Raw genomic sequence first — 576,716 nt, 5'->3', positions numbered from 1 at the left:
GTGTAAATTTGTGCATTTATAGCTATCGTTCTCTGTGTCCATGTGCAGTTTCCATCTGCATATATACATAAAGAGTGAAAGATGCCCTTTTAATAGGATCTCTTGGTGTTATCCATGGTAGCAGGAGAATTGGGATAGGGATTACAATTTCCTTCATATTTCAATCTCTCTGTTGTTCTAAGGCAGACTTCTCAGTAAAATGTTGCGATTTTCAGTATCTGAATTTCATACAGTGTTAGAGCCAATTCGATACATGTACTTTTTAATGTTGCAAGCATAGATATCTGTTGTATTTCATTTTCCTGGTCTGTGCCAAAGTTCCATAGATTTTTGTGCTTTTTCTTTGGCACTTCATGTTTAACTAAATTCTGTCCTAATTGCAAGTCTTTTTCCTCTGTAGAAGTTTTCTTGGGATGAAACATTTCCTGAGAGTGATGATTATGTTATTGCCCCCTTTGTTGACTGACAAGTTTAAAAATCACAATTATGTAAAATGATGATCCTTAAATAGAAATGGAATACCAAAATTGTTCCTCACCCATTAAACTATGTACACCCACCTTTTTATCTGGAAACATGATTTCCATTATTCTTTAATGGGTAATAAGACAAAACAAAATGATTTAAAAACAGAAAACTAAACTTTCCATGCTTTTGTCCTTCTTTCCTTTTCCTTCAAGTTTTTGTCCCCAGTATGGGAGGATAGAACCAGCTGGCTGCGAGGAAAAACAAATGCTTTTCTTACACTGTACAAATGCATCCAATTCATTGTGGAGCCTGCTATGAAGTCTAGAAGTCACTCGTAATTTTCTATCATTTTTATTTTGTAAGAGATGGAGTCTCATTTTGTTGCCATGTGGGTTCCTAGTCTTTGGTTTCCAGTGACGCTCCTGGGCATGGCTCGTTCAGAGGCTGGGAATACACAGTCACGGTACCATGTCCAGTTCATTCACCATTTAGACTAGCACACATTTTCCACTGGATTACACAACTGACCAAGAATAATTGTGCAAGAAGATGGGAACACAAATAAACCTAAATGTAAAAAGTACACGTCATCCAGAACCCAGCACCCCCATAACCTCTCGCTTCCTAAAATCACCTGAGTCAAAGGCTCCTGTGCAGGTAGTCGGCGGTGAGGAAAGGACAGTGAGAGCTGGGGGAACGGGGAGACGGAAAGGCTCCAAAGATGCTTTATTGAGTTATCAGCACTCAGGCCAATGAGACCCCAGTGTCCTCTGAGCTGTGTGGACCCTGCTTCAAAGTACTCAGATGTGGAAGAGAGGACTAAGGTGCAGTATCTGGTTGAAGGCTGCTTGATCAAGTTGGACACATTTGAGATGTGTTTATTGACACTGGTTTGCTACTTGGAACAGACCACAGTGGACTCATTTATACCACAGAAACTGCTGAAAGCTAGAGCCAGAGCCGCTTGTCTCTTGAAACATTTATTGACATGTCCCATCTGTCCTTAGTCAAGGGTGGCAGAATCCCATGTGCTTCTGCACAGCCACCAGGCAAGGAAGTGCTCTTCCAGCAGCCCCCAGGACCGATGATGCTGCCTCTTTCAGTTGGAGCAAAGTGCTGCCACATTACACCTATGCAACTGGTTTCCTCAGTAATGACCAAAGTGAAAGGGTTGGCAGAGGAGATGTGAGGCCAGCAGGTGTCTGACCTAGGCACGAGTTATTCTTTGGGAGTTCCTTTTCTGTGTGAGTGCACACATAGGCATGAAGCCACACAGTCTTATCATAGGAGAGTGGCATCCATGCTGGCCACAATTCTCTCCTTAGCTCTTTTACTTGCTTACTTAACAGTAAGTGGTGACTTTTTCCTATGTCAATAAATGACTTTAATGAGTATAAATCATTAGATGTAGTACACAATATTTCATAATCTTTGCATCTTAGGCTATTGCCAATTTATGCTATTATATAGAAGGCTGTGTGATATGTTTACACACAGATCTTTATACATATCCCTATAAACTATTTGAAATGGAATTACTGGTTCAGAAGGCATGCATAGTTTTAAGATTTTAAAATTAAACATTGTATAATTTTGAAGCCCCCTTGAACCTTTAACCTTTATAATTTTATTGTTCTAAAAGAGAAATACTGATGGTTCTTATAGGATTAACATAAGCTGCAATCCATGCATAATTTTCTTATGGAACTCTACTCATGACCAGAGTATATTTTTAAAAGTAAAACACAGACATTTTAATGCAATGAAATAGCATATTTTTCTATATTTATGACTCATATGAACAAACCTGTATTAACTTAAAGATTTTTTTTTTTTTAGACTTTAAAACTTCAGATGGTTCTGTAGCTGCTGTTAATCACTAGACTTAAATATATTATCTTACATATTTTTAGGCCTGGGAAGTTTTTTGCCAATAAATCCATCCTATATCACTAGCTATATTATTTGGAATTTAATATAGGGTAGATGACAAATGATTTGTTGTTCTTGGAGTGAAGTAATATCATTTCAGTACAAAGGGAAGGAGAAAAATCATAATAAACATTGTGATGTTTTTACATTTTAGGTTGGTTCTTCCATATTGCTTTAATCTATCATATTGTTTTATTTTATTTTCTTCTAGTCCTATATTTAATGACAAAACTAAAGTCTGAAATTTTTCATATGGGCTCAGATACATAAGAAACTATCAGGGCATCTGACACCTGTTTTCTGTAAGAGATGAGAACACCCAGGTAGTGATGTACACCTTTAGAAGCAGCACTGGGGAGACAGAGGGAGGCAGCTCTCTGTGAGTGCAAGGCTAGCTCCATATATATAGTAAGTATCAGGCTATTCAGGGAATTTTACTATGTGGTCCTGAATTTAAAAAATTATTGAGTAAGCACAAAGATTTATTGAAAGGGTTTTTTAAATGAGACTCATGTTAGATATTTTAAAAATCAAACATTCTAACACAATGCAGTCTACAAGTGAATTTGATACTTATATTCTGAGCCATTAATGATTGTAAGAAAATATTGTTTTTGCAATTAAACCAGTTTGTTTTATAAGAGCAGAAAATGTTGTACAGATGATAAGAACTCTGCAATTCACAACGCAGTGTTTTTGAGTCTGAGCTGTGGAGTTTTGGGAGACTTAGTAGGCATTGCATGGAGTGCTGACATGCAGTGTAGGAAGTCACGTGTCTTCAGCAGTGAAGTCATGTGATGGGCACTGCCAGAAGTACATTAGATTCATCACATGTTTAATTTTAATTAGCTTTTGGTCATTGTACAGTTGGAGATTTTGTATGGTTGTCAAATGTCTCACAATTCTCACACTCAGTTATGTGATCATGCATGGCACTGCAACACACAGTTTACAAAGCTGGACTCTAGGGTGCCTGAGAAACAGCTCAGCAGGTAGATGCACTTGCTGCTCTTGCAGAAGACCTGGCTTAGCTCCCAGAATCCAGTGGCTCACAACTGTCTGTAACTTCAGTTCTATGAGACCCAGCACCATCTTCTGGCCTCTGCAGACAGAACAGAGGCATGCACGCAGAACGCTTACATGTGTGTAAGCAAAACATCCATACACGTAAAAAGAAAAATAAATCCTAAAAAAAAAAAAAAAAAATAGGAGCTAGGCTTCAGATCATTTTGAGACAGGATGGTTATGGGCGGTTTGGCAAACATGGCTGGAAAGAGTGTGCCTGCACTTCCCCTTCAGAATGAAATGATCAACAGCCATTGGTAAAGAGAGGGGAAAGCAAACCTGCTTGCAGAGGTAGAAAGGGCTAGACAAGATGTTGAACTGATGGGCAGAACAGGAGTGGGGCTCACTGTGGAGTGCTGATGGAGTTTCTTCTTGGAAGTGCTGCTTTGTTCTTTGTGTAGACCCAGGTTCCACAAATCTGAAGAGCATTTGCTTCCCAGAGAGCTGGCAAACACTTACCCCAGGAGAGTGCGGGCAAGGAGTCCAGTTTCTCTGGTCTGATGTACAGGTAGGGCAGGGCAGGGCTGGAGGTGTTAAGACTCTTGGCGTTGCTTCGGACCAAACAGACGAAGTGTGGATGAGACACTGATGTCTGACGTTCTGTGTTGATAGTGGCAGGAGCTGGGTATTCCCTGAGGTTAAGGCATTTTTGGATGCCAGCCGTCTGGCAGGAGAAAACCTTGGATGATGGCAAAGTCCTCAGTAGCTCATCGACTGAGGCTCGGGCTCTGAGACAGTGTCATGAGCCTGCTGTGTTAAAAACAGAAAAACTCATTTGTGCCTTTCCACAAAGTCAGAATGTATTGAGTAACAATAAGCTCACAAAGCATGGCCGCGTCATTGGCAGCAATTTGCAAAATATTCCCACTTTCTATGATAGCCCTGGATGGGGCAAATGAAAATTCTTATATTCCAATCTTAATCATTAGATTAATTTTCAGAGCACCTGTTTTACAGCACGACCATTAAATCTATATTTATATCTGTGTATGTATATATGTTGATGACAGAATGGCTGGGAAGGGTTAGCAGGGCCACAACAGAGCTAAAAGTTTTCAGAAATAGTGAGAAGCAGAGAAATGGATATAGTCTGTGCGTGCACATGTGTATGTGTATGCTCATGTATGTGCGTGTGTGTGTTTGTATACACATGTGTGTATGTGTGTGCATGTGCATACGTGGTATGTGCGTGTACACATGGTTGATAACTAACCAAACCAAGCTGTCAAGGAAGGGTATTACAAATGCTAAAGGTCACACTGTGGGGTCAGAGGTTGTAGTAGTTGAGCTGCAGGGTTAAGTCCAGCTGCAGAGGAGACAGGTGAGGACTGGGTCCAGGTGAGCAAATGGGCAGACAGGTTGACAGCAGGCTGAGACAGGCAAAGAAGAGAATGGGCAGACAGCAGTTAAGTAAGCTGTGTCAACAGCAGGGGCTGATCCAAGCTGAGGACCTTGGTACAATAGGGAACTCTCTGCCTCTTGGCATCTTTGATGCATACACTGGGTGGTCAGATGGTGGACCAATGTGAATCATTGTCATCCCAGTGCTAGGAGTTCACCTCTTTACAGGGTCCAGGTGAAAGGGTTGTATTCTTTCCTTAGCCTGGCCTAATAAATTCTTGGGCTTGCCTTTCCTGATATGATTTTAATGTAGTCAAGATCTCCGATGGTACAAACTCACCAGAATGCACGTATTGTATGGTCCCCTTCCTGCTTCCAGGAACAAGTCATTTATTAGTGTGTGCTGTATGGGCAAAGCTGGACCAATGATGATCACGTAGAAGCAGTCATCGTCCTTCCTTAACACTGAGTCCAAGGCGGCTAGTAAATGAAGTCTCTCAGTCTGAAAAGCCATCTCTTACACAAGATAGAGAAACCTGGGGCTAGACACACCCTGATCTCAGCAGTCAGGAAATGAGGTCTGGGCTGATCTTGCTGGAGAAGACACTGGCCACTTCAAAATGGTGACCATGCTATGGAGCTAGCTAGCAGGCCGCTCTCCTCTGGAGGGGCTCATCTTATGACTCCAGGGAGGAGTCACGTCCAGTCTGTATTAAAGATCTTTACCATTGTTTGGTCCTTTGCTTATCTCTTTCTGCTACTTGCAGTACTTCACTGAAAGCGGACCGTTTGCACAGGGTTTTGATTTCCCTGTGTTAAACACCTGTCTCCTTGTAGGACAGACTCACCATGAGTTTGAAAGAAAAGCTTCTTGCCTTTGTGGGGTTCCTAACTTCAGGTCTGCGGTCCAAGAGAAGTTATATGTCATTTGGGTTTCACTCTGCACATTTCTTTAATGCCCCAGAGAAGTTACAATTACAGTTGAAACTCTAAACTATGATACAAGGATGCTGGAGAGATGGCTCAGTGAGTAAAAGCACTTGCTGTTTTTGCAGAGGACCCACATCAGGTGGCTTGTGTAGGCAGTGAACTTGATTTCATGTGGCGAGATAGAGTGAAAGGATAAATTCTCCCCTGTCTAGGTGGACAGTTTGTTTTTCCTCTCAAGGCAAACGGGAGACCCACGCAGATCCTGAAAGTGGGTTGATTGTCCATTTTGTAGTTTGACTCAGAAATGTCCCCCAGAAGTGTATGCTTTCAATACTTGTCCCCTGGAAGATGGGGGGGGGGGGCGGGGCTGATGAGTGGAAGTAAGTCATTGGGGCCAGGCCTGGGAAGTGTACCTAATCTCTGCTTCCTGTGTCTTCTCTGCTGTGAAGGATGAAACCCTCAGAAAATATGAGCTCAGATAAAAATTTCCTCCTTCGATCTCCTGCTGGGTGGAGTCTTTCAGAGGACATCTATGGGAGGCTCCTGACCTCTGCCTTCTCTGCAGCTGTTTCTGGTGTCCATTCTATTTGCCCTTCTGAATGAGAATTAGGCTTCCTCCCTAGGGCCCTCCTTGTTATTTAGTTTCTTTAGGTCTGTGTATTGTAGTGTGGTTGTCCACTTATAAGTGAGTATATGTCATGAGTGTCTTTCTGGGTCTGAGTTACCTCACTCAGGATGATTGTTTCTAGTTCTATCCATTTGCCTGTACATTTCAAGATTTCCTTGTTTTTAATAGCTGAGTAGTATTCTGTTGTATAAATGTACCACAGCCAAACTCTGGGGTGGATCACAGGGAGTCTTATGGAAGAGTTGGGGGGAATAGAAGGCCTTGGAGGGGACAAGAGCTCCACAAGGAGACCAATGGTGCCTACAGCTCCAGGCTGAGGAGCAGGGTGCTGTAGAGACTGATGCACCAGCCAAGGACCATGTATGGGGAGGACTTAGATCCTCTGCTCAGATGTAGTGGATAGGCAGCACAGTTTCCTCGTGGGTCCCCAAATGGGGAGTAGGGACTACCTCTGACATGGACTCTGGCCCCCACACATTGGGATACAGGGGGAAGAAGAGGATACAGGCAGTCCAGATGAGACTTGATTGGCTGAGGTCAGATAGGGGAGGAGGAGGGCTCCTCTTTCTGAAGACTAGGGGAGGGGCCAGGGAAGGAGGGAAGGGAAGAGGAGATGAGAGAGGGAGGTAGTAAGGGAAGGGGCTATAATCGGGATATAAAGTGAACAAATTAAAAATGAAAAGAATTTTAAAAAATGACCCCCCTTTAAACTGACTCTGTTGGGAGTTGAGGTCATAAAACCCACAGCAGTAGTAGCTGTGTTGTGAATTTCCTGCCCAGAGAGGGCCTTCTTGGGGATTTGAGTAGGACGTTGGGCAACACTGCTGAGGTTCCCACCCACATTTGCCATTGCAGCCAGGGCACCAGCTTTTGCCTTTGATAGAGGAAAGGGATTAAAAAGCTGGATTATAGGCAGTGCAGCTCATCTTCTAAAGAGATCACAGGCCTACGTTTTGTCTGAACCACGGAGAATCTGAGAGCAGTTTGCCACTGCATTGAAATACACGCAAATGCATTTTAGGATGCATGACTGCCGAAGCATGAATGGCGGGGGACAACCTTGGAATCAGTACTCTTTCCACTGTGGGATCTTGAATCAATCTCACGTAGTCAGGTTGTGTGACAAGCACATTTACCCACTGGGCCAGTACCTTAGACCTAGACCTGCTGTTCTTATTTGGACAGCCATGAGTTTTTGTTGCTTTAAATAAAATCTACATAGCTAAGATATTTGAATATGAATTGTGCATGAATTTCATGCAGCTAACTTGGGCTTAGAAGGAAAATGATATTGAAATGTGGGATGGTTTGACTAAGAATGACCCCTGTAGGCTCATATATTTGAATACTTAGACACCAGGGAGTGGAACTCTTTGAAGGGGTTAGAAAGATTAGCATGTGAGGCCTTATTGGAGGAAGTGTGTCACTTAGAGGTGATCTTTGTGATGTCAAAAGCACCTGCTAGGCTGGGTCTGTCTGTCTATCTGTCTCTCTGCCTCTGCCTGTCTCTCTGTCTGCCTGTCTCTGTCTCTGTCTGTCTCTCTGTCTGCCTGTCTCTCTGTCTCTGTCTGTGTCTGTCTCTCTGTCTGCCTGTCTCTCTTACTCTGTCTCTCTGTCTGTGTCTGTCTCTCTGTCTGCCTGTCTCTCTCACTCTGTCTCTCTGTTTCTGCTTGTCTTTGTCCTTCTGTCTCTGTCTCTGTCTCTCTCCCTAACCTGCTCTCTCTCAGGATATTTCTCTCAGCTACTGCTTTGGTGCCATGTATGCTACCATGCTCCTGCCATGTTGATAATGTACCTCTGAATTTGTAAGCCAGCCTCCCAGTTGAATATTTTCTTTCATTAGATTTGTCTTGGTCATGATGTCTTTTCATAGAAATATAGCAGTGACTAAGAAAAAAACCCATAGCAATAAATAAACATATTGATGTTGTGGCATTTTCTTCCCTTGGAAGTGTATAAGTTTCCCTTTGTCTTTCCCAAAGTGTATCGGATTCAGAGATTATGTGATTCATTGTGATTCAGGTACTTTGTGATATTTTGACAATGGGCCCCATCACTTTGTATTTCAGCCCACATAGTCACTGTTTGTTGATAACACATTTCAATGTAGCCTGAGCTATTTCTAGGTCTGAAGCCAGGTTCATATTTTTGCTTTGAAGAAAAAGAAATTCTAAACAAATACAGATGGCCAGGCCATAAACTTAATTAAAATTTCTGCTTTACTGGATGTTATACTAAATATGGTCACATTGCCAAGAGAAATACAGGAAAACTCATTTGCATCCATGTCCTGCTGCTTCCACATAGTGTAAACTAACAGAATGTGATGAATGTGTGAATGTGTGTGCGCATGTGCACATATGCATTCCTGCATGCCTGTGTTGTGTGTGTCTCTGTGTGTGCGTGTTTGCATGTGCATTCCTGAATACTTCTGTAGTGTGTGTCTCCATATGCATTCCTGCATGCCTTTGTGTTGTGTGCCTGTATGTGAATGTGCTTGCATATGCATTCCCTATGCTCTGTGTTATCTCTGTGTCTGAGTCTTTATGTGTGCGCATGTATGCACATGTGTGTGCTTGCATGTACATTTCTGAATAATTCTATAGTATGTGTCTCCATGTGCATTCTCGCATGTCTTTGTGGTGTGTGCCTGTAAATGAGTGTGTAGCTTATGCATTCCTGCACACCTCTTTGTGTGTGTGTATGTGTGTGTGTGCGCGTGTGTGTGTGTGTGTGTGTGTGTGTGTGTGTGTGTGTGTGAGTTCAGTTCTCTCTTGGCTTAGCTGCTATACATGTTTTGGCCAGTAAAAAAAAAAAATGAGGTTTAATTTAACTCTGGGATTGAGCAGATGTATGTGTGTTAACTTTGCTTTTTGTTTCTTTGTGTTTTCTTTGCATTTACCACTCGAGTCATAAATTAGATGCTTTCTGACCTGCTGTGTGACTTTCTTCACTCCTTTGTATATAAGTCTTGAACATTTTCTTCATACCCACTTCTCCAGAATATTTGCTTATTTCAGATTCATGGAGACAGTCATTCAGCCCCAGGAGGATTACAAAGGTCACTGCAGCAAGGGAGACTTGGCTTTCTTAGAGAACTTGAAGGAAAGGAAGGAGTCCTGCCTAACAACATCAGGTGGGGACCAAGTGAGAGATAAGGAAAAAATGAAGGGTGTGGATAACCCCAGCTGGGAGAGCTCTGTTGGGGCCACACCTGAGGCATCTGGCTGGCCATGCAGTAGGGCCTATCCATGGTTCCCAGGAAGTGTCTTTGTCTCAAAGCCCTAGGAAGAAGGGACTGAGCCCAGGGCTCATGTGTAGGGGTGGCTGTGAGCACAGCCCCGGGCGTGTAAGCCGGGCCAGAAAGATGAAGCTGGCTGCCTATGGGGAGTGTATGGGGCAGATTTTGCATTGCAGTGATAAGGTAGGGGGAGCTTTGCTGTAGTTTGTGGTTTCAGAGATTTTAATCCACAGCCCGTGTTCTGGTTGGCAGAGCCTCATAGAGGTAGGTGTGGAAGAGGTGGACAGGAAAACAGAGAGAGAAGGAGAGAGAGCGAGAGCAGGGGACCTGGCACCACGTCTGCTAAAAGCCTCCTCAGTGGCCTATTTCCTTCAGTCAGGCCTGATCTCCCAAAGCTTCCAGAACCTTCCAAAACAGTGCTGCCAGTTGGGGATCAAAAATTTAGCACATGAGACAGTGGGTGGCATTGTACATTCAGATCGTAACAAGGAACCTCATGAAATGCATCTGGGGACTCTCCATCATGGGAGATACTGGATTTCCTAAGACCCATATACCATGGGCTGGAGAGGTGGCTCAGCAGTTAAGAGCACCTATTACTTTTGCAGAAGGCCTAGGTTCAATTCCCAGCACCTACATGGTGGCTAATAACCATCTATAACTCCAGTCTCAGGGAATCCAATGCCCTCTTGTGATCTCCATGGGTACCATAAATGCACGTGATACACACAGTACATATAAGTAAACCACTCGTAGACATAAAAAAAAAATGAAAGAAATAAATCTTAAAAATTTATTTTAAAAAGGACTTGTATACTGGGATCCTAACCTCCCAGTATCTCAGAATGTAATTGCATTTGGACTTAAAAATGAGTCTGTTAGGGTGTAAATCTTCATCTAGGGATGGAACTTATGAAATCTTCCCCATCCATGTTGTCACATCAACTGGACTTGTCACTATATAGGTCTTGTTTAGGCAACCATGTTGTTGAGGTTTCACAGGTGTAGCTTCTCTGACATGGCGAGAAGACACTATTACAGCATGTATACTGGCACTCTGCCTCTTATAACCTTTTTGTCTCCTCTTCTGCAACTTCCCTGAGCCTTAGGCATAGGAGGTGTGCTGAAGAGCTCTCTCAGTTGGGGCTGGGTATGCAATGGTCACTTATTCTCTACAGTGTATCCTGCTATGGATTTCTGTAAGCTTCTATCTATTGTACAGAGAATCTTCTTTGATGAGAGATCTTTGGGTATGAGGATAAGCATTAAGGATCAGCTAGAAATTACATTGTGTCAGAAAATGGATGCAGTAGACGTTTCTATACGATTTATGTCTTCTCCAACTACAGCTAGGTTTAAAGTACCATGTATGAATTATTTCCTATTGGATGGGCTTAGGTCTAAGTATACATCTGTTGGCTAGTCCCAAGACAGACATGCCACTATTACACTTTATGACAAAGGGGGAAAAAGACTCCAAGGTTTGAATGTTGGACATCTCATTGCTTAGCATTTCTGAGTTGCATATCCTTGGACATTGAACAGCAGCCCCTGGAGTCTTATAATTATCCAGAAAATTAGGTGGCAGAAGTACAGCTGGGTCTCACGTGCGTGCCTGGTGGGTGGCAGATGTAAGAAGCTCATTGAAACCTGTGTGTAGTGAGCTACAAAGATGTGGTGTGTGTGTGTGTGTGTGTGTGTGTGTGTGTGTGTGTGTGCCGTAGAAAGAGGAAAGGCTGGCAGGAGTAGTATTTGATACGTGGGGTGATGGATGCCATTGATAATGATAATGACAGTGGGGCTATGTATTGAGCATATCTTATGTGTCCAAAACAAGTCTATGCACTTAATGTAAGCCTTCTGCCCAACCCTAGCAAACATGCTGGGATTTAGGTGCCATTTTTACCCCTATTCTACAGAGGAAGAAACTGAGGCAGGCTAGGAACTGTCCAAGGTCATAACATATTTGTCAAGAATTAAAGTCCAGTTGCTTTGCTCCAAAGTCCAGTATTTCTTTTAACTTTTTCTGAATTCGATGATTCAAAAAGCATTCTTGGAAGATAAATTTAAATAGAAAATTTAATTTATTGAATCTGCTTCAGACATGAGACTTTTTTTTTGACTGTTTAAGAAAATATAAAGCATTCTAGGCACAAGCTGATCAGAAGAGCATCAGCAAGCCAGAGTGGTTAAGAAGTCTGGCTGCAGAGCATAGCTCTGTAGGTTCAAATCCCAGCTCAACCACTTATCTCCTGTGAGATTTAGGACAGGTTACTCAACTTCTCTGGGCCTCATTTAAAACTTTGGATCATAAAGGTGGGACCTACCTCATGGAGCTATTGTGAGAATTAGGCTTTTCAATACACATAAATGGCCTTTTGTATTTTGTAAGTACTTGGATTTTTTAAATAATACTTAAAAATCAGATATGACTTTCTTCAATAACTCCTACACACTCAAAATCCTTGAACCCTACAGGTGGGTTTCTGAAGTCTTGCAACATTTGCTATGAGATCTGAGGACAGACTTTGAAATGCTGTCAAATGTCATTTGTCATACCTCAGACATCTTGTATGGCATCACACATGACAGGTGATTTCTTGGTAGAGGTACTTCTCTTCAATGGAGACAATGATTAAACAAACCACTGTGTGGTCTGCACAACATTTCATAGACACGGCTCTGCAGTTTTTCTGACTGCGGGGCTCCTTTCCTTAGACAGCAGAGACCTAAGCTCTCCTGTGGAGAAGGCAATGGTCAGAGGCAGGTGGATTCATCTTATTCTGAAGCTATCACTGTGCAGCTGGGCGTGTTTATCATGGATACCCAGGGAAACACATTATCCAAGATGGGCTGGTCTCTGAATCTTTCTCCATGTCTAAGGGGCCAGATAGATCAGTACATTTCCAAGGCAGATGGAGAAAGGTTTCTCATCTGTAAAATGAGGGGTTTGGACCAGGCAGTCCTTTTTGGCATGTTGTGGTTTCAGATTCTGTTTTGGGGTAATGTTTGTTTTCAAGGGTGTTGGATGAATCCCAGCATCCTTACTTGATTATTCCAGTTTGGATTGTCATGACGATAAAGAGCAAGGCTTTACATGGTCTAAGGCTTTACAGCTAATACCATGCTCTCACATATGTGCCTTTCAGAAATAGGCACAGATGTTACCAAGGAATTTTGTAGGAGAGATAAGTGATTTGCCCAACATCAGACAGTTTGTAGGAAGCACGGTCAAGTTTACAAGTCTGCCAATGGTTGGTACAGTGTTGAAGTTTCTAAGCCAATGTGCAGACATAATAGCATTATAAGGACTCATTTGGCTCCTTCAATAAGTGGTCCAGCATTATCCTCTGAGTTTGGATTGAATCCTGTGAACAACACTGAACCAATCATCACTGCCAAGGAAGTATAGAACTTATGACTGTCTAGGCTTTGTCATATCCTCCTCCTGAAACTGAGGCTGTTACCACTTTCCCAAGCAATGTAGCTAAAAATGTGAGATGGAAAATAAGGGATAGTCACAGATGAAGAGACAGCAAGTGATGTACAGATAAACAAGAAAGGTCCCAGTGTATACGGAAAAAGCGTGTGAGGTGTGTGCTTGCCACAGCACACTTGTGGAAGTCAGAGGGCATTTGGGAGTTTGTTCTCACTCACCTTGTTGACAGGAGAGTCTCTCAGTTTCTGCTTTGACGCATACTCCAGGCTAGCTGGCCCACGAGCTTCTGGCTTGCCTCCTCTCTGTCTCCTATGTTGAAACAGGAGTTCTGGGATGGCATATGTGCACCACCATATCTGGCTTTTTAAATGTAGGTTCTGAGGATGAATTCAGGCCATCAGACTTGCATAGGCAAGCACTTTTACCTACTGAACCATCTTGCTGATGACATCATCATCATCGTCATCATCATCATCATCATCACCATCATCATCATCATCGTCATCATTATCATCATCGTCGTCGTCATCATCATCATCATCATCATCATCATCATCTACAATATCCTACTATTTAGCCTAAGCTGGCCTGGAGTCCAAGAACATTTTATCTCAGTCTTGAGTGCAGCTGTGCCCCACCACATCTGGCGAAGAGTAAGATGTCTCTACTGTTTTATTTTATATTTTATCTTAATTGAACTCAAGTTTTTGCAAATAGAGGTCACATCAATTCCTAGTGCCAGAGTGTTTGAGGAAGCGAAGCAATAAAAGCTCAAACCTTACTCGCATTGAGGGTTCTGGAAGTTTGTGTCCATCTAGTGTCTTTGGGTCTCAGCTCAAAGGGAGAAGCTCATTTCAGGGCAGGGGAAGGGATATATGAAATAAGAATTTGGAGTTCCCTCAAGAACATCAACCTCCAAACGTGTCTCATGTTGGTGCCTTATGTGCAGAGTGGTGCAGGGTGAGGAGAGGCGGTTGGGTAGACCATGTGGCCTGGTTCAGCAGTTGGGTTATATTGTCTAGCTGTCTGGTATTTTAAACCATTATGATAAATTTTAATTTTTAAAATTATAACAGAATTACATAATTTCCCTTTCCCTTTCTTCCATCCAACCCCTCCTATGTCTGTCTCTCTCTCTTCTCTCTCTCTCTCTCTCTCTGTCTTTCTCAAATCCATGACCTCCTTTATGTTCTTACATATATACATATATTTCAAAATATATAAATACAATACGCTCAGTCTCTATAATGTTATCTATGTATATATAATTTTTGACTTGTGATTCAAAGCTTTACAACTGTGACAAATGTTCCTTTTAGGCAATGTATTGTTCCAACATCCTTTGGCTTAAAGAAACCAGTTAAAAGGCTGATGGGTTTTTGTTGCTGTTGTTGTTGTTGTTTTGTTTTTAAATATTATTTGGATGATAGCCTGTTGACCACAACTTTTCCCTCAGTTGCCATGGCAACTTCCACTTTGCAAGAACTTGGTGTTAGCCTAGGAGTTTGACAAGCAGATGGCTTCCAGGCAGAAGGGCTGATTTAAAATGTTTTCACTGCACTCTAAAGCGGGTTACATAACGCCCAGCCATGCAGTGTTTTGTCGTATCCCAGTCCCTACAAGGAACCACTCAGCTCACTCACTCACATTCGGCAGGATGAGCTGACCACACAGCCTGAGGCTGGGACTGGGTGAGAGTTGTCTCAGAGCAGGTTTCAGGTTCGCGTTCTCTTCACACGATTCTTAGCCTCCCCTCCAGCTGAGCTGTTTCCAAGCACTGGTCCACCCCATGGCTGACCTTCTGACCCAAGGCTATTTCCCACATGTTGCGGAAGCCACTGTCAGGAGGGTTCACTTAGTCAGTGAGTGAGCACATGCGTGCATAAGTGCTTGCATGCGTGTGTGTGTGTGTGTGTGTGTGTGTGTGTATACACACAGATGTGAGCAACTGTGGGTGTAGAAATGAGAAGTACAATTCCACAGACACTGGCCATTGTGTTTTTTGAGATAGGATCTCTGCTCTGGAACTCATCAAGTGGGTTAGACTGGTTGGCTATCTGGCCCCAGCAATATACCTGTCTTTTCTTCCCCATTGCTGGATTGCAAACTTCTGGGGCTGCACACCTTTTTTTTTTTTTTTTTTTTTTTTTGAATATGGGTGATTGGGATCAAATTCTGATTGAGCCCTCTTTTATTACCTTCTAAATAATACACGAATATTGTAGAAAATTTAGAAAATACTCAAGGAAATCTCCTGTAGTCTTACTATAGAGAAATAATCTGTGTTTCAGTTCTTTTTTTTTTTTTTTTTGAGTAGTGAAAAGATGGCCTCAAAACTCTCAGCTGCCTCCCACAGCAAGGAGCTGCTTCTGGCTGTTCCTTAGGCAGGTTTTGCCTTAGGCTTTTGGTTTCTTCCCAGGTGTCAGTTTGTGTTTTGGGCTCAGTGACTACAAGGAATGTGCCTGCTCCAAGGATTAGTAGAAACTTGTCATGCCTCTTAAGGCTGGAGGGCACCTCTGACACACTTCATTAGCCAACACAAGGTTTTCAGAGCCATCCAGCTTTGACAGCCAGGAAGACTTCCTCCTTTGGTGAGATGAGGCACTGAACAGTATTTCATCCCACTGCATTTTGATGATTCTATTTCCCCATGCCCTCTATAGTACAGCCTTCTCTATAGAAAGAGGGCTTTATCTCATTCCCCACTGGAAAATGGAAACTGAAGCAAATGCAACAGTCTACTTCATGTGCATTAGCACAGCTGTTGTTTAAAAAGGCAAATCAGAAGAAGGTAGCCACTGCTGAGCAGGGTACAGAGAGATGGGAAGGGAACCCTGTGCCCTGTTAATGAGCACAGGCAGTGGCGCGGCCACTATGAGAGCAGTGTGGTGGCTCGTCAAACAATAAAAAGCAAAATGATCACATGACTGTCCCTAAAATAATTAAAAGCAAGGTCTGTCAAAGATACTTATAAACTCTCATTCTCAGCAGCATTGTCATCAGTAGCTATTGACAACCCAGATGTCTACTGACAAATAAGCAGACAAACACAGTAAGATAGCGCTCAGCTTTAAAAGGAATATTGGGACTTGAAGTATGATGTTGAGTGGGAAAAAAAGCCACAAAGTATAATTTACAATATGTAAACAATCTATAGATTAGTAGGCAAAAAAGGGGGTAGAGACTGTGGGTACAAGCAGGGGTGATGACGGGGAGCAATTCATCACTGTACACTTTAAGATAATGATGAAGACTAAAGGTAGCTTTTATTTCTTTTTTATTTATTTGTAATTTTAAAGTTAACCTATAACAAGAAAACTATTATTTACCTCTCAGTAGGAATGCAATTCTGTTGTTCATAGTACATTCTGAACAAAACCTTCCCCTCAGCTCCTAGGACCCAGCAATCTACCATCTCCAGGACATTGACTGCTCTAGGGATCTCCTATGAGTATCTTTATCTCATGTTTATAATTTTGTAACTGGCTTATTTCACTTACCATAATGCCATAAAAATGCCATAAGTGTACTAGCATTTGCTGCTTGGGACACTTAAAAACGCTCATGGAGAAGTTGATGCCGTGCGGCTGTGCTACAACTAAAATTTAAAAGCACGAAGGAGAGATATTAGAGATAGAAAGTTTGGAATGTTCCAGGTGGCTCTTTAGTGAGGGAGAAAGGTAATGAGAGAAGAGGGGTCATGAGTGCTTGTTTCTAGCCTAGGCTGTCTGTCTGGTTGTTCAGGGAGCTGTGCTACTGATGCAGGATTCCCTGTGATAAAGGCCTAGGCAGGAGTTGCTAGGCAGGTGAGTTTTGTGCTTACACAATGCGGCCAATGGTGCTTAAAATGAAACACATTAGCATAGTGTTTCTTTGATACTTAATGTTGAATACAGGTCAGATACAGTTATTAATTTTGCTGCTTGGAAAAGCACAGGTTAGAATGTCATATTATTTTTAACTTTGCGAGTTACTTCTGAAGTCTCAGGCGCTTCTGTAGGCTGGAGAGCCATGGGGTGAACCCTGCCCACCTCCATCTTTCTTCTTCTGTCCACTCCCAGGTCTTACAGAGGGACTGAGAAAAGTGAGAAATCTCACCTTCAAGTTTGATTTGGTAGCATTTTCCTGTGTATGAAAAAAATTTTTTTAAATGACTGTTTTTGAAAAACAAGAGTTGCTTGTGGGATAGAAAAAAAAAAGCAGCTGTTTAGGGAGGAAAAAATGTGTAAATTTCCTAGAAATTTTACCTTGGACCATGTAGAAAAAATTTTTTTTGCTTGGGCAATTTAAAAGAGCCTAGCTATCTACCTTCCAAGAAAAGGGCATGGTGGATTTTGTGAATTTCCATTTGGTGTGAACAAAATAAAGTCTTCATAAAATCTTACTTGGACTTTTGAAAGAGATGGATACAGCTGGACAATTTACAGAGAGGTATGCTCTGCTTGGGCCCAAAACTCCTTTCTCTGGGTTGCGGAGTCTCTGCCCCCTGGTGGCCTTCTGGGGGCCTCTTTTGGTTGCTTTTGGTGTTTCTTCAAGGGCTTTTGCACCAAAGTCGGCCTGCTTTGAGGATGGCGTGGTTGCCTGGCTGCAGGTGGCTAGAATAGTTATGCTGAAGGCGTTTGCTTGTGTGGGAAAGCTGGGTCAGAGACTACAAATGAAATGTTTGGAGGTCGTTTAGTCCAACTGGACAGAAGACAACCGGACAGCCAGGCATGCCCCAGTCTGCATGTCCCTTCTTCCTGTCTCTCCCCTTGAGGACAGTGTGATAATACGACACTGGGAAATTACAATGAAGGAAATAAAGACCAGCTCTAACCTGCCACCCACAGCATCCTCACGGTGTGTGCTAGTGCATCCTGGGAGTTGCTGGTAGGAGGAGTTATCTTTATGCTTTTGCATCGCAGGCATTGAGAAGTAAGCGTGTTCAGCTCACAGAGAGCATGTTGCAAGGTAAAGATTATGGACCCAACCGAAGCCTAAACCTGCAGGCTAAGAATAGGCTCACACTTCAAAAGTTCCAGTGATAATCATGCAAAAATTCATTCTGTGATGATTGTGCAAAATCAAATTTCAGCATCCAGAAAGGGAGCCTTATTGAAATAGTCATATGTGTTCATTTATGCATCATCAGCACACACAGTCCACAATGGTAGGGGAAATCAAGAGTGCTTGCTGCCTCCCATTTATTGAAAGGGATATCAACCTCGATGTAGGATAAGCATTTTCAGTACCCTTAAATATTTTGTAGAAACGTGACATCAAAATTATTATTCAAGTAGTCATTTAAAATATTCTTATAGGGTTGAAAATGTAGCTTACTGGTAGGGTGCACACTAGAAACACACACACACACACACACACACACACACACACACACACACACATCCCACATACACGAGAGGGAGTATAAATACTAATTATCAATGTTTTAAAATTTATTCCATTTCCCCCTTTTTAGTTTTACAGAATAAGAAAATTATATAGATTGTGTAATTTCACTTCAGCAGTTAAAACAGAAGCAGTAGTACATGTTCAAGATGAGTTTCTCACATCCTACTATGTCAACTCCGTGTTTAACTGTTTTTTTGGGTGTATTAACAGTATTTATTGAGCACATAACAGGAGTCTGTGGCTATAAAGGAACTCTGTGAACTTTAGGTTTCTTGTCCACATTTTTTTCTGCCTGTCCCCGCAACCTAACAAGCTGCTTCAGGCAGGGGGCGTTGGCCTGCTCCATTCTCTTCTTTTTTTCTTTTCTTTTTTTTTAAATTAATTTATTCTTGTTACATCTCAATGTTTATCCCATCCCTTGTATCCTCCCATTCCTCCCCCCCCCCCCATTTTCCCATTATTCCCCTCCCCTATGACTGTTCCTGAGGGGGATTACCTCCCCCTGTATATTCTCATAGGGTATCAAGTCTCTTCTTGGCTACCTGCTGTGCTTCCTTTGAGTGCCACCAGGTTTCCCCCTTCAGGGGACATGGTCAAATGTGAGGCACCAGAGTACGTGAGAAAGTCGTATCACACTCTCCACTCAACTGTGGAGAATGTTCTGTCCATTGGCTAGATCTGGGAAGGGGTTTAAAGTTTACCTCCTGTATTGTCCTTGGCTGGTGCCTTAGTTTGAGCGGGACTTCACTTACCAGGAAACTGGGACAGAGGGGAAGGCATCCTATTGGGACTCTAAATGAGAGATGCATGGGAGAATAGCAAAATAATAGGATACAGAGGGTCCTAGAAATCCATTCTCTTCTTTACTCTATCACTGACCTCCTCCACTTGACCTCATGTGGCAGATGCCCTGAAAAGGCAAACACACTGGCGGTTCTAACAGTATACCTTCAAGGACTGAGAGGACCATCGTCCACTTTTTCTTTCTACAAACAGAGGCTCAAGCAGGCACCTTGCATTGCCGTCCGGTCAAAGCTGGTCTGGCTTTCCTGGAAGGGGAGGTGTGGAAGGGTTTGTACTCACACCCTTGCACAGGAAGGCCTGGTACTTCAACTTGTTTCTGAGGAAATTAGCAGAAATGTAGCTGCCCCTCATATGTGGTCCAGCAGTGCCTGTCTGACCACAGTGACACAGGAGATGGCCTTGCTCTTCATCCATGTGCCCTTTCAGCCATCTTCCCAGTCACTTTGACTGTTTTCCCACACCGGTACCAAATTATAGTCCCATTCCCACAGTGTGAGTGGATATGCTTTTCACACATGTAATTGCTTTTTTTTAAAGTGTGAATTGTAACCCTCCGAGGTCAGTGCCAGGTCACTGTGGACAGGGTTTGCATTTCCGTGACAACTGTGGATTGAGGTAGCAGAGGTGCATGCGTCCCCGCTAGTACAACGGAATGACTTGCTTCTGGGAGCAGCTTCAGCGAGACTTCATTTGGGGAAAAAGGGTTATATAGTTCTTGGGTCATGGATGACGGGTTCCCAGGGTAGGTGTATGCTATTGACTGGAGGCTTAAGGTGCTGGAAATGCTTTACCTTGCAAGAATTACAGTTACTTATCAGGAGAAAGGAAGTTGACCTGCATTTTGGTCAGTTGACCTGCATTTTGGTCATGGGCTATGTGACCTCCCTCAGGGGTGGGGGCTGTCACATAGAGACATTCTCCCGATGAATCCAGGCAGAGGGAAAGAAGTCCCCTGCTGAGAAAGGGAGTCCTCCATCCTGCATTGAGCTTGGGAGAACTTGTCTAGGCAGTGGCAGATTATGACTTCAAACAGCAGAGTCTTCCAACAATATGCTAGATAAATTAACTTATTAGAAGCGTGATTTGAAATGGTTTCCCATCCTATGAGTTGCCTTGATATACTTTGAAGTATGAGCCGTTTTAATTGATTTTTCTTCTGACATGGCGCTTCTGGAACTGTACCTAAGGAATTGTTCCTTGATCCAGGCATGTGGAGACTTAGGCTCATGTTTTCTTCTGGAATTTTGTAGTTTTATTTTTTACACTTATTTCTGTTCTGTTTTGAGCTGATTTTTGTGTTTTCGGGAGGTAGAGGCATATACACTTAAGAATGAAATAAAAAGCCATATTAAAGGGCAAACATTGACCTATACTCAGTTTCTCTTCCTCCAGTTTAAAATATATATATTTACAGTGAGCTTTTAAATTCCTCAAATGTCTTGCTTCGAAGTTTGTTTTTTATTAGACTAGACATTTCAATGGATTATCAGTAGATTGAAATCCAGGGAAATATTTAGAAGGGATGTTTTCTCCCCATACAATTTGGTGAATAAATTTTCAGTGGCTGCTGTCTGAGAAGAGCTATGTAACAGAGCACTCACTGCATTCTTATTTTCATCAGAATAATGGTTATAAGAAATGTGTGGAGTTTCCCTAAATGTATTTTCCTACCTACTATGGTAATTCTCAAATACAGGTTTTTATCGTAACCATCTCTTGTGTTTGTCCCATGTCCAGGGTCAGGGTGGTAGCCTGTATGAAGAGTGACTTGCCCAGTTCTAAAGAGTGCGTGGAGCTGAGCAGTGAACTTCTGCTCAACTGTATATGGTCCCTCCCAGAACCAGCAGCTGCAGCAGTGTGCCTTTGTATTTACATGTAGAACGGAAATCAGTTATCCTAAAGCCAGTGATGTTTTTTTTTGATGTACAGAATACGTTTAAGGCAAGGAACAAATACTGGTCTAGTTAGTGTTCACAAGGAGTACCAATGATACATAACACCCTCCCACACCCACCCCCAACATATCACAAGATGGACTCTAGTTTGCTTAAATAAGACTATGGCTGAGTTAGTCCAGGGATAGGTTGTGCAGGCTTCTGGAACATGTTCTGAAGGTGCTTCCCTCTACCCTACCAAGTCTCCTAAGAAGTATTTTCTTTTTAGAGGCTGTGCTGTCTGATCACTACGCCCCAGGGCACAGAAAATGTGCACCCGAGGTTCTTTTTTTTTTTTTTAAACCATACCAAATTGAATTTGGCTTTGAAATAAACAAGGCTGGTTTCTTGTTTGTTTGTTTTTTGAGTAACATAGCGGCTGGTATATTTTGGACGGGACTCACAGTATATACTTCTCATTTCTCTGTCATCGTTCCCTCTACACACAGTCCTTCCGGTTTACCCACAGTCTTTCCGGTTTACCATACCCGATTGCCATGGTCAAACTCTGTCTTCTTCCCCAGGGAGAGACATCCTTCACTCAATTGCGTATACAAATAAACCAAGGCTTCTTTTTCCCCCAACCACCTGCTCAGTATGCACGCCGGAGACCAATTATAGCTAAGAGGAAAATCCCCTTTGAACAGCTGATTTGGAGCATGGATTTGGGGCTTATCTTCTGTCTGCATCACAGGGTCATGCCAGGGTCATCCCTTGAGCAAATGTCTCTTGGCTCCTACTGAGCTTATCCAGCAATGTGCAAATGGGGCCCTCTTCCTTTGATTTATGAAACTATTGGGCAGAAGAGCCTGTTTGACATACTAATCAGCATCTTGACGTCACACGCCACAAGTGTTGCAACCCTCCCTGGGTACTTTCTATTGATATCCTATAAACCTAAAAAAGAACTTTTAAAGAGTAAGGCAGCACTTCTCAGACTCCTGCGTGTCCAGATCCTGCAGGGATGTCATGGAAATAAAGATTCTGGGTTGACCCTCTGTATTCCTACCAAACTCTCTCTCTACTGACCCGATGCTGTGATCCTCAGAAGCACTTTGGTATCCTGGGCTGAGCCTGGAAACAACTCAGAGTTTTGTTTTTGTTTTCTCTCTGACAGCCCAAGAATCACGTCTGTACAGCTCTCTGACTTGGCTGAGTATGCATTCGTGTTCTCTCTCCTGTACATAGTTCGATTCTATCCTTGTCATCAGCACATGGGACGGTACTTGTCCTCATAGCTGCCTCCTAGATTATGAACATGCAGAGGTAGAGATTGACTCTTAAAGTGTTTTGTTTGTTTTACTGTGAGCAGCTGGAACATCACCTGGAAAAAACCAGTAGGCATTTGTTAAATATTTACTGGAAAAACAAATAAACAACAACAACAAAAGAAAGCCCCAAAAGCCCAAGGTCAGTGCTCCCGCCACATACACATTGCAGTAGTTGGAATGAGAATGGTCCCCATAGGCGTGTATATATATATATATATATGAGAAACCACCCCCCCCGCTGCCACCACCTTGCAGTTATGGATAAAGATGTGAGTTCTCAGTTGTTCCTTTACTCTACTTTTATGGATTCCAGGGCTCTCAAACTGCAAGCCATGTCAAACACTTTCTGCAAGTGTCCTTGGTCAGGATGTTTTGCCATAGTAATACAAAAGCAGCTAGTATACTCATAGATACGATTCATAGAGTCAAAACCATCTTTGCCAAACACCATACATAGACTGAAAGACAAGCAACAGATGAGAGACCTCGCTGTAACATACGGAGATCTGAGCTGCAACTGATTGAATTGCACTCTCTGCATATATAGTAAAGTTCTTGCCAATAAATGGATAAACACAACATGGAATGCCCATATAATGAAATGTTATTTGGCAATTTACAGAAATGTAACACTGATGCAAGCTACAGGGTAGTCAGACCTTGGAAACATTAGGGTACAGTAAAGGGAAAAGTTTCAATGTACTGAAAATTACAAAGTATATATGAAGGTTCCAGCTACAGAAATTTATAAATGCAGTAAGTATAATAATAAAAATTTCCTGGAGTTGGTGGAGGGGCTTGTTTTGGGGAAATTAGAGGATGATGATTATGGAAAACCATCTTTTTCTGACCATGAAAGCATTCTACAATTCATTGCGATGATGACTGCAAAACAGTGATATGTTGAATGCATTTGCATTGTATAATTTGGATTAAAATGGATTAAAAATATAGTATGTGAAAAAAATTCCTGCCCCCCAATACTCATGAATGTGACTTTATTTGGTAACAGGGACATTGCAAATATAATCAATTAAGACGGTCATCTGGAATGAGGTAGGGCCTGCACCAAGAAGACCACTATCTTTGGCTAACTGATTGTTTTGTGACAGGATCGTATGTAACTTACACTAGCCTTAGACTCATCACATAGGTGAGGTAGATGTTGAACTCCTGTTCCTCCTGCCACCACATCCTGAGTGCTACTATTACAGGAATGTATCATCATGCCCGCTCATGTCTTTATATAAGGATGTATTAGTTAGGGATCCTATTGCTGCCATAAACATCAAAACCAAATTTGCCTTGGGGAGGAAAGAATTTATTTCATTGTAGAAGTCTCAGATTATAGTCTATCAGTGAGGGGATTCAAGGCAGGAACTCAAGCAGGGCAGTAATCTGAAGGCAGGAACTGATGCAGAGCCCACAGAGGAGTGTTGCTTACTGGCTTGCTCTTCCTGGCCTGCTCAGCCCCATGTTCTACCAGAACCCAAGGCCGTTACCCCAGCTGTGTCCTCACAGAAGCTGGACTGAGATATCTCCAAGCCAACGACACCTGTGCTGCCAGAAGCTGGAACCAGTCAAGACAATTTCTATCTTGGAGGTGTAGAGGAAGAATGGCTTTGCCAGGCTTGATTTTGAACCTTTAGTTTCAGATATACAAGAGAAGCATTTTCGTTCTGTGATCTGAAAGCCACCTGTTGGGCATATTGTGTTATAGTAGCACTAGGTGGTTGGGCCTCAAGCAAGAAGAAGAAGGAGGAGGAGGAGGAGAAGGAAGAGGAGGAGGAGCACTCATTGGTCCAGTCATCAAAGAACACAGCAGGCAGCATGGAAAAGAAACAGCTGCTTAACAAGAAGACATGTGCAGGGGCTGTCACTCAACCAGAGTGGGAGGCAGGGTTGGAATTCTGCTTTCGTATTTTATTTATTACTTGAAGTAGAAAAAGTATTATGTGGGAATTTGGGAGGCCCTCTCATGCACTTGAGCAGTACGAGCTGGACTTGGTCCCCAAATATATCCCAAGTGCTTCTGATCCTCTGTCTACTTGAACAGTACCAGCTGGACTTGGTCCCCAAATATATCCTAAGCGCTTCTGATCTTCTGCTTGTCCTCTGACACCACCTTCTCCAAGAGACTGTCACTGAGTTTGGGACAACTGGATGATCTATACTGCCCTGCTTTTTACCAACCTTAGAAGAGCTGAAAAATTATGACTCAGATCACATGTGACGCTTCTGTTAAAAACTCTAGATGCACATCTATTATCCCGGGACTCAAGAGGAGGAGGAAGTAATAAGATTGGTTAAAAATTCAAGGCCAGTCTAAATATTGCCAGGAAAATAAAGCATGACTCAGAAAAAGACCCAAATAGTAAAGTAAGTAAGAACATCCCTCTCATCCCCCAAGACCAAAAATAACTCTACAGTGGCCATTTCCCAGCAATTTGCATGGCCCAAGTGCTCTTCCTCTCTTCCTGTCAGTGGGCTACGGAGTTCCCACCCATGGCTCTTGCACTTCCTGTGTGGGGCACTTGGCCCCAGGGACAGCACACCTTACTAGTCCCCCCTTCACTATTTTCTGTTCTCAGCTTTAATGTCACAAAGGCATTGTCTTTGGGCTGCCTCTTCTGGTCTTGCCTGAGTTAGGTTTCTTTATTGCATTTTCTTGTGGGTCTCTGGTCTTTTCCTCATGCTCTGTCCATTATAGGTGGGTATTCTGTTACTGTCCTATCTCTGACTAGAAAGTAAATGCTACTCAGGCAAAAGGCTTTATCTATTTCACTTCCCATTGTAACCTGATTCGAGCAGGGGCCCTAACCCACAGCTTGTGATCAGTGTGCTGACTGGATAAGTGGAACCTTGTTTGGCAAAATAAGCTAAAGAATTATTTCACTCAGTGAAATATTTCATTCAGTGGTAACATTTTTTAGGAAAATATTGAAGACATAACTGCAGATATATGTCAAGATACTGTAACTTAGATAAGAGGAAAAAAAATAATAGCAATATATTGGGAGCTAAAAATAAATGTCTAAAAAGGACAGGTTTAGTAAACTATGGTTTGAACTTTCAAAGCGAGAGAATCCAGGCACTCAAAATGCTGTTGGGTAAAAGTATTCAGATACATACTTTCAGTGATTATAAACTTATTATATGTTAACGTGTCATATATTTTATGTTGTTCTATAATATGTAAAACTATACAACAAAATGTTTATATATATAATTTAGTTTTTAATGACACAGGGATGGAACCCTAGATCTTGCCTGTGCTAGGCAGGTGCTATACCACTGAGTTTCTCCTCCTCCTCGTAAAGAATTTTAGACACATTCTATATACAGGATTTGTTGGGTACAATTAGAGGAACGAAAGTAATCCAAATATTTCTCAAGCAAATGAGTGGAAATTATTTCCAATGAGTGGAAATTAGCTGGAATTTGGTTTGAATTTCAGACTTCCATTCCTGTGAAAGAGAAAATAAGCAGCATAAACAGGATAGTGTGTAGAGACATCACAAGGTCCCCAGCCGCTGCTCGGCCCTGACACATAAGAAGTCCCATTGTGGCTAAGTCCCAGGCCACCCCATCTCCCCTGTGGCTTGAAAAGTTATTCTCTATATTTTGTTGAGTAAACTCTTTCTTTATAGGAGAAACTCTCTCTCTCGCTCTTTTCATTCTCACCTTTGCCACAATTGGATTTTCTCCTTTAAGAGTTCCAATATCATATCTTGGTAAAGATCCAAACAACACATTCTACTGCGTAGACAAAATGCTGAGTGGGAAGATGGGCTTTGGAACAAATTTATGTAAACGTACAAATGAATTTTATCACCTGGAAAATTTTCAGAGGAAAAATTTTACCTAATTTTAGTCCCTTATTTTCTAGGCTACCATTCTGTCAGGACCTTGGTGGCCCCTTTTTCTCTGGAGACTTATTCCAACGTGGTGGAGGTGAGCCATGCCTCTTCTTGATTCTCTGCATTGATTGGCTACTGAGTTAGGTCCAGATAAACCCTTGGTACCATCACGTGTGAGCCCAAGATTGCCTCCTTTCCAATGTCTAGATTTAATAGGTAATGCTATTTTTCATCAAAAAGAGCAACTAAGGAATACATGAATAGATTTTGTATTTGTTTCTGAATATACATAAACACTTACATATTAGGCATATATGAATTTATAACATTTACACATTTGTAAAAGAATCAATGACACTATAAGACTGGAACAATTGTTAAGCAAATCCTCAAAGATTAAAAAAGAATCTTATAAAAAACAAACATGGGATTGGTGTCATTCCTGACACTAGACTGCACCAACAAGCACTATTTGAAGGCAAATCTAGCCCTTCCTCTTTAGTTCTTCTCAAGAGTCTAAGTGGTGCTGAGCCTGCAGTGCTGCTCTGGTTCCTGTCTTCTGAGCCTGCAGTGCTCCTCCGGTTTCTGTCTTCTGAGCCTGCAGTGCTCCTCCGGTTCCTGTCTTTTGAGCCTGCAGTGCTCCTCTAGTCCTTGTCTTCTGAACATGCAGTGCTCCTCTGGTTCCTGTCTTCTGAGCCTTCAGTGCTCCTCTGGTTCCTGTCTTTTGAGCCTGCAGTGCTCCTCCAGTTCCTGTCTTCTGAGCCTGCAATGCTCCTCTGGTTCCTGTCTTCTGAGCCTATAGTGCTCCTCTGGTTCCTGTCTTTTGAGCCTGCAGTGCTCCTCCGGTTCCTGTCTTCTGAGCCTGCAGTGCTCCTCCGGTTCCTGTCTTTTGAGCCTGCAGTGCTCCTCTGGTTCCTGTCTTCTGAGCCTGCAGTGCTCCTCCAGTTCCTGTCTTCTGAGCCTGCAATGCTCCTCTGGTTCCTGTCTTCTGAGCCTATAGTGCTCCTCTGGTTCCTGTCTTCTGAGCCTTCAGTGCTCCTCCGGTTCCTGTCTTTTGAGCCTGCAGTGCTCCTCCAGTTCCTGTCTTCTGAGCCTGCAATGCTCCTCTGGTTCCTGTCTTCTGAGCCTATAGTGCTCCTCTGGTTCCTGTCTTTTGAGCCTGCAGTGCTCCTCCGGTTCCTGTCTTCTGAGCCTACAGTGCTCCTCCGGTTCCTGTCTTTTGAGCCTGCAGTGCTCCTCCAGTTCCTGTCTTCTGAGCCTGCAATGCTCCTCTGGTTCCTGTCTTCTGAGCCTATAGTGCTCCTCTGGTTCCTGTCTTTTGAGCCTGCAGTGCTCCTCCGGTCCCTGTCTTCTGAGCCTACAGTGCTCCTCCGGTTCCTGTCTTTTGAGCCTGCAGTGCTCCTTCAGTTCCTGTCTTCTGAGCCTGCAATGCTCCTCTGGTCCTGTCTTCTGAGCCTGCAGTGCTCCTCTGGTTCCTGTCTTCTGAGCCTGCAGTGCTGCTCTGGTTCCTGTCTTCTGTATTATTATGTATTTCCCCCCCTTGGAGTTGAATAGCAGCTCCCATCTAGGAAAAGGACGCTGTTACCAAACTAGTTCATTGGAATTAAAATTTTTGTGAAAGGCAAATCTTTGTAGGCGTAAACTATTTTAAGCTACTCATGGAAATCCAGTTAGACTCAAAAAGTATCTGTGATAGAGAAGTCTTCAATGAGAATAAATCCTAAATATGTAAGGGAAATGGATCTAAAGATACCTGAGGTCTCAAAAAATGGGTTTGGCAGCCATTGTTCTCTGTGCAGTTACATAAGTTCTGAACACAGTGCACAATGGAAATGCAGCCTCCTTGCACTAACTACGATGACTTTTTAAGACAGTAGTAGTGGAAGGGTGACCTATGAGCAAACCTCCTAAACCAGTGGTTCTCAACCTTCTTAATGCTGAGACTCTTTCATACAGTTCCTCATGTTGTGGTGACCCAACCATAAACTTATTTTTATTGCTATTTCATAACTGTAAATTTTGCTGTTGTTATGAATTGTAACATAAATATCTGTGTTTCCCAATGGCCTTAGATGATCCCTGGTGGAAGGGTCTTTCAGCCTCCAAAGGGGTCACAACCCACAGGTTGAGAACCACTGTCTAAACCAAGGGCTCTGTGGACTGCCTGGACACATGCCCATGAAGTGGGTCCTTTCCCAAGCAAGGAAATTGTCTCGGGACAACATGGTGGTGGAGATCCAGAGTCTAGAGCCAGGAGACCTGAGTATAAGTCTTTGGCTTGCTGCCTACTCACTGAGAGACCAGGCATAGACAGGTTTCTGATTCTTCCCTGGGCACCAGTTATTCACTTGTGTTGTGAGGGTAATGATGCTATCAAATTTATAAAGCACAGTGAGCATCAAGTAAAGTCATATATAAAAGTGCTATGGACAGTGCCCAAGATACTATATACTCATTAATTGTGTGTGTGTGTGTGTGTGCGCGCGCGCGCGTGTGTGTGCTTTGCTCTATATTGGTCTATTGCAATATAGAAGCAGCATTCTCATTTTTGAGGTTCAAAGATGCTGCCATTTAAAAAAATATATATTTATATATATTTAAAAAATATATATATATCAGTTTTCTTTAGTTGCACCTTCTCAATCCCACTCATTTGGTTGTAAATAGTAAGTAAGATCTTAAAGTTCATGACCATGTAGTTTGGATACTACTGGCTGGGGTAGCCAAGCTGAAGGCAACAGACAGCTTGGCCTATCTTCTATTTCCTACCCTATTACCTGGTCTGTGTGACCTTAGACAAACTCCATCTCTATGTTTTCTTTCTACTGCACAGCCTGTGCTATTAGCACAGAGCAAAGCCAAAAGAAAGCGTTCACACACTCTGATCTGCTCAGATATGATATTTATTTAGTGTTAGGTGCCACAGAAGCAAACAGATCAGGGTGGTAACATGTCTTCAGACACCGGGCCAGTGGCAAAGAGAGAGCCCAGCCAACTGGCAGAGGGAGCTCATCCTGCAAAGGAAGGTACTGCTGTGTACATGGCCCTGGAGAGCACACACTGGCCTGGAAGATGACCTGGGAACTTCTGCTGCTGTTTTGAGGGGCAGAGGTAAGGGACAAGATCAGCTGGGGTCTCACCAACTAGCTAGGTCCTTTCCCTGGGCCTTTTCTTGTCACCCAATTGATTAAAAAAATAGTTTATATAAAAAGCACATTTAAATTAGATCCATGTCAGAATTGATGGGGTCAGAGTGGCCCTTCTGGTTTTCTTGGACCATGCAGTACTGGGTTATGAAAGAACTGAGATTGTGAAATCAAACTCTTCTAGCAGTTTATCCTACAAACAGCCAAGTTCAGTCTTTATGACCGTGGCGTTGAATAAGGCGGAGTTCTGTTTATGCTGAGCCTCTCTTGAGGAATAGATTCTATGACAGGAAGCTGCCTTGAAGAGGTCACGCCTCATCTGTGAACAGGCAGCAGGATGGAGTGGCCTCTTTCCTGGGTGCCAGAAAAACAATAGAAAGTAACAGCACATTTCCAAACACATGCCACTGGGCACAGAGATGGTCTGGCCAAGTTGCAGATGGAACCCATTTGGAAAGGGCAATTCTAAATGGGCCCAGAACTCACCATGGCTCTGTGGATACCTTTCACGTGACTGAACATTTGCTTTGCCTCTTTCTGTGCCCAGTCTATCTCTTGCATTCTGCACAGCACCTGTTTTGTAGCTCCTATAAACCTATTGCTCAGAAAACATGTTTTGAGATCTCCAGACATCTGAGGGAGATGGGTTGGGCTGGGGCACTTTTTCTCCAAGGACACTTTGGGTAACACCCAGGAGTGTTTTGTTATTGTTGTTGTGAGAGTAGGGTGATGGTAGGGCAAAGATGGTACTAGCATTACTGGCTGGAAGCCCCAGGTGCCATTCCATATCCACAGCACACAGCAAGTCTCCACTGAAGAAGACCATCTGGCCCTACGTAACAATGCTGAAGGTGAGGAATGCTGGAGTAGGCATGTTTCCAGTATGCTTGTTTCTAAGTATTAAGATCAGGAAGTAATGTCACTCAGGTCAGCAGATGATGTTAAGGTAAACAGAATGGGCCATGACCATGAACCCAACCATCCCTCCTCAACCTCATCTCTTCCTCCTGTATTGCTGCTGCCTCTTGATACCAGCACAGCCTCTCATTATGAATTATAAGTGACACCCCCTCAAAATGTAGAATACCACCTCTCATTGAAAGTGTTTCTATGTGCGGCCCCTCCCCTCACTATGTCTCTGGCTATAACTTCTTCTATCAGCTTAGGGGAAGAGGACTTTCTGGATTAGGCAGCTTCTTTGTGCCTGTCCTTAGCCGGAGCTTTTCTTTTTCTCCTTCACATTAGGCCAGGCTGAGCTTGTGTTATAAGTGTCGCACTCAGCAAACAGCTGATGTCGTAGGATATGTCATGTCTTTACAGCTCAGTGTTGACTTTCTGAAGAATCAGGCTGGTGGTGTCATCTGCACATTTGCCCCTCCCCCTTCCCATTTCTTTAGGAATGGGATGCATTTGAGGGTTTCCATTCCCGGCTGTGGAAGGGAAACCAGTAGTGGAAGAAGCCAAGTGTGAGTTCTTTTATCTGTTATTTGTTAAGTGAAGAAAGCAGACAAGGGAAGCATAGGTGACACAGACAGGAAATGGGGCTGCAAGCGAGATGCTCATGACGTTGAACAAAAACCAGCAGCAAACTGGGCCCAGCAAATGCCATGGAGGATTCAGGAGAGAGGTCTCACCGTAAGGTAAGAGCAGAGACACTGGCAGTGGATCGGATTTTAAAACTCAGAAAATTAAAGGAGATGAGCCTGGTAGGGGAGGATTACAGAGTCCGAGCTACTCAGGAGGCCAGTGCAAACCGGTTTGCCAGTTCAGGGGCCTGACGCAAAATCAAAAACCGTGAGAAGAATGTTGGGGGTGTGGCACAGAGTTAGAACTCCCGCTGGGCAGGCATAAGGCCCTAGCTAGGTTCAATCCTGAGTACAGAAGATTGAAGAGATGGGGGAGGGGAGCGGCCAGTAGATGAGGAGACCAGAGGAGAAGGGTAGCTAGCTAGTTTGAGCACTTTGCTCAATACTGGAAGGAATTTGCGCTTTGGCTGCAGCACATGGATTAATAGCGGTCTGTTCAAAGAGTCTCCAAAGGAACACCCACTACCTGCCATCTTCTTTGCTTCCTCCCTTCTCTCACACTAAGTTTGAAATACTTGAGATTTCATTCAGAGAGTTTGTAGAGGGTTTCCCTAAGTCAAAGGGAAGGTGTTGCGGGAAAGAGAACTGATGAGAACGGCCTTCCTGTCTGCACTCAGGGTCTGTGCGGCCATCTCCTTTGGACATGGACAGTGTCCACAATGGATATAGGCCTGCTCGTGAGTCCTACCCCTGGTGGAGCCTCAGTTTGCATTAAGTGGGATGGAGGTCATCAAGGCCCTCTCGGACCCCAGGATTGCACACAGATGGGGAATTGGTTCCATTTGCCAGCAGTTCGAAGCAGCGAGCCAGCCTATTTTGCCAGCAACGCACCCTCCTCTTGGCTGTGTCCACGCTATTCACAGCGCGGAGAAGCCCGTTGAGGTCCTTGGGATTGCAGGCTACATTTAGTTTTTGCTAATGATCCTTGAAGCTGATTGCGATTTTGATCATGTGAGCCCAGCAGAGCCGACGCTCAGGCTTGTTATACAGACCGTGAAATCAATACAGAGAAACCTTGGGTTATATGAGCCTGCTACTGCTCGGTGAATCACTTCATGCAGTATTTCCTAAAAGATAATGGGTTTCAAAACCCAGCATAAATCTCCAGTGACAGGTTGGCTGTTTGTCATGTTTTCTGGTGGAGGAATTATAGCAGCTTCAATAAAATCCACTTGCTGGCCAGGTCACAGATTAGTATCTGATACAATCATGGTCTCAAGACCACAGGAAGTGAAGTGCAGGGGAGGAAAGCAAGTTTGCAATTACTGTAGGGTTCTAGAAACCCTCATACCAAATGCTGGCCCCGGAAACTGCTCAGACTTTTAATAAAGAGCAGCATAAAGTGGGGGCTTGAGTATTAAACACTGTAAAATGATACTATGTTCTTGACATAGTAAACATGACTTCCACATGCGGCCAAGCATGCGCAGCACGGTCACCCATAATGCAAAGCAAATTGGGGTCCGCATCTACTGCTTACGCCATTTTAATGCCTAGCTTTGTGCTGGAGTCTTGGGCACATTACGGTTCCTTGTGTGTTTTTCTTGACTTACTAGAGATATTTTTCCTAGTAAGTAAAACGACACAAGTACAATGAAATTGATTCTCCGATTAAATGACTTTAGTGAGTCCTTGGGAGTTAATTCTGTCTCGCTGTGACAGATGAGTCAGCAAGGTTTATTGCGCCCCCACAGGGCAAGAGGTTATTTACAAGGTGTTACATGAATCTGTAAGAACAATAACTTGGTGGCCTTCCTAACACATCCACCTTTGGAATTCAGCCACTACTTCTGTCCCTGTGCCAGGCTGACACCTAATTCTCTCAAGGTTATGGAGAAAGGAAAAGTTGTCTTGACAACCATTTGGAAAAAGTCAACCAAAGGAATTCACTTAGCTTAAAACTACAGTCTTAGCAGCTAACGGTGGGTGCAGCCTCTCCTTACCGTCTGGCAGAACTCTTCTTTTTCAAATAATGAATTAAAAAATTGAAAGGAGGAAATACAGACATCAAGTGTCGCACAAGCAAGAAGGGTACAAAAAGAGCCCGGAAAACTATCTCCCTCCCACTCTCATCCCACGCATCACTGCTGACCCAGTTTCCTGCGTGAACTTCCCAGAGATTTCAAATGCACGTGAAGGAAAAATAGGTGTATGTTTGTCTCCTCCCTGTCAATATTAACAGTGGACCATTGTGTAAATGTCACAAAAAACTTACAAACGATATCTCTTGAAGATTTTTCCCTGTATACTAGGATAAAAAGAAGTGCCTGCCTTCCGTTTTTAAATGGCTCCTCTCTGCTAATCAACCACGTGGATACGCCATAATCAATTTAGCCAGTGTCTTGTTGATGGACTGAGTTACATCCTCTGGATGCTATGTACAGTGTACATATGTGTTGCCTTTCCTGTGTAATGGTATGTTGATAGGATAACTGCTGGAACTGGGATCACTGAGAAGCACTGACAAGGCGCCCTATTCAGGCTGTGGAAATTCCCATGTGCATTGTGTGAGAAGGCCTGTAGGTCCAGTCCCATCCAAATAACATCCTGTTATACAAGTTTTTCTGACTTGTTTTTTTGTTTGTTTTGTCAGTGTGAGAATGAGTGCAGACATCCATCTCAGTGGCTTCTGAGAAATGGAAGGACAGGAAATTAAGAGCTCCATGGAGCCGGAGTTCAGGCTTACCTTTCAGTCACAAACCTTTCCCCTCAGAGGGTTTGTGAATAGCACTTAGTGGCACGCTCACAGGATAAATGGAGATATGGGGTGCACAAATGGACAGAGGGTGGCGTGATGTAGATGAAATGGTTACTGTTTTCTTTTCCTCAGTTTTGGGGATCAAACTCAGGGTTTTGTGCACACTGGACCAGCTCTCCAGCACTAAGCCACACTCACAGGAGTGCTGCTTTAATTTAATCTTAATTATAAAAAAGTGTGCCCAAACACTGTCAGGATTTCTTTCCTTCTATATCCTGGGCTGATGTGTTTTTTTCTAACTCTTGGTAGTTTGTATATGAAAGTCATGGGAAGCCATACTGGGCTTGCTCCTTCTCCTGTCATGCATGAGAATTCTTTGTTGAATCTCTTGCACTCCCCTGCCTCACAAACCATGCCATCCCTTCTTCCCAGACTGGCCTAATTGTCTGGATGACGATGGTGGAAGTGATGCTGCCTTCTTGGGCCTAGTGATGATAGAAATGATTTTTATTTCTCCATTAACATGTTTCTGAGTTGAAAGCATATTTTGCCATCTTCGAAAATAATTTGTTTAATCTAATTTCTTTTCATTAAAGATGTTTCTTTAAAAATAAGAAGAATGATGGTGATTCTTATTAAGAGTGGATCAAAGCCCTTAATGTAAGACCCTAAGCCCTCAAACTACTAGATGGAAATATTGGAAAAAAACCATTTCAAAATATAGGAATAAATAAAGGCTTTTTGAAAGGTTCCAATAGCTCAGGGAATGCTTGCAAGAGCTGAAAAAAAAATCAGGTTACACAAAAATAAAAGTTTCTGTACAGTAAAAGTATATACTTTTGAAGATGGGGGATCCAGCCCACAGAACAGGAGAAAGTCTTTGCCAATTTAAATCTGGCTGAGGAGTAATATCTAGAATCCATAAAGAACACAAAAGATTAAACACAAAAACCCCAAAATCATCAATAAGTGGGCAAATAAACTGAACAAAAGAAGAAACATAAGTGGCCAACATATGTATGAAAATTGCTTAATATTCTTAGCCACGGAGGAAATGTGAGTTAGAACTATGCCCATCTCTCTCTAGTCTGAATTGTCAATTGCCATCACTGCGAAAGCAGCTGATAACAGACTCTGGTGAGAATTCATGTGTGTGTGTGTGTGTGTGTGTGTGTGTGTGTGTGTGTGTGTGCGCGCGCGTGCGCGCAGCCTGAAAGCAGAAAGGAGGCTGCTTTGGCGGAGGGGAAGGACCAGCCCGAAGGTGAAGAAGAGGCAGAAGAGGGTAGTTGGTAAGATGAGTATGAACAAGGTAGAATAGTGTGTAAGTATGAAGGTATCACAGCGAAAACAATTACTGCATGCCAACCGAAAAGCTGATTTAAAACAGAATGGATAGTGACTCTTGAAAAGGCAAACACAGAATTATGATCTTTGAAACTCCATTACTGAGCACATACCCAGCAGAATTAAAAGCATGAAACTGAACAGCTGTCGTTAAGGCACATTATTTCAATATGAGAACGTGAACATATCCCATCTGCCCACAAAGAATGGATGAACAAAGTATGATCTGCACACAGGGGAGGCTCTCATCTCACCAGACAAGAAGGCTGTTTTGATGCATGCTACTTATGGACGGACCTGAAGACACTGTCCTAAGTGAAGTGGGTGCTTACTGTATACTTCAATGTATGTGAGCATTCTGGAATAGTCCAGTAATAGAGACAAAGATAACACGCTGGTTGCCAAGGAGTAGGAATTGTAGGGTGTGTGTGTGTGTGTGTGTGTGTGTGTGTGTGTGTGTGTGTGTTAACTGCTTACTGGATAAAGAGCTTTGCTTGGGGAGATGAAAATTTTGATATGCATTGTAGTAATGTGTACCCAACATTATCAATGTATTTAATGCCGTTGGCCATGCACTTCTAAAATAAAGTGGTAAATTTGATGTTCTGTGTATTTGACCACCATAAGAAGGAAAGGATGCTAAGCTTTGTCAAAAATGTATTCGCCATGCATAAAAGGGACTGTCTGAGCTTCCTTTTGGTCCCCAACACAGTGAATTGAGCTAATAGATCATCTAATACTGAGCTCTTCTATTTCTCAACTTCACCCCTGCCAGATTTGACTTGGTTCTGTTGTTGGTCCATGCCTGTGGTCCCAGCACCTGCGAAATCCACTCTGGAGTGCAGAGTGAATTCTTACCTCAGACCTCCATCCCTCCCAAAAGACCAAGAACAGCTTCGTTGCTCATTGTTGCTGTTACATACAGGGTTAAGAACTTGAAGCTCATAAGCGAGGTTTTGGCGCTCGCTCTCCCCCTCTTCCTTCCCTTTTCCTCCCCTTCTTTCCTTCCTCCCGTTTATGGCAGATCTTGCATGTTCTTCCCACATGTCTCCCTAGTAGCTGCATTACTTTTCTCTGATTTAACTATATTAACATTTCCAGAATCTTTCAGCTACATTTCTGCTTAGTCACAAAATTCTGAAGGTTTAGTCCTGTTGATAAATTTTTCCCAATCAATTTTTTTATTGAAAAATGAAATAATTCATATTACATCTCAGTTGCTATCCCATCCCTTGTATCCTCCCATTCCTCCCTCCCTCCCGCTTTCACCCCATTCCCCTTCCCTATGACTGTGACTGAGGGGGACCTCCTCCCCCTGAATATGCTCATAGGGAATCAAGTCTCTTCTTGGTAGCCTGCTATCCTTCCTCTGAGGGCCACCAGGCCTCCCCATCAAGGGGACGTGGTCAAATATGGGGCACCAGAGTTCATGTGAAAGTCAGTCCCCAGTCTCCACTTAACTGTGAAGAATGTTCTGTCCCTTGGCTAGATCTGGGTCGGGGTTTGATGATGACTGCACGTATTGTCCTTCATTGGTGCCATAGATTGAGCAGGACCCCTGGGCCCAGATCTGCCCATCATAGTGTTCTTCTTGTAGGTTTCTAGGACCCTCTGGATCCATCTATTTCCCTATCTCCTATATTTCTCTCACCTAGAGTCCCAGTAGGATCTCCTCCCCTCTATCCTACTTTCCTGTAAGTGAAGACTTTCATGAGACATGCCCCTTGGGCTAGTGTCCAGTTATGAGTGAGTATATACCATTTGAGTCTCTCTGCTTCTGGGTTAACTCACTCATTATGATCATTTCTAGTTCAATCCATTTGTCCACAAATTTTGGAAATTCCTTGCTATTCCACTCCTTGGAATATACCCAGAAGATGCTCCAGCATACAACAGGGACATATGCTCAACCATGTTCATAGCGGCCTTATTCATAATAGCCAGAATATGGAAACAGCCTAAGTATCCCTCAGTAGAAGAATGGATAAAGAAACTGTGGTACATTTACACTATGGAATACTACTCAGCTATTAAAAACAAGGAATTTCCCAATCAATTTTTAATAAAAATATAATATAAAAAATCAAGGCATTAAAAAAAAGGATATAGTTTCAAGAAGAGGTGATGAGCTCTTTAATGTTGCTGGTGGAAAATCATGTGATGGGCAGTGAGAGGTCAAAGGGCACATCCTGTGCAAGCTTGATGGCCTAAGTTCAATCCCTGAAACCCAAGCAGAGGTGTAAAAAGAGACTCAACTACACAAAGTTGTCCTCTTACCTCCATTAAATGTACCATGCACATACAATTCACACACACATACACACACAGGAGAAGGGGAAAGAGGGAGAGAGAGAGGAGGGGAGGAAGAGAAAGAGAGGGAGAGAGAGAGGGAGAGAGGGAGGGAAGGAGGGAGGGAGAGGACTAGGAGGAGGAGAATGAGAGAGAGAGAGAAGAAGGAGGAGGAGGAGGAGGGAGGGAGGGAGGGAAAGAGAAAGAGAAAGAGGAGGAGTCAGGTTTAAGCAACACACTTAGAAGCTTTTGCTGATCCCCTTCTGTGAGGCAGGGTATATCTTATGTATAGAAAAAGAGCCACAGCTAAGGCTAAGGCTGAGTGGTGGGCATGGAGAATTCAATGAGCAATCAGATGAGCATTATGAAAGAAGCTTGCCCAAGGTTCACAGTAAGCAGCTCCTGGGGCCATCAGGGAACCTTCTGTGCACAAACCTCTTCACTTCTCATTTTGGACAATTCAGTTAACTCCTGGGTTCTACAGAGGCTTTGTTCCAGGACACCCTCCCCTGCAAGGATGGCAAAGCCCATACATGCTCACATCCATTATATAAAATCTGCACACATGCTGTGTACTTTTAAATCACCCCCAACAATGTATAATACCTTAAAAAAAAAAAAGAAAATTTATATGTAAAGCTTTGTGCTACTATATTTTTTATGAAATCATCATAAGAGGATCTGTGTGTGCATACTCAGGATCCATATGATATTGTTTCAAATGCTTTGAAAGTCTTCCAAATGCTTTGACCAGGATCCATTGAGCTCACAAATGTGGAGTCCAGAGCTGAGGGACCCACAGTTAGGAAGGTCCCTCACCTAAGCTCAGATCCCCTGCTCGCCTAGTGTTAACACCTTCTGTGAGATCCTAGTCTCCCATATGGTTCCCCACAGAGTCTAAACCATCTGCCATGACTGCCATGGGGCAGCCAGTGGTGCCGTCCATCCAGTCTGCCATGGGAACATCTTCCTGGCACAATGCTAGGGAGCCTGGGACAAGGGGGTCTTCTTGGCCACTCCCAGGGAGTGACTAACAGCCTTGCCAGGCCTATTTAGTGCAGGCCTCCATTCCATATGTAGAATGCTGCTCCCAAGTCCTGTTTCTTCAGGCTTTGTCTTTCTTGCGGAACTGCCAGCAGAAATGTGAACTTAGGCCACTCAGGCCACCTGGAAGTCATGCAATGTCCTTCCATAGCATGGGCCTGTGCTCTCTGCGTGCCATCCAGGGATGATTTCCAGCTCCCACCACTTCAAAATGTCACCTGGAGTTACCCTGTGTGAAATCTTGAGCTTCCAGAAGATTCTCCACCAGACTTGGTGCAGACTCTGGTCCTCTTGAGTCACAGCAGCCAGAGGTGTGTGCTGTCTCCTCCTCAAAATGACGGCAGGGTGCAAATGACACACTTGGCTTTCAGTTGCTCTTGTTCTTTTCACCTCCTTCCTAGACCCTGCATATAAACAGAATTGCCTGCATTTTGGACTGTTTTTTCCCCCATGAGTAAAAATCTAAAAATGAAACCAAGTCTATACTCAATTCTATAGCAGTATACTCTAAGTAAAATGCAATATAGCTGGCTGGTCACAGCCTGGGTCCTGGGTCCTGGGTCCTATACCCACAGATCAATCAACCACAGATGGAAATTTTTATGGGGGAAAATGCTTCTGTCGTGAACATGTACAGACTGTTGCTCTTGTCCTTAGTCCACAAATATTGCAGCATAAGGACCGTTCCCACCACATGCCCGTGTGTTCTATATTACAAATAATCAAGACACGACTTAGAGCACACTGATGGGTTTTCATAGGTTGTATCCAAACACTTCTCTGTTTTATCTGAGGGATTTGAACATTGGTCAGTCGCTGACGGATATTGAGGATATGCTGTGTGGAACACATTCAGATTCTTTTCCAGGGGATTAGCTCCAAGAGCCAGACACTAATGTGGGTTTTGGAATACGTTGGCTTAGTGTAATTATAAATGTACATAAACTGGTGATTCATGAGCTTTCAAATTATACATCTGCATTTAATTTCATGTTGAAGTGTTTTTAAATCCTCAGAAAATGATGTTACCAAATGTTTCTGGCTCCACTAAACGTTCTATTTTTTTTTTTTTTTTTTTTTTTTAAGTCTTAATCAAAGGCAAAGGCTTATCCAACACCTTCACATAAAATTTGGTGGGTGGGAGATACTTTCTCGTAATGTAAATATATCAGGCTGAAGGAATTCAGGGAGAGACTCTTGAATTTTAAACGCAATAACCCACCAAATGGATTGTTGCTGTTTTGGGTTTCTGCTTAAACAGGCTGTAAGAAAAAAGCAGGAAATGATCACAGTTGTGAAGGGGCAGGTTAGGACGTCCTGATAACCCATCCCCACTGCCCACCCCACTCTCCACCTGACCCGCCCTCCCCCCCCCCCCCCCCCCCCCCCCCCCCCCCGCGGCTGTCACACTTTAGCCTCCTGCCAGAGTTGGATCCCTTTGGCCTTTGCTGGCCAAACTGATCTGGTTGCAGTCAGAAATTCAACCACGCATGTTGCCACTGGGTGGCACAATTGGAAGTCTGTAGAGAGATCCGCGGTCTGAAGGAGCCCTACTAGGCCGGCCCGGGGATCTGTAAACACTGGAGCTGCTGCCGGTCCTTACGCTTTCTTTTCAGGACTGTTTATAAAACGGAGGAAGTCTGTGGCTTTTCAAAGAGTGTGGATTTCACTCTGGAAATATTTCTGTTGTGATTATATGAAATTAGCTAAAGCCCCCCCCCTTCGCCCCTTTAAAGTGTATCTTCCTTTTGATCTGAGAATTGCAAGTAGTGAAGGTTGAGGTAGGTTTTGGATAAAGTCGTGAGCTTATGGACAGAGAAAGTGGTAGATGTGCTCTGACACTGATCTCTTTCCTAAACGTGTAGTACGGTGGGTACTGGCTACGTGTAGCTATTTTCAGTTAATTAACATTCAGTGAATTAGAATTCCAGACTCTGTTACTGGAACCCTATTTCGTGCACAACAAGCCTGATAGGGCAATACTCACAATGTACAATGCAGACAACAGTTCCACCTTCACAGAAAGTTCAATGAGATAGAAAAGGTGATATCTGTTCATGCCACCCAAAGACACTGGGAGGCTATGCCTGGAAATTCAGGTCTGTAACGGCAGCTGTCGGCGAGCTGGCGATAGGAGGACCACACGTTTTAATTTAGGCCTTCTGGGATGTGATGGTGCATCTTCATTGTTAACTTGACTAGACTTAGAATCACCATGGAAACACGCCTCTGGTGTGGTTATGCGGCTGTTTCCAGAAAGATTTAATTGAAGAAGGAAGATGCACCGTTAATGTTGGCAGCGCCACCAATAGGCAGCATAAAAGAGAGCAAGCCGAGCATGCACATCCTCTGTCAGCTTCAGGACTGTAGACTCTCCGTGTGACCAGCATCACGGAATCGCTCCCTCAAGCTTCTCACAGCGACGGGCAATATCTGCAATTGTGAGACACAATAAACCATTCCTTTCTTAAGTTGCTTTTGCAACAGCAATGAGAAGAGTAACAAATTTACCAGGCTACAGAACAAGGTCAAAGCTAGCTGGAGTAACAGTGAGACCCTGCCTCAAAATAAAAAATACAAAAAGGGCTGGGAATGTAGCTAGGAGGGAGGACACTTTCCTAGCATTTGTAAGGCTCTAGGTACACTCCTAGTACAGGGGAAACAAAAGACCCCAGTGTACATTGCTTAACACTTAAACTACGTTAAATAGACACATTTTCATTTTTGTCAAATTGTGTTCCTAAAATATCAGAGCTAAAGTGGGCTAACACATAGACTTTGACAAAATCACCTTTAAGTCAAGCGTACTTATTGCATAAGTTGGTATCACCAAGATTTGGTGATTAATACGGTTTGTGATCCCTCTTGGGATCACATGTTTTTGATCCCTGTCATATCTGCTATCTGCTTTGTTTTTATGCTCCTTTTCCTGTTCTGTTTTTTTTCCTTAACCTTAAGTGTCTTCTTTCAGCCCAGCAGGGAAGGCAGCTTACCCTCCCCAGCCCTTAGCTCTCTAGGATTGCTGGGAGCACACTTCCTGAGGCTCCCATTGAGAATATTGTATTAGCTAGCTGAATGACTGGACTGTAAGGAGATCAGTTTCTTCAGAAGCTGTCACTACTTTTACATGTTGTTAAGAGAGGGCAGCGTGGTGAGCAACAAAGGTTTCAGGTAATTGTGACATTTCTTAACTGAGACCTTTCCTGTCTTCAGGTGGCTGGTATTGGAAGGGTTATAGACAGATCTGCTTCTGTACTCACTGAACACGTTTGTGTGGCCACCACAGTGCTTGGTGTCTAGGGATTTAGAAATATATTAAAAATGTCTCCATGTTAGTAAAAGTGAATGCATATTTGAGCAAAGCTGTCGCTCAGAGTTTGGTTTGCTGTGGTTGATCTTTATGGAAATGGGCTGATTATAACTTACTTATGATGACATAGATTTTCAAGATAGATAGGACTCCGTCTTATTATTTCAAACACTCCTCTCTTGTTTCTTTAGAATAGCAGTTGCCAAATAAGATGACTCATTCAGTTCTCTTTAATAGTTTCTGGAAAATTCTAGCATCCAGGACTAGCTCCTTGAATAGTGTTTCTCACAATGTGGTCCACAGATAACGACCAGGGAGCATCACCTGGAACATGAGGGGCCACAGATTCTCAGGCTCTGCCTTTGCCCTGCTGAGAAACTAAGTCTGAGGCCTAATCCACTGTGCCTTAGCAAACCCTTCAGGGATTCAGATACCTTTAGAATTTGAAGACCACTGCTCTGGAGCATCTGGTTCGACGAGTCTCAGTGTGGTCTCTCTCTAACGTGTGGAGAGATCTGAGAGCCACTGCTCTGGGAAATGAGTGGCTCCAGGTTCCCTTTTGATGGGGAGCTGTTCAGGTTGGTGTGAGACCAGAGAAGCACTTGTTGCAGCGAACACTCCACTGCGATCTGTCTGGAAGGAGCGTTCACACCCACGGGGGATAGCACGCTCTGGTTTTGATCAAAGTGTTGGCACAAAACCTATTGGACAATATTTGCTGCTACTCAAACATTAATGCTCAAATGCATCCTCTGGGGATTTTGTCAAGCACACGGCTGTTTGGAGGGAAGAAATGGAAGGGGAAATGATGAAAATGGATCATACTCTCAAAACAAACAAACAAACAACAACCACAAGACCTTGGGTGTAATTTTGGATCTACTGAGTCAGGACTTGCATTTTAAGAGACTCTGTTGTCCAGATGGGCTTTATGCTCTTGATAGAGTGAAGAAGCCACCCACGCTCCTAGAAGATACAGCTTTACGCAAATTTTGGTTGCCCACAGGATGGTTTTATATAGTTCAGAAGAAGAGGGTCGAGAAGACACTTTGGGAAATGATTTGTTTGGGGGCTGGGAAATGGCTTAGTCTGTACAGTGTGTGCTGGACAAGCACAAGGGCCTGAGCTTGAATCTCTAGTACCCATGTGGAAGCCCAGTGTGTGGTGGCACACGTACCGAATCCTAGCACAGTGGGTAGGCAGAGGACAGGGGAATCCCAGGGCTCTCTATGGCCATCTGATCTCTGGACTCAGTGAGAGGCAGTGCCTCAAAAATGAAGGCAGAACATGATAGAAGAAGATATCAGTGTAGCATCTGGTCTGCACACACACTCACATACACACACACACACACGTGCACACACACATGCACACACACACGTGCATACACATACACACACATGTATACACATACACACATACACACGTGCACACACATGCACACACATACACATGTGCAAACACACATGTGCATACACACATATACACACGTGAACACACATGCACACACACATAAAGGGGGCAGGGAGGGACACAGAGAGAAGGGCACAGGGAGAGGATGTGCTTGGATTTTTTTTGTTAAACTCTATCACCTTAAGACAGAATATTTTTAGTGATTTTCTAAATAGGCAAAGTGAGTTGTTTGCTTCAGCTATTTTTTGCTTCAGAAAATGTGAAGTGATTGAGTTGGAGAGATTTTAATTGACCCATTAAGAATATACTTAAATTGCTGGTGCATCACTGGAAAATTAATTTGATAATAAATGTGGTGTATTGTTTGATTAAACACAACGAAGTGTGGCATCTCAGCATTCCAATATGCCACAGACAAATATCAATTCTCAAGTTTTGAGGCTGCAAATTGGAAGAAACTACTCATGCCTCATCACATGATGCATTTCACTAACAGCTGGAGGATTTGGAGTGTGCATGCCGATTTTTAGTTTCTACTCAGAAGATATGCAAACTTGAATCATTAAAAAAATCCAACATTGTTATAATTCTGTTTATGAATAATATGCATTAAAAACTGTCTGAGTGTGAATGACTCAAACATATGTTAAATCAAGGTCTTTGATAAACTTTAATGATCTTTTGGTTCTGTTTATTTTTAAAATATAAAATATATAGAATACCATGACCTCAGTAGTGTGATTTCAATATAATGAATTCATGGATCTCAGAGCAGGAAGAGATAGCAGATTGTGAATCCAGTCATTTCACTTAATAGATGAGGAAACAGCCAGAAAAATCTCAAGCCTCTTCTAAAGTGCCAGAGGGGAGGCTTTGGCTCCCCATGAGCAATGGGTGGAGGCCAGGAGGGGCAGACAGACACTTGGAGTCTGTGAGGCCCCAGGGTGAAGCTTCTCACCTTCCACAGAGAAGGCAGAGGCTGCCCACCCTCCCCTCAGCACAGAGGAAAGCCTTCAAACTCTACCTTTAAAGGCAATGTGGAAAATCACTTTTGGAGAACAGAAACCCACATCTGTTTGGCTTTGCACCCACAAGAATTACAGAAATCACCTTTTCTTTGCCCACCAATTATGGCGATTAAATTACTATAAAAATCAAACTTGAAAGAAAGCATGGTTCTACCAGATGAGGGCAGAGTAAGGGGCTGTTCCCAGCTCCCCCCGATAGTTCCAGAGGGCTAGTTCCAATCTTAGAATGAGTCGCACGCAGCTTGTCTTATCCAAATGCATCCACAATACATGTTTAGTAAGCAGACCTATGAAGGTTCTTAGTGGTTTCGGTAAGTGCCATTAGACTAGCCCAACTCATAAGCATGACGTTTGAGGCCACATGAAATTTAGGTCCTTAGAGTTTGGCACAGTCAGCTAAAGCACAAAGAAAAACAGAGTAGCATGCCATTATAATTTCATTTCACTACAATAAGAAGCCATTAGACATTCTTCTAAAATACCATAATAATAAATCAGGAGGGAGGGGCTATCCAGCCCTGTTCTAGTTAATGCCCAAGCACCTTTATGTTCAGAGCTGGCACTCTGGGGGTTTCTAACTTGGCCATATGTAAGAATGCCCCAATACCCTGTAAATGGTCTTCCGATTAGGTTGCTTGACACAAATATTCGCTTGCTTGTTGAAGATGAATAGGAACTGTATACTGTGTTGGAACTTCTATGAGCCTATAAAGGAACAGGATTCATATACATATCCAGTTTGCCTCCAATAGCCAACTTCTCACTGTCTAAAACCTTATGGACACAATCCAACACACACACACAAATGCATATGGGATTATTGCGAATAAGAGCTTGAGAAATGTGGACCTGATTAATGTTAACTACGTTTTATGGTACTTTTGCACAAGTGTTCAAAATAAAATTTAAACACGTGTAAAGAAGCTACCCAATTTAAATTTCATTGACAGTGAAAAGAAATAAACATAGTTCAGAAAATTAATAATAATCAGACAATACTGCTAAGAACAACCACCTTTTGACCCACTCCTATGTTAATATTCAAACTAGAATAACAGTTCAAATGTGTAAACATTAGATTTATAGTTACTGAAAGCTAGGGCAGACATAGGCTCTAGACTGTTCACTGTGCTTTGTTTTGACCTAGAAGTCTTCCCTTAAAGATGTGAGCACATGCCTTGCTCAGCCATCATCAGAGACGCTGCCTCCTGCAGCAGATGGGAGTACAGAGACCCACAGCTGGACCACGTAAAGAGAGGGAGAGACCTTGGAACACTCAGCCCTAAATGGGATGTCTCTATCAAATCCTTCTCCTCTGGGCTCAGAGAGCCCTGAGAAAGAGGAGGCAGAAAGAGTGTAAAAGTCAGAGAGGGTGGAGGACATCAAGAAACAAGGCCCTCCAAATCAACATGATCGAAGCTTATGCAAGTGCACAGAGACCAAAGCAGCACGCACAGGGCCTGCACCAGATCCTCTGTGTAGATTAAAAAAAAAAAAAAAAAAGATTTATTTATTATGTATGCAGTATTCTGCCTGCATATACACCTGCGTGCCAGAAGAGGGCACCAGATCTCATTACAGATGGTTGTGAGCCACCATGTGGTTGCTGGGAACTGAACTCAGGACCTATGAAGAGGAAACAGTGCTCTTAACCTCTGAGCCATCTCTCCAGCCCCTCTGTATACAGTTTATGGTTCCTACTTTAGTGTTTCTTGAATGTGCTAATGAGTGGGTCTCATTCCTGTGCCTTCCCTTGGGCTCTTTTTACTTTTGTTGGTTTGCTTTGTCCAATTCCAATGTGTTTGTTTTTGTTTTTATCTTATTATAGTTAAAAAAAAATTTTATTGTTAAAAATACATGAGCAAGTCTTAATTTTTAAAAAAGCAAGAATCCTGATAATATTTTTTCATACTGGAGCATAGATTGCTTATGATTTTAGCATGCATCAAAAATAACACAAATTAGTGTGAAAAGAAAATGACTATATTTGGCCCAGATCATGGATTTATAGCACAAGAGGATGTATCTAATGACAGCAGGTGAAAATGTTCACCTTCACGAGTGATCAAAACAATTTTTACTTTTAAAAGACGCTTCCCCTAGGGGAAAACCAAGTACACTGTTCTTCTAAAGGAGCATAGCAACAAAACAACTCCTTAACGACACCTTGCTGTACTCAAATATCAGTACCTGCAGCAGATGGCAACAAATACAGAGACACATGACTGATCAACATGCAGAGACTGAGAGACCTTGGAACATTCAGTCCTAAACAGGATGTCTCCATCAAATCTCTCCCCTCAGGGCTTGGGGAACTCTGCAGAAGAGGAGGCAGAAAGAGTGTATGAGCCAGAGGGGTTGGAGGACACCAAGGAAGAAAAGTCTTCTAGACACAACAGGACTGACCCACACATGAACTCACAGAGACTGAGGCAGCATGCCCAGGGCCTGCATGGGTCTACACCAGATGGGATCCTAGCACTGAGGGGGAAAGTAGACAGCATGTCCCAATTCCTAACCTGAAGTTATCTCCAACTGGTAACTGCTTGCAAAGGAAACACTAGTTTTTGTAACTTTGGAAAATGTCCATCTATTTTCAGTTCGTCCTCTGCTATGGATTACAAAGAAAAGAGATTCCAATTTTGCCCTAAGCATGCCCTAGGGATATCTACCATCTCTCTTTCAGTGAAGCTCTTTAAACCCCCTTTCTTCAAATTCACATCCATAGCTTCTTAAAATTCACATGTAAGAAAGCCTGCTGCCCAGTGAGGACAACCTACTGTTTTCTCGGTATCAGAGCAGTTGTCGGCTCTGACCAGCTTTGCTTGGGACTTTTCAATTTGCAGCTCCATAAAGCTGACCCAGAATGTTTTGGGGACTGGGGAGGTACCTCACGTGCAGTTGTGGTCTTCCCTTTGTCACTCTTGGTTAGACACAGTAAAGCAAGGAGTGTCACTACAGGAGGGAGTGGACTGATACACAGTGGTGTCTTGTATGGGACATGTCCTCTGAACTGAGTTGAGACATTCAACCTCCAAGGGAAGTTTCTTAATACTCAGAACATATTAAGGGAGCATGGTTCAGACTCATGACTTAAACAACTCAGGAGTTTCAGGACGTCCCATAAACTGAGCAAATATGCTTAAGCCTCTCCTTCCCTAAGCTTATATAAACAGTAAGGACTTACGAGAGACACTTTCAGACCAGGTGAGCTATGTGGAAGAGATTTTCTCTAACTTGTTGAGCTGCTTGTAAGTTGTGCAGTGAGCTCCAGATTGTCAGCTTTTGTGAACTTGCACCATGCCACTGGGATGTGTCGCCGAGCTGGCGTGGGCTTTGCTGATACAGCTGCCTTGGGTCACCTCTGCTCCTGTAAGTGACTCCTCACCCATATTCCTGTAAGTAACCCCAATAAACTCACTGGTTCACCAATTGTTCTCTGGTAGTATCCTTACTGTTTTCTTCAGTTGATTCCCTATCCTGTAGTTATTGGTTCATATTTTCCCAGGAGTAGTGCCACACAACATTCCTGAAGTGACTCATCCATCCTATGTTCCAACAATCAACCTTTCCCACTTTCTCCTATTTAGCATTTGTCCCCATTGAGAACCTCAACTAATATATATATATATATATATATATATATATATATATATATATATATATATATATATATGCCATTATTTTATTTCATCTGTTTCCTTCACTGTGTTCATTTACTTATTTTATTACTATTATTATTATCATTATTTATTTATTTATTCACTTTACATCCAGGTCATAGCCCCTGCCCTCCTTTCCTCTCAGTCCCACACACCCTCTCCCAGCCCCCTCCCCTATTCCTCAGAAAAGGGGAGCACCCCTACCCACCCACCCAAGCTCATCAAGTCACATGAGGACTGAGTGTGTCCTCCTCCCCTGTGGCCTGGCAAGGCAGGCCTGCCAGCGGGAAGTGATCAAAAAGCAGGTAACAGAATTCATGTCAGAGACAGCTCTCATTCCCCTTACTAGAGGACCTGTACGAAACCTGAGCTGCCCATTGGCTACATTTATGTAGGGCACCTAGGTCCAGTCTATGCATGGTCCTTGGCTGGTGCTTCAGACTCCACAAGCTCTTCTGGGCCCTGGGTAGTTGGCTCTGTTGATCTTCTTGTGGAGCTCTTATTACCTCTAGTTCTTTTAATCCTTCTTTCCACTTTTCTATGCTTCGCTAAGTCAGAATAGGCCTCTGGAAGGACGCGAAGGGGACACTAACTAGACAAGTCTCCTAGTGGAGGAAGGAGAACACCAACCCACACACAAAAACTTCGATCCAAAACTTAACTTGCTTACAAGACATGCATGGATAAATATAGAACGGATAGAGCAGAGACTGAGGGGATGTCCAACCAATGCCTGGCTCAACCCAAGACCCACACCATGAGAGAGAGCCAACCCCTGACACTGTTGACAGTACTCTGCTATGCTTGCAGACAGGAGCCAAGCAGAGTTGTCTTCTGCCAGGCTCCGCCAAGCAGTGGTTCAAAGCAGATGCTGAGACTCATTTACTTATCAATTAGTTCAAGTAACACATTTCTTATCATCAGCTAATGGAAATATTACAGAAATGTCTGAAGTTTCCTCAGAGATACCAAGTATGACAATGTATTAATCTACCTAGATATGCCTTCATATATAAGATAGTTTGTATTTTTATTTACATACCATAAACATATATATATATATGTAGGCATACAGATATATACATTTTTAGTTCTTGTTATCCAAAGATAGAACATTGTTCTTTATAACTTGGTTTTATTTGATAGTGTGCTGCTAATAGCCTTTTAGGTTGATTTTTGTTTTTCATTTTATAGTCAATGTTGTAGGGCATTTGTATATAAGTACTTTTGTGCTGCTTATTTGGGAAAGCCACACTCTTCTGGGCTCAAGCTTTAGTTACTCACGTGCCATTTGGTGTGACACTGTTCATGCCTGAGCAGAAATTCCAAAGCTGTGAAATGAATATGGGTTGTGGTAGCTATGGGATTACTGAGTACCATTTAGGCCCCTCTTTCCTATATTGCGTCTCCCAGAGGAGGACATGGAGGTTCTTCAGGGACCAAAGCACATACCTCTGAAAAGGCTGGCCCTCACTCTGCCAGGCTTCAAGCCCATCCCCCAGCCACTCTCCATCTCCATTCATCCTTTCACATGGATGCTTATGTCCTCCAGGGCAAAGTCCCTGATCAAAGGCAAATTCTAAAGGGGCTATGGAAAAGAAACCACGTCTTTACATGCAGATACAATTTCATAGGTGGTGAGAGGTGTTCACAGACCCATGGAAAGTGCCAGGAGGTTCCTTGGAGGGGTATCTACTGGATGCTAAACTTAGGGTTTCTTGCTCTTTGCAGTGTAAATGTGGCATGAACAGTTTCAGGCTGTTTGGGTAAAAACCACCCTTTTTCTTTTAACTTTATTATTCCCTCTTAAACCCGACATAGTGATGCATGAAAGATTGACTTTTAGCAGGCAAAGAGATGGATACCCAGGGCCTTTGCTACTTTTAAAAATCCTGCAGTGCAGGCAGGCAGGTATTGCCTATTATGTGACTCTGACACTTATTCTGTGTGGTGAGCCCCTCCAAAGTCTGCATTCAAATGTAATCCTCACCGTGTGGTAGTGAAGTGGGGGCTTTCATGGGTGACTAGGGCTCCATTTTATGAGCTCATCAGTGTGTTATTAAACAGTGTGGCTTGCCCCTCACCATAAGAGGACACAGCACCTGTCATTGCCAGGGATGTAGCAGCAGGTTGGCAATTGGGAAGGAGAAATCAGATCCTGTGCTAGATACTGAACTTGGTGGCACTTTAATGTTGGGTTTCCCAGTCTCTGAAGCTGTGAGAAAGAAATGTCTACTCTTTCATAAAATTATGCAAAAGGGGTCATCAAGCCACTGTATGGCAGCTTTGGAATACCAGTCCAACATTTCTGGCAGTTGGAGACTGGCTGAGGCTGAATCTGTCAACTCTAGAGCAGCTGAGTTGTGTCCACACATACTGCTCAAGCTCTGTGTGGTGGGAACTCAATCAGATTCCAAGGGCAAGGTTGGTTCCTGACCTCCGAAGCTCATGGAGGAAGAAGACGGACAATGGTGCGACATTTAATTAAAGTTTCACTGATTTGTTCCCAGATAGGAACATGAGCTACAAGGGCGTGAGTTAGGAGGATGTTCACTTCATTCTAGTATTGGGATTGGGATTGGGAATCAGAGTGCTACACAAGTGTTGTCTCACTGGTTTGTAACCAGCCCAAGGATGGCTGCTCTAGACACAGGAAACAGCCCTGCAAGCTCCAAAGTCAGCTCAGAGAACTCGGGGAAGCTGGCAACCTTTAGGTCTGGGGGATTCCTAGAGACCCCTATGAGGGGAATCTATGCTGAGACCTACCCAGAATAAATTAGGATACCACACAGGGCATGGCACGAATTTGGGGCTCTTTCCTAAGATAAATTGAGACCTTAGGTGAGTTTCAATTGGACAACTTAAGTAGATTTGCTTTGTAAAAACATGGGCCCGAAGTGTAACTCAGGGTCTTTGTGTGGCTGGTTCCTTCTTATGTTTCAATATTTAAAGAAAAATTCAGGCTGAGCTTTCCAGAATGCTGCGAGCACAGAACATAGCTGTTATGGTCCTTAAACTAAAGCCAGCAAACAGTTCCACAGCATTGACCTGGTGCCAGGCTTACCAGATCTGCATTGCATTTTGCCAACATGTGGACTTGAGATGTTGCATCGGATTTAGATATTGTTACTTGCTTCATCTTAAAGAGGAGGAAAGTGAGGTGCCAGGAGAGGAAGTGGCTCCTTCAAGCTTATAAATGATGGGCCTAGATTAAACCTAGGCTGGCTGGCTCCAGTGTCTAGATTATAGTGACTGGCACAAGAGGCCACTCTTCCTTCTTTACAAAGCTAAGTGGTCATCTCTTACCCGGCCATCAGCATACCCTTTCTCATCCAGCCCTCCCCCCACCAAGATCCTGCCAATTCTCCCCCCATGAGGACAAGTCTCGTTCTGTTTCTGCAGAAATGGAGAAGTTTTTAATGTGTTGACTTGACTGGGCTGTGGGGTTCTCAAATCTTTGGTTAAATATTATTTTGTGGTTTTATTTGACTTATTCACTTATCCAGCTTGTGAGGCCTGGACTAGACAGGGTATGCTGGCGGCCTGCTAAGAAGTGACCACTTAGCTCCAGAAAAAGGAAGTGTGGCCCCTTATGCCAATCACTGCTCATTTACCAAAGCTGAAGCATTTCTATTAAGTCAGGTTTTCTGCAATCATGTTTTTGTTGGTTTCTTTCTTTCTTTCTTTCTTTCTTTTTTTTTTGAAGAGATGAACACAAGCTGCCCTGCTTAATATGGGCGGGGCCTTACCCAGTGGGTAGGAGAACTGAACAGATGAAAAAGCTCAGCTTCTTCTTAGCAAGAAAGAACTCTATAGCTGATCCCCTCAAGACTCAGACTGGAACATTAGCTCCCCTGAGCCTGCTATGGGACTTGCTACCCTCTATAGTTCAGTGAACCAGTTCTTTAGAATCTTCCTTCCTTCCTTCCTTCCTTCCTTCCTTCCTTCCTTCCTTCCTTCCTGTCTGTCTACCTATCTACCCATCCATCTTATTCTTGGCTCTGTATATCCCTAATGTACCTCTATGTGCTTAGTAAATACGTGGTGAATTAGCAAGCTAGGGACACTTGCCAGACAGTGTTGGCCTCTGGCTTTCCTCTTCCTCCGGGTCCATCTGTGTGCACAGTTGTCTCTTCCATATCGAAATGATCTCACCTGGAAGAAGGAAGGAAGCTCATAGGGCTCAGGAAGCTAATGAAGCTTACACTGCTTAGGAAGCTCCCAGCGAGAGAAGAGTCACAAGGTGCTAAAAGCAGCCCGCCATTGCAGGGAAAGTAGAGATACTTTGTGGCGTTGCTTGCAAGCTGTACCTCGCCTATCATCACTTATGTTGGGTGGATTTTTCTGTGATGTTGCTATTTTGGGGTCACACATACCCCTGTAAGTATCCTCTCTCCTGTATTCCTCAAAGTAGCGCCAGTAAACTTGGTGACTCACCACCCTTGATTTGTGTGGAATTGTTCCTTTGGTCTGAGTAGTGCTTTGGCTGAGAAGCATTCACCTTTGTTCACAGCTCCCTGGGAAAAGTCACACAAAACCCGGTTTGGGGTTCTGCCCCCTGGCACATGCTCCCTTTCCTCCACTGGGGAAAAAGTCAGCCCTGATCCCTGGCTCTGGGCTGATGTCCTGCTTATCAGTCACCATCTTTCCAGTTGGAGGGTCTTCTTGGTGATACTTATCCCCTTTACTGAACTGTTTTGATTTTGCCCACATCAGAGAACTTCCCATGTAGCCCTCTCCTCGGAGGCTGGCTTTTCTCAGAAGCTGATGCTCCCAGCTGGGAAAAGGTCAGATTTCTTTTTATACTTGTAAAGCATGCTTGGCCTTGAGCTTAGTGCTCTGACTCCCTCCCTTCCCACAGAGCTGACCACACGGCTGGTGACAGCTCCTGGTTTGAGTGGACCTCTTTCGCGTCAGCTTCCCCCTTTCCTCTTCTTTCTCCGTGATGCCTTGGCATGCCTGATATGAAGTAATCAAAACGGCAGAGGTCATCGAGGCACCTTATTATAAAGATGGAAGGAGGCAAAAGCTAGGCCATATTGAGGCTCAAAACAAGGGATAGGGGCGTCGAAGAGGGCTGAGAATGCTTTGTGCTAGAGGAAGGGTAGACTGTTTCATTGTGCTGGGATCTGAAGCTAAGTGACATTTTTGGAGGAGCTTGAGATGGAACTCAGAGAGCGGTGTGTGATGGAGAGCTGTAAAGAATGTGGGAGACTAGGGGATAGGAACCACTGGGGGTGGAGAAAGAAGGGGAGAACGTGTGGGAAGTGCACGAGGCAAACATCTGTCCAGGATGAGTGAATGAGCTGTTAGCTACTGCACAATAACCAGGGCCGATGCCTGCTTGTGAGTATAACACAGGGGCTGGAGAGCAGCGTGCCTACGCCTTTTCTGGTTGCCATTTGGTGTAAGAGCTCTGCTTGAGTCACATGGAAGAAGCCTAAGATACTTGGACCCTTCATCTGGGGCACAGAGGTGGGTGGTTCCATGGGAAAATGCCTGACATCCTGTCCAGCCATTCAGCTGTAAGCCTTTGGTATAAATTGTGCTGCCTGGAGCAATTCTAATAGCAGAGTCACATACTGATAGGTGTTTGTATGAGGGATTTGTAATTGTAAATTTTCAAGCATAAACAAATGATGTCTACCTCTGTTGTTAAGCTCTTCCACATCTAAGCATTCTCTCGCTCCTTTAGATGGGCCTTCCTTCAGAGGGGGGCAGGTGCCGCTTCTATCAGCTTGCTTTGTTTTGGACAGTCAGCTTCCCAGTGTCTTGCTTGTTTACAGTTTGGACAACCTGCTGTCAGCACTCAAGGTAAGGATATATATTTTTTTTTCCCAGTGCCTATCTTTGCCACAATTGAAGCAAATTCCATGCAGGTGTTCTTCAGTGCCCATCATCTTCTTTGAAGTAGACTGAGGTGCTTCCAGGAGCTGAAGTGTCTCTCTTTCAGAAAAGTAAATAATTATTAAAACATCTAAATGTCATATTCTGTAGATCTATGTAGTGTTTGAGGACCACCTATCTATCTTAGTATATCCAGAATGGACAAACATTGCTTCTTTCTAGATATTTACTTTCTGCTTAACATTGAAAACATATACAGGAAGCTAAGTAAAGCATTTTTTAAAATGTAATTACTTTAGTGCCTAAGATGACACAAATTTGATTATTTATAGGTGTCTGACTATTAACTTGTATTCTCAATTATCCTAAACAGTATTCAGTAGCAGCTTTATTGACTAATGTAAAAGATAGAACCTTATATTATATTTTTAGTGAATTGCATATATAAAATACCTTAAGCAAGAATTGAAACATACATACAGTATATTGTAACAAATATAACCTTAAATTTCTATCAATATACAACAATCCATAGAAATATACAATATTTGAGACTTGTTGTTACTGTCTTAGTTTAAAGGGAGATACACTAAGAGAGAAAGGAAAAGATCCTTGAATCTAATCCCCATTACTTTGTTTCCTCCTTGACCATGACCAATAAAACTTGCAACTCCGCCCCCAAATGGCAATAAACACTCATAACCCACAGAATGACCAAAAACCACCTACTCCACCTCTGGAGGATGAGGGCATTGTGTTCTTAGAATTGCTTTCAGCTGTTTGAGCATGAAGGCATCTTTGGGGGCCCTAAGAAAATTGAGAAATTGGTCAAGTCTGGAAGAGCTGGATGATTCACTAGCTGTCCAGTCTCTGTGTGATAGGAAAGTGCATCACATAACTGAAGTCCTCGCTGAAGCAGCCTGTGAGGCTGGACCATCTGAGCTAGCCACTTTGAAGTGGTCCTAGGTGCAATTTTTGAGGAAACAACTAAGGCAATTTGTGAGGCTGGGTCATCTGGGATGCTTGCTTTATCTTCATTGGTGTCTGGTCCTTTTGCTCTGAAAACACACAAACTTTTAAAGATAATATACATTTCTGCATTAACACAAGTATGGAATGTGTGGTGTGCACAAATCAGCTAAAGATGATTTTTTTTTTCCTGCTGCATGTTTGAGCAGGTGAAAGGCATTTGTCAATTTTTATAAGTCTGTTTGGACTGTATGACAAAACTATTATATAAATCTGCCTCCATGCCATATGAAAGGAGGACATGCAATAATAAGTCATGATGGCTCTGTAGCCAGCGAGGTTTATTGACTGCTGCGGGGACATTCATGTCGCGGCCAGTCTCAAAGCCATTCCCATGTAGAGGAATAAGTAATCATGTCACCTGTTTTGTTGTGCTTCTGGGTCTCTTCCTTCATGTCTGCAGGCAAGATTTTCAGGAGGTCTCACCAAGTCAAATCTAATCTTAATTAACTTGGGAGAAATCCACATCTTTTCATTTCCTGTTGAACAAAGGCATATACCCTTCCTCATGCAACACATTTCCTGTTTCCATTCTGAAGTTACTATGATATATATATATATATATATATATATATATATATATATATATATATATATATATATATATTTCAGTGGTCCTATGTAAATCTAGTGCTTTTAAGCAGCTGTGCTACCTGTCTTGTTGACATTTCAAAAAATGAAAAGCCAATGAGGCATTATTTAATCTATTTCTGGGAGACCCCATACCCTCCTTCGCTTTATAAGCATTTCCTTTAAAATGTGCTTAGATCTTTCCACAATTGCTTGGCCTGTAGCATTGTAAGATATTCCTGTAACATGTTTCATGCCACAATGTCTAAAATATTGTTGTACTCTACCGGAATCATATGCCAGAGCATCATCAGCTTCAACCTGCAAATGCATCCTAAGGTAGCCATCATTCCTAAGAAATGTGTCATCTTCCTTAAAGAGGATATATAAAGTTGCAGTCATTATCAAACATATAATTATTTTTATGCTGATAATCGAAACAAAATTACACAAAGTCCAAGTGCCCTCTGCCATTGTGTTCTTCATTTTTTAACACAGAAAATGCTTTCTCTTTAATATCTCTAACTCTCTCCTTCTTCAAAGGCTTCACTTTATTATTATTTAAACTTAACATTTGTTTCCCTTTCACTCTTTTCAAATTTAATACATGACCTGTTCAGAAGTTTGGGACCTCAGCTTCTCAGATGTACTGTGGTTCCAGGGACGGTATTCCTTCTGCATGGCTGTAGATTCCTCAGACCAGCCGCTATGACTGGCTTTGCCCCCTCAGGTAGGTCCAACAGGATGCCCTGCTGGTTCTACCTTCTGCCCGATTCTGGGATGCAGCTGCTGTCTGCTGGCACGCCAAGCCTCTCAGCCCACTGCACTTGTAGTCACAAGCCCTGTTTCCCCCGTGAGCACTGGCCAGCAGGTGCCTCACTCTGTCCTATCTCTGGGCACCACTACTGTGGGCATAGCACAGGCCTGCCTACCAGTAAGGAGGGCTCGCAGTTGGGCCAACAACTTCTGCCATCCTCACTGGCCTTGCCTTCTGCACCAGCTTCGCCTTCCGCTCAGCTCCTGGTTGCGGTAGGCTGTCAACTCACTGAGCAGAGTGATCAGCTGGACCTCAGGCATTCTGCAGTTTCTGCCAAAAGCCTGCCGCATCGGCTGCTCACAGTCCCCACCCCAGAGCTCAGCTGCTGGCCCTTTCACAGCACAGGGTCTCCTAAAGAGCTGTGCCTCTGCTCAGGTGAGCACTCAGCCTGCCTGCGAAACTCCCCGTGTGCTAGAAAACTGCGCCTGGATCTGTGTCTGGAACGTTGGGCTTAATGTGTGAGTTCAGTATTTGGATTATGATCCCCCATGTTGGATGCCAAATACATCAGGACTTCCTTGGACCTGCCAGAGGCTAAATAAAGACACAGAGACTTACTAACATTTAAGAGCTTAGACCTTAGCTGGGCAGACTCAGCTAGCTCACGTAACTTAACTCAACTGTTCTAGCCCATGACCTGCAGTGTGTGTAGCTCTTCACCTCTCTGCACATGCTCCCATCCATCTACCTTCATGTCCCATTGGCGAATTCCCCACATCTGCTCATCGCTCTCAGAAACCCTCCCACTGTGTGGAAGCTCTGCCCTCCCTTTTTGCTCAGCTATTGACTGTCAGATCTTTATTTAGCCAATCAGATACAACTGTAGGTTGCCTTAGGCAGTTGAGAAAGAACGGATATTTACGAACTATGAGACCAGTGATGGGCCATAGCTCTCTGCTGGTACAGAGTTAACAGCTGAGTAGACAGAGCACACTTTCACACAGTGCACCCCAACACTGACTCCATGAGATGAAAACTATACCTGACACTGTTGAAGTGGCCAAGAACGTTGAGATTAGTCATTAGCTGTAGCGGAAAACCTGCGAGTAGTAGTCTGCTTAAGGGGCATAACAAGAAAAATGACTTCTAATGATATATTGCTATGCTCATAGATCAACGCGTCACTTGAGCCTCAGGAGAAGCCTCATCTTGTAGTTGATGATAATTAACAGGAAGATGACAATTAGACAATGGGCGAAGAGTAAGAGACTTTGGAGCACTCAGCCTTAAATGGTACATCTTTATCAAAACTCTTCCGTAAAGGCTCATGTATATGTGCAGAAGAGGAGGTGGAAAGGTTGTAAGGGCCAGAGGTGGTGGGTGATTCCAAGGAAACGGTGTCATCTAGACATAACATGACTGCTACACATGTGCGTGTGATGTGTGTGACAGCATCCGTAGACCTGCACGACTTCAAATTAAACAAAATCCCAGCATTGAGAAGGGCAAGTAGGCGCAAAGTTTCACCCTTAGCCAAGAAGTTATTTACCATTAATACCTGATGGAGAAGGGAGAGTTGGTTTTCTTCAGTGGTAGTCGTGCCAGGGCAGATGCCACGCCCAGGAGTAGTTGTCTAATACAAAGTGGACTTTATAGTTTTTTTTTTTTGTGCGTGTGTGTGTGTGTGTGTGTGTGTGTGTGTGTGTGTGTGTGTGTGAGCGCACTTTTTCTTTTGTTTTGGTAATTTTGTTATATTATTAGGTTTGCTTGTTTGTTTTCCTTTATTTTTTGTGAGGGGGAAAGAAAGGGGAGAGAGAAAGAGAAAGTGACTGAAGGAGGGAATGAGGGAGGGAGGGAGGGGGAGACTATTACATTGGGTGGGTAGGGAGGGAGGAGGGAATCTCACAGGAGTTAGGGAAGAAAATAATATGATCAAAGTATATTATATAAAAGTAATTCCTAGAACAATGAGGTGGTAATCATGTCTATATCAGAAGAATATTATAACAACTAAATGAGAAAATTAACATGAAGATACTTGATAAAAGGCAGCTGCAAACTGTTTAAAAAAAAAATCTTGGTGAATTCCAGTTTTTCATCTTTAAGCCCCCTTAGGTAATGCCCAATTTTATAACAATTGTGAGAATTTATTTTAGTTCTCTCTATGAAACTTCCAGTGTTGCCTGGGTTAGGACTGAGTGTTGATAAAGCATTTTCAAACAGGAAAAACCATGTAGAAATGGAACCCTATCAGGCTCATGGTCTTGGGGATGAGTGCCCTTCTAATCCAGACCCTCACTGATCAGGGGAAGCCTCCTTGCAATACTTTTGCCAAGCTGTGGCTTAGGACGGCACTTCTCAAACTTGAGTAGGCATCAGAAACACCTGAAGACTCACTGAAGTCCAGATGTCTACACCTCAGCCACACTTTCTGCATCAGAGGTCTGGGTGGATCCTGAGAATTCTCGTTTCTAACACACGCCCAGGTATTGTGACTGTGTATTGGGGAACCAAGCATAAAGCGCACTGGCTAGACGGGACCTAGTGCATCCCGAGGTAGAGAACTTGGCCTCCTGAGCCATCTCAGCTCAGTTTCAAGAGCCTGACACATTCATTAAAAAAAATTGTAGGGAAAGGTTTTGCTTGTTTCTTGTTTTTTTTTTTTTTTTTTCATATTAGTCTGAACTCTCCTACTCCTTGGGCCCAGAGGCTCTTTACCATGCCCCATTGATAATAGTGTTAGAAATCATTTATCATAGCTTTGGCAGAAAACATTTTTATTAGATTTGGTTTGTGATTTACGGTTCTCACAGCAAAAAGGAGGCTGACTATAACTGACACTCAGAAAATATGGCAGAAACCTTAATCCATTTTTATTTTATTTTAATTTTACATATACATTTATATTACTACACATATATACAATATATTACCTATAAGAAGAAGAACCATGACACAATTGGGAATTATATAAATATTACATTCTTAGTGTCTTGGCTATTTGTATTTGACAGCCTTGAAGAAGACATCTTTCCTATCTTGGTGCATCTAAATTTCTGAATGTAAACCAATTACCATCACATATTGTCATTATCAACTTAGAACACCTATCTAGACCTAAAAACATCTTAACGCCTAAACAATTAAGCTTCATTGTAAAACTAAGCTACCTGCTCTTAAACTCTCTCAGAGACTTGAAACGGAATAAACTTGATTATCTGAGTATGCTGGGAGTGCAGGTTAGTAGTTTTTCAAATGAAAAGATGACAGAGACAGTTTTCTACCCGAATAGTCATCTAAAACTCTCTATAACATTGGAGCATCTTCTTCAGCCTTCTGACCCAATATATCTGATGAACATATTTGTGAGGCAGGAACCATTGAAGATTTGCTTACCCTGTCTTGGCAGAGTTTGGCCATTGACTCTGCCTGCATCCAAGCTTGCCCATTTTTTAGGCAGAATTCTGTCTGTGGTAGAAATGAGGACCTTTTGCCCAGTGGCTAGTTTTCCACATTTGAAGCCATCTCCATAAGGAGGTTCTTTGATGTTCATCATCCTCTTTGAGGTGGGCTGGGTGTTGCCAGGAGTTAACCCGTCTCATTGTCAATGAATCTTTAAAGTAATAAAAACAATTTCAAATGCCATATTTGGCATGTCTCTGGTGTTTTTGAAGACCTTATCTTCCTATAGAGTCATATCTATTTGCTGCACCTAAGATGTATATTCTTGTGATAAAAGTAGACTAGCAATTGACATGATCATGATTTAATCTACTAACATTTAATTTGTATCACTTACTTCTCTTAAACAGCTTACTATAGCACTTTCAAAGCATTGGAAGTAAACCTTGTATTATAATTGAGTTGTATGGATACAATAACTCATATTAGAGTGTAAATTATATATATAATGTATGAAGAATAATTTTCTATTTGAATTCTATACCACTATATCTAGAACTTATCTTGCATCTATATACAAAATTCTATACCAGTGAATTAAAAACATCTAGTGAGTGACAATGGAGGCATTAAGTTGAGTAGATATACTAATCTACTTTTTGTTCTAGCCTCCCTATATATTTCTATATTCCCCCTTCTTTCTTTTCAACCCCTTTCTCCAAACAGGATGTCAATGTCCAGTATGCTGCGAAGAATGCATCCTGTCAGTTTTGATCCAGTGTCAGTGTCTGGTTCTTTTGTTCTGAAAGCATATAATTTCTCACAAACATTGTACAATCCTAAATTATAAGTGTATAAGGTGTGTGTGATGCACAGAACAATTAAGGCTGGATTTCTGCTCTTTGTATGAGCAGGAAAAGAAGACATCTGTAAATCTTCATTCAGGCCATATGAAGAATGGCATCTAATAGTAATTCATAAGGGTTCTGTAGTCAACAAGAAGTATTGTCTATGCCTAGACTTTCACGTTTCAGCCAGTCTCAGAGCTAGCCCCATATGGTTGGATTAGCAATATAAATTTCCTGCTTCTTCTGCAGTTTAAATTCTTCACATCCTCATTGTAGCCCCCCCCCTTATTCTCTTCCGATTCCCCCTCCCTCCCTCATCCCCTGTCCCTCTTAATCCATTTTAAGGAGAAAAAATAGGACCTGTTTCTGGGATGACAATGTCAACCAAACAAATTCATTTAAGGTACTCAAAGTGTTTGGGGTAAGAGATACACAAGCAACTGCCCCCTTCAGGAATTCCTGGGGAAAACTACAGCAGCATCTCTCAGCTTGGAGAATACAGATTTTAAGCGATGAACAGGTCAGTGCTCTTACCATGCTTTTACCAACGCCTTGTGGACACATGACCAATGCAGCAATGAAATGCATATTTTGGCACATAAGCCGCTTGCTGGAGAAATAAAAATTTAATGGGCATATATCTAAAAGTTCCTAACACTTTGGGGAGATTTTGAGATTTATTCTAGCCTGCCATACAATGAGTTTTATTGGGAACTGCTAAAATATAAATCTTAATAGGAATAGGTAAGCACAAAACATTGACACCACTGAAAAAATATTGGCCACGCCAAAGTAACTGCCATAAAAGTCCGCCAGAATGTTTTAGAGAAGAAACAGAGACTTAATAGGGGTTGGCGTTCTACTGGAGCTTCGGCCAGGGTCTCATTTTAAGGAAACACATACAGGTTTCCAAGGAAAAGCATGCAGTCACTGTCTTCGAAGGGGCCAATCCTGCTAATTCTTGTAGCTACACAGGGAGGATCATGAATGTTTCACCATAAATATTTAACGAAACCCCCTAATTAACAACTCGAGTTACAACCACCATATTAAATCAGGTGTGGTGTAGGAAAATGCTTGGAGGACAAATGTAGTTGTCTTCAGCACTCAAAGGCTAAAAGTATAAGTGCAGCCATGTCACTTACTTAGGTTGTGCTCTAGAAGATGTAATCACACATGGTCTGTTACTGTGCAAGCAGAACAAAGACAGTGACGTCACTAGGCAGTACTAGAGCCTTTCCTCATGCATGCAGCCTATCATTGGCTGAGATCTCACTATGGTATAGTGGACAAGTCTGCATTCTCTCCTTGGAGATGCTCCTGTCTCTGTTACCCATCACTCCCATTCATTCTACACTAATCTAATTCTGCTTCTTCCCCCCCCACCCCCCCACCCCCCGTTGTTGGTATTGATTGCGTGGTGCAAACCCTGGAGCTTTAAAATACTACTGCTTTGTGACCTTACTATTTTGAACTTCACTTTCATCGTCTGATCTAAAATGGGAGGACAGTACCTGATTGTGAACCATAATAGGAAATTAGATATAGCACATTCAACACACTTATTGAATAATACCTGCCCCTGTTAGGGAGCATGGCAATGGGGGAATTTTCTCAGTGGACAAGGAGCTTCTTGTGCAGGTAAGAAGATCCCAGCTTGTTCCTATAAGATGAACGGTGAGATGGGAGAATCCTAGAAGTTCATGGTCCAGCTAGCCTGGTATACCCAGTGGCAAACAAGAGACCCTGTTTTTATTTTTATTTTTAATAGATAGAAGACAGGAACTGACACTTGAGGTTGTCCTCTTTTACAGGCATGCTGTGGCTCTTACGTGCATACTGCACACAAACACACATGTAGACATTCGATAAACACACACACACACACACAAAAAAAGACTGCATGCATTTTGGACTTTGGGGTAAGAGTCAGTAAACAGCATCTCTCACTGTGGCATAGAATCTTTATTCCAAAGAAAAGGAAAAACTAGGCACTATCTGAAAATGCATGGCTCAAGAACCACATTGGCTTGTCACTAAGAACCTATAGTAAGCTATGCACTCTGAACCACACTCGTCCCATCAGCCCTTAGGAAGGGCTCTGTGCTGTGGGAGTCTACAGGTGATAGCGACAGGGACACATTAAAAGCTGTGAACTGCCCAACTTTCAGGAAACCTGTTTAACTTCATTAAACGCCGCATTTTCTAGCTGTATTTCAGTGAAAAGAGCTTTTTCTTTTTCCACCTTAGGAGAGCTTCAGTGCCCTTTTGGAATTGGTACAGCTCAGGGCACAGTTGTGGAGCTATTGAACTATGTACCCTTTAAGTCCTCAGAGACATTTTGAATTTGATGCTTGGTGACGTCCCAGGCTTCAGAATGTGGCTTATTGTGTACACCAGCTTTTGGTTGCTTCTAGCCCAAGCAACAACTTCCCCTGTGAGCAGCGTATTCTCCTTCCTTATCGCCGTAAACAAGAACTACAGCCCAAGGTTTTCACCCAAAACCTTCTGTTCCTAAGTAGGTGTGACCTGCCAAATCTGAGGGATTTGAGTGACAATGCTGCCTGCTAGCAGCTCCTGGAAGCGGAGGCTGCCTTCTGTTCACTTGTCCCATTGGCCAAATCTGAGCACTGGGCAGGTGCCAAGGACCCAGGAGAAGGTGCTACCGCTAAGCTCCGCTGGGGACCGCAGTAGAACTGCTTGCTGGGGGGGCGCTCCCTTCTTCACCGCAGATTTCATCTCAGCCTGGGTCACCTAGCACTTTCCCTCCCACCCCCTGCACTTTTGACCCTCTTTCCTTTCAGAAAAGGGCATTTTGCCTTTGACCCTTTCCCAATGCTTTGGTAAACTTCCTGCCACACCAGCTCTGGATTTACCTTCCTGTGCTGACTTGCCTGGGCAGTGAGGCCACATTCATTTGCAAGCTTTTCTTCCCAGCTCTGCATATGGCGGGCGAGCAAGCTATGCATCTCCAAATGTGTTTCCTTTTGTAGGAAAACTAGATCTTTTGCCAGAGCCGGCTCAGGACACAGAGCTCTGGCTCCTTGGCGGGCTGCCTCACCGATAATCTGGAAGCAATCAGTGGAAGAAAAAGATAACACAGCTGTGATTTTCAAGGAGACAGGTCCTGGTTTTTCTACCTGCCAACCACGTTTCCTCTGAGGAGTTTTTCAGCAAATGCTGTAAAAGAGACCTTTTAATCTTGTTTCAAAAGCCTGGAATCCCAAGTCGTTCCAGATCTTGGGTAGAAAACAGGCCAGGAGCTCAGGGGTTGGAGGGGGAGGGGAAGGGCCACAGGCAGGATACCATCTCGATTTGGCATCTTAGCCTCGCATGTGCTTGAGAGGACGTGGTGAACTTGGCCTCTAGGGCTCTCACCCACAAGTAGGATATGGTTTGGGATCGAGGCCCGAGGGTGTTGCTGAGGTTGCCGTGCATAAATCTGTCAGTGGATGAGTTTCAGACATCTGCCTAGAGCTCTTGGAAGCAGGAAGATGATACCTGCCCGTGCCTGGGAAAAAGCTGAGCAGAATGGTTGCCGGGGAGATTGCTAGGCCAGGGGAAAGCATGCTCCGGTAATGATTAAGTAATTAGGTTATTGTTTAAATGTGGAGCTGAGGGGAAAGGAGATGGGAGAGGAAGGGAAAAGAGAGGAAAGAGGACAGGATATATTAGGATCTGCAGAACTTGGCAACTAAATAACTTTTTTTTCCTTTCCTGCTGGGCATCGCTGATCATTCCTGCTGTCATCTTTGTTGTAGCTGAGGGGTGACACCTGGGAAGTCCCCAGCTCATGGCTTTAGAAATGTGCTCAACGAGTACAGGACCTTCCATCTCTCTTGCTATGTCACTGGCACTCGATTCCTGGTCCCAAGCAGGCGATTTTGCAGCTGGTACCACAGCTGATACCATCCATGGGTACACTTAAGAATATTTGCAAAAGCTGCTTGCTGAGTCAGTGTTGAAAGGCAACTGGACGCCAAGGGCCTCTCGGAGCCTCAGTAGCTTGGTCTTTATAATGGAGTCTTTATAGGGGCTGGAGGAATGGATCAGCAGAACAGAGTGCTTGCTTTGCAAGTCTGAAGACCAGAGTTCGGACCCCAGTTAAGCACAGGGCTGCTTGTAACCCTAGCGCTGTGATGAGCAGAGACAGGAAGCTTCCTGGGGCTTTCTGTCTGCCATTGTAGCTCCAGCTTCCCTTGACCCTGTCTTGAAAGAATAGAGCTGAATACGATAGAGAAAAGGACACCTGATACCCTCCTCTGTATGAGCGCGCGCGCGCGCACACACACACACACACACACACACACACACACACACTTAAATTGGGCAAGCCTACCCCCCATTTTGCAAGGGTGTTGAAAGGATGGGTGCCCAGCCTGACTCGACGTCTCATGAAATGCTAGCTCCTCAGACTGAAGTCTCAGTTAAGAGCTGCATCTCTGACTGGCACACTGAGGGACTTGACCTCCACGGCTGTGCTTAGTAGGAATCAGAAGGGACCTGGTATTTGGAAAGGTCCACGCTATCTCTTTCCAACAACATTTCTTTGGTGAAGATTCACTTCCTGCTGCCTGGGTCTGCGCTGCAGGTTCTCTCAGTGACAGTGTAACCTGCATCTCATGTAGACAAGATTGAGAGATGCTGCCACAGCATTCAGATGACCTGTAGTCATGTGATGTAGAAAAACCCCTATTGCGTTGACCCAGAGTTGGCACAAACCAATGTCACCTTGGAAGAGATGGGCTTTTGATTGTTGTTTTCCACCTAGCAAAGAACAAACAGCTGGTTTTTTGTTTTATTCTACCCGGGGAATCCCATAAACTTCGAATGTCAAAACACTAACTTTCAAGCATCAAAGCATAGCTGAGCAGGAAGGAAGAGACACTGTCCTAATATCTAGACTTCTCAGCATTTCTAAGGCAGTGAGCAGAGCTGACATGTCACCTGCATGAGTGGAAAAGCCCAGGAGCAGAAACTGGAAGCTGAGAACTTATTCCAAAAGACCAATCGAAGGTTAGCTCACAACTCGCAATGATGCGGTTTACAGCAAGATAGCTTTTTCCTTTATTTGTTTGTTTTTGCTTTTTCCTTTTTTGGCTTTGGGGATCGAACCCACAACTTAACTCATACACTGAGTGTTTTCTTCTGATTTCTAACTTACCTTCCTCCTTTTTTTTTTTTTTTTTTGTGTGTGTGTGTGTGTGGTGTAAGAAGAATTAAATAGCATATGCAAGTTATTTAGCACAGTGCATGGCACATTAGTCATTACCAGTAGACGTTTGTGTCAGTACTAGCATACAGGGTGTTTTGAATTCTTGTGCTATGGGCACAAGGCTAGCCTTCACTTCAGCTCCGGCATAAAAAGAGGGCCTGGGTCTCTATTTTTGAGCTTTCCATGGGATTCCTGTGTCTAACTGGACGCACACAGTTGATGGCCGCTCTGTATTGCAAACATTAGTCTCTCATGACAAGGCAAAGTCAACCATTAGCAGGGGAAGAATGGATGTAGAATCTATTTAAGGTTCTTTAGGTCACTTTTTAAAAAGTTTCAAATACATTTCTGGAACTTTCCAGTAATATCGTAAGAGTATTTCAAAGATTCCAATAAATCCATATATTTCTAGTGAATTATTCCCCACATTTATGAAGTTATCTTGTTTTAAAACCTACTGGGCATTCTTAGTATTTATCGCTAAGATTTTTTTTTTTTTTTAAATTTGGAATGGTTCTAAAACTTCAACCTACCAAAGCCAGTGTGGTTCTTTGCTATAAGTTCTCTGAGATGAAGCTCAGGTTAGGTCACCACAGAGAGACTTTCGATTTGATACACGAATATTGTACTTTTGATGTAACCAATGTGCAATGTGCTGGTCCAAGACTAGGCAGCAATAACGATGCCGCTGCAAACAAGATGCAGATGTTCTAAGAGATCATGTGCCAGAGAAGAGTGTATTTCCAAAACCGAATCGGCGCTATTTCCAAGAGCATATGAGGCTCCAGGTCTCAGAATATGCTCATTGTAACCTTTAAGGGATCTGTAGGTTACACTGAAAGCGAGGCTATACTTATTTTAAATAAATACACTGTCACACGCTCATGTTGTCAACCTCTCTGGCTCTGATCATGTACCTTGTTCCACAGCGCCTGTAGGAGCTGGACTAAATGGCCGTGCTGAGGCCGAGAAGAGCCTGACAGGCAGTCTCTGTTTCATGATCGTGCTGTCAATCTCCTCAGAGCTTAGCATTGGGCTCTTAGGAGAGGTACAAGACACTATCCTAAATTCAAAGCAGCTCTATTGAAGAAGGAGACATTTCAGGGTTCACCAAAATCTATTCGCTTGCCTTGTTTTTTTTTTTTTCCTCAGACTGATAACACCTTGAAACCATTATGTGGGGAAGAAAAATGAAAAGTACCAGACGTGTTCTCCAAAGAGTCTCCATTTTCCAGATTCCAGTTCTTTCCTAACATTCTTATCTGTGACATTTCATCAAGGTAACTGAAGGAAGCCAGCACATCTGCATGTTCAATATGATAATTCAGTTGCTGAAGAGCGACATGAAAGCATTCCAATCCTCTCTTCTGGTTTCTCTTTGGTGAGGGCCTAGAACATAGTTCAAGGCCTGGTCTCTAGCTTGAGAAGGGCAGAGGCTATGGAAGAAAATGGCATCATGGCCTTTAGGCCTGTCCCACTATGTGGTAAAAGAGAAAGGCAATGGGTCAAAGGGCAACTGAACTGAAGGACCATCCACTAGGGCAAATGGGCTTGCTTTAACTGTTAATGCCCATACGTCTTGTTGGTTTTTTTTTTTTTTAAAGGCTATGCAGTCATGTATATTCACATCAGACTGTGCTCAACCTTCCATGCTGCTGATGCTCCAAGGTAGCTTCTTAAAGTGAAAGGCAGCAATGGAATGTTCTCTTGTGGTTCCCAGACTCAATGCAAGATCCTCCTGCTTATTCTCTCATGGAAGGGGAAGGCTGGACTTTCAAGTATTCATGAAGATGGCATTTCTCATTCTGACTCTATATGTAGCCCCTCCTGCGACCGCTTGGATTAATGAAAGGGGGTGCATTTGAGCCCTTTCTTCCACTCATCCTCACAGCCCATCAAGTCTCCCCATTTCTCTGCAAGTGCAAGGTCAACACCATGAGGGTCCGAGCATCCACTCCCAGTGTTCGGTTCTTTGTCATCATCCCTGTAGACAACCCTTTCAAGTGTTAACCCCTGTGTTTGGGGTATGGATTTAAGAGCTGGGAAGGAAGCCATACTGGGTAAAAGTTTACTCTTATGGGGAAAATCCTTTAATAATTTTTTTTTTACTGAAAATTACATTTTTTTTTCTCCTTAAGTAATTTTGGGGGCAAATGTATGTGCGTAGTGAATGTGTATCTATGTGTGTTGATGTGTGTGTGTACGGATATGGGTGGAGGCCAGAGGTTGATATTAGGTATCTTCCTTGATCATTCATTAGCCCAGAGCTCACTGATTCAGTTAGGCTGGCTAGCTAGTTAGCTTTTCCCAGGGACTTTCTGTCTCTACCTCCCCAGTGCAGTGTTACCTGGGTGTTGGGGTTTGAACTCAGGTCTTTACACTTGCATGCTTCACAAACACTTTACCCACTGAGCCGTTTCCTCAGCCTTCTTTTAATTTTGACACAGAATAAAGGGCCTAAATGGGGGAATGAAGAAATATTTTCCTTGTCAAAGATGAAGACATTCTAAGGGCTCTAAGGACCCCTGTAAGGGGTTCTCATCCAGGGAAGCTAGTGGCTACAGGAGTGAAAGCCAACAGTTTGGAAAGAAGATTATGAAACAACACATGGGGTGTAGGAATCTAATCCTGTATTTTTCCTCATCAGCCCTTTTCCCTCCCTGAGTTACAATCCTGTCTGCATCCTGATGGCCTGTCTACAATACAGACCTCTTTTGAGATTATAGGAATATAAAGACTGTTTTATATGCAGGTTTTTGTTCAAACACAGGCCCATGTCCTCAGCCAAGCTAATTATAGGTAGGGAATAAATTATACTTGCCTATACTTGTTGCCTATTGAAGCAGAGGCATTTTAAGTATCAGAATGCTCACTTGCCTCCACACTCAGGTTTGTTCAACATTTCTATTAGTTATGGGCCACTGAAGCAGACACAATCCTTAAAATTAAAAAAAAAATAAAGTTTTTATGGGCAAAAAGGCAAATAAAAGAAACAAGAATTCATATTCTAAAAGTTCTCCTTGAAAACAAAGACCGAAGTACCAGTCTATGTAGTTGATATACAACACTGAAATGGGAAGCAGTGATGACCACGAACTGTTCAGAGAAATAGACCATAGTATCGTCACATGTCACCTGGACAAGTTACTTACCCTGTGACCTCCACTCTGCCCTTTGTGTGATGGTGAGGACAGCGCTCTGAAAAGATGCTGGAGAGGATTAAATCAACGGAAGCCTGGAAAACAATGGGAGTGTTGCCAGGCAGTATGGAGGATTCTGTTTGTTTCCTAAGCATCTTTATCACTGCTAGATTTCATCTTCTTCCCCCTTTTTATTCACCACTCTCCTCTCCAGCACTGACACATGCACTGGATGGGCAAGGCTGGCTGCGTGTGCCATGTCCCTCTGTCTTTCTCTCTCCATCTTTCTGGCTTCCTCCCTTTCTTCCTCCATCCCTCTTCCCCTCTATCTTCCCATCCCTCCATCCCTCTTCCCCTCTATCTTCCCATCCCTCCATCCCTCTTCCCCTCTATCTTCCCATCCCTCCATCCCTCTTCCCCTCTATCTTCCCATCCCTCCATCCCTCTTCCCCTCTATCTTCCCATCCCTCCATCCCTCTTCCCCTCTATCTTCCCATCCCTCCATCCCTCTTCCCCTCTATCTTCCCATCCCTCCATCCCTCTTCCCCTCTATCTTCTCATCCCTCCATCCCTCTTCCCCTCCATCTTCCCATCCCTCCATCCCTGACCATCATGAGTTCATTGTTATCTGCTGCCATCATCTTCTCATGCAGAGTGATTCGTGGATAAGTGTAGACCTTTACAAATATGTGGCCCTCTCCCGGGTGCATCATGTGTGTGTGTTCACACTCATCTCTCACTGTTGACGTGCAGCTTCTACGCTAGTTATACGCCATTTACTTTGTCACAAACAACCCACTGGCCATCACTTCCAGTTGCCCCTCCCTTTGTATCCACCTTCCTCCTGTATCTATCTTAAGTGCCAGGCCCCGTCTTCAGGGACTCATGGATGCCAACAGCCTTAATGCTTTAATACCTACCTTACCCAGTGACCTTGGCTGGCAGAGCCTCAATCCCAGTTAAACTCACCATTGCCTACTTGCCTTTAAATGGCTGGAAGAAACCCCATCACTATGCTCACTGCTGCCTCTTTAAACTCTTCAGATACGAAGTAGATGCTCAGCGCGACAGTGATTTTCTTCTTGGTCACTCTCCTGAATTACTAATTGTCCCTTTTTCTCTCACATACCCATATCACCCTGTGAACCTGTTTTATTCTCCACTAGGAAAACAGGTGCAATTGATGGTAATACTCATTTTTTTTTCCCAGTAATTCATCCACTCAATAGGATGTCTATTTCCTATATTGTAGAATGTCCCTACTTTACTCTACCGGTGAGGTGCTTGTACTCTGTGCTTTCAGCGTTCAGATCATGAACTCTGACACAAATTCCTTCTCTACATCTCCAGTGTCCCTGAGGTGAAGAGGGCACATAACTTGTACACACAATATGATTCTTCTTTCTCCTGTTTAGAAAACAAAACACAACTTTGTGCTTGACCCCATTCACCCCACACTGTGTCCTATTTCTTTTCTCCTCTGCACAGTGGAACTTCTTAAGAAGTTGCCTTGAGCTCTTTCGTAGGGCGCTTCCTTCACTTTCTATGCCCACCTTGTCTCACGTGGGTTTCCGCCCCACCATACCAGAGGCTTTTCAAATCAAAGTTACCACTCCCTCAATGCTGTCAAATTTCAGTGGCTCTGGTTTTTAAAATGATAGTTTTATTTTGACATGCCTTAAAAATGAAATTGCAAAAAGAGTGGACTTCCATGATACCTGTAATTGTCTGGATGAATAACACCCTCTGTTTCTCAGATATCTGAGTGCTTGGCGCCCAGTTGCTGGTACTATTTGGAGAAGTTTAACTAGGACAGCCTTGCTAGAGGAACTATGCTACTGAGGGTGTCCTTTGAGATTAAAAACCTTGCACCATTTCCAGGTTATGCTCTCTGATTCCTGCTTGTCATTAAAGATGTGAGCCCTCAGCTCCAGGCTCCTTGATGGATTTTTATCCCTTGGGAACTGTAGACCAAAGTAAATGGTCTTGTTCATGGTGTTTCAGAACAGCAACTACTACCTCAATACAGTCCTATGTTCTTGACTTTCCTCTGACCCCATGGGCCATTTTTTTTTCTATGCCCCTCTGCTGGCTCCTTCTCTCTAAAACAAAAGAATGAAAACTGGAAGTTTCTGGAACACATTCCTAATTCACCTTTTAATCCCAAGTAATAATTTTTCGCCTGGATGTTCTCATAACCCTTAAGGTCTTCAGTATGACCTACCCATCCAAGCCCCCAAAGCCCAGCTTTCCAGCTCTGTGGCTTCTGTTGGTATTTCGGATTCTTTATATCCGGCTGTCTCCCTTTATCTCCACACAGATGTTTGACAGGAAACTCAAGTCTGCTGTGACAAACAGAAAGGCTGCTTGGTGCTTTCCTACACCCCTTCCCCCGCCCTCACCCCACCACAGTAATCAGCTCTGCCATTCACTGATTTCTTGAATAAAAGACAAGTCCTCGCTTGCTTTCCCCTTTTATTTACTTTCTCATGTCAAACAGCAGAACTTGTTAACATTTTGGTCTGAGCACATCCCTAAAATGTCCACTTCTCCCACCTCTAACACCACCTCTACCACATCCATCTTGCTCCAGTCTACAGTGACCTTCCTGACTAATGAATTTGCTTCCCTTGTTCCCTTATAACACTTTCTCTACTCAGTAGCCAGAGAGCTATTACAAATACTACTCAAGCCATTCCCAAGGCTTCTGATGATATGAAATATAAAATCTAATTCTCTTCTGGTCATAAACTATCAATGGTATAGACTCTGTACACTTCTTTATCCATCTTCACCTCACCTGCCACTTCTGTGTGCACTAGAAACATTTTGGCCACAGTTGAATTCTCTTTATTTCTCAACATGCCAATGTCATTTTAGCCTCCTTTACATCCCTGTGCAACCAAAGGAACTCCCAGGTAGACAGAAGCAGATAAACCCACAGGCATTGTATCCAGCTAGTTTTATCTGGCTTTGATTCTGAAACGCAGAGTGGACACAACCAAGCAAGGCATGCTTGTTTCTTCCAAGTATGCTATGCATTAGCCTTACACAAGAGTTATAAATTTGGGCTCCAAGAAACATTTCAAACCCAAGAATCTGCATTTTGTCACGTACTTCAGAACAACTTGATGACCTGATTTATACACTGCAGTAAAACACAATGGGTTGCTTTGAAGGGAAGGGGACTTAATGATATAAATTCAGTGTTTACCTGCAAGCCATCAGTGCTCCCTGTACACAGTAGGTGTTCGGTAACAAATGATTACTCAAATTAAAAGTTTGCTAGCATATAATTTATGCATCACTGTAGCCTGTGTTGAGATGACATTTATTGCTGGCATCTCTTGTTTGCCTCTGGCCTTCCCACATCTCTCACAATCTGACATTTCTGTTGCCCTTGCAATCAGATCCCCTGAGAGCTTTTCATTCCTTCTTTCATTTTTCTATTGACTGTGACTACACATCCTGCTGAACAGGCTCAGCACAAGTATCCTTCCAACTTTTACCATCTGTAAGCAGAGGTTCTTAAAATTACAGTGAAATAGTTTTTACACCTCCCCCTGAGAGGGAAAATGCAGGCAGAGATATGAAAATTGTTTGTGAGTCCTGCATGAGCCAGATAAGAGGGTTCTTTGAGAGCCAGTTTGAACATAAATGGGTTTATATTATGTTTCCTTTTAAAGGAAAAGTCTGTTTCTGTTTAGACCCCTATTAAATTTAGCGTCTGTTCTCATAATCCATCAAACTTATTAGCTGAGAGATCGAACTATTAAAATAAATGTTTCTGTTTGGAGGAATACTGTTTATATAACTGTGGCACCCTTCACAATGTGGGTCTTTCCTCTATCTGCTTTTAGGACTCCCTCCAAACCAATCAGCTGTCTGCTACATCCAGAGAGCCCCAAGAAGTACAAGGGAGCAAGACACGTCTGTAGATGACAACCCTTCCATAACTATTCCATCTCAGCCTAAAGACTCCCTTGTTTTAGCCTTTCTTTTTAGTAAAAATCCAATTGATTTTTTCCTCATTGTACATCCTGTCTGTGACTGATCACAAGAAAGAATCGAGAGCCACAGACCAACAGAGGTATTCCCCGCAAAACAAAAAGGGTCCAATTACATTTCATTTGTCATTTTTGGTGAAAGGCAGACCTCACTCTTGAAGAGTTTTGGATATCCTTGACAAGAAAACCACTTTCAAAGGATATGCGTGAGTCCATGAATAAACACTGTGCATTTTAAGGCGTGGACAAGTTTCCACCTGTTGTGGCCTCTTTTCCATTAGGATTCCTTGGCTGTCAAAAGCCTTTCGAATGCTCATTCTAAGCAGCAGTCACAGTAGAGTAGTGTTTGCTGAGTCCTTACTACCTGTGCAGGCCCTTCCAAGCTTAGGCAGAGTCCGCTGGCAACCCTACACTTGGGAAGGCTGGTCTCAAATGTTATCAAAATGAGGTGTCTAGCGGGAGTGCCCAGAACGTACATTGCTGCAGGGGCCAGCCTGATGTGTTTAGGAAGGGGTTTAGGCCTTTGAAATTTTCACAAACTCCTGTATGATGTGCTGCTGTGATGTGGCCTCCTTTAAAAAAACACCTCTTAGGATATTGGGTTTCAATGTAGGTCTTTGTGGTATAGACGATACTTCAGGGTAGCTGTCTGCAAATCTATTTATGGTGAAGCCAGACAAAAGCCACCCGTGACTTGTGTTTCTTCTCAGCTATGGTGAGTTACAGGCATCTGTAAAGAGTAGGGACCTAACTGTGATAGTCACCACTCAGGAGAAGAGCAGCGAAGCCAGGAGCCCTCTGATTAATTTGATTAAATTGGTATATTGGGCAGTTTCTGTCTAAAAGGAATGATCTTTCTCATCTCATGGATCAATGACAGTTTTCACGTCTAGCTGAAGCCACCTGTCCCAGATTCATTGGCTATTCGTCGCTGTAGATCAGGTTATAACTGTGTTGGTGCTGGGTCACACCCTAGGGGGCATCAGCTGGTTATTATGTTTCTCCAAGTCTCCAGAGTTTGTGCTCCCACTGGCCTTCCAGCTGGTGCGGAGTGGCACTGGTGAGCAAAGACTTTGAATTGAGGCTGTTCCTCTGGGTCTGGCTCTCTGCCCAAGGGCCCTGCACTGAGAAAACAGAGCCAGATTCAAAGTTAAACATTCATAAAAATCAGAACCGCAGCAATTTTGACTGGTTGCCAACTTGTCCTCTTGTTTAACCATGCCCACCCCCGAAAAGGCTCCTTAAAGTAAGATGTTCCATAGCTAGCCTGAGCCGTGAATGGTGGCCTCTTGGCTAATGACAGATTTTTACTCACCCCCGTCCCCATAATGTGGCCATTTCTACCCTTGGCACTGAATGGCATTAACAGGAGAGAGGGGGCATAAATTCTCCTGACGTACCTTCAGAAGTCGGGCTCACAATTTGTCAGGCCAGTGCTTCCCGTGTGGCTCTCGTCAAACCAAACTCATTCTGTGTAAGCAGATGCTTAAGAGATCCTAAAGGATGGCTTTGCAGAGCTCCTGTGTCTTCAGGACGCAATACCATGAAACACATTTCCTGCCACTTCCCCCGACTTGGCAGTCAGTGAGCAGAGCCATGGGACCTCCTTATTGTATCTGGGAAGTTAGGGCCACTGAAGAGCGAGCGTGGCCCATGATGCCCTTACTTGCCTATGGGTTTCTGAGGACATCTGTAAATCATTGTCTTAAGTCCAAAAGCACACTTATCACAGCCAGGCTCTTGCTTGAGTTGGATATTTCCTGTTTTGAAGGTTTCCTTGGCATCACACATTGTTGATGAAACACCAGCTGCTTTAAGTGGCTTAGATTTATAGACCCTTTGATCAATTATCTTGCCATTTTACCCAATTTCTATGTAATTGAGGAGAAGGTTAGACTATCTCCTATGTAAACACAAGGCTTAATTTTCGCCTCTGTTTTGCATGTTTAATTTGTTTTTGCAGTGGAATGGTTGATCTCTAATGCTATTAAACCCCATCAAGCTTTGTAACTCGACCGAACTAGAAATATTGCTGACAACAGACGGAAAGTAAAGTGTGGCTCACAGTCTCTGATAATTCTTTTAATTTTTAATACTCTTAGCCTCTCTTAAAACAAGATAGTGGAGGCAAAAGATAAAAAAACAACCAAACAAAACAGGCATTATATATGACTGGACAGTCCCCAACCGAAAGATGAGCTGCTTCCTCCTGCTCCTCTTCTTCCTCCTCCTCCTCCTCTTCTTCTTCCTCCTCCTCCTCTTCTTCTTCCTTCTCCTTCTCCTCTTCCTCCTCCTCTTCCCCTCTTCTTCCTCCTCCTACTTCTTCATTTTTTTTCCAGACATGGTTTCTCTGTGTAGCCTTGTCTGTCCTGGATCTCACTCTGTAGATCAGGCTAACCTAGAACTCTCAGAGATTCCGTCGTCCTCTGCCTCCTTGCGTGTTGGGATTAAAAGCGTGCAGCTTCTTGATAGAACTGCCCCCCATTTGTGTGTGTGTGTGTGTGTGTGTGTGTGTGTGTGTGTGTGTGTGTGTATGTGTGTGCGCGCGCGCGCGTACACATAGGCATACACATGCACAGGAGTTCAGAGGTCAACCTCAGGTATTGTTTTCCGGTACTGCCCTGTGAGATAAGGTCTGTCACTTGGCTTGGAACTTGCTGAGTAGGCTGAGCTGGCCAGCCATAGAGCTCCAGGGCTCCAGCTATCCCTACCTCTCTAGCACTGGGATTGTAAGCATGTGCCACCAGCCTGGCTTTTTTTTTTTTTTTTTTAAATGGTGAATACTTTACCGGCTGAGCTATTTTTCCGAGCCATGGTAGTAGAAATTCTAGAGTGATGGCTGCGGTTTACCCGTGATCGTCGAGTGACATTTAAACCTACAAATGATTGCACTGGTTTGTCTAAAAACCAAAGCAGCTGGAGCAATAGCCAAGATTGTTCATGGTGTAGTGACATTTATGTGTCATGTACTGATAGAATGGAACAAGTATTTCCGCACAAGTCCTGACACATTTCTGGTGCAACTTCTCCTTCTTGCTTCTGCCTGAATGCTTGAAAACGGGCTGCTTACTACCTTGTGGGCTGACCGAGTGCTCACTTGGCAAAGGGCCCAGTTTGTCTCCTTGAAATTCACCCATGTATTTAATTACTTACTCAGCACTTGCTGAGTGCTTTGCCTACTCTGTGCTGACAAGACATGGTCTTTGTTGTTGTCGGGGTCTGGGCTACTTCATGGTTCCTCACCCCTTTTTATTGTTTAAGTGAGCCTTACTGTGTTTCTCCCCCTAATGACCCTGTATTCCATGAAAACATAGTATACACTATATATCTATGTGGTGTGCACACCTGTGCTTGGTGTGTGTGTGTGTGTGTGTGCGCACATGTGCGCATGTGTATGTGTGTGTACTTTTTTTTTTTTTACATAAAAAGTATCATTTAAAGCCAGACCAACTAATTATATTTGTAATCCCAGTACTCAGAATACATTGTATATTTGTCTATGTGGTACACACACCGTGCTTGGTTTATGTGTGTGCATGTGTGTGCATGCGTGCATGTGTATGTGTGTGTGTGCCTTTTTTTTTTTTTTTTTTTTTTTTTACATAAAAAGTATCCTTTAAAGGCTGAGTGCTCATATTTGTAATCCCAGTATTCAGGAGGCTAAGGAGGATTATGAGTTGAAAGTCACCAACATTACATTGTGACCTCCAGGCCAGCTGGGGCTACATATATTCTGTTAAGGTTGCAGCCTGGAGCCTGGCATCATCACCCATCAGAGTCGCTTCATCCAGCAACTGAGGGGGGGCAAATGCAGAGACCCACAGCCAAACTTTAGGAGGAGCTCAGGGAATCCTGTGGAAGGCGGGTGGGGGAAGGATTGTGGGAGCCCTGAGGCATCAAGGACACAAGAAAACCCATAGACACACACAAACCTGGGTTTGTAGGGGCTCACAGAGACTGAACTGACAGCCAGGGAACCAGGGAGCCTGCATGGGTCTGACCCTGGTCCTCTATATATGTGCTTTGGTTTTATAGTTTGGCTTTCTTGTGGGACTCCTAACAGTGGGAGTGGGGCTGTCCCTGACTCTTGCCTGTTTTCTAGGATCCTTTTCCTCCTACCGGGTTGACTGGTCCAGCCTTGATACAAGGATGTGAGCCTAGTCTTACTGTAACTTGCTATGGCTTGTTTCTTATGGGCTACAAAGGAGGAGTGGACCTGAGGGAGAGGGGAAGCAGGGGTGAGGGGTATGAGGGGCGAGCAGGGGCTGAGAAAAGAGAAGGGAGGGGAAACAATGGTTGGGATGCAAAATATGAGAGAGTACATAAGTAAATTAATTAACAAATAGAACGTTTAACTTCAAAATGGGTTCATATTCTAATATTAGACTAAAGGAAAATGATATACTTCTCAAAGCAAGAGAGAGAGAGACATTGTCTATTACAAACAAGACAAGGATTATTTTATAAGCCAATGTCTCTTTTTCAGGAGCCCAGGGTTACAGTTCTACTGTTAGTGCACTGTCTTGCAGGAACTGCTATATCCTCACATGGCTCTGCCACATGCTGCTCTGCCTCTCCTCTCTTGTTCCCACATACATGTTCTCCACATACATGTAGGAAGATAAGATGACGTTTCATGTCTACCTCACTGTCACCTCAGCCATTTACAGCCAGTGGAATGGTGTCCTCTCCAGAAAGGCACAAGCACCCAGAACGTGCAATGAAACTTCATCTGGAAAAAGAGTCATCGTAGATATAACTCGGGATGGAGATATCATCCTGTGTTACTCAAATGTGTACTAAATCTGTTGAGCACGCATCTTTGTGAGAGGACGGCGGAGGGAGATTTGGGTCAGACACAGGCAAGGGCCACGGGAAGATTGAGACAGAGACCACAAACGTGTGCTGCAGTCAGAGAAAATGCTAAACAATGCCCACAGCTACCCTCACAGTGAGGGGGTTCTCCTGCAGAGCCCCAGAAAAAAAGATCATGGCCTGCCCTGAGCTTTGATGTAGACACTTAACCTCCAAAGACTCAGGTCTGCATCCCAAGCATGTAGGCTGATCACATCTGCTTGGTAAAAGTGACTCTGCGCTTGCTGCCTGCCTGGCTAGGTGGGGGATGCTAGGAGGCTCCTAAGCATTGACAACCATGTAGGTGTCCGCTCTCTTTTCTCTGCACACCTACCAAATCCTCCTAAGTCATCCAACCCATCCCGAGTCCTACAGTCTCGGCTGAACAATAATTATTACATTATTCTTTGTTTTTACTTTGTGGGCACGTGTGCGTGCTTGTACACAGTGCTCTGCTTTGCACGTGGAAGTCAGAAAACAACCCGCAGGAGCCAGTTCTTTCATCTTATGGATTCCAGGTATCAAATTAAGGTCACCAAGCACCTTGCTGACTGAGCCATCTCTGGCCCTGAAGTAAGCGTTTCAGAAACATTAAAACATATAGACCCATAACTTCATATTAACTGGACAGAATTACACAGACCACTCAGGAACCTCCTTGCTTTCCTCATTAACCAACTTGTCATAGACATCTCTCCATGTCAATAAAAGTAGCTACACATCATCATTTTAATAGCTGCCTGGTTTCCATTGTGTGGATTACTGTAATTTATTTAACCAATCTCCTATTGATGGATGCTAATGTCCCTCTTAAAATGGAATAGCCATTTTGACACATGGAACCATAAATCTTGCCTTGCCGATAGAGCGAGCCTGTTACAGATTTAGACTTGAGCACTGCACTTATTTTAACGTGGCTGACAATCTTGTTAGCTTTGCAGATCAGTCATTACCTTTAAAAAAAAATTAGCAGACCACTAGTTTGAATTTTGACTCTGCCATTAATTAAAACTCTGATTTTTAACTTGCATTCTAACCTGCATGTATTCTTTAAAGAATTCACTTGGAAACTGACATGTGACTGTCATCAGAGCTGGGCATGGCCTTGTTCTGCCTTGACATGGAAGCTTCCTCATTAGTATTTTTCCCCTGTGCTGTTGCTTTTTCCTTAAATTCTTGAGATTTTTAATATTTCACGTTTATCCTTGTTCTTTTTAGGAAAATTATATTTCCTCCCATAACTTTAACTGAGTGAGTGATCCCAGGACTAAACTCTCAACTGCTGTACCATTGCAGCCGTTCCTGCTCAGCATGCAGGTGTTGTTTTCTGCTCAGTGGTATTGATTGCTATGCTGACTATTCAAGGAGAGGTGCATTGGGCTTACTCAGAACACCTGGTAGATACCGTATTCCTTGTGGGTATCTTGTCTTGTCTCCCACACAAAAACCACAGGACCTTTGTGGGCCGTTCTGGAAAGCGACGGTGCCTTCTTTTGTCTCACACCCCCTGTCATAACTAACACAGTGTCGGATGTGCATATAATCAGTGCCCCGCAGCAAATTGTCTCCAAAAATAGGACGTAAGCATGGGAGGTCCACATGTCACTATGGCAGTGAGCACTTGCCGTTGATGGTCAGCTCTGTGGTCCGTTAGGAGGGGCTGGAGCTACACTCACCAGACTCACTCCCTGCTCCTGCCCCCGCCTCCGCCCCTTGTCCCTTTTTTTCCCTAAGACTAAAGAGTCAAGCTGGGAAAGTTATGTGTAGGAAGCCAACTTCAAGTTGACATGAATGGAAAGACATGATGCGGGCAGAGGACTGGATGGATAAGGCCATTTAGAAATCACTGTCTCCTTTTAGTAAATGTGTTTGGGGTAGAGTTATTCAAATGCCAGCTTGGACATAACTTGCCAAGAAGATGCATGAGGTCCAGGCGGGTGAAGAGAAGGAGGGGGCGGGGGGGGGGCTTGGGGGGGAGTTAGTCCCGCTTTTTGCAGATTTTCAACCTAGTGAAAGAATGAGACACTCCATTCAAGGCAAAAGGCAGCAACAGCACACAGCCCATGGGAGCGTGGCATGAGCACAAAACTGCTGGTGCTCGGTGAAGAGAGGCTAGAGTAGGGCTCCACCGGGTCCTCAGCTGACAGCCAGAACCTTGTGCATGGGTGACATGGCCCAACAACACCGAGCAGGCATCATGGCTGTGGCTTGGCTTCAGCGGGGGTCGGGGAGTGGGGGATGGGGTGGGTCATCCTAGCAAGTCTGTGCAAGCGGAAGCCTCGCCCTATAAACAGCAGAACCAGACTCTGCTTAAGCTCCTGTCAAATCCGGAGCTGACCTGGCATAACCAGAAGGGGGCACTAGAGGGCTGGGTGAGTAGTACAGGCCAGGTTCCAAGAAACAGGAAGGTGGAAGCAGCACACAGGAAAGAGTGCTCTTGGAGCCGAATTTGGATGTAAAGGGGATGGTGAAGACTTCAAGCCTTTAGCCTGTACTAATCAGGCTCGAATGCCAGCTGCAGCTAGGTGCACGCATGACTTTGGACCAACCGCCTTTTCTAACAGAGGGAACTCTGCAAGATGGTGAGCCTGAAGGATATTTTCTAGCAGCTGGAGAAAACAGCATCTAGGGAGTATGTCCCCACTACAGCAAGCCACAGCCTGAGGCTGTCAGAGCCCAGTGACCTTGAGTGAGACAGGGGTCATAGATTAGAGCTTTAGTCCATATAAAAAGGGAAAAAGAACGATCATATTACATCCCTGGAATAAGCCTTGAAGGGCAGGTAAAATGCTAGCTACTGGCTAAGGGCAGTCCCGTATTTTCCGTTTTAGAAGCCAGTTACCCCTGGATTCTCTGGTGGAGGGAGGTGGCTGGGTCTGCAGAGGCAAAGGCACAGCTGTGAGAGCCAAGGAAGGCAGGCAGAGGAACATTAGGGACCTCTGCCCAAAACACCATGAAAATAGCCAAACGGCCAAACCGGCTCAGAATATGCACACGTGTAGTTTTAATTTGGAAAAGAAAAAAAAAAAAAAAAAAGATAGTTCTCAAGCCATAGGGTACAATTTTGTCCCTTCAGTTAATATTCTTATATTGGGGTATTTGCCATGTTGTTCTATCTGTTTGCATATTGCTAATCTGTAGTGACCTTCCTGCACAGCCCAGAGGCCTCTGGTTTTAATTCCAATTAGAAAGAGAGATAGAGGGAGGTGTTTACATTGAGTCTGAGGATAGAACATTTCTACACCGAAAAAGTTTCCCCTTCGGAACAATGGGGTGCCTATCAGAGCTTGCTATCATAGTGGCGTTCGTTATGTCATAACATTTGGTCCATCCTGGCAAATTGTGAGATTTTTTCCCTAATTCTTATGCAATCATTAAACAGCTGTTGTTTCTCTTCTGAATAAGGCCGATGGGGCCCCATGCACACCCCGGGGCCAGTCCAGGTCCCAAGCTTGACATTTCCCTGCAATAGCTTCCACCGCACTTCAGAACCCCTGATTATGTACGTCCACTTGCATGTGGGGTGTGACTCTGCATGAAATGGCCCGACGTCTGTTGCTCATGAAAAGGCCCAGCTGTAATGGCATATGGACAGCACACTTTTCAAAATGGGGTTATTTCATAATTGCATCAACTCTGTCCAAGACAAGGGAACACGTTCAAATTCCCTGTAATTCAAACCATTTGCTAGCAGAGCCTTCCATCCTGAGCTTGGGAGGACTGAGATCCGTGAGGGAATGTTCTGTTCCGAACTGCCCACCTGGCTTGCAAGCTCATCCTGGACCCAGAACTCTGCCCAGCGAGGCTCTGGGCAGGGAGGTCGTAGGAAGATGGCGTTCAGTGTGGAAGGAAGGAATTGCTGCCCAAGTTTGGGAAAAGGACTGTCTCCCAAGTCGAGACTGCATTATATCTCTTCGAGCATTGGTCTGATCAGAGGATTGAGTGGGTAGGATGGCCAGCTATCCATGCAGCGTCTCATGTCATGTGGCAGAAGCAAGGCATGGCTGTAGGTAATGTGACTTAGGCAGAAGGACATGGGCTCCGAGCTGAAGAGAACTGACCCTCTACTTCAGTGGTTCTCAACTTGTGGGTCTCGACCCCTTTGGGGTTGCATATCAGATGTCCTGAATATCAGATATTTGTTACAATTCATAGCAGCAGCAAAATTACAGTTCTGAAGGAGCAACAAAAATAATTTTATGGTTGAGGGGGTCACCACAACACGAAGAACTGTATTAAAGTGTCGTAGAACTAGGTAGGTTGAGAACCACTGCTCTAGTTCATTGCAGTCCTAGACTCAAACAAGTCAGGTGCTTTCTATGAAATCCAGCTTCCTTGTTTATAAAATGGCCTCCCTTCCTCTCCCTCTGTCTTTCTGTCTCTGTCTCTGTCTCTGTCTCTGTCTCTGTCTCTGTCTCTCTCTCTCTGTCTCTGTCTCTCTCTCTCTGTCTCTCTCTCTCTCTCTCTCTCTCTCACACACACACACCTTTTGCATGGTGGTAATGAAAATAGTGAAATTTAAATACATTTCTTTTGTGCTAGTTTTGAATCTGGATAATCAACAATGAATAAAAAATAGTTTTTAAGTCTGTAATCCCAGAACTCAGGGAGGCAGAGGCAGATGGATCTCTGTGAGTTCAAGGCTAGCGTGGTCTACAAAGAGTCTAGGGCAGTCAAGGCTACAAAGAGAAACCCTATTTCTAAAAACAAAGCACAAAACAAAACACTCCAAACAAATAGTTTTTTTTTTAATGCATCTAGATTGAACATGGGTAGACTTGTTTTGTTACTCCTTAAACAATTTAGTGCAGTATTTAAGAGTTTTTGCTTTGTTCTGGGTATTATCAGTAATCTAGAGAAAACTCAAAGTACACACGAGGATGTCATGTGTTATATGCAATTATGTCATTTTATATGAGGGACGTGTATATCTGAGGGGGGTCCTGGAACTAATCCCCTTGGATGCTGAGCGACCCCTGCACCTGTAGGCTGTAAATGCAACCCAGCATCCTTCTTGGCCCATTATAGGCATGCAATACTGGAAGCTATCTTTATCGTTAGCTATTATTAAATGAGGTGCATGAAAGGGGCCTTTCTGTGTAATCCAAATCCCCATTATGCTCGTCTTATGCCCAATCTGGCAGCAAAACTGCTTGCTGACAGCATCTATCTTTCCATTCACAACTCATATGAAATATATGGTTTTTCTCTTAAAGGACTCCCAATGGTCCGCTAGGTTTCCTGGCAAGGAGACAGTGATTCAAGCTGGTCCAGGTAAAAAACAAACTTGTGCCAACAGCCACATTCTTTGTACAGAACACTCCCCCACTGGGCCATGCACACGGTGGCGTGTGTGCCAGCCTCTTGGCTGGCTCACTGGGCCGCTGCATAAATTGCCTTGAACATGAAGTTATTCATGGCAGACCCAACGTGACTTTGGCTCAGTTCTTGTTCTTATTTCTTAAATGATAGTAATAGTGCTGGGGAAAGACATGTGGCACAGGAAGCTGCATTCCATAGACAAACGTTGCCAGCTGCAGGCACACCAATGGCACAGCGTTGGGCCTCTTGGTTCATCATCAGCTCTGTGGTTCCAGTGTCTGGAGTTATTGCCACTTCACTACCCCAGGTGAATGCCATCCACTGAGCAGGAACCACAGTTGAACAGAGAGGAATGGGCTTGATATGTCTGTGGCTTTGTTGTTTTGAGAGTTCTCTGTGGAGGTCTTTGGACCGTGTATGATCATAGAAGGTTGACATGGAAAAATGTACCCTTTCGTATTTCCAGCTCCCTGCTTCCTAATTTATTTGCCCTCTGAAGACACCAGGGCAGATGGCGCACACTCTCGTTCTTTGCTTTTCTTATTTGCAAGTCAGATTAGCAATACATTGTAAGCCACAACTGAAACACAAGGGGTTTTACTAGTCTCTGCTCCAAGAACCAGCACCCCGACACCTTCAAATTGATGTCAGAAAAGAAGAAAATGAGGAGGAAAAGCTTGTTGCTGATTTTTGGAGCCAGAGCTAATAGAATAATTTTTATAATTTTTTGTCTTCTCAGAGTCTTTATACCCTGTGAACCAAGTGAGAAAGTATGCCATAGGCAGCCAAGTGCCAGAGAATTTCTCCAGTCATGCCAGCGTGGATGATCTTGGCTGTAGTTCTATTGATGGAGGAACATGGGGATCATGGCCCTGATCATTTCTCCTTTTCTCTTTGATCTCTGTATTCATCTCTTCTTTGTCCACTTGATCAGATTAATGCAGTTCACACATTTTTTCCCCTACTGAATGTGTAGTAGACCTTTATGTGTAAATTTTGTTATAGTATGGCAGCTCTGGAGAAAGGTGGCTGGCAGGGTGCCCACTGTGAAATTATCAATTCTTATTTTATTTACAGATACATAGTTTGGCTAATTTGCTCTTCATTCTAATTGAGACCTCTAAGTTACAGACTGTGTGTGCCAGAGGCCACTAGAAAGACAAGTGAGTGTATGTTTCTCTACAGACAGAGGGTGTTAAACTGTTGCTTGTTGAGTGCAGTCCTACTGCTAAATTTGGTCTCTTGGAGCCCAAGGGGAAAACCTACCACAAGGAGTGGACTGAGCTCTCTCTCTCTGTGAGCACACATCCATATGTGCATCTGTGTCTAGTCACAAAAGATTTGTTCCTTGATTATCTCTTACCCCCTCAAAGTGCTCCATTCCATTGAGCATCTGGGAGTTGAGAGGTCACGCGTCAGGGACAAGCAACCCAAGTTAAAGAAGCATTGCTATCTCCTTTCCTCTTGGTTTATAGTCCTTCACGCTTCCTTTGGGAAGACTTTCCTCCTCCAGTTTATAAGATGGTGTGGGAGGTAGATTTTCATTTCCTTTAAATGAGGAAGAGAGAGAGAGAGAGAGAGAGAGAGAGAGAGAGAGAGAGAGAGAGAGAGAGAGAGAGAGAGAGCATGCTGGGTGTGACAGTACAGACCTGTAATCCCAGAACTTTGGATGAATTTTGGTACTTTTTGAACATAAATTTCTCTCACCGGCCATGGAAGCTAGGCTGCCCAGTGTGGGAGTGTAGGAATGATCATCAGGTGTTAGTTTGTAGTCTTAAGAGCTCTGAGTTTCAGGGGTGAGGCAAGAAGAGAAGGGCACTGTCAGCAACCTTAAGGATGGAGGCCAACTATGGAAGGAAGGCCTAGAGACGGAGGAGGGAGAGTAGACTTCCGCTGACGCCACTCTGCCCAAAGCAAGACTTAACTTGGGATTTCCAGTTAGGGGAGATAATACTGTTTCTCTCTCTCTTTTCTTTTAATTCAATTTTTAATTAATGTTTTCAGATAGCATACAAAGGGATGGCTTTCAATGTGCCTTTTTTTTATATGTATGAGTTATACTTGCTATTATTTGCTTACCCAGTGCTTCCCTTTGTGTCTTCTTTCTCTCTAGTAGACCCACCTGCTTTCATGTCATACATATTCCGTCACCCTCCCTTGACCCTGCTTCTTTTAGGCCTCCTCCCATCATCTCTAGCCCACTTTCTACTTTCATATACATTGAAATTCAGATAGCACATATCTAAGGCTGCCTTATTTCATGTGGCATAATGGTCCTAGCTGAAACTGTGATCCTCTTGCCTCAGCCTCTGAACTGCTGTGGTTACAGCTGTGTGCCACTATGCCTGGCAGACAGTCCCTGTTTTAGCTCTTGACCTGTCTGAGTTAGGTTTTATCAAAGCTGTGATGTAAAACATGCCAGACGTTACCATGGGTTTTGAGCTCTTCCTGAGTACCATTCATATAATGTTCTCACAAATTTCCATTAGACATCCTTATTTATTTATTTATTTATTTTTGGTACTGGGAGTTAAACCCAGGTCCATTGCTCATGCTAAGCTAAGCCCAACTCCCATAAAACACATCAATGTAATGATTGAAGAGAAATACACTCCAAGGTGGACTGTACGCATCTCTGCTTAAATGGATGAATGCGTAGACGCTTAAAGCTCACTTCCTGACCTCACAAATGAGGAACTGAGACCAATGGCTGGGACAGCAGAGGGCAAGACCTGAATGTGTGCATGGGTGGGGAAGGCATTCTTTAGTTGTGCTGGGTAACACATGGCTTAGGGAGCCTCTTCTACTCTCTCCTGCATAACTCCATGAAACAATTCAATGCAAACAGCCATGGCCATCCATACGGCTATGCACACTAGGGTTTTCAAAGTTCTCCCCGTTGTTTGCTACCCACGGGAGATAGCTCCAACCCGCACCCAGAGGCTGCCTGTCACCTGCTAGGCTACGCAATGGAGAAAGATAGATGGCCGGGGAGCCGGAGGACAGCAGGTTGCCATGCCAAGAGCAGTGTCTTTTATGTTCTTTGATAACTCTGTGAGTTCCCACTCCCAGTCCTTCCATCTATTAATGAACATGAACTACATCCTGGCCTTTAATCATCGGTATCATTTCATAGAGACTTTTGCATGAGCCTCCCCTCGCCTTTGCTTCTCAGAACATCTGTTTCCCAGACCTTCTCTTGGGAATGAGTGTATACATGGCAGCTTTCCCCTTCTCTGGGCCACGGAGCTGCATTTCCTATGCACCTTCAAGCATTAAATAGAAAATTAAGCTAAATGTACCATATTTTGTTATAATTACAGTTTAGAGAAAAAAATCCTTGTTAATTAGGTATCCGAGAAAGTTATGTGGCCCATATGCTAAGGAGACATGTATAGTTCACAGTCATAAAGTTTGGTAATAAAGGGACAGTGATGAGTGAAAGGAACAAATGTAAATTAACATCCTGCAAATAAATCAAACAGTTTAGATAATGGGGCAACTCACGGAAACCACGTGCAGCAAGTTCTGGTTGACACTTTTAAGGTGTCTGATTTTAGTCCACTCAAAATTATTTTTTTTAATAAACAAGTGTAATTTGAGGGGTAATATTCTGGTCCCATCTGACAGGTATAAAATTACCATATTTGCAATGTGAAAATAACAATACTGCTCTGAGTATTTGTCACGGAGTTGTTGGCATTGGGCTGGATGATGCTGGCAATTAAGTTCTCACTCAGATAAGGTCTCTTCCTTTCAGGAATTTAATTTCCACATCTATGTGCACTGGCCTACGAGCCGCATGCAAGACAACCTCATCACTGACATAGAAGAGGCCTCTGGTTAATAATGATGATCTATACACCATGTAACCAGGGCTTCTTCTGAGTTGGATCCACTTAGATTGCTTAGTTCCTTTCTTTCTCACAGTCTTCACAAGGGTGTGTTACCTAAGATAGCTTGGATATCTACACGGAAACTGTCCACTTGGGATGACTGATGTGCCTTGTATCTGGACATGTGAGATCTGTAACTTGGACAGGAGTAAGCTTTCATGGTCATCATTTGACACTATTGAAGGCCTGGTTCATTTTCGTCCTTTTGTTCAGATAATGCTGCGTGAGTTTATCTTTGAGTTGGCTCCCTTCACGGTGGTACGGTAACTCACACACCTCAAGAGTGACATTCTTCATAACAACCTCCGGAGAAAGCAGAGGGGACCACATTTTTCTTAGCAACCCCTTTTCATTACGATGTGAAGAGTTTTTCGGTGGCATCTCACTGTAGGTAGGGAAAAGGCACTGTGGCGTGGAGCAGGAAACCAGCGTCATCCGGTGTAGATAGCTAACAAAAAGATCCCATCACACAGCTAAGGAAACAGGGAAATTAGAAGTCTAATAGGAAGTCAGAGTCTCTCAGTTGAGAAGCAGTGAAGTTAGGCTTTCAACAAGGTGTTGGGTGACTTTAAGCAATACTGTGCTGAATGACTGGCCATGGCAAACACCTTGCCACCCACAAGCAACGCCTTCAGAGTCGAAGCCACAAAATAGGTCAAAGTTGTCTTCAATTTTTCACATCTTCATTTTCATTCCCATAAAAATGTCCCAGTTTCTTCCTGCCCTAGATTTTTATCCTGGGAATGTAAGTATAGGATTCTAAGAGGCACTGAGTGGAGGGACACTGAGCTCCGCCTTGGAGCAGGAGTCTGTGATGGTGAATATTGATGATGAACTTGGCAGATCTGGACTCACCTAGGGCATAGATGATCCCTGGGGGATGTCTGAAAACAGGGGTCTAAATTAGGCTAAATGAGGTGGGAAGCCTCCTCACTGTGAGAGCCCCTTTCCCTGAGCTGGGATACTGTATTAGAGAAAGGGGGGGCTGGGCACTAATGTTCACTGTTCTGTGTTTTCCTGACTGTAGATGCAATGTGACCACCATTGAGGGAACTCAAGGCAGGAACGGTGGAGGAATGCTAACCTCCGATTTGATTTCACAGCTTGCTTATATTGCTTTCTAGAAAACTGAGGACCACTTGCTTGGGTATGACACCACACAGCCCACAGTGGTCTGGAACCTTCCACGTGGATCAATAATCAAGAAAATGCCTCACGCATATGCCACAGGCCAATATGAGGCAAACAACTCTTCAGCTGAAGTTTCCTCTTCCCAGGTGATTCTAGTGTGTGTCAGTGAGAAAACCTAACAATAAAAGCCCTGAGGGTTTAAGCCTGACTTGGTGATGTCTTCTGTTATATAAGAGGCATCTTTAGGACAACAGAAATTCATCCTAGAAGCTTCCATCTGCTCTTCTATCTCTACTGGGTTTGGACTGCTTGAATTCTCAGCAAGAGAAGGGAATAGCTATGGTCCACATATCATATTGACGATCATCAGCTCTGATGATTCTGTCCCCTTGGGCTGACACTCTTTGGCATCTTCTCTGATACTGTAGAAAGAGTCTGGCCGGGTCCTTCATCCTCAGCTCATTTGCTTGCCTCTGACACTTGGCATAGCAAGGGACAAAGTCTATTTGACTAGCGAGTACATCTGAAGTTCTCAAAGCAATAGAGAGGGCCGGGACAGTTATTTTTCAAAGGGGTGTCTTGAAGTTTTAATGATGCTTCATGTTCTAAGAAAAGTTTTACCTCTCCCATGCTTTTCTTCAAACAATTCATGGCAATAGAGTAGTGTCCTGGAGAGAAATTAAGCAGCAGTGAAACACTTGTTTTTCTCAAATAGACACAATTCATTTATTAGAATTTAAATGAAATATATACTCGTAAAAACACTCCCAAGCCTTCATCTCCCACCACTTGAACATGCTCCCTTCATTAGCACTCACATGTGTGGGATACCCACGCCAACAGCCACTGATTAACATGTCGTCTGAGGTCTGCCGTCTCCTGACAGGATCAAGTCAACCCAAGCTTGCCTCGTTTTTATGCCACATCAGTATAGAAAAGAGAGACATAATTAATGGAAATGCAATAGAGGGGGTTCTCCTGACCTGTGGCCACGTCACCCAGTAGGTGCCCTGGTATGGCTTCCCCAAGAGACTGGCTGCTACAATAACATAATATTACTTTCTGAAGATATGGATGACTGAAGGATTCCACGGGTGCAGTTCATGCTGGAGGAAGGATGGCAGCTGCAAAAGGCGGGTATGAAACAGAGGCTCCCTGTTCCGCCGAGTGACACTAATTACGGGGAAGGGCTTTGTAAACATACCTCTCTGTTCAGGGAAGTGAGCAACAGATAGTAAAGGGCGGGCCCAGCCGGAGTGACATCTATAAATAAATAGCAAACAAGGGCTCTTTTCTAATTGAACGCAGGTAAGTAAATAAATCAGGAGACACTTAAGCCCATTGCTGGAGACACCGAGTTATTTTCTACTCCGTTGACAAAATGAAAGAGGGATTGGCTCTTGGAGTTCGCCCAGATGTGGCATGCTGAGAAGACTGCTTTCTACCTACCCAGCTGCTACCTCACAGCAAGGTGATTGTATATCATGTGTGTGTGTGTGTGTGTGTGCAGGACCATCTCGAGTTAAAAATAGGGCTCATTTTACAACTCCTTTTTTCAGGCATGGTTCACCACTCCAGAACTAATGCACACATTAGCTCTTCACTCGAAGTCGAGTGTATAAACAGGAGCCGAACAAGAGCCCATAGAAAGCCCTGGGAAATCAACAGGCTTTGGGGAATTAATCCCCTCAATTCTTACCTACATTCATCCGTTGTGCTAGGATTGCATCCTACTGTCCGAGTAAACTCAAAGGGACCAGCTTGAACAAGGTGTAAGTTCATTTATGTATCATGTAAAGGGACAGGCTGGTGGCCCAGGGCTGCTGTGATTCCCATGGGTCAGGAAGCTGGGCTATGTCTCCTGTGTTTCTTCTATGGTATGACTGTCCCTCATCCCAGTTACCATCACATTGAAGGCACTTTACTTCTATTCCTGGGTGAGTAATGGGTGCTTCATTTAGAAATAGGGTAAAGAAGAGTCAGGAAAAGGCACCTGCACACTGTTTTGCAAAGTGGTCATGTGACACTTAATGGCGAGGATGAGTATGAGCACATCTGTCTGAAGAGCACTCTGTCAACCTGACTGGGTTTGGAACTACCTGTGAGATGTGCCTTTGAGTGTGTCTTTTAGAGGTCAAGGGAGATTGAAACTGTTGAGTGAAGACCCACCTTGAGCATGGGTGAAATCATCCTTGGACTTTGGTGTCAGGCTGAAAAAAAAAAGGGGGGGGGGAATAGAAGAGAGCCACATAGTCCTGGCATTCCCCTTCTCTGCATCTGGGTCTGATGACATTGAATGCTGTCATGCCTTCCTCATCATCATGGACACTACTAGTCTCTCAAACCGTGAGCCTAAATAAAACCTGTCTCCTGAAGTCGCTTTTGTCAAATACTTGGTCACAGTGATCAGAGAAGTAACGAATACGAAGTCTCCTGATGTGCCATTCCGGGCAGTGAAGGGTAGTGTCACCGTTAGGAAGGTAATGTGGGTACCAGGATATCTAGCTGCCCGCCCTGCCGTTTGTCCACAGAGAGGAAGTGGTAAGAGTTCCCACTTCATCTCTCACAAAAGCTGCAGAGAGGCATTTGGTGTCAGTCAAGAACAAATCCTAAATTGAAGGATCCCCCCCCACCCCCCGCAGAGCTGGGAACCAGGAGGGTTGTTCTGCTGGGTGCTTCCTCTCTAAAATTCACCTTGTTAGAAGTCCCATCCCACAGCGCAGCTTTCTTCAGCATGGTTATAGAACCAGGCCTGCCAAGCCTTTGGCATTGAAACACATCGTCATCACCCACAAAGCTCACACTCCAGAACTGCCCAGTTGAGTTACACACACACACACACACACACACACACACACACAAATTTTCCTCCAATAATGTTTAAAAACCATTTACAGTTTTGTGTTGGGCCACATTCAAAGGTATCTTGACCTCGTGTGGCCTGTGGGCCACAGGTTAGACAGGCTTGCCTGCTGCCTTCTTCTTGGAAAAGCAGCTTCCTTTAGAAATAACTTTAAGAGCCCAGAGCTTTTTATACTTCAGTTTGAAATGTTTGACCTTTCCTATTTTTCTTTAACTGTGCTTTGAGTTTCGTGTGTGAGGGCGCTCAGCGGCCTGTGCCATGGCACTTATGCTGAGGTCAGAGAAGAACTTGGTGGAAGTGGGTCTCTCCTCCCACTTTTATGTGGCTTCTGGGAGGCAGACTTAAGTGATCAGGCCTCAGGACAAGTGCCTTTACCTTCTGAGCCATCTTGCGGACCCAAATTTCCTATCTTTTTGAACCCAAATTTTCTATCCCTTCTTGAAAGATGTTTCTATGGATAGAAATAAACATGGGTCTGCCCTTGTCATCGGTGGGTGGCGGGGGGGGGGGGGGGGGTGAAAGGAGACATAATACTTTATGTATCTAGGTAGGTGTATGACTTAGTTAGCATTTTTGCTAATGCAATTATTGGTTTAGAATTCTATTAATTTGGAGTTTTTAAGGGGGAACTTTTTTTGTGGGTTTTATCTTCCTATCAAGAAATTGAAGACATGGAATCTTTTCCAGCTAAGCTTTTGTCTCTCTAAAGATGTATGAGTTCGTAAGCATGAATAAATATCAGTAAGCACATGTTCTGGGAGGGCCAGGGGTATGTGCTTAGAACCACTCTGTGCAACCGGAGCTAAGTAAATACAGCACTGTGCCAGGAGTCTGCCGTGGAAGCAATTGCTTGGAAGAGCATTGATATCAGTGCTTTCCTTAAAGCTTTCTCGGAAGTGAACGCGGCTCATGAAAGGAAGGAGGGATCCCTTAAAGTTAAAAGAAAGGGTATTATGGAGGATTATGAGCTGAGTAAAATGGGGAGGGGGGAATTAAACTCACATTGCTGCACTTGACATATGCTCATTGATAGCAGAGAAAGCAGTCATGGTAGAGAAAAGAGACTAAGAGGCTTTTTTTTTTTTTCCTTATCCTTTTTTCATTCTGCACTGAAGGAGTTTATAGCAGTGGTTCCCTATCTTTCTAATGCTGTTACCCTTTCATACAGTTCCTCATGTTATGGTGCCCTGCTACCATAAAATTATTTTTGTTGCTATTTCATGATTTTGTTACTGTTTTGAACTGTAATGTAAATATGTGGTATTCAGGATATTTGATATGTGACCCCTGTGAAAGGGTCATTTGACCCAAAAGGGTTTGTGACCCACAGGCTGGGAAGCACTTCTTTATAGCCTTTTGTATGTATCAGCAATAACACTAGTGTCTTCCATATACACAGCTGTCTAGTCTTCACAATAACTCAGGGTAACAGATATGATTATTCTCACTTTATAGATGAAGACACTCGAGTCAGAAAGAAGTGAGGGGCCATGGCCAAGGTTGTACCCACCGAAAGAGTTGAGGGTTGGCTATAGTCTGCTGACTTCACAAGCTCTGTCTACCTCACAACAGGCTATGCTGTAAGGGAGGCAGAACGTCTGGTGACCTGCTTTAACCTGATCACCTGATCGTACCACCCTTAGATCTACTCTCACATGCCTGTCCCTCAAAAGTTGCACATTCACCAAAGCTAGGGCAGCTGCTGATTCTCCAGGTCTGGACGTGGTCTCTGGTGGCTGCATAGGCCAGTGATGATGGTGGACTGTCAACATCAGGCACATTAGTGAGTGTGGAACATCATTACTGGTTTCCACTTATTCACAGATGGGACAGGATTGGGAGGTCTAGAGCCTAGCCAAAGCATGTTGTTGTCTGTTTAGGCATCTCCTTGGTTTCTGATTAGCCAGGAATTTTGTTTGTCTTTTAAGTCACGAAGGTCCCAGCTGTCAAAGTCTTTCTCTCTTGAGCATCTGCAGCCATTCTGCTGTGGACCATGAGCTCATCTGATCTCCCACTGCAAGCTGCTTTGGATTTGACCTGGTTTTGGCCATGAGACCTTCAGTGAAAGGCTAAGTGGTAAAGTGGTATTTGTGACTCAGTTTTCCCAGTGAGTCAGAAATAAAACTATGCTTCAGCATGCTAGAAGCCCTCCTGGGATGAAACCCAAAGGATGCTTCCTCTTTAGTTCTTTTGGGATGCAAATGGACTTATTTGTAGGGGGGGTTCCATTAGTGAGGCTGGGAGACAGGCTCAGAGCATCCAGATGCTGTTGTTTCCTTCTTTCCTGTCTCCTTCTCCCCCTCCCTCCTTTCCTTTGACTTTTTAAAAACTTATTTTAAAATAGTATGACCTAATCATTCAGGGGTAATGTATACTTCTTACTAATATTTTGATCAAGGAATTTATTCTCAAATTTAATTCTACCAGTTCGTAAAACTGAAAAAGTGCCAGGAACAAACTAAAACAAAATAAATAAATAAAAAACAAATCAAGCAAACAAAAATTTTTGAAGTGGCTCTCTTTAAAAAAAACTGAGATGAAGTGATGTTGGGTAAATCTAATACCCGGTGAAGCTCCATTTCCTGCAAGAACTATGAAGTTAATCAAACTTGTAATACACCCTCCCACAGAAGTGTTGTCAGACGCAGTGACATAACCTGCACTGTGGACACCCACACCTTCATGGAGAATTGGCTTGTGAGCACTGTGCCAAAATTCATAGTGGGAAAAGAACAGCTTGTTTACTGAAGGATTTTGGGAAAACAGGATGGCTATCATGCAGAAGAATGAGGTTGGACCCTTGCCTCATATTACATGGGAGGACCAACTCAGTAAGAACAGAAGACTGGAATGTAAGACCTGAAACTGGAAACGCTACTAGAAGAAAATATAAGGGGAAAAGTGATACAGCAATTTTTCAGGCAGTGATTTTGTGACTTTGACTCTAAAAGCTCAGATAATGACAGCAAACAGACAAATTTGATTGTATCTAGATTTTGAAAAAGGGTTTGTACAGTAAAACAAAAACAAAAACAAAAAACAAGAGGGCAAATGACAATCCATGGGTAGGAGAAAATGTCTGCAAACCCAACATCTGATAATTAATATCCAAAATATAGAAGGAACTCAATAGCAATAAAACAACATTATTTTAAAATTGAGCAAAGAGCTAGAAGAAACATTACTCTAAGGACAACATATAAATGACTACAAACTCTTGAAAAACATCTACCGTTTATTATTTATCAGAAAAATTTAAATTACAGCCATGTGGACTTGTCACCTCATACCTGACTATTGTCAACAAGATGAAATGTAATAAGTGTAGGTTAAAGGTTAGAGAACTCTTGAACATTGCTGTAGGGAATTTGAATTAGTACAGTCATTATGAAAATGGTATGGAAATTTCTCAAAAAAAAATTGAAAGTGGAATTAACATATGATCCACCACTCCACTCCTGGGTAGGTAGCCGAAGAACCTGAAATCAGTATGTTGGAAAGATAATTTTGAGTTCTTGCCTAGTAAAGGCTTATTCACAAGAGCTAAGCTGTTGCTTATGGCCACCAAAGAATGAAGGAAGGAATTAGACTGTATGTACACACCATGGAATGCTATTCAGTTCTTAAAATGAGAGATGTTCTATTATCTGTGGCTACATGGATGGACCTGGAGGTCATGCTAAGGGAAATATGCCAGGCACAGAATAACATGTTCTTACATATCCTGTGTGTGGAATCTGGAACAATTGAACTCAGGCAAGGGGTAGCATGGTGATTAGCAGGATCCTGGAGGTGGAGGGAAGGAAAGGAGTTGGCTAGAGTGTTCAGCATTTCAGAGATAGGAAGATTAAACAGATGTTGGAGAAGATGGAAAACTCCATTAGCTGATTCAACCACCTTCTGCCTGTTGTGCAATGTGACATTGCTTTGTATATAATAAAAACATATAAATTAAAATTTGTCAATATCTAGTGATTTAAAAATGCTGCATAAACTGTAAGGTGCGCCATAAATGTGGTTAGCCATATGGGCTTTGGGTGTAGACAGGTCTGAGAGTAAGCTCTACTAGTAGGACTTGGGGAAACTACCTTATCTCAATGGTTCTCAATTGGGGGCAATCCCATTCTGCCCTGAGGACATTTGCCAATATCTAAAAACCCTTTTGCTCATCTCTGTGATGAGTCAGGGTTCTACCAGCACCCACAGGGTGGAACCAAGAAATGTGGGAGAAGAGCCTCCAATGCACAGGACGGCCCACAGGAAAGAGTTTGTGACCCCAAATGTCAACAGTGCCAAAGTTGAAAAGCATGGTTGATCTCGGCAAGCCTCTGGGCTGGTTTGGTTTTTCAATTGCCTTGAAGACAGAGATAATAATAATAGTGCTTATTATCCACATCTGCTGGGGTGTCAGAAAAAGCAATTTGAGTACATCAGAGCCTTGTGCCTGGCTGTGTGCTGGCACAGTGCAATGTTCTAAGCCTATTTTTTATGAGCAGGGTCCTTGGAATGGGCCTCTCCAGAATGCTACCAACTTGTTGGCAATCACTGATCACCAACTCTTCCTAAGATCACATAGAAATGTGTAGGCCTTGGCTGCCAGCCATCCCTTCCCTTACTTCAGCAGCCCCTGAAAAATCCCCCCACCCCATTAGTAAGGTCTCCATGGCAACGTAAATCCAGACATATTCCTAAGGAAGCCAAAGAGACTCTAACCTTCCTTTCCATACCCCAGCCCAGCCTGGGTTACCATCTTGGCTGGTAGAAAAATGTCTTCCAGCGTGTCGAGTCTTGTGCAAGAGAAGATGTTTTAAAAAAAAAAAAAAACATGCATCAATATGCTGATTGGGGTCAACATGCTGAGTCTGAGGCTTGAGCCCCCTTCCCCAATGCCACACAGTCTTTGCTTGATTCCTGTCTCCTCAGGCGTGCGTTTCAAACACTACCCAACCGCTCTGGACTCAGTAGCCCTTGGACAGCAATCTCATCCATATCTAGGACCGGTTCCGGTGTTGACCGCAGTCAAGACTCTTAGCAAATGACTTAACCACTGGCATGGTAGACAGAGCCATTGCTGTGTGGATGGTGTCTCATTAGAGGCTGGGGGTCAGGGCATCTAGCCTAGATGGTAGCAGTGCAGGGAACGGCTTCTGGCTGTGTTTTCCCACCAGCACTGCAGCCACATTAAATCCCAGACTCTTGAGCCAGATTCCTTATTGAAGCAAAAGCTGAATGTTCCTGCTCCAGCCAAGTCCTTATCAATAAATGTAAATTAGAAGAGTGCTTTAGCGCTGTCCCTCAGTGAACTCTCTGCATTTGCTTAATAGCATTGAGCAACAACCAGACTTAAAATATTGATTTAAGCAAATTCTCAGAAGCACATGGCATATTTATTGTAAAATATGAAGCTATCTTTTTCTTCCCTCATTTTATCTTCCCTGTTTGCCAGACCCCATTTTAATATCTCTGTGGAGTGGAAACACATTTTGTCCCCATTTGGGAGCAGTCTAGCCAAAAAGTGACACCGTCTTCTGATAAACATACAAAGAGTCTCCAAGTTCATTAACCGTTACCTTTAATTTGGCAGATTTCTCTGGTCCACAGGAGTGATGGTTTGTGGGGAAAGAAATCCAATAGGCTTTAGTTTCTGTTTTGAAATAATGGCTTAATAACAAATTGAATTTGTTTAGTGGCTTAAGAGCTGCCAATTATCTTTAATGTTGCAGAGAAAACTACAGCCTTTCCCTTTATAGATGCGACCTATAAAATTCAAGTGTGAGAGAGGTTTAAGTAGCTTTCGTTTTCTAAGGGTGAAAAAGACAATGCTTAGAATAGGACTACAGAGGGAAGAATGGGAGGATACAAGGGATGGGATAAACATTGAGATGTAACAAGAATAAATTAATAAAATAAAAAAAAAAGAATAGGACTACAGAACTGTAGCTCTTTATTTTGTGAATTATTCTCAGTAGATAAGATTTGCAGTCATTCCCAGCTTGGATATAATAGCCTTGGCTATAACCAATACATATTTGTAAAGTCAGATTATTCATTTAAGGGTGGTAGCAGTATTGTCCACATAGGTTTTGAGAGGCACTAAAAAAAAAAAAAAAATAGAGAAGTTTGACCAATATTTTAGCAATGAAAACTGTTAACTCTCCTAGGGAGCTGAGTAAAACAAAAAATTCAATCTCACCAAGACTTGTGATCATAGTTGTTACTTACACTGGTTTTCTTTTTTTAGAATTTGAGGTTGAACCCCAGGCCCAGTACATTCTAGGCAAGCTCTCTGCTACCAGATGCCACATTTTAACCCCCCAGCTTGCTGTGGCAATGACTAAATGCATCTGCGAGTTTTAAGTTTATCTGAAGAGAGGAAGGAAAGATGACCTGCTAGCTAAGAGCACTAGCTGCTTTTGCGGAAGACACAGGTTCGGTTCCCAGCACCCACATGGTGGCTCACAAGTCTGTAACTTCAATTCCAGGGGATCCGGTGCCCTCTTCTGCCCTCTACAGGCACCAGACACATATGATACACACACATACATGCCGTCAGAACACGCATGTGCATAAAATATAAATATAAGCAAAGGGTTCTTTGTTCGTTTGTTTGCTTGCTTGTTTTTGGTTTTCAAGACAAGGTCTCATTGTGTAATATAGCCCTGACTGTCCTGGGACTCTCTTTGTAGACCAGGCTGCCTTGAACTCACAGCAATCCACTGCCTCTGCCGTCCAAGTGCTGGGATTACAGGCGTGTATCACTGTGCCTGGCCCTGAGGGTTTGTTTACACACTGGGATTTTTTTTAAAAAATTCTAATGCTAAGGGTGGGGGGAGGGGAACTCAGTTACTATTCTTCCCAAGGAAAAATTCAGCTAAGCCTCAGAAACAGCCACTGTGTGTCACTGTGTCAAGTTAAAAAGGAAAGGCATCCTAGGCGATGCCACTAGAAAGCCCTGTACTTTAGGGAGCAACTTAGGACTGAAGAGACTCTGGTCTTCCCTGTGTTTTGTGATATCATGGCGACTCTCTTCATTTTCCTATCTTATGTGCAGTAACACTAACCAGATGTCTCCATCCTGAGGTGTGTGAAGAAGGCAGACACAGTCTCCCAGGTAATGAGGTCAGATGCAATGACATGAAATTGGCCAGAGTGGCCAAAGTCTGAACTACTGATCCCAAAAGGAGTGACCACAGCTGAGAACAGAGTTGTGACTGAGAATCACTCCTGCTCGTTCTTCAATCCCCCCCTGCCAAAGGTCCACTTTGCTGCTCCTCTTCTCAGACCCACTGGTCGTCTTGATCTCACTCACTGAGGAACGGGTTGGACTGCTCTCACCAAGAGTGTTGTGGACGTGGACTCTCTGCTAGGCTGTGAACACCTGGAGGATCAGGACACATCACAGCCACAACTTCCACTCTCTGCTATGTCTGATGTCCTGTACAGGGGGGCAGTGGGGACCAGCAGCATTGGGAATTGCCCCATCCCACTGTCTAGTGATGCTACTTCCAGATGCTTCTTATTTTCCTTGACCTCCCCCTTTTGATTTTCTGTGAAATAAGGGACTATAATCCTGAAATAATAGTTGATGTAAAAACTACCACCATTGTCAAATGTTAGTCTCTTCCTAGTTTTTTTTGTTTGTTTGTTTTGTTTTTTTGCATGCATTATTTCTGAGTTAACTGAGTTCACATGAATGAATGACTTCACCTGCATTTTCAGAAAAGCAATGTTTGTGGTAATGTTACCTAATTAAAGTTTGCGTATTCCATTAGGTATAGAAGGACAGCTTAGGTTAGTTTAAGTGGATTAACAAGAATCTAATAGCCTCCTCCTCTAAAGTTCTATCTTAAGTCCTATTAAGAATGGCTCAATAATAAATTCATGCTTCTTCAACTGTCTGTTTAGTTTTTCCTTTGGTGGGCTGGAGAGATGGCTACCTTAGTGGTTAAGAGTATTTGCTGCCCTTGGGTGACCAGAGTTCAGTCCCTAGCACCCACAGCAGGCCCCTCACAACCACCTGAACTTCAGCTCCAGGAGAGTCAGTGTCCACTTCTGTCCCCTGTAGGCACTCACACACCTATACATATACATTGGAAATGCATAGGAGCAAAGGCGACGATCTCTGCAGTAAAAAATAAAATAGAATAAAATGCCAGGTCACAATTTAGAAAAATTAGATCATGATTGGGACACCACTGCTACCTGGTGGCCGCATACCCAAATTGCAGGAACATTAACAAACAAAAAGTCCCTCCCAAACCAAACCAATCAAACAAACAAAAAACTGAAACCAACAAAACCAATCTCACAGCCCTTTGAAGATAAGTAATGAAACTACAATTCAGAAGCACAGTTTCTTTTTGTAGACTCCCCCACATCGACTGCCTTGTTCTTTCTAGTATAGGGGGAGCTCAGTGACCTGGAACTCCTGTACTTAAGGAATCCTCCTGCCTCAGCCTTCTGAACAGATGGAACTACAGGCATGTGCCACAGTTCCTGGGTTTCATTGATTTTCTATCAGTGAAAAACGAAGGAGCTGAGAGTCATGAGAATTTGCTTACGTGTTCTTTAGTTAGAGCCCACAGTGCGCTGGTGGGGTATTGAGCCTAACAGAAAACCCATTCGTCAGTGATGTCACTGCCAGAAGTGCAAACCTCCTGGACCACCCCCACTCAGGATCCTTCCCACTTGGGCAGGGGGTGGGGTGGAGGGAGGTCTGGTGCTGCCACCTCGGTCTGTTATTTGCATCTAGCTTTGTCCTTGCTTCTGATCTACCTTTGACCCCTTTGCTCCACCTTAACTGATATCCTGACCTTTATTTTAAGTAGCATTTTCTTTTTTTCCCCAAGCTCCCTAAATCTCAGAGCATGGAGAAAAGGTAGAGGCTACACTAGCCTTTTATTACCTGTTAGAAATACTTGTACTCTGTTAGCTTCCGGAAACCCCAAGTCCTTGGCAGCTCAGAGCAGCCTGCTACCCCACCCAGGCTTCCCTTACAGTCTTCTAGTCTCCAGTTACAGCCTTCAGTTTACAATTGGTAACTGGTTCGCTGCCTTTTATATTTGCTTCCTGGAATGATTCTTGGATTCCTACACTTATGGATAATCTATCCCAAATCTTTGGCTCTTGACTCCCTGACTCAATCACAGTGACCTTTTGAATTTCTGTCTCTCTGTCTCTGTCTCTGTCTCTGTCTCTGTCTCTGTCTCCCTCCCTCCCTCCCTCCCTCCCTCCCTCCCTCCCTCCCTCCCTCCTTCCCTCCCTCCCTCCCTCTCTCTGTATGATGTCTTATGGTGTGCCTGTACAGGTCAGAGAACAATTCTCCAGAGTTGGTTGTTTCCTTTTACAGGGAGTGCCAAGGATCAAAGCCAGATGGTTCGTCTTACCCTACAAATAATTTCCTCCACTGAGACATCTCACCTGCACCAGTCTCAACCATTCTAGCTCTTGGTACTTCAGACTCTTCTATCTCATTTCTTTTATTTTCATCAATGCAATAACCTCTGGCCACATCCAAACCACCCATCCCTAGACACTCCAACATTTTTTTTTTTTTTTTTTTTTTATCATCAACAACCCTCTCCATTTACAAACATTATCAACCACTGGGGTGGATTGAATGAATGGAAATGGCCCCTATAGGCTTACAGGGTGTGGTACTATTAGGAGGTGTGTCCTTGTTGGAGTAGGTGTGGCTTTGTTTGGAGGAAGTGCGTCACTGTGGGTGGGCTTTGAGGTCTCAGATGCTCAGGATAGACCCAGTGGCTCCCTCTCTTCCTGCTGCCTCTGATCCAAATGCAGAGCACTCAGCTACCTCTCCAGCATCATGTCAGTTTGCTTGCCCCCGTGCTTCCCTCAATGATGACAATGGACTAACTCTGAACTGTAATCCAGTCCCAATTACATGCTTTCCTTTGTAAGACTTGCTGTGGTTATGGTGCCTCTTCGCAGCAATGGAAACCTTAATTAGGACACCCACCTCACATCCCTTTCTTCTCACTACAATGGAAGATATGTCCACATGTCACCTGTGCTTTGGACCTTAACTCCTCATCCTTTCTCCAGGGTTGATCCCCTTTCCCTCATGCAAGGTCAGCTTCAGCTTCTTCTGGGTCTTGCCTTGAGCAATCGATGTGCTCTTTTCTTTGTTGAGCTCTGATGCTCCAATTACTTACCTGATGCTCTAGCTATGAACTTCTTTTTCATGATCTTCCTCATGGTGAAAGACATCAAAGAGACCTTTAATTAACCCGTTGTGCCCCACTTATCATTTCTTTAAGCGACTCTTATAAGAACCTGTGCTCTCACCAGTGTGACGAGTGATGGCTCCTTACCAAGCCCCTTGTAATCTCAGCTCTTAGCAGTTTTCACTGTGGCCCACCACACTCTACAGAAAACAGCTTACTCTTGCCTTACACATTTTGTTTTCAAGCATGTTTGCTCATATAGCTTCTAAAAGACTTTATAAAATTTTATAAACCTTTACACACTTTCAGAGTTGGCATCTAAAGCTTTCATTATAAATATAAGCAGTTCCTAGGGATAGACTTTCCAGCGTCTTATAAATATTGACATCTAAAAGAAAGCTGTTACAATGCTGTTTCTAATGTGCCCAGTGGACTTTAAACACCATAGAAATGCGATACTTACTGCAACCCATTTAGAAAGCACAAACTTCTTTAACAGAATACTTACATTGTTTCCTTTGTCCTTGAAATTGTGTTTCCATGCAGCATTGCTTACAGGCATTTTCCCCACTATATTTTATTGGTCTACCAACTTCCCTGCAACTAAATTATGTTTCTAAATTAAAATTAAAATGTGAAGGATTTCTATAAGGTTTTATAAGTTAAAACATTGGCCAAAACAATTTTAAACAATTTTGTTGAAAATTATTTATTTGAAAAGAAAACGTTGTCAATTAATTCTTATGAATTGGCTAGAACTCCAATAAGCTCCTTCATCTGTGGGTATGAGACTCTTGGAGATCTGTATCAATTCTTTACTGTGTTGTCTGGAAACAAACCATAGGGTTTGCATTTCTAGTTCTACATACAACACAATCAAGATAAAAACTAAAGGAGAAAGCCTATTAGTCTGGAAGATGACCCAAGTAGCTTAAGACTGGGGGAAAAAAAAAAGCTTTATAGAAAATGGATTCTGAAGGATCTGGGGAAGAATGCAAGATTAAAAGGAGAAAGCAAGCCGGGCGTGGTGGCGCACACCTTTAATCCCAGCACTTGAGAGACAGAGGCAGGCAGATTGCTGTAAATTTGAGGCCAGCCTGGTCTACAAAGCAAGTCCAGGACAGCCAAGGCTACACAGAGAAACCCCGTCTCGAACCCATCCCCCGCCCCAAAAAGGAGGAAGCAGATGAGGGCTTTGAAGGTCACCTTTTAAAAAAAGCATTGGCAATAGTTAGTCTGTACTATTTAGAGGTGCATGGGATGTCACCGGCCAACACCCCCTTCTGGCACTGTGATTATAATCCTGTGCCGTCCAGTAGGTGCATTATTGCTCCACTATAGGGCAATTCATTTATACCCTTTTGTGTATGTACACTTTCTAGGAAGCCTCTACAATAGCTCCTATATGAATTTTAAAAATGTCTTCAGTGTTAGTTACCCCTCTCTGTATTTCCTTCTCTACTCTGCCTTCTCATCCTCTTCTGCACTTAACAATTCCTGTTCCATTATTCCCCTTTAAGCCTTTTATATCACTGGTTCTATCTCTCCTCTCTTGAACACCCACTCCCATGGCTTCTTACAAATCTCCTGACCTCTGTGGTATTCTAAATGGAACACACATATATGAGGATTCAAAAGTAACATCCCCAAAGACCTCCCACCCCCAAACATTACAGGCTACTACTACTAATTCTCTTGGCTGTCCTTCAGAACTAAACAGTGAGATCCTATTGCTGAAGATACCACACACTTGAGTGGTGGATCATGGGAAATTCAAGATGGTGTACAGCTGTAAACGTCTTCCCTACTAGATAGCTTTTAGAGTGCTGAAAGGTGCTGTTTATGCTACCAGAGGAGAAAAGGGAATACTAATCTTACCTACATGTAAAGCCTTACAGCCACAACAATGAGTGGCCTGGAGAGACAAGCCTACCGGTGATAGTGGCACGACTATCCTGGAACTAACCAACCACTTTCTAATCTCGATTTGTGGCCTGCTCCATAAGTTAAAACTCATACCTGGAGATTCCAAGATGGCGGCACTGATCGCACACTGCATCTGATTAGCAGGAAATCCAGGACTGCACAATGACCTAAAGACCAAACTGAGAACCTACAAAATACCAGGGCTGCTGATTCTCAGAGGACAACTTAGAATCCAAATATGGAAATGACTTTTCAGGCATGGCTTCTGTGCAGGGAGCATTAGAAGGTAGGACCTGGGGGTTTCAGTGTTGAGCTCTGGGAGGTGGAATATGGTGTGAAATTCCTGGCCTGAATGCAGGGTGCCCTGCTAGAATTGTAAAATGCAGCTCGTGTAACACACACACACACACACACACACACACACACACCCTGGAGACAAGTGTCTTTTCCCCCTTTAATTAATTTATTTAATCAGTTTACAGCCTGATCTCAGCCCTCTCACTCTTCTCCTTTCAGTCTCACCCTCACACCTCAACCCCATTCCCCCTCCTTTTCTCCTCAAAAGAGAGGAGGGTCCCCCCTCTCCCCCCGTGGTACCAACTCCCTCAGCTCAGTAAGTCTCAGAGAGTCCAAGTGAACCCTCTCCCACTGAGGCCAAACAAGGCAGCCCAGCTAGGGGAAAGAGATCCAAAGGCAGGGAACAGAGTCAGAGACATCCCCTAATCCTGCTACGTATCTGTGGGAGGTCTAGGTCCCGGTCCATGCAAGCTCTTTGGTTAGTGGTTCAGTCTCTGTGAGCCCTTATAGGTCCAAGTTAGTTTACTCTGTAGGTCTTTTTGTGGTATCCTTGACCCTGCCCCTTCTGGCTCCCTTAGTCCTTCCTCTTATTCCTTTACAAGACTCCCTAAGCTTGACCTATTTTTTGGCTATGGGTCTCTGCATCCAGCAGTGTGCAGGAAGCTGGAAATCTGATGCAAAGTGAAGGAGGAAGCTGACAGGGCACACACCTGACCCTTCTTGAACAGGTGCGTGGTGCACTGTCCTTGTTATCTGTGTGCGTGAGACTCTGGGTTCTTCAGTCTTTGAGTGTGTGTCCTCACCAGGGCGTTTTCTTTGGCCGTCAGCCCTAGTTCTATGACTGAGACATAGAACAGATATTCTAGTAAAGAAAAATAAGGTGAATAACAGTTTCTGCATCTGTTCCTGCCTGCTGGTTCCTGCTTTGAGCTTTTGCCCTGAGTTTCCCTTGATGATACACTGTGGCTTGGGAGTATAAGCCAAATAAACCTTTTGCTTTCCTAAATTGTTTTTCATCATGGTGTTTTATCACAACAATAGAAAAGCAAGCTAGCATAGGTACTGTATTTTTATAGGTGAGAAAATTAAGAGATTTGAATAATTTACCCAAAGGGATACAACTTCTCTGGGTCAAACCAGGATCTGAACACAGGCATTCTGTCTTTGGAGGTGGTGCTGTTTATTAGGAGGGTACATTACCAAGGGCTTTAGCTATTGCTAATGTGACACATTTTTTCTTCATTCAGGCTCTTTCTCTTCAATTTTTAGGCAAATATTTATTATTTTGTCTTTATATAGTCTTATATTTTATTGACAAGTAATCATAGACCTTTAAGATACAGTCTGATGTTCAATACTTGTATGCAATGTTTAGCGGTTGGGTGAAGGCCACATATTTGTCACCTCAAACACTAATCATATTTTCATTGTGGTCATTCAAGTTTTTCCCAAATAGCTACTCTGAAATATAAAATTAGTCACCCTAAGCCTACTCAGCTATTGGAAAGAGATATTACACTTCCTGTCTTCCTGAGGTTCTCTTAAATTTCAAAATAAAAATTTTGAGTTTAAAATCAAAGAAATGAATGAATAACCACATTCTATGACATACGTAAAGCTGGGCTAAACTATCAACCCTGGAATGGAAGTTTTAGTTTCTTTGTAAGCTCAATTATGTTATATAAATATGTTCTTGTCTTAATTCCAAGTGTGAGAATTAGTTTAGGCTATAGTTTGTCCACAGCTGATAATTGTCTCCTGCAGGGGGCGTGGTCTTTGCCAGCTGGTAACAGCCCGCCTCGTGCAGCATAGACAGAGGTGTGGTCTAGGACTCTGAGGAAGATAAATAGGAGAGCACACAGAGACTAAGTGTGACGTGGGGTGTTGGCACATGGCGTCTAGTAGTTTGAAGAGAACAGAGACAGATGACGTGGTGGTTTGGAAAAATCGGGGCGCATCGACTTGGAGGGGACTGCTGACTGCAGCTGCTGTTGATGGAGATTGGTATAGCCCTGAAGTCCTTTGACAGTAAACAGTAAGGAAAAGTAAAAGAGGCCCCTCTCCCCACTTACTTCTCTCCTACACAGAGGTGGGAGGTTGGAAGGGAGGTTGAGGCCTAAACACCCCAAATAAAGGAGAGTTAAAAAAAAAAAAAAAAAAAAGAGTGCTACACAGCCCTAAGTTTTACTAATTGTTGATATTTTTCTTCTAATAAATCAAATCATTTATAAAACAAAACAAAACAAACTCATACCTGACACTCTCACTGGGGCCAGGAGCCGTAGGCCTTAGGGGATAACTTACCACTGCTTTGCTAAATGGACATGATATTAAACCCGATAATAATGAGTCATCTTTATGCCCATAGATTAGTGCGTCTCTAAACTCTTAGCAGAGAAGCTTCCCTTTGCAGTAGATGGTGATTAACACAGAGACTCACAGCTACTTGCGGCATACAGAATAAGAGGCTCGGGATTGTTCATACCTAAACGAGACATCTGTGCCACAATTGCTCCTCCCAAGGCTTAAGGATCATTGTAAAAGAGGAGGCAGGAAGAAATTAAGAGTCAGAAGTGACTATTTGATCATAAGATGAGTATTTTTTTTTTTTTTTTAAACCCAGTGCTCTTTCGGACACAGCAGAGTAGTTGCACGTATAGATTCACAGCAGTTTGATGTGCATAAGGACAGCAGGCTACCAAGAAGAGACTTGATACCCTATGAGCATATACAGGGGGAGGAGGTCCCCCTCAGTCACAGTCATAGGGGAGGGGAGTAAGGGGAAAATGGGAGGGAGGGAGGAATGGGAGGATACAAGGGATGGGATGACAATTGAGATGTAATGTAAATAAATTAATAAAATATATTTAAAAAAAAAAAGAAGAAGCGGTTGCCAAGTGATAGCTTCTGGGAGAGAAAGAGTCAGTTTTCTCTAAGGACTTGGCTCCTGCCGAGTTGACCACTCACTCTCTAGTGAAGGCCACACAGCTGAGAGTATGTGAGAAACAAAACTGAACTCATTGGGTGGTCTGCGAAGGGGCAATGGATCTTGGAGGAGTTGGGGAGGGTGCTAATAAAAAAAATGACAACTAGAAACAGGCATCCTGAGTGAGGTAACCCAGACCCAGCAAGACACATGTCACATGTTTTCTCTCATCTGTGGACGTTAGCTTTTGATATGGTTTATCCATAGTTCATTTGGACTTACCCACAAAGGCTAGATAGCCAATAAGAGGCCATGGAAGAGGTGGAGATCTTTTGAGGAAAGGGAAATAGAATGTATTTTTTTATATTCTATATTCTATTATATTATATTATGTTATATTTTATATATAATATATATATTATAAGTGGGCAAAGATGGGAAAATGGAAGAGGAAGAATGAAATGAGATGGCATCTGGGAGAGCAGAGTAGAGGAGGAAATAAGGGGAGTCATTATGAAAACCGACGAGTCTAGAAACTTCCTAAGTGTGTATACACACACACATATAAAAAAGTTCAAATGGAGCCGCTCTATAATGGGAGAAGTATTTCACTAAACACCATGCCCTATCAAATAAAGCCCTTGGCGCCAGGAATGGACAAAATAGACTTTTCTCAGACATTGCGGGCCAATGCCGATGTTCTTGGTTACTCTCTAGAAAGTGCCATTAAGACTCTAATACTGAAGACACCACATACCTGAGTCATAAAACATGGAGAAATCTAGCTGGTGCTCCACTGGAAGCTTCATCCTTACTGGCTAGCTTTCATAGGGCTGGAAGGGTGCTGTGCCTGACATTGAAGGGAAAAAGTAATTATCGATTTCACCTGGGTCTGAACTCTTTCAGCTATAATAATGACCTGCCTAAAACATGCTGGTGCAATCGTGACAACGTGCACAAAACCTGGGCAAGCTCAAACTAGACAAGATTCAAGTATGGAGGAGGGGGAGGAGAGATGAAGTCCCGCTCCTAGCTGAGGTACTATCGGCACCTGATTGCTGCTGGAGAAAGGAAAGCCAGTTTTCTTGAATGGTGTGACAGCTGGTACATAAGCCATATTTCAGAGCAGAGCAGGCCCCATGCCCAGGAGTAGTTGGCCAACAAAACCTGAACTTGCTGGGTGAGACAGACAGACAGACAGACAGACAGCACACACACACACACACACACACACACACATACACACATACACACATACACACACACACACACACACCAGTGAGAGGGAAGTACACGGGGTTGTGGGGGTGGAGAGGAGAGGGGAGGGTGCAAGGGAACATGAAGTTGGGTAGGGAAAGATCTGGAAGGAGCTGGAGGAGAGGGAAAGACTCTTCAGGAGTCTAAGGGAAGCCGCCCACTCCCCACCTGGTGCCAGTGAGGACACTGTCTCCCTGCGCTGCAGCTGCCAATGCCCTGAATGCAGGCACACTGCTGTACAACTGTACTTACAAGCCCAGCCTCTGGGAGACAGTGGGGAAGGCTGACAGCTTCAGATATCCTGGATTACACGATGCTCGCTCCAAAAGAAAAGAAGGGAGGGATGAAAACGGGGTATGGGAAGAAAAGAAGGGAAGGAAGAAAGGAAAGAAGAGCAATTTGTCAGGAACCCCATTTGTGTAAATGAGGAGATAGAACCCTGCAGTCGTAATGGTGTTCACCTTTAAATTGCTTCGAAGTGATATGTCTCAAGCCATAGACTAGTTGGTTACATACACACAAGTCTTTCCCAAAGATCCAGCTCAGCCACCGGCTTGCATTGCAGCTAGGGGCTCCTGAGAGTTAGAAAGCACAATCCTGGGCATCTTTAGAGGCACACAGGATGTGCTGCCTAGATAGTACACTGGCAGTCTTATCAAATCTTTTGTGCATTTCCCCCCTTGTGTGGCATAGCACAGACTTCCCCTGTTCAGGGGCTTCAGCCTCCATTCTGTGCCAGTGCCTGACAATAGATGAGCCTCCTTCCTCATCTCACTGAACTGAGGCTAAAGCCAATGAGCTGGGAGAGTCGAAGAAATTGGAGTCAGTTTATAAGGATTTAACCCTATGTTGCTCAGGCCCAGCTCTTTGGGTGCCTAGGATCAAAGTAGCATTTCTTTCTAGCTAATGTTTTCTAATTGCATTGGTTTATTTCCCTACTACTGTAAGAAATGCTCTGACAAAAGCAACTCTTGGCTCACAGTATCAGGACGGAGTTCATCAGAGTGGGCAGTCAGGGCCATAAGAGCCCGAAGAAGCTGCTCACATCACACGCACAACCGGGAAGCAGAGATGGGAAATGAAGGCATACTTAGTTCCCTTTATCTACTTTATACTGTCCAGGATTTCCTGGCAGGGGAATGGTGCTGCCATAGTGAGAAGGTCTCTTCCCCTCTGTTAATGCAATCAGCATAATTCCGCATGCAGGGCCCTTCCTTAGAAGCTCCCAAGAGTCCCTTAGTCAGTCGCCAAGGATGGCCACACGCATGCGTAAAACCGCGGTATTTGAAGGTGGGGCTAGTTATTCCCTCCAAATTTAGCTACTCCCTCCTGGAGGGAAGAGGAATGCTGACTCAAGAGGCCAAAGACGCGAAGCTTAGGAAGCTCAGAAGGTAAGGGTTGCGCAGGAGCTTTCCGGATGCTGCTGTCAGTCATCAGGCTAGAGCCGGCTTTCTGATGCCGGAGCTGCCTTCGCGCCATCTCCGCCCCTGAAAGTTACCACAAGTGACTTCACACATTCACTGTTTCACCGGGCTGGAGTGGGCGTCACTGTTCAACACTTTGGTCTGTTTTGGTACCTTTTGGGGGTAAACAGATGTTTGTTCAGATCTCCCCAGGAACCTATGCCACACAGCAGGATTGTTTTAAGAATTGAGAATAAAGGTTGGACATGGTCATTTAAATTTTAATCCCAGCATTTAGGAGGGAGAGGCTACATAGTGAGGCCCTGTCTCACAATTAAAAAAAAAGAAAAAAGAAAAAATATAAGACTTAGAATATTACCTGTAAGTGGCTGGTGCATAGTAAATATTCTACAGTGGTAATTGTGGCAGATGCTATGAGTGCCCCACCCAGTTCGCTGAACATTCAACCTGCTGATCTGTCCCATGGCCAGTGGGTTGCAAAACCTTCCCTTTGCTTCAAGGCTAACTTCAGGGTGTCCTGCCATAGTGGATCAGGGGGTCTATCTGAAAATCTGTCTACATGGTCAGCTAATCTTTGCCTATACTACCCCTTCCTTTCTTCTCATGCCCCTTCTTAATGGGATTTTCCTGGGGCGATGGCAATGCCTAGATAAATGGTACGGGACAGAGTCTCATTATGTAACTCCGGATGGTGCTGAGGTTGCAGTGGTCCTTTCGTTTTTGCCTTCAGAGTGCTAGAACTATAGGTGTACACCATGGCACCTTGCTTTACCTCCTACTCACAAGGCTTATGACCCTGGAAATAGAACTTATTTTTTCCTTCTGATCCTATTAAGACCACTAGTTAGATTGATTTGTTCATATTGAAAAGCTCAGGAGGAAGTGAGGACTTCATATCTTCGTGTGTACACACACACACACACACACACACACACACACACACACACACACACACACACCAACACCCCCCTCCAAATCAAACCAAACCAAACCAAAAAACCCAACCCAACCAAAACCAAAACCAACCAACCAAAAACAAAACGGAAAACACAATGTAAGAAGTGGCTACACCTATGATTAGGGGAAAATGGGACAAGTTCTAAAAGGTGTTCTAAGGGGCTTTTCTGTCCTCTGCTGGCATATAAGGCATCAGGGTGTACTTCATTCTTAGTGTCCCTCCAGCCAGGTGGCCACTGTCCCTTCCAGCTGCGCAGAAACACTCAGTGTCTCCCTGTCTCATTTTTGTCGTTTTGTAAAATGAGAAAAATTACACAGAGCTGTTGAGTAAAGTCAATGAAATCTTATATGTGGAAGAACGTGGCAATCATAAAACAGCTCATAAAGGTGAGGTGTTTGGGGTATAAATGTGACATTCTGGTTAGCTCAGGAATCGAAAGTAAAGGTATTAGGATAATGTACAAAATTATAAGCCACTTTAAATGTGTTGACATAGGGACGACTGTGTTAAGATTTTCATGCACTATGTTTATTTAAATTTAAATTCAATTTTAATAGGTAAAAAAACTGTACATATTTATGAGGCACCATGTGATACTGTGAAATATGGATACATTGTGTAATGTTCAAATCTGGGTAAATAAATCTATCTCTTCAAACATGCTTAATTTATTTATGGAGAGACATTCAAATTATTTCTTGTTCCTTGAAACACACAGTACATTATTGTTATCTATAGTCATCCTTCATGCAACAGCACGCCGGAATTACTCACTCTTTCTGACTATAGGAAACTGCCTTTGTGGAAACCATTTTATGCTTATGTAACAACAGAGCAATGTTCAAGTACTGTGTAAATGTTAAACACACACAATGTTAGAAGGACACAAACATCACAGCTCCAGTAACTTCTGAGAACACAGGAGAGTTGAAGGAATGGTATCTCATTGACTTTTTTTTTTTTTTAACCAGAAGAAGGTCCTGGGGCTATCTATACAAGGCTTTGATTATTCAAAGACTGCACTTTGCCACCCCAAAGATGGCCACATTCAGAGATAAGGAAAGTCAAGTCATTTACAGCAGTGCAGAGCGTTATGTGCAGGAAACAGCAATGAAAGGAGTCTTCCAAGCACTGTGGGACCTGCCACCCCATTGTGACCTAGAACTTGGAGACTCACTCCTTCACTTGAGATGACAATACTTTTAAAGGATAGGGACAAAGCTAAGACGCAGAAGAGAGTAGTGGGGGGCAGGGGAAAGGAAGGAAGGAAGGAAGAAAGGAAGGAAAGAAGGGGAGGAACATTGCAGGGAGAGAGGCAGAAGAGAACAGCAGAGGTAGGCATGGAAGTGGAGATCCTGCCTGGCAGCAGAGTGTTCCAGCAGATCCCTGGAGCTGACTGCCACCCAACCAAGAGTCACACACTCACCAGTGCCTCCAACATGTGTAAAAGCGTCGGACTAGAGTCATTTCATGTTCACTTTTCCTCTTCCCCATATCTAACACCCAGGACCAAAACCATTACTTCAAAATGCCCAACTAGTTGCAGGCTCCTTCACTACTCTCTTGGCCCATCTCTTCTGGTGTTTGGTGTTTGCTGGTCCCCATCAGTTCCTCCAAGACTTGAGTGAGAGGATCTGGGAGGTAGGCTGGCTATCCAACTTTATCACTAAGACTTGATCTGGCATATGCTATCCTTCCCCCCCCCCCCAAAAAAAAACCCAGTTACACAGAATCCCCTGAAGAAATTAGGAAAAACTTGCATGTAGAAGCATTCCATTAAAAGACCTCAATACTCAGGTGCATAAAATATCAGAGCTACAAAAACTCCCAGTTTGCCCCTGTTGTGTGCCTTTTCCAAGGGAATCTATTTTTAAAAATATTTACTTATTTATTTATAGTTTTTTAAAAAGTTTATTTATGTATGAATGTTTTGTCTGCATGTATGCCTACATGCCAGAAGAGGGCATCAGATCACATTATAGATGGCTGTGAGCCACCACGCAGTTGCTGGGAATTGAACTCAGGACCTCTGGAAGAGACGCCAGTGTTCCTAACGGCTGAGCCATCCCTCCAGCTTCCAGGAATCTATTTCTATTTATCTCAGATAGGAAAGGAAATAGCAGTCCAAATAAATGAATCAATCCAAGTCTAGCATGGCAAACCAATGAGTCCAACTGCAATTACTTGCAGGAGCATGTGCAACTCGTAGCCAGCTACACAGAAGAGGACGCTCCCCAGCCCCTGGCAATTGTTAAACACTTGCAGGCCTCAATGAGGCAAGGGGCCTTGTGCACTGGTGAGCTTCCCTCCTGCTCTGCAAGGGAATGCCTGTGGGCTCAATCTTGTGAAGGTCTCATGGGGTGGAGGGAGTAATCACAGCTGCTCTGATTTAAAGCTGGCCATACACTATACCTGGGGGATAGAGTTCCACTGTATCATCTGTTTGAGTGTGTCAGAGTCTGCTATGGGCAAAGACAGCAATAAAGCTGATGAGGGCAAGTATCACAGCTGGTAACTCAGGCTCATCCCTGCTCCATGCCTTACACACACCATCATGTGTTCTCTGTGGGACTGTGACCCCCCAAAAAGGCCGACCAATAGTTGAATGAGAGAGGCAGACAAGTACATTTCTAGCAAATAGCAAATGACCTATACCACAATGCAGCCAGCAATGAGAGGGCGTGGAACCAGGAGCTGGAAGTGAATACATTTTCTTTACTGCATTTGGGGGTGCCCTTTAAAGTTATTTTTCAAGGAGAAAGTAGTCCAAAGTAGAGCAGGAAAATAAAACCCTTGAAAGACAGCCTCACAGGAAGCAAAATAAAGAGTAAGCACATATTTGCCCCTCTGAAAAAACCCAAAGCTCACATTAGTCTTATTCTGCTTAGAGGCAGAATTATTATTTATGTTGCCTCTGTTTGAGTAGGACTGTGGTATTTTTGCTCTTATTTCTCCAGCTTATTGTAGATTGGTAGTAAGGCACGACTATAAAGCTCTTTGAATAAATCATTTTAATTGCCAGGTAAGATGAGTGCTCATGTTAATTAAGTAGATATTCTGCACATGGCACAGGGAAGTCTTTCGAGGTCTTTCTTTGAAAAGGCAGCTTTATAAGGTGCTTTTTGTGGAGGAAATGACATTCCTAGTATCAAATTTAGACCCTTCCAACTACTGAAGGAATCATGGGGAAGCACTTAATTTAACATGCCTTCACCCGGCTGAAGGTGGGCTGTGAGTGAGCTAGGTGCCTGGCTCGCTTACGCTGGAGTCCGCTGTGTGCCATGGGAGCCATCACATGGGGAAGGGGAAGGATGCTGTCTCAGTTCTCATGTGAGTCCATACAGCTCTGCACAGTGGCTGTAGAACAGTCTGTCTGCTTCTCTTTGCCTCCATTTCCTCTCTTCTTAAGAGAAGCATTTGGAATCTGCTCTAACGGTCTTCTCTACTCTATGGCATGCTGGCTGAGGATCTGGGTGCCAGACCCCATGTGGAATGCTAGGCTCATGTCTTCCCTGATGGAGCACCCGGACAGAAGGGGCATGGACCATCTGCCATGCCTGTGCCAATAGGAGAGGCACAACTTCACGTCCTTCCTGATGGAGCTCCGGGACAGAAGGGGCATAGGCAGTGAGAATACAGCCAGTGACAGACTGCATCACTCTGCAAGGAGACCTACCTACCTGGTTTTGAATTCCTTCTCCCACATTTATCAATCCTGCCTCTTCTATCCTGGGCTCTCTATTACAGAGTCAAATTATCTAGTGTAGTAGCCACCAGCTATGGGTAGTTGCAGTACACTTGAAACATAACCAGTTTATATGCTTAGATATTTGGGCTAATTACAATATTCTAAGGTTAATTTCACACATTCATGTTTGAAAATGCCATAACTAAACTCATCGTTTTGTACAGTTAGTATATATTAATAATTTAAAAGTTTTATTTGTGGTAAGTAGAGAGTGTTAAATGACAGGTGACGAGTGGGTTTCCACTCAGAAAGGTTGCTATGGCGTGCGCTCATACCTTGTCTCAAGAGGCAGGCTTCAGACCTTTGGAGAACCCAAGTTTCTCATCCAAATTTTAAAGGCAAATGACTTAGTTTCCTTTAAATATTCTTTATTTAAAATAATCTCCATCACCATGAAGTGTCCAGTTTTCGATTTCCAGTTAAGCTAAACATCTTAGAGTTCAGATCATAATTAAGATGTACCAGGCCCTTTTAGGCTATTATCTCTTGTCTCATCATTACATTTTGTTAAAATTGCTAATTTCCTGTAGTTTGCATGTAGGCAATTACACTCTTCAAAGATCTTCACTGAGATGTGTGTGAGCCTTTGGTGAGATGGGTCCCGGGGTCCATGATCCACTGGAAATGGTAAGCAGTTTCTGACTATGGGCAGGACTGAAATGGTTGCAAAGAGACCTGCATGTTTAAACGGAAGGCTTCTTCTGCTGTCTTGAGGCTCTAATAATGTAAAGATTCTGGAATTTCTCTCTCTCTCTCTCTCTCTCTCTCTCTCTCTCTCTCTCTCTCTCTCGCTCTCTCTCTCTCTCTCCCACCCTCCCTCTCTCTCCTTTTCTTCTTACAAAACTGCTTTTAATATCAAGTTTCTATCCTTTTGTATTTACTTTTAAATAGATGGTTTTATTTATTCCCATTAAATTTACTCATTTTTCATGTCAGCCTGTAAGATGTCCTTTGCCTTTTAATTTGCCTGACAGTTAATGAGTTAGGTATCTGTCCTAGCTTTGTCTGTCACACCTGAAATTTTGATAAAAACATCCTGCATGTCTTCATCCATCATTAGTTGCTGTTTTGGACCGAATAAGGCACTGATAATACCTGGGAGTCTGCCATAGTCCCTGCTCCTCAGATAGGCAGTGATTCATCAAGCAGCCAACATTCCTAGGGTAGAGCTGTCCAGGCAGCTGCAAATCCACTCATCTCCACTGCCACTCACGTCTTCAGCTTGTCCACGGGATGTCAAACCCGTTGCTAAAATTAAGATATATTTCGGCCTGTCCTATCTCCCTGATTCCTGACCTGTGAACCTGTCAAGGGAGGAAATCCTACTTGTTTTGCAAAAGACTGATTTGGGAATCAGTGCTGGCTCCCGGAAAGCTGCCTAGTGTTTTCTAGATAATTTGTTAGAAGATGTTTCTAGAGGTTTGACATCAAATATGCTATGCGATAGTTCCTGGGGTTTACTTATTTCATATTTTTATGGCTTTTGGAAAATTCAAACAATTGTCTTGGTAAAGTCTTGGTTGAAAAATTAAATGTACATACTTGAAAATGATAAATAATGATAGGCTTTTGAATGAGCTGAGCCAGAGTAACAAAATGATTATGAGGAAGATGCTACTGCTAATGGTTAATATGTTAGCTAAAGAATAAAGTTATTCTATATCAAAAGCCTAGACATAGGCACTAAGTGTGTATATATATATGTATATATATATGTGTAACATTTTGTGTATACACACAGACACACACACACACACACACACACAGATTTCATTTGTCATTCCCTTGCTAAGCCCCTTGCTCTCTATTACTTTAACCAAAACACCTGACAGAGCAGTCCAAGGGACACAGCATTTACTTTCACTCATGGATTCAGCAGGTTCCATCCACAGTTACTTGTCCTCACACATGTGAGGACAACATAATGGCAATGGGAATTTGTGCAAAAGGATGCTCATAACATAGCTGACAAGGAGGAGAGAGGAAAACTATACAAGTAATTAGGGATAATAGCACTAGACCTATTCCCTGTAGCTCAGAACCAGCTGCTTAGTTCCCAGAGGCCCCTGAAATTAGCATCACCTTCAGAACACTTAGCACTGGGACCAGGAGCCATGGGAGATGTCGCATATCCAAACCATGACGTTTAATTTTTATAAGATTCTGAGATATATCTTTTAAAAATCTAATATATGTATTATAATATTATATTAAATAGATATATTTTATACATCTATACATAGATATGTTTTATATATCTCTATATGATATAGATAACATATTAACTGAGAGTCAAACAAAGTATTGACATACAAAAAGTAGACATTAGGAAGCTGGCCCTGCTCAATTCCAGGGATTATGGAGAAAGCCCAGGCTCCATTCTGAAGCATCTGCAGCCAGTGGTACCTAATCTTGGGTGCTTAGTTGCATCACCTGGTACCCTTAAGTTTCCTAAGCCTGGGTCAGACCTGGAGGTTCAGACTGAATTGGCCTGAGTGTGGCTGGTTTTGGAAATTTTAAGCCTTCAGGGGATTCTAACGGGCAGCCCTGGTTACTGTGAGGCAGGCCAGTGGCTCTCAAAGTAGAGCTCCCCCACAGCAGCAGGAATACAAGGAGCTCCAGAAATCAGTGTCCTTGCAAACTAAAGTGAGACAGCTATGCAGCAGGCTTGCTTTCTCCTTGGGCAATGGCTGCCCCATCAACTATTCCTGACTGAGCATTAAAGCCCCGTAGTCATGAAGGAAGTTTCTAGTGTCCACTTTCCTCCCAGGTAGGGAGCTGGCCCCAAATAATGCACTACAATCATTTTCACCTAGCATTTGTGTGCCCCTGTTGTGAGTCTAGTTGAGGAGAACTGTCAACAGTTGCTGATTTCTTCCCCACGGTGCCTGACATTCATTTCCCATTCTGACCGCTGGTGTTGACCTATGATGAGTGATAAAATGTCGAGTGCTAGATTACCATGAACAGAATCACAGTAAGTTAAAATACAAGTTTTACAACTGCTTGAGACACGTTGAGAAGCAGAATAAACACCAATCAGCAAGGGATTAGAAGCGAGTGTCATTGGCTTTGTGCCTGGGGTGAGGAATTGAAGCAGTCGCTGGCCCAGACCTGTAACCATCTGGGGCTGCAGAACCATTGTCATGCTGCGGGTCTGACATGGGAGCATCTTTGTCTCTCTTCTGATCCATTGCCTTTGGGTCGCTTCCTCACATGTAAAAACTAAGGAGAGCAATGCCTAGTTCGCGCGGCTGTTGTGAGCACTGAGACACGGCAGTCATAGTTAGTAGGTATTGGAATTTGAACTTTGAGTGTTCTCCTGAGACCTTTTTTGCACTCAGGCTTCTGGTAACCACCAGTCTCAACCGGAAGCCATTGATAGGTTGGACTTCACGCTGCACGTTAAGCATACGTACGCTGTATGCTACGTTAAGTTGTTCGGGTTAGAAGCATTACACACCTCTTAGACTTAATTTTCCACTTGCAATGGGTTATCATCAGCCCAGGCATGCCTGTGTATGTGAAAGTGTCCAGCATAGTTCTTATAAGTGGTAATAGCAGCTATTCCGTATGCTACCAGCGGATGCCGTGAATTGTCACTAACTAGCCTTTCAGAATGAGGGCTCAGTAAAGCTTAGCCTTGTGAGATTCTGGTTCCAGAAACTTCCCCTTTCCTCATAGCGTCCTTCTTTTCCCCTCAACCTGGGACCTTCACCTCTCGACTCTTCTAAAACGCCTTTCCATCACCAGCCAGTCAGAGAACAGCTGAGGTGCGAAGGAAGATTAGGGCATATGGTGTAGGTGAGCTTGATGTGCTATCGTTCAGTTAGAGGCAATTCAATGGAACTGAAACCGTGTGTGTGTGTGTGTGTGTGTGTGTGTGTGTGTGCGCGCGCGCGCGTGTGTGTGCATGCGCACGTGTGCTCATGTCTATGCTTGTATGTATGTACCTGGGTACACATACAAGTCTGTGGAGGCTAGAGGCCAGACTTGGAAGTCATCCTCAGATATGTCATCTACCTCCCTTGAGACCACGTCTCTCATTGCTCAGGGACTAGCCTACTCATTCGGCTCTGGCTAGCCAGGGACCATACAGGATCCCTGGGAGTAGTCCCCACAGTGACTAAGCATAAATTATGCTTTGTCATGTGGGTATCTTTTCATCTAGTCAAATTAATAAAGACAACCAACCACGTCATATCCCAGAGATTAGGTCTTGTTGTAGAATGTTCTAGAAAATAGTAGCTTTTCACAGTGGCAATGTATTTTTCCATCAGCTCCTTCTCCCGAAATCATTTCTCCCCTGACTTCACCCAGAGAACCAGTCCCCTACTATGGCTGCTGTTTGCAAGGTGCGCCTTCCTGATTGGCTCGCTTGCCTCTGCCCATCCCACGCCTTCTCGCCGGGCTTGTCAAGGAAGGGAATTGTTCTATCATTAAGCTTCAGCTCTTTCTCCTATGTTGTCAGAAGAAAATCATAAACGTAACCTAATGAAGATTGACTGCCTGGCTGAAAGAAGGGAGAGCCATTGGCGAGGGGCAAGGAAAGGGCTACGCAGATAGGAGTAAGGCACGGAACTCAGGCAGAAGGATAGGTGCATGAGATTGAAGTGCCAGGAGCCACTGTGAGCGCCTAGTGAGGGGGTGGGATGCTAGGGAAAACAGATGTCGCCTGACAGAAGCAGTGGAGAACTGAGTCAGCATGTGTCATGCATGCGAGCAGATACCGACACTGGCAATCAGTGGGGTCAGGGGCAATGTGTGATAGTGCTGAGAAAGAAAGATCTGGAGTGATGAGAGCATTGGCAACAGCTTCTTCCATAGCCTAAGTCAGGGGGAGGGACAGCCGGTCTCAAACCCTTTGAGACTAGATAAAGGTAGGAGAAGAATGGAAAAGAACCGCCAGTGGGGCTGGAGAGATGGCTCAGTGGTTAGGAGTACTTGTTGCTCCTGCAGAGGACAGGCATTCGGTTGCAGCACCCAGGCGGAGGCTCATAGCCATCCATGAGTCCAGTGTCATGGGGTTTGAGCCCCTCTTCTGACCTCCAGGGGTGGCTCCATGTCATGCCATGCACATATATACAGGCAGACGAACACAAACACAAATGAAAATAAAAATAAATACATATACTTTTTTTTTTTTTTTAAGAGCTGCCAATTTGATGAATGCAGAAGCTGGCGAGGGGAACTGCGATACATTTTATGTCTATCTTTAAAGTGTCAGGTAGGCATATATAGGTCTCGTAAGTATTTAAATCTTGCCTTTTTCCCCCCCTAATAGCATAAGGAAAGGGTGAAATAACCTGGTCACTTTACATTTTAAAGAGCTCATAGTTTATATGCTATCAACGTGGGCTTTGAATTCTCTTTGGAAAATGAATACTCTCCCAGGTCCCCTGGGAGCTGTTCCTTGTGGCATTTGCACAGGAGACCATCTGAGCTGAGTGCTTATTAGCCGGGATGAAGTATCGCCTAAGGTTAGCATCCAGACAGCACAGGCCACCCACTGGACATGCTGGAAAGGAGAAAGAGGCCAAGGGCCAAGCGTCTTGAGCTAGAAAAGTACGGTGTAAAATTAACAATGGCAACCCCAGTGGGCTCCGCTGGAGGAAACAGCCCATGATATCATAACCGGGGTGGGGGGGAGGGGTGGGGGGGGGAGAGAGAGAGAGAGAGAGAGAGAGAGAGAGAGAGAGAGAGAGAGAGAGAGAGAGAGAGAGAGAGAGAGCCCATTTTCTCTCAGTCTTCCTCGAGGGAGTTGTATCCACGGGGCAAGCGGACAAGAGCGAGCATGGGGAGGCTGTCAGTGTCCTCGTAAGTGCATGCTGGAGCTCCAGTGCTTAAAAACAGATCACTCGGGTTTTAAAAGAACCTTGGCTGCCAAAGCAGCTGCCTCCTTCAAACGTAAAAACAAAACAAAAAATATGGTATTGGTTTCTTAGTTTCTCAGGAACGGAAAGGATGGATTTGTGTTGTTACTAGCTGCAATGCACGGAGAGGCATGTTTCACACAATGCAGAAGTAATTGGAGGGTGGAAAGCATCTGCAGTGCCCACGGAACAGCAAGGCATTAAAACCAAAAAGAATTTTCCAGTTTTTATTTTTCCCAGTGAAATAAAATAAGTGTTAATCTGAGTTCTGGTGAAACCTTTCCTTATTTATTGAAAGCTGTAACCAAGTCAAATCCAATGTTGCAAACATATCCTTGCTGTTAAAACTCAAAGAATTTATCTAAAAAAATTCAGTTTGCACTCATCTTTATATCAATGCTGAGCTCTTTAGTATTCCAACGTCATTGAAAAATATCTGTCAATTTTTTTTTTTTGTAGCTGAGTACTCTTAAAGTGGGTGCGGTGCTGTATGCCTGTAAATGAGTGAAGGTGGAGAGAATGAAGACCAGCCTGGGCTAATCAGTACTTGGCAACCATGCAGGCAAGACTTTGTCTTAAAACAAGACAAAACAAACAAAAATGTTAAAAAAAAAAAAAAAAAAAACCCAAGGAAATTTAGAGAGTATTAACACCAGTTATATTTATATGTCTATGTATTTTTTAATGTATATGTAATCATACATAACAGAGTTTAGAAGAAATAGGGTAGGGCCAGGGTGTAGACAATAGCTGGGTGTTTGCTTAGAGTACATATGGCTCCAGGTTCCGTCCAGAGTTAAAACAAAACAAAACATAAAACAAACCTACAACACACAAGCACTGTGCCTAATTGTGTAACTATTAGACTATCTATATCAAAAATTGTGAAAGCTAAAAGTCTTACACAGTAGCAGAATTGAGTTTTTAAGTCCGATTTGTTTTTTTTTTTAATCCCTAGGGGTCTGGAGAGATGGCTCAGTTGGCTCAGTGGGCGATTGCTATACGAACGTGAGAATCTGACTTCTATCGCCAGACCCCAACGTTGGGCTTCTGTGTTTGTCTGTTTTAAAGCCACATGCTTGTGTTCTCAGGTCTGGTGAGGCCTAGAAAGGGAGATACCTGGAGTTACCATGGTAACTTCATTTTGTCTGATTTACCGTTTAGCACAAGTCTTTTACGTATTTATACAGGTGCCTACTCCCGAGCTCTCCTTCAGCCTATGTAATGGTGTCACCTTCTTTGATTTTTCCCAGCTTAACCACGAGCATGTGTAATGCATTTAAGCATTACTTTCTTAGAGCATCCATGTCCCTTTTGACACCTCATCTACTTACCTACCTGCTCTTTGCTGTTTTTCTATAATCATTGTCCCTTTGGAAGCCCATTCTTCCATCCTCTTCATGGAGGCTCCTTGATTTATTTTATTTTTTTAAAGCATTGCCTGTGTGTGTGTGTGTCTCTTTAAAAAATTTTAAATATATTATAATTTATTCAGATTACATCCTGAATGCAATCCCCTCCTTTCCTCTCCTGCCCCATTCCTCTCCCCTACACCTCTGACAGAAGGGGATCTCCTCCATCTCAGTAGGTACAGAATGTCTTTCCCTCACTCCTGCTCTTCGGCTGTGTGTAAAATGCTTGGTCAATGGTCTCTGCTGATGTTCTGTTCGCTACAGTAGGGCTTTTGCAGCCACGGCTGAGATGTTTGCTGCTGGGATTAAATATCCATCATTCGAGGCTAAGATGCCCTTCCCCCACATTTTCATTTGATTATGATTTTATATTTTCATTGTGCTGGCGTTGAACCCAGGGCTTGTCATGTGCTAGGCAAGTGCTCTGTTGTTGAATTCCAGAACAGTCTGTTTTGGCTTTTTTTTTTTTTTGCTTTGAAGTAGTGTCTTACTAACTCACTGAGACTGCTGTAGACTTCCTGTAGTCCAAGTTCTCCTGTTGACTTCAGAGTGGTTGGGATTACAAGCCTGCTGACACTGCGAATCTGGGAGGGGTGACAGGGGGGTCTATCTGAGTATCACACTAGGGCCTCACTCATGCTAGGTGAGTGCTCTGTCACGAAGCTGTGTCCTCTACCCAGTGTCACCTCTTGCTTGGTATTTTGCAGCTTCGGTGTGCTTGGTTTAGCTCTCAATTTCTTACTCTTTCTTTTCCTAGAAACTCTTGACTCTGAAAATCCATACATTCCATACTCTCTCAAAATATGTATCCTTACCCCTGGAATATTGCCTAAAATCCTTCTCCAACTCCTCCTGGGCTTTATTAATTTTTTACCTACCCTCTCTTTCTATCAAGTGTTTTTGCCTTGCCATTATTGTGTTTTGTTCCCGCTAGTTTGCTTTACTCTTTCAATGTCATCTCTTGAATTTTACCAATCCTTTCTTTAGTTTTTTTTTATAATCGATTAAGCTGTCCTGTTTTTAAAACATTTGTTTTTAAGTATCTGCTGGTTTTGGAAGTGTCTTACTACTTGTTTTTAAAGTATCGGGTAACACTCTCAATTAAGAAAAAAATCTCATTATAATTCCACTAACACTTTACACCTGGTGACTTTATCTGTCTCTCCCATCCCAATATTTAAAATTCCCGATGGCCATACACAGCTGCCGCCGTTGTTCCTGCTGACTGGGTCATGTGACCTGACGCGCATGTATTTTGTGCTTTGGGATTTTAAGGGTCTCTGGCGGAGAAATCCTCTAAGACCTGAATTGAGGGCGAGTCCCTCCAACAGCGTTTGCCTAAGGCAAGGCCCTGTGTATATCTCATTCCCCACCCCGGCTTCTCTAGGTTAATGTCTTGCTTGCGTTTCCTGGGACTGCACAGGTAGCATCCATCTGAGCACAGACTTTCCTAAACAAGACCTCAGGAGAAGTTGTAACATTCTGACACAGAACCCAGGCAGAAGATGCCTCTGTTGCCGACATGTGGTTTCTAAGAAAGATGCACGCCTTCATTATTCCGGATTTCTGTGAGGTCTCGGTTCCAAATTCCCTATATTGCTCAGGCCCCAATTAAAATCCGAGCCTTGCAGTTATCAAGATTGGCAAATACCCACAGGGCAAGCACAGATGCATCTCAACACCTGATTCCCAGCTCTTAACAGCTCAACTATTTGCTTACCTTCCCTTTTTATAAGCTTAGCTATTAAAAAGATGTTTATTATATTTCATCTAGTCCTGCCAGGCACCTAGTCTAAGTCTCTATCCGAACAGAAGTTTATCGTTAATTGTGGTAATGAAGAAAGCAAGACCCAGAAAAGCTGATTATAAAAGGGTAGTGCGAAGTGGAGAGACTAAAGCCGAGCTCTGAATGCCTTCGCTCACTTCATCCATCACAGGGGATGATAATGCCTCGCTTCTGGGAGCTGGCATGTGTTGCGTCACTCCTAATAACTCTCAAGGTGTTTCTGAAATTGGAAGTAAATTTCCCCCAAATCCTGATAACTTGCTAAAATAAGGGGAGATTAAATCACTGCCACAAGGTCATTTGGTGTGTCACAGCCCAGAGACAAGAAGCCTGCATCTTTGATTTTCAAGGCTGTGGTGACACGGGTCAAAAATTTAGGAGAGACTTATTTCTTCAAGCTCCTTCTGCCTTCTGCATCTGAATTTGTAAGCGCTGAGCACCAAGAGGGGCTACCTGTTGTAATTAGACGGGTATTTTCAGGACTGGACCAGGCACGACATGGAACGTTCCAGGATGTGTTCTCACCAGCAAAAGCCTCAAGTGCGGCACGTTGGGAAAACAGCTGCAAGCATATACACACGGGTTAGTTAGCGATCAAAAAAGGGAAACCTGTTTGCCTTTTAAAAAGAGCCCGAGAAGTGCTGGATAATACTGCAGTGAGGAAAACCTTAGAACAGGTGAAGCCACTTGATTTTTTAAAAAAATAATATATGTAAACACAGGTTAGGAAGTTCAATAGTCCTCTCTCAACCCAATATTAACAGACCGAATACTGCTCCCCCAAAGTATACACACAAAATATTCAATATCTCAGGGCAACAGACTGTGGTTTCTTTTAAATTACCAAAGAATCCTAAACTCCTGGTGAAATTGAGACGTCATGAGCATTCCAGATACTACTTCCATTTAGGCTTGTTTTCAGATGGAGTTCCCTAGCTGCAGCCTCTCCTCCATCCCTCCTCCCCAATAGAAGGAAGGCCTAGGTTTCCAACTGCCTGAAGAGGGCGCTGTTGACATGGTCAATTATTCTAAACGTCGTGTCGAGGGGTTCATAAACATGGCTTCTGCTTGGAAGTCATTAGGCGGATATTTGGGAGTTGAATTTAAACTCAAACTCGAAGCAAACTAATAACTATTAAGCTATTTAATACTTTTAAAACCTGCGTCTCGCTGCTGGCTTATTTAACACAGAAAGCTGCTGGCTCTGCTTCCCTCCCCCTTTTATTATTTAATGAACAATTCCTCTTCTGGTCTGTATTAACAATGGTGCTTGGGACGTGGCATCGATAACACACTGTATGCCCGTTGTGCCACATGTTGAATGATTTGTGTGTCTTTGAGAAAGTCCAGCAACTCGTCTTAATCTGGTATCCTGGAGGCTCTGTAATTTACTCCCATAGTTCCTTGCCATAACATATTTCATGTCAAGGAGGGTCTTTTTTTTTTTTTTTAACTCTTAATAGAGATATTTTCGAGCAAAGACAGAGGGCAAAGAGGACTTCCTAGGGCATTAAGTGAGAACAGAACCGTAGCTTATTTTTCTTTTGTATTATTATGAGGCAATTGATGGTTGCCTGGGGCTTTGCTGATGAATCAGGCTTTTAATAAGTTTCAGTGAGAACAGAGTTCGTGGAGATAAGTTAATTAATTGCTCTGTTGTGTGAAAGCTTGGGGGAGGTGGCGCTTTATTCTACTGTAAAGCACGATTTATAAAACGACACATAATTCTATACCACTCTAACGCTTACCGGCAAATGTGCGCAGAACATTTTGCCCTTCTTGAACGGACACTGTTAATAACCTTTCTAAGTCAGAAGTGAAATCTGCTGCTGAAATCTGATTGCTTGCCCAAAACAGCAGAGAAAAGAAAGCTATCCTCTGGGCAGCTCTACCATGCCTGCATCTATTGATTACAAATCCTTTCAGATAACTGGCCAACACCTCTTCCTTGATTACCTTTAATCTTAGGATTGGCAAAGGGCTCTTTATTCTCTCTGTCACTGGGTTGATTTCAAGCCCGAGTTCTCTATCCCACCGGACTCTGCCCATGTTGGAAAATGAAAGCATCACTTCATAGTGCAGTGGGGTTTTCTCCTGATGGCTACAATTTACATGCCAGGAGCCCTCGGAGCCCTCCAGCACTTTCTTGATGCTAGGAAGGAAAAAAAAAAAAAAAAAAAAATCAAACAGTTTCTCAGAGTCTGGAATGCTTTCCCTGGCAATTGACAACAGAGTTCAAGTCAAGTTTGCGATTTGGACTCAGGCTTTCGGCTTTCCTTATGTGCTTTTAACTCTTTGAAAGATGGCCTGGAGACAACACGCCAAGCCCTTCCTGCCTCATGCGCTTTATGCTGATTGACTTTTTAAAAGTCTTCACTGATAACACTGATTTGGAGATCTGTTTTTTAAAAGTGGGCAAACAGAACTCCCTCAGAGTCTTACTGCTTTTATACATACATTTGTTGTAAGTTTTCTTTGCAATTAAAAAATACCTGTAGTATTAGACAACGGCCTTTGTAGGGTCCACTCACTTCTTAGTCTATTTCAAATTTAGTATTATATTTTCACATGTATTGTCGTGTGGATTTCATGCCTCTTGCAGATTGTATTAAGTATAGTGTATGTGATCTCCCAGAAAGCATACTGTTTCCTTATTTATAAAAAGAAAGCAAGCACTCTTTAGAGGAGATTTTCACCTAAGGAGCCCAGCACAGTGTCTGACACAAATAAACATTCATCAAATGTTTGAATTTCTTTTTCTCTCTGGTCAGTTCATTGGATTTGACTTGTAGCTCCTAATCCACCCATCTCGTGCCATAGGATGCATCTAGTGGAAAATAATCACGTGAACAAATTAAAATCAGTATTAAAAATACTCGTGTGCTTTTCAATATCATTATAGATTGAGGGAAGTGAGACTAGGTCAAGCCAACAGGAAAGAACTATTCAGTGAAGCCTTTGCTGTAGAGCCAGGCCCTACTGGGTTCCGATGGGCAAGGCAGTAACCCTTCAGGCTCCTTTTGGGACACTCATCTGTAATAACGAACCTTCTCTCTCTGTAGCTTGCCGCCATGTTCCTGCTGTTTGCCTTGCATGTACTGTGAAGTAGTTCTCTTGGACCTTGGACTTGCTTCCGAGTTGCTTTTGCGTTGCTGGCCAGGGCCTCATGAGGTTGTTCTAGGAGAGCCAGCAAGCCCTTCTCGGTTTTTTGCCCTTCTTTGTCAGAGCAGCCAAAATACCCCGACTTCTGGGACTCAGTGCTAGGCTTCCTCAGTTTGTCAGTCTCCACGGGTGGAAGTGTCTTTGGCAGGCAATGGCCTTGCTTCTCACAGCCCAGGTTCTTGTGGCATTATACCTCCCAGGTGATTCAATAGTTCTCTTTAGAGTTTCACTATCAGCTCTTTCTAATTCACCTTTGGCCTCCACTGTTGACCGAGCAATATTTCCAAGATGATCTCAGACTCACGAAGGGTAGATTTTGGTGAAGATGTTTTATAGAACTTTAGTATAAGATGTTCCCGTACTTTATCCAGTCAAATCTTCATAGTTTTTTTTTTTTTCTTGCAGGAAATGGAGAGTGTACAGGCTGAGGAGATGTGCTGTGCACGCAGGACACCTCAGCCAGTGTCTATTACACGTTGCACATCAGCCTTAGTGAGGTTGAGTTTAAAGCCACTTCAGGACTTCCTTGTCGAGGACTGTGCCTTTCTCAGTGAAAGCCATGTCACCCCGAAAGCAGGAACATGTCCTGTTAGCCAAGGAGCTTATTGCATTTCTCTTGTGTCAGGCTATCGCCTTAGAGACACTATTTCCTCAGATCCTGCATTTCACAAAGCAGTATGCTTAAGCTTTCAACTGTCAATCACCTTTTCTCTCTTCCTCTTCTCCATTGCCTTCCCACTTAGCCCTACTCCTCCCAATGGTTCAGTTACTCTGCTAATCCAGTAATCAACCGTGGATTCTGGTAGCTGTTATTTACATGTTCTGAGTTGCCCCTTAGTCTCACTGTGGTGGAAGTGAAGGCTGAAATTTGTTTTTGGTCCAGCACGGCCTTGTCCTCAGTGTAGCTGAAACTTAATGGCTATCTAACAGATAAGAGTTTGTTCAAAGTCGTGGTGGGCAGCAATGAATCAGAACTGTCTTTCTTTTATGAGCACCTGGGATCCTTTTGAAATGGGCAAAGTGTTAAGGTGGAGTCCTCATAAATCTCTAATATGGGCTCTAACGCAACCACTAAATAGTTTTTTTCAAAGAAGTATAATTTATTTGTTAAAAGAAAAAAAAACTACCATATTAAATGCTCCAGCAGAAGAAAGGAAGGCAGAAGACGAGCGAGTCAAAGAAAACAAAAAGCAAAGAGCAAAAACAATGACTTTAAAACAGTTACTGAGCTGATGTTAGGATAATTATACAACCATCACCTTAAATATGTTGTCCGAATATACCAATTAAAAAACAGGGACTGATAAGTGGCTAAAAGGAGCAAAACTCCATTTCAACCTAAAGACTTGTGTAGATTAAAAGTGAAGGAACAGAGCAAGCAGAGCTCAGTAGCTACACTAGTTGCAGGCTTCAGACAACGTCATCCTGTGGAGGGCCACAGATACCAAAGACGGTCTTATCTTTTTAGACTCTCCTTAAGAGAGAGCTTGCCATCTTCCAACGCTTGTCACAGTCAATGGTGGCTCACGTTCAATGCTGTGCTTGTTTTAATTCAGCAACGTGCTTGTCTCTTGATTCTTAGGGTCTGGGTTGTTTCATTTGAAGTCACATCGCTCAAAAACCCACTTGGGAAGTCATTTCCTAGCCCTTGTGCTTTACTGACCTTTTTTTTTTTTTTTTTTTTTCAGAAGGATTATAATAAAGTGACTACAGGTTTTCTATTTTGCTTTACTGCTTGGTTGCATGTACGCCTTCTTTGTACTGGAGTGACTTCCATGGGTTTGCAAGAATTCATAAAACGTATGTTCCATTTTGGTTGGAAGAGAAGGGCTTCTCTGTCCTCCTGGAAGGGGGAAAAGAGCCTCAGGCACCTCCCTGGAGAAGGAAGGAAAACATCAGAAAGTTTGCAGATGAAACTCCCTAAGAATAACACCTACGTTTTTCCTAAGAAAGAGCCTAGACCAGGGTCCTCATTGAAACATGGAGCTTTCGGGGTGAGATTTGTGGATTCCTTTACAGTTTCAGATTCGACCGGGGCTAGCCTGCGGTGTGCACCTAAGAGTCAGTGGGCTCATATCTGTGCTGGAGAGAGCCACTCCCACCAGCGGTCAAGGACAGTTTACTCCTGCGCCGGCTCCGCGATATGAACTTCGCCTTTATACAGATTTCTTTCCAGTGACATGATTTAGAGTGCACGATGATGAACATTTGTCAGGAACAAAGCTAAGGAAAAAAGAGAGGCCCTGCCTCCTCCCTGCCTTCCCGGTGATGATTCTGTTTTCAATTTCCCTTCATGCTCCAGTCTTGGTGCATGTCAGGACAAGGCTGGTGTTAACCCAAGTTCCCCTCCCCCTCCCCCCTTTCTTTTTCCAACAGGCTAGGTTGGGTAGCAAATATCTGACATGCGCTCTTCTCCACGTTGCAACAGATTGGCTTGCATTGTATTTTACATGCCGTGGGGACATGCTCCAGTTACCGAGAACATCCCAAAGAGGCCTGCACTTTACTAAAGGTAAACAGTCCTGTTACCTTAGTAGGTCCAAGAATCCCAACCTAAAGAAGGTATTCTGTGAAATGTTTGCAAAGTGGAGGCAGGAGGAATTCCTTTCCCTTGATTTTTTTTTCTCCCCCCTTTTTTTTTCTTTCCCCTTGCAACAACTCTAGGCAAATTCCTCAGAAATCAGATTGGCAAAGGAAAAGATAGGGTGGGCTGGACCCTGGAATTTAGGCTTGCTGAATGCACGCCAGTCCCTTGCCACATAGCACAAATTGGTGCCAACTGCAGAAATAACGATCTAAGTCAGAAGTGCAATGCAGACACAGGCATCATCAGCTCAATTAGACTGGTTACTCCACAAATAACCTAGAAACAGCAGGGTTGCCAAACGCCCTCCAGCCCACCCCAACACCCCCCCACCCCGCTCCTGCTCCAGAAAGCTTTGCAAAGGAACATGGCAACCGGGCTTTTCTTCCTCTGTAGCCATACATACGTTTTCACGATGGGCTGTAGACATGGGGTTTTGGCATCAGGTGGTAGCAAACATGATTCTACACTTACTTTCTTTTAATCAAAAATACAAACACTTATAGCTACATGCCATAGTGCCCAAGAGATAGAGGTCATAAAAGAAGGATACAATTTCTTTACACTTTTCTTTCCTTTTTGGGACAGGAAACATATGCTTTTATTGTTATAATATGCACTATCTTTCATTATGTTTTATGTATATTATTGAACCTGTTAGGGATGTTTATAATGAAATACAAGACTGCCTGGTGTGACATAAGTATCTAATTCTATAACATATCCTAATCTCTATCAGTGTCATTTAAAAATTGCAAATTAAACATATTATTTCATAAACTAATAATACAATCTCTTGGTGTCATACATATGAAGGTAACATGTTATTTATATAGTCATGATGTCAGGAAGATATTATTTAAGTGCTTAATGGGATCAGAGGCTTAGTGCTCAGGAAATATATTTTTTTCTGTATGTTTCCTGTGTCTGTTTTACTTAGTTTAATCATTTTAATTGCAATTTCTTTTAATTTTAAAAACAGGACTGTAACTCTTAGATGCTATTAATTTTTCTTATCTTGGCAAGCTAAGGAATAACAGGTAAGTTTGTAGGAATGAAATCATCAGTTCTGTATTCTTTGTCTCCATCTTAGTCCATCTTTCTCTCCTCTGACCCATTGCCTTTATATTCTGTGTTGTTTAGTCTTTATTCATTTCACCAAGGCAGGGGAGGGGGGAATCTCATGGTCTTCACAGATATGTATTACTTTATAAAACATTTTAAATGTCACAAGAATTCATAGAAAAAGTATTTCCTAAAGCTTTCTTATTGTGGCGAGGAACAGAGGGGTTAAGCGATACATGGAATCTAATTTCTCTGGAAGAGTTTATCCTAGAACAGCAGTGCAGTATGTTGGAAGCAAAGAGGAAAGATGCCGATGTGAGGGCTGGAATGCTGGCCAGTGCTGTGGTTTAGGTCCCACGTGTGTGGGTGTGTAACATCCCTTGGTGGTGTAAACAGGGGATGATTTACAGAGTGGAATTTCTCTCCAAGGAGGCAGTTCTCCCCTTGACTTGGAGTGGGTGATGGCAGCTACATTCTAGAAGGATCTATTTGGCACAACTAAAATAGGCACTGGGTGGGGGCTACATAAAAAGATAAAGAGATAGGAGAGTTCCATCTGCCCAGCTCTGGAACGATCCCTGGAGCACTCTGCCTGTCCTTCTCCATCCAGAATGAGACATGGAGGCCTTGCCTCTGGGAGAACACACTGGTCACAGCTACCTTTGAGCCACTTTATTGGGGTTAGTGAATTGCTGGCGTCTTTTGAGAGTGATGCTTTTACAGATTTCAAACAGATTTTTTTTTAAAAAAAATCATCTCATAAGTGAATCCTAAATTAGTGATTTGTGTGTTAAATCTACAATCAGGAGTCTCGTCTGCACATGAATCCTGAATCACAGACTTCACACTCATAGGCCACTGCGGCAACAGCCTGCCCTGATCACTATGACACCCAGACCACACCACAGATGAGTGAGCTGAAGTGTGTGTGCGTGTGTGTGTGTGTGTGTGTGTGTGTGTGTGTGTGTGTGTGTTGAGATGATGAATCAGTTTCTTTTTTTTTTATGAATCAGTTTCTAAAACACAAAATTTTTGTTGTTGTTGTGAAGATTTATCTTATTTTATATGAGTGTTTGTTGGCATGTATATATCACACCATCTACGGGCCTGGAGCCCAGAGAGGCCAGGAGAGGACATTAGATTGACTGGAAATGGAGACAGAAGGCTGGGAACTGATGTGTGGGTGCTGGAGACTGAATCTGGGTCCTCTGCAAGAGCAGCATCTGCTCTTAACTACTGAGCCATCTCTTCAGCTCCAACCCCTTTTATCCCAATCCATGGCACCATCATGGACTTCGAGGTTAAAAGCCATTCACTGCTCTTTTCATAGCCAACATAGGGAAATAGATTATGTTATATTACCTAATACCCTGGGCTTGCCACTGCACAAGCTTTACTTTTTAAAAAACCCTAATATTGACACTTTTTTTTTCTTAAAATTAAAGTCATATGACTGACTATCCTTTTTGCTGAGATCACACAGTGAACTGTCTTCCATCCTCGCTATACCTACCCTCTCTGTTACTATCTGTAGACACAAGCCTCAGAGCAGAAGAAAGGGACAGCCAGACAGGCTAAAAGGTACACTGGAAAAAGTAATGAAATGAATACATGATAGAAAAAAACCCTTCATACCTTTAATGTAGAAAGACTACTTCCAAAGTAAACACACAAAAGAAGAAAATGAAGAAGAAGAAGAAGAAGAAGAAGAAGAAGAAGAAGAAGAAGAAGAAGAAGAAGGAGTGAACGTGTGCAAAAAACGATGATTATTGCAGCTAGAAACCAGTAAGATGGGACAATTCACACCAAGAAGAAATTATCTGAGCAACATGACTGATTGACGATGCCTCTAATTGGAGAGAGGGTGTGACAGGAGGAGTCAATTTGGCTTGTCACTCAGGAGAGCAGTCCTGCAGTAGGCAACAGCACCTAAGATCCAGGCGTTCCTTGATTCAGGATGAGAGTCTGTCCCAGCAAGCCACTGTAAGTGAAACAATATTGCAAGTAGAAATGGGCTTAAGTAATTGGCCTGTGGACCACCCCCAGCTTAGTGACAGGACGGCAGAGGAGTGGCTGATTATATGCTTGTGATCCTGATGTCACCCGGAAGCAATGACTTACTAGCCCAGCAAAATATCAGAATGGCAATTTTGGTTTTTACTGAGTGCATATTGCTTCTTCATCACCCTGAATCCAGAAAACAATGTCAAGCCCTCTGGAGCTGAAAGCAGCCCGTGTGCCTGTGGTCCAGCTATAACACTATTTCTGTGAAAAGTAGTCACATTTCTTATGTATAAGCCCTTGAACAGTTGCCCATTGTGACACTAATTATAGTATCAAGAAATGGAAATCACATGAATATTCATTAATAATGGAATCAATTAAACCCAAACAATGGAAACTTATATAAGCATGAGAATGCATTATGTCATATTTTTGTATTCTGCATGCAGATGTCCACAATAAAATGTAGACTGGAAAGGGCACTTTGGGAAGAGACTATGTCGCTCAATTACACTAGTGTAATGTGCATTTATACGTGCAGTAGTATTTCAGAAAGGGTGTTCTTCAAACTGCTAATAGTAGTTCTATATGGGGCTATAGGGAGAAATTAATGTTCTGTTTTATACATTTATTTGTTGCTTGAGGTTTTAAAAGCACGTTTCTTTTATAACCCATAGAAACAATAGAAAGAGTCCATTAAAGAATAAAAGGGACCATAAAGGGCCTTTTGCCTAATGGAGTATATACTAGCTTGCTTTCCGCTGCTGTGAGGAACCCCATGACCAAAAGCAACTTGGAAAGGAAAGGGTTTATTTCATTTCACACTTTATGGACCATCATGAAGGAAACCAGGGCTGGAACTCAAGGAGAAGAGACCACGGAGGAGTGCTACTTACTGGCTTGCTCTAGGTTAATCATCTGCTTTTCTTGCACAGCCCATACCCACCTGCCTAGGGATGGCTTTGTGTACAGAGGGCTGAGTCTCCTATATCGATTAGCAATTAAGAAAGTGCCCCTACAGACATGCCCCCAGGTCAGTCTGATGAAGACAGTTCCTCAATTGAGGCTTACTCTCCCCCCAGATGAGTCTAGTTGTGTTGAGATTAACTAACCATCACAGAGGGATAGAGTGGGTCCTTGCATTTCCCCAAAACCTTATGTAAATAACTTCATATTTGGGTGCCTATCACCATGAGGGAGATAAGTGGGGTCTTTGGATTCTAGCTGCCTGGCGATGAGACGACAGTGTTGCATGTGTCTGTCCTTCCAGGCTCCACCCTAGGCACTTCACCTCCTCTGCTTTTGTCTTCTTCAGGGGTCTTGAGGAGGTCAGGGACATGGCCATCCCACTCCCATAAGAAATAGACCATAGTAGGTAGTATTGTGCCTGGGTCACCTAGGATGGCCAGGATCTTGCTCTGTAGGAGCCTGTGTGTTTCACTCAACAGGTCTGCTCCTCCCTGAATGGACAGGGGAATCAGCTGACTAAGGTATTCAACTGCTGGGAAATGGTTGATAGGAAATTACCACAAGGAGCATCTTCTCACCATTGAGGGTTCTTATGGCTACAAAAGAAATATCACTCGGCAGGAGGGCCAGCAGCAAGGGGCAGTGCCTTAAAATAAGGATCATGGCAGGTTGATGGACAACAGGGGTTCTGGATCAGAATGAGGTTTGGAGCCATGGCTGCCTTACTTACTGGCTCCCATCAAGTGACTTAGCTTCTCCGAGCTTCCGTTCTGACCTTAATACAACAAGGAAGATGGCACCTTTCACCCAGAGTTGTTGGGATTCAAAGAGATAAGATATAGACAACAGATAGGACCCAGAGCTGTGGTCATAAATAACACTGGGTTTTCCTCCCCCTCAGACTTTGCCATGGCATTAAACAGCCGCAGCAGTTCAGAAAATAAATGGTTTTGCTAAACTGCACAGCAACCTCGCATGCTGTTTACACTGTAGTCTCTGGGTCAAGTGAGGGCACGGTTGGGAAAGCTGTGGATAGAGGATTCTAAAAGCAGGCTTGAGGAAGACATTGGGGAGGGGGAGTTTATATCCCCCAACCCCGTGAATAATAGCCCTGATTCAAAGGAGTTTCCAAGTACCTTACCACCTTTTAAATATTCTGTATCTTGTAAGTATGAAGAGGCACGGTGGGTCCATTAGGTTTAAAAGCTATTGAAATTCCCAAGGATCGTTGAAATCAGGTACTTACAAACGACCCTAAAGAGATGAGCTAACCTTCCACATCAGCAGTACATGAGTTAAACATGTGGTTAACTACATAAAGAGAGGTGGCACATGAAATATCAGTTCATGGAAGACGACACTCCGTATTAATTTATGGGACATCAATAATGTTTTAGTCTAAATGAACCTCCCTATATATAAAACATTCTTAATTATTGTTAAACCTTTACTTTCCACTTACCATCGATCTTGAGGAAATGACTAGAAGTTTTGGAGTGTGCTGACGCAGCACTGTTCGTCGGTATGTGTGGGGAAGGGGTCATCCTTCAGAGCAGGTGTCAATCTCTCTCACTCAATCTCAAAGCAGAGCTGGTAAAAGATTGAGTAGTTTCCTCTTTAATCAAACCTCTCTTAGGAGGAGGAGCAGGAGGAAGAGGAGGAGGAAGAGACCGTTATGATCAGGTAACCTTTTTGGGGGTGTTTACACTCTAATCCTCTTTGGGGTACTGAAGCTTTGGTTTCCTGCCAGGTTCAGGGGCAAACATTACATTCTATAAGATGTCAGATAGAACAGTTCTAAAAGAATAGGTCAGGCTATCAGCATCTGATGGCCTTCTTTCTGGGGTCTGCAGACATTGAGCCAAATGGCCTGATCTCTTGAGAATCGATATCACAAAATCAGAGTTGGCATATACCCTGAGCACTAATGCAAGAGCACATGGTCTTGAAGCTGTCCCTGTTAGCATTCCAGAAGTTTCTCTTGGAGCTCTAAATGACACAAGAATTAACAGTTACCCACCCTCCTGTGTAAAACGCATTTCTCTATCAAGACTGAAAGGGTAAATATGATGACATTGGCCAGATTATCAGCTTGGAGGAAGCTGCTGTGGTGTCCACAAACTCAGTGCAGATTAGTTTTCTGGAGGCAACAGATCCTTCGATTACAAGTGGGTCATACTGAGACTCTGAATTTGAGGTCTCAGTGGATTGATTCCATCATTTGGACCTACGGAACATCAATAGTGCACCCTACATAAAGCACCACATAGCCTGTACTCACTGAGCACGTTCTAAGAGGAAGGCAGCATGGTAAGTGCTTAGCAAGAACTCATTTCTTAGTTCTTCCCAAAGCCTTGGAAGGCATAATAGTTACTATTACTAAGGTTACTATTGCTGTGATGAAACACATGACCCATAGCAACTTGGGGAAGATAGATCTTATTACACATACTTTTCCAAATAACAATCCATGGCAGAGGGAAATCAGAGAAGAAAGTCAAGGCAGGAACATGATGGCAGGAGCTGATGCAGAGGCCATAGAGGATTGTTGCTTAGTGACTTGCTCTTCATGGCTTGTCCAGTCTGTTTTATTACAGAACCCAGGACCACCAACCCAGGGTGGCCACCACCCATAATGATTGGCCCCTCTTCAGTCAGTCACTAATTAAGAAAATGCCCTGCTGACTTGCCTATAGCTTGATCATAGGGAGGCATTTTCTCTGTGGAAGTTTTCTTTGCCCCACAGATGACTACAGCTTGTGTCAAGCTGACATAAAATTAGCCAGCATGGTATTAAATACTTCTTCCATTGAGTACCATGTACCATACATTGTCCTAAATATATTGATACACTGGGTCCTGCAATAGCTTGCAAAGGTACATGCTGGTGTTATAGATGAAGAATCGAGTTCAGGGACATTTAAAGAACAGAGGACCATAGACTATAGTCACTCCATGTACAATGACTTTAACAAGAATGGCCCCTATAAGGCTCATAGATTTGAATTCTGGGTCCTCAGAGAGTGGTGCTATTAAGAGGTGTGGTCTGTTGGAAGAAGTGTGTCACTGAGGTGAGGGGGGGGGGGCTTTGAGGTTTCAAAAGCCTCAAGGTCCAGTGGCTCATGATGTCTTCCTGCTGCCTGTGGATCTGAATGTAGAACTCTCAGCTCCTTCTCCAGCACCATGTCTGCCTGCATGCCATTCTGTTTCTCACCATGATGACAATGGACTAAACCTCTGAACTGTAAGACAGTGCCCATTAAATGTTTTCCTTACACGAGTTGCTGTGGTCATGGTGTCTTTTCACAGCAACGGAACACTGACTAAGAAACCATGATGCATGGTTCCCCCCCCCCCCCGCCCAAAACAGGGTTTCTCTATGTTATCTTGGCAGTCCTAGACTCGCTTTGTAGACCAGGCTAGCCTCAAACCCACAGCGATCTACCTACCTCTGCCTCCCGAGTGCTGGGATTAAAGGTGTGCGCCACCACGCTCGACTCCGCTATCTGCAAGTGCAGGGCGCCCCTTTTAAAAATCCAGGAAAACAACATGGCAACTATGGAACAGAAAGCTGGTTTCTCCTTTCCAGAGCCAATCTCTTAACTATCCTAGCATTTTTAATTGCTGTTTAATGTTGTTGAGGTAACAACAAGTAAAACTGTTAAACTATCAGTATTAATTTTGCTGTTCACCTTTATACTATATTGCACAATGGCAGTTTTAATATTGTTCTCAAAACGGTGGAAATGCGCTACAAAACAAAGCCAACCATTTTGTGGCTCAGGTTCTGTCCACTTCCTGATGTGACCACAGGGAAATAAATTATAAGCTGCCCAAATTTTGTCTTTCTTGCTATGTCATGGTGCACCATCCCTGGATGCCCAGTGCAGAGCCCAGTACAAGCAAGCTGAACTTCAGCTATTGGTGTTTCTTGAGATGCCTTTGTCTCTTTAGTGGGTCCCAAGCAATATCTGTCTTGAAAGCACAGACTCTTACTGTCATCATGTCACTTCTTCCCTTTCCTATTTAGCCATCCAGGCCAGGAGTTCACTGAGTTCACGCATCTTGTGTCCCCTAGCATTTTGTATCCATGTGCCGTCGTGAGGTTGGCACACACAGACATGCGCCAAGTATGAACCTCTCCTAATCATGCATGTGTGCTGTGTCTCACCAGGCTCACTGTACGGAGCCCACGCTTAAAGTAAAGGTCAAAGTATTGAGATTTCAAGATGGCCACAACAGAGCCTTAACTCAAGTGTGAGTCTTGTGAGACTCAGACACTGGCAGGCCATGAAGACAGTCCTGTCTGGACTGGTTCTTGGTTAGCCAAGCAGAATTTATGGGGAGACTGATACAGTTTTCCAGTTCACTCCCCATCTCTGGTGAGTTCTCAGCTCTGCTGCTTCTGGAGTTCTCAGCCTGACTTGGGCTTCCAGTCAAGCTCTGAGGCAGGTACCAGGGACAAGGCATCTTTCTCCACTCACCCATACCCCAGTTCCATAGACCTAGACAAACTACCCACCTCCCCAAGACTCAGTTTCCCCACCACTGCAAAATGTGAACAGTTTATTGGGAGAATTATCTGTGTGAATAGGTATGTAGCCATTAGCCCAGGACTCAGCAAACAGTAAATCTTAGGCAACAACAGCGTGGCTGTTACTATTGACGTCAGTCACTTCTTCTGATGGTATGGCCAAATGCTTGACACAGCAGGTAGAGGACAAAAGACTTATTTTGTCTCACTGCTCCTGAGGCTTGAATCCAAGATCAGCTGGGTCTATTGCTTTAGAGTAACAGAACATCACCACGTTGGGAGCACGAAGCAGAGGCTGTTCATCTCTCATGGGAGACAGAAACCTGAGAGAGCGAGACTAAGAATTTGGGTCCTTCCAGGGCTTTGCCTCTGGCAAACAAGAAACAACACATGGGAGGGAAAGTTGTTTACCTTGTGGCAGCCCTTTAAGGAAGAGGCAGGTTGAAAGAAGGAAGAGAGAGGAGAGAGGAGACACACATACACAGAGAGGAGGGAGAGAGAGAGGGAGAGAGAGGGAGGGAGAGAGAGAGAGAGAGGAAGGAGACTAGGGAGAAGCTGGATAAACTGTTTCCTTTCAGGGAATGCTTCTAGTGACCTAGTTCCTCCAGCTAGGCCCCACCACTTAGTTTCAACTGGCACCTATTAAATTGTGTGTGTGTGTGTGTGTGTGTGTGTGTGTGTGTGTTCATATAAAAAAGTTTAATAGGACTTATCCTACACAGGAGTTTATGCCCATCCCCAGAGCCATAAATTGCCAAGTAAAAATCCCAGCGTTCTGTGTCGCATACTGCCTCTCAAGTTGTTTGTACCAGCTATGGCCATTGCTCAGGGTTGCCCACCAGTACTTGATTATAAAGCCCTGTTGTTGAGGAGACTACACACTTGGTTTAGAGAGTGTGTGGAGAAATCAAGTTGATTCTTACAGGAAGTTGCTTCCCTGCTTGCCAGCTCTCAAAGTACCAAAGGAGGCTCTGTAGGCTGCGGAGGGGGAAAGGTCGTCATCAGTCTTTGCTGGCTGTGACCCCTGTGACCTACAGAAGAATATCTATCTCTGTCTCTCCGTCTATCTCTGTATATCCTTATGAGTTCGAATTTTGTTTCTTTGCTTTCTTAGAGATGATTGCTTTGCTTTGGAGAACCAATAAGGAGCTCATCCCTGGCATTTTTCTTCCTCCAGGAGTCATTAGTTGCCTAAAATCTCTGTGTGTGTGTGTGTGTGTGTGTGTGTGTGTGTTGTATGTATGGTGTACTGTATATGTGTGTGTGCATGCGTGTGTGTGAGTATGTGTGTGTGTGTGGTGTATGTATGGTGACTATATATGTTAATGTATGTGTGTGCATATGTGTGTGTGGTGTGTGTGAGTGTGTGTGTGGTGTGTGGTGTGGTGTGTGTGTGTGTGGTGTGTAACATTAATACTCAAAGAAAAAGAGGCCATCAACATGAGAGTGGAGGGACATGGGAGGAGTTGGAGGGGAGATTCCTGGGAAGGACTGATTGGAGGAAAGGCATGGGGGGTGGTGATGCATTCTATTTCAATTAAAATATATTAAAAATTAATCTATGGGTGCAACTGTGGCGCAAGTAGTGTGGGATAATTGGGTATATTCTAATGTGGTTTGTGGCTCTGCCTGTAGGGCTGGTACTGTGAATCTGGCCAAGAACTCATGGCGTGGAGCTCACAGCCTCACAGGTGAACCTACACCTACTATTTTGCTAAATGGACATAGCATCAAATTGACCTCTTAATCCGCACTTCTATACCTGTAGATCAGCCTAACTCTCAGGTCTCATCAGAGAGGTTTCACTGTGCAGTAGATGGCAGTTAATGCAAGAAACTCACACATGGTTAAAGTGCAGAAAACAAGTGTCTTTGGGGTACTTATCTGTACCACACCCCTCTTTCCAAAGTTCAGAGACCACCAAAGAGAAGGAGAGAGAAATGTTGTAAGGGCCAGAGGGTGGGGAGCACCAGGTCAGACAGTATCTTCTGGTCATGAAAGGACCTCTGCACGCATGATCTCACAGCAGCTGTAGTTCCTTGGCCAAGACTTGCCAAAGATCAAGCCAGTCAGCATTCTAGCATGGAGGAGAGAGGGGTTCGTAAGCCCCCACCCTCAGTTGAGGAATTATTGACAGACCTTGGCTTCTGGGGATGGGAAGTCTGTTTTCTCTAACAGAGTGTCCTCTGGTGGGACAACCAAGCTCCAGTGAATAGTCCACAGCCATCACTATCTGGGCAGTGCAAAGTGGACTCAGTGCATTCTAAAAGGGGACACACATACACAGTTTTGAGGGGGAGCGGAGTACAGAGTATATCTGGGAAGAGTTAGAAGGAGTAATGGGCATGAATAAGATCAAAATATATTGTACGTGTGTGTGCAATTCTCAAGAAGCTAGCAAAAACATTATAGTAGAAATGATAAATCCATGTGTTAAAGTGTTTAATTTAAAACTTGTGCCTCCAGGGGCTATTTTCAGACTCAAGCTATAACATTGCTCTGCATGCATTCTTCAGTTTGTCAGTTGAGAGTCTACGTCCTTTCAAAAGAGATAATAAAAACACCCTGTGATGATCCATTTTAGGAGGGATAGAGACTTCCCAAGTGGAGCCATAGCTGGGAGTGACTTCTGAGTTGATTCCAGCAACCTCCCTTCTACCACCATTGCTAGCAGAGCTACGAAAAGCCTGTGCACCATCAAGGCTTCCGGTCTCCAGCAGCAGCAGCAGCAGCAGCAGCAAGCAAGTAGGCAAAATGTCTCCAACGAAGCCTCAAAGCATGTCCTGAGATGTGTTTGGAGTGAGAGGAGGTCACTGCCAGGGTATTGATGTGCAGCGTAGGAGTCCTTGGCCGTGCTTTTTGTGTTGGGGAAAAAAAAAAAAAAAAAAAAAAAAAAAAAAAAAAAAAAAAAAAAGGAAAGAAAGAACAGCGACAACAAAAATCCAAAATTCACAAGAAAAAGACTGCAATGAAGAGGAAAGTCATGATGCAAGGAGGCCCTTTTCCTGGTTTCGTATCCACTTCCTCCCCACTAATTCCCATGTAAGAATTCACTAAAATAGCATCACCAGGTGTGAAGGTTCCCAAGACACTCACACGAAAGTCACAGATATAGACTCCTGGGCTCTTTGAGCTGACACCCTTGGTGAGGTCAGAACCAAGATGCTCCCTTTAACATGCTGTCACAGTGCTTACTACTTAGTTATCCTGGTGCTTAGTGCTTGGTTACCAAAGTGTGAGGATCTCTTTAACTAATGTCCCTAATTTCGGTAACTATCATCTAGATACAGGGAGGGAGACCTTTATCATTATTTTTCAATCTTTGTATTGTGTGTATTAGTATTGGCCTGCGTCTATGCCTGTGCACCACATGTGTGCCACCTGGGGTCCATGGAGGCCAAAGGACAGCACTGAATTCCCTAGAGTTACAGACACTCGTAAACCACCACATGTGCTGGGAATCAAACTGGGGGACTCTGGAAAACAGGTGGTGTTCCTAACCACTGGGCTATCTCTGCAACTCCAACCACTGTTATGGATCATTATTAAAGCCCAGCACTGGGACGATTTGCAAACACTCATTGTAAGTTGGACAGATGACTAAACCCAAAGCACAGGGCCAAAGAATTTCTTCCAAGGGACTTGGAGTGGGGGTGCATGGCTTAGCTGGTAAAGTGCTGTGTGAGCATGAGAACCTGAGCACCCCAGTTTTTAAAAAAAAATCCATGTGCACAGCTTGCACTGGGGATATAATACCCAGTACCAGGGATGCAGGGACAGGGGGAAATCCTTGGAGGGTACTGGTGAGCCAGACCAGCTGAATTAACAGATTTCAGGGGACACTGAAAGGCCTTGTCTTAAAAATTAAGGTGAGCAGCAATTGAGAAAGAACCTGATATTGACCTCTGGCATGTGTGTGTGTGTGTGTGTGTGTGTGTGTGTGTGTGTGTGTGTGTGTGTGTGTGTGTGTGTGTGTATGTGTGTGTGTAGTTTTTTCCTCCTAGCTGAACTGCTTGGGATTGTTTGTGCCTAGCATTCAGCAAGTCCCAGCAAGGCTGTTGGTTTGCTAACTGTGACATTTCTTTAGGCCTTGGTAAAGGTAAATCCATGACTTTGATCCCAAGATTCATCCTTTCCTAGTCCAACAACAAGGGGAAACCCCTGATCTGGCAGGGAGTTATGGATTGTTTTTGTCAGTGTAGATGCTACTCCGCTCTTCACAGGTCTGGCCTTCTCAGCACCAGGCTGGCTTATGTGTGGGTGTCTTTAGGTGGGTGGTACCCCAGCTATCTTTGCTTGATTTTGGTGTAAAGGACCCTATTCCCACATGTCCCACTAGAGACCTGGAGGTGAGATGGGATTCCTGGTTGCGTGCTGGCATCCCATAGCCATAGGCTATGCCACCACCTGCTGAGTTACTCCCAGAGACATCCTTACACCCTTGCCTCCATGGTGCTTTAGTTCTGAGAACTCTTGGATGAGACTAGATGATCCAGCACAAGGCAGACACGTGAGCCACGTGAGGGCTGTTGCTGGGGCCTAATGCATAAGAGGCTGCTTGCCGTCCATGGGCCCACACTACACATGGAAGGTAGTGTGGGCTCCGGAAGGATAGGGAATTCTCTTTTCCAATTACTGGCTAAGTTTACTACCAACATTACTGAATGCCCACCAACGACAGCCTTAGTCCCAGTATTTTCACTTATAGAAAGAGTGGATCCTACAGAACACTCACCCAGAGGCACGCACATTTGTTAAAGCAAATGCTGTAACTCTTGAGTTGCTGTAAATATTCCCAACATCACGTTTAAGAAATCTGGATGGTGCTTTGATTAAAGCTCACTTGCTCAGGTTTCTGTTTAGAGAATGCTGCACGCCGAACCATTTAATTCCTTGCAGGTTCGTGGCTCTTTTGGTGCTCATCCCGGCTTTGCTTATTTAATTATTCGCTTCATCCCTCTGGTCTCTACGTGTCCACTGTGGAAAGACATCAGCTCTCGGCTTGAACTCTGTTATGTTGCCTCTATTCCTTTGAGCTCCTTCTTTTTTCTCTGAAGAAGAAGGAGGTTGCTCCCTGCCTTAGGTGAGCAAGGCTGTACTGCTAAGTGAGATTGGAATGTGAGCACAGAAGCCTTGGCTCCATGGACTATCAATAGCTTCCTTTCCTAAGCCAGGATAATTGAGCTGTCACAGTCAAGGTTTTATTGGTTCAGATTCAGGTTAGGACTTGGAGTCTTTTTTCGCAGTTCCTTCAGTGCTCCATGGAGGAAAGAACACATAGAAACTTCACTGAATAGTTTTTTTTGGGGGGGGGGGGTGGGGGGAAGGCTGCAAGAAGAAAAAAAGCAATTGTCAGCCCTGTGGTTTCAGGGAACCCTGAAGAGGAGTGGGCTGGCTAAACACTTCAGACCAGAAAGGAAACAGAAAACTCTTCCACTTAGTATGTCAAAACCAGCTCAGAAATGTGACAATTTCGGGCAAAGCATTACGATTCCTAGCCAGTCTGGTCATGATCCCCTGGCAGACTGCACAGTCACGGCTGGGATGCGTTGGAATGAGAGGTGCTATATAAATGTCAGATGTTACATAAATGTCAGGAGCCATTATTGTTCGATATCGGGGGCCTAACTGTTCCTAAGCAAAGCTCCAACTCCCAGCCAGGAAGTTCTCAGCTGAAGTTCTAACTGCCAGTCACCCAAAGGAAGAGAATTAACATCCCTGGTTCTAACAAGGAACCCAGTTGGGATCTGGGGCTAGCTATGGCATAGAGTGGTCCCTGCTCATCAGGCCCACTCTTAGTGTTTTCTTATTGTGCCAAGGTCCCACGAGGAAGAAGGAAGCGATGTGTATTTAGCAAAGTGTGAGCTGTTGCAGGATGGCTTTCAATCTCCCCAAAGGGAGAGTTTCCAAAAGGTGAGGAAGGTGATCGCGGTGGCGTCTGGCCCACTCAGAAAAAGTCAGTTCTCCTTCCTCGCTGCAGACCTGGCCCTAGATTCTGTATTCTAGCCCTGGCTCAGCCACTTCCCAGCCAGTGAGCTTGGGCCAGTAACAGGCTCTTTCGGAAGCAATGGCCAGGGCCCTTCCGGCGCTGACGCGGAGTCTAAATCCGGCACATCACTTGGCTCTTGGCTGAGATTCACCTTTCGCTTTCAGGAGAGACTCTCCTCTTGCAGGTCCGCACATGCACCGTGCGGGACGAGGGAAGGCTGGGGGCTGGGTGTAGTCCTACTGAGTGTGCACAAGAAAGAAGTTATGCCCTTGAGGTTGGTGCGGAGAGGGGTGGAGGACAGTAGATATAATGCTGAGAGGCCAGCCTGCAGAGAACACTGCAATGAAGTCACAGCTGTCGCAGGCAACGGATCTGAATTTTTTGTGGGGTGAGGGTGAGGAGTGGGAAGCGTCCTGCATTTGTAAGTGCAAAAGTCCCTCCTTGTCTCCTTTAGCATCCTTACCACCTCTCTTCCTCACACCCCAAACCTTACTCCTTTCTGACCCTACAGGCACTTCTTGCAGGAGAGATCGTGTCCGTGTCTCCTGCGTGGTCCTTTTTGAAAGCATCAGGATTGTTTCCAAGTTGACTCACACCATTAATGTCGGGGAGCCGTGTTACTCGGCGCTGGGCTGTGCAAGCTGTTGCTTGCGCGATTACCAGCGCTGCCGCCAAGAAGCACCCCGGTCCGCTCCAGGGGAGGGGCCTGGGCGGGGCGGAGACGGGGCCCGCCCCTCGGCTCCGGACCCCGCCCCTCTCTCCCTCCTTCCCCAGCGGACCGCAGTGATTTAGAAGTTCAGGAATCCCACGTGACGTCACCGGGGGGGTGATGTAATGCACTCTAAATAGAATGTATTGTAATCTTTGCTCAGTCCAACGTGGTCCCTTCACCCGGGCTCGGCTCTTGCCTTCTCCACACTTGTTTGGTAAGTTCCTAAAAATACAGCGCGGCCACTTCTGGGGCTTTTGCATTTAGCCACTTTTGCTGCACTTGCCGCGCGAGCCGAGTCGGGAGCGTCCTTGTTTGCAGGGGTTGGTTCTTTACTGCAGCCGCGAGGTTACTTGGTCCAATGGGCAGGTCACAGGGCAAGGAGTAGAAGGATGCGATGCTTTTTTCTTTCTTTCTTTCTTTCTTGATTTGTGTTTGTAAACACTTTGGCGGATCAGAGGGAAGTCCAGCCCCAATTGCTGGTGGACTGTGGAATTGAGCTGTGTCCTGTAGCCACTCAGAGACCTCACGCCGCGTCCGTCCTGGAGTGCGTCTCGGTGGTTGCTGCGCCGTGCGTCTGGAGGGATGCTGAGTGGAGGCAGAGCCGTGTCCGAGCCAGTGTGCATGCGTGTATGGAAGCGCGCGTGAGTTTCCCTGACACGGGGAACAGTTATGAATCGGGGGTGTATGTTTGCCTCCAGAGCCCTGGCAAGGTGCGGAACCCTCCAGAAGTGTGGTCAAGCGGCGGCGGCGGCGGCGGCGGTAGCAGCAGCAGCAGCGGCGGCGGCAGCGGCAGTGGCAGCTACAGAGACTACGAATCAGGAGCCTACCCGTGTCCCCAGTTTCTCAGTGATGCTGCGGAACCCCCGGAGAAAGTTTGCAAACTTCCAACCGGTGCGACAAAGACGCCGGGTCACCCAGGGGCGGCTGGCCGAGTGCACAGGGGGCTCCCTCTCTCCCCGAGTGCCAAGCGGCTGCTGCCATCACTAAGCCCCGCTGCCGGCTGCAGCTGGTGGGCGCGCGCCCGGGGAGGGGCGGTTGCCCTTGGAGGATACTTGACTTTCGCTCCAGGCGCTCCAGCTTGAGAGTGTTCCAGGACCCTCGCCTTCACGCCTGCAGCCGCCTCCCGCCTCCATCCCCTTAGCGCTGGCTCAGTTACCTCTTCCGGGCTGCCTCACCAAATGACAGCTGGGGCCCAAGACGCCTTGCGTTGCTCCCAGGCAGTTCTCAACACCGGCGACGGAGCCTGCATTTGAGCCTGATTCTTCACCGAACCGCTTAAACTTTTCACAAAGTTCTTAGAGGGTCCAGACAAGAAGGAGCCAAGCAGACCCTCCCTCTCCCCCTTCCCCACCACTTCAGGGGGACTATATTCAGCTTTTGGGGGGCAGTTCATAGTTTTATTTTCAGGGGGTGGCTAGTAGTAAAAGCTTCAACTTTCCTTGAATGAGTGCCGCCCCCACTTGCTGCTGCTGGTTCAAGGCCGGGAACTGGAGTGGGCTGCTTGTACATCGTTGTCAGTGTCTGCAAAGCTTGTTTGGTTTTTTAATTTTTCCCTCTCCCTGACATGTGTCAAAGAATAAAGGCTGGCTACAGGTCCATTACGTCATTCTGCAGGCCAGTAAGTGTTTGATTAAGGGCTTCAGATACTCAAGGCTTGGGGTGGGGGCACTCAGAATGCTGACAAAGCAATTCTGCTAGGGGAGGGGGTGCTCCCCCGGAGCAATTGCGGTGTCCCCCTGGACACTGTTATTGCCCTCCCTCCCTTGATCCCTCCTCCTCCATCCCTCCCCCGCCCACCTCGTTATCTTTTGGCCTGCCCCCGCCTTTTACAGTTTTCCCCAGGGGGAAAGCTGTCCCAGGAGTGAGCTGAAGAGCTTCTGGTGCCTGAACAAGCGCTGTACCTGAGGAGTGCTCAATCTGCCCTTTTCTATTATTTACGTAAGGCACTATCCAGGTCCTCTCCTCCCCTCCCACACACCCCTTTTCCAGGCGAGAATGCTCAGCCTTGGTAGAAAACCCCTGGAAAGGTTTTGAAGCCTTACGTGCTAATGCTGTGTCCCTATGTTGACTTAGGAACGCTACATATCCACAGCTAAAAGGCAAGAGTCCAGTGAACCCCGCGGCCCTAGGGGAAGGATGGAGGAACTGTCTAAGGTTTAGCGGAAAAGAATCTAGATTAGACGACGTTTAATTTCCAAAGCGAGGGGATGTGTCTTAGAGCTGAATACACCATACAATGCATCGCCACGCAGGGTACTTTCTTCTTCTGAGCCATGAGTTTCTATGTTTTCAGAGGAAGTTAAATGCCCAATTTTACAGAACTGAGTCCTTCCCCGGTTGCCCTTTACAACGGCACCCGCAGCAATACCACCACTGTGTGTGAGTTGTTTAGGAAGCAGGGAGTGAAAACTTTTTGGGGTGACTGAAGACTGATAGCAGACATGGGGTAAAAACAAAACCACAGGCACAAGCTTTTTGGCTGAGGGACAGGGGATTTGGGGGCTCTTTGATTTAGAGATGGAGGAGGCTAAGCAAAGGACATTTTATATTTCAAATAGGTAGCATTCTTGAGGGACACGTGTTTTGTTATAATTAGATCTGCTTTCTCCAACATACTCCGGCTGTAGAGCAGGCTTTGTGGAACTCGTGCCTGGAGACTGATTGACACCCCCTTCCTCAAGTTTGTGGCTGTATTTATTATTTATTCGCATCTAGAGATGAAATAGTATAGCCCCGCCCCCCATGCGATGCACGGGCATTGAAAATGTTAAAGTTCTTGTTTGTGATGCAGAGACCTAAGGGGAAAATGGCCGGGTCATGGACCCTGGAGAGCGTGATTAATGATCGGTGATTTACTGATCAGTGATTAGTGCTTTTATTCAAACTGTTACCTCTGACCAGAAGCACACATCAGAGGATTAACAGGCTCTTTAGATAACCGCTCATTAGTGGAAGGGGAAAAGCAAAGATAATAGGCATGCACCCAGGGACAACTTTCGAAGAAAATCAGTCCCGTCTTCAGAATAATAAGCCCCATTAACAGAAAGCCCTTTTAATTTAAAACTTGCTTTTATCTTGTAAATCAAAGTTAGATGTAAAAGTTTGTAGTGCCATTATAACCTAAATTTTCCCATATCCATGAGATGTGGATTATCCCAGTAGCGATATTTTTTTTTATTTAAATAAACAATTGGACCTTTAGAGTGGCTGAACCCTGACAAGCTTAGCTCCCAGGGCTGGAAGGTGTCCCCCCTTCACACATGGAGACTGCACTTTGCTAACTAGATGGCGCACTGCTATTTGGTGTTCTGTGCTGCAGAGCGCAGCAGGAGTAGAAACTCAGCAAGTAGCTGCTTGCGAGAGGTGTTCTTCAACACAACAAAGTTTATTCTGTGTAGGATTGGAGGCTAGACAGTTCTACAAGTTTTTAGTCACATTTTCCATGTCAGTTAAATCTAAGGAGTTCAGGGCTACTGGAAAAACTAGTCTCATTACTAAAAGAAAGTTAGAGGAGGAGGGAGAGAGAGTGCCACACTGCATGAGGTAGCTTTGAGTTGCACAGCAGTCTCGAAGGGCCAGGCCTTTTCTCTTTTTGACTAAGAGCTAGTTCGCAGTCTCCTGGTCTGAAATATTGAGGCAAGTGCTCAAAGGTTTGTTTCCTTTCTGATCTTGCTGGTTAAAAGAAGTTACAAGAAAGAAGGGGAAATTTTGATCTGGGGACGCAGAAGGCAACACGCTGAGCGTTTACCCTTCGAGCCATGGTAAGAGCATGCTCCTGTTAGTGAAACGGAGAAAGCGCTATGCATCAGTTGAGATCAACCTTATATTTTCACAGATAGGACATGGAAGTGGATTTTTAGTTTGCATTTGTATGTGGTTTCTGTTAGTCTGCTGGGAAGACTGGGATTTTTGTATAGGGGTGTGTGTGTGTGTGTGTGTGTGTGTGTGTGTGTGTGTGTGTGTGTGTGATATCTTTATTTCTGGAATAAAAATTTCTGTGAACTGCTGTGTGGGAGGCTATGAAGAAAAGCAAGCAAGGTTTCAGGTGAAGATCCTATCTTCAGAAAGCATTCATGTTCTCTTTAATGAGTACTTGAGTTTTAGCAAGAACAGTGTTCTTTTAAGAGAAACCTAAAGATTAAAGACAAACAAAACAAAAACCATTTCCACATCCAAACTCAGATGCAGGCTCCCCTAAAGAAGGATGCTATTGGTTAAATATGAGTTCTACTTGAGTTTTAAAATTCTAAGATAACTCACGGCCTTCTCACTTTTTGTTGTTTATAACATTTTAATATAAAATTTATTATCTTAACTCCTTATTTAGTATCAGTTTTTATTTTCAACTTTACTCAGAGTAAATACATTTACGCAATTGAGAATATCTTCAAGTCAGATTTTTTAAAATGTATATGAATGGTACCCATAAATTACCTGTCAGGCAGAAGTCAGTTTTGAACTTACCAACTTTATACTGAGCACTCAGATTATTAGACTGTTCCTACAAAAAAAAAAAAAAAAAAAGATGGAATGCATGCTTTTATTTATATCTTGCTTTGATGTCTCAGCTTTTGAATCGGTGGTGAAAAAAACATGGTAGTCTTAGACACTTTCCCTGTATAGCTTTTCAGTTGTCGAATATTTTTATTATAACCATTTGCCAGTTTCTCACACCTGCATGTTCAAAACGAGTCAGTTTCTCCGCTGCGGCTTGAGTGATGTCACATGTGCAGCCTCCTGATGTCCTACTGTGAGTTACTTTTTTAGAAATCATAATCATTGGAGTGTTCATCTGTAGCTGAAAGTTATTCTGCTGGAGTCGGATGGTCCCTGCATCCCCAGATGTGAACTTTGTTTGTGCCGTTAGCTTTCTTCTGGTTGTACTATTAGGTTGGAGTTAGGATTTGATTGGTCTTATTTTAGCCATCTTTTCTTTTCTTTTCCTCTTCAAAGCAATGCTGTTAGTCATAAAATTAATGTGATCAAGGCTGGTGTTTCCCATCTATATGCTGCTTTTGCTGCTTGCAAATTGGATTTCTAAGGCAATTTAAGATCTTTTTTTAGAGGCAGCTTTCTTGGATGAAGCTGGACAATGATCTCAGTCAATTCATTATCTTGTCCAGTTTGACTGTCGCTCTGTTATGGGAATCAGCCGAGGGCTTTGTAAATCAGTGCTCAAACATTAAACCCAGGACTGTTTCTCCAAATTCTGCTTAAGAAAATTAGACCATTGAGGTAAGGCGATGCAGAGGGAGCAGCGGCCTTGAGTGTTTAAGTCTGGAAGGTCCCAGTGATGCTCTTCCTGATGTTATTTGTGAATTAAATGAGCTACTTTGTCACATAAGAAACCTAGTGCTTAAAAAAAAAAAAAACTTCATGTAATGTTTTTAACTAAATAATTATTAGATTTTGTAATTAAGAAAAGAGAGCAATTAATATATAGTTAATACTCATTAGTTCTAGAGTTGGGAATGACAAATGAGAAACTCAACAAAGGAACATTTTTAGAAAGAGGGAAGTCTTCTTAAGAGTTTCCAAGCAGTGATAACACTGCCGAAAACACCAGGACAAAAAAAAAAAAAAAAAAAAAAAAAAGACTCTGAAACTTTCAAAGAATTCTCAGAGCTCTGATGTGACATAGGATACCAGTTTGCTTTTCCTACAGGCTCAATGTATGGTCTTCTCCCTCTTTTTATCTCAGAAGTAGGAATAAATGCACTGATTTGGAATTGCATATTTCTGTTGATTTCTTCTATCTCCTTAAGGTTCACATTTCTAATCCCCCTTCCCCCCAAATTAACAAGAATAGAAAATTACCATGTTGGCAATTGACTTGACCTGATCCTGGAGGGAAGAAGGGGTTCTTTTTACTCAGCCTAGAGACTTTGATGCGGTGGAGGGTAGAAACTGGTAGCTGTGTATAGATGCTGGGCTAGGGAAAGTCTCCTGGTCAGTCTCTCCCATGAGTGGAGCAGATCCCAAGACCTCGTTATAGCCCTTAGCTTGTCCAAGGCCCATGCCAGAGAGCAGGAACCAGGTCTCGATGGTTGGGCTCAGAGTCTCTTTCTGCCAGGCTGGCTGCCTAAATGCCCTTGTCAGGGACCCGCAGAGCAGGGCCAAAGGCTTTGGAAACCTTTGTCTTTTCAAGCCTTTTCACCGACAGCCTTTCAGAGATAAGTTCTTAAAATCAACTTGACCACCTTGACCAAACAAACTGTCGTTTCTGGTCTATATTTGCATATGTATAGGTAAGAAATGCTGATTTCCCTAATACTGACCTTTTAATTTGATTTACTTTTTACCTTAAAGTCTTCTTCATGCTGACGTTAAGCCTTACAAAACCACTTTATTGAGATTTCATGCTCTCATTTAAGAAGCCAAACTAGGCAGAACTCAAATGGTTGAAATGGGTATCTCAGTGTGAAGCAATGACTTTCTTTACTCTCTCCATGGTCTTTAAGGATAGGGCCCAAGGAAAGGCTTAAAGTTTATGTTAATCAATTGTCCTTCTGTTGAGCAGAGCAAGGGCCATGCTCGCTCCTACTTGCTTGCTTTTGCTGGGCACCCATCTGCAACGTATTAGGTTTTCCTAGTCAGCGTAGGAGTGAATTTGCAGGTAAATGCTATTCTGTGCAAAGTGAGTTGTCTGGGAGCGTGCTCTTTGAGTTTCACTGGCAAAACTCGACGACTTGTAACCAGCAGGAATAGTTTCGAGGGCTCCAGAACACTCCTCTCTCTCTCTGATGTCAGCTCTGTCGCCACTGGATTGAGGAACAAGAGTATCTGAACAGAAACCTTGAATGCATGTACTGTGTGTGTCATTTGGCTTGACCCACAGCTTTTCCTTTCCAGCCCTCTGCATTTTACATCAGAATCCAGGCCTCTTTGATTCTTTTATTACACCAAGGAGCCCCTATGTTGCAGGCATGATTTCTCAGATGTAACACATTTTGGCTAATTTTATGCAACTCTCTCGGCCGGCTTCCAAAAGGGGGAAAATAATAACAACAAGAATCTTTGTTTTTATTTAAATTAGCTGACTGGTAGAAGCAAGACATTTAATTTTCACTTGGCCTATTTGGTAGGACCGTGCCAATTTATCAAAACCGAGTCTTTTTCTTCTGAGCAAACCTGCCTTCTAAAGTTCAGGTTTCAACTTTGGCAACTCAGAGGGTGGAAGGCACCGGGAGTAAAGTCCATTGCCACCAGGGCACTGAGGTGTGACTGGGTGAAAGTCAGGAAGAGCACGGCCTGCTTCCCTGCAAGGGCAACACCATGACTCTTCAGAGTGGGAAACAACAGTGTCAAGAGTTCTGAGTCAAAACGGCTCTCAGGATGCTGACCACCTCCAGTGTCAATAGGATGGTGTGGTCTCACCTGGTCTGGTCTTTTCTTTCTTCCAGAGCCCCATGAATGGTAGGCATGCACCTTTTACCATTGAGCTAGCCCCCCCACCCCGACCCCCTGCCCCAGGCCTGGAGTCACTTCTCTGCTGAAGTGTGGCAAAAAAAGTTCTCTTCCTCCATTCTTTGCATTTATTTCAAGTTAATGTTTTTCTAGACGTCTTTTTCGTATCCATCCCTTGAGACTGCTTTGTGCTCAGGAGTAGTCCCAAAATGCTACACCCCCAAAGGCGTGCACAGCACAGAGGGGCTCTTTTCCCATAGATAGCTCAACTTTTGTATCCAACCTTGGAAGAAACAATTAGTGGGGCCAAATAGAAAAGGCTAATTGGCTGTCAAGGGTTCTATGGCTCACTCCTGGCTCCACAGTGATGTGCCCTCTATAGCCCCGGGCAATGGCTATGCCTAGAAAGCCCTTCAAGTTGCACCCAACTTTTTAAGTGTGACACCCTCACAATTAAACACTCGGGTTGACCTCCAACTCCAGATCTTTCTGCCTCAGTTTCCCAAGTCCCAAGGTTTGTGTTACCTCATCTGACTGGTTTCCTTGTTTATGCTGAAAGGCCATTGGCTAAACCAGCACATCCCAGCAGAAGGGGCAACTAATGTAACTTGAAGTATGGAGAAGCTATATTAAAAAGAAACAGGAGTTCATTTTAGTAACTGTTTGGGCCCAAGATATCCCAAATATTATCATTTAAAAGTTCAACATATAACCAATATAAAACATCAGCATGATAGTTTACATTCTTTTATTTGTTTTGGTATTTTGAAATCTAGGATGTATTTTGTCATCATGATTTGGGATAGCCACAGGTAAAGTACTCACTAGCCACCTGTGGCCAGTTGACTACCATGTCAGACAATGCAAGTCTGCGCACGTCTCTTAATCATGGCAACCCAAGGGAACCATGTGTGGCACTTAGGAAAAAAAATACCCACAGGCTTCCTTTAGAATATTCTGGCTTGGTTGACTTGGAGTGGGATGGGGCCTCTGTGTGCTTGAAAAGACCGTCAAGAAGTTCTGATGTGCAGTGAAACTTGAGCACCTTGGTTCTGATCGACTTTTATGGAATCCTTTCTAAGATTCCATGATTCTACTCAAGGAAAGAGATTGCAGTGAAGTTTTCACTCAGGGTTTGGGGGCAGCTAGCAGTGGATCCAGGCACATCAGACTTTACAAAAAACATCTAAGAAAACATAACTAGCGGATATTGAGGTGGCTCAGGCAGCCGAGGTGCTTGCCACCAGTCCTGACCACCTGAGCCTAAGCCCCAGAGGGCAGGTAGGAGGAGGAAAGACGCGATGTCAGGGTTGATTTCTACATGCATGCTGTCATATGCATACCCATAAATACACAGAATAAACGAATAAACAAATACAGAAAAAATTAAAATGGAAACACGGTGAGGGAAAACTTTACAGACTGACTAATGAAGAGATTATTCTCAGGGCCAGACATGAGCTCTGTTATATGTAAGCTCCTGATATGGCTGTCTAGAACAGTGCTTCCTGGGTGCCTTAGCTTTAAGATTTGATTTACGTGTCACCTCATGGGAAAGCCTCCATTTGGAAAAGGTCGGGACCGCCACAGTCTGCTTATCTTGCCAGCTTGCTTTCCCGCCTCTCGTGCTCCTTGCCTGTAGCTGTTTGGGGAGGGGAAATCTTACTTCAGTAGTCACATCTGGAGTAGTCACATCTGGATCCCTTAGGGTTTCTTCCCTCCGAGCCTTTATTTAATAAGCTTGGTGTTGCTGCCTAGAGCAAAGTTGCTCAGGACAAGGTGTCCATATCATCCTATGGCCTGAAGGTATTCATCCTATTTGTCACCCTTGAAAATATTTTAAGACACGGCATTTCTCAATAAACACTAGAACATTCTAGACTACATCTACCCGTGTGTATTCCTACACCTGTGTACGATACCGATATACTACCTCAGTACCTGCCTCCCCTACAGGATGCAAAGAATAAAAGCAAGACCCCTAAGCTCTTCACACGCCTGGCTTGTAGAGTCCACGGCAGCATTGCTTCTAGGGAAGAGGAGAGGCCTCGCTCTTTCCCTGTGCCTTCACATTGCTGAAAACCTCCACACTTCCCACTTTCTGAGTCATTTCACCATGACCCTCTCTCCTCCTCTGCTACAAAGCTGTCGACTTCCAAATTTGTGTCTATTGAATCACCTGCTTTTGAAACATGTCCTTAAGTCACTGGAAGAATTCGGCCTCTAATCATGAATGCATAGCTTTTTTTTTTTTTTTCCTTCCAGAGACAGGGTTTCTCTGCGTAGCCTTGAGTGTCCTGGAATTGCTTTGTAGACCAGGCTGTCCTTGAACTCACAGCGATCCACCTGGATCTGCCTCCCAAGTGCTGGGATTAAAGGCGTGCTCCACTACTGCCCGGCTATGAACGCATAGCTTTAACCTTATTTTATTGATGGAGAAACTGAGAGATTGGCAAGGCGAACCATTTTTGTTCATTGCTTAAAAGGGTAGACAGGATAAGAAAAGACCTCAGGTTTGTGAGTGCCAGTTCACAGGAATATAAGCCTAACCCTGGGTGGCCTGCAGGTGTGGCTCTTCTGTTTGTTTTTGGCCATTGCCTTTGGTTTTGCCTTTATAATAACACTGTGCTGTGTTCGCACTCTTTCCGTGCACTTTAATGGTTTCTGTGCTTATATATTTCTTAGCTTCAGGCTACGTGTACCTGGATTGATTAACAATGCGTAAATGTAGAGCAACTTCTTAACATGGGATCTATGCTAAAAGTTGCATGGAGACATCTGTGGCGAGCCTGTGTTTCTGTTAGTTTCTAGGGCAACCGTCTCTCGGGCTACTTTATGGTTGACTATTAGAAGAGTGTGTGCATAGATACTGAGATTAATGCTGCAAGGTGCTCTTCTGTTTTGGGGAGTGAAGGCAAAAGACCGGCTCCAGTTACTCACTCACTGACTAGGATAGACTCTAGTCTGGTTCCCTAATGATGCTTACTTAGTAAAACACTTTAGCACTTGCAGTATCCACGCGCCATCTTCATGCTTGGTCTGGAGCCACCGACTTTGGAGATTTGGGTTTTGTTTTCTGTTGATAATGGCAGTGGGTTGGGTGTGGCCATTGCACTTTTTTTTTTTTTTTTTGGTCTGTCTGTATCACCAATGCGTGATAAACACATTGTAATGAACAATGGGACTTGTGACCAATGCCAGGGGACAGTTATTCTATATCTTTTGCTAAGCATTATTTGATCTCTCTCCCCTGGCCCCTATGTGTGTGTGTATGTGTTTATAATTATATAAAAAGTTATATGTAAATAAATCCTTGGGCATTAAGGACTAACACGTTACTAGGATATATGCTTGTGGATACACTTATCATTGTTTTGTTTGGGACAGGGTCTCACTGTGTAGCCCGGGCTGTCTTTAAACTTCCTTAAACTCAAGATTCTCCTGTTTCAACAGCACCCTGCCCCAAGTCCTGGAACTACAAGCCTACACCACCACGCCAGGTATCATCTTGTGTTAGGATGCCTGTGAAGAAATTGTCCCCCGTTTTAGGGCAAGCCTATTGGTAACATTGGTGTAGGTACATACAGTTGATTAAAAAGATATTGCTACATTAAACATAATTAAGATCACATTGAAAACACCCTCCTTCTAAGGCAGCCTGACTAGGCACACACTGTTTACGATTTCATCTTCTCATTTGCAAAGCCAGATGACTAACAGCCACCATCCTTAGCACCGTGCCCTGTGGACGTCATAGAGTTGGTGGTGTGCGGATGTTTGGCACTGTGAAACAGCGTATAATTTGAAGTTGTACTTTTTGCTAAATACCCATGCTAATCCCCAAGCCATTCAAAACATTAAAAAAAACCAAACAGCAGTGTCTGCTGCTTGCTGGAGGCAGTGTGGGGAGAGGAATACACTGTTAGCTTTTCGTGTGTTTTAGAAGCACTTACAGAAACTGGTTAGAAAACAAAACAAAACAAAACAAACAAACAAACAATAACTCGACATGCCCTTCGAAAGAGACATTCTAAAGGCAGATAGATTAACCCTTAAACTCTAGCTTTATTTTTATTTTTTCCAGGAAAGAAACACCTAAAAAGTGAACCACCAAAAAAACTTATACCATTAAGAGGAATGCTGTAAAAATGAATTTTGTGGGTGTTTTACATTTAACATTTAGAATGTAATTGAAAAACTCTATTTGGGAAGTCATTTTTTTTATTAGTTTTAATTACTTATGTATACTTTAAAAATAGGATATTTCTATATTAGTACACAAGCAAGAGAATTTCCTTAACACCGTGGAATTCTATATACACTTACAATGGTTAAGGTTTGTGCTATGTATATTTTACCTGATAAGGTTCAAAGTTTGTGCCTGTCCCCTAGATAGAATGCACAGAGCATTTGGTCCATGCTAGGTGGAATGGCTTTGGTGTTTTAATAGGATGGCAAAAGATCTAAAGAGGACTTTTGCCATTTCAGACTAATGCAGCGAGGTGATATAAAGGTGTGCACCTGTGTGTGTGCACGCGCCCATGTGTGTGCATGTGTGGGTCAGCAGCCAAGAGTTAGGCACACAACACCAAATGCCTCCTTTCTGGAGACTGGCCTGGGTCAGGCCCCGCCTTGTGTATTGAGAGCTTAGTTATTTAATTTGGAGACCAACCTTTCATCTTATTTGGTCACTTCTGGTTGGGTTTACTTGATTGCTCTTTTTAGCACAGGGCTCAGTGAGGAAAGTCATATGAGGCGTCTTTGTGGGTTGGGAAAGGAACCTGAACCCCATTCCTCCTCACAGGGATGCTGGCCTGTGAGAAAACTGCACAGGGGCAGTCTAGAAAGTTCCTAAGCAGGGCCTGTGGGGAATGGTACAGGAAGCTGGAGCTATTTGCCAGGGAAAGGGGAGGGCACAGGATTGTGTGGGGTACCGGTGAAGGCTGCTTCTGACTTCAGAAGACAGTGGGGACCACAGAAGGGAAGTTGGCAACAACTGACCTTTATATACTCACCAGAGCTTGCAGCTAGTTTCAGAGACATGGCTTACTGGCACCCACTCAGAAGAAACGTTGTGGATCCAGAGGCACGGGGTCCAGAAGCAAAACCTCTGGCTCATGATATTTTAGCATCTTCATAACACTGTAGACACAGCAGTGCATCAGCCTGAGATTGCCACGATCAAAGATGAGCAGCTTCGTGTGGTTCATCCGTGTGTGTGTGTGTGTGTGTGTGTGTGTGTGTGTGTGTGTGTGAATATGTTATGTGCACAGTGGGTTCTTTATCTTGATATTTATTCAACCCTGGGAGGAGTCCTGATACCATGGGGCCAGTCTCTCACATATGTTAGAGATGGTTAAGTTAAAATCATACTGAGTTAATGGACATATACTAACATGTAAAATCAAGAATGACTATTTAATGGCAGTTACAAGTATCAGGATCCAAGTGCCTTTCTAAGAGATCGACTATCTGTTTACCCAAGAACCTATGCCCAGGCAGCCAGCCACTAAGAAGACTTCAGAAATTACATTTTATATATATATATATATATATATATATATATACGTATGCATATATGTATATGCATGCACACACACATATATACATAATAATTGTGTGTTTATGTGCGCGTGTGCATGTGTGGGTGGGTGTATGCTTTCATGTAAGTGCAGTAACATGCCACAGGGCAAGAATGGAGGTCAGAAGACATTTTATAGAGGTCTGTTCTCTCCCTCTACCTTGTGGGTCCCCGGCATCTAACTTACGTCACTCAGGCTTGGAGGCAGCCTTTACAGGCTGAGTCATCTTGCCAGCCCCCATTTTTAGGACTTTTATTTCTTCCATCATTCTTTTTTTTAACTTTTTAATTATTTTATTTTTTTTACATATACATTTATATTATCACACATATATACAATAGATTACCTATAGCAAGAGGAAGCATGACACAATCAGAAACTATATAAATGTTACATTCTTAGTGTTTTGGCTGTTTGTATTTGACAGCCTTGAAGAAAACATCTTTCCTATTTTGGTGCATCTAAATTTCTGAATGTAAACCAATCTCCATTTCATATTGTCATTATCAACTTAAAACACCTATCTAGACCTAGAAACATCTTAACCCCTAAACAACTAAGCTGCCTGGTCTTCAAATCTCTCAGAGACTTGAGAAGGAATAAACTTGATTACCTGAGTATGCCGGAAGTGCAGGTTAGCAGCTTTCCAAATGAAAAGATGACAAAGACAGTTTTCTACATTTTTAGGACTTTTAAAGTAATTTAACATGAAATTTTCAGGGGACATACTACTGCATGGTGGAACCTGCAGAACGATATTTCCCTTCCCATCTCACGGATAAAGAAGCCAAAATGCACAGTGCTTAAATGGTACATGGAATCCTAGACAACACACATACAGGTTACTATAGCCCCTCCCCTTCTCCTGGCTTCTCTCTTCTCTTTACCCTTCCTCTTTGCCTCTGTGCTCCATGCATACTTGAAATCACAGCAGGTGTGCCCTGCAGAAGAGCCTGAGCCCACTAGGGAGCCATTGGAGGGATGCTGACTGTAAGCTTCTTTGCTGTCCCCAAGAAAATCTTGGAACAAGTTGTGGAGAGATTCCCACATTTTACAATTTAAAGATAAGGGTTGTGAAACTTGCTACTCCCTTTTATTTTGCCCTTCAGTTTGTCTCCAGGATTTGTGTGACAAAAGAAAATCCCAAGTTTTTACCCTGTTAAGGAATTAGATCCCAGGATACTTTGTCATCTGGCAAGCGTTAACATTTATAATTTTTCTATGCCAGTAGTTACAAGTGACAAGGACAAAAGCCATCGTATATCAGACTGACCATACATGTCTCAGGAGGAGAAGAAAAATTCAGATTTTCTGGTTGTTGATGGATGATTTATGACGTGTATGCACCACTTCTATTCTCCTCAGCAGGAGGAAGATCAAAGTCCGCATTTTGAAACCACATCATGACAAAGTTCATATCCCGATGCACCCATTTCACTGATGGCTACTGTTGTCCTCTGGGCTCCCAGTTTTTTCAGCATCAGTGATGCTGCTTCTTTCCTTGGCACACATGAATATGTCATTTCCTCATCTTCTGCTCTCTCTCTCTCTCTCTCTCTCTCTCTCTCTCTCTCTCTCTCTCTCTCTCTCTCTCTCTCTCCTTGAACACTGAGAAATAGGGGAAATAGATAATTTACCAAGTTTTTCTTGAACGAACTTTCTTCTTTTGTCTACCATGTCACCTTCACAACAAAGCTACCAAAGATCCAGGTGACCCTTGGCGCAGATGAACAAAGTGAGGTTCGTCAGTGAAGGAGCATACAGAACATAACAAACCCACTAAATGGACAAGTTGGGGCCTGGAGCAGGTTGTGTCTGGTTCCAAAGTGTGCACTTTTTCCATTCTGCTTACCAGATTTATTTTCCCACTGAGTGGCTTGGTATCCACCTCGATTCCCTGATCAACAGCATTCCATTGTAAGGAGCCTAGGCTAGCTCTCGCTTCATCCCATGGCTTCTTCCCATGTTCAAGCCAGGGCCCTGGTAAGCTGTGGCTGTGTTGGGTGACATTTGCCATATTCAAACCAACCCATTTCTTGTAACATGCAGCACTCTCTTTCAGTACCCTGTAATGTGTACACACACATACACACACACACACACACACACACACACACACAGAAGCACTCCTCTTCAAGGCCATTGACCATCATTATTTCCTGATCTCCCAAATGAAAATCTGATACAAAACTCACTTAACTCCTTACTGTTCTGCTTGTTTGTTTGTTTTTGAAACAATAGAGTTTCTACATAGTCCAGGCTGTCCTTGAACTCACTAGGTGGGCCGGGCTGGCTTTGAACTCCTGATCCTCCTGCTTCTACCTCCCAAGTGTTAAGATTACAGGTATGCACTACCACACCTGGCTTCCTATAAGTTAAAAAAATGTGTATTTTATTTGACTTATTTGTGTGTGTGTGTGTTTACAGTAAATTCTTTCCCTTAGATTTTGAGCACCGTATGGATGCCAGCTGACCCTCTTGGATTGGCTTTCCTCACAGGGTTCTGTACTTAGTGAATGTTTACCCAGAACATGGAGTGGGCACCGCATTCATGCTGAGTGACTTGATTAAATAGACACTTGGTCCTGTTGTCCTGAATGTTTTCTCTCACCAGTACTTGCTTGGAGGACAGGCCTGGAATAGGACAAAAGCTCATCGCCATCACGTGGCTTTAAAACTCTATGCTTAAAGAAACTGTAGACTGGAGGAATAACATGGTGGTGCAGCTTTGGCTTAGCGTGCACAAGGCCCTGGATTCTATCCCCAGCATCACAAAGAGAGATGGGGAAAGAAGGGGGGCGAGAGGAGATGGACATATGGGGTAGACAGGTATTTAAAAGTAGGGGCGCAGTGTTGATCATACTGTCATCACCCTCCGGAATCACGGGCCTCTCTGTTTTACACTTCCTCCCATGCCTTACCCAGAAGAGAACAGAATACTTGGATACTTTTATAATCACATTTTAAAATACTGCTTTCTTTACTTAAAAGTATACCGCAGACATTTTTTTTTCATGTTGTTATACAGTTTTGAAAACTGTTATTATCACACTATCCCTGGAGTTACTCTACCATAATTTCTTAACCATCCCCTATTGTTTGATTGGTAAGTTTGCTGTGGATTTTCTTTTAACAATTCTTTTTAAAATACAGATCAGTCTCTTGACAAGGGAAATATGTGCTCAGAAGATCTTCTTTCTTTCCTTTAAGCTGGTTGAATACAAAGAAAAACCCTTTCTTTTAGAATTGAACTTAGGCAACGTTGAGACAGAGAGACAGCAGAAACAGTTAGACTAATTTGGTCTGGGCATCCCTCTGCATCTCATATTCCCTCTGTCTTCACCTTTTTCTTTCATCACACTCTATTTCCCAGCAATGACCAGGGTCTGGTCACCTCTTTCAGGGATAGGCCTGCCTCCTGCAAGCCTGCCCTCTCCCACATCATAGCTGGAATTCTATCTCTAGCTCATGTCTTCCCAGAGCTCAATGAACCTTAGTAAAATACTCAGGGCTCAATCTATTTCCTGTGTGTGTGTGTGTGTGTGTGTGTGTGTGTGTGTGTGTGTGTGTGTGTGTGTGTGTAGGGCTTGGGACCCACGCATAAAGATTATACTTTCTGAGGATGACTATATGGGGACCCAACAAGGCCCAGCATTGAAGGTAACCCTTTCCTTCCTTTCTCTAGAAGTCTTCCCAGTTCTAGGCATGTGGCAGTCAACCAAACAGACACAATCTTTCAGAGGGTATTTCTAAGTGGATCGCATATCACAGAGTGTAAGGGCTGAAAAGGAGGACAAAGCTGGACATGAGGCCAATGTGTACCCTGTAGCCTCTCTAGTAGAGTAGTCCCCAGAGGTAGAGATCTGCTGACTAAAGTCATGATTCCTGAGACACGAGGGTCTGTGAAACAGTACATGCCACTGTCACACAGGCTAATGTGGGCTTGCTCTGTTTGAGGAACCACAAAGGAAGATGCGTGGGGAATGTGAGAAAAAGTGCCAAATCCTTGGACATCTACCTCATGCTTGGACACTAAGCATTCATCTCATCATCTCAGTAGTGTGGGAAGCCGTACATAGTTGTGAGGAGAGAACCGTCAAGTCCCTAGAAACTTCTTGCACTAGAACAGATATCCACCTTCGATGATGCCATCAGTAGTGTTGCCCTGAGTCAGACCCATTTCTTTTGATCTCTTCTGTGTTACTGAAGAGCCGATTGCATAGGAGCAAGGGTGGTGGTGTGGACTGGGGTCTTGTGGGAGACTGAGTAGGGGTTAGATTCTGCCTGATGGTAGAGTGGCCAGGACTTGCTGAGGAACTGATGTGAGAAGGAGTCAGGGGAGATGGCAAAGTTTCCAGCCCAAGACTGGAAAGAGGGCGTTGCCATTGCCTGAGACGGGGAAGATGTGAGTGAAAACAAGGTGAGAGGTGGGGAGACCAAAAATTCCATTTTGGCTACGTAGTATATGAGGAAGAAGACAGTGAGGTGCTATGTGCGGAGCTTAGGGAAACAGTTTGTGCTAAATTTGGGGTCACAGTCTTGGGTATCACCTGACAACCCAGGGGCTTCATTCTACAGGCTCAGAGATGCCAGCATGTCAGGTTCAAGAAAGCCAACTCTCTCCCAGCGTAGGGCACTTGAACATGCTATCCTTTCTACCTATACTTCTGCCTAGATAATGCCTCAGTTTCCCCAGTTTTGAACTTGAGTCAGGCCATTGCTACCTCGGCCTTTTTGCCTTATGGCTTTTCTCAGTTGTCAGTTTTATATGATTTTGTGTGGTTTTTAAGTCAATTAAAAAAATCAAAACCTGTGTTTCTTGAAGGATCTGTATTCATCAGTGGTAGGGATCAGGCATGCTTTGTTCTGTCCGATTCTGCCAGCTTGTTCAGTACTTAACAAACGAGTGGATGACTGTTCTTGCACCTAATCATTTCTTATCTCCCCGAAACGCACACCGGAGGGGTTTCTTAACGTCTCCTGTGCCTTCGTGAACCAACAAGTTACTAGGGATTACTTAGGAGGGACGACTCGCCTGCAAAGACTGAGCGATCACTTGACTGTGAAATTTTGCAAAGAAAAGAATTTAAGGGTCGTGCCAACTTCCTGTCAGTAGGCCCCTCCCCCCACTTCTGTTTCCTTGTGGGCGTCTTAATTGCATTGCTCTGGACACCTCTCTCCAGCCTCCCATGATACATCAGAGTGACCTTTGACACACTTACTACTACTTACTACTTGCCCCCCTGTATTGGGGCCAATGAGGCCAGATCTGGCAGGGAGCCTAGATGTGGAGGGGGAGGGGAACCTGCGAGGGCTGATGAGCTGCAGTGTGAGGCTTAGAAAGCTCCTACCACCTCCGGCATCCTGGAGGATTATTGAAAATAATTTCCCAGGGAAGGTGATTGAGAAGGTTGTTAGATTAGGAAAAAAGCTCAGGTCCTTAGTCTTTGCCAAAAATGGCGCTGTATATAAAAATAAGAGATTAAACATGATATGAATTCCTTACTGTCATTAGAAAGCTAGCGTGAGCTATCAGGGGCACCGGTGCTTTTGGGGAACACTTACAGTGGCTCCTTGTACATGTGTGTGTACATGTGCATGTACATGTGCGTGTACATGTGTGTGTACATGTGTGTGTACATGTGCATGTACATGTGTATGAAGAGATTGCTGATTGATTGATTCACTTTTAAATATGTGCCGGTTGGTGGAATGCTCATGAAAAAGGTACCATGCGGGAGACATCCACTCAGCGAGTACTCCGTGGAGCATCTGAGGACCTCCACAGGGAGGGAGGCACTGAGGCAGCAGGGCTGAGGAGGAGAGAGGAAGTCCTTGCATTCAAGGAGCTCATCTATAGGTCTCTTTCCACACCCCCTGTCCTTTTGGGATCAGGTTGCTATGAATGTGTGGAGTACAGAAAGAGAAGGGAAGAAGATGTCAGGCAGACAGTTTGGGTTATAAGCAATTGCTTTAGTCAGCCATTGCTGTGTAACGAATCGCCCCTCCCTGACCTTCAGACAGCGTGTGGTTACCTCAGAGTGTTTGTGGGCCATGAGTCTTACTGTGGCCTCCTCAGGTGACCAGGGTCTCACAAGGCTGCAAGCCAGATGTCTGCCAGGGCCATAGATCTCCTCTAGCCGGATCTGGGGCTGGTCTGCTGGCCAGCTCATGTGTCTGCTGCAGGCCATCGGAGACCAGACCCAAGGCCGTTGGCAGTGGGTATGTGGTGCTGATTTCTTACTTCTGAGGTCTTTCCATGGAGGAGGCCATACTTGTTCATTAGAACCAGGACAATGGGTCTAGCTGTTCCCCTACTGTACTCAACTAGTGACCAGAAGGCAGGAACAGTAAGGAGACACTCAGTCTGCCCCAGCACGTTTGCAGTAAGCATCTTAAGCTGATGTTGTGTCTGAGGCACTACTGATGTCACACTAGTGGAAAGGCACAGAATAAAGGAAGACAGTACATAAGACACAAGTTTAGGACAGGCAAGGGGAGCTGGGGATAGGGATATATTGAATTTCAGTTGTAACCAGCAAGGAATTCCGATTGGTTCTTATGCTTCTGTCCCTGACTCATGTTCAGACACTTGCAAACTCTCTGTTGAGCAGAGTATTTGAAAAACACGTTTCAAATATTGAAGTAAACATCAATTCAGGTTTTCTTTAAACAGGAATAGCAATAGGGGGACATTTAAAATACTTTTTTCACTTACCAGTTCAGGTCAACATCCAAGCTCCTCAGTATTTCCTATCCATATCCGAAGAGAAAGCTGATGTCAGTTTAAACATCATGAGGAAGAATATTCCAGGTACAAGGGATCATACCACTCTGTAAAATGAAGAATTTTGCCTTGGTTCCGGAGGAGAAAATGAGGCCTTGGAGGTGGCTCGACAGCCAAGAGCACTTACTGCTCTTGTGAACAATCTGCCTTCAGTTCCCAGCACCTACACCATGCTCTCTCTACTGCCTGTAACTGCCAGTTCCAGGGAATCCAATGGCTTTTTCTGCTCCCGCGGGCTCCTACAGAGGTGGTGCACGTAAACTCACACAGGAATGCACACACATACAACATTTGGAAGAATTAAAAAAAAAAAATCTGTGATCCAGGAACAAATGCCTGGAGACCCGGGCAAACATCTAGTCATGTTAGGGCTGGTGAGCCTGGCGAGGTATATAGGGTTAGATTTACATGCAATAGTCAGCCACTGCAGGATTCTGGGTGGCTGCACCCTTTACTTATTTCGATTTTATTGTGATTCTGATCGCATTTGCTGTATTTCATCAAGGGAACCGTTTTGTTTAACTTTGGGTGCTGTAATTATGCCCCGGGCTTTATGCAGCTGAAGTGCTGGGTACGGCAACCAGCCCATAGCCAATGCCACATGGTAGATGCATTTGGAATGAGGCTCCCTTATTAGAAGATTCCCACTATTACATTAGTTCACATGACAGAACTTTAAAAGAAGTTCATTCAGAAAAGCGCTGAGCGTGGGAGTCTCTTGGCAGATAGTGTGCATATTTCCTTAAACAAGCAATACCTTCTTGGCTACGTCACCGATGGCTGCTGCCTGCATGCCATCCTGCAGCTCTTTGGAAAGCCACAGGCACTTAGGTGATTTGGCTGTGGTCACCTGGGATTTTTAAATGAGAGTGGGCCATGGAAAAGGGCACTTCTCTTTCCTTTAGACCCTGCCCCTCAAGCGTACCCCGAAAAGAAGCAACAGGGGATTGATTCACTTTTCTCTGAAAGAGTAAAGGAAAAAGGAATGTTCTAAATTTCTAAACACTGGAAAGAACCGGTCCTTCCCCACGCCTGCATGTTGGCATGTTCTTCTCTGAGTCAAGATGCATTTTTGTGGGGAGTGACCTGTGCTGATACAGACCTCTCCTCCCTGCACAGGTGGGGTCAGGGTGCAGGGGAGGTGGCAGGGAGAGACTGAGGGCAGGAGGATGTGGGTTTTTTTTTAGCCATCTTGAACCTAAACAGTGAAAGAAATGACAAGAAAACTCAAGCCCAGGTATTCCCTCACTTTCTTCTCTTACATTTCAGAGGAGATATATTGTTTTCTGACTTAAGAATATAAAAAATAGAAAAGGTAAAATGAAAGGTCTAAAGAGAAATAATTGGCAATTTTGTTGCATTTTCTTCTCATGTCATATCCTTACTATCCATAGATTATATGTAACATGTTTTGGCATTTTGGGCCAAGTTAACATGATTTTTTTTTTTTAATGAACATTTCTCAAGGTCATGATTTCTCGTTGAACGTGGTTTCAACGGCCATAGAAGCCTCCATTCATTATAGGCAAGCCGTTTTGCTTAGTCATCGTGTGTAGTTTTTCCTTGGTGATCAGGAATGCTGCAAAGGCTCTGTGGAACATTCGTCCTCAGCCTCCATACTTTCCTCAGAGGAATCGCTCCGAGTGGACTGTGCTGTGCGCTGCCTCGTTGTCTTCAGAGCATCAGCGCACGTTGACCCATGGAATTAAAGCTTTGCCGTCATGTATCTTAGCCCCTGACCTCTAGTAAAGGCTGCCAGTTTGCTAAGTCAAACATTGCTTTAATTTAGCTTTTATTTGATTAAAAAGGGGGAATTGAACACTGTTTCCTGTACAAATTGTCCATGTCTGTCCATAATAGTTTTGGGCTGTTTTTCTTTCAGAGTATTAATATCTCAGGAAAATTTACTTTTGGAAATTTAGAAAAGTTACATACAGGTAATCTTCAAATTAAAAAATAATATATATAGTCCTATGGATTTTGTATGTGTTTGCATGTTTGTGTCTATGTTCACATGTGTGCTCGTGTGTGTGTGTGTGTGTGTGTGTGTGTGTGTGTGTGTGACCTCTGTGATGTTCCTCAGATGCAGCCTGGCTTACTTTTCTCATTGGCCTGGAACTCACCTTGTAGGCGAGGCAGGCTGGCCACCAAGCCCCAAGGTTTTATCTTTCTCTACCTTCCTTGCACTGGGTTTACAAATGCACCCCACCAGGCCTGGCTTTTAAATGGTGGGTTGGGGGGGGGCTTAAACTCAGGTCCTCAGGCTTGCAAGGCAAACGCTTCCCAACTGGACTTTCCCAACACCAGCCCCAGCCCTATGCTTTCAGCATTTGAGGGGGGTAATTTCAAAGCATGTTTGTGGTTCTTAAGTCTATACATGCGCGTCTTTATGGAGTTTCAAAATAATCCCACTTCAGCTTGGTATGGCTGCAGCGCCATTAATCTCCCTTCTACTTTTCGATCTTACTGCTGCAATGAAAGTTTAGCAAGATCCAGCCCTCACTTATCCCACCTCACTCAATGCCACTTGCTTGTGGCAGTTTGCCAGAGAAACCGCAGGCTGGAAGGAATCGCCTATGAAAACGGAAAAGGGTCAATAACGCCAGTAGGGAGGGATGGTTGACAGACAACATGCATCGCTTCTGGTTTATGCCACGTAAGGCTTGACCTTTCCCTGCCAGCCGCGAGTGTGAGTGGACAGTGCTCATGCAGGGATCTTAGGTGCTTCCGGGTCTGCCCCTCGGGCCAGTCTTAGCCTCATCTCTGCTACCCTGTTTTACAATGGAGATAATCGTGCCTCAAAGGTATGCGCTAATTAATTATTCTTAGAAACTGAAAATATAACTACTAATTATAATGATTAGGCCATTACTTTGTTCATTTTTGTAGATTTGAATCAAATGCCAAAATTCAATACCCAGATTCAATTTCTTGAGGCAATTTTTGTTTTCTTTTTATCTTCACAGCTTCTTGGCAGTATTTATTTTATCCTATGTTAAGTGAATTCCTTAAAATATAGAAATTTGAAAATTTGTTGTGAGTATTTGGAAATGTTTTGGAATTCCAAGATGGGGGACTCGCAAAATGAATACATTTTACGTTCACAATAAATTACTGTAGCAATAATAAAATAGCTAGGTATTTTATTTTATTGTCATTAACTAATAAAATACCTAATATCCTAGACTGTTGATTTTTAAACCATGTTAAGTTCTTGTTCCTCGGTGTGAACCATATAACTGGGGTGGTTATTTTAGTGGTAAATAATTATACCTGGCTGTCACAGCTTACTTAGATATTCATCAGAAAAACTTTGGAGATGCAGTCAGTTTAACACATGACATGCTATGACAGGGCCTGACTGTTATTGTACAGTTTTAAGGTAGGGATTACGGGCTAATATCCTGAGAATCTTTCTGTAATCCTATAAAATAATAAAATTAATGTGGCTCTGAGGTGACCATAGTTGAAGAATATATATTTAGCCTCTCTGATGTTTCTTGAATGCAGCTACCTAATATTTAATTTAGTGTTTGAATTCTCTGTTTTCTTAATTGGGCTTACATACTTTATAAGGGCAGTGATGTAGTACTTAGTGCTAAGGGCCATAATTCCTCTAAAATCTGGAGGAGTGAATGTTTGAAAATGTTGGAATTATTACCTAAGCTACCCAGGTTCCATTCTCCTCTCCTCCCTTCCCCTCTCCTTCCCTCCCCTCCTCCCTCCCCTCTCCTGTCCTCCCCCCTCCCCCTCCTCCTCTCTTCCCCTCTCCCCTACCCCCTCACCCCTCTCCCCTCTTGTCCTCCCCTCTCTTTCCCTCCCTTCCCCCTCCCTTCTCCTCCCCTCCCCTCTCCTCTCCTGATCCCCTCCCCTCCCCTCCCCTCTCTTCTCTGCTCCCCTTCTTCCTCTCTGACCCCTCCCTGACCCTCTCTTCTCTCCTCTGCTCCCCTCCCCTCTTCTTTCCTTTCCCCTTGTCTCTTTTTTTCCCTCTTCTCTCTCCTCTCCTCTCCTCTCCTCTCCTTTCCTCTTCTCTTCTCTTCTCTTACCTCTACCCTCCCTTCCTTTTTCTCCTCTCTTTTCCCCTCCCCTCTTTTCCTCCCCTCCCTTCCCTTCTCCTCTTTCCTTCTCTCTCCTCCTCCTCCCTTTCTTTCTTTCCTCTGTCCACCCTGCCTCCACCTATAACTATTTGTCTCTTTAGAGACTCAGATCTTTGCAGCTCCCTCAGTTTTTCAGGCTGCAAACAGGAGGGCAATACCTTCTGTCTGGAAGCTCAAACAATGGGAATTCATTCACTAGAACAGGGTAGGTAGTTAAAAGCTTTGTGTGGGCCAGAAAAAGTCAGTGTCATCTGCAAGGATGTCTTATTTCCAGATGTGTGATTGTCAGTGGAGATGTGTGCCTTGACCTTTCCCCCTCTGTTTTTGCCAGGGAGATTTTGCATACTGATAATAGGCAAGAGTTGACTTAACAGAGCTATTATGGGATGTTTCCGGCTTTAGAGCCTCCAGTTTCTCCTGGGCTGGCCTTCATATGAAAAAGGAATATATAAATTCTCTCTTAAATTTAAGTGTCCATAGCATCATCCTCATCCAGAGAAATAATTCAAATATTTATTTCTTATGCAAAAGGCCAGTTTCAGTACTAGAGTCAATTTATGTCTGAAACGATCTCATTTACCTGAATGAGGAGCAGATATTTATTTTCAGGGTAAGTGGTGGGGCCCTATAATTCTCCTGTGACAGATGAACCAAACACTGGGCTGTAAATTACACTTGGCTGGAAGAGGATACTGTGGGACGAAGCCATGCCTCTGCTGCTGCTTGTTCCTCTTGAGTTGAGGCTGAGAGCTGGAAGATTGGTGATTCTGGGATTTACCTAGAAAATGAAAACTATTCTTGATAGAAACCAGAAAGGGGTGAGTAATACCTTCTATGTGTGTTTATATAAGACAGGAGATAGTGGAGGGAGCCTGGCTTTAGCATTTCCCCGGACCAGAGACTAAAAGTATCGTACAACATGTCAGAATGGCCCTTGGCATCATGGTTTATTTTCAAAGACCTTTTGATAATACCATTAAGTTCTTTCCTTTTGTTTTATTTTAAAGTGGCCCTTCACTGGGTTTCATTAATGTGTCACAAAGTGGGATTTTCTGTTGTTGTTTCTGTGAGCTTTCAGTCTCATAAAAATGAAATGTGTGTGTTCCTGTAAGCTGATATGCCTTCTCCAGTAAAAATCAATGCTTCTTGCCATTCAGAGTGGGCTGCTGAGTCTGATGCAGCCTGTGTCTGCTGTGTACATTTGTGCATATGGCCTTTCGTTAACCACGTTTTCTGATGTTTCTTAAATGTATTTTTTTTTTGAGACATCGGTGCCAGCCACAAACAGTCTGTTTACTGTGCTCAACCTCTCTATGTGTTTGCTAGAAAACAAAGGAAGCATGCTCTCCCTACCTTGCTGTGGAGTGGGCAGGGAAAGGGAGAATGTTATTCCTTCCATTGAGTGACAAGAACATCTGAAGATGGGTTCTGCATGGGTAGCAAGATTTAAAACAAGTTAGTTCATTTTGAAATGACTCAGTTGTCATCCGCTATCCAGGTACAATTCCTATGGCATATATTTTTAAAATAAAGATAATACAATTTGTTTCTAAGATTAGGTTTGATTAGGCTTCAGTGTGGCTCAAGGATTGTAATTCTTGAAGATTCCATGTGAACCAGTCATTGTCTCTGGTACATGAGACCAGCCCAACCTTCCATAAGCATTTGCCCGTGAGGTTTCAGTACCAGCATTATTATGGGTCAACAAGTTGATTTTTACTTCCTTACGTTCTTTATTGAATGCAGTTATGTACTGTGCTCAAACGTGTTTTACTTTCCATGATATTGTATGATTTTTATTAATTATACTCCCAAATCTATTCTAGAACAGAAAAGGGAGTAGGGGTAGGAGTGCAATTCAAAGCTGGTAACTTTTCGGCTCAGGGTAAATTTACAAAACACCAGCCATCCACCCCCACGTGAGACGGTCCAGTTATCCAGGAGCCATTTGTGGTCAGGACACATTGAGATGCATCATTTATGCTGCAGCTTAAGTGCCTACTGGAGTCCTGAGAGAGCCTTCGGGAGGCCCTGCTGCCTAGAGACACACTGAGTTTCCCAACAGGGGTTCATTTGGCAGGGGCTACCGCTAAGCTCTTTCAGCTCAGGGGAAATGAACTTTGGAGTTTCCTTTAACAAATTAGACACCTCAAAATATAGATCTGTATTGTCTTTTCACCTATACATTCATGCCTAAGAGTCTACTGTCTACGTAACAAGGGCCCAGGGATGGGGTGTGAGTCAGCTGTCTACTCTGCCAGCCAGAAAATTACTTTCTAAGTTGGGTGTCTGGGGAGGGGACAGAGGAGACCATGCATTTCGATTTCAGGTCATCCAAGAACTTTGTTGTTCCTTGCTTTTTATTTGGTTCTCTTTCTACATGATATATTTTAACTATTTCTTTTCAGATTATTGGCACTTGTGATTATCACTAAGAAGTGCTACCGAATCAACACAAGGACAGGCAACAGTTTAGATACCTGCCATTTTATTGGCAACTGAAGCTTTGTCCCGTGAATGAGGAACTGTTTAAATGCATGTTAAGCTTTTGGAAATACTAAAAATAGAACTGGTCTTGTTTATTACTTACACAGACCTCCTTGGAATCCAAAGACCCCCGAAATGGGGAACAACTAGATTTAGGGATTGCTATAAATTCCCTTTGACTCCTAGAATTCTGTGATTTGTGAATACCATTAAAACAATGAAACTGAGCCAGGTGTGGTGGTGTATGCCATTAATCCTACCACTCGGGAGGCAGAGGCAGACAGGTCGCTGTGAATTCGAGGTCAGCCTGGTCTACAAAGCGAGTCCAAGACAGCCAAGGCTACACAGAGAGACCCTGTCTTGAAAAAACCAAAACAAACAAAAAAACAATAAAACTGAGTACTTGAAAATGGACTAAAATAGTGAGCTATGAGATTCAGCTTCAAAGTTTTGTGGGGTGGGAAGAGAGGCAAATAGAGCTACCCCTAAGACTTAAGTAGCTAACCTTTGGGAAGCCCCACAATTTCCTTGGCAAACAATCAAATAGGAATATTTACTTCTTAGCCTTGACCACAAACAGCCTTAATTATCTGTGAGGTCTTTTTTGTTTTGGTTCTGAAAACTCAAATATAAAAACAGACCCTCTGTTTGATGTTTTGTCTGCATCTGCATGGACCTTATGCCATCCTTCTGAACCCAAGCGCCACACTGAGGCTAGAATGAGCAGAGAACCTAAAGGCGACTGTCTCAAACCTCTGTTGGCTCTCAACTGCCTAAGGGATAAAATTCTCCTTGGACTGATGTAGAATTTTTTCCACATGACCCTAATCTTCACATTGCCACTCTGAGTCTACCTTGGCGAGCTACCATAATGAACTGTTCACGATTGCCCACAACTGTCCTACTAGCTAGAGTGTCCTCCAGGTCCATCTGTGTCACGCAAACTCTAGAACACCTAGTGAAGATTCTAGGATATATCACATGCAGATGTTTAAATAATCTGTCTGTTGAGGTCCCCTTGTGAAAAGGAGGACGCTTGCGCAGAAAGGGCCTGCAGATTTCCCGACGTCATGTAGGCCATGAATAATGGAGCCTAGATTTGAATCTACTATTTTAGACTCCGTACTCTATGCCACACAACATATCTAAGATGGCACCTCCAAAAGCGAAAGGGTCCCCAGGTCCTCAAATGTCAGTAGTCCCCCCCCAAAGTTCTTAAGATTTTTCATAGTCTAAAAAGCTCCCCGTTACAAAACTAAGCAAGCCACCCCATGTCTGAGTGATCTTTGAATCGTTTTTTGAGGGCGTGGGGTAGGGCAGGTTCAGCTTTGATTTGCCTAGGACCTAGCAAAATGCCTGTGACTTGACCTGTCCTGAGTAGAAACTTCTCAAAGGAGTGAGTTAATGAACAGACACAGAAGCCACGGCCTGGACTGCAGGGGGGTGGGAGCGCTTGGAATCATCTTATTCCTTTTACGCTCTTGGGATACCAGTTGGAAGCCACTTTCTTCCAGTACACTTTGCCTGTCTCAGGGGTGCAGAACACTCAGACCAGGAAGCCTGCTGCACTCAGCTGTCATCTCCACATGACAGTAAATCATTGCCAAACCTTGCAAAGGTGCCCACGAAGTTTGCTGAGTGGCCATGTAGTACTGCAGTCCGTCAACGCTGATTTATTTAAGTATAGGTTTGGTGCTCTGCAAGAGCTCCCCATCTGCTTAAGTTGTGTTTACTGGAAGTAGTAGTCAGCGTTTTCCTGACGGGCTCTAGAAAAATGGTAGTTCAACTTAATTTTTAAGCAAGGCCTGTTTAAGAATAATTTGTTAATTACTAGTTGGTTGATTCCGTTTCCTTAAATGAAGGGCTTCGGTTAATATCACATGCTCATTGCCAGCCTGCTGGGATCCGCTGCAGGGGTGTGCACAGTTGCATGATAGATTGCAGCCTGCTTTTCTTCATTGCCAGCCCCCCTCCCCCCACCCCCGCCCTGCCTCAGGTTTTGCTAATTTTGCAAGCCTGGAAAGTAGCTTGATAGTTTACTAGCGTTAGAACTGCAGGGTGGAAACTTAATTTAATAGCCGCCTACAAAACCGGTCTATGACGGACTATGGATAGTAGGCCTTCAGTAGGAGGGGGCTACCGAGTCTCTGGAGCAAGGGCTGGTTCTCTGCAGTTCAGGCCACTGGAGTTTCTACAGCTTGTGCTGAAGGTGTTTGATCAGGGGTACACGAGATGAGATCCAAGGCCTGTAGGGTAACTTGGAGGCCAGAGTTATCGCTACCATCTATCTACCTGTCTGTCTATCTATCTATCTATCTGTCTGTCTATCTATCTATCTATCCATCCGTGTGTGTGTGTGTGTGTGTGTGTGTGTGTGTGTGCACGTGTGTGCACGCAAGAAAGGAAGTCTCTGGCAGCCTACTTCTGGGGAGGCCTGAGGAGACTGGCCATGACTGGCAGAGGAGAGCATACCGAGGCTGGGTACATCAAGATATGTATTGGCTTTGTCAGTGTTTGGGTTTCAATAAAATCCCAAATGTATTTTATCGATGCATTTCTCCTTAATTTTTGGACCCTTGTGTATTTCAAGGGAAATTTAGCCCATATGTTTTGCTTTTTGCTTATACTTAGCCCAATGAATGTTGTTTTTGAAGAGTTATTTGATGTCTAAGAAGACACTGAGCTTGATTTAAATCCCTTCCAATGTGTCTCTCCCCATCTCCTTGTATAAAACTAGAAAGCCATCTACTTCCAGGAAAACCCAAATGCACACACAACAGAACTTCGCACTTGGTTGAAAGCTTCATGCCCAAGAGGCAGATGAAAGGAGCTAGATGTATTCCCCAGCTTCCAGCCATTTTTGAGCTATTGCACAAACACCAAGAGAGATGCCCTCAGAACCCCTGGTGACCGGCTTCACCAAACGGAGTTTCGAGAAACAGTGTCATCTTTAATCTTGGGAAACTGTGTGCCTCTCTCACACCTCCTCTTTGTAAGTTAGGCTCACATTTACCTTCCCTTCCTTCCTAAATTATTGAGAGGATCACAGAGATAATATGAAAATACCTTGGAATATACAAATAACACTGCAATTCTTTTTTTAATGAAATTTTTTGAAGGAAAGAATCCTCAACTTTTATATTTATTTTTTAAAGAATTGTTTATTTTTATGTTATGCATATGGATGTTTTGTCTGTCTGTATGTATATGTACCATGCATGTGCCTGGTGCTCAGAAAGGTCAGATTTGGGTGTCAGAACTCCTGGAACTCAAGTTAAAGACAGTTGTGAGCCACCATGTGGGTACCTGGAACTGAACTCAAGTCCTCTGCAAGAAGAGCCATTGCTCCAGCTCCTTTTTGTTTATTTATTTGAGACAAGGTCTTAGCTATGTTGTCCCACCTAGAACTCAACATATACACCAGGCTGGCCTCATACTCAAGAGATCTGCTTGCTTCTGTCTCCCAGGTGCTGGGATTGAAGGTGTGCACCACTACTCATGGTTTGGTGTTTGTTTGATTTTTGAAAAAGAATGTCATGTAGGCATAGCTGGCTTCAAACTTGCCATGTGGCAGAGGCTAGCCTTGAATGCCTGGTCCTCACGTTTCTGTCTCCCAAGTCCTAGGATGACAGGCTTTTCTTGACATTAAGTAAAGGTTTGCCCGACTCCTGGGTTCAGATCCACAGGCTTTGATGGTTTCCCTGTGGGGCTCCCAAACCCTCTGGGTCCTTCCATAACCCCATTCTTCCATACCACTTTCACCCAGAATCCAGCAGCAAGTCTCAGTGTCTGTCCTGATTCCCCCACTGGGTAGAGTCTCTCAGAGGACATCTATTTTGGGCTAATATCCACTTATAAGTGAATATATACCATGTGTGTCTTTCTGAGTCTGGGTCATCTCACTCAGGATGACCATTTTGAAAGTTCCATAAATTTGCCTGCAAATTTCAATATGTCCTGGTTTTTAATAGCCGAGTAGTATTCTATAGTGTAAACGTAACAGTTTCTTTGTCCATTCTTTGACTGAGGGACATCTAGGTTATTTCCAGATTCTGGCTATTAGGAATAAGGCTGCTATGAACACAGTTAAACAAATGTCCTTGTTTTATGGTGGAGTATCTTTTGCTTATATATGCCCAGGAGTTGTATAGCTGGGTCTTTAGGTTGCACTATTCCCAAATTTCTGAGAAAGCACCAGATTGATTTCCAAAGTGGTTATACAAGTTTGCACTCCCACCAGCAGTGGAGGAATGTTCCTCTTTCTGTACATCCTTGCCAGCAAGGACAATGCATACAGTAAACCTAGACCCCTTGTTGAGATCTAGCCAATAGATAGCTCATTCTCCATGGTTGTGGGGAGAGTGGGGACTGCCTCTGACATGAACTCTGGTGCCCAGGATTTGATCACTTTCCCTGGGTGGGGAGGCCCCGTGGCAGACAGAGGAAGGGGAAGCAGGCTATCCAGATGAGACCTGATAGAGACTGTGGTCATATAGTGGGGAAGGAGGTCCCCTTCTGTCAGAGGTCTAAGGGAGGGGAATAGGGCAGAAGAGGGGGGAGGGTGGGAATGGGAAGATACAAGGGCAGGTATAATAATCAGGGTGCAATCTGAATAAATTATATAAAAAATTGGGGTGTGGGACATTATGTTTGGCAGTTTACAAGTCACCGTCTAACCCTACAGTGCCAAAAATAGATACTTTTAATTCCCACATTTTGGAAGATAAAACCCCATATAATCTCCCCAAAGTTATATTGTTTGTGGATGGGAAACTAGAATAAAAACTCAGTCCTTCCCGGCCTTGTTGACTCAGCTGAGTACATGGTTGAATTACACAGTGTGTCTCAGTATCAGAGTTTTTCTTGAGTCGGTGTCACCCATGACTTTGTTGTCTTAACATCATTAAAACCTCTTAATCACATTTCCTATTCTACTTCTTATTGAGGAATCGGAGTGGACACACGTATAAATGTATGCTCTTTGAATATATGCAGATTCAAATATTATCAAATAGGTTGGTAAGAGAAGCCAGCTTTAACTGCAAAACTCTTCCTCTGCTTCAGCTCCCTCAGTCCTCTCAGCAGTCCCGGATGGTTAGCTGTTGAGAACCGGGAAAGGTTGAGGGTTAACTGGACCTGCCACTTAGTTTCATGGAGGGACAGAAGATAAGAGACCTGGAGAGAGCGAAGGGCTTCTCTGGTGTGCAGGCCAGCAAGCCCGGCCAGCTTCACAGTCTCCTCACTGCCTGGTGTCAGGGTCCAGGTGTGTGCTGAGCATGTAGAGGATTTGTATCACAGCCAATGAGCCCCAAACTTGAAAATCCCTTGCTTCTGCTGTGGGAAGCAGGACTGTCAGACTCTGACTGCACAGGAAGATAAACTCTCTGTGAAAGTGGACAGGCAGTAGCAGCAATCCAAACTGTCCCGTATTCCTGGGGGGCGGGTGGAAGAGGATGACAAACTAAGTCTGCTTTTTAAGATTTTTCCCTGGGTAGACGCAGTTGAGAAGACCGTGGAGCAAAGACCTCACTTGCACCGTCTTCTAAGCTTTGCATTGGACTCAGCCCCACGGTGGAATCAAGTCCTTGTCCTATTTCTCAAAGGAGCCTGGGTTTAGACAGGTTACGTCATTTATTTGCTTCAGAAATATGCGCTGAGTCCCGCATACGTAAAGCTCATGTAGCTAAAAGTGGAAGCTTTCAGCCATTTCTCTATCTCCTCACCCGCTCAAGCCCTTACATCCTCAGCCGTTGTCTCATCTCGCCTTTCCACCTACCTACTGTCACATAAGACAATAATGTGCTATGGACGGTCGTGATCCCTTGGGGAAATGCTGCTTCTACCACCAAGTTCTCCCTCTGTAGCTTGACCCAATCTTAGATGCCAACACGCTATGGGGCTAGTGCTGACAGAGCCTGGTGGGAATCAGAATGTGTTTTGACCAATGGAAGTTGATTGAGCCGAGTGATCTGAAAACTGGGTGAAGCACGAACAACCTTATGGGGATTTTGGCTTTGCTCTGGCATGACAGTGCATGCATATAATACCAGCACTTGGTAGGTGGGGGCTCGGAGGCTCGGAAGTTCACGTCAAATCAGGTTATATGAGACCATGTCTTATAAAAGAAATAAACGAACAGGGAAGCATCCCAGAGATCAGTTCCGCGGACCACGTGCCATTTGATGCCCGTGCAAAATCCAGGTGATTTTTGTTCCTTGATGCCTCCTCAATAGTTCACTTGCACTTTTTATGGTTCTACGATAGTACCAGCAAATGGCCTGCTGAAGATGTTGGTAGTGTCACACTAGCCTGGGGCCTCCCTTGCCGTGTGATAGGTTCGAATTTCTTATGACATATTCGGTGGTCGTGAAGTTGAATTTGGGGAGGGACCTGTCTAGGCAATAGCAGGACCAGAGTCATCTTTCCCAATGTGGCTTTGGCCTCCCTGGCTGCAGTTTCTCTCCCCTTTCAACATGTGCCTATCTGAGGAAGCTACTTGGCTACTTTTCCTGGGAAAGGAAGGTGGAGGTAGGCTCATCAAAAAGATCGGTAGCGAAATCAGTCTCTCAACTGCCAGGAGGGAACAGAGGGAAACATGGCCGGCCAACCACTGGCCCTATCACTCAAGTCTGGAAAGGGACAAAAGACTTCTGTTGGCACTTCCCCAATTATAGGAGAACCTGTCTTAAAAAATAATAAAGGGAAGATGTATGGCTTGGTGGATACTTTGCGCATGGGTTAGCATAACGCAGCGAGAGAAGAAATCCCTACTGGCTCTCACTTCTAACCCCAAAGAACCCGAAGCTGTCAGCTTTGTTTCCTGAACTCTTTTTAAGTTCTTCTGGTGCTAGAGAAAAATCTAATTACCAAAAAATTTAAAGGAAGGAGTTTGAGAAAGAACACCACTGCCCTAAATTACCAAAGTGGAGAGTCTTCTATAGCCACAGTGTCAAGGGGGTTTCTTCCTAGTCTTCCGCTGCACAAGGGAAGTTTGCAGGCTTCCTTCGCCAGCACCCACAGTCTCTGGCAGAGCAGAAGGCTCTGAGGGATCCTGGGGGCGTTTATCTTCAGTCAGGCTATTCCCAGCTGCCTACCAACTAGACTGGAAAAAAAAAGAGGATGTTTCTTTTTGCTCCTTAACTGTGAAGTCTAACAGAGAAAGTTAATAATAAAAATAGAAATAGGGCTTTACTTAAGAGATAAAGTGGGACTCAGGATCCAAAATCCTCCCAATGTATTTGAGGGAGAAATGGGATGACTTGCTGCTTGCTCAGCCTGTCCAAAGCCTGTTGGTGACAGCGTAAAGGATCTCACTAACAAACAAGAGGGGAAAAAAAGTCCAGCGAGTGACGTGTGAAGTTTTATTTCCATAATCCTTTAGTTTTGTTCCTGGTCTCCAGTGGGTCTCCTTGAGACAGGCTGGATATCTTTCCCCCCTCCCCCCACACCCCCCTCCTGTGTCCTGAATAAGATTGCCACAAACACACACTCCAAAAGAACCTGGGGTGGGGGGCAGGGATCTTCCCCTCATATTCTGTTTCTTTTGGTGGGTGCAGTGTGGCTCCTTGTATTCAGTTGGTCTGTTTGTTTCAGGAGTTTCCCCTCCCCTCCCCGACCTGGCTCCAATAAGCTGAAAAAAAAAAAAAAAAAAAAACTGGAGCATTTGGGGCTAACTTGGCAGGATGCTGTGGCTGCTGGCAGCTTCCAAAATATGACACCAGCGAAAATACGAACCAAATGTTCTTCATACGCGAGGGTGTGAAGACTTCCCTGGCCGCCTCTCTGAGAGAAGACGCATGCGAGCACCCGGCCATTTGGAGTTTCGGTCTTGGCTTTGCTCTTTATCAGTTGGGTGACATCTTTGAAGCAGATTCTTTATCCAATAGTAACCTTCCTGCTTCACACTGTGCAGTTAGAGGTGAACTGCTCAGCGCACTGCTGATTGCCAGACGAAGGAGTGTATTGAGGTAGCTCTTTCCTGGATCCTCGAGCACCTGGCAGGCTGGCCTTTTGTTTTATTTTCTTCCGGGGCTCAGACGTTAGCTCTGTCCCTTGCGAGCCTTGAAATGGTTACTAATCTCTCACCTGGAAAACTGAAGATCAGGCCAACATGGAACATCACAGAGTCCTTGGAGAAATCAAAGGATGTGGTCCAGGCATCCCAGAGCTCAGAACACACTCCACGGATGTTAGGAATATGGTGCTCAGGGCTGGTAAACACAATCAGACATATTTGGGGGAAAACAGCATGGGCACATATGCACATGGAACATGAGCAACATTTTTCTTGTTGTTACTCTCTAAACAATAGCAATGTATGAGGCACGTAGACTGTGTATGACATTATAAGCAACTGTGGAACAACAGATGTGTAGGTATCCATGTAAACACCACAGTTGTATTGTGTGAATGATGCTAGCATCTGAGGACCAGAGTTCTCATTGAGGGGTTTGGAATTGATCCCCTGTAGACTAGACACAGGGGTGATTCTTTTTTTGTTTTTAAATACGGTGGTTAACAACCATCCAGCTGCTGATAATTCTATTTTCCACAGCCCGTCGTTAGTCTTCAGAGTCACTAACTCATTTCTGACAGGTCACGGTGGTACATTTTGTTAGGACCCAGCTCCCTCGATGCCCCTGCATCACTCTTGTTCCTTTTTCTATGGTGTGTATACGCTTTGTCCACACCCAAAGTTACATTGATCTTGCGCTCTGGCATAATGGTATTGGAAAGATAAGGGCTCATTTGTAGGCTGTGTCTGCTCTCTTGAAGGGATCAATGCTAGTCTGGTGAAGTAAGTTGGTTAAGTCTCACAGGATTGGATCGGTGGCCTGAAGTGGAAGGGGGCTGTTGCCAGGGGAGCCTGGCTCTTGGTGCCTTTCGTAGCATGTGATCTCACTCTCAAGTGTGTTTCCACTATGCCGTGCTATCTGCACTAGTTGCCAGCTTCATTGTGATAGTCTCAGATCTCCATAGCTGAGAGTTAAGCAAACCTTTTTTAAAAATAAGGTACTCACTTTTGATATTTTGCTGTAGAATCACAAAATAGACTAATACATCCATCAGTGTGACTCCTGTTGTTTAAGACAGTGTCCTTAGACCTCACGAAATCTTTAACGGCTCATGGCTCCTGCCTTGTGCCTTCTGTGAGCCCTCAGAATTACTCACTGCAGGTCATTTATTTTCGTATTCTCTTTTACAGCCACGACTATGTCTTCTGGGCTTTTGTTGAATTTGGTGGTTTGAAATCAATAAATAGCATTGGTACATTAAGACTAGATATATTTCATTTGTTCCTTGGCCAAATATTGTATTAGGGTCCTAATGTTATAGCATGGGGCCCTTCAAAGAAGAGTTCCTAAGAGCAAAATGGAGCTGTTTAACTTGTACAAAGCATCGTAGTAGCTTGCTTAAAATCATTTTTATCGATGTCGATAACTCTAATTCCTGTTATACTTATTGTGGATTTTCCCTTTTTTCTTTTAACTTCCTCCCAGCCTTCAGTTCACCCAGAGAGTCAAATTCCATTGTTTACCCAGGCTTAGGAATGGCGAGACTTGGAAAATATAGTTTGTGAAGTGAACTGACTCAATAATAGATTTAATCTTTGGATTTTCTTTAGAATGTGGGGGTTAAAAATCATACATTCCTTCTAATTGTAAGAGAAATTACTTTGAAGAGTCAGTTGGCATTACTGATGAGTTTTAGTCTTTTTTTTTTTTTTTTAATTTGTATCTGCTTATCTTGCTTAATTTGGGGTCTTCTCTTCACTGAGGAAGCACGTCAGTAAAATTGATGCTGTTTGTTTGATGGCTTGAGACTGATGATGATAATTCTGAAACTTTCTTTTGGACAAAGATAATAAAATGACCATGGGTATTTATAATATGCTGGCTGGGATAAAAATCTGCAATCTTTACATAATGCATGGCTAGGAGCAACTACTGAAGACATAGGAAATCCTGAAATTACCCCAGCCCTAAAGCTTGGGACCCACTGTTTTCATCTGCTATTCCAGTGCTAGAGTGGCATATCAAGTGAAGATACTGAAGGAGATTACTTACCAAGGTTGCAATTTCTCATGCTGGAGAAAATATGCAATTAGGGAATGCTCCACACAGACTTAGAAATGACTGATGTCAAGCCATAATTTCACCCAGATAATAGGTCGCCACAGGAGCTTGGTCGGCTTGGTCAGACGCCCCAGGCTTTTAGCTTTGTGCACTGTGTATTGTCAGCTCGTGGCTCTTGAACAATAAAGCCAAACATGGAGTTCAGGAGAGAAACATCGGCTGTCTGTGTTGTCCTAAGTCTTGGCCGAATGTAGAAAGTGAGTTATCACTACACCCTCTGCAATTGATGGCTTTGTAAATGGTAGTTTTCGTTGTGATGTGGTGGGAGGTTAGGAGTCACTAATGACGAGCAGAGGCGTGGCTCCACTGCACAATAAGCCCAGGCAGCTTACCCATTGTTTGCTGACCTGCAAGGAATCCCGCCCAGGTCTATTAGGAGGAACCAAGCTCTCCCTTACAAGTTGTTTGGATACAAGTGTTACTGCTGTTTCTCAGGTGTACCACAGCTATCCTAGCACCAGAGATGGCCCAGAAAACTTTCTGGGGCTGGAGAGTTGGGATAGCAGGTGAAAGCCCTGGCTGCTCTTTCAGGGGACGCGGGTTCAATTCCCAGCACTCACACGGCAGCTCACAATTTCTGTCTCAAGTCCCATGGGATCTGACTTCCTCTTGTGACTTCTGTGGGCACTTCAGGCAAGTGGTGCACATACATGCATGCAAGAAAAATACTCATAAACATAAACTAGACCAAAAGTTTTTTAAAAGAAAACTTTTTAAGGGTCTGGTGTGTGTGGGGTGTGGTGTGGTGTGGTGGTGTGTGTGTGTGTGTGTGTGTGATGTGGTGTCTGTGTGTGTGTGTGTGTATGTGTGTTAGGATAGGAGTGTGCTGGTTAGTTTTGTGAACAGGACACAAACTAGAGACACCTGGGGAAAGGGAACAGCAGCCTGACCTGTGGGCACGTCTGTGGAGCATTTTCTTGACTGCATGGTCCTAGCCTGCTGTGGGTGGTACCACCCCTGGGTGGATTGTTTCAGATTATATTAGAAAGGTAGCTGGGCATAAGTCATAAGGAAGCTGGTAGACATCACTCTTCTATGGTCTCTGCTTCAGTTCCCGCATGCAGGTTCCCGCCTGAGCTCCCGCCCTTGCTTCTTTCAATGCTGGGCTGTGATTGCAGAAGGATAAAGAGAGTAAACCCTTTTCTCCACCAGCATGTTTTTGGCTAATGTTTTCTCAGAGCACCAGGAAGCAAGCGAGAACGGAAGGCTGCCATCCTCGCCTCTTTTCCCTTGTGTGATCATTACAGAGACTTTCGTGGGAAGTGGCTGTTGTGTGTTGTGGCATCTGACATTCTAGAGACAGAGCCTTGCACCAGCTGTGTGGCTTTCTCTAAGTCTTTCTGTGGTTTGGGCATAAACAAGGAAGGCCCAGGCCGTTCCAGACTTTCACAGTCAATCTGGGTTCTGGCTGCTCTTCTGGATACTATTCTGTCCTTTTGCCAAAGTGTGTGTGTGTGTGTGTGTGTGTGTGTGTGTGTGTGTGTGTGTGTGTGTGTGTGCACGCGTATGCTTCTTTTCATACTGAAAAAAATTAGTCCCAAATAGATGTGGTTTGGGGGAGGTACAACTTAAACATAGTTAGATCTGAGTATAGCGGGAGGTCTCATGATGTGAGCTGTGTGTATCCATGCACAGATCCTACCCCGTGTGTCCAGCACCAGCTTTGCTCCGTGTTCTGTGTATAGAAGTGTGACAACCTTACAGGAACTGCTGTAGATGAGTGCTGGACGCTGTGGAAGTGGTTCTCAACCTCTGGGTCATGATCCCTTGGGGTCGTTGAATGACGCTTTCACAGGGGTCACCTAAGATCATCAGAAAACACAGATTTACATTAGGGTTCATAACAGTAGCAAAAGTACAGTCATAAAGAAGTTACAAAATAGACTTAATGGTTTTGGGGGTGGTCACCGCAACATGAGGAACTGTGTTAAAGGATCACAGCTTTAGGAAGGTTGAGAATCAGTGCCCCAGAGCGTGTTACTAACATGGTCCTTCCATGTAAGCGGTATGTGTTTGTTTTCCGTGCACTTGCTGGTGGATGGCTTGGGGACCTGGAGCAATATGAACATTGTTGAATAAGCTCTGCTAAGTTTCCCAAAGGGTAAGGTAATGCACTTTAAACTGTGTGCATCCATGACCTGTGTCCGCTTATAGCCACGCAAAATGGCATGAAGGTGTTGCTGCTGCACGATTCTGCTATTGGCTGTCAGCTCCTTATGGCAAGAAAAGTCAGTCTCAGCCTGGGTGATCAGCCTTCCAGCGTCATCCACTGGTATCCAGAGGAACCTCTTCGGCTCATCTGAGCCTAGTGATTCCGTTGTGTGTGAGACTCGCTATAGACCCTCAGCTCTTGGCCAATGTAGGTTATGTTTCTCTATGCTGTACCTTGACTCACTCATATCCAAATTAGCCCTCTGTGACAAACGCCTTATAGTAAATATTTAATATTGTAAGGAGATTTCCAGATAAGAAGTTCGTACAGAACCCATCATTATAATATATATGATAAAGAAATAAAAGAAACTCAGCTCAGATGGACTTAGAGGCTTAGTTGGCCCTCTGTAGCCGCAGATCTCTCACACCTGCAGACTCACCGAACCATAGGTTGAAAGTGGCTGAGAAGACAGCTGCAGCTACACAACTTTCTTCTTGTTATTATGCCCTAAATGATGCCGTAGAACAACAATTTACATGCCTTTTGCATTGCTTAGCCATTGTAATAAATCTATAGCTTAAAGTATATGAAAGAGAGAGGATGCATGCAGGGTATATGAAAACACTCTGCCCTATATTATATAAAGCACTGGGATGTCCACAGATTTGGCATCCATGGTGCATTCTGGACTCAGTCCCCTGCCAATACTGAGAGATGGACTACATTTAGATCAGTCGGTATCCTGAAGGGAGACAACACAACATGAGTTTAACCAAAAGGGTAGACGGAAAGTGGAGGTAGGGTTCTGCGACCAGCCAAGGACAGGGGCTTCTAGGAAGGGACAAAAGCTGCAAGCTCTGATCCCTGATGCCTGCAGGGGAAAGGCGTGGGCGTGGTACAGCTAGATTTATGCAAGAGCTCAAAGAGGAAGTGAGGAGGGAGCAGAAATGATGGGACTAGGTAGTGAGGACCAGACTCACCTCTTGCCACTGGCTGAGCAGGAGTAGTCAGAGGGTGAAGAGGCCTGGAGGATACAGTCTATAGCCCTCAGCCTAATACAGAGAACAGGACAGAGAGAGCAGAGAATGGATAAGGGAGGAGCAGGCCAAATGAATACATCTTCACAGTATGGCGGTCCCCCTTTGTCCGAGTGTATATGTCTTAATTTCCGGTGAACATCTGAAACTAACGTCAGTACTAAACCCTATAAATGCTAGGTTTTTCTGTACACGTGCCTGCAATAAAGTTTAACCTCTGAGTTGGGGACAGTAAAAGATTAGTAACAACTAATAATGAGACTAATAACAAAGGAGCTGAGAGCTACATGACCATAGCCTCTTAGTGTTTTATTGTACTGTATTATCACTCTTGTGGTTAGGTGAGATGGTACAATGTCTGCGTGATGAGAGGCAGGCCGGTGGTCCAGGCATTGCAATGCGGTGTTAATCTGCCACCTGAGCGTTATTTCGATACAGACACTGATGTGCTATGACGGTTGATCTGACAATCACAATAGCTTAAAGTGGTTAACAGTGGGTAGTGTATATAGCGTGGACACACTGGGAAAGGAAAAGGACGAGTCATGTCCCAGATGGGATAGAGCTGATGGTACAGGCCCTGTGCATGCTACTTCAGTCTCTGAGGTCGCATGAGCTTTGGCCATGCTGATTTAGAGGACCTTGCTTTCTTGGTGTCCCACGTCCCTCTTTGGCTCTTGCATTCCTTGTACCTCCTCTTCCACAGGGATCCTTGAGCCCTGAGGGGAGGTTTTGGGTGGAGACATCCCACTTACGGCTGTGTATTGCAAGGTCTCTCACTCTCAGTGGAATATCCAGCTGGGGGCCTCTATCAGTTCCCATCTGCTGCAGTTGGAAGCTTCTCTGATGATGGCTGAGCAAGACACTGATCTATGGGTATAGTGGAATGTCATTAAGGGTCATTTTATTGCTACTTTTGTTTTGATTTGATTTAGAACATTAGCATTTGGTTTGACCCTAGGTCCTTGGGCTACCTACTATCTTGTTTGGAATTGGTCACCTAAGAAGTGTTGGGTAAAGGTTCCATCTCATGGACTAGGCCTTAAGTTAAGCCTGTGGTTACTCATATACAAGGTATATGCCACCCTTCCTCTATCATAGCTCATGATTCCATTGTAGATTCAAGGGGTTTGTGGCTGGCTTGATTTTTACATTTCTCTTTTGGAAGTGTGCAGAGTGTCTTTCTGTACTAAAGATGCTAGAACGTAACAAACAAAAAGCACCAGCCAAGGACAATACAGGCGGTAAACTTTAATCCCCTACCCAGATCTAGCCAATGGTCAGAACATTCTCCACAGTTGAGTGGAGAGTGGGATATGACTTTCTCACATACTCTGGTGCCTCACATTTGACCATGTCCCCTGGAGGGGGAGACCTGGTGGCACTCAGAGGAAGGACAGCAGGTTACCAAGAAGAGACTTGATACCCTATGAGCAGATATAGGGGGACGTAATCCCCCTCAGGAACAGTCATAGGGGAGGGGAATAAGGGGAAAATGGGAGGGAGGGAAGAATGGGAGGACACAAGGGATGGGATAACCATTGAGATGTAACAAGAATAAATTAATAATAATAAAAAAAAAGCTCCATACAGGCACCAGCTCAGCTTTTCCACGGTCCATGAGTTGTGTAGGTGTTGTCTTCAGCAAGTGGGCCTTGCTTTCAGTTTGTGGAAAGCAAACTATAGAGTTGGCAACAGCCTCGATTATTTGGGGATTCCTATGGGACCCCTTTGGTCAACAACCTAATTAGATGTAGCCCAATCCCTGTACTGGAAACTTCATTTGGTGACAAGAGATGGCCAGTGGGACTCTGTTTCCTCCATTATTTGGTGATTCCACATATAACTGTCTTCATGTACATATATATTTTAAGGAAGCTTCTACTGTATTAGGTTTCCCTAATGCTACCCCTCAAATGGCCCTTAATTTTAGCTGTCTCTCCTGACTTCCCACCATCTCCCCTCTTCCCTCCCACTCCCAACTTGATCCTCCTGTTACAGCAACGCCATGCACCTTTTCTATTTCCTTTTCCTCACAAAAATCTATCCCTATCTCCCTAGTCCCTTACTCTACCCCTAACCTCTATGGCTCTACAGCTTGTAGCTTGGCCATTATTGGCGTTGCAGCTGCTATCCTAATGACAATGCCCCTCGCCATGCAGAAGCTTCTTATTGTCGTGAGGTGCCATTTATTAATTGTTGATCTTGGTGCCTGTGCTATTTGTGTCCAGTTCAGAGAGTCTTGTCCTGTGCCAAAGAGTTCAAGGCTAGTCCCCACTTTTTTTTTCTATCAGATTCAGTGTATCTCGTTTTATGTTGTGGTCTTTGACCATTTGCATCCAGGTTTTGTGCGGGGTGACAAGTGTGGACCTTTTTATATTCTCCTCCATTGAGCTGCTCAGTTTGACCAGTACCATTTGTTGGAGATGCTATCTTTTTTTTTTTTTTCTGGGTATGGAGAGGGGTTTTGTAAATGACTTTGCTGGAACAGGGTCTGGGCCTGGTTGGTGGGTCAGTGGTGTGAGAGAGTGGCCAGCAGCTCCTGTTCCTAGGAGCTTCTTCTCTCTCATAAGTCCCCCTTTAGCACTTGTAGTAATTGTAGTTTGAATGGTCCAAGGATGCTTACTGTGTGTCAGCTCGGTCCGAGTGTACCCTCCAGGGGCTCTAGCCACGTCTGAAGCTGGGCTGCTCCAAGGACAGACTGGCTCTTCTCCCAGCGTTTCCTCTTCCTAGAGTCCTTTCTTCCCAGTGGTGACCACATTGTCCCTCAGTGTCACCTCACAGTATCTGTGGATACTGCACCTCCGCCAGAGACAGACGAGCTGCTCATGTCATGGTTAGTGTGCCTGTGGCTCCATGCTTTCTATGACTAGTCTATTGGTGAGGCAGGTGCTGATGCCAGGCACCAGACCCCACTGGAGTGAGGACTTTTCCTAGAGACACTGTACCTCTATGGTGGTTAGGCTTGACTGTCAACTTGCTGGGGTTTAAAAATGGCACTAAAATAGCCTTTGAGGATGTCTGTGGGTGGTTTCCAGTTTAAATTAATGATATCTGAAGACCCACCCTAGATGCTGGTACTACCATTCTATGTGCTTGGGACAATGACTGAAAATAAAAACAATAAAAATAAAAATAAAAATAAAAATAAAAGAGAAAGGAAACAGCTCTCTGCTTTAGGACTTGGAACTCAGTGTGAACATATGCCTTCCGCTTCTGTCGTTGTGCTTTTCTCACCATGACGGACCGTATCCCCTCAGAGTGTAGGCTGGAACAAATGCATGCTCCTTTTAAGTTGATTCTCATGTACTTTGCTACATCAAGAAGGAGGGTAACTATGACAGCCTTCTAAAGGACTGAGAAACCAGCAGGCAAACGGTTGCTAAAATACAGGTGAGTCAGTGATGGACCTACTCCAGTGTGACCTTCGTCACTTGGAAGGAAGAACCTTGTGCGATGGGATGTGTTCAGCATGGTGCTGATGGACAGGGGCAGGCAGGGGATTGCCAGCCTGGGATCCAGGAGTGCTGATCTTATAGTGAGTGGCCCTCAGCACATCCCTTCCATGTCCTTGTATGTTGTCTCCCCTGTGATCGAGATGTGGGATCTAATGATCACTTTAGGGCACGTGAAGCCTGTACATACACAAACCTCAGCTCTTGTAGCTAAATAAATGACAGAAGTTTTTCACTTAGCATCCGATGAAGCAGGTGAGAGCGCAGCCACTTGTGGAGTGTCCTCGAGTCCTCTGCTATATGCTTACTCCTGGCAATTTGATTTTACTCAGTCAGCACAGGACCCGAGGCATATGCCAGTTCCCAGGCCCACTTTGAACTCCTGGGGCAAACTCTCAGGAGCTGCAAGATGGGCAAGGCCCTCTTGGCATCAGGCACGTGGTAGTCCTTATAGTTGAGGCATGGGCGGGAAAAGAAAGTCAGACATTTCCTTGTAGTGATGTTTGAACCAAGTCTTGTGGCTGTTAGGAACAAAGAGCACCCCATTCCCCCCACAAAAAGGCAGCCCCATTGACTTGAGCCAAAATGGAGTCTAGGCTCAATTCACAAGTGTAGACCTATTCCTACGCACCTGTTAGACATTTCAAAGTCCTACTGGCCCTTCCCGCCCCACTGCTACTCACCCTCCTTATAACCTGCTGTTCTTTACTACACACACACACACACACACATGCACACACACACGCACACACACACACACACACATGCACAGACATGCACACATACATACACACACGCACATACACCATACACACACATGCATGCACACACACATGCACAGACATGCACACACATATGCACACACACGCACACACACCATACACACACACATGCACACACACACATGCACAGACATGCACACACATATGCACACACACGCACACACACCATACACACACACACACACACACACACGCACACACACACACACAGGCACACACACACTTCTCTCTCTCTTCCTCTTTTGCTATCCTCTTGCTTCCTTGCTTCTCTCACTATCTTTCTCTAACTCTTGCGATTCTCCCTTCTCTCCCAGCTAGCCATGGCCGTGGCCAGTTGGCTTTCTTTTCTCTCTGCTCTAGAGACTTCCAGATGCCTCTGAATGTTTCCTGTCTCTTTTTCAGAATAAAAACCTTCCCCATAGCCATCCCATGGAGTAGTCATGTCAACAGTTTCTTTACTGCACCTCTCACATACAGTGATACAGCAAGGTTTTAATAAACTCATAAGGAAGGAAGGGCACCGATGACAAGGGTAAGGAAATGCCATTTGTAAATTAAATGCTGACAGGGTGGCACTAGAGGATGGAAGGCAGGGATTCTGCATCTGCAAGGCTGGCAAAGAGCAAGCTGAGCTGGATCAGAGAGAGTGTCTTGGCAGCTCAGATTGTGAGTAAAGTCCAGGTTTGGGGGAATCTGAGCCTTAGGTGGATATTGAGAGGGAGGAGAAAGAGCATAGCAGGGTTTTAGGAGATGGTCTGGGGTACCATGTGGCTAGGCTAGACACCAGAAAGTAGGGAAGAGATTGGTAGCTCTGGCAAAGAAGCTATGGGCAAAAAGCTAGGATGTGCTTGTCAGTTACCGAAGAAGGAGGACATATGCATTTTATTCCTTGGTAGGAACAGAGGGTGTGCACATTCTGCAATTCTCCCTCTCTCCCCCCCCCCCATCTCTCTTCCTCCCTCCCCTCTCCCTCTCTCTTTTTCCCTCTTTCCTCCATGTAAGGAGTGTCACATTGATCTGGCCAACTTACCAACCCTATAGTCTCTGTCACTAAGGCCAGGCCATGGTGGATGGGGGTGTTGAAGATATAGTGTAATCTGTTGGAAGGAAGTCACAAACAGACTATAGATTGTTCTTCAGCAAGCTCTGACTTGGTTTTTCTAAGCAGTAGCTACAGTTCATGTTCTCATTTCAAGAAGGAAAAAATGTTTTCTCTGAAGCACATACTAAAGAGAAAAGCAGAGAGGATCGATCCCCCCTCCAAGAATCCATAAATATTTACATAAGTGCAAGTTACAACTCTATGGCTTTGAGCTTATCCAATTTCACTGCCTTTGCATCCGTGGCACATAATATCCAGCTGGCATTGGCTGGTTGTCAATGTTCCTTCTTTGGACATTTGTCTTCTAGTTTGTTTCTTTTTGCTCCAGAAAAACAAATCTCCTTATGAGGTTGGCAATGGGCCTCTGCTCTTAGAGATTGGTCACTGTCGGCCTCATGACCATGGTCCCTGGTCAGGGGCCTTCACTGTGTGTGATAGGCTGTTTGCTGGCAGGGGCATCAAGGCCCAGTCAACAGCCAGCTTTTAAGAGCTTTTGGGAATGTAGTAAGTCTCTTCCTGGGGTTGCTCTTCTGAAGCTTTTGTGGAGGTTTTGGTTAAGTTGAAGAAGAAGGAGAAAGAGGAAGAGAAGGAGGAGAAGAAGGAGGAGGAGAAGGAGGAGGAGGAGAACAAGAAGAAGAAGAAGAGAAAGAAGAAGGAGAAGAAGAACAAGAACAAGAAGAAGAAGAAAAAGAAGAAAAAGATTATGATGATGATGATGAAGAAGAAGAAGAAGAAGAAGAAGAAGAAGAAGAAGAAGAAGAAATCTGTGAGAATTATATGCTTTCCACATGGGAGTAGGTAAATGAGCTACCTTTAAATATGAGTGTGTGTATGTGCCATTTTGCATATGGACAGCTCACACCTATGGTAGTTTTTCTTTCTTCACAGGATTATATGTAGGCACATTGATTGGTCTTTCATTACTGTAACAAAAGTGCTGACATAGGATATTTAAGAAAATGGGGTTTATTTGGCTCTCAGCTTCGGAAGGTCAAAGGCATGACACTACTGTCAGCTCAGTGTCATATCATGGAAGCTAAGAATGGTGGAAGTGACATAGGAGCAAACAAATGAATACATCTAAAGCTCAGAATGTCCAAAGACGAGGCTCTACAATGCCTCCCAGGGCAAGGCTCCATGTCAATAAAGACATTCCACAAGCCCTACTGTATAAACTGAGGACATGGCTGCTCCTGGGTATGGTTGAGAGGAAGGTTTTCATTGTGGATATGAGGAGAGTACAGCTAGAGACATTCAGAAGAGTCCAGAGCAGGCAGAGAAAGTCATAGATGGACCGTGGTCAGTAGAATGTACCAAGCCATGAGAGGAGAGATGGTAAGAGTGGAAAAGGAAGACAGAAAGTACATAGCCAGAAATGGCAAGGTGGTAAGAAAATCAAAGGCCGAAGGAAGGAAAGCCCATGAGCTGGAAACGTTTCGTGTAGGTGGTAGGGTGAAAAGAGCTGAGGGGTACCACAGACACTTAGGCCAGCATGAGCTTTAGTGTGCTAGTAGGCATCACAGATAGCCATTTTGTCCTTTCTAACAGCTAAGCAAATGGCTCCTTTATCACAGAAGAACGCCTCTTTGGAGTTGTTTGAGGGACTGGGGTTTCCTTCGGACCTGACATCTACCCCATGAATTTTCTAAATCCCCTCAATAATGCCACCACATGGACCCAGGCTTCAATAGCCATATGGCCAAAATTCCATTGACAAGCCTGGGGGCACACTCAGCAGCTCCTGTTTAGCTATGGGCAGAACAGTTAGTGGTGAGTATAACTTTTGCTAAAACTTTGCATTTTCCCACTTCTGGATTTTGGACTACTACTGTTCTAGGGGAAGAAATGGTTTAAACAGAAGGAGAAGGTTCCCTCACAGGACAGGCCATTGTTTCATACTTTGGGATCTGGTACAGTTCTTACCTGTCTCCTTTCGGAATGGTTTTGGTTTTTTCCAGTTTGAGGCTGCTCTTTATAAGAATTGGAAAATGAAAGGCTGGGGAGATGGGTCAGCTTCTGAAGCATTCGGGGCACAAGCATAAGGAGCTGAGGCTCAGACTTTGGAACGGGGAGTAGCAGGAGAATCTGATGACACTAGTATATTGAGAGGAGTAGAGCCTGTGTTCATCGGATGGCTAACCACACAATGTAGGCTAGGGCAAAGCCCTGCACCAGGAGCTTGGAGTTGAAGACAGGCTCAGTTTGTGGATGGTACATCCTCTCTTGGTGTTTGTTTTCCATTTCCCATGTACAGCTAGGTGCTTGGAGATGTAACTTGCTAACTCAGTGTTCTCTGGATAAATGAATCAGAAAGGGTGCCTGCAGGGATGCGTGGACAGTGGTTTAAAAAAAATGCCAACAGGCTTGGTTGGGGCTGATAACTTCATTGGGGTTCCCAGGGTGGCTTGGTATGCTTTCTGAACGAGATGGATGGGCAGAGTCAGGGCCTTGCTTCCTGGCCTGCAGTGTGTATGTGACCTGGATGGGCAAGGCTTTGGAAATGTAACCAAGCAATACCACCTACGTCAAGGTGGATTCCAGTTCACAGAACACTGCAAAAGAGCCTTATCCCCCACTATGATACGGTTCCAAATATAGGCAGGCTGGGAGAAGCTGTGTCAAAAGGGGTCCTTGGGAGAATATGGCGCTCCATCAAACAAAATAGGGGCTAGAGTTTCAGATGGAGCTGGGCTTGGATCCCAGCTTTGCCAAACACTGACTATGTGATCATGGTCAATGACTTCACCTCCCCGAGCCCAAACTTAAGTCACTAATAAAATATGGATGTGATTGCATTCTTGGAAGGGATGTTGGAGGAATTAAATACACGAACATAAATTAAACACCTAGGTGGTGCCTGAGATGTGGTGGGCCATGGGAGTGGCAATTCCCATGGAGTCCAGAAAGAACAGGGCAGAGGAGAGGCAACGGGTTGTAATGCCTTGCTGTGGGATGTGCTGGCCCCTCCGCCCTGGCCTCCGCTTCTCCCCTAGGGATGTGATTCCTGCTGATGTAATGGGTTGGGCTAATGTCGTGCAGATCTGATGACAGGACACCCACACCCTATCACTCTGCCTGCCAAGAAAGAATGCAGCCACAGGAGTCTCCGCTGCACTGCCCACACCCCTCCACATTAACGCCCCCATGGAACTGGCCTTCCTTCTTGTCCTCTGGGAAAAATCAACACGAGTGCCTCGTGGCGGTCACGTTCTCTGTGAGGGAGTAGAGCTTTGGAGCTGGCAGTGGGCCGCCTCTGCACACCCCACCCCTCCTTCCTTTTGTCTAGTTAACTAGCATTCCTATGTATCAGTCAGAACTCACACGTGTGTGCTGACTGTCTTTTCTTGGGGTTCGGGGAAGCGAGGGTATACTGAAAACAAGACTAGAGCCAAGGGGCCTTTTCCTATTGTAGAGACTCCCCTGAGAAAATGAGGCTACCTGTTGGTTGGAGCCATATAGTGCTGTGCTTCCCCTTAGGTCCTGGGGACTATGGGGGTGGTTGTAGGCTCTGGAATCCCATCTTAAAGGATTATTTTAAATTCTCGTTCTACATTCTCCCCTATGCCCTCTTTTTTTTTTTTTTTTTTTTTTTTCTTTAGCAGAAGGCACTGATTTACACATATGAGTGGACTGGATGCCACATGCTGCTGAGAACATGACCTGTGTGTGTGCAGGGGTGGGGGGGGGATGAGGGGAGAGGGAGAGAAGAAGCAGCGTGAAGCAATATGAATGGGGTTGTGGTCCAGCCTGTCTAGTACGCTTCCAGCACCGAACACATCTGTCAAATACGCTCTCTCTTAGCCCTCCATGCAGTCTCACAAGGTCTATATCATCGCCCCACTTATAGATGTAGACAAGAAGGCTGGAATAGACTCATTAAGTGCATCATGTGACTCTGGAGCTAATGCTTTTCCTAAAGCTGCACATCTTGTCACTGCTGTCCCGTCTTCCATTGTCACTGCTCAAACTAGCCTCATTATTTGCTCATTACAACTGTCCCATTATAACCACGTGGCATTTGCACATGAGGAATTATGAAATTAGATATTTTATAAATACATATAATTAAATTGATGAGAAGGGTGCAAAGGTTTACAGGAATATCAGAGGCATAGATGAAAAGCATTGAAGAGGAGAGTGAAATGGAAAGTATTTATCTAGGAATGTACACATGCATACCATAGCTCATTTCTTTTATACTTATATTTCTTTAAACATCATAGAAACTCAGCAAGGTGCATACTGTGATAGCATTTCCTCTAACTTTCCAGTAGGGATCTGACATACACACACACAGAGGGGAAGCGTGCGCACATCATATAACATGGTGACCCAGCACCCCTACTGTAAAGCCTCGAGCTTTAATTCTAATGAGATCAGGTTGTGCCTTCCAAAAGATTCCATGAGTGATGGGAGAGCCACAGGGGCCTTCACGTCATTCTTATGTAGAGTGTCCACCGTTAAGGTAGTGGTAATGAGGGTTATTTCTGAGGGACACAAGAAGAGACAATAACTAGATGGAGGGTTCAGGAAAACAACAGCACTAGAACCTTGGCAAGCAAGAGAGTGTCACACATAGCCAGAGCGCAATTTAAAAGTGTGCTCTGGCCGTTGTGGGGACCCTAGAGTTGAGGCAGAGTGACAGGAAGAAAGAGATTGAAGATCCTGGAGTCTAAGAGACTCAACTGGGCCAGGGAATTTACTCCTGCCAGGCTCTGCTGAGGACAGGAGGGAGTCTGATTCATGCAGGAACCAGTGCATAAGTGCTGGGCCACCCTCGCTTGAGTTGGTCTAGGAGCATAGTTAAACATGGATGTTAGATATGAAGGGAGAGAAGCAGGCATGGGGCAAAGGGGCAAACTGTAGAGAAACAGACTTGAAAGGACTCATCAGAATAGAGAGGCCAGAGAAAGGGATGTGAGAAGGAGCCCCAGGCATCAGGGGAAAAGAAAGGATGAAGGGGGTTGAAGGAGGAAAGAGTACCAAGCAGAAGTAGACTCTGTAAGAGGCTTCAGCACAGTCCTACACACAAGACCTTACCAGAGAAAGGTGTACCTGGGCATCATTCAGTAGACAGGTGTTGCACCAGCTGAGTGGGCTGCCTGCTGATAAAGCAAGTCTTCTGTCTCCAGGATTTTTGGAGGGACATTTGCTTTTGTTAAATGTTGACATTAAATTTAGAGTAGAGAGCAAATGAGAAATATTTTCCTGCATAAAAATGTGTGGGTAGTCATAATTTTCCATCTACTCATCATGAGTAGTGTCTAAAAATTTTGGTATGTCTTTTGAGTAATCAAATATGTATATTTGATATTGACCAGTGGCTGGTATATATGAGACTATGCCTCTAGGAGTTTGTTGTGACAGTCTCAATTTTATATCATTGTAACATTTTCTAAACAGACGGTTTGTAAAAATAGCTTATTTAATGTGGTCAAGTATGTAGGTTTTTTATTTAAACTAACAAAATCCCAGAAAACTCATGTTAAACCATGTTCTGGTTTTTATATTGGAAGAGGTTATACCTGTAGAAGCCATCTAGAAAAAACTTTGCAGAATTTATGGAAGGGCCATCAACTTGTAAATCCAGTGCCATTGTCTGAAACAGACTGACTGGGGCAAAATGCAATGAACTCACTTACATGACTTTTTAATCTATGTAGATGCTGCTATAAGCTTTATTGAGATATAATTTGCATACCGTAAATTCCTCCTTATGAAGTGTATAAAGCAATGTTTTGTTGTCGAATTACAATATTAGTAGGAATTTGTCTGCTACCCACCCTAGCTCCCAAATAATTGACATAGAGACCTATTAGATTTATTCTACAAGTGTTAAGCTCTATAACTGGGCAAATATTCATTTATTCTAACCCAATTATGCTAGTCTGTCTACCTCCCAGCCACAAGCTGTACGTGCCATCTTAAGCCTTGCCTTGGCCTTCTGCTTTAACTCTCTGTTCTCAGGGCAACCTCCTCATGGTGCCTTCCCATGGCCACTTCTTCTTCTTCTTCTTCTTCTTCTTCTTCTTCTTCTTCTTCTTCTTCTTCTTCTTCTTCTTCTTCTTCTTCTTCTCTCTCTTCTCTCTTCCTTCTTCTTCTTCTTCTTCTTCTTCTCTCTCTCTCCCTCTCTCCTCTCTCTCTCTCTCTCTCTCTCTCTCCCTCTCCTCTCTCTCTCCCGTCCTCTCTCTCCTCTCTCTCTCTCTCTCTCTCTCTCTCTCTCTCTCTCTCCCAGTCGACTTGAGACACCCCCCCTCACCCCCAGTCTGGGAATGGAAGTCTAACCTTCTATCTCCTTTGCCAAGTTATTGGCTAAATCAGCTTCTTTACGAACCAATAAGAGATAATTGGGGAGTAATTTTTACACAACATTGAGATTCTTCATAGAAATGATAATGCCACTATCTGGACTGCGACCAAATGTCAGGGCACAGAAATGAGCATCTGAATACACAGTGCACAAGACCACCCACCAACATCACATTACTACATGACTAGGATCACCATCTTAATTTTTGTGTGATGATTAATCTTCCTTGTCAACTTGACTGCCCTGAGGTCATCATCAAAATGCAACTCTGTAAAGATGAGATATTTGTCCAGAAAGGTTTTATTGAGACAGGAAGACTCACTCTGAATGTGGCCAGGGCCATCCCATCGGCTAGGCCACAGATGACATAAAGAGGAGAAAGGGACATGAGCAGGACTTCCCAGCTGCAGACATTATGTGAACAGTTGCCTCTTGTTCCGACCACCACACTTTCCCTGTGGTGTCAGCCTGTATCTGTGAGCTCTGAGCCAAGATAACCTTTCTGTTCAACTCTTTTGCCAGAGCAATGAGAAAATTAGCTTATGTGGTACGTTAGTACTAAGTGGTGGTATTTGGTGTGATAATCCTGACCCTGTGGTTCTTAGGCCTTTGCTTTCCAGGAGGAGTATAGAGGAGAGAGGCCCTAGGATGCTGTAAGCAGAGCTTAATTGGGCATTCGGGGGGACGGGGGGATCTAGAAGACAAGAATGCCGAGGAAGTGCAGACAGTGGAAGTCCAGCACAGAAAGTTTTGGAGAGATCAAGGCCCTCTATTGGGACCTCAGCTAGAGGCCACTTGTGTCTCATTCTAGCAAAGAATCTGACTGGATTCTGCCCTTGTCCTGAGAAGCCTAAAAGGACAAGTTTTTAAAGTGACAGATTAACCTGTTTGGTGGAGGACATTTCAAGATAGGACAACAGTCAGGTGGCAGCATGGGTTACTGCTCACTCTTACTCTCCAGGCCTACACCGAGAAAGAAAGAGTGGGTAAATACATGGAGTAGAGAGAGATGAAAAGTGGGCAGTTTGGAGAGGAAAGGACACCTCACAAGTTTACAGTTTCAGATAAAGCACAGGAGAGAGTGGCTGTAATTGGTCGAGAGATTAGAATTAGTACGGGGAGACCCAGCATTCTGCGCTGAGACAGTAGAAAGGTTCCTGGGGCAAGATCCAACCCATGAAAGGTTTAAACCTGTAAAGCTGTAGACCCACCTAAGATGAGAGAGCTGGAAGTGAGAATGCCGTGGGCTGCAGGGGCTCCCTTCCAGGAACATGTTCTTTCAGTTTATCCTTGAACACACATAGGAAACTGTGGGCCAGAAGAGTCAGGATTCATCTCCAGGTGGAAGAGCTTGGCAAGTCTGCCTATGTGAAACTGGTTTTGTATTAGAGACACGGCAGGAAAGGTGTTGTGGAGGCATATATCAAAGTACCAGAAAGCCACCGAGGGTAAGCAACGTGTGGCATGATGACTTTACCTCTAAAAAGGTCCCAAGAAACTACTGCCTGAAGTGAAAATGAAGCTGAAATTGGAATGGACACTTTGGGATTCTAGAGATGCTAGGACCATAGGAGCACCACCTACAGTCCATAAGAATGGTATAAATGCAAGAGAGAGGCCACATGTGCTATAAACAGCAGAGCTGGAGAGGTGGTGATGTCCAAGGTTTTTGGAACTCAGATGGAAGTACAGGGTTTGGTGTTTGCTGTGTTTGGGATTTGATTTTATTCGGCCCCATCTTTTCTTGATATCCTTCTATGCTTCCCTTTTAGAAGTATAAACTAGAAGCATGCAACTTGTCTTTGTTTGTTTTGTTTTTGATGCTATAGGAATCTACAGTTAAAAGATTGCCTTGACTCTCAGAAGAGACTGACAGTGTTGGGGCAGTCAAAGGACATAAGGACTTTAGAGACATGCTATGTGCATTTCATATTATTAAAATGGACTTTTAGGGGCCAGGGTGGAACGTTATGATATGATGTGTTTAGGTGTCGTCAAGTTGACAAGGATTGTATCATGATGGTTTGTTTCACTGATAACTTGACTAGGCTTAGCATCACCATATAAAAGCATCTCTAGCTGTGTCCATGACAGTGTTTCCAGAACAGTTTACCTGGGGAGGAGAGAGTCAACCTGAGTGTAGGTGGTAGCATGCCCTGGGGTTGGGTCATAGACTGAAAAGGGGAAAGTGAGCTGAGCCCCAGCACTCCAGCATTAATCTCTGTCTGCTTCCTGACCGTGAAGACACTGTGGTCATCAACCTCACGTCCCTGGGGCCAGGCCTTTCATCGTGAAAGACTTTAATCTCTTAAAACTATAAGCCAAACAAAAACTCAAAATGGTGAAGCCTTCCTTCCTGAACTGGCTAGTTTTATGTCAATTTGACTCAATCTGTAGTTATCGGTAAGGAGAGAGCCATGAAAAAATGCCATAGGTGAGCATGTATTGTATTTTCTTAGTGACTGGCGTGAGAGGGCCCAGATCATTGTGGGTAGGGCCATCCCTAGGCTGGTGGCCCTGGGTTTCATGAGAATTCACAAGGCAATAAGCAACACGCCTCCACGGGCTCTGCATCAACTCCTGCCCTGTTTGAGCTCCTGTCTTGACTTCCTTCTATAGTGAGCAGTGATGTTTAAGTGTAAACATGACTTCCTCCTCAACTTGCTTTGATCATGGTGTTGCATCACAGCAATAGAAACCCTGGCTAAGACACTTCCATAAACTGCTTTTGTCAAGTTTGTGCTAGGCCAGTGAAAAAATAGCCAATTCTGGACATTTCATAAGGTCACACATATATGGCCTGTTATGTCATCTTTCTGTCACCCAGTACATTGTTTTCTTTCCATAATTTCCTTATGTTATAGTATGCATCAACATGGCACCATAGGATTTAATATATGGATACATTTTGCCAACACATTCATTGATTGGTAGACATTCGGTCATTTCCACCTTCGATCATTATGAACAATGATGCCATGAGTATCCACGTACAAGCTAACAGTTTCTGCAATAGACACAGGTTTTAGTTTCTATTGGGTATAAAGTTAGGAGCACTATTGAAGAGTGTTTACTCTTTGCTGGAAATACATTATACATATTATTTATAAATGTAATATATTTTATACATTAGTAATTTCTTATAGGTATATGTGTATGGATATGTATAATGGGTTAGGTGGCATCCTGAAAATCAGGTGTGTAGTCACATAGTCACAGTCATAAGTGCCACACCATTGTCCCCAGTAGCTGCTCTTACTTTATAATCTCAGCCACAGTCGGCCTGAGGGCTTTGATCTTCTGCATCCCCATCACCATGTATTAAACATCTTGATTTTATTCCTTGTAGGGGTATGAAGTGGCTTTTGATTTGGATTCTCTTCATGACTGATGATGCTGGGCATTGAATTGTGTGCTTCTTTTATTCTTCAGAGAAATTTTTATTCAAACAATTAGTCCTCCTTTTTTATTTGTTTTTCAAGACAAGGTTTCTCTGTGTAGCCTTGGCTATCCTGAACTCGCTTTGTAGACCAGGCTGGCCTTGAAATCACAGAGGCCCACCTGCCTCTGCCTCCCTGAGTCTTAGGATTAAATGCACACACCACCACATCCTGCTAGCCCTCTGTTTATATGGATTATTTGTCTTATACATTCTGGATACTAGAACCTTATGATATATAATTTGAATTTTTTCCTATTTTGTGGGCTGATTTTTATTTTATTAATGGTGTTTAAAATGAGTCTTTAGCTTTAAAATGAGGCTAATTTATGCTATTTTAAATATTCATTCTATTTATTTTTTTGAAAATTTCATACATGTACATAATTTATTTCGATTTTCAAGACCCACTCTTCCCAGAATTCACCAACTGGTCTTCCTCCTGACTTCACGTCCTTTTATTATAATTATTACCACTATTGTTATTAATAATACTCCACTACTAATTCAATTAGTGTTGACATGTGCAAATATGTAGTGCCATCCACTGGAATACGGCTGTGTACTAGTGTCTGTATCCAGAAAGAACAGTGATTTCTCCCTCAGCAGCCACCACCTGCCTACAGCTCTTCAGCTAAGCAAGGGTGGGTCTCAGGAGCCCTCCCTATCCATGCTAGATGTTTGACTGGCTTGATTTTGTTCAGGTTTTGATCAGCAAGCACAGCTCTGCTGAGATGTACTCATCAACCACAGCCTTCCCAGACACAGTATTTCATGGCTTTCCTCCTCATCCTCTGACTCTTACCTACATCCTTTTCAGCTATTCCCTGAGCCCTGGATAGAGGGACATTGATACAGATAACCCACGAACAATAAACACTTATAGTCACTTATTCCCAGTGCTTTGACCAATCGTGAGTCTCTGGTTTAACCATTACCCACTGCAAAAAGAAGTATCTCTGACCAAAATTGGAAGCAGCACAGATCTCTTGGTATAATCAAAAACAATAACACAGCAGTTGGACAACGTGTCCATTTATTGAGCCGTCACCAGCGGTTCCCCACCTGGCCTATGATCTCTGCAGCCGTGGGCCAGTCATGTCATTTTCATGCTGGTACTTTCGGTGTCATGAGAATTTATTGCCCAATTGGAGGTCATAGAGATTTATGTCATGATTTCATCTGTGAGTTTTACAGCTTCACGGTTATATCTAGTTGCATGATTGATCTAAATTAATTTTTTTGAGCACATAAGTGTGAAGTTAAGGTCCACTGCACTACTTTACATATGTCTATATAATTTTCCAAATAGTCTGTATTGAAAATATTTTTTTCCTCCTTTGAATGATCTTGGCACCCTTGCTGAACATCAAATGATGGTCAACGCAAAGGTTTATTTCCGGACTCTCAGTGCTGTTCCAACAGGTCTGTCAGCATTCCTCTGTCTTGATTACTGCTTTTTCTGAAACAGATTTTGAAATAAGAACCCGTGAATCCCTCAACTTTGTTCTTTTGAAGGCTTTGTTTTGTCTATTCTTGTACCCGTGCTCTGCCATATGAGCTTGAGGGTTCAGCTTGCCAGCTTCAGCAAGAAAGGCAGCTGGGATCTTGGCTGGGATCGGATTGACTCACAAGCAGCTGGAGGAGGATCGCCCATTGGCAATGCTAACCCAGTTCACCAGCGTTTGTCCACATGTTCACTTAGTCTTTATCTGGTGACTTTTGTTGTCCTCAGGGTACAGCTCAGTGGCAGGGCACTTGCCTAGGATACACAGAGTCCTGGGTTCAAATCTAAGTACAAAAAAAAAAAAAAAAAAAGAGAGAGAGAGAGAAATACACTTTCATTGTTAAATTCATCCCCAAGTGTTCTGGTTTGTTTTCCATTGTGACTTTCATTTCACGGTGTTCATCTCTAGTACACAGAAACAGAAATAAATGGAGTTTTCCATGTCAGCTTCTATTCTTATGAGGTGGCTGAGCACGTTCCTCCCCACTCCTAACCATTTCTCTTATTTCATTGGCTGATTTCTCAGTGTTTTCTGTATACAAAATTATATTATTTGTGCCCAGAGGTGGTTGTACTTATAGTTGTACTTGGCACTTTATAGCCTGACCAGCTTTCTTTTCTCTTCCTCGCCTGCTTGCCCAGGTTAGACCCTCCAGTGAGCAGTAATGAGAATGGCTGTATTTATTTTGCTTGTTTCTGACCCCAGGCTAAGTCAGTTAGTCTTTTACTAGTAAATGTTGTTGGTGTGGGTCTTTATTTTTATTTATTTATTTATTTATTTATTTATTTATTTATTTATTGTTTCAGGTAGCTTTTGTCATGGAAATTTCTTTACTTTCCCGGGTTTTAAAATATCTTATTATGAAAAGCTGTCGCATTTTGTCAATGATTCGTACGTGCCTGAGGAGATTACGATGCGGTTTTGTGATCTTTATATTAATCCACGCTATTTTATTGATTGTTTTTAAAATGTCGAACCAACGTTACATTCCTGAGATAAAGGCAACTCAGTCACGGAGTCTATTCCTTTTCATATGTGGTTGGAGTTGGCTTGCCAGAGTTTTGTTGAAAGATTTAGGATCTATATTCATAAGAAATACTTATGTGCAGTTTTCTTGGGATACCTTTGGCTTTGGAATCATAGAATAATGGCTGCATAAAACAATTTAGAAAAGTGTTCTTCCTGGTTGTTTTTCTGGGGAGGGTGTGGAGGGGGGAGAAGAATTTCTGAATTACTGGTGTTAATTGTTCTTAAAACTATTTTTGGTAGAGTTTATTAGCAAAGACATGTGGGCCTGAGATTTTCTTTGTGAAAGTAATTTGTGTGTAAGAGTGTGTGTGCACGTGTATGTCAGTGTGTGCACATAAGCATGTCTTTGTTGGGGCAAATGTGTATGAGTGTATGTGATATGTATTTGCATTCATGTATGTGTGCATGCTTGTGTGTGCATGTATGTATGTGTACATGCTATGGTGTGTGTTGTGTGTGCATGGATATGACTATATGTATAAAATATGATATGAGTGTATGTGTAAATATGTTTGTGCATGTATGTGTGTGGGGTATGTGTGCATGTGACTGTATGCATATGTGCACATCAGTACACATATGTATGTGCACTATTAATCCAATGCCACCTGATGTAAGTTGTTCGGATGTTACCCTCATCATCTGGGGGTGGCTTATGTCTTTCCAGGAGTTCCTCTGTCTCATGTTGGTTATTTAACCTGTTCACGTTCACCCTATGTTCATCTCGGCTTCACTTTTGCATGAGGAAGAGATTGTTACACATTTTGAAACACTGTATGGCATCTGAGCTTCTAGTTGCAAGCCTTGTGAAAACATTGATTCTACAGTGGAGTGTGAACCGAGCGCTGGGGGTTTTACCGAATGCTTGGTGTGTATAGTTTGTGTCATAGGATTCTGCTGAGTTAGGTTTCTATGCTGTTCTAGAAACAGGTGCATAGTGGCCACACAGTTGGAGTGTGGTGGGACTAGTCACGGCACCAGATAGCCTGGGCACTTCATTGGCAGAAGGCACCCTGTGATGGGACTGAGTATGACACCCAGATAGCCTGGGCATTCATCGGTAGGAGACATTCAATGCCACCTCCTCTAGGCCTTGTCTTGGAAAAGGGGGCATTTCAAGGCTGCCTCTGCATTTCCTAAAAGGCAGGAGACCTTGAAGACAAGATGCTAGTTGAGAAATATCAGAAGTCTGCAGCTTGAATAAGAGCACTGAAGTAAACGTCTCATTGTTGGAGTTGTGCAAGAGGTGATTTCCAGGTGCTCGCTGCAATTCCTCGAGCCTCCAAGGCCAGAGAACGGGTCTTCATCCATCTTTTAAAACATCCTAAAGCCTTCTAGGACAACATTTTTGTATTCAGTATTCAAATACTTAGATTAATCCTGCCAGGTCGAGAAACCCTCCAACCCAGTTGAACTGGGTTGCTGTGTGGCTTGCTTGCTAAGAAGATTTGAGTGGGGCTGGAGAGATGGCTCAGAGGTTAAGAGCCCTGACTGCTCATCCAAAGGTCCTCAGTTCAATTCCCAGCAACCACATAGTGGCTCATAACCACCTGTAATGAGGTCTGGTACAATGCAGACAGAACACTGTATACATAATAAATAAATCTTAAAAAAAAAAAAAAAAAGAAGATTCGAGTGGCTAGGAGTAGAGGGCCTGAATTCAAGTTGCAGCCCTGCCTTTTCCTGGTAGTGTGACTTCAACCATCTTGCTTTCCCCTCTCTAAATGTCAGATTTGTCATCTGCAAAATAACAAAAAAAAACCCCACAACCATCCCATAAATCATTCTAAGAAGCAAATTAAATTAATGTATGGAAAATGGCTTTGTAAACTGTTAAGCTCTGCAGAGGTTCACTAATGGCTGTTTCTTTCCCATATGGAAAAGGCACAGAATGAATCATCTTTCTTGTGAGTGTCCATTTATGTCAGCCTGCTGAGGTCATTCTGTGGCTTTGAAGTGTAGAAGGTGTGACTGTCAGGTTTTCGAAAGGGAGCAGAGAGACTGACTTGCTCCGGCTTTGGCAGTGGAACAAGCACAGGTGCAAGGTGATGACTTCACAGGACCTGTGGCCCCTTGCTGGGACAGAAACAGACTGCTGGGTAGCCAAACAGAGGCACAGTGAAGAAATGAGCAAGAACAGCCCTAAAGGGTAAAATAGCACCTTCTTTGAAAAAAAAAGGTGTTATTAATGTAAGTAGGTTCTTATGTTTTGCTTGTGGTCTTTTTAGTAAACTTCATCTAATTGTCACTCTTGTCTGGCACACATGAAGGTATAAGTGAGTGGTTCTTAAGCTTGGTAGTGCCAGTGTTGCCCAAGAGTGTGTCTGTTGGCACAAAGGAATCTCCCTGAGTAGTCAATTGGTGGAGAATTTCAATAATAATGGATTAAAAAAATAAGTTTGGGGTTGAGGAAGAGCTGGAGGCCTGAGGGTTAGCGCATGTTCATTTGCTCCTGTTTCTCTCTTTCAAACTGGATTCTTGGGAAACTTGTTTCCATTGTATTTTTCTCCTCTGAACACTGAAGACAGTAACACACCCTTTCAAAGGGTTGCGGTGATGGCTAAATCGTAGTAAATTTTAGGTGCTTTTCTGCTGCAAGGCCAGCTTGGCCACAGGGAGTATTTCCCAGCATGCCTCTTTCCACATGCAAACATGCCTGTCTGGTCTGGCTCTTTGTCTGAGAGTCCTGAGATGTGAAAGCCACTGTAATGGTGGTCAAAGCACATCTAGGCAGTCTTTCACTTCCTCCGTGGGATCCTGGATACCATAGAGCTTCCGGGACTAGGCTGTGAAAATCTCCACCAGTGTTTGGAAGGTTCAGCACCACGGCGATTCCAAGCGTGAAAGTACAGACCACCATATTTATCAGTCTCTTAACCTTGGAAGGGATCATGAGAGAAAACGTCCTGAATGAACTGGGTCGAGAGTTGTAGAGAGACAGGACAGGACTATCCCCTGACTGGAGAGTCATTCCTAGCCTTGAGGCTGCAGGGGCCGGGGCTACAGGAAGACTCCATCCAGGAAGGTGGAAAGTGTGAGAAAAGGTCTATTTGTTATGTGTGTGGGCAGAGTCACTGTTACCTGAGGCTCAGCCGACTGTACAGAGCCATTAGTCCTCCAGGAAAAGGAGGGTAGGGACAGCTGTGGGTGAAGAGTGGACGTCTAGGAGGACGGGAACAAAGAACGGCTTTGGAATGGTCTGAGATAATCCAGAGCTAGCTTCTTGGTGGATAGCTCTTATGCTCAGCTGTGGCATTACACATATGCCCCTGGAGCTGCAGGGTAGGCAACACCTTTCACAGAGATACAGCCCTTTCCTCCAGCCCTTTGTTTTCTACCCCAATCCCTTTGAACAGTTATAGTGGAGAAGACATCATCACATACAGTTCGCAGACTCTGATGAGGGCTTAAGGCCACTCCCCCCGGTACTGTTTGCAAATCTTAATTCTTCTCCAGGCAGAAGGAGAAGGTGCTCTTGCAGAGCAAAGTCTCATCTGGCCACCCTATTTGTTAGAGTCTCCCACGTGGCTTACTTCTTAGGGCTAACTGTACATATTCCCTTGGACCCAAACACAGAGAAGTCATCTTCATCCTACCGTCCTTAAGGACCAGGGCAGCCTTGGTAAAGGCTGAGCTCACAAGGCACTGTCCTAAGAGAAGTATCAGAAGGAACCTGAAGATCTGTGGTCTGCCAAAGAGATGACAGGGTATCAGGCAGTTGGGGGTTGCCTGCAGACATCCAATCTCTGCCATATCGAAGACTGTACTTCTTAAAGATGGCCCCAGGGCAGGAACAAGCCTATTGATTGAAAATCAGAGGGAGCTGAGTGTGAATCCCTGTGCGCATAAAGTAAGAAACTGTAAGGACAAATGTGGTGGCACACTCCTGTGATTTCGATAGTGGAGAGGTGGAGGCAGGAGGATTGTGGATTTGGGTTACAGAGTGAGCTCCAGGTCAGCCCAAGTATGATGGTGGTTATCTTTGAGGATGTGCCCACAGAGATTTACCTGAAGAAGACAGACCCAGCTTGAACGTGGGCTGGGATCAGGGACTGCAAAAGAAAAGAGTCATTGAGCTGGGTACCACTGTTCGTCTCTATCTGCTTCCCCGCTCTGGCTTTGTGACCCTCCACCCCACCCCAACACTCCTGTTACCATACCGCTTTCACCACGTCAGCCTGTGTCCTCCAACTGTGAGCCAGAACAAGACCTGCCTGTCTTACGCTGCGTTTGTTGGGTATTTTTGTCACAGTACGAAGGGAATTGACTAACACACCAGGCTGTAGAGCAAGACTCTATCTCAAAAGTCCAGCCCAACCCAAACCAAAACTGTGCGAAAAGACAATGGCTGGCAAGGAGTCTTTCAAGCAGCTTAATGCAAGGAGGCTGGAGTGGGGGGGGTGGGGGTGGGGGGACACGTCAATGCATCAGGGCCTACTGTGCAGGAGTTACTGAGCAGCAGAGCTCACCAATGGAACAAGAAGGAGGCCCAGGAGCCACTGCAGACAAGCCATGAGCTCAGATGCTGGGATCTTAGATGGGATGGAGTCTACCTGGGTCAGGATGTCCCTGACAGTTCAGCCAAGGTCTGATTGCCAGTACTCCTGTGGGCAAGCTCCCCACCACTGCAGGTCTTTAGTAGGCGGTTTGGGGGAAGTTGTTGGGTAAATCTGAGCATTGGCTGTGGTATTGAGCAAGGTAACCTTGGCCTTCTCATTTGATAAAGATGACAGTAAGCTTTGATTGGATCTGGGACCTGAGCCATGAAGCATAGGGTTTGCATACCTGAGGTAAGGCTGATCTACCAGACCAAGGATTCTGGGCAATGGGTGGGGCAGACACCAGAAAAGAACAGAAGGTACTAGCTTATTCCACTCTCTGAGTCGTGAGCACTCTCTCCTCTGTGTTCTCACAGTCTCGTCAAAATCGACCTCATTTCTCACATAGACTGTGGCTACCAGTTCATATCTTCCCTCCCCATCCCTCCCCACCCCCACTCCCCACATGATTAGAATAATGTTAGTGTTTCCCCGAGCCAACTGCTTGGCGAGTAACTTCCCACTCAGTCCTCCCAGGGAAGCAGTGCAGTGGTTGTTATCTTTTTGTTCTTATGGCTGACTAGAGAACTAAACTTCAGAGAAATTAAGTGACATGTCCAAGGATACTTGGATCTTAACAGCTGGGATCAGCCGAGAACTGGGGTGGAGGGCGGATCCGAGTTACTCTGAAGCCCATGTTCTTGACTTCCGGTCACTTCTTGAAAATGATGTGTCCTTTCTTCCATTAGCTATGTCCAGTGCCTAGCATGGTACTAGAAAGGCAGAACTTAAGAACTGTACTTGATAAATAAACAGAGCACCCGGACCCCCATGTGTGCCTGCTGTGGCATTCGATTGCACGAGCTTCCGGGTACTTTGTGCCTATAGAATCTATCCATGCAGTGGAGAAACAATGTAGAGTCAAGATGACGGCAGAGGAAATGCTCACGGGAGAAACTAGCCCAGGCAATTGAGAGTTTTGCTTCATAGCCTCGAAATTACAGCTTGTGTCGAACCGTATGCAAACAAATACAAAAATTAGAACCTTTGCTTTTTTTTTTTTTTTTTTTTGTTCGCAGAAACATGGCAAGTTCATACATGAATAAAAGTTAATGTCTGCCAGCGAATGACATTAGCGTGCTGTGTTGTTCCCGCTGGTTATTTTTGTCACCAGAAAATAAACCACATTTCCGTGATTATGGAACCATATGCTTCTCAGAAGTTTTAGATTCCAATTTCATAACAGCAATAAGAACTGGCAGTTACACAGCGCTTACCACGTGTCAAACACTGTTTGCAATTGTTTACAGATGTTAACTCCTCTAATCTCTACATTCTAATAATCCTCGTGAGGTGGGTACTGTCCTTATGGGATGTAAGGCACTAGGCACAGAGAGGTTAGATGGGTTGTCCAAAGCCACACAGCTGGTCGCCCAGAGAATCGAGATCTGTATGTGTAAGTACTGCGGAGAACTGCAGTGTTGTCCTTTACTGACCCTCACCGACAGACCTCACTGAGTCTTCCCCACGGCCTGTCTGAACAAGAATGGTTTTGTGCATTTCACAGATGAGAGGAGTGCATTTAAATATATGAAAACATTTGTCCAGGGCCTGGCTACAAAGGACAAAACAGGCCCTCTGGACTCAACAGCCCCCTCACTGTCAGAGAACAGGGAAGTGTGGTTGCCTGCCCCAAACCCCACCCCCTGGTTACTAAGCCATGCCTCAGAACAACAGTGTGGTAAGGTGCTGCACCTACAGTGGTGACAAAAAGGCACTGCCCCCCTGGTGCCCACAAATCCCTGCATTCTTAGCTTGTGCATCTCTTTCTATCTCCTCTCTATCCCTCACCCAGAACGGCATCTTTACCTTTTCAGAAAGTCTGGGTAGGCAGTGTGGCTGGTTCATGAAGAGGGCAAGTCACTGTTCCCATAGTGACTGCGACCCAGACCACTGCCCCAAAGTGACATACTGTGGTCCTCACTGTTTACCCGAGGACACAGATCACATATCCCCCTTCTGCACAGAATATCCAGGCCTCTACTCTCAGAATCATTTCTTCTGCTGAAGACTGAAGGCCTTCCTGTTTCTACCCTTGCCCTGGTGCCTGTCTCTCAGGACTACCACACCTGACCTCTGTCTTCCTTCAGTCTGGCTGCAGAGGACAGAACAGAAGCATGCCAAGTTCTTGGGTTTCTGCAGCTCTTCCGGGGCACTCTCCATCTTTCTAATGTTGCCTTGCATCCAGTCAGTCTCACTCAGACATAGCTCTCTTTCAGAGAGGCAAGCCTGGTCTGCCTCAGCGAGCCTGGTCTGCTCCAGCATTCCCCTATCCTGTCATCTGTGTTACTTGCACATGCACCTCTGTGATGGGAACACTGGACATATTTACTTTGGCTCCCAGTTTCAGGAGCCTTCAGTTATTGTGGCAGGGAAGGCAGCGACAGAGCAGCTTCGCCCCTGCATGAGAATGTGAGGCAGTGGCTGTTCCCATAGCAATGGACCAGGAGGTGGGGGGGAGAGAGAGAGAGAGAGAGAGAGAGAGAGAGAGAGAGAGAGAGAGAGAGAGAGAGAGAGAGAGAGAGAGCTGGAAGCAGAGGCTGACCCATAACCTTCACAGGCCCACCTCTACAGCCCTACCAGCTTCTCCCTCTTAAAGGTTCTGTGCTTCTCAAAATAGCTCTCCCAGGTAGATGGCAGTGCTCAGGGCATGAGTCTGTGGGGGAATCCTTCAGATGCAAACACCACCTTTCTTCCTACCCCATCACCCTCGAATCCCTCTGGTGTCTTTTTTTTTTTTTTTTTTTTTCATGAGCCCTGTGGATATTTTTCTGTGCTTTTTCTCTGATAGCAGGCTTTTGTTTTTGTGTATGTTTCTGCACTATTTTCTTTCCCATGTGTCCTGTCAGAGCAGAGACATCCCTTCTTATTTGTCTCTGTCGAACAAGTGCTGGCCCTCAAAGAGCCTCAAGGGACTTTTACTATAAGACTGCTACCTCCCCCAGATGAAGAGAGGAACAATGAGGGAAGATACCGGCTCTCCCAACATCCTTTAAAATAAAATCCTGAGCTTGGGAAATTAATTCTGTGGTAGAGAGCTTGCCTCATAAGTGCAATATTCTGGTTTTGGTCCTTAGCTCTGAAAAAAAAATAATCCCTGTACTGTGCTTAGAAGAGCAAAGTTTGTGACCCGAAGGTGTCACCAAATAGCCAGGCTGCAGGGAAGGGTGCTGTCTGAAGTTTTATTGGCCAGATGTTCCTGGGAGTATCTCACTGTCACTTTTGGGGCCATGGTCCTGGCTTCCGGTTGGGGAGTCCCCTCTGTCCTCTGAAGATGCCTAAAAAAGTGTTCTGGGTGTGTCATTAAGTGGCTCCTGTACGTTTCCAAGGTACTATTGGAGTCCTGAATGCCATATTTGGTTTGCTGTCTCTTCTCTGCCTCAGCCTTTTGGTTCTACAACTTTAGAAGTTGTACAGACAGACAGCCTGCCATCCTGCACCAAGACTGAGCAGAGCCTCTTTCTACCTGAGCAGCTGGCCAGGTGCTGAGTGTCTCAGATGTTCTGGGGCCCTCCTCCCTCTAGAACCATCTTTGGACGTTCTCAGCTATGAGGGGGCTTACAGGGAACACTTGCTTGCGTGGGAATGCTGGTGAATAGGTCCGCTTGGGCTTGGGGTGCGTGCTGATGGGGCTGGCCTCAGTTTCCTTGGGCGGTGGCTGGTAACTGTTGGTTTCAAATGAGACACACACAAGAGTCTTAATCGCACCATGTGTGGGATGTGCCCCATGGGGCTGTGTTTTGTAGGCAGGGAAGTTAAGGCTTGCCCGGAAAAATAACATGTTTTCCTTGCCTGGTGCTTGAGCTGTTTGCCTGGTGACTGGCTGATTGGTTGGTGGTTTGGGAAGAACGGAGACATTGGTTAACTTGGGTGTCCAGAGAATTTTTGGTGTGTTTGTGTGAGAGCTTGTTTCTGTTTCTTTGGAAACAGCAGAGGGCAGAGGAGGAAAAGATGATGGTGCTATTGCCACAGCTTGTGTTCAGGGTCCCTGAAGCATCTTGCTGACATGGACTTGAAACATGTCTTAAGTTACGTCGAAATAATCTAGTGCTGAGAGAGAGAGAGAGAGAGAGAGAGAGAGAGAGAGAGAGAGAGAGAGAGACAGAGAGACAGAGAGACAGACAGACAGAGACAGACAGACAGAGACAGACAGAGACACAGAGACAGAGACACAGAGACAGACAGAGAGAGAGAGACAGAGAGAGAGACAGAGAGACAGAGAGACAGAGAGAGAGGAGATGAGGAGATGGGGGGGGGGGGCAAAGGTAAACAGGGCAGCAGACAGCTTTGGAAACCAGGGCAATGTTGTCCTCTTCACCCTATTGGACCAGTGTCCTCTGCAGAGCTCCTTACAGAGGTCCACAAAGGGAGAGACAAGTCAAAGCTGCTGCAGTCGGAGCCTTTCTTCACTTCTTGATGGGGAGTGCTTGTCTAAGATTAGAAAAGCCTGACACATAGCATGTGGTGGCACAAGGGAGACATGTTTTCATTAAATAAAATGTGGTAAGTTCTGGGTATTAAAGAAAGCTCTATTGGTAGGCCTTTCACACACAGAGATTGTCTGCGCTAAGAGGTGACTTGTCCTTAGGTCAGTAATTAATAATTTTCAGTGTCTCAGCACCCACCCATACTCTCTCTCTCTCTCTCTCTCTCTCTCTCTCTCTCTCTCTCTCTCTCTCTCTCCAGTGTTTCTCTGTGTAGCTTTGGCTGTCCTGGACATGCTTTGTAGACCAGGCTGGCCTTGAACTCACAGAGATCTGCCTGCCTCTGTCTCCCAAGTTCTAGGATCATAGGTGTGCGCCACCGCACCTGGCTTCTCCATACTCTCTTAAGAGGCTCTGAAGTGAGCAGATCATTGTTTGCTCTTTTGTTTTTCTCTGCTAACATACTCTTCAGCACTCTTAGGGACTCTCTTATTTACAGTTATTTCATGAGGTGGCTGGAGACAGGGAACATTGAGCATAAGACCGGAGCATGGCCAAAGACCATGCAGTTGGCTAGAGAGAGTGACATGGTGAAACCAAGCCTGCCTTCCCACTTTGGGAGCCGAGGTAGGGGGTGGATGTGAGAAAGAGGCTAGATCTGGATTAGTCCTGTTTCTAGTGCCTGCAGCGAAGCCTGAAGGCAGGGCCAACAGAAGGGGTGTGACTCTTGGTTTACCCAGTGTTGGCAGACCCCACCAGTTTCCATGATGCCTGGGACCAGGACTGTGTGGACACAGCAGTCAGGTAGAGATGAGGGTGTGGACTTCATTTCTCTTTCTCTGTGAGGCTGTTGTCTGGTCCAGCCTTGTTCCACACAGAAATATGTGGTTCCAGCCCACCCCCATCACAGTCCCTCTGGTGATGAGCCCCAGATTCCTTAGCTTGATCAACTAGAAAGAGACAAAACAGAAACAAAGCAAGCATCTAGCCAAGCTTAGAGCTTAGCAGTGTGCCTGCCCCAGAGTCAGCCTGTGACACAATATGTCTGTCAGTTAGCCTGTGACACAGTATGTCTGTCAGTCAGCCTGTGACACAGTATGTCTGTCAGTCAGCCTGTGACACAGTTCGTCTGTCAGTCAGACTGTGACCCAGTAAGTCTGTCAGTCAGCCTGTGACCCACTACATCTGTCAGTCAGCCTGTGGCACAGTATGTCCGTCAGTCAGCCTGTGACACAGTAAGTCTGTCAGTCAGCCTGTGACACAGTTCGTCTGTCAGTCAGACTGTGACCCAGTAAGTCTGTCAGTCAGCCTGTGACCCACTACATCTGTCAGTCAGCCTGTGGCACAGTATGTCTGTCAGTCAGCCTGTGACACAGTACGTCTGTCAGTCAGACTGTGACCCAGTAAGTCTGTCAGTCAGCCTGTGACCCACTACATCTGTCAGTCAGCCTGTGACACAGTATGTCTGGCTGTTCTCTAAGAGCCATTCTTCATATGGATGTGAAGTGATTGCCAGCCTCCACATTGGCTTAACAAGTTACTTGAACCTAGGATACAACTTGGCTCTTTCTAGCACTTCCTAGGACAGTGGCAGAATGCAGCCAGATTCTTAGCCAGAACGTAACTCAAATGACCACCAGTCCAGCTTCTGATTGATCGGTTTCCTTCTGAAACCTCTCAAGCTGTCCTGGACTCTCCACATTTCTCCAAGAATCTGGTTTTCCAAATTCTCACCAGGATGGCATTTTCCTGACTCTGGCTTCCATGCAGGCCCTGTGCTTCCTGCTTTGGTCTCTGTGATCCCCTATGAACCCTGCTTAGTTGATTCCATTGGCTGTGTTCTCCTGGTGTGCTCAACCTCTCTGGCTCCCCTAGTCCTTCCTCCTCCTCTTCCATGGGGCTCCCCAAGATCCACCTCATGTTTTGGCATGGTTCTCTGTCTCTGCTCCCATCAGCTGCTGGAGGAACCCTCTCTGACAATGACTGGTCTTGAGTATTGCAGAATATCATTAGGAATCAGGGTGTGTGTGTGTGTGTGTGTGTGTGTGTGTGTGTGTGTGTGTGTGTGTTTTGGTTCTGCTCTAAGTCTCTGAGCCATCCAGATTCGAGTAATTTTTTTTTTCAATTAAAAAGTGAGCACCAGAGCAGCTAGTGCTCTTAATTGATGAACACTATTCTAATCCTTGGAGTCGTTTTTTATAGTAAGAAATATTAATGTTCAGATGCGTTAAGTAATTTGCCCAAGATCACACAGCTATCAGATGAGGGAGTTGGGATTTAATTGCTGATTTTCTAATAGGAAATGTGATCCCCTGGCTACATTAAGCTACCCACAAATAATGCAGTGTTACTTTATTGCAACTAAAAGAAAAATCAAGCCTATATTGAAACAAAGAAATACACAAATCCTTACTTCTAAGATAGTGAAAAGAGCTCACGTGTGTGTGCTAGTGTGTGGGAGAGGATTGTGACTGTATGAGTTTGTAGGAATGTATGTGCATGTGTGACTGTGTGTGTATGTGTGTGCGTGTGTGTGCGCACACACACACTGCATTGCTGTATTATTAGAAGTATTTAGCTATTCAGGGAGATTATGTGGCATTTGATGCAGTTAATGAAGTAGCCTTGTTTGAACTCTCGCACAATTTTGTTAAATGTACATACAGCCTTTAGCAGTGTGTCTTCCATCGCAGATGCCAGGCACCCCACCCCCACCCCCGCCTCTGTGTTGGACATGAAGGCTCAGATGCAGGTTACCTTGGCTGCCCCTTCATGCTCCTACCATGTGTTCTTGTGCTTTGTAGGTAGCTGGGAAGAAAATGATGGCTGAGACCCATGTCCCAAGTTTCCCATCTCATCCCATGCATAGAGCTACATGTGAACAAGTTCAGAGTGACAGGTGATGGGTCACTGTCCACTTGCCATTGTCCCTAGGTCACTGTCCACTTGCCATTGTTCCTAAGGGAGCCGGCGAATGACACCCCAATGAAGAGCCTTCCAATTCCTGCAGGACACAGCAGAGATTCAGCTCTGGGTTTGGAGCTGGCACAATGTCTGACTCTGTCCCTGCCTCTCCTGCCCTATCCTACCCACCCCTCCTGCTATGCCCAGCCACCAGCAGTAGCATGCCTCCTCTGTCCTGTAAAAGTCCAGGGTTGGGGTATTCCTGAGGGCCTGACCCTTAATCCTGAGCAAAGAGACCACGTTCATCCTTAGTGGAGTCCTTACATTTTGGAACACACACACACACACACACACACACACACACACACACACACACACACCTCTTTCCCATCAGTGCTCATTTAGGGTGTGGTCTCCAAATGGGTGTTGTTGTTGCTCTGTGCTCTGGGGCCTGAAGGATGCAATCACTTGTTCATGTTTCTAGATCTTTGACAATGGAGTCTGGTGTACTTTTCACCCCTCATGGGTGAAGGTTCAAGGAAAAGGCCCTTTCCTTGCCTGTATTTTCTTCAGGGTGTTTAGTGGGTTCCTTGGCTTCTGTGGGAGACTTTTGTTTAATTGGAAATTGAGGAAGCCATGAGCCATGGGAATGATACAGCAATTTTCAAAAATACCACCAAGGGGCTGGGGAGATGGTTCATTCTGTATATTAAGAGCTGATTTTGATCCCTAGAACTCATGCATTTTTGTTGTTGTCTGTTGGTTTGTTTTTAAAGCTGGCTATGGTGGTGTACACTTTTAGTTCTGGCACTAGGGGGATGGAAGACAAGCAGATCTTTGCAACTCACTGCCCAGCCAGCCTAGCCTACTTGGAGAGTTCTAGGACTGTGAGAGACTCTCTCAAAAAAGAAAAAAAGATGGTACAAGAGGAATAACACTTGATGTTGTCCTCTGGCCTCCACATGCACACACAAGTGTACATGTACAATGCTCACACACACACACACACACACACACACACACACACACACACACATACACACAGAGCTTATTCCTGAACTTTAAAAATGTGTGTGGCCTTAGAGGCCTGAGTTAATCTATGGGGAATGAAATTCTCTCTCTCTCTCTCTCTCTCTCTCTCTCTCTCTCTCTCTCTCTCTCTCTCTCTCTTTCTCTCTCTCTTTCTCTCTCTCTCGGATCTGAATATGTATTCTGCATATCAAATGTATTTGTGTTTTATATTTTATATATAAAATTCACTTCTCAATAAAACCAAATAGACCAAAGATACATGGATATGTGACTATGTATCCATTTATCCTTCCTCCCTTTCTTTCTTTCTTTCTTTCTTTCTTTCTTTCTTTCTTTCTTTCTTTCAAGTTGGTTTGGACATACTTTTCCCCATAGGTCTTCTTTGAACTGATGGATGATGGTTACAGCAACATAACACAGAATTCAGAGCTTGTGTGTGCGGGTTTTTTTTTTTTTTTAGTCAAACAACAAACAAAACAAAACAAAACAAAAAAACCAGGCCTCTCTGAGGCTGAGCTCAAAACCACAATACTTTGGTAGTATACATTGTATACAGATCTAAGGCCTTGAGTTTAGTTCACAGCACCAAAACCCCCACAAACAAAACATGCTCCGTGGGATAAACTATACTCTCCATCGGCAAATTAGTTGGTGTGAAATTGTCACAAACTCGAGTCCCTTGGGAAAAGGGAACTTCAGCAGGGGAACTGTTGCACTGCATTAGCCTGTGAGCAGGTCTCTGGGGCATGTTTTTAATTCAGTGTGTGTGTGTGTGTGTGTGTGTGTGTGTGTGTGTGTGTGTGTGTGTGTCGGGGGGCAGCCCACTGTAGGTGGTACCACCTCTGGGCTGCTCTGGGATGTATGAGGAAGAAGGCTGAGCAAGGCTTGGGAAGCACCTCAGTAAGCAGTGGCCCCCCGCCCCCCATGACTCCTGCCTCTACTCCTGCTTGAGTTCCTGCTCCGACTTCCCTGGAAGATTGTTTGTGACCAAGAGAGTCTTCTAAGAGGAGGCGACTTCAAATGAGGAAGTGGTCCCACCAAACCTTCAGGCTGAACAGAAGCTATAGACTTTTCTTAAATGAGTGATTGATGGGCGGACCCAGCCCATTGTGGGTGGGGCCACACCCGGCTGCTTGCCATATAAGAAAGCCGGCTGTGTTTCCTTCTGAGGTTGTATTCAGTCCCATTAAAAACCAAGTGATTTAGTTACATACAATACTTCCTTAAAAACCAGAGAGACACCGCCCTAGTGTTTTGTTAACCACACATATGTCAAACACAGTTTTCTTGAAGATGGGAGATGTTCTGCAAAAAAATATACTATACTGGACAGAAGCAAGAAGAGCAAAGACCTGGGTGCACGCGCTCGGGTGGGCACACGCTCAGGGCTTTTCTGTGCTGCAGATCTAGTGCCTCACACTCGGGTTCAGCAAACGTGCACTGAACTATTGAACCCATAGATAGAAAAGCTAGAAGACACGATTAGGGAGAACAAAAGCTCCAATTAGCTCATGACTTAAAAAAAAAAAAAAAAAAAAAAAAAAAAAAAGCCCTCATACCTAAAGAAACATATGGAACATTTAAAAAGAGAGAGCGAGGGGGACTCTAACATATGAAAAACCAATCCCACTGGAATGCTTTCCAATATATGGTTATAAACGCCACAAATATAAAACCACAGGCCCCTGCAGAAGGCGAGGAGAGGCTGGGAGCCCCCAGCACTCACTCCTCTTTGGGTCCCCTTTGGAGAATAAGATTGGGTCAGTTTCCAGAGATGAAAGCTATTTGGAAATCCTTCCTTCTGGGAACAGTGGGCCTTGTGGGAAGGGAACTTTTGACAGTCTCTATAATGATGGAGTATGTGACAAAGTCCTAGAGAGGTCTCTGGTTCAGCTTGTAGCAGCCTGAGCTTTGGAGGATCTGAGGGGGATGCCCGGTGAGCATTTCTAAAAGCAGGGGCTTTTGTTTGAATGCAATAGACACGTTCAGTTCAGTTCGGCTCTAGGCAAACACTCACAGCTCTGCACCTCTTGGGAGGAGTGCCAGCTGTAAGCTGTGGAGGGTCAGCTCACACCACCTTCTGCCACAACTTACACTTGGGAGAGACAGGCTCACTCCGGGGCCTAGCCCTTTTCTGGTTGGAAAACTTTGCAGCATGCAGGCATTTCAAGCTGGAGGGCTGAAATGTCACTTTTAAAAGTAGGGGGGCGGGTTAAAGAGGTCACACAGCTGCAAATAATACTAGCCCAATGAAATTCAGATTCTAACTGCAGTGCGCTTCAAGAAAAACACAGGGACAGGAAACGAGCTGAGCTGACCCAATCTTTCTACCAGCAAAGCAAAGCCCTGGGAGAGGAGGAGAGAGAAAGGATGAGAAGGAGGAGAAAGAGGAGGAAGAGGAGGAAGAGGAGGAGGGCACAAGACAAAGATCTACAGAGCAGCAGACATACAAAGAATCAGTTTTACATGAAGAAGACGCACTGCAAGATAAGGACAGAGCCACGCAGAGACACAAAGACCTATTCACAAAACCAATGGTTTTTCTTGGACTGAAATTCAAGGGCACTTTTTTTTTTTTTTTTTTTAATTGAGAGTATAATGTTTCAGGTTTGAAAAATCAAGATAGATTGGAAGTCCCAAAAGTTTGGGCTCTTTGTTTTTGATCGGTTTTTGCCAGTCACCTTTTCTGATAGCTCTTCCTTGAAGAGTCTGCTTTCAAATGTTTGGCTACTATGATCCCATTTTACAGATGGGGAAGTAAAATAAGTTAGAGCATCTTTCTTAAAAAACAAACAAACAAACAAGAACCTTAGCCCCAAACTGAAGATGCAATTCCTTTCTGACGGCTAGCCCTGTGTGAGGAGAGCTAGCCTGCATTTTTAATGTGAGACAGGGTTGGACATCTTGGAATGAAATGAACGTGGAATGTGCTTGTGGCGAGTGCATTTGCTTCTTATTGTGTATACTGCCTTGTCTTGCTGACTATGTGCAAGTTGGCTTTGCCTGTAATAGGTTTACTTAAATAATCTTTGTTCTCAGGGAAAACAGTACTGAGGTGGAGTCTCGCTCAGTGGGACTTCCTGGAGCATCTTAGACATTCTTAGCTGTGGTTCTGGGCTTTCATGTGACAAGTTTGTTATACCTTGCTGAGATTAGAGCTCCATGTTTACAAAGGGCTGGCAATGGCTGCCTCTGAGCTGGGTGGTGAAACATGCCCATGGGTTGATCCCTGCAAACCATGGCGTGTTGATTCTTCTTGCTCTGGCTCACATGTTACCCTTACATGTCAAGTATGTAGCTAGAGTATTTTGTGTAGACTGTTAAGGTTTGTGATGGCATGTTCTTCTTTGCCTTTTGGGAAACTAATTCCTAGCCTATCCTAATGGCCAGGAAAGCCTTTGAACAGATTGGTGATTGGTGGCATCAGCCATTATGGGCCAACTTCCTATTTTAGACCAGGAATTTGTGGGGTCAAACCCTGAACAAAGAAGGAGATTCTAGCACACTTAGCAGCCAGAAGAATGTGGTGCCAGTGGAGGGTTTGAATTGTAAATTAAGCCTGTCATCTCCTTGTCAACTGGGAAAGCCTCTGCTCACTTTGTGTGAATCTTTAATTGTTTTCCGAAAGGTTGAGGGGTACTAGACTTGTGAAGCATTCCTTTTAGCTGAACAGTGGGTCTGACTGTAGGAAAAGAGCAATTAATATGGTGCTATTTAGAAACTACCAAGCAATGTGGACATCTGCCACAGTGTCACTATTTTGCATCAGTACATCCAAAGCTGGTATTTCTTTAAGGGTGTTCTATGGGGCCATGAGCAGCCCAGTAACCCAGGTTTTCTTGCTTGTGATACCTGCGATGAGATGAACAGATAGAAACTAGCTTCCTCCCATTTTTTTGTCCACTAAAAAGCATCTTTAGCCCCCCCAAGAGCCCCCCAGGAAGTCTAGGGAGATTTTTTAAGACTGTACCCAAGACAAGAAGAGTTGTAGCCCACACAACCTCTCACCTCCCTGAAAATTTGATACTGGCCAGAAAGTTGCCTCCAGAGTCGAGAACAGAAGGCTGTTTGGGACAATTTATTATGATGATTCAGGATTCATTAGCCATTCCACAAACATTTATTGAACGCCTACTATGGAAGCTCTAGGCAATGGAGCCCAGGCTGTGGTGATTGCCAAACCAAACTTGGTTTATTAAAAAAAGAAAAAAATCCCAGCCAGTAGGAACAACTGAACGGGAAATGAGAAGATGAGGCTTTTACTTCCGAGGACCAACTGTGGCACAACCTGGAAGGATCATTTCTCCCAGTGTCTGGGTGATGACAGAAGACCCTGCACCCCTTCAGTAGGGGATCTGAGCGTCTAATTATTGCAGTATACACAAGAAAAGAACCATAATAATAGACCACAAAAATCAACCATGCCTCTTGACTGAAACATCAGACCAGATCATACCAGTTGATAAAAGTAATGAGGCCTACATGGCAGAGCAGTTCCATTTAGAAACGCTACTGCAAGCACCTACACGGAGAGGAATGAGCAAGGAAGTGTTGTTTGTAGAGGCTGTTTGTGGGAACTCTAGACCATCAAAATTAAGCAGTTGAGGTTAATGCAGTGTATACACATCCACTCACAGTAGACCTTCCGGATCCTTTAAAACCCACTTTATATTAGCAACGGCTGTGTACCTCAAGATGTTCATTCCAATGTTATGTTGTCAAACAGATTTGCTCCCTGTTTATTGCATATCATTTAATAAATTGCTACAGATTCATCTGTGTCTGGAAAGTAAGCTAAAAGAAGTGCAGTAGAATGTACTGATGATTATACTTTGCTTTTTTCAGAAGAGACTTTGTATGCCTCCTTTGGGTCTCTTGAAGTATAAGTTATTTTACTAATACATATCAGTAGTTATCAAATTACCTTCATCATCTTCCTCTAAACATGACAGCCATACACTATAGGTTCAGGACCACAGAGTAAGTCTGTGGGACTGTGTGCTGACTTGTGTCCAAGCATGAGTGGTAGAGCTCGATTCCAAGACATTTGAAGCCGTAAAGCATGGCTGATAATTAAGGATGCCAATGCAGATGCCAAGCTGAGCTGTAGGATACTGGTATAGGAAAGCCTGAGTTTATGGGGAGAACCAGCATGTTGGTGGGTCAAGGATCGGAACTGAGCACTGATTATAGTGGAAAGACAGCTTCTCCTTAGACTTAGTGCCTGAGTTTGGCCAACTCTTTTTTTTTTTTTTTTTTTTTTTTCATGTTAGCTTGTTAAACTCTTTAGAGACTCAACCGTCACTGTTGCTGGGACATTCACTTAACTATCATTAATTGGTACCTTCTGGTGCCGGCCATAAATATGCATGTATAGGGCTCTCCAATTCGATTGCAAACATGCTGTTCCGTCTTGACATCAGCAAACAAAGCTCTCAAGTGGCACCTGAGAGAGAGCCACAAATAAGGGGATAAAGCGTAATTTTACACATGGACAGATTCGTATTGGACAGAGGATCCAATCATACTTATCCTCAAACTTCTCTTACCTCCGAGGTGCCTCACTCTTCTCCATGATCTCAAAATGTCTTGCAGGCTCCAAACCAAGGAATCGTATGTAGGATCAAAGGGGCTGAAGATAAATATTGCTCCCCCCATTGTCAAGGAGGGGGCCACTGAGGCAGGAGGCCATTGCCAAGCAGAAGCGTTTCCAGGAAAGCATTAAAAAGTTTGTGTTTTGTTTTGTTTTTGTTTGTTTTTTTTTTTTAAAGAAAAACACAGTAGATTTATAGCAGATAAAGAAATTTATTCTATTTCTTAAGCTAGCTTATTACGGTAATTCTGCTTCCCCAGTCAAAATCACTTCTCTTTACTTTTTGTCACTGCAAGGAGGGATGTTCTGTGATCAGCAATGGCAAAATAAAATAAATAAATAATAAATAAAAATGGAGAAGTCATTTTTGTTGCTCATAACTTCAGACTAGAAAAAAACATTTGAAATACACTCAGCTTTTATTTCTTCTCATAAATATAATACTGTAAGGTGGCCATGCTTTAGTGGAGCCTCTTACATATGCTATGAAGAAGTAGGGGAGAAAAATGTAGAGGGTCCAAGCACTAAGACACCCCATTTTGAACGTTTACAGGCCGCATGTCAGGTGTTGAGCTTCTACCTTACATTTCATAAATATGAGTCAATTGGAAAATAAAAATTAAAAACATCAAGTATAAATAGACATCAAAAATATAAATAAGCACAGAAAGGTAATTTACATAATAATGCTCAATATAGGAAAGCATTAAAATTATGCTAATGACTGTATTTTGTGGCCACCTGTGGGAAGAGTTTCTTGAGCTGTGTTTCTCAAGCTTCTTAACACTGCGGCCCATGTTGTGATGACCCCGCCCCCCAACCATACACTCATTTCATTGCTGCTTCATATCTGTAATTCCGCTAGTGTTATGGACTCTAATGTACATATCTGATATGTGGGATATCTGATATGCAGCCCCTATGAAAGGGCCATTTGCTCCCTAAAGGGGTCTCGACGCATAGGTTGAGAAACACTGTTCTATAGACGTGAGTCAGGCACTGCTTAGTTCAACTGCCTGAGAAGGAGGTATCATGGTTAACACTTCCCCTCCATTTTTAGTTTTGTGTTTTAATATCGGACTGGCAATGTTATCTACAGCAAACATCCTCACTGTATGTTTTGGGAAAATGAGAGGACGCATATACTTCCTCAAAGAAGAAGTGTTTGGAGAAGGAGGTGTAAAATGCACAAGCTAGACATGCTTGCTTCCCTCAGCCCAGTGGGAATCCTCCATGTGCCTGGCTGCCACTGTCTTCCTTTTGGAATCACCCACGGGCAGCGTTTTAGAGAAACACTGCTTTCTGTGCTCAGGGTTAAGGCAGTAGGTTCTGAAACTCAGCAACAGGCACGTGTACCATGAAAAGCACATGTCATACATATACACAACTCTAAAATTGATTTTTAAAATGTTTAGAAAACCATCAAAATAATGTAGCTTAAGTTTGCATGGCTCTTCCTGTCATCAAAAAGAAGCAAAGCCAACAGCAATTGATGGGTTAACCAGAGAGCCGTGTAGACCACATTTTATTGGCATTTGAGATCACGGTAAAGATAATTTTGACTGTGTTCAATTTTTGCCCAGTGAACACAGAATTGAAGTTTTCCCTCTGGCTCTCCCAACTAGCCAGTTAAAAAAATTCTCAGTAGGTCAGAGGAAGGGTGGGATGTACTTTGCCTTGGGATCTTGCTGGGCTCTTACCTGGCAATGGCACCCAGCAACTGGCATTCCGTAGGCAGGCTGTAGGCGCCAACATCATTGTAGCCCTTTCTTTCTTTGCTAAGCACTAAAGAGAGGATGCTAGGGACTCAAGTCAGGGGAACCAATAAGCTGGCAAACAGGACCTGTGTTCCTTGCTCATGTGTAACCTATTCAGTTAAGGAATTGCATAAAGGGCTCCAGGTGATTGTCCTCCTTACGCACTGAAAGCAGAAGAAAAGAAAATACTCATGGCTCTCTGTTTTCCTTTAACCCTGCAGCTTTATGAAGAATCCAAGATGAACTTGGAGCAGGAGAGGCCGTTTGTCTGCAGTGCCCCAGGCTGCTCCCAGGTGAGTGTGTGGATCACCTGTGCCCCAGCTTGTAGGAAATGCTCTGCCTTCCCCTGGGAAGGTATCGCCGCCCACCGCGAGCCACCATATCCGTTGGGTTTTCTTTCCTCACTGAAATACTTTCAAAGTCTCCCAAGCCGTTGGCATCGTGATTCTTGTCGTCACTACGGTTAGATCATACTTTATAGTTTGAAATACTTCCTATTCAACCCCGAAACAGGGCACTGTTGACACCCCTATGAGTAACTTCCTCCGGAAGCAAGCCAGACGCATCCGCCCACCATTTCCGCCGTGCTGTCTTTCAGAAAGGGGAAGGTGGCTGTCCTTCGCAGCAGCCAGTTGCATGCATACTGGCCTTCTCTTTTTTGACGAGATGCCTCATAGCTGTGGGTTGACGTTTCTCCTTTTTGAGAAGAACACCCTTAATGACTATTCTTGAAATACAGTTCGTGCGCATAGATGTTTTAAGAGGCGTGGCTATCTTGGCTTGCGGGATTGACTCTCAAGGGTCTCTAATAGTAACGTTCTTCAAATGAACATTAGATAAGATACTGCCTCCAGGGTGTGTAATATAGAGCATGAACGAGGTGTTCAGTTAATGCCCACTCTTGTTACCTCTACTGCTGCTGCGGCTAAGTCTGGTATAAAAATAGAACCCATGCTTATTGCATAAAAATCGCAGTTTTGTATTTTATGTTTAAAACTGGAGGGCGACCTTTTCTGCTCCTGACTCAAGGGTCCACCTTAGACTACCATGTTCCAGGGGTATTGATATGTTGACATGGTTTTTATACCAAGATCTTTATTTTATGGAATGCAGGAAACATTTCAAAGTCTGAGCATAAGCATTTTGCTAATATGGGAAGCACACACTCATTCCCTAATTTTCATGTACCTTCAAGGAAACCAAGGCCCATGCCCAGTCATTGGTGGGGTGGGGTTGGCAGTCCTGGGGAGGGGCACAGTGCCTAGGGGTCAGGTGGAAGTTAGGTGAGCATCTTCCTCATTATAGTTTCCCAGAGTTCAAGGAGTATTCTGGGAGAATCTGAGGAGGGATTTTTGGTGGAATAAAGTCACAGAAACACAAAACACTGTTGCTGGTGTTATCAGCTGGAAAGCAACCAGAGTCTGGAATTTTCTTCAGAAGTCTTGTGCCAATGTTTCTTTCTAACGTGTAAACAAGAAAACTAGTAGAGAAAAATCTTTTGGAGCCAACGGGTTTTGAAAGCCACCCAAAAGTAAGAAGTGTTAGGGGAGGGCAGATAGGTTGATAAGTAACTGGGAAAATCCTGCTAGACACGGGTTTTCCATGTTAATGCAGAGTATCTCCTTACTAAGCTAAAACCTGGTCCTTAACTAAAACAAAACTTGCCCCTCAGCTATTTCAAAGGGAAGCCTCCTTGGCCAGAGGAACCCAGATAACCAGAGGGGTTTTCTTTGCTCTCTGTGACAATAGACATTAAGTTTTATTTACTATAAGCCACCTAGACACTTTCCCGGTACCTACCTGCATGTACCTAGGTATTCAAGCTGCCCCATGAAAACCGCATAGCTCCACACACATTTCTGTTCTCACAGACCTTCTGGTCTGGGCATCAGATCTATAATCATATGATGAAATCATCAATTAACTAGTTCGCTGCAAGTTTTCATAAAGAACACCAGACCACACTGGGGAACTGACTTTACTTGGGGGTAGGGGGTTGGGAGGTGATTCATGGAAGGCTTGTTTATGGAACAGGGCCTTCAGAGATCCAGCCAAAGAGAAGGAGGAGCTAGGTTGGGATTCCCAGCTGTGCCCAGGGCTGGCATGCCAGCAGAGAAGAACATCTAGCCATATGTGGGGTTGACATAGGTCAGATAAGAGAGAGATCTATGCGTAAGCATTGAACTGTATGGCACGAACTGTCCCAAGGTTAGCATCATTAACATCTAAGGCCAGGTAGCTCTTTGATGTGGCACCATCTTGTGTACTGTGCAGTGTTTGGCAGCATCCCTGTCTCAACCCATCAGACCCTAATAGCGCTCCACAGCCATGACAACCAAAGCATCCAGAGGTTTCCAGATATCCTCTGGGGTCAATTTGCTCCTGGTTGACAATGCCTATGGCTTCATTCCTGCTTTTTGTACCCTTTCTGTTCTGGATCCCCAACTTCTAACCCATACTCTCCCACTCCATCCCATGCATTTGCTCTAAGCCGTATTTCTCCCACTGGAGTCAGGCAGGGCATGTAAATACATCACGGCCACAGACATGTAGTCACTGGTGCCTTTTGCTGTTGGGGCTGGGCTAGTTGGAGGATGGAGCGAAGGCTGTTGGATTTGGCAGTTAGGTGCTTGCAGGAGACATGGGAGAAATAAGAGGGTGGAGGCCCGATCGAAAGGGATTACTGAGTGAGTGGGCGGCAGCAAGGGAGCTGGAAAGGTGGCATAGAGGGGCCTTTCAAAGGAGCAGGAGGCGGTGCAGGGAAACAGAGTGAGCTAATGGCAGCCTGCGAGGGAGGCAGCTTCTTTAAAGCTAAAGGATGGCCAGGGTGAATTTAGTCAAGATGATAGCCCAATGAGAAGCCAGGACTGAGAAGGAGAGCTTGAAGGGACAGTGCCAAGAAGATAGGGTGTGTCCAGCGTTCTGAGGGGCAAGGGGCACCCTCAGTTTATCTAAACCTAGAGGAGATATAGAGGGAGACTCTGCCAAGTCATGTGCTAAGTCTGAGGGGAATGGGTGCGGTTGACTTTTAGGTTTAAGTAATTTTTTGTGTGTAGAACTGGGGATTTGAACCCAGGACCTCACATAGCCTGGGCAACTACTTTGTCACTGATTCATTCCCTCAGTTCTTGAATGGGCCTCATTTTAAATGATCTTGCATATTTTGTTAAAGGAGCAAGCCAAGGTGTTTCTTTAATGAGGCTAAGTGGACCGTGGAAAAGGCTGGGTAAATCCGAGAAGTTAGGATTTATGTCGTGTCTTGATTTTGAGGGGGTAATCCCAAGGCCCCACCCCCCAGTTTTGGATGTGATGACTTATCTATAAGTCAGCATTTCCTTTATGTGGACGTGTTTCTGTTTTCTTGACAAACTGTTGAACGAACATGAAGACGTCAGCCAGTAGTCCTGAGTGTCATTACTGATGGAATATTAGTAACTCATAGTCACATCAACTGCTGTGTTCTCAGCATTTGCCCTAGTGTCACCCCATAATCTGAGAACATGCTGAGAAAATATTAGGGTGCCTCACAGATGAATAAACAGAATCGTTAGTGCCTGTGCTGTCTTGGAGGAGGTGATGGAAGGACTCCTCTCCTCCACCTTCTCTTCTTGGAGAGAAACTTTGCTCTGTTGGGCATGACCTCTGAGACCTGGGAGATCTGTAAGACCTAATCTTTAAACATGATCTTTGTCTCAGAAGTAACGAGGACCACACTTGCTATGCTTCCTAGACTCAGAGGCCAGCATTCCCCCTCTCTTTATTCTCTGTGTTGACTGTTATTTTCAACTCTCATGTCCTTTTTATACTATGCATCTCATTTATTTACAACTTGTGGTTACTTGCCTCATTCAGAAGACAACTTTAGTTAATATGCAGCGTTATGGCCATGTACTTATAATCCTGGCACTCAGGAGAGTAAGTGAGAGGTTTCTGAGTTCCTGGCCAGCCTGGGCTAGATAGTGAGCCTTTGTCTTAGAAATAAAACAACTGGTTAAGTATTTCATCCTGGTTATTGTGTGATGCTTCACCAGCATTTACTAGTTTACAGAGTCAAAATGGTTTATTATGGGCTGGAGAGCTCGCTCGGTGGTCGAGCAGGTGTTGATGTCACAGAGGACCCAAGTTGGGGTTGTAGCACCCACTTCAGCTGGCATACAACCACCTGTAATAATAAGGGGTTTTGACGTCCTATTCTGGTATCTGTGGGTACCTATACTCATATGTACAATAGCTCTGCCACATAAACACCCCCCCCACACACGTTAAAAAGAAATGTTTAGAAAACATTATAAAAACCAGCTTATTAAATCTGGGGAGATGTCTTAGTAGTTAAGGGCATTGGCTGCCATTTCAGAGGCCTGGATCAGTTCCTAGCACCCATATGGCAGCTCACAACCATCTGTAACTCCAGTTCTACGGAACCAGATGCCCTCTCCTGGCCTCTATGGATTCTAGGCACACCTATGTCACACAGGCATACATACAGGCAAGATACTTATCCACATAGAATAAAATGAGTTTAAAGATTTTAATACTTATAATATTTAATTTAATAATTAACATTAAAACTTTTCAATTTTTAAAAATATGAAATGAAAGGTATTACCATATTGTTTATATTATATTAGCTTCTCTCTAACTCATGTGTACTACTGTTAAATATTTTCTATTAAGAAAATCAAGAGAATTGATAATACAGAAACAGAAAGCTCTTAAGTTATGTGAAGCAAACCTCTGTGTAATCAAAAGTTGGCGTAAGTACCACTCTTTGCAAACTCTTTAGCATACGATACAAGCATCAAGTACATGAACAATGCTCATCCTGGGAACCACTTTCATAGGATTCAGCCTAGTGGATTCCCCTGTGTGACCACAAATCCATTCTCTTTGTTGAAGAGGCTTCAACCATGGTGGTCAACGGTGATAGAGATTCGTATTGGCCATCCTGAGTTCTAAAAGTTTCTTTTCAAGTTATCAAAGACTTGGAAATCTTCACCAGATATGTTGTTTTTCTATATTCATGTTTGTCTTTAATACATCAGATACTACATTCAGTTAAGTCTGTACAAATGTACCAGTCTGAGCCGGGTCTGGCTAGAGTTTGCTCAATATCAAATCACAGCCAAACCACAAAGCTTGTTTCTGTTACCGATGGCTACATTTCTAGAATTTTAGGAAACTTTTTTTTCCTCCTTTAGAATTCAGCATAACCCTTGAGAGACTTAAGGTGACTGAGGGGCCACTATATCCTGTGTGAGTCACCTTGCTAGCCCGTGAATCTGGCAGAGGAAGTGACAGAGGGTTTTACACTAGAGACTAGACACTTGCCTCTGGATGAAGGTCATTTTCATTCATGATGCAATGGACAGAGTCACTCACATGGCTCTACTCAACATAAGAAAGCCAGAGATGGCCAAAAATAATTGGAAGCAACATTTTTGACAAGCCTAATATCATTCCCTGAAAAATTCAAATAAATACAGGGTGACTACAGTATGCAGAGTATAGAACACCCCACATAATTTGTCATGTTACTGTAAAATCATATGTACAATTTGAAAAAAACATCCAGATAATGTGGGGACTAGGCCTCCATAAACAGAAACATACGACAAAGACGTCATGGTCGACGTTAACAGATATGTTTTAAAAATTAAGCATGGCATGCAGCTCTTTCCCAAAGTCTGACACAAATCAAAATTCTTTCTATGTCATGCGTTTCTCTTATTTTTGGTTAATCTGTAGATAATGTCTAGCATACTTATCGTGCCTTAGACTTAATTTTACACTGTTATGTAAAACAGTAACTATTACAGAAAAGTTCCACATGGCTTTGCATATTCCCAGTGCTGCCCAGATCTTCCATCCATGTTCTCGTACTCTCTGCCATCATTAGGCCCATTTCAGGACTGCGAAGAAGTATTCCTTTCAACACTGCTGTCTTTGCTTACGAGGCTTCTTAACAGGGCCGGCACTAGGGCGCAGTGTGTCTTTGGTGTGTGTACTGTTTCAGTACCTTCAACAGGGCTTTTTGTATTTTCTGTTTTGTTATTTGGCAAAGGATAGGATAAAGTCTTTGAACTTGAAAAGTCTCCACCTCCCCCAGCCCCCACCCGCAGATGAAAACCTTTAGTTCTCAAGAAACACACAGATTCTGTGGTTCCCTGGTCAGCCAGTGCAGCTTATGCAAGAAGTAGAAGACTTTGGGGAAAGTTCTAACAGAATGACTGGAAGCCACAATCACTTATCAGTATTCCTCTGCCACATAGGCAAGCCTCTTGGTGACAAATGGACATGGCAGTGCACATATTTGTGTATCGTCGGGAGGGTCCCTTTCTCTCCAGCACATGAGTGTAAATTAGCATGGAACTACATTTACTTGTGTGATCTTTTTTTTTTTTTTTTTTTTTTTCAGATTTGCTTTTGGTTTGCCTCTCTTGTTTTTGATGCTTAATATCTTTCTCTCTTTGATGTCGAGTAAGTGTTGCAAACTGAATGTATCCTGTTCCTCTCTCTATTTTCCCGACAGCGTTTCCCAACAGAGGACCACCTGATGATTCATAGGCACAAGCATGAGATGACTTTGAAGTTTCCTTCAATAAAAACAGACAGTATGCTATCAGGTAAGAGGCAAGGAAGCTTTGGCGCATCAAAACTCCCAATCTTTCTGCCCCTGCCTCCTTAGTGCCGAGATCACAGGCGTGGCTCGCCATACCTGATGCACCTTCTCATTTTCACATGTTGCACTGAGACGTGGCTCCATGTTACTTTCCAATGTACACCTTAGCCACACAGGATGCACCATGAGCTGAGCCTCTGCAGAGCACTGTACTGCAGATACATGGATTAATCTATTTCCTGCCTTTATGGATACCAGTGTAGGCTTCCATGTGAAGGCTGGCTAAAATCAAGGCTTATCTGTGATATGGTAACTAATTAAAATTAATATTTAAATCAATTTAGTGTTGTAGGGAGCCAGTGCCATGCAGCCTTAGTGGAAGGAGCACAGGGGATGCTCAGGGAAGGTTTCCTTAAGAAATAAGACTTGCCTCTTCAGTGGGAGATTAAATGTGATTATGTGTGGACATGCTAGGTGAGAAGGGCAAACTGCATAATGATTAGTCCATCAACTAATTTCCACTTCATTTCATCCCATTGTAAAGAGAAGTTAGAAAAATAAAGGTATAGGAATGAGGAACTTGAAAGCTAGTCTGGCCTTTGCCTGGACTGTGTGACCTTGAACAAATAATTGAACTTTCTAGGTCTCAGTTTCTTTCTCCACCAAATGGGAATGGTTGTGTCTCCACAGAGTATTTCATGAACTGAATGTGAAGAGCCAATGGAAGGAGGTCAGAGCGAGTGTTTCATAGACCTGGGCAGGATGACCAGGTCATTTCCTTCTCACAGGAACTATTTGACCTGCACCCCTGTCTCCCTGACATTAAGAAAGAGATGACACCCATATGCTCACATTTTAATAGACACCAGAAGAGAAATCCATTGATCATATGAGTTAGTACTTTTGTGGCATTTAAAATTTATAGATTTTTTTTGCCATTATTACTAAATGTTATACAAATTCTCAGTTTATTACCATGAAGGGTGCAAGAAATTAGAGTGGCCATCCTTGAATCACCAAACAGGGCCATGCTGAGGGCTGTTGCTTCTCAGTGTTCCCGGTGAGACAGACTGGGCTACTGCTGTCAGCTCCAGGCTGTGCCATGTTAGACACATGAGCAGATGTGTTTGAGCCATCACAGCTTCACAAGCCACGAGAGAGGCCTGCTGCTGGTGCAGATGCTCTAAGCTCAGGAGACCAGCACAAAGGGGATCTTTTCCCTTTTATCTGTCACTGCCTGCCTCCGCTGTCCACTCTTTGCCCTTGTTAATTTCTTTTCTTTTTAATAAGTAAACTATTCAGAGACTGATTCAGCTTTTTTTTTTTTTTTTTTTTTTTTTGAGTTTAAAGCAGTGCAGAAATGCCCATGTGAAAGAGACAGAGATGCCTAGAAGGTTATGTTGGATGCCCTGTCTGTGTCACTTACTGGTCTGGGAAGTACACATGGTCCAGGTGTATGTTTCAGAAGTGAGCATAAATGTGCAAGAAGTCAATATTTCAACCCAATTCCCAATATTTAAACCTATTGGCTATTTCTTTATTTTCACGAACTGGATCCCTAGGTTGCCTGGTAGCGCAGGAGGGAGCATTCAAGAAAAGCTAGTACATAGGATATGTGACCCTAAGGATCAGCAGCATAGGTTATACCTTTCCAGCAAGCTAGCCTGGCTCTACAGGGAATCTCATCCGAACATCTGTAAAACAGCAGCTAACAACCTGTGACCACATGAATGACAGGCAGAGGCCCTTTTACCCACACTGCCTAAAACAGAACTCTGATCCATCTGCAGCCTCTCTATAGCTTCTCCTGCACCTCTGTTAGTTTGTGGCTCTTACTGCCAAGCATGAATACGGCACGGCAAAAAAAAAAAAAATTTTTTTTTTGAGAGCATAAAAACCTAATTTTTATCATGTAAAATGTGTTATGAAGTGGACATGGAAAGATTTCCTACTCCAGGGAAGTGCTCAGTTTCAAAACCCGTTTCTCACTTTGTGTGCTCGTGGCTCCCTGGAACTGTCTGGAGTAGGGAGCTGTCCAATCCAGATCCATGCTTCGGTATGTAGAGGGTTAATGTTGGTTAGGTGTTACATTCAGGGCTGCCCACATTGATGTGAAATAGCCTTTGTGTTAGATATTTGAACTTCATTGTTTTGTTGCAGGGAGTGAGTAAGTTACACATTTATATATAAAAAAAAACCCTGAGGTTTTATAATTATGGTCTTAGCATATTTACGATTACAATTTTGACTGAAGATTTTGTACATCTATATCTGGATTTGTTTCAATTCATCAAAACTCATCCTTGTCACTAAACTTTGCTCATTAAAATACTATTTGCTATACGTCTATTTTGTGTCCCATCATGCCCATAATTAATCAAGTAGTAAATGAACACCAAGCAAAACTCTAAATTTTTCTTGATCTGCGTTTCAATCAATAGTTAATTGTGCAAAGTTGCCTTTCAGATGAGTAGAACTTGGCAATACTATATAAAGATACAATGTGTTAGGTGTGCATTTGTGTGGGTCCTGTTAGGATGTCTTATTAGTCTCTATTTGGTGGCATCACTACATCCCTCACTGTTTGCAAATTTCACAATTAAAGAAGATGGTGTAATGTCATGGATACACAGTTCAGAATAGTTTCTAAAGATGACTATATTGCTCAGAGCCAGAATGCTTGCCTAGCATCCATAGAGCTCTAGCTTGGTTTGGTCTCTATCCAAAAATGTTGTTCTCCTTAGGGGACAGTCAGATCCGAAATACTTTGTTTTTCTGTAAGATGTGTTTTGTATAGGTTGAGTAGAGTATACTATTCAAAATGACTGTCGCTGTTCCTTGCCATGCTGCAGAGAGTGATGCAGGTGACAGGTATTGAAATGTATCTAGTCTTCTAGATAGAGCGTGAACTAAGTGGACCCACAGGGACATGAGTGGAGTGGTGGTGCTGGATTGGGGGCAAAAGGACCTATATAGCCTTTCCTCATCCTTGTCTGCTCTATATGGAACATTTCCAGAATCCACCATTGATGGTGCTCACGAGTCTTAGATTTCAGTCATCCTTGTTCAAATGAAATGTAACTTCACGATGAAGGAAATTGTAATATAGAAGTTTTTCTAAAGATTTACTCTATGTGTACAAGTGCTTTGCTTGCATGGATGTATACGCCTACAGCCTATGGCGGTCAGAAGAGGGCGTAGGATCCCACAGAGCTGGAATCATAGAGGGTGGTGAGTTGCCATGTGGGTGTCTGGAACTGAACCCTTGTCTCCAGCAATAGCAGCAAGTGCTCTTGACTGCTGAGCCCCCACTGGAACCCCAAGATACAGAAGGTGTTCAGTGCTTCTTGGGAGATGCTACAGAACACAACTTCCTTTCACATACAAATCACAAAAGTATTTGCTATTCTGTACACAGACCCATCCAACTTGAAAATCTAGGTCAGAATTCAGCAGAGATGAAAAGGATGGCATGTGGGGCTATTTTAATTGGACTGTCATTGGGCACTCAGGAATTTGCATCTTACCTGTGAAAAAGATCCAGCACACTATTATTTTTACAGGGTGGGAATCAAAGCACCAAGGTAGGACATTATTTATAGCCAGAGAGGGGGGCGGGAGGGAGAGAGAGAGAGAAGAAAGAGAGAGAGAGAGAGAGAGAGAGAGAGAGAGAGAGAGAGAGAGAGAGAGAGAGAGAGAGAGAGAGAGAGAGAGAGAGAGAGAGAGAGAGAGAGATTGATTTCAAATTGAGGGAACAACAAAGAAGATCATTTGGAGTGCATGTCTCCACTTCATATCTTCCTGTCATAAATCTTGGGGCCGGTAAGTTCAGTGCTTCCTGTGGAGATGGTGGGGCAGGACCGCCATCCGAGGCAGTCCTTCAGAAGCATCCATGTGTGTAAGATGGTAGATTTTGCTGTGTGAAGCTGGGGAATGTGATGGATTTTTACCACATGGTTAAACCTACAGCTTGAGTGGGAAGCCTAAGGGAGACACACATGGGAACAGGCTTTCCAACGCCTAGCAGCCCTATGAGTAAACACTATTACACGGTTAATAAGTTACGACAGACAGAGCCCAGGCATGAGAGGAGGGACTACAACTGGCCTGCTACGGCCACCTCCTCGTTCCTTCAACATCTATTGAGTGCCTGTTGAGATCTTACAGTGCCCTGGCCAGACATACAGCACATGGGACTTACTATACTCAAGTGAGCTATGGAGGAAACTCAATGATAATCAACCACTAAACAACCTAAATAAAGAAGGAAGAGAAGATCGTGCTTCACAATTGCTGTGAAGTTTGGCAACGTGACAACAGGTCACCTGATTGTGGTTGACCAGAAAAAGCCTCATAGTCTCTGTGCCCAGATCTGATGACTAGCAGAATGGGCTCAGAAGTCTTTCTCCTGCCTTCAGATGTGGTGGCACAGCCAGCTGTACTTGGAGTGGAGACACAGAAGAGAGGCAAAAACTGGCTTTCTCCTCTCCTCTTTCTTCCCAAATTCTCTGCTGTAAATGATGATATGGTTATTGGAGACTCACCTGTATCTCTAGAGAGAGTCTATAATCAGCCTATTACTTACATTCACGCTGGAAACCCAACTTTCAACATGAAGGAAGAAAGATCTGATTTAATGAAATGGAACATTTGTCTGCAAAGAGTGGATCATGATTATCCAAAGCACTCCAAACCACTGTCCATGACTGTTTGAAGAAAACTCTACTTAATAACTCATGGGCATTTAAAGGAATTTGTCAATGGGGAGATGTCGTATCACCTTTGAAATAAGCTAAGAGTTTTTTAAAAAGTAATGAAAGAAATAAATGTGTAAACCAATCTCTCTCTCTCTCTCTCTCTCTCTCTCTCTCTCTCTCTCTCTCTCTCTCTCTCTCTCTCTCACACACACACACACACACACACACACGCATGCACATGCACACACAGATGTGAGCTTGACCTGTGCCAGAAGACAGCACAATAGTAGTGATATGCAGCATATTGCCTCACCCATGCTTGCCAGTGTGCTTTGTGCATTGTAAACATTGTCTTTGTTAATCCCCCTGCCCTTTCTTCTATATGACAAAATGGCCAAAAGGAATTTCTTCCAAATTCTTTGCCATTTTCTTGCTGGACATCTAGACTTATATGGTAAGTTCTGGTTGTCCTTTAAGCTAATTTTGTTCATCTAAGGATGGTCTTTTCCTCTTTGGGCACCTTAGCTCCAAGCCTTCAAGTGGCAGAAATAGTGAAAGTATAGGAGCAAATTCTAACATACAAATGACTCAAGGACCACAGAGGTGGTCACACTGTTTCATTCACTGTTGTCAGGAGGAGACTGATGGCTTTGGGCATTTATAGGGGTTGTCAGTTTCTCATCCAGGTTTTTAACTGACCCAGAAATACAGACTTTTGAATCATTCACAGGAATGAATTGAGGCCTTGTTCTGCAGATTTTTTTTTATATGAAACTCAGTCGTACTCTGTTTCACCTGGAAGCTGGCCCCTTTGAACAAAGCATATAGGAGAACTCATACAACTAAAGACAAGTGAAAATATGAGGCTTTAGCTTCCTCCATTCAGGACACATTATGGAAATAAAATCACCTCTTAGCTCTTGTTCCCTCAGCTGGCAGAGCTGTGATGTAATGATGTAAATAACCCTTGTGGCAGCTCAATGCCGCAAAGAAAGAGATTTTGTGGTCCAATTGCATTGCTTTTGAACATTCCATGGCTGGTGGTGAATCTGTCTGGAAGATGTACTTGCTCAGGTTAAGTCAACTTTGAATCCATATAGAACTAATGAGCACAGGCTATAGGAACAGCCCTCCTCAGCAAATTTTCCCATTGACTCACAAGCACTGGCAAGGCCATCTGGTCTACCAGTTTCTTGTGTTGTCAATAAATAAATCAAGAGCAGGATGATGTCCCATCTTTGCATAGGATCACCTCCTCCAGAATGATTTCTATGTATGTCACTATTGTCTAAAACGAGGTTCACCTTGGCTTGCCTCCTGTTGGCACTGTCCCTGAGGAAGGTAATGGAAGACGGCAAGTGCCAGTGTTGCTAATAGGTCTTCCTGCTCCTGTGTAGTCCCACTCGGAGGAACAGGGATTGCCAAGAAGAAGCCATACAGAACTCCATACAATTCTGCCAGATGCTTCTGGCCATTGCTCCTATAAAGAACATGAATCTGAAAGTTTTTTTCATGTAAACTCTCCTAAGTAGATGTTTATTAAAAGGCAGACAGGAGCTAAATTCAAATAGCTTTTAATAAGCTGGGTGCAGTGGTGCATGCCTGTAATCCCAGCACTCAGGAGGCAGAGGCAGGTAGATCTCTGTGAGTTAAAGGCAAGCCTGGTCTATAAAGTGAGTCCAGGACAGCAAGGGCTACAAATAGAAACCCTGTCTTGAAAAAACAAAAATAATAAATTTAATAAAAACATTGATGAAAATTCAAGAGAGAAATATAATTATAAAACTATTAAAATACATAAAATCGAATTACCTTTCAAATTTAGTTCTAACTAAATAGAAATAATAATTCTAGTGGGTTTCTTTGCTACTGATTTGAGCCATCTTCTTTTAAAATTTTTGTTTGTCTGTCTATAGGTATTTAGTTTGCATGAGTGTCTATGCAACATATACAGGCCTGGTGTGTAGAGGCCAGCAGAGGGCCTCTGATGACTAGAACTAGAGTCATGGATGATTGTGAACCACCATGTGGGTCCTGGGAACTGAACCTCTGGAAGAAGTTCCAGAATTGAATCTCTTCCTCTGGAAGAGCAACCAGTGCTTGTAACCTCTGGGCTATCTCTTGAGCTACTTTCTTGAGGAATTCTACCAAGCTGCATTGTTTTGTGGAGCTAATGATATATTATTTTAAAAATATCCCTGTCTATATGGTCATGAATTCAAGCTAGCTAGTGAGATCTTAAACATTTATGTGTATATGCATCACATGTGGACACTGAGATCTTCTTATATTGGTGATCACTAACAGTTTTGTATCAAATGACACAAAATTCCTTGGCATCGCCTAGTCCTTTAGCTAGGTCATAGGTGATAACTTGGGGTAGGGTGAGTTCCTGAGTCAGGGAGGAAGTCTCTCTCGTGGCAAACATTCTTCTTTCACATATCTGACCTTTCTTGTCCTCTACAGCTCATTTTCTAAGTGATGATTTATCTTGTTGGTAAATGGTTGAGGAAATGTGGGACTTAAACACCAAATGGAGCTAAAGGAGATCGAAATTTTTATTAGGCTTGTGGATTTAGCTCCGTGTGTGTGCTGTCTAGGTCCATCTTGAGTGACCATACTGTGGTTGATGCATTTCATGACTGTAAACTGACAGGAATGAGGGGATGGGGTCAGAGAGACAGAGACAGATAGAGACAGAGAGAAACAGAGATACAGAGAGACACACAGAACAATAAATTGTGCAGTGTGTTTGTGTGCATGTGGGGGACAAAGGATACACTCAGGTGTCCTTCCTCAAGGACTGGAAAAAAGTGGGTATCTCTTTCTTTTTCTTTTCTTTCTTCCTTCCTTCCCTCCTTTCTTTTTTTCTCTTTTTGTGAGGAATAGTATCTCATTTGCCTGGAACTTACCATTTAAGCTAGTCCAGCAGGCCAGCAAGCCTCAAGCGTCTTCTTGTTTTCGCCGTCCCAGTGCTGGCATTACAAGCACATAGCACCATGCAATGGCTTTTTATGGGGCACTTCAGATTGAATCTAGGTCCTCCTGCTTACAAGGGAAGTGCTCTTTTGACAGATCTCTCCATCTCCTTATGGGAACTTGAGAACTGCTTTTATAAACAGTGTTTCATGTGTACTTATCACCTGTCTTGCTGATAATGTGTACAGAATTTCCCCTGTGTAACTGGTGGGTAATTTCTAGATCATAAGGTGAAGTCTTTAAGGTTCTTCCTTGTAAGGTAAACAAAATGGTCTTAGCACTGCAAAGCTCCCTTGGCTTAGCTGTTCCAGGCATGGATGGATGTTCAGTGAGGAGATGGCCCCTTTTCAAGAAACATTCAGAAAGGGATCTAGATACTGGAACACGATAAACTGCAAGGAAAGGAAAATGAAATCCCCTTTGGTGCTAACATTTACAACTTAGCTGACCACATTTCATTGATATATGCAAATTATACATATCCGTAGTGTACTGTGTGATATTTCATCGCATGTACCTGATGTGTACTGATCTAGGGCAGTTGATCTACCCATTCCATTGAACATTTATGATGTCTCCATGTAGAGAATAGTCCTAAGCCCTTACTTGCTTTCATGTAGTTTTCAGTTATTGTCAGGGATGGTTATCTGACTGTGCTGTAGATTAGATACTGTTACTCCTGCCCAGCCACACCTCTGTATCCAGTAACCGCCCCTTTCCCCTTCTCTGCCCCTCCCTCCTCAGCCTCTGGTAGCCAGTATTCTATTCTCTATTTGTATAAAATTAACTTTTTAAGCTCCCACAAATGGACATGAATGTGTGCTTTTATTGTTGGGTGCCCCTGGCTTGTTTAGTTTAACTCTTTCCACATCTGTCCCGAGTTGCAGTGAATGATAGGGGTTCATTCCCCGCGAAGGCACTTAGGACAGTAAGAGATGAGATCAACATTTTTTTCTTGCCTTTGTCTCAGGTGCTTGAGGCTCCAAGGAACACTCTGTGCCAGAGAGGAACCTGCCGGTGTTTATGCAGCATCCATTCAGGTGTATGAGAGTGATTAGCATGGAAAGCTTTTAGCACAGGTGGAGTGCAAGTTCAAAAGGTTAAAGGTTATTCTGTCTCTTATTTGGGTGTTCCTTGCTGAAATGCTTAACGAAAGGCAAGCCTAAGGTCTTCAGTACTCAGCTCCTGTACATCCACAGGGTTGCATCTCTACTGAATACACCTTAGTGGTCACCAGAAGGCACAGCTGTTCCCACTCAGGATACAGAATTCATTGCTGCTACAGCTGACTAATGCTCTTGGATCAAAATAAGGAAAAGATTACAAGTATTTTAATTTACAGCCACAGGCTTTACCTGCTAAGTTCAAGGGATTCCGGGAGAAACCATTATTTGACAAAGGCATTCATGGCAGTGAATTTTTCTGCCTGTTTGACTTAAGCAACTGAAAGTTTGGACTGTTCTCTTTTTGAGCATTTGCACATTCCCTGGCTTACTTGGAGCTGGTAGGATAACAGATCAAAGATGACTAGAGACCCTGAACTCAGGCCAATAAATGTTAAATGTTTATTGGTTTCTGTTCTAACTGGAAAGAATACCTCATTCAGCAAGATGAATCAAAACTTAGGAACAGGGTGTCTTGCATATGTCAAAAATGAGAATATAGGTATTTGGATATCATGCAACAAACAGAATCATACTTGGTAACAACTCAAGGGCCGTCCTCTTTCTTTGCTATGGATGGCTCTAGATGTTCCATGAGTTTTGGACTTATAGGTAAAGGGGTCCAAGATGATGGACAGAGTCATTGTCATTATCACCTCCTCTGTGTGTGGATGTGCATCGGTACCCGAGAATCTCTCTTAGCTATGCTTGGAGCCTGTCCCCTCTTGGATCACCTGTGCTTAGTTCTGTGGCCATGCCCCAACACCTCAGTAGCCTCGAGGATGCTGCTAGTGTGACCTTAAAGACTTACCTCAGTTTGTTTTCCTACTGAAACTTGGCCCCATGAGTCTTCAAGGTGTGGTCTCCTCTAAGCTGTTATTTGCTAAAGGAGCTCCGTCTGCTCTTCTTTGTGGTATTTCTGCTACTGATGCCATGGCTGACTGATGCATACACTTGACCATGATCCTCGGCTTGCAACCATGACCCTCAATCCTTAATCTCCCATGAAGAAGCATGGAGGAATAAGAAGGAAAGCAAGACCTAGTAAAGCAAACCTCTGTGATGGCAAGTGGGCTGCCAGTTTTCTGTTGCATGGTGTTTCCTCAGAGGACTCTTAGGACACAGCAAAGAAGGGGGCCTTTAGAAGCAGGTGCCATACGAAGGACAGGCAGTGTTCCAAGCATGGCCCCACTTCAGAAAAGCCAGGCATTGATAAGACAATTAATTACCAATAAAATCATGGTCTCAATTTACACATCAGGCCTGGGAAAAGACTTGGTTTCTTCATAAATAGGACAGGGAAAATAGGTCTTGCCTAGCATGGTGGTTGTGAATATTATGGAGATTGAAAGGAAGCACTAGGCTTCATGCCCAATGTAGGAACCAGTACGCCACAGACAGTGGACACATCTCTCTATTTCTACCTTCGGTTTCTTGCCTACACTTCCTATTCAGAAGCTCCAATCTGGGTCTTATTTCTGCCCTAATTACTAGTTTCTGGCGGTTCCCTCTGAGTGTCCTTTCAATAGTCATATATTGCTTGGATCTGTGGGCAGTGACTTTTGAAGCTATTCCGAGTTTAAACATCATAAAATCCATAACCTTTAGACCCTTATTTGAAAGATAAGGGAGGCAAAGTCTAGGAAGAGTACTTAATGTCCTCTAAATCATGTTATTTTCCAAATATGGACTTTTGGATTGTAAGGCTGTCAGAATTGTTTTACACACACACACACACACACACACACACACACACACACACACACACACCACCACCACCACCACCAAAGCCTGGAAGGACATAACACTGGATTTGAATTGAAAGGAGATCCTGTCTAAAGGTGATAGAAGATATTTAGTGAGATGGTTCTCTGTTGTGTGATCTTGTTCACAAAGACTATTTCTCTATTTCCAGAATAGTTTCTACCCTACTTAGAGGCATATGTGAGGCAATCTGGGTGAAAATGCTTGTGAACCACAAAGTCCTGCATGAGTATGTTGTTTTGTGTAACTACACAATGGTTATATGAATATTTGAGATATATCAGTATCTAAGTATGCATTATAGTAACTTACTGTACTAAAAAACGGTCACTTGCACAAAGCCCAGAACTGTTTTAGATTAGGCTTGGCTTATGGTCATCGGTAGCAGAGAACTCAGAACCTTGGATCTTGAGATTAACAACAGAGAGAGAGCACCAATGGGACTTTGCTGGCCCAGAGGTCATGTCAACCCTCCAGATACTGAATGCCCCTTTCTTGTCGTGTTGAATGATTGTTAATATTTAATGTTTAGTTATTATTTTAGTAATATCAGTGGTTACTCCTTATCCAGCTTTATACTCAAATAACCACACAGAGAGACGAAGATTTATTCAATTAGCCTATAGCACAATGCTGTGCGATAATTACTCCATCCTAAACCTCCATGTTAGTATACTTTCTTCCCATTCAGATTTTCCACATTATACTTGCCTTTAAATCATCTCCTAGGCCCAGCTCATTTCTCCTGATGTTTCCTGTCTTTCTTCCTGGCTTCATCCTTTCCTTCCTTCTTCTTTCTCCTCCCCTCATTGGTTCAGGATGTCCCACCCTATTCTCTGTTATTGCTCAGCATTGGCTAGTTTGTTTTTATTGACAACACAGAGAACAAATGGTGACATGTTTACACAGACTTGAAACTGGAGATGCTTAGAGTAAACATCACAATGCAATGTCCAGATTGATCCAGAGAGTGGGGTGGGGAAATCAATGTTTGAATGAATCAGGGTAAGATGTCCACAGTCCACAGGTATGTTACACCAACATTGTAGGGAGTCAAGACATGTTGCCTTTGAAGGGCTAACTCTACTGAGCAGGGCAGGTAACCAGCCACTTGGTGCTTTGTGGATAGGAAGAGAGTCTTCAAATCCCAATTGATATTTGCTGTATCACTGGGGTTAACTACTCTATATGCTGTAGAGAAGTAAGCAGAGTCCTGATATTTTGTGATACAATAGTTTATAGGGTGCAGGCCTGGCACTGAGTTTCAGTGTGAGGGAACTCTTGAAATGACTGGCGACGATAGCTTAGAGAACTGTGCAGAAAGTGAGCTAAAGGCAGTATGCAGATAGAGCTGGGAAAAAGCCACAGTCAATCTTACATCTGCCAGGGGCTCAGGTGAGGATAATACCAGCACACAGTGGAGGAGACCAGTGGCCCTTGCTTGTAAATGCTGGTGTCACCGCCATCTACCCAGGAGACTTGAGCAGGAACCCACATCTCACTGGCTATCAATATTTTCTCCTTTGCATGAGTGCACACGTGTGTGAGAGCGAACGTGTGCATGTGTGTACACATGTGTGGTGTGTGTGTGTGTGTGTGTGTGTGTGTGTGTGTGTGTGTGTGTGTGTGATGTCTAGGTTCCCCTCCCTTCTGTCTCTTGTATCTTCTGCCTTTGGGAAAAGAGTCCTACTCAGTGCCGTTCATGTGAAGTATGCCTAATCTAAAGGAAAAGAGCCAGTCTTGGGGACTATACACGTGCAATTCTACCTTACACTCGAGGGTCTTGTGATATTAGATTCCAGAAAATACAGGGCTGTGAACATATGATATAGACCGCAAATGTTACATCCACAGATCATGGCTTCATCACCTCCAGTTTTCTAAAGAGTAAGCTCCGTCGGAAGTCCAGACTGTGAAAGAAATTTCTTTTCTTTTAGAGAGTATCTGCAGAACATTCTTTTGGCTACAGAAAAGGAAAAATAAAATTAATAATGATATATTTTATAAAAGATGGAAGCTGAACGTGTTTGACTTGGAACCTCTTATCATCCTCTGGTTCTCAGGAGGAGATAAAATTGCTGAGCTACTTTTTGCTTTGAGAAGGAGGAATTAGCAGGCCTGTTTTGTTTCTTTTCATTTTCTATAAAAATATACACCCATTTTCTTTCCAGTCTCCTGAAGTCAAGTTTGAGAGTGCCATAGAAGATCTTCTGGGTTGATACTAGCTACATCATTTTTAACCAATTGAAATAAAAAGGCTCACTCCCCACCCACGTGGTGATGTGTATTCAGATGCTATTGACTGACTCCAGCTATAGAGGACAAGAGTATTTACTATGGTCCAGGGGATGAAGGCGGGGTGGGGTCAGAAGGGCTGGGAGGTCCTTATATATGGCTATCTTTTTCCCTGTGCTTTTTCCTACCATGTCATTGTAATGAAAGAGTTGGGAGACCTCCAGCAGCCCTTGGGCATCAGGCTAAGGGGATGAGAGGGTATGAAGGAATTTGGTTCCATTTACCACGCACTGGAGGAAAAGTCCTCGACATTGACCTTTGGCCTCTGCTTTCAGATCAGACTCCGACGCCCACAAGATTCCTGAAGAACTGTGAGGAGGTGGGTCTCTTCAGTGAGCTGGACTGTTCCTTTGAACATGAGTTCAGGAAGGCTCAGGAAGAAGAGAACAGCAAGCGGGTAGGTGCGCCTGTGTGGACACCAGGGGTGCGCCTCTTGGTGCCTGCGTGGATACTGGGGGTGCGCCTCCTGGCGCTGTGTGGACACCAGGGTGCCCCTCCTGGCGCCTGTGTGCCGCGTGGACACTGGGGGTGCGCCTCCTGGCGCCGTGCGGAAAATGTCCGGCACTTCACATTGTGTTGAGGTGTTCTTAGACAAGTATTTGAGACAAGATCCTGCTAAGTAGCTCAGGCTGTTAAACTCACAATCCCCCTGGCTCTCAGTCTTGCAAACACTGAAATTCCAGACGTGTGTCACGATGCCTGTTTGCAATAGTACTGTATCTGTGTATACGTGTCCGTCCAACTTTGTCTTCTCAGATGCCATGTCTCTGATTGTGAGAGCTTACAGAGCTCAGATTGGCCGTTGGGGCAACCAGTGTCTGAAACATGGAATTCAAGCTTTAGAACAATATTTCCTTATTCTTAGGGCTGGGTCAGATAAATTTGCCCTCAGCCAGGTAGTTTTCTTTGCTACGTATTTAACAGCAGATCTTACATAGGCAGTGTGTTCAACAGAGACCAGATGAAAGGACAAGAACAGGATTTTCTGGCAAGACGCAGGATTTTTACCCAATTTGGGCCCTGTTTGCAACTCTCTGTTTTCCACAATTTTTGGTTGTAGTCTAGCATATTTGTAATTACTTCCTGGCCATGTTTGTTGGCGAGGCAAACAGATTAGCCACAGCAGTAGGTCACTTAACGGAGTCCTTCAAGGGTTTTTGTCCATCTATTTAAAAAAATCAGCAGAATTTTAAATTCTACTGGCAAGATTAAGGAAAGGAGGTAGGGTCACAGGTCAGTGTCACATGTGTGCTTGTCATGAATTCTTTGCTACTGTCATAGGGTGTGGCCGAATGCACACAATGTGCTGAGCATGCTAGATACAGGGGATGGACAGAAATGTGAGGCGCGGAAGATGGCTTAAAGGGACAGCTGGCTAGGAGGTGATGTGACCCGAAATTCCAGCGGTTCCAACTAGAAAAGGTGTTTTGAGGGGCTCTGATAATTTTCTACCATTTCCAAGTCTTTGACTCTTCCTCTGTGTGGTGTGACAGTAACCCTTCTCCGTCAGATCTTTCATGCCACCTTCACATATCTTGCCAGCTCAGTGTGGGGCTGAAATGCTTTAGCAAAATACGGGCCGCTTGCCGGAGGGGTTACAATCACAACCAGCCCACTTTATTTATAACGGACCTGCCATTTATACTTGTCCTTCCCTGTCACTTTTCCTGTCTGCGCTTTTCCAAACACCTTCATATCTGCTGTTCTTTGCAAATCATAGAGTTCTGAGCACTTTCAGAAGCAGTTCACAAAACCCAGACGATGCAACTGTATTTTCACTGCACTGCAGATAAACTTAAAAAAACCTACAAGAACAGCGAGGCAGAATCGGGGAGTTCCATCCTGTAAGTTCCCTCTGCTTGTGTAATAGGTTCAATTCTTTTGCTCAATTTGCATGCATAGCAGACTGTTTGAGGAAACAGTGTCATTCAATTTCCAAAGACAATGTGGGCCTCTTAGATTAAGACGAAGATACGCGTGTGGTCTATTCTATCTTCATATTCCTTCTGATAGCATGGTTGTAAGTGTAGGCCCTTGGTTTTCTTAAAGATCTTTCACCAACAACGGCTCCCTGCAGCCTCGGTTGGGGGTGTGGCTTTAGGCATGCTCAGGGTGAGTTATCCATGACCCCCCGCGTGAAGCCTTCTGTGAGCAGTACTTGCAGATCTGAATTCCAGGAAATGATCTGCTTCCCTTGAGTGTTTTCTGTTCGTGGCCATGAGAAGCATGCACTGGCTGTGTTTCTCTTTTTTTTTGCTCTGACTATAAGATTATCACAAAGCCAGAAGTACTGCTTAACTTGGAGAGCCCTTTAGACCGCTAGGATGAGTAATATTTTACTTCCTCCAACTACTAGACTTTCAGTTCTAGTTTACATTTCCTCTGGTCCTGATTTCTAATTACACAAGAAATATTTCCATGCTATACATGTTTGGTGAATTGCTTTACATTCATTGTAGGTTGAGAAGACAAGAACTCCTTACGATTTAAAAAGTAAATGGTGAAATAAGCCGCATGGAGCAAGAGGACTTTGTGTCGCTGGCTGCCATGGGATGTGCTAATGATGTGAGGGGGGGGCGGGGGAGGCACTGCAGAAATGCCTCTCAGGACACCTGGGCCCAGGCCACATTCAGCTTGTTGAGGCTCCCTCTCCCTCTGTTTGGTCAGAAGCGGAGGGACCAAATCCAGCCTGGGTGGTCATCGCTACATGAGGGGGTAACCTCCTCAGTGACTAATGCACTATGACGCCTGCAGCAGCAAAGTGGCCATGTTGGTGGCCTGTCCCCTGGCATGGCTGTAGAAGCAGCAGAGTTCTCAGCCTGACAGTGTGCGCCCATGCCACTCCAGGACTGCGATCCTCCAGCTGCTGGCATCCCTGAAGGCCTGCCACCTGAAGCTCCTACTCCACCCATTCTTTTGCTGCTTACAAGAGTAGAATGATAAAACCCACTCTGGCAGAATTATTATTATTTTTCAACTAGCCTCCCCTTCTTTCCTTTTGCTGTACGTGCAGGCACTGATTTCATTTTCAGCAACATTTTCCTCCCTGGTACAGGAGGTGGAACCTGTAGCCTCATGTGTGACAGGCAAACATTCGATCACTGGGGTCTATCCCTGGCCCAGTTATTTCATTTTAATTCTATACCTCCAACTTTTTCTGATCTCTTTAACAGAACCACCCCCCCCACGTGTGTGTGTGTGTGTGTGTGTGTGTGTGTGTGTGTGTGTGTGTGTGTTGTATACACATGTTCATGTGGGTAAACATGCCGTGGTTGGCTTTTATGTAAGTATTGGACATCTGAATTCAGGGCTTCCCCCTACCCACTCTTTGTCCAAGTCTTTTAATAAGGCTCCTGAATTGGCTCGTCAGTAAAGTTTATAAAACAAGTTTTCAGTCACTTTAGAATTTGACTTCAATGGTCCAGTGCTTCTCCTTGTGTTTCGAGCTGTAGGGTTAGAAAGTCCAGATTAGAGACAACTAGAGAATGGATTCTTATTAGTCTGCCTGACCATTGAGACAATCCCACCTTATGGATTCTGCCTTTAATTCTGACATCCTTTTCCAAAAGGATCTCAGTGTGTATGTCGAATGAAAGGTCACAGCAGGTCACGGCCAGGGGCAGAAAGCCCCAGTGTCTGTATCAATATTGTACAGCAGATACCATCTCTATTCGTGATACTAGTACAAGGCCATTGCCTCATAACTCTTCAGTAAGAAGTCCCCGACTCAGAAAGCATGTTGTCACTCTCCAGCAGGCATTACAGAGCTCAGCTTGCTCGTGGCTTAGCCCTGGGCAGCCTGTGCCCTGAAACACGCAACTTGCGCAACAGGAGGAAATGTTTTAGGGTGACTACAATATACTCAGTACCACTCAAGGCACTGGTGAAGACACCAATAGAGACAACTGACTAAAAGCAAGCAAGCAAGTATATAAAATGCCTCAGCTTTCAGATGGGCCAGACAAACAACACACCAGTGAAAGATGCCTCAAATGCCATGCTGTTCAGTGCTGCTGGGAAGGAGTTCAGGAAGGGCCAGGTGTGGTCAGAGAGGGTGTCCCGACACAGGGGACCGAGAGACATAAGTAGAAGGCCTGAGCCAGAGAAGATGACTTGTGAGAACGGATAATATGTATAAAGGCCTGGGACTGAGTGATGGACTGTGTGTGGGAAAAGTTGTGAGGAGAGGTACAGCTTGAGGACAGGTGCCTTAGAGAGCTGGGTGTAAGGAGGCAGGCAGAAGTGTTCGGGTTTTGCCTTTGACTCTAGATGACAGTCAGAGTCTGACTCTGCATGGGGAGCCATAGGGTGGTTCTAAGCAGGGAGGTGATGCAGCCTGATGTAAGGCTTTAGAAAAAGTCACTTTGACTGCAGAGTAGGAAAGCAATGCTTGGAGGCAGAGAGAGAAAATATTTAAGGAAGAATCGGAAAAAACAAATCTAGGTTACTGTTGGTAGAGGTGGAAGCCGTGGCTAGGATCTAGGTATATTTTAAGGACAGAGCAATGGTTTTGCTGGTAGAATATGCTGGAAGTACCAGGAACAGGGGGTGCTTAGGAAGTGCCTTGTGCAACTAGATGGAGCTTGTGGGGAGAGCAGGTTAAGGAGAAGCTGATGTTTCACTCCGTGAGATGGAGGGAATCACTTCCGACAGCACTGGGTGTGACATGCAAGTCTAAGTCTGGACCTGGGCAGAGTCCTCCAGAGCTCTCTAGTTCCTGTCTCACTCCACTCTGTCAGGAAGAGTCAGGCTGAGGCACAGCGCCCTTAGACAGCCTGAGGAGAAAGTTGGGGTGCTGATTCTGTCTTCCAGATCTGAAGAAAGAAAAATAAAAGTTTTTTTTTGTTTTGTTTTGTTTTTGTTTTTTAGAAAAAGGATGAATTGGTCTTTTATATTTAATTCCTTTCTAGAAAAAAGACCGAGTAAAACACACGCGCGTGCACACACACACGAGTGCGCAGGTGTCTACTCCCTTGGCATAACAACAGTTTTGCATGTGAATATATACGTAGGGCTTTTGCATATATGTGAACACATGGCTTTTTTACACATGCATTTGTGCGCTCTCTCTCTTTCTCTCTCTCTGTATGTGTGTGTGTGTGTGTGTGTGTGTGTGTGTAAAGAAGGAAAGACAACCAAAGCAACTGGATATGAAGCCCTTTGTCTTATTGAGGGAAATATAATGTTACAGCCTAACGTAGTTAAAGACCCACAGATCAGAAACACAGTGTGCAAGTGCTACGCTTTGGGATTCTCCCATAGGACCTAAATACAGCTCATTATGCTGTGCAGAAATAGCAAATTAGGGCATTTCCATGCTCTAGAATTCCTTCTCAAATGATGACAAGTGCGGTCTGTCCCTAGAGGGCATCGGCTCTTTCACACTTGGGGAAAGGGGACAAGCTAGAGTCTTAAGATCTTGCATCGCAGCTCCGTGGGGGAGGTGGAACTGTGCATGGTCAGGTCAGCCCCCACCCCCCCCTCAGAGAGGCCCGGCTGTTTAATCTCATTAAACTCTGTACCTAGCTACATTGCCAGATGCCACTGGTTGCTTGGAGAGAGAAGAGGCAGGAGAGAAGGCCCTTAGCCTTTTCCTAATGTCTTGCTCTTGCCGGGTCACTAGCAGCCATGGCCGCCCTCTGGGGAGAGTCGGGTGGGGTGGTGCTCAAGCAAACTCGCAACAGCTGCATGTTTCCGGTTAGGGTACTATGTTGCTGGGAAGATATTCTTGTAAAAGCTGTCCTACCCTCCCCCAGAAGTCCAGAGGAAAAAAATGTTTTGAAACCTTAAACTTGGTTTTACCCAGGTTTTAAAAAGTCTGTGTTTGCTGAGTCCTAGCAGATGAGACTGTTTTTCATCTTTTCTATTTTTTTTTATCAGCCTGTCTGAAAGGAAACACCCATTGACTATGATAACAGAGATGACAACCTATTCCTTCCCCCTCCTCAGCGACTGGGAAACCCAAGGCTTTTGTTCTCCCTTTTAGCACAGGGCCAATGGGAATCACACTCCACTTCCTCCTCACAGGCCATGGTCCTCTTGAAGCCGGTTTGGTGCCAGGAAGAGAAACCGGCTTGATTCTTGCATCTCACTCAGGGGAGTGATGAAATTAGTGGTTAAACTGGGAGCTATTTCACGTGTTTTAAGTCGCTGGGATCTAAGGATGATGAGGCCTGTCCTACCAGGGAGTGTGGAGAGCTGGTTTCCACCTCTGAACGTGTGAGGGAATTAGGATGTGAGCCAAGGTTTTGCCTCAGTCTTACAATGGAACGGACAGCACAGCATTCGCAAGACTGTATTGGATTCTGGAATGTCCAGAGTAGTCAGTGGAGGAGAGCGAACGCAGCGGCAGACTCCTTTGCTGTGGACAGTGAGGAAAGCCATACTTAAAGACTTAGTGCTTGGAGAGTTTCTCTATTTCACTAATTTAGACCTTGATGGATTAATCCTCAAAACCCTCTCTGTCACAGTAAAGGGGGAAAAAAAAAAAAGCTGAGGTTGGAAAGTTAACTTTGAATCCTAGATTATTTGGCAGTTTGAGTTTCTGCATCCAGCCAGTGTTGTAGGTTAGATCAGAAGGGTGGGGGAGGGGAGAGCAGCAACTGCAGATCAATGTCTCCTGGCCTGGGGCAGTTCAGTATTAATTATTTAAACTACTTGCCACAGGTTAGAGGTAGGACTCTACCTGGCATCTCTTTGATCCTAGTTTCCAGAGGCTCAGGTCACAGCTAGACAGGTTCTGCATTCAAGCTGTGCCTGGGATGGGATGGGCTTCTTCACCTCAGCTGCAAAGGAGAAGAGACCTGAGGGTGACACTCCCTGGGCTCCTTCCTATGGGGGCAATCCAGTTCCTTTGAAACCTGTATTTGGTTGAAAGTCTTCGAAAGAAATAGCACTTCTTTTTACATCAGTATTTCCTTTTCCTTGATGACTGACTGGCTGTGGTAATGAGGGAGGTATTCATGTTTTCAAAACATTTTCAGGCCCATACAAGACATGTTGTTAATTTGACTCTCACTCTTTTTCTCCCATTGAAATGCAAAGAAATAAACTGTGTAGACAGACCCCATCCCCCCCCCCCAAAAAAAAGTAGGTGGCTGGTCTATGTGGCTTGCTCGGGCTTTCCCTTCCTCTGCAAGCCTCATCTCTGTGTCCTTTTTGATGTGTACACCCTCAGGCTGTTCTAGCTATTCAATCTCCTCAGAAAACCACAAGCCTCATAGCTGCTGGCCAACTGCCCCCAAGCTCGTATCTGTCCACCCGGGACAGAAATATGAGTCCTTAACACTCAGCAGCCATCAGCTACTGATGTTCCTTTTTGGAGAGGTCTCTCAGGTCCAGCTTAAGGAAGTTAAGGAATACATAAATAGGAAATATGTAATAAGGAAGGTAAGGACCATTACATTTCTTTTTTCAAATTAAAAAAAAAATTACCAAGTCTTGTGGAATGTGTTTGGTTTGCCCTGTGCTGCCTCACTGTAGCCGTAGTTAAAAACAAAAAAAAGTCAGTGAAACAGTTCTGTAGCTGGAAAGACCCTCACTAAAGCAATCACTGGGGAAAAGTGTCTTAGCAGGAGACTCTCTCTCTCTCTTCCCAGCTGGACCAGATTCTTAAGCTTGCTTAAATCCCATCTTACCTGTCCTGAGGCAGGCTGGCCACAGGAGGATTTCGATGTATTAATGCGATGGGAATCACAAAACCAAATGGGCATTCTGAGGGAACCAGCTTGCAGCTGTGAGTAATTCAGGGTTTCCAAGGCACCAGACAGCACAGAAGTGATGTTCTGGGCTCTAAGTCTTTGCTTATGCCATCCGTTCTTCAGGCTGCCTTGCGCGCTGATGCTCTCAAAGGCAGGCAGGAAAATAGCCTTGCGTTTGGGCCAGATTCAAACAAAATGGCTAAGAAATGAAGCTTCCGTTCCAGGCAGAAAACAGCATTCACATTTGGAAAATTGGACCAAATGCTCGACTCCGTGAGCATCTGTGGTGAAGTCACTTACCTGGGCCCCTCACAGAGATGTGAGAAGACAAACCCTGACAGTATGAAAGGGGAAAGAAAAAGAAAATAATCGTTGCAAGAACCCGCCTTTGCCTCCTTCATGCTGTAAATCCAGCTAAATGTTAAGTGCAGGCAGGAGCAGGTATGGGAGTGATTTACCAGGGGACCGGCCTTGGCATTTGTGTGTTGTTTATTTCCATATTTATAAGATAGAGGGCAGGAACTGGGATTCTGAGCATTCCTCTGCTTCATACTCCCATCATGGTGGATGTCAAGTCACACCTGCGGGGCAGTGTTGACTGGCACATCAGAGTCACACAGGGGCATTGTCTGCACTGATCCACGCAGTCCACAGACCTGGGAACGCTCATGAATTTTGCCTGCACTTTATATCCCTCATGTTAGAGAGCCAGCTCTCTCGGCAAACCAGAAGGCCTCACAGGCCACCTACCCTCTTGAACAGCCACCCACAGTCACCTGCCCTGCTCCTGTGGACGAAGGGACACCTGGTGGCTTTTCTGAACTCACCTGTGGCTTCCTTTTCATTGCTTTCTGAAGCCTTACTGGCCATTTTATTCTGTTTGAGACTGTGGCTCTGTTTCTCATGGTGCACACAGTTTTTCTCCTGTAGCTGTCAAATGACATTCCCAAAGGATTCTGTGCTCAGCATCACCTGAGCACACCATTTCTGATAAAAACCTCATCAAGGAGGATAAAAACCTCATCAAGATGAGACCGGCATGTAAGATCTGCAGTCATTTTAGAGCTATAAGGTAGGCGACACACTTGTGAGCAAGCCTGTATCCCAGACCTGTCTTTGAATGAAAGACTTTACATTTGGGGTTTAGAGTGGCTCCAACTGCATGCATCCCTGAGAACTGGCTGACATATATAAAACACTCTGAAAGCCAATTGGAGAACTGACCAAATCCTGTCAGGGCTGGTGCCATATGCAGCCTTGCTCTGTGGACTTACACTGAGGTGGGAGGCTGTTCAGGCTCTTCTCCCTAAAGAGGAGAAGCAGCTGTGACTACGGGTGTAAGGTCCCCAGATGACGTGTTTCCACAGAATATTCTAGACCCCAGGTTCTCAGGAAACCATCTCCTCCTTGCTTTCCCCGGGATGGTACGTACTATCCACAGCTTAGGAATGTCTTGGAAGATTTATGAACATGAGGGATTGCTGGACTGTTGGTGCCATTGGGCACCATTCCTGCTTCCTTGTGAGAGCAGCTGGAGCTCAGGCTTGGGAAGCCTGGAATCCACTGTGCTCCTGATCATAGGGTATCCATGGACTCTGCTGTAGCCTGTTAGCTGCTCTTCTAATGCTGGAGGGGGAGAAGATGGTCCAGAGTTCTGGCAGAACCTTTTTACAGTGTGATGTAGCTGATTCACATGAGAACAGCCTTCTAACGTGGCCTCCATTGCCCACAGGAGCCTGGGTGTAGACTATGGAGACGTGACGTGGAACGTGGTCTGAATTCTTTATGAAGGTAAAGAAATTCAGAACTGTCTCCCTCCATCTCTAAAACACACATGTGACTTCATTTCTCATGCACAAAATAGACTTTTGAACAACGCATCAATACGTGTAGATTGAGTTTATTGAGTCTGAAGACAGAAATCATATATGCTAGGTCTGTGTACCACTGAAATCTTCCTTCTGATATTGCTCCCAAGGAGGCCTTGGAACAGGACCGCAAGCTCCCCATCAGCAGAGGTAGTGACACAGTATACTACTGCTGTTTGGAAGGGCATCTTTCTCTGATGCATCAAGAGTCAGTAAAGGACTCCTTCCTCCTTATCTCCCCTAGAGAATGTTCTTCCCTTTTTTTTTTTTTAATTATAAGAATACATACTTACGTGTGTAATTCTCGGCAACGTGACCCATCTAGGCCTTGGAAATAATGCCTTGCCTATTTCTTGGAGGTTCTGTCAGGCAGTGATCATAACCTAAAATTATCTATGGTGTTCAGCTTCATATCAGCTTCAGCAGACATTGGCTGTCAAGCTACCTGCGGCACCTCCCAGGGACGATGGGACCACTGATCCACCCATTGTCTGAATGTACCGGAGTAGATTTACCGTGAGCGGTAATGTGTCTTCTGCACAGATCCAAACACATATGTCCTTCCTCAGACCCACCCCCCCCACCCCCCACCCACCCCCCCCCCCCCCCCCCGTGACAAGAAGCACATATTGTAAGACAGCTGGCTGGGGCCAGGAGTGCAGCCTGTGATCCCGGGAGAGAGGTGCTACTCTGACCTCGTAAGTGCAGTTCCACTAATTGAATGCACTAGGCACGGATGCAGCCACCGGGGTTGCACTCCTGAGTCAGAGCACTGGTATATTTTGCAAGGGGAAAAAATGAGTGTTAGCAACAAATGATGGGATATTCCTGTTCATTTTATAGCCCTAATTTCTGTCCTTTGTGAAAATCTCACAATACCCAATACCACCACAGACACTGACTGTATAGTAGGTTTATTGTCAAACACACACACACACGCGCGCACACACACACACACACACACACACACACACACACACACACACACACACACACACACCAAGATTCACAGCTATGCTTTAAATCAAACTGAAGAGCCAGAGGCTCCTACAGAGAGGGGCTGGCGGGTGGCTGATCTCTGTGGGGAGGGCTGGTGTTAGGTGAGGTTGACAGAAACTGGGAATGGCTTCAAAAACACCTTGCCCATGAAAGTGCACAAAAGTGTTCAGTGGCTCTGTGGGATGCAGGCCTATTATCCTAGAGGAAGGACTGTGTCCCCTCGGTGAAAGAGTTGTCTGGGACTGTTTTCAGATATCAGTTTGTAACTTACTGAACCCACCTATCTTCACCTGGCTCCTCCTTAATCTCCAATCCACAGCACCACTGCCTCGGCCTCAGGCCTCAGGCTTTGCTGAGCCCCCACCCCCAATCCTTAGAATCAAAGTTTCCCCAGAGACTGTTTGGCACATCAGCCCTTGGGAGAATGAAGTCCAAACAAGAATTGCTAATATTTGCATTCTGCTTTCCTCTCATGGATGAGAAGAGAGAGATTGAGTCTTAAAAAAAAAAAATGATCCCCACTTCCTACAAGCCCCTGGCAAGAGGTACCTCTTGCCTGGTGCCAAATCCCTTCCCCAACAGCTGTTTGGTGATTCCATGTCACTGGGCTGACTGCAAAATCCACCATAGCCTTTTAATTACCTGTTCATATTTCTGAAGTGCAGGGCTTCGTGGCACAGGGAAGGATAAGCCTTCATTGTAATGGACTTTCAGTAAGACTATCTCTGAGATAAGAGGACTAAATCTTGGCAGTCTTTCTGGAGCACACACTTTGTGATTACACACAAATTCTTGGCTCCCCAGAGCCGTGTTGTAAATGGAGTGTAGTGTGCTGGGCTGGGTAATAAGATACTGCAGAAATGTCTGAGAGTAAGGTGCACTTTTGTTTTATTTATGAAGATAGACATGCCGGTTGAGGGCTTAATCACAGCTGATAAATCATTTTAGGAAAGCCTATTAGAACCATATGCTGATTTTTTTGCATTAATATAGTGTGTCTGTTTCTAGTCTAATAAGACAGGGTTTTTCCTTGTGTGCTCTGTGTCTCCACAGTGTGGACTATTTATCTGTTTAAGTGATATCACTTGTGTGGGAGCATTTATCTCTTTAAGAGGCACCATTAATAAAAGAAGGTGAAAGGAAATGAGAAATGAGGACAGAAGAAGGAATGAAGGTGTCCATTACAGTGTGTGTGTGTGTGTGTGTGTGTGTGTGTGTGTGTGTGTGCGTGTGTGTGCACATGCATGCATGCACATATGTTTGTGTGTGTAGTACACAGGGATGTGTGTTTACAGTATCACAAGAGAACGAATCAAGAAGCTGCGAACAGGAAACCTGTCAGTTAGTTCCGGAAGGCAGCGCGCTGCTCCTCACTTGGCATAAGGTTGTCATTTCAGACCAGGTGGCTATAATGCTATAGTAAAAGATTATCTGAAGTTGGGGGTGGCGTACTGACATTTTGGTTACCTCACTTCTCCCCCAAGCTCGTGGAGCTTGGCCCCAGGAACATGTCCCGAGGCTCTTTAATGAGAGCCATATTGGGGCTCCAGATTGGAGCCAAACTCTGTTTATCACTAATTGCAGGGGTTCCTTGCAGAACTTTGCTATTATTTCCTGATTGTATCTTTGCTCTTTTTGTTATCTTGCCAAAATCCAAACAGTAATAACTGCTTGATTTATTGTTTATTTATAACCCTTCTGCTGCTTCAATCCCTTTATGTAGTAGATTTCAAAATAGCAATTGCTTTTTCTCAATGCCTAATTTCTTTGGCCTTCCCTGGGGGAAGTCTGCACGTGTGACTCTCACTTGGATGTCATCAGATCTGCTCTGTGTCCTTCCTCCTCCAGGCCACTGCTTTCCTGGACTGTGGATAGAAGGGCTGATGTTAGTGTAAGGGCTTGTGTGCCAGGGCCTGAATTTATATCAGGTTATATCAGGTTGGCTTACATGGTGGTGAACTTTCTTTCCACTCACAGTTTCAAAGACAGAAATTGGTGGGGAAAGCCTATTTTATATTCATTTAAACATGGTTAGGGAACATACTACCATACCAGTAGATGCCTTGACCAGAAGCTAGTAAGGACAGAATTCACTGTCAGTGCCAGCTTTCTTGTTGTCAGGCACTGTGTTTGGAGTATCAAGGGCATCCATTCTGTCCCCAACCCCTGCTGACCCCCATGATCACCACAACTACTTTTTTTTAGACCAGAAGCTAAAACTGCCAGGTTTGGATGATCTGCTGGAATCCACAAGACCTGGAAACTTTAGATCCACTGTTGTATGTAGGAACCGGTGTTGGAAAACACTTTTCCCCACCCACCCCCCCTCCCCACTACTTCCAAGTTCTCCTTTCTTTGTTTCCTTACCATACACACTCACTTCCAGGTAATTTACTTTCCCCACATATGTGCAGTGGAAGCTGTGCAGAGCATCACGACACCCTCGACCTCTACAAACACATGAAGGCGTCTTGCTAGCACCGCTCTGCCCCGCCCCCCCCAGCTCTGGTCTTCCGGATTCCACAAGATGTGGCTGTGGATGGACAGCTGACACTGGGGGCTCAGAATGAAAGACAGCTTGCCTGTCATGGGTGTGCATTTTTTTTCTTTTTTCTTCTTAAAATTTATATATTCGCTTTACATCACGATCATAGCCCCCTCGCACCTCTCCTCCTGGTCCTACCTTCCCACCCTCTTCCCTCTATGGCCCCTCCTTTGCCTCAGAAAAAGGGGAGCCCTCCAACTCATCCCATGGGTTGGGGTCTCAGGTTGGGCCAGGCATTGGTTGGACATTCCTAGAGTCTCTGTTTTATCCTTATCTCTGCACCTCTTATAGGCAAAGTAAATTTTAGGCCAATAAGTTTTGCATGTGGATCGGTGTTCCCCTCCCTCCACTATAAGTCCTCCCTGACTAGAAGGTGGCCTCCTCAGTCTCCGTGTCCCCCACTTCTAGGAGGCTCAGCTAGAGAAATCTTCACATCCTCCCTGTAGCCTACCCTGTTGCTGGTCTCCAGCTTGTCTCAGAGATGTGCCCCCCACCCCCCCCCCGCCCTCGGTTTCCCTTTTCTCTCCAAGCCCTCTCACCTCCCCACTCCACCCTCCCCACATCTGATCACCCATTATTTCTGCCCCCACACCCTTTCCTACCTAGTTCCCTCTCTTCATCCACTTCTGCTCTCTATTCTATTTCCCCATCTGAGATTCAAAGAGGCCCTTCCCTGGCCCTCTTGTTACTTAGCTTCTTTGTGTCTGTGGGTTCCTCTGATCATGTGAGTTCCAAGCCAGGCCTGGGAGAACTTCTAGCATCTCTGGGGGAAGTCAAGTATCATTCCATACCGAGTCCTAGGGACAGGCTTTTCTAGAGAAATGTGCACTTTCTTTCTCTCTCTCTCTCATTCTCTCTCTCTCTCTCTCTCTCTCTCTCTCTCCTCTCTCTCTCCTCTCTCTCTCTCTCTCTTTCTCTCTCTCTCTCTCTCTCTCTCGTGTGTGTGTGTGTGTGTGTGTGTGTGTGTGTGTGTAGTAGAGATGCATTTGAAGCTTACATCTGACCCAAGAGCGTGAATGGGCTTACTGAAGATGGCGCATGCAGCAGGCTGTTGCTGGTGTTGGACTCCTGGGGAATCCCACGGGATCCTGGGAATTGCTATGCTACCGTATATACACAAGTGGCACCCTTTAAAAGCTGTGCCCCTGGGGCCCCATGCACTCCTGCTTCAGGGTACCACAGGCAGAATACTGGCAAGCTGTGATGCTGCTTGAATGTTAGATCTTAAAGCAAAACTCAGCCTCTCACTCTCTCTCCACTGATCTTCTTCCACTGGGAATCTTTCCACGGTGTCCTGCAAGCTCAGTCTAACAAATGTTTATGGAGGCTTTAATGTGTCCCAGGTGCTGTGAGAGGTGGGCCAGGTGCCAGGGCTACATTCTAGTGGGGGAGCTGCTATGTGTATAGGGGAAATTTGGCTTTCCTGATAGGCTTTAAGCTCTTTGGGGATCGTGTACAGAGTACAAATAGTGATGGGTGGGGCTGCTCAGGAGGCCTGAAAATTCTTCCTGATCTGACCATGGCTTCATTTCTAGTTTTCTTTCTCATTTGTCCCTCGTGTGTTTCCATCCTGCTCAAACTTTGTCTATGGCTTCACTTCCTTGTCTACAATACCAATCTTCTTGTGCAAGGCCTTCCATCCCCCCTACCCCATCCTTGACCAAATCCCTCTAATCTAGCCGTGAGAGCCCCATGCCACATGCCACATCTCAGAGGCCCTCTCTGGTAGCCCCTCCCCTGAAGTCTACACTGCTTTGCCAGCCTTCATAGGACTCTTAACTTCCTTGCTTGAATTCTGACATTTGCTGTGTCAACACATGGCTATACCTGCCCCAACTTCTCATTCTCAGCATGCTCCTCGCATGGAGGAAGTTCCCCCAAAGAATCACTAAACAATAAGATGTCCTCCCCTCTGTCCCACTTTCCTGGTAAGTGAAGACATTCATGGGACATGCCCCTTGGGCTAGTGTCCAGATATAAGTGAGTATATACCATTTGAATCTTTCTGCTTCTGGGTTAACTCACTCATTATGATCATTTCTAGTTCAATTCATTTGCCCACAAATTTCGGGAATTCCTTGTTTTTAATAGCTGAGTAGTATTCTGTAGTGTAAATGTACCACAGTTTCTTTATTCATTCTTCTACTGAGGGACACTTAGGCTGTTGACCACATCCCCTGGATGGAGAGGCCTGGTGGCACTCAGAGGAAGGATAGCAGGCTACCAGGAAGAGACTTGATACCCTATGAGCATATTCAGTGGGAAGAGGTCCCCCTCAGTCACAGTCATAGAGGAGGGGAGTAAGGGGAAAATGGGAGGGAGGGAGGAATGGGAACATACAAGGAATGGGATAACAATTGAGATGTAATATGAATAAATTAATAAAATACATTTTAAAAAAGAAAAAAAAAAGAATCACTAAACACACGGATGAGTAAAAGGATGCCCCTATCCTCTGCCATGAGCTGCCGCCTGAGTGCGTTTAGAAGTTGTTTCTTCCGCACAACAAGCAAAGCCCCTGATAAGTCACAAAGGGGCAAAAACTCTCCCAAAGGGAACATAGCCAGTACAGTTATTGGTTAATAACTGTACTGTGTGATAAATCTTGACCTGAAACCAAGAAGACTTTAAATGAAAGATTTCTCCATTCATTCAGCAAAGTGCGTACAGTACTGCGCAATGATGCTCAGAACACAGCCACTCGCAAAAAGTGTGACAAATGGTTTGTGCTGTGTGATAAGGATAAATTAAGGATTTCCTACCTTAGGATGGTGTGTGTGTGTGTGTGTGTGTGTGTGTGTGTGAGAGAGAGAGAGAGAGAGAGAGAGAGAGAGAGAGAGAGAGAGAGAGAGAATATGTTAGGTATCAGTGGTAGGTCTTGGCATGTAGCCTAACATCATGAACTTCAGTCTTCTCATTTGCAAAATGGCAATAACAACCATGTATCTTACAGGATGTGGTTGATGGTGAGTGAAGCTCACATGTCAAATATGTATATGCTGCGGGTTTTTTAATATTATTCTTGCTCTCTTTCTGTCCACTGTAAATATCCAAAATAAGCCAGGCTTCTAAGATTTCTGTGCCAAGTCTGGCATGGGGAAATTAAGCAAACACCGTGTGCTTATAATTTTTCCTGGGCTGTAGATGGGATTGACTTGGTATTCCCTTTCATCACTGCAGTATGCCCAAAGACTAAAACCTTGCAGACCTTTCCTTAAAACTTAGGAGAGGGTTCAGCCTCTGTGACCTGCATAGAACGAGAAGTGGCCATTGTGTTGTTACAGGTGATTGTTATATAAATCAAAAGTCCGAGGGCTTCCCCGAAGGCTCCCTCCACAACTCAGGTAATACAGGAAACTTGGTATTTATTTTTGAGGAAGGGTTGGCAGATGGTAATGGGACTGACTTTCAGGTCAGGGAAAAGAATGTTCAAGGATGATTTGTTTAGAACAAAAATCACAGAAGTGCTCATGAGGCCATCTGAAATCAGATCTTGACATCTTTGGAAGACGTTTGCCTATTCCTCAATATTTACCCATGAAAACATTTGTCCAGGTTATGCTGGCTCACTCTGACTTCTTTGACATTTGAATGACTTTCTAGAAAGGCATGCTTCCTAAGAGGATCTAAGTGTTCCAGATGTCCAGAATTTTGATGGCTATAGAACATTATTGGGGGAAGAAATGTAAATCTCTGGCTTTAAAAATTCACTCTCAATAGCTGAGTAGTATTCCATTGTGTAAATTTCTTTATCCGTTCTTCTATTGAGGGACATCTAGATTGTTTCCGGTTTCTGGCTGTTATGACTAAAGCTGCTCTGAACATAATTGAGCAAATGTCCTTCTTGTATGGTAGAGCAATTTTTGGGGTGGCATACCAGGAGTGATATAATAAAAACAAGGAAATCATGAAAATTTCAGGCAAATGGATGGAACTAGAAAAAATCATTCTGAGTGAGGTAACCCAGACCCAGACACATGCTATGCACTCACTTATAAGTAATATTAGCCATAGAGTATATGATAACCATACTACAATTCACTGGCCCAAAGAAGATAAGTAACAAAGAGGACCCAAAAGAGGATACTTCAATCTCACTCAGAAGGGAAAACAGAATGGACAGCTGAGGCAGCTGAAGAAATAAGGCAGGAGAGCAAGTGTGGAGAGAAATGAGGGTGGAGATCAGACATGAGGCCAGGGGGCAGAGGGACAAAGGGCTTGTTCAGAGAAGAGAAACTGTGAGCATGGACATCTCTGAGACAAGCTGGAGACCTATGACAGGATAGGCTCCTGGGGGGATATGGGGGTGACTCTAGCTGAGACTTCTAATAGCAGGGGTCATGGAGACTGAAGAGGACACCCTCTAACTAGAACAGAACTCAAGTGGAGGGAAGGGAACACTAAGCCACCCACAAAAACTTTGACCCAAAATTTACCTTGTCTGCAAGATGTGCAGGGATAAAGATAAAACAGAGATTGAGGGAATGTCCAACCAACGCCTGGCCCAACCTGAGATCCACCCCCATGGGAGAGAGCCAGCCCCTGCTACTATTAATGATACTCTGATATGCTTTCAGATAGGAGTCTAGCATAGCTGTTCTCTGAGAGGGTCCACCCAGCAGGGGATCAAAAACAGATGCTGAGACTAACAGCCAAGAATTGGGTGGATCTCAGAGAACCTTGTGGAAGAGCAGGGGGTGGGGGGTGGTGGGTAGTGGGGAAGAATTATAAGGACCTGCAGGGTACAGGAACTCCACAACAAGACCAACAGAGCCAACTAACCTGGCCTCAGGGGAGCTCGCACAGACTGATGCACCAACCAAGGACTATGCATGGACTCGACCTAGGCCCCTTACACATATGTAGCTAATGGGTAGCTTGGCCATTGTGTGGGTCCCCTAGAAAGGAGAGAGGGGGCTGTCTCTGACACGGACTCTGTTGTCTGCTTTTTGATCACTTCACCCTTGTGTGGTTGTCTTGCCAAGCCACAGGGAAAGAAGATATGCTCAGTTCTGGTGCTACTTGATATGCTGGTGTGGGTTGGGGGGGGCTCTCTTTATCTGAGGAGTAGGGAAGGGAGATAGGGGAAGAGGGAGGGAGGATGGGATAGGAGGGAGAGGAGGAAGGACCTACAATTGTAAAGCAAAGGGAATAAAAAATAAATAAAACTTTAAAAAATCACTGCCAAAGTCAGAATCCAGGGTTTAGGCCACTTTGACCTGACAGGGAGAAAGCAGTCTACGTAGCCTTTTGGACCAGCTATGTAGACTGGCCAAGTCCATCTGTGCACAATGGACATGTTGCAGTCCTTCTGGGGCTGTGGGTCCAGGAGAGAGTACTCCTCCAAACACAGGCCCAGCATCTGAGAGTACAGGCTCTGAGCCACATTTTTCATTCATCACAAATGCTGCAGATTGGCCCTTGATTCTGTCCTATGACATCTGATCCATTCATACTTTCTTACTTTTTGTGGTAGCTGGTATGAACACTGTCTGACATGAATGAAACATTCAACACAGAAATTTTTTAAAAACTGCTATTTAACCACAAAAACCTTTTCTTTTTGTGCACTAGCTATGAACACCCCAATGACTTGGGATTCTGTGGAACATGACAGTATGTTTTCTTTTGCTATGTCTCAGCTATGCTGACAGACACTTGCTCTACTTCCCGTACCCTCAGGATCCTTTGAATGTGTTTGAAGATTTTGAAACTTTGCCTTCCAATCTCTGCTGTCTGCATTTGAGCAAGTTTGTCCTGATGGGACTCCAACTGAGTCCCTATCACCTGTTCTGTATTAATCAAGAGCATTATTTCATGACAGAGAAAAATGACCAGCAAGGTCGAGTTGGCAGGGAAGGGGTTGAGTGGCTCTGGAGTTCAGCTGGTGGCCTACTCAAATGATGCTGGGCAGTAGAAGATGCTGGGGTAGGAAGGACCAGGGCAACTCCCCCAAGTGGCTCCATGTAGAGGTCCTGCTGACAGGCAAGAAGGGTGGGTCCCTGAAAGCAGGGAAGGAGTGAGGCAAGGGAAAAGAAATCACAGATGTCCCAAGTTTCCACAATTTTTATCAACGATGTTTCCATGACTCATCTTGTGACTTCTCCCCAGATTTAACATGAAAAATTGACTGTCCTAAGTGTAATTAAACTGCAATTACTTAAGAATAAATGGTTGGTGTTGCATTTAAACCACTGATCTTCAACCACAGGATCCAAGGTGGGGACAGAGAGGAGCGGTGATAGTCTCCTCTGTTTGCCCCATGCCCTGATCTATGGGGATTAGAGTGGAGGGATACTAACCAAAGGCATTCAGGGAAAGCTGCACAAGGAAGGTCGTGGTCTGTGCTGGTTCTTACTTGTTCACTCAACCCTGCTGGAAGATCTAGTGGGCTCCAGAATGTTCTCACTGATCTTGCTGAGGGCTTATCTCCCAGGAAAGTTGCTTTATGGGGGAGTATTTGGAACACCTGATAACACTCGCAATCATTTACCGAGCACCTACCAGGTGTCATAAACCCTTATTTCCATGCTCATTACTGCTCTTTCAGGAAGATTTCATCATCATCATCATCATCTATATACATATATGATCATATACATGTTTTATATATATCATAGTATACAAACACACACACACACACACACACACACACACACACACACACACACATACACACACACATATATTTGCAAATGGCTCTTGGTTCATCTGATTCTGCTTTTTCTTCACCATGCCACAAAAGGCCCATGCTTGACCTGGAAGTATTTGAAAGACCTGCTTTTATTTACAGTCATCAAAAGGTATAAGGTTGGCTGTGACTGTGACCTGGGATGGTGATGTGATTGTGCTGGACCCCAGTCCAGCCACTCAGGGATGGTTTGGGCTGTTCTCCATAATACATGAGTTGTAGTCAGTGTCAAGGGCTCTTAGTGTCCAAGCAGGAAACTGTGATGGAGAAGCTGAAAAAACATATGATCCCATAAAAAGCCGCCTCTGGGGAAACAAGCCATTACTCAGCTTTATTTATTTATTTTTCCTTCTGGCTGCAAAGTTCAATACATAGGAAGGAGCTGTGATTATCATATAAAAGGCGATGCAAAATGGGTCTCCAAGAAAGCTGCATAAGAGAACTTTACCCTGGCCCTCCGCCATAGTCGACTTTGTTTGTGTTCTTGATTTAGAGTCCTTTGACCACAGTTGAGATGGCACAAGTGTGTCCCAGAGTAAACAAGCAAGGCCAAGGCTCTCCAGAGGCCTCTCTCCATCTGCGCTCTGTACTTTATTCTATCTGACACAGAGGCCTGGGGAAGGGATGGCCCTGGCCTTGGTAAGATACGGTCTTCAGGAAAACGTGCCTAATGAGTGGAGAAGATCTGGTGGTCACATCATATTCTGCCTGTGTGTCTCATTCCAAATTTCCCCTTTCTACAAGGATAACATCCATTCTATAATGGGGATCTACCTTCTAGTACGATGGCAAACCTAGTGGCATCTACAACGGATGTGTTTGCTGTTGTTGTTATTTAATTTTTTATATAATATACTTTGATCATATTTCCCCTCCCTTAAATCATCCCAGATCTTCCTCACCTTCCTACCCACCAAGACAACTTCATGTTCTTGTCTCTCTGTCTCTGTCTCTCTCAAAACAAACAAACAAAAAAAGAAATAAACATCCAATTAATCAAAAACCCAACAATACAACAAAAGGTCAAATCAAAATAACTCCACTTCCCAAAGAAAACAACATGTGGAAGAAGAGATGGAAGGATTGTAAGAGCCAGAATGGTGAGTGATTCCAAGGAAACATCTTCCGGACATAACAGAGCTGATACACATATGAACTCACAGAGACTGTGACAGCACAAGACTGTCACAGATATAAACCAGTCAAAATCCCAGCACCAAGAAGTGGACACAAATCCCCACCCCTAACCAAGAAGTTCTCTGCAATTGATACTTGCTAGAAAATGGGAAATCAGTTTTCTGCAGTGGAAGTTGATACTGGGTTTATCAACTGCGCTCTTGCACAGGCCCCAGGCTTAAGAGTTGGCCAAGGGGGTTGGTTTTCAGTTGCATTCTGGGAATACAAATCTGATCACTCCAACCCTGGAGGAGCAATTTATCCAACAGAATTGGGTGAAAGTCTCTAGATCAACAGTGTCTGGGGCTCAGGAATAGGAATTCGCAGGAGAAAACATAGAGGCTTTCATCCATTTGCCCTTCACCTTGCTGTCTGTCTGTCTAGCATGCTAGAATATTGTCTGCTGGCTTTTAGATCCTTCTCAAATCAGAGTGCTGTCTTTCAGAAGTTAGTGCGCATGTACAAAGGCAAGGACATCTTTATGGAGCAGATGGTGAGGCCTAGCCTTCAAGGAAGGGCAAATGGATGCTTTGGTCTGGCATCTTAACTAAGTTCCCCATGCTTTCCCAGAACCATCTCTGGCTTGGCCAATGAAGGGAGAAGGATGTCAAGACCCCTTGTCTTAGGCTAAAGGAAAAATGCATTGTATGTGGGGTGACAGCTAAGGCTGTCTCTGCATGGTCTGGAGCCTCTTACAGAAGGCCCCCACACCTTATTGCCATAAGATGACAATCCCTACTGTCCTCCTGGTGCAAAGGGACTCCTTTCTACCTCCATGCCTGTCTCTCCAGTGCTGAGAAAAGGCCAAAGCTTGACAGGTGCTTTGAAAAAAGCTCTCTCTCTCTCTCTCTCTCTCTCTCTCTCTCTCTCTCTCTCTCTCTCTGTGTGTGTGTGTGTGTGTGTGTGTATCTAATATCTCTCTGTCTTTCTGTTTGCCTCTGTCCATCTCCCTGTCTCTGTCTCTCTGTCTCTCTCTCTCCCTTTCTCTCTATCTGCTGTCTTTCTGTCTGTCTCTGTCCATCTCTCTGTCTCTCTGTCTCTCTGTCTCTCTGTCTCTCTGTCTCTCTGTCTCTCTCTCTCTCTCTCTCTCTCTCTCTCTCTCTCTCTCTCTCTCTCTCTCTCTCTCTCTCTCTTTCTCTCTCTGTCTCTCTGTAACAATAATAATTAAAGAAGATGTGTGATAATTTGAGAAGGATTGAGGGGGACATGGGAGGAATTGGAGGTGGGAGGGGATAGTTGGAAATGGTGGAAATATGGTATTTGTATATGAAAGTAATAAAAATGTAAGTTAAAAGAAAAGAGTTGAGAGCTTAACATCCCAAGGCAGCATGTTGCTGGCTTGACCACCCTGAGGCTAATGAGTTTCTCAATGTATTCTAGTCTTTTATCCCAGAAACAAACATCAGGTAGACTGGAGTCCAGGGAGGTTAGGTCCATTGCCCACCATCTTTCTTCCAGTATAGGAAGAAGGCTGGAATGTGACTAACTCTGGCTTGTGTTTTCTTCCAACTGGCATTAGTGCTTATGCCTGCTAAGCCTTGCCTGCCTCCAGCAACATGAGCTACAAAGTGTTAATCATGGGCTAAGTGTTGTCAGTATGTGGAAGCTTAAAGTGCACAGGGAGATTCCATCTTCACGGTTCACTGCCAGCAAGGATTGGTTCCATTTCTCAGATTAGAGGACTGAGCTTTAGAGAGGATGAATTGTGGCACCCTGGAATATTCATCAATGAACAATATATTTTTAAAAAACTCTATTGTTTATCCTTGAGCTATATATCACATAATTTCATGAAGCCCCTAAGAAGAATAAAATGGTGTGATGAGGGAAGTTTTTATAATCATCATCTCACACAGACATCTATTCTATAATGACTGTTTAGAACAGCTCTGAGCTACAACACCAAAACACCCAAATAATTTCCTATAGTGTGCATTTGGAGATTTTTTTTTCAACATAATGCTTTATTTGCACTTACTTTGAGTGAAAGATCATTAAATCCTCCCTCAGAGGCTGCTCACTGATGTAGATGCCTTGGAGCTAGACATAGAGCTTGACATGGCTACACATGCCTATAATTCTAACACTTGAAATACCAAGTCAGGAGCTCAAAGCCAGCCCTGGCTCCATAGCAAGTTTGAGACTAGTCTGGACTGCACAAGCCTCTGTCACAAAAACAAAGCAAAAGTACAATGAAATCTAGTGGTGGGGGGGGGGGGGCGGTGGGGGGGCGTAGGATAAGGAAAATAAATGGGCCCAGGATGGACAAGGATAGGACATGGTACAGATGGCTGGAGTCCCTTGACACAGTCAGAGTGTGCTTGGTTCAGCTGAGAATAGGAGTGACTGAGGCATCTGTGCAAAGGCAGAGGGGAGACCAACCAAAGAAACACAACATTGCATTTACAAATCTTGAGAACGTGTAGAGCTGGTTTTCTGGCATGGGGGTGGGAAAGATACAAGGACAGGAGAGTTCCCTGAGAAAGGAGCTCAAGGCCTCCATTTCAAGCCCTCTGTGTCATCATCAGAACGCACACACCTCTTGCTCTCCCTTCGTCTCATATTGAGTAGTACTGGCCACACCCTGCCTTGATGGAGACGGCAGTTTAGGTTTTTCCCTAATAAATCTCTGTCAATGAATGTGACTGAGTTCAAATAAAATATTTTAAAATGCCACTTATACAAACACCAGGACGGGGGTGGAGTCCACGCACTGCCTTCCATGGCTTCACTTATTTTAACCAGGCACAGGGCCTCCATCCTGTGTTGAAATTCCTCTCCTGGCCATTTCCTCAGCGTATTTGCGGTGGAGTAGACATGCTGTAAATCCTCTACTCTGGGCGACCCTGTGAGTATTCAAAGATATTTTGGTTCTAATCCTAGAATGCTGCTTTAAAGAAGATTTTGCTTTGTGAAATTTCAAACCAAAGTAAAGTTAGAGGTGGTGAGAGACTGAGGAATGGTGCCTGCCCAGCTGGTACATGTCATTTTTTAATGATTTGCTAGGTACCAGTATGTGCTTTATGGTGTTCCTATATCAAAACAAAACAGAAAACTATTATAGTCCTGGTTTTACAGGTGAGGAAGCAGGAAGAGAGGAACTAGGCGTTTGTTTAGAGTCACTCAGGGTTGACACAGTCTTCAGACACTGAGTGGGAGGTGAGGTCTCTGTATCACTCCCGGGCACTCCCCATGGAAGAAAAGTTTTTCATGAAACTTATACTAAAAGCTGATGCATAGTTATTTTTGCATCATTTCTCTGATTTATTTAATTCTCTCAGTTCTACGAATCAGCTAAACGCTGTCAGAGACTAATCCGGCTGCCATTTGGCCCCTTTAATGAGCAGAGAGCTGGAAAGAGCACTGAGCTTGGAGTGTGTAGACTGTTCAAGTCTGGGCTCCACCCATCGCTGCCAGCTAAACTGCAGGCCAGTGAAGTAAATGGTTAAGTCATCAAGGGCATGGGAGGATAGTGGTGACACCTCCATGGGCAGTGAGATGAAGAGAGAGCAGCGTCACTTTGTAATCAAATGCTGAAAATGTCCTTGCAGTCTAGAGAGCTTGAGAGTCAATGGTAAAGGCCCGCATTTCATAACTGTGACACGTTGTAAGCTTTAGATGCCGTGGCTCTCCTAGACACCTGTTGGAGGGAACTTAACATTGACGGTTTAGACTAAAGAGGAAACAAGTCGCGGGCGGGGGTGGTGGTGCAGATCCTTGGCTTTGGTGTCCGGTGTCCTCTCAGGTAGGGTCTTAGTCTGCAGAATTAGGAGACGTTCCTGAACATGATGGTGTGACAAGTGTTCCTACCTCTTTGAAACAGCTTGCAGACACTTGTGGTGGTGGTGATGATGGTGGTGATAGAGATGATAATAGTGATGAAGATGGTGATAGTGATGATGGTGGTGATAGAGATAATAATAGTGATGATGATGATGATAGTGGTGATGATGATAACGGTGGTGGTGATGGTAGTGGTGATGATGGTGGTGATAACAATGGAAATGGTGACATGAAATATTTATACAGCTCTTTTGCAAAACAGCATCACAGAACAGTAGAGGAAGAGCGCATCTTATGTTTCCATTTATAAACCGAGATTATCTAGGGATGTGTTCTTTGCAGTAAGTTTTTCAAATTGCTTGGAAGAGTTTTAGAGTTTTCTGTGCCTCCTGTATCCCTGTCCCCTGTTTTATTCCCACTGTTATTCAGGACTGCAGTCCTTTTCCTTAGCTAGTCCTGCTGCAGATTGATCAATGTGATTCATGTTTCCAGATAATCAAACTTTGGCTGTGTGAGTTTTCTTTGTTGTGTATGTGTTCCCTTCTGTCTCTCTTTCGATTTCTGCTTTATTTTTCACGATTTCCACTTTCTCTGGGTGAAATTTGTCCTTCTTTCTTACATCATGTTTTTGGACCACTTCTCTTTCTAATGCATGCCTGAACAGCTTTAGTGATCTGGGCGTGGTGGCCAATGCCTTTAACCCCCCACTCAGGAGGCAGAGGCAGGAGGATCTCTGTAAATTCGAGACCAGCCTGGTCTACAAAACGAGTCCAGGATAGCCAACATTACACAGAGAAACCCTGTCTTGAAACAAACAAACAAACAAGCAAACAAACAATTATTATTTATTTTAAATTATGTGTATGTGTTTCTGAGTGGGTATGTGCAGGTACCATGGAGTTCAGAGGTGACATATCCCCTAGAACTGGAGATACAGGCCGTAGCAATATGATAGATGTAGATCCTACCTCTGGTCTTCTGTAAGCACATGATGTGCTCATCCACTGAGCCACCTCTTCCAGTCATATTTTCTAATTCTGTCTGTGGCTTCAGCTCTAACACATGCATTACTTAAAAGGATATTTCCCTATTCTAAACATTTTGGAATTTTTTTGAGTCTTTTCTGTCATTGACTCTAGATCAGTTCTGTCATTAGCAGAGACTGTGGCAAGGCTAATTATTTGAAATTTGCTGAAGTCTACCTTGGCAAGGTAAAGCCAATGACCTTCTATTAAATCTTTGACCATTTTACTCTGCAAATTTTTAGTATAGCCACTGCAGAGGTTATTTTACATGCCACCTGCGAGTTGCCATGTGCCTCTGTTTCTTTTTGAAGAAAATGAAGGAAAGTGTTTTCTGTAAGACAGGGCTTCTATGCATTAATTTTGGTGATATAGTGGGAGTTTTTCGAATTGTACTTGGCATAGAGTAGGAATTGGGCAAATGTGGGCTGATATAGTTTCTTGCTAATTAATCAAACTATTAAACTACTATTGGCCATCCTAGGGTTTAATAGACACATCCACATCCTTTCGCCAGCTTATCTTGTCTGCCTGCCATACCTTCCCCCGCCCCATGCCTGCTGCTGGCCTAGAAGGCATGTATCTTAAATATCACAATATCATCTAAAACTCTTAGCATCCTGGTCTCCTTTGTTCCCAAGAAGTCAGTGCTACTGCTTCCTGTGTGGGAATTAACAGACTAAGTAGGTAAGAATGACTGGTTTTCTTCAAGGCATTCTCAACAGCCTGTTTCTCATTCCTTTCCTTACCAATAAAATGTGATAGTTGGCTTGCTAAATGTTTTGTGGGTGATGGTTTTGCCAGGTGTACTCCTCAAGTCAGGGGAAGCTCTGCCCCACAGTTGGTAGGCTAACCCAGCAACAGTCTAGGTGAAAGCAGGGTCCCTATGAAGTGAACAGATGTTAAGGCTCTTAGCACTTGACATCCTTCAAAGACAAAATCCACTCTCATCATCCTGTGAGAGCTCTGTAAATGGTGGTTGATGGATCGACCGTCATGGTGTCAGTTCTGAAAATAAGCACAGACATTTTTGGTTACCAGCCCACCATCGCCCAAGCCATAAAGCCAGTAAAATGGACATTCTTCCTCATTCATTAAGCATAAATTGTTATGGCTACATCCAAGGATGCATGCTACATGTGTAGTGAGGGGGGCCTTTCAGGGAGATCTGCCATCAAGCCCAGAGTCTTGAGAGACTAGTGGCTATGTTTAAGAAACACTGAAGAGCTCAACAGATTCAGAAAATGCATTTCCCAAACTTTAAGTATGCTAGCTTTCAGTCTTGCTTGCAGTATGGCGTACCTGGTACACCTGGTACCTACTTAGTATGATTCAAATGGACCAGTAATTTTTCTGAGTGTCTGTCTTCTAGATACACTACAGTCTGAACTTTATTCGTCTAGTGTGCCTTATTGCTACTTTGCTTAGCAGTTCTAATATATAGCACCTTGGAACAATATCATTAATTCTCATTAGCTGTCTTCCTGTGGGTGACTGAGTTTATAGACTAGCTCCTGAGAATGTGTTTTGATTTAGAGGAGGTGAGAGGGGGTGGCTATGATAGGCATGAGGCCTTGGATGTGCCGGGTAAAAGAGCTCTGTAGTCTGAGGCTGAGCTTGTGATCCTGGAGGAGGCTTCCTGTTTTGCCTGAGGCTGTACCTGCCCACGTTTTCTAATCACATATCCCAATGAACCATCTATAGCATTTACAAGAAAATTGTTTTTACAGACTGGTAGTAACACCATCACTGCATGACACCAACATCTGCACTAAAAAATTACCTTTTTGTATGGTTCTTCGGTGGTGCACATCTGTTTTGTTTTGTTTTGTTTCATTTTTAATCTTAGCTTTTATAGTTGGATCGGGTATTAAGGCCAAAGAAGAATTATGAATACAAAAGTGAGGCACAATTCTTAGGACATCAGATCCTGCTATGATACTCAGGAGCACCTGGGGACTCTGATGTCCCTCAGTCTCTCTGTAAACCATGCCTGGTGGTGTTGAGAGATGGGTCAGTGGTTAAGAACACTGGCTTCTCTTCCAGAGGACTTGAGATTCATTCCCAGCACCTGCATGGTGATTTACAACTATGTATAACTTCAGTTCCAGAGGGTCCACTGCCATTTCCTATTTTCCAATGGCACTGGGCATGTGGTTCACAGACACACATGTAGACAAAATACCCAAATAGGAAATATGTCTTTTAAATTAAAATACACCTGTGGTTGCCTTGGCACCCCGAATGCTCACCTGACCTGGACTGTGTTTATCAAACATCATTTGTGTTCTCAGGTGTTCAATTCTAGTTGTAACTGTCGTTAGAGATACACCCCACTGAACTGGCATGGAAGTGAATAAACTGTTAGGCAGAGAGAAAATATATCTTTTAAATGTTTGCAAAGATAAGACAGTCTCTTAGAAATTCGACCAAGTTACCTGTGGGTGAGAATAGTGTGGTCTCGTCTTGGAAACACACAGGTTCTGCACTAGGTCTACTGTTTGATAGCCCCTGGGTTCTTGGTCTACTGGTAAATGTCTTCAATTAGAAGTCACCACTTCTACATTGGAGGGGCTTAGGCAAAAAAACAAATACAAGGACCCATACTCAGTTCTGTGTGTAAGTTCTGGGTCAGGAGATTAGCAGGAGTCAATAGAGAGTCATTGGCAGTACACAACTCATGATGACAGCCCTTTGTCAACCTTTTAGTGACAGTTAATCATCTTATACTTCATCTCAGTGGTTTCTGCTGTAGTTTCCAAGGTTACCACCATTGTCGTTGATGTTGAGTTCAAAGAGTTCTCCTGAGGGTTCATTCTGGTTTCTCCTGTGAATCCTATTATGAGCTCATGGTTCTAATTTGATTCATGGCTTCTTACAGCTGTCAATCAAACATATTTACTTGATTATACAGCTGTCCATGGTGGTGACCTTCCATGATCTTAGCATTTAGGTGAAGGATCTCAAGTTATAACTGCAAGGGCAGTCCGGGCTGTGTAGCAGGGCCTTATCTCAGAAAAACAAAATAAAGTATGGCCTGTGAGATGGGTCCAATGGTAACGGAGCTTGTCACCAAGCTCTGTGACCTCAGTTTGATCTTTAGGACCTATAAGACGGGAGGGAAGAACCGATTCCCACAGGTTATGCTCTGACCTTCCACATGTATGCAAAATAAATGCAGCAAAAACAGTTAAAGACAAGAGGAAAACACCACCATGACAATAGCTAACATTTGATGAGAGTGATTGCAGCTCTAAGCTGGACTGAGAATGGCTCTGATGTTCTTGCCTTCAATCCTGAAGGAGTACATTCCATTTTCATGGCCATGTTATAGACAGCTAGGGCCCAGAAAGGGGCAGACGGTAGGGTGGATCCTATCTAGATGGAACCCAGACCTACTGTTCCTAACTGGCCTGCTGTTTATTTTTAAATACCACCAGTCATTGTTCCTGCTTTTAGTCTATCTATGGCTCCCTTGCAGAGGACAGGGGAGCAGACTGATTACCCGTGGATGTTCCTTTATGTCCAAAAGGTGGCAAAACGCTGGCTGCTTCACATACTGTGTTATCTGTGAGCGATGGTGCTAAATCCATGAGGAGACAAGGCGGGACGTACAGCACCCAGGATTGATAATGAATGCTACATAGACTGAATATAGTGTGTGTGTGTGTGTGTGTGTGTGTGTGTGTGTGTGTGTGTGTGTGTGTGTGTGTGCGTCTGTTTGTGTGTGACAGAGATAGAGATGGAGGAAGAGAGAGTCAGAGACAAAGACAGAGACAGAAAGACAGAGAGAGACAGAGAGACAGATAAGAGACAGACAGAGAGAGAGAGGGACAGAGAGGCGTGTACATGTGCATGCTGCTGTCTGCTGTCCCTGTTGCTCACTAATAGGGAACTGGTATTTTAGTGCCCTTTTGTGCCACTGTGCTTTTAACTGCTGTTAAGATAAGGAGTAATGTCCCCCCAGCTGTGCATAATAGTGCTGTAATTCCATCAAGGGGCTTTGATAACTTCATAAACCCTGACAGCCAGGCTTGAGTGGATTTTCATGTCACCATAACACCAAGATGGAATTACAGCCTTAATTTACTGGGTGTACATTTTGGGGGTACATTACTGAATGTTAAATCCTGTTAAAAACAAATCAGCTGATGCCATCTGGCTGCTCCCATCTCATGGTGGCCTCTGAGCAGCCACAGGACTCGGGGCCCTGGCTCTCGTTCACCCCGGTTCTTCTGACACGGGTTCCCTTCCTCGTCATCCTCACCCTGATCACCATCATTAGCAGCGTCTTACAGCCTCATAATCTAATTTTAAACTCATCGAGGTCTTTTGCACAGGATTCTGTTAGCCTCGTGAGGATGTCAGTGTGCCCCACTTGCCCATCTGGGGCTCAGTTATTTGTATTTGCTTTGTGAATGTCTGCAGGCTGTCTCTTAATCAAAGCAATGCATGCTGGGAGACCTTTCAGATCACACAGCAGCAGCCTCTCCCCTTCCTCGCCTCTCACTCACCCTGCTCTCCTCACACAGGGCCACTTTTCCTTGTCTCTTTTATACTAGCTCAAAACTTTAATTCCTATGCTATAATTCACTGGCGTTTGTCTGTATATCTGTTTGCCTATCTGCCTCTCAGCTTTTTCTACACGTGAACAAGATTATTGGCCCCACCATTTTAAAAGCACTTAATTAGATATGAGGTGGTGTCTTTCCATCTCACTGCAAATAGCTTTCTGTTACTCTTTGGAGCCACCACAGAGTGGATTCAACCTTATGAAATCATATAAAAGTCCATTTTCCAGATATGATTCCTGTCACAACCTTGCTGGAGTGAAGCAGGCCTCTGCGGAAGAGATAGGATACAACCAGGTGGGTTTTAACAGAACAGGTCTCAACTAGATCTGGCAAAGGAAAAGAGAAGTTATTCTTTTTGTTGTTGTTTTGGACATGGTGTTCTGTATTCCGTGTTTAATATCAAATTAGGGCAGTTCTGAATAGGTCACCACAGGGACCCCACAATGGGTTGTGATCTCTAAATGGCCTGGGTCCGTTTCACTACGAAAATGCTTGGTTTTATGAGAAATATGATTGTCAGAAGCTCATAAAGTAACTTTCTTTGAAAGAGCTGTCTTGGATATCTCTCTCTCCCCCTCTCCCTCCCTACTCTCCCTCCCCTCGCGCTCCCCCCTCTCTCTCCCTCCCTCCTCCCCTGCCCCTCCCCCTTCTGCAAGGGCTGACTTTGAAACTGACCCATGGGAGCTGTTCTTGTCCCATACTTAACATACCGCCCGTCATTTCCCCTTTTGCAGCCCAGCTCATGGCCGGCGCCTTGTAATCTTCATTGCTGCAGACAGAGATACATGAACTGCGAATGCTGTGTTAGTGGTATTGAGCTTGGAAGGAAGGTCTGCTCTCGCTCTTTCCAAAGCCCCTTACAACATCACTTCAGAGGCTTACACGTTGACCATTATACCACCGTTATGCCATTATGGCCAAGCCTGCAACAACCAATTCAACAAGACAGCCTGGTGCAGTCACTGCACATGACCTTTAAGCTTTCCTGTTGCTCTAACAGACTTCCTACGAGGTGGTATGTGCCCGTTAAACACAAAGGCCTTGGCATCCTGGCAGCAGCCTGGCAAACTTGCCTTGCATTTTGCAGTGTGTTTAAAAAAAAAAAAAACACGAACACACAAAGAGACAAAAGGCAGCAATGTATTTTCCCAGGAGAACAAGAGTCTCCAGAGACTAAGACTATTGGGATACACAAGCAGGACAAGACCTGGGCTCCTCCCTGCACAGTCCTGAGTGAGCACCTCTGTCATTTAGAAAGCATGGTGCTCTGAAGAGCGGGAAGCCAATAGAGGAGTATGGCAGTGGGGTAGAAGGCGCCACTAACCTGATCCATGGAGACCCAGGGGGACACTGGGAATCAGCTGGTCTGCTGAGAATGCCCCTGCAGGAGTGATGAAAAAACAGGCAGCTCTGTATAGTGCTGTTGTCTGGCAGGGTCAGCTCCTCTCCAGGAGCTGGAGTCATGAGGGTTGTTGGAAGAGACAGATAAAGAACAGGGACACATCATTGTCACTGTGAACTGGAGGTTATTTGCTCTTCAACTCTGCACAGACTGATGTTATAGACCTGGGGACGGCAGGCTTTACATTGACAGTACGCTCGTCTTTGAAGTTTTCCTAACTGAAAAAGTGAGAGGTAAGAAGTCCTCTTTCCTCCTTTGCTGGTGGCAAGGACAGGATCCAGACACATGTCTAAGTGCCGACTCTGTACCTAGATGCTCTCCTTGAGGCTTTCAGGGGAAAGTTACCTCTTACTAGTGAATCTTGGCTTGACTGATTTGTATGAAACCCTTCCCTCATCACCTGCACATGGTTCAGAGCGCATTCTATCTTTCCCAAGAGAAACTAAGTCACGTTTTCCTCTTTGATCTGAGCATTGCACCGCCCTGTGTATCCCTCCTTGCTCTAGCAAGGGGTTGCATATTTTATGGCTCAGCTTATTTTCGAGAGGGTATATCATCACTATGGCTGCTTATTTAAGTTAACAATTTACTTTAGAAGTTCTCTTTTGCTTTATTTTTGTGACGTTCCCTCTCCACTCTTAAGTATACAGAGCTGAGTTAACACTGTAAAGTGACTTTTTGGACTGGAGCACATTGTCACATCGTCTTCCCTGGTCTTCTTTTTTTGTCCTATCTTCAGTTTCCACCGCTCTTCCCCTCTCCTTCCTGGGTACAAAGGTGAGAATGTTCTGGAAGCTTTATGTTCCCTGTAGAACTCAGGGATGTTTGTGTGGGAACTGAATGCAATTGTGCTAGACCCCTTGGAAAAGCCAACAACTCTTTAATGGACAGCAACCTTTAAACTATAATGGAGCAAGGAAAAAAAATGGTTCCTAACAGATTTTGACATATGTGGTGAATCATCTCCCAGGCGGATCTCAGACAAAAAGGAGTGTCTTTCCCCAACCCTCTCTGCCACTGTATTCTTCTCTGCTGTTCCTGAGAGCTGGACCACAGGGCAGGGCAGGGCTTCACACATTCTGTTTACTCACTGTATCAACCACACTGAGATGATCCCCATCACCCCATCAGGTATCAGGTCTCACCGTCATCTGTCCTCAGTCCTAGGCAATCAAACTCGACTTTCCTCTTCTGCAGATTTACCTGTTTTGGACGTGCTCTATAGATGAGATCAAACCACTTGTGAGCTACTGTGCCCTTCACTAAGCACAATGCTTTCAGAACTCATTCAAGCATAGCATGTGTTAGAGTTTTAATAGTCCATTCTGTTAAAGTACTATATTTGGTTGGCATATAATATATATACACACATATATAGTATACATATGACTTTGAGACATATATTTTTCATATATTTAACTCCTATAAATTCATTCAGCCATTCATATGGTGGCTAGCAGCAATATGATGCTTTCTCCTGGCATCCCTTTCATGTATTTCATGCCTATAAATTCATCCAGGTTGGTTCCCAGGATGGCCACAGGATTTACACTGTGGTGACAGGTGGCTTCTGGATGCCTGTGGTGCTGGTGGCACTTAATAACTACACACCTTTCTGGGCTTAGCTGTTGTCATTTTCATTTCTGTGGTTGCTGGTAGGTTTGAACACCTCTCTGCGTTCCTTAGGCAGGGCAGCCTTCTCAGGATCCCCATTGATATTTGTCACTCATTTCCTAATGGTTTGGTCCTCTTTTTTGTTGGTTCTCGTGGTTTATGTCTCGTGGTCATGTACACATGACTATTGAGAGAGGAAGGAAAAAAACTAACCATGTTTAAGTTATGATAAGCCCAGTGAAAAACAATGAGCATTAGCAATAGCTTTAAACTTAAACTAGCTTTAGGGTCATTTTGTGATGTGGGGTGTGTGTGTGTGTGTGTGTGTGTGTGTGTGTGTGTGTGTGTGTGTGTGTGTATGTGTGTGTGTGTGTGGGTTTTCCAGCTTGGAGGCAGGACACCTGCACCTTTAAGTTCTGTGTGCTCATAGAACATCTTTCTAAACCTTTCCCTGTCCATGTAAAATGACCTTTCCTACAACTTAGGAATGTTTGAGGTCAGACCTGTGTGAGTCTCATGTGGGTGTGAGTGAGATCCACCCACCCTCTACTCCTCTCTCCCTTTATCCCAGATGCTCTTGGACCAGTGTTTGCAAGAAGCAGCAGAGATGAATCCTGCTGTGATTGAGCTTAGGAGAAGGCCAGTGAAGGTCACGAGGAAGTGTTCAGGAAGAGCTGTCACCATATTCATAAGAATTCTTTGGACATCCTCAGGTTGCATACTTGGCCAACAGAACTTGCTTGAGCCTCCTTTTGGAATGGACTCGTTTGAGGCAGTTTGTTTCATCTACCTTATATTTTCCTATAGGTCAAGAAGCTCATCTTTCTTTGGATAATGGTGCTTTGTTCCTTTGTAGGGAGTGTGGCAGTGAGGAAGCCATTCAGATTGACTTCCCACTTTTCCTTGCTCATCTGTAGCCTAGCCCACTGACACATAAAGTCAACTTTCTTGTCCCAGAACTCGGGCACATGTGCGACTTGTAAGGTGTGCTAATGATTCCTATAGACTTATATAGTCAAATCCCAACAGGTGATCTTTGCAAATCTGTGAAGACAAAGATGATATGTTGTGGTTTTTATAAGATTCCTGAAGTGGCCAGTGGAGGGCCATGTGTGTTACCTAATAAACTACTATTCACAAATGAATGCTCAGAGAGGGCAAATACATACAAATTAGGTATAGAACTTTGCGACACAGAGACATAGCTTTGCAGTTAAGAGCACTTGCTGTGCTTACAGTGAGGACTTACTGTTCAGTTCTCAGCATCTACAAGGTGGTTAGCAATCTGCAACTCCAATTCCAGAGGATCTGATGCCCTCTTCTGGCCTCCATGGGCACTGTATACATGCGGTGCACATACATTCATGGATATGAAACGCACACACATGTAACTTTGGTGCTTTGCACATTATTCTTTTTACTCCTCAATTATAACAAAAGATTTCAACAAATTCTCTGGACAATTCTTAATTAGAAGCTTAATTGAATGAATTTTGTAGCCAGCCAAACATGTCACTTCCCACCTGTGGCACTGGCTTGAGTTTGGACTCCGTGCAATTAGCCCTTGAATTTTGGGGCTTTTCTGGTCTTTTTCACAGTGGAAGCACTTGGCTTTTAGCGGGTGTGCTGGTTTCATTCTGTCGCTATGACAAGTACCATGACCAAAAGCAGCTTAGAGGGGAAGGGTGTCTGTTTCAGCTTACAGGTCACAGTCCATCACTGAAGGAAGCCATCACAGGCACCCAAGCAGGAATGTGAGGTAGAAACTGTGGAGGAATGCTTCTTGGGGGCTCAGTCACAGGTTCACACCACTGTTCTTATACAAGTCAAGGACCACCTGCCCAGGAAGGTGCTGTCCACAGTAGGCTGGGTATGTTTTCATCGATTAACCGCTTAGACCGTTCTTCGCACGCATGTCCACTAGCCAATATAATCTGTCTATTGAGAGCCCCTTCTTGGGTGTCTTTACACTGTGTTGGGTCAACTAAATAGGACAGTGAGAAATTTTGAAGATACTTTCTTATATGAGCAATTTTATCTTCTCTGACCCCTTTAACCTTCCCTTTTCATATACTTTGCAATAGAAGGTATGATAATACATTGTGATGTTGGGTCCCAACTTTGTTAAACTCCAAAAGACTTTGGCTCTGTGGCTCTGCTAACACTCAGTGAAGTGTCTCTAAATGTTCAGGTGACAGTGACAGGTGACATTCATGGTACCACCACAAACGGTAAGATAATTAAATGTGAGCACTTTGGTGGGGCCCAATAGATATGGAGAAAGTTAAACATGCAGAAATATCTGGCTTTTGTTCTCATGTGCATTGGAAGCCTTTCAAAATTCAGGCTTAGAAATGTCCATGATGCTAGCTCACTAACTGGCCAGAGCATCTGAGTCTTTGGAAAGTGTAGCTGGTTCTTCTTGCATTCACACAACCAGCTGTCCTTAAGGCTAATTAGACCCAATAATCTTTTTGGCTAATGTTTTTTTAACTCTCTCCATGAATCATTTCTCTATCGGTCTTCAGCAGGCTAGAGTGCACACATTCTTAGTACTTCAATACTATGGGAGAGAGGGCTATGCCTTAGCCAAAAAAAATTCCACAACACTCTGTTTAGTAACCACTCAGGTCCAAACACTTCAATAAGCACATGCATTCTTGTATTAATTTGAAATAATTAACAAAAGGATAACAGAAGAATCAGACTAATACTGTGATTTCAATCTTCACTGCAGTTGCTTTCTCCTGCTGTGTGCAATGTCTCAAAAAACCTTAGATTCAACAGTGGATACCACCACGCATCTTCTGCTCCACACTTACTTTTGTATGCTATTGCTTTTAATCATAACAACCACCAACCATCTGGCCTCCTTACAGATGTGATATAGGCTAAAGACATGTAGCTCATATGAGGTAATGTTGGAACTCCAACAACCCCTGTTCGCACAACCAACAAATGTCCTATACTGTTGTGTGATCCACAAACTTCATCCCATGTCATCCCCGTGAGATCAGTACAGTTTCTGGGGCACCTCGACATACAGCTTGAAAACTGTAACCCCAGCATCGTATGAAGACTATTTAATCCACCATTAAAAGCGTTCAGATTTCAGAGGAATGGGAAATTCTGATTTCAACTAAACATTGGAGCTTTTTTCACAAGAGCCCATTTGGACATTCAGCATTCACACACATGAACCGTCCTTTCCACTCTTGGGGAATGTAGCGTTTAGGCTCAGACAGTGTTGCCCCCACCTTTGAAACACATTCAACCTGCTTTGCCCCGATACTCCTTGTTAATGCTCACATGAGCCCCAACGCCTGGTAAGCAATGTTCATTACTCTTTGGCTTTTCAGCTTTTGGTTTCATTTGTTTGATAGCTATTGTGAGGCACCCTGAGTAGAAAGACTTGCTGTAGAATGGGGGTATAGGGCTGTTAGCACAGAGGCCTCTTGGCCCACCCCTCATCATGGCTGTTTGTGAGTCACTGGGTAGGGCCATCATATGAACTGAGACCCCAAAAACGCACCAGCCACTTGGCTGCTGTCAGTGCCTGACCCCTGTTGCTTCTGTGGCTGCTTAATACCTTGGCCTTTAGCTACTTTGCTGAAGAGGCCTCATGACATCACTGAGCTTCGGGCCCAAAGATAGTTTAGCCTTGTTTTAATCTTTCTTTATTCTTCTTTATCCTCTCTTTATTCTCTTTATTCCTCCTCTTCCTCTCCTCCCTGCATCCCTTTCTTTTGCTCTCTGGCTGTTGGAGTTACTTTTCCTGCCTTTTTCCCCAATTTCCCCTGCTTCCTCTGCTCTGTGTGGTAATGTTTACACTGCACACTGGTTAGTTTGTCAATTTGACGTGAGCTAGAGTCACGTGGGAAAAGAGGGAGCCTCAGGTGAGAACTTGCCTCCCTTGGACTGGCCAGTGAGCAAATCTGAGGGGCCTCTCCTTGATTAATGATTGGTGTGGGAGGACTCAGTCCACTGTGGGTGGTGCCACCCCCAGGCAGGCTGAGCATGCTATGAGGAACAAGCCAGTAAGCAGCTTTCCTCCACTGCTCAGGTTCCTGGTCCCAGGTTCTTTTCTTAAGTTGCTGCCTAGGCATTTCTCAGAGATGCACTGTAAGGCTGTAAGAACAAATAAGCCTTTTCCTCCCCAAGTTGCTTTTGGTCAGTGTTTTGTGACAGCTATAGAAGGTAAAGTAGAATACACTGTTTCTTTTGGAATATTAAAGAGCTGCCTTCTGGACATTGAGCCCATCAGAAAAGAACGCATGAGGGTTGCTAGTCAGTGGCACCCCCAGCTCCAGAATTCCTAGCATTTTTCTAGCAGGAGGGCAGCGTACTGGAACTGAAACATGACTGCTGCATCATTGGGGCAATGGAGAGCAAGGCTGGGCCCCACATAGCCAGCCTTGGCTCGCTCTTTTTTTCTTTTGTTTGTTTAAGTAACAATCAGCAATATTTTTATTTTCCTTTTTACAGTGTGCAAAAAACCCAAATAAGTAAGAGAGAAACAACTTTTATAAATTACGTTCTCATAAATTTCACATGCTAATAATTCATATATATTTAATATTTTTGTGAAAGAATAAGTAACTTTTATTTTATTTTTTAATATTTTATTAATTTATTCATATTACATCTCAATTGTTAGCCCATCCCTTGTATCCTCCCATTCCTTCCTCCCTCCCGCTTTCCCTCTACTCCCCTCCCCTATGTCTGTGACTAAGGGGGACCTCCTCCCCCTGTATATGTTCATAGGGTATCAAGTCTCTTCTTGATAACCTGCTCTCCTTCCTCTGAGTGCCACCAGGCCTTCCCATCAAGGGGACGTGGTCAAAAATGGGGCACCAGAGTTCTTACGAAAGTCAGACCTTGGCTCCCTCTTTGCTTCCTGCTACAGTGCCTCTAAGGGGCTGGTCCTTTCAGTCTGTGACAGCTTTCCCTTGGAGTCCCCTCTGTCTCTCTGCCCAGCTCCCTACCCCCTCAGCTTGGCTCAAACCCTGCCCTCTGCCTTTGACCCCAGCCTGTAAAATGTCCCTGTGGCTGTCACCAGTCAGGTGGATGTCGCCATAACTCCATGATATCAATAACTACGCTAGTGAAGCCAATGAGGTAATTTTCCCCGAAGCTCTAAATATAATTTAACAAGTTAAACACTGCAACATTGTGGTGAATGCGCTATTAAGGGACTGTAAATTGCTTACATAGCGTCAATAAACACGGTGCCCTCAAGCAAGGTGCTGTTAAGAGTTTATAATCTAAAGCAGCAGTTGAAGTATCACCCCGAGGCTCCAACTTCAAGTCAGATAAAAACAAAAGGGGCTGAAGGCTTCGCAGAGTGCCAAGCGCACACAGGAACACCACACGCTTTAGGGGGTAATTACTTCTCGAATGCTTAATGTTGATTCGCCAAGAAACACATCTGTTATCAAATTCACCAGTGATTAATTCGATTCCTCCATTTCCTCAGAAACACAGGGGACATGAAGGTGCCAGTTAACACTTGGTACATAGTGGCCCTCACCAACCCCCGCCCCCTTCTGTGTGGCATCCTTTTCTTAGGATAAGGGCAAATATTTCCATGTACTCTACTCTCACGCATTGGCGTTCACCCTGCGGGCTTGTGTGTAGAGGAAACAGTTTTGTGTAATTAAGTTATCTTTGGTGTTGCTGAAAAGGATGCCAGAGCTTTAAACTTAATGATATATTCTAGAAACAAAAAATTCATGTTTCAGAGATGCTAGCCCCCAAAACATTCTTCCCCCCTCACTTCCTTGCTCTTAATGCCCCAACCCCTCTTACAAAATGCACCCCTTCTTGAATTCCTTCCCTAGTACAGAGTTGAGCCAACTGGTGACTAACCCTTTCTGGGCTTTAAGGCCTCTCGAGAGCATTTGGGTAAAGCTTCTGCATTTGGTCGTTAGAATGGGAAGCGCTTAGCATTTTACAAATACTACCTCCATAATCACCATCCCCAGCAGTCTTTGTAAAGTGATGAAGAAAAGACATTTTTGAGTGGTCAGGAGACTTGGGCAAGATTGTCTAGTAAGCAAGCTGTGGCAGAGGGAGGGAGCGCATGCGCTCAGCCCCTGCCCTCACAGCACCACGAGGGACAGGTTAAGATTGTGAGCTCTTGTGCTTTCTGGGCAATTTTGTTCTTTATTTCTAACTAGCTAGCTGAGTAACGTTTCGAGGCTAACTAGGAGCTCTGAGTAGGGTAAAAGGTTCATTTCCTATTTTGATTATAAAGGCCATCCTGGGGTCATGGAAACTTAATCGTGTTGCTTCTGGTCACTAAGAGCATGATGCTTGCGTCCTAAGGACAGGTGGCAGGGTTAGAGAAGGCTACGCTATCAGAACAGCAATCAAAATGTCCTCTGTCGCTGTGTGATTGTTGGCAGACAGTGCTTATTCTCCTGCAATCTCTGTCTGTGTGTCTGTGTGTCTGTCTGTGTGTGTGTGTGTCTCTCTCTCTGTCTCTGTCTTTGTCTGTCTCTGTCTCTCTGTCTCTCTCTGTCTCTGTCTCTCTCTCTGTCTCTGTGTGTGTGTGTGTGTGTCTGTCTGTCTCTGTCTCTGTGTGTGTGTGTGTGTGTGTGTGTATGTGTCTGTCTGTCTCTCTCTCTCTCTGTGTGCGCGCACAAATACATATGTCTGTGTGAGGAACATAGATATGTGAACAGAGACCAGGTTAGATATCTTTTCCTTAGGAGCCATTCACCTTGTTTTTTGAGGCAGGTGTCCCACTGGGCCCCAGGGCTTGCCAATTTGACTAGACTGGTTGGCCCCAAAGCCCTAGGGATCCTCCTGCCTCTGCCTCCCCTATGGTGGGATTATAAGCAGCTGGCTCTTTGGTTTTTATCTTGGGTGCTAGAGAGCAAATGCAGGTCTTCATGTTTGCTCCTCCTCGGGTAATTGACCAGCTAAGCTACATCCTTCACCTTTTTCCTGCTGTCCTGCCCTTGCCCCGATTATCACGTCCTTCAGGGTGCATTTCAGATGCCCTGGGACTTCGCCCATGTGAGTGCTATCATGCTCCTTGGTACCCAGTTTCTTGGGCAGAAATGTTTCTGAAGGTGGGAGAAGGCTGGGAGACGATGTGGGATGATTTGGTCTGGGGCTCACAGGAATGGCTTTGGTTTTGGAGCCAAACTCACCATTCTTTGTTGTAAAGTATGAGGTAGGCAATTTACAACGAAGTTTTTTACACATTCGATTACTGAAACTGCTTCCAGCTGGCCAAGGCGTCTCCATTAGGAAATAGGCCACTCTCCAGGAGATGTTTCCACTGATGCCAGGCAGCCAAGTGAGCTCTCCCAGGAACTTGGAGTGGGGTGGGCCCCATTCACTTTCTTCTCCAAGGGAGATGCACTCCATTAAGATAACCCTGAAGGTGGGCGTCATACGTCTGTTGATAAGTTACGAAAACACGCAGATAAAATAATTGGCCAAACAAGAATTGTTCCATACCATTTTTAAGCAGCTTTGGTTAATTTTCAGATTCTCCAGCACTGCGGGAACCCCCCTTCCTGTCCCCCTAATTTATTTCATAAAATATAATCCAAATAAATCATGAGAGATACACCATAGTTTTCCTTTCCTTTCAAGTAATGCATTCTTGTGTAAACATGTTGTTTATGAAAGAGCCTTTCATGGGTGCTTTGTGTTGCTTTTGCACAAGAAAATACATTTGAAAGGCATTCTCCCCAGCCTGGCATGTAATGTTTCATTAGCCCACATAACCTTGTTTATTTGCTTCTTACAATTTTATTTGGGAAAGGAAATCAATTTGCACCCCTGACATGCTGCCAGGTTCCTGTTTATAAGCACACAATAGGCAGCTTAGAGGGGGTAAAAATACATAGTTTAGGATTTCAGCCTTGAGTGTGACACTATCTATATACGAAACCATAGTGGCAATTGAGTTTTCCTGTCCCTGAAGCCACGCTCTGCTATTTAAGCCTTTTCTTTAAAAATCAGAACGTTATCCAATGTGTGTGCAGTAAAGTGACGACAGGCACTTGACCTGCAAAGGGGACATGCCAACAGAAAAGCGCAGGACTCATTGCTCTTTAGTTGTTGTTTGATACCATTGTTTGGTTTGGTTTTTGAGGAGACTTGACTGACCCTTACGGTATAATTGCAAATGTCCTCAGGCCTCTTGTCAGGAGAGACTCCAACTGACCAGAAGTGAAGCTCAGTGTCCATTGAAGAGAACCCTCTTTCCTTTCTTTCAGCCTGCCAGGCCAGTAACGGCAGGCTTAGAGCCATCAACTTGACTACCTTCCCTCTCCATCCAATGCCTCTCAGCCTTTCTTCCCCCCGCCCCGCCCCAAGATGAAGTTATTTCCTTATGGGTCGAACATATTGAGGTCCAAGTGTGAGTAGGAAATAACCGTGTCAAACAGAATCTCTCTTCAGCTGAAGAAATCTGCAGTAAGAGACAGGAGAAGCACACTCCAGTCCTGCCATCGGGTGGATGTGGGCCTTGGGGCTCTCTTTTCCTCACCCCCAAGGCAAGGACTCGATCTGAGGTTCTCTCAGTACCTTTCTCTCAGGATTTTCATGTCCCGGCCCACTGGGGTTTGACTAACGCTCAGGAGGAAAATTCTCCTGTATAGGGACAGAACACAAGACACAAAGAAGGGGGCAAGTCTGGATTCTGACCAAACCCCGTTTACTGAGAAGTTTCACAGAGTTTTTATAAGGCAGGGGGCAGGGAAGCATAATGCTATGGCAACCCAGCAGTAGGCTATCTCAAGATGCGAGGAATTCCAAGCAGGTCACAACATCCTGCCATACCGAATATTTTGCTATCTTTATGTAATCTAACTGTTAAACTACAACAGGGTGGCTCCGGCTAAATCTTACCTTTAGTCTAACTGCTGAACCACGACAGGGTCAGCTGGTGTCTGGAAAATGGCAGACTGCTGGAGAAATAGAAACCTAGGCTCTGACAAGATGGCTGAACGTTGGCTATATAGCCCGTTCCCAGCATTTTCATGAAGGAATCTTTAGCTCTTGTGGTTCTTTTTGTCCTGTTTTCCCAGCATGCACCTGAGCCCAGGGTGAGGTGTGCTGATCTGAGGTGCTATCCTGCATTCCTGTGGCTAACTTCTCTTCCTCACCAGCTTCCTTGGTGTTACATGCTTCCTTTGTTTGGGGTTTTTCTTGTTCCTTTTCAGTTTCCTAAGTTTCAGGCGAAACCAGGCCAAGAAACCCTGCATATTAAAGCTGTTGTACCTCTGCAGCCCAACACCTTTTGGTCCTAGGACTGTGCCTGGAGGCAGGAGAGCATCCCTTTCCATCTGCCCTGTAATTCACAGGTCAGCCCTTGGCCATAGCCTTTCTTTGAAGGCAGCGGAATTTTCCAAAGCTCTCAGGGACCCTTTGTTTAGTCGAACACACCATAGACTCTGGATATGATCTGGGTGTGCATCTAGAATGTTCACCCACGTCGGCTGAAGGGGCAAGCAGCCTCGTACAAAGCCTGACTTTAGGAGGGACCTGTGGATATTTGTCTGTACTAGTGATGCAAGACAGGTAAGTAGATGTAATTGGCTCATGTCACAAAAACAAAGACAAAAGCCCATAAGCAGGACCTAACACCCTCCACCCTCCCTGTCTGCTCTACTGAGCATTCCTCACCCCTTGTCTCCCCTGAAGTTTTATGTGACTGGCTTGAAGACTCCATGCACCAACTTTCTGTCCACGCACTATATGCACACATGTGTAGACAGGGAGCTTCCCCGGGTCTTCTCTCCTAAGCCCTTATCAACTGTGGAACCGTGAAAGGATTTTGGAATCAATGGATTGGTGTGTAAGATGAGACATTTATGAGAGCCTCAGCTTATGGAAGGGTGTCCTCCTAGGCTGGGAATGAGTGGTTAGGTTTTCTTTTTTTCCTTTAAATATTACTGCTCTGTGGAAAAGAGAACGGAGTTGATAGAAACTTAGCTCTGCGGAGATATCAGCCCCGGGGACAGCTGCAGAACAGTTTTCCCGGCAGCACTCCTGCAGCGGAGGAAACATCACTCTGGAGCCTCCAGTGCTTTGTGGTTCATCCCTTGCCTGCAGCATATGTTTTACCAGGAGATATCATCTTGAAAATGCACTCTGGCACTCAAGCTCTTGTGTGTGTGTGTGTGTGTGTGTGTGTGTGTGTGTGTGTGTGTGTGTGTGTGTTTCCCAAACCAATTCCAAATTTCAAATTCATCTATCTATAAGGGTTTGAAAACTATTCCGTAAGGTGACTAGGAAACAACATGGATGTTGAGTACCTCTGAGAAACCTATTTCTGCACATAAATGCCTACAACTTGTCTCGGGTACAGTAACCAGATGATAACTAGAAAGAATGCAAAGCACACACATACACACACACACACACACACACACACACGACAACAGGAACCTCACTTTACTGGGACAGCTATGAGTCCCTTGGTCTGATAATTGACTGAATGTTCCAGCCATGTAGTCATGGTCCTTTTGGGATCTCCAACTTTCTTAGCATGTCTATTTTAGATTGGAAACATATCACTTTTAAAAGCATATCCAACAGCCGGTAAGTGTGCCCCATCTTGAAACTGTCAGCAGAGCACAAGGGAATGGAATGAAATGGAACTCAGGCATGGCTTTGGAGGTTTCAGGGCCTGTAGGCCAGGTGTCACAACCACAAGAACAGGAGGCTGCTGCGGGGAAGACATTTTTACATAAAAATCTGTCGTGGCATCAACACTTTGCTTAGCAAGTCAACCCATATGTCCTGGTTGTCCAGGTAGAAAAAATGCAGTTCTGAACCGCCCCCTCTCCTCCTGCCCAGGAATTTTGGCAGCAAAGAGAGTTGTTCTCAGTCTGGTGATGGCTTTATGGTACATAAACACCAGGTGCCAAATTCCTCCTTCTCTGACTCTCGCATATAAAGCCCTTCTTCTGCCAAGCCCGATTGTCTTGCCGGCAGGAATGTCGATAAATAGGAAACTGTGGCCTTAGAGCAAGACTGTGTTTGGAGGGCGTGTACCCAGGTTCAGAGGAGTGATGCTTGTCTGGGCTCATCTCTGTGGGGTGGGGCTGGGTTAACTTGAGCACACCACAGGACGGGGGCACATCGTAACTCTGCCTTCTATTGTTCACCTCTGTCCTATTGTGAGTTCTGAAGCATGAGTAAATGAAGTGAGTTTATTTTGTTACTATGTGATCCTAGACACTAGGCAATAAAGCCGGGTACCTTAAGTTTTCCAGTTATGACAGGCGGGCTGGAGCAGAATGTATGGCTTGCTCTCAAACTAAGGTTTCTTAGTCTTGTAGGTCCCTTGAGCCCATAAGGTACAAATCTTTATCACAGTGCATGTCTCATTACATGTGTGTACACACACACACACACACACACACACACACACACACATATATATTCCCCTCCTATTCATTTTTCCTTGTATTGATTTTCACTAGTGGAACAGTATATTATAGATACCTTGCTTGCGAATAAGAGTAATTCATGTTTACTAAACATGTGATTTCATTGGGTGTTTTTTGATTCTTCCACTGTGCTCTGTGCCCCAAAAGGTTCACAGTACACTAGAATGATGGCGTGATGGTGTTAGATGAAGGAAAACGAGGTTTTAGAATGAAGGAACGTGATAGGAACAGAAGGCAGAGTATCCCATAGGAAAATGAATTCATGCCTTTAGAAGGTGTCTTAAAAACATGAGCTCCAAGGGGGAAAACTCATAGACATCATTGGTGGGGGGAAGAAAACTAGAGCCAGCTGGTATTTTTATGTAGCTTTCTCCTCTTAATTCCTTGTTTTTAGTACAGGAATCAGAAAGAGTGTTGTGTGTTCGGCTTGGAAGGTGTGCCTGAGGATGTTATGAAAGGATGAACTGGGGAGTCTAGGTTCAAAGAAATGGAGCTGTGATTTTCTGTGAGCAGTTCAGTAATCTCACTAGAAGGTACAAGTCCAGCAAGTGCCTGGAAGAGGAGAAGGGAACAGTATACGTGTCTAAAAGGTCACTGGTGTACTGGAACAGTCAGTGTCTGGTCTCAAGGATATCAGGACAAAATGCAATTACAGCAGTCATAGGTGATGTCATGTAGGGGTTGGGACATCTTAGCCACTCTGTGCAAATGGAAGCTAGCTACTTCATAGGCTCTCTTCCACTTTTCTGGAACCCCTGAGGATCTAGAAAATTCAAGATGCTGTGGGCAGACATGTTTAAAATTAGGTCTTAGTATTCAGACATGATGTCGAGAAGCTGCCCAGGGAAATGTTAGGCCCAGTTGTGACTAGTTTCTCCTATGCTACACAGCAAAAGCTGTATTGCCATGCTCAAAAGAAAGATGGTACTTTTTTGTTGTTGTTGCTGTTAGCCTGTCACCAAACATGGCAAATCAAACACCAAACTGACTCCTGTCTTGCATTGCTCAGTTTAGGTTTGTTTGGCTTCCAGGACTGAACAAGCCAGCTAGCATGGCAGTTGGGAGGTCCTTCTCCAGGAAGGCTGGTGATTTCCAAAATAGAAAGAGGCTACTGAGTTCAGACGGGTGAGAAGAGCAGCATCGCAGGGTCTCCATCCCCTGGTACCGAACAATTTACAGAGTGAGGCTATTCACAGGGAGCCACTGGACGGGTTCTACCAGCCCAAGACGAAGTGTGAGCAACTCATTCTCCATTGTCTCAGAGGAGGAAGCCTGGCAGCACATTTCCTTGCCACTGAGGCAAGCATGTCTTGTTTTTGGTAAGGTCATGCTGTTACCAAGTGCTCAAGAAGACAGATGCTCAACCAAAGCTCCAGGCAAGGGAGCCTTGCAGCATTTTCTTTGTACTAGGCCAGCCCTCTATTCTAGCTCTTTAGGCCAGAAAAGAACAAGAGCTGAGGAAGAGGGGCTGGGGGGTGGGGGCAAGAGAAAGCAAATGTGCATCTCTTCTCAGGTCAGAGCTATGTCCTATTTGGTATCTAAGAAAGCACGATGGCTATGTTTCTACTATAAAGTTTGTGATTCTTTTTGACAAACTGGAGACTCATGTCCCTTAGCATCCTCGTGGCCACTTGATATACACTTTCATTTTTCACTAAGTTGACAAAGTTCTGATCAGGAAGGAAGGAAGATCTGCTTAGTAATTCCAGAACTAGTCATTTGCCCTTTATACCACCACCAGCTTCTTGGCACTGCTCTGCATCACTCTAATTCCCATCATGGGACATGGCCCCTTTGCTCTCCATAAGCCATGAATGTGTGAGAGCCTGCAAAGGTCAGTGCTTCCCTCTGCTTACCTTGCCCACACCTCCAGGGCTCCAGATCCTCATGGGTTTCTTACCCCTGCCTTTGGCTTTCTCTATGTTCGCTTTAGTTGGTGGCTTTGGTTGAAGCTGATGACACGGGACCTTGGGAGGAGGCTGCTGAACTCCATGCTGGCTGCATATGCTGAAGTATAGCGAAGACAGGAGCCAGGACTTGCCATCTCTTTGTGTTAGGATCTCAGCCCTGAAGTGACAGTGCGTGGGACCTAAGCAATGAGACATTGTGTCTTTGCACTTCTGTAGTGTTATCTCAGAAGTTGTAACTCTTTTGTCAATTCAGCCAAGAGATGGCTTATTCTGGTCCAGTTATGGAAACAGTGGGCACCAAGAGAAGCAGGTGAGAGGAGCACTTCCCCGGTCTTCCTGGGGATGCTTCATGCAGAGGAAGTGCTTCAAAGGACAGGACAGAGGTACCTTTAGACAAGGAGAGACACTGGAAAAGTGACATCAAGGTAAACCCAAAGAAAGAGAGAGGAGGGAAGTCACTCTGAGAATAAGGGGCCATCAGAAGAGCGGGCAAAAAGGGCGAGTCTAGATGCGACACGAGTTAGGTGTTCTTAGGTCTTACCTTTATGTTCAAAGGAGGCAAGGGTGCAGGCTGTGGTGTGGAGATGATAGTCTTCATATGCAGGTAGGTGAGGCTTGGGTGGAGGGTTTAAATAGGAAGATGCGAGCTTAGAAAATCTTGCAGATGGAGCTAAGTATGGGCTTTCAATAGAAGAAATTCTGAGCTGTAGATTTTGAAACTGAGAGCAGCACTAAGAAAGTACTCATCGCATGGCTGAGTCTCCAGAGGTCTGGGAGGGAATTGAAGATTGCTGGACTGACAGCATGAAGCTGGATGGCCAGACTAGGAGACACAGAGCTACAGAACTCATGGTAAAAACAAAAACAAAAACAAAACAAAACAAAACAAAAAAACAAAAATAGAAAAATGAGTGTTGGGATTGTAAAAGCAAAACTCAAAGCACTACATGAGATCGTGTTCTTAGTAGTGACTTGTGACCTGGCCTGTTGACTATCCCCACTGCCCATCAAAAGGCCAACAGTCAACCATCGATGGTGCATCTTTGTTTCTGTTGTGTGTGAGCCTGTGTTAGGTATTCCTCAGGCCAAGTGTTTGTCATCTCCTCCTTCTCAGCATTCCCGCCACCCTGTGAGCTACTGGCAGCAGCGAGAAGGCTTGCTCTTTCTTTTTCCTTTCCACATCACTAAGTGCACTTTCTGCAGATTTACTCAGCCAGCGTGTTAGGTCAGACCCCACCCTTGTCATCCAAGCATTCAAAACAGGAGTGGACAAGATGGTCTTCAAAATAACTAACTCTGCCAATGTGGTCCAAGAGCTTTGATAGAAGGGTGCGCGGGCTAAGCGGAGAGCATGGGAGGAGGTAAAGGATGCTGCAGAGCTGCTCTGATTGGTAACTGTGATGATAAACATCGCGGTTGTAATTACAATGAGGGCTACATGGGTAGTGAATGTAGCCAAAACAGCATTCAGTGCTGGACTTAGATCACCTAATTTCATCCTTACAAAAAAACTTTATAGGGAAACGCTGTTTTTCACAAATGAAATATTTGAAGCACACGGGTACTGTATCTGTGTCTAAGAGCATACAGCCACACTTACTGAATAACTGCATATGTGTCATGTCTACTGAGTGCACACTATGAACACAGTCACTGGCTTTTTTTTTTTTTTTTTTTTTTTTTTTTTTGTTGAGAATGCAGCTCTCTCTTGAAGTATGGAGAGCCAGGGCAATAGTACAGATTGAGGGAAAATGACATAGATAATAAGAGAGAAGTCTAAAGTTCTGTAGAGGAGATAGCACAATCCAATCCAGATCTTGAGGAATAAATTGATTACAGAGGAAATGTTACATGCAAAAGTGAAACTGGGACCCGACTGTGAAGAAGCATTGAGCTCTGTGTGTATGAGTGGTACAGGGAGGAGACAGAGGGGGGCTGGCTGCTGGATAATATTGCAAAGGTTTGTAGGGGGGCATCTTGTGAACAGCTTAGAGGCATATATAGAAGGTAGTGTCTGGCCTATAGGAGTCCTTCCATGTCACGGGGAAGTAAGCAACAATCTGGAAGATCCTGAGAATTAAGGGATCCTATCAATGAATGGTGAATCAAATCACTTTAGGTGGCTTGAGCACTCACGGCTCCAGGGGCAGAAGCTGCCGACATTGGCTCAACTTTAGTTCTAGAGTGTGAGTACAATACTCTCTTTTCCCTCTTAACCTATGGGAATTAGTTCAGTTTTTTCTTGCTAATAAAACAATACAATCCCACAGAATGGGTGAGTGATCTCTTTCTCAAGGAAAGGCTTGTTTCTGGCTGAATGTTCTGGCTGTCTGTGGTCAAGGATGTATCTTCTCATTGATAGGGTCCTGAGAAGGACCCCAGGGCCGGAGACAGACATGTGTGTACCTATCGCCTCTGATCTCTTTCCTTCTTTTTAAACTACCAGGATTCAACCATGAGGCTCCACTGTGAGTCACCGTTTGATAGGCTCACTTCTACATATCACAGTAGGATTAAATTCAGCCTCCCGTTTCCTCAAAAACAGAATGAAATTCTAGCAGGTGAACCCTTGGGGGCACACAAACCACACCCAAGCCACATCACCATATGTAAATATTAAGTGGGGATGGTGGGGAAACTGAAGAGGAGGCCAAGAGCTGACACATGGACAGTTCTAGGTGGGTGAATCTGCAATGCAAGCAAGGGGTGGGACCTTTGAGAGGCACCTGGAAACTTTCTCACAGTCAAGGGTGGCACCTGAGAAGATGTTTATTGTCTGGGGTATTTTACTATGGCATTAAATGAGTAGCTATAAACTGCACCCAGGAAGGGCCCTGGTGCTCCACCCCAGTATTAGGGCAAATGACAGAGGTCTGGGGATTGGAGGATAGTGTGACCATTTGGGTGGGTGTGCTGTTCTGAATCATACAGACTCCAGACCGGAAAGGCCCCTGAGGGGACTATCTACTTTTGTACAAGGAGCCAAAGCCACTGAGGGTTACACCAGCCATGTGCAAGCTCTTCTCACCTGCTTGCTGTAGCACCTGCCCCGCCCCCCAAGCTGGAGGGGAGCAACTTTTGTAAGTACAATCCTCAGACAGACACAGTAGTCTTTGAGATGAAGTAATGGTGTCACTCCAAGCTCCTACAGACATGGAGGTGTCGATGAAGACATGAATCTGAATGAATGGTGTAGCACACAGGCTGTGATTCTCAGGACACAAAGCAGGGTTAATTGACCACTCTCTGTGATGTTCACATGCTTGACGTTTTGCTGTGTTCCTTTCTGAAAGGAAATAGTCTCCCTACAAGACAATTGTGACAACACAGCTTCCTGCTTGTGAACTTGTTTATAACTCTGACCACCTGGCTCCACGCCACTCCACTCAGGCATATGGTATTGCTGCATAAGTGTTGGCCATTATTAAAATGATATCTATTCTTATTAGTCATGGGAAAGACCATGAGAAAGTGCTTCCCCGACTCTGATATTCATGTTACTTTACTACAAGGAAAGTGACACATAATTTCTATCACTCACTATGCTGGGACACATGCGTCAGTCACATGCTCCTGGCCGCAAGCCTGTCATTAGATGGTTATCTCTATTGTAAACTGAGGATGGTAGGATTCCGAAAACTAAAATAGCATGCCCACATGATACAGAGCTGGTGTGGACTTGACCCAATCTCTACCTTATCCCATGGTCATGCTTCCCCTGTACCTCTTAAAATTCTTCAGTAGCAAATGCTGAGAAAGTGAAACTTAAACTTGCCTCTCAAGGCCCTGAGCTTCCTTCTGCTTCCTAAAAAAGTTACCTCCTCATCCTGCTCCATCTTAACCCACCAAAGAGAGAAGGGTGTGTGTTGGGAGGGGGGGGGCGGGAATAATATGTAGAGAAAGACACCGACCTACATGGACAGACCCTGGTGCCTTTCCCACTCTGTGACTCTTGTAGTTACCAGCTGGCAAAGCTACTGATAGCACCAAAGAAAGAATCAGGACCCACTACACCTCCCAAAGCCCAGTACCATCCAGAGGGATAGAAGGGTTGTTATTCTGTGACTGTCATAGCCGTCTTTTGGATGCACTTCATGAATATTTAGCTCTGGGAAGTTCTGGAAGTCTTCATAACTTCCTCGGGCATCATTAAAATGCAGACAACTCCAAGATTGCACAACTTGCCTTGTAAATGAGCATCAGGATGACCCTGGATCTTTATGAAGAAACTTGTAAACTCTCCACACCTGGGCAGTCGGATAGAATATAGATTTCAAGATAACATTTTGGAACCTTGTGGGAATCTTCCTTGGTTGGACTGGTGCATGCTAACCTTTACTTTCAGTTGTGGTTCACTTCCCTTCATCCTTCATTACCACACCCTGAAATTATAGTTATTTTTTTAAGAACATGGATGTATGTACGTTCTTATACACTAAGTTGTTTTTTTGCGTGTTGTACTCCAAGCCCATGCATGCAGGAAGACAATTACCACTCTACCTCAAGCTCACAGAGTATGCAATCAAGACTCATTACTCCCCTGGTTCTCATCCCATTCGCATCCTGCAGGCCGCAGAACAGCAGTGAATGAAAAACAATGCATTTCAGGGTGAGAAAAGAGGAAGATGTCAAGGAAAGTCTGAGAAATTTTAGCTAAAAAGGAGCTTCCATCACTGATAGCTGAGAGAGAGCATGTTTGTAGATCCCTTCTGCCTGGCAGAATGTTTTAATTTTTGAAAGATTCACATCCACTAAAGCCTGTGGTTGAGAGGAAGAAAAAAAAAATCAGTTTGTAAGGCAGTGAATCAGGGCCCCAAATATCTGTTTTAGATATTTAGTGACTCAGAAGATGTAGTGGAGGAGACTCACGGAGCTGCAGAATGGTAGACGTGGACCTGGGGTCCCCCACCCCTGTCTGATGTGGAGGCCATTGAGCATGGGTTACCAAGTGATCTCTCTGGGTTACATGGCGGCCACTGGGTACCAATGGGGGAGAGAGGATAGGAAAAGCATACTAACTGTCAAACTAGTGCAGTTTCAAAAGTAGTACATGTACCTGTTCATCTAAGCCATGTGGCCCATGTAAATGAAGGTTCCTTTGCATTGGAAGAGATGTGGAAGTCATCCTGCGCTGTCTCCCTCCTGGTGCAAGAATTCTGGGTGGACATTCCTGACCAAGGATGGTAACCATTCATCCTGGCTTTCTCCAGACTCAGAGAGTTGGGTATTTTAGGGACCAGTTTATTTTATATTTGGAAATCTCTCCATGTTAATAAAAATCATTCTGACATAATGTCAAATTTACATTTTTGAAGCATTGGCTCAGAAGACCAAGGATGGCCGGGAGTCAGTGACTTCATAGGTGATGGTGACTTTTGCTCTCATTCTTAAAATGAAGGCAGTGATGCCCGCTTTGTAGGATCACTATAATGACTAGAGATTTAGTTTATAAGGTATCTATCATAGAGCCTGCTTCAACTTAGACACTCAAGTTGTGGTTCCGGTTGGCTTCTCAGCATCAAGACTCCATGTTCTGAAATTGTGCTCTCCGGAGTGATGTAGACTGTGTCTAATCCTGCAAATATTTGAAGGCATTTAGTATGACCCTCTAGGTCTTCCCTTCTGCAGACTAAATATCCCCTGGTCCCTCCGCCATTCTCCATGCGATGCATTTTGAATACATTCATTACTCTCATTCCCTCCTATTCGTCAATTTCCCCCTTAAAATGTGGTGGCCAAATGTGGTCAGGCCAACGTACCCTACAGTGGAATAATTACTTCCCCTGATCAGGACGTTTCACTTCTAAAACAACCTAGATTTATGTTAGCATTTTTGGAAGCCAGATCACACAGTTGGCTCAAGGCAAACCTGATTCTGCTTTCCAGAACATTAGCTGTCTCCCAACTTTGTGTCAACTGAAGATTTGACAAGCACGAGTTTTACATCTTCATCCAAACTGTCGATAAAGATGTCGAACAAGAAAAGGCCAAGGGCCAAGCTTCAAGGCCCCCGTCTGATCTTTGTCTGTGTACTGACATCCATCCAATGCCATCTGTCTGGTGACATTGTTTCACCAGCTTCAAATCTACCCACCTGCGCTATCAAAAATAAATCAGCAAGATAACTCACTCCTTGTGTTTTTGAAATTGGATGTTGAATTTATCTGGATGTAAAATGCTATTCTTTTATCAATAAAGACAGGTTTTGAATCCATAATTGAGACAATGTGAACTCAGAAAATAATTTCATGTTTGAATTCCTGTGTAATGCCTAAAGAAAACAGTCACCTTCTCCAAATGTGAAATGAGAATGCTTCTGCCAGATTGTTTACTGTTCCAAAATGTTTTAAGCTTATTTTCTGAATCTAAGGGAAGTCAGCATGCAGATCGTGTATGTGTGTGTGCGTGTGTGTGTACATGCATGTGTATGCAAGTGCATGTGCTTGCCTGTGTATGTGTGTGTGTGTGTGTGTGTGTGCTGGGGAATTATGAAAGGATAAAAACATAATCCAAAAGTCATTTTGTAGTGATCTCAGAGACAAAGAGGTTTTTTTTTTTCTTTTTTAAATGTTGCTAAGGGGAGGGTGTAAGACTTATTCCTGGATAATAATTATGTTCTCTTTAATGAGTTGCAGAAAAGGTCCTTAAGCTTTGGCATCTTGGGGTGAAACTTCTTTCTCTAGTTTGACATGCTATGTTCTCACAAACACAAACCAAGTTCTTGTGCTGCATCCTGCACCTGGGTTTGTAAGGCAGACTGAAAGAAGGAAACGGTTCAAAGATCAGAAGCTTACCGTGTAACATCCATGGGGTTCTGTGAGCAGGTTGCAAAGTCTTTCCTTTCCATTCTTTTTCTTGGTCCTGATCTCCTTTAATTCTCCAGCCTGTACTGAGAACAAGTTTCTTCGTGTGTAACACGCTATTGTTGTCAGCATCAAGGTGAACACATGAGATGTTATTGCTCTCCAGAGCTCGCCAGGGGACAAAAGCATGCAGCTCAACCATCTGAATATCCTAGGAACGCTGTCCTGTGTGTCACTGACGTCCTCTGTGTTTGCTACCACACACCTGTGATGTGGTGATAGAGTCACAGTGGAGAGCAAAACCAGACCTAGTTCCTACTCTCATTATGCTTAAAAAGGAGGGAAGAAATTGCTAATATTCATAAAATCAAGCACAGCTATAACTGTATGAAAATTCCTATAAAGGAAACGGTTCCCATCACTAGGGAGGTGTGGAGGATTCCCAAGGAAGGGCCAGTCTGACCATTGGAGATGAAGTCAGACCAAGAGCCTTGGTGTCAAAATATAAAACAAACAAAGCAACAAAACATGTTACCAAGTCTGGTACTGACGAGGAACAAGATCAGAATGCAGGCAGGAGAAATCTAGCAAGGTGGGAGGAGGCGCTAAGAACCAAGAGAAGATGAGATTAGGTGAACTCCTTGGTAGGAAAGGTCCCATAGCAGCTGGGGAGGTCACAGGCAATGCTCTTGGTGTCTTTCAAAGCAAAGAAGCCATGCAGTGACTCAGAGTGGGAATTCATACTGGGTGCTATGTTAGTGTGATGGGTTATATATTCTGGAGAGCTCTTGGTGCCGTGATATGGGTTAGGAGGGAGAAGAGCTAGCAAGAGCGAGAAAAGTCAGATGTCTCTTCTACTACAGCAGTGGTTCGCAACCTTCCCAGTGCTGCAGCCCTTTAATAGAGTTTCTCAGGGTGTGGTGACCCCACCTATTTCATAACTGCAATTGTGGTACTGTTATAAATCATTCTGTGAATATCTGATATGCAGGATATCTGATAGGTGACCCCAAAGGAGTCACAGCCCACAGGCTGAAGACCTCTGCACACAGGAAAGATGATGACAATGCCTAGGTATGGGCTGGTGGACGAAGGCACAGAAGTATAGAAAGAGGGGGATGCTTGGGGTAAATTGGTAAAATGTGAAATGGCATCTGGGCATGACAGAAAGGAAGTGTCCTGGGTAACTCAAGGAGACTTCATACATTTTATAGTCTCTCCCGTGTTTGTAATGTTGTGGTTCTACACATCAAATTGTACAGATTTAATGATACACAATAGAAAGAACACCGTAAGAACAATTATTTAAAAAGATAGTCAGAATTCTTCTAGCCTTTGGACCTATTATTGAAACATAAGTAATTATAAGAAACATGGAATTTTTTGTGTATCTTTGAGGAGCTGAACAATACAGAATATAAGCCACACAGTGTCTAGATCTGGGGATGAAAGGATGCTAAGGTTCACTTTTGAGAGGAATAACACATGATCTGCATTTTCAACATTATTTTAGTGGGTTTTGAAACTGTAGATCATATAAAGTTAAATGAAGCCAACCCCTGCCTGCCCAGCCACACATCATTTCTTTTCCTTCTCCGTTTGCTTAGCCACAGAATTTCCCCATGCCAGGAAAACCTTCCAATGTGTAAGAAGGGCCTTTGGGCCATGCATGTATATATGAGCCTTTGGGATCCCGTGATGACACAGTCAGCTCTCAGTCTAAACCAGGTGCCCGTTTTCCATCTGGACTCCTTACAAATTGTGTGGTCAGGGCTCAGAAATCAGAGACCCGGGAAAGGTGCCACGTGATGGGTGCCACTGCCCTCAATGCCTTACATGTTGTCACCATCACTTATCACATACTGCAGGAAATCCTGCTTTTTGCAGAAGAAAAGCAAAGGGCCACTTCACAATCTCCTGGGTAACATTGGTTTTTTTCCCCCCTTGCTAACACCAGAGTGTGGACAGATATATACTACTTTTTTCCCCCTCAAGTGAATTGCAAGTGACACTCCATTTCTTTTCCTCCATCTTCAACCTATTGTCCAACTGACCCCCAGAAGTCCTCTGCCCTCTTAGGCTGGCAAACCCTATCTGCCTGCATAAGGGTCTGCTTCAAACTCTTGATTGTTGCCTGATTGGCCATGCACTTTCTCTTCCTTTGCTAGGTCACATTTGAGTCCCAGTGCCTTGATCTGTCCTCTTCAGTTTCAGTGTGCATTCTATATTATTGTCCTGCGTCCTTGCTTTTCTACCTAGTACCAATGATTTAACCCAATTTTAGCTTATTTCAAACAACATGGCTTCAATTAGAGTCATCAGAAGTCCGTGCATGACACCAGCCCATTGTGTGGCTCAGATATTCCTTCTCTAGCTCATCCAGGAAATAGTGTTTGTTGAAGGACTACTATGCTCCACACACCAGCGCCCCCAGTCTGGAGGACAAGTTTGCCATTCTGTATGCCATTACTCCATAAGGTTGTCAGAGAGTGACTTCGTGGAGACACGGCCTTATGTTGGGTCATCCCTATCACTGGATCCCCGGTTCCCCAGCTGGATTTATTAGAACTAGCCCTGCACATTCTACAGGTTGTTCAGTACCCTGATTATAATCTTGAAAAGTGTTAGTTTCCCTGGAAAAGAATGTACATGGCTGTAGTGTTTTAGCACTGAGAGCAAGGAAATCATCCTGGTAATGATGACTATGCGTAGCAAGACGAAGAACAAAACCCATCAAATGGCAGCATTCTGTGCTTACCGTCTTCTAGTTCGGTGTGTATCACCCTGTCAGATAAGGCATACAACTACCCCTGCTCCCCTTTCCACCATGTGAACCGTCCATCGGGGTGGCTGGTAGAAGTTTGCTTGGGAAATGTCAAGGCGTTTCCTGCTATGTGTTACACTTTGGGTAAGTAATCATTTTTCACCTCCTTGGGACGGTTCAATTGTAACAAGACCAATGAGCCAACGCCTTGCTAGAAGCCAGAACTCTGTTTAGGCATCTTGATCAGTGTTCCTTCCGGCTTTGGCCTTGGAGGGCTGGGGAGTAGATGAAACACTGGCTCCCTCTGATCTTTCTCCTCTGTCTTCTCTGGGCAGAATATCTCCATGCATAATGCAGTTGGCGGGGCCATGGCCGGGCCTGGAGCTCACCAGCTGGGCAGCACACGGATGCCCAACCATGACACGAGTGTTGTGATTCAGCAAGCCATGCCGTCGCCCCAGTCCAGCTCAGTCATCACACAGGCTCCCTCCACCAACCGTCAGATCGGGTAAGGAGATTTCCTCATCGTCTCTGGGGGACCTCAGGCAACCTTTTTTATATTCTCCCCGTTTCTGGTTTCCTGGGCTTATTTCTCCTGTCTGATATGATGCTGCCACAAGATCCTATTGATGCTTTTGATGAGAGATGGGGGGGTCTCCATTTAGTGGGAGCTATTTTAAGCCTAGATGTTGGGGGGGGGCGCTATTCATTCTGTGACCTCACTCCTTCAAATAAGATTTGTGAATGTCAGGCAAAAATGGTGGTATTATGCAGACCACAGTAGAATGGTCAAGACAAATGTTTGGTGACAACAGAGGGAAATTCTACCCACCCAGGTTCCTGGTGGCAGCGTGCCCCCCTCCCCACTCACCTTCCTAAGAGTTTTTTCAGCAGCTTGGCTGGGCCACTGGTATATTCTAGAACTGCCTATCTTTCTGGTCTTTCTTCCCTAATATTCCTTCTTGTTATTTCTTTCTCGTCAGCTGTTTCTGACCTCTTCATTGGCCCATAGTTATTTCTGGAATGAACAAAACAGTGTGCGCAGGCCCTTTCCCGCTCAAAGCAATATTGAGACATTGAGGGGGAAACTGGTAGAAGTATCTTGGCACCCATATTATGTCATGGAAATTGCTCTTGCTTCTTGATATCATGCGACTGGTCCAGCACCTTGCTACGCAGAGCGTGGTATGACCATCAGCATGTGGGCATTGCCCAACAGCTTCTTAGAAATGCAGAATCCCCGCCCCACCTTCACTTCCTCATCTCCAGAATGAGGATGGTTGGTGTGTGATCTTTCCAACCCCCAAAGAGTCAAGATGGGGTACAAGATGGGGGAGCATGTGGCTTCTTAGGGCAGAGAGACACTGACTTCTTAAGTGTTCACTGCCGGGTGCTGACACTTGCCTGCCCTGTGTCCCCAGAAGTGTCCCCAAAATCAGAAGGGGAACTTGCTGCGGTCGGTATACACATCAGAATGCAGTCTGTATTGTCAGGCGGCTACTTGCTGTGGGGACTTAAGACAAGTTTAGATGTTTCCTTACAATGTTTCCTTGTGTCTTCTCCCTGAGCCTTACTGTGGGCCCAGGAATCAGCCTTGGCTTACTCCTTGGGTGCTCTAGAGCAGGAAACTGTCCCTCAGAGTTCATTAGAAGGACACCTGTTGAAACCAGAGCTGCAGGTAATGACCCTTCTGTTTGTCATGGGCCTGCTTTCAAAGCACATACCATGAGTGTGAAGGTCAGTTGGGCTTGCTTTTGCCCCAAGCCAGCCCAGGCAGCCAGCATCACCCTAGTGAGCACCTCTGATAATGGTTTCTTCTCCAGCGAGTGGGAAAGCAAGTATTGCCACTATCTTTAAACCACAAGGTCCTCGGAGGGTGCTGTGGCTTCATTAAAGATGGCGTCTAAGCCTCAAGGGACTCCTTTCCTCTTGGGCTTTGGCTGAAGGCAGACAGCTCACAGCTGGACCGGCTAATTATAATTATTTTATTTTTCTTTCAAGGGGGGAAAAGCATAAAATGTGCTAGAGTTTACTAGCAGTTTTACAGCATTCCTTCCCCCCTGCAGCCCCCTGCCTGCCCCTTGTACCCTTGCCCACAAACCTCTCTGAGGCCCTTAGTGTTCCCCATTGTTAATGCGGCACTGGGCTTTATGAAGCAATCCTTTTAAGGCTAGCACTAAATTTTGTGATGGGTGTTGACTCTGTCAATAATTTACCCAGCTGGCCCTGGACTGTACATTTTGGGTGACATTTGTAGGCTGTTTCACTCTGCCATTCTTTCTGCTTCTTGGGGGCGTTGCGTGTCTCTTGGGGTGTGTTCTAGGAGATAATTGTTACTTTTAGGACTCTGCCTCCTTGCCCAGTGGGAGGGGAGGCGATTTCTTTTCTCCAAATCCTTCCTTTCCTGTCGCGCTTACTATGTTGATTCGAAACCCCCACATCCTGTCACTTCTATGCATCTTCTTTATGTGATCCCTCAAAGTCTTGCCCAGATGATCTTGGGGCTCAGCAAGACCCAGCCCTGCCCTTCTCACCAGTGGGTTGAGTAGGGAACCCTAGGTGGTAACATTCAGGGACTCTTGGCTCTTTTATTTCCCTTAGCAAAGAGGAAATGAGTGCTCATTTTAAAACACAAGTTCCCTCGGGAGATGTCTGCAAATGAGCGTTTGGAATTCCAGATAGCTTTTTAAAAATTCCAGTGTGTGTGTGTGCTGTGTGTGCTGTGTGTGCATGTGCACATGCGTGAGCATACGGAACCATATTGTAGTAATATTCTGATTTTTATCACAACCTCAAATATTTAAGTGTCAAAATCTGGCCAAGCCACCTGCAAATGTTTGTCATGGCTATTGGCCAACAAAAACAGCACACAGCAATGAAAGTCTTCATTCAGGCTCAGTGCTGAAGCTGCATCCAGCCAGAGAGACTGGGACCCACCTGTGCCCACGCACAACACTGGTGGTGTGGTCAGCGAGTGTGCTCACAACTGAAACTTTGTAGGAGATGGGCTGCCTGGCCCCTCTCCCCCTCTCCTCTCCTCTCCTCTCCTCTCCTCTCCTCTCCTTTACATTGAGGCTCATATTCTGCAGCCATCTCTCTCTCTCTCTCTCTCTCTCTCTCTCTCTCTCTCTCTCTCCTCCTGTCCTCCCCTTCCTTCCTTCCTTCCTTCCTTCCCTCCTTCCCTCTCTCCCTCTCTTTTTATGCTGTAAAGCTTAAGCTTAGAGGTTTTACATAAAGTTCTGCAAAATGGAAGTGGTCCCAGTTATCAGGGAAGCCTTCTAGGACAACGGGTACACATCTTTGTAGGCATTGAATTTTTATACTTGGGAGGGGGGCAGTGTAGACACTGAGACAAAGCAGACCCAAATGAGTGGACATATAAAAGCCTGAAGAAATAGTGTGTAGACAGGCAGCAGATTCAATTTCTATTCTATTCCATGTCGACCTCTGCTATGCCCAGTGCTCAATTCCAAAAAGTAGTGCTATTATCTCAATAGGGACTGGAGGGGAGTATAAATATCCCAAATTGCCCTTGGGTGGTTAGGCAGGCTATAAAAACACAGGGCTCTGAGGAGTATGGGAGGCACCCCCCAAACCAATGACTGCTTGTACTCAGTAAAAGTGGCAGATTCCCTGTCAGGAAGAGTGTCTTTGGCTGATTGATGGGGGCATTTTAGGAGATAAGTTTCCCAGATGGGGTAAAGAAAAAAATGAGCTATGGGTTGTGGAGAGACAAGAGAGACAGAAAACAAGCATGTGTTAAGTAGAGATGAAATCGGTTTCGCCTTGATCCAACTATGTGGCACGTTCTAAACAGTATCTCGACTCCAGTCATTTTTATTAGATATCATATAACGCGCTCATTAACTCAGGGTCTAGTCAGCAAAGCCTGGGAAAGATGGTACATGATCAGGTAATGATAATGTGAACCCCACACGCCTCTCATTCTCTCTCATCACAGGATGCATTTCCGGAGGAGCCCATAGTTTAGGTGAGGAGCTATAACCCTAATAGATCCAAGTGGTCGTACAGAAGTCTGTTTCCCCCTGTGGGGTGCTATAGGCCCCATGTGCTCAGTCTTTCATTGGGAAAATGATACAGATAATACAGACATGGAGGTCCCCAACAATGATCAAAGGGAGAACAGTGCTGACAGGTTGGTGGAGGCGCTGTTGATTTATTCTATTGGTTTTCTTCTTGCTTCTTGCTTCTCCAGGTATTGGGTAAATGCAGGCTCATATATGAGGGTGACTTCACAGTAACTGCCTACAATGAGATTCTTACACATTTAATGTCAGAATATATTTTTTGCTCCATTAACAAATTAGCCAGCTGTTCTGGCAATAGGCTTCAACAGAATGCATGTATGAAGGCATTTATGTGGGAAACCCTGTCCTGATTTTACTCACATTGTAGCCTGTGGAATACAGATGTCCACATCATGTGTAGCGACTGGGTATTTGCATGGAGGTGAAGCTCAGCAGTGCTACTTAGGTACGAAGTATGGGAAAAACAAATCTTGTTTTGTATAAAAAGGTGCTGTTAGCGTGGATTCTACCTCTTCACCTTGTTTATGTTGCTTTCCAGTATGTCTTTGTAATTCCTAATGCTGTGTCACAGACAGTGTCCAGTGCCGGCCCCGAGGGCATACCGAGGAAAACCAACAAAAACAAATCATTAAAAATAAAAATTGAAAGTAAAGCTTGGGTTACAAAACACTGCTGCTTTTCCTAAGGAGGAGAACAAGGAGTCTTTGCTGTATGGATTAGCATTGTCACTCAAAATGCCATCAGAGGGGATATTCAGAGGCAAGAGGTCCTTGTCACTGTTGGGGGTGGGGGGAGGGAAGGAGCAAGGAGAGGTTGAGGCATGCTGCATTCACAGACAGGCAGTTTAAAAATCTAAATAATACAACATCTTACAATTAAGCATGTAATTGTAAATCCTGTGTTTGGTCGCACTATGAGGAATTTTCTTAAATGTCTCAACCAAGTTGAGCCAAACCGTGACTGTCACTGTCCATCTTAGGCTAAAGCTGGGGACACCCTGGCTGGTTCCTTCCTGCTGGAGACAGTGGGGGTAGATTTCAGACTGTCACTGTAACCCCAGCCTTCAGCCAGAACAACTCAAAGTTCCCTCTGAGTAATTCAGACCAGAAGCCATTATTTCCTGCTTTGTGTTTTGCTGAATATCACGGCTATGAACATAGCTTTATTGTTTAAAAATTGCTAGATCTTTCACAGCCCCAAGAACATTTACGAGGGCCCTTTGGGGGGGGGATGCCTTCTGGGAGGGTTGACAGACTTAACCATATGGCTTCCGTTAAATCCCATGCAGAGCCCTGAGAAATTACCTCTGACAAGGGGGCCAGCAGCCTTCCACTCACAGGGTTTTATGTGTGGAACGAAACATTAAGTCCTGATACTTGAGGAAATAAAATGTTTCTGAGCATTCAAAGGTTGTAACACCACATAGTATTATAGCCAGATGAGGGGGGTTAGAGCCAGAAGACATGAACGGATGGCTCAGTATCCCAGAGAGCAAAAAAGCAGCCATGTCTCCAAATCTGGTTATGGTCTCTGATACCTTAGTGGATCATTGTGGGTTTGTGTCTCAGATCCTCATATGGAATACAGCAGGGCTGGTCCATGTGGCAGAGAAAACTGTAGATCTTTCAAAAGTTTCAAGTTCATTGCTAGAAGAACCCTTGTGTAGGAGACTAACAATAAAGACGAGGAGGCGGGCATGTATCCAATACTTCTATGTGTTAGCTCCGAGGTAGCTCTGTATGCTATTTCCTGCCATTCTCCAATGGCTTGAGAGGCACACATTACATTCCACCCCATTCCTGTTTTATTGCCCAGGAAGAAAACTAACATGTCCTGAGTCACCAGCCAGTGATGTGCAGTTCTGAACAGAGGTCTTGTTGAACTCCAAAGCACACATTGCCTGGTGCTGTGGGAGACACGTGGGTATGTCTGAAATGAGACAACCATCCACATTCAGGAGTTAACTGAGCCTGGTCTCAGTGTGAGAGCATATGTGCACTACTTGCTGGGTGGCCCAGGGCAGACAGAGATGAACATTTGGAGCTGACAGCAGCCACTTCCTTTCGTTGGGAGAATCTCAGGGATGGAGACCCAAGAACGTCTTGGAGTATTTGGGAGCAGAGTAGACCTATGTCTAGGAGATGGATGAGGCAGATACCTCATATTCAGGAAGATTGACGTCACCATGCCGAAGGGTCTGACACTTGGTTCTTCTGCTCCTGCCTTCCTGGCCTGCAGGAGAACCACCTTTCTCTGCAACACATTGAAACCTGCAGCTTAGATTTTAGATTTCTGTCCCTGAAAAGCAGAGAGACCTAGCTCATAAGCTTCCAGTTAAGTGTCCCCATGTGCACTCACCTGTTTGGTCTGAAGCAGATATAGGTAACGGTCAGCTGCCAGAGACCAGGCAGCATCATTCTGTGCCTACAGAGGACTTTGACAAGCTGCTGTGTGTGTGTGGCCTATGGGGAAGATTTGCTGGGAAAACAGTTTGTCAGTGCCTGTGATACCTGGGGTGAGGATGGGGAGGGAGGCGGTCATTGGAAAGTTGAGAGCTGTGCCTTCTGAGGGTGTAGGGTAGAGACAGTTCAGCACCGGCCATTTAAGGGTTTGTCCCAGATCTCAGCTTCCCCAGGCCATGTCCTTCCATTTACACGAGAAGGGAGGTAAGCAAATAGTTAAGAAAGACAGTCCCTGTTTCAAATTAACCTATTCAATGTCTCTCTTTCCTGTCTCGAACCTATTATGATTATTATTGAGTTTAGCTTGTTTTCCAGAAGTTGGGTTTGGTGAGAGGTGTCAACTATCTGAACTCAGGGATGTGTCCATATGTCCCAGAGAGTGTGACCAGGAAAGGACCTAGAAACAAGCGGAGAGGGAGGGTCCACACAGTAAACCGGCCTTGTTTGGAAAGCCAGGGCGACCTGCCTCTAGACTGCTGCTGGCTTGATAGCCTGGGCCTCGGCCTCTTCTCTTGCCCCATTGCCAGTTATTGATTCCACATGCAATTCTATTGCACAAGAGTCACTGCACCCACTTTACAGTTGAGTAAAGTGAGGCTCAGAGATTGACTCACTTACCTTAGGTCATCCTAAGAGTGACCTGAAGCAGAAGTCAAGCTGGGCCACCCACTCTACACTCCCCCATTCCTCACCTGGGAAATTCAAGCAGCTTTACTAGAACTAAAATGGTAGCAGTTTTCATAACTAATTGATTTTTAAAGTTAAGGTCTTTGAGTACTCCGTGATCTGTGCATGAGCTTTCCTCTTTAGCCCTGCTAGTTACCTTTCTCCTGCTTATGACAAGGGCAACTTAAAGAAGGGCATTTGACAAAAATGTTGGAGTCCTCTGCAGGGCAGGTGACAGTCATGGCGGCAGGAACCTGAGGCAGCTGGTCACATTGTATGCACCCACAGTCAGGAAGCAGAGAGAAAAAACCAAATGGGAATGCTAGGCTGGCTTTCTCCTCTCTCTTCTCTCTCTCTCCTTCCCCCTCCCCCCTCTCCTTCCCTCCTCCCTCCTCTCTCCTCTCTTCTCCCTCCTCCCTCCTTTCTCCTCTCTTCTCTCATTTAGCCTGAGTCCTCAGCCCATGAGATGGTAAAGTCCAGTTAGAATATGGACCTTTTTCAGTGAACCCAGTCAAGACATTTTTTCTCCTAGGTGATTCTAGACCCTGCTAAGTTGACAATCAATATTGACTACCCTGCTAATTTTTAAAACATAGTTTTGTTAATTCTCTGAGAACTTCACACATGCACACAATGTGTTTTGATCATGTTCTCCCCCACTTATCTCCTAACTCCTCCCAACTCTACCCCTCAGTCCCCTCCCAATTCCCACTCCCACATCCTCTGTGTTCTGTTTTGTAACTTACCATCCAGTGTGTGCTGTCCATATACTCCAGGGTATGGCTCTACCCACTGGAATATGGCCAGCTTACCAGAGGCCACACTGACTCACCTTTCTCCTCAAAAGTCATCAACTGTCGATAGTTCCTTGACTAGGTAGGGCTGGGGATGTGTGAGCATTCCCTTCTCGAGTCAAAATCTGCTTGGCAGAATCCTGGGATTCTGGATGGCAGAATCTTTGGTTTTCTTCTGGTAAGCCCCTCCATGTCCCGGGTGAGGAATTGGGAAGTGTAGAGTAGGTAACACAGCTTGACCTCTGCTTCAGATCACTCTTAGGATGACCTAAGGTAAGTGAGTCTATCTCTGAGCCTCACTTTACTCAACTGTAAAGTGGGTGCAGTGACTCTTGTGCAATAGAATTGCATGTGGAATCAATAACTGGCAATGGGGCAAGAGAAGAGGCCGAGGCCCAGGCTATCAAGCCAGCAGCAGTCTAGAGGCAGGTCGCCCTGGCTTTCCAAACATGGCCTGTCTTACCATGTGGACCCTCCCTCCCCACTTGTTCCCAGGTTCTTTTCTGGTCATACTCTCTGGGACATATGGACACATCTCAGAGTTCAGATAGTTGACACCTCTCCCCAAACCCAATTTCCTGGGGACCTGTGACTAGCATGGTGCTCCTTCTCACCTCCTTACCAGTGTCACCCACCTCAAAGAGCCTGGAGGGCTCAGCACTGATGGGGAGGGTTAAAGAAAAGGTAGACATAGTGACTGATCCTGTTCACATAGGACTTCGATCATGGAGGGTGGGGCCGTTTGGATGAACTGGTAAGGTCAATGAAGCCAAAAATCTACTTTTAAAGCCATTCTGCAGCCTTGAGTTAAGCCACAGTATATTTTTAGTGACAAAGTTAAACAAAACCACAACATTATGGGTGCGTATTCCAAACCATGCCTCTCTAAAACACTGAAAAAATGACTTTAAAATAATCCAACCTGAACGACCCAATACTCTTAAAGGTGACTGTGGGCTTTTATAGTCCAGGTGCACCCAAATGAAAAGGGTGTGTATATATACACATTTTCTAATATTTTGTTTAACTGGAACATAATTTAGGCTCTTTGACTGGTGTGTAGTCTTATTCAAAACACTTGAAGCATTTTCCAGGTGTATCCGGTGTATTTTGACTAGCAAGGGTTTCCCCATATCATGAATGCTCTTATGTAGTTTTCTTCTTATATGACAACAGTTAAGGTGACAAGCAAGCATAGGATCCCAAGAGAAAACAGAACATCGAAGGTAAAGGTGCTGGCTACTGAGTCTGGCTACCTACCTCAGTACCCAACACCACCGTGTGAGAGGCTGTCCTCTAACCTCTGTGTATCACGTGTCATGGCATATGTCCATCCTATAAGGCAAATAAAAGCAATGGAAATTGAAGAGAAAAAATAACTTCTAGGGATCCAGGATTCCTTTGTTTACATTTTAGAAAATGCAAACAAAATTTCTTGTTGTCTAGAAAAGTCATTTTCAGAAGTGCTCTTCCCCTCTCCCCCTCCCCTCTCTCTCTCTGGCACCTTGATGTCACTGCCATGTGGGAGTTTAAGTGCTAAAGCTGACATCGTAGATGTGCCATGGTGACTGGCCAATCTTAGGCTAGGAGAGGGAGCATCAAGGTAGGTGAAGATTCCCCACAGGTGGTAAGGAGGGAAATGGGCTATGGAATGGGTTATGGTATCTGGGAGGAGATTCAGGTGGATGAGGAGCGAGGGGTAGAGCATGTATGCAGAGCCCTCAGGATCTCTCTTCCCTCCCTCTTGTTTTCTTATTTCTCCAAGAAAGTTGGATTTGGAAACGTTGTTAACTTTCACCTAAAAGGAAAGTAAGTGTGCATAGGCTTTCAAAGGGTACACGTACCCCAATCTCCTTTTATTGTATGGATAGCTGCTGTTTATTTATCTTGGCTTGGTGCTTAGGTACTCTGCAGAGAACCATTGGAGTGAGTCGGTCAAGATTACTTCTGTTTCCTCTTCCTCTTCTCTTTCTTCTCCTCCTCCTTCTTCTTGTTCTTGTTCTTCTTGTTCTTGTTCTTGTTCTTGTTCTTGTTCTTCTTCTTCTTCTTCTTCTTCTTCTTCTTCTTCTTCTTCTTCTTCTTTTCTCTCTCTCTCTCTCTCTCTCTCTCTCTCTCTCCTCTCTCTCTCTCTCTCTCTCTCTCTCTCTCTCTCTCTCTCCATATACATGTGTATGCCTCTGTGGGGTAAGAGTGTGTGTGAGAGAGACAGAGACAGAGACAAAGAGAGACAGAGAGACTTACAAAGCAAGTATGTGAAGTTTTGACTGCCCCACCTCAAGCCACAGACAACCCATCTAATACTGGGTGCACTGCGTTCCATAATTATTATTGCCATTAGGAATAATTATTATTTGCTCCATTGAGTTGGCAGTTTGGAGCCTGCCCGAGACTGAGGCTTCTCACAGGAACCAAGGAACACAAAGGACAGAACAATCACCCACAGTGCTTGAACACATTTGTACCACACCCTCCTCCTGGCTCAACCTCATTGGATTTCCTACCCAGTGGCCATCGGATGCAACACCAGTGTGAAAGAGGCCCAACAACACCTAAAATCTCTTTGACTACACATCTAAATTCTAGGCTTTTTTGTTTGAAGATGAAAATCAGTTCTTTTGGAGCCTTTGAATTTTTTTATTTAAAAAATTCAAGAGCAAATACAAAAATGAGTCTTCAATGAGACTTTAGGCTAAAGTGGCTTAGCCCCAAATGTAGGAAAAATGAAGGATGTCAACAAAGGGACAGTAGAGAGCCTATTTGGAGGCAGAGGATGAGCAGCATTAACCATCTATTTGCTTGCTTATTTGTTTATTCATGGAGACAGAGACTTGCTATAAAGTACTCAAATTTGTATCTTCCTATCTCTGCTTCCCCAGGCCTGGGACCACACTGGGCCCCTTGCCTACAGTTATTCTTAATTAGCTTCCTGGTCCACAAACACCATAGAGTGTATATTCTGTACTGTTTCTTGTTCCCTTTTTCTGTCTTATATGAAGTGCCTGAGCCACAGATATCCCCCATGCTCTTTTCGGGGAATCACATAGGTCAGTGTAGTCTGGTGTTCTTAACCAGCATGGTGTTCACAGCAGACACTGTGCCTGTTACAGGGACCACCAGACACCCAGGGAAAAGGATAGGGGTGGGACACTCTTCAGATGCTGCTTTTCCAAGTCACTGCCTGGGTTCTTTGCCAAGGCCTGTTCTACAGTCACAGGCAGAGGCATTTGGGCGCTTAAAGGAACAGCACACTACCCCCACTCCCAAACTACAGTGTCTCTCTTCTTAACCTCTTCCCCCACACACACAAGGTGGGGAGGTTGCTAGCTCAAGTTGCTAAACCAGACCCTTCCAGAGCTCCAGGAAAAACTGCAGAATGCCTGTAGTTGGCACCTCAGCCCCCACAACATGATTGATTGTCAGCTTTGTCTCCACAGACACCCAAACAGTCCATCCACCCTCCTCCCCGGAGCTGCTGCTCCTCCTGTGGTCAGGTGGTGGGGTACCTTGCCAGGAGCAAGGGGAGGTGTCACATCAGTGTGATAGATGCTTCCGAGCCAGTGAAGAGTGAGGTGACTTGGTTCATAGGGTGTCACAGATGCAGGGCTGGGAGCAGCCTGTCCTGACATATGCACTGGAAGGAAGGCTTTCCCTTTGTTTCTCTTTGCTAACCAGCTCCCCGTGGCGAATGGCCCCTCGCACAAATACGGAGCAAATGAAAGGCTGGAGTGCTTTCCAGGGATTTGTGGCCCTGGATATTATTTATAGAAAAACTGTTTAAATGGGAAACTATTACAAAGGGGGCATTCCCATCTGGGTTTTCAGAAAAGATGACAAACAGCTCTGCAGAGCAACAGAAACCCAGCAGTCTCTCCACAGTATTAAAGCCCGTTCTTAGGTAAGGTTTCATGGGAGTATAGGGTTGCTGGCTTTTCATTTTTCATTTGTCCTAGGAATTTAGAACAAGGAATGGCCAAGGGAAAGGGGCCCCATCAACATGGGGTTTAATAAAACAGAATCTGAATATGTTGTTTCTCAGTGGTAGCCTTCCCAGGGAGCCACCTTTGTGCATAATGTTAGGGAGTGAGGATTGTTTAGATTAGGCCTTTGGGGTTCCGTCTTAACCCAATGTCCTGTGGCATGGAGCCCACTCTGGCCTGGCAGTGAGAAGTGCTTGTTTTTTAAGGACTTTGCATAGACAGGATCTTCTCCTTCGTGTTCTCCCGAGTTTCTTTAGAAAGCTGTGAGTTTTTCCAAAGTCTAGTTCTTAAATTGGTTTTGATGGCGATGGGTCTGATTTTTTTTTTTCCTTTATTAAATTCCTTTCTGCTTGTTGACTTAATTTGAGGCTTTCTCCTACATTTGTCCAATGGAAAGAGGTTCAAAGTGTAGCTAGTTGTTTTGGAATTAGGTGGATGCATGGATTTTAGCAGACTGAGCAAACTATGGGGTACTGCCAGGGACCCCAGGCAAGTTAAATGGCAGAATCGGACGCAGAAAAGGGTAGGCCCAACTAGGCCTGACCTGGAGGACTCTAGGAAAACTGGTTTTCTTAGTTATACAGAACATTCTCTCATTTTAATAGACACTGATTAGTAATAAATGAATGGATAAATATTTTTTAAACTAAGTCGACTACAGTTATTGTAATATGATATCTATATGCCAAACTATATTGTTTTACAACTGGACTATGGGCACGTTAAGTCCACTCAGCTGGACATGATATAGTCTGCTCAGGATCTGTCAGGGATAAAGGTGTGGGGTTGGCTAGGTAGGCAGGACATCTGTGTTCCAGGCCCCCCAGTTTCAACCACAGCAGTGCCACATTGGATAATTTTATTGTTCTGTTTACCAGAGGCATTTCACAGAATAGTTGGGTCTGTAGTTTAAAAACAAACAAACAAACAAACAAAAAAAGATAGAATTTGGTGCATTCTCTCCTGCTCTTCCTATTACAACAATAAACAGCAAATTAAGTGTGAGTTTGCAGTTAACATGGTTCAGGCAGCATCCTGAAGACCGTCTTCCCAGAGGAGTGGCCATCACCTGTGCAAAGAGGACAGGCTTGGAAGCTAAGGTTTCCAAAGTGGGTGGAGGAGGGGGAGGAGCAATGCAAGCATGCAAGACCTTTTGCCACCTAGATGGGGGTGCTAAGCATTGGAGGACACACACAGTAATCTCCTTGGAGCCTGTGCAGCTTAGTGTCTCCATAGGAGTTAGAGAGCCACGGTAAGTGGTGCCACCGCAGCTCATGCTCTGAGTAAGGACACGCTAACACGTGCGACCGCAGGAGGAACATGGGACTATCGAATCCCAGACTGGGCAGAGGGGCAGAACGCACTGACTACGCGTGGTTGTGGTTGGTTCCCTGCCCGCAGACTCCTCTGCAGGCCTCCACGGTCTCAGTTTTGACTTAACCCTCCAGTATTTCACTCTCATTTCCTCTTTCTTTAGAGCTTTGCTTCCCCCGCAGTCCAGCTTTCCTCTAGGTTAGGGAGTCACCTCCATAGAATCATCTTACCCCGTACCATACGTCAGTACAGCTCTTACCTTGCACATGGGCTCACCGAGTGCTTATCTCAGAGGCAAGACTCGACTGTGCTTTGTGACTACTGAATGTGTGTTGTTGCAGACTGAGTTGTGTCCCGCTAGCAGATACACACTCTAGTCCTAACGCCGGGCGCATGTAAAGGACACTGAACTTAAGACGTAATTTAGGTTAAGGCATAGACTTGGATGGGCCCCGAAATTCAACAACTGGCCTCCTTATGTGAAGATGAAGGAACTGAAACACACGGGGAGAATGTCATGTGACTACTTAGGCAGAAGCTGAAGGGGTTCAGCTGAGGTCCAGGGAATACAGAGGACTACGGGGGGCACTCAAAGCTAGGGGAGAGGCCCACGCATGTTCCGCCTCAGAACTCCAGAAGAAATATGTTGCCAGTGCCACCAGGTTAGACTTCTAACCTCCCAAAACAAAACACATGGCTATTGTCGCTGAGCTACCCAGTCTGGTCATTCGTTATGTTAGTGTAGCTTCAGGAACTAATACGCATGCTCCATGGAATATGGCCCCGTCCACCTTGGCAAGAGAGCTGTGGTGAAGAGACCCACCGCCCAGTTCTCCTTTTATTGCTCTGTAACAGATGTGAGGACAAAAATATTAAGGAAAAAAAAAAAGACGAAAAAAAGAAAAAGAACAAAGTAGGAATCAGAACAACAGTACTTTCTACCAGCCAGGACCTCTCTGATGGCACGCTCTGAGTCTCCGTGGCGACGGAAGGCTGCTCCTACCAGAAAGGGCCACGTTGTGGAGAACAGTGCGTCCTGAGGTGGACAAGGACAGTTGTTCTTCAGCCACAGCTGTTCTCCATAGCGGTAACTGCTGGATGCTGAAGTACACATGCTTTTCGTGCATTAAGCTCTCTGCCCTATAATTTGCAAAAAGGGGATGGTCATCGCAAGTAGGTTTGGTGGGGTTTTTTTTGTTTGTTTGTTTGGTTGTTGGTTGGTTGGGTTGTTTTTTGTTTTTTGTTTTTGTTTTTGTTTTGTTTTTTTTTTGCGGGGAGGGGGGAGGATGTTGAGACAGGGTTTCTCTGTAACAGAGCCCCGATTGTCCTGGACTCACTTTGTAGACCAGGCTGCCTCAGACTTACAGAGATCTACCTGCCTTTGCCTCCCAAGTGCTAGGATCAAAGGCATGCACTGCCATGCCTGGTCGGGTTTGGTAGTTTTGAACTGAGCCTTCTAGAAGTTTGCAGTAGCACATGTCATTCTCAAAGTCTTGAATACTTCACTGCCTGGTCACAATTGGGGCCATGAGGGACAGTTATGAAGGACAGCACAGGGTGGGCCGTTTTTTTTTTTTTTTAATCTGTGTGTGTTCGTGTTTAGCCAGGAAAGCCTACATTTGTGGGTGCATATGTGAGTAATTACGTTATTTTTTTACAAGCACTGAATGGAATCATGAAGAGGTTGGTGTAGGTTGTGCCTTCTTTCTGCCCTCCTGCAAGCTCATACTAATAATCTTCAAGATTACTCTATGTGAGCAACTGTACGCCTTTCACATCATCTCGAACAGGGGAGTCGCTTATGGGGCGACACTGCTTTTTTGATCTATAGACTTTCCCTAGTTCTTTGTAAAGTATCCTTCTACCTCCCTCTAGGACTGTGGGTTACTTAAAAGGAAAACTCATTGCATTTATATACTCCAAGCAACCTAATCGTCTGAGAGATCTATAAGGCACCACCACAAGCATTACGTGGCAGGTGAAGGGCGTGAGAGACACCCCCAGAACGAGACCCTGAGTAGTGCTCGGTGTTAGAAAGAAAGAGGCGCTGACTCTGCAGGACTTTGCAGTTCTTTGCAGGGCTGTCAATCACAGGGTAGGGATTTAAAGTCACAGGTTAATATTGTTTTAAGCACGTGAAAACTGGTGTTCGCAATCAGGGAAGTAACCTTGCTTTTCCATGATGTATAAACAAATTGCCCGTCTTGCCTCAGCATCCCTGTTATCGGCTTGTTTGAGTGTTCCCGTGTTTAGGACTTTGCAGCTTTAGGATCCACATGGTCCTTCTTAATAGGCTCATCAAATCATGATGTCACCTTGATTTCCATAATATTTTTAATGAGCCAGAAAATTGAAGTAATTCTCCTCGCCAAACCACTGACTCAGTTTGTGGTCCTCACCCTTTCTGGACAGAACTCTGCCTGAGCGTCTTCCAAACACATGTTCCTAATGGAGTCCTGGGGCAAGACCCCTGGGCAAGTGTGATGACCATCATTGTCGGTGGATAAAGGAGGGACAGATAGTTCCCTAGGTCAGCTGGCAGCACTGGCAGGAATCCAGGATGCTCTTTTAATTTTTTTCCTAAAAGAAAAATAAGAATATAGTTATAGGAATAAAGAAACTTTTTTTTTTGCAAGTTTCATCACAATAGGATAATTTCCCTGCCAGCTCTCCAGACACTCAGACACCCCTTCCCTGTTATGCTCTCTGACTGAAGTCTAGCACTGCACATTGCCTGGTTTATTCCCTCTTTTTGAGCCTTGTAATTCTCATAAGAAGTAGAGGATTATAGGAGTGAAGAAAGGGACCAGGATGAATGTAATCACATTTACCATTGAACATGTTCTTTTGGCATAGGAAGGAGAAGCAGGCACACACCACGAATTTCAGGTTTCAAAAATCATTTTAAAAAAAACTCCAACCTAAATAGAAAACAAGCTCTAATTTAATAAGGCTTCGAGAAGTGGTTTGTAAGAAAGCGCCAGTAATAATCAAGTTCTGGCTGGCAGCAACAATTGGGAAAGAGTGGGACATCCCAGCCTGTCCTCAGGCCATGTGTGTCTGTCCCCCCCAAAACCACTCTCTGGTTTGGCATCACTTTCTCACCTGGCAACGGCTGAGCTCCTGGGGTTTCAGGCTGGCATGCCCTGGCAGCACCCCACAGTCACGGCTGGCGGCAGAGAACTAGGACTGAGGAGGAGAGAGTGGTCCAGGCCCTGGCTCCGTGACCAGCCAACCTAAGATATATGTCATTGTGAAAGTCGGACTGTTCAGTCCTTAGGATCCATGAAGTTTAGTTGTTTAGCTATGCCTGACTTCACTCAAAAGAGGAGAGGTGGGTCTGAAGAGGTTCAGAGAAAGACAACCAAAAGTTAAGAACAAAAGAAACTTTTAGGAGAAAGGAAAGAAATGCCGAGACCAGAAAAACATGGAGGAGGGCCACTGCTGACCCCGTTTGTCACAGTGGCCGCATCAGGAGTAAAACGAAACGTCGGAATCTGTCACATCTGTCTGTTCAGGATGCTTTGTGTGGGGTCACACGTGTGTTAGGGGAGAGGCAGCCTGTCTCAGGTACTAGTGTGGCATTCCTGGGGAGATGCGAACCCCTCTCCCAGTGATGCCATGAGTCATCAGCCAGTGTGCTTTTCCAGAAAGTATAGCAGGGTTCTTTGGAAGTTAAAAAAAAAAGGTTTGTAAAACTAAGCAAGCCTTTGTGGAGCAGGCTTGAGCTGGGGCTGAGAAGGCAGACTCATATTAAAACCCTGATAGAAAGTTCTGAGCAACGAGTAAGAGGCTTAAATACATAAAGAGAAAGGCTAAATTTGGACCAATTTCCTGTGAAATCTCTTGTGTAATATTTTCAATTTGTGCATGTTTAATGTGGTTTATTTTCCTAAGGTTCACGGTATAGGTTTTAAATTTAGCCCTGGCTGCACACATGTGTAGAGAGGTTATAAAACCAGAGCCAGCTTAGCCAGTCTCCCACTGGTTGCCATTTAGTGGAAAACATTACTGCCTTCTCAATACCTGAAGTGCCTTTGTGGGCACAGATCGTCCCTGACCCATTTTCTACTTTTTCTGCCACCTTGCTCTACTATCCCCTGTCTAGGTGCCCAAGGATGATATCTTTTCCTGTGACACCATGTGCAATGTTAAAATCTGTAGTATCACATACACACGTGTACGTGCACACACACATACACACAGAAAAACACACACATACACACACACACATACACACACACAGAGAGATAAACACTCACATACACACACACAGTACTTTGATTATATTCCTCCCATTATTCTCTCATCTGCCTCCCACTCCTTTTCTCCCCTACTTTCCCTTCTAACTTTCATGTCTTTTTGTATTTGGGGCTCACTGCATTTAATTAGGGGTGCCTACATAAGCATAGGTTGGAGGTTATTTACCGGAACAAAAGTGACATACCAGTGGCCCTTCTGTCTAGCGATCGTTACGGAGACGTGGGTTCTCATGGCCTCCTCTCTGTTCTGTGTGGAGTGCTGAGATGTTGTCGCCCCTCTCTGAGTTCATGGAGACAACAAGGCACGTCCTTCCAGAAGGTGGTGTCTTGATTTTTTGTTTTCTCTTAGCAGTCTTGTCTGAGATTGTGAATCTGGCAACAAGTGGTCAGTGAGTCGTTCCCAGGGCCACCGTCTTCCTTAAAAGAGACAATGTGATCATTAGCTGATGCCGATTTCTTCCCAGCAGTGTCATTGCTTCCCACCTGCCCAGATTTCTAAATAACTCAAATGTGTCAGGAAAGCAGGAGCCAAGAAATAAAATACTTGCCTTACAGCCACTTTCCCTTTGCAATTCTACTATGATAATTTAAACATACATAGGAAAGCTTGCAGGATTACATATTTGCCATGTAGATTCTATAATGATCATTTCATTTGCTTTATCATCTATCTATCCACCCATCAAGCCATCGTGGCTCTCTGATGGCTGTCTGTGAAACAAGCTCCATAGGAGCAAAGACTATATAGCTCACTGGTAAGAGACAATGCCCTGGGTTCTGTCTCAGGTACTACAGAATATTAAAATTAAAACAAACTTTTTAGCTGCAGGTGTCAATAGCCTCACTCCAACTACTTTAGCATGTAAACCGTTAGTTTTAATAGCTTCATATTGCTTTTGTGGGTGGTGGTGAATTTGATCAGGAGTGAAATGTACCAACCATGTGCCACTTTTTCATGTAGAAGGCCACTTTCCTTTCTACTTCCTTATTATCAAACAACCAATTGTAAAGATGAAAAGGATTCAGCATAATCCCAAGGTTTGCATCTTCAGGTGGTGAATATTCCAGTGGCTTCTCTGCTCCCTGATGGCATCAGTTCCAGGTGCAGTAGAACAAGACGGTGAAGGGCCCAGCGAGCCGCCACGCCCTTCCCTGGAAGATGACTCCCTCAGCTCCACTGCTGTCTCTTCTCCATCTGTGCCCCCTTTGCCTTCTGTAATCCACCTTTGCTGAGACAGTGGAAAGGGACACATGTCTAGTGGTGAGCAACGCCAGCCTTGGCCTTACGCAACTTAAATTCACACCCAGCACCACTAAGTTTTAGGAGCTTTACTTAGTCATTTAGTGTCCTGTTAAAATGAGAATGGTTGTGATGATGATGAGACAATGGGTAGAAGAATTAACTGGCACACAGTAAGTACCTGGTGCCATTAGCCATGATCCTTGTTAGGCTTCAGCTCACAGAGTGGTTAGAAGCCAGTGTATTTATGTTCTGTAGTTAGTTTAGAAAGAAAGAGTGCAACATTTTTTGTAGACCATCCAAGTAAATGGACTTCTGAAGAGATACTGAAAAATCTCTTTTTCTTCATTATCTTAACGACAGTGAGTGCCGTTTGGTTGCAAATCAGATATCTACTTCTATTTGTGTCATGATGGCTAGCCGACTCCCATACCACGTGTCCCACTTGTGTTCCTAGGGTGCTGCAAGGGTAAAGTTCCAAAGGACATCATGCCCCCTCCATGCAGTTCCAGGTCTCCCTTTGAGGCTTAAAATCACAAGGCTATTTGTCACTGAAGCATAGCACCATTTGTCAAGAAGCCAGGCTTGAGACTCGGCAGCCTTATAAGCTTTCTCTCTGCCATTTCTTCAGAATAGGACCACTGTAGTTCACTTGATGTCCTGCCTCTTCCCTCCCAGGCGCATGTTCTGTGGTAGCTTTTGTGATACCTGTTTGTAATACTCAGAAGATATTTGCCAATCTGCTTATGTCATGAGACCACTTCTTTGAAGCCTGTGAAGGGGAGTTTTGCTCTTCCCAGGAACTCACCCATAGTTACACGTTTCTGCCTACCTTCAGTGGAGGACCAAATGATAGCTTCAGTAAAGAGAACGGCACCCAGAAGACATGGGCTGGAAGTCTCCTTTAAAGGCCGAGAGCTCAGGACTTTCTTTACTGTTGAGCCTAAAAATATAAGAGGGTATCTGGCTCAGCAGACTCGGGAGGGGACGCTGGGGTTAAGGTCAGTATGACCCCATGTTATGTTGATGTGCTATCTCAAAGAAGAGCTTCACAATCGCCCTGCACTTTGTGTCTGTGACCTGGATGCTCTGTGCCTGCCAAACACTTGCTAAGACGGCAAGTGAAGAAGCCCCGAGGGAGGACCCTGCACTTAGTAGGGCAGCAAGTAAAGAAGCCCCAAGAAAGAATCCTGCACTTAGTAGGACAGCACATAAAGAAGCCCCGAGGGAGGATCCCGCACTTTCCAACTAAGTTGAATTTGCAGAGTTGTAGCTGAATGGAAAGCAATAGAGTCCAAACCAAAGGCCAGTGCCGGTTCAGAAACTAGAACTGAAGCCATGCTGGTTGCGCAGTCCCTTTAAGTTTTTCTTATCAGATCAGGTCATCACAGAGCAGATAGACAGGTAAGTCCCGGAGACCTCTGAACCCAATTAAAGTTATACCACAAAGAAATCAAACTCATGTGGTTTGCATTTCAGAGAGCTACATTTGGTGGGCCGTGCCTGTTTTAATTCAGTAACCTAATGCAGACCATGTGAACATTTGAAACGCTTTTAACAGTTAAACCAGCTCAAATAACACAAAACCAGAGCAGCAATAAAGAATGAATTAAAGCCGATTGCAACTGTGGCCAACATATTTTTTTTCTTGCAAAGGACTCCGGGGAAATAGAATGCAGAGCCAGCAGGGGAAAGGACCTATATCTCCGTTTCCAGCTTTGAGTGAAGCAGCGGGTGCTTTTGCTTCTTTGATTTCTTAAGCAAATGTTTGAAACAGATTAACTTAGAAGGTGTACTTAAATCTTGAAGGGATTTTGGATGAGAGAGCAGAAGGGGTTGAAGTCCTTTAGAATCGAAAGCTGGGTAGTCAGTGACCCTGCAAAGCCTCAGGCCACCTGGCTGGCTAGCTCAGTGGGCAGCGGTGCAGGGTGGAGTCTGTAGAGGTCAAGAGTTCAATGGTGTGGAGGTGGGGTAGCTTCAGGCTCCTATGCTTCCATATCCTGGACTTCCCCCATGTGTGCAAAGGGGCTCAGAGGATGGTAGTGATTGCCTAAGGTGCCCTTTGGATAAAATGCCTTCCTGCATGTATGCAGTGGGAATACAGAATCCGACTGCCAGTTTCCAGGGTCTCAGTTTCCTTATCTGTAAAGCAGGGATATCATTGTGATCTTTACCTTACAGAAGAGATGTTGCTACGCGTCCAAAGTCACACAAGTAACACATCCCAAGACCAGCAGTTCCCCACCCACGTTGCTCCAGGACCCAGCAGTCAAACCCATGTACCTTAGTCTGAATAATTTCAGCCTAAGTACAACGTGGCTTTCTAGAAAGCTGAGCAACCGAAAGGCAAACCCAGTTGCTGCTAAAGAAAGCAAATAACATCACCTAGAGTTTAGGCTTTTACCATGAAAGAATAGATCGTGAGGGCTTCCAAACCTAGACTATCACTTTGAATGTCCCTCCATAGTTACTCTGTGTTGGTTACACAGAATTTTACTTGTCCATAAAAGATGCCTCCGGGGGAGGGGGGGAATGCTGGGTGTGCCCCAACCATATGTGGAGAAATGTCTGTGAGCCGTTTCAGAGGAGATGATGAACACGTTTTACATCTACACCCTCAGCTGTATTTCTAGGTGCTTAGCAGAACAGTGGGTGTGGAGAGAGCAGTAGAGGCCTGGGAGACGAGCCACAGGTGATCACTAACTGCCTGCTGAATTTCCCAGAATGTGCTGATGTTGTCAGAGCTCCAAGAGAGGAAAGGAGAGAGGATCCATTAATTTCAGATCCATTAGTGACACAAAGCCTGCCAAGTAGGAAGGAGGAACACTACAGGAAGAAACTTTATTTGCAGCAGGGAGCTAGCCGAGCGGCCATGATGGGCAAGTGGCAGTGCTGAGGGAGTCCCTGAATGCCATTTCCTGCCAGAGCAGTGGGAAGCCAAGCCGGCTTGTCAATCACTTTGGTCCACAATGCCAAGTTCATCCTCTGGACTCCTGCGAATAGTCCCATCAACTCTACCCCCTTCCCCTTGAGGATGGGAGATCTACCTTCCTCTTTCTTACAGCAACGAACAGGCGCTGATGTTACTCGCTAAAGTCTCCAACCAAAACTGAAAATTAGCAGCTAGAAAGGAAAAGCTGGAATGTTTTGCTGGTCTCTGTTTCTTGACCTTAGAGACCAAGTCAGCTGGTGGAAAGCACCGGAGCCAGGTGACTGTTTTCACAGCTCTGCTCAGTTACTGGGGGAGGGGGCCGTGGACTTAAGCACTTGATGAATATGATGTCTGTTCCACTTGAAGGGCAGGGAAGTTTAGTTACCCGCTTCTCAACTCTGGTTTCAAGGATTACAGCCCACTTAACTCTCTTTAAGGCCTGGAAAAATACAAGCTGCCTGTCTTCTAAACATTCCTTGAGTTATTAGTCTACTTTCTGCCAGCTCTCTAGAAGAGTTTTCAAGCCCCTCTGATTCCCCCAGGCTCACTCTGGACTCACTCTGCGGCATGCCTGGCTGGCTTGTAGAATTCCAGTTATCCAGCTAGACTACGGGCACACTGAATGCCTGGACCTTGGTAGGCATTCAGTAGATAATTACTGAACAGTCAATGAGAAGCGGAGCAAGGCGGAAGAGGACCTTAAGAGTCACTAAGGATAAGGATGCATTTTTGTGTGAGAGAGTGTGTGTGGTGTTTCTCAATCATCTATCTACCTTATTTTCAGACTCTCACAATGAATCTGAAATGAGACCCTGTTTCAGAAAAGGAAGGAAGGAAGGAAGGGAGGGAGGGAGGAAGGAAGGAAGGAGGAAGGAAGGAAGAGAAAACTCCACTAGGACAAGGCCCTTTATTCTTGAGAAGAACAGGACCAAATCCCTGGACCTGTCAGCTTTTTGCTCTTTTTTTCTTTCTCCCGATTCTGTTTTTTTCTGCTACCATTGTGGATTTCTGTTGGTAGACCATCCAAGCCACTGTAGCCACTCAGGGCACTGAACTTGAATCTCTGAACTTGAGTAGCATCAAGTTCAAAAGTCCTCAGTTGCCACTGACATTCTTAGATCCCACAGCCTGTTAACATCCTTCAAGCATTTCTGAATTTAGCCTTCCAAAAGCTGTTTCTCTACTTTCCCAGCCCTGTGGCCTCAGAACCCAATGTCTCTGTGCTCCTCTTTGCTTTACTACCTATTTGTGCAGAACCCTCCCGCCTCCTTAAAGTTACAGTGGGCTGATGGAGTTGGATGATACCTGCAAACCTTTAAATAATCTCAGAAAAGCCTTATTAAAAAACTTATTATAAAACTCTAGATGTATCTCTTACTCCTATGAGACAATCAATAGCCATCACCCTCACTCAGGGACATGCTCTTAGCTCAGGGATTGTGTCTAGGTTTTTATTTTTCATCTATTATTTTCACAAATTGTCTATACATAGTAGGTCCTTTGTGTGTATGTATGTTTGTGTGCGTGTGCCTGTGTGTGTGTGTGTGTGTGTGTGAAAGAGAGAGAGAGAGAGAGAGAGAGAGAGAGAGAGAGAGAGAGAGAGAGAGAGAGAGAACAAGCACATGATAAATAACCAATAATTACCTTAATTTGGAATAAATTTTAAAAGAATTTTCTGTTTCTTTCTATTGCTACCTCATGTCCTAATGGTGTACCTCGGTCCTTGGGAAGCTCTGCTTATATCTCCTACTTTGTTCAGCAAGCACCTAACTGTGTGTCTATAACTCTCCTTTAGGGATAACTTACATTAGCCAGAATTTGGAGGGTAAGGAGGCCTCCCCCATTCTACTCCTCAACCCTTCCAACCAGCGTGGTCTTAATTTCAAAGCTTGGTGATGAAGATTGAACGTGGAAGGGTCTGGCTTATGGCTCTCTCTTTTGGCAGCGGCAACCTTGGGAATAATTTAGAGATCACATTTCAGACCCATTTTGCACACCATCAAAGCAAAGTGGATGGGAGCTGATGCTTTTGAAATTGGAGGGGCCAGGCTGGTTTTCATGACACTCCTGTTGAAGTTCCCTGGCGTCACAAGCTCTGCAGACGGATGTCACCCACCCACCTCTGGTATGGTGCTCTGGGTTCCCTGGGAAATATGATCCGTAGTCTCACTTGCCTTAAGCCAAGACCTCCTAAATCATGACATCGCAAGCCCCTCTACTCAGTAGACATACATAGGGGATTTCCATGTCGTCTCCCAAAAGGGCTGCCTTGCTAGCCAGATATTGTCCCTTGGAAGGATATGGTACACATCTTTTCTAAATGGCACCTTGGGATGTGCAGCAACTTCACAGAAGGTAAAGAATGGCTCCCCTTTCGAATTAAACACAAGGGAATTGAGCGCCCCAGAATCAGTTTTGTCAAAACACCGAGGTCTGAGACAGAAGTGAAATTTCAAAGCTAGAGAGGCTCTAACTCAGACAGCCCACACTTCACTGCTCCAAAGGGCAAGTGACTAGGTTTCTTGCATTGCGTTGCATATATTAGAATGATGGTATGATCTAAACTACAGCTTATTTCCATAACAGCATTCCAAGATCCAGAAAAGTGAGTCACTGATGCTGAGAAGCATTGCAATGCAGTACTTTGAACATTAAATTAGTGAAAGGAGAATGTACTAGATTGTCTCTTCCTATTTTCCCATCCAAACAAAACAAGGTTTGGGTGTTTATGTCTGTATTTGTTTCTGTATTTATTTTGTTTTTCCGTAAATGAAGTCTTCTGAACTGGTGAAAACATGAACTAGTGGCCAGAGAGACCTGGGTCCAAGTCCTGGCCCTACCAAGTAATCCCCATGTGACCTTGGACATGCTTACCTTCTCCATGCCTGGGTTATATCATCCCTAATGCGAGGATAAATGATGCACTTTCTGGCATATAAGATGACTGGGCATATAAGGCGACCCCCAACTTTTCCAGTTAAAATATGTTTGGAATATACTCACCATATAAGACTACCCCTCTTCCAATTCTCACCCTGTGCAGCAGACTTGGGCATGTGTCTATTTGCAGGCAGGGCACAGCCAGCCAGGTGCTTTATTAAATGCCAGCAGACAGCCAGCGCCAGTGTGCACTGCTTCTTTAAGGTGCACTCCACACTCAAGCTGAAGATGCACTGCCCTCCATGCTGAATGAACACTTCTAGTGGCGAGCCCATCCAAACTTTTGTTTTCCTCCTCAAGGTACAGAAATATGCATGCAGCTTGCTCCTTCCTGCTTTATACTCCCTGCACAGTGCAGGAATCAGTTGTGGCGCCCTCCCCCATATGCTCCAGACATATGAAGCAAGGGAAAGCAAGTTGCTGGTAAGTACCCGGCGTATAAGACAACTCCCTACTTTGGCACAGATTTTTTGGGGTGTGTGCTAAAAGTCATCTTATATGCCAGAAAATATGGTAATCAATTTCCATAGCAGTCCTCAGAAGCAGATGAGATACTGTATACGTAAAAATTTAGCATGGTGTCCGTTATTAAGATAAGTACACATTTATTATTAATATTGGTAGTAGTATTAGCAGATGATACAATTTCCGCTGGTAAAAATGACTTTCCCTTGTTTAATGACTTAGGGCTAAGACATGACAGTATGGTGCTGATTCTAACACACTGCTGAGCCTGTGGTGGGAACAAGCCTTTGACTTGGAGCGAAAGCTAAAATGTGTGATGTTTTTTGCCTGACTACAAGAGTATAATTAATGGCTAGTTAAGCCTTCTGCAGACAAATGCAGAAATTACTGGCTCCGCTCTCTCCTTGGCAGATTTAGCAGGAATTTTTTTTCCCTTCTCCAGCTACAATGTACATGTTGACAGGACAATCTTGAAACTCATAACTGTGAGTTTACTGTGGTGTTCCACTGATCCTATTATCACTGTTTTCTGGGAGAGTGTAAACACTTGAGCAACAGGAGCACACACCGTCTCTGGAGCACTCCAAGAAGTGGGAAGTCCAGTTTTTCTGGGCCTACTTCTTCCACAGTCATTTTCAGCTGATCCTTGGTGACTCCAAAGGACATGTCACTTCCAGTGTGATCACTACAAATAAAACATGGTAACAGTGTCCTTGGGAGATGTTTGGAGGGGTTTTATTCGAGAACAAGGCAAGTATCTAGAGCTATTTAGTGGATCTGGAGGATCCAGCCTCCAAACAAATCATATTTTATGCACACAATCCCAGAGATAGCCCCAGGTTAGTTTGATGTTGGATCACACTGAGGAGGAGGAGGAGTGACTGGTCCTTTCCATCCTGTCTAAGAAGTACACCAGACTCTCTTCAGACACGAGAGCCTCAGTGTTCTGGCATTGGCCCCCAGTGAGCCAAGGCAGAGGCAAGCCTGCCCTGTGCTCTCCAGGGCATTGACTTAAATGACAAACAGATATTCTCCAAAGGTGACAAATTTATCTAGGAGTAACAGCATTCCAACAGGAATATGTGTGCCATAGTAACCTAAGGATATACTCAAGAAGATCGACCCAAAGGAAGTTTCAAAGGGCAAAAGGAACAGACTTGAGTGTTTTTTTCCTGAAGCTGTCATTTACGGCTAATGGGTTGCATCAACCCAAGGTTAGACAGGCTGTTGTTGGACAGACAGCCTTGTAGGAGTATTCCTGGTGTACAATTGTGTTGGGCCTTTTCTGTTTGGCTGTGAGGGATTGACAGAATTGATGTAACTTTGATTCTGATGGTTTAAACAGAAGTACGGAACAACAGAGCAGGAAACAGACAGAAGACTCCTCAGATCACCTTCTTCCAGACTTGGACACAGCCACCTATGTTTGCTTACAGTGTTTGGATTCTGTGAATGCAGAAAAATGGCATAAGATGTTACTTCCATGGTAAACTGATTCCTCATCATAGAAAAAGGCAGTTAAAGAGCCAGAACTAAGATTGATTCATTTATGGGCATGAAACTTTAACAAATTTTCTCATGTCTGGGATGTGTGAAGGGACTTGTAGCCATGTTGAGGGCTGGAAGGCTCTTTGTTGTGGAAAATGATGATTTTCCAAACTCCTATCTACAGCATCCATTTACACTGGCTTTCTGGCACTCCTTAGGCTTTTCTCAAGGGTTACAACAATGTCTTGTGATGTATCTGCTCATCCTTTGTGTGCTGTGGAATTAGCACCGATGAGCCTGTTAACCAAGCATAATATCAATTATCTCCAACCAGAGAGAGTGATTGAGCATCCTGTGCACCAAACGCCTTCGTTACCCTCCTCCAGCCATCAGATATTCCTCTCTTGAATGGGTCTTGCTCAACTTACACTCCATGGCAAGACCCATGACTGTTAAGAGAAGTCTGTAAGACAGGACTAGTACATTTTCCTTTCAGGGTTTAAAGGAGTTCTCAGTTTAAAGTGGGTTAGATTATTCTCATACTCTATATTAAAAAGATTATTTTTAAAAAATCATTTTTAGTAAAGGAGAAACTCATTGTGCTTTGTTTATTTTATTTTTGAGTATCTATGTGACATGGAAGAGGTAAGAGAAGACAGCTGTTTAGACCGCACATCCTGATGGGGAGGTTCAGCTCTCAGCTTTGGTGACTGACAGATTTTGATGAGGCTTTTCTGTGAGACAAAGATGCTCGCTTCTGTGTAGTACATTTGTGAGATTAGAGACAGTTCCTTTTCTTTAAACTGGGTGGCAATTTGATCTGTAGAATACGATTTAAAGTCCAGCTTTGAACTAAATTATTTTGGCTTAGGTTTCTCTCTTAGAGTTTCACTTAAATTCATTTGAAGTACATACAAGGCAGATGGCAGAGAGGGGAGGAGATAGACAAACAGACAGACAGCTATAGAAAGAAAAAGCATGGCTCAGTGTAGCTTCTCCTATTGTATGCTCACAACACTTCTGACGCCTTATAGGTAAGGATCCCACACACACTCTCCCCGCCACCGCCTGCCTGCCCCCCACCCCCAGCATCCTGCATCGTCTTCCTCTGTGGCCCACTTGCCTATTGGTTACAATCTGAGCAGGAGGCCTAGGTCCTCTTCATACCTGGTCCTTGGTTGGTGCATCAGCCTCTGCCGCATGCCACCCCACCCCGCCCCCAGGCCCAGATTTGTTGGCTCTTTGGTCTTCTTGTGGAGCTCTTGTCTTTTCCAGGTCCTTCTATCTCCCCACTGATTCAAGTTCTTTCTGGAAGAAAATCTGGAAATGTTAGATAATTCTATACGGTGATATTTGCAAGCACTTTGGCCAGATAATGGTGGAATGTTTATAGGATTGGAATAGGGAAAGGCATTTGGACGGTCCTTCACAGACCCTTCATCTCGCTGAGACAGAAGCCTCATTTTGAAGGATAGCTGCTGGGAACACCAGCACCCATGTGACTTATAGACAGGTGGACCTGGGCAGTCCCATCTGTCCTTCAGTGTCCTGCCTATTTCTAGCCGATGAATGAACAACTCCAATTCTTAAAGTTTCAGAGCAAGCCTGGCTGTTCAGTCACTTAGTTTTAGCAAGATCTTCCCCCGAGAATCACAGTGTCCTTTGAAACAACCTCACAATCCAGAACAGCTAAATGCTGAGAAATGTCACACAGTGTTCTTTGGTTTTGTGTTGTGGTGGTGGTGGTGCTAGTGGTTGGGCCCAGGGCTTTAAGCACAGCAACCAAGCATTTTGCCACTAAGCAACACTCCCAACACTTACCGTATACTTTATTGAGGAACACAGTCTTACCAAGTTGTCCAGCCTGGCCTTCAACTCCCTCTTTGGCTCAAACTAGGTAGAGCATGCTTTTCTCCTGCCTCGGCATGCTAAGTAGCTGTGCTTACAGCTCTGTGCCACCCAGCCTGGCTACATAGCAATCCTTAAGATAGTACTGTCTTCCTTTGCTGATGTGACCTGCTTCTTACCTGACTTCATTTCCACTTCCTATAAAGTTCAAAGGAGATCAATATAAACGAGTGACTTAAAGGAACTATAGGGACCCGATGAAGCAGCTTTGTGGATAAAACTGCTTGCTGCTCAAGCATGGCGGCTAAGTTCAAATCTTCAGCACTCATGGAAAAAGTCAGGTGTGGACAAGCACATGCCTGGAAACCCAGAGCTATAGAAGACAGAGACAGAGGATCCTGGGGCTTTCTGGCCACCAGCCTAGCTCCAGCTTCATTGAGACCCTGTCTCAATGGAACAAATGGAATAGAAATAAAACTAGACATGTGGTGTCCCCTGTAGCCTTCCCTGCACATGTATGGGTTCATGGCCCAACCCACACATGTGCACATGCAACACAGAGAGAGAGAGAGAGAGAGAGAGAGAGAGAGAGAGAGAGAGAGAGAGGGACAGAGAGAGAGAGAGAGAGAGAGAGAGAGAGAGAGAGAGAGAGAGAGAGAGAGATGTGGCCACACTGAGAGGGTAGGTACATTAGGTCTTGTGGTATAGAATAGGAATGGAGGAGGAGGTTATCTGTCCCCTTCTTTCCTTCCCTGCTCCAGTTCTGAGCCCACTCTTTACATCCCTGTGTCCGCCCATCATCCTTTCTTCGTTGTCCCTTTAGACTTTCTCCTTAACACTCACTCCATCTTGAGTTCCCTGATATGTCTTGGACGTTTGCAGTGGGCATGTCAACAGATGGAGACATGATGAATGCACAGGGGCCACTGAGCCACTCTGTGTGCGCAGAGCTTTTCAGCATGGCTTTCCTGAATCTCTTTTATGAGAAAACAATGTAGCAGGCAAAGCCCTAGTACATTTAATTTAATTATGTGAGAACTCAAGATGGGATGGACAGGAGTAAAAAAGAGGAACAGCTGGCTAATGCACAATTTATGGATGAGATCAAAGTTTTGCAAGCTGCGGGGGTGGGGGTGGGGCACTGGGAAGTCAACCTAGGGCCTCACGATCCTAGGCATGTAATCTACCATTGAGCTCTGGCCTCGGCCCACAGTTTGCTTTTTTTTTTTTTTTTTTTTTTTTGAGGTACAGTCTCACTAAGTCTTTGAACTTGCTACTCTGTAGTTCAGACAGGCCTTGAACATGCAATCCTCCTGTCTCAGCATCCCAAGTGGCTGGAAGATAGGTAACCAGAAAGCTTGCATCAGGCAGATTTTCAAAGCTTTTTATTTTTTATTTTTCCAAAATTTAGTGTGATAGAAGGCTTTTCCCCCCTCCATGACAAATTAAACATATCAACAGTACCATCCAGGAAGCATCAAAGCCAGAGTAGCAAGGATGGGAGTTACCAGAAACATTCTAAGGGCATATGTTTGGGTCTTGTGTGTGTACGTGTGCATCCTTAAAGGAGTTGTGAGACCCACCCAGTTAACACATGGCAGTTCCCACCAGAGAGGTCAACAGCTGTTTTTCTAGTTCTGGGTTCTGGAAATGATGCCAATGATTTTCATGGTTTTTCTTTTCTTTTCTTTTCTTTTCTTTTCTTTTCTTTTCCTTTCTTTTCTCTCTGTCCATTTATCACAGGGGTAGGGGGAAAATAGTCAAAGAGAGAGAGAATATGTCAAGTCCTGAAGACAGTCATCTAAGAAGTTTCTAGACAGTTGCTATGTTGGTTTCTCCTGGGGAAAGAGCCAACCTCAGAGCTCTCTTCCTAGATGAGAGTGGTGGGGAGAGGTGAGACCAAGGCTCTGTGTAGTGTGTTTCTCTACTTTTATGCGAGTGATCAAGAAATGGGGATTATCTAGAGACATGTAAGCGGAAAAGCGGGAAAGCAAAAAAGGCAGGAGCAATATGAGACAAGCAAGCAGGGAGAGGGTGGTAAACAAAAGACGTGTTGCCAGCAGGCATACAGCATAGACATACATTCGAGCAGAGTCAAGGGCCCCGTCCCCAGTATGAACCCCACAAATGAAAGGCATCCCTCCCCTCCTACATCTTGGTTTCCTTGTCTGTAATGGCAACAGTGATGGAGAAGGCCTGCAAAGGCATTTGTAGTGTACACTAGAGTAAAGTTATAAGCGCTTGACCCCTGGAAGATCTCCTGAAATGTGTGCTTATTTTCTATGCTATGTCAAGAGCATGAAGTGACAGAACAGTGGAGATGGAATTTTATACATGGGACTTCTGGTTGCAGTAGAGATCTTGCAAAAGTAAACAAAGTAGATCAGAACTCTACAGCAAAACTGGGTTTGGTGGAACAGACTTTTAATTCCAGCACTTGAAAAGTGGGTGTAGGAGGCTTACAAGTTCAAGAGCAGCACTGGCTACTCATATAGGGAAATTCAGGCTAGTCTGAGCAACAGGAAACACAGTCTCTTAAAAACAAGTAAGTATAGTCTTCATCGCTCATCAAGGAAATGTCTCTTTTTAACAGACAGAGACCAGTACAGAAAACCACAAGCAATGAAAATGCAGACCCAATGAATACAAAACAACTCCTGTACCTAAGACTCAGGGGACATTTTAGAAGCGGAGGCAGAGGGATTGTAAGAACCAGAGGGTCAGGCAAGTTCTGTCTCCTAGGAATGTCAGAAACAAACCCCATAAAGTCTCACCAACATGGCTGTCAAATATGAGCTGAGCAAGACCAGCAACAACAGACATACCAAAAACGGATTGGGGAAAGCCCACAAAGGCCTCAACCCCACACAAAGAACCATAGGCAACCAAGGAATGCTCAGAGTGGGAGAAATCATCTTCCCCTAGGAAGAACTCCAATTGGTTAGCTAATACCAAATGGTCAGTCCTGCAAATATGCATACAAGTAAAATTGTACAGTGGGTTGTATTTAGGGATATATATGTATATACATATGCATATATTTATACAATTTGTTAAAAGAAGTCATGAAAGAGCAAAATGGAGTCTAGGGAAGGGTTTGGAGAGAAGTAGAGGAAGGGAGAAATGATGTAATTCTATTATGATCTTCAATCTAGAATGTAAAAACAAAAACAGACAGCCAAGAAACTATTTAGCAACCTTGGAGCCTGTGGATTCCGTTTTTCCACCTGGAAAACAATAAACCCTAGAGATGCTGTTCAAACCAGCATTGCAGCTGAATTACCAAATAAAAAATGTAAGCAAAGATAGCCAGGCAGAAAAAAATTTGTTTGATGTTTTCACAAGTAGACGCAAATGAGGCTGAACCATGCAAAAGTTGATACTGTTAGCAAACTGTAAAAAAAAAAAAAAAAAAAAAAAAAAAAAATCACATGGTTAATGCACAATACTAAACCAATCAGTCTCAAGTTGCTTGTGGCCTGATACATTTCCCTCCTCCTTTGATTGCAATTTTATTTCATACAACTAGTCAGAATTCACAAATTCAGAATACTTAAAAACAAGCGTATATGCTTCCTAATGTCCTTCAGTGGATGATTATTTAGCCACAGGCAATAGACCTCACCATGGAACATTATCCAACAATAAAAGTAAGGAAATATGACAAGCATGGGGACCTGGGTGTGTCCGGGGGGAGTTCAAGTTCACCGAAAGAACCAATTTCCAGTGATCACGTACCATATGACCCCTCTTACACTCTCGAGATTAATAATTATGGAGGAAGAGGATGTTGGGATAATAGCTATGGGGTTTGGTTTCAGCTGTGGGCGGCTAGGAAGGTGTTATCACAGGGAGTTTTGTAATGGTGAGATGCTCTTGAGTTTGTATCGAGACAACAGTTATGTAAATTGACACGTTCTAGTAAATTATTCCGAGACTCATAACTGCACTATACCCACTGTTGCCATTCAATGACAGAGCGTTTGTGCATGGTCTGATGGATTCTAAACCCAGGCAGAACCACTTCCCGTGGGCTCTTCCACTTGACCAGCATGCCTCAGTGTGTTTTTTGCTTCCTGTTGGTCATCTGCTGAGGTCTTTTCATTACATTTGAAGAATTGAATAGTTAATCTTCTGAATCCTTTTCCCAAGTGGGTCCAGCTCCCTTATTACTATTTTGTAAATGTCTTGTCTCAGACAGACAGCAAAGCCAGGGGGAGGATGCCTTTTGGCAACTGATTGCTCAGAACTTGGGCATCTCAAGCAGGAAGAAGTTATCTCAGGAACCATCTGTTTGATGGTGGCTGTGGAGGAACTGTGACTAGAATCTGCATGTGAGTGACATCCTGGCATAAGAATTCATTTAGCTGGATGACACCTATGGTGCTTTCTCTTTTTTGTTTGCTTGTTTGTTTCTGTTTTTTTCAATGTCCATAAACATGTTACTTTTACCTTTGAACCCTGAGTAATATGCAATAATACGAATGATTGAATGAATCTTTAGTTATAGTGATCGAAATAAAATTTAAAAATGTTGAAAAGAAAAAAGTTCATTTGGCTTATATACCCAGGAAGGAATGTGTAGCTGCTGAGGAACACTAACTGATCTGTCTAGGGCCCTTTCTCTGCTATTTTGGATCTGGGTTTTGGGGTTGCTGGTTTTTTGATTGGTTGGTTGGGGTTTTTGTTTGTTTGTTTTTTGTATTTTATGTTTCAATTCTTGGTAAGTTTTGTGCCTTCACACTTTATTCAGTCAGATGTTATGTTACTGTGTTATAGCGAGGTACATGTTTATCTAGAAAATTGTGTGGGTCAGGGTTCTAGGCTCATCCTGTGATCCCAGCACCTGAGAGACCAAAACAGGAAGCTCCCTGAGAATTGAGGCCAACTTAGGATAGCTAGAGTGGTCCAAGAAGAGGAACAAGCTATAGACTTGTTCAGTAGCAAATATTTCCACAGTGATGCAACGTCCATAGGTTGACAAGAAGCGTGTCTTCAGGAGACTTGCTTCCTAAGTTTCGGGGGGGGGGGTGCTTAAGAAGGAGTATGCTTAGCCTTGTGGTATCTGGTGAGGGCCAAACTTGAAAGGATGCTAATCCTTTGCAGCTGTGTGGTACTCAGATGTGTTCAACGGTTTCATGTAGATGGCTCTGTTTTTCCAAAAATTTCTATTCACCTCCATTAAAAATAAGAGGGAAAAACAAATACTAGAAAGGTGATGATTGATTCAAAGTCACTTCCCAGGAAGTAAAAAAATCAAGAAGTAATTACAAGATTTTCTTCTTGGTATTCTTCTTATAAGATCTTGCTAGTTCTGTGCATATCCTTTGTACCAAAGGCATAGGATAAATTCTGTTCCTATCACATTGGATAGAGGCGTTTGATGGGACCTCTGTTTACAGTGAGAGTGTGAGCCATGCTTTGCCATCAGTTGATTACACGAATGCGGGATGGACTTTGACAAATGTCCATGGAAGAAACTTCTGCTCCTTTGGGTGACTTACTAAAGGGACTTGTATTCTCCTTTATAACAGGACAAAACCGTATGAGGCAAGGCAGCCTACCACATACTGCCCAGTGCCAACTTCTCTCAGAAGAGTCAAGCTTTTTCTCTTTTAAATAATCACTCCTGTTTTCTTGATTACATTAGCTTACTTTGTAGTTCTAACCCAAATTGTTTCTCAGGACACAGGACAATTTGAGCCTTTTCCCACAATAAACTTTAGAAAGTAAAATTGCATGGGAGATATTGACGGAGACCAGGATATAAAAGGCTCAGTTATTTGGGTAGTTTGAGTTCTTCTAAAACTTAAAAAAAAAAAAAAAAAAAAAAAAAGTGCGTCTATGTGTGAGCCTGCCTGTGCGAGTGTACGTGCACTACAGGGGGGTGTGTGCAGTAATCCTCAGGGGCCAGAAGAGGGTGTTGGATCCCCACGAACTGGAGATGGAAGCAATTATAGGCCACCTAGGTAGGTGCTGGTAACCAAACCCAGGGCAACTGCAGGGACGGAACATGCTGTAACTACTGAGCATCTCTTCTGCCCCATCTGAGTTCTTCTAACACAAAGCTGGCTTACAGAGAAAGGACCGAGCCCAAGAAGAACACAATCTCTCCGCCTGGCCCTAAGCAGGTGAAGGAAGCTTTCATTTTGGTTGTTAAAATGGTGGCAGATAAACTAGTAATTCATGTGCCCAGGAGATTTTTACTTTATATCCTGGCAATAGTGGTAGGTTCAAAAACAGCCCATAATGGTTGTGAAGCTCTTGTTCACTGTATTCTTCAGGTTTTGTGAGGAGCCCCAGGAGTTCAGTGAGTATGACGTCAGCAAGTCCTGTTTCTGGCCTTCATGCTTGGAACATTCTTACTAAAAAACAAAAACAACAACAACAACAAAGGCCCTTTTTAGGTGAATCCCAAACAAAATGTTAAAACTAACCCCCTGGATGGAATTGAAGTGACATTGCTCTTCAGTGCTTCCTGTCCCTTCTTCCCTCCTAATTGAGCAACTTTCTCAGCAATGCCACCTAAGTCTTGTTATCAGGCTTGAGGCTGCTTTCTTCATCACGAGATGTAGGTGTGAGGGCACAAGGCTTTGAACAGAATGTGGCTTGCATGGGGGCATGATGGCTCATGCTGTGATCCTTACACTTGGGAGGTTGAGGCAGGGAGACCACAGTTGGGCTCTGTAACCCAGGCTTACCGAGAACTCATTATATAGCCCACTGTAATCATGTAGCAAGACCCTGCCTCAAAAATAAAAACAAGACAAAATGAACAAGGTACAAATCTCTAAGTGAAACAAAAATGCTTATTTGCTGAAACTGATGGCACAAAGACAGGTACAGATGTGTGTTTGGGGTGACTCACATGAAACTACAACAGGCAGAGGAGTCTACTGTTGCAGCTAATTATCAGTATGGCCTAATAATGTTTATTACTAGGCCTATAATTATTATTATGGCAGCATTTTCTAACCCTCTAGCAATCAATAAAGACACAGTTACCTGTTATATTTTAAAATAGCCTTAGTTAACCTTGGCAGATATTAACCCCCTAAAGTACTTCCCACAGTGGGGCAGATGTGGGATACCTGCCCCAATCCCATGCCATCTGCTTCTAATAATTTCTGTCAAGCTACCTCCCATCCATAATCCCAAATACTTGCTAATTATCATTATCTGGGCAGAGTCTCCATCCACACTGGCCATGTGCTTCTCCTCCACTTATCCCATGGCCCAGCCTTTTTCTTCTCCCTTCTCCTCCAGTCTCTCCTCCTCCTAAGATTCTCTCTTTCTCTCCAAGCCCTGGAACCTTAGCCATGTCTATCCCATTTGCCCTGCCCAGGTGGGATGGCCTTTTATTGGTCAAACCGGTTAGACTCTTAGGCAAGACACAGGTAGGGCAGAGAGACAGCAGGCAGTAATACATCACACCGACCTCCAGCAGTCTACACTAACATAAAGATCTGCAGCAGGCAGAGAGGGGCCTGGCCACGAAAGAACATCCAAAACATATCGGCCGTATCGACTGTTTTGATTGTACTGGTGGTTACAGGTGTCTACCTTTGGCAAAACTGAACCTATGCACTTGAGATGGATCCAGTTTGTTATATGTCAACAAAGCTGAATCTCAAATTTCAATCCTAATAAGATTTGAGAAGCATTATTACCAACTCCTTGTGTGTCCTGTAATTTTGTTCCCAGTCCAGAGGAAATGGTTAGAATGATACTTAGGGTAGCAGTCACCACATTTACATCTGGTGAGACTTCAGTGTCCAAGAAAAGCCACCAAAAGGCAACTTCCCTCATCCAGGAAGTTTTCTCCATACTGAGAGATGGTTAGTCTTCAAGATACCCCATGCCTGTAGGCAGAGATACCTTTAACTTTTTTATTATTTAATTAATTTATTCAGATTACATCTCAATTGTTTCCCCCTCACTTGTATCCACCCTTTTCTCCCCACTTCCTGCTTTTACCCTATTCCCTTTCCCTAGGTCTATGACCAAGGGGTATCTCTTCCCCCACTATATGGTCATAGGCTATCTATCAAGTCTCATCCTTTCTCTAAGTGCTACCAGGCCTCCCCACCACAGGGAAGTGTCAAATATGGGGCATCAGAGTTCATGTTCAAGTCAGTCCCCACTCTCCACATAACTGTGGAGAATGTCCTGTCCATTGGCTAGATCTGAGTAGGGGTTCAATGTTTACTGCATGTATTGTTCTTGGTTGGTGCAGTAGTTTGAGCAGACACCCCTGGGTCCAGATCTGCCCATCATGATGCTCTTGTAGGTTTCTAGGACCCTCTGATTCCTTCTATTAAAAAGCTGCCATTGTAGTATTGCTTTGCCGAAGCAGTGTGAACTGAGGCTGTGTAGTTGGTTACTCCCAAGCTCTCTTGATTCAAATCATACACCTTTATATGTTCTTCCGGGGACACAGCTCTGGTGGTGTACCTGCTTAGCTTTTGTGGCAGAGCAGCTAGACATCCCTGAGGTATGGTCCTCTGCAACTGGAACCTGCCCCTGTCTACTTCCCCTCCACCTGTTAGCTATGAACTGTTCCTGGCCAGGACCAGGGTCCATCCAGCCTCTGCAGACGCAGATTCTACAAGTTACAACACAGATTCTCTCATCCATCCATTCATTCATTCACTCCCTCTCCCCCTCCCCCCTCTGCCACTGAATTTCAACAAGATACTATAAATAAGTGCATATTTCTTCAATGACACATTTTGTGATCCTTTGACAACCTAGATTGTGCTTTCTCTAGCTGGGGTTTAGAGACAAACTCTGAAGCTCTGACTTCTCAGACCACCTTGTTAACTCATTTTAGAAACACTATAGCTAAATGGCAGGTCTTTAATATTCAAGAGATCGAAACCTGTGCATGAAACTAATCCAACAATGTATAGAGTTGAGGCCATAAGCCTGCAGGGCATTGTTAGTGTAGAGGTGAGGCCAGGAGCCTGCAGAACACTATTAGTGTAGAGGTGAAGGCTGGAGGCTGCAGGGCACTGTCAGTGTAGAGGTGAAGCCACAAGCCTGCAGGGCATTGTGAGTGTGGTCTCTGCTGGACTCCTTGTCAGTAACACCCACCTAGGCTGCCCCAGGAGAAGACCCAGTTGGCTTCTGTTTGGATCTGAAACTCTGTCAGCTGGGTGGGATCTCAAAGTTTAAGGAAGTGTACACCTTAGAGCTCAAGAGAGAACTAAACATTTCAAGGCTGTGTGGAAAGGCAAACACTTTAATGTTCTTTTCTTTGTGAAAACCATTAAATGTAAAGGTGATTGGTTGACTTTTACCCAAAGGCTTGGCTTTGCATGCACACACTTGGAAAAATATTATCCTAACAAAATGAAAGGCCAGATCATGACTGAGATTCTGTGGAGCTTACAACAGCCTAATTAAACCCAACTACTTTTTCTCCCTCTGGCTTCCTTTGTTTTTCTCCAGCCCTTGCCCTTTGAAACAAACACTGCAGCACAGGACACAGTGTTTCCTGGGTAGTGTTGCAGGCTGTGAGCTTGGAAATCATGATACCATGCCTCAGAGAGATCTTATATGGCTTCCTTTTGTGCCATTTAGATCTCTCTCTGTGTCTCTGTCTGTGTGTGTTTGTGTGTCTGTCTTTGTCTCCTCTCTCTCTCTCTCTCACACACACACACACACACACATACACACACACAGACACACTTAGACACACACACACACTCACACACTTGTAAACTGTCTTCATTGTCCTTTGTCTTTTTGTTACTTTTTCAAAGGCAGATCAGGAATGCTGTTGCTTGCTTATGTGTGCTCATGGGTTTCTCTTTGGTTTCCCTCAGTTGTGATTGTTTCGAGAGAGCAGTGTGGATGTGGAAATAGAAGTGAAGAGAAGACTAATGGGAAAATCCCGAAAGGTTCTTTTGGGACCTATGCCTTATATTTATCTTTTTAAATGATATGAAAGGGGAGGAAACAGTTACAGAAGCGAGCTGATCCATAGTAGAAGCTTCTCACTAGCCCATAATTGGGGACAGACAAGGTTAGCTGCTCCGGAGGCTGCCCTCGAGGTCAGCATTCTGTCATCTAGGTCTTGGCCACTCTGGCTTCCCTTCTTCCCTCTCCTCACAACACATTAAACATGCTGTGGTCCCAGACATAATGACAAGGATCAATGACCTTAAAACAATGGTAGGAAGTCACATTTCATTGTTTACCCCTTCAAGAACAGTGTGACTTTATTTTTCCAAGCCCTGATACAGAAGTGCCTCTGGGTCCCGGGCAGCTTGACATAGTGATATGTTGACGGGGTGAGCAATCCTAGGGCAGTGACCATTAACACTGGGACCTCAGTCCCATGTAAGCCTCAGTTGTCTGACTCAAATATGACAAGAATAGGATCTCAATATTTCTTCTTAACTAGCCTAAATTTAATGGGCTAATGATATAATTATTGGCATAAATGTTAATCAGTAGTAATTAGTTATGGATGGTCAGTCTTAAGCGATGATCTACTTGCAGATCATGCTGTATCTAGCTATAGTAAGGGAGCAACTTTAATCAGCTTCGCAAACACATACATTTTCTCCACAGTGTAGTGCTGAGGCACACACATAGCCACTCACTGGGCTACGCAATAACATCTGAGGTAGCACAGCAGTTCACCAAGGGTAAGCTGTGAGTTCCATTAATTTGAATAAAATATACATGACTCTGGTGTGCTTTAGGTGTGACTTTATTTTAGTTCTTCTTGGGCCCTAGGTCTGTGAGGCAGTCTGGCCTTTGCTTTGGAGCCATTTTTGCTGGGCAGCATACAGGTTTGTGTGCTTGCATTGCTGAGCCCTGACCACACCTGCTTCTAGGCTCAATAACCCTTGAGCTCATTTCCCTGATGCTGCTTGGTCCCAGAATCCCCTTCCTGCCCCTTACATCACATAAGGAGAGGATCGAGCATGGGACGCTGTGTTGTTCTGCAGCTACCCTTACCAAGAGCCTATTTGGAACGAGACTCGTTGAGCAAACCCGATCCTTGCAATGGATTTGAGTGCTGGTTTCTTTTAAACTGCTGTGAGCACCATACCTGACAGAAACACTTCTCATTCTGGCTCATGGCTTTGGAGGATTTCCGTCCATGTTGGAAGAAGGAGAGTGCTTATACAGCTGGAGCATGTGGCGAGAGCTCTTCATATCACAGCGGACGCAGAAGCAGGGAGACCTTCCAACATCAGGAGGCAGGTGGAACTTTTAAAGGCTCACCCCAATGAGTGCCCTGCCTGCCCTCTACGCATCACATCCTAAATATCCCTCAGACTCCAAAAAATAGCACATGCACGCGCGCACACACACACACACACACACACACACACACACACAGAGAGAGAGAGAGAGAGAGAGAGAGAGAGAGAGAGAGAGAGAGAGAGAGAGAGAGAGAGAGAGACACGAGCTGGAGAAGAATGCTTAAAACATGAACATGTGGGAGATGTTTCAGGTTCAAACCATGACAGTAAAAGAAAAAAAAACTTTGCTATTTCTAAACCTGGTGAAAACTTCAAAGAGCACCATCTCCCTTCGGCATTCTTAGTTTAATTCAGTGTTGTCTTCAGTTTCGAGGAAGCTGCATAGGAGGGAAGAGATAGGCCTCTTCTCTACCCATGTGAGAACTAAGGCCAACCTGATTGTGAGGCAGGCTGCAGGGGCAACATTGCCCCTTGCAGCAGCAGTGTTGCCTAGCTGCAGAGATATGTGTGTGTGTGTATGTATGTGTTTGTGTGTGTGTGTGTGTGTGTGTGTGTGTGTGTGTGTGTGTGTGTGGTGGTGTGTATGAGCTTCTTGCTGCCAGAAGCCCTGAGCTGCCATGCATATTGGCCTATTGACAAAGCCCTGGCATGAATGAAGGAGATGATAGGAGGCAGGCCTAGAGTCCACAGCAGGAAGCATACAAGGCCAGCTGATGGACCACAGACTGTGTTACCACAGTAGGAGGTGAGGGGGACTCCCAGGGCCAGAGTGTCAGACAGTGTGCTTCAAATGGCAAAATGTCAAGATGGCTGTTGGCCAAGGCTTGGAATCCTCTCAGAGGTAACTTAGGGCTTGTGATGACCTTCTCCACAAGTCTTTGGCCTTCTAGTCACTAGGACCCCTGCTGCCATGTCTTCTATGCTGCACTTTCAGGCCCCAGGGCCAAGCCCTCATGGGGTATGTTCATGTGCTAGCCATGTCTTTTGCTTATCTTAGTGTTATTTCTGTGTCCTTGTGTCAGCTCAGTCAGGGGTAGGCTGCAGCAAGGGTTGAGAGAAGGAGGTAAAGGAAAATTGTGCACAGGGATATCTGACTCAGGTTTTTACAGAAGTTGATAGTATTGGGCTTAGTGACCACAATTCAATTATAAGCACTACTCAGCTGTCCTGAGTGACTGTATTCTTGCCAAAAGCTGCTGTGGAAAGGCGGCTGCATTTTTGTTAGCCCTGCTTGATGGATTTTTAAGTATATTAACCACATACATTCACACAAAGGGGGGAAATTTACTGCCTAAACAGAGGGCCTGAATCCCCCCAGGCTAAATAAATGCAATGAAAACACAAGAACTGCATTTACAGGGCCTCCTGAAGATAAGAATACAACCTCCAGAAATTCCTTCAAATGAAAAATGGATGGCTGAGTCACTAATAGCCCAGGAACCTAGGAATTTAAGTTTTCTCTAATGTGTAGAGACCGCAGAGAAGGTTCAGCCTCTCAGGATGGGGACTTTGTACCTCAGAATTCCACAGGGTCTTGAGAATTTAATGCCCAGTGTGAAGCCTGGGCGGCCATCTTGGCAATTTCTGAATTACTTTGTGTGTGTGTGTGTGTGTGTGTGTGTGTGTGTGTGTGTGAGAGAGAGAGAGAGAGAGAGAGAGAGAGAGAGAGAGAGAGAGAGAGAGAGAGAGAGAGAGAGAGAGAGAAGGAGGAGGAGGTGGGGAGCGGGGAAGGGCAAGAGATAATGAGAGAGATTGCTTGCTGTTGTTGGAGGGCCTGACATGTCCCCAGCTTCTTCTTGAGTGCAGTCCACTGAAGCTGAGGAGCAGCACTTTCCCCTGAACTTGATGCTAAGCAGGGGGCACATCTTCCTTTTAACCTCAGAGGAAGAATTTGAAGCTAAGAATTTACCTGAGGGATCACCCCTGTATGTGTTTTCCACAGAAGCAGGTTACCCATTAGGGCAAAGTAGGGCAACACTCTGCCTTGAAATACCCTCAATCTTCTGATGATATTGGGGAACCCCAAGTTTTCCTCAAGAGTAAACCCCATTACTATGTTCAGGATGCACTATAAGGTGGTTCGTGGACTAACTTGCAGGCAGACTCCAATGCGAGTCACCTCAGCATTATGTGTGATGTGCATGCAGGGTGGGGAGGGGGAGTAGGCGCAGAAGGGAGCATGGGAGTTTTCAACGTAATGGACTAGATCTGCATCTTGCCATGGATACATGAATGTGCACTTCTCATGTCTCACAGGACTGCATGTTAACGAGGGAGGATATATTACCTTATTTTATTTTCTCTCATTTTTTTTAATCCTGATACCACTTTGCCAGCCTACTAGTCATCTAGCCCGTACCCCTCTCAAAGCAAAGATGCCACATGGCAAGGCCAGCCTGTGAGCTCATGAAGCCAGGAGGGCTATTCCAGAAAAGGCAGAGATGGTATGCGTTTCTTTTTGGGGCAGATGACATAAGTAAGTCTCCAGGTAGAGATGGCCTTGTATGGTTAAGTACAGGTAGGGAAACACCTAACCTCACCATGACTCACCAGGAACAAAATCACTTCTCTGAATGAGTCAGCATCACAAATATGTCCTGAGAAGTCTCATGTGCCCTGTGTGGTGAAAGACACAGAGCACCAATCAGGGTACCAGCTTACGGGTCTCACCTGCCCTATTTGGACTTTGACAAAAGCAACCTACAGCTCTCTCGTTTCCCAGCCTGTTTGTATTAAAGCCAAGGCTGCCTTCTCACTCAGTCATATATTCACTTTTAGAGACAGGGGGAAATCATTTAAATGTGTGCCATGCTACTGTTGTTTATCCAGTTATAGTTCAACCCAATAATGGTTGAGTAAAATGTTTCTACACTGACTGTGTTCCTAGACATTGGTGGAAATGTGGTCTGAGGGGTGTGTATGTGTGTGTGTGTGTGTGTGTGTGTGTGTGTGTGTGTGTGTGTAAGGATACAGTTAAAACAGACTTGGGCAATGTAAAATACCACAGAAAGTAGAAGTTTCCAAGGAAAACATGGGGGGGGGGCTCTGTTTGAGAATCTAATGTATGCTGTAGCCTTTCAAAGGAAATGTTAATAGAGAAGCCTGCCCTTTAAGGGCAAACCAGTCATAAATTTTGTGTCAGAAATTACCTGTCAGTAGGATTATGTTAAATAATGTTGAGTTGTTATTAGTCGGAGGGGAAAAAGGAGAGCCACTTTCTAAACATGTTCAAAGAGAGTTATGTTTCACACATAAATCCCATTATTGTTTAAAGGGATTTTTGTACTTAACCTTCCTTCTCAAAGACAGATTGAAAACTTTGGCCATTTTAGCTCATTCCCCAATGCAGTCATTATTGGAAAAGAAACACTCTTTGCACACCCTTTCTCTGCAGGATTTATTCAGTGGCCCAATCTCAGCTAGATGTCCATGGGAGAATGTCCTTTTGAGTAAATGTAGACCTGCGCACTGGAGTTACAAAGAAAAATAGATTTCTGTACCTCAGCAAGGCACTAATGATGAAGTAGGGACCACGCTATTTCAACTTGTTTTGACCAATTAAATGTATGTGTGTGTTACATAAATATTTTATGTGCATTTTCCACTTTAAAAAGAATTTTGTTTGCAAGCGCGTGACTGTCTAATAACTTTTCATGCTCGCTGTATCATGTCTGTTGTGAAACTGAGAGGCTGGTGAGCCAGGCTCTACAACCTTGCAGGTTAGAGAACCAAATGGGGACAGTGTGAAACAGAGTCACTTAAAGTGACCTGCCCATTGTCCAGGGCTGAATCCTGTCCTCTTAGCAAAGAGCTTGGGATGACTCATAACTGTCAGATGATGAAGTCATCCATCAGGAGAGGAGGATCATTCCACGTCATGTCCTCCCAGTGAAGGTCGGTGGCTGCTGTGGAGTAGAGGTTCTGAAGGACATGGCTTGGGTGAGTGAGCTGCAGCATCACTGGGGTTTTCCTCCCTGAATACTGCCTATTACCAACCTGAATCTGATTTGCGATTTGGGAACTACTGTATTTGACATGCCATGACGTTTGCACCCATATTCCTAGTTAGCATCTACACAGTACACTGGGTATCTTGGGAAGTGTGCTGATAAAATCTCAATTCTAGTCAAGTGGCCTTGCAGTCATTTGTAGTGGCGACGAATGGCTGTGGGTTGTAGAGAACCTTTGGGAAATATAAGCCAGCATGTCTTTCAGGCCAAGCTGTATCCAAACAGGCTTTTTGCCAGCGGGAGGTTAAAACCCACTTCAGGGACATCTTGTCTTAGGAACTGGTACAGTGGTCTCTTAAAACTCAGAGGACAGACATTTGAGCTATCCATTTGTGATTTGACCCATGTGGTTGGGAAATGGTTTTTTAATCACACTGAGAAGTATGTGCTTTCAGAGTGTCCCCTGGTTAGTTACTTAACGTATGCAAAGGCATGTCATCTATTGTCTCCGGTGACTAGAAAATGAGACCAAAACTAAATGTGCTCATTCTATCCATGCTCCGGGGCTATGCTGACCTCCATCACACAGGTGGGCCTCCTGTCAATTCCTTGGGAGCAAGGCCCTCTGTCCTAGACATAACAAAAGGTCTGCTTTTCCTAAAGTTTCTTATCTTCATGTATATATTTATTGGCTTTATTTTTAATAATTAAAAAGTATCTTTTGTTATATTTGAGAATAAAGTTTCTTAATTTCAAATATTCTCAAAATGGAAAAAGTGGGATAATGACCTTGTTTTCCTCAAGACACTCCCCCCGCCCTCCAACCCATCCAACTGAAACAATTATTAGTTTACAGCAAGCCTCAAATTCAGAGTTGGGGAAAGGATGCTGAGACTCCTGGAGTTCTGTGTTGCAATCCACCGGTGTGATTCCTTATACCTCAGCAATGTTTGAAAATGTCCCACGGAAAGTCTTTTCGCTACACGAAGCCAGCATAGAGGATATTTAACAACATTCCTACAAAGTGATAAATCAAGAGAAACACCTACAGAAAACAAATTATTAACATGAGAAAATTGATTTTAAAAATTAAGGGAAAATTGATAGCCAGTGGACAGACCACTCATCCCTGGGTTCTTCCCCCGCCCCCCACCCGCCATGCCACAAGTGTGTAGTCCATGCAAGTCTGGGTCTTGGAATCGTGTTTTAGGATAGTTCAGGTTCTACATAAGGAGAGTACATCCTGGGGCTAGGGACACTGCTCTGCACGCATGAGGACCCCTGGTGTCAACGCAAGGCAGTAAATGAGGTGGCATGTGCTTTGTAGCATCCGTGCCAGGGAGGTAGGGATAGGCTGATGCTTGGAACTGGATAGCAAGCTTCAGGTCCTAGTGAGAGACCTTATCTCAATAAACAAGGTCATTGGCATGCGAGGGCAAATGATAGCTGAGGCTGTCCTTGAGCTTTCACATGCACACACATGTACAGGTATGCCCAGACATGAACAAATATACACATAAAGGAATGTACATCCCGGTTCACTTCTGTGCCTTATAGACCAGTTTGAGGGTGTGACTTAAAAGAGACTCGGGTCCAGGGAGATGAGCTGGGAAGAGAAAGAGAAGACACAGTTCTCAAGTCTGCCATTTAAGTCACACTAGCTTGTGACAGAAACAGCACAAAAATAAAGCCTACAGCTCTCACCCCTGAGGCTCAGTGGAAATGGGGGCTTCCCTTCCACACAATTTCACCCTGTTCTCAGTCCCAGAAGGTGCTACTGCTTCCTTATCACTTAATGGTTTAATAACAGGTGATTGGGAGCAGGTCCCGGCAGTTGGCATTATGTAAAGGCCTTCAGAGGTTATGGTAGAGGAGAGAGCCGTGCTCCGTTTCTATGACTCCAGCCTGTCATAGAGGCTGTGAAGTCCTCAGTCCAAGTTAATTACCACTGACAAATATTTATTTATTCACTTGATGGGTATTTATCGCATGACTCCTTGGGGCAACATGCGACTGGGGTGATGCAGTGACAAGAATCAGTTGCTTATGAGCCGAGAGGGCAGGGATATTTTGCACAACTTCACCAGCCCTGCCTAGGGATCAAGAAAGGGTTGCCTTCTGAACATAAGGTGGAAGGGATTCATAGATGGATGTGGAGGTACAGTTTAGTGACAAAAATGACAGTGACATCGACTGTGAAAAACTGTGGAGAACATCGTTTGATGCTCTACACATCTCGATGAGGTGGCAATAAAAAAAGCCAGGTGTGTGGAGAGAGCTGGACAGGGCTGGAGGACGACAGTCTGAAGTGGCCCTCATGTCTTCCTAAAGACCATGAATGAGAGCTTGGTGTTTATATGTCTCATCAGTGATGACGATGACAAGATTGGGTCATAAACCAAGGAAGACGAGATCTTTTTAAAGTTTACTCTATTTTTTTTTTACCAACTGCAGTCCTATTAATCTGAGCAGCAATGGTGTAATGCAAACTTTGGAAAAATCCATTTCATTTTAATTTTTGCCCCAAGTCAACGTATCTACTTCTCTATAAGATCCAGCTCTGTTGTTAGGATTGTTGTCATCCTAGGCTCCCCCAACAGCCACCCACAGAGCAAACAGTTGTACCATTTCTAGAGCCCCAGGCTACCTGTGGGCTCTGCCCACGTAATCCTGCAAGATGGGTAGGGCTCCAGTTCTTGATCTATATACAGATACTGTCACAGGTGGCTGTGACATGTCTCCTACCCAATAAGCAGAGTGCCTACAGGCCTCCCCTGGAGGTCTAGAAGGCCTTGGGTAAGTACCACTCCTTGCTAGGCAACACCGCCAACCCCTTTGATTCTTGGGTAACAAGCTATCAGTAGGGTTAAAGAAGATAGCTGCATATAAATGACTGTCTTGACTTAATGAGAAACAGGAAATTGTTTGCTCGCAGGAAGGCAAGTATAATCTAGACAGTACCACCCACTCCCAAGACAGCAGCAGGCGTTTGCTACATGCAGGGGACTTTATGGCTTATGAAGAATTCAAAGATGGAATTCTTGTTAGAAGGTTTATTGTTTTAACTTTATAGATAAGGAAATAGAGGGGGCTTGCTCACTAAAATAATGAAAAATGCCTATATTCATTGGGCATGTTGCCAAGTCCTATTCTAAGCATTCTACATTTCACTTGGCCAAGGCCCCAAATCCTGCTGTGTGGTAGGGAACACCTTTATTCTCCCCATGATCCATTCAAACTCTCTCCCTCTTTCTCTTTTCCTCTTCCAACTTCTCCTCCAACCCTATCAACCCCCACCCCCACCCCCAAATAAGCATAGAGAAGCTGTACACAGGCAGTAAATAGTAGAGGTGGGATCTGAACTCAGCCACTCTAGCTCCAAGGTTGTCCTAAAGGGCCCATAGCTTGGGTCTAGAAAAGAAGTGTTATCCAAAGCTATCCATCACTTAGATAAGAGGATGTCGGGAAACCTCAAGGAACATCCTTTCAGTGAATGACTCTTCTGGATACACGCCTTCCTTCTGTCCCAGTGTCTCCTGTAACGGAAAATGTTTGAGGGCCACAAAAGAAAATTGCTTCCTTCCTGTTTCCCCCATCATTGTATACGGAAACAAGATGCCTCCCTCTCCAGTCAAAACAACCACACATCTAGGCCCCCTGCTTTGAGCACTGGAAGGATCAGAAGCATCCTAAGAATGCTGCTGAGTGGATGGAAGGCTTGTTTGGCATACAGAAGTAGCTTTTCTGAGCTTCAGATACACACACACACACACACACACACACACACACACACACACAATTATTTTGACATATGCTGTACAGACTACTTTTAAAAAGGAGATAGGATATTTCTCTGGCTAGTGTCCATGTCAACGTGACACAAGCTAGAATCATTTGGGAAAAGAGAACCTTAATTGAAAAATTGCTCTCACCAGATTGGCTTGTGCGGCATTTACTTGATTGATGATTGATGTAGGAGGGCCTGGCTTACTGTGGCAGATGGTCTTGGGTACTGTAAGAAAGCTAGCAAAGCAAATCATGAGGAGCAAGGCAGTGAGCAGGACTCCTCCATGTCCTCTGTATCAGCTCCTCAAGTCCATGCTCATGTCTTGAGGTCCTGCCCTGATTTTTCTGGATAGTAGACTGAAAGCTGTAATGCAAAATAAACTCTCTCCTCTCTAAGATGGTTTTGATCATGGTATATTAACACAATAGAAAATTAAGACAGACGTGTCTGTGTCTGTGATTTTTTTGCATCAAAATGGACTTTTCCAGATGACCATTTTCAAAATGGCAAGTTAGAATGAGAGCCCGTGGTGAGATATGTCTTTCTCAATCTTTTAGATCTTCTGGAAAATTCAGAATAAGTCAAACTTTTTAGGTTTCTTCTGAAGAATTGAAGAGGTTACTATTTGAGGAAACCGAAGTTTGCTAAGTGTACAAAGTCTCTTGGTGTGATAAACTTTCCCTAGAGCAGTGTGGGTTCTTCACATACCTGCAGTCAAGATGTGGGCTCTGCACTGAGCCCCTGATCAAGGGGTTTACCTGCTCTTAGTTGCATCTTACCTGAAAAACGTGATAACAGTAACACTTAATTCTAGATTGGAAACTGATTCCCCAAACTGGAATGTCTGATCCCAATTCTAAACACAAGAAACATAGAGAGTAGGGCAGTAAAGGGACAGAAGAGAATAGGGAGGAGAGGAGAGAAAGAACGAGGGGAGGGGAAGGGAGGGGAGCGAAAGGAGGGGGAGGGAGAGGGGAGGAGAAAGAAAGGAAGAGGAGAGGAGGGGAGGAGAAGGGAGAAGGAATAGAAGGGAGGGGAGGGAAGGAAGAGGAAGGGGAGGGGAGGAGAAAGAAAGGGAGGGGAAAGGAGGAGGGGGAGGGGAGAGGGAGTGAGGAGAGAGAAAGGAAGGGGGAAGGGAGAGAAGAGGAAGTAGGGAGGGGAGGGGAGAAAGGGGAGGAGAGAAGAAAGGAAGGGAGGGGAAGGGAGTGGCAGAGGAAGGAAGGGGAGGGAGGTAAGAAGAGACAGGAGGGGAGTGGAGGAGCCCTCATGGTTCTTCAGGTCATCCTCACAGATCTGATCAGTTTTTAAGATAGATGAAACCTCTTTGAGTTGAATGCAGCCTTGACCTATTGGTAAAGCTTAAATAGCAGATTAACCAGTAAAAATAATAATTGGATAGAAAGAAAAAATAAACATTTATTTATATTTGTTACTAACAGTACCCTGGTACTTTACCAGGTGAGTGCCCCAACAATTGGTTTCCTAATACCAGGTTTAGGGTGGTATCTCCAGGTCTTTATACAGACCTGGTGTCTAATGAAAACCTGCCCTTCTCTCCAGAGTGGATTCCAGCAGGTGATTGAAGGAGCTCAGAAGAAGACACTTTCTAGAAAAATATCAACCTAGCCTTACAGATTCAGCAAACATCTCTACCCTTCCCCTTCCACACTGGGCCAAAGCTCCTCCCATTTTGACCTTCTGATTAGCATCAACAACTCTCCTTGGCTAAGGGGAAGGCTGATCCAAATTCCATGAATTCAATGATAAACCAATCCAGCTTTGGAGTCAAGTGTTGACTACACCAATTGCCATGGCTTCCACCATAGGAGTGTCGTTTTCAAGAGAGACTGTAATGAGAAAGGGGGAGCTTCTATGACCCAGCTGGCACTGAAGACTGCAGCAACGTTTGTCAGCATCGACCTTTCACAAGCACACTAGAAGTCCGTAAATGATTTTCACCTAAAGCCCAGGCCCAAATTTGGAAACAAATTCTAATCCAAAAAGTTATATTAAATTTCTACTTCCAAAATCATTTCAGTATGATGTAGACATTTCCATGTGCCTAATATGGGTAGCATTTCCCAAGGGCCCTCAGAACTGAGTGGCTTTCAAATTGTGCAGTGAGTCCAGGGCAGCCTTTAATGATACCCAGCTTAGAATCAGTCACAAGGTCCAAGTGAGTCTTGGCTGGTTTTGAGGACTCAGAGGGTCACAGAGAATCCCATATCTCTGGTAGAATAGTGCTTGCCAGTTTTGATTGTTTTCAAGAAAACATAATTGACATGCCAAGTTGTTGAAAAATATTGAGAGCCAGAAAGTTTGGGTTATGACTGTTATGAAGAAGGGAAAGTATTTACAGTATTCCTTTGCCCCAAAATAGACTTTAAACACTATACAACCACAATGGAATGTGTCCATTTGTTCCTAGATGGGTTGTCTGTCATCCCTATGTTTAGGTCATAGTTATTTGTAGATTTTCACGTGACAAGATCTTCACAGACTAAATTCAGTAGTGTCACCTTCTGAAGAGAGTAATCACGTGCACTGTGGTTTTCCCCTGTCTATTTTGGCTTGGTTTTGTTTCACACTGCCTGCATCTCTAGCCCCTGGACTAAGGTCAGAAGATTGAATTCAACTTCATTCATTTAAAAGACGGATAAATTCATGCCAGCCCATGATCTCACCCCCTTGAGTAACACAATGTGTCTATGCTGTACTGTGAAGTCAACCTCCAGAGCTGAGTGTTCTATGCGACCCTGGGACCACACCTGGGCGGAAGAGTGGTGTCATCATACCACATGTGCATTCCAATGGCAAGTTTGTGTATTACTGCCAAGTTGTCCCCAGAGAAGAAGAGGGGGGAAGGGGGAAAGAAAGAAAAACTGACTGATTTATTGATTTAATTCAAGAAGATTCTATAATGCAAATAAACTATGTCCCCAAATCCCAGGGTGAAATTTCTTAATACTAACAGCCAGTTTGTTAGTCAATGTATGGTTAGAAAAATCTCAAGTGGATTCAAATTGTACAAGGACCAAAAAAGATCTTATTACTATAGTGCAGATGGTAACTGAATGGCAACACTGTGACATGAGGCCATAGGCTTGGTAGTGCATCTCTTCCCAGGGCGCCAGGTTTGAGATCCTTGTGCAGGCAACAGCTGACATGTTTGTAAGTGAAGCTCACGTTGAAAAATGGGGGTACGTTCCTTTTTACAACATGGCATTTTGTGCTGCCTCCTCCTCCTCCTCTTTGTCTTCCTTCTCCTCTTCCTCTTCCGTCTTCCTCCTCCTGCTTCTATCTCCAATCATCTATCCCATTCAAAATCGTCATTCTATCAGCCATGCAAGGAAACCTTGTCCACCTGTAGCCACCAGACTTGCCCTCCGAGGCAGCTGTTTACAAGACTATAAAAGACATGCTCTAGAAATACAGTGAAATCCAAAGTCATACAAAAGAGCAAAGAGGAAATCGCACCATCCTCTAACTTCCAGGGATAAACGCAGAGTTAGCTGACGTTTCTAACTGTTTTGTTATGTGTGCTGAGCACTTCCCATGCGCTTCATCATCGCTTCAGCCTCTCCTGAGCCCCATGAAGCAGGACCTGCGTTTATTTCCATTTTATAAAAAGAAACTGAGGCTCAGTGATGTTAAAGAATTTGTCTGTGGTCGCTCAAAACCATCGTAGTTCACTGACTGATTCCTGTAAAAGAAAAAATGTCATCTACTTACTCTTCAGAATATGTAGGGAACGGGGCTCTAACGTCGATGGCTAGTGAGGGTTATCACTGCTCTGATGGAACCCCATGAGCAAGAGCAAGTTGAGGGGGAAAGGGGTTCCTTGGCATACACTTCCACATTGTAGTCCATCATTGAAGTCAGGAGGGCAGAAACCTGGAGGCAGGAGCTGATGCAGGGGTCATGGAAGAGTGCTGCTTGCTGGTTTGCTCAGTTTGCTTTCTTATAGAATCCAGGGCTACCAGCCCGAGGGTGGCATCACCCACCATGGGCTGGGCCCTCCCACATCAATCACTAATTAAGAAAAGCCTTTTAGACTAGTCTACAGCCTTATCTTATGAAGGCACTTCCATAGTTCAGCTCCCTCCTCTCAGATGATGCTAGCTGGTGTCAAGCTGGCAAAAACAAAAACAAACAAAATGAAAAACCAGCAGCCAGTAGTACAGGGTATGTATATGAGAACGCACACATAGATGTACACATGTATACTGGTCTCCCAACCCTCTTTTCAGTCACAGGACTTGATCATATGACAATAACATCTGGATATATTTCAATATTTTTAGCCAGAGTTATAATAAGAGTCCTTTTAGAAATAAGACTTACGGACCAAACCCTCCACCATCTGCTTGCGAGGGTTAAGTGGTTGTCCCAGGCCAGTGTTTAGTTCACGTTCTATAAATGGCTCTTACTCCCCTGTCTGACTCACTTGTGCATTACAGCAAAGTCACTTACAGATCAATTTATTTTTAGAACCTTCAAGAAACAGATTCCAGGGGAGTGTTTGTTTCTGACCACAGATTAATGCAAGTGAAAACACAACTATCTAGATAAGGCATTTTTCCTTCCATTTGTTTTCCTTGCCAGTGGCGCAGTTACAGAGAAGTCTTTGCCTGTTAAAGTGTTGTGAAGTATTGAGTATCAGGACGATAAAACTCTATGCCAACTCTTATTTGTTATGAGCTCATAAGAAGATCCTCGAATTTGAAGTAAGTAATGTCTCAGAAAAGTGTGAGAAGTCAATACTCATAATGAGAAGGAAGATTATGTTACTCATGTCAGCCTTGCAACTTTGCAAGATCAGGGTTAAGGAGGTGATGGCTTAGCAACTAAAAGGGCTTCCTGTGCAAGCCCGATGATCCCAGTTCAATTCCCAGAGCCCATGTTAAAACAAAACAAAACAAAACAAAACAAAACAAAACAGATGCAATGGTATGCTTCTGTCATCCTAGCATTCCTAAAGTGAGAGAGAGAGAGAGAGAGGTGCAGATAAACATCCGCCAGAAGCAGGGAGGCCAGTTAGCCTTGGACCAACTCCTGAAAATTGTCCTCTGACAGACTGTCCAAGAACAGTCTGGCGGCATGCATGACACTCACACATATATACATCCATACTGCCTGACAATCTCTCTCTCTCTCTCTCTCTCTCTCTCTCTCTCTCTCTCTCTCTCTCTCTCTCTCTCTCACACACACACACACACACACACACGATTAAAAAAAATCTTCAAGATGGGAACCTAGGAGCACTAGTACCATCAGGATGAGAAAGATGACGATGATAATGATGGTGCAAGGCCAGTCATCATTCTGGCTTCATCATCATCATCAATGACATTCATCACCATATATGACATGCTGCCCTCTGCAGGCATCTAATCTAAACCAGATAGGCTTACATTCACACAAAGAAAAATGTGGACGTAAACCAAATAGGCCAGCCAGTTAAGTAAGTGAAGGAATATAGACTACAAGTACACTAGTTTACTACGTATTAATTCTAAGTTCAAGAAGAACTGCATTTAGTAACTCATCTTAATTTTATTCTCCTGAATGAAAAATAAAAATAAAAAGAAGGAGAGACATGACTGCACCTAGGTATTGTGGGGGAGAAGGTTTATTGTGGATACAATGGAGAGCAGAGCCAGAGGAAGGGACCTCTGAGAGAGTCCAGAGGCAACATGACCTCTGGGCCATACCACGTTAGGACAGGAGGGAAGGGAGAGCAGAGAAGAGCCACTCATCAAGAGACCAGAGGGGAAGCATAGACCTAAAGAGACCAGAGAACCAAAATGGCTGGATTCTATAGGGAAGAGCAGTTGACAGAAGGGTAGCCCAGCCCCTGGGTTGGAGAAATTTAGAGTAGGGGATAGGGTGTGCCAGCTCTTCCCATGTAACAGGTAGGGAGTGAGGGATGCTGGGAGAACCTGATGACCACTGTCCACTTTTATATGTTAGGTAGGCACCTCAGTTAGCCATTCGTCTTGGATTTGAGACCTAACGTTTCCAAGTTCTTGAACATGTGCATTTGGATGGAAATCAGAAGCAGCCTAGAAAAGCTGAAAATTTGTGAACTAGCTTTTTGTTTAAGCTTCGGAAAGCCAGTGGTGTTTGTTTTGTTTTGTTTCTTTGTGGTTTTTGTTTTCGGGGGGAGGGGGATCGGCTGGGCTACAGTCTATTGGGATCTGATAGCAGATATTTAGTGAATGATTAATAAATTATTAGTTTGGAAGTGTCAGGTATGTAGCTTGCAATGTTTGAATTCAGTATCTTTTTTTAACCAACTCTTTTGCATAGTAAACTAACGGGCTCTGTGGAAATGAGGGTCTGTGTGAGTCCTTTAACCCACCACTTCTGCCTTATTCCAGCTGACATTCCAGTTATTTTAGGGGTGAAACAAGACATTCTTTAGTATGCTTTTTGTGCTTCCTGGAAGGAGTTAAGAGCCAAGACAGGAAAAATATTGGGTAAAGTTTGAAGTACTGTTTGTTTTGTTTTTTTGGTTTCGTTTTGTTTTGTTTTTGTTTTCATGCTCCAGCTATCCCCAAGTTTATTTTAAGTTAGTCTGGCCCAGTGACCCAAATGTCTATAAGCTGTGTTTCTCTCTGCCTTGGTTGGTTTTTTGTTGTTGTTGTTGTTGTTGTTTTGTTTTGTTTGTTTGTTTGTTTGTTTTTGTCAAAGTGACACAGGCTAGAGTTGTCTGAGAAAAGGGAAACACAATTGGGAAAAAAAAAGTCTCCACAAAACTGGCCTGTAGGCATGCCTGTGGGGCATTTTCTTAATTAGTGAGAGATGTCAGAGGACTCAGCCCACTGTGGGTGGTGCTTCCTATGGGCAGTTGGTCCTGGGGTGTATAAGGAAGCAGGCTGAGCAAGCCAGGAGGAGCGAGATAGTAATCCATTGGCTTTATATCAGTTCCTGACTACAAGTTTCTGCTTTTCCTAGAGTTCCTTCAATGACAGACTGTGATATGAACCGATAAACCAAAACAAACCCTTTTCTCTCCAAGTCATGGTCTTTTGTCACAGTGATAGAAACCTAACCAAGACACCACTCAATAAAGAAGGGGTCACCTTGGATGCTCTGAGCACCCCTAGCTTCCTGAGATAATGTTACATGGGTCGGTCAGCACCAGGAGGCCCAGCTTTAGGTCTAACCAATCCTGTTTTTTTGCCTGGCCCATCCAGTTACTTACTACAGACTGTAGGGACAATTACACAACCTCTGCTTTGTTTCCCTATCAGCAAATGTGGCACAATAGCCTCCACCTCATAGGATCGCCGTGAAGACATAAGAAAACAGTCTAGTGTGGGACAGAGGATTTTATAAGCACTTTTTCATTTAATTCCCATGACTGCATCAGAAGGTCCAGGCTCTCATTATCCCCATTTTACAGAGGAGGAAATGAGGCTTAAGAGGGGAGCCTGAATTGCCTGGCAAACATGTATAAAGCTGGAGTGACGCCAGGTTGACGACGCTTTGCTTTGACCACTGTGCAGTCCTACTGCCTACATTGGCCCATGATCCCACACAGGTGGAAAATGAAAAGAGCGTATTCTCGGGTTTACAAGCTGTTTGTCTCCCCTGCCATCCCCACTTCTTGCTAGAAGTTTGTGCCTCCAACTATGAGGAGTACAGAGGGCAAGAAAGTCAGCTTCCTATGTGTACTCTCACTGCTTGGTGAGCACAGAGGGGGCTAGAAAAGAAAAAAAAAAAGTCACCCTACCCGAGGCTCTCACAGTTGACTTATATAGTCAAAACCAAGGGGATCCTTGTTAGTGGCTGGAGTTAAAAATCCCAAAGTGCAGTCAGCCGAAACCTCAGCCAGATGTGAGTGTGTGGCCACTGGTCATGCATTTCTCTTTGCTGAATTCCATACAGCCAAGGCAACTGCCTGGCCTCGCTGAAGATCCACAGGGGAAAAAAGTTATGTGCACTAGGATGAGAAAAATGTGTGAGCAGAGTCCTCCTTCATCATCAGGAATGTCTGTTTCAGCAGTGTTTATTCGACGGGCGGCCCTCCGTGAAAGTATGCCATCGGTCTCCTCGTGAGGAGGACCAGCCCACTTCTTCCTCATTGGCTGTTTGTTTTATTAAAATGACACATTATCTTAGCGGATAATCTACCTCTATTAAAAATTGTGAAACTGTGAAAGCACGTTTATTTTAGAAAATAACTATTGTTGGTGTTTGGGGGCTATTGTAAATCTATAACGGAATCAAAGTTGTCATAAAGCACCCTGGACTCCTTTCCTCTACTGCCATAAGCCTTCTGGGAACAAGGTGTAAGGAAGGCAACAGACCTCTGCCTTTCTTCTTTAGAGTGCATATATATATGCAGCTCACACCTTGAAGGACACATCACTTTATCTTACAGGTGTGGTTCACCATTCTCTGGGTACTCTTTTTTGAAAACCACCATGGTTAAGTCCTTGGCAGACATTACAATGGCTTTATCATTTCCACAGTTTGAGGCATGTGGTGCTTTTTAATAGTAAATATTCGGAATTGCTGGAGTATAGAAGAGTTCAGCTTTCAAATAAAACTTCTCTGATAGATTCTGGAGGAATAGAATGGCTAAAACTCACTGGCGGTTGCTGACACATCCCACTTTTCTCTGAGCTTTGCACATTAACCCTTCAACCCTCCCCCAGATGCTACAAGGTGTGTTGTTATGACTGTCCCCAGGGTACCAACAGGAACACCAAGGTATGATGTATCTAATAAGTGCTAGTTCTTCAACTCAAATCCAAGAAATTGGCTAGAGGTGTGGTTCTGTGGTACAGCAATTGTCTAGCTTGTGGTGTGGTGGACCCTGGGTTTGATCCCTAATTAAAAGAAAAAGAAAAAGAAAAAGGAAAGAAAAGAAAAGGGGAGAGAGAGGAAGGGAGGAAGGGAGAAGCGAGAAAAACTGGCAAGGGACACTGTTCTTTTCTTTCCACCTGTTAGTTTTAAAGAGCCTTTTATTACTCTTTTAAAGCAGACACGCGGATGCTGCTTTTTTACCAGGAAGATAATGAAGAGGCTCGGAGCCTGCTCAAGAGCCCTAAGCAATAAGCAAGAAAAGAATCTTTTCATTTTCATGCTCTGTAGAAAGGCCAGGTTGTGCTCCCCCTGGTGTTCCGCAGGAGCCTATTGGGGGCTTTCAGTCAGATGGGGGGGGCGGGGAGGAGCCAAGGCCCTTTTCCTTTCTGCCCCCTAAGTTTGAGAAATGAGAAGCAGCTGGGAGCCAGTGCAGGGATTTCTTTCCTCATCTGTTTTTGCTCTCGGGGCTTGCAATAAGTTAGACATAATTCAGCGGCCAGTTGGGACCCTCAATGGTCAAAGCTATTAAAATTTCTAATTTCCTAAAATTTCTCCTGCCCCCTGCTCCTGTCCATCCTGCCACACCCGGGCCTTCTGCCAGGGCATCTGGTTTTTCCATAATTAACGAGACAGTCTATGTAATCTTTATTTCTCTGCCTTTTTATTCTGGCTATTGACATTTGTTCCAAAATGTATGTCACCTTTGCCTTAATACTATCACCTCACAGCTTTTGAGAGCCAGTGTTTTGTGACTTTCAAAAAATGTACGCTCACCCTTGGGCAGTCAAGGAACTTGAGCTTGTATTTTGCCATTTGACAAAATTGTAGCATTGGTTAGAAAAGTGTTTCAGCCATGGTGCCCTGTTGCTGTCACTTGGAGAACTTAAAGCTCATCTCCAGAAAGTCTGAATCATTTCTTTTGGGGTGGAGCTCGAGCATCAGTATGTTTTGTACATGAGGTCATCACTGAGAAACACTGGGCTAAATTCATCTTTTGGCTCAAAATTGAATACCAAAAACCCAGGAAGGTCTTAGCTCAGAAATATGTAAAATTCATTGAAATGGCTGGGTCTGGTTCCCATGACTTGTCTCTTAAAATGTGGAAGAGTCGTTCTTGGGGTAAAGCCCTGGTTATTCACGGACTGAAAGGGCGGGAGCAGTTCATGGCCATCCTGCAGCCAAAGCCTTTCATGGCTGAGAAGACTCAGCCCATCTACAGCCCAAGACAAACTGGAATGAAGAGTTGAGAGCATTTTGTAGACACCGCTAGAGCTAGCCACATTCTCAGGGTTCCAGGCATGGAACTTTGTGTGCCACTTAGGACCAAGCAGGGCTGTGGTCCCTGTTCCAATACGGGGACACTTACAGACCTTCAGCTGTAAATGAAGAAGCGGCAGCACCTGCCTTGCAGGATTGTTTCCAATTCAAATGGCAGGATGAGTGTGAAGAAGGATCCAGAACTGCTTGCCTGTCAGAGGGCTCTGTCTGGGGCTCTGAAAAGACCAGAAGAGTGAAGGGTCCTTCTCTCCTCCCCATAGGCAGGTCTTCCAGTGCTGTGGTGTTGGTCAACGCGATGATCGCAATTTTGCAGAGATATGTGCAAGTGACTCTTGTGCCTATAAGACTGTAAAAAACAAACAAAAACAAAACAGACCCTGAAAAACCAGTGATCCTTGGCTTCTGTCATCTGTGCTTAGAGTGCATAACTCAGACACAGCACATGCACAGGACTCTTGACCTTACCTGTTTATTTACTGAAAGCCTGTTGTGGTGAAGGCCACAGAGTGCCAGATTTCTCCCCCTCCCCCACCCCCCAGAAAGCTAGCATCTGTCACTCTCCCTGGCCTTCAAAACCTTGTAAAAGATGTTTCTGCACCCTACAACAACAAACAGGACCCCTCCAGGGCCAGATACCGGGGCATAGCACAGTTAATTTGACCTTCAAGGGGAAAGAAAAGGAGGAGATAATAAAAGTGAGAATCCACAGTGGCAGCCACTGGCAGCAGGGCTGGAGTGGAGGAGAGCAGAAGCTTGGAGAACACAGGGCACCGCTGCGGAAGAACTGTCCTGTTACAGAAAGCAACTGCTATGGGAGTCAGGGGTGGTGCCATAGAGCCAACGGCAGCAGCTCAGGAGCCACAGGTGGTGAGCTGCCTGCTATCACTTTTAGTATGCTTTCCACTGAATTTCTGACACAAATCCGTCCACATGTCCCCTGCTCTGTTCCTTTACTCAGCAGCCATTGGCTATCACTAGGCAGGAATACGGAGCTAAGAGGCAGGAAGGAGAGCCCTGCCTCATGAGGAACACAGTCTAGGAGCTGGGGCGAGCATTACATAGACACTGGATTTTGATAGCTTTAACTGCGTTAAAAAAACAAACGGGACTGTGAAAATTGTGCTAACCTCCCAACGTATCATCTTCTCGTGTTCTCTCTTCCTGCTTCACCTCGGTTAGAAGTAAGGGCCTCGGTTTAGAAGTCAGCCCAGTCTTTTTAAATAGTTTACTGTATAGAGACTGTGATCTTGGCCAAATGGTACCTCTGTTTGTCGGAACCATCAATTAATTAAAACTGCGGATTGTTGTAGTGAGTGAAGAAGACAGTGCCTGCCAGCTCCTTAGAGGCACACTTAAGCATCTAGTAGGCACCCAATGCCGATTAGAATGCTAGGATCTCGATGGGCCTGAGGATGACAGGAAAGGGAGCCAGGGATAGATGTGCAGAAGCAAGTCCTGCAGAAACACGAGCTGACTAATTTATTGCCCTGTTCTCTGCCTCCTCCCTTCCCTTGGAGAGTTGCTCTGGAGTTACACACCCTGTGTACAGGTCAGCCAAGCTGTTTAGCTGCCGTCAGTCCCTGAATTCTCCTTTCTGGCCTCTCCTGACAGAGCAGAGAGGATCTGCGGCAGCCAATAAGTCTGTTTGGTTGAGCAGGCAGGCTGGCAAGAGAAGAGTTTTTCTGCTCCAAAAGATAGTATGAACAGTCAGGGGTCGAACAGACTCTGTTTCTTTCAGTAAACTCATCAGCCTTCAACATGAGGTCAGGATCTCCTTCTGGGGTAACCTTTGCTTTTGGGGAGTTGTGTTCTTGATCCCAAAGGTCTGATTTTCCTTATTTCTGATAACCTGGACAGCTGACTTGGTTTTGATTTAAAAAAATAAAAAAAAGAGAGAGAGAGAGAGAGAGAGAAGTGTTAGTAAGTTGGCAGAGCGAATGTTTGTTAGAGGCATCGCGGGCGTATAAAGGCCCTTGCTCATGCTGGCTTCCATCATCAGTCTGAGAAACACCAAACATGTCTCTCTAAGCACAGAACATTTGATCAGTGGTAGATTAAATGGCATAGATCTGGAGGAATGGAATTCTATGGCACAGCCAAAAATTAGGACTTTCAAAGGTTGGAAGAAACCATGGACTCTCAATGGACAACTTCCAAGGAGGCTGAGCGAGGGCTGCCCTGCTCCTGTGATGCTGTGGGCTCACCAGCTCCAACACCACCTCTTTATGCAAGGCCTCTTAGTTGTTCTGAAAGTTTAGGGGACACAGTGTCTGTATAGCCATTTGTTTTATTCTAGCGTGTCTGAACCATAAGGCCTATTCTATTCACTTGATACACACTAACCTACTTGTCCTTTCTCCAGAATGGTAGATCTTTTTATTTCTCTTAAATTTTCTCTTTTTCTGACCCAACATCCCAAGGTTTTTGTTTCTTTCTATGGTACCATAAAATCTATAAGTCTAGCAAACTGTTTTCACCCCAGATAACAGCTGGTTAAGTGTCCATTCTTAGTGGCAACTTTGGGGAAAATGGGAAATCTATAGTATAATCCAATCTATTGGAAAACTCTTAGTTTTTAAGTCTGTACTTTTGGGGGAAGCTCATGGCTATTTGAAGCCAAGTGCTGAAAAGAAATGCATTTCCCATGTCACTGGACATGGCACATCTTCAGGTACTGTGCTAAGGATGCTGAAGTTGAAAAAGTTTGACAAAAATGTCACCATTTCCTACCTTGATCACCATCCTGGTGTCCTGGTATCAGAGATCTTTTTTTTTTTTCTTTTTAAATCCCTGGAAGGGATGCTAATAGTTTTTTCCAATGTTTACCTAACATTTATTTATTAAGAACTTACCTTGTGTCCCAAGTAGAGTGGGTATAGGGAACCAGCATTATGGTGTATGCATGGTTCAGACAAGTAAAGTAAGGCACAAACATTAGTGAATTATCCATATTAGTAAATTACATAGTGAGTAAGTGTTTGGCGTTGGGTTACAACCCAGAGCTCTGTTTCTAAAACACATGATTTCAGCTACCACAAGTATCAGCAGTGAGGTCCAGGCACGGAGCATCTGTAATTCCAACATTCCTGAGGGAGGAGGATTGTGAGTTTCAGACTAACCAGGGCAATATGGCAAAACCCTGTCTCAAAATAGTAATAACAACTGATGAAAATAATGATGGTGATGATTATGATAAGAATGGGATCCAGCGATAGGTGAGAACTTTTCAACCTTGACCACCCTGAGTGTATCTTGGACCATTGCTTCTTCTTTGTAGCAGCGTTTCAGAGATCTTGGTCCCTAAGTGGTGTGTTCTTTCATCTGCCTCGCATCGGGATACATAGAAGCCCCAGGTCTCCCTTAACAGGAAGTAAGTGGCCTTCTGTATAGTGTTAGTAAAAAGCCTTAAAAGCCAAGCATCACAAATGCGTACTTTGAATCGCTACTGTCACCTGCCATTTGACCCTCTGAGCAAGACTCAACCTCGTGAGATTCAGTGTCTTCACTCGGAAGAATGTCAACCTCCCAGACCTAGTCTGTGTACCCTTATGCCTTCACTAAATTCTGAGCATCTTAAATGTACCAAATGCACAGGTAGCTGGTGTTAGGAAATAGAGAGATTTGAATAGTTGCCTTCTGTAGAATCTTTAGGCAAGTGTGACCAGGGATGGCCTCTCCAAGGAGATTGTGTCAGAAAGGTGAGGAGGCATCTGCTAGGTGAAGACCAGGGAGAATCTCAGGCTGGGGTTGCCTTCCTTTAGAGCTGGGAAACAAGATCAAATGACAGCAGCTGACCTTGTGTGTGTGTGTGTGTGTGTGTGTGTGTGTGTGTGTGTGTGTGTAGAAGTCACGGTACCAAAAAAAAAGTGCCAACCCCAGTAAGACTGTCCAGTGCACATTGAAAAACAGCACCGGTCACTAGCAAAGGACAGTTCAGAGCACACTCTTCCCGTCAAGTCAAGACTTACACCCCAACCCGGTGACTCGCTCCATTTCCACAAGATAACAGCCTCTATTCCCCCCTCCCACACAGCAGAAGTTTGGGTGTCTGGACTGAACAAACACATTAGCAATGTTTTCCCCTGATTTCCGACATCTACTAAGGCACAGAACTTCCTCCCTCTCTCCCTTTTCCATTTCCTCTACCTCCTGTCCTTGCAGATTGGGTAACAATTTTTTAAAAAAAATTTCCTGAAGTCGACTGATGACAGGACATGTGTGTCTGGAGTCTGATCTGCCTGGTTGGGGCCAGGAGCGGGTATTAGATGAGGGGGAACTGGTGGGTGTTGTCCCATCTTCATCTGGGGAGACTACATGTGAGCTCCTAGGCTTAACACGTTTTGGTCTTTCAATATTTGTTGCGAATCCTTAAAAATATCCATGGTGGATGGAGAGGCTGTGTGATTGACACTAACCCTTCCCTTTGGATATTTCCTAGCTGCTAACCTAGTGATAATTCTGGCCACAGGGTGTGGGGTGTGGGAAGGAGAGGTAGTTGGTTTCAGTGGCAGATAACACTTATGTTCTCCCCCTGCCAGGAAGTAGGCTTTTCCTCATTTCCACATCTGGCATCCCAGCTCCCCAGACTCTTCTTTTCCCAAAGCACCACTTTGCTTTTTATTTTGGGGGCAGGATCCAACCATCCGTGTTCCGTGCACATGCGAATGGGTCAGCACACTTGACCCTCACTGGGATTTAAGCCTAGGAAGCATCTTTATCTTAGGTGGGTAATGGAATGAAGGCTTAAAGGAAAGGGGGTTTGCTTCCAGAGATAAATAGGATAGATTAGACCCTAGTTCTCTCTTTAATTTTAAATTCTTAAAAAAAAAAAGAAAAAGAGTATGCAATGCTGAGGCAGAAAGGGCCTTCTGTCATGGGATCCTGTGGGCACAGACAACCCTTAGAACTTAATTCTCCTGTGTTCTCTACAGAGGAGAGAGAATTCAGGTCTTAGCTTTAGAATCAACAGAGGGGATTTTTCTACCCAGCAATTATTATTATTAGTCTTTTATCTTACTCTCTATAGCATCATCCATTTCCATTTTTCTCACAGTATTCATCATTGTATGAAGTGGTGGTGTGTAGTTTTCATGTGTATGTTTATCATCTGGTTAACGTTCTCTGTTACTAAATAGACACCATAAGTCCAAAGCGCTCTCTTGTCCTGCTCTGCATCCTCAGCTGATAGGATAATGTCTGTTGTACAATGAGTGTTCAGTGATTGGATGAGGAATGTTTCCATACATAATGAAAGTTAAAATTTCCATCCCTTTCATTGTGGTCCAGGGCCTCTAAGCACTTTTACTAACTCACTTAATCCTTACGATAAGGACATGACATTCCACAGATTTTCTGATTAGGAAGCCAAGGTGAGGTGTGATGCAACATGAATGTTAAAGTGCAGCGAGGAAGAAAATATATTGAGTGCTAACCTAATTTTTTAATTAAAAAACACATAAAAATGGATAAACAGATCAACCAGCCAAGGCATAGAGAAATAAAATAATTTGTCTCAGGCCAACAACAAACACGTTCCAGTGTTAGGATTAAATCTCAGACTGGCTGCCTCTAGACCCTGCACCTTTAACCTCTATATTGGCATTCTTTGGGACATGTTTCTATTCCAAAAGAAATGTTAGTGACAAACAAACAAACAAACAAACAAACAAAACTCTTTCACAGTGAAACATGGTGATCTTGACTCCAGGGCTCAAGTCATGCATGTGTGCCTGTGCATATGTGTACGGAATATGCTCTCAATCATCAGAACTTGCCTCTGCTTCTGTTTATACCCTCCCACCTCAGAAAATGTCCAAGAAGAAAGCAAAAAGCACATCTCTTGTTGACATAATTTTTAAAATTTATTTTATTGGTTTCTTATACTACCACCCTTCCAACCCTAATTCTACCCTAATCTCTTCTAGCCCTCAACACTAGGCAGAAGATTTCTTATCTACTTAGATGGTTACAGGGGAACGGGAGAATAAACCTCTATGGACTACTTCCTTCTGACAAAGGATGTAGAGTTCCTTGTGGCAAGTCCAATATTTTCTTGTCAGAATATCCAGCAAACCAGCAAACCAACAAACTAGCAATCCAGCCACAGCAAATGAAGCCACAGGGGCAGCAGCAGTGGGAGCGGCAGCTGCCACAGGCCCTCTCAGGGCTCTCCAATTTATACTCTATCCAGAGTCCGCAGAATTAAATTATCTGCAGCTGACAAAGATCATGCCCCTGCTAGTGGTCTGAGGCAAATCATAATCACCTGCTATGAAGCAGCTCCTTATCTCACACCTGGGATTAAAACAAAAACATATTCATATAACATGATTGGGTTTGTTTGTTTGTTTGTTTGTTTGTTTTTAAGAAACCCAAACTCTCATTACAATCTCTTCTATCAATAGATGCCCTGCTGCTCTGTGCATAGTGAGTGAGGCAGTTGCTGATGGTGGTCATGGACTTTCTGACTGTCCTTTTGATTTGTGACCATTTTGAACTGTAGAACTGCTGGTGTTGGGGAGGGGACCCAGAGGAGGGGCTAAGAGAGGGCTGTTTGAGCATACCAGGGCCATGTCATAGAATTCACTCTGAGCCTCTCTGTGGCCTCCTTTGGCCACATGTTTTCAGGTCTCCATGATAACCATCTTGCAGTCTCCTGCTATTGATAAGCAACTGTTCTGCCTAAAAAGCAAAGCCAGAACTCCAAGTCCTGTGCCCAGGGTTCTCCCTCTTAAAGAAAAGAGTGAAAAGAAAATCAATGAGCCTGTCTTCTTTACACTTTGATCAATAAGATTCCCAGACAAAGATTAAAACAAGATGACTGCTAGAATTCTGGAGACATCTTTTTCTCAGAAGTTGATACTGCATTAGGTATGTGGCCTGGGTGTTTCCTATTTCAGCCTTGTGGAACGTTTCCACGCAAATGTCATTTAAGCACAGATCTCCCATCTGGCCTGCTCCTGGACAGTAATCAGCAACCTTTAAGTCTAAAGAATACATCCATATTTTTGGATATACTTTTATTTTAAGTATACTCTTTACTGTATACTTTACTCTGTCTTAAGGGGAATATTTAAATTATATTTTCTGTATTATTTTGACACTTTCTATTTTAAAATTATTTGGGATTACATATCAATAAGCCCATGTTCTTTATCTTTTTTTGAAAATCTTAGATGGACCCCATTGCCCTCCGCCTGGATGCTGCTGGTCTTTGTGAGACTTCACCTGTGTGTCTTGTCTTTCTGCCTCAGTTGCAAAACTAGCTCTCCCAACTTACATGTAAGGCTTCTATGAACTGTTTCCACTTTTTTTTAATAGCTTGTTAGCCTAATAACCTGCCCTTTGGGTTATTTTATTACCTGACTCTCTTGCTTTGGACCACTTTTCTTTCTGAGTTTTAGTCTATATGCCTAATATACTTCTTTAATATTTTACTTGCTGTGCACTTTCTAAGATTATTATTACATCCTTTCCTAGGAGATAAAGCACCTTCACCACCTAGCTCTGTGCCAGTTAAGAATGTACTCACCTACAAACAGACAGACAAAAACTATTAATAATAATGAGTTCTAAGATCAGTATAGTTTTGTTTTTTGTTTTGTATATTTTCTATGTACTCTGCCTTACACTCACTTATCCCATTTCATACTTTCTTCTCGGTTAAAGAGGGCTCCATGGTTTTCAAAGAGACAGGTGGGGCGATAGAATGGGAAATAGCTGACATTTGTTGGCCATTGATTGTTCACAAGACACTAGGAAGCACTTGCTATACACCTAAGTCAGTAAACAAGTCTTGACAACACTTTAGTATTTTTTGTCCTTCCAAAAAATGTGACACTGCCTGTACTGGTTAGCATTATGTCAGCTTGGTACACGCTAGACTTATCTGAAAGGAGGGGACCTCAATTGAGAAAATGCCTCCATAAGATCCAGCTGTAGGGCATTTTCTTAATTAGTGATTGATGGCAGAGGGCCCAGCCCATGGTGGGTGGTGCCATCCCTGGGCTTGTAGTCCTGGGTTCTGTAAAAAAAAAAAAAAAAAAAAAGAAGAAAAGAAAAAGCAGGCTGAGCAAGCCATGAGGGGCAAGCCATGAGGGGCAAGCCATGAGGGGCAAGCCATGAGGGGCAAGCCATGAGGGGCAAGCCAGTAAGCAGCACTCCTCCATGGCCCCTGCATCTGCTCCTGCCTCCAGGTTCCTGTGCTGTTTGAGTTCCTGTCCTGACCCTTTCCTCCCCAACTTGCTTTTGCTCATGACTTTTCATCATAGCAATAGAAACCCTGACTAGGACATTTTCTGACTGCTCCACATGGTCAGCACAGTCTCCACTTTAGTCAGTCCCATTCTTTCCTCAGATTGCTATTGTGTCTCTTTAGAAGTCTGTCACCCTCTATCCATGTTTATCCCGGCGTATGGGTTTTGTTTTTAGAAACCTACCCACTTTGGCTTCTTACTCCATAGGACCTCTGTTGCTTTTTAGAAATCAACCCATTTACATTGTTTTCAGCTGGAAAGCCATTCATTCACACACAGTCCCATTCCGGATTGGTGCACGCCTGTTGACAAGGCTCTTCTCAAATTCTTAGCAGTCTACCTGACCATTCCAAATTGTTCCCAAGCTGTGCCATGTTCATGCAGCTTGGAATGATGAGCCAAGCTTTCTAAAGAGATAAACAAAGCGTGTCCAGCAACCTGTCCACTGAGTATGCCAAAGGAAACAAATAAAACCAGCAGATCACCATCAAGCGTTGAAATCGCAGGATCACAGAACTGGATGGAGCCTTAGATGGAGCCATTCCATCTTCTTCATTGTTTCTTTAGTTTAACGTGCCATTCATTGTTTTGGTATTTCCGTATTTTTTTATGTTAATGTATGCAAACAAGCCTCTTTATTTGAGAAAAGAAAATCAAGTGCAGTAATGCACAGCCTGTGGTCAGACACCATGTTCATGCTGGTTGCTTACAGCGTCCTCCCAGAGGCCATGTCAGAGCCTGCCTGCTGGGAGTGGGGTGGAGGTGGGGAGATTTAGGATGACAGAGGAGGAATACCAGCCCTCACAGCTGGACTGAGTTCAGAGCATTTCCCCTTGTGACCCTTGTCACCTATAAAAGGACTGGTGAGCATTCTGGACCCCTGCCACTGGTGACTTCCTCAATTGAGCCTTCCCTCAACACTCGTGACTCAGCAGAGGAAACACCCCACAGTAGTAGCCCTTTCTTCCTGTGCAGCTGACATGTCTACTATCGTAAAATAGCTTGTTTGTATGGTTATTTGTTTATAGTCCTTTCTCCTAGACTATAAATTCCATAATAACAGACATTATGTCTGCCTGTCGTGTCCTGTTATTTATGGGTAAGTCACCACACTGATCTTAAGCTTTTCACTTTCAATTACGGCCTACAGCCTGACAGTTTGTGTTCTGTATACTGTTTACCTCCTTGGGAAGCCTCATAGTTTTCTTTTTCTCTTCCTCCCTCCCATACCTGCCCTTGTTCAAGCCCTCATTGCCCTTTCTCTGGTCACCTAAGTGTCCCTCCCTCCTCCCTCCTACAGTTAATGCTGTGTTCTCCAAGTGCATATAGATCCCATGATGCTGCCTTTGGTCCAATAGCACCCTATAATTTTATGTTTATTCATTAATTCATTTTCTCAGGAGACAATTTTTTTGAAGATTTCCTGTTGAAAGATAAGCAGGAAGGCTTCCAGCAGGCTCTGTCTGGGTATCATTGCACGCTCAGGACTAACCAAGTGAGATCCTCCCTCAAAACAAAAGGTGAAAATGTGTTTATAGATGTTCTCATGGGTTGAACACTAGCCTCATGTATGCAAGGCCCTGCGGTCAACCTCCAGTATTTGGGGGCGGAGTGGGGGGGGGGCTCGAGGGTAGGGGCAGGGCAGGGATAACCAAATCAAACAAACAAAAACAGAAGACTATTATTTGCCTGACTTCCAGTATACAGCTCAGTATAATAATTTGCTCTTGAGGTGACTGCAGACTGTGAGGGACACTAGTAACAACTCCCAATGCCAGGCAGGCTTCAAATAGGTACAGTGGTAGAACTCTGTATGACATGCCTACAAGTCTAGGTTTGACCCCAGACTGGTAAAACTTGCTGAGAAACAAAGACCTTCAATATGGAATTACGAGTGGTGACAACCCTCACTTTGAAGACGACAGGAAGGATGCTGTAGTGGAGACTGACATGGTGGAGTGAAAGGCTCTGTGGGAGATGAGTGAGATGAACCAGGCATAAAGCTCAACTGACAATGACACTGCAGAAGAGATTCTAAGGCCAACCAAAATCAAAGAGGGTGGGGTTTTAACATATGTGAGAGAGGTTCCTGAATGGGGAACCTGTCCCCGTATCTAAACTTCTGACTTCGCAATACATGTTGCTATCTACCAAGTTCACACTCCACTCAGAACTGTGCCATCAAGTTACGCCCCCAGTTGTTTAAAAAAAAAAAAAAAGGCCATGAAAGAATGTCTATAACCTTAAGTCATGCTACATTAAGTCTCCTTGACCAAGTATGGCTGCATGCAGCCCAAGGGCAGCAGGTTAGAGACTGGACATGCTTAGAAGCCTTAGTCTATGAACCAAGGTTGTCACCATGGAGCCTTCTTGTTCTACAGGTCAGATGCTGGGTAACTGGTGTTGAACGAACGGAAGGTGCGAAGTGCTGAGTGCTTTGGATTTCAATTTTGAATTCAATGGTGTCATTGTGGTTTTTTTCCCCCCTAAGTCCTGGTATATATCTTAAGCATTGAGGAGCTGCAGATCTTAGATCTGGGCTGAGGAGTTTTGAGACAGTTTAGAGCCCAGTAAATTGTAGAAACATGTCTTTTGTAAATTAACACACACCTTTAAAGAATTTTATTATTTGCCTCTGTCACTATAAGAATTCATCTTTGGGTGAAAATGTTGATTTGTGATGTTTAATTAGTGGTATTTCCTGGATTTTTTTTTCAATATTTTTATTATTTATATTATGGTACATAAAATTGAGTTTGGTTTGGAAAACACAGACCTAGATTCTCAGCCTGTAAGTACTTTCCTTTTTTCATTTTTGATGTTTTTATTATATTACTGAAAAGGTGGTTAGAAAGAGCCACACATACCTGGTGCATCAGGAGAATATTATCTTTACCTTCCGTTCATCCGTCACTGCAGCAGAAGAGTCCTGAGTACAGTTTATTTTTCCCCAAAGACTCATGAATCTTTTCACATTTTACAGCTTATCCCAATTTGAAGTACTTGGAACAGCTGTTTTGAGGTCCCATTCAGAACACTGGCTTCTCCCAATGCCTGACAAGCATCACCCTAGAAACCATGCTCCTGGCCATTGCTACATCTCTATATGGTGTTAGGGGTATACATTTAAAGGAAGACCTTTGCCCTGCTTCTGGTTACCTGCAGCAAATGTGCAATATTCCCCGGGGGGGGGGGGGGGGGATGCCAACTTCCAGTTAACAATAGGTAGAAGAACCCAGGAGGGGATTAGATTATTTGTCCTTGACAATTCTCACCAAACTCAGGACCTGATGGTTAAATAGTCTATGGTAGGAACCCAGAAATGAGTTGAGGGGTCATGATAAGGGAGTTCCTATTAGGTGGGCTCTGCAGGAACCATGTTTGAGTTATAAAAGGCAGGGCTGCAATTTCAAGGGGGAAATCAAGAAACGTTGGGCCTAGGCTAAATTTGGATTTAGCATACACAGGCTATGTGTTAAATCTCTGAAGGGAGAAAGAAAGATGGAGAAAGGGAAAGAGAGGAAGGGAAGGAAGAAATGGGATGGGAAGAGAAAGAGAAGAGAAATACATTAGTTACTTACCTCGTTGTTGTGTGCCAAAACAACTAATAAAAGCAACATGAGGAAGAAAGAGTTTATTTACCTCATAGGCCATCATGACAGGAAGGCATGGTGGTGGACCCCTGGGTCTGCAGTCAGGATGCAAAGGGACTTGGATTCAGTCTTTTAGCCTGGGATCCCAGGCAGGGACTGGTGCTGCCTGCATTTAGGGTGGGTCTACCACAGTTAAGCCAATCAAGATAATCCCTTACAGACATGCCCTGAGGCAACCCCCTTCCCTACTAACTCCAATAGGATCAAGTTGACTGTTGAGAGTTTGCCCCATGGGAAGGGAAAAGAAAGAGCGAGGCGGAGAGTGAGGGTTGGAAGATGGTCCTTGATCTTAATGGGCTTTCTTAGAAAGTCTATTATTGATAAAAATGACACGTGGACCTGAAGGTCTAATGACTTACCAACACTCATATCACACCTTTGTAGTTGGCCATGCTCAGAACAAAGACCCTCTGGCCTCCAACTTGCACTCTATTTACTCTGCTGAGAGACTTGTCCTCAAACATTGATTGCAAAGGTTGACAAAGGTGGAGAAAAACAAAATCTGAAATTCCAAAATATGCTGAGTGGGGCCCTCCATTTCCAGATACAGCATTTTTCTACGAGGAATGAAATAAGTTTAAAAAAAAAATATATATATATATATATATATATATATATAAAGCCAGCTCAGCCTCTGGGTTTCTTCTTCATTTTTACTCCATTTCCCTGGCCTTCGGGCCCTATCCCATTAGTTTTTATGGCTAGCCCATAGAAACAAGAAGAATGCACACAGTGTGGGAAGGGAAGAGCATGTATTTTTGAGTGTCCTGTGTGTCCCTGTGTGTCCGAGTCGCATGAAGCAAGGCCCAGGAGTGCTGGCATTAGTTAAGTTCCTCACAAGCAGCTGGGTGCAAAAATGGCCTTTCTTCAACCCAGTGATTGTGCTGGAACCACAAATTAGAGCCTTCATTGTTCTTTGTTTCCTTGTTTTAAGTTCAACATGAAATATTTTTCTGCTATGAAAAATAAATCTGAAAACAATAAGTCTTGTTCATTGACATAAAACCGCTGTCAGTTCCTTGTGGGACCTATGCTGATAAAAACCAGGGGGGGGGGATTATTTATTGGCAATGCAAAGAATTTTTGCCTGTGGAGTTTTTTTTTTTTTTTTTTTAAGCTCAACAGCAGTAAAGGTAGGGACAGAAAGCAAACAAGCTCTTTAAAATCTCCACGCCCCACCCTAACCCTTCGTCCCAGTCCCAGGTGACATAATTAAAACCCAGAAAGTGAGAAACTGTTACTAACAACAGCCTAACAGAATCATGCACTTACCAACTTCATTTCACTCCATTTTTTAAAAATAGCTCAAGCTGAACATTGCTTTCTGTTTCACACACAAAAGCCTTTTCTGCATGGGAGCGTTTTACTATGGTCTGCCAACCAGCTTGTTAGTGTACGGCAGGGAACTCGCCGGCCCGCGTGGGGCGAGACCTGCTGAGCTGCTGTTACACACACATATGTGAGCCTCAGTCCGTCCATGGAAAAAAATGTTCTGTTGGAGGGCTCATATAGTAGCCACACGTCAATCCTGGTGAGAACGCGTCTGAGCTGGCTTGCCCACTCCTTGTGGAGTGTAGAGACAATCGGAATAACCAGTGGGCACACGAATGTGACCGTGTAACAGGTCACATACTGGCTGAGGAAGGTGATAGCAAGCAAGCCTCTATGGTTCCAGAGTGTGTGGATTTGTTCCAGTGCAAGAAGGGCCTGGAATGGGGAGGCATGATTTTAACTTTAGTCTTTCATGTTGACACAGCACTGTTTAGGAGTGGATTTATTTCCTCTCATACCCCTCACCCCACATGTAAAATACACCATAGCACTTGGCTGGCACCTGAATTCTGGAGACTGATAAGATTGAGTTCTCTTTCTCTTTCTTTCTTTCTTTCTTTCTTTCTTTCTTTTTCTTTTTTTTTTTTCTTTTTTTTCTTTTTTCTTTTCTTTTTTTTTTGTTTTTTTTTCTTTTTTTTCTTTCTTTTATCTTTCTTTTTTTTTTTTTTTTTCTTCTTTTTTTCTTTTTTTTTCTTGTTTCTTTTTTTTTTTTTTTTCTTTCTTTTCTTTCTTTCTTTCTTTCTATGGGTTTGCCATAGGGTCTGCATTGAACTCGGAGCCTTTATAACTTTTTTTTTTCTGTTTTCACTTAATAAACAGTGTGAATGTTTGAATGTTTGTAAGAATATAATCAGAAGAATCATAGATTTGAGCTCTGGAACTAGCCTTCCTGGAAAATATCTTAAATGCTTGCAAATTCCCAAGGGAACCTTTCGGCTAAGATTAGGCCTATTCATCCCAAGTCACCAAAAGGCTGAAGCATATGGGTTGAATTTCTAGGTGTCCGTGTGCCTGGCACTCTTCTTCCATTCCGAACTGATGAGAGAAGAACATTTCATTTCCCATTGACTTTTAGTGTCAGTCGATTCCTGTGGCCATGCTCCCTCCCATAGTCCCTGCCTTATAAATAGCACATGCACTCTCTCAACTGAACAAAATGGTACGACCCTGGGAAGGCTTCCTATACTCTATCTGTGTCTATGGGTCTACACTGAAGGGGGTGGGTGGTGGGTGGGAGTGTGAGCTTCTCTCTGTGTTCTGGCTGCATGTATCCAGAATGTAGAACTTCAAGAGCTATCAGGTTCTACCACGCCCAGGGTCACTGGTTCAGATGGAGGAATGCCTGTGCAAGATGGCAGCTCTGCCCTTTGCTGTATGGGTGACTACAGATGAGGACATTGTAGCTGATGTGCCTTACAGGTCTTTGCATTGAGCAGTGCTCCAGCATCTTCTCTAACACTAGAAACCCTTCCATCGAAGCCTTTCCCAGGCTCTCCAGAGATTAGCAGTGGAAGGAAGAGTTCCAGGTCTTCCAATGGCCATATCGGGTTGTTCTGAAGTAAGCGCACTGGGGAAGGGGGTGGGGTTTATCAATCAATCTGCTCTCCATGATGGCAAGATTAGAAACTTGATTTGGAAACAGAACTCTTCCTCAGGGTTCTAATATCTACCCCGATGCCAATCAGGAAGCAAAGGATCTCATCTATAAATGAACCTAAAGGAAGCAGTGGGATTAAAGGATTAAAAAGTATGCTTCAACTTGTAACTTTATTGGCAGATCTTAGGGATGATCAAAAACAAAGGATAGACATAAGCCAGAGGATTTGAATACATCTAAATGAATAACGTACCAACCCTCAATATTAGTTTATTTTCTTTTTTATTTATTTTATTTATTTTTATATTTATTTATTTATTATTTTATTAATTTATTCAGATTACAACTCACTTGTTATCCCATCACTTATATCCTCCCAATAGTTTTATTTTCTAAAAACCTACTTTGGTCATCTCACCATCTTACTGCCACTGCCCCCTGGCAGTTTTTCTCGACTTCCCTCCCTCCAGTGTGATGAGCACTTTGCACACAAACAATGGTACCTAGCACAATCCACGGAGTGCTTATGGTGATTAGAGCAGACACTGTGAGACTTGGAGGAGACCACTTGCAGCTGCTTGTGGCCTTTAGTTCTCAGAAGGAGTTTCCCCGGAACCTTGCTGGGTAGGGCCTTCTGGTTCCGATTCTGCTCCTAGCCTTGACGCTGCCTGACCTGGAGTGGGGCGACACCATTACAAAGGTGGGTGGCTTGAAGAATAATATCCTTATTCCATCCTACAAACTTTGAGTCCCTTTATGTTAGAATTGCTCCCATGATAAAATCCTAATTACCATTTGGTCTTTAAGAGAGAAAAGAGTGTAACCTCGAACTGGAGTCTCCCTGGATAGTGGTCTGAGAAGACAGTCCTGTTGCTGGTGATTTTTGTCCCCCTTTCTGAAAACCAGATAACATGTGTGTGGTTGGCCTGTGGGTTTTGGATGTCAGCGATTATCAGCAGGCTGTGAGGCCCTGCCTGACGTTAGTGACTTTTGTCATCCCTGGGTCTCTAGAATGCTTGAGCTATAGTTCCGCAAGCACCTGGGTGCTCTAGGCTATAATAAGCTCTGGAAATATGGAGGAATGAAACAGAATAGTTGCCCATATCCATGGCTACTTGGAGGACCCACGCCCTGTTATTAATGAGAAAAGGAAGAATGGAGTTTGGTGGTGGATGGACCAGGAACACAGACATGCAAAGAGGCTTCTTGTATTGGAAGAAAATGCTTTGCCAGGGTAAGGTTCATTTTGTATGTTGACTTGGTTGGGCTAAGGCAGACCCAAAACTGGTGAAGCATGGCTTCCAGGCATGTGCCTCTGTGTCTGTAGGAAGCTAGCATTTGCCTTGGCAGGCGGAATATGGAAGTTTCTTCCGCCAGGGATGGGCAGCAACATCCAGTCCATCAAAGGCCCAGATGGTACACACAGGCAGAGGAAGAGTAAATTTCTCTGTATGGCTGGAGCACTCATTGCTCCAGCCTTGTTTCTAGTTCTCCAGCTCAGGTCTTAGCCTGGCCCCAATGGCAGGGTTTCAAGCCTTAGGTTGGAACTGAACCAAGCCATCCTGTTTCTTAGTGCTCATTACTTTGTCATCATGTGGACCAGCTCCTAGTTGTAAAAAAAAAAAAAACAAAAAAAAAAAAAACTCGCTAGATCTATTTGACCTGTTGTCTTTTTCTCAGACAGGGAGTTAGGGAAACCTTCTTTCATGAGAAACCTTCCCGACCTTGTTTTTCCATGAGCAGTCCTCGCATGCCAAGAAAGCCAAGGGGGAGTGGAAAAAGAGAGGGTTCAGCCACATCACCCATCATGCCCCGGTGCAGCCGGCTCCTTGACTGCATCAGGGAACTGAGTGAAGTGACAGAGAGCAAAGCTAGCTGGCAAAACTCTCGGCCTACAAAAAGGCCAAGGCTTTCTTGCTGGTTTATAATCTAGGTCAGTGGTACCTTTTAACAGACTGGATGATGCTCCTACGATTCAGTGGTGAAAGGAACTCACCCTCTGTGCCATGCTAATAATGCAAAAAGCCAACCTCCACATACCCTCACAGCAGGGCTACTTTCTATTTTGAAAGGCAATAATGTCAGTTGTCATGAGAGCAGGAACCAAAGTAGCAGGGTGCAAAGCCTTAAGTTCAGGGAGAAAAAAAAAAAAAAAAAAAAAAAAAGATGTCTCCAGGGACATATCTTTTACAAGGAACCCTAAGGACAGGTTAAGAATTGACTAATTATTTAAAATGTTTTCTTTTTTGTATGTTTTTCCATATTTCTGTATGTTTTTTTCTATATTTCTTTGTAGGTTGAAATGGTTTTTTGCTAGTTATGTTGTAAAGGCCTGGTTTTGATTTTGTTTTAGTGTGTGTGTGTGTATGTGTGTGTGTGTGTATGTGTATGTATGTATGTATATACTATTACTGCTAATGACTTTGGAATTACTAACAATTGTAAATTTTCTATAATGTTGTCCATGTACAAAATGGTAAGGCTAGAACACTTGCCCCTGTAAGTTTTCTTGGACCAAGAGTTACATTCATTTCTACCAAGTGTTTATAAATTGTGGCAGTGACACAGAAGGAAACACAGACACTCTGGCAGTGGAGCTTCTTGGGGATGAGAAGAAAAAATCTTGTTTGTGTCATCGTCAACACAAATTGTTGATGCCCATTATCCTAAGGCTGGTCAGGATGTCAGAACTCCCTGGAAGGAGAGAGGAGCATCCTTACAAAGGAACGATAATAACTCCAGGTGGATTAGAACATTCTCAGCAGAAACAGGTCTGACCAAGTCCTTGGCTACTGTCCCTGGTCCCTGCCCACCCTCAGTATCACAGACATGGCACCAGAGGATTTGTCAGCTCTTGTCATTGCTGTTTCCTCTTGTTCCAGAATCCAAGTAAAATGAGCATGTAACTGGCCCGGCCTGGATCACGCACTTCACTTACAACTGGCTTAACAGTAATTCTTCTCCCAAAGTAAAATACATCATAAGATGGCTGACCCCTTGAAGAAGTCTATGTCTCAAATAGTATGATTGAAAATTACTTTGGTAATTCTTAGTTATATATATGAGTGTGAAGGTTTGCAGTGAAAAGCATCCTGGTTATCATTAGAAGGCATGATTTTTTTTCTTATTCATTTATTTGGTACACTAGGAATTAAATAGGGAGGGAATTATGCATTCTCAGAAAATGCTCCCCCCCTCCAGCTGACATTTTAAAATATTTAAATGTTTGAAGGGCTGTAGAGAAGAGCTCCCTGTTCTTCCAGGGACCAAGGCTCACATCTGCCTGTAACTCCAGCTACAAGAGGAGTGCCTCTGAAGGAACTGGGACACACACACACACACACACACACACACACACACACACAGGCACACACACATACACACACAGGCAGGCACACAGACAATGCACAAAGGAATGTACATACATTCATGCACACATACACACACACACACACACACACACGCATGCATGCACATATGCAAACAGGCACACACATACATATGCACATGAATTAAATGATAAAAATAAGTTTAAAAAAGTGTTTGAGACAGGATTTTACTAAGCTGCCAAGGCAAACCTTGAACCTGCCATCTTCTTGCCTCAGGCTTTGTGTAGCTGGGTTACAAGCCTATGGCACCTATCCCAGCTTGACAGTCTGGCCTTCTAATACTATGACATGAGTAGCACTTATAATTTAAAAGATATGTGACATTATTCCAAAGAAATGAGGAACAAAGTTGATTAGAATAACTTTTAGCTTATGTAAATACCAAGGTTATTTACCTGTTCTCAGACCCTGTCAGTATAGGACAGTGGAACTTCCAGAAGTATAGCTCAAGTTGAGAACTTGAAATGTGGCTATTGCAATAAAGACCTGGTTTTTTTTTTTTTTTTTAATCTTATTCAGTTTGAATTAAGAATAATTACGTGTGTCTAGCAGCTATGGAGTTAGACACAACAGGTTACATGACATATTATCAAAACCACAGCTTCAGAATTTACAGCTAGGAGGAGCGATGTTTGAACTACACATAGCAAGTTTAAAGTTTACATTTTTTAATTAACTCATTAATTATTTTATTTATCTACTCTTCAGAACTTTCACACACGTATCACCATGAATTTTGATGATAGCCACACCTAATTTTCTCCCTTTAGCTTCTCCCAGAACACCCACCACCTCCCAACTTTATATTCTAATTTTTTTCCCCTTTATAGACCACTGAGTTTGATCGCTGAAAGGGTCTCAGACTCTCAGAGAAGAACTTGTTAGTGTTATTTTGCTAATGGGCATGTCATCAAACCACCTTCAAAATATCACCCTGGTACCCAAAGATTAGACAAGCTGCCAAATGTCCATGTGTCAATAGCTCCAAAGTTAGGAATGTGCCTCATGGGCACTGCTCCCTGTACCCCCCAATGCTGGGATGCTGATAGGTTTGATCTTGTAAAGGTCGCGTATAGGCAGCCATGCCTGCCTTGAGTACAAGTACAGCTGCCCTGTCATGGCCAGAAGATAATCTTTTGCATCAGTCCTTCCCTTCCTGGCCTCTGGCCTTTTCTTTCTGCCTCTTCTTCTGTAATGTTTCCTAAGCCTCAGATGGAAGGAGTAATATAGACATCACGTTTGGAGCTAAGCATGCCATAGCCATTTATTCTTTGCCTTTTGACTAGTGCTGAGTCCCTGTTAGCTGCTACACACTATAAAACAGGTTTCTCTGATGCGGGATGAGAGTTTGTCTCATCTTTGAATATAAGGGTAAGTATTTTGAAGGCAATTTGATAAGATGCAATCTGATCATTTGTTATTTAGCAAAATAATAGTAGCAAGTTCTTCCCTAGAGGGCATGATCTTTCCAGCCATGAGTTCTTGGCCAGATTTACAGTACCAGCTATGGGGTCCCTCCTGGGAGTGGAGTCTTCAATCCAATCAGAGATTACCACCATAATGGTCATGCTGCCCTTTCGCCACTGTGTTCTCAGGCTTGTTGGTATTCTAACTCCCAAAGGTCGCAGCTAAGTTAGACTGTTCATGATGCCCCATCACCCCCGGGCACCCTGCATAGTACCTTCTAGCCAACAGGAAGGAAGCTTCCAGGTCAGTATCAGCCTGACTGGTCCATGCCATGTGACCAAACTCTGTGTTGTCTTCCTCAATAGGTTCTCGTGATTAGTGGGCAACCAAGACCAATTGCAATGGCCTACATTGTTTGGGGAGTCTTTATCACTCCCCTATCCAGTGAAAGTGAAGGGAGGTATCCCACACCTAGCACTGGAGTTTTGCTTTTTTTTTTTTTTTTTAATAACATAAAATGTTATATATATATGTGTGTGTGTGTGTGTATGAGACAGAAAGATAATATTCATCCTGGAAGTCATAGGTTATCAAAGTTTGTTATTTTTAATACATAATCCATTGACTTTGGGATAATTATGTCTGTGCCCTGAGCGAGCTGGGCGGATATAGATTCTGTCCTTATCAGAGACCATGCTAATTGTACTGTGAAGATTGATGTTGAGGACAGACCACGGATTAGCACCTACGTTTCTTATTTCTCCTGGTGTTATTTAATTTGAAGAAATGCACACAAGGAAGCAATGTCGGGGCAGGTGGGGGGGGGCGCGGGGCAGGGAACATCTGTCTCAGTCTACAAAGTGGAGCTGTGGCTTGGTGGAAGACACCACATTGCCCCCAGTGATGGACTTTTCAAGGGATAAGAGGAGTAATATGTTGAAAGACTTGAAAAAAATACAGTTAGATATTTGATTATCAAGAATTTCTAGGTTGGGGCTGTAGAGATGCCTCCAAGGTTAGGAGTTCATTTTCTAGCACCTACATAGTCGCTCACAACCATCCGTAACTATTGCAGGGCGTCAGATGCCCTCTTCTGACTTCCACTGGCATCTGACACACAGGTGAGGTACTATGTGCACACAGGCAGAACACTGGTGCATAATAAATAAATAAGCCAATTAATCAATTAATTTAAAGGATTACTAGGTAGACTTGGGGGCGCATAGTTATCCCCTAGCACTCAGGAAGTGGAATACTGACAAGTTGTTTCAAAGAGGAAAGAAAACCAAGCGGAACTGTACTTTCATAACATACTTGGGTAATTTTCCCCTTAAAACAAAACAGAAAGCGAGGCAGCAGCTTGCTGGTGTCCCTCTTTCTTGCTCTCTTTCTTAAGACAGCTATGCTTTGAACACTTCCCATGCACCAGCGCAGCTTTCTTGCTCTCAGATGGTAAAGGAAATGTTGCTGGCTGGCAGACAACACCAGCAACACTGGGCTGTTCAACCATGAGCTGGCTTTCCGCTGCTGTGTCAGAGGGCGGAGACCATATGGATCCTTTCTTGACGTCTGCTGAAGCTGTGGAGGGCAAGCTATATGTAACGCAGGCAGAGAGTTTCTCGTGATCCCGGGCTAGTGGTGAGATTATCGAAGGAAAAGAAAGCCATCAAATGCCTTCGACCTCAGACTGCTTTGGTAAAAATGATCCAGCTGCTCTTTTTGTTTTGTTTTGTTTTGTTTTCCTGTTGGTCTTGTTGTTTGCTGTGGTTAATTTAGAAGTATGGCCTATTAAATGTTTATTATTAGGCTATAAGGGCTAAGGCACTATTTTCTAACCTACTACCAATCAATAAAAACAGACACCTGTTATATTTTAAAAGAGCATTGGCTTACCTGGGGCAGGACAGATATTAATCTCCTAAAACTACCTCCCATATCTCTCTGCTTCTAATAATTTCTATCGAGCTACCTCTCATCCATAATCCCATATACTTGCTAATGCTCTTCAAATGGGCCAAATCCTCCATCCACAACAGCCATGTGCTTCTTTCTCCACCTCACCCATGGCGGCCTCTTTCCTTCTCCTCTTCCTTCGCTGTCTTACCCTTCTCCTTCCCAAGATCCCTCACTTCCCCCATCCCTCTAACATTTGTCACACCTACTTTCTTCTGGCCCTGCTCAGGCATCAGCTTTTTATTGGCCAAACAGGGAGGTAAGTTTACAAACATCGTTTTGGGGTACTTGGGTGTCTGCTTGTTTGGACAGCAACCAGCTCTTGGGGGCCAATAATTAACATCAGAGTACCTAGCACCAGACCAACCACCAACACTGGTGGGTTCTTTAGATATAATCTTCCTAATGTGGCCATGGATGGTCTTAAATTGAAGACTTTTCTCCTTCAGTTTCCCCATCACTGGTGTTCCAGGTGCTTTTGCATTTTTTTTTTTTTTTTTTTTTTTTTTTGGAGACAAGTCAAGAATAATGGAATATTACTGTATTTGCCTTATTTGCATGATCTCATCCACTCTATAGCCCATCTGAGCCTGAATTTGAGACCCTCTAACCCTACCTCCCAGTACTGGGGTTACACTACGCCACACCACTATGCCTGAGCTAGAACAGTGTTACTGTCTGGCAGGAAACACTGACATAAATTCAAATTTAAGTTTCTACAAGAAAGGTTTTATTGGAGCCAGCTATCCTTGTTTCTGACGTATTTTCTACAGTACAGAGTGTACTTGCAGCATACAGGACAGAAGTAGTCACAGTAGAGGGCATACATCCTGTAAAGATATGTTTATACCTTAAACCATAATCAGTGTACGTGGTTGCTGACTCTTGACCTCAGAGGAGGTCCATGCATAGGATGGGTCACCCTGGAGCACAGCAGATACTCAGCCCTTGTGGCAGGTGTTCGGCTTGGTGTCAGAAAGGGTACTTTGGCCTTCTCATTTGACACTTTACCTTTCTTCCATTAAAATTCTCATCTCTTTGAGAAATATGTCATAACTGATATCTTTTGTAGTTCATTGGCAATCATTTGATGAGTGAAAATAAGTTACGTCCCGAGACAAATCAGTTACCCTTTCATTATTGTTCCACATGAAATAGCAGAATTATGCTACTGTCGTGAACTAACTAGCTAGCTGGTCACTAGAAACCTTACGATATTTTCTCAGTTGCAGAAGAAGCTCTGTCATGAAAAGCAAGTAGCCAAGAAGAGACTTGATACCCTATGAGAATATACAGGGGGACGTAATCCCCCTCAGGAACAGTCATAGGGGAGGGGAATAATGGGAAAATGGGGGAGGAATGGGAGGATACAAGGGATGGGATAAACATTGAGATGTAACAAGAATAAATTAATAAAAAAAAAATAATGAAAAAAAAATAAAACAGAAGCATAATAACATTGAATTTACTGCTTGTTGTAAGCACAATATACAGTCTTTTAAAAATAAAAAATTGCTATGGCAAATCAAAAAAAAAAAAAAAAAAAAAAAAAAAAAAAAGAAAGAAAAGCCACCTGGCTACCTTTTTAAATAGCACGCTGGTCAAAGGTCATGTCACTTAGAGTGTCCAAAGCCATTTTCTCTGGATGCTGGGTCACTGTGTTCCCGCTCTTAGTGCCGTACATCCATGTAGGCCAACATCTGTGTAAGGAGGCCATGTGCGATGCCCAAGATGCATTGTCCCCTTAGGTACTTGGAAGGTTCCATGATCATTGTGAGGACCTCTGCTAGACCCCTGTGTCCATGCTCACCTGAGCAGTTCACTTACTCCTAGCTTCTTCAGAAGGAGGCTTTTCATTTATTTACTCAATAGTCTCAATTTATTCATTCAATGTATTGTTTCTGCTTGTGAATCCAGAGCCCAGCTGATCTGTTCAGGTTTTTGCTGGTTTGTTGTCTTCTTGAGACATATTGATTGCCCTGGTCAAATCAACCCTGTTGCTATTTCCACGCACAGGTCATTTTGTGGCCTGAACTGATTGCTTTTGCCAAGACACAGTCGCTTGCTTCAGTGATACAGACCAGAGAGTTTAAGACTCTACACGTGGAATGTTGACACGCCTAAGTATCAACCCATTGCATGTTTTCCCAGTGGAAGATGACCGTGTAGATTATTAAGAGGCAAATCATCAGAAGGCTGTCCCGCTTAATGATGTAAAGCAATTCAGAAGCTTCTAGAACAGATATTTCTTAATAAGTACACAATGCCAAACTATAGCAATAAACCCACCTATACCAATAAAGATACTGAGGAGCAGATGGCTCTGCAGATCTCAAATTCAATTGTCTTGTTCTAAAAGGAGAAAATCAACAGTGATTTTTAATTGTTTCTGACAATGGGATGCTTGGAATTGTATATAGAAATTTTCTGGTGTAGTTCCTGTGTGTGCATGAAGATGGCAGGAAAAAAAGATGTGCCCTAGAAGAGCAAAGAGCCCCCAATTAATGGTCACAAACTCCTGTCTTCAGGTTATTTTCAGCTGTGGCAGCCATCCAAAGCTGGCAGTGGCAGAGAAAGGAAGAACGGGAACTCTAAAGACAGCTTGTGGCCTGAAGACAGGGCTTTATCGTTTGTTTATTACTATTTTCCAATTAGTTGGAAAAGTTAATCTGCATCTCTTGGAAAAATCATCAGCATCTCTTAGCAGAATGCTTTAGCTGTCCCAGGTCAATTTTATTGAAAGTAATAGTAACTAAAGAGTGCAGGAGTCATTGGTAATAGTGGACAAGGTCAGAAACAATGGAAAACCAGTCGAGGGAAGGGTCATCAGTGGGAGTATGGGTTTCCCAGCAAATACATTTCCAAGTGGCCCCGGAAAAACATCCTGCCACCATTGCAGAAGCTTAGATGTAGAACACAGAGAGTAAGCTCTAAGCACTTGGGGAGGCTGAGGCAGGAAGTTCATCAGTTCCAGGCCTGATGGGCATGTGTAGCAAAACTTTGCCTCAAAAATTATGAGACCTGATAGGCTGTGGTCAGAAAGTGGGGGAGGAGGGCCCTTCCAGTCAGAGGTCTAGGGGAGGTGAATAGGCCAGAAGAAGGAGGGAGGGTGGGAACAGGAAGATACAAGAGGGGGGATAACAATGGGTAGCCATAGGTAGTATAGCAATAGCACTTTGTAGTGTTTCAAAATTTCACTCATAACACAAATACCATTGTCTTTGAATTACTTTAGAAGCATGATGGAAATAATGGTTCATATATGGTTTCAGAGAAATATAGTCAGTTACCTAAACTTTTAGTGGCTCAAATGAACAAAATCCCAGAATTATGAGTGCTTCCAGAGAGTGAGTGTAAATGGGAGAAAGACTTAGACTGTGTCAGGCACTGCACTAGGAACAAGCTAGACACAAGTCTGCACTCCGGCTCCTACACTTTCTGTGTGGTCCCTCTACTGTCTTTGAAGCTTAGCTTCTTCATCTGTGAAATGGCCTCACACAGTCTCTTGCAGTAATGTTATTGGCACAGGAGTACATCCAGGCTATCTCAGTATGCAGTTTAGACTAAGCTGTTCCTACATAACTCTTCAAACACACAAATCTACCTGGGAATGGACTCTTTTGGGATCATGTGACAGTTTCTAGTGGGTCGGTTATGATGGGTTACTATAGTGGGACCCAAATCTGCCTTTGCATCTCAGGCTTTGTTTGTTTGTTTGTTCTTGTTATTTCGAGACAGGGTTTCTCTGTGTAGCTTTAGCTGTCCTGGACTCACTTTGTAGACCAGGCTGGCCTTGAACTCACAGAGTGCTGGGATTACAGGTGTGCACCACCATGCTTGGCTCATGCCATCATTTTAATATGAGAAAAAATCTATCTCAAGAGAACATGGGTGGTAGCCAGCTGCCTTTGCATATATGTCCAAAGGCTAAAAAAAAAAAAATCTTGCTGATGGCTGTTCCAAGTTCAAGCCTGTTTCTTCTCTCTATGAAAATCTTCACACATGGATGGCCTAGGGCTATGTACCCCAGACGTGAGTGAAACTAAAATTAGGAGGAAAGTGGTATTAGGAAAATGAGTTACAAGTTGTGTTTGACTTGGCTGAGAGATGGAGTGATTGCCTTGGAGCACTTCCACAGAGAATGTCAACACTGAACAGATAATATTCTTTTCAGTGAGAAGATGTGAAGGTGCCCCTTCAGCAGAGACACTCACTCTGCAAGGGCATTTCACAAATAATTAAGCCATGGTTACCAGTCTAAAAGTAGACCCGCCTGTATTCATGAACAAACTTTGTGAGTGGTTGTGCTGTCTCACCCCCCTTGAAGCACCTTTGGGTGATGGGGTTTTGAGGTACCTATGTTTCTTGGGAAGAGAAACAGTTCTGCAGTGTGTCAATGCCTGACCCATGCTCAGGAAGGTCAGCGCTGTATTATTGTGCCTGGCTGACCATGGTTGAAAACAGTCATTGTACATTTATTTCATTTCTTTAGAAGAACTATGTCTATGTTAGCCATTTTCCATGTGAGATTTTGGGGAAATGTGAGTTTCTCACTCTTCAGGAAGGCATGCTAGACACAGCCTCAGGTCGATTACCCAGTGCTAGAGTGACATTTACCCACACAGTTATCTCTTTAAAAGACGATTCTGAGTCCAGTGGGGGGAAAAAAAACAGACTTGGTACAGGAAAGAGGAAATGCTCAACACCCACTATGAACTTGAGTGGAATGTCCATATGTGATAAGTAGAGTATGCAAGGAAAATGATTTTTAAAAAAGCTTCCAGTCCCCCGCAGAGACTATCACCCTACGGACTTGTCTGCTAGAAAGCCAACTTCTGGGAGACAGAAGGAAGTGAAGCCTCGATCTGCAGTGTTCGCTCAGTGTCAAGGCATGAGTGCTCCCACCATAGCCCATTTCAGTCACCAACAGTTCAGTAACCTGGCCATAGGGTGGAGGAGCAGCACAGTGGTAGGGCATCTACTTGCTAGTCAGACTTGCACAGTTGGTGCAACTGGCTCCAGTAGATCGTTGCCTTTAGGCCAAGCTTTGACATCCCATCTCTGACCATCTGAATTTCTGTGACTCCAAAGACATTTGGATGAAACAGACAGGTGTTTGTTACTAGAGTCTGCAATAGGGGCTTGCAGATTTTTCCCTTTGCTTGCCTTGACTGCATCAAAACCTATCTTTCAATTGCAATGACATGACAATTATGAAATTAGAGGCACAACAGCCCTCTAACAAGAACACTGATTTACACAAATCAAAGATTGTCTCTCTTTCTGACTGTTAAAAACCTAAGACCTCCTATCATACATAGCCCCCCCAAACAAAGGTTCTAATGCAACTGTGTAACCCATTCCCCCACTACAGGCCTCAGCGTATTGCATTTTTGCTGACACTATCTGACTAGCCAGGGCCCCTCATGGAGCTGCTTCTGCCTGTCAGTGGCTGGTAAAGTGATTCAACTCCTTTATGTGTGTAATACAGTACAGCACTTTGAGGCTTGCAAATGGCATTGTTTAAATCAATACACAGTGATTTATTACATATTGTGGAGTGCTTATAAATATATTATGAAGCGCCAGAGCACATAGCATTGTAGGCTAGAAGTAGTCACAGGTGAGAGCCCTCCACATTGTGTACCCTGCAAATGAGCCACGCCACAACCTGGACAGTTCATTTTCCTTTGCTGTACGTCACCTTGGACTTTGCAGAATTGGGACTAGGAATTATCTGAAGAGACGAGAGAGTTCAGAAACAATACCATCTTGAACTAAAGAATCGGTGTGTTTTACTGTCTCCAGTATAAACACGCAGCACAGTGGACAAATAAGGCGTCACAAAGGAGAAGCAATTCACTTTGTTGCTGAATTTCAGTGGTAGCCACATATGTTTTTATTACATTACTCTTTAAATATTTTGCTTGTCTGAGAAGTTATAACAAAAAGGCTTTAAATCAAAATAAATTGAGGGGTTTCTATTAACTTGAACATTTAATTAGGAGGATAAAATTTTTTTTTGTTCTTTTGTGCATGTGTGTGTGTTTGTGCATGTGCGTGTGTGCGTGCACGCATGTGTGTGTATCTGTGTGTCTGGGAGCATGTGTCTCTGTGTGTGTGTGCGTGTACAAGCATGTGTGGAGCCCCATGGCTAATGTCAGGAGTCTTTCATGATAGCTCTACACCTTATTCATTGAGGCAAGGTCTCTCCATTGAATCCAGAGCTTGCTAATAGGCCTAGTCTAGCTAGTCAGTGTGTTCCAGGGAGCTATTGGCTCTGCCTTCTTAATTGGAATTACTATAGGCTGTCATACCCACTAGGCATTTTTATGTGCAAGAGTCTCGCTTGATAAACCATCTCCTCAGCACTAATATTTGCTTTGATCATTAAAAAAAAAAGAGTGTATGTTGGACATGGAGAGATGGGAGCACTTTCTCTTGTCCCAGAAGACCCAAGAACAAACCCCAGTGACAGTCTGAGACACTCAGAGTTGCCTATAACTCCGGCTCCAGGGAATCCATTATCTGATGTCCTTTTCTGGCCTCTACAGGACAGATATGGTGTCTCACAAGTCTCTCTCTCTCTCTCTCTCTCTCTCTCTCTCTCTCTCTCTCACACACACACACACACACACACACACACACACAACATAATAATAATGGATAACAATACATATTAATAAAGAGAGTCTGTGCCAGTTGTCATGTCTGTGGTTTTCTTTTTGTAATAGCCGTATTCAGAGCTGAGTGTCTATAGGCTTTCTTCTTTTCGATCTTTGTTCTCCACTCAGTGTAGTTTGGGGAGCTCTAGATATCCTTAGCCACCTAGCTTTGTGCAACAACCATAAAAGGAGTAGCAGCTTGCCTCAAAATGAGCCCTAGCAAAACCAACAGCATATTAACACATCCTAAAAATGTTTTTAATATCGGAAACTAAGTTAACTAATGTTTCTATTGAATAAGAAGGAAACTATAGAAATAGGTTCAGGCATTTATCTAAAACTTATCCTACTGTGTCCTTCTGTGGCGGTGGTCACATAGAAATATACTATTTTCCTTTGAGAATAACCAAAAATGTGTTATGAATGAAAACAAGGCTCTAATTGAATACAAATTATAATTTAAATTTGTTCAGCTAAAAATAGAAACAACGAAAGTGTTAAAAGGGGGAAGGCAAGAGAAATCTTGTTGAGATAATCACTATACCCTTTTAGTTAATAGATTATAAATTATTATTATTATTTAGGTCTTGCTACCTCTTTTTTTTTAATTACTATTGTTACGCGTGCGCATGTACACACACACACACACACACACACACACACAATAAGTGCAGCCTGCAGAGTCCATAGTGTTATGTATGTATGTGCATTTAGTGCAGACCATTTGATACTGAAAGCTGCTTAGAGGGCTCACCACTGGTGAAGACTGATTCTTCCTCCCTTAGCAGCCATTGATTGCCTGTAGCTTTTCATCTAGGAGTGTGGCCTTGTAAGATTTCCCCTGCCCACCTTAACATATGTTCTGTTGTCATTGTGCAAGTCTTACGTAGGCAACTGTGCACCTTCCTGGCCTATGAAGACACCGTCTCTCAGCAGATGTCCTCATCCTCCGCCTCTTAGGATCTTTCCACCCCCCTCTTCCTTCCCTGAGTCTTAGGCTAGGAGCCTTATTGTAGATTTATCAGTTAGGCGTAGGCACCCCAACATCAGCTGATCTCTGACATGTGACCAGTTGTGGCTCCTGTAAGGGTCTCCCTGGTGTAAAGTGAAGCTTCTTTGAGGAGAGGTGGGCATGATGCTCATCTGTGGGCATGAGATGAGCACTTACAATACAGTTTCCAGTCGTACTGCAGCTTCTCCACTAGGGCCCCTGGCCTCACCAGCCATGGGTAATTGGCTAAATTAACAGTGCCAGGCCTGAATTGCCTCCTACTGAGTCTCAGGTCCACCATTCATCATTGTACCTATTGTTAAAATGAAAGGAAGTGTCACAAGCATGGAATTCACCACTTCCAGAGTCAACGAGGTAATGTACTATTGGGCCTCTTGCAGCATCACTGTGTGCGGCTTTCTTAACACTGAAAGTCCATCACCCTCATCCCTCGGCACCTTATCCTTACCCCTGAGCCATCTCTGCTACCAATCAGACGGTTTTTATGGCAACTTGATGGATAAATAGCCAAGGCCTGGATCCGAAGTGTAAAATGGGGAACTGATAGTCCACCAAGGCTAGTTGGGTTTAGTGTTGAATTTTCACCAGAGTTCTCAAAGGAACTCCTGACCATGTTCTGTACCCGTAAGAAGGAGGCAAGGAGTGGGTAACCAGGAAGACCCTTCAAGGAAAGTGCTTTCACGTAGCATAGGTTCACTTTTCTTCTGGGCCACTTCTTATAATGCTCTTCTCCCCAGTTATAGCAAAGCAATCGGCTTTGTACTCCGTGTCTGGTTTTTTTTTTTTGTTTTGTTTTGTTTTTCTGAAAAATATGACAGCAGCCAACTCAAGGATACACACAAGTCATTGTGATGAGAAGAAAAAAAAAGAGGGGGAGGGAGCTACTGTTCAAGAGTGAGCACTTCAAATGGTGAAATACTTTTCAGTGCAGAGCAGATCCCAGACACACATAATCCCTTCTGTAAACAAAACTTATCCATCTGTAGGGTACTGGGCCCATTACTTACATCTGCCATGTGTATGACGGGACTAAGTGTATGGTGGCTACAATGGTGTAAAGGTTCTCACAGTGTAGTTTGGAGAAGCAGGTGACAAGTTCAAACTTTCAAAGGGATGTCTCTGGACAGTTGGTCTCAAAATAGAACCTATCATGTCAAGAGGGATTGAAGGTCGCAGCCAGAGCCCACTGTGACAACTCCCAGCTGTGGCGTGGCGTTAAAACTGCTTTGATCCCTGTTGTCCTGTGCAGTTCTCCCCCATCACGACCAGCAGCAGCACTGCCACACCCCTTGGTGAGGCTTTAAAAAAGAAATTGCTCCAAAGCTCTGCCTTCTAGTCACTGAATCTCCTTTGCAAAGGCAGCTGCTCAGATGCAGGTCAGCTCTGCTCATTAGCACACAGCCACAAACTCATCCACAGAGACAGTCTGAAGTGGGTTTTTTTTCCCCTTGCTGTATTTTGCATGTTCAAAATCCCTTTCCCTACAGAGGTCCCTAACTGAACAAATGAGATACTGGAATCCTCATTTCTCAACTGCTTACTGGGAGAGTGACAGACACATAGTAGGTACTGGGCCACTTTCTTATAAGCAGTGAATTTGGGCCATGCGCATCATTTTACTCAGCACCTTTTTTTTTTTTTTTTTTTGGCTTTTTAAAAGAAATTGTGTTTGTATTTAGCATGAGGGTGCATGCACCCACTCATGTGCACCAGCAACTCCAAGGTTCTAAACTCATGGGGGAACTAGGGCCTGAACTGGCGGGTCCTCATACTTAACACACTGAATGTGTTACTCACTGAGCTGCCTCCCCAGCCCACTGCTGTCCTTAATGTATAGCAGTGCGATAAATAAATGCACTAGTGGGGGAAAAAAATGGCTCCACTTTAAAGATTCTAACACCAGACAAATGGTAGGGTTAAAGCATCTAATCGTGTTTGTTTGTTTGTGTGTTTTATAACTGTTTCTCCTGTTAATGGCCCAGGCTTTTGTTTTTCAAAAACAGGGGTAAAAAAATAAAATTTCAAAGTCAAGGAGTAAAACTCATTTTATTCGTTTTATGACCAACTGCCTGGAACCTGGAAGAAACACAGTTACAGTGTGCATGCAAACTGATTAGAGTGTTTGTTTTACATCAAAGGCTCAGTTAGGTTGCCTCTATCTGGAGTTTCAGGCAGGCGAGAGATGCTTATGTGCTGGAGGGATGGGCATGCAGCCGTTATCTTCCTTGCAAGAGAAGCCCCTGCTTGCAGCTGCTCCAGGAGCCCAGGCATCTGGGAGCAATGCATATCTGCACTCAGGTTCCAGAAACACGAGAGACACTATCAAATAGACAGCTTGCCCAGAGCTGGCTGAGTGGCTGTCCCAGGAGAACCAGGCCTGGTGTTCTCAGACTCAGAGCTGATTAAAGCCGCGGGGGGGGGGCGGGGGGGGGGGGTGACCGGAAGGCCATGTTGAGTCTCCATTTTGGGGAGGGGGGGAAATCAACAAAGGGCTGACAGCTGCAACCCAACTGTCTAAAACTGTGAGGAGTACAGCCGCCTCCTGTTGAGGGGAAGTAGCATGGAGTTAAGCTGGCTTCCAGTCCCTGGATGCGTTTTCCATCAGTCCTTTTATTGGCCAGGCCTCCCATCTTCAAATCTGTCCTCTAAAGATGATACATGTGTCAAGATTTATCGCAGGTCTTCATGTTGAGAGATCTGCAAAATGAGAACAAATGGTTTGTTTGGTTCTTGGCCGCAGAAGCCCTGACCTACTGACTCACTCCTTTCGCAGACGTGGATGAGAATCGATGTTTTAAACAACCTACTCGTACTGGGCGGATGGGATTTTCCTGTTTATTAGGCACGCCTGAGTAAAGCGTTTGCAGGCAATTATCGAGATACGGAAACTCCCCCTCTGCAGCTGGAGCGGGTTCCTGTGGCACATTCAGACGGGAATGGTGTTTGGAGCTACATGCCCAATAGAATGTTGGAAATTTTGAGCAAAGGAAAACAAATCAAACTTCCAACAAGGCCACAGAACACCCAGTCTGTCCATGAATGAATGAATGAATGAATGAATGTTGGGTGTTAGGTGCTCAGCACTCTTCCTCTCCTGGCTCAGAAATTTCTCCAGTGTTCTCTCAGGACATTGGGATTCAGGGCTGCAGACAGACAGCACTTGCACGCTGGAAACCCAAAGCCCTTGAAAAGCATTTTATTGTTAATCCTCACAGTACCCTTTGGCAGAAGGAGCTAGAAACTGAGTTTTATAAACACACAATATTCTATGAACACATGTTTTGCAATTATCTTTAGTTTTAAAACTACCTCCTAATTTAAACACACAAGAAATCTGTTTCAATGTGAGTTAGATTAAGCTTAATTACATTTCAGCATGCATTTTATATGACTTTAAAATACTAGAATGCAGTACAAGTTACTGTGGTTCAAGATGACAAACCCAGCCCGTACGCCAAAGTCCCCTCTTAGTTTCTCCTGGAGGTAAAGGCAGAGACATCTCTCTGTATCTCTGTCTCTCTGTGTGTGTGTCTCTGTCTCTCTCTGTCTCTGTCTCTCTGTCTCTGTCTCTCTCTGTCTCTCTCTGTCTCTCTGTGTGTGTGTGTTTGTGTGTAATAGCATTACTATATCTGAATGTTGAGACTAGTCTAGGAGATACATTAGAACAGAAGAGAATCATATAGGAAATTGTTGCCCAAGGCACAAATGGAAACTTCCCCATCTCCCATCAGTCACACTCTCATCCTCAGCATTCTAAAAGTGGAGTGTGGCCTTGGGACAAAAATCCACTGAGAACTGTATCCAATTTAGTTGAGATTATTGGCACCTCCCTTCTCCAGTGAAAATGACATTTTTGTCCCAACAATAATAGTATATACAAAATGGCTTAGCTATTATGGCTTCCAGCTTATTTATAGAAATAAAGACAGCATTCTAAAGCATCTAGAAAAAGAGAAACAAAATTACATATTATCAGTGGGGAAAAAATGGGATTCAGAATGACCCTAACTTCTTCAGGAGCCCCATTTTCTTAGAAAACAAAGAACAATTCTCTTTGGAAACACTAAAATAATTATTTTGACCCTTTAATTCTTTCCCCAGCCACACTGTCATTTATTCATGAAACAAGTTTTGGTTTTGTTTTTTTGAGAACCTACTATATGTTAGGTATTCTGCAATTCAAAGATGCAAGCCCAAAAGAGTAAGCCTAGCCCTCCTGTAGCCCACAGTCTACTGAGGAAAGTAGATATAAGTAACCATTCAAGGAAATGGAAAAATTACCAGCAGCTATAAATTCTATCATCCAACATGTCCACATTGATGTGGAGATAAATGGTTACTTTAAAAGGGAGGGAGGAAGGAAGGAAGAAGGAAGGGTGAGCAACATAGATAACTGTTGGCTATAGTGCTTCCTTGCCTTAGTTGCATATAGAATTACTTCCTCTCCTTTTTCTCTTCCCTGTCCTCTTCTTTTCATTCTTGTTTATACTTTAATATTCTGTGGGATATTCTTTTTTGTTTTTTTTTTTTAAGTTCCAGCGGGCTTTTATTGAGATAAATTAACAAAAACAAATAACCAAGATTTTACTAACCATCTTTTCTGAACCGTGTATAAACTTTGTAAGCCTCTGTCCATAGACATGTACATACAATGTAACACATCTATGGGATATTCTTAAATTAACCTCCCCATAGGCTACTTGGGAAGGGCAAGCGTGGACACGATCTAGCCTCATTTAACTGTCCACATTTTTTCTCTCTCTCTAAAGGTCCTTCCACCAACTTCCATCACTTTCAGACCTTGAACATTCCAACTGTGTGAGTTCCCTGTCTGGTTCTGCCTTTTCCTGTGTACCTGTCTTCCTTCCTTCCTGTCTTCCTTCTTTCCTTCCCCTTCCTCTTTCCTCTCCTTCTGCCTTCCTCACTCCATCTTCTCTTTTGAGACACATCTCATCATGTAGCCCAGGCTAGCCTTCATTGCACTGTCCTGAAGACTTCCCAATATCCATTCACTAGTGCCTCTCTCCCAGGAGTGGGCTGATGAGAGAGACAGATGAAAACAGGGCCCTGGCTAAAGGATGCCACCATCTCCTACATGTGGAGTTGTTTTCCCAAGTCTCCAAAGCCTAGTTCAGACCTCACATGCTCAGCCCAGCCTCCTCTTCCCACTCCCATAGGCCTTCCCAACTCAGCCCACTATGCTCCCAATCCCACTGAGCAGATAGCTTCTTACGGCTTCTGTCATCACTCCTGCTACCTGCTCAGGTGTGTTGAACTTACGTAATAAGTGGGAGTAAAGATTTCCCCACAAATACTCTCTTTCTCCCTCCCACCACGCCTCCTCCCTTCTGACTTCCATGGACCCCAGTCTCAAGGTCAAGATATCAAAAGAGAAACCATCCCCATCCGCACCCCCATGCCACTTACTGCACAAAAGTAACATGTAATCATCTTTTCTCTGGGCTATTTGATACTTACCGGCATGCATCATTTCTTAGGCTTAGATGCTGAACTTTATTAAAAAAAAAAAAAAAAAAAAAAACCTGTCTTTATTGAAACACAGTCACGGGATTCAGGAAAGCTCTGGTGCTTTCTGAATTCGACTTTGAAGTCTGAAAGGGTTGATTGGTTTATTTGGTTTTTTTAGGGTCTGGCTTTTTAGGTCTCCCATTCATTCACTGCCTGTTTGACAAGGCTTTACCCTGTCCTTGTGAAGTCTGACATGCATTATTTTGAAGGGGGCAATAACAAGGGTTTACTATGGAAGTTGCACAGAGATTATAAACATCATAAATGACAAGTGTTTTTCCTGTCACAGTAGGCGAGCAGGCCAGCTGCGAAGGAAACGGACATGCTGTTCTGGGGCAGCAACATCATGTAAAAGGGAAGCAAGGTTCTTTTGTTTGGACCCATTTCCTCTGAGTGCAGTTCATACTAGGTCCGTGCATACCAGCTCCCCGGGACAAGGTGCTGTCCCCAGTGAGCAGCTGGACAATATGCTGCTCTTCCAGATGTCCGTGCTCAGACATCCAAAGAACACTGTAAAGTCACAATAACAGGGGACAAAGGGAGCAGGGGTGGAAAAGCCAGGCTGTTGCTTTCCTAATCAGAGGAGTTGGCATGGTCCCCTACTATTCAGGGTTGGCCACTAACCTTGATTTAAAGGGTGAGGGAAAAACAAGACAAAACAAACTGTAAAGTGGTTTGGACAAGACATTGAAGACACCTGGACCTTTAGGGACAGGGACTTCAGAGTACCTAAAATCTCTCATGGTAAAAGTGCCCTCACCAGGTGGCTTCACCGCAGCTCAGGATTTTACGCCACCTCCTGGGGGTTCCAAACACGATGTGGGTTTAGAGCACTCATGCTCGCCCAGGCAGGAAATGGCAGTGGTTAAAACTTGGCCAGCTCAAACCTGTTCAGTGCAAGGCTCTTGATTTTTGCTCTCCACAGGAAGTCTTTGGGGACCAGACCATAAAGCTGACTTGTCACCTCTCTCTCCAAAGGTTGATTTAAACACTTACCTGTAGATCCTGAGCCCTCCTCCACTCTACAGCCCTACCCTCTGACCCTACACACACCCTGGGAGATTTCTTGGGGGAGGTGTGGGATGGCTCAGATGGCAGCACGATGTATCAAATGGCAGCAGTGATGTGAGGAAGCTTCCCTGAAGCCCTTGCCTGCACAGCGTCTGGCTCCGAGGCTCTCAGGGAGGATTGTGGAGGGGCAATCATGCCTTTGCTTTATGAGTTCTATGCTGCACACTCTGCCGAATGTTTATGCTTATGGTTTGGAGAGAAAGATGTACGGGAAGGTTTTTGGTAGAGTGGGAAGATGGGAGGTGCCCCCTCCTGCTAACCCCTCCTTTTTTGTATGTGCCAATAGAAGAAACAAGATGCTACCTAGAGGGACAGCTTTCCCTGTGTGAGGACAGGCTAGAGAGGATTCTTTAGGGCAAGTGGAGGAGACAACTCTTCCTGTGTGAGCCCGAGCTAGAAGGTTCTCTGAGGCGAGGGGAGGAGAGCATGAACTCTGGGCTAAGAGTCCGTTTTCACACTCGCCAGTGAAACTTTCTGAAAAGCCTGCTTGCCTGTGGTAATGAGATTTCTTTCTTCAGGTCGTTTTTGTTATCTGGTTTTCTTCTATGTTTCTAATCATGATCGCACATAGTTGGATGGCCAGATGGATGCATGGCTGGCTGTTTGGATTTGCCCTTCTGCAGTCACATAGTCTACACCCACATCCTTCTTCTGTTCACTTAGACCAAACACGCTCTTCTACACATTGTCTTTTATTCTGGAATGGTCTTTAGTACTACTGCTATCTTCCTGTTTCTAGTGCCATATTCCAGCACTATTCCTTCCCAAGTGCAGGCTAGATGCTGTTGGGAGAGAGTATTTATAAGTTTTCTCGAATGTAGCAGGAAGAATTCCCAGGAAACAATTATCAGGATGTCCCGCCCCTATTTTCTTCAGGACTCTGCCTCACAGGTACCAAGATAGCCTAGGGATGTGTCTGGCCGCTGCCATGGGCCCCCTGGACAGAGAAGTGCCTTCCTAGAAAACATCCAGCTGAGCTGTACTGGCGCTAGTGGGATGCCATTGTTTCTTTCTTTGCACCTCAGTTTAGTCAAGAAAAAGAAAGAAAAAGCATTTGAGCCTAGGGGTGGAGTTTATGTTCTTAGCTCCCATTTGTGCCTCACCAACAAGGAACATGGAAATAATTCAGCCCTTCCTGTAGCATTCAGTATTTTCAGATTTTCTATCTTTTTTTTTTTTTTTTTTTTTTTTTTTTTTTCTTTCAAGGCCTTGTAGGGCCTTAAAGGTACTTGTTTGTGAAGAGGTGGAACTGTTACCAGGAATTCTTGTCTCCTTACTTTCTTTCTTTCCCTTTCTTTACAAGGCTGCGGGCTGGAGTAAGATGGATCTTCCTGTCTTGTGTCTGCTAGTTCCCACTGTGGGCCGTGCGTTCCTAGGGAAGGGCAGCAAGTGGGGGACAGGATTTCTGTGTAGTTAGCGTCTTCTCTAACATGTTGACTGATTATTTTCCTGAGGGATGCCATAGAGGGCTCGTTCTGCCTGCAGCCATGGTTTTTGTGTCCCAAAGATACAGCAAGGGCCACTAAGAGAACAAGCCCAGAACCTGCCTACCATTCACCATTGCCTTTCCTTAACAAAGTGCAAGCCGCTTGCCAGTGGGAGTGAAACTTTATTGTGACAGACAATATCAGGAAGAAAAGAGAGTTTTAAAGACAGCATACTCTCCCATCAAGCAAGCCACAGAAAGGTACAAAGGAAGAAAGACCTGAGGCTCATTCTGGTCAATGCTAACTCAAAGCCATGGTGACAATGTGGCAGGTGTGATCCAAGTGGCAATCCTGCCTGTGCCCAAAAAAACTAAGGCAAGAACAGTCCAGCAGCAGATCGAAACAGATGCTGAGACTCACAGCCAAATGTTACAGGGAGCGAAGAGAGTAGCGAGACTTAAATTGGGGGATGCATAGAAGGAGCCCCAGAAGAAGACCAACAGAGTCAACTAACCTGGGCCCAGAGGAGGCACACAGAGACTGAAGCACCAGCCAAGGACCATGCATGCACTAGATCTAGGACCTTTACATGTATGGAGCCGATGGTTCCCCTAGTAAGAGGTGCAGGATCTGTCTCTGACATGGACTCTGTTGCCTATTTTTTGTTCACTTTCCTCTGGCAGGGCTGCCTTGCCTGGCCTCAGTGGAAGAGGATGTGCTCAGTCCTGATGTGACTTGGTGTGCCAGGTGGGTTGGTAGGAGAGAGGCTCCCTTTTTCTGAGGGATAGGGGAGGAGGGGTGATAGGGGCAAGAGAGAGGGAGGGTGGGATTAGGAGGACAGGACAGAGGGGGTTAGGATCTGCTTGTAAAGTGAATACATTAAAAAAAGAAAAAGGAAAAGAAAAGGACAAAACCTGGGAATGGTCAGAGAGCGCACAAGTTTGAGATGAGGAGCTTATATCCCTTTCCAGTGGAAGGTTCATGAGGTACCTAGCTTGACCTCTGACCTCTGCTAACAGTGAAGGGAAATGTGGGGGGGGGATGCCTTGTGAAGAGGAAGAGCAGGGCTTGTGTTCTGCCTAGAGCCTCTCAGCCCAGTTACAAGGGCCAGGCAGAGCTGGATTAAACTTGGTTGGAAAATTCTGCTTAATGCATTAAAAAAACAACTTGCAGAAACATCTCCCTCCCTTCCTTCCTCCCCCAAACAGTAATGAATCCAAATTGCTAATAAAATGTAAAAACTCAAAGATGTTGTGCATGGGCCATTTTTCTGAGCTGGTTATTTTTTATGTCAGTTTTCCCACAGCTGTGAGAGCGCTATAACTATCAACTTACCAAATGCCCTGGTTTAAATGAAACTTTAAAAATATATTTTAGGGACTTTGTAAAGAAGAGGAGGGGCAGAGAAGCAAGAGCCCTTTTTCTTCTTCTTTTGTTAAGAAAGAAATTTGGCTGGGTGGTGGTGGCACACACCTTTAATCCCAGCACTTGGGAGGCGGATCGCTGTGAGGTCAAGGCCAGCCTGGTCTGCAAAGTTAGTCCAGGACAGCGAAGGCTATACAGAGAAACCTTTTCTTGAAAAACCAAAAAAAAAAAAAAAAGAAAAAAAAAGAAAAGAAAAGAAAAGAAAGAAAGAATGAATTTTGGCAAAGATTTGAGTGAGGCGGGGCAAATTGCAATGGAGAGTGTAGATAATTACTTTGTTGTTGCTGTTGTTATAAAGTCTTCGTGAAAAGCAATGCTGAGGTATCTGGTAAAAAGTCCTGAATGTGAGAAGGATTTAACTTTTGAGGTTAATTTATACACTGGAATTTAGAGACAGATTAAACAAAGAATATTTCTTACACACAAGGACACAAGAAGCCCACATACACGTTGAACCACCTATGATGGGTAAGTTGGTCTAATTTTCTAAGGGAAAGCAGGAACCAGCGAGCTGGTCTGCTACCTGCTGCCGCCTCATCTTTGGCTTGTAAGAAAACAGCAAACGTTCTTATTTGGGAATTTGTGGGTGTTGCCCTCCAAGAGGTGATGGCAGAAAGCTTAGGAAATAAGTAAGGACCAGGTGTCCGGAAGATGAAACTTGAATGCCAAACCTAGAAGCAGAAAAGGAGCTGCTACTCTGAGGCTGGGCAGCATTGTTAGGGTTAGGGACAGTTCGTGTTCTGTGCCCACCCCCTATAACTGCACATGACTCAACATCCCCAGTGAGTGAGTAATGTGGCTGGTGGCCACACCACCCTGGGCTCAGCTCTCAGAAGCTGCACTGGGTTGGGCCAGGTCTCCTTCTCATGAAGATCTCTGAAGAAATCCTTCACGTGTCAGTATCGGTGACAACAGTGGGTGTCCCCTGCCTTGAGTCAGTCCCAAATCACTCTCTTTTCTGATTAATAGGTCTTTCACACTAACAGACACAGGGTTTTAAGAATCAAGCCAAGGCTTCTTTGCTTTAAAAAAAAACAAAAACAAAAACAAAGCCTCTTTTTTTTTTAAATATAAAAGAGAAGTCAGGGTGGGGTTAGCTTGAGGGAGAGAAAAGGAAGGGGGAGGAAAGCCGCAGAGACAAAAGGAAGGTGACCCTTTGCAGGCCAAATCCCTCTATATCAGGGCCGACTTGATCAAATGAGGTCTTAGATAAGATTTGGCAACTTGCTTTCATCATAGGGAGCAAAACTAGAACTCCATGCTCCGGGACTGCAGAGGACGCTCTGGTTTGTCCTGTATAACCTGCTCTAAATACATTTTGAAGGCAGGCGCCTGCAGAAGGTTCTAGCCTGCTCTCCCTGGGTGGGGCTGTTCACCAAAAGCCCTTTAAGGGTGATCAGGAAACCTTCCTTGGAGTGTGTTCTGGCCTGTTGCTGAGGCTGTGAGTGAGCACTGGAGCTGACTACTGCTTGGGCGGGCGGGGTGCTCTTCTTAAACATGTACAATATTTGAGTTTTGCAATAAAAAGCACTTGTAGCTGCGGCAGATGACCTATGGCTATAAGCCCTTCCACAAATGAAATGTGCTCAGTTTAATTGTGTCAAGAGTATGAATAAGCCTACCAGGGTGCTTTGCTTGGAGTACGAATCATTCGCCGCATAGGTCCCGTTAAATCATGTTATTCAAAAGTAGATACGTGAGAAGGAAAATAACGCAATGGTGAGAAAAGGAGCCTTGATGCTATATAGAAGAATTTGTTCTGTTTACAAAGACTGTATCTCAGAGGCAATAAATGTCTAGTCTATGGATTTGAAACTAGTTCATTTTTACGTCTTTATTTGCAAGATATATTGGATATGAAGTAAACTGCAAGTCACAAATATCTGGTACTTAATAACAGATTTTAGCCAAACATTTGCGTTGTCCTTGTGAGAAAGAATGGCTACACTGAATACGAGACTAAAGGTTTGGGAAACGCGGCTGTCCTTTAGTGGCGTTACCTTCTTAACTGCATCTTTGTGCATAATTTCCCCAGCCTTGAGTACCTGACAATCTTAATATAGCATGTTAAAGATAGTCAAGTGTGTCACATTTAGGGCTTGAGTTTTAGAACCCACTGCGAGGAGAAAGAAGCTTCAAGAAATTCTCTTCCCAGAGCGCACACATACTTCTCCTCTGTAGTCTGCTGGTTCTGTTCTATTATAGATTTGCTAACTTAATGCTTAAGCAAAAATTAAATAAATAAACAAAGCACATACTGCATCTTTCATTTGAAGAATTGAGAGTACCAGCGCTGTGCCCGTGAGATTTATGGCTTGTTTTGTTTTTATTTTTCAATGTAACTGCCGGATATATTGAAGTTCGTTTTTTAAAATTTTGGTGATTGCTTTTATTCTGTTTTTAATCGTTAATTGGTTGTATTTATGCAAATATAAATGTAGGGTTTGTGAAATTACAAAAGAATTGCTGCAGTCAATAATATATTCTTTTCCTCTAAAGTTTATATTACCAAAATACACCAAATCTTAAATACAATAAAGAAGTGAGAAAATATATAAAATATATAAAACACAAAATATGTTTATAGAGAATTAGGTTCTTCCATAAACAAGGTTTTGTTGGAAGGAGGATTTTTCTCCTGTTAAAAAGATGTAACTGGGTCCTCTTATACACCTTAAGGACCCCTATATTGAACATTATAAATATGAGTAAATCTGAATTTTTATATTTGGTGGAAAGGTAGCACTGTATAGCTCTCTTGCCTAGGCCTTCTGAATATGAAGACTATAGGCGTGCACCGAAACACCTGCTAAAATGTGAAACTTTAAAATATATATTCCATTTGTTTAAGGGTGGGGACTTGCATTATAATGCATATGTGTGAAGATCATAGTACAACCCGTGGGAGTCAGTTCTCTCCTTCCACCATGTGTATGTACATACATACATAAATATTTAAAAATCTGAAACAAAATGTAAAATCTGAGATATGTTTGGTCCCAGGAATTCTGGGTAAGAAACACTCAACATATGTTATTTTTTGATAGATTTTCAATCTGTATCATAATCAATCAATTACCTCATTGTAGTCTGTGTCTTTGAGTTCTACCGGGGGCTGGAAAGTATGAAGTTTCCTTTTAGATTCTCCGCAACACCTATCATCAGGGATGTATGTTCCCTCCTTCTTGCCCACCATGGCCCAGGCCTGGCCTGTTTTGCTCTACTCTAATGACCCATGAAGGTGTACCCTTCTGTGTGGGGTCAGCAGAGACTCTTAGTGAGAAAGAGCTCCTGCCTCTAAGGAAGCAAGAATGTTTCCTGGGAATGGAAACGTCAGATACAAGTCCTTAATATGGGCTGAAATTCTGCACAGCTCTGGGTGTTGTTTCAAGTTATGGCAGCCGCATGAGCTAACGTAAGTGGATGTGGGGAAGGTCAGGCTGGATTGAAAGAATGACACATGTCCAATTTGGCTTAGCCAAACATTTTAGGGTATGGGTTGGTAAACAGTCACCGACAACACTAAAAATACAAGGTGTGACCAAATAACTGAACAGCATTTGCTTTGGTTAGCAATGAGAAGCTGCTTTTGAGCAAGGAAGTAAAACGATTAAACCTCCATTATGTTTGCATCCTGGATTGGTTCCTGGAAAAGACAATAAATTAGAGAGGAAAAAAAAAAAAAAAGATGGAATGCAAATCAAGCCTGTTGTTTGATTCATACTGTCCTGGTATATCTCCATGTTAATTTCTGTTTTGGTGACTGGGCAGCGCCGTATGAAGGACTGGACTTGGGGAAACTCAGGAGAGTGGGTACACAGGAGTGTTTTACTCTATCTTTATGGCCCTTCTAAATATCAGAAATTAATTCTAAGCCAGAACAATATAACACCCACGGGTCTCTATCAGAGGAATGGGGGGCAGCTTGGCTGGCTTACAGACTGCGGCTGCAGGCCAAGCTCACCCAACTGAAGTATTCGTTGTGTATTTCCTGTGTGCAGGTCCTTGTGCCTGGAATCTCACCTGCCTCTGTGGCCACTTCTGCCCGGGTGCTGCATAGAGATAACGCCTGCCAGCTGAGGCCAAGGGTGTGTCTGGATACAGGCGGACCAGGCACATCCAGGGAGCCTGGCTAGCTCAGGCATTATCTCTTCTTAACCAGTTCTTTTTTTTAACCATCATTAGCCTTCTTGAACATTCTTAGAATGTTCCCTGACCTAGAGGAGAGAAAGCAAAATGCTTTTAAGAGCAGGAAGCAAGCCAGGCACCATAGCTCAACATTTGGGAGACTGAGGCAAGAGGAACAATATGAGTTCAGTACCAAGATGAGCTACATTGTTCCAGATCTGTCTGGGGGAGAGTGAGGCCCTGTCTCAAAACAGAACAAGACAGCAGCAGCAATGTAAATGGCGGGTTCAAAATGCTTATCTGAAAGTGCTTGTCTGAATCCACTGCCTCTTAGTGGCTGACTTCTAGTGTATCTTTTATTTTAAATAAATCACCCACCTGAATTTGAGTTGCTGAGTTTCTGCCTATAGAAATGTTTTCCATTTTCCTTGATGAGTAATAAGAGAAGTCAATAGTTTACCAAAAAATTTATAACATATTTTATATGCAAATGCTTTATATAGAAGAGACGCACATGGGGGAATATGTAGATTATATGGAATAATTATTCATCCTTGTTTCTGAGCCCAAATATCTCCCACAAGCAATATAAAAAGCCAAAGGCTATAAATGAGTACAAACTAAGGCGCCAAAAGCTCACTAATATAAAAACATACAGGTATGTGCCTGTTTATGTAGCATATGTGCACTCTGTTCCTAACAGTCTACCATTAATATGCTGGGGTAGATTGGTTGAGCCAGGTAGGGACATTTAGTGCAAAATGAACTGTTTCCCACCTAGGCGTATGTCCCGACATTGTGTTCTTTTCTCAGAAAATGCGTTCCTACAAACATGCTTTCATATATGCATGATTTGAGACACATTGGGCCAGCATGTTTTTATTTAGCTTTTGATTGATTCTTTGCAAATTTCACATCATACACCCCAGTCCCTCTCATCTCCCTGCCCCTTCTTATCGGTACTCTACTCTTGCCATCTCCCCCACAAAAGAAAAAAAAAAAAAACTCATTGCGGAAGCTGTAGGGTGTCACAGTGTTTCTCACAGTACACCCTTTTGTCCACACGTCTCTGCTTGCAGATGTTCATTGCAATGAGAGGCCTCTGGCTTCTGCGGTTCTATCACTACTGGAATTTACAATATTAATGCTCACTGGGACTCCCCTTGGATATCTTGTTGTTGCCCTGTGTCATGGAGATCCTGTAGCTGTGGATCTGCAGAACTGTAGGCCAGGTTTTTTTAAAGTAATATTTTTATTAATATTTCATAATGTTATGCAATGAATGAAGTTGATCATATTTGCTCCTAAAATTTCTTCAAGATCTATCCCTGGTACCCTAGCCACTACACTTTGTGTCTTTTGTGTGTTTGTTTATTTTTCTTTTTACTAACACTTAAATCTCATTTTATTTAAATTTTTTCTTACAATTCTTTGCTTGGGTTAGGAAGGAAGGGAGCCCTGGCACAAGTGTGGAGGACAGAGACCCCTTGAAGGGGTCTGTTCTCTTCTTCCACCATGTAGGTTCTGGGGACTTAATTGTTGTCAACAGTCTCTGCTGGCTGAATCATCTTGCCAGCCCTTAAATCTCATTTTTTGAATGGACTTTAATCTTCAAGGCCTTCTTGACCCAAAAGGACCACTCTTCTGGTTGCCCTGAAGTACTTGAGGCACAACAGCCTACGAGTTAAACAAGACAAACACTATATATCCAAAATGTGTTTATTGGTGGGTTCCCACTCATCTTGAGTCAGGGGCTCTCACTGCTGCCTCCCCTTGAAGTAGGATCCTTCTGTCAGCCTTGCTTTTCTGCCTGTAGGCTGACAGAGAACAGTGGAGCATCCAACACAGAAGGCTACCGTTTGCGCATGGCTAAAGACTGTGATGATTTTACAGCATCCCAGGCATTTCACATCCATAAAGTAGGAACTGGGGCTCTGCACCAGGCACTTTTTCTTGTGTTTCCTCTTTTCCTCTTCTGGGGAGGGATGAAGGGAATCTTTTGCGAGAGGCATGTTCTCCTAGGGAGGTTGTCACTGCCAAGGAGTGTGTCCTTTTTATTTAAAAAAAAAAAAAATTATTTCTAGAGTTTATCTAATCTAATTTATTTTGTCCAAGTATTTCTGGAGTCTGATAGACCTACTAGGAGTCCCACCCTTAAAGAAAATTTACCATAGCTCCTAGCAGCTATCAAATGCCAATAGCTCCTCGGCTGGGAGTGGGATTTTATGCTCACTCCCCTGCTCCATGCTGGGATTTTGTCCGTTTTGAGTGTACGCTGGTCTTCCACATGCTGTCACAACTGGTGTGAGCTCATATGCACAACTACCTTGCTGTATCTGGAAACACTGTTTTGTTGTAGTCATCCATTGTGTCTGGCTCTTACAATCTTTCTGCGTCTTCTTCCATGACCATCCCTGAAATGTGGAAAGATTGTGCTATAGATGCCCCGTTTCGAATGGAGCACTCCATGGTCTCTTAATCTCTGTACCTGGACCAGCTGTGATAATAATCATCCTACTTTAAAAAGAAGCATCTCTGATGGGAGTTTAAAGGTTCACTAATCTATGAGTATAGAGATAAGTCATTGGGTGTCATCTTGAAACTGCACCCAATTAGCAGAATAACAGCTGTGGGTGCCCCTCTAGGATCTATGACCTGTCTATTTACAGATTCTTGGTCCCAGGAACAGTTTCAGAAATGGGTTTTATCTTATAGATCTTTCAGTAGAATCAGAAAGTTGTTGGTTACTCCCATAACATTTATACCACTATTTTTTCAGTAGGGGTGTCTTGCCAGGCCAGTCATTACTGTAGTTCCCAGCGTCCAGAGCTGAGTAAGAGTGATAATTAGCTTTATCCTGTGGTGGTATTCATAGCATCTATAACAGAAAACTACCCTGTAGGGATAAAGCTTCAAGGTTAGTACCAGCTTGATTTCTCTGTGTTCTATAACTCAAGTGTGTGCAATTCTCAGCAAGAGTCTTAACATCAGGTTTGTGGGGGGGCGGGGCAACTAATAGCAATGGCAATAGATTCATTTTGGCCTTTGGAGTCTACTAGCCAGCAACTCCAAAACCCAGCGTGCTTTTTACTTGTTAGAAGTGGACAGTAGGGACATGGTTCGTGTTATAGGGTAATTCTACTTAAGTTCTTTTTATATGTCGATACATATTTAGGAAGTTTCTATAGTATTACATTTTCATATGACATTTCCAAAAAGCTTTTAAAGTCAGTTATCCCTCCCAATCTTTTCTCTTCTGTTCTGCCCTCATTTAATTCTTCCTGGTCCATATTTCCTTTGATCATTATATCACTTCGTCCTATCTCCCCTCCTCTAAAAGCTATGCCAGCATCTCCTAACTATTTTCTGACCTCCAAGTGAAGCACACATATCTAAAAACTCAAAGTTAATATCCATATGAGAGAAAATATGTGACATTTCTCTTTCTGTGTCTGAGCTTTCTCACACAGAATGATAGTTTCCAGCTACATCTATTTGCATGAGAATTTCATAATTTCATTTTTCTTAATAGCTGAATAGTATACTATTGTGTAAGTATGCAACAGTTTCATTATCAATTCACCAGTGGGCGGACATCTAGGTTGTTTCCATTCTCTGGTTATTGTGAATAAGGCAGCAATGATCATGGATGAACAAATATCTTTGCGATAGAGTCCATTGGTTTTATGATAGGGCCAGACTTGAATCTCGCTATTTTGGGTGAGAAAAGAGAGGTTGTTAGTCCTGAGGTTGTCTGAGAAAACCCTTACAAGGGATCTGGGTCTGGTTACTAGCGTCTACATTGGGCAACTCACAACTGCCTATAATTTCATGTCCAAGAAACCTGACAACTTCTCTGGACTTCTAGGGCTCCCACACTCACACGCACACACCACCCACCACATACACATAATTAAAAATAAAATAAATCTTCTTTAAAAGGAGAAGGATGTAGAGGAGTTGGTTCTGATAGGTGTCCTCAAAGAAAGAGCAGGGCGGTGTAGTGGGTTGGTGCGAGTGCACTAAGTGTGTGACTGGGCAAGTGGCTTCGCCTTTTGAAATTTATTTCCTCATTTGTAAAAGAAAGATAAGGATTGTACCAGATTTATTTTTAGACTTTAGTCAGAGGATATAGAATAGCCAAGCACATTATTGGAATTTAATAAGAACTGGTTGTTTAGCTTTTGTTTTTATTGTAATTGTCATTACACTTAAAAGCATTCATTCCTACCCCAAAAGTTTCACCCTTTACCTAATGTCACTGCAATCTATAGTTAGAAAGGTCACAGTGTTAAATACATGTAATATACATGCTACAGGGGCTAGGAGTGGTGAAGCTCAGTGGTAGAGTGGCTTGCCTAATATGTGTCCTGGGCTTGATTCCTGGTATTGAAAAAAAGAATAACTTTTGATAATTAATGGGAAAACATTTCAATTAGCCCAACTACCAAATGCAAAAAGAACTTCCCCCAAGCAAAGCACACCCCAGGACCCCAGACACGGAGAATGATTCTATTATGGAAAAAAAAAAAAAAAAAAAAAAAAAAAATATATATATATATATATATATATATATATATATATATATATAGAGAGAGAGAGAGAGAGAGAGAGAGAGAGAGAGAGAGACAGAGAGAGAGACAGAGAGAGAGACAGAGAGAGAGACAGAGAGACAGAGAGACTAGAGGTGAAGAGACTTGATCTGGCCAATAACAGCGTTTTGACCAAATCTGCTACCTTTGTCATCCCTGCTTGGTGTTTGGACTGGTTGGAGCCGGGCTGACAGACATAATGGATTGTTTTGCAGTGCATATAAATTGGCATTACTGGGGCCAGAGTTTCTATTGCTTTTTATCTGCTTCTAAGAACAGATCCAGGATGTTAGAGAGAATTGCAGGAAAGGGGTCCTGTTCTTAATGCGGTTATTTGGTTACAGAAACACCAGACCAGTTGGTAACTGCTATGAAGTAAGCTCTGACCAATTCTGATTGGCAGAAGCTGGCTGTGTTGGCCTCGTTAATGGGAAATGCCCTGTGCCCCAACCCTGTGGCTGCTCAGGGCACCACCTCCATTCCCAAGAAGGCAAAGCTGTGGAAATCACTGAAATGACTGACACCCACCCAATCTTGAGATACCAGGCCTATCAGGAGTACAACGAAAAAAGCTGGGAAAGGCACAAATGCCCTGGGGGATGTACAAAGTGACTCGACTCCTCGTTTCTTAGTCTTCACTTACAAAATGACAAAAGTCAGACTTCAGAATCTTTTATGCTCTAATGCTCTGTGAGATCATATTAGCCAAGTGCTTTGAACATTGGAGGATGTTTTTGTTCTTTCCCCCGACTTTGAAATAACCGTGAGAGTGTCTGGCCTCGTGGGTGTCTGTGATGCCCTGGGCCCCAGCAGCCACCCACCCCTCCTTCCCTTTCTAAGTCAGTACAGGCTGTCTCTCTGGAGGGACACATCGGCTCTGGCCCAATGCTCCTCCTATTCTGCAAAATTTGGATTTACTAGAATAACTAAAGGACTTCTGTAAACATCTGCAATTTTGTTCTTAAAACTTTTCATTTGTGACTTGGAGTGTGGTGAATCTCTCATCTGACTCAGGGGTCCTGGATCTGATAATATGAGAGCAATTGCAGCAGATTCTGAAAGGCTCTCCACGTTTAAAACTAGTGTCAGGGGTTAGAAAGGTGGCCCCGGAGAGGCAAAAGGTCTTGCTGTGCAAGCATCGGGACCTAGTCCAGCACCCAGGCAGAAGGTGTACCTGTGACCGCAGCACAGCATGGGGACCGAAACAGGAGGATAGCTGGGCCTTGCTGATTGCTGGCCCAGGTCCAAGTTCAATGGGAGAACCTGTTTTAAGGGAATAAATGGCTAACAATAGAGCAGAATCTAACATCCTTCTCTGCCGTACACACACACACACACACACACACACACACACACAAATTAAAAATTGAAAAGATAAAATAAAGTGCCTCAGAACACCTGTGCTCATCAATAGAGAGCAACCTAGACAGGGTCTTTTCCAGTGCCTACTCTTTCTTAGATGGCAGCTCTTGGGACCAAGGTAGAGACTATATTTCCCCAGCCACCCTGGGCACTCCCAAAGTGAGAATTGTCATAGGTATACCCAAATCACATACATGAGTGACGTTTACAGCTATATTTTTAATCTCAACTCCCCAACCCGTAGACACTAAAAGAGGTCTCTATCTCGTGCCCGTGGGTAATTTTAATTTTATAACTTTTGCCGGGGCTCAGGGTGGTAATGAATAAAGCAGAACCCTGATGACATGAAATTTAGCCCTTGCTAATAAAAAAAACCCACACATCTCTGCACGGCACTCCTTCTGAGTGATGACCGAAGGCACAAAGGGGCCAATGCATTGGGACCGCTCCTGGGTAGAATTTGGTTTAAAAGTGTAGTGTATCTTTTATTGTTTGCCAACCAAACACCTTCACATTTTCTGCATTATCAAAGTTTCCTTCTTGGTGTTTTCGGGCACTGGGGGGAAGGGGTACAGTGGTAGATTGGAAAGGGAGAGAGTCCCTTCTCAGCTGGGCCACCCAGTTGTTGGTTTCTGACCAATCCATGCTTGGAGTCTTGAGTGATGATTCTCCTCTCTTTCTAATTCTGTGGCCCAGACTGGGCATCCTTGATCCATTACAGTCGCCACCATCACACGTCCTGAAAGGAGCAGTCTCAATCGGGGCTCCCAGGACTGTCTTCTGGCTCCTGCCTTGTTGTTGCACAGCCCCCCTCCCTTCCTCCTTATCCTCTGCCCTCCTCTTACTGGAAGAGTCTCCTGCATGACTCAGCCCTGAGCCCTGCCCGTCTACGTGTTCTAGACCATCCGTCAGAGCTGATTCCCAGTGGAGGGCTTCAGCCCTGGCTGCCACGTTGAGCGCTGAGCTCAGGTGTTCCTGCTGTCTGCCTTCCTGGCTTCCCCATCTGTTTGTGTAATGGGCATTTCAAGTTTAATATGCCCACAGCAAAACTCCTGACCCTCCAGACTCATCTGTGATGACACCTTTTTCATCAGAGCCATTAGAGACGGTGTTTACGCACTGGATGAGGTCACGGCGCACTCATCCGTGCTTTCTCTTTTTCCTCACTCAGTGGTGTTGGCTGGCTCTGCTGTCCCTGTTCAATCTGGCTCTGTCCTCACGTACATTTCCTGCTATCCGCCCAGGATAAGTTTCCACCGCTACTCATTCATGCAGACTATTACAAAAATCTCTCAATAGTTTCCCCCAAGCTTCAACGTTTTCCCCTTGACACGATAGTTAGTGAGATTTCCTTAAAATACAATCAGGGGGCTAGAGAGAGACAGATAGGCAAGTCAGAGCACATGCTGTCCTTCTGGAGGTCCTCAGCTTGGTGTTCCCATCACCCACAGGGCAGCTAATAACTCCAGCTCTAGAGGATCCAATGCCTCTGGCCTCTGTGGCCACCTATACCTACTCCAGAGCACATACCTGCACAACACACACACACACACACACACACACACACACACCCCAGCTTTTCTTGTCATGCCGCCTCAGATACCATCATGTGGACATCCGTCTTGGGTTTTCTTGAGTTCATAAAGCATACAATATGGCAAACTCACCTTTATCAACTAAAACCTTTTGTGAGATGACTTGAAGTCAGCTGAGAACAAAAAGGTGTCAGGTAGGTGTAATGAAAGGGGAGACCAAGAGGGAAACAGAAGAGTCTGGATTTTGCTGAGGTTTGCCAAGCCAAGAGCTATCAGGTAACACCACACGGCCTGCTCTCTGTTATTGTAACAGAAACTGAGGAATGAGCATGTAGCAGCCCAGAGTGAATTCAGGAGCCTGCAGGCTCAAAGCTACCTGACCTTGCAACTCCTGTCACCCTGAAGCAGCTGTGACTCGGGGACATTGTGCAGCTTGAGATAAGCACCCATATGCTGCGTACACAGTGGCAACTTGCATTCGCGAAGGGAGAGGTGCTGGTTTGCCACAGGAAGTCAAGCCCCTGGGTACCCCTTCCCACCCCCACCAAATGGCAGGCGATTAGTTTTTAATCTCTTAGAGTACCCAGATCTTTAAAACTCCCCTAAAACTCAGTCCTTAATGATGGCTCATATCTCTTTGGACCTTCTGTCAGCATCTTTCTCTGAGTAAAGGGATATGCATGGTTTCAGCACCTGTCAGAGCTGAAAGGGGCTTGGTGGCCCCTGATGTCACAAGTAACAAAATAAACAAAAAAGCTTAAGTGACCACTGCCTGTGGTGACACTTACCAGTCATCCCAACATGTTGGAGGCTGAGGCAGGAGCATCTTGAACTGAAGGCCATCCTGGAGACATAGCAAGACCATATATCAATAAGCAAATAAATGTAAATAAAAGCAAGACATATGTCAGAGGTCCCTGCTTTTGTCAGAATGGTTATCTTCCATTCTGTCCTCTAGGCCCCACACCACTATAACCAACCACTGTGATCTCTGCCTATGTCTCTTATATCCACCATACTGGCACATAAGTCATTGTGGCAGCAATGTTATTCATTCTCTCATTTTTCCTGGGCATGCAGCACCTACCAAAGTTTTCTATGTGTCTGTTCCCCAGGCTTGTATAGTGTGATCCATATTAATAGCTGTCTCCACTGGTTCCATGACAAGATCGCTATGACAAACAGTTGGCCAAACAGAGACTTTACAAGGTGGATCATTGTGATTCAGACCCTCAGCCTCCTTCTCAGCAGATGGAGCCCCTTGATGACTCACAGGTTGTGACCCCCTTCTCCTTCATCCGTCACTCTTGGGTTTTGAATGTGGATAGGCAGGCATTTTCTCCCCTTAAGTGCTATGGCACTTGACAATGCTAGAAATGAAAGGCTTCTAAAACATGCTTTTAATAGCCTGGAGGGAAAATAGTGGATTAAAGACCCTGAGGGTAGGAACTCGGCAGAACTGTGCCACATTCGTTAGAACCCAGAACCATAGCTATCCTTGGTGCTCAACTAAATTTCAAGAAAATAACCATCTTACGTCTAAGGTGTTTAGGACTGGCACCATGAAAGAGTCTTCACATGAAGGCCCTTATTCCCCCTTCCCCCCCCCCCCCCACACCCCCGCCGCCTCCAACCTCACTGTGACTGTCACATTAGGAGACTAGAAACATTGCAAAACACACATCTGGAGGCATTGAGAGTAAACAGAAAGGCTTGCAAAACCAGCCATAGGTCAGAAAATGCTAATCTTATCAGGGGTCCTGGAGAACACAAGTCCAGAAACCATCTAGTTGGGTGTCATGTTGCTGTGAACATGCATGTTTTCTTTCCGTCCACAGTAGGCATCTTGTTTTGGGAGCAACATGATACTCAGTCCTTAGAGGTTTGGTCATTTGCAGACAGACCACTGAATTCTTTTTACCCTAAGAAGTAGAAAGTAAAGAACAATGCTAGCTTCTTTAGAGGAAAAGCAGCAGAGAAAATACACATACAATATTTATTTTCTTTTGCTCATTTTATTTATTTACGTTTCCTCTCCTCCCCCAACACACACACACACACACACACACACACACACACACACACACACACGCATACCTCTTGTGGTATTGGGAACTGAGCCAAGGACATGAGAATGCTGAGAAAATGCTCTGCAACTGACCTATACCTTTAGCCCCTATTTATTTTAGTTTAAAACAAGTTTGGCTTTTGTTGTTGTTTTGAGAAAAGGCTTACTGTGTTGGTTGCCTGAGCTAGCCTTGAATCCCTTGGCTTAAGCAATCCTTGACTAGGCCTCCTGACTACCTAAGACTACAGGCGTAGGGCACCACACCTAGCTCTAGTATTTATTTATAGGTTTTTGTTGTTGTTTTGTTTGTTTGTTTGTTTGTTTGGTTGGTTGGTTTTGGGGTTTTTTGTGTTTTTTTTTTTTTTCTCACAAGATGATCATACTGAGATGGCCATTTAGAACTTAGTCTTTCTCATAGTTCTGTGTGTACATTCCCGGCATCAAAATCTCTCAGGGTTTTTACTTTTAAAACCCACATTCTTTGGCCTCCACCTTTATTTACATGATATCTGAGGAAAAATGCCTGGAGATCTTCATTTTCATTCTGTAGCCAAGACATTTTCAGGCATACAGAATCTAAGAATCTCTGAGATTATCTTTTGAAGAGGGCATGAAGTTGGGTGGGTGCACTAGGGTGAGGTGGGGGAGGACAGTGGTGGATGGATGTGGTCGATACACCATGTATAAATGTATGGAACTTTCAAAGAACAAAAATAATAAATTTTTTTAAAAAAGGAAAGATCAGAGAGTGGGTACTGTGACAGATGCAGATGGTACTTGGGTTTCAATTTCCTTCCTAGTTCTATTAATGTCCAAAGAATACTCAAACCCACGAAGAATGGGAAGTCTGGGAACTTTTATTATGAGTCCTCTCGGACATCAAAACTAACATGTCTTCCTTCTCAGGGGGAAGCTAAACCTTTTACTAACCACAATGTACTACTATGCTTTTGGAAAGACTAAAACATACCAGGGCACAGGAAAGAGGCACTGCAAATCAGAACTCAGGGACAAACCTCATCATAAGGCAGGATTAACTGCAGCACTCTTCCAGGATTCTGGTGCAAATACAGAAACCACAGTCGTGTACGGGCCTGGGAAGGACAGCAGAATGTGGGAGCGGGTTTGGAAACCAAAATATTGTGTCAGCAGTTTCTCTTTCATTTATTGTCCCTTATCAAAACCAACATTTCAATTCGAGGGGGGCCCAGTTAATCAAAACACAGATAAGTTCATTTAGAAGGCCCGGGATTGGGAGAAAGAGAGAGAGAGAGAGAGAGAGAGAGAGAGAGAGAGAGAGAGAGAGAGAGAGAGAGAGAGAGATTCTCTTCCCACCCCTACAGGCAGAGTGTTATAGGGAGAAATCTTCCTGAAGAGCCCCTCTTAGTAAATGCATGCTGGGACACTGCTCTGTTCAGAGTACAGAGCTCAACAGCTGGAATCTTAGGGAAATGGAGCCACAAATACACTTCCATTGTGCGGCTTTCCTTAGTATTTCTAATAGTCTCAAAAGCTCTTCAAAATCTTTATCACTTTTGTAGCTCTCTGTGGTGTGTGTGTGTGTGTGTGTCTGTGTGTGCTTGTGCACATGTGTATAGTTTTAACAATAAAAACAGCCAGTAGAAAATATCTTCAGGGTGTTCATTCAGACAAGCCATTACTGCATATCGGTAGCTGTACGTGGGTTATATGCTAATGCCGTGCCCATTTATAGACAGGATTTGAACATACTTGGGTTCTGGTACTCACAGGCATCCTGAAGCCAGTTTCTCACCTATATCAAGGGATGACTACAATGTGCAGTGGCAAGGAATTTGGAGGCACTGGGGCAAGATGGCCCATAAAGGATAGAACTTGGTGTTTAGACTTTACAATGTGCAAGAGTATACTATTTTTCACTGATCTTTCCAAGTCCCTACTGGCTGATTTGCCTGACAAAAATCCTCGGCAAGAGATGGTCAAGTTCTGGCAGCCACATGTTCGCCTTGGAGACAGTGGAGTGGGACCAGGAGAGCCGAAGGCGTGGGGTCTGCAGTGTTGGATCAGAGTGTGGCTCTGATGAGACTCAGGGGTGTGAAAGTGAGGTGGCCACGCCCATGGGAGTAGTGTGAGCCCCTCAAGGCCAGGGAAACCTTCATTCTCATTTCTTACCTTTTGAGGCTGTGCAACAAACTTCCCTCTCTCCCATTTTGAAAAATAGGCCAAGGCTGGCCCTTTGGAAAGTTCTCTGATTCCAATCATGGTATTCGGAAGAGATTCCTGTCTTCATACATTCTCCGCCATCCTTGCCAGGTCAGGAGCAGTGACTGATTCTGGACCTGGAAACTCCTGTCACAAACTTATTAAAGGCTTATTAAAGGGACTAGAGGCTGCCTGGTATGAAACAGTATGGGCAAAGGATTGTGGTCATGTCCCTTTCTTCGTGTTAGACAGCTTTTCAGCTCATGATGTTAATGACTATATCATAGATGCCTCTGATGACACAAACAAAGAAATATTACTGTTTCTGCAAGACAAAATATAAGAGACCATAATTCTGTCCCACATGAACAACGTAGTGGGAAAAACAAATGGGAGTCTAAAGAATATGGAATTGACGGAAGGAAAGCACTGATAGAAAACAACTCACCTAAGGAAAAGTCCAATCTATGAATTGCTCCCTGCCCTCAGCTGAGGATCATGACCTGCTGAGGCTCTGCTAAGCATATCGGCGTTCATCAGAGCTTGGGCAGTGGCCACTGTCAGCAAGGGCCTGGATTCATGAAAGCTAGCAGGATCCTGCAGCTTGGGATATAGCCTACTCTTCTCAGTGGGACTTCATGATCTGCCCCTGGAGTGGATGTCTTCTTGGCTTTCATACCCTGTTGCTCGTGTGTTTTGTTCTTACTCACTCAGTCATTGTACTGCGTCTGCACAGATGAGACCTTTTCTCATCATTGCTAACCAAGCCAATCATTTGTTTTTGTCATAAATGGGTCCTGGTACCTTGAAGCCATATGAAGACCACCAGAAGGGCCTCCTCTGGGTTTTCTCACCTCAACTTTCAGTTCAGTGGATGTAGCATATGGAGACCAAGCAGCAGACACAGTCTAGTTTTAGCTCTTCCGTGTAAAACTCCCATGGCTCATCTGGCCATATCAACTTGTGCATTCAGGAAAGGGGTCAAGAAGACCCTGGAGGTCTCTGAGGAGAAAATACAGGGCAGGAAGGAGGAAGGCCAGTCTCCAGCCTCCCTGAGTTTTTCTTGCCATCCCAGGCCTTCCAGGTCTGAAGGAATTTACAGGAAAAGTGACAGTGAGAGAGCCAAGGGAAGCAGGACCTTCCAGGAAGGAGAGGGTCCAGGGACAGCTGGACAGCCTGCACAGTGAGTGGTTGGGATTCATTCAGAATTCTTGGGGGACTTCCTCCTCATAAGCCCGATCCCTGCTAAGGCATGGGTTACAAAAAGAAAGGCGTGTAAGGAAGTAGAGTAAGTGAATGGCTTGTTGAGGACAAGCATGGGGAAGGTACTTTCTGGACCTGAGCTGTTTTTAATTCATGATGCCAAAGACATGCCTTCTGTCCAGTAAGGCAAGCATGCTAAGATGATCCATGAACTGACAAGTGTATTCATTTATTTAGTCCACAGATGATATTCAGTAGGGGCCACATGCCTTTCCAATTTTTTTGACAGTTTCAAGTGATACAGTAGCATCTCTATTTGAAGACTGAAGCAAAAATTTAGGGAAATGTGTAGTCAAAGTCAATGGTGCTAATTCATGACTAGTCAAAGGGCGCTCACAGCCTCCCAGTACCTACGTATGTAAATGTTACCTGTCATTAGATGGTCATAAACCTTCATCCAGCATTACCTCTTCAGGACATTACATGTGGCATTTGACACAAGAATGGCCAGTGAGTTGCCTAAGGGTACTTGGTGCTAGGCTATAGGAGCTGCAGCAGGTACCTGACAGGAGCAGCCAAGAATAGATCATTCAAGGCCGTGCTTTCCCTGGGTGAGCCTAGGCCTGGCATTAGCAAGCCCAGTGATGATCTAAGCCCGTTGGTCTAGCTCACATGTGGTTGAGGATACGTGACACAGACACCCTAAGCCTCTGTCCACTGTGAAAACACAGGACACCCAAGTTGAAAGGAATGCTGAGTGACACCATGTGGGTGTGCAGTGGTCTGTGACCGGAAGGTTCGCTGGAAGCAATTTGCAGAGGGGTCCTTGGAAAACCACCTGGATGGTTATTGTAAATGAAAAAAGGAAGAGATGCCACATTTGGAGGAGTAATTTTTAATACTAGGTTTATGGCTGATTACATGTGATAGTCATTACAGCTTATTTAACTCTGAAATTATCTGGCCTCTCAAACTCCCCCAGAGACTGGAGGAATCATGGGTTAAATTTTAAAAACAACGTCTGGGAGAAGATGATATGCTTTTCCTTGAGGGGAATAGACGAAGCTTAAAAGAAAAAGAATCTCCAATTCTCTCCAGGAAAGAGCCTTATTTCTTGCATTGTCTGCGTCTTCCATATTGTGATGGAGCTCAGAAATTCACCAACACAGGGAGATTCTCCTCTCCTTGCCTGTGGTGCTGTTTTGAGCAGGGTGTTTTGGAAAGAATCCAAAGTGGGCTCAAATCTCAGAGGTTTCCACTTCTTTGGAGCCGAACATGTCATCAGGAGCTGGGAGTCGGAGTGAGTTACGTAGAACAGCTGCAGGGTACCCACCACCCTTTCCCCAAGGATGATAGCTAGCTCTGCAGAGGAGTGAGCTGGCCAGGGATACTTCAGGGAAGGCTCCCCCCCCCGCCCCAATCCCAGGATTACAACACTATATCAGTTCCCACCTAAAAGCATTTTCTCCATAGGAGCAGCCTGAACATGGAGGCATGAGGGCAGGGCAAGTTACAAAGTCGGGGGATGGGGGGAAAGGAGGTGTGCAGGGGGACTTTCCTTGGGGATTAGGATATCCTCCTCTGTTAGCTACACACAGGAGAGAAAATGGGAAGTCAGGGAAGACACCTACCAGCCCTTGCTTGGTTTAAAGGCGGCAAAAGAGGAGACAGTGCTTGAAGCATCAAGTGCACCGCAAGAATAAACATCCAGACGTCCGCGAACTCTGCAATTGGTCTCAGCTCCATCCAGCACTGCAGAGAAGAAGTATTCTTCTATTCGTTTGTCTTGTTTTTCCTGAAGAAGCTTCATAGGGACCTGTGGGCCCTGGCACAGTGGAAGCCTGATGTGTCATCCTGGGTCAGGTGTAGTTGGCATTCCTGGGTCCTTGGGGTATGTATGAGTTCTGGAAATACTGAACTTCCCGGACATGTGACTCTGTGATCTGAGGTTCACTTGCCCTCTCTGGATGCCTTGGGCCAGCCTCCTCCTGGCAAGAGCAGTGATGCCTGGGCCTCAGCAGAGGTCTTTTGTTTGATTGTTTTAATTTTTTATTCACTTTACATCCTGGTTGTACTCTTCTTCCTCCTCTCCTCTTAGTCCTAGCCTCTCTCCCCCACCCCATCCCATATTCCTTGGAAAAGGGGAATCCCCCTCCCATGTGTGTCACCCACCCACCCCCACCTCCTCAAGTCATATCAGGACCGAGCACATCCTCTTCCCCTGAGGCCTGGCAAGGCAGTCCTGCCAGGAGGAAGTGATCAAAAAGCAGGCAGCAGAGTCCATGTCAGAGAAAGCTCCCGGACTCTTTACTAGTGGACCCACATGAAGCCTGAGCTGCCCATCGGCTACATCTGTGTAGGGGACCTAGGTCCAGTCCATGCACAGTCCTTGGGTGATGCTTCAGACACCACAAGCCCCCCTGGGCCTGGTTAATTGGCTCTGTTGTTCTTCTTGTGGTGCTCTTGTCACCTCTAGGTCCTTTTATCCTTTCCCCACTCTCCCACTAGACCCCCTATGCATCACCCTATGTTTGCCTGTGAGTCTCAGCCAACCCCTATCACTATTAATGATACTCAGTGGAGGTCTTGGTCAGACATTGGCCAAAGCCATCATCTTTGCAACGTTCTGGGAAAAGCCCAGGAAGGCTGTCTGGGTGAAATCATTATGTACATCCCAGGACCCCACTTCACTCAAACACAGCAGAGACCTGTTCCCCTACCAGCTTAATCCAATCCCTATAATGTGGGGCAAAACAATTCTAGGCGCAGCTATTGAGTTTACAGGAAGATGCCAATTTGGAAACCCCGACTCCATAGCCATTTTGATATGCCTAAAATGATAGCATCAAAAAAATTAAGTATGAAAACTAGCAGCACAAGGATGAATATTGGGGGCTAGGGGGTAAAAATGGAGAAAACAGGCAGAAGTCACTTTATACACAATTTTGCCAAGCTGACTTAGAATTATAGCTAGTAGGAGCTGTTGAAAATTTTGTTTTATTTATTCCCTGCAGTGGAAGAAGAAAAAAAAAAAAAAATCAATGGCTCCTTGGCCAGAGAGACATAAGTGAGTTATACAGGCCACTGACATGGTGGACCAAACTGTAACAACCACATTTGCTGCTGTCAGGCCACCGGCTTCAGTGGCGCCAGCTGTAATTATGGCTGATCACCTCTAATTCAGAACTGCCTGCCTTGATAAAGGTGTCACGGGGAGCCACTGTGGCCTCCGCATCAATTGAGGATGTCATGACAGAGGGCAGCCTGCTAGTGAAAGCTCCTTCAGCCCCCAGGCCTAGGGTCATGGAGTGTGAGGCCAACCTTGCTATGTTGCTCCTCACAGTGTAACGACGATGGTCCCTGGAGCTGAGTTAAATGCCAGGGGATCGAGAAAAACAGAGCTGGACACTCAACAGCATGTATCTTTAATAAGCAAAGTGATTTCCCCAGAACTAAAGGAGAGAGTCAGATATGTTTTTGTTGTGGTGGTTATGGTTATAGGTTTTGGATTTTTGTTTGTTTGTTTGTTTTTTGTTTTGTATCGGGTTGGGTTTGGGTTTGTTGTTGCTTTTGGTTTCGGGGGAGGGGTGTTTTTGTCTCCGTTCTGGTGTTTCAAAACAGTTTCTCTGTGTAGCCCTGTTGTCCTAGAATTCTCTCCATAGACCAGGCTGGCCTGAAACTCACAGAAATCCTCCTGCCTCTGCCAAGTAATATTAGTGATACCACCTCCCGATGAGAGATAAGCTTTTATCACTGGCCAGGCAGTGTTGAGGGCACTAGACTAGCTGAAGCTGTGATCAGGCTTGGGGGTAAAATGCAGCCTTGTGCCTTCTTCTGCTTTTGTGGTTTAAAAAAAAAAAAGTATCCTAGTGAACTTCCCATTTTCAAAGAAATTACTTTTTTTTTTTTTTTTTTTTTGGAGGAGGCACAAAGTTGTGATGGGAAATGTAGATGGTGGAATAAGAAGGGCAGGTTCAGGAAGCTGCCCCAAGTTAGGATTGCTCTAGGTGACCTGTGTGGGGAATTGAGGTGGGAGCAGAATTCAGCAATTAAAAGGGCTTTGTTATCATTCGTGAAGATAAGACTTGGTTTCTCCTCCACTCCCAGGTTGTTTTCTTCCCTCTGTAATTAAAAAAAAAAGAGTGGGGGACACAAACTGTTTACTCTTCTTGTACACTCTTAAACACGCAGCGCCACCGGAATGCTCATCCCATCCCTGCAGCCAGGTGAGGACTGGGAAGCCTGGCTTTTGTTTTGGTTTTTTGTTTTGTTTTGTTTTGCTTTTTGGGGGGGGGAGGGGGACAGATTCTTTCCTATCCTCTCCTGGGTCAGCTCCCTGGAAGTGAAGTGCTAATCTCAGAAAGACAAGGCTGCACTTGGCTATAACGGTCCTTTCTCCTAGGACATTAAAGAGCCACCAGAGCAGGCTTGTTGAAGGAGGGAGAAATGACTTCGGTTTCACAGTCCTTGATGGTTCCAGACACAAGCGCGTGTTTGAACCAGAAGTGGTTTTGCCCTTGCTGACAGGGAGGTCAGATATGAGAACTCCCTGGAGGAGAGACAGTTGGCATTCTGCAGCAGAAAATCCCATGTGGCTCCAGGAAAAATGTCTGCAGGCAGCGGAAACCCTGTCACCTGGTTCCCAGAGCTGAAACCCTCCGCTTGGTTACTGAAGTTGGCTTTTGGTCTTGGTCCTTCCAACCTGTTCCCTCTCTGGTGTCTTCGTCTCTTCACTGTTAATGCCCTAGCTCCAAATACAGGCCTCTTTCCTGCTTCCTTGCTGTCTGTCTGTCTGTCTGTCTGTCTATCTATCTATCTATCTATCTATCTATCATTTGTTTCTAGCCAAACACCACCACTCCTGGTCACAGACTCTGGGGGTCCCTCTCTGAGCTCCAATGGCAGTGGAAGGTCTTCCTGAAACTGTACTGTTTCCTAGTCTGTTTACTGGTTTCTAAGGGCGATTGCACCAAGAAGGCCCTGAGCCTGGAACTGGGCCTGGGGCTGTTTTGGTTACATTGAAGTTTTTGCTTCAGTTCTGCCAGATTTAAATGGTGACTTCACCAGCGCTGAGCTAAAAAGGAGAAGGGGGAGGAGGGCGAGCCCAGGAGAAAGAGAGAGCGAGGCTGCGGAGCCAGAGGGAGAGAGCCAGAGCAGGGCGCTAAAGAAGGGCCAGAGCATTACATCATCGCTTGGCCTGGAATCAAATGGGAAGGATATGACTCACTCAAGCTAGTTAAGCTTTGGCTCAAATTCTACACACACTCATTCCTCAGCTCTCATGTTCTGCACCTCAGGAGGGAATTCAGCCTCAGTGATGTCCATGAGGTTGGTTTGTAATTTTATTTTCTGTTTCTTGATTTTAGAGATCTTTGGGCCCCTACTGCGGTCTGTTCTGAGTCTTCCTCCTTTCTCTCCCCTTTCTCGCCTTTTCTGCCGCCGTGGTTTCCCTTCTTCCCCCACTTTCCCCAGCCCCTCCGCTCCTCTTCTTGCCTCGAAGAGGCATTTCTTTTCACTTTGATCAGAGTTGGTTTTTTTTTTTTTTAAATCCTAGCACGGAGACCTGAATGAGTTTAGAGGTCGGGCTAGCAGAGGGGGAAATCAGCCTAGCCAACCGAAGCCGCAGGAGCAAAAAAAAAAAAAAAAAAATCCCCAAATAAAAAAGCAAACCGAGAAAGAGCAAACTCTGAAGAAGTTTCTTTGCTGCGGTGTGGCTCCTAATCGGAGGAGACAGGGAGAGAGTTAAAACGCAGGGACCAATCGCTGGAATGGTGAGGTAATACAAGAACCACAGGGTAGTTAAGAAATGTGAGAGGGGGGTCAGTTTTGCAAAGCATTTACCTGCTCTCAAGGGGTTTTCAGTTTTATTATCAACTGCAGTGACTTTAACTGGCTTCAGACTGCAACCTCTAATTATTCACAGACACCCCTTTTTTTTATCTTTTATTATTAAAAGTAAAACTATAGTGTGGTATTTTAAAAACTTGGTATTATTACAGCTGTATATTATTTTCCTGCACCAGAATTCATATTCTCTCCCTCTTTCTCTCCCTCTCTCCCTCCGTCCATCCCTCCTTCCCCTCACCCACCCACCCCTTTCCCCGCTTTAAAAAAAAAAAAAAAGGTTGTCTTTTTATAAAAGGTCTCAGTGGTGGGGTGATGGTGGTTGGGAGGGTTTTCTGCGTGTAGCTGGCAAATTGTAAGTGATTGGGAGTTGTTCTGTGTGGTGCTGAAGGGGGAAGAGCTGGCGGTTGTGGTGTTGTGTGGTAAGAACATACAGGATACATTTTAAAAGTAACATCTAGTGATGCTTGAAGGTAGCAGCCATCGCCACTGCTACTCCAGCCACAGTTAGCAGCAAGTATACATTTGCTTCAGAATTTTAACCTCAGAATGTTCCATGTGGCACTGGACATGATCCCATGCTGTTTTGAAGACACTCGTGTTCTTAAGCTAATTTTTATATACTGGGGGTAGTGGGAGGGGTGATTTAGAAATAAACCCCTTGATTGATTTGTTTTAAAAAACAAGTTAATGTTAGAGTAATGGATTGACACTAATACATGGTTAGGAGTTATGGTTCAGTTCCTAATGCTCTCCAGAGAGAGAGAGAGAGAGAGAGAGAGAGAGAGAGAGAGAGAGAGAGAGAGAGAGAGAGAGAGAGAGAGAGAGACTTTTGTGTCGAAAATCATCGCTATATCTCCATATCATACCTGGGTTTAGTACTGTATATGCAATAAAACTCTCTAGGAGGAGAGAGCCAGTCCAGCCCACCCTGTGGGGACTCCTGCCCTTCCCTGAGCTTATTTAAACTGGTTTATCAGACAGCTCAATATGAGCAGAGACAAGGAAAACGCACAACTCTGTAAAGTGTTTGCATGCTTTGTGTGAAATTAATGGCGACATGCTACAGGTCTTTCCCCCTCTATCCTTTCTGGCCAGAGGTGAAAGGGGGAGAACTGCTGGAGAAAGGGGGTGGGGTTAGAATCTAAGCCTGAGCCTGCCTTGTTGGATGCAGCAAGCTTGCATTTTAAAATTAGAGCGGTAGAACTAATGGCCTTCAGTATACATGAAGCCTACCTTCCCTCATTACTAACATCCCTTCTCTCAAGGTCTTCCACAGTAGATCAGGTGTAATTGCCATCTGTGTAACACACACACACACACACACACACACTTAGAGATAGATGATAGATAGATAGATAGATAGATAGATAGATAGATCATAATGATACATCCTGAAAGGCATTGACGTTGCTTTATAGAGAAAGGTGCACTTTACACTTAGGTTGGAGTAGAGTTCCTAAAAAAATGAATGGGTAAAGGTGAAAACGGGCTTGTCTCTTCCTGCTTAGAAAATTGCCTTATTTTCAGCTTCACTTTTTGTAATGAAGATTCTTTATGTGATGCTAGGTTTTTTTGTTTTGTTTGGTTTGGTTTGGTTTTTTTTTTTTAGCACTACCTGTGAAGAACCTTCTGTGTGACGTAATTAGTTAGGTTTGTCCGTCAAAAGAGAGGCAAAAAAAGACAAGAGAGAAGTTCCTGGTCCCACAGGTGTTCCAGTTGGCCATACACATCCTTCATATACATAAACTGGGGCCACTGTAGCTTGCATGGGAAGAGCGGTGTCTGTAAGAGGCAGGTTCTTCTGAAGTCTGCATCTCGGCTGAATGTATGGCATCATTTTCATACAAGTTCAAGTTCACACAAGTTCAAGAGGTATTCTGTGTTGGATCTTGTTTGTTTCGGTGCTAAGGATATGCGGATGCTTGACAAATGCTTGGTGGCTGAGCATTGGAGTGAGCCTCAGGTTTCTAAAATGAGATTTAAAACTAAAACTGTTAAAGGCCCTGAGAAAGTCCGCACTACAATCACTTGTCCCATGGAGGTTTCTCTTCTCTAGTCAAATTCTGGTAGCTGTCTTTTTTTTTTTTTTTTTTTTTTTTTTTTTTTTTTTTGGTGTCCAGGGTGGCGGCTGATGGTGAAGCATGTGCTGCTGTGTGTTTGTGGAGTCACCATCACTGTGTCTTGGGAATAGCTGCGAGTGTGTGAGCAGCTCACCCAGGATGAAGCTTCTTGCACTTTAGCCACCGTGCGTAGCTCAGTGGGCATCAGGGACATGGCCTGAGGCTCTTCAGGAACAGAGAAAGCACCCCAATATTTTTTTCTTATGAGACAGGGTTTCTCTGTGTAGCCCTGGCTGCTCTGGACTGGCTTTGTAGATAGATCGAGGTATCCTCGAACTCATAGAGATCTACCTGCTTCTGCCTCCCTGAGTGCTGGGATTACAAGTGTGTGCCACCATGCCTGGCTACCGGATTTTTTTTTTAAAGAGTATTGTTAGAGTTCATGTTGCCTTAAGTGTGAACTCCTTACCAGTAATCAGAAATGCCCTGTTTGTGACCCACAGAGAGCTAGACAAGGGGTGCCAGCCCACTGCGCCCTCCGTGACACTAAATAGCATGTCTGTCAACATTTGATGGAAGTTTTAGGGTTTTTTTTCTGGGGGGGGGAGGGCATTGTTTGATTGTTGTTTTGTTTGTTCTAACTTTGCTTGGATAATTATTGATTCACGTGAGCTGAAGAATTCCTATGAGAGATACCGTATGCCTTTTTTCCACTCAGCAGCAGCCTGGAAAACAGTGGCACAGAGTCCCAGGCAGGGAACAGACTGCAGGATTGTCCAGGTCTGCACGCAGCACTTCCCAGACTGCCTTACACTGATCTGCATACATGTTTTTCCATGTAAAAACAGAGGGTCAGACCTGCTAGTCCAGGCCTAGGTGCCAGCCCTGACGAACAGCCACCATCCATCATGACAAATAACGTAGTGAGAGAAGAGGTCCCTTCACCTCTGGGTGGCTGCTGAGTAGATGCTGATGTATTGTCTTTGTTTAACATTCTTCCGGAGCTTGGAAGAGTGGACATTCTGGCTTCCACGGGGGCCCCTGGGCCATGTTCTTATGCTAGAAGGAAAGGAGAAGACAAGGCCTTGGGGACACCAGAGAAAAGGCACAGAAAAGAGCAATGCCGAGTCTACAACGAGACACTGTTGCTCTCATCTATGATAAGAAGGAAGTGGATGACATTTGGGAGGTAGCATATCCTGTGACTGTGGAGTCTCTTGCAAAGTGCGTGACTTTTGGGATCCTAGAGTAGAATCACTGTTCTCTTTACCATCTGTGTGACATTGGAAAGCCACTGACCCTCTCTGTGTGCCACCTGACCTCTCATGTCTGTAAAATGTGGAGATCCAGACCCTTTGTGGGCCTGTGGCGAGGACCCCTAGCAGTCAGTGAGTACCCAACAAAAAGCCAGTGACTGTGATTGGGGGGAGACTTCTGAGGGCGTTGGTCACTGCTTTGGCTGCTATTCCCAGACTGAGCTCTCCTTCCCGCCAGGCTTTCTTTAGTGACACTTTCCTTCTTTTTAGTCCAGAAACCAAGCAGCTGAGCTTAGGCACATCCCTCCAGGTCCCCCACATACAGGCAGCCATGGCTCTTCCTAGTCCATGGTGAAGCTGAGACCACAAACTTACAAACACGGGAACCCATCCCACAGAGCAGGCATCAAGCACCAAAATAAGAGCAAAGACTAGAAAATGCAGCGAGGACTAGACCCATAAAACCTACTGGCTTTTCCTGGTCTGGGTGGAAGGACTGAGGCAGAGCCATGTGGTTTGGGAAAGGGACCCAGGCTTTCTTGCTCATGGACAACTGAGGCTTTGTGAAGCGAGTTCAGCCATGAGAACTAGATTCAGTTCCCAGCAGGACTAAAAGTTCATATGCGCAATCAGACTAGTGGGTGATGCACACTTGCAGCTGGGTGAGGCCGCCTTCTAACCCCTGCCATGTCTTTACCCAAATGAAGAAAACATTATTAGATTTTACTGAGGGACTGCAGGTGCTGCTCAGTGGTGCTCAGTGGTGCTCAGTGCATGCTTAGCATGCATGAGGCACTGGAATTGATCCCCAGCACTGCAATCAATCAATCAATCAATATAAATAGACTTTACATAGAGGTCAAGACAGGGTTAAGAGGTGGAAAATTAAGTGTTGAGAATGAGCCTTGCCATGTGCTTGGATGTAACCAGGGCAGGCAAAATCTGGGCCTGTACTTAACGTTTCAGCAGCTGGAGATGTAAGTGGGATTCTCTTCTGCTCACTCTTTGCTGGGCCTAGAGTCCTTAGAGCCTTCAAAGGGGACTTGTTTTGGGTTGCAGAAAGATGCCCATTTAGCTCTCTGGCTGGGAAGCCACAGAGCATGGGACCATTAGGAGGGGGAAACGGCGCAGCACTGGAAATCCAAAGCCTGGCCCAAATTTCAGTTTGTGATGTTTGTTTGCTCGTTTTTAACGCACACCATTATTGTTTGAAATGTCTGCTGTGAAGTCAGTGTTTTCAGAGCTCTGTTTCATGGGTGTCGCTTGCATCAGAAGCTCTTCCTTGAATTACATTCTTGAAAGCTGAAATTGACTTGGCTTAGAGTCTACCACAGAGTACGCAGAAATGACCTGACAAGGCTATATATCTTTTTTTTCCTGAACCTACCCTGGCAGGAGATCTTATTAATGGTTTATGCAGCAACACAGCACCCAGGAAGAAGTAATCAATAGTTTGCTACCAGCCCAGAAACCAGAATGGTAGATAGATACTAGCCAAGACCTATCTGGACACTTTGCTGTCTCTCTATGTGATACCTGAAGTGACTTAGCATTCCTTACCTTTCCATCTGCATGACTGAGGTGTCACCCCTCCCACAAACAGCACAGCCCTACAAAGACTGTTGAGGAATCTGTTGGTTATGCACTCATCAGAGTGGGGCAATGGTCTCAGGAGGCTGCACTGTGATATCTTGCATGCTCACATACGTTACCAGGAGCCTGCAAATCTCTAAAGAATTGAAGTCATGTTGGGCTGTACCCATGAACTGAGGTAGCCAGCTGGCCCTATTGTCGCCTGTGGAACCTGTGCATGCACTTGACTGTGTCCTGTGCACAGTCTTCAGGGCCTGCATCTCTGTTAGAGGAAGGTGTAGGGAGCAAGGTTATTGGCAGTGGTGGAGTTTCATTGTTTATTAAAATGGCCCAATGTGACTCTGCCCAGTGAGTACTGCTAGAGTTAGGCAAAATGCGGTTTTGAATCTGGCTCTGCCATTTCCTAGCCTGATAATTTTTTGATAACCCACTGATACTTGCTAGGTTCAGTTGCTTCCAACTATAAGATGGATTCTCTGAAATGAGCATAATGCAATTAGCATAGAAAGTGATTGGTAAATGTCAAATTACTTAATAAGGAAAACAATTGCCTTTATAGAAAGTTTGATGATAATATATTTTTGGGCATCAACAGTGTAGAGGTGTGGGAAGATGGTTCAGTAGGTAGAACACTTTCCGTGCAAACATGAGGCCCTGAGTTTGAGTCCTAGAAGCCATATAAAGCCAGATACAGTAGCACAAGCCTGCACTTCTAGTGCTTTGCTGACAAGACGAGAAGTGGAGACAGGAGAGTGCCAGGAAGATAGGGCAGGCAGCTAACAACAAAGAGACCTTGTCTCATTAAAGTGAAAGATGAGGCCTGACACCAGATTTTGTCTGTCTACTTCATGTGCACTGTGCTTGTACTTACATGTATACACATACATACCACAGGTATCACAAACAACAGCAACAATAAAAACAATAATAATAATAATAATAATAATAATAATAATAATAATAATAATTGTGCAGAGAGAACTATTGCCACTCAGTGTTCTTTTTCAAGAAGGTTAACTTAGTCACAATGTATCTGAGGCCACGAGCAGGTAGGTAGGTGAAGACGAAGACCATAGCACAAGCTGTAGGTTAGGTGATCATTTCTTTATAGGGCAGAGATGACGTTTAAGATTTGACTTTAAAGTAGTTTTGTTTCAGCTCTAGAAAGAACTAGGGCCTTTTGTATCCCCACTCTTTGTAGTCCAAAAGTAGATGTCTTTCTTTCTTTCTTTCTTTCTTTCTTTCTTTCTTTCTTTCTTTCTTTCTTTCTTTCTTTCTTTCTTTCTTCCTGCAGCACAAAGCCTTTTGTTGCGTCTACCTCTTATGTATCATAACGCTTCAGTCAGCTCAACAACACTTTGTAAGAAAGAGCTGATCCCATTTAATTCCTCTGGAATTAATCATAATAGCAGCAATTAAAATAAACTCACTTAGTATAAATGTAGACATAAATTGCTCTCGCCTTACGTTTCCCCTCTAGGGTTGCTCTCACCAGCATCCACCCTCATCCAGATGGGCCAAGGCCTCCCTCCACGTAGACAGCTTTTCTGAGTCCTGAGTTTCCTCACACATTGTTACTTTTGGCCATTTCCTCCCTCCAAGGGCAAAGGGGAAAGCTCCAGGGGACAGGTCACAAGCAACACCATTTGATGTAGATTTTACCCTCACCATCTGCACCCCCTTAGCAGTAGAAAAACAATTCTATAATTCCAATGCACTCATCATAGAAGTCATTCAGTCCAGCCAGCTTGCTTCACAGAATCAGAAATCTAGACCTTTCTAGGTTGTGAAGAGATGGAGGGTAGAGATGGCTCAGTGGTTAAGGGCATTTACCCCTCTTCCAGAGGACCAGGGTTCTCTTCCTAGCGCCCACCCAAGCTGGGCAGCTCACTTTTTACTATTACCGTGGTAACTTCAGCTGGGGATCTGACACTCTCTTCTGGCCCTTGAGGGGACTTGCACACACTTGGCAGATGCACACGTACACATGAATAAAAATAAATAAAACTTGTAAAAAATGGGAAGAGAATGGTCTGAGGTCATAAAGTGATGTCGTAGCAGAGCTGGGATCAGGACCTAAGGCAGAATAGCAGGCACACTTCCATCCTCTCAGGCTGGCTGCTTTGCTGTCTCTTTGCTAATGCTTCTCAGTCTTTGTTTGTTTGTTTGTTTGTTTGTTTGTTTGTTTTTCCTTTCCCTCTTGGCTTCTGAGGATGACAGGATGGGCAAGAAACAAAGATTTACACGTGCAGGTTCTCAGTGGTAAGCTGTGCATTTACAAGCTGGGGACATTCGGCCCCAAGCTATTAAAGACCCCGCTATCCAAATGTGGTAAGAACCTTGGGTAGGCAGACAAAAGAGCTTACTTCCTTTGCCCCCAACCATAAGGTCAGTGCAGCCTAGTTAGTGAGTGGAGCGTGGTGCCCTTCAGTCCAGAAGTGCCAGGCCATACACGGGATGGAGTAAGCTGACAGTATTCAACCATTCTCTCCTGCCTCCCTCCATGTGAGCCTGACCCACAAGGAGTGGCTGTCCACTGAGTTCAGAGCTGGAAGCTTCCCTAGCACTATCACCCACCCACCTGCAGGATATGACCTCTGACCTGCCCAGCACAGTGTTTCCTCCCTCTCCCCGACCATGCAGGCAGCAGCTTAGTCCACTGTCCCCAAACAGCCAAGCTTCGCACTGCAATTCCACAGAGAGTTCTGTGCCTCGTGACCACGGAGAACACGCCGCTTCATGAACAACTCTGAAAAGACAAACACTAAGGGCAACAGAAACAGACCAGAGGGTAATCTCAGGTCTTCTGATGACTTCCCATCTGTGGCCAAAAGTGGCAGCTTTTACTTCGTCAGGTTCAGAGTACACCAGCTGTCTGTGCTGTGTGACAGTGCCTTTGTTGTGATGCTTTCTGGTAAGATGTGGCACAGCCAGTTAAGCCAATTTTCCTTCCCATAGCCATTACCCAGTAGCCTAGGATGCAGACTCCCAGGAATCCCCATGGCCCCTTGGTGTGCGATGAGCTACTGTACCTCCTGACCTCAGAAGGGTGTTTCTAACTAATTAACGTTGCTTAAGTGCTCAGAAAATGACATGGCAAGTCACGCTTGGTTGGGGTTTGTAAATCCTAGTCAGCCTGTTTCTTTTCGTAACTAGCAATGTACTCTGCCCCCCCATCCATTTATGCCCTGCTGATTTCTCCCCAATTCTGGGTGAAGTCTCCTCGGGTAGACCATATGACTATGCCATGAGACCGCATGCACATGTTGAAAGAATTGTGAGCCCAATTGATACTGTCTTGGTGGTAGAACTGCCATGAAGAAAAGTGTGGCTTCTGTGTGGCAAAGTGGTTTTAAACCTTTAAAAAAAAAAAAAAAGACACTACATGTAGCAGCAATGAGAAACTTATTTTCTACCTGTGCCAGCGTACTGTGTATATGTATATATTGATGTCCGAATATACAATGTGCCCTCTGCACCAGTGGCTACTATGACCATGGCTTCAACTGTCTCCAGCCTCAAAACATTTGGGGAAAATTAGTGTGTACTGAACATGTACAGACTGCTTCTTCTTCTTCTTCTTGCCACTATTCCCTAAAACAATACATCACCATGACTGTTTACATAGCATTTACACCAAATTAGGCAGCATGAGTCATCTAGAGATGATTTAAATGGGCACGTGTGAGTAGGTTGTGTGTAACTACCAGTGTTTTATTAAGGGCCTTGGGCAACTGTGCATTTTGGTATCTCCTGAGACCAATTCTGTGACTGCAGTAATGGGATGGCTGTGTTCACACACACATACATGATCCATGCATGAATAGACATACACACACACACACACACAGGCATGCACACACAGGCACACACGCGTGCTCTTTATGGAATAGTTCTCCTGACTGAATATAAAGTTTCCTGGGTATCTACTTCTGTCTCTAAAAGGCTGATGGCAGGCTGTACTGGCTTTCTCAGCTTCCTCGCTATTTGCCCACTGTGGCATTGCACTCAGGCTTGGAAAGCACAGGTGGAGTGGAACTGTCATGGCGATGCTTAGCAAGGGGCAGGAGTCCTGGGACCAATCCCCATGTGTGCCCCAATGCCAAGACTCTTTGCCTGGATCTGTAGCCTCTTACAAAATGATGGGATTTGTCTTCAAACTAAATTTACACCTAAAGAACTTTAAAGTCCGCCTCTGTGAGAGTACAGCTTGGGAAACTGTACCTCCTTTGGTCCACAGGCCCTGCAGCTCATCCCACTACCACCACTCAGGGTTCCATGGGATGCAATCCAGACAAACATTGCCTGACCCGAACTTCAGTTGCGTCCTTCCTGGTTCTGACATTTGGTGGTTATTTTATTTCCCCAGCAAGGCTTTCATGGAAGAAGATGCAACAGGGCCTGGTTTCCTGGGACTTGGAGGTGGGGATCCCAACTGCCCTGATATCCCTAGAATCCAAAAGAATTTTGCCACTGAGCTGTGCTTTCTCATTCTGCTGTGTCCTTGCCTTGGGCCTGTTCAGGGAAGGAGTGAGTCTGAGCCGTCCTCTAGAGGGAGGGGCAGCTTGTGTCAGGTGTTCTCTTGCCTCTAACCTCACTGGCGATGTGGAGCCCAACTCTGATCACTTGGCTGACAGCTGGGAAAACACCATCTTCTTCTCAGAAAGAAGGTCCTTTCAGACTTATAAGAAAGAAGGAGAGAGACACCCATAGGACTCCCTGCACACCAGATACTTCTTACAAAGCACCATTTTGATGAGTTAAGTGTAAACGAATTAGAAACATACGGATTGAATTCCCCCTTGAAAGACACATGGGTTTAAAAATTAAGGGGGAAAGTGCTTGGCAAGATGGATTTCAGCCCTTTGCCAAACCTCAAAATGTTTGAAAAATGGTCTCAGACGTTTTTAACTGAATGCAAAATGCCATAGGGTTCCCTCCTCTCCAGACATGGCAGTGAATCTTTTAACAACAATTATATGACAAGAAAAAAGGTCTGTGAGGGATTGTCATTTACTCATTTCTCCTTTAATTGCCCTACCTCTGGAAAAGAACACAGTCACAGGTTTAAGAGAAGTGTCTGATTGACAAACTAAAATGTCAAGGCTGGCAATTACTAGAAAATAACCCTCAAACTCAAAAATACCCGCTGCCCCATGTCAATCACAGTATTTTCTAAGTGGGATAATAAACTCTAGGGAGATGTCGTATTGAGTATACTTTACTCACTGGTGTCTAGAGCCATGCACGGTGGTTCTAGTTGCTGGTCCGACATTATGATGCCAGCTCCTTGGAGGACAGAGGGGAAATTGTGTGACAGCAGATTGGAGGGAAAACCCGCTGGCTTACGACGGCAGCTGCTGCGCAGGATGCTGTGTGTTCTCTAGACGGGTGGGATGTGGTCTGCAAGTTGCTGGGAAGAAGACTGAGTTCTGTTTAGCTTTTCTATTGAATAAGCCATATCGTAACTTCTCTGCACGTCAGAATTCTTCCTGGCATGTGGAGACTGGGGAGCAACGTATTAAGGATCAATTATCTCACAACTGTTGTACACAGGCTGTATTAAGTCGCCTCCAATTATTTTTTACTGGCTATTCCTGACAAAAGCAGGCTGACACTTTTACTGCCTCTTTTTTTTTTTCTTTTTCATATGCAAAGGCATAGGAGTGGGTGTTGAGAGAGCCAACTGAGTAAGCAAGGGGGAGCGGTTTGGTGACAAGGGGCTGGGCTAGGCCAGACTGGGCTGGTTGCTCTCTGCAGCCATCTTGTTTTGCTTTCATATGTAAACCAGTATGATCAAGGTTTGCTTGCCTGCTTCCTTCCTTCCTTCCTTCCTTCCTTCCTTCCTTCCTTCCTTCCTTCCACCCTCCCTTCCTTCCTTCCTTTCTTTCCTCCTTTTATTCCTTTCCTTTGAAAGACAGAGTGTATTCAGTGACTGCCAAGGACTGAGGACAACAGTGAGATTTACCAAAAGTTTTCAAGTCAAAGCCCCCGCCCCCAAATTATGTTTTTAACTTTATTCTGCAAGCCATGGAAAACTGTTGTTTTGTCCAGAGCATCTCACACAGCACCTTACACTTCCCTTCAGGAACCAAAATTAATTCGTTGCAGAAGACAAAGAGAAAATGTCACAGAAAACTACTTTCAGTGTTTCCAGTGAAAATCTTACTGAACATTGACTGTTAAAAAATCTACTTCCTGCCTATCTATATGTTGTGGGCTCACAACAAAAGATAGACGAACACTAAAAACACTGGAAGGAAAAAAAAAAAAGCAAATGTACAAATTTTCTAGTTTGGAAAGGCTTCAGATTCAGAAAACCAACCAACTGTTGGGCTGAACCCTGGCCGGGTTTTACCTTTCCATGAGCAGCTCAATAGAGAACAACAGGGCCTTAAAATAAAAAAGGAGGGGGGCACTTTTGATTCTGGAAGCTTCCAGTCCCTGGTTTAGGAGCGTCCCCTCCCTCCCCATCTCACATCACAGCTGCTTCATTCAAAGCACTATCAAGTGCTTCTCTGCATTTGTGAGTCAGCTACCTCCCTGAAAAACTGGGAAATGAGTTGGGAAAAAAAAATGGCTAAATGCCCACTGTCCCCCATCTCCCACCCTCAGGGGCATCCACCTGAGCTAGTACCTGATAGTTCCAAGTGGCAAAGAGAACGTTGCTTTCTTCCTACATTAAGCTATGGGTAGTAGACGCTATTTCAAAATCTCCTGGCTCTTCACCAACATGCAAAAACAACCAACGGAGGAGCATGGGCAGTCAGCTAAGCCCAACACCTCTGCCCCCAGCCCCCAGCCCACCCCCTGCACAGACATTTGTGTTTGCACACAGCCCCCCACGTGTGCCTGCAGTGTGAGGTTAATCTTTCTTCCCCTGTGCATTTCCTGTGTCTGCTCTTCTGGGCCCTGGAGCCCCCAGGGTGTTAGGTATCACTCTGAGGGGGCTATCTCCCATTACAGACTGCCTTCCATGCCTCCTCTCTTTCCTTTAATATATGATGGATTTCTTTAGGCCAGAATGATCTTTTATTCATGTTAGACTGGACATAGCTCTTAAAACACAGCTGAAGCTAAGTAAGTGCTTGAACTATTTTTGTTCTGTCTATTGGAACCACCACCCAATAGTGTTTGGGATTCTGCAGAGAACCTGTATGCTTAGTCCTTGGAGAAAATGTGAGGAAGAAGGGCATATGGGAGAGCTGGTGCTCAGGAACCGCTTCCCTCTGGGCCTCAGCTTCCTCCCCTATCCTGGGTTTATCTAAATGGATGTATTTATATCTATTTCCTTTGGATGAAAAGAGCTCTAAAAAGCAAATTCACACACTTAGAGAGATGGTACTTTTGACTCTATGTGGGGACCCAGTTAACTGTATGTGTTCTGAGTCATCTGACTTCTGAGCTTTCACTTTTTAAAAAGAGTGCAATTAAGATAGGTTCCCAGGAATTAAAAAAGAAAAAGAAAAAGAAAAAGAAAAAGAAAAGAGCCTGTGAGTAAAGCAGGCAAGCTATAGGTTGAGGCCCATATAAGGAGTGTGTGGGCACCTGCCCAAAGGGAAAGCGGCATTAAGAGCCATTCAAAACCTACAGGAATGTCAACATACTTTTGAGAAGGCTGCATTAGGGATGCAAATTTGTAGTTCCCTGATTATGATAAGCACTGGAAAGAAAACAGTGAAACCCATTAGGAGGTTTTGGGGAGTGTGGAAGGTGAGCCTAAGTTTCTGCCAGGGCCCAGCATCCAGGCCCTTCTCTGCCTCTGACCCAACAACTCTAATGATTTAAATGCCCCCCAGAATTCCTCTTATTTTGGATAAAGCCAATTAGCTCATCTGTCAAAAGGCCAACTTTGAACTTTCATCTGTGTCAGATGTGATTTAGTTTAATGAGCTCCATTCTCTGGATTACGAGCTGGCTAGAAGCAAGCAGGCTTCCCACGTGGAACGCGTGTTGGGCTGTCCAGGCACTCATTTTTGTTATGGAAGAGGTTGATGTTGATACAAAAATCCATCCTTCTTATGCCATGGTGTCTTACACACGGGCTTGCAGGAGAGGTCTATTTAATAAACGAGTTGGGATTTTCTGTGGAAAGCCATCTATCAGAAGGGCACCTTTAATCATGGTCATCTGAGTTACTCAAGATTCTGTCAAGCAAAATTCATTGTAATGAAAAAAATTGGAGTGTAATTCTTTTTAGAATCACTCTAAATTTGAAAAAAAATACATAATTGATTTGTTTCCATCTCCTTTGGTCTTCAGGGAATCATATTAGAACGTCATGAAACAAAAATATTTAAAGTATGTTTCAAATAATGAACAAAAATTACTTCACCTAATAAAGATGTGGAATTTATTTATGAAGACAAACACTGGCTGTGGACCAATGGGCCAAAGAGGTTGCCAGCAGTTTGCACTAGGCAGCCGTTCTCAAGTGTTCACAGCTCTCTGCCACCCCTAAGCTGGCTCTATGATAAGAAAGCAAATTCTCTCATCCATACTGGACTTTAAGATAATTGCTTTTGTTTATTTTATTTTTAATACACACACAAAAGTGACCATCCATATGACAGAAGTTGTGTGATCTTTCTTAGGAGGCAGGCCATGACTCTGAGAATCAGTTCTGAATGAACACTGGATGCCTTAGTTATTTAAAAAAAAAAAAAAAAAAAAAAAAGGATTACTTGGCTTATGTTTTTGATGCTTGGGAACTGAATATAAAAGTTAAATTTTTTGACCTTTCTGGAGAGTTTCAGCAATTGAAACCATTGGCAAAAATGGAAAGCACTTAATTCTCATAAGAACAGTTGAGTGGTTTGGCATTAACCTAAAGGAAAAAAAAAATCAAAAGTCCTGGGAAAAACCATTTGGTGTTTTCCCCTTTGTGCTTGTAAGAGAAAGAGTCCCAGACTTGAGGAAGACCTGTTACCAAAGGCAGCCAAGTGTCCTGGTGTCACACTGGAAGAACCCGCGTCGCTTCTATAAGCCTGCGGCTCTCTTCTGTCTTCTCCTTTCTTCTCCTTCTAAATGGTCCAGAATGAACTAAAAGCAAGCATGAGCTTTGCCGATGGTCAAAGCAGTCAGCACGGCTATCTCTGACATGTATATCCCCAGTTATCTGCAATACGGAAGAATAAGGCACGAGGCAGACACTGAACAGTTAAACATGCTTACAAGTGTATTATGATATAAAAACCATGAAGCCTGGGGTGGGGGGTGGGGGCTGCGACTACATCGATTAGATATAGCTTTAAGTCAGAGAAAATGTTAAGAAAAGTAATATTTAAGCAAAGGTACAAACGATGGCCCACAGTAGAGCAGGGGGCTAGGTACTCTTGGCAGGGGTCACCGGAATGAAACGTGGCCCTTAAATAGGAAAGAACTAGGTACATCCAAGGAAATTAGATGATTAAGGGCTGGACATATCAAACCAGGTGAAAGATAGTGCTGCATCCAAGAGATGCAGCATTTAAAGCTTAACTTCTCTTAGAGAAAAGTCAAGTCCTGAGTAGCAAAGGACAGCCACAGAAGAATGCTGAAGCACAGGGAAACGACTAAGCTTCGGTTCACAAAGATCATTCTGGCAACAGTGTAGTTAGACTCCAGAGGATCAACATGAGAGGCAGAGACTGCTTCAGAAGACCCAGTAAGAGAAGACAGTGTCTGGAGATCAGCGGCAAGGTGAGAGCCAGAATGGATGGAGGTCAGGTCGACTTTGGAAGTGGAGGCGAAGGAATTTGGTGACTGTTGGGAGTACACTATGAGAATATCGGTGTTGCCACCTACACCCTGAGTTCACTTCCTGGACATATGGAAAGTTACATGGGGCGTTCTCTCTGGAACAGTATCTAAACCCAGAACATTGTGTTAGTCGGGGTTCATTAGAGAAACATGCTACTATGAAAGAGATGGCTGGATTTGTGCACGGCTGCTGATGACCTATGACTTACAGTGGCCTGTGGTGCTGGGAAAGCGTGCCCTTCCAACTTTCTGGTTTCACTTTCGGCTCAGGACCCAGTAAAATCAAATGAGATATTCAACACTTCACCACAACAGAAAAGTTGGAACGAATAGTTTTGTTCAACTATAGACTGATATAGGTGTTTTGATCATTTTCAGTGTAAGCTCAGCTAAGATATGACTTTCAACAGTATGTGAAATACAGCTATTTTGTAAGTACACTTGCGAACTTACCATGAGTGTATCCGGATATAAGCCTGTTCTGAGCAGAGGGCTGTCCAGCTACTATCCACCACCTGTCTACCCATCCAACTTAAGGAGTAGGCGAATGACTTAGACCATGAAAAGTCAAGAGGCTCCACACACCGCTCTCCACCAGCTGGAGACCCAGAAGAGCAGGCAGTGTAAATGGTGGTGCGCGCCTTTAATCCCAGCACTCGGAAGGCAAAGGCAGATGGATCTCTGTGAGTTCAAGACCAGTCTGGTCTACAGCAGACAGTCCACGGCTGCCAACGCTACACATAGAGGAAACCCTGTCTCGAAAAACAAAACAAAACAAAACAAAAATCTGAAGGCGTAAGAAAAAGAAAAGCACCCTTGGAATTTGTCCCTCGACTTCCAGACAGAGCTATTCTTAACTTACGTAGCAATGGGAACCATAAAACCTCATGTAAGCTTAGTGTCATTAAGCTCTTTGAGGTTTGGTCAGCTGTTTTATTTTATACATAGAGCAATGGAAGCCCAGAGGTATTGAGGACTTAGCCCAAGACCCCCAGGTGAATAAAAGGCTGAGGGAGCAGTGGCCCTGTGGGGTGTTCATACTCACAGCCACGCCACCCACCCCCCAGTTTAGTTCACCTTACCGTTTTCCTTCAGATTGACACGTTCAGAGAAAGTAGCACCCAGCCTTTCTGTTCTGGGTCACAGTTTAGGGTCCTGAGGTGAAGCTCTGCTCTCATCACAGGCCATTGTGGGGCTTCTTAGGGGGCCCTTACTTCCCATGGGCAAGCATCGTGTGGTGGGTGCTCAAGTCTGCTGTCAGTCACTTTCCGTTTCTATTTCTTTCACAGATTTACTCTCTGTAGCTGAAATTGACATTTACTTTGCCTGTAACGTTACCACAAATTAAAATCAGACCCTGAGTCTGTCTGGGGAAGATGTTTATTAAGCTGTAGGAAGACATCTAAAATGAGTCCAAATTACATTTTAAACGCGAAACCCCAAATGCCACATCCATTTAAGGGCAGGAGTAAGACTGTCTGGAGAGTAGTTTGGGTACGGAGTAAGTCACCTCTCTTGGGCACAATGCAGAGCCATCGGGGAAGAGAAAGGTGCCTCTGCCTTTTTCTAAAAACACTTCGACCTAAAAAGCTTTTGTTTGTTTGTTTTTTTGTTTGTTTGTCAGAACGAACCTAAAAGAAAAACAGGTTTTAAAAAATTTGATGTCTTTAGCCAATAGATGTTGACGTTTAAAGTTTTGAATTTTTACTCATGCACATTTATTCTGGAGTTTGTTCGCTTTGCTGTTTTTTTTTTGAGACAGACTCTCATTACCTATCCCAGGCTGACCTGAACTCGTGACCCTCTTGTCTCAGCCTCTGAGGTACTAGCATGGCAGATGTGTACCATTGTGCCACTCACTTTCTTTCTTTCTTTTTTAAATGATATTTATTTATTTAATATGTATATGAGTAGGCTGTCTTCATGTACACCAGAAGAGGGCATCTAATCATAATACAGATGGTTGTGAGCCACCATGTGGTTGCTGGGAATTGAACTCAGGACCTCTGGAAGAACAGCCAGTGCTCTTAACCACTGAGCCATCTCTCCAGCCCCTGCCACTCACTTTCAAATGCCAAGTAAAACAGCCTAAAACCTTCAACCCTGGGGCTGGCAAGACTGCTCAGTGGGTAAAAACAATTGCCACACAAGCCCCATAACCTGTGTTTGGTCACCAGATCCGAAAAGACTGATTCCCAACAGTCCCGCACAACACACACACACACACACACACACACACATGCACAGGCATGCTAATGATAAATAAAGATGTAAGACATAGGTTCCAATGTTTGATGCAGCTAATATAGCCCAAATATATCTAAATCTAAATGTCTCTGTAGGGTTCTTTGCCTTTTAGTGTATATTTTCCTGCTGTGTTTGTATATGGTGAGTGTGCTCATGCGCGTAGCATGGCCAATGCCTTCATCTTGCTATTTAATAACAGAAGCAGCCTTGTCCCCAGGGAAGCCACAGCCATTCTGTTCCCTGTGTGTCCAGTCCATCCCAAACTGAGAAGGCCTTGAGGTTCTTTGCCACAAAGGGCAGAGTAAATACCAAGGATCATAATTATGAGCCTTATTGCTGCGATCTGACTAAGTCTTTCAAATTATTATCACTTCAGCTTCATGGTGTGTGCTCTTGTGAAGCCAGTGGGCTTGAAAGGTAGCTCTGAGAGGCTGCACAAAGAAGTTGTCACCATTTTCTAGAAACTCCACCCTGCTCTGATGTCCCTTGCTCAAGACAGGGCCTCACCTGACCTAGTCCCACCTTCCCTAGAAATCAGAATGGTATTTCAAGTTACCATGCTTCACACAAAAGCGCGCGCGCGCACGCACACACACACACACACACACACACACACACACACACACACACACACACAAAACCAAAACCCCCAAAACAAAAACAAACAAACAAACAGGAAAAACAAAGCCAAAAACCTGACATGGATTTGGAGGCATGGCTCAGGGCTAGAACAACTGCCTGGCCTATGTGAAGACCTGGAGAAAGAAGTTTAAAACAAAAATTACCCTTGTCACAGATAAGTCATAGGGGCACAGCTATGAGGAATTAAGAGACAGGATAGGATACATCTCATTAAGTCATTCAACAATCACAGCTCCTACTGAATGCCAAACACAGTGCTCTCTGACACCACCACTCCAGTCTAAAATAATGACAGACACACACTGTAAGAGTCAAGGCAGGGGCAGTCTGTCCTGGCAAACTTCTCCCAGGAAAGGATATCAGGCACCCCAAGTATCACAATGATGCAAGTGCTACACATCCCTTGGTTTTGTTTTTTTTTTTTGTTGTTGTTGTTGTTGTTGTTGTTTTTCTGGATCTTTCTTCCAAATCCCTTACCCCCAATCTTATAGGAATATGACATTAACTTCTTTTTATAAAATGACACTAGTAATGATCTTATTCTCTAAGTCAGATGCGTTATCTCATGCATAGAATATAGGTTGGCATCCTCCGAGAGGACCAGACACAGTCAGGACACTCTCTCAGATGTCCTTCTGGCCATCTCTGTGACTCTGACTCTGTGACTCTGTGACACCTGCATTGTTCTGTTGGAGGGAAAGCAGCAAGGTTGAATGGATTGTAGGGGCCCGTGCTCTTAGTCTGTCACAGAGTAAGGAGGTAACTGGGCCTGCCAGCCAATCCAAGCACTGTACGCGTGTTGGAGACCAGATATGGTAGCCTGCACAGCTCTGTATTCACTGAGGACCACCTGGGCTAAAGTAACTGAAAATAGGTCTCATTTAGGATGCTGAGATAGGCCATCTCTCCTGCTCTCCTCTGATGAGCCCAGGAAGGACAAGAACCAGCTATAATTTGTTTGTTTATTTGTTTTTCAAGACAGGTTTCTCTGTGTAGCCCTGGCTGTCCTGGACTCATTTTGTAGACTAGGCTGGCCTCGAACTCACAGCGAGCAATCTTCCTGCCTCTGCCTCCCTGAGTGCTGGGGGTTAAGGCCTACGCCACCACAGCCAAGCTCACAGCTATGTTTTTAAGAGGCTAGCAAGAGACAATGCTAAAACTTCTGCCAGCCATTTGGTTGTTTTTCTCTATCTGCTGCTGGGGACGTGCTCTTTTCTGGCTTCTGCCCTGTGCTGTTCATTTCTGGTCAAGCTGCTGCTGTTCTGTTTTGACTACAGTTGGGAATCTCTCAGATCACTGAGTCATATGGAAATTGAAGATTGTTCTGTCACCTCCCACACTTCTCCATTGTGTCTTCTGTTGGGTGAGATGATTTTAATCCTGTGACTTCCTCCTTTAGGTCACGCTTTGTGTGTTTTCCTATATCTTGCTGGAGCCTTCTCTGAGTTCTCCATCCCTTCTCCTCCCCCTCCCCCATCCCAACATTGTGCTCACCCTTGATCCGGCCAGGGTTTCTTCAGCATGTGCACTTATCCCACGGGATGGGGGAATGTGAAACTGAGTTCTGTTCCCTCTGTCAGGACATAAAACTCGCATGGTGTTTATTAAACATAGTGACGGGAGGGGGGGTGGAGGTGGGGGCAAGACCTTTTCTTTGGAGAACAAGAACTCCTCCTGGGATTGTTAATTCATCATTAAGGATGGATGTTGTGGTGGGTGTGGTGACGCTTTAATGCCAGCAGAGGCAGGATGATCTCTGAGTTCCAGGACAGCCATGGCTACAAAGTGAAACCTCGTCTTAAAAAAAAAAAAAAAAAAAAAAAAAAGGGTAGACTGAGGACTTATAGTCCAGTGCTAGATCACTTAAATGGCATTTCTAAGTCCCTGGGTTCCATTCTCAGTAACATAGAATAGAATAGAATAGAATAGAATAGAATAGAATAGAATAGAATAATGCTTGCTCTTGGGAGACCAAGCTTTCAGCAGCTGGTTGCTTAGCCATGGATGGTGTCCCAGCTGCCAAAGCTACTCTCTCTAGACCAGGAACACCTTCCCCCTCCTGCAGGATATTCACAGAACAATGGATTCCAACACCAACTCCTGAAGGGCCGGGGTAGACAGGGTCACAAATTGGACCACCCTGCAGGTGTTTGGGAGGGGCGCTGCCTGAAGATTCCAGAAGAGTTTAGGTAAAGGCACTAGAGAGAGCCTTGCAGTAAGTGATCACAGGAGACTTACAGGCCCAAAGGCCTTGGAGAGATCTCTTAGGATTTTTCTACCTTCTCCCTCCACTGGAGCTACTTGGGGCTGCGGCTGTTAGGGGCAAAGTTCAGCTATAAATTTGAAAACTAGATGTACATAGGGGCTTGTGCCAATTGCGGATTCCACCAGAAATGACTCAATTAAAAGACACTGACTGACAAGCTGCAAAGCCAGGAGAAACCTAAGCAGAGTTGCTGGCAGAGAGCTCCGGTGGGGGTGGGGCTCTGCCTGCTGTCCAGGAACCCAGGAAGCTCCAGGCCTCCGTGGAATCTGCAGGCAAGAGTGGTAGTGAATGCTGCCATGAATTATTCATTTCTGGAGGATGAGAAAAGCAGCAATCTCATGTAAATGGCAAGGCTCATAATCACAGGCCTGCTTATTCATCCTTAGGGCAGCCTGAGGCTTATTAACAGGAAGAAGTTGGGCTTAGGGACATGCCTCCAGAAAGAGAGGTTTTCTCCCCACCAGTGAGCTGTGCATCCTTCCCTGTGCCACATTCAGAATCTTTTCTGTCTGTTGTTCTGCCTTTAGTGGCCTTTTCAAATTGCGACTTTATGAATGATTGATGCAATGTGAGCTCTATTGGCTGACTGAAAAGCCCGTTATCTGCCCGTGTGAGCGGCTGACCAGTGGCTAATGCCAAACTGCTTAGGAATTTAGGGTCTTTTATAAAAAGATCTTTACAAAGAACTGTTATCTCTTTACAAGGAAAAAAATACCACATTTGGAAATGGATTTCTTTTTTCCTGAGAATAGTACATCAGAAACTACTCTAGCCATGTTTTGGGTTAACTCAAATGAATCTGGCAGGACTAATTGAGATTAATGGTGCAGAAATCAGTCATTAAGAAAATCAGGAGGGGAAAAATGATTTAATAGTCTTAACAGAATGATCATAAACTTAGGTTTCTCCTCCTATTACTCCTCCTGTTTAAAGTGCATGAAAGCTCTAGTAAACCCTCCCCCACAGTGGGTGCAGGCATCTGATATAAAGCCCTCCTCTGCAGTGGGTGCAGGCATCTGATATAAAGCCCTCCCCTGCAGTGGCTGCAGGCATCTGATGTAAAGCCCTCCCCTGCAGTGGCTGCAGGCATCTGATATAAAGCCCTCCCCTGCAGTGAATGCAGACATCTGATATAAAGCCCTCCCCTGCAGTGAATGCAGGCATCTGATATAAAGCCCTCCCCTGCAGTAGGTGCAGGCATCTGATATAAAGCCCTCTTCTGCAGTGGATGCAGACATTTGATATAAAGCCCTCCCCTGCAGTGGCTGCAGGCATCTGATATAAAGCCCTCCTCTGCAGTGGCTGCAGGCATCTGATATAAAGCCCTCCTCTGCAGTGGATGCAGGCATCTGATGTAAAGCCCTCCCCTGCAGTGGGTGCAGGCATCTGATGTAAAGCCCTCCCTTGCAGTGGGTGTAGGCATCTGATATAAAATTTTTGAAGGCCCCAGGAGGATGTAGATTGCTGGCTATATTGTGTTTTTTGTTTGTTTGGTTGGTTGTTGTTGTTGTTTTGTTGTTGTTGTTTTTACTACCATTGTCTTCTCATGGTCTTCACCTAAAAAGAAAGAAGTTATGGTTTCCAAGACATCAGATACTATGTCTATAAAATAAAGGCATCAGTAGTATCTGATTGATAAACATGGAGGCCCAGATTTAGCCCGTGTGGTGAACTAGGCTTCAGACACTCCTGGCAGTGATGATGTAAGCTGACCACAGTGTGGGGTAACAGGCACCTCAGAGAGCAGAGCTTGGGACGTTATGCCGGAAAACCTAGGGTTAGTCATGCATCCAACTTGGGGACATTATATAGACTCGAGACATGACTGCGGAACCATTCTTGGTCTTCTGTTATGAAATGCCTCAAATGGCATTTAAAACAGGAAATTGCTTAGTTGATACAAAACCCGATGAATCTAAGACTCATCTGAAAGCTTGAGTTTAACTTAAGGCACATGAGTGAAAGGTACATATCACCTCATGTTTTTCAAGACAGGAAATGGCCCAGCCTGCACAAGATTCTGTGTTCAATCCCCAGTACCAAAACCGAGGAACAGAAGTGAGTTGTGTTGGTCTGTTGATGAAGACTGGAGTTTGGCATGTGACTTGATTCAGTTAAGTTCCTCTCATAACTTAGCAAACGCAATTGTTTGGCTACTGTTCTGCAACAGCCGGTAGATGTTAGGTATCTATGCTTTCATGGAGTATTTCCAGAAGTATTTGTGAAAGGCCTACTGAGAGTCCTGCACCCCTTAAACTTCTGCAGCACCTGCCATGGTATATAAGGTAAACAAAATCTCTGACTGAAGAGGCTTATTGCTACTCATATTTATACATAGTGGCAAGGGACGATTTCTCTTTTTCTCTCTAGTCCTACTTCAGTAGACCCTTGTAGGGGCTTCTCCTGGCTAGGAAAGCATTATAGGCCTGAGCTATAGCCTCAACTTTGGAGATACCCTTTTAAAATCAGTCAATGATTGATGAAATGTGATGGAAAAGCCAAGGTGGTAAACTCCAAGAGACGATAGAACATGCTAATTTCTTCTTATTTTATACTTCCCAAAGGTAAACTTGTAAAGGATTTTTATACCAGTGACCTAAGAAACCAAACCATTTCCTCACTGAATGACAATACACAGCATCTTGAAATATATTTGGCTTGATTGACCTTTGATGGGAGATTGATGGATGAGTTTAGTGGTTGATTAAGTATTGATAAATACTATTGTGAAAAGGGGGTATATTGAGAGCATTATTCAAAAGCTCCAACCTAGTGGAGTTGCCCAGGAAAGGTGATGAGGATGGCTCAGGTCAGAGGTCTGTAGTTGCTAAGACTATGTAGATGTGTTGCCTGGAATGGAGCAGAAGCTCTGGATTAGAGGTAACAGAGAACAAAGCCATGGGAAGGGAGGTATTCAGAAGCCTTAGAAATCTGCTGGGTTTTCTTACAGGTATATGGGCTTACAGGAACTCTTGACAAGCACCGTGGCAGTGCTGTTCACATTGCCATTTAACCTCCACCCCTCCCCCCCCCCTTTTTTTAAATGAAAAGATAGATGTTTTGGATGAGGCAGAAAATAGGATATAGATCCAAAGGCAGAATTCTCTGGTTGAATATCTGAAAGTCTGTATAACTTAAAGAAGGTGAGTGGCAGCCATTGTGGGTAGGGGCAGCTCTTTTTGTCTGCAGAGGCCCTAGCTTGAAACTAAGCCAGCTTGGAAAAGGAGACTGCATGCTTTCCTTGAAGCTTGAAGCTTCCTTTCCTAGAGCTAAATATGAACTTCTTTGTCTCATTTTTAAGAAGGAGAAATATTGTTATATTTCCTATCTGTCATTAGGATATTAGTGGTGAGACATTGTGAAGTGTGAGCCCACTCAAAAAAAAGCTACAGGCAACAGAGTAATTGATTCCCTCTCATATTTTTTAATTGGAACAATAATTATATAATTTTTTTTTAAAATACAGGCTAGGCAGCTTTCTTGCTTTCCCAATTATCACTTCTGTTGGCTATTGTTAGGAAAAACAAGATACTAAGGACTGGTCTCTGGGGAACTAGTTCGGTTCCATTTGAGGAAATATTTGCAAGAGCCTTTTCTAGGAAATAATGTGATGCCATTTTGCAGTTCTCAAAAGTTATGAGTGAGAAGGATCCATTTTCCTCTGTAGAAGGGTCTGGAAACAAAGCTGCTGAGTCAGTAAAGAAATAGGCAGGGAATGTTGAACATTGTGTATTGCCGTAGTTCCTCAATTAAGGCTAAAGAGTGGTAGTCTTTAAGATCTCAACTTTAAATCACAATTTTCTGGTGGAAATACGATTGTCCTGATTAGTTTTGGTCAAAGTGACACAAGCTAGAGTGATTTGAATAACAGAAACATCAGTTGAGAAAATATCTCCATAAGATTGTCCTGTGGATAAGGCTGACTGATGTGGAAGGGCCCGCTCACTGGGGGCAACAGCATTCTGTGGGCAGGTGGACCAGAAAGCCAGGGGGAGCAATCCAGTAAGCAACATTCCTCTGTGGCTCTACTTCACTTCCTGCCTCCAGTCTGAGTTCCTGCCTTAGCTTCTCCTGATCATCAACTGGAACCTGTTAGCAAAATTAACCCCCTCCTCACCAAGTTGCTTTGGTCATGGTGTTTTAACATAGTAACAAAAACCTAACTAAGTCAGTGACATGTGATCTGTGGTTTGATCAGCGCTTTAGAATAATAAGCGAAATAATAACAGCTATTTCTATTATTCAATATATTTAATACGTTATCATGTAGGCAATTATTTAATAACATGAGTTAATTTTACTATCAGCCCACTTGTGATGGTTGATTTTAGTGTCAATTTGTTATAAATTATTATCACCTTATTGGGGAGCATTGGCTAGGGAATTGCCCTGATTGCTAAATTTGTGTGGGAAGACTCACCCCAAATGTGGCTGAACCTTCTAGTCACTGCGCAGAAGGAAAATCATTCGTCTTTTGTTGGCTTGGCCTGCCCTTTCACTGTTGAGTTAATGTACCCTGTTGCTGACCCTGAGGAAACACTTCCAGGAAGATTTTTACCTCAATGATGCTGGTCTCTTAGTCACAGCTGATTTCCCATCCCCAGCTAATGAGCATCTACTGTCCCTGGAAAGCCAAGGTTTCACTTCAGTAGTACTAGTCTCCAGCCAATTGCAGCCAGTTCTGTAGCCACAGCTGACCAGCCGCCACAGATTATTAATTCAACACCACACAAGCAAGCCAAACAGAATCTTTTCTTCCATCTGAAACTTCATGAGCTGGATCCCCACTGTCCACATGTCTCTCCACATTTTTGCCTTCTAAGTCTTAAAGAGCAGTCCTTCCCCCTCTGAGCGGGCAGCATCTTCTCCAAGTCTGAGTTCTAAATGCTTTTATAATCCTCCCCAAAGAATCAGGATCAGGCCCATCACATTTACACCCGACTCCTGGTAGCACTAGCTTCTGGTCCAGTTAGCTGTCAACTGGACACGGTTTCAGAGTTGTTGGAGAAGAGTTTCAACTCGGGGAGTGACTTGATCAGACTGAGCAGTGGGCATGTCATTGAGGCATGTTCATGATTTCTAATTGATGTGAGAGGGCTCAGCTTCCTACAGGAGGCGCCATCCCTAGACAGGTGTCCCAGGCTGTAAAAGAAAGATGAGAAGGAACCAGCGAGCAATAACCAGCTCCCTCCAGGAACCAGTGAGCAATAACCAGCTCCCTCCAGGAACCAGTGAGCAATAACCAGCTCCCTCCAGGAACCAGTGAGCAATAACCAGCTCTCCTCCAGGAACCAGCGAGCAATAACCAGCTCCCCTCCAGGAACCAGCAAGCAATAACCAGCTCTCCTCCATGGTTCCTGCCTGTATTTCTGCTTGAGCTCATGCCCTGACTTCCCTCCATAATGGATTGTGACCTGAGAGTTGTAAGTGGAAATAAACCCCTTTCTCCTCAAATGTTGATCATTTTGTCGCCAAGTGGCAGATAAAGTAAGTTTCTATGGTTCACACAACTAATAGATGGCTGAGACTGGACTTTTCTCTGGCCAGCCCAGCTTCCGAGCTCATGTTCCTCACAGCTTATTATACAGGGAGATCCTTACCCATGGAAGAAATTCATATCTTGGCTTCTGCTTGGAGAGCTGGACAATTTGCCTTATTTGAAAACTCGGAAATTTCAAATTTCTTTCTACTTCACAGGAGAATGGGTAGATAAATATTTCACATTGGAAAACATCTCTTCAGACTTAAAAAGTCTGAAGAGCTACGCTGTTGTCTTCAGGATTTTACTCTTCCTAATCCATAATAGAAAAGGGTTTGCCAATTTAGTTCACAATACTTCATTTAAGGCCCAACTTTTATTTTCAGAGGCAAATAACAAGCCTGCTGGGCAATCATGGCTTTTCCATGTGAGGGGTGTGTGTGTGTGTGTGTGTGTGAAATAGTGTTAAACAAAGTGAAAGAAGCATGGCCCTGACAAAAGACTTTCATAGGATCCTCTTCTGAGGCTGAGGAGGAGGTTAGTCATGTTTCACATGCAAGCTCGGTGTTAAGAACAAAATTCTGGACTGTCTCAGTGCCTTTGAATGAAAATATTATACCAGGTCCGCGATGAAGCACTGTGCACAAAGCAGTCATTGGTGAGCAGCACTCTCATGACAATGAAGCTTCCATCGTTGCTGGATTTCAGACATCTATCTGCCTCGTCACGTGATATATTCTGTGTCTCAGCGTAGCAGGGCATTTTGAGGTAGCCTAGGCTATGTCTTCATCAGGCAGATGGAATGGGGAACTCATAAATTCAGGAACTTCCTTCCAGCTCGGTACTGAATCTCTTTCCTGCCCAACCCTTATTCCCCCATTTTTCTTCCCTCTGAAGCTTGGGGAAAAAAAAATCCTGCCTCCTACCAAGTCCTTATACGATTATTTCTTCATATCCCTCTGATTGCTTTCATGTCTGTGGCCTGCTTTCCATGCTAGAATTGATCTCCTGATTTCCTGATTTTCTCAGTTAATTATGTATGTGTGTCTGTGCCAAAGGGCTGCCCTCTTTCCTTTGGCCCCACGGCAGATCTGTCTGTCCTGATCGTCCATAAGCAATGGCAGAGCACCACTGATCTCTGGAAGGCTAGGGAAGGGAGAAGAGATCAGTATACAGAGTGATTCTTTAGACCTCCCAGACCCAAGCCCTGGGCCACAGCTACTTAGATGGAATGAAACAGACTTGGGGCAAGGAAGGCTGGCAGCCACAGGCTGGGCTGTTCAGACACCCCCAGACTGGAAAACATCCTTTGGGGGCAAAAATGAAGACATGAAACCTCTTGCTGTGGTACCTATCATTCTGCTAAGGACAGTGAAAACACAGTCTGTCATTCTTGACATTTTAATTGAAAGAAAAGCTTACATAGATTTCAGCCGTAAGCAGTGTGTTTATACAAGTGTATAAAGAGGGGTAATCTGTCAAGCTGGAAAACTCTTAATGCGGCCTCAGTCCAGTAATTGAACAATCCAACATGAGCTCACACATTTACCTTGTTCCATGCCTCAATAATTTTTAGTAGAAATACTTTACCTAGAGGCATATGGTTATTAAAAAGAAGGCTCAGCTCGCTAGAAGTCTGGAATGACTAGGTCATGGCAACAAGCCTGCACTGGAGAAAGACTGTCGCGGCTTTGTTTTCACAACTTGACTGCTATTTTGCCATCTGATTTTCAGAATCTAATTGATGTGTTGTTGAGAAGGTTGTTTCTTTTTTGTTGTTGTTGTTTGTTTGTTTGTTTTGTTGGTTGGTTGGTTTTTCTTCATTGCTTTACTTTATTTCTAAAAAAGGAGAAACTAGAATCTCACATGGATGAATGATTTCTCGTATTAGCCCTGCTCTGGAATTTCACCGCTTAGCAGCATGTTTGTGAACATCAAAAGAAGTAGACCATGAGTTTATTTTATCATAAAAATCAATAATAACTTAGTTATGGCAACTGTGGAGTCCTGAGATGGGGGTAGCTCTGTGCATTCCATGATATTTGTAACTGTGGGCAAATGAGAAATATTTCTTTTTCTTTCTTTTTTTCTTTTTTGTTTTTTGAAACAGGGTTTCTCTGTGTTAGCCATGGCTGTCCTAGACTCGCTTTATAGACCAGGCTGGCCTTGAACTCACAGTGATCCACCTGCCTCTGCCTCCTGAGTGCTGGGATTAAAGGTGTGCGCCACCATGCCCAGCTTGAGAAATATTTCTAAATTTTGCTCACTTCCAAGTACAAGTGGGAATAATATAGCTCTACCTGCCACACTGCCTGGCTTGAAGTCACAGGAAACTGGGGTGTGAAAACATTTTCAAAGTTACTCGAAAACACCAAGTGAGATATACAAAGTGTTCATCAAGAATGATATAGATTAAATAAGAAAAAATTCAATATGTACAAAGGAAAGAGATAATACTCGCAATTATTTGCTTGCTGCTCCAGCTTCAGTGATGTGGCTCAGAGGACAAGGTTCCTTTGGGCCAAATGGGGACGAGCCTTCATATGCTTATTTGGTGTTCATTGGTTTGTTTGCTGCATATAGCACAGCGTAGGCTCTCACACATCCTAGGCACACTGTGTCCACTGAGCCACACTACTGGCCCTGGTCTTTTCTGGAAGTCATGATGGCTACATACAGATCTTACTTCCCTCGCCTACCCCACCCCCCTGCCCACTACACATAGTTTTAAAAACCCAAGCAAGGAACCCAGAAAACTCCATTGATTTGGTAAAAGGGCTTAGGAAACTAATTCATAGAACCTATATAAAACAGTAACATTGACATTATTCAAAATTCGAGTTCACAGGGACCTGGGGCAGTCGTATCTCCTTCCAAGTGTACATTGCTAATTGGCCCGATTGGCATCGCTTGGACACTCTTCTAACCCCAAGGGAGCCAGGTCCCCTGGAAGGCTTTCTTAAGTATAGAGGAAATGCTTGATCTTTTAAAATCTAGTAGATCTATGCAGGGTGTGGAAATAACTAGTCTAATTATTGGAATAAATGGAGTATTCCATTCCCTAGTGATTCAATACACTTGGGAGTTTCCAGCCTTTGGAAAAGAGTAAAAACTCATTTTAAATTGAATTACTTTGTCATTTCCATTCATATTCATTGGATTGTTTAATTAAGTTCCTTCTTTTAAAAATTAAAACGTCAATACTGGTCACTAGGCCATTTTTTTCCTTCCATGTCAGGTTAGAAACAGCAGGTAAATGGCTGTGACGTACACGATGGCCTTTGGTCTTGAACGCAGTCTTGCAGACTGATGGAACATGTAGAAAGGACTTCAAACATCTTTCTCTTAAAAGTGTATGTTTTCTCTGACCTGCACTTGAAGCTTCCCTCTTGTGAGGCATACCTGGTGAGAGATGATGTCACGCATGTACTGGCACGTCTGCATAGACATCTGTTTGGATGAATAGCTCTGTGGAGAGCTGCTCTCAATGAATGTCGCCTCTCGTGAAACTAAAGTTCAGATGATGAACTTTGGGTCTGAGGGAACTATTAATGAATTCTTTCTCAAAGATTTACTTATTTTAACTTTATGTATAAGAGTGTTTTGCCTGCACGTATGTATGGGCACCACATGCGTACCTGCTGCTCAAGGAAGCAAATAGAGGGCATCAGATGTCCCGGAACTGGAATTCAGATGGTTGGGAGCTGCCACGTGGACACAGGGAATTAAACCAGGGTCCTCTGCAAGAGCAATGAGTAATCATCACCACTGAGCAACCTCTCCAACCCCCAATAACCCTTGGCGGACAACTCTTTTCAGCAAAGTTGTCAAGCAAACATCCAAATGAGGGCTCTAAACAAGTATTTGTTGACTGAGTTCCATTCTGTAGCTCTTAGATTGTGCCAAGCACCTCTAAAGAGGCTTTGAGACATGGCAAAGACATAATCTATAGCAGTTGTTCTCCACCTTCCTAACGCTGTGGCCCTTTAACCCAGTTCTTCGTGCTGTGATGCCCCTCAATCATAAAATTATTGTCATCGCTACTTCAGAACTGTAATTTTGCTACCGTTACGAATCATAGTGGAAATATATGTTTTCTGATTATCTTAGGCAACCCCTGTGGAAGGGTTATCCCCCAAAAGGGTCGCGACCCACAGGTTGAGAACCACTGCCCTATAGTGTTTGGGGGCAGCCTGTTGGAACTGTGGAAGCCCACGGACCTTCACACCTAATCCAGTTCCAGTGGTCCGTCTCCTCTGCAGGGGTTCCCAGGGCACATGTCAAGAAATAGTCTTAGAGATTTCGTTTGAAATTACTCACACCATTGCTGGAAATTTCTTAGGCTAACCTGCTATTAGGCTATCAGGCTACTAGCGCCGCCCTTTGCATCCACACAGCCTCTGTGGCATGCTTTGTATTCGTTTATGTCTTCGTATGTACACCTTCCTGGGCATATCAATTGTGACTAATTGATGACTAATCCTTCTAGGATGCCTGTAGCTGTGATAAGTAGCTCCCTTTTCAAAGAAAGCTCTTGTGCAAAGACACTGGAAAACTTAATCTTCGTTGGGATTTTAACAGCAACGTGAAGGAAGAGAGAGCATGCTGGCATTCCGGTCCCATTCCACCCCCCTATTCTCTTTAAGTCACCAGAACGTATGGAACAGTAGCTTCTTCCAAGGCTCAGCTGTGTCTCTGGCAGCTCCACACAGTCCCTGCGTGCTGTGATGGGCTTCTGGATTGGCTGATGGCACTCTTTTGGGGCTCTCATGGTACTGTGATACTTTCTTGGGGCTCTACAGTGCCATGGTGCTTGGCTGGGGCTTTGGACAGGTTTGTGGGGGCTCTGGACTGGGCTGTCCTCCTAGGGTGAGGCTCTACCTAGGCTGTGATGGTCTGATTAAACTTCATCCAGAACCTTGTTCTGTCATGGCACTGTGGATTGGCCAGGGTACTCTGTGTTGAGGGAAGGCAGTGGCCTACCCAGAACCCCTCTAGTTATACTTACCTAGGCATGAGGGGTCACATGTTTTATTTGCTTTAGAAAATTCACTGATTTGGGAAGTGGGATATACAGGATTAGAAGGTTGAATATAGAAGACTCAGACTCAGGCCTTGTTGTTGTTTTCTATTACTTTAATTTCATGTTGTAACATTTACCCAGCTCCATAGAGAAGTATGGGGAGATTGAGAATCCAGCCACAAAGTCACTTGTTTGCCATTTTTAATAAACACAAATAATTCCCCTTTTCCCTCAACTCTACATTCCTTGGCTCATTAAATCAAGTTCAGGCCCTTAATTTTTTTTTGGCAAGTTGAGGTAAAATTTCAAACTCTGCATCCCCCTGAGAAATGCTTACTCAAATCCTGCAGATCAGGCCCAAATCGGTTTCTGTCAAGCAGCCTAACACCTCACGTTATTATGAAATGAGAGATTGTTAATAGGGGGCTTACCCTAAGAAAGGCTGACTTCAGTGCCAAGCCCCATGGCCCAGCTGCATTTGTTTGTGTCCCGACTTCGTGTTTTTCCACTCCTAGTGGAAATACCAAAAAAAAAAAAAAAAAAAAAAAAAAATCCAAATGTATTTCTGCCAGGAATACAGGAATGGAGTTTACTCTGCAACTGTGGCACAAACATAGAGTAGACATAGCCAGGTGAGCTTCAGGACGGAGGTGTGGACTGCCATACCCATGTACCTAGATCCTCAACACCAGGACACTCCAGAGGCCGAGACTGGAAGAAACTGGGCATTCTGCCTCAGACGTTCTTCCTTAGAAGCAGAGGCTATTGGAGATGCACCAACATGTTTCCACTGAACATCAGTTAGATAACGGCTCAGGAAATGAAGTAGAATTTGATGTATTAACTAGGAAGTGGCAGAGGAAGCCAGGCATGTATTTTATTTGTTATTATTTCCCTAATATCCTCAATTATGTGGCTCTCCCATCAGAGGATCCGATCTGTTTGCCTGTGATGTTGGTTGTCCTCACTGGTTTTGGAAGCTGGGTAACAGACCCAGGCCATCAGGAAATAATGTGGTTTTTTTTTCTCTCTCTCTTTGTTTCCCAGGCCTGTCCCAGGCTCTCTATCATCTCTGCTCCATCTCCACAACAGACAGAGGCAGCCCATGCCAGCCTCCATGCCTGGAACCCTGCCCAACCCCACCATGCCAGGATCTTCTGCCGTCTTGATGCCTGTAAGCATTTCCGGGGTGTGAGTGGGGATGGGGGGGTCTTGTAGTGATTCCCCACTAGTATTGAGGCTCTAGGAAGGAAAGTAGGAACTGAGATCTGAGCTGCCTGGGAAGAAGGTAACTGCCTCTGAGTGCATTTGAGCTGTGGACCATGATGCTCAGGGTACTCGGATGCCCACCCTTAGGCATTTTCCTGTCCTTTGGGGCTTTACTGTAGGCCAGGGTCTATTCCACCTGTTGATGGCGAATGGAATTTGCTCAGGGAGATATTGTTTTATAGCTATAGTCAGCCCTCTGTCTGTGATTCCATACCCACAGTTCAGCAGACCATGGACTGGAAGTATTGGGCTTTTTTTAAACGTGTATTTTATGAACACGTACAGAATTTTTTCATTGATAGTATTCCAAAATGATGCAGTTAGACAACTTTTTACAGAGCATCATTATTGTATTAGGTAGGATAAGATGATATAGAATAAATGGGAGGGAGATGGAGATTATATGCAAGTACTGTGCCATCTTGTAGGAGGGACTGAGCAGGCACAGATTTTGGCATCAAAGCAGAGACTGGTATTCTAGCGCTCATTTGGGTAAATACTGAGGGGTGACTGCAGCCCCAAGTCCCCATCTTAAATCATATAGAGGACCATCAAATGGACAGTGATGGCTCCAGACAGGACCTGAGCATTAATAACAAGGATTACATGTAATAGCTGGTAATCTGGATGTATGCACATCGTGCTCTACAAATGGTTGCATGTACTGAGTGTTTGCTATATGCTGATCCCTCTGCAAGTGCGTCATCAGCACAAGAAACAGTCCTCTGAGGAGGTCTGTAATGGTCCCCATCTTTTGAGCGAAGGCAGCTAGGCCAGTGACTTGCTCATCCGAGAAGCAGAGCAGCTGGATTTTGGACTCAGGAACCCTGGCTCCAAAGTCTTCTCTTCTTTCAACGATGGGCACATTCTCTTTTCATTCTTGGCAAATCACTGAGGTTCATACATGTGTGCTGATGTCACAGAGGAAATAGTGGGTGCTCACAGGGTCTCTGCCTAAGGATGTCCAGTTGGTAGATGATACAGTCAAGGGCTAAATTTGACTCCTGCTTTACTGATTTCGGTTGAACCCAGGGTCTTACTACACAGCTCAGGCTGGCTTTGAACTCACCTCAACCTTTAGTGCTGGTTATCAAGCATGCACAATTACACCTGACCTTAATTAGTATATTAGGTATACTGCTTCCCCTGTCGCTCTCCTTCTTTAGGGCTTTCTCCCTTTCCATCTTCCCGTTCGGTCCTGGCATTATGTTTTAATGAACAGGACCATGGGAACGCTTGGAGGCCCTAGAAACAGTATAACAGCCAGCTAGCAACTCTCCCACAGCACACTGAGCATGAACATCTTAGCATCTTAAGGTGCTGTCAACCTGGCCGTGCCCCTTTGTCCTCACGGTAATCCCACGGGGATTCCGTTGGCATAATTTCTGAAAAGGTCACTTAGATGAGAAGTTAGAGGGTGAAGCAGCTGACAGTCATGGCAAGATAGAAAGCCCACGTTGTCTTTTCAACAGATACAGGAAGTCAGCCTGTTCAGAACCAGTGTTTTGTGTAACGGGAGCAGAAACGATCCTAGATAGCTTGTGTGTGTGTGTGTGTGTGTGTGTGTGTGTGTGTGTGTGTGTGTGTGTGCTTTTTTTTTCTTTTTTTTTAAAGAAATTAAACCCGATTGCTGACTCCTCATCAGGAAGCCTTAATCAGGCTGTTCTCACCTCCACCTCGTAGCTGGAATATTTTATCCTTCTAGAAACTGGAAAGCAAACCCACCTGGGTTTTAACCTCCCTCTCTATAGAGTCCTCGCTGGGATAAAGGTCTGATACTGCTTCGTTTCTCTTACTGCCTGGCCTCTGGGGGGTGAAAGTTCTATGTAAGGCACATTTCTTGAATTCTTCACAGCTTAATTACAGCCTGCAAATGTTCTTAATGATACTCAACTTAAGAGCACTTAAAACGGGTTAAATGGTAAATTTTGTGTTAAGTATATTTTATCACAACTCAAATGATTTAAAAATAGAGTACCTAGGCTGCCTGGAGAGTTAGAGCGCATGTGGGAGTGGATGTAAAATTTTGCTGAGTCGTCAAGGCCTTGGGGAAATTGGCCTTCATTAGCTTCTCTGGACACCTTTCCCACACCCCTGCTGGATAACAGGTCAGCTGCTCACCGCTAAGAGAAGGCTGAGTACTCACCTCAGAAGAAAGCTTTTTAGCTGGCACCACCTGACTGCACAAAACAGCATAATAACCAGATGCCTGTGCCAGGGGTCAATGCAAAAGGAACCACAGTCACCGAAGCCCGGCAACCTAAGCGACCTTTCCGGGACCATTTACCTCAAGATGGCTCTCAAGCTGGCCCCTTAGGGAAGTTTCCACACTCCACTTTGAACTTTCATCCATAAGAAAGTCTCTACTTCCCAAAATCACACAGGCTAAGTTAGGGTATGGGGCATCCCCAGATTTCTAAGCTCACTTCAACCCTTTGGTAGAGATACAGTGAAGCATCAATTTGCCCCCGACAGAAAGCCTGGTTACTTTCTGCATGATATAAGTATATTTGATCTCATTTAGTCTTTGAAAAGTACTCATTTTCTCCTTACAAGAAAATATTACTGATCACATGCATTCTTACTGTACTGATGCAGAAATTTTGCTATGCAAGTTGATTAATCTGTAAATTCAAAATCTGAAACTTTTTGAGGGCAGGAGCAGTACAATTTAGCATATTAACTATATATAAAAAACATTAATGGGTTTCATGTTTAGACATGGCTTCTGTCCCCTGGGTATCTCCTTAAGTACATGCAAATGATCCAAAATCCCAGAAGGTCTAAAATTGAGAAAGACACCTACTCCATAGTACATCAGGTAGTGTCCTCAATCTGTAACTACCCAACAGGATCCCCTTAAGATGTCGGAGCGATGCTCAGGTATAGCAGTCTGCTAATTCTAAACAGTGGTAGGCTAGCAAGAGGGTACATGAGCAAAGCTGATAACGGGTAATATGTAATCTGCACTCCAGCTTCTATCTTTCCTACAGAGAGCCTGCGTCTGCTGTGGAGCTGACACTATAGCTGTGCAGAATCTTGGCCAGGTTAAGAGTAGGAGACAGGCTAGGAGCAACGTGTGTGTGTGTGTGTGTGTGTGTGTGTGTGTGTGTCTGTGTGTCTGTGTCTGTATCTCTGTGTGTGTGTGTTGGGTAGGGTGGGGGTGGGGAGTGGGGGTTAAGGTTCTGTTTCTGTTTTGTTTTTGAGATGAGTATTATTGGGTAGCTCAGGCTGGCCTAGAATTCCCTATATAGCCTAGAGTGTCCTCTAAGTTACGCTCCTGCCACCTTTGCTCACCAAATGCAGAGATTACTGGCGCACGTCACCATGCCTTGGGCCCTTTTGATCATGTTAATGCACTGTAACTGCAGGAGACAGAGTTGCTTTAAAATTAACGTGATTTTTTTCTTATTGCCAAATGATTCGTGTTTACTATATAAAATTTCAGGTAAACTAATGTCAAAGGCCTCCTAAGGCGGCTATTTAAGTGTATTATAATAATCTTTTAACATTTTTATGCATATATTCTTCTTTATAGCAACAAAAATAAATATGATTGGTGAAGGCTGAAGTGCGGAGCAAAGTAGAAACATTTGGTCGTTTTCTTTGGCGATGTCTGCCAGACCAGGTGGTTCTTTCTGGCATGGGGAATCTTCTTCAGTGCACACAGAACAGGGGCTTCTTTAACAAGCTCAGGCTCAAGATTCAAGTGTGCGCTACTCGCTACACCAAGCGTGTGGTTTCTTGGCTCTCCAGTGAAGTGCTTGATGACGTCTCCTGACCCCGACCGAAGCAAAGTGCAGCTTCGTCTGTAGCCTCCGCTGCCCTTCTCACTCTTCTAACTGTGTTCCTTTCTTTCTTCTTAGATGGAGAGACAAATGTCAGTGAACTCCAGCATCATGGGCATGCAAGGCCCGAACCTCAGCAACCCCTGTGCTTCTCCCCAAGTTCAGCCGATGCACTCAGAAGCCAAAATGGTAAATAAGAGCTTCGGTCGCCCTTTCATTACACTGTGCGTGCAGATCGTAACATGGCACTCTGTTCTAATTCCGAACCTCAGCTAAGAGAGCGTGCCGTCTTGGTTCTGGTAAATAGGTATTTCTCTGGAAAGATGGGTTGAGAGATTGGCTTTGTCCTCCAGGCGTTTGTTAATAGGTTTTAGGCGTCAGATAATTGGGACATGTGATTGGCTTGTGATGTTAAGGAAGGTGGTGCTGAGAAATTTGGAGAGGTGTATAGGAATTAGGGTAGAATATGGCTATGTGTTTATCTGCTCATTGTGTGAAATAGCAAAGTACTATAGAACTCCTCTATAACCTAGTTATATCTTTGATGTCACTCTTGCTATCCAATGCATTAAAACAGACCTTTAATTCCTAAGTGTCCACAGTTATAGGAATACTGCATTACTACTACTACTATTATTAATTAATAATTATTTGACATAGCTCTTAGGTATGACACTGGTTTGAAAGATGGGAGTCTTGTTTTCTGGCCGTCTTTATTTGAAAGGCATAGCCACACTTGACAACCTTCAGTGGGGGGCACTGAGGTCAGTCTTCCTATACTCCGAGATGGACCTGTGTGTCTATATCCTACTGGGTCTTAATAAAGGAAGTTCTCATCTGTCTTAGCTACATAAAGTGGATTTTCTGAGATTATTTAGCAGAGCTACAGGAAGTAGTCCATTCATTTCTAATATAGTTACATTCCAACACCATAGTTCACATCAAATGGCTGAAACACACTGCATATTTCCTTTCTTTGCTTTTTTGGTATAAGGTAAGGGCAGTGTTTTCAGGAAGTGAGCATGTGTCTGATATGCGTCTGATGGACAGCTTGGCTTATGTTTGGCAGTCATCGTGAGGATGCTTTGGAATTTTCTGAAAGTTAGCTGTCATGCTGCAGGGCTGTGGAGTCTGTTCTAATGCCCCCCCCCCACCCCGTCTGCTTTGTCACTTATTTTGGAAGCCTCACCCATTTGACCTATAATTTCTTGACCCCAGGAATCAACCGAACCCCTAGTGCTGGCTACCCTGGGTAAATGCAAACTGTGGTCAAGAAAGCTCTCTTTGCACCACCACAGGCCCTGTGATGTGCCAGATGGCACGGCAGCCACAGCAAAACTCGCTAAGTCTTTTTGGAATCGGCAAATATTTTTCAGTTCAAGCCCCCACAGAGCCAAAGCAAATACTTGCTGGCAAAATAAAGTTCAAACTGGCATCTGTTTTGGAGACCAAAGTAACGCCATTTACCTGCCTCCTTTTTAAAGGAAAATAAAAATGAACTATAAAGGTGCTTAAGAAGAAACAAAAAAGAAACAGAATTCAACTATTTGTATATGTGTGAGTAAATGTGTTGGGGCTGTGTCTGATACCTTCTGTTCCCAGCTACAGGATCTTCCTACTTGGTCTAAAATATGTGCTCTTCTTACAGACAAACTAAAGATGGGATGCAAAAATATGGTTTCAAACCACGTGTCCCAGACAATCAACTATTAGTGAGTCTTAAAGTGACTATTCAACTAAAAAAGAAAGTAAAAGGAAAAAGAATTCCCACCTCTTTTCTTGCTGCCAAAGAAGGAAAATGCTTCCAAAGGTGGCGCAGGTTTATAATTATTTACATGCATGAACTGAATCACATGATATGGCAAATTAGTTCTGAGTAACGTCAGCTGGGAACAAAAGAGAATTGGTCTGTTCTTATAAGAAAAAAAAAAAACAGTGTTACCCCACGAATGCTCGCTGAGTTAAACACACAGAGTGAGCACCATGCTGCTGATTCATGTTCTAAGTGAATAAATATTTCCAGGCTGGTGATGTCTGGACTCATGAACTTGATCTCAGAATCAGTGCCTGGGAAGCAGGCTTTTCTCTTTGCGCCCAGCTGTTACCTCTGCTGGCCCTACAGTGACCAATACACTATCCCTGAGGGGAAAACAGCAGCGTTGGCTGCAAATGTTGGAAGAATAGCTTCACTATAGCAGCTTGGAAAAGTGTCAGGTGGACTTAGCCTGGTCAATCAGCATTTCTGTTCCTGTTCTGCTCGTTTCTCAAACTGCTTTACTCAGTTGTTGCCGTCTTTTAACCATACACTATTTTCTAGCAGCTTTTGGGCTGCACAGATTGAAAAAAAAATGTTACGAAGTACCAAGCAGTAAGGGGAAAAAAAAAGTCTTCCATGATTTTAATGTCAGCCAGAGCCTCCCCAGGTTTCCCTGAACTGCGGGCTTTGTTGTTCTATGCCTAATTTTCTTCCTGTGTGAGACTGGAATGGATTCCAGATTTCAATGGAGACTCTTGTTTCACTGTTTTCAAGGACTTTTCCTAAGGTCACACATGGGCCTTTGTGATGAATGTGTCCTCGGCAGGGTGTGTTCTCAGAGCACACTAGAAAACAGCTACCAAGGAGGAGCTGCCCTCACCTCACCGCTACAGCCTGGCTCTCCTGAGGATGCTCTGTCAGAGGCTTCGTTTCAGATTCCCCGCTGGGTCCTGACAAAAGCCACCATCCTGAACTTGGAGGTGGATGAAAATCACAAAGGGAGGCTTATTTCACTGTACAACTTGGCTAGAGGCTCACTGAGCAGAAACTGCCCATTAGATCGCATCTGTCTGCCTTGCTAGACGTCATCCATTCTCTGTTGATGAAATAGGGGTCCTTACCAAACTTGAGGGTGCACTAATTTGGGACAGTTTAACTAAAAAGCATGTGTGCTAGTCTTTGATTTATACCTACTTTTACCATAGTGCTGACCGGGTATTGGTTAAAAGTTGTATAGGTTCCTAGTGAGCTTCCTGTCAACAGCCATACAAGTGTATACAGACATATAGGCTTACATTTGAGGACCATGGATATACTGAAATCACTGACACCCTTCCATCTTTCTAATCACCCTAAATTACAAGATCTTCCTACAGAATCTTGGTTTCTGGGTATCTAAATCGGAAGTGAGGTCTGAAAAAAAAAAAGAAAAGAAAAGAAAGAAAGAAGAAAGAAAGAAAGTCACTAGGTACTTGGGGGATGTTTTCAGCATTCAAAGGAGGAAAGGAGAGAAGTGGGGAGGATTGGGGTGAGCATCAGGAGAGAGAAAAGGAGAAAGGGAGGAAAAAGGAGACAGCGAAGATAAGGCCAGTGCAAAGCATCATGGGACAGGCATCTTTCCAGTCTGCAGCATGGGAGTAGGAGTATATATGAGTTGGGAAAATTTATTCCTTTGTTTCTTTGCTGTTTTTATTTTCTTCTCTTTTACTTTTCTTTGAATGGTCCATGGACTACACCTCCAGGTCTTCTTTTATTTTGATTTTGATGAAGAGTTAAGTTACCTAACCTCACATTGAGCATGTTAGGTAGACCAGGCTGGCTCCAAGCCTTTGATTCTCTTGCTTCAACTTCCCAAGTGTGTGATCCTAGATTGCTTCCTTCCTTTCTTTCTTTTAACGTTCTAAGTTTTATTAATGGACAAACCACACGGCCCATTTAGACAGGACCAAATCTCCAGGTTAAAAATGTTGAACTCCATCTGGTAGGATTGATTGACGACCACGACGCAGTATAAAGCCTCAGTCTTGCCATCCTGTGAATCCTTACAGTCCCAACTTCGCTCTCCTCCAGTGTCTTCTCTTGGAGTGGTACCCAATATTGCTACCAGTTTTCATCTGAATCCATTGAGGAATAGGGCGACTTTGCTTTTGTTTCTTGACCAGGAATCACTTGATTCTGAAAGTCTTGTGAGAAAACGTGGCAAGAAGCCGAGTCTGATGCACAGCACACAATGGCAGGGGATGATACTAAATTTCTTTTAGTGGGAATCAGACAAATTCTATATAACTTTGGGTGGGATTTTGTTGTAAAGGAATCTGTAGTAAGTCTGGAAGGTGAGTGAGCTGCAGGATGGTGTTGGTGTCCCTGTCTTGGGTCTCACTGTAGATTAGGTGACTACCACAATGAAAAGCTAGTTCCAGTGAATGATGGCATAGGCCCAGCTGTCCTCAAAGGCTCCGGCTGCTCTGTTGCTTTTACCTCCAGTTTGAACAGGGTTAGTGAAGGCTGCACAATATTGCTCCTGGGGGAAGAAGTTGTAGATGGCTGAGCCTGACTTCGTCCCAGAAAGCACATGACCAAGTGTGTTGCCCCTACTGGATAGCATGTGAAAAGAGGTTTAAAAACTGGCTCAGTGAGTGACACATCATTTAGCAAAACCTAGTCTTCAGTTCCAATGACAAAGAGTCTTCTGTTTTGTCTTCTTTGACACAGAGTCTTCTGTAGCCCAGCTGGCCTCAGACTTCCTAGGTAGCCTAGGAAAATGACCTTGAATTCCAACTCTTTCTGCCTCCATCTACCAGAATGCTGTGATTGCAGATGTGTGCCCTCCTACCTGACTTATGCCGTGCCGGGAATTGAAGCCAGGGCTTCATGCATGCCACGTGAATGCCAGAGTCCAGTGACAAAGCTTTCAAACACAACATTGAACATTAGAATTAACATGACAGGGCTAGCTGATGTCAGTAACCAATGGATTAAATCATTTACTTTAATGTACATGTATATGCAGATGGTGGGTCTGGGTTAGTTTGGACCTCCGGATCAAGATGCCAGAGTTGGAGGGTCTCCCTCCATTTATCAAGACCTTGGTGGACCCCATCATGGATCCAACTCTGCTGTCTCTTCACCCAACACATTCTGCCTCCATTGTGTACACCTCGCCCATATACCCTCACTTGATTGACAGGCAGCTGCTCAAAGAGAAGCCCTGAACTATGAAGGCTCCTAGAACTGTAAAAGGCCTGGGGAATGAAAACTGAATTTAACCAGGCTATATAAAGTGTAGTTGAAGCCATGCAAGGAACCAACACTACTAAGGGGAGTGCATGAGATGGAAGCTGGTAGAGCACAAGGATGGGCTGAGAAGGAGAGGATAAGGCCGAATAAAGTCTAAGCGGAGTGATGAGCTGGTAGAGAGTAGCCAACTGAATTCTGTTTCTTTGGATGATATCTCAACAGCGCCCATCATGTCCATCATGTGTTCTGCCATGAGAGAAAAGCAACACACACACACACACACACACACACACACACACACACACACACACACATATATATATATATATATATATATATATATATATATATATATATATGTTTTAGAAAACAGAAGTTGGAATGCCATTCCTCTCCTAGGAATTGAAGGCAATCAATAGCTAACGATATTTCTTCCACTTTGATGGACTGGTCACACTGCATTTCAGTCATTGATTGTCAATACTTCATCTAAAGGGGTGCTGGCAGTTAATTGAATAAGTACTTAAGTGTGTGTGTGTGTGTGTGTGTGTGTGTGTGTGTGTGTGTGTGTGTACAGAAATAAAAGACTGGAGAGGTAAGACCTTTAAGGGATGGGAGCAAGGACTAAGACAGGCCCTCTACCAGAACAGGGAGACCACACCCTCAAGAGACTGAGGAAGATCAAATCATCGCTAAAACACAAAGCTGAGCTCCCCTCTTGGACCTCTGTTTTTCAGCCTGGACTGTGGCTTTGTTGGCCAGCACCATTGATAAATCACCAGCAGTGCTGCTGCTGGCTCCTGGCTTCCTCCTCGCAGACTGCAGACAGAGAATCAGGGTGGTAGTGAGCAAGCCTTGGTTAAACACTCACTTTATTTTGAATGTCAACCTGGGTGTGCTTGTGTTTGCCTTTACCCTCCCTAATTATCAAGTGGGATGACTGTTTGCCCTGTGGTGCCCCTTGGCCGCCCACTGTCCAACAGATAAATCACAGGCAACCCTGGCTCCCTGCAGAGCTGCCTGGGGAGTTTATACCTCTGAAAGGCAGCCTCCTCCCGCTGCTCCTCTCCCCCTTCCTCCTCTTCCTCCTCCTCCTCCTCCTCGTGTATCTCTCTGGCACCCCCTCAGAAATGCAGGTCTTCGGTTTGCCTGTTGGCTTTAATCAGCCCAGGTTCCATTTCCTAAAAGTGCAGGAGGAAAAAGCAGAATCTCCCCAGCCGCGCAGGAAGTGCAGTTGACTCTAAGGAAGCTCTCATTAACTTTTGAGTCATGCTAGTGGCCATGTGTCCCTGCAGCTAGTAATCAAAACATGATGAGGGGCTGGACAAAGTGACTATATGTTTTTTTTTTTTCAGAACCCTCTTGCTTTGCTCTTGTGAAAACCACTGCCCAAGGAGCAGACTAACAGGAATTATGTAAAAGTCCATGAGAATGTTTGCGCTAATCTATTCAACGTGTCTCATTTTATAGTCAGTTGGTGTGCCTCCTCAGAGCACCGTGGTAGAAAATAGTAATTGTCAGCATTAATGAGGCCCTTGTTTTGTATGTGGCAGGAAGAATAGGAAGCACGTTGTAATGTCTTCTCATTTAACCCTTCAGCAGTCTCCTGAGAGCAAGTCTGAGAGGTTTTGAAAGCACACGCAGCTGATGAAAGGTGGTGCTGGCACTTGATAACTGGACAGTGACAGAATGAGTTCCTATAGCATTTTGTTCCCTATGGGTCAGACTCCCAAACTGAAGAGGACGCGTCTCTTCAGAACAAGAGTTAGCGATTATCAACAAATTACGAAGCCCAATGAGGCTTGGGAATATTTTAAGGAAAGCCTTCCCTTTGAGAAACAAAGGTCTGAGGTTCAAGTCAATAACTTGTCTAAGGTTGCAAACTGTCACAGGAGGAAAACTTGCCCGGGATTCCCGATTTCCAAGTTGAATGTAGTTGCCTCTTGCTGTGCTAGCCTGGGGCTGTCTCATCAAGCCAGCTGTGGGCAGTGCTCTTTCCCAGGTGCCTCTTTCTTTGAGCTGTTAGAGCAGAAGGTGATGCTGTAAAGTGTATGGCAACAAGAGAGGTCGTGCTTGCCTTTTATGCTGCTGGGAAACATAATAAGGCATCTGGTGGACCAAAGGCATGGGCCCAGTTCTTTGGCTGGTGGTGAGACTTGGTGGCAGAGACCTGGGGCTGTCAGGTTATCCCATCTCCAAGCCAGCCTAGGAATCCATACCACTTGACCTCTAGTACAAATAGTCTGGTAATAACTTTTCCCCCATGTCTCATCACTGTCTTCCTGAGGCTCTTTTGGATCTGGTTTGGCCCTTTGGAGTTCCGGATTGTGTTGGGTAAGGGCTGTGGCTGCTAAAGCATACAGGGATGTTAAAAAAAAAAAAAAAAGAGCCAAGCTTAGCTAGGTATGGTGGCACAGCCTTGCTGTTCCAGTGCTGAGGAGACCAATACAAGAGTCTCCCTACAAAACTGAGGCCTGATTAGATAATGTAGTGAGGCCTTGCCTCAGGAAAGAAAGTTCTCAGGTCCAGAGAGATGGCCCAGTGGTTAAGAGCACTGGCTGATCTTTCAGAGAACCTCAGCATCCACGGTGGCTTACAACTGTCTTGTAACTCTAGTTCCAGAGAATCCAACGCTCTCTTCTCATTTTCACAGGCCCCAGGCATGCACATGGTGCATAGACACACATGTAAGCAAACACTCATTGTCATAATAAAATGAGAAAAAGGAAAAAAAAAAAAAAAAACCCTCTCAGTCAGATCCATCTCTTTCCTTGCTCTCCCTGCACCGAGACATTCTCCTAGGACTCATTGTCTTCTGGGTTTTATTTCTTTCTCTCCCTGCCAGTATCCACCCTGGTTTGGTCACCATGACAACAGGTGAAATACAATCCCCCACTGCTCAGGGCCTCTTGTCCTCCAGCCCAGCACGTGCATCGCTGGGTCTTGTTTTTGTGTTAGTTTAATGTTCCCGAGCCTGAACTCAGACGCATCTGGACAAGGAACACACAGTCTGGTTGGGAACATTCCCTGTCAAAGCTTGCGGGCGTGTCCTCCCCTTGTGTCTGTGTATGTGCGTGCGAGAGCACACATGCACACACGTTTCCTTGTCTGCATCAGAACACCATGCAAACAAGCTCTCCTTGTGTCGCAAAAGCCAAGGAGAGAAAAGAAAGCCGGGGCAAATCTGCTTACTGGCCAATCCTAGCCATCCTAGTCTGCAGCAATAGAATTCAGTTTCTTTTCTTGGAGTGGATATAATTTACACTTTCTAAGAGTTTAGCCAACATAAGTAACCATCGTTTGCATTGTGCCTTAAAATCTCTTTAATGTGCTAGAGATAGAAGAGCTGTCAGGAAACTCAGACTTAGGGCATGATAGAAGCTACAATGTTGATATTAAGCATAGTTTTATCAATGAAGCAAAAGGGATTCAGCCTTCAAGTCTAAAGTAACGAAGTACTTTCCTCCACTGGCATCCTTTTAAAATTCCCTTTGTATCCCATTCATCTGGAAAGTTAGCTCAGAGTACTATGTGACTGTCATATTCACCTTAGCATGAACTCAAGGTACCACAAGGTTCTTGAAATTAAATCCCATCAATACAAGCATCCTTCAACTGAGTGCCTTTCCAAATTCTCTGTAGTCACAAAAATGGAAGGGGCATTTAAATGGTTGCGCACCTGTGGCCTCATGTCCTCACATAGGCAAGTAAGGAAGAAGCTTGGAGCATAATCTGGGACCTGAGGAGTAAGGGACACACAGGTAGAATTTCAGAGCCCATCAAGTGTCTCATTGACCTGCTTTTTTTTTTTTTTTTTTTAATTTTTATTTAGTTTTATTTCATGTGCATTGGTATGTAGGTTTCAGATGCCTTGGAAGTGTAGTTACAGACAGTTGTGAGTTGCCATGTGGGTGCTGGGAATTGAACCCAGGTCCTTTGGAAGAGCAGACAGTGCTCTTAACCACCGAGCCATCTCTCCAGCCCCTCATTGCCCGGTTTTGTGGAATGTCCTTCGTTGGCACTGCCGACCAGCACACTGCCTTTTGTTCTCACAGCATGCAAGGCTTCAGCCTGGCTTTTGCTCATCCCAGCTCCTCCTCCAGGCACTTTCCCAGTGCCACTCCCAACATCTATCTGGCTGCCTGGACTACCCACTTCTGTCCTTTCTGCTCACAGTCCCCTGGGGCTCTGCAAACTGTCTTCTTATCAGATTCCACTCAAGTGTGTCATCTCCCAGGAAGGCTCTTCAGGTGTGCAAGAGGGCGGAAGTCATACCTTCTTTGAGGATGGGCTCAGTTTGGCCTCTGTTTCTCTTTTTTCTCACCAAGGAGCCCTCACTGATCATTATCAGCTTTCCTGCCTCAGTGCCACCATGTAGGCTCCTTAAAGCAGAGGCCAAGATGACTTTGTTCCATGTCCCTAGTTTGGTATCTTTCCTAGTAAATAGATTAATAACATGGCGGGGGGAAGTCTGATTAACTTCAAGGTATTATGGTGACCTAATATGTCATCCAAGATGGTGGCTGCCCTTGCCTTGTTTATTTTATTTTTTAAGCTGTAGGCAAAGGCTAGCTTTTAACGTAAATAATTGGCCGATGCATGGGATATTTTCAGGATCCAGGGAAGCCTGTGACAAGGAGATGCTTGTCATGTCCTTCCCACAACTCACCAAATATCTATATGAGTACCTGGGTTCAGCCAGCCACAGCCAAGAGCATCGCTTGCCAAAGAGGCCAATGACGAGGGACTGAAGGTCTGAAGGTGAGGCAGCTTGATGTCAACAGCATCGACATTTTAGTATTTAAATCTTCTTAAGACAGAATTCAAGGGAAAAAAAGACATGAATTTGTAGATTTCATAGATTCCCGAATAGCTTAAGCTATGGCTAGTATATGGTAGTAAACTTTTAGTGATGAGTTAAAATTAAATTTTCCTTTTGTATTTTCCCTTTTGTGTAAATTTAGTACCACGTTGCATATTAACTGCCTGTGTTTTGAGTTTTTCATATTGTGAACATTTGCTCCTATCATGAAGCATCCTTCAAAAAGCATTTTAATACTTACATAATTTATACCTTGGGCATCACATATAAATGAACTGTTCTGTTATTTTCATCTCAGGATATTTGGATCCTTTTTTTGCTAGAAATAGTTCTTTAATCACAAAAGTAAAACAAACAGCTACCCTGAAACTATTTAATTACCCCCTTGATTGTTTCCTTAGCAGAGAGTCTCAGGATTACAATTAATAGATCAAAAGGAAATAAAGTTTAAATACTATATGTGCTTGTCAAAGTCCTTAACATCTGTACCAAGCTTATTCCTTCCTGTGATACAGGAGAACACGACACACTCCCATCTTACAGCCTCTAAGGAATATTAAGCATTATTATTTTTGAAACAAAATATTTCTCAGTTTTTGTTTGCATTTTCTGTAGCTTGGCTAATGTTGGACATCATTTTCTGTATTTGTCCACTTAACTCTCTTCTTAACTAAAACTGTGTGCTTTAAAACTGTGTGCTTTATGCATGAAGCTTCTCTCTCTCTCTCTCTCTCTCTCTCTCTCTCTCTCTCTCTCTCTCTCTCTCTCTCTCTCTCTCACACACACACACACACACACACACACACACACACACACGCTGGGGATTGAACTCAGGACCCTGCTGTGTTACTGAGATGCTTCCTCAAGATTCTATTCTCCAGCTTTAAGACACATTTTCTTTCTTCTCTTCTGTCCTCTTCTTCCCTTTTCTCCTTCCTCCCATGTCTCCTCTCTTCCCTGTTACAGGGCCTTACTGCATTGCCTAGGCTAGTCTTGAACTCTTGAACTAAAATAATTCTCTTCCTTCAGCCTCCCTAGCAGAAAAAGTGGTCTTTCTTACCTGGACTTGGCGCTAGTGTTCTCAGGGGGTGGTGCAGAGCAATCTGTCTTGTCATTGCATTTTTTCGGTTTCTGACTAGGTAACCCTCACCCCTGCCTTACTTCCCTAATTATGATTCTGTTCTGTAAGCTCAAGTACACACCTTAAAATATCCTTCCAGTACATTTTTTTTCTAGACTTTTTGTTTGTTTTACCTCACTCTTTTTCTTGGAAGCAGTGTGTTGTGGTTTTCTTTCTAATCTCCTTAAGCTTTCTGATTTTTATAGTTACTCACACTATTTATTGCAAAGCTCTTGGCTTCCTCGTTGTGGCTCTACCACATCTTCTGTGCTTCTCTCACCACCAAGCCTTTCTTCATTTAAACACTTACCTCAGTAGCTTCAGTGTCCGTATCACTCACAATGCCCGGGGTAGGAGTAAAGATGCCTGCTTCTCTCCCAAGCCAATCTCTGGCCATCTCACTGTAAGAATTTATATTGGCTAAACTTCACCATCATTCTCGAGGGCTGGATGCTGCTGAGTCCGCTCTCAGGCCTAAGCTTTAAACAGGAAGTATGAGAAACTTAGGCCTCATGGGGGAGGTCAATCATTTTAAAGCTGAGTGAGTCCTCTGTTAACCTGGCTCTTACCTCCTTACCTGTCTGGCTTCCTGAAGGAAAGAACTGAACACCTGGCATATACCTGGCACCAAGTATCTATTTGTCTAACCAATGTATATGGATTATTAATATACAGCCATATCAAGTACACACTGAATGTTGGCAATGGGTTCCGTTGCCTTCTGTGTTGTGGGGATTCAGTGAAATACTATGTGGAAACCGCTTCAACCACATAGTGCCATGCACTGTGCTATTTAATCCCGTTTAATCCTCTGACATAGCCATCTCATTTGCATAAACATATGAATCCATATCTAGAGGACAATGCCCAAAGCTAGGCAGCCAAGAAATGACAGTCCAGTGATTTGGGCTGCAAATATGGGCCTCTGATAGGACCCTTTAATGCTGAGTGTTTGTTCTGATGACCTAAACACGCGTGGGGATTGAACTGCTGTAACAGCAGGGAGGCAGGCAGGCAGTACTTTAATAATGGTGCAGTGCTGCAGCCTCTCTTTCTTTTAAAACCAGTCAGGAGGCTGGATGGTCCTGAGGCATTGTCCAACTTGTGTGCATACATACATCTTTTCCCTGAACCCAAGGACAAGAACCGTGTGCTGCATAGGGGGCTCAGCTCCCAGCTGCACCCAGAAGTTCAAATCACTGCAGGTCACAGAAGGTGAGCAGTAAGATTTGAAATTCGCACTTCCTGGAGCTGAGGACTTGAACCCAGGATATAGTGCTTACCTAAGTTTGAAATCTTGAATGCTGAGTCAGAAAACACCGCCTTTATGTATCCTTAATAGTAAATGTAGTTTGTATATTAAGGTCTGAGTCACTTTCACGCTAGTCATTAGGCTGACCTCGGATAGGAACTATGGGTTATATTGAAATTATGAGTGAGGTAGAGCTGTTTTCTCTTGGAGAATCAAGAAGCAGCACCAAATCAGGGCTGTCTGATTTAGCTGTTTCACCTTTTATTCGCTTTCTTTTCATTTCTGCGTCTAAAACATGGGGGTAGCTGACAACAGGACTTCCTTTTATTGGGTCATTTTGGAGGTTAAATAAGATAATCCATGTACCACATAGTAATTTGTTTCAGCATGTTGTTTTCTTTCCTCATCCCCATTTCCAAGGATGCTCCTCTGTTGCTATTTTAATTTGAGATTAAAGCGTGCTTATATAAACCCTACGGTTGCAGAGAGCAGAGCAGAAAGTGGGGCTATGAGAGGAAGTGACTTACTTCTGATCATTCAGCAAAGATGTGATAAACCAGGCCATAGAATTAAGGCCCCAGCTGGGGCTGGAGAGATGGCTCAAGGTTAAGAGCACTGTCTGCTCTTCCGGAGGTCCTGAGTTCAATTCCCAGCAACCACATGGTGGCTCACAACCATCTGTAATGTAATCTGGTGCCCTCTTTTGGTGTGCATAAAGACAGTGTACTCAGATACATAAAATAAATAAATCTTAAAAAAAAAAAAAAAAAAGAATTCAGGCCCCAGCTTCCTTTAATCACCATGTCCTCAATAGAGACATGGGTATAGGAACCCATGGGATTTATGCAGACGTTACTTTGATTTTACTGATGAGGTTAAAAAAAAAAAAATGTGTAAAATAAAGACATCCTTTAATTATTTTCAAATAGTTAAAGACTTGCTTTACAAAACACTTTAAAGCAGAATGTTTTCAAATTCCAAGCCTGCAATTGTTATATACTTAACTAGAATTTAGGAATAAGTGATCTGAGTTCTTAATCATAGGAATGTAATACTATCTTTGCCATTGAGTATTTTAATGTTACAATGAATACAAAGGATAAGATTACACAGAAGACTAAAGGCTCACCAAGCAATATATATTAAATTCCATTGCTTAAAATAAGCATTTACTAGGGCTGTACAAATGGCTACAAGTTTTGTAGATACTTGGAATATGTCTATCTCTGAGACTCAACTGTATACTCAACATGACATGAGCACTGCCATTCCTATTATAGTGTTTTCCTTCTAAAATACTTAGGATAATTCTTGGTTCAAATAAGGACCTCCCTTATACTCTGAAAAGTGGTCCAGCTAATTGTTAGCAACATTGGTCTTCAGTCCCTTGAACTCAGGTAACTGCATCCCTAGGATACTGTTAGAAAAGCACTTTGCTAGCAAGCCCTTTGGAAAGAGGATGATAACAGAATGTATAAAGTTGGTTATCTTCAAATCTAATGGATTTGAACAGCTGTTCTATAGACCAGTGTGATCTATTTAAGAATATAGGATCACAGCAAAAGCATGCTCATCTCACTCCATCACTGTAGCAAACTCCATCTCCTGGGAATTTTCTTGAGGAACAAGTCTGGATAGAGCCATGACTTAATGACCAGAGTTGTCTAAAAACAAATGGTTCTAAATTCCAGCTCAGCATAAAACAGAGTGTGAGTTTGTAATGGAAGATAAGATAAAGGGCTGTGTCACTTCCTCAGGCAAAGACCGTTTGTCACCAGCAATGTCATAATTCATTTTGTTGCAACAGATCTGGTTAACAGGTTTGTCGTAAGGAAATGTCTCTAGCTTCTATGGGGCAATCGGCTCACTCATTCATCTGTTAGCCCAAAAGTCTTTATTGAGCACTTGGTCATTGGAGACACAACAATAAAGACATGGTTGTGCTAACGGAAGCCTTTAGGTACATGAGTGGGTGGCTAAGCATGACGTCAAGTGTGGTGACACAGATGCAGAACTGTGGATCTCCCGTAGTGGTGAAGGGGGTGAGATTGCTCAGCACCCCCAGGTAAGGGGACTCCCCGTGCCTCATAGTTCAAGTACAGTAGCTTCTAGTGGCATATGGATATTTAAATTCTAAATTCACTAAAAGAAATAAAAATATAAAATACAGTGCTGAGTCTCACTGTCTGAAGTTTAAGTATTAATAATTACCGGTGGCCTGTGGTTCCCATAGAACACAGCACAGATAGGAGCCTCCCACCACTATCGAAGTGCCTATGCATCAGCACTTGCTAGTCTAAGCAAATATGAAGGGTGGGAAAGGTTGGTTTTCCATGGAGAATATACACCTGTTAATCCCAAAGATGGGAGGAGAAAGACCGCTGACCCATTCATAATGGTCAAATTACTTAAAGCAAGCAATTAATTAAAGCAAGCTTTTTAAATTCATGTACCTGGTCTTCCTCACCCCAAGGTGGGGTTTGCGAGGTCAGCATTGGATGTGAGGAAGACAAAGCTTTTATAGCTCAGGGGTAGGGGGTTTCCAAATGGGGGGTTGGGCAAGTGCAGCTCAGTGGTAGAATGTTGTACCTGACTTACATGCAAAAAAACCTTTGTGTTTAAGTCTCTACACACACACACACACACACACAGACACAGAGAGAGAGAGAGAGAGAGAGAGACAGAGACAGAGAGACAGAGATGCGCTTATATAAAAAGGTTCTTTTTAGGTGAGCCTACTAATCCAGGCTTTGTAAGCCCCAGCTACTTCAGAGCTGGAAACAGAAGGGCCACAAACACAAAGCTATCCAGACTACAGAATGAATTCAAAGGCAGCCTGAGAAACATAGAGGGACTATCTCAAAACAAAAGTGAAAAAATGTGCCTGGGGGTGTAGTTCAGTTGTATAGCACTCACCAAGCATGTGGGAGACCCTAACTGTAATGCCAACTACTAGGGAAAATAAAAAGTGTATGCAAGTGCACTGTTCGTGCGCGCGCGCACACACACACACACACACACACACACACACACACGCACACCCACGCACGAGTGTGTATTCAGGAAACATTTGTTGTTTTATGACAAAGCTGTGATTTTATACCAATGCATAAGACACAACCCCAAACTCTAAATAACTTTCGTGCACACTACTCTCAGAGGGAGGCTCATTTACTTGAGTGTAAACACGTGCGTATGACAAGGGAGAATTGGACTTGAGGCTGCCTTACACTCTTGGTGAAGTTGTTCATGATCAGGGTCTTGAAGATCTATTAGGATTCAGACAATGGGGAGGGAGAATTAAATTCCTTACCTTACTTTACAAAAACAAAACAAAACAACAACAACAACAACAACAACAACAACAACAACAACACCCTTGAAGTTTGCCTAACTTGGTGTAGCTTTGGAGTCCAGCAAGCATCCTAGACAGGGAATCTCTCCTATTGGCATATATTCATGAAAATCTTTCTACTAAAACCTCTCTTTGTGCAGCAGGGAGTTTATTTGGCTCTGCCAATGTACAAGGAACAGCCTCCCTTCTAAATGGTGTTAGTGTGGATTAGTTCAGGGAACCTGAGCCAGATCTTGTTTGCATTGGGTGGCTGAAGAAAGGAAATGGAGGAGTGCTGCGGATTATGCAAATCACTGACAGATATGTCAGTTAGAAGCACTAGAGCCTAAAAAGGTGGGTTTTCCCTACCTACCTACCTACCAACTGCGATCTAGCTCACATTTCTGGAATTACAGGGAAGACAACTCAGACAGAGGCAGTGAAAATGTCAGTAAGCAACCAGGAACCTGTGACGTTTGTCCTCTGGGTTATAGAATTCAGGTCTCTTAAAATCTGCCTCTGGCATTTTATAGGCAGGTTTCTAAGTAGCAGAATCTGCCAGTGACCGCTTCCCTTTTCCCTGGTATTTTAGTTCTGCTGGGAAGGTCTGCCACTCAGATACTGGGTTCCTTAGCAGCCGCACGGCCTTCCGTTGGTTATGATGTCCCTGTTGGCACATCCTCAGTCTCTGACATCCTTCTGAAGGAGTGTTCCAAGTCGTCCCAGGGACGGTGGACTCAAGAGAATGAGAGGGGTCCTGGTGAACAGCATGTGCAGGATGCAGGGAGTCCAACGTACAGCAGGTCTCTCGAAACTGTGTAACACCGTGAGTGACATATGAGGCAAAGCACTTTTCCATACTTCCATTAATAATCGCCTTTAAAAAGAAATTACTATGGTGTACTTCTTAATCATTTTCAGTCAAAACTTCTTCAATATAGGTAGCCTTTCAGAAAACAAAACGGGCAATGAGGAAGATAGAATGAATGTTTTGGGAGAAAAGGAAATGTTACTTTTAATGTTCCATTGTCATTTAATACTCGTTTCCTGAAATTTCTAAATGTTAGCTAAACGTGAATTTACTCATGTAAAAGAAACTCCACGGTACATGTGGCCCCCTGGCTCCTGTGTTCAACTTCTAAGCACCATGCGATCATTTGAACATCCTGCCTGGCCGCGTGGGCAATTTTACATGTGTGGCAGCTGCACTGGCTTCTACTTGATTATAAGGTCCTGCATTCCTCACCACGCCGAGGAACTGAGCACCTTTCCAGTGGGTTTCCCAGAGCTTCCCTTGGAGCTGCCTGGTGGAGCGTCGACATGCAGTTCCACTTTCCCCAAGTCTCACTTATGTGGGTGGCATTGCCACTGTGTGTGTAGAAGTCAGTCATTCAGAACTCAAAAAACACTTCTCCTCCCAAGACATGTCAGAGACAGTGACTTTCCCAGGGCTACCCACAAAAGCCCTTTTATTCCACAAAGCATCTGAGAGCTCCCTACATGTTGATGGAAGGGCAGAGGGGTGTGGGACCATGGTCCCCTTTCACCACCGTTCGCAAGGACAGCACTTGTTACTTGTGGTGCTGGCTGCCACTTGGGCTTCTGAGAGAGAAAAGAAAAAGGATTTTTCACGGAAGAGAATTTGGTCCCTAGGCACACACATCCTCTTGTACAGGAATAAGATGTATTATTTATTTATCAGATAAGATATATTATTTTTCTTGTTGTTGTTGTTGTGTGTTTCGGGTGCTGGGAATTGAACCTAGATTTCTGGCTTGCAAGCAAGCACGCTCCCTTACTGAGCTTCACCCTAGCCATTAGGCATGGAGACGCGTCTATTCTTCTGAAAGTAAGCATATCTTGATTTTTTTTTCTCTTTTATCATTGTGAGCCTCATTAATGACAATTCTGTACCATTTATTGATTTACAAACCAAAGGTATAATGATCATAAAACAGTATAAAGCAATGTCACTGGGATTCAATCCTAACAAGAGCTCATATCTCCTACTGTTTTAAGAAACTGACATTTTCATAGACCTTAAAAATAGCCACAGTGAGCTGTTCCCACATTCAATTGACATATTGTCACTTTTTAATGTCAGAAAAATTGATTGGTTCTTTTCAGTGCAGAAACTGTGGAGATGAGTGATGGCCATGGTCTACAGAAAGATGACGCCTACCTGCTGTGAGGGCTGAGCTCATTGGAACAATTCTCTGTGCTTGCCTCGTGTTCAAATAAGAGTAATCCTTCATCTTCTCCTCAGCTTTAGCAATGCCAGTGTAGTCTGGCTAACATTTTTTTTTTGTACACCTGGAGGATATATTCATAATCCTTGAAAACAAAAGTCATTTCCCACCAACTCCCATATCCATTTGTGACGTGCCTGGGAAATTTCCAGGCGCTATCACATACTGTGGGGTTTTTTTGTTGGTGTTTTTACTATGTGGGAATGGAGTTGAGGGGGAAAGATCAGATGGGGTGGACAATAGAACCCAGAGAGATGGACAATAGAAAACAAAGGAAGCTGCCCCTGTTTTGGCTTATGAGAGTTGCTGTAAGAAAAGCACCACAGCTGTTTGGCTTTTTAAACAGCAGGCTTCATTGCCTATCGTTCTGGAGGCTGAAAGTCCAGGGTCAGTCCATCTATAGGGCTGGTGCCTTTGAATCACTAAGGTGAGAAGGATCTATTGTAGGCCTTTCTCCTTGGTTTGTAGAGGACCATATTCCTCCTATATCTTCAAAGTCTTCCCTCCGTGTGGGGTCAATAGCTTTCTCCTCTTCCTCCTCCTCCTTGTCCTCCTCCTCCTTTTCTTCTCCTCCTCCTCATCCTTCTTCTTCTCTCCTCCGCCTCCTCCTCTTCTTCACCCTCTCCTCCTCTTCCTCACTTCATTTTGTCCTTAAAGGACCTATCTAAAATCACAAAATCACTCTGGGGTATTGAGAATTAGGAATTAAGCACATAAAATTGAGTAGACAATAAATAACCTAAAGTCAAAGAAGCTTCCAAAAGCAGATCTTTACATGTAAAACACCTAGAGGTTGGGGAGGGCTTGCTGTGCAAGTAGGAGCATCTGAGTTTATATCTTCATTGTCTACATAAGAAGCTGGCCATGTGGTCCATGCTTGCTACTCGAGTGCTGAGACGCCAAAACCAGGAGGATCTCTTAGGCTTGCAGGCCGGCAGGTCTAGCGATACATTGAGTTACAGGCTTTGTGAGAGAAGCTGTCTCAATAAATAAGATGGAGAGTGACGGAGGAAGATAACCCAGGCTTGTGCACGAGCATCCATGGCTTTGTATGCACAAAGGCAAATGCATATAATCACATAGACCTGTGCATAAACACACAAACACAAAACAAAACCTAGTCAACAACCTGTGACCCCTGACTTCTCTTTGTAAATTCAAGTCTTGAGTTTTAGAGGAAGTTTTGTGGGGAACCTGTAAAGCCCACATTTGCTGATGTGGTCTTTCCAAGGGATAGTTCTTCTTGATCTATACAGAGCTTATAGAATGGTCCATTTCTGGCTGTGGATAGCAGAGGATAGAGGCCTCAAGCAGAAACTTTTGGACTTCTTTCTCTCAGAGATGCAGGAACACAGTTGCACTGGGTATATTTGGAAGACTCTGAGAATGGGTGTCTCCTTCAGATTTGTGCTCTGAGGACACTTTCTGCCCTATCCTGGTATTTCTCTAGAAGAAGAGAAAAAAGTCATGATGTCACAGTCACACCTCTCAGCCAGATTTTGCCAAACACCTAGGTGTTCACAGAAGTAGATTGGATGTATGCTTGCTACAAGGACACACACACACACACACACACAGAGAGAGAGAGAGAAAGAGAGAGAGAGAGAGAGAGAGAGAGAGAGAGAGAGAGAGAGAGAGAGAGAGAGAGAGGAGATGGACAGACAGGCAGGCAGGCAGGCAGACAGACAGGCAGACACAGACACAGAGAGACAAAGAGAAAGAGACAGAGACAGAAAGAGAGACACACAGAGAGACAGAGACAGAGAAAATGAGAACTCATTGGTTATTAGTGACAGACACCAAAGCTATGTCTACTACATTTCTTACCCCAGGACATTTGAAGAAGGTGGTAATCTATAGAACAGTGGGAATTTTAAAAAGGCTCTTTCCAATCCAGTCCTTCTGCAGCTGGTCCCTGACCTACACATTCTGTTTGAGAAACCTTCGGTTTCTAATGAAGCTTAATTGATTAGTTCTATTTGTACAAAGCTCAGGCCCTAATAAGCATGCTCCCACCGGGTGCAGAGCTAAATAGTTTATGAGGTAATTTGTATTTTAATGTCTTTCCTAATGAGTCCTTTCAGTAACGAAACCCCCCTGAGAAAACTTTATTGCTTCATAGACATTTCTTAGGATACGAGGGCAGGAAGGCTGAGCAGGAAGCTGTCAGCTCTGGTAGGGAAAAGTGTTTTCAGATCAAAACAAGTCATGCTCTTTGTTTTCTCAAAAGTTCAACTATGACCCTATACCTTGTTTTCAACTCCAGCTTTCACTGCCATTTCTTATATTAAAAATAAAACTTTCTTGTCTGAGACTCTATAATCTCTGGCTTTGTAGAAAGCAAATCATATGAGGGTGGGTATGCAGTATGTAATCTTATATGAACAAGAAGGTGCTTGGAAAGAAAAAGGAGACATAAATATTCACATCTGAACACACACACACACACACACACACAGAGAGAGAGAGAGAGAGAGAGAGAGAGAGACCACTTGCAATGTGACCCAACATATTCTCCATGTTATATTTTAGCAGCGTCATTCACTTTGCTAATAGCTAATAAATCACTCCCCATTAAAGCTAAAACCAAAAAGAGTCCATAATAAGTAAGCACTTTAGGCATGTGAAGTGGCTGAGAAACAAAACACCTACCTGTACACTCTATCTGAAGGAAGTGAAGTCTATCTCCCTTTAAGAGAACAAAGAAGCAATGCCCTGAGGTTCTCTGGTAACCCTTCATAACCTCCAAGAGTTAAGGAACTCACTCGCCTTTCTTCTCCTAGGACTGAGCAGAAAGATTCCTATGTTCTTGAATGCCATTTAAGCCTGACACTCAAGCAAGGAATACCAATCTCAGTAGGTTTTCTTGGGCTCTTTCTCTAGGGGACATGCCCAGTAAGACCCCGGGATAGCTTAAGCTTGCCAAGCTGCAGGGACACCTATGGCCAGTTTACACATCCTGGGATACTTGAAAACACAAAGATCAAAGCCTTCAGTGGATACTAAATGCCGAAGATCAACCTTTGCTTACCGGGGTCCCCAGACCTTTGGTCTGTTGGTAGCACCCCTTCTCCATGAGAACAGCTTTCTCAGGTGGATGAAAGAGAGAGCTGAAGTCATCCTGAGGATGCTCCATAAGTCCTCTCTGTAGTCACAACCCCTGGTGGTGCCTCTGTTCCCCAAGGAGAGCTAGAACCATATGCCACGCCAAGGAAGAGAGTCCTCTTGGGCCTGTGCCATGTGTCTGACTTCAGCTTATGCTTCGCTACCTGATGGCCTTGGATAAGCAGGATAAAAAGTAATGACTTAATGGGTTGTGAGTTTTAATAACGTATCTGTAGGCCACTAGGAATGGGGACAAGGAAGAGGGGTTGTATCCTCTTTCCTTTTCTCACGAGAAAGACCAAGGTTGCCTTTGTGGTAGGCAGCACAAATGTGATACATAAGTCATTGGACATGCTGGCCAGTCAGCTAAGGTTTCATATGGATAATACAAACAAATAAGCATGCAAGAAACCTTTGAACACCCATTATAACTCTTAAGACATAAGAAAGAATGATGTAAAAGCTCTGTCTTGGGGAAAGACTTCATTCTTGTCATTGGATAGCTAGGGTCAAAGCCTTGAGCTCTGGCAGCCCTAACTAGCTATAGCCAATAGCCTAATTAAATAAGCTAAATAGTAGTGAAAACCAGAAAAAGATATATTTGGTATAGTAATACTGGAAAGGGGAACAAATAAAACCCATCTAGTGACCCCCTCAAGTCCGTTTTTGGGATCCTGACATGAGGTTTAACACTTAAGTAGAGACAATAGGTTTGGATTACTAAGCACCTGGGCAATGTGTGGTGCTCCCCACATCATTGTGTAGCTACCAGTCCCTTCAACAAGTTGGCAGAAATGTGTGAAGTCTCTCACTGGGAGACAAGTGTGTCCTCTGGTGGGTAACAGACTTCAGCCTCTTCCGTCCTCTAGTGTGAGGTTCCGGGAGAAAACCCGGTCTCTTGGGGAATCACTGACTCAATAATCTGATGGCCAAAGGAGGGCCTAAGCATCTCTCTGTGGAAAACCTTCTTCCTTCTCTTGAGGGTTGCGTTCTGATTGTGACCACTCTGTTGAAAGTACAGACCTTGTGTCAGAAAAAAAGTGGGATAGGAAGAAACTGCCAGAGCACTGAAGAGAACCAGTCAAAAGCTCCAGGAAGGCTTGGTTGAGGCTCCTCTGTCCTTCTGAAGTGAGAATTCAGCACCCATGAGACAAACAGGTCTAGAACTTGACCTTCGAAACACAATGCTAAGCCAAGAACCTTCTACTCTACCAGCCTCAGAAGCTACTGCTACAGGCACGTGAGCAAGGGCTACGGCATATGATTAGGCATGTAGAATTGTCTGTAGATGCTGGCCTCAAGACAGCGAATTCTGTGTCTCCATGAGTTTCTACCTGGGAAGGGATTTAGTGACCAAGGAGACCATTCCAATGAGTTGCTACTGTAGCAACGTCCGCTTTGCGTGGGGACAGAGAAAGTACCAAAGAGTAGGTGAATGGAATTTATGTATGTGATAATATCACTTAACAGTTAGTGTGCACCTCACACCCCGGAAGGTTCGTGTTCCCACTGAAATGACCTTGTGCCCAATTCACCTTAGTGGTGTGGAAGCAGGGGGAGCTTTGTAAGCAGAATCCCGGCGTTCTAGGACACATGCCTAGCCCTTGTTCTGTGGGTACCTCAGCACCTATGAAAGCAGAGAGCTCAACTCGGAGTGGTAATTTCTGCAACTTCTCCAAACAGCATTCTGGGTGAGACAAGTCAGCTCCTTCCCACTTACTTATGAGTTAATTGGTATTTAAATGCAAGTCTTCAGGCCAGTGATTTATTTTAATAATATGTTAGCCCCATGGCAGGCCTATGACTTCATGACTACAGCAGTGGAGAAAGGGCACACCGCCCTGACGGATGTCTCAGTGGCTGATTTACAAGGCACTCCTATCATCTTGAGTCACTCTTGCCTCCTCTGCTGCAAGCCCTGCGGAGTGGCTCCCAGCCGTTGGAGCACCCATCCACCCACCCACTGTAACAACAGTTTAAAAAAGCAAGTGGGCTTGGTACAACTAACCTGGATGGTACCGTTATGGAATAAGAAATTATTGGACACAGTGAGTTGTGAGGCAGTGCCATACTGTCCAGCTGTGATCAACTTCGATGCAGCACTATTAAAACAGAAGACTATGGGTGCTGGAATTCAATTAGACTTTTTGTTCTGACTGCTAGCAAATGCCATACTCACTTGCACAGGCCTTACTGCATCCATGTCCATAATGATGGAGTCAGCAGATTTTTCAAGACCATCTTGAGGATTTTTCAAAATGATCTTGAGGGTTATTTTGTGTTTATTGGGTTGCCAGGGAACCTAGTACATTGGAATGAGGGGAAGTATTTAATGACAGATTTTCACACAAGACAAGTAGTTTTATATGTCTCAGAAGCAGAACCCAATTGGCCAAGAAGTTGGCCCAAAGCTGAAATTTGACATCATTCTTGGCAATTAATAGGTCTTTTTTTTATAATGTGCACAATATAAAAGATGTATTATATCTCTCTATATAATATTAAACTGAAAACATAACTGTCAATAATGAATCTGCTTATGCAAATGGCATAGTATTCAAAAGTCATCCTTTATCCATGGACAATTATAGCCAGAGACCTGCAGTGGACACCTAGCCACAGGTGGCACTGAACCCATTACTTAATGTGTCTTTCATATTAACAGAGTATTTAGCACACACTGTAGCTATAATATTGTAGATCTATTTTTTCATTTTTCACAGTTTCAAAGACAGAAGGTTCATTTTTTACTGTGATTTATAGCAATATCAACATACATTTTTTTCTTTATTTTTCAGTTTTATCTTACGTTTGTTTGCTTTTAATTTATTGGCTTTTTGTTTGTTTGTTTTTCAAGACAGTATTTGTCTTCTTAGCTTTGCCTGTCCTGGAACTCATGCTGTAGACTGAGATACACTCAAAATTCAGTGATCTGTCTGCTTCTGCCTCCTAAGTGCTGGGATTAAAGGTGTGTGCCACTATGCCTGGCTTTTTTTTTTTTTTTCATTTAAAATTAAATGAAGGATTTTTATAAATTTTCTTAGACACATTTGAATCACTAGCATGATCCTCTTGTACTTTGGGACCATAATTAAGAAGAATAAAGGTTAACAGCTTATTCCCAGGTAATTGTTCTTACAACCAAGATGGCTATAAAGTAACTAACGAGTGGGTAGCATCTAGAGAACAGATACTGCACAAGGGAAGGTTTTGCATCCAGGGTAGACTGCGTGAGAACCCATAGTGTCACTTAGAAGAACAATTGGAAACGTAAGAGTTACTTCCGTCTTTCTGTCACGATTCACCCTCACTTGAGAGTGGGAAGCCCTGAATAAGGTGGAGGGCACTGCGTCTCCTAACAGCTGCTAGTCATAGTAGCAATTAAGCATGTTTTTCTTGTGTCTTTAGCATTTTTTATACGAGAATATATGTGTCATATGTGTATGTTATATAGCAGATAACTGCGGCCCTAGAACAGGGCTGTCATCAGGCATTGACAGCTAGAGGAAGGCGTCTACATTCTCCTGAACCAGGGTCACCCATGTCCCGGAACCTGTCCTCACCAGGTTTTATCACATATGTGTGTTGCTGTGATGAAACTCCATGACCAGAACTACACTGTGCCTGTATTAATGACACGTTGTTAAATGTTTATTTTTGAGCTTTCTAATGAATGACCTGTTTCTAGTCTGGAGTGGCTATCTCACTCTGTATTGGATTGTTTCCAAAAAGGAAAGTTGTGGATCTCGTTTTTTAAAAAAGAGAACGTGTTTCCATTACCTTTTTGTCACTGTGACCTGATAAGCAAGTTAGAGGAGTTGGAGGGACAGGGCCCATGGTGGGATTAGCTTTAGAGCAGCAGGAAGTGAGATAGCTGCCTGGTCACATCCATGTGAATCCTAAAACACATACAGGACAGGAAGCAGGGCCAGGGTGCATATGTCACAAGCCACCACTCAGAAGTGTCCCTCAGGTGAGTCTCATGTCCTAAACCTTCCATACCTCCCAAAAAGTCATCACCAGCTGGGGACCACATGTTCAGACACATGAGGCTGTGGGGGTCATTTTCTATCAAATCATAACAATATGTTAATCATGGCTGATCTTTATCATAGACACTAAATGTGTAAGAAGCAGAGCTTGAGGCTCAATGTAAAATATGGGACCCTTCTTCAAGTTAATCCTTTTAGTTCCTATATTCGTCGCATTTTAATTAGTAAAAGATGATTAAAACATATGCATCGAGTCTTGTTTTTATGTTTTTAGGTGTGGTAGCTAAATCCAATGAAAGTATGGTTTGTATGAGACATTTTAAAACTAATTATCCTGTAATAACTGTCAAATTAAATAGACATTAAATTTTCCATTTAAGTGTGTAATTGAGTGTCATGAGGTGAAACGTGAAATGTAACTTTAACGAGAGGAATGCATCAGGTAATGCCATTCCAGGTTTCCATGAGCTTCAGACTGGACTTAACACGGGTCTGATTAGTCCCATGGAAGCTTCAGCTCTCAATTGGCTGAGTATAGATTAAAAAAAAATATTTAGGATTGAGAAGGATATGTTTGATCAACTCGTCAAAATCCAATGACACATTCCAGGGTGTAGAGAGTCTATGTAGGTCTCCAGGCTTCTTCCAAACAAAGAACAAAATGTCTTTTCCTTTCTGTCTGAGAAAAGAAACCATTTGTTGGCCATGCCTTGGGAAGCACAGGCAGAGGAAGCTACCTGAATGTGGGTGAGGGGGGCCAGGGGGGCCACGGAGCCATGCCTAGTTTTCTGGGTGTCTCTTATTTCAGCTGACATTCACACTCTACTTTAAAGATAATCCTGGGTTTGCTTGAAGCGCTTGCTACTGCTGTCATTTCATTCCAAGAGGGAACCGACTTGTGTGGGATTTGCATGGCGAGTACAGTGAGACCCTCAGGACTTTGGCTATACAACGCTCTCAGGATTTAGCAGAGAGGGGCTTGAGTAGCCATTTCAGAATTACAGCAGTTTTCTGCTCTGTTATTCATTGGTGTGAGTTTTTACATGCCTCCCAAAAAATCCAGGAGGTGTTCTTTCCAGATTAGACCGAGTTACTCAGATGTATGTAAGTTTTTGTATTATAGGTCCACTTCCTATTTTCTTTTAATTATGAAATGTTGCAATTCTTTTTTTTTAACATTCTACTTTTGAAACAATTCTAGACTTATATAAACATCGCCCAAAGTAACCCAGCAAACTCACAAATTCACCAAGGTTCCTATAACAGTAACGTCTTATGTAGCCTTAATGTCATTCTCCAAACCAGGGTACCGCTGGCACCTGACACTGCTTTCGGCTGAAGCACAGAGCACCTCTGTTTCCCTGCTGTGCCTGCACACAGCTCGGTGTGCTGTCCCAGCACTTAGAGCCATGCTGCATGTAGTCGTCAAGTGTCTTCCTGAGGCTCATCCAACCCATAACTGGTTTTCAGTCCTTCCTTTATGACTTTGGCCTTCGATATCACATTGCTCAGTTCTTTGGATGGTGTTCCTCGGTGTGTCTTCCCTAATGGTCAGACTGAGGTTATGCAAGGATGTGTCTAAGCCTTACAAATTTTCAGGAGGGATGAACATGCAGAAGTGTACTTCTTTTTGGTGTGTACATGATGATAACTGTGTATGTGTTTGTGTGTGTGTGTGATGTGAATTCCTGTACATGCATGCAGACATGTGCATGCCATAGAATAACCGCAGACTGCTGTTGGCCACTGTGCACATCACATCCACTGGCCCTTGAGCTCCTGGGGGTTCTCCAGGCTGCACCTTCCCTCACACAGGAAGGTGGGGATTAGAGGATGTGTGCCATTGTGCCCCCACCCTACATAAATCCTGGGGGTTTGGACTCAGATCCTCACACCTGTGCAGCCCACTTGTCTCAGTGCTACTTACCGAGCCATCTAGTCAACCAAGGCTCTGTGATAAAAGAAGACTCATTTTAAGGAAAATAGCCACATACAAATCTGAACTGGTGAAGCGGGTACCACGCTCATCTGCACTGACATAAACTTCACTTTCCAAAGGATTTATTTAATTTGGATTTCAATTAAATAGCAGCCCTAATTGTGATACATTTAAATTGCGGCTCATTTAACAAATGTCAGCTATACAGCTTTTAAAGACAGTCTCTACTACAATGCCCTCTTTCAAGATAAAGCCCGCCTTCTCAAACAATGCGTGGCTATCCTCCACTATGATTAGAACACGACGTAGGGTTCTCATACCTGGCAGGATACTGATAGAAAGAACTGACCTTGTCTTTACTCGTCTTTTTTTTTTTTTTTTTTTTAAATTTAACTACTGGAGTCAATAGCATGGTAAAATAAACATGTCTGTGGGGAAGAAGTATTCTAGGAGGTACTGATCCTCCCGTGCTCTGGGTTAGAGTAGACAGACAGAGTGGGATGTCACTTACATCCTATACACCTGGTCCTGCTTCCTGGAAGACAGTTTGGCAACAGATACCAGGCACCTTCAGGGCATTAGCCTTGAAGACATCTGTGAGTGCCAGTTCCACTCCCCCCCCCCAATAAAAAAGTCTGCCCTGAAAAAATATTCAGAGATGCAAGCAGACAGAAGGGTATATTCAAGTTATTTCCTGCCGCACTGCCCTTGATTACTGTGGAAATGGTTTTGGGGGTGTGGACTTCGCTAAGCACTTGATGGTAAGGAAAAGGCAGGATTTGAGGCAGCAGTTAAAGCCATGGTTTCAGAAACAAGGAGTGATTACAGCATAGTAATTTACTATGTGGGAAAATAAAATATTGTCTATACTGTTTGAAAGTATCTTTCTTCACACACACACACACACACACACACACACACACACACACAAACACACACACCCCTGGTAGGGACACCAAACAGGAGAAAGCTGTCATTGTGTGTGAGAACTGTGCCTGGTTGTTATTTTCTTCCCTGTGTTGATTTCCTGGCTTTCCTTAGGAAAAGGTACAGGTATATTAAGAAACCAAAACTGGCAGTCACCCTTTAGGTATCCTTTCGATGGGAGCCACTACAGTTTCAAAAGTAACTAATTGGCATCTTTCAACATTGATTTTGAGTGTTGTTTCTGTGTACTGGTGGGTATGCAGTTTCACACTGCAATGGACTGCTTGGTTAAATAAGTCAGGCAATTAAATGCCTGCAATACTTAATCTCAGGGACATTTTTATCGACAGAGATTTGTAAGTGGAATGCACCTCTTTTCTCTTTATAAAAAAGCCTCTCTTGGCACATTTCCATCTGCAGGGGATCAAGTTTCTAAATTTCAAAATTATCAAAAATATATTTTAGCTCAGCAAAGTATGATGTTCAGTGTCTCATTTCCATAGAAATAAAAGGCTTCCATAAATTTTCTCTTATAAAAATTTAATATCTAAATTGTCTGTGGCTGACTTTAAAAGTAAGTCTATCTGTGAGAGCTAAGGACTTGGTAAAAGAAGAGATAAGAGAGAGCTAGCCTGCCCAGAAATATAGATTCACATTTAAATAAAAGTCAGAAGATACATTTTTTGTTGTTTTTTTCCCAAGGTTAGTCTTTGAACTTAAATTCATTAAATTAAATACAACAAAACAAAGACAAAAAAACAAAACAAAACAAAACAACTTCCTCATGCTCATCATATCACAAAAAGGCAAATATCTAGGTTTTATTTTTAATCGAATGGGCTAAATATTCATGTTTATGTGGCTAAATGAAGCTTTTGTGTGCAGTGCGGCAGTCCCTCCACATGAATAGTGGCATTGTGGCTGGCTGAGGTCACTGTAGGGGACAGTGAGGTAAGATCACAGCTGAGTCCACAGGCCCCTCTGCTGCTCCGCGCACCAGCTTTCTCGAAGCCAGAGAGCTGCCGGTCACCACCAAAGGCCTTCAGTTTGTTTGTGCCGGGCTGTGGCCCCTCTTGCCTGTGTACAGTGATGGCACCATGTGCCATGAATAATTCAAGTGTTCTGTGAGGGCCAGAAACGCAAGAAGGAGCATGTGGCTGGCCAGCCCTGCAGCGGCCTATGGTGTCTGCTCCTTTAAACGTCCCTGGTGGCCACCTGCTCTGCGATGAAAGACTGTGCCTTTCACTTCCCTAAGGCTCTGTGACAGGATCCGTGAGCGATGGTTGCCGTAGTTTGGGACTGTACCTTGATGCTCTTGCCTCCCATGCAGTGACGGGCTGTCACCCGCAGATTCATTAAGGATGAATGATGGCTCATATTTTACCTACACTTCCTACTAACTAGACAGAAGAATGAGTCAGTTGCCAAGAGCATGTTGGCAAGCAGCCCCTGGCTAACAGTGTTAGCACTGCGAGAACACGAGAGCAGTTTACTCTCTTCCCCCCTTCAACAAGATCTCTGAGATCTGACCCCCCCCCCCGCCCACTTTACAGTGCTGTGAGAGCCTTCACTCTCCACCCAATACCAAATGGCATTCAACTGAGATGAAAAGATAGTGTCGGGACCCCGTGCCCAGCCTTTTCTTGTGTCTGCCCCTGCAGGTGCCACAGCAACAGGGACATCGACTTTTAATAACTCCCATGGAAAACTGTCTTCCCCATGGTCCAAGACTTGAGTCCTCTCTCCACCTCGTCTGGGAGGATGGGAAGATGGATTTCTTAGACTGCATTCTATCGGTTACATTTTGACCATCCCTCCTGGGGGTATGCAAAGGACCAGCGCTGGCCAGGTTAGCCACGTGTGGTTCATATGATGATGGATCTTACATGACATGGATATGCCTCAGTGGGTCAGGGGGATGAGGGTGTTAAAACAAAATGGTTTATGATCACGTGCCCATGGGCATGACATGGAGAGAAAGTGATCTAGAAGTTTCTGGCAGGAAAACAAGCCTCTGAATTCAGACAGAAGTCTTGGGAGCGGGGGGGGGGGGGGGGAAGATGAGGGGGGGGGCAGGGGGCAGAAACCGATCAGGTCAATGAAGGTGTAACAGACTTTGGTGTCTTGGCTCGCCGGAACAGACTAAGGAGGAAACTCTTTAGGCCTCATGCAAACAGCTCAGCAGCAAGACTTACTACTCTGGAGAGCAGATCAGTGTGAGAGAGACCAGAGGCCTTGGTGGAGAGGCACATTTGGTTCTGACAGCCAGGGGAAATGGTACCACTCAGACAAAGTTAATTGTATGTTAATGGCCCCTGCATGTCTTTGAGATAGAGACCCATTTACTTGGTACTTACATGGGCATCTTTTCTCTTTAAATTTTAATCCAGGATCCAAATCTTCCATAATCACTATAGTGGTCTCCAAACTCCTTGCTCTCCATCACCACCCACCTAGTTGATCCATGTCAGTCACAACCAAATGGTTTGAACCCAACAAAAGTTACAAATGCTGGTCAGAGATAGCTCTTGGGAGCTGACAACAACTTTCAGACAGAGACAGAAGCCGAGATTAATCGGATGTCCTTGCTTGGTACGTAAATCTCCAAGTAGAGCAGCTCAGTATTTTCTTAGATGATTGATTCAGGCACTCACCTTCCTGCAAGTGCATAATCAACCATTAATACATGAGTTTTGACAGTCTGCAGTGGTTGGCTGGTACCAAGTTAAATACAGGTACCACCTTTCGTGTTGTATTATCGCAGTTATCAGTAAGGCTGGTCGATCTTTGCAGCAAATTGTTGTAGACTGTCTCTTGGAGCCCGTCTGTCCTGAATGCTTTATAGTGCTATCACACTGAATTCCTAGGTGGTGCTTTTGCCCTCTAATGTCAGCAGTCGTGCCTGAAGAGCAGAGGTAGTGATGGTAATGGTGGGTTGCCTGGTATTCCATGAGAAGAGAAGTAGACACAGCTACCATCACTGTCACTGTTGCCCTTGCTGTCATGTTCTCAGAGCATAGCAAGACCAAACAACAAGTGATGGTAGAAAACCTGTGCCCACTTGTAGCTGAGTGTGTAACTGTGCCGATGAGATGCACACAGAAACCATATGTGGGACCGTGCCCAGGTGCTTTGAACGATACTACCACGAACCATAATTATAGTCATGGAGGTTTGGCTTGGAGTTGCCATTAACTTCCTTTGATTCTGTCCAGTTTAAACCATCAGTTTGTTGCAGTGGAGCTGAGAAGTGGGAGACTAGTCTTGGAATAGAGGAAAACGCGTGGGGGGAGAGCCAGTTCGATTAGCCGTGAGTAAGCTAACTTGTCGACCCGGCAAGACGGATCAAACCATAGCCTCGTGCTGCCTAATGCTAGGGTCTGGGCCACCAGTCAGCAGGTCACCCAGTCATGGCCCTGTGAAATCCCTCAGCGGCTCAGAGCAGTGGAGACCGATTAAACATGTTTATATATAATTTGAAAATGGTTCTTTCAGGAAGCGTGTGGTTCTTTAAAGTCATTTTAAAATGTGAGATTTTTACTTCAGTTTATTTATACGCCAGCCCAAAAAAAAAAAAAAAAGGAGCCCCGAATCCAGCACAGAAGCCCATGATGTATGGAGTCCTTCCAAGAGAATTGTCAGAGCTGCCTTATACGTTTCACTCTATCAATATGGCCTTTCACAGTTCCTAATTAGTTTTGTTAGTTGACTTACAGAAAAGTACTTTTAAAGTGAGCCATCAGGCGTTCCACCGAGGGGACCAACCTAATGAAAAGCACACACTGTTGGGACGCCAGTAGAAGGTTCAGTCCCAAGCACCCCTCACTTGCACTGGGATGACTATCATCCCTGTCAGAAAGCAACGTCAGTGGGAAGCCTTGGCGGTTGCTTCAGCCATGAGTAGATGAGCTTGCCTGTTAGCATACATGTCAGAGATTGTTCTGGCAACTCGACCGACTCTGAGCTTCTCACATACCTCACCAAGAGGAAATGGCTCCCAAGGAAAGAGAAGGAATCATCAATAAACTGTAAGTTTACTCCATTTTGGCATTCGCCTTTGTCTGAGCTTGGTTGTTGTCCCTTATGAGGGACATGTATTTGAAGCACGGCATCTTCCGGCTTCTATCACGGAAGCAGGTGTGTGCCTGCTTTGTGTACTTTTTGGTAGATCTGCGCAGTCTACCAGAAACTATGGATGCACAATTAGATCCCAACAATGCACACATTCATGCCGCGACCGAGCCCTGTTCCTTAAATGAGGGCTGCCTTTGCTTTAACTCCTGCTGAGTTTCCAAGCAGGACCCTGGCTGCCAGCATTTCTAGCTGAGTAGGTTTCATTGCAGAACAGTTTCCATTCATTTGCACTCTGGCGAAGATAGAAGGTCTCTTTCCTTTGTGTGGAGAATGCTAAGCAGGAGGGCCTTGTGTCATCACTCTGGTTTGCCACCATTCTACACACAGAGAGAGAGAGAGAGAGAGAGAGCTGCGGAGCACCTACCAACACACATGACTTCTCCCAGTGCCTGACTTGCTCAGGTGTCGGTCTGTCTGTGGTGCACTGTGGCTGTTTATTATGTGGAAGGAAGGGAAAGCTAGCCAAGCCACCTCACTAATGCGAGCCTGACTCATGACATCAGCAGTAAGCTAGAACTTCACTTCTAACCACATACAAATAGGTCTCTGGCTGCCAGTTACGCTGTGATGTCAGTCTTGAAGCCCCGCTCCCCTTCATTAGCTGATGCGCTCCCCCCCCCCCCCGGGGGTAGATGCCAGGAGAAAGAATTCGGTTTTGTTTTCCTAATGCGCCAAATATGTTTTTGAACAATAGAAATACTTTTCTATCAACAGTTTTCTGCCTTGTTGATTTCCCAACTCAGTTAATTAGACCTCTGCGTCTGTATTTCCAGGTCTTTATTAGAGCATATTACCTACAGGAGAGATGATTTCTAAGTCAGATTGTGTTTCCACACACACCTCGCTCCTCTCCCAGGAGGCTTCACTCAGTGTCTGCATGCAACAGCAAAACCAGACCAACCAAATTATTGTGCAGTTTGGAGGCATCTCGGCAGGTTGGGACAGTAGCCTGGCAGGCGGGGAAAGGTGTTTACAAGGACCCACTGATGATACCACCCTGAGAAGCCCAGGGCATGACTCAGACCTGCCAGGGCTTTGCTTCAGGCTAGGCTGCCTCTGCCTCTCCGCGTTCATCTGATGGGCACTCTCACCCCAGCGCACACAGGGCAGAGATTAACATGTGTGAGGCTGCGTCTCTATGAGTCAGCACTTACCTTCTCAGGAGTCTATTTTGTGATGCACAAAAGCCTATTTGTTTAAAAAGTCCTTCAGTCCGAAATGTAGCACAAACTCAAGAATATGTGTCTACTTGGGGGCCAATCTCTGTCTGGAGACCAGAAGAAGTAATTAAAGGAGAAGGAAAAAAGAAAGAAAGAAAGGAAGAAGGAAAGAAAGAAAGAAAGAAAGACAAGGAAGATATGAAATCCACGTGTGACAGGCTTTCACAGTACATGGCTGTTTTCTTGGCACAGAAGCACATACAAATGAAATGGTTGCTGAACATATAAGAGAGAAATTTAATTAGGTGTAATCATAGCACTTTTGATTTCCAAGGCACTTTGCAAATGCAAGCTAATTAATCTTCCATTATGTATCCAAATGGTAGGGATATCTAACTTTCTGCTGTTTCAAGAGAGAGCACACCCAGGGTGCTGGCCTCACAGGAATGCTTCCTCTTTGCCTATGTGCACTGCAGCCCTCGGCTACACATTGAAGCCAAACCGAATGGTGGCAAGTGGGCACTGTGGCATAGCACAGTGGCAAGTGGGCACCGTGGCAAAGCACAGAACAGTACCAACTTGGCAGCCTTAGAAGAGAGACCAATGAAAGAGGCTCTAATATGAAAAAAAAAAAAAAAAAAAAAAAAAAAAAAAAGACATCCTAAAGCAGCATGTACCCAAAGATCACAAACTAAAAATAGAGACTGAAGAAAGCACATTTTAGTAGATAGAGTTGCTGACTTAAGTGCAGGATGCACTCCTTGGAACACAGACGAGCTTCATGTTAGCCAGTCCTGGGCCTTTGGACAAGACCCTAACATTTCTGAAGGCCGGTGTCCTCGTCTGTGGATTGTGGGTGTTGGAGTAGCAAGTCTCCGGGGGCTCCTTTGCTTGGAAATTCAGATTTCTGAACAAGGGAAGTAGTGAATCAACAGGCCTAGCCTTTTCTTTGAGATGGCTTTCAGAAGAGTGTTTTCTGAGTGGGTGACATTTTCAGTTGCTATGGACGGGGCATGGCATAAATCTGCACACAGCACCTTCATCCAATTAGCTAGAGACTGCAACTTTAATCAAGGACCCCTCTCTCTGAGCACTGTACCAATGTCACAGATGCAAACAGAGCACAGGCTTTTCAGTTGGAGCGTTTCATAGAGCTAGCATTTTTATGAATGGAGTCAGTCCAAATTCTTCTTTGTGTAGCATCCCACATTAAGTGCTGAGAGGTGTGTATGTCTGTGTGTGTGTGTGCATGTGTGTGTGTGTGTGTGTGTGTGTGTGTGTGTTTATCATTTGTTTACTGGAAATACCTGTGGGGGTGGGGCAAGTGATAATTCAGGATAATAAGCCAATTATGCAAACCAAGATTACAAGGCATGTCTATGATTCCTTCTATATTTGGATCATTTAAAAATAGTGTGATTCTGGTTGTTTTTAGAAGTGGGATAATATTTTTAGAAATGAATTTGTGATAGGAAGACAAAACTGTGAAACAAGGAGATCCAAACTAAAGTATCCCCAACTGAGAATGTGAGGGAAAGGTTTGTAGGGAACTCTAATTTAGCAGCCAAGTTATTCAAAGTTAAGCTGCGTAGATTTCACTGGCTACCCAGGCAGCATGTGCAGTGGTACAACCACATTGAAAAACAGAAGAAAGAAAGAAAGACTGGGTCGACAGTTTTCTTTACAATAAGTTATCATTTTGGTTATCAGTGTGGATCAATTAATGTAAAGCCCTCTTATTTCAAAGCAAATACTAAGAAAAAAAAACCCAATCAATTACTATACTAAAACAAATGTTATATTAATGTAGACATTTCGAGAGTCAGATGTTTATATTTGCAGGTTGCACACGTTGCAATACTTTTAAAAGCATTTTCAATGTATTGTATTTGGAGGAACGGAGTTTTCTGGCCAGCATTTACTGTGTAACACTACTAGTTTTGTTGTTGTTAGGGCTAATCGTGATGAAGGCTTGAAATTGACTAACAGAACTGAGGACAAATATCCTGTTATGAGACAACTACGTCCATGAACTTTAAAGCAAGATAATGCTGTGGTTTGCTCTTAGTGGCTGTGTTAATTGTATTTCCATGTCTCCATGTGCCCAGAATCTTGACAATCCCTCACCCTCGGCTCTGTGCCTTCATAGCTACCAGCAAGGATTCAGACCCTGAGATGTGCACATTATACAAACATAGTATTTATTTGCATGATTGCTGTATGCTATTTCTACAGGAGTCTCATTTATTTATTTTTTTTTCTGTAGTTTGCTTTTAAAGACATATTACTCTTTCTTAGAGGGTTGGGGTAGGGAGAAAGCTGTCTTCGAGAATGTAAAGCCCTCTGTCTTGTTGCTTCGGTGGCATCCAGTGTCAGTCAAATTTCCCAGAAACGTAAATGCATTCTCCTGGCATCTTAAGTTGCTTTCTTGTCCCAAGCTTTCAATATGTAACCCAGGTTAGATTCAAACACTAGGTCCTCCCACCTCAACCATCCCAGTGCTGGGATTATAGGCATGTGGTACCACTACTAAATTCCTATCACATCTTCATCTTCCTGTCATCCTTGCTACCGGCAGCATAAACCTGAGCATAAGAAGCATCTTTGAATACAGTCAATGACTCTTAGTATTCTTATAAATTATCTTGTTCGTATTAGGAGATTTGCTTGATTTCTGGAAGATACTTTTTCATTGGAAAGGCCTACTAATTTTTTTTCTCTTACTGCTGAGATTTGAAAGTGTGATACAATCAGAGTGGGGGGTTAATTAATGATAATCTTGAAGTAATTACATTTGTAAAGCTAGTGAAGTCTCCTTTAGTGACCGTCCAACGGGTAGATGTCATTTTTACGAACTCAAATTCTCCCCTGAAGTGTAATAGCATCCTTGTTTATCATTTATTATTTTAAAAATATCAAATTTGGTATAAAGTATGTGTTATTGTCACTATAACAGAATGCACACTGTTATACCTAAGCCAAGGCAGAAAGCAAAGTGAGTGTGGGGAGAGGGCGCTGGGTTCTGCATAAAGGCTGACAGAGAGGTTTAATCTTATGTTTTTATTCACAGACTCCACTCCCACACTAAAGTTTGTATTTTTAATCTTTAAAAGTAGCCTTTTGGGTTTTGGACAGCAAACACAACACTTTGCCAAGCTATAAAATTCATAATGTTTAAGGGAAAGATCAAACTCAAAGGAGAGAGTTTATATGCACAAATATTTGCTTAGTGAAAATATTCCTGTTGGATGGCCTCCCGCTGTTTGATTCTGGTGCATTAGAAGAAAGTCTGAGCTATAATTTGTTTGTTTTCTAATTTTATATTTTGCTTTTCCAATTTTTAAAACTTCATAAATGTTATTGCTTTGTAGAGATACTATCTATTTGCCTGTGACTGACTGTGGGTTTTTAACTTTAAAAAAGCAAAGCACAACTAAACAAAACTTGGGTTAGTTTTATGTTTTCAAGGGTAACTGGAGACTTAGTCCTTTTTTCTAGAGTCTACTTATAAATGTTCCTGGTAATTTCAGTTTCTGTAGTGGTTAAGAATTCATTCCTGGGGATGATGAGATTTTCAAAGGATGCTTTATTGACGTTTCGTAGATCAACTTCAGCCATGTTTGAATCTTAATTTTCCAGCGTGCCTTTACATAGTCCTTTAGAGATGCAAATAAAATGAACTTTATGGTCAAATTTCACTTTTATCCAGCCATGAATATTGACATTAAAATACAGCAGGAGCTCATCATCTCACTTTTATTTGTGTGGGTGTCATGCTCTTATTTGGAGTGTTCTTATTGTAAAATGTTGGAGAGAGAGGATCCCAAATCAGATTTTATCATCAATTATGCCATCTCTAATGACCATGTGTATTCTGATAGAAGCTGTGTCCAAAGTAGAGGGAACAGTGGATGAATATGTAAATATTTAAATGAATATGTAAATATTTAAATATCTTGCTTTACTCTTTATTTGGTTGTTCCTTTTCCAAGTAGAGCAGAGATCACAAAATCACATTTCCCTGGTCCATATATTTCTGTTGATGTCATTTTTTTTTCACTCTCAGGGATCCCTGACATAGGTAGACTATAAAAGAGAAAGGACAGTGAGTTGATGGTGGAAGAGCAATTAGCAATTAAGAGAGGGAAGATGTGAGGGAACATGAATGGTTAAAGGAAGAGATCTTCTTTGCTTGCAGATATTTACTTATAGCTGTGACATCTGTTTCTTATAGCATGTTCTGGTCCCCACACCCAGCAGTATTCATGGTGGGCACAGTATGTATCTTAGAGAGTAAGAGGGATGCAGATGGAGCATGTCTCTGGATGGGACCACTCTGTTATGTCAACACCTTTCTACACAAATGTCGGGCGGTAGATGCTAATGGATTGCGCAGGAAGTTGGTTACTAAATTTACACTGTAGTAGTCCTGATGGCTGAACACTTTCTTGGGTAGGAATCACATTAAGTAACAAAGGTTACTTAAACCTTCCAGGGCATCAGCCTTTCCAGAATGTAAAATGTACATTCTAATACATACTTAATAGGAGGCTAAGAATGCATGTGCTGTAGCCCCTTCCCACCACATTATAAGAGCTGCCAGGTGTTTGTTTAGCCAGTGTGTTGTGTACTGCATGCTATGCACCAGCTTCTCAAAGGTATTTGAAAACCAAGGGCTAAATAAACAAGTAAGTGTGACAAAAAGAAAATGTTGGTTTTTCCATATCCCATGATTTTTTTTGTTGTTGTTAAACTCCCCTTGGTTCTTGGTGAAAGGTTCACACAGCCCTTCCAAGCCTTGTTTGACTCTTCCAGAAAGCACAAGACACATTAAGTTTAGTACACACAGCTAACGTTTGAGCACTCAGCAAACCTTCAAGATGATGGCTGTTCCAGCAACTGAGATGGAAGGCCTCTCTGGATACCTAAGCTAAAAGAAGCCGTTAAGGAAGAAAACTTCCTCAGGCTCCATGTTAGCCAGACTCTCATCCTCTAGTGTCTACTAAAAATGGACAGATGGACCTTTTAACAAAGAGGTCTATCTCTGGGGCAGGCTGTCTTCCTATGAGGCAGAATAGTTTTGTATATTGAGCACTGATTCAAACATGGCTGAAGTTGATCTACAAAATGGATGAAGTTGGTACAGTGTGTCAGTGCAGCTGTCCAACTCAGGAATGGACACAGGGCTTGCTTGTCAGTCCTGATGTCAACCTCTCCATCTCTTGTTTGTAGATTTCTTTCTTAAATAAAGAATAAGACATGGTCACGTCCAATCACATGCAAAGAGAAGACATCTAAGCAAATCACCCAGAAGTCTGTTTTGTCTGCACCTCATGACAACTTTTATGGAGTCAAATGACTTTATTCGCGGTATATGCACTCATATGACCTAGCCCATTTTCAAAATCTTGCTGCTCCATTTTATTTTCACTGCAACTATGTACACCAGACTGGATGCCAGCAGTATATCACAGAGAGGTTCCACAGTGCATCTAGGAGAGAGAGAAAGGGAAAGAGCTGAGGTGGTCTCTTCAATAGAGTTGGGACATGATTTTCTTTACTTAGCTTCATACTGTACTTTCAAGAATTTTGTAACAAATTTTGGTTTTAATCTTAACGAAGTTAGGTTTCGTTTGAACTCAGCAAAACTTCTGATTAGAGATGTTTTAAAAAATGGCCATCTCACCTGATGTGTCCCTTCATACCCCACCATGAATCTCACCTAACATGTGCCTACATACACCACCATGTATCTTACCTGACTTGTGCACAAATACTCTACCATGCGCCAGGAGGATTTTTACAGACTCCAGCACACGCTTTCTGTCTCTGTCTCTGTCTCTGTCTCTGTCTCTGTCTCTGTCTCTGTCTCTGTCTCTGTCTCTGTCTCTCTGTCTCTGTCTCTGTCTCTCTGTCTCTGTCTCTGTCTCTCTGTCTCTGTCTCTCTATCTGTCTCTGTCTCTGTCTCTGTCTCTCTCTCTCTCTCTCTCTCTCTCTCTCTCTCTCTCCTGAAATTTGCCCTCTGCAAACTGGCACACACCTATTCTGCTACCCTCAGTTTTGTTTCTCTCCATGTTAACAAAAGTTACTTTCAAAAGCATTAAGTCTTGAAGCTTGTAGCTCTATCCAGCTTCTATGACAAAGTCAGACACAGCCCATTTGACTAAACCTTGTTCTACAAAAAAAAAAAAAAAAAAAAAAAAATCATTTCCAAGAGAGCAAAGTTTTCCATGACCCGTCAAAAATTCAATTCCTGGTGAGGAGATCTTGTATCCACTTGGGTAGCTTGAGGAGAGAATATAGTTTAATTCTAGTCAACATAGAAGAAGTAAAATTGGAAGAAAAGTCTTTGAGAAAGTGTGTTCAGAAATCCTTAAAATGCTTGAAAATTGATGAATTGGAAAGATCCCTATGAAGACAAGAGATAACAGCGCTGATAGAATCTTGGCATTTAACCCACTAGAATCCCAGCAATGCATGGAAGAATTTATCTGTGTTTGTGGTTTCAAAAGGATAAGAGTCCACAAAGTGGGGAGGCCACACTCATGGAGGCAGGACTAGCAGCTAAGGTGGAAAGCTAAGCACTCATAGCTTGAACCCCAAGCAGGCAGTAGTGACAGACAGTGAAATGGCATGGGTCCTTTAAACTCTCAAAGCTCACCTCCTAGTGACATACTTCCTCCAATAAGCCACGTGTCCTAAACTCCCCAAACTGTGACACCAACTGGGCTCTACCTTTTCAAGTACATGAGTCTTTTGGGAGATACAGTCTCACTGAAACCAGCACAGGCCCATGTGGGCCAAATGCAGACCGGACTAGGAGTTGTGTATGTCATGGGAAGGGTGGGCTTGGGGAAGATGCTTCCGAAGGTGCTAACAGTAAAGGGAGGACATGAAGCACCCTGAGGGTGGGAAGATTTGTCTTTCTTTACTCTGAAAGGAGTAAGCACAGGTTAGCACAGGAAAAGGATTTATGGAAAGTAAAAGAAAGGGTTTTGAGATAGACGTTTCAAGAAGGTGGCAGTGGTGGTAGAGGCACTTATAGCCAGTCTTTCCATCTTCTGGTCAATGTACAAATGAGATGTAGTCTTTTTAAAAAACTTATTAAAAGTCATTGAGTATGTGTGTGTGTGTGTGTGTGTGTGTGTGTGTGTGTGTGTGTGTGTAGGTACATCCTTGAATGCTTATGTATGGGGCCATAGGACAACTCAGAGGAGTTGGTTCTTGCTTTGCACCATGTTCTGTGGTTTTCACCTCGTGAGCACTTTTGCCCACCGAGCCATCTTGCCCATTTGAGATAACTCCACTGAAGAAACATTTTCCTCACCAAATTCTGTAAAGAAGGTGAAAGATAACTAGGAGAGCCCTCACCTCTGATCTGGGTTTTAATAATCACCCTGCTGCATTAGAAAGGGCAGTGCAGGAAAAGAGGTTTGGGTTTCGGCAAAACAAAGCTTTCCTTGGGGTAGAATGAGTTATTGGGGCACCTTCTAAGAGCTGTGTGTGTATTGGAGGGGGTACACCTGCCTGGGCTCTCTTCTAACGCTGGCCCCACAATTGTAATTTTAAAGCACTTGTTTCCTGACAAGCATTCAGAGGGGCCTACTAGCACTGCAATTTGGTTGGAAGTCCAATTAAGACCATGTACCATCAGTGTTAGCCATATGCCTTCATCTCAGAAGGAAGTGGTTTCCACCTGCTGGTAAGATCTGAATACGACAGCCTTCCCTGAGGATGGTCTGCAGTCTCACCCATCTCCCCAGAACCCTCTTCCTTTTTCCAGAATATTCCAAAGATTCTATCCCACAAATTCAAGCAGTGTGGACATCTAGCCATGAATAAAAAGTCAGTCCTCTGATTCACTTGAAGGACACATGCCTGTCTATGTTTCGAATGATAGTGATTTAGACTATGCTATATGCCTCCTTGTTTTCATTTGCTTTTATTGAAACTCGGTTGGATAAATCAGCCCAAAGCTGTACCCTCCTTTACCAGATACATGCTTTGTTTGTAAGCCTTCCGTGCATATAAAAAATCAAATCAAATCAAACAGCCAAATGAACGAGAAGCATGTGTTCAGGAGTTCCAAAGTATATGTCGTGTGGAAGTAGTGACATAGTTTAGCTAACTACATTTACGAGGGTGGAATCAGCCCTCAGAGTTAATTCCTTATTAAGAAGCTCCAGGGAAGTGTCCCAGGGGACCTGACCGACATGCGATTTTCTGGTCTCCATGGGGACAACTGAAGTATAACCCTGGCCAAAATAAAGAGGTCCATTATGCGGTTGAATAGGACAATTCAGGAAGATGGAAATTGGATGGAACTTAAAGGATGAGTAGGATGATCGGCTCTTGCCTCCAGCCTAAAAGTCATAAATTTCCACTGCACACAAGGGGCCTGTTGGCCATAATGAAAGGGCAGCGGGCAGCGGGCAGCAGTGTGCCCAGCGAGAGGGATCACTAGCCAGGGCCCAATGGGGACCTGCAGCAGCGTCCTCAGATCTCCTAACAGCCTCATTTTTATCCCTGCTCAGAAGCTCCACAAAGTGGGGGAAAGGCAGCGAAAAAGAACAGCCATGAGTGAACAGAAGGAGGGACAAGTCCAGTTAACAGAGCGTGGCTTCACCTTTCAGCCAGTCCAGGACAGACCTGTGGCTGCTGGCCGTGTGAGGACTGAGCCTTCCTGGTGATCCTTGGAAGGCTGTTATCCTGGGCCACCTGCATCTAGGAAAGCTTAACCCCCTTCCTCCCCACAAAAGACACCACAGGGAAACACCACACACAGAAGCAAAGAAGTTATATGAAATTCTGCCCCCAAAACATCTTCCTTGGCCAGCCATAGTGCGCTCTGGAGCCTTCACAGCGGTCCACGTTACATCCCTTAGTCCACTCAGTTTTGGTTTTCATGACAAGAAAAATAATCAAGTGAAAGGAGAGAGAATCCAATTATGGCAAAGGTGGTCACATCAATAGTGATGCTGGAAACTGATCCTCCACTGTGGGGACGTGAAAATGAAACTGAAGTGACCATAGTAACCCTACACTTTTATTTTTCCCATGAGTAAGTTGTCTCTCGTGGCAGGAAGAAAAGAAAGGAAGGGAGGAAAGAGAGAAGAAGGACATGGGGAAAGAAAAGGAGAGGAAATTATGCAGTAGTTAAAAGGGAGAGAAATGGGAAGAAAGGGAGTGTGTGGCGTAAATAGCACAAGCATTTAATTATAGTGTGAGTAATCTTAGAGGACTGCACCAAACAACTCGGAATTAACTGTACAGTTGACATGTGTGTCCGTGCTCTCACAACACAACAAATCAAAGCAGGGCAACTAGATAAGTTAATTGATTGTATATTCTTCTCATAAGCTGAGTAGACGCCAAAGTCTCACATGCTACAATGCAAATCACACAGTGTGCTCATCACTCTTACTCCACTAATGCCAGGAAGCACTGTGTAGTTTTTAAAGCATCAGAAAGCCACAGGATCAGAAAGAAGAGCCCTTCCACTGGGGGTTCATGGCTTTTTGGGTCAATCACCTATGTTCTGATTTATATTCTGTCTTGTGAGCGATTGTCTCCAAGGTCCTGATGGTTCATAGAGAAGCATGCTGCTCTTCCTTTAGGGGAAAAACGCAAGCTTGGAGAGTTCCTGATCACTTTCTCTGAGGCTTTCCAGGAGAAACTTTCAGAGTCAACGTATGTGCCCTTGTCAAAGGAGCGATGTTGAAATAGGAGGTTCACAGAAGTGTTAGGGGTCACCATCTGAACCCCTCCTGATGGAGTAGGCTGAACACCGGTGACTCTGAGCAAGTTGCCTTGGCTATGAGGACCTCTCTCATCTTAGCTGGGAAGATAATGACCTCTGTCTGGAGAGTTACTGTATAAACATGGGAGATGTTTCTTACCAGGCTCCTTATACCCTGCTGTCTTTGTGTGGACATTTTATGTATAGCCCTTCCAGAAACTTCTCTGTGTACTTTCAAATAGTAAGTGCCTACTTCAGCAACAAAAAGTATCTGTGTGAAGGCCCAAGTCTGGACCTTCATAATGTTTAAGGCATCAACTGCCAATTTTCTGTGCCTGTAACATCTAATTTATAGCTCCCTCGGGCGTGTGGGTGTGTGGGTGAAAGGCTGAGGCTAATCTCTCAGGAGAAGACTTTTTTTTTTTTTTTTCAATTTGTCACTTGTTTCTTTGGTCGTTTGAGAAAGGATTCAGTGAGTATGTTCTCTGAAAGAGAGCGTTCCAGCCCTGCTCTACATGGGTGATGTGTGAATATTTTCTTTCCTCTTCTCCATAAATTTCTCATGAAGGAGAGTCACCTTTTTCTCCTTGGTCTGGTAAAAACTGGACAGCAAGGAGCAGCTGGCTGTCCTCTGAAGCTCGCCCACACTTCAGGGCGGACGTCTGGCCTGGCGGCCAGGTCCAGCTGTGAAGGGACACAGGGTGGTTTCACTTCTAAAAACCACCTTCTCCAAGGGCGGACTGGTGGAGCCTCCTGAATTTGGCAGACTCTCTTGAGAGGGACTCCACTTCAGACGATGATTTGGGACCTGGTGGCTCTCACTGAAAGCCAGCGCCAACTAACAGTCAAAAGGCACATGGAGTAGTGAGGGAGGGCTAGTCACAACAGTGTGACAGGGCAGGGGCAGGCTGAGGTAAAACTGGGGAACAGTTGCAGAATAGGAAGCCCAGGTGAGCAGCAGAGGCCGGCAGCCCTCTCAAGGAAAAGGCAGGTGTGCCCGCCCATGATAGAGCTTACCCAACACAATAAAAACCTGCTCATCATCCTACCAAACACCTTAGAAGAAAGTAGTGCAAGTTGTTAGGGAGTTTTGAAAGCATTTGACTCGAAGTTGAATGATTCCCCACTGGGCTACAGCCCAGCGCCCCTCCATCAGTGGTCACTAGAAGATTGCCCAACCTCGCTTACCTCAGGTTCATGATATTTCTGACAACCGAACCTATCCCTTGCAAATGGTTTACTAAAGCAGAGGTGGGCAAATATTTCTGAAAATATAGTCATCTGGCCATGTAGTCAATAGTTCAGGCTTTATGAACATCACTGTCCGTAGCAACTCCCTAAGTTTCCTAGCCACAAGCAGTCCCTGAATGAATGGGCCTGGCTGTGTTCCAATAAAGCTTTATTTACAGAGGCAGACAGCTGGCCAGATTTGACATGAGAGGTATAGTTTGACAACTGTTGTCTTCACACTATCTCTTTTCTTGAGTTCCCTCTTTGGATTCGTTTTAATGGCTAGCCCATATTGTCCCCACAGCGTCACTCTAATCCCTAGTAACCTGCACTTGGATGAGTGACTTGCGGGACTTCAGAAGGCACTGAGTTCAGGGCTAAGTTTTATTCGAGAAAGTTGGCCAGTGTGCGCCTGGGCCACCTAATCTATTCCTAGCGTCTTTCATATGCCATGGCTTTCCCATACGCCAGGGCTTTACAGAGTGTAGACTGAGCATGAGGATTTAAGCTGGAAGCTTGCCCAGGTCATTTCTCAAACTTAGGGGTTATTCATTAACTGATAGACTTATACGGCGACTTTCATATTCTTGACAACAGAGAAATTCCTTCATCTTTCGCCCCTTTTAGAAACGGAAAGGTCACCATCACGAGTTGTTTCTTCTGTTGATTTAGTTCCTAATTCACAGTTGCTGTCAAGATTGGAGGAGAGTTTTCTGGTTTCTATCAATAAGTCATTTTCACATTTCTGGAACTGTGGGTAAGCCCCGTCCGTGGTCACTGTAGGTAGTACCTTATGCTGAGCAGAAACAATAAATAACTGACTTCAGGCCCATTCTTCCACATTCATTTGTCAGGGCCATGTCACTCACTCACTCAAGCCTTCATTTCCTGGGCTATAAACAGAATTATCAGAGGCCACGCATCGTTCACAAAGCTGTCTCTAGGTCCTTTTGAAAGGCAAGCCTCTCCTACGGCCTCTCCTAAAAGGCCCTGCCCGCTCTTCCCAGAACTCTCCACTCACAGTATGTACATTTGTTACCCCGAGGCCTGCCCTTACCATATGGTATTGCATAATTATTTTCCCTTTAGGTGTAATTACAGAATTGCCAGCCCCTTGGCTCTGTTTTGCATTATTTCACACGTATTTTCTCGTTTTGATTTAAGTCTCTGCGTGCTATGCCATAAATCAGCAGAGCAGGGGGGTGGGTAACGAAAGGACATCAAAACACAGCCCCCACTGCTATAGAAATTTTCACAAGTGACACTCCATAACTCAAATGCTGCAAACCATGGAGTAGTCAGAGCAGGGCAGTATGACAGTATGAGCTGTTTTCCTTAATAGAGATGAAATTATGGGTGTGACTAGCTGGCAGGCCTCAAACAGACTTCAGCAAGCTGTTTACTCAGCTGTCCTCAGCAACAACTTAATACTTTGTGGATAAAATTATTCTCCCAGCATCTCAAGTGGTATGGTATATTCCAGGGATCCCAATTTGTTCTCACTATTAAAAAGCAGGAACAAGTTTGCAACCCTTCCAATTACAGTTTGAGATTCTGGTTGTGTTGTGTTTTCAATGTATCAAGCTTTCCACACCACAATTCATGAAAATCTCCTTGTTTTTCTGGGTCTGTCTGAAGAAAGCCTGCATGAAGCCGAAACCAATGCTTTCTATGTGATTTAAAGAAACGATGTGCTCGTTGGTGCCCAAGCTTTGCTGTTTTTCTTTTACCTGCATTGTTCTTTTTGCCAGGAACCCCTTCCCTTGCTTGTTCCCTGTATGTTAGGCTCTCTTAGGCTCCGCTCAGACACCTCCTCCTAGAAGGTCTTCCTTCAACATCCAAGAGCCTCCATAACAAAAAAAAAGTGGCTGTTTTTTTCTTTTTTCTTCCTTCCTTCCTTCCTTCCTTTCTTTCTTTTTTTTTTTTTTTTTTTTTTTTTAGGTTTTTCGAGACAGGGTTTCTCTGTGTAACAGTCCTGGCTATCCTGGAACTCGCTTTTGTAAACCAGGCTGGCCTCAAACTTACAGCGATCCTCCTGCCTCTGCCTCCAGAGTGCTGGGATTAAAGGCATGTGCCACCATGCCCGGCTGGCTGTTTTTCTTTAATTCACTTTTTTCTTTGGTAATCATGCAATGTTTAAGACATGCAGAACTGCACAAGAAATGACACAATAGTTTTCCTCTGCTGCTGATCCCCAGTGCAGAAGTCCCTGGGAACTGAAGTCAGCCAGCTACTGTTCTCACACATGTCTCTTCACGGCTCTATTGTACGTGTATACGCCTTCCTTACACATACCTTTTCAAAGTAGCTTTATGCTGTGCACATATTTTCAAACATTTTGATGATCTTGTCAATTCACAACATTTATCAAGCTGGTCAGTGTTCTTCATTCAGTGCCACTACTGCATGTAACTCCGTCATCAAAGTGTATCAGTCAGTCTCTTGGCATGCATTGAAAATGTATTTCAGGACCGGGATGATGGCTCAGAGGTTAAGAGCACTGGCTCTTAACAGGACTTCCAGAGGTCCTGAGTTCACAATTCCCAGCCACTACATGGTGGCTCACAACCATCTATAGTGAAATCTGGTGTCCACTTCTGGTGTGCAGGCAAAAAAAAAAAAAAAAAAAAAAAAAAAGCCATATAAATAATAAATAAATAAACCTTTAAAAAATAAAATAAAATGTATTTCATAGATGCTATTTAATTTTTTTTTCATTTTCTTTTCTTTTCATTTTACTGATTTTTTTTTAAGGTGAGCACACAAAAATAGTGCCTTTCATCATGTCAATTACATACATGGAATGTGATTACTTAGCTTTGCTCACATACAGAGCCCCCGTCCCCCACAACACCTACTAGTTAGTTGTGCTGTGGAGTCAAACAGTTGCCTGCCTACTTTTTTCTTTCTGTCTGCCGGCAGCCTGCGATCCCAACAGGTGTCATTGCACATCTCTTCATTTGCATTGAATGCCTGCACGATAGCCAGCAAGTATTATTGCCAAACAGGGAAACTGAGTGCAGGCGATTAATAACTGATACAGATTTGCACATCAGATCACGTGCGTCCCTTAGGTAGGTTGTTAAGAAGTTCTGCCAAAAACCAGACCAGAGTGACTATTGTTTTTAAAAATACCTGTTTCCTTCTACGTGTGTTTAGAAAGACTGAATCTTTTTCATCTGGAACTTGAAATTTCTGTGTGATAATTTAAAAATCTTAACAGCTCTGCTTCTCCCTCATGGGAGTCATGCTATCAGAAAGCCAGTGACGAAGGAAGCTTAATTCTTTCAAGTTGAGATACAAAGTATAAAACTCACCCTTTCAAAGTGCATAGTCCTACTTAAAAAAACATCTGAGAGTTACGCAACTATCAACTTTCTCTAACTCCAAAATATTCTCATGGCCCCCAAAGAACTCTCTTCCACTCAGAAGCTGCTTGCCCTGCCCAGCTAGCTCTCCAGCTCCTGGCAACAGTTCCTTTGCTTTTTGTGTCTGTGCCTGTTTGGAAATTTTTATAGAAATGGAATTGTATCAAACCAGTGAATCAAACGAATCACTTGTTATCAAACGAATCACTTGTACAGTGTCCTCAAGGTCGTCCCCCGCCCCCACATGGTAGCACCGGTCAGTGCTTTGTCCCCTTTTTGTTGTCTCGCAAGTGCTCTACTATCTGGCCAGTCTACATTTGATTCCTGTATTTTTCATTTCACCAATTGGTCATCTGGCTTGTTTGTTTCTTCTTTTTTTTTGTGCATGTTTTGTTTTGAATAAGGCTGCAATGTACAAGTTTTTGTGAACAAGGGTTTTCAGTTTTGTGGGGCTATCCCTGAGTGGAGAGTTGTGGGCCACATGGCAACTGTGTTAAGTTTCTGAGTCTGGGGCTTTCCTCAACTGTTGCCTAAAGTGACTATACTGTCCTTCCCTTATACATTACTGTGAGAAACACAGCAGTCCAAAACATTCTTAACTGGCACCAATATGGTCCCACTTCAGTGTTCTGCATTTCCAAGCCACTTCTGAGCCATGTTCTTATTTCCAACCTGGAGCCACACCCTTTCCCCTAACAACTGAAGACTGCGCCTGCGCTTTGTGAATGGCATAGCCTGGCGCAATACATCTGTACACAAACCTCAGATTTATTGTTACATTGTAGGGGAAATGCTTATAGCAATTTCCGTCTGAAGTTTGTTTTCTCTATCGAAGTTAAATGACTCTGGTTAAAAATATTACTAGAAAATATCACCTGGTATTTTTACATATAGAAAGTTCCTGTGACTACGTTAGAAAGGAGGTTAATTCCTAAGTGAATGAAAGAAAAATCAGGACTCTGGGAGTCCTGAAAATACCACAGAAATCAGTCAGAACAAGAATAGATTAAAAATATGCTGGCCAGATGTCTGCCATGGGAAGTTTCTGGACTTCAGAATTGTCACAATTTTGAGGATTTTTTTTTTCAATTGCAAAATATCAATCTTTACGGTGTTTCTTTTGAACCTTTTTGATGCTTGGCCAATTTCAAATTTCCTAACGTTTTTAATTTAAAAAAGTATACATTAAGTGCAAAAACAAATTTTGGAAGATATTGAAAAGGAGATAGAAAAAATAAATAAATAGAACCAGGTGACTGCAAACCTAATTATTCATAGGGGACTACTGTCAACAAAGTATTTGGTGTTTTGTCTACCCATCGACAGTGTCTGAAGACACAGCTCCTCTGGCTGAATGGGACATTGTCACAGAGCCACGCGGTGATTTATGGGGCCATCCCCTGGTGGAGACCTGTTTGTTGATCTTTTCTTAGTGGCTATTTCCAGCTGTAAAGCACATGACTTGTTTTCACACAGAGGGAGAGAGGACACCTGACTTCCCAGAGGTGTAGGTCACAGCGCAGTTTCATAAGAGTACACAGGAGCTTGTAACGGCTTGAAAAGCATCTTCATGTGTGTCGATGCTTTCTCGTTATACTTTGCCAACTTAATGTGGAACCGAGAGAGCACTTTTGATGTTTATGCCCACCAGGAACATGGTGGTAAAACCTTTGCCTGAAGAACAGACGATCGCGCGAGCGCAGAGAGAGCAGGAAGCACACTTTAAGGGCTTCTGGCACAGCAATAGCCATAGCAATAGCGATTAAGAATACGCTCATCAGGGCACATGCTTCCACATCTGTGATTCCCATTCCTCCTGGAGACGCCACACCAGTGATGCTTCATTTTTTTAAAAAACCCCACGCTTTTCTTTAAGAACTCCATTTATAGGCAAGAGGGCTATTTTCATGGACATACAAATAATATGGAATAGGACATAAAATGAACTCAAATAATTTTGATTATCCTTCTTGGAAACTCCTGAAGAAATTAGAAAATGTTCTAGTATGTATTGCCAAGAACAACAGAAAGGGCAGGAAAGGAAGACAACGATCACGATTAAAATTAATTGCTAGGATCCAGAATATTCACTATTTGGTAAATAGTTTGAAAAGACTGAAAAGCAAAGTTAATAAAATGAGCTTATTTCAAAACCATGACTACTTCTCTTCAATTTTTTCTCATGAGTAAGAGACAGCAAATGCATGTCGAGTTTATGTTGAAATTACACTGCATGCATATATAGTCATTATATAAAAATATATTATATATATATTCATCTATTTCATTTTGAACTGTGAAGCTGATCGTGTTTCCCCATTGTTGAAGAACACCAGCCTTGCTGAGATTAACTCCATCCTTCTTGATGTATTTACAACTTTATAAAGCATTTCTAGTGACTCAGAAAATCCCATGCACCAATTTTCCAAATTGGATTTTATGTGATTAAAAACAAATTTAAATCCAACAGAGACTTCGGTGTGCTTCTGAAAATTCCCATGTCAGGAGTTGGCATGCGGCCGCCGTGTGTAGGTGTCTGTATGCTCTCTGACACCGAGCGAGCACTTGGGACCTCCTTTGAGGAGTTCTTTCCTGGAAGAAGAGTAAAGGGTACTATTCTGGAACACATCATGCCTTCGCCAGGCTTCCTGGCAAGGAAGCCATTCAGCCACACAAAGGGCAGTTTGAAAATTAAAAGAAAATGGCTCATGGGATTTGTTACCTTGGCATATTTATTAACTGGAGTTATTTGCTTTTGCATGGCCCTCCCTTAGATCAAGGAGAAAGGGGGAAATGGATATAAGTTCCAATAGCATAAATAATATATTTTTCTAAATGATGGTGGCTCCCTGAGCCAAGCCAGCCTACCCCATGGCTGGTGGTGATGACCTTGGTTTTCATTTTACAGATGAAATTATCAATGTTTGAGCTGCTTTTCTTTAGAAAGGTGGACTATAGGCAATAGTCCCTCAAGCTCCCTAAAGCAGAGCATGGGTCCTGGCAGTAAACCAGGGAAAAGAGGAAGGGGCTCTTCTGAGAAATTCTTGCCGTATCTATTCAAAGTCTCCACGCCTTGGTAGAAGCTCAGAATCTGTCCCTCAACCCCTTCTTCTCTAAGACCCAGGCAGAAGCTCCTAGCGGGCGATGGCCTCGCAGGACACCCTGGATGCTTGTCAGAGTCTGTTTCCTTTGATAGCCACTTGCTGTCCTTTATACTCCTTTGGCATTCCTGTTGCTTTCATTGTCTGTCTGTAGTGTGTATTTTTATTTCTCCTACCAGAGAGTCAGTCTGTTTGGGGCAAGAACCATTCCTACCTCTCTCTGTCCATTGCTGTTCCCTATACGGTATCAACTCCGTCAGATTCAGTGTCTTAGGCAGGGAACCTGCAAGCGTTCTCATGTCAACACTCAAGTTCACGTAGGCAGAGGCTGGTCCTGTCCAAGCTGGTGTAACAACATGCTCATAAAATACAATCTTCCTTCCTTATGGGAAGTAGCCTTTACCCTTGGTGACTTGTGACAGGAGAAGCAACGTACAGTTCAAGGCACAGTCAACGGTCTATTGGAGTGGCTCCCCAATGAGGCTGTTTATCTGACCTGTTCTCCCAACCTCCATCCTTGAAATGTTCCTAAGCCCAAACCCATGGCCAGGAAGACTCTGTCATTCTTGTATCCAGTAGCTGCATTTGTCTTTTCCCTTTTCCTGTATTACTTTGTGCCCTTGAGTGTAACAAAGTAGAATGGACCTAAGCTATCTTTGCCAAAAATCTTGCTAGATGCTAAATGCATATTCATTTGAAGATGAGATATAGAATTAGGTTATAATACTGAATCCTGACAGCAGAAATATTCCCACTACGGTTTTTTTTTTTTTTCAAGCATCCTCCATTAGATAGGAAGTGTGGCTCAGAAAGGCCCATTGTCAGAGGCCTAAGAGGTATATCTGAGTTGACCGTCCTTTGGAGGGACAGTAATTAATGGAAGCATCTGAAGAGGTCAGTGCCCTTTGAGGATCTTGTCCAGAAAAGCAGATGAGATTCCCACTCCCTGGGGAAAATATCCAGTGGAATCCTGCAAATGACCCCTGTGCCCAAAAGATATGGAAATTCTAAGTCAGTCTGGTCAATAGGCCGTAGTGGGAAATGTTGACACAGGCTCCAGGACTCTCCGTGGATTCAATTATATGACGGTGGTACCATTACTGGGAATTGGGCTTGAAAGGTAATTTGGGTCCAGTCGTGAGAACCTTCTAGAAGCAAATCCTAGTAGTCAGTCTGAGAAATACTTATGTCAAAGATCAAGTGATGTTCGGGAGAAGCTGTGTGTGCCAGACCTCCAGAGCTATATGGAACCTGAAGCAGGGACTGGGAGCTATGGGAGCTATAGGGATAAGAGTGCAGTAAGCGAGAATGTGTCTGAAATAGTTAGTAATCAGAGCACACTACATACATGTAAGAGAACAAAATTTTTAAAAAAGAATGAGAAAACCAGTGCCTCTGAATATGTCATGTTCTCACTAAAGTCAATGATGGGGCCTTGTCATCGCCACACCTTAGGCAACAAATGCTCTTTAATTAACCAGTTCATTCACCAAAATTTTATCATAAGCCTACATTAATAATGACATCACTTGCTCCAAATCATATGTGAAATTAGCATACTGATATATGTGTCCAGACTCAATTTCTGTCAAGTCTTTAAAACATCTTATTTGTAGGTTCCATGAGGGAAATTGTTTTAATATAAATCAAAACAAAAATCAAATATTAAAACCATTCCATTTTAATCAAGTTACATTGAAATAAGAATAAAATTTTAGCATTCCCTCTTTCTGCCATCTCTTCTTATTATTTCCACGGGGTTAGAAGCAGATGGATGGCCCAAGGCCACCAAGTGCTTAGGTCAGCCTAGAGCAGAAGAGGGCCTAGTGACATTGAGACCTTAGGGAAGACCTGGGGCAAACTGACTAGGCCTTGCACCTTAGAAAGCTCACTGGCAAGATGGCCGCAAACCTCATCCAGCACCCAGGGACTCCTGGTAGTATCCAAGACAAAGCCCTTGCAATCCCTATAGAGTTCCCTTAATACATCATGCACTGAAAAAAGCTATCTTTCTGATCCTGCTCAGGCTCCTGATAAATCAACAGTCTATGTCTAACCGCCAGTGATGGAAAACAATAAAACAACAAGCGAGAAAGACAACTAAGATGTGTGCCAGAAATCTAAAGGACATAGCATTGTGTAGGAGAGTCACCCCTGAAGGGTGATAAACACTAATGACTGTCATCACTCGAACAACTTTGTCCTGTTGTGAGCATTTTCCCACCCTAGTATTTCATTACAATTGATGGGCCTCCGTGTCATTCTCTCGGCATGACAAATACAGCTTTTGTGACACTTCACATCTCAGGGCCAAGCCTATGTGTCTCCTCTTGCCTACAGGGCTTGTGAGCGACAGCCGGACACAAGCGTCCCCTGGTCTCCACACTGGCCCCTGCTAACCCGGCCTGATAAATAAGCCAACTAATTGAATTAATAAACAACTCTTTCTTATTTTTTTTTTCACCGCCAGCTGGCGTGCAGTCAAAATATGTGATGAATTATCTGCCCCAGCTCTAACCACAGCAGGGGAAAGGTGGAGAAATTAGCTACTTCAACCCTCTCTCCCCATTCCCCACCCTTCTCTTTGGTTTGCTTAGCTATAGGATTTTCCCCCCTCCTGGTCTTCTCACTCTGGCTGTGGGCCAGGACAGCATTGCTGCGAGTAGAGAAATGGATTTGGCTGCCCTGATGATGGATCCTTCAGCCCCAGTACAGTGGTGGGATGCTGACATTCCATGCCAGGCTGTGGGAAAGCAAGGCTCGTCTGATGCCCTGGCAAGGAAGGTTGGGCTGTGAGCCTGTGGTTTAAGGCCACAGGATTCTTGTTAAGGGACAAAGTGTGATGCGGTTCACGGGTGAAGACTTATGGAATCTGTTCCCTCTCACTCTACCTCTAATGCCAAACAGCTCTGGGCCTTTTGCAAAATCTCCCAAGACTTCAGAATCGAAGCAGCCGTTCACTTTCCACCCATCTATTCATCTTAGCAACTTTTTTTCAATTTCTCGTTCCACCCTCTTTTCTCTGTATCCCAATATTTCATCCCCCTGTCACTGTTGCTAAAGGCATTGGCTCTTACAAGCTGTTTTTCAAGATGGTTCACCAGAACCATGTGACCTACAAACAGCTCTGTACAATTGAAGGCGGCTTTTCAATATCCATTTGTTCTGATGGTCTCCAGTGTAGCTATTCAGACTTAGAAAAATAAACAGTCTGCATCAGGGTAAACTCATGTGTAGATGCTTTGAGGCCTCTGATTCCATTGATTCTGTGTTTGTGGAGACCTCTCAGGGATCACTGCTTCAGGAAGCATCTGGATTGTACGCCTCCCCCACACCCCACCACCACTCATTATCTTAGTAGATCTTAAGACATCGCCTATGGAATAATATACAAATCACTCAGAGAACACACAGGGCCTGGCACCTGATACTGGCTGGTGAATGCAGGTCCTTGGTCTGCTCACGGCCTTCCAAGCACAAGCCCACCTCATGCCTGGAACCAAGTGTCTGACAGAGCAACTTAAGGGAAGGATTCCTTGTGCCTCCTGGTTCAGAGGCTGTTGGTTCATAATGCTGGGGAAGGCATGGCTGTAGGAAAATGAGGCAAGAGGTTGCATAGACCACCTTGAAGGCCCACCACCCAGAGACCCACCTCTGCAAATGTCTCACAAGCCACCCAAATGGCACCACCATCTGGGACAAAATATAGACATACCTGAGCAATGGGGTGAGGCACCCATCACATCCAAATCATGATATTTCTAAGGTGAGCCCTTGCAAAGGGGCAAAATGCACGGCATTTCTTCTTAACGTTTAGTTGTATTCCTGCTCTAGATTGTTTATGATGGACTTTCGTTGTTGTTACTGGTGTGTGTGTGTGTGTGTGTGTGTGTGTGTGTGTGTGTGTGTGTGCGCGCGCGCATTCGTTAACATTTTCAGTCCTCTGTGCCTTGGTCTCTCTCTGACCCAATAGCTCCCTAATGGGCACAGGGTGTGGCAGTTAGCGAGGAATCCAGGTTACAATGAAGAACAAAAGAAAGCATTGTGCTTATGAGTACGAGGGCATTCACACCTCAGAGGGCTGGCTGCCCTGAAGAATGAATGCATTTAGGTCCATGGGGCCCAGGCAAAAATTGTGACAAAGACCTGTCTAAAAAGCTATAGGGAAATCCCAGGGCAGACCATATGTTTCTGTCATGCAAGCATACACACACACACACACACACACACACACACACACACACAGAGGCATAGGTGTCATTCTAATCCTTGGTTATAGGTAGATCCAGTGGCATCTCAGAGACAGAAGGCGGATAATGCCAAATAAAATATTAAAGATAATGTCAGAAGGCTGAATGAGGAGACAGCCAGCTCATGACAAACTTGGTGGCTGCCCATTTTATATGCTTTTCCTCAACCTTTTCCTGAGTATCAATACATTAAATATAATTAAAATGGGCCAGGCCATGTGACACAGGCCTGCAGTTCCAAACAACCAGAGAGACTATGACAGATTATACAATTTTAAGACCCTGCCTCGGACACAGAGTGAGTTCAATGCCAGCTTGGACAATTTATTAAAACCAACTCTCAAAATAAAAAGAGAATTGGGATACAGCTCAGTGGTAGAGCACTTGCTCATTATGAGTACCTTAAAAAGTAAAATGAAACATTAAAATTTAAAGTTTATTTTTACATAATCTATATTTTGCAGAAGATCCGAGAAAAGATATTAAGGGGAAATTTATATAGATGCTTAAAATTTGTATACTTCCAGGCTCGCTGTTGGAATTCTTTTTGTTGTTGTTGTTTTGTTTTGTTTTGTTTTTTACATTTTCAAAAAATGTATTTATTTATTCGCCTATCAAATTCCTCTCCCTCCTCTCCTCCCAGTCCCATCCTCCTACCGTTTCCCTCTATTTCTCCCTCCACTTCTCCTCAAAGGAGGACCCAAGGGTACTAACCCACCCAAGCATATCCAATAGCATCGGGACTAAGTGTATCCTCTTCCACTGGGGCCAGACAAGGTAGCTCAGTTAAGGGAAAGAGATCCAAAAGCAGGTAATAGTATCCATGTCAGAGAGAGCCTCCTCTCCACTTGAAGCGGACCCATATGAAGACCGAGTTGCCCATCAGTTACATATGTGTAAGGGGCCTATATATGTGTGTGTGTTTCAGTCCCTGTGAGCCCCCGTAGTCATCAGTTAGTTGACTCTGTTGGTCTTTTGTGAAGTTCTTTTCCCCTCCAGGTCCCTTTATCCTTCCCCTAACTCTTCCACAAGACTCCCTGAGCTCCACCTAAATGTTTGGCTGTAGTTCTTAGCATCTGTTTTGATCCTTTGTTGGGTGGAACCTCTCAGAGGACATTTATGCTAGGCTCCTGTCTGCAAGCATAGCAGAGTGTCATTGATAGTGTCAGGGGTTGGCTTTCTCCCCATGGAGTAGGCCTCAAGTTAGGCCAGTCATTGTTTGGCCCTTCCCTCAATCTCTGCTCCATCTTTATCCCTACACACTTTATGGGCAGGGTAAACTGTGGGTCAAAGGTTTTGTGAGTAAGTTGGTGTCCCTCTCCTTCAACTGGAAGTCCTGCCTGGCTATAGGAGGTGGCCATTTCAGTCTCAGGTAAAGTCAATCCTATGTCTTCCCAGGAGTCTACCCTGTCACAGGTCTCCAGCTTGTCCTGGAGATGCAGCTGCCGCCTCCCACCCCATTGGTTTTCGTTCTCTCTCCTAGCCCTCTCACCCCACCCCACCCCCAGTTCTCCCCTGACCTGATCCCTACCCTCATTCCCCTCTGCCCCCACCCCAGTTCTCTCTCTTTATTCACTTCCAATGTCTTTTTTTATTTCCTTTTCTGAGTGAGATTCAAGCATCCTCCCTTGTGCTCTCCTTGTTACGTAGCTTCTTTGGGTCCGTGGATTGTAGCATGGTAATCCTGTGCTATATTGCTGATATCCACTTGTAAGTGAGTACATACCATGTGTGTCTTTCTGGGTCTGGCTTACCTCAAGGAAGGATAGTCGTGGAGGAAACTGGCCACCTTACTACTACGTTTTGAACCTGAACTAAAAAACTGCATGAGGATGTTGCTAGAATCTCTAGACCTGGGTTAGTTATCTGAAAGCAGAGGAAGCGATGGGTGCCCTGCCTAACTCAGGGTGGCGATGTTCACTTTTCAGAGGCCTAACTCAGGGCCACTGATGGTTACCTTTTAGCAGATGCATGCAGGATGTCTAGACTCCTCCACCTACCCAGTCCGCCAAAGTCCATGGGCAAAACTTGTTGCTGAGAAGACAATGTCAGGCTTGAGGCTTTATGAGCATCACTTCAAAGGCCTGCACATTCCTTGAATTATTAACAAAAATAACAGAATACAATCCAATAACCATTTAATTGAATTGATACATTCACTTGTTTCAGAAAAGGGCCTCCCTATATTGCCCAGGCGAGCCTTGAACTCACAAGCTCATGTGGGCATACCGCCTCAGCCTCCTAGCACAGTCATGGGCCCCACACCCTGGTCCCCGTAACTCTTCACTCAGTTTCCTTTCATCGCCTTCTCTTACCCTTCCCTTGTGTTTCTTTTCTTTGCATGCCCTTGTAGTTACACCCCCCATAAAATCAGAAGTTGGCCAGGTAGTTTCAGGGGATCACCTGCTTCAACTCGGAAGACAGACACCTTCCAAAGCAGTCTGCCCTCCACTGTCAGTGGCTCATGCTGTCCCTTTGGCACCAGACGAGAAGCGGCCTGCCTGAAAACACATTGGCTCCATACCGCCAAAAGCACACAGCACATGGCCGTTAGTGTTTGCGTATGCCATTTCTGTTTCTTATTTACTATTCTAGGTGCAACTGAGTGCCGGACTAGTTGCTAGGGTAGCAAAGGAAGTCTGGACCAGCAACTGGGAGTCCTGACTTCTAATAGACTTTCAGTCTTAAATTTGTCACATGACCACATGGGCCTTTTATCTCCTGGCCCCTCTTTTCTTTCATATAAAATAGCCTTGGCTTGTGTGAGTGCCCAAACTCTTCTCATTATCAGAACCCAGAGGTAAAGACGATTCTTTTTATTTTAATTTACTATTTCATGTACATGTGTATGCCTGAGTGTGTGAACATGTACTACATACAAGCAGTGCCCAAGAAGGCCAGAAAAAGGCATTGTCAGAGATCCACAGGAGCAGGACTTAACCAAGAGCTGTGAGCCACCAGGTAGGTGCCAAGAATTGAGCTTGGGTCCTTTGCAATAGCAGCGCACTGCCGAGCCGTCTCTCCATCCCCAGACAACTAAATTCTTGACGTCACTATGATCACTCACTGCTGTTCCCAGCCACAGATTAGACTGATGAATGTCAAGAAGACAGAGGCAAAGCTGCAAAGAAAAAAAGAAAAAGAAAAAAAGAAGAAAAAAAAAGTCAGGTCTTCCACCACTATAGTCTGTGGTGTCTTTTTAAGAGAAATAAAATAAGCAGCCAAGCGATCAATATTGTCAGTTGTGGTTCACTTAGCATGGATGAACGGTTAGGGGACATGGCACTACTTAACTCAGAGCTGAGTAATCCTTGTTTGCAGAGCCTGTCTAGACCTAAGTTAAGGATGTGTACCTGATACGCTGCAGTCTAAAGATGCTGGTTAGCCTCAGGACCTCTGCTGTCTCTATTGAACTCAGCAGCCTGCACTTGTTTCTCAGTACAAATCCCCCTGATACCACTGTATCGCTAGGCAGTGGAGTTGCCGGTCACAGCATGTCAAGCTCCTTGGATGGCAATGAGAAATGTTGTCTCATCCAGCTGTTTCTTACCATGCACAGAGAAGATGCTTAGTAGGTATGTGTTCAGAGACTGAACAGTGTCTCCCCCAAAGCAAAGGAAGTGCTGAAAGAAAGCTTCCATGCCAAGCCAGCCATTCTCCGTGATTCCAACAGCACCAGAGGAAATGAAGCCAGTGTCTGCCAGTTGGAAAGAGCAAAGGAATCTTTGGGAGGTAGGCTGTCATTAGCCTAGCTGAAGTGAGGCCAGATTAACTGTCTTAAGGTTTTAAAGGAGAATCATGGAACATTTCATGGGAAGTGTCAGTACATTAAGGGCCAAGTTGTACATCTGTGCTCCACTGAGCGTGTGCGCGTGAAAGGCAAGGTCACTTTCGTCCTCTTCTGTATTCCTAGGTCTGCACGTAGTTTGGAGGGCCTGGATTATGGCAATCTCAGGTGCGCAACCCATGTGGCTTTGAATTGCATTTCAAATGTTTTGCTCTGTTGCCCTGACTACAGTCTACTCTCAGAAGAAGCAGACAGCATCTACATCTGTCTAGACACCAGTACTGCACGGAGTTCACCTTCATGCTTGATGTCTTATGGGTGGGTTTTTGGGTTTTTTGGTGTTTTGGTTTTTGGTTTGTTTTTGTTTTTGTAATCAGGCTTGAAACTCATAGCAAGATAGGTCTAACTCATAAGTCTCTGGGACAAGACATTGGACTTCATCTGACTTGAATTTTGTATCCTTTATGTTTTAAAAAGATCATAGTCAGCAAGAGGATGTTGGTCTCTTACCTAGGTAGTCACTGCCATTTAAAATGAAGTCAGCCCAACCAAGACTGCACAGTATATTCCAGTCACTTCCTTCTTCCTATCCAGAGCTGGCTAGCCTTACATTGGCTTACTTGACTGTTACTTTGGGAACAAACCTCCTGAGTGAAGGGTTTTGTTTGTTTAGTTTTGTTTTGTTTTGTTTGGGTTGGTTGGTTGGTTTTTTGTTTTGTTTTTGTTTTTTGTTTTTGTTTTATGTAGCATACTTTTGATACTCTTCAGACTTGTGATGCTTCAATTCATTGCTGTCTGTTGGTAAAAAGGCCATATGCATGCAGGAGAAACCTTCGGGCTTAGAACTTCCTTTTTTCCTGGTCTAGCATTTCACAGTACTCCACTGTCTTTTGATGGTCGGCAGTAGTCATACATAGTAGAATCCAGTCATGAGGCCCAGAAAACTGTGTTTATAGTGTGCTTGTCGCTATGCTATGGTAGTTGGTGGGTGAAAGTGTTGACTATATTTTCAACTTATGATTGGCTTTATCTGGATATCACCCCACCGTCCATAGAAGAACATCTCTGCTTGACTGATAACTGCTGTTACAGAAGTCCAAATTCTAACTGAAATCAAAGCGCAGCGCAGCCAGGCATGGTGGGGCGTGCCTACAGTCCTGGCATCAGAAAGCAGAGGCAGGAGAAGCAGGAGTTTGAGGCTAGCCTGCGCTACTTAGGGAGACCCTGTTGGGGGATTATAATTCAAGGACTGAGGGCTTCCTTACTATGTGCAATCACACTGGGCTCTATCTCTATTCATTGTGGGGGGAAAAACAAAGAGGAGAAGTATCCCTTTCCATGAATCATGAATTCACACTTAAATGAGAAGTGGAACTGCTATTTCAAACAGCCAACCTATGCCTGTGTTGTCAGCACAGATAGAGCACTCACTCCTAGACTGCCAGAGTGATCTTGCCATGTGCATTTGTTCTTAAATGAATATGTGTGCACATGTGTGTGCACGCATGTGTATGTGTGTGTGTGTGTGTGTGTGTGTGTGTTTAATTTAAAACCCTGTGTCAGTAGAAGCAAGGGACTTGTATGCCTATATTTGCACCACTTTTTTCTGCCTACCGCTCTCTAATACTCCATTCAGGAACACCAGTTGCTTCCCAGGGAAGTAGTTGTGGGCACCCGGGGGCTGAACTTAAGCTTATTGAACAGAATCAACAAATGTACTTAGATGTATGGTCTCATATCGGAATCTGATTTTAATCCTGTTATCTTCTTAGGGGAAACACTTATTTGCATACTATTACTTTGTTTGCAAATTGAATTTTAGAAGCCATCCCTCCTACTCCCAGAGAGGATTTTTGAGCTACTGCATCATAGAAACCAATTGGGCTCATCTAAAACACGACTCCACTCATAGTTAATGATGCTTACTGTAGTAAGTCACGTACTTGACTCTCAACAGGTTTTCCTTTTTAGCAAAGTATATAATGTGTGGTACCCACCAAGGAGGCTGAGTAATGGTAGGCTTCCTCCGGTTTATAAGCTTTGGAAAGAAGTCAAGGACAGTTTTGAGTGAGAAAAGAGAGAGAAAAATAAATAAATAGCAGATGCTGAAATAGTACCAAGAAAAAAATATTAATAGATTTTTTTTTTCTCCTTTGGAAGAGATTCCTAAGGCTGGCAACAGGGCTCAGTGGGTAAAAGCGCTTGCCACCAAGTCTGATGACCATGGTTGAACCCCTGAAAACCACATGGAGAAAGGAGAGAAATGGACACCTGAAAGCTTCCCTCTGACCTCCGTGTGTGTGTGTGTGTGTGTGTGTGTGTGTGTGTGTGTATGTATGTCCCTGCACATAGGCACTACTGAGAAACTAAAAACAAATGTTTCTACTCATATGGACTTAGCGTCATTAGTCAGAGGAGACTAGGTGGCAAACTCAGTGCATGTGAACACGGAGGAGACACTCTGCCCTGCCCAGAGTGGCCGCAGCTGCCTGGCTGGAGAAGCACTCTTGTGACTCTTCAGACCTGAGCGGGGTCCTTCAATCTGATGCTGTCCCGAAACGGGAAAATGCCTCTCCATTTTGTTAGCATCTGGTTAATGATGCATGGTTTGAAAACCTTACAGACGTGAGAAATTTCTAGTATGATGGTATTCCTATAAAAACATGCCTGCAGGATGCAATGTCGTCCCTATCTGTTGTATCAGAAACAGAGCTCCTTGCCAGATAGGAAGAAATAAAGAAATTCTTTAACAATCCTCTGGTGGTTAGTTTATCTTGAAATTAGGGTGGAGTAGACAATTCTCAAAGTTTGCAGTGGTGGGAGGGGAAGGGGTGTTGAACTTATTTTTGTGTGTGGAATATTTTTGACTCAATCTTGTATTCGCTTGTATTCACAACATCCTGCCTCATTTCTGCAAACAGACCACAGACCCTTCAGCAGACAGGAAGCTTTCGTGCCTCCAGTCTTTATGCCTTCCCTCCTGCCCTGCCCTTCCCTGCCTTGTCCACCATGCCCCTTCTTATCCACTCAACTGCCTCTTCTTTAATCAGGCAGTCACGCAGCCAGGCAGCCTGGGCCCTGGAGGAAACCGCCAAGTTTCAAATCCCTCTTACCAGCCTTCCGGCAGGTGGCTTACCATATCTGCATGAGAATTCTCTGCCTCTCCAAATGTGGGGAATTGATCTGGACCACCAGCTTCATGGGCTGAGGACCTCCAAGGAGCCTTGATTCTCTTCAGGAAACTAGTGGCTGTACCACCTCTCCTGCACACTCCCCCCCCACCCCCCCCCCCCCAGTCCCCAGGGAGCAGTTGCCTAAGTGCAAGGTGGAGTCAGAAAATAAAATTACTTGGGCTAGAGATGACCACAGACTGAGAAAATGCAGTCTTCAGCTTGCGAAGGGGCAACTTCTTGGAGGGGCTGCTTTTCAAGTCATAAATCAACCAGAGAGCTTTCGAGTTGGCATTTTGGAATGGCACTCAGTGGGGACAATGATTTAAGGGGCTGGCTGTGTGTTCCCTGCCCCATCACCCCCCACTGCTAATGTTTCAGGCAGTAGATTTAGACCTCTGGCTCACTGCAGTAGCTCCACTGAGACAACAGAAATGGTAAGAATGCGACTTAGCAAGAGCCCCACCCCGCCCCCAGTGCCGTTCGTGACATGCAAATGTGCTCTCATGCTGTCACCTGAAAAGAACAACAAAACAACAAAAACTGAAACCTGAAGAACACCTAAAGTACTCAGTTCCTCATAATTTTAAAATGTAGAAGAGAATCACAGGGATCTGGAAGTGTCTAGTTGGCCATAAATTTAAAGCTTTCTTAAGAAGAGTGTCTTTCTATATACCAAGCAGCTGGGTTCTTCATAAACGATGAATCTCTGCCTTGCCTACATTTGAAATGCTTTAAACATATACATCCAGAGTGCGAAAGATATTCTCTCTCTCTCTCTCTCTCTCTCTCTCTCTCTCTTTCTCTCTCGTGTGTGTGTGTGTGTGTGTGTGTGTGTGTGTGTGTGTGTGTGTGTGTGGTGTTTGTGTGTGTGTGTGGTGTTTGTGTGTGTCTAGGTAGTGTGTGTGTGACACACATGAAGGGTAGGTGTGATGGTACTTCTAGGTAATGCATGCCCACTTCTTGCGTCTCTCAGCTTTCTGCATGCTCTCCCTGCCCAGGGAGACCAGGAGGTTCACAAGGACAGAATGGAAACCCAGCCTGTAGAGCCATGGGACTAAAGCCAAACATGTTTTTCATCTTTCGAATGACTGCTGAGTCAAGAATCATAATCTAGACCAAAAGGGTGGGCCTGGAAGATAGAGCCACGAGAAGTTAGTGATGCAATGGTTCTTGGACCATTAACACCCTGAAACCCGGAGTAAGTTACATGGTGCTTTAGTATCAATCATTTTCGCCCATCCTCTCCATCCTCCTCCCATATCCATAAAGATCCATGACACAAGCATGGAAAATAGCCTCGGGTGTGGACACCATCACCTCCCCCAGAAATAAGGGAAGCACCCGGAGATTTCTTATGACAAGTAATGCCAGGTCCCTTGACCCTAATGACTCCAGCAGGGGCTTGATGTCATGCAACTGGAATGAAGCCAAAAGGTGAGAATACTTCAGAACATCTTACCAGGGACAATTCAGGGGCCACCCAAGATGTGGTCACAGGAACTCCTTCTCCAGTTCCTACGGAGACCAGATTTAGAAGTCTGGGTGTCATAGTGATTGAGGTACCCTCTTGGGAGGAAGCTAAGGGTACTGACAATTGAATGCAGCTACCCCCACAAGAGAGTGGGAATGACCCATTGGAGGGCTGGGTGAGGTGGTGGCAGTTAATTGGCTGTTCTACCCATGTAGCCCCCCCTGCCAAGTCCTGCACCCCCAGCATCAGACTCAACAATGGTATTATTGTCACCTACCCAGGCAAAGCAGTGCACTTAAAAGGTCATGGAAAGTTGTTCTTGGGCCATCTTGCTAGAGATTATGGGAACTTAAGCACGAAGAGGAAACCCTCTCCTTAATTATTCATCGCACCTCCTTTGCCAAATTATTAGATCACAACGCAGGGAAGGCTCTGTGATGCCCACATAGAGTGAAGTCTTTTGGAAATTTAACCCTAAATTTCCTGACTTCTGGGCAGTTAAAACCCTAAACTCAGTGCTGTGTTAGCGTGGGGTTTCCATGGTGAGTCACAAATGCAAAGTTCTGTGTTTTTCTAATATATGTTACTGCCTGTGATCCCGAATATGTCCGCATCTGAAATAACATAACAAGGGATTTTGCTTTTCCAACAGAGGTTTCTTCTATAAAATTCAGAAAGAAGCCCTCTCCCAAAGGCATCTAGGTTTGCAGGTGTTGGGTTTTTAGGGCCGAGTAGTGTGTGCAACAAGACAGAGAGGTTATTCTCCCTCCAGCTGCCACCTGAAAGGGTCTTTATACTGCGAAAATTACAAGATGTGGCACAGGAAGATCCTACTCAAGGAGATCTGCAGCAACTTGCAGGCCCACTGTGTGCTCAGCACCTTTAAAAATCCACAGGGAAAGTGGCAGATTCTATGTTCTAGGGGTCATCATCCCTTAATGGTTAGTCTTAGTGGCTTAAAGGGACAAAGAGCTATAGAGCTTTGCAGTCTTACCGGGCTTCCAACCTATGGCTGGAACAAGAAAGGGCAGCCCAAGGACAGGGGTTTTAAAGTGAAAATTGTGAGGTGTCTTCCTCATCCCTACACACACACACACACACACACACACACACACACACTCCTTACCACTGCCTCTGCCTAGCAATTGAACTTGACTAGTGGGATCAACTTATCAATTAAAAAGCAATGAATACTTGAAACAGGGGAACATGGCAGGACATGTGAATAACGGACATGCAACCCAGCCCGACAGGAGGAGTGTGAGATCCACATGATGCCCAGATGAAGATTTTAATACTCTCTGGAGAAAGCCCCACTTCTGGTGAGGCCTGATGCAGACACTTGAGAAGGGCAGGCAGGAGAAAAGACATGGTGGGTCTGCCACGCCTTGCTCTCTTGCACGAAAACGTCTCTAGTCCGGTTCTACAGATTTAACTGGAAAAACCACTTCAGCAGATTCGATGGCTGCATTGCCTAAGAATGCTTTAAAGAATCCCCACATCCTGTGACACATGTGCTTGTGCCAAGCTCCATCTTCCTTGGACTGTTTGGCAGGAGTTTGTTTGTTTGTTTGTTTGTTTGTTTTGCTAACCAAGGATAAGGTGTTGCCTCACTCCTGTTGAATTTCTCTTGGGGGAGAGGCAGTGTTGTAGTACTGGCAGCCAGCATATCTAACTTTCTATTAACTTTGCGCCACAGAGTTGGGACCATGTCTTCTGTGGTTTCTTTTGGTTTTTAAGCCAACTAGCAGATGACAGTGTCGGAAGAAGAGGGGCAGTACGATTTCTTGCCGAAGAGACAGAGTTGTAGAGACAAGCACCGGGAACCCACTGTTGTTGACTGTTGACACTCTAGAGCCAAGCATCTTTTTGTTGTTCTCTCATAGGCAGTGGTGTGCTTCCTCTGGTGGCATCCCGGTGACTGTCAAATGACGTTTCTGTCAGCATTCTGTCCGAAGGAGAGAGAGAGTCCCATTTAGCTTTTATTTTAGCGTCTTATCTTGGTAATGCTGAGTTTGAGTCTTGGGTCTCTGTTGCTGCCATAAAGACACCACAGCCCAAACCAGCCCAGCACGGCAAGAATTTATTTCATCCTATAGCTTCATCATCCAGGAAAAGCAGGGAAGGAGCTCAAGGCAGGAGCCTGGAGGCGGGGACTAAAGCAGAGGCCATGGAGGAGTGTTGTTTTCTGGCTCTGTGAATTGCTCACCCTGCCATCTAATAGCACTCAGAACTTTCTCATAGCCCAGAGGTGACCATCCATAGGAGGTCACCCTCCTATGCCCAACAGCTTGCCCATAGGCCACCTTATGTATGGGTTTGTCTTCTAATTGAAGTCCCCTCTTTCCAAATAACTCTAGCTTGTGATAATATGATATAAAACTAGCCAGCGCAGCTTGGAACTCTGGGTAAACAACAGCGATTACTGAGCCACAATCCCAGCTTTTTCAATTATTATCCTTTTAAAGTTTTCAACTTGAGGCAAAATTCTAATCACATCAGCCACTTTACAGCATGCTTCTCACTTGTTCTCACTGCATCCTGTGGAGCTGTCACCTCTGCACTTCCAAAGTGCTTTTGTCACCCAGAAGGACCCGGTGCCCCTCCCCAAGTCTCCGGCCCCTTCCAGTCTTTTCTCTGGCTTTGTGTGTTTTTATATATTTCATATAAATGTGACCTTCTGTGTCTGTCTTTTTAAAATGTACTGTAATGCTTGTGACATTTTATGCTCCAGCACGATGGTCTGAGAGGTTAGGTATGCCCATGCTGTGGTGCATATACAGATGTCAGACGACAATTTTCGGGCGTTAGCTGGAAAGGGCAAGCACTTTTACCCTCTGAATCATCTCCCTGGGCCTGCTTTCTTCTAATTCATAAAAGAGCTGAGATTGAACCCACCCAAGTGCTCACTCACAAAGCATCCCCACTCTGCCTCTCAATGCTCTGGGCATCTCTTTTCTCGTCTTTACATGTACCTGCCTTTCATATAAGAGGAGCCTAAAGCTCAGGACTGCTGCCTGGGATAGTAAAGCAAGACTGGGAACCAGGATCCCCCGCAGCATGGTGGTGGTGGCGGCACACGCCTTTAATCCCAGCCCTTGTGGGGCAGAGGCAGCTGGAGCTCGGTGAGTTTGAAGCCTGGGCCACAAAGTGAGAGCCTATCTCAAAACAGCAACTAATACTCAGACCTTTTCACTTCAAGTCATACGTTTTCATTTGTCTTCTTTCTGTTTATTTTTTAAGTTTTCTGAAACAGTGGTTACTCTTTCCTTCTTTTTAACATGCACACCACTCACCTTTCCAATAACAGTTACCATCCAGCAAGCATCAACTCCAGGCCTTTTTCTCTAGCAAGACAAGGTTGCAAAGGGCGTCTCAGTGGTCTCCCATCAGGCCAGAGGAATGGGTGCTTAAGATGAAAAGCAAGTATGATTTTAGCTAATTATCTTGATAAAACCTCTGAGACATATGGGTTCTAAGAACCAAGCTTATATAGTAATTCTCAGTTGACACTCTGAAGCCCACGTGTGGTCCTGGGTATTAAAAACCTGTCATGCCTATGATGCTCACAGCGCGTGTTGCTTTCCCACGTCATCCACAATAACTCTTACGGTCTTAAGTTAGGATGCACTTAGAATCTAAACTAGTTGTTTGTAGGTATTAAAGTCAATAAATAACTAACTAACTTGGTTTTTGTTTATTTACATTAACTCATTAATTATGTTAATTTCAGAAGTCCTTGCAAGTGAAGCAAATCAGCAGTCATAGGTACTAAAAGCTCATGTCCATCAAAGCCCTCGGTCTCATACCATTGAAGACCATGAGAAGCTGGCACTAACCCCTCCCTTGGCACAACTATGTGGAGGATGCTAAAGAAAGATGAAATTGTACCTTGAAGCAAAGTTTTGAGGAAGCCAGCAGTGGCAATAACTGTGTTAAATGTGAAATAGAAATACAGACTTTGCCACATTTGTATATGGCTAGATTTTGACTTGTGGTGAGAACTGTATTTTGGTGTGATCACATATCAAATGGTAGTTCGTAGTTAAAAGCTTTCTAGAAAGAATGCTCCCACCTTCCCCCACCTCCCACCTAGTTGAATTTCAAGTAAAGTTTAATAATCTGGCTCGACTTTCCAAGGCTATGAAGCATAGGCAATCCAGCTCACTGACAGAGCTTTTGAATTACACAAATGTTTCTAATTGGCACGAACAAGTTGCTAATGGGAGAAAGACTGCCTGGGGGTGTGTGTGGGTGTGAATGTACCATGCTTGTGTTGTGTATGCGAGTGGGTGTGTATTCACACAAGCACACATTCCCACATGCTTGTGAGACTGACGGCGTGAGTATATCTGGAGTTCATAAGGTGCGCTGTGATACAAAACTGAGCTCACTGCGAGAGGGGCTGACACCTGGCACTCGACAGTGGCCACACTGAAATGGAGAGAGAGCAGCAGGCCCACACTCCACCAGGAATGGTGAACTAGTGGCTGGCAAAACACGCAGCTGGAGCAAAGATGAACTGGGTGTCAGAATCCTCCACTCTCCCTCTCAAATAAACAACCATGGTAGAAAATGATAAAAAGTCAGTTGGGTTTCCCTTTTCTCTCTAGCCGTCCCGTCTCAGCCCCGGCCCTTATTCTTTAGAGCTGAAAAAGAAGTCTGTTTATTTGTTCATTAGCGGCCACCTCGCCCTCTTGTCTTTCCTGACATCTGACAGAGCAGCATTTAAAACAAGACACCTCACGGCTTCAAAAAAGAAAACCCATTCTGTAAAATACAGCTTGGGCTCATTTGCTGGTCATTTGCCGTGCCTCAGACAGTAGGGGGTGCATTTATCTATATTGGGGGTAATTTAAAGGTTCACAGTGCATGTGTTCCCTTGGCACCAAAGCATAGGAGAGCGGCGGTTCCATGAGTTTAAGAACTGGCCCCAACTGGTCTGAAGTGGCATGGGTCGGGCGAGAGGACGTGTGCAAAGCAGCTGCAGAACCGACTGCCTTCAACTGTGATGGAGGCCGAGCGCCGGAGGGCTTCCTAAGGGGAGCCTAAGTCTTCATTGCCATACCATAGTGCATTTTTTCCTCTCTCCGCCGGCTTTTTAAAGCCCTGGTTTGATGTATCTTCCATTTACTTCACACAGCAAATAACAAAATGCCCAGTGCAGTGCTGGCTCAGAGTCAAAACCTAATAAATATTTGCTGGGTGAATAAATAGTTAAATGGAATGTTATTGGCGTTGCTAGTGTTATTGCCTTGGCTTGGAACATACAAGAACAGACTTGAGGCAATCAAATAATTTCCCTTCACCAGTACAAGCTAATTATTTGAGAGATGAAGATCTGGTACACAGTATGTATTTGTCAGGCTCCATTTGCTCTTAATTAAAGCTGGGAAAGTCAGTTATAGCACTGAAGAGACAACTCGATGGCCCACTCCAGCACAGCCTTTGAATTTTCCATGCCTTGACATCAAGGACACAGGAAGATGGATTTATCCTGCTCCCCTCTCAGCCCTTTGCTTCTTTTCTCTGCTGTTTTCTAGAGAGCAGCCTGGATATGGGGGAGCAGGTCCCTTGACATCGCTTCTAGGGTTCAACTGCCTCTGTGACTTCTGCTAACAACACATCATCCTCCCAAAAAAACCATGTGTGGTATTCTGAGACAAAAAAATGCTACATTTCTACCATAAGCCTTGGAATGGTCATTCTTGCTTTAATTTCATTCATGCTTTAATTTTAAATATAGTTATGTATTGGTTTGTACTGAAGCCTGGGAATTAATGCTTTACAAAATCCAAAGATGATTCTATTCTCATGATCTGAGTGACTGATGGATATTAGTGGAATAACCACTATAGATAGACTGATAGATAGATAGATAGATAGATAGATAGATAGATAGATAGATAGATAGATAGGGAAGTAGACCAGTGTGGCTACCTGGGGCAAGCTTGGGGCTGGTGATGGTAAAGCTAGCCTTCCTCTGCAGGGCTGGCCAAGGTTACCATCTCCATTTGATATGAGTGGATGTAAGAATGAATTCCTCACAAATACAAAAAGAGGGAGAAAAGATACCCAACCCCCAGGCGTGGATAGCCCAGATAGAGACCACCCAGCCCTGATGGCCCTGTGCTGCAGGAGACCTCCTAGAGATTCTCAGCACCCCCCATTCCCCCTAGATACAGAATGCCTTCTATACCCAGCTGCCTTCTGTTGCCAGACACCCATCAGCGTTTGCAGCCTGCAGCATGACTTCTATCTTGCCAAGTCTACTAGGCCTTCCTTTCTCTTTCTGTCTTTCCTTTTGGTGATGAGGAAGTGCTTTAACACAATTCCTGCTTCCTGGGGTGGGTGAATGGCATGGCTTCCCACACTCACGGTCCCATTCAGAGAAAGGCACCTACACCTCGCCAGCAGCCATGCCTGAGCACAGGCCTTCCCCTTTGTACTAGCTTCGTGGTATTCCTCTGAAACCTAGGGATAAAACACAGAGTGAGGACGGGATGGTGCTCAGTTAATGCTTGTTCATTCGTATTAGCTACTTTGGTGGATACAAAAGGGGTTAAAGTAATAAAAGGCACTATATAAAACACTACAGTAAAAAAGGTTGCCACAAACACCCTAAATCATGGCCTGAGGGTGCATGCCAGTGATGAGGAATGAGACAAGGGTATAAGAGAAGAACCTAGGCAAATAGCTTTTACTTTTTCATATAGTACCCCTGTACCAGTTGAATTTTTTAAACTAGGAAACTGCATGCCAACATGTGTGTGCCTGTGTGCCTGCATGTAACCCAGGCTGGCCTTGAACTTGAAAGCTTTATGCCTCATCCTCTTCAGTACTAGGACTATGTGTATGCTATATGTTTTTGTAATGAAACTTAAAAAAAAAAAAAACTTAGAAAGCCCATTGGTACTATCCAGTAAGTCACAACTTAAAGTAAAACACAACTTCAACGTACTTTTGTTCTTTTTTTTTCCCCCCTTCCTTTTAAGTTCTGAAAGAGCATTTGGAGACTTCCCGGTTAAAGAAAGAAGCAGTGTCTGAACCAAGTCATCCCACCAAACATTCATTATGATTTCTGATGGTACAATTATCCCACCTGCTCCTCCTATTCTACGTATGCAAATGTGGGTTTCAGGAATGTGCTCGCCCACCACCAGCACAAACAACACATCTGGCTCCAAGTGGCTGACTTCATTGCACTCATAAGCATGGCTAAGATTTTTTATAATGAGCATTTTTTTTTTTACAAAAACAATGAGCTCATCTCTCAAACAGAGAGATGAGGAGCTTCCGTTTATGTCTCTGCTTAGTAGTAAACACAGTGCCCAAGGCCTAGGCTGTCCCAGGCTACGGGAAGCGCACCCTCCTCCAGACTGTCCTTATCAAGCCCTTTCTGTCCTAGCCATGGCTACTGCTCATGCTGTGAAGGCAGCAGACTTGGAGGCTGCTGAATCAAGACCCAGAAAATAGTTGTAAATGATCTATATCAACACACTGGTCCATCCTGTCCCCCTTTGGAGGCTCTTCATGTTTAAGTAAAGACTTGGTTAGCCGAGTTGGTTGGGGAAACTGAGGTACTGGCTATAGGACCACGGCTTCCATGCCCACCTGGAGGCTGTTCTTCTGTCTCAGTGATGTTTAATGCTGTCATGCAAGTACATAAATCTGGAGAGCGCTTGAGCTGGCTTGTCTTCATAGAGCCAATGTGAGTGACCTTGCCAAGGACACTCTCATGTCCTCCCAGGGTACATCTCCAAGGAGTAACTACATTATACAATATTTTTTATTGCCCACCAGGGATCCTCAGATTTAGGATAACTTCCCACACAGAAAACAAGGTTGAAGGAACTGAGTTAATACTGATAGCTGGCTGATCCTAGCCCATGACCAAATCTCACACTGTGGCCTAACGTTGTATATCGAAGGCCAAGTATAGCTTTGACACTTTAAGTGATTGGGTTCAAAAAGAAAAAGAAAAGTAAATAATGTCTCGTTGTGAACATTATATGAGATGCCAATTTCCTGCCTGTAAATGAAGTTGCACGGCCGAACAGCAGGCATGGCTCGCTTACATATCCTCCACAGTTGGTTGGGACTTAGGATGGCTAAATTGAGAGAGTGGAATTCACAGTGGTGAAAGCCCTGTCTGACAGATCACATGGACTTGCCTCTGCTTTAGGCTCAGGTGGAAGCTGTTGGTGTGCATGCCTGTTTTGTGATGAAGGAAGTCTCTTGGTGGGCATGCACCTGGCCTGCTGATTCGGCCATCACAAAAAATGCTGTTCAATGCCACAGACCATTCAGCTTTCCTTACTTGAAGTTAGAAGAAACTGACTGTGTAAGAAAAATAGGATTGTCAGGAGGCTCATGAGAAATGTCACAGGTAATAAATGCGAATGAATTTCACATTGCCTTACAGATTGCTGAGGCTGGTTTGAACTTCCAAACTAAAATTAATAATTTTTCTGTATGCTAAAACAGGATGTTATCTCTTCCCTGTATTTGAGAAACCTTTTAACAGGCAAAATCTACTTGTGGTCTCTGCACATAGATGAGCATGGGAGCCCTCCAACTAACGGCATCATTATATTAAATGGGTTCATTTGGTTTGTGTTTACATTTTGTTATCAATAAGAGATGATGGTGCAGTAGGAAATACCTTTCACTCTTACATATCTTGATAGGATACCCTATGTACTTGCTGGAATAGCCGAGTTAACAGAACTGACAGTGACCCTCCTACCCATTATAATACATAAAAAAGTGAAATTCTGCAAAGCTAGCCATTCATAACAGCTGCTGTAACAGTAGTACCAGAAACATTCTAGAACTGAAAGTATGAACCATTTTGCTTCAATATCCCCACTGTGTGCACAAGTGATCTCAGTTTTCCCCTTGTTTTTTTCTGTTTCAGAGGTTGAAGGCCGCACTGACTCACCACCCTGCTGCCATGTCAAACGGGAACATGAGCACCATCGGACACATGATGGAGATGATGGGCTCCCGGCAAGACCAGACGCCGCACCACCACATGCACTCGCACCCGCATCAGCACCAGACACTGCCACCCCACCACCCCTATCCACACCAGCACCAGCACCCCGCACACCATCCCCACCCACAGCCTCACCACCAGCAGAACCACCCGCATCACCACTCCCACTCCCACCTTCATGCACACCCAGCACACCACCAGACCTCGCCACACCCACCCCTGCACACCGGCAACCAAGCCCAGGTAGACTTTCACTAGCATTTCTTCCTTCTTCCTGGCCTTGTTAACAGCGTAAGAACTAACTCTGCAATCATCTCTTGCTTCCTTGTTTGATAAGTCTAGGCACTCAATCTGGCATTCTGGGGGGCTCTGCCCATTTCCTACGAGGTGACTATGAACAATAAGAGATGATTGGGTCATAGTTTCTATAAACAATGCAGTAAATTTTAGCTTCAATCTCTAGGGACAAATGCAAACTGCAAGGTCTCCAAACACACACACACACACACACACACACACACACACACACACACACACACACACACACACACACACATACACACACACACACACACACATACACACACATACACACACACACACATACACACACATACACACACACGTATATTTGTGCATTTGTCACAAAGTTTGTCCTAAGCAATAGGTAATACTGATAGGAAGACTAAGAGAAACTTAGGCTCATGATGGAAAATATGAGAAAGGGAACAGTTGAATTACAGTAAAGAAGCAGAAGAATACCAGTCCCTGAAGATGAAGCAGCTCATCAAAGGATGCAAGGGAGTAAGGTGCTGTAGAGATGCTGAGAAGTGACTCATCTCTGAGTATGAAGCATCTTGAAGGAGGCAGAGAGGCAGCCAAGCTCTCTGCAGATGATCAGACAGAGAGAAAGGTCAAATCCCAGGGGTGGAGAGTCACCAGGGCTAGCCAGGAAGAGAATGAGCATGCAGACTACACTTAAAAGAGAGTTGGGGGACCAGGCAGACGTTATGTCACCCAGGCAAGGAAGACAAGCAAAGCCCTGTACGGGACTGGCTTTCCCAAGCAGATGGAGGACACGTTGAATAGAGCAGTGAGTCCTAGTCACTCTGGAGCTTTGAGCAAGATGCCCTTCGCCAGTCTTCTCCACCCATGCCGCACTGCCCAGACCCAACCAGCTGGGTCAGAGAGCCTTGGAAGCTAGGGTCTGCCAAAGATTGCTTATTCACTCTCTCCTTTGCTGTCAGCCTCTGGAGGCAAACTCTGAGACCAGGCAGTGCTTTGAGCTCTGGAAGTTGCCTGCCCTAACAAACCTAAGCCAGGGAAGGTAATGTGGGGGTGGTAGGTAGGGCACAAAGGCAAAAGCTATCCATTAGATAAATTTACCTTTGCAAAGATCCTTAGTGGTGCTTTATATAGCAAGAGGAGTTGAGCTGTGAGGCATGAAACCACTTCTTTCCTTGACTGACATTGGTGACAATGGACAGAGTGATAGATTAACCCCCATGCACCTCAAAGTGGTGATAGCGATTGATTAAACTTATAGGCTCTCAGGAATATGAAGTCACAGAGGGTCTGCAAAAGTTTTCAAAACATGCCAGAGAGGATCGATTCTAAACCCAAATGATTCCAAAGAAGTTTAGCATGTAGTCTTCGACATTCCCCCAGAGCACACATTTTTATTCACATTTCGGTCAACTGTTGTATTGAGACATGCACCAAAAAGGAGAAAGAAAAGTCATCTCAGACAAAGGCAGTTCACTCACTCCGTGTTGTTACTAAAGTAGAGGACATAAAGGTTTGGGTACCTTTCCGGGCAAGTTACCTCAGAGACAAATTTAACAGTTTTTTAAAATATGAAAGCCATTCATTAGCTAAGTGCCAATTAGCCAATTGCCGTGTTTCAAGTCGGTAAGTGCCCAATTGTAAAGGCAATTAGCTAATTGCTATTGCAATTAGCTGCACCCAGATTTTCTTTTTTATTTTTTTAAGTCCTATTCCATAAAGAAAGACTCCATATCTGTGGATCATTTATACAGTAGTCTAAAATACCACTCTTAGGGTTATGTGTACATGGCTGATTACTGATGCGATCTCATCAAGTTCCTCAGTTGTATCATAGTCTAAACAGTCAGTGCGGAGACCTCTCCTGAAAGCCATTCTAATTCTCAGAGTCTGAGTTAATTTGGGACAAAGTCTGTCTTCTTCAAATTCCTGTTCATTGTTTCTGATCGAAATTTGCCAAGCAATTTCTGCCAATAGACTTCCATCCTGCACATAAAATGCTGCGTCACAGTAAATAACAGGAATGCAGGTTCTGGCTTTAGCCTGTCTCTTTAAATTCTCCCAGCTTCCCGTGATGCCCGTGATCTTCCTGCACAGTTTAGATGTGAGTCCAGAATCCTGGTGACACTTGATGGTCACCAGGAATATTCCCCCAGCCCAAGCCCTGGACCTGCACTGGGCCTGGTCTCTCACCCTCAGCACATAGAGCAAAGGTTCAGGAAAAGTATCCACGTATAAGGTTGACTAGAGTTAGGAGAGGACATGGCATCAAGAGGTCCTTGCTGTAAACATCCAGTTTTTCTTAATTCCGTCTTGTATAGGACCAGTAGTAAGAGATCTTACAAAAGAAAAGTAGCAAAAGTCAGCGTGCTTGATCCTGCTCTGCCTGATTCTGCAGGAGTTGCCTCAGGGGCGGGCCTAGCAGTGTAGGGGTGTTAGCGTCTGCAATGACAGTTTGTTACATCTTGGCCAGTGGCAAAGATTATGTCACCACCAGCCACCCTAGTGAGTAAGACCTAAGAAAATTAATTAATTATGTTATCCCTCTGTGATTGGGCGGAAAGGAATTGTCAATAAAGAATTTCAGAAAACGTCTTTGCTTCAGATAACTGAGCTACAATCCGATCAACCTCCCGAGCCTGATTTGTTTACAGTTAGTCATAGAAGGTTTGACAGAGTTTAGGACTAAAATATGTCACCGGCACTCAACTGATGTCAACCTGTAGCCACTGTTAGCGCAATTCCAGTCAGTCTGGGGGATTTCAATCATAGAGGTAGAATGTGCTAGAAAAGGGTTTTAAGCTTAGTTTTTGAAAACTTTTTGCCTGCTATTTCTGTGGGTTAAATGTCTCTTGTAAAACAACTTTATAGGTATTACAACTGTAAGCCTGGGTGACTGAGAAATAGGAGAAGGAGGAAGGAGTGAAGGGCATTAGCAAAAGCATTAGGTGTCCAGACTTATAAAGAGGGACTCATAGAAATTTCACAAGGGACTGCGTGTCTGCCTCTTAGAGGGAAATAAAGCTGTCTGTGTGGGGGTTTCCAGCCCTTCCATGTTGCCGAGAACCACATAGGCTGGACAAGGAGTCTGTAGGCTTAATAAAACGTTTTAATAAAGTATGTGGCCACTCTTAGGATTTCCTTATAATGTAGTTCTGTGTTAGGCACCCTGTCCTCACTGTCTCACAGATACTCACAAAAAGGAGGGCTGGCAACAATTGCTAGCTGGTCCAAGGCCCTGCCCCAAGTCACTAGAAAACTCTCCTAGATTCCCTCCTCCTTGATCAGAGCCCTGAGGACCTTGCAGGCCACACCCACCTGGCATCTGTGGGCCTAGTTAGTCCTAGGTATTCAAAATGGAACAGAAAATAGGACCCTGGATGTCTTCTGAATTTCCAAGGCTCTTCTATAGGAGTCCACTGGTGACAGTGTCCCCAAAGTGTCCTTCACCGATGCAATTTTACACACATTTGGAAGTAAAAGAGCCACAGCCTACCATAAGATTTTCTGGGAAAAACAAAAACAAAACAAAAAATTAAAACAATAGCCCTGACCTCACCTGCTTCAACCCAGCATCCATCCATCACCAATTTAACATTCTTTAAAGCATCTTAAATAAAACATTTTTAATACCTGAAGGAGAAACGAATGCCCGCCCCACCCCCAATTCTTCAAATATCCCCCAGGGGTTACCTGGCCCAAATACATGGACTGTAGCTCAATGAATCTTGCTCTCCCAAGTGTGATTTCATTGTTTATCTCATTCACCAAGAACAAGGTTCATATGCTTACTAAGAAGCAACTGGCTTCGCGTGCTTTGCTCTTGTAACATTGGCTTGGGAGTCTTCCTGACCCAACTTGTCCTTCCCTGTCCCCATCACTTCCTTCCTCTCCTTCCCCTCAGGTTTCACCAGCCACCCAACAGATGCAGCCAACCCAGACGATACAACCGCCCCAGCCCACAGGGGGACGCCGGCGAAGGGTGGTGGATGAGGACCCAGATGAGAGGCGGAGGAAATTTCTGGAAAGGAACCGGGCCGCCGCCACCCGCTGCAGACAGAAGAGGAAGGTCTGGGTGATGTCACTGGAAAAGAAAGCAGAAGAGCTCACCCAGACAAACATGCAGCTTCAGGTGCGGGGTGTGGGGGTGGAGGGGGGGTGCCCATCCCTTCCCTGAGCCTTGTCGCAGCTGGTGTTTCCTGCCTTGCAGCTTGTTGACCCACAGCCCACCACACACCTCGCCTCAGAGGAACCCCAGCTCGCTCATCCAGCATCCACAAGAAATGAGGCACACAGGAGACCAAGCACAGAAACAGGGCTTTAAGCCTGCCTTCTGTGGCTACACACTGTGTTTAAGCTGTGTGGCTCTCAGTTTCCTCATGTATAAATGGGGGACAACATTACAGGGTTTGTGGGTGGATGTGAATTGATGTCCACGGTGCAGTTAGCATGGTCTCTGGTACAGAGAATGCTCTTCACCTGGAAGCCATAGGCATGGGCACCCAATTGGCTACATTTTTTTTTTTTTATAAATGGAATAATATTTTGTCTTGCTGTTGGTAGGTTTTTGTGCTCAGCAAGTTTGGAATCTTGTGTGATTTTTGCTCTCCAGGGGTGGCTTAGCTGGGAACATCTTTTAAAAAGCTGTTTCTGCAACTGTCCTAGGTGAATTGGGGCTGGGGTGGGGTGGGGTGTGAGGGCTAACTAGCATGCAAGGCTTCTTCAGAGAACTCCCCAGCACACCAGTGATGCCGGGCTAAGGTGTTTGTTCTAACATCAGGAAGGTTCTCCAGAGACCATGGCAATTAAAGTCACATATGACAAACAGCTTCAGGGACCTTGGGAAGAGTTTTAGATATAAGCAGCTCCTCCCAGAGCTGAGAGGAACTTATGGTTATAAGGAAGGGAGGTAAGGTGACCCAAATAGAAAGACTTTACACCTTAATATTCTCTCCAGCCTGGTCTCAGAACACTTACAGGCCTCTGGTCCCCCTGCCCTAGCTGGAGAGTGCAGGCATTGCAGGCATGTGGCAGCAGGCTTAATTTTATGCCTCACAAATGCTAGGCAAGCACTCTGCCCGCCGCGCCACATCCCCATCCATCTGTGCACCTCGCCAAAGGAGCACTTGGAACATTGGAGCCCCCCCCCCCCCCGTGTCTTTGCATTGTGAGTTGCATTAAAGGATCCGTCACATCCAGTGTGCAAGCCAAACATGTATAAAGGGAGACTGGTGTCATCTGTGGCCTGAAATCCCATCACTTACAGGCATTCACCTCCCCCAACCTAAGGGCATCGTCACCCTGGTTGTGACAGACATGGTGAAGTTAGAAAATGTGCAGTTTGCACAACATGAGATCACACAGCGTTTTGGGCAAGCAGTTTGGGGTAAAGTCTCACAGCGCCTCCTCCCTATTAGCCATTCCCCGCTCTGGCATAGGACCTACATGCTTCTGAATCACTGACCGCATCCCCGATCTCTAGAGTGTCCACAGACTGGATGCCTGACCAACGGCGTAAGGCTTTGATTGCTGAGAACCAAACCACAAAGCGGTGTCTGGAGCTAAACACTTTCAAAGCTACTGCCATGCACAGGCAAGGCAGAGCAGTCTGTGAGAACCTTTCAGTAGGAATGTGGATAAGCATTTCAGCATTCGTGGCTACATTTTCACTTAGACATGTGTTAAAAATGTTACTGGGAGATGGAGAGATGGCTTAGCTGTTAGGAGCTATTGCTGTTCTTACAGAGGACCCAAGTTTGGTTCTCAGCATCCATATAGAGTGCCTCATGGCTGCCTGTGCTTCTACTTGCAGGGCATTCTAGCCTGTTTGGCCACCTGGCACACATGACATACAGTCACACAGACATACATAGACATATAAATACAAATTAAAATCAGTAAAGTATGTTCTGCAAACATGTTAAGTGAGCAAAAGCTCTGGACAGTTGAAGCCAGCACATACTGTGGCACTGGCTGAGCAGCGTTTGAAGCAAGAACTCCCAGCAGTTCTGAGGCCCGTGGGGTTTGCTATTTGGATGCTATTGACTCAGGGAATCTTTGTTACATCCTGTGTAATTTACGCCATTTCACAGCATCTTTGGCTTCTACATACTAGAATCAGGAGAGACCCCCCCCCCCCTCAGTCGTGACAATCACAATGTCTCCAGACATTGCCACTTGCCCTCTGGTTGGGGTGGAGAGTGCAGCAGTACAAAAATCAGCTTTGGTTGAATGCATGTCCCTTAAAACAGAGTCTGTAAATAGCCAGCAGATGCGTATCAGATACAAGACTTTAAATCAGGGTGAATTAAACTGAGTCCTTGCAGATCCACTCCAAGATCTTTACTGAGAAGAGTCACAGCAGATAGCCACACAGCAAGATGTGTTTGAGGTCAGACGTGTTTGTGGCTTGACATACACTTATTTACGACTACTTTCAAAAAGCATATGAAGTACATTTACCCTTTACTAGACACTAATTCACTGTGTGTGTGTTTAATATTTTAGAGCCCAAATAACTAAGACAGCCAAGAAAAAGAGGTACCTAAGTCTTAGAAACTGGGATAAAAATGCTCAGCCTTTGGGAATCCATGCAACCGACACTGGTATCTTTTTTATTACAAAAGCTTTACAGAAAAAGGAAAGAAAATACCTCTGAAAGACCATTCACTGATGTTTTTCAACTACTGCTTGCTGCAGGGGGACTAGAGAGACAGAAGCCACTTAGTCCCATGTTCTCTGTGATACTGTGCACTGCATATCATGCCCTGTGATGCCGGAGAGGATGCTACAACCTCAGCTACCTTTGAGTGACCCTTTCCTCTCACTGTCAAAAGAAAAAGGTGTCTCTCTTGACACTGGTTCCATGGGCCAAATTTTAAGTAAACAGAAATAGAAGGCGCTAAGCAAACAAAGTCCAGCCAAGTGGAATATCCAAGGTCTCAGTGGCCAGCCGCCACTTCTGAGTTGTTTTCCAAAATAGAACCTTCTAGCTAGGCTGCTGCAGAGCTTCCGATGGGAAAACCAAGACCCAGGCAAACAAAAGGCAGACCCCAGTCTTCCTTGGTTAGCTTCAAGGCAAATCTCTGACCAACAGGGCAGCACAGGCATAGGACTTAGAGAAACTTAGGAAATGCCCAAGCTGATGTTTTACTATATGGAGAAGCTGAGGTGTGGGGAGATAGGGAGTCACCCCAATTGTAATATAACCGGTACCTATCAGAGTGAAGACTTGAGCAAACCGCCTGTGGCCAGAAGCCACTACTTTGACATTTTTCATTCTATGATGCCTGTGAACCAAAGGAGCAAGCCTCCTGCTGCAGTGACGGGGGCCTGCCGATGTGGCGCTCCTAGGTCCCTGGCATTCAGTGGGGATATGGAAATCATCTGGTCACCCACTAAAGTAATTGCTTTTCCTTTTTAGTGCAAAGACACATGGCCCAAGCTGATGCTGAAATCTTAGACACACAAACCCCAGGTCTGGGACTTGGCAAGGGAGCGGGCCAGATGGAAACTGTTGCCTGACAAATTGAAAGTCCTTTGTTTCTGAGGGACCAAACCTGCCCTCAGCTAATCTGAAAAGGGAGGGGGGGATTTTGGGCCCTTTGTGATAATTATGTTTTTGGCACAAACTCCGGCTTATACCAAAAAACATTGTGGATTTGTCATATAACAAAAATGACATCACCAAAGCCCCAAACTGTAAATGTGCCTGTCAGGGAATTCTGAACGTGCTGTTTAAAGGATGTTATTGCAGCATGGAACACCTCAATGTGATCCCCACTTTACCCCCAGGCAGATTCATGGGTTTAAAAACACATCAGTGTGACAGGATTCCCCTCTTACTGTCATTGTATAAATAGCTAACTGCTTTAAGAATAGCAGCCCCAAATTCATTTCAAAACTAAAAAAAAAGGAAAGGATAACCTTCAACCAGAGAATGTTTTTTATTATTTATACTTTGTTTTTTGTTTTTTTGAAACTGCTTATATATGAGCACCTAGAAGTGTTGCTGCAACCAACAAAGGTGAACTTCAAAGGTGATTTTCCGTCCATTCACAAAGTGAGGGAATGCCTCCCACAGTTCTGGCTTTTATTTCCCTGCTGAACTTCCAGACCAAATTTGACTCCTTTCCTGCATTTTTGAAACATTTGCTATCTGGTTTTTCTCTTACAAAATGAATTCAAGGTGATTCAAGACCTCTTACCTTGAAAAATATTTTTACTCAAAGCACAGTCTAGTGTTTGCCTATTTCCCGCTTCTGTCTTCTTTGGATGTGAAGTCCTTAGGCGGCACGTCTATGCAGAGCATCGCATATAGTCTCCTCTCTTTGGGACAGCAGTTGTTGACCTTTGTCATGTTAAAGGGCCTCATGACATCTGATGGTGATTTCAGAGACTCTTTCCCAATGCAAGTGCAGATGTGGACATAAACAGGTTTTGTTCTCTCTGAAATGAGACTGACTGGCGCACTGTGGCATACTGCTAGGATCTGGTCACACACATGAGGGTGCTGAAGCTGGGTTCCTCATGAGACACAGGGCTTGGAGTATAAGCATCCATGAGGATGCCCAAGGCAATTCACTGACAGATGAAGATTAGAATCAGCTCCTTCATCTGACAGGTGATTGGCTTTCTCAACAGAAAAGCAGCACAGCACGACATCACTCCCGAATGAGAAGCTGCCTTTCTGGGGAGAACTAAACTAGCCCAGCCATCTTGGTTTGGATTTTGGTGGGATGATTTGGAAAGTCGGACCGTACCACTGGCCTCATCTCTTTTTGTTTGCAGTGCTAGGAGTGCACCACAGGGCCTTGCCCATGCCAGGCAAGCACTGTACCTCTGGTCCACGCCTTCATCCCCCGCCCATTATTCTCAACCTTAAGATTGAGCTACTTTTTTTTTTTCCCCGTAAAATTCCTGTGCATGCATTTCAAGGCTCTCAGGCTTTGCTTATTCCCCCACTGCATCAGAGTAATGTGTATTGACATCAGGGGGTGCTTGGTCCTCTCTGTTAATGCTGTTAGTGGGTGTTTATTTCTCAACCATGACATGACCAAATGACACAATTAATTACTAACATCAGAAATATGTGCATATTCATTAAAGTACACACTTATATTAAAACATTCAGTTCCCACATACTTTTAGATAAAATATAAACATATATACATATGTATCTAATAGATAGATAGATTAAATATATATATATATCTATGTATATGAATGTTTTCCCTTGATGTGTGAATTGCACTATTGATATGCCTAGTGACCATATAGACCAAAGAGGACGTTGTTAACTCCTCTAGAACTGGAGTTATGAATGGTTGTGAGCTACCATGTGGGTTCTGGGAACCCAAACCAGGTCCCCTGCAAGAACAGCAAGTGCTGCTAACCACTGAGTCATCCCTCCAGTACTGGTTTCTAAATCCTTACAGAACTTTACACAACTCAAGGCCTTAATTCATCTCCTGACAGCATATTGGTTTATTAATGAAGTATTTCGCTATTTGTGGACAAAATGATCCTTGATAGGGTTTTAGTGATGGGCATGCATGATTATGCTGTTTTGTAGTAAAACTGCTTTGTGAAAGCAAAAAATATATAGTGAAAGGGTTTAGGATATGCTCCCTGTAATGTGAAAAGCTAGTGAATGGCGTTATTGGTGTTTCAAAAAAGAAGCTGTGGACACACCGTGGCTAGAGCTCCAATGCTGCCTACACAAGATTATTGCTCAGGACACAGTGGGGAAAGAAACATAACTGGAATTCGCCCTCTCCAAGATGGCCACCACCCCTCAAAGAAGATTGATTTTTAATTCAAGAAGTTTTAAGAAAACAAAGTAACCCAGTTTGGTGTTGTTTGCTAATTTTTAAATTGCATTGATGGTTTGATGGTTGGGTATGCCTGTGTTGTGACACGCATGTGGCGATCAGAGAATAACTTGTAGAAATTGACTCTCTCCTTCCACCATGTGGGTCCTTGGGACTGAACTCCAGTCATTAGCCTTAGTGGTGGGCACACTCGCCTTTTGAGCTGCTACCCGCCCCCACAAGTCTGGCTTTTATACTTTGCTAGTTGTTTTTTGGGTCTCAGTAGAAAAAGTGTGGGTTCCCTGTGATGGCTTCTAAGTGTCATCATCTACATCATCTGCTGCAGAGGGCTTTGCTAGGGTGTCAGGAATGCTGTGCTCAGCAAATCATGCCTGCTAAAGGATGCAAGTAGTGGGACATTTCATCTTTCAGTGTGCATGTGCAGACATGTATGTGTCACAGTTCTGTGTCAGCTTGAGTTGTTTCATTTTATTTTTAAGTAGATAATTAAAAATGTATAATGGTCCAAAAGTGACTCTCGCTGTCTTGCTCTCGCTCTCAAGACAGAGTTTCTCTGTATAGACTTGGCTATACTGGACTCACTTTTTAGACCAGGCTGGCCTTCAACTGACAGAGTGCCTGCCTCTGCTTCCTAGAGTGCTGCGATTAAAGGCGCGCACCATCGTGTCCAGTTAGGTGGATTTTTCTTATACCTACTGTTTTAAAAATAGGAGAACTTGGTGTGGGGAAACAAATGGTGTTATTTAAGCATCACGATTCCATTATAGTTCAAAGAAGAGTTGGTTGAAGGCTGATGTGAATTTCCTTGTAAAATAAAGTTGTCCCACTTGCCCTGGAATTGCCAAAAGTCAACTTTGGGCTATGGAAATGGAAGGTACTATTTGCCTTCATCGATGTTCTCAGGTTTAGGAGCAATTTTCCTGCACCATTATGTGATTTATTCACATTTAAGTTAATTTCTCACTATTATCATTATGTTGTGGTTTGAAGGATGAGGGGGAAAGCTTTTGAAGGTGAGACTTTTGTTACTTTGTTAGCAATGCTATTCAGTGTGCAGTTGATCCAATGTTCCAAATGCATTTGAAAATGGGAGATACTCATTAAATTTTTTTTTCAGTATTTCAAGTAACTTCTAGACCTCTGGGAACTTTCCTCTCTAGGTGATTTGTGCCTGGAAAGGCAAGTTCATATTGCAGTTGTCACCAAGTCCATTGTACATGGTAGTGTTTCTGACTCCGTCTTCTAAGTGCTATAAATGAGGTTGGTGGGGGTTAATCAATTTGTGTTATCTGTATTGGGTTACATGGTTAGTGAATCATAGTGATATAACCCAGTCCGGGTACCAAATGTTATCATTAAAAATATAGAGAGGGGCACAACAGATCTAATATGGAGAGATTTATTTTAGAAGCGTGGGGAGAGAGTAAAAGGAGAGAGGGGCACTCCAGGGTGACAGAAAGATAGAGAAACTCAGTCAGCCTTTTTATAGTTGAGTGGCTGCCAAGTGATGACAATATAGGTTGCTAAGCAACCTAGAGGCTGCTGCCTATATGCTAACAAGAGGGCCAAATTAAAGGAAAGCTACAAGATTCGGATCAATCTCACTAAATAACATTGTTTATGTCATTTGGACACAAACAATAAAGCTTGATATTTTGTTGTTGAAAGTGGGTGGGACTTTGCATTGGCATTCTTTGGTCTTCTCAACACAATTTTAATATGTCTTTACAGAATGAAGTGTCCATGTTGAAAAATGAGGTGGCCCAACTGAAGCAGTTGTTGTTAACACATAAAGACTGTCCAATAACAGCCATGCAGAAAGAATCACAAGGATATTTAAGTAAGTCACTCATTCTTTAGAAGCCACAATTTTGTCACTAATTTTGCACTTAATTTTATTAGAAGGGAAAATTACAGCATAGGGTGGACAGCCAGACAGACATGCGGGAGTTACTGAGTGATTACCAGCTCTTCTGCCAGGGGAACCATCTTTCCTGAACTTTTTCCAAAACCACGCCCACCACTTCCTGATAACACCTGGCCTTACTTTCCTTGGCATTTCACGTTACCAAATCCCAGCTTTGTAGCCAGAAACTAGTCTGTGGGGTTCCAATTACCAGCGGCCTGTTCATCCTCCCCGAGAAAGCTGCGGGCTGGGAGGCAGCATTGGGGGAAATTGCTTGCTTCCAGGGTCTCAGGAGACACTGCATGTTGCCCACCAGGCTGGAAAGCTCCTGGGCTCCCCTGGTTTGAGTTTACCAGCAGGGAAAGTGGGGTCCCCTTCTCCCTGTCTCCACTTTCTGCACGTGGAGTGTCAGTAGGCTAATGCTAGCTAAGTAAGGGACAGTGGGAGGAACAGTGATTTGTGGCTGAAGGTCAATTTGTTTTCAAATAATTTTTTAGATTGACCAACACAGATTCTCCCACCACATGTGAGTATTTTTCCACACTTAATATATGAATGGCTACCTGAAAATACGTGATGGGGAATTCACACAGCAAGACTCACGTGCACGGGGTCATTGTAATGATGGGGAAAGTCTGGCTTCCTGCGTAGCTATGAACCGGGGAGCCTTATCTTGGTGACTTCAGTTTTCAAATGAAGCTTTGGCTTTACCTTCCAGAAGAGAAAGTGTGAAACTCTTCTTCCACAGGAAGTAAATGTCTAATAACATCCTTTATCTGTTCTGAGGAGAATGAGCTATATTTGTGTGTGTGTGTGTCTGTGTTCCATCCTAGGTCCAGAGAGCAGCCCTCCTGCGAGCCCCGTCCCAGCATGCTCACAGCAGCAAGTCATCCAGCATAACACCATCACTACGTCCTCGTCAGTCAGCGAGGTCGTGGGGAGCTCCACCCTCAGCCAGCTCACTACTAGAACAGACCTGAACCCCATTCTTTAAGAGGCAGGGGTGGCGGCCAGACCTGGCCTCCGAGAAGAGCTGTCGCGTGTGCCATACATCCTTCTTCCAAAGGGCATTTTTAGAAGTAACTCCGACCTGGAAGACGCCTCAGCCCTTCAAAGACTGGCTTTCATTTTTTTATAGCTATTATGGAAATGTTGTCTTTTATACTTAGTTCTATAAGAAAAAAAGGGAGTTATGCAATGAATATCTGTCAGCTTAGGAAGCGCATTGGTGCTTTTCTCCGATTTTCTGGTACCAGTTTCTTGATTATAAACAGAACCTTTCCTTGTATATAGCCATGGTTTCATTCTTACCAGTCCAATCTTTTGCCTGGAACAATGAATCTTGTTTAACTACAGCTTTTAGCCAAAATGAGGTATACTTAGATGTCAGGTGAGATGGAGCCACAGTAACTGGGTGGGAAATCTGATGATGTCATAACTCATGTTGAGTTTGTGCTGTGATGTCACCAGAATCTCAGATAAACACATGGGCCTTCCTGATTTTTTTTTCTCTTGCTAGGGGAAAAAAGAAAAAGAAATTAGGGCCCATCGATGTCCCAAAAAAGCCACCAAGCATCTCAGGCCCTCTCCTCTTGCTCTTCTCGCCCACTTGCTCAGGCGGCCATCATTCTTCTCCATGACCATCTCCCTGGATCCCTGTTTACTCTCTGTTTTGACTTTCTCCTGGCTCGCCTTTTCCCCTTTAGCTTTGCATGTGCAGAAGAGGAAAATAATGTCTGAAGAAGAGAAAAAGCAAATCTGTGGACCCAGCCACCGCTTCGTTTGAGTTTAACCCACAGCTGGCATCCATTCGGCTCTGGCCTTTCACAAAACAGTAACCAGGAGATGTTTAATGTGCCCGAGTTAATGTTTTTAATAACCAGAGCAAGTAAAAGGTGGTTTGGTTACAGGCGAAGCACTGTTGAATGCCAGCTGTGGAGACAGAAAGGCAGGGGACTTTGTGAGCCCTAACTGTGAAAATTCAAATTGGGATGTGGTCTCTAGCATCACACCCTGGAATTACGACTCGTTTCTATGGCCTGCCTATAATGTTGAAAAATCCGTGCACTATATAATAGTTCAGAAGGGCTCTGTTCACTACACAGATTACATTGTTCAATCATCAGCTGCTAATAGCCTAAGATTTATTATTATTATTTTTTCTTAAGCCTATATGGAACCAGCTCTGCTGTTCTGGTGGGCAGAAGCAGACTCAGTCCTGGAGGAACTGAGAGAAGCAAGGGCAGTGTTTCTGCAGAGTGCTCGCAGCCTGCCAGACAGTCATAGACTCTTTGGCTGCCGATTGAGTCCCATGGAGGTAGCCAGGCTGGGGCACTCATCTGAATAGTTCTGATTTATAATTTCAGCAACTTCCTTGGACTTTGCCCATTATGAAAGGCAGATCGAACCCAAACCACAGTTGTGCCTCCTTGAAACAAGCCATTCTCCTCTGCTGGTGTTTTAATATCATGTTTCACAAGTACTGGTAGCTAATGTTTCACACGAGCAGTCTAGGCACATGCTGGTGTTTCATCTCCACCCAAATGCTTCACCTCCTAATGTGTGTGTGTGTGTGTGTGTGTGTGTGTGTACACAGGTGTGTATGCCTGAACATATGTGTGTGGGTATGTGTGTACGTTTCTGAACAGTATAGGTTTTAAAAGAACAGTATTTTACAAAAGCTGTCACTTTTATAAGAGTTCAGTAAAGGAAGGATGTACTTTTCGCTCACTATAGTTTAAAAAAATCTATTTTAGATGGAAAAAAAGAAAATATGAGGGCTCAGAAGGATGACTTTTATAACTAGTTTCAGTTTTATCTAATAACTTACTTTAAAAACCAATATTTATCAACAATTTTTCCATGTATGCTGTGCTTTTGAGAGGCAAGTTTGGCTGTTCAGTAAAGCTTAAGGATATATGACCTAAGAATCAAAAACAAATGCAAAAAAAAAAAAATGTAAAAAGAAGAAAAAGAAAATGAAAAGGGAAGAAAAAAGATTGAGTGAAGAGAATTTTTTATTATATTTTAGGAAAGCATATAATTTTCAAGTATTTTAAATACTGAATTAATATTGTTATTTTTCCTTAATTCCAGCATTAACAAAATGGTTTAAGCTAACTGGCTTCCTAAGAAATGTTTAAGCCTTAGATTTGAAAGAAGTTAACATTCATAGCTCTGGTTTGAAATTAAAAGTAAGTTTCTGCAAGATCCCTTCTTTAGACCAGGTAGGTGCTCTGTTCCCCCTCAAAAGACAAGGTTGGGGGGCACAAGTTGGAGTGGCGGAGCGTGTAGCTTTTATCTTATGTTTGCTTTGAGTAAAACGGGACCCTTTTCCTCCTGCCTGCATTTATAGCACTTGAAAAAGTGGAGTTTTTAAACCCACTAGTGATACCATGATGTCCAGGGAGGGAACCCGCACCACTACAATGATGACTTTTAGTTTGCCTCTCTCCCATCTCTCCACTGAAATACTTAACTGTTAAACAGGCAGCTTTTGCAGTTAAGAACTTGCCTGGGTTTTCTTAATTCAGTGACTGGACAGCTTGACTGATGTGCATTATTTATAGCTTAATTATGTCTGTTTTTTATGCTAAGTAGTCAAGCCACCCCACACAGCAAACCTTTCTCAACATATAATTAGAATAAACTGCCTTCTTGCTCCATGCAGGGCCTTTAGGTGTGTTTGTTTGCAGTATGGATATAGTCAGTAAGGGTGCCAGCTAGCCGTGAGTGCTTCCTACAGCCCCAAAGAAAAAACCGTCTTGGTGAAATCAAATTCCTGGTTTTTCCCTAGTAAAGATTCCACGTGAAGACCCATCCTTCACCAGATCGCAGAGCCTGCCTGAAATGGCCCTTGCACTGCCTGCCATACACCCGGCCACTCCAAGAGAGCACCCTTTTAATTATCTTCTCCCAGCCAGTTACTATGTCAGCCATGTAGACTTTTGTGAGGCAGCAGTAGCAGCCTTCAGAGTTGCCCACCCAATGGAGAGAAGGAGAGTCCCTGGGGCAGTGGCTCCCTTATCGCAGGATCTGTTTCTGAAGTCTCTGCCAGCCTCCTGGGCACTCCTCCAGTACCTCCCTGCCTAATGTGCTGAGAGCCCTTAACTTAGTGCACCTCGTTCACCTAGATAAAGTCATTGCACGCTAATTGTTTCCCCATGACACCTTTCTCTATCGATGATGCTGGGATGGGTAGATTGAAACTCCTAGCCCTGGATGAATATACTAATCTCAAAGCTAGGTATGGTCTCCTGGGAACTCTAGTCATCCCATTCCTAACCCTCCTGTCAAGGGTGCAAGCCGCCATATTAATTAACACAATCTGTATGTGTGCTGCCACAGTACACATCTTAAGAACTGCGGTGACTTACTCAACCAGTGCTCCTTGGAGCTTATGTAGTCAATAAACAAAGTGCCGTGTATATTCTAAGAACGGTGTCACTGGGGAATGTTGAGGTGTCCGTTGCCTGATAGTAACATGAATTAGAGTGGCTTAGAGTTTGCCATTAAAATCATAAACCAGCTTCAATTAAAAAAAAAAAAAAAAGCATCCTAAGCAGCAGTAACAGCTATAACACTAGTATTTTGGTTAGGATAGAATGTCTTTCTTTTTGAGGAATAAAACCATCTAAGAAAATATTATGTATGTATGTACAGTGGGATTCGAGGACCAAAGCAAAATTTGAACAGGAATCTATTAATTTAGAATTTATAAGATATTTATTAATAAAAGTTATTTTAAACATTCCATTTGAACAGTGTTATTCTGCAGGCTCCATGTGTCTTGACGATCCTAGTCCACACTAACCTGCCCTAGTTATGGAGGCCATTTTCCATCGTCTTAGATGTCTATTCCCATGACCTTGCTGGAAGCCCGTGCTTACATCTCTGTGCATCTTTGAGTTATTGGTTAATCTCCTTTCTGAGCAAGCTTTTAAAATTTTTTTTTTCATTTTTAAAGTAAACTCTTTTATTTAGGAAGCAAATTCAACTAAAGATATCAGTGATCAGAAGCAGACAGCTTTGGTTTGGTCTTGTGTTTTAAGCATACAATGCCTTCCTCCTCACTTCTCTTCACTGTGTGCCCATCTCCAAGAACACCTTGCACTACCCAGCTCCCTAGAGCTGCCTACCCCACCCCCAACAATGTGTAGCAGCTTTAAGTCTTTCAAGCTCCATCCCTCCTCGCTCTCCTACTCCCTGCCCTGCCTCCCCATTGTATCTGAAGGGAAAGGGAGTCACCTTCCCAAGATAGAACTGTGCCTATGTGACAGCAGTGATTTAGAACCTCTTTTCTGCTTTTTAAAATAATTTATATTTTAAAGTTGCACTTTAGCTCTTTGACCCCCTCTCATTCCTCGGCTTCTCTGTCTAACCTCTTTCTTGACCATCAGCTTGCCTTGGCTCTACCCTTTACAACTGTTCTGTGCCGGCTCTGTGCTGCACCATTTCAAATGCCTTCCAGAACATTTACGCCAGGTTCGTGTGTGCACACTCAGTCCTCGTGTGACTAAGCAGCGCTTCCCACAGCCTGCCTTCTGAAGCCTACTAAAGAATGCCAAGAAGAGCCAGTATGCAATATGTTTTTGTCCCCTTGATCTCTTTCTTCGTTGCATGGTTTTGAAAATTGTTATATTATGCAACAGATGTGAAGCAGCAACTAAGCTATGCTGATGAGTTTTCTCTCTTATCCTCTAAACCAAAGTGTCCTGAATAAGCCAGGAGACTTGTCCTCTCGTGCGCCATGGTGCACACTTCACTGTTGTCCTAGCCATAGTCTTTCTAAGGCTGCTGAAACGACAGTGGCCCTGTCCTCCCATTTCTAAGTTTCAAAACTACAATGTTGCCTTGTGGTATGATTACTACGGACAGCACCTCTGTTTTATAATTACAGGCTAAGGAAGAATCAGAAAACACAGGAGCAATAAACTTACAAGCAAAATTCGATACCAAAACACACATAGAACTTTTCAAATCAGCCGAGCTCGTCGTGTTGTGATACTAGAAATATGTCTGCGTGTCCAAAGTCTGTTGCTATTCCTTGTGGGATTTTTCAGTGACGTAATGCTTGTAGCCAAATTGCTTAAAGAGTGTTTATATATTTTTCCTTATAAATCATCTATTTTTTGAAGAAGAAAAACCTATTTAACTGCAAACAGAAGATAGGGAAGAGCCAAATTGCCAGCATTTGCTCAAACATTAATACCAGTTAAGAGACCATCTGATGCCTTTCCAAGCTTATCATCAGAAAGGGATCGATAGTCAACTGCTATGTTTAAACCTAGTTAAAGACTCTAGCTCATCAGAAGCCAGGACCTAGGAAGTTCTTTCTTGGCTGCTTAAAGTTCTCCTGCCTTGGGGTTCATAGCCTAGAACTTTACGGGAATTTTTTTAAAGACATAAAATCATTTCACCTCACATTGGAGAATGTGGGACCTGAATAAATTAGCTTTAAATGCATCATGAAAATCTCCCACACACTCAGTGCATTAGACTCTCCTTTGCTTCTTTAGAGTGCCCACAGTACCAGAACTGCAAGAGAGAGCAGTAATGCTACAGAGCAGGGAGTTAAGAGAAAGTATCTTTTGCAAGCAGCTGTGGGCAAGAGGGCCTGATTACTCCTTCCCTTCCAAAATCTCTGCTAAAGTCTGCCTCACAGAGAGAAATGCTGCCTTTGTGACTGTCTCTGAGCTAAAAAAAAAAAAAAAAAAAAAAAAAAAAAAGTTTGAAATATCCTCATAGAGAGTACAAAATACTTGGGGTCCTCTGAAAAGGCCCCCAAAATAATGGCCCTGTTCAAATACAATGTGGTGGGACAATTGGAATAAACACATTGTTCAAAAATATAACAGGAAAAAAAAAAAGAGTTTAGCACTCTGTAAAGTAAATGTTGACTAAAAAAGTCACACCGACCCCTCTGGGAAAAAAAAAAAAAGGTGCCGTCACTTTAAGTTCTGGACTTGGGGTTGTTTGTCATTGTAAACAGCGAAGCCTTTGTGTTTGTGTGTCTGTCTGTAAAGCAACCACCTTCCAGTTGGAGGGAGAAAAAAAACCTGGGGGTATATGTCATATGTGTAAATATTTGCTGCAGCATTTTAATGTGTTTAATTTTTCTGTTTAGCCTTTTGTTGCCTTGTGAACACATTTATTGTTACCGGTGGACAATGAGTTCATGAAGACTGTTCGACTAGGTCAGATTTTTACTTCTCTTTCTAGCAAGAAGAGACAAGATTTTGTGCATTTGTACAAATGTTAATAATATCACTGCAATTCCAGTATAATAAAGCACTCAAATGCAAATAACGCCTGTAACTTCTGCATGATGAAATGTGGTCTTTGGAGATGATGGTGTCCATTCCTCACACAGTCTCAGAACTTCCTGGTAAACCATGGCTTACCCCCAAAGGCCACTGCTGTGTAGGACCAATCTGGGTGAGGATTTTGCCCTCTTAGAGTGTCTCTGCGTTCCTCTCTTTTTCCATCCGGCTTCTCAGCTGAGAGCACCGTGTAACCAACCGATTCGTACGAGCATGGCCATACCTGTAGTTCACTAAGGGAACTGGAGCTTTGCAATTTTTTAAATTAATTAATTTATTTATTTATTCATTTTACATCCTGATAGTAGCACCCCCCTTCCTCTCCTCCAAGCCCCCCTCCCTCTTACACCATTCCCCCTTCCCTGTTCCTCAGAGAAGGGGAGCCCTCTCCTTCCCATCCACCCCAGCTCATCAAGTCACATCAGGACTGAGCATGTTCTCCTCCCCTGTGGCCTGGCAAGGCAGTCCTCCCAGGGGCAAGTGATCAAAAAGCTGGAAACAGACTCTGTGTCAGTGACATCCCCCACTATCCTTACTAGGGTACCCACATAAATCCTGAGTTACCCATCGGCTACATCTGTGTAGGGGGCCTAGGTTCAGTCTATGAAGAGCTAATGCCAACATTCCTCAAACTATTCCACAAATAGTAACAGAAGGAACATGGTCAAACTCACTCTATGAGGCCACAGTCACCCTGATACCTAAACCACACAAATACCAAACAAAGAGAATTTCAGATCAATTTCCCTTATAGACATTGATGCAAAAATAATCAACAAAATACTCACAAACCAAATCCAAAAATACATTATCTACCATGGCCAAGTAGGATTCATCCCAGGCAGGCAGGAGTGGTTCAATATATAAAAATCCACCAGCATAATCCACCATATAAACAAACTGAAAGAAAAAAACCCATATGACCATCTCATTAGATGCAGAAAAAGCATTCGACAAAACCCAACAGCTGTTCATATTCAAAGTCTTGGAAAGATCAGGGATACAAGGCGCATACCTAAACACAATAAGGGTTTTGCAGATCTTAATACCAGCCACCCTCAGTTTATGCTCCAGTTATGTTGAAGAACCAAGAAGCCATTGTTGGCCCCGTGGAAGTTCTTCACTTGACCCCTCCCTGAATGTGGCAACTGGTCCTTGAAGTATTCTAGATGGCTCCCTCCTTCCCTCCTTATTCATGGCTTTTCCTCTTTTTAAATAATCCTTTTTTCTCCTACCTGGTCTTCTCAGCCTATACTATATTTTCTTAGACATGTGGGAGAGTAAACTGTAGAGGCTGTCAGAATTCTTCCATAAATCCTTTAAAAACCAATATTACTGCAGTACAGACCCCTTGGGCTCTGAAAGGTCTCTCTTATTTCCAATGTCAGGGCTGCTCTCTTGTTCTCCTCAGGAGTCAGTAGGAAGGACTTAGTTCACTTCTGATTTTCACTCAGTTGTCACCAACCTAGAAAGTTGATCGCTCTTATTGCATTCAGGTAATCCATTATGGCTCCATGTGCATTCTCTTAAATGGAATGTTTACTTGGTAAACCTGGTTTGCCAGCTTTGATCTTGATTTTCCTTCCAGACGGAACCCTGCCAGGAAGGCTCAAGTTGATAAGAGACTCACTGGACAGATGTGAAATGCATCACACTGCATCCAACCAAGTTCTATATCAGTACTAATTGGTTCTCTGGGTGTCTGTGCACACATGTACTGCATCTGGGCTGCTTTCTATCTCCACTGCTTTCTTTGCTCAGACATGTCTATGGCACTACCATTTCTGGTGGCCTCACCCGGCAGCATATTTCCAACCTTTCAATCCAGCCCCCTAAGAGGAGCTCATGATGTCTCCATTTTTCTATCCCTGTTCCCAAGGAGAAAGAACCTGGTTACATACACTGGTTCAACCTTATCAGCACATTTTTGGGGAAGCTGGGCAATGGAGGCTTGAACCTCTGCCTTCTGGAGATAGAGAAGGGCTTCCAAAAAGGGAAGTTCAGAGAAAAATGGTGTCTTAGTGAAAGCCACTGACATTTCTAGAAGTGCCTTGTAGAAGTCAAGTTTCATAGCTGTAAAGCACACCATGAGGTCAACGTCAAGTAAGAAGACCAGAACACCATCATGTGCAAGGCAGATGTGAGCAAATGTTTATCAAATGAATGCATGCATGAATGAATGAAGGATGGATTTATATTTTATTACAAGCTTGGGGCTGCAACAGAGCATTTATTGAAGATTAAAGGCAAGGCTGGAGGGTGGCTGAGCAGTTAAGAACACCTTTGCTTTTGCAGAGGACTTGGATCCAGTCCCTTGTACACACATGGTGGCTTGTATCTGTCTGTGACTCCAGTTCCAGGTAATCCAATGTCTGCTTCTAGCCTCAGAGGGCACCAGGGAAGTAAGAGGTTTATCTACATTCATCCAAGCAAACCACTCACTACATAAAATAAGTTTTTTTTAAAGATTAAAGTTATTTTGTACAGCTATTGTTTTCTACATGTTATGGCTCAGATTATGGGCCTTGATATTCAAAGTATGAGGCATCTATTTTTAAAAGTATTTTCTCCTCAAGCACTATAATGATTTTCCATGCTCTTCCTTTGAAATGATTTTATACATATACTTTCCAAGAAAAGTCATTGCTCTGTTTTTCTTGTAATCTCATAGGTGTTTCTGAGGATAGTAGAATAGTTTCCTTGGAGGGGAGAACAGGACACATTCATTCTCTTTTTAAAAGCATTAATTTGTATACAAGGTTTGTTAATAATATTCCTTCTATTACTTTCCCTCCAACTCCTCCTAGATTCTCCCCCACCTCCCCTTAAGAAAACAGCAAAGAAACCAAAGAAAATGAAAATAAAAACAAACTAAAAAGGGAAAGAAGATAGGAGGAGAAGGAGAAGAAGAAGAAGAAGAAGAAGAAGAAGAAGAAGAAGAAGAAGAAGAAGAAGGAGAAGGAGAAGGAGAAGGAGAAGGAGAAGGAGAAGGAGAAGGAGAAGGAGAAGGAGAAAATTAGAACAAGCAAAACAAAACCATGGAGTCCATTTTGTTGGCCCACCAACCCCACCTGAGCATGGGGCCTGCCATACAGTGTGTCTAATATTCCCAGCAACATTTCTTTGGAGAAAACTGTTGTTCCCTTTCCCAGCAGGCATCAGTTGTAGTTGGCTCCTTGGTTAGAGATGGGACTTTGTGTTCATTTCTTCCCAGTGCTGGGATTTTGGGCACATTCTTGACCCCAGGCTCCCTCCAAATACTATAAGGACTAGACTAAGAAGTCTTTATGTCAAGAAAACAGGACAGTTTTGCCTCAACAGTCCTCCAAGAAAACAAGAGGAGGGTGGAATGAGAGCTTAGAAAAGAGCAGAACAAACTAGAGTAAGAATTGGTGGCACTGTGTGTGATGTCACTGCCCTACTGGTGGCACTGTGTGTTAATGTCACTGCCCTACTGATGTCCTGCATCCTGGCCAGATGCTCATCTCTATACTTCATATGCCTCCCTTGTCACAAACCACACTCAGGGAGAGGTATCAAAGCTTCCTCAATGGAACTCCATCAAGAGATACTGCTCTGTTTCTCTGTGGACATTCGTCGTCTACCTCCATCCATCTGGCTCCTCAAACTCAAAGTTCCTAGGCCTACGCACCACACCCTGCTTACAGAAGAGCAATGGGTCCAAGCATCAGAAATGAGGAGCCTGAAATGAATTATCCCCTTCTCTCTCTTTTTTTCTTTTTCTCTCCCCTATACTATTCCCTCACCACCCCCTTCCTCTTGTCTTTCTCCTTGTCCACTCCTCCTTTCTGGTAAAAGATATAAAACTTGGGATCAAGAACCATATCTCTGCCAAACAAAAGAGCCCCATGGCCAACAGCGAGAGAAATCAGAGCATATAGGGCAAGTACAGAAACAGAGGATAGAAAGAGAGGCCTGCAAGGAGTCACTTCCTGTTCAGAGAGTTCTTAACGTCAAGGACAACCACAGCTGTCCTCGTTACATGATGTTGCAGAGGGAGCGTAGTCAGCATCCTTCTGATACACAGATCTATTTGTCTATTGTAAGCTCAAATGAGCTTCTGTCACTTGGAAGCAGTAGAGGTCTAAGCAAGGGTCTAATTCTAAAGCTACCTTCAAGTCACTTTCCTTGGAGTGGGTGCCATTGTGGTGAGGGAAAGGCGACACAACTGCAATGCTCCCCACCCATGTGAGAAGGCAGGAGTCCCTCTCACTCCATGTATCAGGGCTTACCATGATGAAAAATAACATGAGCTAGATGGGAAAGCTGCGTATATGTCACACTAATTTCACAGGCACCAAATTCAATTTAAGGCCTCCCTAAAAGCATGTTTGCAAAATTAGCATTCTTTCTGCTCAGGAATTGAGTTGTCTTAGTACCTTGGTGAGGGGGAGGAGGGAGTGTTGAGGATTTAACCAAAAACTAGTGATATATAAAGAAAAAATGACATAAGGCAATCTGACAGTTGGTGAGCTAACTGGAAGTAAAACAATGGGGGCGGGGAGATGGGCCTGTGGGTAAGTCACTTGCCATGTAAGCATATGTCAACCTTCCCAGAGGCAGCGGAAGTCTAGTATGGCAACACACTCATACTCCTACGGGGAGATGGGAGGCCAAGACAGGAGGTGCCCCAGGAACTCTTGAGCCAGCTAGCCTGGCATATGCAGCAGCAACAAGGCCTGTCTCCAACAAACTGGACAGGAAGGACTGATGCCCAAATTGTCCCTCTGGCCTTTGTGGATGTGTTATGCCTCCATCACACACGCAAACACAGATGAAAATTAATAAATTGTTTGAATGGGTGAGTATACCCCTAGTGCCACAGGCTACTCAATGAAATCCCCAATGTTGGAAGTTGGCTACCATCAACGAGTTGTTGGTCAGGAAGACCTCTGTGTCATCAGTAGACTTACACAGATGTGGACCATGGATGAAGCAATATCTACAGGCCAGGCAAGGTGTTTCCATTGGTGCAACAGTGGCAAGTCTGTTGTGTGGGTACCCTTCCAATTTCTGGATGAATTTCATGACCTGTTCGTTCCAACAGGAATGAGGGAGGTGGAGATTTGCGTCCATAAACCTGATCAGGCTCCTGTGGCTGGTGAGGTCACAGGCCCTAGTAAGGAAGCTGCTGCTGTTGTTTTTCTAAATGGATGTGATTATGCCCATCAAACTGCCTTCTAAATAACCATGTTTATGCCCATAGATTAGTACGACTCTTGGTTCTGGTCCCAGAAACTTCTTTTTGCAGCAGGCAATGGTAAATACAGAGACTTTTAAGTGGTCACAGTGCTGAGAATAAATGCCCGTTGAACAGCCAGCCATAAATTCAACATCTACAATACCTCCTTCAAGACCCAGGAATGCTTAGACCAGAGTTAGCTTCCAACTGATGGGCTGTTGATACAGTCTGTATCAACTGTGCCTTGTGAAGTTGGTCCCCTACTTCTCATGAGTGGAGCCTTCTGACAGACATTTTATAGCTCTACACATGCTTGTCCTGAGCTCAGTAGAAGCTGGGTAAACAAAGTGGTGTCCAGTGACGTGCTTCATGGCCTCTTCAGGAAGTGAGCCCGGGAGAAATAGCCGGTCCTCACCAGCAGCATGGACCGCGTGACAGCAACGCACAGGAGCAAGAGACCTTTGGCCCCTGATGGAAGGATCCACATGGCAGGTGTCGGAGGAGGAGGCTGTAAAGACTGAGTGTGCTCTTGAAAAGGCCCAGGGGCTCAGGACTGACTTCTTTCATATGTGAGCAACCGACACACCACTTCTGCAGGCTCACTGCACTTAGGAAATCAAAACTTTCCCCATGACTTTGAGACACCAGTGTGAACATTTTGACTGGACTTGTAGTACATTCGCGTTACCACGATAACTTCTGGTATTACATTTGCCAAAGACATGTTAGACTAAGAGTTCGTTTCATTCCCAACTCTCGAGCAGGAGTAAATGCAACTTTAATTTTCTTTGACACCAATTTGTGTTGGCTACCAAGAATCTGAAGAAGCAAGCGTTTGAAAGCCGTCACATAGGCTTATGACGATTAAAGGAAGCTGGAGTCAGAAGGGTGAAGGCAGCGTGCAAAGTCAGTGATGGGAGTGGCAGGGCTCAACAGATACTCTGGGCCTCATCACCTGACAATGCCTACCAGTTGAAAAAGGCTAGGGGTAGCTCAGTGGTAGATCCCTTGTCACTTATTTAACATAGGTAAGGCTCTGGATTCAAGGTCAGGGCCCAGAGCCCTGAGGCACAGCAGGCCAGAGAGCTGCCAGGTGAGCTGACTGATGAGACACTGGCATTTGCAGGAGCAAAGTCATTCCAATATCATAAGGGCCTTGGTTTGTTTTTATTTGCTTATTTGGGGTTTGTTTCTTGAAAAGAGCAATAGGCCGAGTTTGACTAATGAAAGGGCAATGAAGGGACATTGATTCACATGATTTTGTCAAACAAGAGGAGGAGATCATGGGCAAGTAGGGCTCAGAAGCTCCACTTTCTCTTTCTTCAGCAAGGAAGCAGAGGCCCAAGACCATTAAGTGGCTCACCCAGGGCTTCCAACTGAAACTGGACGTCAGGCCTCTAGAAGAGTAGGTCACATGCTCCCACAGGCTCTTGGGTTTCAACCCTTGGGCCCCAGCTGGTGGTGCTGTTTTGGGTGGCTATGGTGCCTGGCTAGGTCACTGGAGAAAGGTCTCTGAGCATTATAGCCCATCTGCTTCCTCATCTTTCTACCCACACGCTTCTGCCACACAACACCACGTGACAGTGCCCTCTGCACGGTGATGGATTGTACCCCTGAAGCCAGGAGCCCCAAATAAATCTTTCCTAAATGACCTCTGTCAGGTATGTTGTCACATCTGTGAAAAAAAGTCATATATGAATGCAAACTAAGTGATTTAGACGTCCTTCATGCCAACAAGTAAACAGAGTCACTGAATAGGACTGTCCACACACGGAAGGAGAAATATGGGAAAACTGCAAATTCTGTGGGTAACCAGATCTGTGTTTGTATAAACATCAGTGCTGAGTCCGGAAGTTCTCAAAGAACCAGAAGAAATCCTGCCTGCCCACCCTGCCTGCTATGGAGCCATCACTAGTGAGTAAGTACACGTCCCTCATTTTCAGGTCACCGGCAGTGGGATGTTATTTCAGCTTCAGATAAATGGATTCCTCTTTTGTCCCAGATTTTCTCCAGGGTTATAATCAATTTGAAAACCTAGACTACTGTCCTCATGAGGGTTTTGAACACACAGGCTGTTCAATAAAATTTTATTGAGCCACTCTGGCCATCTGTCACTGGGGGTAGAAATCATATCAGGCACTGAGAAGGACAGAAATTATTCAAGAAAAGGATCTTCCATTGCCTAGGCCTGGACACTACCTAGCAACCACAGCAGAAATGATCCAAAGGCAGCTATGGTGATCTCTGACCACAGTTCATCTTCCTACCCAATTTCAAGGAGGGGAGCCAGAAAACAACTGATCTTAACATACACACACACACACACACACACACACACACACACACACACACACTATGAGATTCATTTGAAAACCAAAGACAGTTTAGCACAAGAGAAAGGCCTGTCTTACAGGAATCTGAAAGAAGAAGAAGAAGGAGGAGGAGGAGGAAGAGGAGGAGGAGGAGGAAGAAGAAGAGGAAGAAGAGGAAGAAGAAGAGGAAGAGGAAGAGGAAGAAGAAGAGAAGAAGAAGAGAGAAGAGAGAAGGAAGAAGAAGAAGAAGAGGAAGAAGAAGAGGAAGAGGAAGAAGAAGAAGAAAGAAGAAGAAGAAGAAGAAGAAGAAGAAGAAGAAGAAGAAGAAGAAGAAGAAGAAGAAGAAGAAGAAGCTTCTTAATAGACATTGGCTACGTAACCTCCATATCAGCCTCAGGGTTACTTAGATCAAAGACAGGAAAAAATAAAGCCCCCAGCTTCATATGCAGCAGCAGTAACATGAGTCAACCAACCACTGATGGGATGCTGGGGGATAAGAAGATGCAGTAAGGACCCAAAGGTAGCCATAGGATGCTTGGGGACCTTCCCCCCCACCCCCTGCATGGCTGACTGCACTAGGCATGCTTGTGGATGCTGTCCTGCATGGAGGATGTCTGAATCACCTAGTTTGCATGCACTAAACGTCTTTGTAGAGTTGTTCTTGAGTGGCCACTGTCCTGGTGCATGCCTGTGGGAATAGCCCTGGCAATCAATGATTGTGGACCAGCCACATAGGTGTCAGGCAGGAACTGATGAAAAATGTTGAATCTTGAGTCCCAGTGTAAATTTAATGACAGCGAATGAACTCCCATGTCATTGATGAACTACTGAAGTTTGGAAACGCAGCTGTCTCCCCACCCCCACTAGCTAGGGCTGTCCCAGCACATAGTTAAGCATGCTCACTGGGTGAAAGCAGGTTTCACTCCCTCAGCAGAAACAGTACCCACTGCTGATTTCCGGTCCAGCTCCCTTCCCACTGCTTCCTTGGTGTTTACCGGAGGCCTCCCTTTTATCCAGTCACGTTGCTATCCTAATGTTAGCCCTCAGTCTCCATCGAGAAAGACAGCACTCCTACCCAACATATATTTCAAAGGTTTTAATAAAATCGCAGCTTCTGCTAAACTCAGACTTTTGAATAGAGTCTTTCTTGGAGGTAGAATTCAGCAAAGTCTGTATTGCTCTGCCATCAATCGCTTGATGCAAAAATATCTGGGAATCGTGGGAGACTGTGCTTTCTAGTAAAGAATAGGCAACTTTGTGATCCACAGGAAATCGAAGCAAACTTCATTGTCCTTTTCTTTTCTCATAAGAGTAAAGCTCCCATGATATTCACTGGATTATTTGAAGTGCTTAACTCACCTTAGAAATCACAGAATTCTTCATATAGCATGGTCACATCAAAATGAGTGATAACCAGGATAGATAGACAGACAGAAAGATAGATACATAGATACATAGTTATATAGATATATAGATAGATAGATAGCAAAACAGAGACAACCTGTAAGAAATGTCAAGTCATTAGAGTATTTATGGAATACTATACAGCACTAAACAAGCTATGTAGACACATTTACACTAATACAAGAGCATACTCAGCTGTGTTATTTAGTAAGAGAGTGAATGGTTCAGAAAACCACAGGAAGCAGTAAGATCACTGTTTTTTTTAAATATCTGTTTATTCTTATGTATACAGTGCTCTGCCTGCAGCTGCAGTCCGGAATAGGGCATCAAATCACATTATAGATGTTGTGAGCCACCATGTGGTTGATGGAGATTGAACTCAGGACCTCTGGAAGAGCAGACAGTGCTCTTAACCACTGAGCCATCTCTCCAGCCCCAGATCATTAGTTCTTAAAATGTACTGGGGAACCTCAGCATCATCCTTGCCTGGCAACCTATAAAAAGACAGACTCATAGGCCCCACCTCAAACATTCCACATTAGGTGGGACACCCAGTGAGCCATGTTATAAAGTTCTCAGGGTGACTTGGATTTGAAAACCACCAACATCATGTAGGGTCAGTTTGACCCACTGGGAAGTGTCATGTAGGGTCAGTTTGACCCATTAGGAAGACAGATCGGGGCAAGGAGCTGAGGAACTTTCCTAGAAAAACTAGAACATACTACAAATGTTTCTGACTTGCATTGTAGCTCTTACACTCTGAGGCAAAAGTGAGGAAATACCCAAAAGAAAAAAACAAGGTTCCGACTCAATGGCAGAACACTTTCTTGGCATGCACAAGGCTTTGGGTTTAATTGGCAGCACTGCAAATAACAACAGCATATTTTTAGAAAGAAAGACCCAGATGGGAGGACTGGAAAGACAACTTAGTTGGTAAAGGTCCTCCAGACAAGTATGAGGACCCAAGTCATGTCTGGCACCCATATAAAAAGCCAGTATGAGAGTTACGTGTCTGTAATCCCAGGGCTAGAGAGGTAAAGACCAGGAGGAGCCTGGGGACTTGATGGCCAGTGAGTCGTGGCAAACTGTGAGCTCACGGTTAGGCAGGTAAAGCTGGTCTCAGGAAGTAAAATGGAAGACGATAGAGAAAGATAACTTTGACCCTCTCGTGTGCTTGTGTCTCCTCACAACTAGCATATACGTCCACATATACCCTCCCACACACATGAACACACGCATCCAAAATGACAAGATAAAGTTTGCTTCCTGGACAAATCTAAGCAGTAGGGGAAACAATGGGCTATGTATTGATGTACAGTTTCACACAGCGCGGACACAGCACATCTACAGAGACCTTGTTTCTCTGCTGTGATGGAATTGCTTCTCTGGCTTTAAGGCTTAAAAGTTAGCTCTACCGCTGGGCCACTTCGTTTCATCCTTGTTAACGTACAGTTTCCATTTACAAAGCACTTAATGAGCAGAGCATCTCTTCTTCATCCTGTAGTACATTCAGTTCTTTCAACTAATGGATGAATTTCTCCTCCCCTTCCAAGGATTCACTTATAAGATGCATTTGAGGTCCCTTTTTTTGTATGCAAACAGCCAAAGCGTGCAATTAGGCCTTGCATATTTCTTCAGAACAAGGGGCCAGAACAGACACAGGTCAGGACTGTGTTCAGGGGTCCATTAAGCCAGTACAGGAGATTCCTTAAGTGAAGTTTTTTAACAGCTGCTTCGGCACACAAAGAAAACCAGCACGGCGACACCTCCCTGAAGCCTCTTTATCTCTGGGATTGAAATTTCAATATCAGAACTGATATTAAAATTATGCCGCTCAATATAGATCGCTGCCCTTCTTTCTTCTCCTTCCTGGTCTAGTCCTCAGGGCCCACAGTATCATATGAAAGCTGCCTTTTTGCAGCGTATATAATATTGATGATGTGTCCTTAGCGACATGTAAACAATTTTTAAAAAGTCTGATCATGAATGAACCTAAGCAGGCCAGTCTCCAAGGTCTGGGGACATGACCCCGGCTCTATGGAAATCTAAATGCAGAGCAATTGGATTCAAGAGACTTTGCATCTCTGTGGGTCTCACTTAGTGAGGTTTATTGTAGTTGTTGGGAAAAAAGGGAGTGGATGGGTGAAGTTCAGGCTAAATATCTTCCAGGAGCTGTGAGATCACAGACGTGCATGCATCACATGTGTCTCCTTTCTATTGTTTTTGTTTGTTTGTTTGTTTTCATTCTACTGTTGTTGAGTAAAATATTGGGGATGGGAAAGCCACAGTCTCTTACAAGATTTTCTTCGTAAGGATGGCCATCTTCCTTGGTGAGCCATTCTGTCCTTCAGACCAGTCGGTTCTGGGAGAACAGCTCCCCCACTGTGACTTAGAACTCGGTAACTCTCATGATCTGCATGTGACACCCTGGCTGCCTTGGCCCTTGCTTACATCCCAGCACCACTCACACTCATGTTACCCAATGAGTATGGAAACTAGTTCCTGGTTCTGGCTCCTTAACATTAAGTTAAGCATGGCCTCAGAATATGGGCCTTGACTTCCCTCTAATTTTCAGTTCTACTAGACATCAAGGCCAGGTAGTTTTGTTTCCAACATTAAACCTGAATCGTGCACCCTTTGCATTGCCTCCCCTTCCCATAGCATCGCGTTACCTCAGTTACATGACTGTAGCATCCAAATGGCTCTCATGTTGCTATTCCTTTCTTCACTGGCTCTACTGTCCACTCATTCCTTCTTAAAACACAAACATCTCTGTCTTCTCTTGACCAGGACCAACAAGTCATTCTTCAGTGATATGTACCTGAGGGGAGGACCAGGGAATCGGAAATAATAAAGATGATAGGAAAATTGGAGTCAGGAAATCTTGCATAAGCTACAACTTAGGCCAAGCAAGTTCACTAAGAAGTTCAGTACCTTATATACGGTTTGCAGGGGAAACGGGACAGGGCCAGCAGAAAGCTATCCTACAGTGGGACGAAGTCAGCAGGAAGCTAACCATGTAATGGTCCCTAAACGGAACATGGGGTATCTCAGGTGTGCCACAGGCCAAGTGCCCAGTGGCCTAGGATTGCTAACCACAGCCCTTCAAGAGAAGCAAAAGTCAGGTTCCCAGGTTCCAGAACCCAAGGCCACCCAGGCCCTTATTAGCCTAGCCAAGAATGTTCCCGGCTTTAGACAAGGAACTTAGTTTCTTCTCGATACATCAGGACTTCAGTCAGGTAAAGTCCAAGACATTCTTCTTCTTCCCTTTTGCCCCTGAATGGCAAATATCTATACAACACATGTATGTGTGCAGACACAGACCCACTCCTCCGCATCCTTTCCTACCTTCCTGCTTTGGTCCATCACTGCAGGGATGGTTATCACCATGCCCTGTATCCCTGATTGGAGTTCCTCTGCTAGGAATCCCTCCACTGGCCCCTTCACGCTACTGATGCAGGTCCAGTTCCCACGGTCTTCAAGTCCAGGCCTACTGTTGCTAACTGTGGATTGGAATGTGTGTTTTGACCTACCCTCCTAAAGTTTCAGTTGCCTTTTTGTCATGGCATATCGCAGTATGCTTCTTGTCAATATTTACATGTCTGTTTCACTCTCCTGGCAGACAATCATATCTGTGGAACTGTGCTATAACTTTTTCATTTCTGTTATCCCATATGGTACCCAGTACAGAGCTTGGCATTGAGACAGGGCTTGCAAATGTATTTGAATATTCACGATTAACTTCTATTATAATGCCAACAACATTCTCCCTCCCCCACCCCCTCTCTTTCTCTCCCTACACACTCACATGAACCTGACACAAAACAAAATATTTTTTTATTTAAGAGCTTTGGTAAGCACTTACATGGACGTTTCATCTGATGATGCAGACAAGGCCCTTGCTTTCCCCCCAAGGAATTCCAGCAGATGAACACCACTGTGGATCCAACAGTAATGAACATGTGCCTTGAAAATCCTCAGAAAAGCTGTTGGCCCATTTTCCTTGGGTGCCACTGATCCTGTCCTGGGGAAAAAGCAGTTGACCCAGGAGTCTATAAGAGCTTTCCTCCCAAAGACACACACACACAGCCCTCAGTCAGTCACATGAGGCTCCTTAATTTGCATTAAACTCAGTGGTGCTATGGCCCATTTATGCAATGGGCCCCAAATTGGCCATTTTTTTTCCCTAACCTCACACCCAATGGTGGCCTTGGGGCTAACATGTTCTACTGCATACGCACAAGAGTTGCAGGAGGGGAGGAGGTTCTAGGCCAGCTGTTCCATTGCACTCTGTTGTCATCCATGTCATCCAATAGCTCATGGTTACAGGCCCTTTACTCAGAACACAGCCTCACCTTCCCATGTAGTCTGGGCCCGCCAGTCTGTGTCCAGACTAGGTAAGGACGAACATCTGTCTTTATTTTCCTCAGTAGAGCAAAACCACTCTTCGATCTAGACAGTCCATAAAGCTCGACTCTGACACACTGCAGAAATGCAATTAAAGGCCTAAAATTTTACATTAAAATCTGAGCAGAATCAATATTGAAATTTTTTTTAAAGGATACTGGAAAGCTGGTAATGGGAATTTTAAATTCTTAAACAAGCAGCAAAATTCTTTTTTTGTGTGTGTTATCTCAAAAGGTTCCTTCCTGAAACACAGTGTCTGGAAGGCCGGATAGACCTAACCCTTTGACTGGCAAGAGCTGTTCAGAGAATGTCTAATCAATGCCCCTTACTTTAGGTAAGCAGCTAAGTTAAGCACCATCCAGGGCGCTTTGATGTCTCTCTTCTCCGTGGACTCGTCTGCTGATGGGAGCACAGAAAACACCTCCCTGGCATTAGCTCTCAGATTTCCTTTGATTGGCAAAACATTTAGAAAGGGCTGCACAGATTCCTCATCCAACAGCAGAGCCCAGACCTGAGAAGTGGGATAGGAAATCATTCTTTCATTCTCTACAGAGCCCACTGCTTCCTAGTGACAACAGTCCTAATAAAGCCATATTTAAGCAGCATCTTCCTCATTCCTTATTTTTGTTTATAGAAAGACTGGATTGATTGATTGATTGATTGATTGATTGGCTGGCTGACCTACTAGTCGATTCTTACACGTGTCTGCCATATCAGGGTCCTGAATACTAGAAATCCATTTAGGTCCGTGCAGACCTACAGCCGCATTCATATAGAAGCTGTTGTCACGCAGCCAAAGCAGTGGAAACGGTGGCAAAAGAGGACAACATTGGCTCCCGTGGTTCCACAGCTTCTTTGTCCCCATCTGTTGGCATTGGAAGACACAAGCTCTGCAAGTGATGTTCCCTCTCCTTGAGCAGCAGCACTGTGACCCTTGGTCCTTCTCTTTTATCTGAGCCGACATGATGAAACCTTCCGGAGCAAGCACTGCTCAGTGCAACACTGATTCTCTCATCAAGGCCATTGCCGCCATGGTCTAACCCAGACATGAAATGAAAAGGGGAGAAAGTGTGTAAGCAGCGGCAGTACAGCACGTGGTTCGTGTACACAAGGCCCTGGGCTTCATCTCTAATGCCAAAAAGGGAAAGAGGGGAGGAGAGGGAGACGGGGAGGAGAGACCTCAGCAACAAGCAGTAGGAATGCGGGCTAGGGCATAGTTCAGTGGTAGGGCACTTGCCTAGAAAGGGTTAACCGTTTCATTCTGCCCTATTCGTAGCACTGAACAATTAAGTAAGTGAATAAATGAATAGTCCGAGGGATAAGTGGGACATGGCTCAGAGGTGATCTGTCTGGCCAAGGCCTTCTTGAAAACAAATTATCATCGTTGGAGCTCCTGAGCTTCTGGTGGTTATAGCAAAATGTCACCAGATACAAAAATAGACTGTGGTTCCGGGGAAACTGATTCCTGCTCGGACTTGGGTTGCCAGCCTGTTAGTCTGTTTGTATAAAGATGGAAGGGGTGCAAGGGAAGGGCCTTTCTGTTCTCTTCTCCTTCCTTTCAGGTCAGTCAGCCTTTTTTTTTTTTTTTTCCTACAAGGAAATGCTGCAGATTCATAATGCTCCCCACCAAGCTTACAGGAGCTCAAGGGTGCTTCCGCAAAGTCACTTCCATGGGCCCCACCTCTGAATAAGGGGAGACTGTAGTGATAGCCATCAAGTAAGGAAGAAAACGTATCTTGCTTATTTTTTTATGTAAATTCGAAGGATAGAGTCTCATACAAATAATGGAGCCAAGTCTCATCAATTTTCTGATTTCAAGAACTGGATTACCTGTTCCCAATGGCTTAAAATCTCCCAGAAAACCATCAGGCTGCCCTGCCACTGTCCCACAATGTGTGTAGGCTACTGCCCCCACCTCAAACAGGGGTATTCCCCCTGCCCCAGAGATTTCTAGAAGGCACTTACCTCATCAACACATTAGGAGTACATTAAGGCTTGTTGAATATCCACCCTGATCCCCAGTCTTCCTGCAGCCCCGCCTGAGACTAGGATTCATCGGCTCTGACTTCATTCTGCTTGGAAACTAGCAAATGGTGAAACTGACCAAGAAACTTGTCATCAGGCAGGGCCTTTGCGAAATGGCAGTCTAATTAGCCATTTCATATTTTGTTATTTCTTTTGCGATTCACGTTAAAAATATGTTCCATGAATGGCCGCCTGCTGGGAGCAAGGAGCCCCTGTCACTCAACAGTCATTCAGTGAACTAATAAATATCTGCGCCAGTTGTCTCGCCTCCTACCTCAGTTCCCTCTTTCCCAGACCCCTGCATCACTCTCCATGCTCAGCAACTGCATGAAGATTACCAAAGGAGGAAGGGAGCCTCGCCCACCCGGTAGTCTCTACTCTGCAAGTTTCCTTCAGAGGCCCGTTCTGCCTCCCGTCTATGAGGTCACCCAAAGAGGGTGTGGAAGGCTATCTTCAAGCGCGGGTTATCATAGCAGCCAATCCCCTGAGAGAATTTGAGCACTGAAGACTCCTAAGGGGAAAATGTCATTTTATCCACTAAGCTACATCAGCTGGAGCTGGGAGGCACCCAGCTCACATCTGTGGAACAGCTTGGACCAGGACCCTGTGTTCTGTCAGCGTTTAGGTGGGGCCCACTCTGCGGTCCTTGCCAAAATTTCAGCCGGGTCCTCCCTGCTCCCCACCCTGGCCCACGTTCAGCATCTTTTCTGAGCATCTCAGGAAAGAAACAGTAACCTCCCCTAAGAGGCTCACCCATCCTCCTCTGCCTTAGGAAAACAGGCGGGAATCATCAAAACATGACAGCGGAAGATGCTGTTCAGCTCTGTAGTCATCATTCTCACGAGGTGGCCTTCGTGTCACGAGGATTGTTAGAGGGAGACTGAGCGGCAAAGACCAAGTGGCCCGTTCCTCCCCACAATAAAGTTGCGTTTTCATTTAGGATGAAGGGTTGAAACCCAGCCTATAACTGCAAATTTCAAAGACAGAAGAGAATTCCATGGCGACATTAGGCTCACCTCCATCAGTCTGCGTTTGGGGGCTAGAGTGCTGCTTTCCCTAGAACTTGCTGAGAAATTTTGTTAGAAGGGTCCATTTCTTTTTGTATAGTGCTTGTCACATGCGTTCCTAGGGGAGGGTCTTAGTGGTCTGAACTGATAAAGTCAGTCTCTTCAGTCCAACAGGAATAGATAAACAGCAATGAAGATGCCATTGCAAAACCACAGCTCGTGTGACAGTAAGTGGTCAGAAAGGGCGAAAACGGGAGCAAGCAGTTATGCTATCTTCTTGTGGCTCTCTTGTTTTTAATCAATAGTGGGTTGAATCTACAAAACAATAATCACTTTAAAACCCTTTATTTCAGTAATGAAGGGTTGGGCAAACAGGCTTCTTAAACACCAGTGGGGCTGCCCATACTTGGTCCAGGAACAGGATTTTCTCGCAGCAGTATGAGCCCGCACAGAACCTGCATGACTGGCCGGCTTCCGACGTGGGCCTGGAGAATGGTATCCTTCTACGTTCCTGGTTCACGAGGAATGTAAGAAAAATCCACATATTTGTTTAAGTTCTTTCCCTCACACTTAAAATATTAGCTAAAGAAACCAAATTTACTTTAGAGCAATTTGTGCAGGTCCTTGAGCAAACCCAGGGAAGCAGTGATGGCGGCTAAGCCCTTGATGGTTGGGGTGTCGTTTTCTAACCTGGCTCGTGCTGGACAGAGACGCTGCACAAGCCTTTCCACAGCCTAGGGCGTGGGCAGCAAGCGCTCTGCTCAGATCTGCATGCCTCCGGCCCCTACGTTACTATCTTTAAATTGTGATTTTTTTACCTAAACCAGACCAAACAAAATGTTACAGAAATACAGTGCTTAGTTTTAGAAGTGATTACCTTTATGAATATACAGTACATAAGTCTCCAAACACCTTTAAAATTACAATGGTGATATATATTTATTAATACTAAAATGCATCCCAGTAAAAAATAGTTTCAACTGCGTCATATAAATCAGGGCCTCAGTTTTCCCACCAGAATCCAATTTAGTCTAAATCATTTTTCAGACAGCTCCAAGTATATGCATATATAAAGTAAATATACAAATCAAACACTAATGATAAGTTTCAATTTAATTTTATAAAGTTATTTGCTATACATTTGCAAATTTGCGTTCTAATAAGAGGCATGCAGTTTACTTTTAAATGAAGAATTATGTCATGGCTTAAGATTTGGTACTGTATCTTCAAAGTTCTTCAGAACTGATCAATATTTTTTATACATAGCAATGCTAAAAATGCCTCTTTACATAAATATGCAGTATAAAATGGCAGAAGTATGTTTAGGGTCATTTCAGAAATAGCTGGAAATTCTGTCCTAATCCCAAATGAAAATTCATTTAAAAACTTTGTCTTGATGACACTCAAATCAATAGCTCAAAAAGCAATTTTAAAAACCAAACATTCTAACAGGCTACAGTCAATCTGTAAACATCCTAATGTGGTTCTTCCACCCTGAGTATTGACGATAGAAAATACTACCCACCTTTCTCCTCGTAAGTAAACTATTGCATTTCTTTATGAGCAGAACCCTTTGTGTACGCAGTAACTCCCTGCAGCTCATAACATGAAATAGCCTTACTTCTGACCCAAGGTATTTTATACAATGTTCCCTAGCATTGCGCAGTGTGACAGCAGGGTCAGTGTGCATGCTGTGTGTTGATAGCTGGTTTCTCGTCAAGTCATGTGATGCACATACACTGCTAGAAATTCCTCAGATTCACTAGTTGATTTCATATGAATTTTAGTATTTTATGCCTTTAGAAACCTTATTGTTGCCAAAATTTTTGCAACACCCACATTCTATTACATGGCCCATGGGGTCACACCACCCTCCATATTTTAAGAATCTGTGGTGTGAACACATACTTTGGCTTTTAAAAATACACATATTTGTGGTTTTTTTTTTTTTTTTTAAACAGGAAAAATGTTTGGGCAGGCATATGTAAGAAAGGTAAGTGACTATTCCTGTGTTTTGGGGCAGAATTATCAGGGATATTTAACTTACTCTTTATAATCTTTATAATCTTCTGCATCGTGTGACTTAAATTTTAATTTGGAACACCCATTACCTTACATTGAAAAGAAATATGTTTGGACTGGAGAGATGGCTCAATGTTTTAGAGCACTGGTTGCTGTTCCAGAGGTCCTGAGTTCAATCCCAGCACCCACATGGTGGCTCTGCTGTAAATGACAAAGATGTGTTCACGTGCAGATCATTAGAAAAGCACCAATGGGCCACATCAAAGATATTCTAAAAATGTCAACCCAAATAGTTTCAGGAAATAGTACAGAAATACTTTACTAACTAGACCCTCACAAATTTATGGGTGTTGGTAATTGTGATAGATTTATTAAGCATTGAGCAAACTGAATTTCAAGGTGAATGTTTTGTTTAGTGAGAACCACAAGACTGAGCCTCCCAGAGACACAGAGCACTTTCTTACTCTCTGTGGAGAACCCGCTCCACGCCCAGCCAGGCATGCCACACGTGTTTAGTAGGAGCTTTCCTTGATAATTACTATTGAATGGCTACAGAGTATGAGGCTCACACGCTTCTCACTAAGGGAAGTTATCAATGCTCTTGCAGCCAAGTGGCCTTGGCAGTCACCTTAGGAAACGTGTTCCCTTCATTCTTAAAACTGTTATAACTGCGCCCTTCTCAGGCTTTGAGCTATGCTTTTCCCTTCCCTTGATTAGTCTGCAAGAGTAGCATATTATATAATTTCAGCTTTAATTAACCAAGTTTAAACAGGCACGGGAATGTTAGATGAACAAAAATCAAAGATATGTCACCGAGACACTGGGGTTCGTTCTACATGCTTTGCTTTTTGATTCGATGATTTGAATGCATTGGTGGTTTGTTTTCATGCAATCGATTCCAACATGAAATGTCATTCTCCCATACTCGTATCCTGCCTTTTCATGGCAGCATCTAGACAAGCATAGTTTGCTGCTGTCATTGAGTGACTTTCTATTTACAGAGGTGTTAATTGTGCAAAGAAAGAGCCTTGGGGTGCCCTGGAGAGTCAGGTGTTGTTCACGGGTCCCCATCAGCCCACAGTGGTGAGTTTCAACATCAGGGAACAAGTATATGGCTACAGGTTTCTTCTTGAAACGTTTCCATTTTCCCAAGGTGAAGGGGTATTGTCGCACAGAGTAAGGCAAGTGTCACACACTTGACATCCTTCACAAATCATCTCTGAACAGCAGGGAACAACCAAGCAGTCTCTTCCAGCTGCCACCAATTAGGAGTCAGAAGGTGACTTCCACACATAGCCGTCATCTTTGAAGTCCCTGTGAATGAGATGGTAGAGGAGAAGAGCATGCCAACGCTCCACCGTGCTTACGATATGACACCACACAAACATGCAAAGCAATGGGCCACATTGTGACGTTGTGCATGTGTGTGGTGGACTTTGTGCCTTCTTTCCCCTTGCTGCTGCTTGGAGTCCTTTCCCCATGGTGTACACACACACACACACACACACACACACACACACACACACACACATGCACATACACCTCTACATGAAGCATTATGGTCAATAGGAATTCATCAAAGCAGAATGACAAGAGGACAGTCCTCAAACTTGACTCATTCTTGAGAGTGGATTACAATTGTGCACTAGGAAGCTCCAGACTCAGACCTCAGAGCCCGTGCATGGGGCTTTTCCCCTGTGGCCTGTGAAGTCGGGACCCCATCAGCAGTGATTGACAGAGCCCTCACTGGCTACTCCTGCTAGGTATTGAAGCAGATCCTGCCATGATTCCAGATTGAAGTGCAGCATTGGGCAGGGATGCCCTTCCGGAAACGAAGTTGATAAAGCATTTAAAGGGAACCTGATTCCCTCAAGCCTGCATCCTATTTTCACTTTTGCTGTTAACTAGTGCCTTTCAAACCAGTAGCTAAATGTTGGAGGATGATTAACTCAGAAATTTTGAGAATTGGAAATTCATCTGTTTTCATTTTGTTTAAAATATAGACATTTTCCCTCCTTTATTCTTTCCTCTCATTTATTTGTTATATTTTGGTAAAATAGAGCACTAACTATAATCTTCCCGAAAATATTTCACTAGATCCAGAACCTCTTTTCTGCATAAGATTTTTTTGGCTTGAGTCAGGAGAAAGGATGGGACTCTGGCATAAGAGCATTGCTTCCCAGATGCAGCCTGCCAGCCTGTCAGGGAGCGTGCTTGGTTCCCTGTCAGGAGAGGTTACCCAGACTCTCCTTCTCCACAGCTCTCCCTCCCAGTCCCCATGCACGTGTTGGGGATGCCCCCCCCCCATTATTTAAAATTCTTCACTGCCTTTACTTCCTCTGAAACAGAGCAGCTCTTTCATTAGGAATACTTATGGGATATAATGTATTTGTGGGGTTTGCCAAGGCAGTTGTCTGAATGCAAGTGCACACTCAGAGGCTTTATCAGCAGCACTCACTAATGGAAAGTACCAATCAAGACTTTTCTACAGCAATAAAATTTTATATTTTAACCACTAGATTCCAATTAAATGTATTCAATATAGCAACCTTTGATTAAGCAAATTTAAAAAGAGAGATTATGTATATACACCCCCGTGGAAAACAAGGCAGGTTAGGTATGCAGACACTTGTATATTCTTAATAGAAGTCTTTACCTGAAGATAAAACCCAATAAATTGTGGCTCGTAATATGGCTTGGACTGTGTTGATTTACCTGTATTACAAAGTCAGCAGAAATCAGCCTTCCCAGGTACACACCACACTTATATATTCTGTGCATATAAAATGCATATAAAGATCCTTTTTTTTCCTTTTTATAAAGAATTACTGAATTTCATTAGGGCATGTTTTGCTCTAAAAAAAAAAAAAAAAGTTCTTTGTGGACCATAGAACACACTGATTGCAAATAAATAAGGGACAGCCTGTGCCCCTGCCTCTAAAGGGAAGGAAACCCTTAGTGTGGAAAAAGCACCATAAATACAAGACCATATCTTAATATACAGTTAGCAAGATCTTTAAAAACTTCTCCCTGTTTTCCCTAGTATATAAATATTTTCCTAAACGACTAAAAAAAAAGATGTTATTTAATTGGGTCTGTTAGAAGAGTTCTGGGAATAGATGAATGAACATCATTTGGGACTTTTTTGTTTTTTAAAAAATGTCATTTTCCTCATTTGAGGATTTAAACACAACATCTTTGCACATTTCCAATAAAAATTTCACAAACGTTTCATATGTGGGATCTATGCCCCCTCCCCCACCATGTTTAAGTTTTAGGATTAGTTGCAGCCTTAGAAAAATATTTAAATTCTCTATTCTGTGACAAGGCATAATGATTTGAGGCCGAGCGTCTTAGGGAAATTTAAGAAGCCTCTTGACAAGTGAGAGGTCTCCCAGACACCCGCTGCTGTCATAGTTTTCCAAACCCACACATGCTCTGGACCCACATCTGACAAGAAGCGAAGGACAGGGCTTTTGTCCCTGACCTTTGCTGTGTTTAGGTAACAATTGTGCTTACTGCGCAGTCTCTGTGAGTGCTTAAGTGTCCCTACCGGGCACAATTAAGGCTACTTAGAGTGGATGTTATGAACTCAGAAATGCCTATTATTTCTGTCTCTTGTACTGGTCGTGTTCATCAACCACCTTTGGGGATTGAAAAAAGCCATGGCAGCCTTTTTCTTTCTTTCTTTCTTTTCTTTTTTTTTTTTTTTTTTTTTTCTTTCTTTTTTTTTTTTTTTTTTTTTTTTTTTTTTGTCTTTGCTTTAAAGTAATGTCACTATGTAAAAAATCTTGAGCAAAGTCCTGTAGTGACCTTTCTTTTGCCGAAAACCCATACTGCATTTAAAGGTGTTCTTTGCAGACACTGTATGCGTATGCTTAAAGAGGAGCCATGAGAGGTAGGTAACATTACTTACACCCCTTAATCTCAAAATTCAGGAGATTTTTTTTTTTTTAAAAAAGAAGAATTGTTTCTTGCCTTTCAGACCTTAACTTTGCAGATGGAAGAGGTCACTTTTGAAAGGGTTTGTTTTGTGAGAGACAGTGGCAGATCTTTCCAGAAGTTGGGAGGGGGAGCCAGGACCAAGGGGGCTGTGCCCCAGGCAACTGTTGAAGCTAACTGTGCAGTCCATTCAGGTGTCAATCTACTTTTCCAATCCTGGCACGTGGGAGAAGGGAAGGCTCAGGGAAGGCTAGTAAGACACAGAATGTTCAGATATCACATCTTGGGCCCTTTATCTCCCAGCCACCAGACTGTCCCATGCTGAGAAAAGTGTGTGAACTAGTTATTTGCTGAGTCTGACTGCAAGTGCAATCACCATCACCTGAGCGGTTAGGTTAAAGAGGCAGCCTGCCTAAGTATCCCAGAGTAAGGAAATCACAGGCCTGAGGGTCCCTACTTGAGTCACCTTCTGGGCACCTACCTCATAGTGTCGTTTTCTTAGCTCGGGCGCCCTCTGGTGGTGCTATGGGGGAAACTCATCCCTCTAAGGTGCAGGTGGACGTGCTGTGCTGAGTGGCTTTGACCCTGGAGGAAGCAAGGTTGGCTGCCACTGACTGGGTTCTGTCCTGAAACGTGGTTCAAGACCGCAAAGCCTTGGACTACAATCTTCTCAATAGTCTTCTCAGGCAACATCTCCAAGGTCAAAGTGAACATGGTAGGTCCCTGCCTTCTAGCACCATTCCCACGCCCTCCCCCACCCACTCCCACCACATGCTTTATCTGCTGTTTATATTAACCCGTGGTACATCTTTTGATGTATCAAATTGATAAGCTAAAGTCCCCTTACCCCATCAGACACAAAAGAGGTTACTTAAGAAGCTGTTTGCAGGTGACATTGAAGTCACTGTCCTCTGGCATTCAGTAACAGAGATTATGCATGTGAGTGGGCCGTTCAAAGCAGGCTTGAGACTGAGAGAGAGAGAGAGAGAGAGAGAGAGAGAGAGAGAGAGAGACAGACAGACAGACAGAGAGACAGAGACAGAGAGAGAGACAGAGAGAGAGACAGAGAGAGAGACAGAGAGAGAGACAGAGAGAGAGACAGAGAGAGAGAGAGTTCACATGTGGGTAGTAGCTCTGCCTCCCATCTTCTTTCCTGATACCGCCCAGTGAAGTTCAGGCCCGCTTATCCAGTGTAGGCGGAAGGCAAGTCCATCCTTTCTACAGCTCTCATTACACATCATCTTACAAAATTCACGTGGCCCAAATCATGAAAAGCATTATGGGGGATTCAGAGCACCAGAAGTCTTCACCCATCCCTTCCAATAGTTAATAAGGACTTTTTGATTGTCTGGTGGAGGTGGGCTCGGCGTATTCCTGGGATGCTACTAAGGGCAGAGAGCCTGGATTAGTTCTTTCTCTGGGCTTCCGTCACCCCTGCTGAGTTAGAGACAAGGAGTTAGGTACTGGACAAGAGAAGCAGCGGTTGGAATGGCTTCGTGTGTGTGTGTGTGTGTGTGTGTGTGTGTGTGTGTGTGTGTGTGTGTGTGTGTGTGTGTACACAGAGAGCACCATAGGGCAGCACTGCTGTTTTCAAACCAGGATGAGAAGCCACCTATAATTGATGTTTTGTTGTGGGTACTGGTGGCAAGCTTGGAGTTATACAAAGATACAGTAAGAGGGAGGGACCGTGAGAGGCAGCAGGCTGCAATCTGCCCAGAGGGCCTTTAGTCTGTCATCACTGGAGGTATAATGCTTATTTACCCCATGGTCAAACTTCCTGAGTCATCCACCCCCACAGTGCGTTTTCTTTGCACTTACTGCCTCTGGTACATGGCAAAGGGGTGACGCTCGCTGATAATGGACCAGAGCTGTAGAATGTTGGCCACAGCAAAAGCAAGCCAGACTGGAGGTGGGGGCGGGGAGCCTCCTTTTGTGAGTAGCAAAGGTCCTAGGCCAACCTGGGGAGTCAAGTCAAAGACCTCATCCCCATCTCCAGCATCTCCTCCTTGTGGCCAGGGCTTACTGCGCCAAGGACAGCAATAAGACAGAGCATTTGGTTTGCAATCAGCATTAGTCTGCAAATGGATTATTGTACCTACTGCTGACTTCCATGTGAATCAGATCAGATTCTCCATGGATAATTTTTTTTTGACATCCACACCTTTTTGAGCTCAGTCACGACTCTTTCCTGGCTTCTCCTCAGCCCTTTTGGAAATGACTTTCTCTTCATTCCAGTCTTCATGATTTTGAAGGAGGCTTCTCACATGGCCGTTCCTCCCGCCCCAATGTGTCACACTACGTGGGAGATGTGCGGTTTCTGGTGATCCTGTGTCAGTGTCAGTGGTGTGGACCTCGTTTCTAAGTCAGCTCATCCCCTGGAGTGTACATTTGTACAGATGGCAAACACCATGAACATGAAAAGCCACCGAAAGAACTGAGCATCCGCTTTCCCTTGCTTCTAACCTGTTTCCGGTTCAGAAAGCTCTTGCTGAATTAACGATACGTGATCCTCCTCGGGACCTATTCCAGGAACTGTTCTCAGCAGAATCTGTGCCAAGAATCCCAGAGGCGCCAAGCCAGCCCTGCTCCCCTCTGCAGGTGGCTGGCATCTAAGGTTTGAAGGTTGGCTATAGAGTATTGTCACCCTACTCCTCGCTGGACTCCTGGGCTGGGTTCAGTGTTCACGAACCCCATCCAGAGGCAGATGGCCCTCTCAGCACTGTCTCTGCCCTCTGCTTTCTCCTTCATATGCCAAGGGCTGCCTTCCCTCTTTGTCCACCTTAAAAGCATCAGGGGCCAAATCTCTGTCTTTGGAAGGCAGGTTGGCACCCCACTGTCATTTCCAACAGCACAGATGAACCAGGAAGGACTATGATGAAGGGTAGATTTTTAAGTGTTCTCAGCACCAAGAGAGAAGAGCTATGTGAGACGATAGGTGTATTGATAAGCCTAATTGAGTGCTTCCATGACTTGTACAAGTGTGAGCACATGACAATATATCCCATAAATATATGTTATATAACTTGCCAATTAAAGCTAAGTTAACAATTTTTATGTGTGATTCCTGGACAGCTTTCCTTGCCTCTCCCAGCCCATCTTCTCATGCCTTCTGTGTGTTTGTTGACAGAAGATTATCCCCACCACACTACTATAACGTAGCATATTCTATAAGATATTTCAAACACAAAATTAATATAACAAATGTGTCCACCATTCAAACAGAGCAAGTTCTTGATGCATTGCTTTCACTACCTCTTCTGAAAAGAAACTAGCTACAACAAAAGCAGCATCTCTTGGTGGTCCAGCCCTCAGCAAAGGCCCTGCGGCTTGTGTGCTTGCCGGATCTCCTTGAGCCATATTTGACCATATTTGACCACCATCTCCTCAGGAAAGCTTTCGCTCTCTCGTTCATCTCAGAAGCCCTAGCACTTCTTAGTAAGGCCGGCACCCAAAGCAATTGAGTAAATATTCTTTGAACAAGTACATGGATGAGAAAATTCATACCCAGTAGGCCTGCCACCCACTCTCCACTACCATAGAGTACAAACTGTTCTGATTGACATAGTATGTTCTTAGAGGCATTTGATTCTAACACATTAGCTCTATTCCCCAGAGCACTTCCTTAGGCCAGCAATTCTCTACTTTGGCTGCACATTAGAATTAACACTGGAGGCAATTCCACCCTGAGACAGTCTAAGGTAAAGGACATTGGGACTGTACACCCTTGGTTCCTAGGTAGCTTTAGTGTCAGCAATGCCACCGTTCAGCACCAGCCACTGATGTGCACCAACTATATACTACTTACGAACAGAATCAACTTTACTTTTACCATATGCAGAATATTTTATTACCTCTATTTTACACCTTAAAAAGTGATAACCAAAGTGATTAAGTTGTTTTTGGGGAACCAAAAACCAAAGAGCTAGCTTAGTGCTAGAAGGAAGGATTTCCTACCCACCCCTGTGGGTCCCAGGGATTTAAAACCTGGTCCTCCTGCTTGCTTGCTTATTGCTCACATTAACTGAGCCATCTTCTTCACCTCCAGTGCAAACCTTCTTAAACCACCCGCTCTCCCCTGAAGGAACACCCTCATCACCCAGTGTTCTGAAGATAAAATCGCGTTGTCTGCAGATGTCCCCTGAGCCCTCTTCTTCCCCCACCATGACTCTGGTCCCATCCCCAAGTCTGACTTGTACAAAGCCTGAGGTGAAAAGAAACTCAGACCCTCCTAAAGAAAACACAGCACTGGGAACCGGCCTCCAGTTTTCATGTCTCCATCATGGCCTCCCAGGTGCTGAGAGTCCAGGTGTCCACCACCTCCCACAGCTGAAGCACCCGGAGGCTAACCCATGCTCTTCCACCCCCATTTTCTGACTCCTTTTGTTGAACCCCACAAAGAGTTCCTTGTTGAGTGGCTGCTGGAGCCCCAGAGTGGAGGGTAGTTCTTGCCTTTGCTCTCTCCCACACCTCTCAGAGCTACAGAAATCACTGTTATGTTACTAGTGGTTTTATATCTTCCTCCTTTGCAGCCTCCATGATAACTGCTTTTCCATTGTTATTGTCCACCTTTTACTGGATCCCATGCTCTCTCTCTCTCTCTCTCTCTCTCTCTCTCTCTCTTACACACACACACACCACAGAGAGAGAGAGAGAGAGAGAGAGAGAGAGAGAGAGAGAGAGAGAGAGAGAGAGAGAGAATGCTTAAAACTTCCCCACCCAAAATAAAAAGAATTACATTCAGAAACATGAAGTCTTATCCAGGAGGCCAAGTGACTACTTCTGGATTCTTAAGAAAGCTCTCTGGCCCGGTCTTCTCATGAGGGCAAAACCCCTGAATGGAGCAGTTAGAAGTTACCTATATGGAAAGTAGCAGTTACCTATCCAGGAAGGAGCAATTACCTATACAGAAAGTTTTAGAAATTTGAGTCAAAAATCCTGGGGGGCGGGGGAGCCCTGAGCCAAGTTGTTGAATAACCCCACTGCCTCTTGTCTAAAAGGCATTTGGGGCGGTCCTGTGTCTGGACCACTAATGCATGCTTGGTAGAAGATGTACCATGAGTTCATTCATGTGTGGACCACAGTAGACCTCGTCCTATCCTGATGGGGTTAATGAATCCAGCACAGGCATCCTAGACACTGGGCTCTTTGAGGCAAGTGATGACTTGGTGTAAGAAACACTGACTTCATTACATCTGTGCATGTGTCCAAGTTGACTTTGCCACCTTAACACAGCCTTGCGCTTCCTGTGAAAGGAGTACCAGCTTCTCAGTTGAGGGGTTTCCTACATCACACTCCTGTGAAGGATTTTGATTGTTAGGTGGGTCCAAACCATGGTGGTGTAAAGCGGAGCTCCTGACTCCTGGAAGACGCTGTGTCTGTAGAGGCAGATGAACTGATTAGAACTGCAGCACTGTGGAGGGGTTGGAATGTTGCAGGTCCAGAGGCTCGTTACCTTATCTTGGGTAGTCCTAGCCCTCCAGAGCAGCCATCCCTTGCCCACCTCTGTGTCAGAACTAACATCTTGTGAATAAAAGATAGAAACCTCTTAGAATCTATTAGCTTAGCAGACCCCTCACTTCCACCCACCCAAAAGCTAAGAATATCATCCAATGGCAGCATGGGCCTACAGAAAAGCTCCCCCATCTTGCCTTTATGATTTACCCACCAATTTATTTTAAATTTATCTTGATTGATGACTTTCCTTGTTCAGAAAAACACAACTCCCATGAAACCAATTACATTGGAACATGGCACTTGGAACAATCTAAATTTGTGTTCTGAGGCCATGGTCACTCAAAATGGCTCCATAATAAAATATCTCTTATTCCCTTGAAGGTGAGGGCTGTGGTTGTGTGTGTGTGTGTGTGTGTGTGTGTGTGTGTGTGTGTGTGTGTGTGTGTGTACAATGGGTAGCACCATGCCCTGGCCAGGGGCTCCTGGGCTGTATAAACAAGCTAGACAACCATGATCCTGCAAGCAAGCCAGCAAATAGCATCCTGGGTGGTTCCTGCTTTGACTTCCCCCAGTGATGGAGTGGGACTTGGAAGCATCAACCAAATAAACCCTTTTCTGGTAAGATGCTTTTGCTCCGGGTGTTTTATCACAGCGACTGACAGGAAACTAGGGCAGTTTGCATGCATTTTCAATAAGGTCTTGCTCTATAGATCAGGCCGGCCTGGAGTTGCTATGTAGCTCAAGCTAGCTTCAGCTCACGACTCCCCTGTCACAGTCTTCCAAGTGCTGTGCTTGTAGGTGTGCACCACCGTGCCTGGCCTCAACAGAACTTGGGATTACACCCACAGTTAGGTGTTGATTGTGTTGTATGTGAACAAAGGCAGACATTTCCTACTCCTCAGATACTATTTCTGCCATATTAAAAGCCACATTTGCAATTAGGGCCCCATTGATGGCTTCTAAACAATGGCTGTAGTTAAAAATGGTATTCATCACTTCTAGATTATAGCATCTAAAAGTGTAGCGGGGGAGGGTGGAGGGGGGGAAGAGGGGGTTGAATCGCCAGCTCCCTCTCTTTCCCCTGATGCGAAAGTAGAAGCCAAGTGTTAGGAGGGCAGAGGCATAGCAGGAAACAGTATAGGTGGCTGGGGCACCTACCATGTAAAGAAGAGGTATCTGAGGGGCTATGGGTAAAAATCATTCCAAGTCTCTGAGGTCTTGATAACATTTGGTGGCTGTGATCTGGCTTATCCAACATAATCACTTTAGTTCCTCGTGTGTCTTTCTGTTATCAATGTGACCAGGGGTCCCAGGGAGTTGTGGCTGGTCATCTCTTAATCTCACTAGAGAGGTAGATCCAATAAGAGGCCAGCCAAGGAGTGTCACAAGGAAAAGCACTGGACCCAGGGGTGGTGCTTCATGCCTAGCATGTCCTTGGACAGTGTCACATGAGGATTAGGAGTTCAAAGTTATCTCCAACTACACTGAAAGCTGTCTGTGTCTCCAGAGAACAAACGAACTGAAAAAAAAAAAAAAAAAAAAAAAGTGGAGGGGGAATTGTCTAAACAGCCAACAGGAATGCCTCTGCATGACTTTTGGAGGCCAAACTGCTTTTATTCACTCACTCACAACATTTATTGAGCTTTGAGCATAAGGCGAACACAGACTTATTGGCACTAGAGATGTGAGGGCACGTTGAGAGAAGAGGTCCATGGTCATATGGAGGTGATGCTCTAGCGAGTTAACCAAGGAGCAGCGTGAACAAATAAGATAAGTTCAGAGAGTGGTTAAGTGCTGCAAAGAAAGTCCCCAGGGCCACGTGGGAGGGAGAGAGTGGGCAGTCAGGAAAGGTCTCTGGGAGTGAGAGATACACGGAGCCGGAATAACAGGAACCAGCCTTGGCAAGATCTGGAACAGAGCCAGAAGGAACAGCGGCTGAAAAGAGAGGAAGTGGCGGAAGTCTGAGGTGGAAACTTCGTGTTTTCTCCCGAACAGAACGAAGAGAACATAGGCTAGCCAGAGCAAAGGGAGCAAGGCATAGAGAGAAACTAAGCCAGAACCCCAGGGAGGCGAGCCATTCAGGACCCAGGTGGCCACTGATGGGTGATTAGATTGGATTATACAAGCAAAGGGAGCCAGTCCATGCTCTCAGTGAGGGAAGTCATAAGGTTTGATTGATGGCAACAGGAGGAGCTGGAAATTATAGCAGCCAGCACCTGAGTGAGAAAAGAGGGGAGTGACAGGGGCGTGGCCTGAACAGAATTTTCGTGGGAAGGAGGGTCCAGGAGGGGAAGCAAGCTAACTCGAAGGGTCCACAGCAGTTGTGCCCTTTGCTACAGTGGCAGTATCAGTTCCTGGTTGGATTTTTATCAACTTGACACAAACCAAGACATACCTGGCAACAGGGAATCTCCACAGAAGAAATGCCTCCATTAAATTGACCTGTGCGCATACCTGTGGGGGCCTTTCCTTGATTAGCAATTGATGTGGGAAGGCCCAGCCCAGTGTGAGTAGTACCACCCCTGGGCAGGCTGTCCTTGGTTGTAATGGAAGTTTTGATTTCTCTCTAAACTCAGTTATGTTATCTAAATATGTTTTTGTTTTAATCTCAAGTGTGGGATTTTTAGTTTGGGCTTTAGTTTATCCACAGCTGATAACTGTCTCGAGCGGGGAGTGGTCTTTGCCAACTAGGCCTGCCTCGGGCCACATGGAGAGGGGCGTGGTCTAGGACTCTGAGGAAGATAAATAGGTGAGCCCAGAGATGGATGGTGTGGTGTGTGGTGGTGGCATGAGACCTGTAGCAGTTTGAATGGTGCGACAGACAGAGAGAAACGTTGCTATGCAGCGGCTCGGAGGAAACTGCTTACTGTGTTTCCAGTTGACACAGATTGGTATTGCCCCCAAATAACCCAACTGACCCTATGCAGCTATGAGAAGTAAAGGGGTCTGTGGCCCCCTCTTCCTACTAACCTTCTTTCTCATATCCAGGGTTAAGGGGTTGGTGGAAGAGACGTAGAGGCTTCAATACGCCAAAATAAAACAGAGCGCAAACCGAGTATCAACACTTGCTGGTGAAACTGAAAGGTGGCTGAGAAAGCCACAGGCAGCAAGGTAAGCAGCACTGTTCTGTGGTCTCTGCATTAGTTCCCACCTGCAGGCTCCTGCTTTGAGTTCCTGCCCTGACTTCCCTCATTGATGAACTGTGTCCTTCTTCCCCAAGTCACTGTGGGTCAGGATGTTTATCACAGCACTAAGAAGCTAGCTAAAACAATCAAGAGTCCCACGTTTGACAATTTACCATATATATCAAAATGATGAAAAGAAGAGGGTTCAAAGGCACAAAATAATGTTAAAAGGCTTTCAAAGGCATCAGGGTAGAGAAATACTCACTGTCCTGACTTAGTCATGGCATACTATAAACATACATGCATCTGGAGCCAATTGTACTTCACCATGTACATGTGTGAGCTCAGGTGCACTTACTATGTTTTAACTCAAAATTTAAAAGTAGATGCAGAATTCCAAAGAGAGACTATGGGAGAGAAACAGGTGGAGTCGCAGGGCAAGGTTAGATCCAGAGTTATAAATTTGAGTCGCATCCTTTTACAGATGTTATTTAAAGCCACCGAACTGGGTGAGCTCACTCGGGGAGAGAGTGTAAATACAGACTAGGTCCCAGGACGGGGGCGCTTTGGATCCAGCATCGATCCGGAGGTCAAGAGGAAGAACCATTCTTCCAGAATATGGAGACCTTTTCCGCTCCAAAGGGCTCCTTGTGTTTAAAACGTTTACCCAAGGACATAAAGATTTCCCACATATCTTAGCAATAAATGCTGCGGCACGGTCTCCTGTGAGTTTTAAGTCATACGTGTCACTATGGGGAAGTGACGGCAGGAGGATGGAAAATGCATGTGGCTGAGGGTCAGGAGACCCTGGAAGCTTTCAGACACTCCGTCTGCCACTCACTGGTGCTACGAGCAGCGTAAGTCACAGTCGAGGAGAAGCCCATTTTCTCCCCGGTACCTCGGACGCCATGATGCCTCCACTTGGGCTACCATCACGATTAATTAGGGCATGGGGTGGATATGCACTGGACACCCACCGGTGTTCATTAGAAGCCATTCACCACTGAGCCACGTAAGAGCGAACCAAAGTAAGCACTGGGGTATTAAGAATAAAGAGACAGTGATGGCTAAAGCCGTGACAAACAACAGCATGAAGACTGGAGGAGTCCAAATAAAGTCTGCAGGTAAACGACCAGCACTGTGTCAAGGTTAATCCACCGCCCCCCCCCCCTTTTCCTAAATTCATCTGGACAAATGTAAGAGAGTCTTCAAAAACTTCACGTGAGAGCGGGCCAGGCGAAGGAAGAGTGGCAGGGAATTCTGTATTTGCACAACAAAACGCGAAAGAAAAACCAATGTCTCCATCCCGTTTGCTGCATTTAAAGTGTCTGCCAGTCACCAGTTGCACGGGTGCTGCTCACTTGGATAACTTCCATCATAGTAAATAGTAAATGAAGAAATCATCGGTCTGCCCTCCCACGCTTGACCAGCATTGCCTCTTTGGTGTTCTTCTGTCCCTCAGCATGGGATATGGCTAAAGCAAATGACAGGTCTCTAAAACACCATTTCTCAGTTCCCTACCACGCCTGCATCTGACCTGTGCCAGCACTCTCAGCCCCAATATGGACACAGAAAATGCATGTCCCCCCGCCCCCCACAGACTGTCTGCTAGTCAGCTTGCCAGCACACTGGGTCTTAAGGTTGGATAGTAGAGGGGACCAATGGGAATTTTTGTTTTTAACATGAGTTGCATCTGGCTTTCTGCTGAGGTTTTACTCATGACACCCAATTTTCAAAAGAGAAGAAACTTCGTTCAGATGACACAGGGACTTGGAAAGCACAGCTGACTGTGCACCGCCCCTCTTCGTATCTGAGTGGGCAGGCATCTGCCTTCCCAGAGCTCAAAGACAAAGCTTGATTATTAACCCATCTGTTTCTGCCAAGTCTGTTGATGTTAATACGTGCTCTTTTCCCTTCTGCTACTGATAGGGAGAAACCAAAGGCTCTTCCATTGCAGAGAGAAAGAATTTGCCTAAATAAAATTAAAAGTTTCTTTCCTGCCAGATTAACCTGAAATATTGACCAGAGTCAGTTTTTCTTTATACATTGATAGCTATTAAGTATATCTGAACACACTCCCTTCCCCCTCCTCTCTCTCTCCCTCTCTCCCTCCCTCTCTCTCTCTCTCTCTCTCTCTCTCTCTCTCTCTCTCTCTCTCTCTCTCGCTCTCTCATCCTCAGCTTCGCCAGTGCTGGGATTACAGCTGTGCCTCACCAAGCCTGCATGTATATTTGAAGTTCTGATCACTGACTAGTTGATTACTTATTTTCACTACATAAAGTATAAATGGGCTAGGATTCTTGTTTAAATTTGAAGTTGTGTTTGAAAACCAGACTTTTTAAAAGCTTTTTTTAAAAATTTGGTTTGTCTATTTTTATTTTATGTGCATTGGTGTTTTGCCTCCATGTATGTCTGTGTGAGGGCATCAGGTCCTCTGGAACTGGAGTTATAGACAGTGGTGAGCTGTCATGTGGGTGCTGGAGGCTGAATCAGGGTCCTCTGGAAGAGCAGCCAGTGCTCTTAACCACTGAGCCATCTCTCAAGCTCCCCAAAACCAGAAATGTTAATAGGCATAAATATGTATACACAGTTCTCAGAATTTTCTTTTATGGTTTAATACATTGCTGTATGAAAAGTCCATTACTTAATGATTAGACATGCTCAGTGAAACTAATTTGCTAAGAATGAATTATCTGTGTCCAAGCAGATATGAGATTTTTTTTTTATACTACAAGTTAAAAGTCTTTAAAATTTGACAGACAGACTTCCTGGAGAACTTGAGGCAAAGTGATTGCTATGCCACAGATCCAAATATCTGAGATTCCATCAAGGAAAGTAAAGTGCAGGCAGCCAAGGACAGTCAGCCCTACCCATTGAGATCATGACTAGGGTATACATAT

General features: G+C 44.1%; 2 protein-coding genes and 1 pseudogene across 4 annotated transcripts; 1 reads left to right on the top strand and 2 right to left on the bottom strand.

Annotated features, from left to right (window-relative positions):
- The first annotated feature begins 143,338 nt into the window (after positions 1–143,338).
- On the top strand, positions 143,339–537,114 carry Creb5 (cAMP responsive element binding protein 5). Of its 3 annotated transcripts, none has more exons than XM_051152346.1 (11): positions 143,339–143,732; positions 221,361–221,432; positions 227,669–227,762; positions 240,932–241,053; positions 297,266–297,438; positions 447,413–447,539; positions 451,501–451,611; positions 523,489–523,812; positions 527,759–527,986; positions 535,419–535,527; positions 536,427–537,114. In XM_051152346.1, exons 2-11 carry the CDS (start codon positions 221,379–221,381, stop codon positions 536,585–536,587), a joined length of 1,503 nt encoding a protein of 500 aa, XP_051008303.1. In that variant the 5' UTR covers positions 143,339–143,732; positions 221,361–221,378; the 3' UTR covers positions 536,588–537,114. The 3 variants fall into 3 exon arrangements, with proteins under 3 accessions (XP_051008303.1, XP_051008302.1, XP_051008304.1); XM_051152345.1 differs by lacking the exon at positions 143,339–143,732 and adding an exon at positions 145,503–147,279; XM_051152347.1 differs by lacking the exons at positions 143,339–143,732; positions 221,361–221,432; positions 227,669–227,762; positions 240,932–241,053; positions 297,266–297,438 and adding an exon at positions 415,192–415,539.
- On the bottom strand, positions 398,712–399,302 carry LOC127194763 (40S ribosomal protein S27-like). The gene has a single exon (XM_051152348.1). The coding sequence runs from the start codon at positions 399,280–399,282 to the stop codon at positions 399,028–399,030; it is 255 nt and encodes an 84-aa protein (XP_051008305.1). The 5' UTR covers positions 399,283–399,302; the 3' UTR covers positions 398,712–399,027.
- Positions 455,175–462,754, bottom strand: LOC127194801 (60S ribosomal protein L39-like; annotated as a pseudogene).
- Positions 537,115–576,716: the final 39,602 nt, after the last annotated feature.

Source organism: Acomys russatus, chromosome 10, assembly GCF_903995435.1.
Source record: "Acomys russatus chromosome 10, mAcoRus1.1, whole genome shotgun sequence".
NCBI classification, from domain to species: Eukaryota; Metazoa; Chordata; class Mammalia; order Rodentia; family Muridae; genus Acomys; species Acomys russatus.
This window is presented reverse-complemented; position numbering and strand designations above follow the sequence as displayed.

Coding starts and splice junctions, on each gene's coding strand:
- Creb5 (XM_051152345.1), top strand. Junction 221,433..227,668: donor GTGCCCCAGGCTGCTCCCAG/GTGAGTGTGTGG, acceptor TTTTCCCGACAG/CGTTTCCCAACAGAGGACCA. Junction 523,813..527,758: donor ACACCGGCAACCAAGCCCAG/GTAGACTTTCAC, acceptor CCTTCCCCTCAG/GTTTCACCAGCCACCCAACA.
- LOC127194763 (XM_051152348.1), bottom strand. CDS start 399,282: ATGCCTCTCGCAAAAGATTCCCTTCATCCCTCCCCAGAAGAGGAAAAG.